At 41.9% G+C, this 576,716-nt stretch overlaps 1 protein-coding gene and 1 long non-coding RNA gene across 3 annotated transcripts; one reads left to right on the top strand and one right to left on the bottom strand.

Moving 5' to 3' along the window:
- Positions 1 to 162,362: 162,362 nt before the first annotated feature.
- On the top strand, positions 162,363 to 521,832 carry SORCS1 (sortilin related VPS10 domain containing receptor 1). Of its 2 annotated transcripts, XR_009557597.1 has the most exons (28): positions 162,363 to 163,408; positions 285,551 to 285,618; positions 337,177 to 337,276; positions 396,256 to 396,414; positions 410,183 to 410,256; positions 426,152 to 426,216; positions 432,621 to 432,739; positions 434,574 to 434,663; positions 443,437 to 443,616; positions 451,127 to 451,273; positions 455,242 to 455,344; positions 455,780 to 455,856; positions 462,064 to 462,155; positions 462,930 to 463,037; positions 463,836 to 463,953; positions 465,488 to 465,618; positions 473,438 to 473,551; positions 474,351 to 474,522; positions 481,074 to 481,260; positions 488,931 to 489,064; positions 490,962 to 491,085; positions 493,032 to 493,144; positions 494,943 to 495,074; positions 507,242 to 507,341; positions 512,478 to 512,583; positions 512,691 to 512,851; positions 518,786 to 518,988; positions 520,517 to 521,832. XR_009557597.1 is itself a non-coding variant. In XM_035132751.2 (27 exons), the coding sequence occupies exons 1-27, from the start codon at positions 162,650 to 162,652 to the stop codon at positions 520,579 to 520,581; spliced, it is 3,798 nt and encodes a 1,265-aa protein (XP_034988642.2). In that variant the 5' UTR covers positions 162,363 to 162,649; the 3' UTR covers positions 520,582 to 521,832. The 2 variants fall into 2 exon arrangements, 1 of the variants encoding a protein (XP_034988642.2); XM_035132751.2 differs by lacking the exon at positions 518,786 to 518,988.
- LOC118093506 (uncharacterized) lies at positions 394,669 to 453,353 on the bottom strand. Its single transcript, XR_009557598.1, has 4 exons — positions 453,245 to 453,353; positions 443,784 to 443,879; positions 396,274 to 396,395; positions 394,669 to 394,778 (listed from the first exon to the last, which is right to left on the bottom strand). It is a non-coding gene; the product is annotated as an uncharacterized LOC118093506 (long non-coding RNA).
- Positions 521,833 to 576,716: the final 54,884 nt, after the last annotated feature.

Below are 576,716 nucleotides of genomic sequence, written 5' to 3'. Positions count from 1 at the left end.
ATCATCTATATGTAGCAGCTGTATAAAGAGCTATGAGGTTGCCCCCAATGTCAGAAGTAAGAAGGACTTTCTGATTCTGTAACTTGTGAATCAAGCTTGGGTTACTTGAAATACATCACCCAGGGGCTTGTTTTTACAACTTTGAATCTTGGAGGTTTGTCAAAACTTGGCCATTTTCTAGAGAGAGAAAATGCAGAATGGTTTGGTAGAAGTGGCACTTAATGGGCAGAGTTTACTATGCATTTGGTTAATTTATATTTATATGAGCTTAATTCATATTTCATATTTTATTATCTCAATGTAAAAAGTGGTTTCCTGTACCATCAGCTGTAGCAGCATACAGAAGAAAAGAGCCAAGCAGGTGAAACATTCCAAGTGATTTCTTTTTTAAAAAAGGCAATGAAGCATCATTTTACCTCCTCATTAAACAATTACTGCAGTTTGTATCAATTTCCCCACTTTTATTAAAGCTTTTGAAAATAAGCTAAACATTGAGTAGTTTTGTTTTCAGTATTGTGTTAGCCTGGATAATTTTTTCCCATTTTAACTATAAAGTTTAGCAATTTTCTAGTAATTTTAATGATAGCACAGTAGTACTCCATTCCCAGTGGATCTCACATCTGGATTTTTTTTCTGTGGTATTAAAGTAAGTATTGGTAAGCCAAAGTGCAGAAAATTGATTCCCCCCCTTCTCTTATTATGAAAATCCATCTCACAGCTGGTATTTTCCTTCTGTTTTCTCCACAATGAATACGATAAATTGCACTGATGTCTTTATATTTCTATCTGTATGCATGAGGTTGTTACACTTCATAATGAAAAATATCACAGATGAACTAATTTTATGTTCCTGGAGAGTGCTATGGATGTTGGGATAATGAGTGAACATTAGCTGCATATGGAGAGCGTGACTGTGACTGCAATGGACAGCAGTCATTTTCTCACTTCTTTGAAGGGAAGTTTACCGGAACATCGATTAGAAAATGACAAAGTGGCAAAATAGGAAATGGAACCAGAAGGACCCTGTAGCTTGGATGCAATTAACTTGTTAGAAACCAGAAACTTTTATGAAGAGAACCATTCTTATTGTGTCCTTTTTATATTTCCATTGTCCTCATCAAGAAACTGCTATTAAGAGGTATATAAATTATTAAAATTAATAAATAAGATTAAATAAATGAATGGATTGAAATCTAAAATAAACAGCTTAAGAAGAAAAGGTTTAGGATTTCTTATTCCATGTTATTTTTATCATATCTTTGTATAGGAAAACAAAAGTTTTAAGTTGTGTTTTTCGTAAGTATCACTCCTCTTTCACCTCTCTGTAAACTGCCACAAACAGACACCAGACAGGAGTGAAGTTAGCGTTATTAAACCATTTATTTGATTTCCTCCACATTCTCCACCCCAAGGCTAGTTCCTTCCTTTCTTTTGCTTTTCTATTGTTACTGTGTGATCATCATTGCATGTCTCTGGTCAATCTACTGCCAGGCAGAATTTCTGTGCAGATGGTCAATAGTTTGCTCGAGCAGGCAACCAACCATGTAAACAAGGTCTCCGATTCACATTATTACCAGTCCGTTTCTGTAATAAAGCAAAACCCTCGGAGAAATAGCTTGCTGGTATCTCAAATTTGAGCTCAATTGGTGATATATAAAATAAACTTCATTGCTTGAAGTTTCAGCTTTATGTTTCCTTTCACAGTGGGCCATAATGAAAAGGCGGTGTTTTAGGCTTCCGTTCAGACATACCTAAACCCCACTGAACTCATTGTGACTACTTCTGCATAGACATTATAGGATTTCACTGTAAGACATCATAAATAAGAAGTCACTTTCAGCTACTTCCTATTTTTAAAAATTCTATGTGTGTTTCTGGCATTGCCAAAGATATGTCTTCGAAAGTTCAAGGGATGAAAAACAAAAAAGTGTGTTATATAAAAAAGGAAAACATTAACGCTAAAATCAAAAGGAAGTAGTAAAAGACCTGACAAATCTCACTCAGTCAGAGGAGAAGTCTGTTACTTTACATTTATTTGTTGGTAGCATTTTCCCTGCATTGTATATGTCTCTTGCTTTTTCATCAAGGTATGCTTCATGGGAGCATTGAAATGATTGCACTTGTTTTCTTCCAGCAGTCCTGGTTTCCGATCTGTGTCCCTCTGCTCTTGCACTTTAGCTTGAGGCATGCTAATTGTTTCCTTCGGTCATTAGTGCTGCTTTTTGACCGTAGGTGAGCATATTTATGCCAATCATTTTATGCCAGCTCAAAGCAGTGCCATTCACCTTGTTTCTGTTACATATACACCTGCTCTCTGGGGCTCTCATTAAAGGTGGAATGCTTAAGTCTGTTCTGTGATTTCTAGCTCAATAGTGGTTCGGTACACTTAAAGCACACCAATTTCAATGTATCACAAGTTACCTGATGAAGCGACACGGCCTAGACCAAATGTGAACAAAGTAATAAAAAGATGAAGAGAAGAGTGCAAGGTTAGACCAAAGGGTGAGAATGATATCAAATCAAGACTAAATTATACTGCTGAAATGAAGAAAGCTGTGGGTGACCAGGAACAGAATTTGGGTGGAAGGTCTGCAAGCCCCATTCAGTTTCTGATAATCAAAACTCATTCCTAGGCTCAGAATTCTTTAATTCCAACTGCTAGTCTTGCACTAAGCTTCCACTCGGCGGATCTAGTAAAAAATAAAGTACATCTCACAAGTCTGCCCCCAATTCAGGTCACAGAAATCGCGCTTTCCTCGCACCCTATGTGCCCTTTTCCAATTAAGGAGGTAGGACAAAGCCATCCTGCATTATGCAGGTGAAAAAACTGCCACAACTAGGAGGAGTTATATTCTTTATACATCTTTTGTCCTTCTCTCAGCACTAAATTGCTTTTGAACCTGGCAGACTTGCCAGGGAGCTCTGCTGCTCCCAACTCTGAATGAAAACTACCCAGTCTCTCTGGCTCCAGTTTACAGAAGGCAAGGCATAATAAATCATCTTCTTGCAAAAATAAAAATAAAAGTAGGGGTCTTAACAGGATCAAAACGGGGGGAGGGGAGCCATGGTCGTTCAGGTTGTGACATTTCAGCACGGAAAAGGCGAATGAAACCAAAATTTTAAGAAAATTATATATAATTATAGCAGTGCTTTATTACGGTAGTTATTACAATTATTTGCTTGAATTTTTTTTTATTCTAGTTACTAATATCATTTTTCTTGGGTTTTCTTGGGTTTTTGTTTCACTCCAGTCCTGATTTTCCTTGAAGAATTTATGATGGACACTCATCAAACACAACCCAGTCAGTCTGTCCTCTCCCATTGTACTTCTGAGCCAGGTCTTTAACCTTTAAAATTTAATTTTCTACAGAAATTACTTACCTTACCTTTTTGGAACCAGTTTCTTATGTCCATTTAGGCAGCCTCGATGTCTTCTAAATGTAAATAAGAAGGTAAACTAATAGCAGGCGGCTCAGTTTAGTGACGCGGAACTCACTAGACCCCTCTAGAAGATTCCCTCTTCTCTCTGCTAGAGCCCACTAGAGACCCCCCCTCCCTTGAATCCCAATGGCTGACATAGATTCCTCTACCAGTCGCTAGGTGGCTCTAGATACTTCTCGGTTTTTACACCATTTCAGTTTGGTAAACAACTGATTATTCACCATCGCCCTACCTAATTTTGTTTCGTTTCATCACTTTATAACCATTTAAAATTTTTTGCTTTGGGGGGCAGCTGCCCCCCTGCCCCTCGCTGGGTATGCCCATGAGTCTTAACCTTTTCTAAAGCAACCTCACAAGGAAAAACAACAACATGTGTGTATCTAAAAAGACTTTAGTAATATGGCACCCTGAGCAAGGACAAAATTTGGTACCTCCTCCAATATTTCTTCTTTTCACAATAATTTCTTTTGGTACAGCTGCTTTTTTAATGGATCTTTTCAGTAGGTATCTGTATAAATATATCATCATTATTTTGTGCACCCTTGGCTCAGCGCTTTTGGCAGGAGAACCACCCACAGCTCCCTAAATCCAGTGCTGCTGATAGGTTCACTGTGAAACATAGATTCTGGTTTTGGAGAAATGTTGAATAACCTCACCTGCCTTACCTGGGAACTTTGCTTTGCCTTGCCAAGTGAAGCTCTGATCTGAAATATCTGCCAAGGAAACAGCCATTTGTTGGGAGGAGAAAACGGCAGTTCTGCAAACTGTAATGATTCTTCCACGAAAGGATTATGTTGTGCAAAGTTCTTTTAAATTTGTCTATAAATTCCCTATTATTCCTGTCATTGGGTGTTTGATTGGTCTTGGGAGTTTTTATGATAGCCACAAACTAGAGCAAGGACTTGATGCTGGCTGTGATGGAAAGGAAATATGGAAAGCAATTCTCAATGGGACTGAGCGTGCCTTGAGCACAGCAGAGGTTTTCTTGATCAGCAGTGGATGGGGAACACAGAGGAGTGCAGCTCTGGTACCTTTTTTCAGAGGAGAAGCAAAGATGTCATTTTCCAAAGTGATTGGCAAGACTCTCCTAGCTCTTGCTAGTCAATGAGATGATAAATGAGGCTTTTGTTTGTTGGCGTTTAACTTAAAAGGAAGTCAGGGAAATCATACAGAGTCTTGATACAGTACCTCTTTCCCTTTCTTTGATGTGGATTCCACTTCATGCTGGGTGCTAAATTGCAAGATCGTGTTTGCATTTCTAACTAAATACAATTAAAGTTCCATTTCAGCTGGTTGAAGATCTTATGTTAAAACTCAATGCATTTTTGTGCACCTATTTAGTTAAAACCACTGAGCTTGCCAATCAGAAGGTCGCCGGTTCGAATTCCCGCGATGGGCTGAGCTCCCGTTGCTTGGTCCCAGCTCCTGCCAACCTAGCAGTTCGAAAGCACGTCAAAGTGCAAGTAGATAAATAGGTACCGCTCTGGCGGGAAGATAAACGATGTTTCTGTGCGCTCCTCTGGTTCGCCAGAAGCGGCTTAGTCATGCTGGCCACATGACCCGGAAGCTGTACGTCGGCTCCCTTGCCCAGTAAAGCGAGATGAGCGCCCCAACCCCAGAGTCATCCGTGACTGGACCTAATGGTCAGGGGTCCCTTTACCTTTACCTTTAGGCAGGATTACTGAGTTTAATGGAGCTTATTCCCCGTAGGCTGTTCATAGGATTGTGGTCATGCCTGGTCCTAATAAATGGGGTATTATTCTATGGACTGGTCCATGTATATATAAAAATGGATCAACACAGTTGCCTTTTGGACTTGCCTTGAGTGCATGGCTATGGAATCTTCTTTGGGTCATTGCTGTGGGGGTATTGTTGAAAATAATCAGTAAATGTCAGAAACCAGAGATTTCTCCCAGACTGCTCCAGTAAATGTTAACATTTTGTTAGAAAAACATGCACACAGTGAACATGTTTAAGGGTCAGAGTTGATTTACTTTTAAGCACACACACCCCATTTCCCACTCCCCCTCAAAAAAAAAGATATATTGCTGTGTCTATATTCCTCTCCTCAGTATTAACACACACACAATCTATATGCATTTTTAAATGTTACCGGGGTGGGGTGGGGATCCGATCACTATTTGCTCTGAAAGCAATTCCTTTAACTAAAGATGCACAATCAGGAGAATGCATGAATGGAGAAAAGGCACATATCAGTCTGATTCTCTGGGCTGTGTTTGTGTATCTTTCACTTTCTATACAGCTCAGGCCAACATTCTTCTATGTTGTATTCTGTATGTTGTATTGTAGCAAGCCAGGTCAAATGACTTGCTGACATTTAAACGCACCATGATGTGAATTATATTAATTGAAAGAGATGCTGCCAAAGTAGTAGGGTCCTTCGGGATCAAAAAAGTGCAGTATGGGGTTAACCTTTCAAAAAGAAGCCTGAAGTCATTCATTCTCAGTTTTACAACCAGCACAAAGAAATGGAATCATTTCTGCTGTCGATTTGCTGCTAGCGTCCAAATCCTAGAGGGGGTTGCACCTCAAAACAGATGTTGAAGAAATATATACAGTATAATATTAAAGGAACTACGGTAGTTACAGGTAGGTAGCCGTGTTGGTCTGACGTGGTCGAAACAAAATAAAAAAAATTCCTTCCAGCAGCACCTTAGAGACCAACTAAGTTTGTCATAGGTATATATCTGAAGAAGTGTGCATGCACACGAAAGCTCATGCCTATGACAAACTTAGTTGGTCTCTAAGGTGCTGCTGGAAGGAATTTATTTATTAAAGGAACTGATGTTGATAAGCCATAATGATGAACCAATCAACATGTCATGTGAAATTTTAATGTACAGCTGGCTTTATTTGGTGCTGCAGTTCCTACTAAGGATCTGTGTGATCTACTCCTGTTTTCCATAACAGTTTACTAAGCTACCAATATATTTATTTATTTATTTATTTTATAAAAATATTTATATACCTCTGCTCCTTAAAAAAAAAAACACCCCAGGATGCTTTACAACCATTTTATATGTATAACATAAAATTAAAACCGTATTAAAATGTTGAAATCAGAAATCAGCTATTATGGGGGGAAATGTATTATTAATTGCCTACATAAGCCGGATTGAATAGAAAAGTTTTCAGGAAGCATTTAAAAGTTGAAACAGAAAGTGCCTGCTGAATCTCTGCTGGTATTTCTCAATAGTTTGCCGAAGACACTAAATATGTGAGCTTCTCTGTAAAGCAATAAAGGTCGTTACAGAAACTGCACTTCTTTTTTCCTGGCAATTTATGGGACCACACTTAATATTTTGATTTGAACTTCATCTCATCTCCAGGGTTTAGGGCAGGGAACAATAGTTCTGAATAAAATCGTTAGCTCCCTGTCTTTTAAAGGGCTCGCCATAAGAGCCAGACCAATACATGGCCTGGAGGAAAGGGGAACACAAATGGTTTAAATCTTAAAACCATGCCAAGGTTAGTCTGAAAGGCATTGAAAATTAAGATTGTGGGATGCAGCTTTCTAGTGCTGATCTTTAGGTGCAATCCTTTTGCCATAATCTGAAAGGCATCATGATGAATGCTGTTGAAACCCTCATGCTTAACTTTCATTGGGAGGTAAATACTTGCTGACCACAATTGCAGTAGAGGACAATGTCCTGTTGTCTTACAATTTAACTTTTATACATTTAAGAAGGGGAGGAGACATCATTTTATCTTTCGCCTCAGGCAGAATAATGTCTTGGACCAACCTTGTGCATAGGGCTAACATGTTTATTGACATAAGCTTGGCAACATGCACATACCACAGATTTGTTAAAAGCATAGTAGATTTCCTCATGCCAGGAGTCCATAAACCTGGCTTTTTATTTTTAAAACAAATTTCAGCTGCAGGTGTTAAAAATGATCTTGACTAAATATTGATATTGGTTCGTAATTGATAATTGCAGCAGCTTTCTGTGCGGTAGGATAACGCACAATAAAAGTGAAACTATTCCTGAATGTCAATATAGATTTGATGCAGTAAGTTCCAATTATTCTGCCATTAAGTCAGACAATCCTGAAAACCTAATTCATATGCTACCTGCTCAGGGGGCTGAAAATTCTTCAACATTAGATCTGTGAAGGGGAAGGAAAAAAAACTTCACTTCAAGATCTCTGAGGGAATGAAGCTTTAAGATTGTTTTCATTCCTCCTCTTAATTTTCCCTTGCCACGTTATATCTTACATTTTTTTTTATAAAAAAACCCCAATTTGAAACTGAATCACAGAACACATCCCAGGCCTCATTGAAAGCCTACCAAAATCAAAGGGAGATTTTGTTAGTAACTTCAGTGAAGTTTTAGGCATTCTGTATTCTCTCTCTCTCTCTCTCTCTCTCTCTCTTCCTTTCTTTCCAAGACTGTTTGCTGTCAGGTGCAATCAAGCATCACTAGCTGTCAATACAGATGTGATAATGATCTGAGCTGGCATAAGACCAAATTTTAGCTGGAACTTGCACACAAAAGGGAAAGAGAGAACGAACTAGAATGAGTAATGAACAAAGAGGTTATCAGAGGATACCAGGTAATATATATAATTCATGGGCAAAGTTATGGAAATATCCGTTCCTAACATGGATCTTCCAGCTCTGTTTTGTCAGGGAAATGGAGCATTTGATGGCTTTTCATACTTCTCCAGTTGTATGCAAGTATGTTTTTGTAAACCTTCCTAGTCTTCTGCGCCTTTAGGATTCTAGTCTTACATCTCATTTGTAAATATCACTGAGATAATTCATCTATTTCCAATTTCACCCTGTCATTTCATGCCTTCTGTTAATATCTGTAATCTTTTATTCCCTAAGCTTCTTGGAAGATTTCCGCCCGCCCTCACCATCTAATGCTGACGTTTCATTGTCATCATTATTGAGGGCAGCTACTTATGTCTAAAGTAGTGCTGTCCTGAACATTTTTCCTTATCTCATCCCCGCCCAGCCATTCTTCCTCAATTAATGAGAAAACAAATTGTATTACCAAAGATGTCCTCCTTCGAGAAGGTAGACTGGCTCCCTCCTTGCTGTCCTTCTGACATGAGGTGAAGACTTTCTTGCTGCAACAGGCCTTTGGGAATTGACTGCTTTTAATGAAAGGGCTGGTGCCGTGCTGTTTTTCTTGTAATTATTGGTGTGTTTTAAACAGATTTTTTAATATGTATATGATTTTTAATTCTACCATTGTTTAATTGCATTTTTATGATTGATTTTTTTGTGTTTTTAGTAGTTCTTGTTTTTATCTGTAAGCCTCTTTGAGTCCCATTAAGGAAAAAGAGGGGTATAAATAATTTTATTATTATTAATGTTTCTATGAAATTTTCATAGAATGGGATTTGGGGCTATGGGAGTCTTCTTGTGATTCTTACTTTTGAGGTTTTGTGAATTTTACAAGCCATAATACAAACTACATTTCCTGTGGTTCACATTCTGCAACCTTCCCAGATGCCTAGACAAGTGAAAACCCTATGACACCCTCAGCTGAGCTTTTAAGTGTGAGAAGCTGGGGCAGCTGTGTGCCACACTCCTGGCTGGTGTTCCATATTACTGTTGCTGTTGTATAAAAAGTGACATCTACTTTTATTTTAATGAAAGGAATGACATTTCTTAAAACAAAATTAGCAAGCATACTGATCCCAGTCGATTGGTAACCAGCCTTCCTGGCTTCTCATGCATCAATGAAAGCCCTGGATATAACCAAACATGAGCATGGATTTATTGAAGTGAATCTTTTTCAGCATTTGTTTGTTTGTTTTGCAGCCCTTCACTTGAAGATCACAGGGCAGTTCACAACAAATAAATACAAAATTCAGTAAAGCTTTCACTGCATTCTATAACCTGTTGATGCATCTTGTCCATCATTTTGAAATTGCAGACTTGTGACTAGGGACTCAGCTACACCAGTAAAGAAAAAGCATTTTATATGTGTTATAATGCTGTGACATGACATGACGCTGTGGAGTTCCGTCTTTCATCAACATGATTTCCCACTTTGGGGTTTACAACGCAATTTCTTGAAACAGTTTTTGGATGTGTCTAGATCTAGCCTAGGTCATTAAGATCTGTGTTAGCTGTGGTAATGGTAAAGGTAAAGAACCCTTGGAAGGTTAAGTCCAGTCAAAGGCGACGGGTTGCAACGCTCATCTCACTTTCAGGCCGAGGGAGCCGGCGTTTGTCCACAGACAGCTTTCCAAGTCATGTGGCCAGCATGACTAAACCGTGACGGAAACCAGAGCGCACAGAAACACCGTTTACCTTCCCACTGCAGTGGTACCTATTTATCTATTTGCACTGGTATACTTTTGAACTGTTAGTTTGGCAGGAGCTGGGACAAAGCAATGGGTTCACCCCATTGCGGGGATTCGAACTGCCGACCTTCTGATCGGCAAGCCCTAGGCTCTGTGGTTTAGACCACAGTGCCATGCAGATGTTAGCCACAACTGGACAGAGAATTCAGTACACTTAAGCCTATTGAAGACCAAAAGCTTAAGCACTCTTATCTTTGTTGGAGTGTAGTCATCATCACTAACATTTCTAAAATGGAAATGTCACTACAGATTTGTGAAGGAATATCCCACCCATGAATCAGTGTGGATTCTCTTCCCACCCATGAATCAGTGTGGATTCTCTAGACACATTTCAACCTGACTTCAGACCTATGTTGGGCATTGAAACGACCTTGGGTGCCTTTGGAAGAGAGGTGAGGTAACTCTTTTGGTTCTTCTCTGTCTCTTTCTGGTTTGATACTAGTAATTAGAGTCTTCTCCTGGATTGGCTCAGTGGGTTGCAAATTGGGCCCACAGTATTATTGTGGTTCCACTCCTATCTGCAGGACCACCACCAGAAAACAGATTAAGAAGTTCCCTGCTCAGCTCCTTGGCATTTGTGCTATAGAGTTCTACCCTCTTTCTAAACGTCTAAATGAAAAGATTGGGAGCTGTCACTGAAGGATCTGGAGTGTGGTATCATCATTATGTGGAAGTCTCCTAACTCTATCTCTCCATTCTGTCTGAATCAGGAGATACAATGTGCTAATCTAGTGTCTGGAAGAAGTAATAGGCTGGACGAGAGCCTATGACTGAATTCTTTTAAGAGGTAAGGTCTGTGGGTGGTTCTCTGGTCTGGTACTTTGGTAAACAGCCTGCTATGGATGGAGTTTCACACCTGACAAAGCAGATGCATAGCTTGGTGAAGTGATCTTACAACCATCATTGTCACTTGAGACATAAGGAACCTTGATGGTTATTGCCCCTCCCGGACTGAGATAACCACAGCAGGACATCATTTAGACTACTGCATTGTGCTCTATGTGGGGCTGCCCCTCAAGGCACTTCAGAATATGCAGCTGGTGCAGTTCTGCACAATTCTTTCATGTGACACCTATACCTATATATCTTCATTAGCTGCTGGTTTGCTGTTAGGCCAAATTTAAGGTGCTGACATTGGTGTATAAAGCCATGTATTGCTTGGGATCAAAGTATATGAATCATTATCTGTTGCCTCATGCCACTGCCCCATGCACCAAGAAGTGTAGTTTGCAATGTCAAAGCTTAGAGTAGGGCCTTCTCTGTTAATGGAACTCAATATATGGAATTTCATTTCTCTGGAAATAAGATTGTCCGCCTCATTTTTTTTCATTTTAAGTTGTATATTTTCCATAAGGCCCCTTTAGCTGAAGAATTGGTCTTGCATTCCATACTGCAAAATCTTATTGTAGGCCCCTTTTAGGTTTATGTATAATATTCCTGAAGTCTACATGACATGGACATACCAATATGTATCAGAGGATTCTAAATCCCAAGCGTAATTCAAAACTAATTTCAGTTAATTGTGGGAGACTGGAGAATCAATTATAGGCTACGTTAAAACAACAGCTGTTCATGTAACTCTGTGGGCATGAGAAATTTTTTTTTTTAATAAACCAAAATTTCACTATCTGACACCCGAGAATTGCAAACAAACAAACAAACAAACAACAAACAGTGATTGGAATAGTCATGCTTTCCCCGTCTTCAGGCATTCAGAAATGGTTTGTGATTCCTTCCTTCCCATATTTCTCTGTATGGATGCACCTGCTGGCCACCTGCCCCATGACCACACACTTAGTGCAAAAGGGGACTTATATGTATACAGATTTACACGCTCAGTGCTACCCTCTGTGACTAGGAACTCTGGCCAATCAAGGAGGGTGAATAAAGCCTTAATTTGTACATGTTTCACTATCGTCAAATGAACAGATGGGCTATTGGATACAAACTCACTACCTCATCATGTGCTCACTAAGCATGTGTGCAGGGTTGTCCCCCCCCCTTTATTTTATTTTTTTAAAATTACATTTTATTTAATTTTCATACTACAATGTATAACAATATAACATTGTTGTATATAGTTCCTGTAAAGGCTTACATAACAAAAGCTTACATAACAAAGTCCATTTTTCTCCCCTAATCCTTCCCCTTCCCTTCCCACCCTCTTCCCAGGTCAGGCCTTCCTTCTTCAGATCTTTAGCCATGTACACAGTCTATTCATTCGTGCTTGTATATTCGGGTTGGCTTTCCCCCTTTCTATCTAGTTCCTATAAAATGCCCACTTATTTGAATTTTTTTGGCATTTATTTTCCCATCTATCATCTAGCATTATTAGTGCATGGGCAGGGTTGTTTGAACAGTGTTTCCAAAGTTTTTAGAATGGAAACAAAGTTGTGACACATTGCTTCAAGGCTGTGTTGAATACTATGAGAGTAAAAGCATGCAAGACATTGTCATTTTTCATTTCTTTTGGAGCAGAGTGGAAAATTCAAATCCACATGAACTTCCACCATCCATTATTTCCACATACCTCAGGTAAAGATTTTACACCATTGTAAGCTTCACCAAAACACATATACAGTACAAGTATTAGCTAAACATACCTATAATATGTGTGATAACCTATCCTTACTACACAAATGTGGAATTCAGATTGAAGTATCCCTTATGAAAGCAGTCAAGAACAGTTAAAATAATATGTTTTATTTATTTATTGGGGGCACCTATAGGCTAGGGACGCAGGTGGCACTGTGGTCTAAACCACTGAGCCTAGGGCTTGCTGATTGAAAGGTCGGCGGTTCGAATCCCTGCAAGGGGTGAGCTCCTGTTGCTTGGCCCCAGCTCCTGCCAACCTACCGTAGCAGCTCGAAAGCGCATGAAAGTGCAAGTAGATAAATAGGTACCACTCTGGCGGGAAGGTAAACGGCGTTTCCATGTGCTGCTCTGGTTCGCCAGAAGCGGCTTTGTCATGCTGGCCACATGACCTGGAAGCTGTACGCTGGCTCCCTCGGCCAGTAAAGCGAGATGAGCGCCGCAACCCCAGAGTCGTCCATGACTGGACCTAATGGTCAAGGGTCCCTTCACCTTTACAGGCTGTATTTGAGAAAACCACCATTCTATACAGTTGTGAAGACAGTACAGTTGTAGCCACTGGGCTACCCAACTTACATTTAGTAATAATGTAAGGCATGCACAAGGATAATTCTGAGATCTAATCCCTTGTTGAGTGCCAGAAATGGAAAAACAGGGTTAACACACACCATGTGGACATTTCAGCTTAGTGTTAGCCACAAACAAAAAAATGTGATCTTCTACTAATCACATTTGTTATTTCCCCCATTTACTTTTTCCTTCACTGAATTTTGTATTAAATCATCCTAACAAAATTGTTTGGGGAAAGCTTTAAATTACCCACATGGTGAGTACCAGAGACATTGCAGAGAAGGGAAGCCCCTCACCCTTATTTTAAATGCCAGGTACAGATACTGCTCACATATTTCCAAGCTTCACATTAATGAGGGCTAGATGCTTGTATTTTGTTATAAATATGATGTGAGATTCTCAGCATGCCAAAATCTAGATTCCTCGATTCTTGCACTGCAACAAGGAAGGTAAGAATATATCACATGAGTATCTGCAAGTCACCATTAGAGGGGGATAAAACACCACAGTCTTGCCTCCTCTTAGCACTGATAACATCTGCACTATTGAGCTGAATGTCATAGGTAGCCATAAATAAGGTGGGCAAAGCTATAAACCAGTTGTTCTTTCAAAATTGCCATACAATATGTCTAGTAGTTGGATTTCCTCCCATAGGCTGTGTAGCCATTCTCATAAAAACTACCAACGATGGATGGATCATATTAAGAATCCAGCACACCATCATCTTCAAGGCCTGCCCCTTCAGCAGCAGTGAGAGCCAGTAAGGTACCATGAGTTGATTGCGGGATTTGGATGTGGTAAACCAGGTCCGCTCGAAGCTCAATGGGTAGTCTAAAGAAAATCACTGGGCGTTAGACTAAGATGCAAGGTTGCCACAAGCTAAGATGTGTAGACCCCAAATCCAGTTCTTCAGCTGCTGATCACCGAGGAGATTCTTCTCATGAATCTTGCTTCAAAATTCACGACAGAAAATCCAAATACATAATTGCGCTTTGTGGGTGTGCCAGATAAGGCTGTTTAAATAAAATTCAGTTAGCTGACCTCAAGTAATCAAAATCCAATGTAAAGGTACTTTTCCAATGCAAAGATACTAAATTTAGCCCTTTGAGTAATGTAATTGTAGGCAAAGGAAGATTGCCCAGTAGAAAGAAAATGTGGGTTTTGTTAGTGATTTCAGCAGAAGAACTGCACCCCATATGTTTAACAAATGGGCTATCTTATAAAATATTTTGTTTACCCCTCAGTGTTCATCATTTTGAAAATGCACAAATCTGGCAATTGACTGGATGTCTACTCAGTGAGCACATGCTTAGGAAACAGAGAGTATATATTTTGGATAAAGCACAAAGTGAAGAAAGGCAGAGAGATTTTTGCAAAGGGAAAAAAGAAATGAGTACGAAGGGGCTTCCTTTTTGTCTGATAGCCTGTAATAATGATATTCAGGAGTAAGCAAATAGGAAACAAAACCTCATTTCACCCCAACCCCCCTTTTCAGATTAATGCCATACTTGTCTGCAAACAGGTATCTCCTGTGGCAAAGGAAGAACTCTCAGCTGGACTACAAATCAATCCTAATTAAGATCACTATGATGATTAAGAGCTTCCCACCCAGGGTGCATAATTAGGATTTTATTAATAGTCTGGGAGATGCATACGCATGAAGCATTTTCAGCAACACCAACTGTGGATATGTTACATCTCCTGCGAGGTTAGGTGGTTTTGTTATGAGTCACTGAAGTAATACAGATTTCCTTTCCCCACCTTTTCTTCTTCTTTCAGTACTAATATTGTTTTAGTAAAGTATAATGGTTTGGATGACTGGTGAAGTAAAATATGATTCAAGGCCCACTGCCAGGGGTGAAAATCCTGTTCTTTAATGAAAGCAATTATTATTGTTTCTGACAATTCTTGGTGCCTCAGGGCAGGGGTTGGGGGAGATGGATCAAATCCTACGTCCATCTACTCCAGCATCCTGTTTCTGGTTGTCACCAACCAATCTCCTCTTGGATGCCCAGAAGCAGACTTGAGGACAGTAGTCAGCTCCTGCTATTGTTCTACAACAACTAGTAATTCTGTAGTTGTGGATTTCCTGGATTGGCAGGGGGTTGGACAAAATGACTTTTGATGCCTCTAACCTCTGAGCCTGGTGGTAGCTCTGGGAGACCTTCTGGCCAACACCATTGGTACTTTTGTTGATGCTCTGGTCTCACTGTAGAACTTGTAGGTGGAAAGGGCTCTTGACAGGATCACTCCTAAATGCTCTCTCTGAAATTGCAGGGCCCACAGAGTCCCCTGGTATTCTGGGGAGCTGCAAATGATGAAGGACAACATGTGCCTACCATGTGGAAGTTGTCACCAGCATCATTGCATCCTCAAGTAGCTGCCCTATAAAGCTTTTCTGTGTAGAGATAGTGGCTCGTGGGAACTGCCCAGGAAGAAGAGTTGATGGCACCCCCAGTAGTCTGCTGTGATCAGTTTCCTAGGCACTTTGAAGATAAAATTGCTCATATTAATTCAAAATTAGACACTACAGTTTGGACACATCTGATGGAGGCATCTAGAGCACCATCTGGCCTAGTGAGGCTGGATTAATTTCAATGACTGTGACCTGGTCCATTTAGTTGTCTTTTTCTGTGCTTTCCTTAGCTCTACAATGTGTTTTTTGAGATACAGTAAGCAGAAAAATACTTTGGCCACCTCATGAGAAGAGAAGAATCCTTGGAAAAGACCCTGATGTTGGGAAAGATTGAGGGCACTAGGAGAAGGGGACGTCAGAGGACAAGATGGTTGGACAGTGTTCTCGAGGCTACAAACATGAGTCTGACCAAACTGCGGGAGGCAGTGCAAGACAGGAGTGCCTGGCGTGCTATGGTCCATGGGGTCACGAAGAGTCGGACACGACTAAACGACTAAACAACAACAACAAGCAGAAAAATACACAGTATTTCAAGTTCACATTGCATTACATTATTTTTATTTTGATATCCTTTCCTAATGGTCACTAACATGGAATTAGCCTTGGCCACAGCTGCTGCATAGTTATTCAGTTATCCACCTAGAGCTCTTACCTACCTGTAGCTAGTCTGCCAGCTCAGATTCCATCAGTGATATGTAAAGTTAGGACATTTTGCCTCACTGTGCATAATCTTGCACTTAACTTACATTAAATTGCATTTTCCATTGAATTGCTCACTTGTCAACACTTTGGAAAGATTCTTTTAGAGCTTCTGGAGCCCATTGTATTCAGGGCTCCTGCTGAAATTCTCCTCCTGGTCCAGCAATCCTCTGTTGTCTCAGGAACTCAACACTCCAGGGTGACTTTTGGCTTCCATGCCCCTTCAAAGACTGTCTCCTGAAAAGTATCCTAATCCTCACAGCTTTCTCCTGTTCAAGCCAGTAATTGCAGCTATTTGGGTTTTTCTTGAGGCTCTCCAGGCCTCTTTAAGCCACACTGACCCTTAGCTGGTCCGGCTTCCAGCTCTCTCTTAGTTAAATCTCCTGACCTCTCCTTCAAGGTGCACACAGATTCCCCTTCCACTGTGGTCAGAATGTCCATTTCTTTAGCCAATTAAATACATCAGATTTCAATTCTCTGTATTTATATAAATAACCAGGACCTCACTTATGAAAGCGCACATTGATTTTGGCATAATGCAACCAACCATCCACTGGCTCTTCTCCTGATACATTGTAAATATAGGTGGAATCAAGACACACATAAAAAAACGCTGTGAAAATGCTTTTTTTAAAAGCGCATTGAAAAATAATTTGCCATTAAGCTCACCATCGCCATCTAGTGTCACATTTGTATAATGCACTTAAAACACACTTAAAACGTTGTATTTGCAGCTGTATAGCCGAGTTCATAGTCAATTCAGTTATATGAAGTAAAATGGCACATATGTGAATCTTTTATAATTCACAATAAACTGTTTGCAATCCCTTTCTGTTACTAACCCCTGAATAACTTGGTGTCAGACCTCAGCAAACTTGCCCACCTCACTGCTCAACTCTAATTTCGAATTGTTAATGAACAAGTTAAAAGGCAAGAGTCCTGATACAAATCCTTTGTGGACCTCACTTCTTTCCTTCCATTGTGAGAAGTATAATTTTATTCCTGCTCTCTGCTTCAGGCTCTTTAACCAGTTACTGTTCCATAACTTACCCCATCACTACTACATTTTTTCAGGAGCTCCGGCTCCTAATCTGTCCCACAGGCCATCTTTGACAGGTGGCTTGTCAAAGTGCCAAGCAGAGTGATCCCCGAGCCCTATCATCAGCGCTCCCCAAGTGATGAGCATAGGGCTAGCAAATCTGCTTTCTTCGGGGATCGGCTGCATGATCAAATTCCCCATGAGGAACTCAGGTGGACAGCTAATCTAGCCAGCTCACCAACACAACCTGTAAGCATCCTAATCCACCTTCAGCATGTAAGCAAAGGGCATTCACCCAAACAGAAAAAAAGGCTGTTACTGTGGAATTCATCATGCAGAGAGGGTGCTGAGCATGGCTTTAAGGACACCTTGACATTGGCTAGCCGCATTCTGTCACTCTAACCTTAGGGGGGAATTCAGACACTGAAAGTCATTTTGTCTGTCTGTCTGCATTGCTCACAACAAAAACCAATTAAAGAATAAAATAAATGCTCTGCATCTGCTTCTTTCAGGCTCCCCCTCCCCATCTCTGTTTCATAAGCCAATTGAGGAGGTCAGGCACGGCATACCATTATAATACCAAGCTGATTGCAGTGGTGGCAGTGGGCTGGGTATTAGTCTGAAAACTTATTTACTATTTATTGGCGGTGAAAATACAAAAAGAAAACCACCATTTTAGTGCTCTGCACACCCAGGCTATGCAGGCCATAGTAAAAGAATTATTAAATGCAATCTGGAATGCATTCTATGTTTTAGACTTATTTAGGATGAATGAGACTGCCAGTTCCCATTTTTCCAACAATACTTTATGTGGAAAGCCTTTCCAAGTTGATCTTGTGCTACACTTGGGACTACAGCTGAGGTGTCAGTTAGATTTTGAAAGCAGGAAAGGCAACCCCCGAGGTCAGGATTGTACAGATAAGAGGAGGCAGGTGAAAAAGCCCTGACTCCGCTCCGCACTGCTCCCTTTGACTCTCCCCACGTATTTTCCCTGAGTTTGCTTTTATTCTTGCATCATAAAGGTCCTGTGCTCTCTGAAATTGTCTCTGGGATTGCTACTGGAGCACTGAACAACTTGTCTTTGGGGTGACACTTCTGTTTCTGCAGGGCTAAGTAGTGAGAAAGAGAGCTAAATTGAATATTCATTGTGAAGTCTGAAGTGGGCAAATTTTCTAAACTCACAACATGTGAATTCTGATTGGAACTAATTCAGAGAAGGGCTTACCAATTTGTCTGTTGTGATTTTGGTGCTCAGTTATCATTAATTCAGCGTTAGCCCCTTTTTGTGTTATTGGTTTGCTTTTTGAAATTTATACTTAGGTGCCACGCATAGCTGAGCGGGTTTCCAGCAGGAATGAAAGGCCTGCTTTATGATAGTAAAAAAGAAGATCATAAACAAGTTATGGTGTGTTTGTTTTTGAGACATAATATTTAAAGGCAAGTTGAAAGGAAATGAAAGAAACCAGAGCCGTTAAAGCCAAATATTCAAAGGTAAATTTCACAGAGAGTTAATATTCAAATTTCTATCATCGTAAAGGCAATCTGGAACTCTATTTGCTTAAAGTAAAGAGGGGTTTTTACTTGCAAACACAGTTACACACAACCTGTTTCTCATTGGTACCATGCAGCACTAGGACTTGGCTACATGACTTCAGAGGTTCCTTCAGAGGGACTGACCTCAGCCACATCAAGACTGTGAAGTCATATGCAATATGTTGTTGTTGTTTAGTCATTTAGTCGTGTCCGACTCTTCGTGACCCCATGGACCAGAGCATGCCAGGCACCCCTGTCTTCCACTGCCTCCCACAGTTTGGTCAGACTCATGTTGGTGGCTTCGATAACACTGTCCAACCATCTCGCCCTCTGTCGTCCCCTTCTCCTTGTGCCCTCAATCTTTCCCAACATCAGGGTCTTTTCCAGGGAGTCTTCTCTTCTCATGAAGTGGCCAAAGTACCGGTATTGGAGCCTCAGCTTCAGGATCTGTCCTTCCAGTGAGCACTCAGGGCTGATTTCCTTCAGAATGGATAGGTTTGATCTTCTTGCAGTCCATGGGACACTCAAGAGTCTCCTCCAGCACCATAATTCAAAAGCATCAATTCTTTGGCAACCAGCCTTCTTTATGGTCCAGCTCTCACTTCCATACATCACTACTGGGAGAACCATAGCTTTAACTATGTGGACCTTTGGTAGCAAGGTGATGTCTCTGCTTTTTAAGATGCTGTCCAGGTTTGTCATTGCTTTTCTCCCAAGAAGCAAATGTCTTTTAATTTTCGTGACTGCTGTCACCATCTGCAGTGATCATGGAACCCAAGAAAGTAAAATCTCTCATATGGAATATACACTCATATGCAATATACACCATATGTTTTCCATATGTTTCATATGTCATATGTTTTTCACTAGATGTGTAGCTCACAGATTTGTGTGGCACCATTGTTATCAAGTGTATACCTTTCCCACCACCCTTCCCACATCCACTGCCCACTGCTGAGGCTTCTGGCCCTCATCACCCTGTCCATATCTCACAGTAACCCTCACCCCCTAAGTCCAGATTAGCTGCTATGATGATCAACACACAAACATCCACCTCAGACCCAATGCTACTCTCATTTCCACCACAATACCCCTTACCCATTGTACTTTCTTGTGCTTCTTTGTCACCCTACCACACAGCTTATCCTTTTTTCTTCTGCTCCTGCTGATCATGAGCAGAAGAAGACCATATTGAGAAGAAAGCACTAGTTACATTCTTGCTTGCTTGCTTACATCATTTGGCTTGCTTACCTTCCTCACAACCTGCAGCTAACGTGCAAATCTACATTTAAAGTTCTCTAAAAAAACAACAACCATGTCATCAGAATCAACTATATAATTTAAAAAGCAGATTTACTCATTTTTTAAGTTTCTTAAAAGCTATACTTTAACGAGTTGCTCAAGAAGACCAAGAAATAGAGATGGGGGAGAAAGGCAATTCAGTTTCAATTTAAGGATGAACCTCCCTGCTCCACACTTTCCAAAACAATATGAGAACTAAAACACAGCATATACTGCAGTAAAGTGTGCATAAATAGCATGCAAAATGCATTATATTAGGAAAAATCATTTTGCAAGAAATGAGTGTACTGTATTAGGAAAAAATGCATAGAAACATGTGCACCTTAGGAGGAATTTGCACTAAAATATTGGTGAATTTTCATGAGATGATGATGATGATGATGATGATGATGATGATGATGATGATTGCAGGCTGATGTGGAAAACTGAAGCCTGGAAAAATGAGAAACTTGAAGAAACTAAAATTAACAGAACTGCCCATTCCTACCAAGAAACAACTACCTTATGCTATCCTAAAACCACCTCTGCATGCATATGATTGCACTGCTAGAAAATTATAGCTGTCCTTATGTTGTCCATGGTTAACGTAACACTGCATGATTAGTAAATATGCTTGGCCATTTGATCAACCACTCTGATGGTAATAATGTTCTCTACACACACACACACACACACACACACACACACACACAAAATGTATATATTCTGAGAGAGAGAAAAGTATTCATGATGAGATGTAAGATGAAAATGCACTAAAATTTTGTTGCAGAATACACAGTCTTGATGCTTTCTCAGAAGTGAGCTTCCGTTTGAATTCCATGGAATTTATTCCCAGGTTAGTGTGTCTAAGACTTGAGGCCTTAAGGTTCCTTCTATCTAGTTGAAGGCTGAAATTTCTTGGAGGACAACTATGTTTTTAAGATAGACACAGGAAAGTAAACGAGTCACTTCCTCCCCAACAAACCATGTTTAACTGAAATTAGGATGCTAATGTGAAGTCATTAAGCTTTGGTCCTGTTTTCTTCATTAGCAGTGAATGAACATCTAATAATCATTCCTCCCCATTTCAGTATTAGAATATTTAACCAATCACAACAGCTTACAGATGCCATAAGAGAAAGGCAACGATGCATGCAATATATTACCGGGATAATAAATATCCAAGAAAAGATCTAGTTATTACTCCATTTAATATCAATGTTTAATTGCAACATTAAATACATTTCACAGGCTTGACAGAGCAATCTTATGCTCACATTATGCTGTGTGTGTGTGTGTGAGAGAGAGAGAGAGAACGAGAAAGAGAAGGAGAAAGAGAAAGAGAGAGAGAAAGAGAGAGAGAGATCTGCAGATCTTCTACCACTGTGCCAGTGTAATGGAAGCCATATCCAATGCACACTCAGCCTAGGACAGGGGTCAGCAACCTTTTTCAGCCGTGGGCTGGTCCACCGTCCCGCCGGATTGAGAAGGTGATTGGGCCGCATCTAGCCCATGGGCCTTAGGTTGCCTACCCCTGGCCTAGGAGGAGGGGAAGACACAAAAGCAGAAAATACAAAAATGACAAATAAAACCCCACCCACAGCATCCCTGGAAACACCACTACAAACCCACAATTGGGGGCTGTGCTGGTGCCCACACACACACTGAGGGGACCAATGAAGGGCTTCTGAAGCTGAGAAATAATTGCCCAATTATATCAAAGGGTGAGGGATTGCTTATTCTCAGAAAGGCAGGATGAGAATTACAAAGTTTTGAACAAGTAAATACCATGTGTTGGCTTTTTTTAAAAAATAAATAAATCAGAGAGCAGCCAAGTATCACATTATATATGCCGTCAATAATAATAAAAAAGCCTGATGATGAAAAAAAAGCCTGGTTTTTTTGCCTTGTTTCTTTAGAGGCAGAATCTAAGGCATCCAGCACATTCGAAGTTCAATTTCTTTCTCTCCCATGTCACCTTCGAGAGAGAATGTGCCTTTAGGTTGCCCTTAATTATTTATTTATATGCCTTGCCTCGCCAAAATCTACCAGCCCCCTGATGGTATCTTCTTAACTTTGCTTGAGTTTTGCTGTGCGAAAGAAATTGCTTTGCTATGTCAGTTTTCTAAGCTGAATAGCATCAGTTTGGTGCCACAACTGAATAGATACAGTGGGACAGATATATATGAAAGATGAGTTAGCTAGTTATCAGAAGAAGAAGAAGAAGAAGAAGAAGAAGAAGAAGAAGAAGAGGAGGAGGAGGAGGAGGAGGAGGAGGAGGAGGAGGAGGAAGCAGTGGCAGGTTCCCCCTCTCCCCTCGATTTTCTCCTGTTACTTTATGAATTCCAGCTTGACAGCTCCTAAGGATGGAATCCTATGAACACATATTTGGGAGTAATATTCATTACATCTGCATGAACATACATAAGATCAAGCAGTACCTTGCTAAATATTTGTTTTGTTTATTTAAAATATTTAAAGCCATTTTTTGAGGTGGCAGCCAGAGATGTTACTGCATAGCCATTTTGAATTATAAACGTCAAAGCAGGTTTCATTATGGCATGATAGCAGAGTAAGGATGCTTTCATATATCATAGTATCAACCCTAGAATGACTTTAACTAGAGTGGCTTTTGGGCCAACTTAATGACATGGGAACATAGCAAACATAGGCTTGATGGTGATTGAAAAATAAGTTGCTTAATGCTGTAATCTGTCAATGGCTTAAATCAAAGTAACTGGATTTGCTGTATTTAGTCTATTGACTTGAATACAGCTAAATTAAATCACATTACATAGAGATGGGGAAACTGAAATGGATGATCTAATCCAACACTCTTTATTATTTCCTAGAGCTAAAATATACCCTCCATTTGCTGGTGCAACATTTTGGCAGCTTGTGGGCGAGATTGCCTATCCTTCCCTAAATATGCTTGGGACTGGGTTCAACCTCAGCCTTATATAAATGTCTGATGCTGTACTCCACCCCCCACCCCCAGTCTCAAGCACATGACAGTTGTCTGCAAGTATTGGATATGGAGGAGCTGTAGGATTTTGCAAGCATTTCACAATCGTGCTGCCATTTTTGGTGAAAATCCTGCCGTGAAAACACCTCTGGGCTGCTTGTTGGTTCCAGAAAAACTGAAGCTATCCCACTTTATAGCTGCACATAACAGCTTATAACCCTCCACCTGGTAACTGTATTTTGGATTTCTTCCCTGGTTGCTTGGTTCCATAAAGTGAAATCTGTATTATCTGTATGCTACTAAAGAAGTAGAATTTCATTTCCCTCTGCCATATGGAATGAATGTGTGTTGGCCGTGTGTTGTGATGTCTCCTCTGATCAAATGCTTTATTTTTCATTAGAACTAGCTAGTGTGACATAGATACAGATGGAGTTTTCTGAGAATCTCAATATTGAAATTACACACATGGATTTTTTTTTCTAATTCCTGTCTCTCTCCTTAATATTGATGAAAATCAAGACAAGATCCCATGCCCTATCATACCAATAAAAATGATTCTTGTATATTTTATATGCATTGTATTATGTTCATTATTATACATACAGTATTATACACATACATTGGTGCCTCGCTAGACGAATTTAATTTGTTCTGTGAGTCAATTCGTTTTGCGAAAAATTCGTCTAGCGAATCCCATAGGAATGCATTGAATTTTTTATTTTTATTTTTTGCCCATAGGAACGCATTAATTGAATTTCAAAGCATTCCTATGGGAAACCGTGATTTGCTAGACAATTTTTTTTGCAAAATGAATTCGTCTTGCAAGGCAACCTCTGCTCGAAAAGCTCTTCGTTAAGTGAAAAATTTGTCTTACAGGGCATTCTTCTAGCGAAGCACCACTGTATTATGCTCATATGCACTCCCAGTTTCCTAAAACAACTTGTACGTATATATGCAATAATGTGTATAAACTGTATAAAATGCATGTGCATTAATATGCTTAAAAAATTACACAGCAGAAATATAGTACAGCATGGGACCTGACTCTTTTCATACATATTATTTGCATAATATACACATTTTTGCAAAAATTTGCATATAAACAGTCAGGCTTAAAAATAATTACAATGCACAAGTCGCTCAAACATAAGGGGGCACTTCATGAAAGAGGCAGTCCAGTGCAAAAAAAAGCCTAATCAGATTGGATCAACCACATTCCAGCTATAAATCCATGTAATACAGATTCCCGATCCATTCCTAGCCGTAGTGTTATGCAGGGATGACTTTGGTTTCTGGGCTTGCCTGGTGCTAGACAATCTTCCTTTTCATATCAAATGTGATACATCAGGCAGGAAAAGCTGTCAGTTCTTAATAGTGTTGGCTTTTCAAAGGGTCAGGTGTCCAAGGCTACTCTAAGCTTTCCACTTCTATGATTGCTTATTCAAATCCACACCGAGACTATAGGAGGTCACTCGCGTGGCATCACTATGTGACAGCTGCTGAGCTGTCAATGGGCACAGTGAGTTGCGCTTCTCATCAACTTTAAACAGAAGAGTGTCCACACCCCACTAAGCAACACAAAAATAGGCATTAATTGGCATCCCTCATGACAAACTCAGCAGGGAAGCCCAAAAAGGAAAGGGGCAAAAGAACTACTACCTTCCATCTTCAGTGATGAGCCTTCTGAAAAGCCATTGAGACATTTTAGTTGAGCATGGTGAGGAAGCTTATTTGTTGGCACATCCTCTTGTTTTATGCTTCTGAATCTGAGCAGTATTATTATCATTATTATTATTATTATTGAATTTATATACCCGGAGGTCTCAGGGTGGTTCACAGACTAAAATCAAAATATAAAACCACAAAATACATAATCAAAATATAAACAACAATCCCATACCCCCCCTGTAGGCTATGGGGGTAGCAACAGTAAGCTATGTTAAGCAGGAGCTGCCCCCCCATTATTTCTGTACAACTATTAACAGCCCTGGAGTTTCTCTGGAAACCCTATGTCTGGCTGTCTTATCTAGTTTTGTCACAAAGTTGATTATTTCCCAGCAAAATACACTTCATTCATGACAACGCACATGCATATTAAATACATTTTACACTAGAATTCCTTAAAAAGGGAGTTCTTCAGATTGAGCTATGGGTGGAACGATTTGACTTTTGCTGAGTTCATCTCATAGTTATGTGGCATGAAAGCCATGAGAAGAGCACTGTTGAATGAATCTGACCCAACATATATTTTGCCGCATGTCTGAGTTTGACGGCAATGAGTGAAACAGTGTATATCTATATCTATCTATCTATCTATCTATCTATCTATCTATCTATCTATCTATCTATCTATATGAGAGAGAGAGAGAGCTTCAAGTTTATTTATGGTGGTTTCTCTAGTTACAGGGAGCTGTAAGTAAAGCCTGATTTTATTGCCTTTTGATCTCATTGCAGCCAGGCAGACATTTATTTTAGGATAAATGATTACCCCATTTATGAAAGGAGTATCCAGTCCATGATAATTCCAATAACCTCCCTTGATGCCTGTTTTTTGTGTTGTGATTCCATCTGATACACTTCCAGGTAACGATTGGGCGAACTGGGTTGCATTATAGTTGCTCAGTGATAGAGCTATCTTTAAAAACAAAACTATCCTATAAAGCACAGAAGTGATTGAAAGTGAACTCTGCTTTTTATCCCATACTTCCATTCATTTCCAACACTGTTTTTCTTTCAATCGTCGCTGGTCCTCTACATGGGAGACAGAATACCAAATCCACAAATGGAAAGGTATATCTATATAGCTTGAAGACATGTCCAAATGAAGAGAATGTCATTCCTCAGCAGCTAGATTAATTGGCGCTGACGGAAAATGAAGAGAGATCAGAGATGCTATAATACAATGCTCAGGTTTCATTCCCTTATATTTAAATACACTATAATATACTGTTTCACTCATTGCCGTCAAACTCAGACATGCAGCAAAATATGTTGGGTCAGATTCATCCAACAGTGCTCTGTCCTGTCTTGGTGGTGGGATGAAGCCACATCTCATAATGTGAACATGTAGAGATCTGAAAAAAGTGTGGTTCAGGCAAATGGCAATATGATGTATCGACTCAGGAGACATGCTTATGCCCTCAGAGATATGATTGCTACTTGTCAAAAACGGTTCAATAAACCATCTTAATTTGTTGCTAAACTAAATTAATAACAGCCATCAAAATTAGACATGCTTTGATGATAATCAGTTCCTTAATATAATTAAGATACAAATGCTATCTATGAGTTTTTCCTATAAGCAGTGAGATTGCCCCCAAGATGGTGTAACTCTTTATGGCTGAGAATGTGAACTGACCTCATTAAAATCATTAGGTTTGTATCCAGATTAAGTTTGTTTTACATCTCACTGAAATCACTGTGAAAAGGCGGTCAATTGTTTTGATGGGAATTATGCATAGCTGAGGCTGGATCTAACACATTTTGTTTGAGGTGGTGATATGAAAAACTGTTACCTGTGGTATCTGACATGAGAGGGACCATTCACACATGCACATCATCTCTTGATGCTATACTTATCTGAAGAAGTGTGCATGCACACGAAAGCTCATACCAATGACATACTGGAAGGAATTTTTCTATTTTACTTTTATTTTGCAAGATCAAGTGAGAAGTTATAAAGTAGTGAACATGTAGTTAATTCTTTGTGGATCCCATTTCATTAAGTATGCTTAAATTCAAATGCTGGTAATGGGCAAACGCTCATTGGCGCAATTCCAAATTGCCTGGGTATTAACAAGCTTTCCTGGTCAGCATGAGGAACACAGCTTCTCTGCTTCCAAAGTGGTCTCTCCTGACTTCTTTGTGCATGTGTACTGATAGTAGTAGTGCAAGCACTTAATTCTATTGCCCCATTGAGAACTGTGTACCAGCAAATGCACTGGTGCATCCAATGACTTTGAGGAGGAAAAAAATGTCTGCAGCTCCCTCTTTGCTGGCACTTGCTGACTAATGCTGAAGGTGATCTGTGCTTGGGAGGCGGACTGATGAATGATGGATTTAAGGAACAGCCCTCCAGCTGCTCTTGATTTGTCATCTTCCATGGAGGAAGAGATAGAGGGAGCAAAGGCTGCCCAGCTGTCTGGGGACAGTGTCACCACACCAGACGGCAGCAATTTAAATTCCATCTCTCATTCATGCAACGTATGGAGATGGGAATTTACTGTTTGTGCATTGCAGAGGATTTACTGGCCTCAGCAATGTTCTTGGGCAGTAGACTATATTTCTGCGTGAGTAGACATGGACCTTAATATCTGACTATATTTTCCCTCCCCTAAAAGAAATGCTTGGAGGGGCCTTGTGTATCCGGCTGCCCCATGAACTGAATGCACTAAGTGTTCTGTTCTGCATTTTGCTAAATGCAGATAAGACATTGCAGTTTATGTGAGATTTCTGATTCATAGGTTGCATGAATGTTGGCCCATCAGGGGTGGAACATATGGTATTTCAGATCTTTTTGGACTTCAGCTCCCACAGCCCAGCCAGCATGGCCAATGGTCAGGGATAATGGGAGTTATAATCCAACAGTATCATAGAGGGACACAGATTCTCCATCCTTGCTATGGTTTTGCATTCTAGGTAGACAATGCACACTTTGAAACATGATCTATATTTTTCAGCTGTGACAGTTTGTGCTTGGTTGTTTACTCAGTCCCACAACAGATTTTTTAAAATCTTTTACTGCACCACCTCTCTAACTCTCTCTCCCCTTTCTAAGTTTTAACTCTGAGATGGACAATCAACTTGTGAAATATATTTTATGATTAATCTTAATACAGAGCTTCAATTAATGCCACATCAAAACCTCCTCTTATTCTCAACTATCAGGGCCGTCTTTAGCATATGGGGTGCAAAGATCTGCCCAGCGCCCCCAAATTTAGTTTAGCCTTGCCCTGGCGCTGTTGTGAATGACAAGTGCTGCCGCCGCTGTGTGTTTGTGTGTTTAGTGGGTGCAGGAGAGGATTGTGCTGCTCGTTCCCCTGCCTCCCCCTCCCCTCGCCTCCCCCTTCCCGTGCACCCCTCCTGCCCCCAGCCAGGCTGAGCAAGTAATAGTCATCATATTACAAATGGAGGCGATGTTTCTGACAGTCATGAGTCTAAAGGTTGCAGTGATCCCACACCGCCATCTTTATAAGGTGAAAACCAGAATGCTCATGGCTGGGGAGGATCAGGAAGAGGTCGGGAGGAACAGGGAGGAGCAGCAAAGTGGCGGGACAGTGGAGAGAAATGGAAGCTCTACTGAGGCAGGGAGAGGGGGAGAGAGATATATATATCTCAGCTGCTCTGCCTCGGGGCTCTGCAGGATCGGAGGCAGAGGGCACCCACCCACCCCCTTCCCTGTTCTGCTGGCTGCTTCCAGTGTGGTGTAATGGTTAAGAGTGGTAGACTCGTAATCTGGGGAACCAGGTTCGTGTCTCCGCTCCTCCACATGCAGCTGCTGGGTGACCTTGGGCTAGTCACACTTCTTTGAAGCCCCACTCACCTCACAGAGTGTTTGTTGTGGGAGAGGAAGGGAAAGGAGAATGTTAGCCGCTTTGAGACTCCTTCGGGTAGTGATAAAGCGGGATATCAAATCCAAACTCTTTTTCTTCTTCTTCCACTGCTCCCAGACCCACCCAGGATCCACTGGGGGTGGCTGGCGTCTCCCTCTCAGCAGCAGCATCAGCAGCATGGCATTTCTGGGGGCGATTGGCTTCTCTCGTGGGCACGCAGCCACCACCAGGTGAGCAGGCCTAAGCACAGATCAGCGGCGCTTGTTTCCAGCAGCTGGGAAAGGCACGATCTCAATCCCCCTTCCTTCCTTCCTTCCTTCCTTCCTTCCTTCCTTCCTTCCTTCCTTCCTTCCTCCCTCCCTCCCTCCCTCCCTCCCTCCCTCCCTCCCTCCCTCCTCCTTCCCCTACAGCGGGCGGGTGCTGTTGCTCCTCTTCCCTTCTGTCCATTGCAACACAGCACCTGGCAGTCAACTTTGACAGCGGCTGGGGAAGAGGAGGTTAGGGTTGGGTGAGTGGTGTCGCTACGAGCCAACCATCCCAGGGAGCTTAGGCAGCTTCAGCAGCGGGCACCTTGCGCCCCCCAGAATTTGGCACTTGGGTGCCCCACACCCCTTGCACCACTGGGTAAAGTCGGCCGTATCAACTATCATAATAAAATTTCATTGGGAGTCAAAAACAGATATTTAAAATTTGGAATAGAACATGCAATAGAATGCTTGGCATTTGCAAAAGACAATTTTGAGGAAACTTTGGGGTGCAAATTTGTTTCAGCTGTAAATTTGATGTTCCTTCTGACATTTTGACCATCCTTTTGCTCACATAAATGTTATAGAATTTACAGTTTTCCAACTCCTTCACAGCTCTGTGTTAATTATTCTCTTTCATTCCAGATAACTATGTAGTGTTTTAATAATATAGACTAGAATTACCCCTCCACCTTTCTTTTGTATTTTAGTCATTTATGATATAGACAAAAATGATGTTTGAAGTATGAAATGTCAACAGATCTTAAACTGGTGGTTTGAGTGATGCCAAGCTGAATTTTATTATGGGTATCACTACCCAGCTCAGACCAAAGTGGGGAATGCAGGGAAATCTGCCACTGCAGCCAATTAATCTATTTGCAGCAAAAGGTCATAGCAGGTCAGGTAATACTCTCTGAATCCTATAAAAATGTATTGGTTGGACTTTCTTCCTATTGTGAATAACTAGGAAACTTACCCTTGTTCAATGCAGACTACTTTTGAAAAGTACCCAGGAGCTGGGTCTGACAGCTAAGAGGTTTGTAATGAGTTTAAGGATTCTTTTTACCAAACTGTATTTTAATTGACCTACAATAATGCATGACTTCTTAGTATTAAACTAATCTACATTATCTGATCTTGGAAAACATCCTATAGGATGGATGTGATCCTTGGGTAATTGTGAAGCTGGAATAATTTGGGAGAAAGGGTGGAGTATAAATTTAATAAAACAAGAAATTAAATGGAGGATTGGAGAGATTTATCCCAATTTTGTTTGACCTTCCTCCAATATTCGACTGATTTGTATCCTCCCCAGTGCTACAGCATGGATCTGCTGCAGAAAGGATAACTGATATGACACTTTTTCCTGACCACCATAAAATTCACTCTCTACATACATATATTATACAGAATCATGTTCATACGCATTGTAAGCATCCGGTCCCCAATTTATTTACCTGCTCTAAGGCATCTGATTTAGGAATGATGTTGCCTCAGCAGTCAGCATTTGACTTGGTCTCCTGTGGCAACAAGTTCAATTATACAAATGGGCGCTCTTTGCCTTTTAAAGCTCTGGATAGTAGGGATTTGGGAAATGAGATCGAAGTTGTTAAGTGTTGCAAATTGCCCTTCTTGAGCTGCCATGGTTTCATGCTTCTGCTTAAGGGATTGTTCAGCAAAATGAATTGTATTTCCTAGCAGGATTTACTCCATGTTTAGATATTTCAATAGCTAACTATAGATATCTTGGCAATCCCAGTCTCTTGCCCTTATACAAGTGAGAAAAGATGACCAGTCAAAATCCACTAAGGCACCCAGGTGGAAACACTGTCCCACTAATGAGCTCTCTCATATATATATATAGCCAAGCTCTCTCAGTATATCAGACAGCTTAATGTTAGCCACTTGTCAATCAAATGTAGATCCTCAGCTGCCAGCAAGAGCAGACAGTAAATGGGAGTCAGCATCTTGACCTGACAAGTCAAGTTTAACAAATGAGATCCCTGCAGATAAACTGAAGTTGTATAACATCCATGGTACTGTAGACACATTTAAACAGTTCCCTCATTTCAACTGAGATATGTCCAAACCCATATTATAGATTTTACAAGTTTAAGCGAAGAACAGTTGCAAATCTTGTCCCAACCTTCATGACTCAATGCTTGCCATTAACATGTATAACATGTAGCTCAAAACTGGAGCTTGCATTGTAGAGTGTGGATTTGAAGCCTTGTGGTTGTGAGAACAAAAAGCCATCAGATAATTCAGAATTTAGAAGTGTGATCTTGAGAATCAAGGGTTCATGTTTTGTCACTTTTCATTGTGTCCATAGATACAATGGAACCACATTATTATCCATAAGAACTGGTCCTCAGGGCTTGCCTCAGATGGACAGTGCTATTTGAACACTTCTTCAAAATGATTTAGTGAACTCTAAATTACTTCTACCCATGAAGTCTGGGTCAAAGCTCAGGGTTGCACCTGAAAGGATAAACCTGCCAGGGGTTAAGTTCCAAAATAAATGTTCTTCCCTTTAAGCATTTAAGTAAAGGCATGGTTTTCAACAGTGTTAAATAGGCTGCATCATGCATTGTGTTACATGCAATGAGAAGAGGCGTTTTTACAGAATGGTGGAGACATATCTAAAGCCAATCTATAGAGCATAGAATTGAACCTGGATATGTTGGGTCTTTTCTTTGCTGGAATTACAGAGATCAAGGTTGCACCTGTGTTGGTTTTCCTTTTTAATTATTGTAACAGCTGATGGAAAGAAACAACCCAGTCTAGCGTCTTCCATCTAGCAATGACAGTTCCATTTACTCAAATGATCTGTCTCATTAGCTGGGGATGTCTATTTCTCACAGATTAACTCACTTCATCCTCCCACTTGGTTAAACACCAAGTGCCTCCAGCAGATGTATTTATATATATATAATGTACCTAAGAAATTCAATCTCTCTCTATGTGACATTTGGGATGTTTGCTTTTATTGAGTGAACCTTAAGGCTGTTGAAGGCAGCAAGACTGTCACTTATCCTCCATCAGTTTAGTCTCTAATCCTAAACCCATTTTCTACAGGCCAAACACCCAGTTCATTGTGAAGGGCAATGAAGCTCTGGGGTCAGTTAGATTCCTCAGCAATTATATATCATACTCACCATTCCCAAGGTTCCACTGAAAATTAAAAGGAGAATATGTTAATACATTCAGATGCTGTATTACAAACCTGACCATTGGGCTATTGGGCCCAGTGCTGCCTGCTATGATTGTCAGAAGCTCACTCAGATGAAGGCCTTTCTGATCCCCGTTGCTTGACATTGCAAAACGAGAAAGCAAAGATGGAACCTGGAGTCTTCTGTTTGCAAAGCAGATGCTCTACCATTGAGCTATGCCCCCATTGAGCATATAACAAAAGGGGATTTTTTGTCAACAGCCTCTTTCACATATTTTCTCTATATTCAAAAGGAGTAGATGACTGACAGCTCAAGCTTCTTGCAACCACACTAAAAAGTCCATAAAGCTGATTCTCTGTTTCTCAGATAATGCTATTGACATTTGAATCATAGAATCATAGAGTTGGAAGAGACCACAAGGGCCATCCAGTCCAACCCCCTGCCGAGCAGGACACACCATCAAAGCATTCTTGACATATGCCTGTCAAGCCTCTGCTTAAAGACCACCAAAGAAGGAGACTCCACCACACTCCTTAGCAGCAAATTCCACTGCCGAACAGCTCTTACTGTCAGGAAGTTCTTCCTAATGTTTAGGTGGAATCTTAGGTGAATTAGAGCTGAAATGAATTCTACTTCAGACTACTGTGCAGGTTGTAGAGAGATTAACGGCAGGATTCCACTAATGCAGAGGTCGGCAACCTAAGGCCCATGGGCCAGAAGTGGCCCATGAGGGTCACTTAACCGGCCCATGAGCCGCCCCCGAACCGAGCCGCCCGCTCGGTGAGTCCCCGCCCGCTGCGCTAAACCGGCGTAGCATGGCACAGGGACTCTCTTCCGCAGTTCCGGAAGTCGCTTCTGCACATGCCCAGGTGCTGGAAATCACGTCTGCACATATCTGCGGTGCCGGAAATCACTTCTGCACGTGCCCAGATGCTGAAAATCGCTTCTGCGGAGGTGCATTTTTCGGCATCTGGGCATGCGCAGAAGCGATTTCTGGTGTCATGCTGTGCTGGTCCGGCCCACGGAGGATCTCTTCGGGAGTGATCCAGTCCATGCCCGGTAAGCTTTGCCGATCCCTGCGCTAATGAGTCCTGCCAGCAGAAGCCCTGCTCAAGGTCTTCCATATGTGCAATGAGGTTTCCCCCTGCACCCCCCTATACACAATTGGATGGAGGTGTACGTGTGTTAGGAGAATCTCTAGAACAGTGCATGGGGGGGAGGGGGCCATTCCTTCTGGGAAACTAAAATGCTGACCTAGAGGAAATGTTTTTCTTTGCACAACTTTGGCCAATATTTTGAAAACAGAGCGTTAGAAGGTAGATGTTGCTACTAGGACTTGAGCAACATTTTCAAGACTCGCCTTTGAACTCAAGAATCAACAGCAAACAGTTAAAGAAAGACATTTGGGAATAGATGAGTTTTCAAGGAACGGCTTGCACTGTAGGGGCTGTGCATAGTTCTATAGGAAGGAAGTTCCAAGACTTGGGGACCACCAACAAATAGGCCCTGTCTTGCCCACAAACCTATCTGATCTGACTGATTGGTATTCTTAAATGGGTAGGAGCATACAAGTGAATGTGGGCCTTCCTTCTCTTGCTAAATTATTATATGAAGCCAAATATTCACTATTTAAAATAAAAATAAAATAAAACCACAGGTTCCTTGTCTTTGTTCCCCTGACTTTCCACATAAAGTCATGCTTGGAACCCAAACTCCTATGCCAAACAACGACACTTGAATTTGTTATTGTTGTTTTTATTAAATGATTTTTATAGTTTAAAAGGGTAAATACAACATCTTTGTTTACAATTCACAGAGTCTTTCTACAGGTCAGTTACATTCAGTGTGAGACACTGCTGCCATAGACATTGTAAGGTTGGGGGGGGGGAGGGAGGGAGAAAGAAGTGATGCTTGAATTTTGAAGAATTGCTGGTGTTAAATTTTTTTTAAGGAAAAGTCGAAAGTTGTACATCAATAGCACCTGAAGTTGCTATACAATATGTTCTGAGACAAAAATCGTAACAGTTATTTTAAATTGTAATTTTCATTTCATTAAGCCTCCTGAGGAGAGAAGATACCTTTGCATTTCTCCCACCAATAAAACGAAGCCTAATTTATATTGGGCATCAGCAGATGGCCTTTGCAAGTAAGTTCTGGTTTGAGGGTCTGGTGCACATGCAGCCACCTGCGCATTAACCTATGCCCATCATATGGTCAGCACTATTAGCTTTAATGACTCTGCACACAGCTGATATTCACTCTGAAACATTCAGACTGCATGCATTATCCCCACCTGTGCAATGGTAACTAAACCTGGTAGACATAAGTTACCTGCCTCTGACTGAGTTAAGAGTGGGCACATTTAAGTTAAGGGACGTAAATTAGTCACATCCATTATTTTCAATGGGTCTACTCTCTCAGTAGGATTCAACCCATCATATGTCACCACACCTATTTCCCAATCCACCAGGGAATGTGTGCTCAGAAGCCTGGTGGATCCCACAAATGGTGAGTGTCACCTATCAAAATGATTAACTTTTATACCATTTAGTTTAAAAATCTAACCAGGTCAAGATTACTTGTAGAAATCTCTCTCTGTGTGTGTGTGTTGTGTGTGTGTATGTGTGTAATTGACTTAGCCATTCAGCTAGAAGACCAGTTATGGGTCAAGACGTCAACCCCAATCTCATTCTTCAGACCTTGGAAACACACCTTAATTTTCAACTTTGTGGATTTAAAAGCATGGCAAAATCAAAGAGTGAGGTCTATCAGAAGACCTGGATCCCAAATAAACATTTAGTGACTGTGGACAATTTCTGGATATTCAACAGAGATATGACTTTGTCAAAGTTCAGATTATACCTCAGCTTAATAGCAACAGGCACCTCTTCACAGATTTCTGGTTTTAAAAGAATTCCACCTAGCAAACACAAACACACACTATGTCTGGTGCTCCTGTTCCCATCGCTAATGTGCAAAGAAAGCTGAGAATCATTTTCCACAGTTCTGTGCCCACACAAATTACACATGTGCACGTTTTAGCTATTTTGGCTGTGGTTAACATTTCAGTATGAAGTTTCTCATTCTTCAGCTTCAGCACCTGTTATAAAAATGCACCTGAGTGTATCTTACTTCAAAAGCAACTTTGTTGTAATCATTCAGCCAACTCAAAATTGAATTTCCGGGCTAGTATGATTGCTTTGAAGCAATGTAATTTTTTTGTGTGCCTCTCTTAAGCCATTCAGTCTCTGGGCTCATCCACACTTCCTTTTGTGCCACACTTTCTAGGCCCAGGTCTGGGATTTCTAGGTCAGTGTTTGAGTGAGTTTCTCTTCATTTTTGGCTCACCGCTTTCATTATGAAAACTCGCTTCTGACTACTGAATCGGAACAGCAATCTGCCGAAAACCTGATTGCCATTTGTTCTGATTCATTGGTAAACGGTGGCACAACAACAGTGGCAGAACAACAACAACAACAAGCTGCTTAGACATGGCCCTAAAAATCCCAGACCTGTGTCTAGAAAGCAAGGTACCAAAGGAAAGGTGGATGAGGCTTTCCCTGGCGATGTGTTTGGTGATTATCAAACCACCGAAACTAAAAGAAGAGACAAGTCAAGCTCTGAAGGTCAGCCAAAAGAACAGTGATAGGTGAGGAACCAACAGGGCCTTTTAAAGGCATATACACATATATATCCAGAACCATGTGTAGAGTCACAAAGGTTTCTGAAATGAATGATATATTAAGACATGAATGGGGCAAGAAACTTGTCATCAGGCTCCAAGATGAAAGCAGCAAGGGACGTTAGCCAGAGACTCTATGCACCAACCTGGCAAGTTCTTCAGAGTCAGTTCTCTTTCAACCCATCATTACTGCTGGGCTCTGGCCATGCAACGATGCTCTATGACAAGAAGTGATTCACAACCTGCTGGTGCTTTTTGCCCTTGACAGACTGTGCTTTTGAAACACATTCCTAAGATGGCATGCCAGTGTCTAGCAGAAAAGTTGCTCATAATTCCAACTGAGTTCCTCGTGCTACTTAGCTGGCTGCCTTCATTAGCAGATAGAGGCGAGCCTGCATAGGAATAGACTGAGGAAAGCGCCATCCAGATTTGATCTTTCTGGGCCAGCGATGAGACGTACTGCAATCTGGGAGTGATTTTTGCTCTCACTGAAGTGGCCTGTGCTCAGATTGGCTGCCAAACTGGAATTCATTTTTAAAAAGTCAGCTGGGACAAATTATACCTTCTCTAATAAGATTCTACTTGGAGGATAGGCTTGCATGTGGATAATTTCTGCCCTTAAATCAGAGAGAAAGATGTGATTAAAAATGGAGTTTGTCCTAGTGAATCTAATCAGTGTGCACATTAAAGATCAACACAGCCCAGCAGTGCAACTTTGAAGACTGCTGATGCCAAAAAGGAAGCAAAATGAAATCAAGAGAAAAGATGGAATGAAAGGAAGAGGTGCTTGTGTACAAAGAAGTAAAAGCAGGGTCAAGAGAGTGTATTTTGTTTACTATGGCTTTGATGATGGAATCCAGGTTACTAGAGGTTGGAATATAAATGGTGAGGAATGTGCTTGCACCATATCCTATTTCAATATGAAGCACTCTTGGACTTCCAAAGTGCTATGCTTTGTATATAAATATTCACTTCACCAAATCCAATCTGTGATGTGTATTCCTGGGTATCAATGCTAACATTTTATGTAAATAACACTCTCATTTCTGTGGGACAGAACTTATCAAAGTTAGCTTCAGAATATACCTGTCCCTAGTCTTTCAAGTAGATCTGTAATTTCCACATCACCTTTTTGCGACTATCTTGGCTTAAGAAATTTCACATTCCAGTCTTGGGCCTCTTCCTCTTACAGTGTGAATTTGCACAAAAGTCAGATAACTAATATCCCCAGCTGTTTGTTCAGGTCATGTTTCAAAAAATACAGGCTGGAAGGTGCCACAGTGGTTTCCTACTGCAGTCAAACCTCTCCTCAGCTTCGGGGAATATGTGCTGTTCCTATGCCAGTATCAAGTCAACTGATGTGGGGGGATCTTATACTTAAGTTGTTTTTCATTAATGAAATATTCCACCTGGGTAATCAGATCAGATCTCTCTGTGTGTCTCCAATTCCATTTGTGAATCAGAATCTGGTGAAAATATCCAGGCATGTGGTTAAGAGCAAGACTTTGTTTGCTCTGCCACCCAGAATGGTGACTGTGCTTTTCTAAATGGCAGTGATGTCAATTTTAGGTACACAGTATTTCCCACATTCTTTCCACAACTGTGCATTATGCCCTGGCCATCTCGGCAGTCCTAGCCATGTATTGCCATGATAAGCATAAGGAGAAAAAAAATGCAAACATGTTCAAATACTGAAAATATTATATTCATATGACTTTCTGTAAAGAGAGGCAAAACAGGGACATGGGGAGCAAATGGGGAAAAAAGAAACAGCAATGTTTAAAATCTAATACCAGTACTTTGCATCAATCAAACTTTTGATGCTGGTGTCCACTCATGTCACCAGAGTTTGCACTTAAGAGTGGCAAAGTGCATTACAGTACGATTTTCCGCATACGGTACCCAAACAGCCAACCACTTTGCTATGTACAGGTACCAGTAGCCTGTCCCTTTCAGAAAATCGATCCCTATCTTCATGTATCTATTCATCCATTATGCCTGCTGGCATCGTCAATTTTCATCCAGTGTGTAAATAGCGTCCTCCTTTTCATAGGGCAGAATTGATCTGTAGAGTTCGCTTTGAAGCACTGCTACCAGCACAACCTTGTGATAGACTTGTAATTTATAAAAATAACACCTATTGTGGTGGCTACTGCATTAAAGAAGAAGAAAAAGGCAGATTGGAGCAGGGGAGAAGGGCTGGGAAGGGAGGGCGTGGAAGAAACAGTTTATTTGTATCAGTCAAAGGAAATTTTGATGATTTTGAGAAGTCTTCCTCAGGTGATATGAATCTGCAGTGATGTTAAGGTACCGTTGTATTTGCGTGATCACCTTTCTTGCTCTTTACTCAAGCTACTCAAGGAAGAGTACAGAAGGGATTTTAGGTTCTTGTGAGACAGAAGAGAGAAAACAAACAAACCAGCAGCTACAGAGAGATGAGGAGGAGGAGGAGGAGGAAGATCCTACAACATTACAGAATCTGTAGAGGGACTGACATCTAAGAAGAAAGCTGCCAGCTGAGTTCAGCAGCTCAAAAAGGCTCTGAACCAGTGGATACCTGCACACTCCCTCCCTCCCTCCCTCCCTCCCTCCCTCCCTCTGTAATTAAAAGTTATAAAGAATCAGTGGAACTGTAGAGTCTATGGTCTGATTTATCCATTTTATTTATATGTTGAATTAATTGATCACCTAATAGAAACAACTTAGTTTTAATATCTATACCATTATATGATACTTGTTCTTTTACGATTGAATGACTTGCTCACTTGAATTCTGTTCCATTTATTTTTCACACACATCCAATAAATCTAACACAAGTTTGTGAAAGCCTCTTGGAGCATTTGTCCTCCTCCTTTGAAGTCCATGCTGTTAGGGTTCCAAAATTCACTTGGGGAATACTGCAGAGGAGGTTTGCAATACTTTGTGCACAGCTGTAAAGAGTTGTTCAACCATTGTTCAGAAGAGTCATATCAGCTTTCTTTCTTGGATACCTGCTTTTGTTAATGCATTCCATATATATCTGTGATGTCATATTGATGTCTCTTGGCATTCTTTCATCTATTCCTTCCACTGTTTAGGATGGGGAGGTGGGTTTCTGCCTGTCCTTGGGTAGGTTGGGGCACATAAACAGTGGCATCCAGATGAATAGGTCTGAAGCTATTTACCTAATTATTTCTAAAATCTTCTCACCTGCCCGGACCCCATGCCAATTTGCCAAATTGAAGGAGCATCACTCCAACAAACATCACCCAGCAGTACGGAGTAGGCAAAAAAAGAGAAGACCCAGAGCCAATTTGGGTCTCCCCAAGAAATTCCTACTCAGCCCCTGGAAAACAGATGACTAGCCTGTAGGCCCACACTGCAAAAGGGTGGGAGGGTCGGTGCCTAATAAAGAAGACGGAAGAATATGGGGCATAGCAAGCTTAAATAGCCTGTCACCACCTATCTCTATGGGTGAAATCGCCCTTAGGCCATAGCATTCTCCATTAGGGAGAGGCCACCTCTCTTCTTCTTCCAGGGGAGGAGGGTTGTGACAATTTTGTCCCCTCCAAAATAGAGGGATTGGCATTCTGACAGTTCTGGAGGAGGTCTTCCCCAGATTAGATAAATTTTGAGAAGGGGGAGTTAAGAGGGGTTTAAAAACATGATGCACTTTGCAGAGAGTCAACCCAATTGTATATTTGATTTTGTAAATAAGGGCCACGAGGATTATAAGCAGGAACACCATTTCAGTACCAAGGAGAGCAGCCTGCTTTTTATATGGTTGCAGAGGAGCCGTTTGAAACATCAGGCTTTTAAAAATGTTATCACGACGGACTTCATGGTAGAAGTGCAACACTGCAAATGCTTTTTGTATTTCCATTGCTGGAGGCATCAGCAAAAAGAAACAAATGTGGCTTGGAGACTGTTCAGCCATTTCCCACAGGAGCTGCCTTCCTTGGCTCCGAGGCTAGTGTGTTGGGTAGCGCAAAGCCCTTTGCCCTGGCTACATCTGTGGCCCATCTGTCTCATACCAAGCAGATGTCATCTCTTCCCCCCTCAAAGCTAGTAACTTGAAATGGCATGTGTTGTTTTTCTCCCCAGGGCCAGAGCTGGTTGTGATTAAATGTCCTGAAAGAAAACCTCTTGTCTCCTCTTTTGTGTTCCCTTCCTCCTGCACCACATACAAAAATGGAATGTCCAACAGAGCCAAAGCTTAGCCTGACAACATTATTGTAATGAACGGAACCATGATGGAAACACGACATTGTAGGGCAGCAACTCATGGAAGCAAGACAGATAGGCAATTAGCTAAAAGAGTACTTACGAACTTGTCAGGCATGACAATTTTTTAAAGCCATTTCCCCCCAACAATTAACAGAACAATGGAAGCTGAGATAATGCATAAATATGTAGTTTGGGATAAGCAGCATGAAACAGAGAATACAGAGACGCAGAAGTCTGCAGTCCTGAAATAATTTATTGTGGGCTTATCACATTTATTGTAGTAATGACACACATGTCAGCAACATCAGGACTCCCGTCTTGTAGATGGTTTATTTCAGGGAGGTTGGCAGGTTTCCATAATGACTGCATTTATATTGATGGTGTAGGCCAAATATGGGACACTTGCAGCTCTACAGATGTTGAACTGCAACTCTCACTATCCCTGATCATTGGGTCATGCTGGCTGGAGCTGATGGGAGCTGGAGACCAACAATATATGAAGAACTAAAGGTTCCCCACCCCTACTTTATTTCTTACCTAGAATGACATTGGGGCTGCTGTCCCACAGTTTCTCATACATGGTTCCAGGTAGCATATAACTTTTTCAATCAGAGGGCTGCATTTTGCATGAGAAACCTTCCAGTACCACAAGCCAGGATTGGGTGGGGCTGGAAGCAAAAGTGGATGTGGCAGTGGATGTTCAGCAGGCTACTGTGGTTGGACACAGGAATGGTGGGAGGACCAGCTGGGGAACCACAAAGGGGGAAAAGCTCAGAGTGCGAGCAGTGGTGGTGGGATGACAATGAGTGAAATCATCCACATTACAAAATAAAATCTGGATTTAAATAGTAGCATTTTACTAAAGGGCTCAAATTCACATACAGTCATACCTCGGTTTACAACCACCTCGGTTTACAACCACCTTGGTTTACAAACACCGCGGACCCATCTGGAACGGATTAATTCACTTTCCATTACTTTCAATGGGAAAGTTCACTTCAGGTTAAGTACGCTTCAGGTTAAGTACAGACTTCTGGAACCAATTGTGGTTGTAAACCGAGGTACCACTGTATATCTGAAGCTCTCCTCTCCCCACTTCCTGTCCCAATGATCATTCATTTAGAATAGAACATCCAGGGGTGTTGTTGGGTTGTAGGGGGTATTATTGGGTTGCTGGTTTTATTTTGATTATATATATTATGGTTTTATATTTTGATTTTGTTCTGTGAACTGCCCTGAGACCTCCAGGTATAGGGCATGATATAATTTCAATAAATAAGATCAAAATATTGAGCGTGATTCAACTTAATTTCTACATGTGTGGAACGAGGTCTGCTCATGCAACAGGACTTCCCCCGCTCTCTCCCACCTTGTGCCCTGCCCTGCCCCTTAAAAGCCGTCCATCCCCAAAAGTTTGTTGGAATAGGAAGGCCTTCACCTGCCAGAGGAAGGTGGAGGAGAGAGCCAGGGAACACTCCATTGTGTGAGTGGACTTCCTTTCCCATACACATAATTGACTTAGTGCTACATGAAATTCTGCCCCATTTTTCCTTCTACAAGACAAAAACTGACCCATGGGTGGCCAGGCCTCTGTTATTTGACACAGGATACATTCAGCCTAACTACAAAGGATGGACTGAATTTGTGAATTTACAGTATCTTTTGCAACTTCCAAAATATGGTGTTAAAATTGCCTTGGTATCAGAAGTAGACTGAAGAAAGGAGAGTATAATTTAATTGCTGGACGGTTGCTAAAATTTCCTGCCCTCTTGCACTTCAGTGACTGTAAGGGTCGTTCAGATCTACAGAGCAAGTGAAGACAGCCATCTGCAAATTATAAGCAAAAAAGACCTGATAGGTCACAGACGCTGTGAATATGAAATGAATCCTTCTAGTATATTTTCAAAAAATATGCTCCATATTCATTTTGAATATATTAGTGCTAACCTTATTGTTCCCAAAGACTCTGGCACTAAGGTACAGACTAAGGTACAAGGGAAATGATCTTATTTCTTGACAGTCTTTTGACAGAGGTGCTAAAAAGACCACTTGCTAGCAGCTTGTTACCAAGACCCTATCTAATTCAGCATATAAACACATTAATCCTCTGCTTCTTGCTCTGTACAATCAGGAAAGAAAAAAGAGAGAAAGTTGTAGGAAGACACTACTTTCCCAAAGTTATTTCCTGCATTTATACTGCAGGGCTTGGCAAACTAGCACCCACAAATGCCTGTATGCCTGACAACACCTAAGGTGCCCATGAAAAGTCTCAGTAAATATTCTTTCAAAGATGCACATTGCTCAAAGGGAGGGAAATATCCACATCATTTTGTGTTCCTATCACTTTCCCCTGCTCTTTTAGAGTTGGAGCCATTTTGTGTTATGCCACCTCCCCCCCACACACATACACAGCTGCCATTTTGTACGTGGTGCCTACAGAACTTTCTCAAAATTCCAAATGTGTCCCCGGCCCCCCAAAGTTGGTGCCCCATGCCTTACTGTCACACAGAGTAGATCAGATTGGTTTCCACCTGAAGTTTCCAAGTAGTATCCCAGAAAGAGTCTTTCAACATTTCACTTATCCTACAGCAGAACCATATGTTGGTAAATGGTTCGTATGTCCAAGGAACTGGCCAATTGTCTACCCTACATGGGGTTGCACTCCCCCCAAAAGAGCAGGTATGTGGTCTGGAGGTACTACTAGATCCAGCATGATCCTGACAGAGGGTTCAAGTGACCTCTATCAGCTCTGGCTGGTACAACAGTTGTGGTGGTTCCTGGACTGGAAGAGATTGACCACAGTAGCATAAGTACCAATAACTTCAAGACTGGATTATTGCAATGTGCTTTATGTGGGACTTCCCTTCCGCTTGATTCAGAAGCTAAAGTTATTGCAGAATGCTGCAGCATGGTTGCTGACAGGAGCAACACACCTTCTCAGAGATTGCACTGGCTGCCAATTTCGTTCCCAGACCAAGGTGTTACTATTAGTATATAAAGCCCCTTAACAACTTGGAACAAGTATATTTGAAGTGGGTCTTACCCTATATATGCCTACTCAACCACTTAGAACTTGCACATAAAATTTCTTCTGCTCTTCTAAGGAACTCATGTTTTAGTTTTTTTTTTAAGGAACTCATGTTTTAGTGTAGCAGTTCCAACACTCTGGAATTCATTCCCCATTGACATTAGACAGGTGCCTTCATTGTATTCTTTTCAGTACAGTACCTGCAAAAAACTGTGCGCTTTTAGCTTATAATCTGTGCTTTTAGCTCATAATGTATTATTTTATTTTATTTCATTTTGCTTTTTTATCAATATTTTACATTGAATTTTATTGACAATTTTAATGTATTTTTTTCCTATTCTTTGTAAACCAAATTTATAGTTAAGTGGCACACAAATTTTACATAAAAAGTACAGCATCTAATAGGAATGGGCAATTTAAAAGCCATATACACATTGCCAGTTGGCAGAAACCTCATGCGGTTCTGATTTGCATTGCTTGTATAGCATATGCTTCCGGCAATTGTTACCTGGGGCTAGGTGAACATACAAAGTGTTGGTTCAAAGCTCTAAATCATTAGTTCTCAATTAGTGGTCTGCAGACCTCAGGGGTTCCATGCAACCCACCCAGGTAGTCTGTGGCACCATTCACACATCAAAAACTACCATAGAGATATCAAAAGTAGGGGGTCCAAAAGAAGGGACTTGGCTTTTGAAAATCAGCAGCACTTAGCTAATTGAGAACCACTGTGATTCTAAATGTTTTGGGTCCAGGATACCTAAAAGCACCTTTCCTGTTCCAGGCTGCTCATTGACAATGATCTGGTGAATATGCCTTTCTCTGTGTCCCACCTATGATGAAAGTGCAGCTGGCAGGGACTAACTAGACAGGGGGCCTTTTTTATTCCAGCACCCAAGCTGTGGAACATTGCGCCCCATGACATTTGGGCTAGCCTTCTCCTTTACTGTTTTCTGCAGGCTAGTAAAGACCTTTCCATTTGAGAAGGCTTTTGCATTGCCAGATAGAAAATGTTTTCATTTGAAGACTGTTTTTTATCTGCCATCCCTGCCTCTGTTGTATTTCCCCGAGATTTCATTTTGCTATGGGAACATTTGCTGTGGTTTCACTGTCAGATTGTCACTTAAATTTATGTAAACCACCTTGAGTGATGCACTGACTTCAAGAAGGCAGGATATAAACCTCTGGTAAATAACTAAATAAATATCCTTGGCTATGTGGGTGTCTTTATCTTTCCATCTTCCTTTTTTCATTTTAAACAAAGACTTGTCTGATGTTGTTTATTCACACATTCCATTTGCACTGGTTTGAACTAAATAACATTTGCATTCTCTTTCATTGTCAATACTTACAGTCCACTGAATTTTGGGAAACAGGGCAAACTATAAGCAAAGATAAAACTATCAGAGCTCCTTTTTTTCAGTTGCAGGAATTCACATGGAACTGAAGAGGGAGATAAGAGAGTCTTGAAGAATCTCCCAGATTCCTGGCCCCAAGCAAAGGAAGGGAAAGTTGTGACAAATGGGGGAAATAAAGGTGGAGTTTCCATTTCTTCACAATCTCGTCTTCTGTAGCTACAGGATACCCTTTGCCAAAAGCGTGCTCTCTGCCTGATCTATTGTCGCATATTATGGTCTCCACAGTCTCTCTTGCAAGAGGATTACTCTCTGCTATGACTTGGCTGTAAAGCTGAGAGAGAGCATCTGGGAAGCAAGTGGCCACAGACTTCTGAAGATGAGCTTAGCATTATTCCACCAGGAGCACCCTAAAATCTGGGAGGTCTGTGTGTACGGGTAGAATTGAAATTGGAGCTTGTATGCACAGATAACCATAATATTATAGTTATCTAGGGAATGATGTAAGAAGATCCTAATGGAAGATCCTAAATTGGCAGGTTGAGCTCACAAGCACAAATTGTGAAGAGTATTATGGTTACTTAGTGACTAATGGAAGACACTTTGGGATAGAATGTAATTATAGGTTTGACTAAGCACTAAAAAGAGAAGTGAATGCGAGCGACAGATATTATTTCTGCAAGCCCTTCTGTCACACACACCTTTATAGTGCTTAGTGAGGGTAGAGAGCAATAAGTACATGTTGGCTTATAATTTTGACACAATGACAAATAGCAAGCCATGAAACTGCTTCTGACAATAAGATGTTGGCAACTGGCCATCTGTTTTTGTTTAGGCACAGCCACACGTGTTTGTTCTAAACACAAGAACAAGCAAGGTTTAAAAGTCCTTCTTGATAATTATACACATTCCCTGCTTTAGGAATAATAATAATAGTAATACATTTCACACTGAAGCTGACCCGAGTGAAATTGCATTTTCTGTGGGAAATCCTTGCAAACCAATAATTGGCCAGCTGGTGAATCTCCCTAGAGCTATTCTAAAACACAGAATTCTTATCTGTAACTAAAAGCTGCTTGTCCTATTATCCTCTAAAACAGCAGGACCAGAACACCACATAACCTTAAAGACCAACCGCAGCCTCACAGAGCTTGTAAAACAGTCCCTAGAGCTCAGCTTATATAACAAATATCTGCCTTTTCCCCTTTCCTTTTTTATAATTATGCTCTGCGTTTTAATAATCATTATCAGACACCTGCACACATATAAACAAGATTCTGGGAACTTCCTTGCTAAACTTCTTCTGTTTTATTTAAATTTATACCCTGTTCTAACACAGAATAATATCTCCTAGAATTTTTTAAACGACCACAGCTGTGCTCCCTAGAGGAAGCATGTAGCTTGCTAGCAACAGCCCTCAAGAACTTCCATTTGTCGTGCTGCAATCTCTTCCCTCTTTTGCAAAACCTCTCAACAGGTTTTTCCTTTTTTTAAGTTTGGGGGATGGGGAATGAAAGCATTATACTGAGCTGCTGAAAGTGAATTGACAGGAAAACTGGTGGGTGCATGAATGTGGAGCAAATCCTCCTCTGAACTATGACTCAATCCAATAAAGTCTGTAGTGCTTTTATGCCACAATTCACTAGTTGTACAAATACCCAGTACTCTACTTACCTTTTTTAAAGGAGGAGGAAGAGGAGGAGCGAAACTTGGAACCACATCATAAAAAGGTACTGGCACAACCTAACATTGACCAGTGGTTAGCAGATGCATGATTGCCAGGAATTTAGGCTGTGCACACAACACTCCCCTTTAATGTGTTGTGCATTCACTGGATTTCCAGTATTGGGATTGTAAACTGTGTTCACACGTTATCAAAACTGCATATGTATCCTCTTCCGGTTCACTGCGGAGGAATGGAGGTGTGCTGTTGTCCCCTGTGGTGCAGGAATCAATACTAATATTTGATGCATTGTTTCACAACTGGCTTCATAGCAAAGGGAGTCCTTAAGCCATTCTTAAGTCATCTCTATCCACCTTAAAAAGGTAAAGGGACCCCTGACCATTAGGTCCAGTCATGACCGACTCTGGGGTTGCAGCGCTCATCTTGCGTTATTGGCCGAGGGAGCCGGCGTACAGCTTCCGGGTCATGTGGCCAGCATGACAAAGCCGCTTCTGGCGAACCAGAGCAGCACACGGAAACGCCGTTTACCTTCCCGCTTGGAGTGGTACCTATTTATCTACTTGCACTTTGACGTGCTTTCGAACTGCTAGGTTGGCAGGAGCAGGGAACGAGCAACGGGAGCTCACCCCGTCGCAGGGATTCGAACCGCTGACCTTCTGATCAGCAAGCCCTAGACTCAGTGGTTCAACCCACAGTGCCACCTGCATTCCATCTAGCCACCTTAGCTTGGGGTAAAGACATCCCCAGCCATCAACACCCCCTGGTATATACACAAACAGCAATGAGCCTGACACCCCTGAAGCCATGCTGATATGAACAGCTGTGAAATGCCCCAGGGTGGGGGAACCAACGTCATTGGATTCCAGGGTGGTAATGAGAACATACCATTAAACAAAAACAAAATGCCCATTGAGAACTGAGAATCTGCAATGTGGGTGTATGTGTATGTGTATGTGTATGTGTATGTGCCAAGATGCATAATTTTTACTGCTGAATTATTTCACTCACACACTCTATTAAATGTGTTTAGCCAGTGATAAGGCATTCCGTTGTGCCTCTAGCCCTGCTTGGGCATTATATTCCTTCACATGATAAAATTGTGGTGCTTGCGTACGTCCCACCTCTTTTGGCACATCACCTGCCTCTTTCATTTTTCAGCCTTCCATGAGTTGAAGGCTTACTGGAGTTGTTGTGCAAAATATCTGGAGGGCAGCAGGGTTTGGAAGCCTGCCCTAAGAAGTAAAATGCATTGCATTGAAGGTGCTCTAGTGCAAATATTACCTCTTGCCGCAGTTCTTTCAATCCCACTTGCAACAAAGTTCTTCCCTGCATTTTAACCATAAAGTAGAAGAAATCCTCCTGTGCCGTCCTATTTTCCCTTTCCCAGCAACCCTGAGCTGAGAGCAAAGTATCCTTGTACTTGTAACTTCTCTTTCATTCCTGTGACCAATACAGCCTTTCAACATTAACTGTAAAATTGGCTTATCGCTAGTGATGGCAACGCAGAAAAAGAAGCCAGTTCAAGACAATCAAAGAAACTCTTGATCAGCCAGCCTTTTTCACGCAGCCTTCTTTTCCTCCAAGGAAAATCTGCTATTGATTGCTGTGATTAGGAAGGAGGCAAGGAAACAGGTCAAATTGGTGAGGACTTGTTCACTTCCAATTTATCAGGCTGATTGGCAGATGTAACAAAACCTTTTTGCTACTGCACTGCTGTCCACTGTGCTAGGCTCTTCTTGCCACTTCAGTTAACAGTCATTCCCTGGTTCCATTATAGAAATCATAGTAGACCATGCAATGTTATTCATTTCCAGTGCCAACAATTACAAACATACCCCAAGCTATTTGTCCCTGAAATCAACCTGTTATCTGTGGAAAAAACAGTGTTTCTTCTATAAATATTAGTTGAAGGTTTCAAGGGTGCAGCCTTTGCCTGATGGGTTATTTGGACAGTGTTTCCAATGCAAAATAATTAAGCTCTGACATCCCCAATGGTTCTTGCATTTTGACATGAAATAAATTAAATAAGAAATACTATGTTAGGTATTAGTAGCATCACCATTACTATTAAAAGAATTTATATGTCACCTTTCCTTTCAAGAAGAAATGCCAAGGTGATTTGCAAAGAAACAAAAGCCAACAGCAAAATAACTGGAACAAAAGCAATTATAAAATTACAGTTACCCATACATAATATAACTACATGATAACATCCACATTTGAAATATATAATAAATGAGCACATTAAAACAGGGCAACAGTTAAAACAACAAAGCAGAAGATTCAAGTCAGGAGATCAGGGAAACTTTTGTCTAAAGAGGTGCGTCTTCCAGAGCCCGCAAAAGCGAATTCCAATGCACCAATGCAGCCTCCTATATTTCAGCAAGGAGAGCATCCTACAACACTGGTGCCAGCAGTGGAAAAGCCCAACTCTTGTGTTGCCACAAGCTGATAATCATAAGGCTGGGTATTGGGAATACGATTCCTATACAGGAGTACTGCTTGAAATAGCTAGATCACTACCTCTGCATTCACTGCATTCACTATTTATTTGCTAATTTTTTTTATCATGCCCTTCCTCCATAGGTCTAGTTACAGGTAGGTAGCCGTGTTGGTCTGAGTCAAAACAAAATAAAAAAATTCCTTCAGTAGCACCTTAAAGGCCAACTAAGTTTTTATTTTGGTATGAGCTTTCGTGTGCATGCACACTTCTTCAGATACACTAGAAACAGAAGTGTCAGACCCTATATATATACAGAGGGTGGTGGGGGTGGGTGGGAATGGGTGATGGGCTGGTGGGAGTGGTAAACCTGTAGATGGCTGTTAATGGCTGCTGATGGCTGCAATTAGTCCTGGGCTGAGGTGCTAAAGAAAGCTTGATCATGCATAATGAGATAAGAATCCTATGTCTCTGTTCATACCAGGTGGCTCCATGGTTTTAAGCTTGCTAATGAGTTGCAATTTCCAGTCTGTTTCTGAAAATTTTCTGTAATAAAACAGCTGCTTTGAGATCTTGTATAGAATGTCCTGGGAGATTGAAGTGTTCTCCTACTGGTTTCTCTGTCTTGTCATTCCTGGTGTCAGATTTATGCCCATTTATCCTTTGGCGTAGGGTTTGGCCTGTTTGTCCAATATAGAGAGCTGAAGGGTGAGTGTATTTTTATGTTCACAACAATCCTACAAGATAGCTTGAAAGATAGCAACGTGCAAAATTTTATGGCTGACTACCTGGAATTTCCATATTGTAAAATGTCCTTTTACAATTTGAGACAACACCATTGGCAATCCAGGGTTAAGATGAGTACATACTGTATGCTACTTTCTGATGTGAGAGATAAAATGTAGTTGTCGATATTTGCAGGTATCAACCTGTTCATTTTTAATATAGTGTCATACATATATATTCAATGGTGAATCAGAAGTACCATGTGTCAGATAATAATCTATGCCAAACAAAGGCATAGGTGCCCTGCTGCAGGTGGCACACAGGCAGAACAGCTGCGAGTTAACAACTGACAGTACTGGGATCGCAGACAGCAATCTGTTGTTTAACCCCATGGGCAGCAAGGTCTAGGCAGTCCAAAGCCAACATGGGAAGGGGTTGGGGAGTGGGGATCCAAGGATCAGCTAGAGAAACATGAAGACGCAAAGCAGAGAGCTGTTGTAAAGACACAATTCCAGTACTCTGTACTGGAACTGAAGGCTTTTAAGCCTGAGCTTTCAGAAGCCCAGCCTGCAGGTAATTTTGGTTGGCCGAGGATTTGATCTTCCCCTGAGGAGTATCTTACCGAGTCCTTGTTTCTTAGGTGAACACTGGGATTCTGTGTCTGGTTCCATGAAGGAACCAGTGTCTTGAAGAGAAGTTTGGCTTGCTATATCCCCCTGAGGATCCTGGATCCACCTGTACTAGCTGGTGGTCCCTTGACATGGTCTCCTCCTCCATGATGTTTGCCTTGGGGAGCGCCAGGTCATCATTCCAAGAGGATTCTTCCATCAGGGGGATGGTGATATGCCAAGGATCAGTGTCGGGGGAACCTGTGGCCCTCCAGATGTGGGACTCCAACTCCAGCCAGCAAGTCCAGTGGTGTGGGATGCTAGGGGTTGAGAATCCAACATCATACCGAGTTGCACAGGATCTGTATCCATGGAATATGCAGTCAATACAGATATTGTCCTTATGGAAGTTTACATTTAAATTGTAATATTAAAGGTATGGGGTTTCTTTTCCTAGTTCAGAGAGAATAGACCTTCCAGAGGAGGAAGATACCATTTCCCCTGGTGTTCATTCCAAGGATTTTATTTCCCAAACTGCCGTTCTGCCAGGATGGCTGGGTATTTTCTCTCTCCTTATGCTCTTGTAATGCGATACTGAAAAAAAGCACATAAAGTAACCTAAGCATGAATTAGTAATAGAAACAGTTAGTCCACTGACTGTTTCAACAAGAATTACTTTCTGCTAAGTAGTATTCCTTTTCCATAACTGTTTATGAGCTTGTTGCATGATGAAGCATTCGCCTTAAAAAGCATACAGAGACTGATGTGCAGACCTCTGGTTGGCTATTTTTAACAACAGTTGGGTGCAATTTCATGATCTGAGGAACCCAGAAATGAAACTATCTGATTCAAGACAGGTGAATTGTGCCATCAAGGTATTAGCGGCTCTGAGTCACAGCTGCTCAATAAGATCAATTTGACAGGTTTTTGTAAATGCTGATGTGACACATGTGCCTGATACTTAGACACATATACTCAGCAAGACATGCATTAATGCAACCCCCTTTTAACCCTACAAAGCATAAATTCAGAAGTGACTTTAAAGTGAAGTTCAAATTTGATGGATGTGTTTACGCCACATACTTACTATTTTGTGTGTGTACAGGAATTGACAGCTGTGTTTTATGTACGTTAGATGAAATGTCGTTTAAGAGAAGCAAAATAAATATTGGGCCTTTTATATGTATTTGATAGTTACTGCTGTTTAAGTGTTGCTGTTTTAAATCAGATTGCTATGCAATAGGCTTCCTTTTAGGAAATAGGAGTAGGCTCCAGATTAATTATGCCCAATTGAAATCAATAGGGGTAAATCATGACTTAGCTAAAATCCCATAGATTTTAGCAGGAACTAAGTGCAATCTCAATATTGTCAGTGGGTGTGTGATACAGAGAAAGAGAGTGGGTTATTTTAAGCTACCTAGTGACTTTACCACGGAGTTGAGAGTCAATCCTTTTTTTTATTAAAACCTAGTCTCATAGCTATTATGCTGCAGCAGCTCTCCCACCTTGCAATGTCCCTGTCTCCTCTTTTAAAAAATTGTCAGTGTTCCCATAAAAATATATTTTGACTTGCCCACTCTCATTCAAATGGAAGTCATGGAGCTAAGACTAAAAGTTGCCCATAGGGCTGTCCAACTGACCTGGCTGAGTCCTGAGCCTAATAGGGGTGATTTGTGCACAATCTGGAAAAGATGAGGACAGCTACAAATCATTACAGAGTGGGCTGAGATGTCCTGAATTGATTTGTAGTGATTTGTGTGAATCCAGAGCTCAAAATTGTCTCTAAAAAGGCAGACTGTGTGCGAAGTGTTGCAGTTATTATTCACAACACCATATAAGGAGAATGCCAGGGTAGTGAGAGGAGGGAGGCTGAGAGTTCTAGCTTCCAGTTTAGGACAAGAAACTTACCCAACAATTTCCAGTCAAAGGGCTTGGAAGAGGGATGTAACTGGGAAGGGGGTGCTGCTGTGTGTGTTTATGTGCGTCAGTGAGAAAATGTATCGTATCACAAACATTGGGAAGTCACCCAGCCCTCATGCTTCACAGAAACAAGCAAGAAGACACTATCAGAAAGCATTCTTGCCAAACTAGCACCCACAGACCCCATATGGCAGTGTTGAAACAGCAAGGGGAATTGAGCTATTACACTGAATTGCAGCAGGGCAGGCCCAAGTGGAGCATGATCATTGGCAGGACTGGACACTCAAGCAATTGTACAGTCTTAATTTTTTAAAAAAGTGACTAGTAAACACACAAAAAATGACCTACCTGCCTGCAATTCGGCAGGGTTTAACTCTTGAGCGGCTAATATGTCTCCAAATTCCATGCACCTATGTGAAGAAAACACACACAAAAAATGTGTGTTACGTTTAATTGTTTAATTTTTTAAGGTGGCTAGCATGAAAATACCTTAAAGATATTTGTCAAGATTAATTTATTCCATTTATGTATTTCATGAAGTTTATACACCACTTGATTGTAAAAACAAACCAACTCCAAAGTGGTTTACAAAAGATAAAAGACTAAAATCAAGAAAAAAACACAACACTACTTTAAAACATACAAAAGTTAAATTATTAAAAGAGATTTAAATTACCTCAACTTTCTAAATATCTGGGTAGGTTTGTCTAAACAGGGATGTTTTTGATAGGTGCTGAAAAGAGTACAATGAAGGTGACCCACAGTGACTTTCCAGGGTTTCAGACAAGGGTCTCTCCCTGCCTTACCTGGAGATGCCCGGGATTGAACCTGGGGCTGACACCCTACCACTGAGCTATAGCCCTCCCCCCAAACTGTCTCTTCTCCTGGCCTCCCATGCCTAGCACCTTACAGCTGCCATTTTAATTATGCCACAATGTCCTGTGGCATTGTGGGAAATTTAAAATGGTAGCTCTAAGCCAGGCATCCCCAAACTGCGGCCCTCCAGATGTTTTGGCCTACAACTCCCATGATCCCTCGCTAACAGGACCAGTGGTAGGGGAAGATGGGAATTGTAGTCCAAAATATCAGAAGGGCCGAAGTTTGGGGATGCCTGCTCTATGCCACCTCATGGTGATTTCATTGCTGCTGCTGATCACCATGGCCAGCTCCCATTCACAAAGGAGTAAACCCACAAGAGAGCACTTTATTGGGGCCCTTTCATCCTGGAGCCTTCCCTGAGTAAGGAAGTGGTAGCCCAGCTCACCCCAAACCCTCCACTCAGCACTATAGAGGAACATGAGAGCTCTTTTATGCCACTGATCAGTGCTGCCTGGCAGCAAGGCATATACTGTATCTGTGCCTGTAAGCTCCTAACATACCTCCTAGGTAGTTTAAAAGCATACTATAAGGTCCTGTGGATCCATTTCATACTTGTTCCTTTAAATTGCTCTTCACTGACTCACAGAGTGCCTCACAACCTGCCTTTGATTTACCCTAGTTTTACTCAGGAAGGCATGAGAACTTTTAATCTTAGGAATTTAATTGATTTGTGCTTTCAGCCATACTTTGTCATATGGTAAATGTGATGCCTAAAAGCAGCCAAAGTGTGCGACTTCCCCCCCCCCCCCATGTCACTGTCGAGAACTTTTTGAATATTCTCTGCCCTTACATTTTTATTCAGATGCATACATAGGTAAAATCCAGATTTGAAATTCAGCAGCCAGCACCAACTGACAAATGTATTCCCATCTTTAGCATAGTTTAACTCCTACAGGTGCCACGTGTTCATCTGAGGATGTATATGCTGCCAACCATGTTTCAACACATCACAGGGATATGTGTTATCACTTACTCCTTTGCAGAAGATTAAAAATACCCAACCTGTTGTTTCCGGGACATTTACAAATAAATAACTTTTACAAATGTGCTGTTGTGGGGAAAGGGTTTTTTACATACCAACATCAAGAGAGCAAAAGAAGGCATTAAAATGCCATTTAAACAACAACAACAACAAAAAAAACAAAGCCAGGAATAACAAATTACTAAGGATTTTCAAACTTCTCTTTGTGATAATTACAGCTCACTGGCCAAAATACGTGAAGAAGCGAGATTTAGCCTAACTTTTCTTTCAGTTTCTGAAAGCCACAACCTGCAAGAGCTGGTAGTGTTGGGAAAAGGGAAAACTGGGTTCAAGGTGGGGATGCTCAAGGTCTTTGTTCGCTCTGCAATTTCTTTAAGGCAGTGTTTCCCAACCTTGTGCCTCCAGATGTTTTGGGACTACAACTCCTATCATCCCTAGCTAGCAAGACCAGTGGTTAGGAATGATGGGAATTGTAGTCCGAAAACAGCTGGAGGCACCAGGTTGGGAAACACTGCTTTAAGGAATTGAGGGAATGCACATCAAATTTGCAGATGACACCAGGCTGGGAGGGGTAGCTAATGCTGCAGAAGACAGAATCAGGCTCCAGAATGACTTTAACAGATTGGAGAACTGGGTCCAAAGTAACAACATAAATTTCAATAGGAACAAATGTAAGGTTCTGCACCTAGGGAGGAATAACCAGCTGCTTCACCGGGCCCCACGTTCCTTTCCTACAGGCAGGAAGAGGGAGGTAAAAGCATCCATCTTCACTTTATTTGCAGAGAAGATCTAGAACCTGATGGAAAGTGGTAGTCTTCACCCTGTTCAGTCCCCACCAGAAACTTAGCCTGGCCCCAGGTTTAGTGTAACTGGAAATCCACTCCAGCTTTAAGCAGCCTCTGGGCAGCTTCCAGCAAAATATAAAAAACACAACAAAACATCAAACATTAAAAACTTCCTTATACAGGTCTTCCTTCAGAGGTCTTAAAGTCATATGGTTATTGATCTGTTTGACGATTCTGGTGGGAGGATGTTCCGCAGGGTGGTCGCCACTACTGAAAAGGCCCTCTGCCTGGTTCTCTGTAACTTCACTTCTCACAGTGAGGGAATCACCAGGGAATTGGATCTCAGTGTCTGGGCTGAATGATGGGGGGGGGGAGACATTCCTTCAGGTATACAGAGGCCATTTAGGACTTTAAACACTAGGGCAACAGCACTGTGGAAGGGACTTATGAATAAACACATGTGTAACTGACAGGATGAGAAATAGACTGGTCTGCCCATGCCTAGTTCAAGGCAGCTAGGCAAGGAGAGTCATGGCAGCTATCAGTGATGGTTGCTTTCCACGGGACCGCAGGACTGCAGGAGCTTATTGCCCAAAATTGTCCTATGATATGTTTGGCAAGTGGGTGTTCTGCATCGGTTCACAAGTTCTCGTTGAAAACAACAATGCATATACTGTAGCTTACTTCTCTTGAATTGCTCTCCATAACAACACCTACCACACAGTAATTAGAGACAAAATAAATCTTACTACCCTGATGAGCAGTCTCTAAAAGCGAAACCTGGTGATCTAGACAGCTCTGTGAAAATGGAACTGTGTATTTTCTGACAGTATAATTATTATGCTCTGTCAGATTTCTACAGCTTTTTCTTTTCATAAGAATCACTTAATACTGCACACGGATATTACTTTTGCCATCAAATATCACTTTTGGGGGGGAAGTTAATAATTTAGAACTTTTTTATTAAAAAATGGCTAATTTAAACAGTGGATGTGATGGCATCACCAGATACCACTTTCATTATGGCAGGCACTGAAAATTTTATCTAAAACGTCGCAGTGAGTATCTTGTTTGTGCAGGAGTCTTCTAAGCTTCTATGATTATTCAAGTATTCTGGTCCCAAATCTGTTGCATGGTACAAAGCTTATTTTGTTCAATGTGAGTCATCAAAGTGAATTGGGGGGGGGCAAGAAGGAGCAACATCTGCACGGTGAACAAACTTCTCTTCCATCAATGCTTGTCCCTTTCCCATTGAAAAAAATGGCACAGGAAGGAAAATCACCATTGACAGAGTCCCAAGGGCAATATGGTAATGATTTGTACTTTCTGTAGTAAAGAATGTATCAGAAAAGTCACTGTGAGATAACAATTGCTTGATATGGCATTGTTTATCTTCCCTATAAACAAATCAGAATGGATGCTAAATAAATAGGTAATCAGGAAGCGACTGAATTTCAAAGGTCAGTTCCTGAGAGTCTTTCATTCTCGAGAATAATCAAATTTGATATTACCAATGTTCCATTAATAAAGGATTCCATTGTTTGCCTTTAAAGAAGCCAAGGTATCACTTCATTATACACTATGTTAATTCATTAGAAAAGGGTGTATCTGTATCTATGGCTATGCATTTTGAAAAGCTGTGGCCTGGTGTGCTATAACGCAAAACAAAACTTTTAATGTGTATTTATGCAAAATTACTTCAGTGGGGAAATTAAATTAAAAACCTGCTGCTGCATATAATTCCAAAAAGCAAATTCAGCCCATGAGGTGAACGCTAAACAAACTTTGAATTCTTTCATAAGGCAAACTGGGTCTTGTTCTTAAGCAATGTCTCCTGTGACCACTTCTGAGATGGTGAATAACTACTTTTGCTTTGAAGATGAGAAACATGAAGTTCTGCAGGACTGGAGATAGGAATGCAATTGGCTACTTTAAGTCTCCTTTTGTTACTTAATTACTGTGAACAAACTGGGGCAAAAGATTAAGTTTTCCAGTGGAGATGATGTAAAATCAGAAAGAGAGGTGTGTTTCTATAGATGATCAGATAACATACTTCTCCCTTCTAAGAAATATGAGTGACACCCAAAATAGTTTGCAGAATTACTCAGCTGTTTCTGCTGCCAAATTTCTCTGCTCCTTCAGGAAAAAAAAGCAGCAAAACTCTTGTTTGCGTTTCATTAATCTTCAGAAAAGTAGTACAAGCCAACTGTACCACATTACAGGTAATTAAGAACTGCCTGCTGCATCTTTTGGGAACTATTAACCAGTAGATCCCCATCCGTCTGTGTCTTCTCCACTGAAGAATGATAGATGCATTCAAGAGTACAAAATATAAAATTGCAAGGAAACTCAAATCTGAAAGAGACTGATAACAAGAGGAGCAACTCTGATCATCTGAAGACTTTCTATGGTTGCAGGCTGCATTTGACAGTTTCATTTTTCTGCCCGTTTTCTCTCCACAATGCATTAAGGCGAAGAATAAATGGCTAATTAACTACCGAAGAGCTCATTGTTTCAAAGATTGTCCACAAAGCACGCAGACACTGGCTATGAGAAGTTCAGTGTTCCCGGGTGAGAGTGGCAAGCTAGGTGGAGCCATGAACTTCAAACATACAGGTATGACTTAACATTATATATTTACAACATATGTTCATAAGTACATTTAGATTTTCAAGCAGCACTATGCTAAGCTTATTTGCTCCCTTCCTAGAAATTTATCAGGATGGCAACCAAAGCCTGGATCCGTTATTTGCCTCAATAGTGCCACAAACCAGTTATGAGTAGGGTTACAACTTGGTTACTGGCTGATGCACCATAATAGTTCTTTGATCAACAGCATTAGCAGATGGCAATGCTTATTTCCATTCCATGGCAAGTTTCTCTTGCAGAGATGCTGCTATTCAAGAGCAGGCCAGACTGGCTTTCTAGTCAGTTGGCAAGTCCAGTTTAGAGTTGCTGCAGCCAGCAGAGCTTGCCATTCTCTGCCTGGGAGAGAAGCATATCTAAAACAATAATTGAAGAAAGTGCTTAATTTGATTGGGTTTTGCCCTTACTATTTCCTAACCTGTTTTTGAATCTTTGAGAAAATAAGCTTTGGCATTTTTTTCACTTCTGAGTTATAGTAAGCTGTTCTATTTATTTTACACCTTTTGTTCACCTTGCTCATTGTGTACTATTAATTTACTTAACTCTTTTGAAACAGAAAGCACCAGTCTTTTAGATCAAGGGGTGCCTGCCTAATTTTTCCAGTCGAAACAAAATAAAAAAATTCCTTCCAGTAGCACCTTAGAGACCAACTAAGTTTGTCATTGGTATGAGCTTTTGTGTGCATGCACACTTCTTCAGATACATGTGCATGCACACGAAAGCTCATACCAATGACAAACTTAGTTGGTCTCTAAGGTGCTACTGGAATGATTTTTTTAAAATTTTGTTTCGACTACGGCAGACCAACACGGCTACCTACCTGTAATTTTTCCAGTGTAGTTGATTTTCATTTGCCTGAATAAACACACCTGTCTTTCCCACATAAGCTGTTCACTGTAAGTAGGTAAATGCTGCTGAAGTTAAAACTAACTGTTCTCAATTAATTTATATGTTTCTAATGGGGGGGAAATCATAAACACTTGTCAGATCTAAATTAATTTCTTTGAAATCACACCTAAAATTGTGGAACCACCACCTTGTGATGAAGTCTGGCTGCAGCTCTGCATATACCACTTGCTATCAAAGAGGAGGAAACCAGAATAAGTGGGAAATAAGTGAATGGGTACCATAGCTGCCAAGTTTTCTCGCGAGGAAGCCTATTCAGCATAAGGGAATTTCCCTTAAAAAAGGGAGAACTTGGCAGCTATGATGGGTACTGCTTCTGTGACCAATTTACTAGTAATCACACCCAAGCAGGCATACCAACTCCTAAGGGCCCAAGTTATTTTGGGCCCCCACAATAATTTGGATGGGGGCACAGCCCCCCAGTGTTCCGAATGATCAGGGGGTGGAGGACGCCAAGTGGCAGGCTCCTGTTCCTGCCATGTGCAGCTTCAGTGGTCAGTGGCTCCTCCTCCTTGTCACATAAGGGAAAGATGAGGCCCCGGCTGGTGGAGGCAGGAGGAGGAAAAGGCCAGAGAGGTGCAAGAGAGGAGGAGGCGCTAGCCATTGAAGCTGCACTCCTGTCACATTCAGCTCCACCCCCTCCCAACTTCCTGATATCCCAATGTCCCAACATCATGCACACGCCATTGCCCCCCAATCTCTAGTGCAAGTTGGTGCCTCTGCACCCAAGTCTTGAATTACGAAACTTTCCTTGTTCATTTGCTAGTTACATTCTGATGTTTGATGTCTGCTCACAAGGGGCTTGATCTAGTGCCAGTTCTTTTCAACACAGCCATTCCCTTTCATTTCCAGGTTGCTATAGCAAGGAGATCTTGTTATGGGGATACAATTAGGACCCCCCCCCCAGACTATGGCATTGTCCCAGGCACAAAGATTAGTGGGATATAAAGATGTAGGTATATATTAATCAACTTCTACCCACCCACAATAGCAAGTTAGCTTGAAGGATACTATTCTGAATTAGGGTGCGATATCTCATTTTCTGTGTGTATGATGTGTCATATGTTGTCATCATCTAATTGAAAAAAATTAAAAAGGGATTGCCATGCTTACAGACTTCAGTTCTGACAAAAAATAAAGACATAGATTTTAGATTTTAAAAAATAAAATGTAAATGCACCAGACACTAAGAATGCTATATCTATCTTAAATTTGACATAATTTATCCACTGAGGAGAACCTACTGTGCATGAAAATTACATCCAGCTCTTTTTGAATGCAGCCATCAGTGAATGGAGAGATGTGAAATTTTAATTTTCCCAAAGCAAGAGTCACACTCAGACCAGAGGCAAAGAGCGTGAGTGAATTCAATCAGTTTCCAAATCACTGAATTGGGATCTGAACCACATATTGTGTTCAGTGCACACTACCAGTGTTAAAGTACCAGAGTGTAGCAATCTCTGTTTTCATCTCTCTTCATAGAAATGAACTGGCCAGGCATCAACAAAATTTTCTTGTAGGCCCCTCTCTATGTTTCCAGTTTGTATTTGACTTGTTTCAATAAAACCTGTTTATTGTCTACCTCTCTGCGTCATCCTAGACCTACGAAGCACACTTTAGGGATCTTTTATGATGTTAGAGAAAGAACCATATAAAAGCTCTCACCAACAGCAGGGAGAGAAATCGGCTGCCATGCCGTGGAGTGGCATGAAGCAGTCTGCTCACTGGCAACAATCCACGAAGAACGACTCCAGGGGAAGAAGAAAAAGGAGCCTTTGGTTCAGTGATCAGATGCACTGTGGGGCATTATCATACTTCCAACGTGTGCTCACAGAGAAATGTAATATAAATCAAAAAAGATAGTGGCTTTGCTATAAGGCTCAGGAATGAACTACTCACTGAGAGTGTTGTTCTGAGCCCCAGCCACTAGTCTACAGTAAAGATGTAATTTGTGCTTGAAGGGAAATTGGTGATGAGCAACTCAAGATTAGACAAGATTTTAGAAATATAAGGGAAGGAGAAGGAGCAAAAGAAGCCCAGCTTATTGCTTGCTGTGAGAGATAAGGGGAAATCTCAATAGGAACCTACATGGGTTGGATAACACAGCAAAAGGTGAATGAGAAATTTTTATCCAATTATACTATTTAAATGACTAGCCCCCTTTTTGCCAGTTGAGGGGAATGAATTGGAAAGTTTGTCAGAATTCCCGAATAAAAGCATTACAAGGTGCCCTAGAAATCTCTTTCAAGCAAACGCTCATCCAGTTGGACACTTAGTTGGCAGGGAGCCTGATCTGAATAAAAAGCATTCAGAAGGCTGCAATCTTATAGTTAGTGAAGAAGTCCTTTTGAGGTCCATCATTTATAAGACACCATTGTGCAGCATGCCTCATTAATTTTTATGGTTCTCACTTCCAAGTAAGTCTGAAATCATGTGCACAGTTACTGAAGTGTCCACTCTGTTGAACTCTGTGGGGCTTACTTCTGAGTAAACATGCCTAGTGGCTTGCTGAACTGCAGCCTTCACGGGAGCACACAGGGTTGCAGTCAACTAACTTTTGCTTAGAACAGATCCATTGAAATGAATGGACCTAAGTAGCAATGGCCATTAATTGCAATGGGTCTATGCCGAGTAACACTTAGCTGAACACAGCCCACCAACTTGACTACTATGGCACACAAGAATACAAGAAGCTCTCATATATATTCTACCCCAGTATTGTCAACTTTGATTGGCGGTAACTGTCCAGTGGGTGGTGGCAGGGGGTGGGGGGCATCACTTTTCTGACTGATCCTTTTAACTGGAGATGCCAGAGATGGAACTTGAGCTTTATTGGAGTTAAACTTCCAAACTAAACACTTCTTTTCCTACAGGGATACCCCCAACCAGGACTGAGGACAACATTCTTCTCCCACTTTTGTTTCCCAGCAAACGGCATTTGGAAGCCTGCTGCCTTTGATCCCAGAAGTAGCATTTAGCCAACATGACTAATAGCCTTATCTTTCATACATTTGTTTAATCTAGGTTGGTGACTTTTACCATATCCTGTGGCAATGCTGCTCAGAATACCTCCTGTAGCCAGACATAAGTACACTAATGGCACAGATCCATCTTTAACACTGCTGGAAGCTTTCTGTTTGTTTGTATGTATATGAGGATCATCTGTTCTTTTTTATATTTATGCTCCCCCTCTGTGAAAACATATTATTGAGTTTCATTGGCTATTTGAACAGGAAACATCTGCATTTTATGCCTTCAGCATTGTCTGTTATCCACCCAGTCATCAGCACTTGGACCACAGAGTAAATAATAAATATCTCTCAGTGAGCACATCTTAATCCCTGAGGAAAAGCCCATGCCAACATAGCCATAGATATAGAACCAAGCTCTTCCATGCTGAGCTTGCTTGCCTCTGCAAAATCTGAGGTGTCCTTTGCATTTTAGGGCAGAAGTTCCATGGGAATAAATGGAGGGTCGTGTCATCCTTGTTAATAAAGTAATGGATGAACCCTTCATTTTCCATTCCACCAGTCTAGGTGCACATGTGGAAATGTCATTGTGATGTATATTCATGAAAGTAACAAGCTATTAAATGGTGATTAGGGCCAGGTGAAGATCCTGGAGGAAATGGCATTTTGCTGAAGTTGGCATCTGAATGTGAAGGAAGTATGTTAACTTGTAACTATTTGGGGTTGGGGGGAGGAAAGAGCATATCATTCAATGAATTTCTCAGCTTTGATTGAGGATATCACGTTAAGACTTATCTTTAGGGAACTTTGGCTGACTAAGCAAAGCTCTGCACTTGTAAAACTAAGGCACATGAACCTTGTCCTACAAACCAATTAAGGCATTTGATAGCCAGACTTAGAACTTTCCTTTTTAACTTTCCTTTTTGAATTTCACTCTCTTCCTCTGAAACTGTACACCTGGCTGATTTTACATCCTTATCCATGCATTTCCAGTTCAGACCTCTTTATTCTTCTCGGTAATAAAATGAAAAACTTGTATCTGAATCAGTGAAACTCTTAATGGACTTTCTGTGCACTCGCTCAAGAAGTAAATTTCAAATTTACTTCAAAATAGTAGCAGATGCAGTCCCAATTAAGCTACTGATTTATAGTATAAAGGGCAGCTTCTGTGGTGTTGAGGGAACCTCTCAAATGATGTTCTACCTGCTCCAGTACTGAAGCAACAGCAATGTTTGGCACTACCCATCCAGTACTGTTTCACATGTTTGTGATGCAGAACCAGGATCTTAAGGAAACGTAATGCAAAGACAGAGAGGGGCTACTACCGGACCATTTCCCAAGACTCACATAACAGGCTAGTATTCAGGTGCCCGTGGACTCCTTAAGATCTGTATCAAGGGATTTTCCGTCTATTTTTCATGACCTACAACCTATGGAACTCTGAAGTGCATGGGAAGTGGACTCAGATGAGTAACATATTCAGGTTACTTCTTCAGGAGGACTGCATTAACTCATTCAAGGCCCTCCGAGCTGAAGGACGCAGCCCTACTACCATTCTCTGACTCAGAGGATGAGCCCCTTGTAGTATCTCTGTCTCCTCAGCCTTGTAGAAGCCAAAGGATACAAAAAAGCAGAAAAGCTCAGGCAGAAAGCTCCTTTGGGGAATTGCAGCCTATCAAAACCCAAGTCTAGTCAACCTATCATAGGGCATCGCTTACCTTTAACTACCGTAGTTGCAGAGACAGCACCTCAGGTCTTAGGAGAGCCAGTTGGAGCTCTCCATGGTCCTGTATGCTCTTTGCTTGACTGCGGTAGCTCCTGTAAAATTGGGATTTGGGGGGGGCACACGAAAGCAAGCGAGATATTTTGAATGAACACTGTTAGTTGTCCCCAATGTTACAGTGGCCCAAACCAGAAGTCAGGCCTTTTGTCCAAGAGGATTAGACAAATTCATGGAGGAGAGGGCTACCATGGCTGGAGGGGACTGTGTGTGTTGGGGCTGGAGGCAGCAATACTTCTGAATACCATTTACTGGAAACCACAGAAGGGGAGAGTGTTCTGCTTAATTCAGGCTTCCTTAACCTCAGACCTCCAGATGTTTTTGGCCTACAACTCCCATGATCCTTTGCTAGCAAGACCAGTGGTCAGGGATGATGGGAACTGTAGTCTCAAAACATCTGGAGGGCCGAGGTTGAGGAAGCCTGGCTTAATTCCTGCTTGCTGGTTTTCCACACACAACTGTTCAGCCATTGTGAGAACAGGGTGGGTCATTGTCCTGATCCAGCAATTTTTTCTTATGTTCTTAATCCCATGCTGTAGAACACTCTTCCAGCAAAGATTTGGCAGACAACCTTACTTTTGAATTTCATGAGTCTCTTGAATACTCTTTTATGCCAACATACCTATGCAATTGCTTAAAATATCTTCTGATTAGCCAGTCCCTTTAATTTGGGGAGGGGGGTATTTTAAATGTTTTATGTTGCTGTATACTCCCTGATGCTTTGCAAGCAGGGACTATATATAGATATTTTTTATAAATGGATAGATAAATAAGTCTGTGGCTAATTATAATAGGAAACATATCAGGAAAGTCTACTTGTTGTTTAGACTAATGAGCTAGATTGGCCTGGAAACTTCTTTAGGTATCCAGGGAGTATCAACCAACTAATTCTAGCCTAATGTGACTTCTTTTCTGGTCTTTGGAATCTTCTTATTTGCCATTCACTGATGAGGGATGGTAATAATCGGGGCCGGCCCTATGGCAAGGCTGGGTGGGGCAGGGCGCCAAGCCGCCGGGCTGCCGGGGGGCACCGCGCTGCTGCACCCGCCAGACAGCCATGCTGGGAAATGGGGCAGGGGGGTGCTGGAGGGATCTTTGCGCCAGGGCGCCAGATATGCTTAAGACGGCCCTGGTAATAATGCGCAGGCTGAATTCCTGCCTGCTAACTCATAGGGTCAGGACTCCTTCAGGGCTTTAGTTCTGACATATATTTCAAAGCAAAGCGGACATGTATTTATTTCCTTGATGTACTTATTCCGCCATGCTTCATCTGACAAGATTCCCAGAACACCTTATGCGTAATTACAATTACCCAAACAGCAACAACAGGGCAAAACAATTAAGCAGTAAAGTAGATGAAATTACAGCATAAAAACAAATTAAAACTGATGGATCTCTCCCTTTTTGCTGTGTGAGACAGTTTTAGTGTGCTTATGAATGGTAAGGAATCTAACACCCTCTGCCAACCCACACCTTCATATACTGAGAAGAGGCTGAATGACAGCTTACGTCATGAGGCCTTCACCTTCTTCCTTGCAGAGTAACCAGAACAGGGGGAAAGAAATGGCACATTTCTTTTAATTGTTTGGGAAAGTAAATCATGGTGAAGATGAAGGTTGGGGGGGGGAACTGATTCCATTTGCATTTAAGGTAAAAATTAATTCACACTTTTTGAAACAATATGTGAACTGAAACACAGCCATCCTTGATTATTTTTGCAATGCAGTTCATCATAAAACCTCCCCTAAGGTTTTATCCTACAGATATTTAAATGAGGTTCCACTTGTATATTCCTAATTTTAAAATTGAATTTTAACATTGTATTTAATCTGTATTTTAATTGAATTGTTTCTTTTATGCTTGTTTTGATATTTTTGTTGTTAGCTGCCCTGAGCCCAGTCTTGACTGGGAAGGGCGGGGTATAAATAAAATTATTATTATTATTATTATTATTATTATTATTATTATTATTATTATTATTACCAGGCAAGTCATGTGTACAAAAACACATATCCTGGTGCATATTAGTAGAAATTCATGCTAAAATGCTGGTGAATTTTCAGGAAGATTTTTTTTTTTTAAAAAATATCACAAACTGATGTGGCAATGTAGACAAGGAGTCGGAAAAATGGCAAAGTTAAAGTGACAGATTCACTCACTCCTGGGGAGGGTGTTGTGTTATGGCCCTGGTTCACACAACTAGGGTTTACCAGGACGGCATGAACATGCAGACTCTTGGAGAGAAGCTCTCGGCTGCTTTGTTTCTCCCAGGTCTTTTTTACTGCTGCACCACATGGGTCAGAGCCAAGGTTTCATTTGGAATGCCATCTGAACCAGGACCTTCAGTCGAGCTCTTTTCTTACTAACCACAAGATGTAGTCAAGGTTTCATAGTTCATGGCTAGTTAGGAGAAGCTAACTCGTATTGTCTTCACTTGACACTATTTGGTGTTACACAAGCTTCCCTGGAGAGAGATCCAAATAGGGGATGACGTAACCCAAAATGTTGTCACAATTCTTTCCCACAGCATGTTGTATGTGATACAGGGCAAGACAGATATCTAGGAGGTGAGAGTCTCTGCATAAGAGTTTCCATGCTGCTGACACACAGGAGAATGTGATTAGGATATCATCAGTCACTATATTTCATAGCCATGTATTTTATTTTGCTGCACCATTATCTGTTTTAAAATATGGTTTTAGTTACATAGAGCACTGCTAAAATATAGTAAAAAACAAAAGTGTAGTGGGTTTTCTAATTACCTGTATAGGTATCTATCATCCTAATTCTACTTATATCTGATCATTTTGTAGCTTTTATTCTTACATTTTGTAGGTTTGTATTCTTACAAATGAAATTAAAACTTATTATTTACAAAGAATACTGATCACTATTCTTCTAATGAACCTTGTTAACCAATATTTCCAAAGTTTCTGCAAAAAAATGGTTCTTATGATCAAAATTATTCTTATGAATTTTTCTCTAGTTGCAGCATTATTTGTCATAGGTGAGCAGTGAAAAAGTGTCTTGCTGCTCTTGGAACAAAAGAATTGCTACGTTTTTCTGATTCTTGCTTAATTCACAGGGACCAGCATTTCACTGGCATTGGTACTTACCCATAGCAGAATCAGACACTCCTTAAAGCACAGTCTAGAAAAGGAGTGTAGCGAGAGAAGTGGTATGACATCTAAAACCTGCATCTCGATAGGTATTTTGAACTATTTTCCTACTGAAAATCTGCAGGATGTCTTTGCTAGGAGAACAATCATCCTTGTTATTTTCTCAGTGGCAGCCTGTAAACTACTATGGCATGTGGATTATGATTCCAGCATTCAGCTTGAGGGAGAGAGATGTATCTGTTTAAGTGGGAGGAGGATTCTGAACAACTGTCTTTTTTGGCTTTGAATGGGAAGGTGAATCATATCTTAACAATGGGGGGGGGGAGAGATCCTGTTCCATTGACCAGCATCACAGATCTATTCCCTTCTCCAGTTAGCATGGATATTTTTTGCTGTTTTAATCATTACTCCCTTTTAAAAGGGGGGTTGGAAGATGGGTGATTAGTCTATTTTATGAAGCCTGGGACCACCTGCTTAGGTTAGAAGGTATCTGTGTTTGGGGGTATTAGTTGGTTCTGTGGCATTTTTTTGTAAATTAAATACTGTGGTGATGCTCAAAGACACCAGCCCTGTTATGTTCCATTACTTACTTTACTTATGCAGTAAAAGCACTCTACTGCACTCTATTTACTATTTCAGTTAAACATGCACATGCTGCTATTTGGGCAAACCAGCTTACAATAAAACCCCACGCAGAATTAACACAGTACAATATAGGACAGGACAGGTTGGTGGATTGCAGACAGAGGTATTCATTTCTGGCACTTGACTGTCAGTGTTTATAGTTATGTCCCAGACCTTTCCCTCTGGAGAGAGAGAAAATGAGAAAGAACTGCAGAGGGCCACCCTTGCTTAACTGAAACAGCTGCTTCATTTCCCAAAATCGGAGAGAGAAAACTCTCCATTTGCAATAAGTCCCATGAAGCCTTCTCTGCTTAAACTTGCTTGCTGCTGTGCAATACTGTCAGCACATAATATGTGAAGCTGATGGCAAGTGGCACAAAGCATCTGCATGACTGTGGGCGTGGTTCATTCTGTAACATGGAAAACAATAAACAGGTTGGTCCTGCATTTGCTCAGACCATTGGAGCCACACACTCTGGAAAGCTTTGATTACATTACAAAACTTGTTAACTCATGGAGAAATATGCAAAGGCAAAAGCTTTCAGAAAGCAGAATGAATGTAAACTGCACAGTAATAACCATGAAAATGGAGTGATGGGGGAGGTGGAGGTTAGGCATTTGGCAAAAGGGGAAGAAGGAGTCCCTGATTCACCACTCATTAATAGTCCTTTGCCTCTTTTCGCATCTTTATCCAGCCTGTCTAATTTAGATTGTAAACTCTCAGGGCAGACCACGGGTCAATTTCATGACCTGTATAGCTTCTGTCATAAGGGCTGGCAATCTGTGTTACGAGCAGTTGAAAAATAGCATAGTACAGTACTCCCTACTATGAATGGCTTTATTGTGTATAGGATGATGGTCTTACATTCAGTTTGTTTCTTAGGATCACTTATTTTGCATTTATCTTAGTAGTGGAAAAGAATTCACATTTTCCAAAAAGATTAGGCATAGGGCAGTTGATATGTGCAGCAGACTTTCTGAAGACATGTAGCAGCGGATGCTGCCTTTGAGAATTTGGGAGGGGATGTTGCCCAGAGATTAATCTCTGTAATGGAAAAATATATATGGAAGAAAGAGAAAAGGTTTTGTGGGAAGTCACAATGGAATTTTCAGAATGTGCTAAACATCAAGCCTAAATCAGCAGCTAGGTAATCATATGAGCATATATCAGTGGCAATGAACGGTCGCTGTGTCTCTCCAGATGTCTAGTAGGTATTTAACTCAGCAGATATATTATTGCTGCAGTATAGCCTGGTGACACACAGCTAATGATGATGGACAGTTTTCACATCGAGACACACACAACTATATGATATGCTCCCTATTTATTTAACCAGTGAGAATAGTTACGTCATTAACAATACACGTCACTTGGTTTCAGCAAAAATACATCTCTATATTTAAAATGTGCATATTATTCACACTTCTTGCAGCAAAACAATGGCACTGATTCCGTAGATCCTAATTTGGTTTGTGGTGTTCTCAAGAAATGACTGAGAATAAGGAAGATGCTGAGCGATGACTACCTAGAAAACTGTGGTGATTTACGATCGATGGGATTTCTAGAAGTGTCTAGAAGTGGGGATGTAATAACAGCAAAAGGCTATTCAGAAACACAGTGCACTATTTCCTCAGTTTACAGGAGACATGAGTGAGGACTCCGAGTTAACTTGGAAATGATTTGAGATCTTGAATCATTTTTCTGAACCTATGAGGAATCAGAAACACTCTACCTTCGCCCCCAACCAGCCCCCAAACACACAGTCCCCTTCAGCCCCAAATTACACTCCCCCCATCACTTCATTCACCTGACAAGTGACAGCAGGAAGAACAGAAATGGATCTGTAGGAAGAGGAGAACAGGGAGGCCTGCCCTTTTCCTCAATGCATGGATGAGATTGATCATGGATTATTTAATTTATATAGTACTTAATATATTTAAGTACTAAGTGGTGTACAAAAAATGATTCTATTCTGACCTGGATAAGGAACTTTGGAGTCAAAAAGCTGACTTTTCATTTGAAGTGAAGGCTGTTGGCCAACATCTTGGCCAGGCTTCGGGGAAACCTCTGGCCATGAATCCACTTGATAGTTTTGGGCAAGACACTTGTCTTCAGTCTCTTGTCTGTCTTCTAAAATGGATTTAGCTCACAAACTGATGAACACAATAAAATTCTGTTCAGATTACACATACTTTAGAATTGTTCTTTCCCTCTCTCTTCTTAATAATATCCTTGCTCTCTGAGTGGGGAGACAGTACTCCAAGTCATTGTCTAGAAACGTCATGGATATATGACCTCCTGGGAACTCTGGAAACTGAAAACTGGCTCCATTGTGCTTACTGTATGTATTCTTTCAGGGTTTTGCTTCTGGGCATTTAGAATCATTCCTGTAGTTGTTAAGGAGGCAATTACTATCCGAATTGGTCTTGCGTTCCAGACACACTTTTATTTCCAAAGGTAGACTTTCAGTAGTAGTATTCATTGATATATTCTTTCTCACTCTGTTCAGTGTTATGTGTATGTTCGGTTTTTCCTTCACTCAAACGATGCCTCACTTACTGTAATACATTGTTCTAGAATTGTATAATTATTCCCCCCAAAAAAGTTCATCGTAAAAAAATGTGTAGGAAGGGGGCAGGGTCTGAATTCATTATTTATTATGTGACACCAAATGAATTATTACTGTTGTTATTCATAGTAGCGGTAGCAGAAGGAAACTCAAACATCTTTGCTATGGTTAAAAATAGACCCAGAAACTATTTTTCCTTCACATCCATTGTATATTATTTTCCTTGCCCATTAATTTAGACTTTATCCAGCCTGTCATTGCTGCAAATAGTATACCATAAAGTGGAACTAACTTTGCAATGAGATTTATATTTCCAGTGTCGCTAAAGCAATCCAACACACACAAAACCACTCATTCTATTTGTGGCTTTTCATTTTCTCCTTTCTCTTCGTGCTTCCTTGACCCTTAACCTCTAATCTTTCCTATGCCTTACTGGACACAATCCTGCTCAGCAAACTTGAGAGACAGCTAAAATCCCCCAGATAATGATTCTTCCACATGGGTTGCTTGCCAGATCCTTTTGTTCTCAGCCCAGCTTTCTGTTTAATTGACTCCTGCCTGCTAAGGCAAATGATGGGATGTGGGTATCAAAACAGTTTCCACTGTTAGCAAAAGTAATTTCTATCTCATTCATAAACTCTTGGCTCCTGCTGCATCCTGACATATTTAATATCCTACGTATTGTACCAAATGACAATAGCTCCATTGGTTAACAACATACCTTTTGAGATTTTTGAGGCCTCAGCAAAGGGTTTCAACTGTCTCTTTTCTTGTGTGATCCATTAAAATTTAAGAACACATTTCTTATTGCAACGAAGAAGAAGAGTTTGGATTTGATATCCTGCTTTATCACTACCCTAAGGAGTCTCAAAGCATCTAACAATCTCCTTTCCCTTCCTCCCCCACAACAAACACTCTGTGAGGTGCGTGAGGCTGAGAGACTTCAGAGAAGTGTGACTAGCCCAAGGTCACCCAGCAGCTGCATGTGGAGGAGCGGGGATGCGAACCCAATTCACCAGATTACGAGTCTACCTCTCCTAACCACTACACCACACTGGCAATGAACTAGATTGTGTATGCTAAAGTAACCATCACTCATCACCGTGTACTCATTAAGTTTTAAAACATTTAAAACTGTATAATGTAAGGAACACAACACAATCATGGAAAAAGATACACAACCACACTAGAATTCTGCACTGAAAATGTAACTGCAATTGAGCATTAGGTGTAAATCAGTGTTGCTTCATTTAAATCAAGTGGAAGAAGGATGATTTGCATGTTTAAAGATTCAGCAACTGAACTAAATACTTCAAAAACTTTCCAGTTAAATTCATTGCACAATCTCTCAGGATTCAGCATTGCCCCAAAATGAGATTAGTGAACTGACACACATGACTGTTGGGTTTTTGTCATCCTCGGATTGACAAGACTCATGGTGACCAGGAATAGCCAACTTTGTTCTTTAGGCCTGCTCTGTTGTTCAGACCTAGGGCACTGTGAACTAGGAACAGCCAAATTCTGTACTAAAGTCAGCATCTCATGGCAGTAAAAGCTCCATAGGTATGGAACACATGCACTTAGATGCTATTAGCTCATCTAATAAAGGATATTAATGGGTTTCCTTGATGGAAATGAGACTGGAAGATACCTTTTGTATTTTCATATGGTGCATAAATACACTATACACTATACTTTTATATAAAATAAATGGTGTCTCGCTGCTTCTTTTACATAAAAATGAAAATGTAAGCATAGTTTTTTATGATACAGTAATTAAACTAGTGTCAGCTAAATAATGTGCAAACCAAAATGCAGTTGTACTTTCAAATTTGCACATCTCTGAATTTTGTGGTGCACTTCTCCAACCAAAAAGAGAGAGAATATAGTGGCAGAAAATATGCATATTTGGGGAAATTGCAAAATGTGGTTATTAGGAGAAATGTATACTAAAGTGCGGACAATCTTTTCTTCAATTCACAAGCTGGTGTGGAAATGTGGTGAACTCAGCTAAAAATGGGAAAAATTAGAAAGTGGGAGAAACAAATTCATTGTCCATAATCGTTCCATCCTTATGGATTCATAATCTAAATGGTTTCATGCATGGTTATTACTAAAGATCTACAGGTGGAAGACTTCTTCTTTCTGCATCCCATTTTCCTCTGTCCCGTCAACCCCCCCCCCCCCCAGTAAATAGGTGTGACTTGCAGAAACAGAAAATATGGAATCTACGGTAATTTAATTGGCTGCCTAGAAACTATGCTCATAAACAACCTACAAATCAATAGGAAATGAATAGACTTGTAAAGATTTAACAGCAAATCTCTCCTGTATCCATTCGCATAAATAACACTTTATCATCTCTTACTTTGTCTGTCAGGTTTTACTGTTGTGCAGCTGTGGATATTAGTTTGGGGAGGGGGGAGTCTGTGTCAAGATGAGGGTGGTAGTAATGCAGCTGCTGCTCCCATCCCCTCCACTCCAATGAACCTGCTGCAATAATTTGTGCACCAGGTGCTGGGCGAAGAGGACCTGGATCCCACACTTCTCACATACTAACTCTCACTGGTTTCCCAATAGAAAATGGAAACCCTTATTGACCAGTGTTCTCCATTCCTGTCTTGAATGTCCTTCACATGATAAGGAACAGGGAAGAATTTTGATTCAGTGCAACAACAAAAAAAGGCCATTGTTCCTAACGTTCACTTTCTGGAACATTGCATGTACCAGAGTTTGCAAAACATGCAGTTCTCCAGCCCAGTAATGTGTACAAAAACGTATAGACTAGGGTAAAATGTGCATTGTGATGCACATATTTATGAAAATAACATACACCAATGCATTATAAATCAGAGAAATTCACACTAAAACGCGCATGAAGCTTTGCTTTGACTTATTCTGCTGTAAGTTTTACAATGGTTGCTCTGTCCTTTGGCATGGGGTCCTTGGAAGGCTGCTTAGAAGAGCTCCTGTGACATGTTATTGGCAGAGATCATCCTGTTCTTTGTCACTTTGGATTTCAGACTTCAAAAATGTAACTCCTAGCAGCTTGGCTAATGCTAACAGGGCTGGCTCTTGGTTGGAGCCCCCCCCCCCCGGTAGCATACTGTCCTTTGATGAGACCCTGCAGTGTGGGTGGATCAATGGAGCATCTTTCCTGGGCATTATGGATAATTTTAAACGGGGACTCTAAGACACTAGGTGTGAGGGACTGGGAGCAGGTCTCAGCATAGTGGTGGAGCCTGCCTCAAGTTGCTGAGGCCCTGGTAGCTAGCTGGCAAGGATGCAATGTGGTGAAGTTGAGCCATAACAGAAAGCAATATCACCTGCTGCTGTGTTTTTTTTGTAAAGTCACCCATAACTGGAATGTTAAATAAAAAACACAAACCATTGCAACAAAATGAACAAAATATTTTTCATATTTCATACTTCTTCTGTGTCTGGAACTCAAATGGGCTATCTATTTGCAACTCAAGAGGATGACCATTCTTGCTTTGCTCACATTTCTTTTCAAGGCTGGTAAAACGATCTTTTACATAACACAAAGCCTGAACAGTCTCCCGGTCTTCCTTTAAGCCTGGAGGTGGAGACCAAGCCAACAGTTGTTCTTTTGCCCTTGTCTTGGAAGGTGTTTGCTTTGCCTCGCTGCCTGGGAAATGGGAAACAAACAGTGGCACTTTCCTTGATTTCTTTACTTAATACTTCATCTCTTCTTTGCTTCAGAGTAATTCCCTGCCACAGCAGAGTTGTTTCAAGGAGAACAAATGTGGCTCAAGGGAAGCTGAGGAAGGATTTAGCATCAGGTTGCATTTGTAAACCGTACAAACCTCACCGTCTCAGGATGGCATAGTGTCCCCCTGGGAAATAAGTCAGTAATAATAAAAGGTGGGCGGAGGGGGGGCGTTCCAGTGCCAAGCAAGGAGAAAGGTTCTAACCCTCCAGAGGAGTTACACCCTAAACCTCCTGCTTAATCAATCGCTCTTTGCAGCCATCCATTCACAGCTCATCTAATCACACCATGAAACTCTTCTGTTGCTGTTGTTTTAAAAAATGGTTGATTGAGTTACATCTCATTTTCTATTACCTTGCACAGAAATAAGAGTTGGTGAGCTGCATTAAAAACACAGCTTAGCAATGAGTTTCAAATTAATATCTGCCCTCCCCCCCATCTCAGAGTGCTTCTCTGTGGCTGCTAAATCTTTGTGAAGGAGTGGCAGTTCAACCATTGCTTCCTCACCATCTGAGTGAGCTACAACATCAAAATGCAAATAATAAAACAATGGCTTCTATAGCCTTTTTTCCTAGTCAACTGCAATCAACAGCCCAGTTGGAAGGGTTTTCCTTCATTTTGGTCCAGCTGATTTCACTAACAGTTTTGGCAGAAAGCTGAACACAATGTGCAGTTTCTGACTGCAAGATTTCAGCATGTTTCTAGCAAATTTTCATTGCAGGAGATGCCTTTTGAAACCTTCCATTTTGTTACAACCACAAAAGAAGAGTGTGTCTACATAGCAGTTTCTTGTACTCTAGTGACATGTCTCTACTTCAAGTTATATCACTTTTATAACAAACCTTACTCGTCCCAGATAATCCTGGGAACTGTGGTTTGGCAAATTGCTGAACAGTCTATAGAATCATAGAATCATAGAGCTGGAAGAGACCACAAGGGCCATCCAGTCCAACCCCCTGCCAAGCAGGTAACACCATCAAAGCATTCTAGACATATGGCTGTCAATCCTCTGCTTAAAGACCTCCAAAGAAGGAGAATCCACCACACTCCTTTGCAGCAAGTCCCACTGTCAAACAGCTCTTACTGTCAGGAAGTTCTTCCTAATGTTTAGGTGGAATCTTCTTTCTTGTAGTTTGAATCCATTGCTCCGTGTCCGCTTCTCTGGAGCAGCAGAAAACAACCTTTCTCCCTCCTCTATATGACATCCTTTGATATATTTGAACATGGCTATCATATCACCCCTTAACCTTCTCTTCTCCAGGCTAAACATACCCAGCTCCCTAAGTCGTTCCTCATAAGGCATCGTTTCCAGGCCTTTGAACATTTTCGTTGCCCTCCTCTGGACACGTTCCAGCTCGTCAGTATCCTTCTTGAACTGTGGTGCCCAGAACTGGACACAGTACTCCAGGTGAGGTCTGACCAGAGCAGAATACAGTGGTACTATTACTTCCCTTGATCTAGATGCTATACTCCTATTGATGCAGCCCAGAATTGCATTGGCTTTTTTAGCTGTTGCATCACACTGTTGACTCACGTCAAGTTTCTATGTAAGTCTCTAACCTGTGATGCAAGTCTCTCTGTCTAAAGACACTAACCACTGTTTTTGCGATGAAGGAACTTAGATCATTAGTTTAGAAATGACTGGAATTTAGCACTTCAATGTGGGAAACAATCTGGAATGAGTTAGGTTGATAGTATGTTTGGGCTGATTTTGTTTGGCCCTGAAGTCAAATCTTAGGGATGCATGTTTGTTTGCTTAGGTATTAATTAACTTTTAACCTCATCTTCATCCAAAACGGCTCCAGGCGCAACTTATATCAGATCAATAACAAATTCCCAACCCACAGACTTAAAATCTAAACACTTGTCAGAAAATGAAAGGGAGATGGGAAAGGAAGAAAATATGTGAAGTCAGGTCCCAGTTTTTATAGTTACAGAGTTCTTATAATGATCAGCTTGGGGAGTTTAGGTAGAGCTGGCAGAGCTGATAGAATGGAGTCTAAATCTCTTCTTTCACTCTGCTGCAGACATGAAGGATGATAGATGAAGAAGAAACAGAGCTAGGCTAGCAGTAGAATGAATGGAATTGGCCTTGCTTCCTATCTTCTCCCATCTCAGAGCCCCACCAATGGTTCCTGAAGTTGTCATGCATCAAGAATGCAACTCTGCATCAGACACACCCTGTTCCTTTCAAATGCTTACATCACTATCTACGGCACTGACCAGGGAAAATGAGGGTGTTGCTGTGTAGTAAGATGCTTGCGGGAAACTTAGAGTTTCCCTGATGTTTTCCATATCAAACACAGAGGTCAGCTCCAAGTCAAAGAGCAGACATGAAACATGCATTTTGCAATCATCTTTAAATGCTTTAAACACATGGGACCTAATCAGGTCTCCCAGACAAGTGCTTGAAAATGCATGTACAGACATGTTCCACTTCTATACTAGACATATTTGCTGTGAAAGACAACAGTGCTTCTGACAGGGCTGTGTTTCCAGCAGTGGTGTGGCCTGGCTCAATCTAAATTTCAGAGAAATCAAAATTCAGCTGGAATTCTGCTATAAAGTAGAATTATTATTTTTTAATGCCATTCATTTTGTTCCAAAGCTCTGTCTGAGTTGAAGTGAGCTAGATAGCTTCCAAATTCCACTCACTCAATAGTCTGCTTGAACAAGAAAAGAGAAGCATTGGATGGGTGTAGACAATGAACAGCACTAATCTCGTAAGAAAAGTGAAATGGATGGTGTGTATCTAGCAGGCCTGCATTGTGTTGCTGCTCTTGTTCCATTTTGTTAGCATTCAGAGACTTTGCATCCTCTGTTGTTCCAATCCAGTGCTTTCTACTAGTACAAAACTGCCAGGAACTTGTTACCAGAAGGAAAAGCCCAGAAGCAATTTTTAATAATACATGCATATTGATAGCATCGTGCTAGAAACCAAATATGGAAAAAACAAAAGCAAACTGAATGAAGCCTCTCTGAAAAACGGGATTTCTAAGCCTGAATGCCAAACTCCTGACACTCTATCTGCTACCAATCTCAACCATACATGGCAGGGAGCATGGGAAGATGCTCTACATGTCCACCCAATGAATTTGTCAATGTTGTGCTTGTCAGAGAGTCTACTGGGACCAACCTTCCTCACATTTTGCTATGGTCCTTGATTGTTGGATAGATTGCGTTTCACCCATATTGGTTTCCCGAGGCTAAAGGAGAGTTCAGATAGCAGGGGAAATGTTCAGGGAATTAGACAGTTGTCCCAGAAACATGTGTTTCCCCAAGCTTAATGTGGTGGCCCATCAGGACTTAATAACCCCATTTTTTTCTGGTCTCCCAGAATGACATGGGGGGTGACAACCACCCAGTGGCAGAGCTTCATGCTCTGGCACCGGGGGCGGAGAGGAGGCGGGGGCGGGGCAGGCGCATGTTCTGGAGGAATGATGAGCCGCCTGTAGGGGTGTGGCACGCGTTCTGGGGGTGGGGACTGCCACCTGCGGGGCGGGGCGCCCAGCACAGGTGGGGGTCAGCCGCAATGACGCCCGTGGGATCGTGTTGCCCGGGCGAAGTGCCCCTATCGCCCCCCCTGCCAGATAACCTGTCATTACAAAAGGAGAAAGCCATTCAGGATGTTAATGAATTTTCTCAGATAGATGTTTCTGGAGTCACAATTTCAGAAGTAGCTAAAGCAGCAATCAGAGGTAGGTTTTACCCCAGAGTACCTTATCTTAAAAAGAAGCCAAGAATATTTAGGTTGCTACACATGTGTGCCGTGTGTCCCACCACTATGCCTTAAGAGCTCTGGTATGACTTTTAAATTGATGATGTTGTTTTTTTGGTCCATATAGAAGTGGAGTAATTCTACAGCATCTTGAAGCCCTTTCCCCTAGATACATACCATTAAGGCAATTCTAACACAACAGGAAGATTGAGACCTCTATTTGTCTGGGGGCAGCACCTGAGAAGAATTGTTGGAAGCCACTTATGCCCTGGGATTATTTCTCTAAGCAAGTTGCCTGCTGTACAAGGCACATTTGTAAGGCAAGTACTACAGGAATATATATATATATATATATATATATATATATATATATATATTCATAGTTCTCTTACCCTCAGGGTTTAGGTTTTGCACCAAAGTCAGTTTCAGGGAGTTATTTCAGATGAAAGCTTTTACTCAATCTGCAATGCATTGTGATATCCAGCAGGTAGAACTCATTGAGGGAAATTGCTTCCTGGATTGATATATGATTCATTCACTCACATCTCTGAGCTATTTAGGGGAAATTATCCATGGGATTGTATCATTAGTTTAAAAGCTTCTGCAATTGTTTCCCCCTGCCTTCCTACTTCCCATGTCAGGATAATTTTGAACCACACAAATGTATTAGTTGGAAAAACATTTGAAAAGGTTTTGCTCTCTCTCCCTGTTGTTAGAACGGGAATTTCAAGCAATATTTCCCTCTTCATTTGTAACAACCAGTTTCATGGATGTGGCTGAGAGCAAAATGGTTAAAAGAAATACACCTGGTGATGGCTGTGCACTGCAATTTCTCTATCCAACTAAGGCTAATTCTGTAACTAATGAATTTGTCATTGGTAGTGTATCAGCATTATTATTTAACCAATTTATACCCAGTCTTTCCTGATCCTTCAAAACTGCTAACAATGAAAGGAATTGCCCTCTGTGAGGGTCCACATGGAATCACTCCAGGAAGAATTTTATTTCTATTTCATTTTGTTTCTTCTTACATTTATATCACACTTTTCCTCCAAGGAATTCAAGGACACATGCATAGTTTTCCTTCTGCATACCGTATTATCCTCACAACAGCCCTGTGAGGGAAGTTTGGCTGAGAGGCAGTGAGCTTCGTGACTGGGTGGGTATTTGAACTTTGATTGCCCAGGGCCTAGTCTAGCACTCTAACCACTACACCACACTGACTCGCACATGAGCATGTGGAAGTTGCCACTACTGTACAGAAACCACATAAACGATCTGTTCCTACTTCTAGCAAATGAATTAAGAGGACTTAAAGCAACTTTTTTGAGGATACCCTTCCTCATTGCACACACCCATGTATGTGTGCTCACTTGCACTCTTTGATGTCCAGGCTGAGGAGGGGAAGAGAAAGTCTACACTTACTGCCAGCCAGCCAGCTTACCTCCTGACTTCCTGTGTTGCGCCTGCTTGGCAGCTGGAGAAGGTGGGAGCCCTATTGTCTCCCCTGCTGGCTTCTAGCTTTTTTTGTGTGTAAACCACTTATTGGGGAAATGATAAACTTGGCAGATTGTTAATAAAAGCCAGCAAAATGCTAAACTTTGAGATCAAATTGTATTCGAAACTGAAGTCTCAAGGACTTTGGAGTACAACATGGGCAGTGATTCCTGCCAATATAATTCTGGTTATGCTTCATTTCTCTCCATCATATCCTTAGTTTGTTTGTTTTTATAAATTATTACTCTCTTTTGTCAAACATGTGCTATGACTGACTGTGTGACATCTCAAGTTTGAATGTACAAAGATGATAAGGTATGAGAACACTGATAATCTGCTATTATGATGCCTTTGAAAACCAGTTGCTGGGAACTGCAGTTGGGCAGAGTGCTTTGTGCTCAGGTCCTGCTTGTGGATTTTCCATGGCTATCTGGCTGCACTGTGAGAACAAAATGTTGGATTAGATGAGCCACTTTCCTACTCCAGCAGGCTTATTTTATGCTCTTATGCTAAGAAAGTTTTCTATTGGAAAATCAAGGTTTATCTTTAGCATAACATGCAACTGAGGGTACATTTAATGAAAACAATCCAATTATGTGGTGATAGTGTCCTCATTTGTGAACTTTCCCCCCATTGATGGCTACTGATGATACATGACAACACATCACAAAGTTATATGGAGAATCTCCAAGCTGTCACATGATTTCAGTTATGATAACAATAATAGGACAGTCTCAATCTACCCTTACTCATTAATCAGTACCAGGGCCAGGCCAAGACATTTTGACACCTGAGGTGGACCCCAAAATGGCTCCCTACTCCCTAAAGGAAGAAGGCATGAGGGAAGATCTATTTCAACAACAAGGGGGAAGAAAGATCTACATTGTGATCTGCTGCCCCTGTCGGTCCAGCCTCCTGAGGCAGTCATCTCACCTTGCCTCATGGGTAGGCCGGCCTTGAATCTATTCAATACATTTACTTTCTCTAGTTTTCTGCTTAGTACTTGGACAACATAGCCACTCTGTTTTGACTTTAGACATGCTCATTTCTCATCACAACAGCTCAAGAGAGTTTCAAGGCTACTGGCTATTAATCTGTCTTTGTTTCAATGCAAGTTAGATTCCCCCCACCCTTCCACAATTACAACTTTAAGTAATTGGATTAATCCAACACAGTGGGAGTTTCGTTCACTTAGCAAGAATACTAGATGCCCCAGAACCTCATTACTACATTTGTCACTATACAGAGCTTTGAAGCTCTGGCTGCTTCCTCATTCCTCCCTCCTCCCAACCCTGCCACCAGTTTTATGTGATAGTAGATAAGACACTACACAGTTACGAGAAGACGAAAAACAGCAAAGTTGCAAATAAACCCTTTCTCACTGAAGAATCATTAATATGTTTGGTGTGGAAGACAGATATCTAAAGGTCAAGTGAATGAGACAAAGGGCACCATTGTTGTTATTTTTTTATGCCCACCATACCTCGGTTTATGAACACAATTGGTTCCGGAAGTCTGTTCATAAACTGAAGTGAACTTTCCCATTGAAAGTAATGGAAAATGGATTAATCTGTTCCAGACGGTCCGCAGAGTACTTAAACTGAAGCGTTCATAAACTGAAGTGAACTTTCCCATTGAAAGTAATGGAAAGTGGATTAATCTGTTCCAGACGGGTCCACAGAGTACTCAACCTGAAACATACTTAACCCGAAGCATGGGTGTAATTGGTTCCGGAAGTCTGTTCATAAACTGAAGCGTTCATAAACTGAAGCGAACTTTCCCATTGAAAGTAATGGAAAGTGGATTAATCTGTTCCAGACGGGTCCGTGGAGTACTCAACCTGAAGCGTACTTAACCTGAAGCATGGGTATAATTGGTTCCGGAAGTCTGTTCATAAACTGAAGCATTCATAAACTGAAGCGAACTTTCCCATTGAAAGTAATGGAAAGTGAATTAATCCGTTCCAGATGGGTCCGCGGCGTTCGCAAACTGAAAATTCGTAAACCGAGGTGTTCGTAAACCGAGGTTCCACTGTATAAGACATGCTCTGCAGAGAAGAGGAAACTATAAAATGCCTCCAAACTTAATGAGTAGGCCCATATTATATTCCAAGGCCAATTTAATTGGTATGGGCAGTTTAGGGAGTGGTGGGAACGCTGCTAACCCCCCCCCCCAAAAAAAACCACACCAGTTCTACCTTACTTTACCTTTACCAGCTCCAATAGTGGGCATTCAGACCACGGGTTGAATGAATTTCTGCCCTCAAAGGAGTGCCAGCATCCATGGCAACACAGTGACAACATTGCCCAAAGGCCTAGTTATGTAAATCAGGTCCATACTGGTTACAAACAGAGCCCTAGTCCCACAGAGCTGCATACGTTTCACATGCATGGGATCCTAGGTTCAAGTCCTTCATATGAACTTTTATTGGCATGAAGTTAGGCTGGCAGATTTCCATTGGTAGAGACATTTTCTGAGAGTCACCTGCTTGGCAGGACTACTGGCGTATCTTAATGCACATCAATTGGTGTAGCTGAGATTTCCTGAAAGCCAATTTTTAAGTGTAAATTTGGATTGTCTATGTACATTTCAAGGTCTAGAATTTGTACCCATAGTTTAAGAAGACTATATGTGAAAATCTGTTTCGTTTTCCTTTCTTAATGCCACTTTTGTACCTGGCATATAAGCAATGGTCTCAGACTGAAGCTAGGCTCACCTAGAATAACCTGTGCCTTTGGAGAAATGCACTGTGATAGGGAAGAGCCTACAAAGAAATTCCCCAGAGGTGTGTAGCATAAATATATCTTTCAAAAGACTGTGTTTGAAAAGCAAGTACATAACCTGGAATAAAAATGCCTGCCTTTTGATACTACAAAATGTTATCAGGGGAAAATGAATTCATACATTATATTCACACCATTTCTGCCATGCTTCTGGAGAGACTCAGTTTTATCTGAGTACTGTACTCACAGGTCAGAGAAACAGACACTTCTCCACATCGGGTGGGGGGAAGGGGATGCTGATGAACTGAATCTACGGAGAAGAGACCATTCAAATGAAAACAATTTTTTCTAAATGATTGAGTGAGACTTTGGAGCAGATTGGATATTCCAAGAACATTACCTGAAAATGTCTTAGAAAATAAGACACTCAACACATGATTAATGAAGAGCTTATGCTTTGTGTATGCCTTATCAGTAGTCAAAAAGTTGTGGTACATAATTTCCGTATAAAACTTGTGGGAGAATCTCTCTGCCTGACCAGTTTAGTCTTCTGGCCAAAGCAAAGCATCTATGGGCTTCTTCACCACTGAGACCATAACAAAGGCTGATTTTATGTTGATCCTAACCATAGACATTGGGAAATCCTCCATTCAGATCTTACACAATGCAGCTTTCCTTCATTCTCCTCTTCCCGCATACCCCCAAATCTGTTCTGGAGGGTCCCCAGGTCTCTAGAGCAGATTTGAGGGGTGGTTTCTGTGAGTGGGCAAGGAGAAAGTGGGGGACTTCCCTTATGCAAGTGGAAGTCATTGCATGACCAGGACAACTTGGCTCATTCAACCCTTTGTCCCTAGAAGGTAAAAAAAAAAAATATTAGAGATTATTTAAAGAATACATGATATGAAATAAATGGCTTAGAATTTTCTTAAACCTTCAAAACATTCTGCAATATATATATGTCCATAAGCTATACTGTGTGACTGAACCCAGCATTTTCTTTTGCATTCATAGTCACAACACAACAGTAGAGGACTTTGGGCTCTCAAATTTCAGCAGCGCCCCGTGCGAATCTAAAATTTGGTTTCCCTGCCTCTCGTGCTCCATTCCACAGCATTGTTTTAGTGCCCCCTGCAATGCAGCACTCAGCACAACCACACCAGTCGCGCCACCCTAAAACTGCCTCTGCACACAGCGTACTTTTATCATGTGGCTCTAGATAAATGCCAACATCATTACAGCAAGAACTTCTAATGGTTGTCTTAATATGTGTCTGGTCCATTGTGGTCTATAACACAGTTTGAAGCATGACATCAAGGGATCATATTTGTTCAGTGCTTAGATTTTTTCTAACATAATGAAAATAAAGGTTCATTTTATTATGAGAAGTTACATGGACATGTGTTTACAGAGCACAAGGCAATGCTTCCACCAAGGTACCAGATGTATACCAACTATCTTTGGAATCACCTAAGGAAATACTGGGAAAGGGAGCATAAAATACAGAAATACAATGAGTGTTTGAGACAGCTGAGATTCAACATACGTTGCTTTAGTATGGTGGTGTCTTGGATGTTATATAAGTTCACAAATGCCTGCTTCTACTTAGCAGAGCAGAGAATGTGAAAATAAGAAAGCGATGCTTTAAACTGAGGAAAAGGGAGCTTCCTATATACAAGAAATTCTGGCACATCAGCACTGACAATTTGTACAGAATGCAGAGTTCTGAAACATTCAAGACAGGAAAATGTCAGCACAAAACTTGTTGGCATCCTTGACCCTAATGAAATATGTTGACACTTGGGGGAGGACGGGAGTGAACATGAATTTTTGGCAGACCCGAACCACCAACCTTTACTGTCGAACTGATATTTTAAAACAGGAAAGTTTCCTTGTGAATTGGGTAGACTAGGAAGCAGCCCCAAGATGGATATAACACATGGTATTTAAAGCACCCTTGAGCCTTTCTCCTGTTTTTGAGATGCACAAATGAAAGACAGGTGTATAGTTTCAAACTGTACTTTAGATGCTTTTGTAGCAAGAATTAAAATCAGTGGATGGCTAAAGTGGATTTGCAATCGCTTTTCCATTAGAATTGCACCTTCTTTCTTTGTATCACCTGTGAATATATACACTCTATCTCAGGGGTGGCCAACTCCCAAGAAACTGCAATCTACTCACAGAGTTAAAGACTGGCAGTGATCTACCCCCTTTTGGGGGGTTCAGGTCAAAGTCGTTGAGCTTTTTTTAGGGAAGAGGGAAGTCCGTTTCTTGGGTGTTCAGGTCAAAGTTTTTGAGCTTTTTTTATTAGGAAGGAAAGCCCTGTTGTGTGGGGTTCAGGTCAAACTTGTTGAGCTTCTTTTAGGGAAGAGGGAAGGCCCATTTGGGGGGGGGTGAAGGGCCAAAATGTTGAGTTTTTTTAGGGGAGCCCAAGTTGTTCAGCGTCTTTGGGGGGAGCCACTGATCTACCAGTGATCTACCACAGATGTCCAGTGATCTACCGGTAGATTACAATCTACCTGTTGGACGTGCCTGCTCTATCTAAAACATATGTACTGCTTATTGTCAGTTGATTCTCTGTGTTGTCCCCATTCCTTCGTGAAGGGGTATATGCACACCATCACAGTTGCACATATTACTATTTTCTTTTTTTTACCAAGGCACGATTTAACTTGGTTTTATCAGAAACCAGAGGGGCAGGATCAGAGAGCTTTCCCCAACTCTTGTTAGTTCCACTAAAGGGCAGTGGGGTGGGAAAGCAGATAATGTAGAAAGGGAGGAAGCACTACACTATCGGACAGTGACCATTTCCATCTTTACGGGAATTTGAAGCTGTATCTGAATGGAGACAATATAGCTCAACCTCATACTATACTGGGTTGGGTATGAAGGGGAGTTTTCCCTGGCTCTAACTGGGAGCTGCCAATTAGAGCAGGAAAGGCATAATTAGTGGGTGATGGTAATGCTCATTTGCTGAAGTCATGGAGGACCCCCAAATTCTTCAAGATACAGATGCTTTCTGCCCAGGAGGTGAGTGTAGCTACATTTTAAGTTGGAATCTTGGTTAAACTAAATGAAGATATAAGCCATACCAGTTGCTGGATATCACAGGTGGGGAGAGTGCTCTTGCACTCAGGTTTTGCTTGCGTGCTTCTCATGGGCATCTGATTGGACCCTGTGAGAACAGGATGTTGGACTAGATAGGCCTTTGGCCTAATCTTCTTACGTTCTTAAGCCTTTTGGATAAACCTCCCCCAAAATCTATTAGTTCTAGCAGCTCATAAAACTTGGAGAGCAAAGAGCTCTTTTTTTAAGAAAAGAGAGAGAGAGAGAGAATCCTATAGCTATAGCTTTTACCATCAGATTTCTGGTTAGTTGAGATTTCCTGCAACCCTATTGATAAAGCAAAGTTATAAAAAGAACATTCTATTAACAACAAGAAATATCTGAAGCCATTTCTAAAGCTGGCAACTTTTTACATGCCCCTGTGCTTTCAGCAAGAACTTGTCAGCAGAAATGAGCAGGTGGTGTTGCTCCATGCTATGAGAAGCTATACCTGCTGAATTTCCACATAGCATCCTATTTTTAAAGTCACAGGAGCAAGCCTCTAGGCTGCGGCCCTTCCCTAGTCATTTAGCAAGCCACCTTCTTACTTTTACAAGGTCACATCTGAATTCTTAGGTGTCCCTCCTAACAGTTAGCATGCCTACGATTCCTACACATTTTGTTCACCAACCCTACACTCCTTTGCGAGCTCACAGCTCCTTCAACCTTGAACCCCAAAGCTGCTTCAATCCCCAACCTTTCACAGTCTCCTACCCTCTCACACCTCCTTCAACACCCCCCACCTACAGAATTTCAAATCCCCCACACCTGCCTACCTGCCACCCCATCCCATTGCCAATCCCCATCCTCCCCTGGTTTAGCGCAAACTATCCTTTCCCCACAGTTTGCTCAAAACTCCCAGGTAGAGTGAGAGTGACAAGAATGGGAGGAACATGGGAAGGCCCGCCTGAGCCAGCTGCTAGCCTGCTCCCTTGGTCACTTTGCTGGCCTGCTGACTTGCACCACCAACCTGCTTCTCTTGCTGCTTCTCTTCCCTGTTGTCATGCCGCTGTTCACGTGACTATCCCAGTGTGGAAACCTTGTTTTTACATAAAATATTATATAGTAATAAATGGTACAGTAATAAATGGCGGTGCTGTTCTGAGAGAAGATGCTCAGAGGAGGTCCTTTCCAATAGTGGAATGCTCTCTTAAGGGAGCTATTTTTGGTGCCAACATTGTATTATTTTTGGTGCCAGGTTAAACCATTTCTATTAGCCCAGGCATTTTGGTATATGACAGTTTTAGTTTGTTGAATGATTTATACCTGCAATTTTTATTGTTTTGTTTTTGGATTATAAATATGGAATTTTAAATTTCTTTGAATTACAAGCTGAAATCCATTACTGGATTTCATGCATGTTTTAAATACCTCTCAAATGTCTTCTAGAAACCTGCATTACATAAATGTCTTCATACAGAACTAGATGTATTAGATGCCCTTTGGATCTTACATTTTCATGGCCAGCAGAATTTCTGAGAGCCTCAGCAATACCACGCGAGGAACGTTCTTGTTGAACAAACAACCTCCAAGTGACCAGCCTGAAGCATTCAGACCATGCATGTAACAGAAGTATCGTGATAAAATATCCTAATTTGACTCCTCTATCTACCCCAGGCTTCTTGCAGACCCAGAGACTAAAGAAACTTAACAGCTTGCACATTTCCACCGAGAAATAAAGGAGGGTCAAGGGCAGAGGGTGGAAAAACTATTATGCTGATGAAACTAACCAGAGCCTCAGGTCATCTCAAACCTGTTCAATCCCTTCCCCATTTCTTCCTTGCAGATGAAAGGACTAGAGGAGATAAGAAAGGCTAGAGCACAGGGGATTTTTGTCCAATAGCGGGGAAATGAAAAGGGGGTGGGTGTATCAGAACTTTAACTTTCATTACAAAAACTGTCAAGCCTTTGTGAATCCTTAAATACTTTTCAATGGTAGGCTCCACTTAAAAGGATTTCAGGTAAGCAGACTGGGAAAGACCTTGGGCTGAAATCATGAAAAATGTCACTAGTCAGGCTAGACAGTGCTGCCCCATATGCGCCAACCATCTAATCCCGTGTGTAATGATATTTTCTATATTTATATTCTATATTTTTCTCATTTATGAAAAATGAGACCTCACAGACTGTTGTTACATTGTTGCTCCAGTTGCTTCACACACACAAAACTTCAGGGGCACATCACTTCTGGAAGCTTACACTGTCTCTTCTGATGAGCATCTTACATGAGAACCATTCTCTAAGGCCCACATCATGATAAGTGAATGAGGAGTGTCGTCCATTAAGTTCTGCTCCTGTGCATGTGCAAATCGTTTTTCTTTTTGTATTATTATTAAACTTGCATGGGGACATCAGTTGGTGGATTGTGACCTTGCTGTGCATTATCATAAATCATTCTGATTAAGAGAGAACTTATCAATACATGAATCTCAAGGACAAGCCTTATATTATCATATTCTCTGACCTTTGCTGCCTATTAGCACATCTTTAAGAAATGTAAGACTTGGCTTGCATTTTTCTCTCTCCTTCCTTAATAATGAAATGCTATGCAGATGAACATAGCCCGTTACCTATTCTTAGCTCAGACTACTAGCACCGGATGCTATTTGAGAAGTTCTGGTAAATTTCATTTTCAGACTAAGTATCCTGTAATTAATGATAAATTGTCCTGAATATTTATGAAAAATGAGACCTCACAGACTATTGTTATATTGTTGCTCCGGCAATTCCATTGTAATTAATACCAGGATATATATAGATACACACAGGGGGGGAGAGGGGGGGGGAGAGAGAGAGACACTAAAGGAAATATGAATTATGAGATTAGTGTTTTTTTTTTTGCAATGGCAGTTACACTTATTTATCATGAAGTTCAGCAACTATATTCACAAACTGTTCATTACAGCTGGTGAGATTATAAACCAGAGTCACTTAACAGCTGCTAATAGCAGTTTCAACCGTGCAGTTCTTAATATTATATTGCATGTGCTATCCAATGAGCTCACACATTCAAAATAAATAGCTGGTATTGATGAACTATAGCACAGGCATTCTTTTTCAGAACCAGGAGCATGGCGAGATGTGTATTGGAAATATATGGAAGTATGTTGAAAGTATGAGGAGATAAGTAGCATCCAACAATTATCTCCTTGGTTCCTTGTTTGGAGCCTGCATAGGGGCTTGAATCTACTATTGCTACTTCTTGACCTTTTAAGTGGCATTCTTTAAGGAGTTAACTTCATGCAGTAGATGCCATGCAATGGAATGTGAGCTCATTTTTAAACTATAGAGATAAAATGGTGATGTAGCCTAACATAAGGACATGAGGTCATTCCTGTCCGACTGTCAAGATTACTGGTTAACTCACGTGAATGACAGTAACTAGGACTTCTCACGCTAATAATAGAAGAGGGCAGCTTGACAACTCTTTGATGCACCTTAGAATAGTATGTGATGTTGTCATTGGTACTTCCCTTGGCTGTCTGCCATATTGCCAGGCCAACAGTATAAATATGAGAGATAGGATCAGAGAGCAGAAACAGATGGAGATCCCAACCCAAGCTATGTGAATGGAGGGAGAAAGACAGAATCCTGCTCTACGGATAACTGTTCGCACTGAGGTCTGACAGCAGACTGAGTGCAAGAATTTAAGAGTCTGCGAAGGATTGTGCTATGATAGTGCTTAAATGCTTAGTAGTTTGGCCCCACCAGCTGCAGGCACCCTGCTCCTGGGCCTGCAATGGCACAATCTAAATTTGACTTGTGAAAACCTCACCCTTTGACTTATGATTCAGTCTGCACACAAATCTAGTGCACCCCTCTAAGAAATACCCCTCACCAAGTTATTGGGGGAAAGACTAGGTAAGTGGGTATAGGAAGGAAGTCCTGGTCCCCCAGGAAGTTTCGGACAGGGCCGTCTTAAGCATGCCCGGTGCCCTGGCACCGTGGTGCGACAGATCCCTCCAGTGCCCCACCTCGCTTCCCAGCGCTGCAAGCGAGCAGGCGGGCGGGCGCAGCTGCACTGTACCACCCAGCCTGTTGTAGGGCTGGCCCTGGGCCAGGGGGCGTTGCCCGCCCCCTGTTGCGACGCCCCTGTGCACGGCAGAGGCGGACCCAGGCCCGCACGCCTCCGGAGAGCGGCCTGAAGCCGCTGAACAGTGGAGGCATGCCTGGGGCAGCCTCAGCCGCGCCTTTTAGCGGGTGCAGCGGCGCCCCGCGCCACTGGGGGGCAGGCCTAGAGCCGGCCCTGGTTCCGGAAGGATCTAGGCTTCACATTCTGTATCCATTTCAGAATTCCCTTTCCAGTTCCACAGGTCCCATTCAGAAAGTGTTCCTAGTTTTCTAACACTTTCAAGTTATCATGGATTGAGAGATTTTTGCTTGATGATGGCCAGCTAGAATGGTCCGTCTTGGCAGGAGGTAATCCCTAGAGCATATGGCTTTTAGTTTCCATCATCAAAGGAAGTTTCTACATCATTTGCAATGGCATCTCGTGGGGCTAATGGAGCTGGGGGTAGATTGAACTGGTAAAGCTTCCCCCACCATGGCACTTTCTTGCAAGGAAATTTTGTGGATTTCTGCATCTGTCTATGCAAGGCATAGCAAGCCTATCAGGAAGGACAGAAAGAGAAATTGTTTTTGCATAGAATGTTTTTTAATGTGCTTTTTAAAGATAGAAGTTCCTGGTCCATTGGTGTGTTCTACATTCTTCTTTCCCAGATGATATTCTACTTTAGAAAATGTAACTTCTCCTTTCTGTCATCTTCGCTAAAGGGCAGTTCCATATTTCTTAGAGTCTCTGGCAATAATACTATTACTGTCCAGAAAATGACAAGGAACTCAATTTATGATTTTATGGGCTTTTCAACAAATCATTGGTGTCATTGAAAAGGGATGGTCCTAATTTATTGTGGAAGCTATCCTTTACTGAGGATGTGTCCCATGCATTAAAGTAAGCCTTTAAGTTCTTGTCCAGTGGGCATCATGGCTAGAATCTGAATTCTCAAGCTGGGATTTCCAGTCAATAGGCTAATCCTCTGACCACTTTGTCACACTGTCTCTCACACTGGAATTAGTGATGGATTTCGTAACAGCTACTGAAGCAGTTCTAGCCGAGTAGAAGAACCTCAATGAGCTGAATAGCCACATAAAGAACTGGAAAATATAGCCATGTAATAGTTTATAAACTTTCTTACAGACAAGCAAAAGTGCTTTGAAGACAAGCTGGCTACCATTTGTTAAATTTAGGTTAAGCAGATATGATTTTCCAGTTTGCCATAAATGATTCTTCTCTGCACTCTACCCTCCCTTCCTTTCTCATTTTTCTGATCTTAAATTCAATTCCCCACATTTGGATATCAGGTTGTGATTCTTTTGGAATGCAATTTTTCTCATTACAATAAATTCTTGTATGTTATTTTTGCTAATATATGCATTTATATTTCACACTTCATGATTGTATATGCATTTTTGTGCATATTACTTGACTGTGTTTTGGTTTGTGCGTTGCTTTGAAATGTGTGAATTTAGTAAGTTTGCATTGTACTGAATGTCTCCCTCATCCCTAATCTTGAGTATAGTTGCTGCCAAATTTGAAATTTAGATAGCTACTGAAGATATCTTTGTGCAAACCAGCCATTTTGTGGAGTATTCATTGCACAGTTGAAAAAATGACTTTATTTCTTTTAGTTTACTGAATCTGTAATCTTTTATCTTTTTTGACACTTCTTTGGTAGCTTTTGACTATGAAGCAGTTTATAAATCTGCAAATGGATTAAATATGAAAGTGTGTGCATGTGTTTAGTTTGTGTAGCTTTTCCCCTGAGTCCGTATATATTCTGGGTATAAGATGAAGAAAATGGGGAAGAGTTCTTTTGAAAAGTTGTGATATATGTTAGGAGGCATCAAAATGTTTTCTCATATATATATATAGTCATTGAAGTGAGATACTGTTAGTTGACATGGCTTACCTTGTAACCTCTGAGAAATTCAGTGACAACCAGGGATCAGAAGTCACATCTCAACTCGTGGTATATGCTGTCTTCACAAATAATAGGCACTTTCCTCTGCAATATTTCTGTTAAGTGATGTTACTTCTTGCAGTTAGAATGTGTAGAGATCCTTTCATCTGTCAGATACTCCTCAGCTTGCAGGGAATGTCACAAATTTATTTGTTCTCCCCACAGTTTTGCTTGAGGGTGATAGCTTGTAGTGGCTGGGTGCTATTCACATATATTAGAATTTCCTCCCCCACTCCATTTATAGTAAGTAACAGCAAACTCAATCCTCTGAGTGTGGGGTGCTTGGATGGGGGAAGAAGAGAAAAGTTGGGTAGAGAAATGGAATGGAACTTCCTGGAAGAGGGAATTTGTCACATTGTATCATTTTATTGCAGGTCCCACTTGTCCAGCACTATATCAGGGGCTATGTATCTTATTAACTGGTGTTTTATTGCTCTTGTGTAGGTGCCTCAGGTGTGTCTGTATGTCTGTGCTGTGCATTTTCAATTATATGAAAAATAAGTAACATATAGAATCTGGAAAAGTGAATTTGGAGTCTCCACACAGAAGTGATCCTGGGCTGAATAAAAGCTGGCATGGATTCTCTGGGGGTTGCTAGTTTTTCCAAGCTGAGGTTTGCAGCACAGAAGAAACTATTATTCTTCCTAAGGAACTGGTGCTAAGTGCTGTAGAGAAAATGTTTGCTATTTCTTTTTGGTGAGTTTCTTGCTACTTTGATAGCTTTAAGACAGAAATAATAAGATGAACAACTTTAAATGGGCAGGCAGATAGAAGCTGTGGTAACAGTGAAATGCTTGCACAATAGCCTACAATGAAGGGAACTAGATTTCTGCAGTAAAATAATTAATTTTTTACAAATACTCCCTCCAAATTTTGTTAAGAGGACAAACTGTAAAAATGTGTGCATGTGTAAAGAAATCCTTCAAAATCTTGATCCTAGATTTTTGATTGTTTTAACTAGAACTGGATCACTGACTGAGGCAGAAGTATAGCAAAATGTTTGCAGAATACATAGACAGGGGCTGAGAAATGTGGGTAAATTCACCAGAATTTTGGAGTTGTGTGTGAAGATCCTCTCAAAATTCAAATTTACCATTTTGTAATGCAAGACTTGGACTTCAAGCTAAAGCCAAGTGTCGTAGTGGGATTTCCCTTCAGATTATCGGAATAGCAAGTCATCTACAGTGTTACATCAGGTTAAGAACTTAATTTGTTCTGAAGGTCTGTTCTTAACATGAAACTGTTCTTAACCTGAGATACCACTTTAGCTAATGTGGCCTCCCACTTCCGCTGTGCCGCTGCCATGCGTTTTCTGTTCTCATCCTGAAGCAAAGTTCTTAACCCGAGGTACTATTTCTGGGTTAGCGGAGTCTGTAACCTGTAGCGTCTGTAACCTGAAGCGTCTGTAACCCAAGGTACCACTGTACTGCAAAGTTCAGCCTTGATTTTAATCAAGGCTGAAGACCCACATCACTGTGAACCATAAAAGGCCTTTCAGGAAGAGAGCACAAGGGAATTTCCACTGAATGCCATGCCTGCCTCTTGGTTTTTACATAATCAAATTGGTGCTAAAGACATGACCATAAAATAAGGATGTGTATTATCATGTATAATTTTGTAAGGGGTCTGAAAAAGTTACAAATACAGTATGTTGTTATAATCATAATTCTGCTACCTTCTCCTCAAAGTGGATGTATGGAGGGTAGCATTGGGGGGATGTAGGGCCCAGGAGAACAAGCACTTTTTATCCAAATCATGGTAGAACCTTCTTTTGCCCTAGGCTCAACACCCACCTGGACCTCCCCAAAAGTAGGAGTAGCTATATAACACAGGCACTGAGTTGGTGCTTCTCTTGTCTTGCCTATGGACCAGATTGGCATGTGGGACCTTCATGACATATCTTTAGCTGCTAGGTGAAAATGTTTCTCTTCAACCACACATTTGACTGATTAACATTGTTATGGCTTTTTAAATGTGCTTGGGGAGGGGTGTTATTGGTTTGTATTTGCTTATTATATATCTTGTGTTCTCATTTTGTATTTTTCTTCATCTGAAGATCCCAGTATCCCATATGTGATACTGATCATGATGATGATATCACAACCATGGACAAGTGGTTTGAAGAACTAGTAAAATAAAGGGTAGTTCCTTTGGACCCAGAGGTTAGGGAAAGGAACACCTTTGGTATGGGTGCAGTCCATGTGCCTATTGCACCAGTGCAACCATATTTCAGGCAGCATTCTGAAACCAAACCCTCTGATAACTGGTGGGAAATTTGCAGCAATAGTATATTGCAGTCTGACTGCTCAATACAAATGCAATATCTCCAAAAGAGAGATAAATCCACCCTGTATAAAAAAGGAACTCACTGTGTTAAATCCTGTATTCAAAGAGAAATGATATGGTTGTTTTCAACTTCTAGCTAAAAGATGCAGTGCATCTCCAGGCACCCAGTACAATAAGGCACCATCTACATTGTATCATGCCTCTAAACAATAGTGGCTTCCCTGCATAAAATCCTGGGAACTGTAGTTTGTTAAAGGAACTAAGTGTTGTTGGGAGTCCCCTGTTCCACTCAGAGAGGTGCAATTCCAGAGTAGCTTAACAATGAATCCCTATGCTGAGCCAGCGTGATGATGGCCTCCAAGTTGGATGGCTTTAAAAGAGGGTTAGACAAATCCATGGAGGGTAACACTATCAATGGCTACCAGCTGCAATGGCTGTGTTGCACCACTGAAGGCCGCACATCTCTGTATACCAGCTGTTGCACTAGGATCCTCATTGAGAAATTCTTATGGGCATCTGAAGGCAGCTCTGTTTAGGGAAGTTTTTAATGTTTGAAGTTTTGTTCTGTTTTTACTGTTCTGTTGGGAGGAGGAGGAGAAGAGAGGAGTTTGGATTTGATATCCCGCTTTATCACTACCCGAAGGAGTCTCAAAGCGGCTAACATTCTCCTTTCCCTTCTTCCCCCACAACAAACACTCTGTGAGGTGAGTGGGGCTGAGAGACTTCAGAGAAGTGTGACTAGCCCAAGGTCACCCAGCAGCTGCATGTGGAGGAGCGGACCCAGTTCCCCAGATTACGAGTCTACCGCTCTTAACCACTACACCACACTGGCTCTCCAGAGTGGCTGGGGAAACCCAGCCAGATGGGCAGGGTATAAATAATAAAATGATTATCATCATCATCAGGTTGGCCACTGTGAGAGCAGGATGCTGGTTTAGATGGACCTTTTGGGTGATTAGCAGGGCTCCCATTATGTTCTTATAATGAATAACAAACATAAATAATAAACGAAACTCCTGTTTGATGTTGTCTTTTTATTCCACCCCACAAATTTCAAAATGGAATAGTCCTAAGTATGCTGGAATCTTCAGTGAAGAAGGTATTAAATATTTAAAAAACCAAACTACTGGAAGACCAACACAACACCGGCAGGAATGACAGTACTGCTAGTAATTGTTGTATCTACTCCTCCCCCCCCCCCCGGTTCTTTTTTGAAAACTCACCAAAAAGGCTGGAAACTGAATTGTTACTGCATCTGTTAACATGGGTAGAAAGGGATCTTAAAATGGATTAAATATCAATTTGAAGCTAACAACTCCAGAATTGACCAAATCCATAGAGATTACTGAAACAAACATCAAAAGACACATTTCAGTTTGGAGAGTGCTAGGAATTAAGAAGGGAATTTGCTATTGATTTTGGGTTGCTGTGGCGGCGGCAAATCCATTATTGCTCCACTTCGGAGTGTCTCGTATTGCTCTTCCCTTGCAAAACGTATCACCAGGGTTCCCTCTCGCCTTCGCTCTTATCTTTTCATCCCTATTGACTCCATGGGATGAAATTTAGCCAAGAGATATTAAACTGAGTATCAAGTGAAGGTGGAATCAGAGTATGTTGCATGTGCTTGAGCGGCTTCCAGCCATAACCTTCATTTTCACCCCTCTTACATGATAGTAGTTGGGGGAATATCTTTAGAGAACTTTTTGAGGTCTTCGGTTCTGGACTGAATTGCACTGCTATAGGTCAAGATAGGGATATGAACTAGGACAGGTATCCCCAAACTTTGGCCCTCCAGATGTTTTGGACTGCAATTCCCATCTTCCCTGACCACTGGTTCTGTTAGCTAGGCATCATGGGAGTTGTAGGCCAAAACATCTGGAGGGCCGCAGTTTGGGGATGCCTGAACTAGGACTACTTTCCTGCTCTCATTTCATAACTATCTTGGCTGTGAGTCCTGGAAGACTTGCTTCCTGCATTGCTTTCTGCCTTGGTGGGCTTTCTTCACCTGGCTTGGGAGGGCAGGACACTGACTACAGAAGCTGAGACTGCTGAACAGACTCCTGGGCTAGGGTGTTTAGGAGTTTCCATTGGGAATGGGATTGTTGCTTTTATCGATATTTTGTATCTTTAGTTTTAGATTGTATTATGATTAATTTGGAAATTGTTCAGTTTGGTTGTGTACTTTTTGATTTTTTAAAATCATTTATGAGTACTTTTTATGTTTGCAATTATGTAATTTTTTCATGTTGTAAGCCTCATTGAGCATGGTTTTAACTATGGAAAGGCAGCATACAAATAAAACCATGTCTGATGGATGGATGTATAACACTGCATTTAGCCTTTGCATCAGAGTCTTTGACAAGGTTTACCAAGTGAAATGGAAAATAGGAAAAATAGGAAATAATGCCATCACTTCTAAAGGCTACATGATCAAAATAGCACTTTGCTAGTTAATATTCAGATATAGCTATATTCCTGATATAGGTATATTCCTGAGTTTTGGGTGGAAGTCACTTATGTTATTCTCAGAGTAAACCCACTGAAATAAATAAACAGAACTAAATTAAGTGCAGTAATTTCCACTGAGTGAAAGTTAGTTGAATGTCAATCTTAGATGCATTTTTAAAAAAGAATAATTTTTTGGTAAGCCAAGGGAATTGTGTGCCTCTCATTTGTTCCATTTTATTTGTTTATAACAGCAGTCACTCGGTGTGTGGAACCAATGAGTTAGCCAGAGATACAGACCTTCCTGAGATGTTGCAGAACTGGGTTGGTTCCAAAATAGTTCCCCCACAAAATGGAAGCCTTGAGAGGAGAAGTTCCACAACAGTGTGGCAGCCAATGAGAAACTCATTCTACATATACTTGCCATCTAACAGGAATGCATGGAGTGAGTTATGAGGTAGATTTCAGTTATGAGGAGGGTGACATGGGGAAGGAGAAAGGATATGAAGAACCCTTTAAATATATTTTAGTTGTGCCATTTTGCAACTTGAGGGGTAAAAGCAAAAGGCCCGTTTTAAATGAAAAATGTTGATGCAGTTTTCAAAATTCTATAGCTGTAGGTTTGGATGTTGTTACCTTTAGCGCCTTCAAGTAATGTCAATTGACATCTCCTTTCAATATTGCTGCCCACTCAGAAACTGAGAGCATCCAAACATGAGGCTGGAGACCTATAAATTGTCAAAAAAGCCAATATTTTTGGCACTTCACATTTTCAAAACTCAGGGCAACTTACTTCCATTCTTCTCTGACATGAAAAGCTTCCTCCTCCTGTTCTCATACAGAAGCCACTGGACTTTCTTAAGGGGGAGGGCATCAGTTTTATATGTTTGCTTGGTCTAACAAAGTATATACCACTTGATTGTAAGAAACCCTCTGGTTTTCAAAAGCATAAAATAAAACACCAACATTTTCACTCCTGTTAGCAACTGTGCCGCAGCATTCTGCACTAACTGCAGCTTCCAGATCAAGCACAAGCAAAGCCCAGCATAGAGTTCAGTAATCCAACTTTGACGTCACCAATGCCTGAACTACTGTGGCCAAGCTCTTCTGATCCAGGATTGGCCCTAGCTTGTTGCACCAGGAACAGCTGTCAGAAGATACTTCTAGCCACTGGGGCTACCTGGGCCTCTAGTGCAGAGCTGGGTTGAGAAGACTAGGAACCTGCTCCTCCAAAGGGAGTAAACTGATGGTCTGAGTACATCTTGCCAGGATTCTAGCTCAGCTTATTTTCTTTCATCCATCCCACCTCTGCATCCAGGAACTTGCATGACCTTTCCTGATTCAGATGTTATGGAGAAATAGAGCTGAGTGTCACCAGTTCACTGATGGTGCCTTGCCCCAAACTCCTAATGACCACTCCCAGTAGCTTCATGTAGCCATTAAATAGCACTGAGGATAAAATAGTGCCCTGTGACACCCCATAGGATAACCTCCAGGAAAATGAAAAACACCCTCTGAACCCTGTCCCTTAAGTGGAACCAGAACCACTGCAACACAGTGCCTCCAATTCCCATTCCATGGGAGCTGGTTCAGGAGATTATCACGGTCAGTAATACCAAAATCTGCAGGGAGATCGAGGAGGAGGAGCAAGGTCACATTCCCCTTGTCAAGAACTTCCATTGGGGTGACCAAGGCTGAGACAGTCCCATGGTCAGACCTGACTCTTGATTGGAATGGGTCTAGAATAATTTGCACCATCCAAGAATGCTTGCAGCTGTCCCACCACAATTCTCTCCACCACCTTTCCCAAAAAGCAGCTATGCAACTGGTCAATTGTTACTGTAGTCGAAGGAGTCCAAGGCTGGTTTCTTTAAGAGAGGTCATTCCACCACCTCTTTCAAGGATGCAGACACCATCCCCTCACCTAGTGAAGCAAAAACTGCACCCTGGACCAACCAGTTAATCCCCCTCTGCTAGATTTAGTAAAACAGGGGGGGCGGGGTCAAAAGGGCATGGGATTAGGCATATAGCCATCAGCACCTCGTCTGCATCAGCTGACTTCATAAGCTGAAACCGATCCCACAACACATCACCAATTATGGCATTGAATAATTCATCTGGAACTGCAATAACTGCAGAGTCAAGGTCACTCTAAAGTCAAGTGACTTAATTGGCAAAATGTGTAGCCAGTTGGTCACAGCAGGTTCTTGAATTTTCAAGAGGTCCCTCTCCTACAGTAATAGTTAGTAAACTCTGGACTGACTGAAATTACTCCACCTGCTGAAATAACAGTTATGATATAAGACAGAAGGGATAGCCCCACATTTCAAACCCCATACAATGTAAAATTTTACCAATGTTACAAGGAGATTTACGCGGGGGGGTTTTTGGGGGGGGAATCCCATAAAAATATTGTGAGTGAATTTTTCCTTAGTGGCATTTCAAACATGCATCTGTTTCTTAAATCAGCCAGGAGCAAGGAAGTTTGAAACACTTGGATTCAATTGCTACTGATGCAACAAATAATATTTAACTAAATTTCAAGCCTTGGTATTACAAGTTATAATGAGAACCTCGGTTTTTGAGAGCTCCAGATTCTTAAGGAGCATATTTATTTGCTACTATGTGATTCAGGTTATAGGAACAGCATTTGACTGGCTTCAAAATGTTGGTTAGAATTATCTATTTTTGGCCCAACTTGTTGATAGAAAAATGTTGGTATAAAGATATAAAATTCAGTTTTGTTGTGTTGCTGTTTTGTATTAAAGTACTATCAATAGATAAATGTAAATTCCTTGGATCTCATTTTGTGGCCCAAGTTTATAACAGCCCTGCAAATTAATCAAGTACTGTCCCAGCCCAAGTAGCCAGTTTGAATGAAATCTCATGAATAAACTAAGGCACATTATTTCTGGTTTCTGGCTTGCACTGGGAAAAGTATTCTTAATCGTATAGTAAAACACTGCAATTTTGATGGCTGTCAATATCCTTTTCTATTTAAAGAAACCTGTGAACGTGATTAATGTCTAAGGTTTTAATAACATCTGGTTCATCTGGTACATCATTCAAGTCAGACCTCAAAGCTCTTTGCAAACAGTAATTACCTGGATCTTTGAAACCTCCTGACCTCCCTGGGGTACGTATCATTATATGTATTTTGAAGGGGGAAAACAAAGGCATGGAGAGGTGAAGCTCTTTCGCAGCAGGCTAATAGTGTAATTAGGCAGATGATGACTAAAGAGTTCTCACTCCCAGCCTCTTATTGTAAACACTAGAGAAGTCACTCGAAATATTGTCCACAGCCTGCAACTGATGTTACATCAGAGTAATAGCATTTAGATAATGGTGTGCAGTAAACAGAAGCCAGGGCAGTTATGGTAATAGAAAACTAGAACTGTGGAGTTGCAAGGAACCCAAAGTGTCATCTAGTCGAACCCCATGCAATCAAGACTCTCAAATCTAACCCTGTCCATAGGTACCTCTTCCATATTCCATCAGCAGGTACTGTCCTAACTGAGGGTGTTGCAGAGACAGAGGGAACACATGTGTCAGTGATGGCATAAAATCATGCAGGGTTACAGTACTATGAAACTTCCGTTAGGTCCAGTTGCGGACGACTCTGGGGCTGTGGCGCTCATCTCACTCTATAGGCTGAGGGAGCCAGCGTTTGTCCGCAGACAGCTTCCGGGTCATGTGGCCAGCATGACTAAGCCGCTTCTGGCACAATGGAACACTGAAACCAGATCAGCGCACGGAAACGGCATTTACCTTCCTGCCCTATTTATCTACTTGCACTTTGACGTGCTTTCAAACTGCTAGGTGGGGAGGAGCTGGGACCGAACAATGGGAGCTCACCCCGTCACGGAGATTCAAACCGCCAACCTTCTGATTGGCAAGCTCTAGGCTCTTATCAGGGGTGTGGGGCATGTTAGGGGAGGTTAGGGGTAGTACTTCTGGTGGGAGATACATCATGCTCCTACTGAGGTAGTTTGTCCAGCTTTGGTCCCCACCCTACACTCAGCTCTCACCTGTGGCTCCCAGAAGCTGTCTCTTTGTGACAGTGGCCAAGTCTGGGAAGCAGTTGTGACTGGCTGGTTAAATGAGGTGAGGGTAACTGATGGGTCTCAAACCCTCAGTGAATTAGGAACTTCCCCTGTGTGGGAAGCCATTTTCTGGCAGATTAAATGGACAAGACCAATGGTAAGTCCAACGGCCAAGAAGGTGGTTTCCGCACGTTGTGGAGGGAAGTGAGGGGCAGATGGGGCTCGTCAACCTGGGAAGGTAGCCCATCTAGGATAAGGAAAACTCTGATCCTAAACCTCAGCTGCCTTGGGGAATATATGTGGGAGAATAAAAGGCTAAGGAGTAAACCCTTCACAAATCTGCAGTGGAGTGCTTGAGACGATTGGATAATGCCTTGTACAGCTCCTTCTGGCTAAGAAGGGGGGTTTTGTCATCTGAGCAGCCCAGAACCTCCATATAAACTGCCCAAGCTTGCACCCTGGGAGGCTACTTCAGTGGTGCTAATGCAACTGTTTGACTTTGCACCCAGTCACAATCCATTGTCACTCGTGATGGATGCCCACAATGATCCTGACCTTTTGTACTGTAATGAGACCTTCAGAATGGCTTTTGCCATCATTTTTTTTTTGAATCTTTGCTTTCTAATAATAGACCGCATTTATTTATTTATTTATTTATTTATTTATTTATTTATTTATTTATATCATCCATCCCCCACCCCCGGCCTTCCTCTTTAGCTGAAAAAGTTCCCAGGGTGGTTTACAGAAATCAGTGGTTATACAGTCGCTGCTCTTACACTTAAAATCCAAGGGCACTTCCAGATTGGCATTCATACTGATTTGTTTGCAGGGACATTCCTCCTGATTTGTTTGTGAAGAAGTTAGATGATATGGCAACAAAGAAAACTTCACCCCACACTTTCCAATGTATTTCCCCATTAGTTTCCTTATTGAAAAAAATGTCCATCATTCAGGGCAACTGGGTTTGTTGGGCATGACCTTCCAATCAACTATAATAGTGTGATCTGAATTAGCCAGAAAATGATTGAATCCCATTCAAAAACAACAATGGTCTGGGAACACCTCAAGAGATATGACACACACATGAAAAAGAAGAAGAGTGGAGAGGGAGGAAGAAAACAGCAGATGTAGGGACCAGTCCTTAAAGCTGGTATAATGACCAGCTGAGGTTGAAATGGTTTAGGTAGCCTGATGGAAGGGCTACCACTAGGAGGGAAGGCCAAGGGCAACGGAACGCTCAGCTGAGGCAATGCAATAACCTTGCTTCCATGTTCTTTCTCTGCTCTGAAGCATGATGGAATAGCTGCTGCTAAGTGACAGCTGGGATGTGGCTTCAGCATTCAAAGCTACATTTGTGTCTCTTTTTTATCTGTATTTAGAGGAAAAAAACGCTTTAAAACCCCAATAATCCTGTTGCTGGATTAATTAGCAGCGACTAATATTCTTTTGTGGCTTATTTTATTAAAAATCCTTAATCTTTCACCAACATCGACAGCAAATATATTTCAGTTATATTGCTCCGTGCATCTCTAATATTAGGAGAGAGAAAATTAATATACGTCTCAGTTATCCTTGTATTGATCTTAATATATATTTCAGTACTCTGGCATTGATGACTTACAATATAGATATTTCCTAGTGAAGAGCTACAAATTAAAAATAGTGATTTTCCTCACTAAAAGGTAGCATCTAGATTATTTGTTCCCCTTCGAAGGAATAATGTACTATTCTAGAGTCACAAATGGGCTGTCACATTTTTTTTCCTTTACTGAAAGAAAGATCTGTTTGGCTGGGTAAGAAAGCAGGGACCATAAACTTACAAGCAAACTGTGGGTCAATTTAACATTTGCATTGTAGAAGGCTTCTAACTACCAGGGCTGAGGTCTGTGTAATTCTAGAATGCATGCAGTGAAAGGAAGGCACAAACAATTTTCAAGAACCAGAAACTTTTATGTGCCACTCTTTCAGCATTTGGATTGCTCTCTCCTGCCAGCAGGGCTCCTCTGCTTTCAAGAGATTCATGGTGTGCAGAAGCTCAACAGGTACAGTTTTGGAGCACAATAAAGGTTTCTCTCACACAGCTCTTAAGGCACAAAAGCTGTGCTGTGAAAAGAGGGCAGTCATATTCTGAATATGGAATCACAAGATTAACCATGAAAGGTAATGAGAATTTTCCAACCTGTTTGTTAGAACAGGAACTTCAGAAAGGGCTGAACATGAAACTTCACGTGGTAGCCTCTGACAGCTCCATTAGAAAGGTGTTTCCATTCTCTGGCATGCACAAAGCTTGCAGAACTGATGCAGTCCTCCCTGATTTGACCAAACCATAGTTTGTTTGCAAACCACCAGGGTTTGATCCTGATTTGCAAGCAAACTACAGCTTGATGTCATCCACAAGGGTGAAGGAGGTAAGGAAGAGGAGGCCATGTAAGTATAGGACTTCCTATTGATGCTCCAGATCATGGTATTGAAGTTCCTGGGCAAGGAGAAACTAGAAGAGCATAAGGCTCATTCTGTTATTGTTGTTGTTTAGTCGTTTAGTCGTGTCTGACTCCTTGTGGCCCCATGGACCAGAGCACACCAGGCACTCCTGTCTTCCACTGCCTCCCGCAGTTTGGTCAGACTCATGTTGGTGGCTTCGAGAACACTGTCCAGCCATCTCGTACTCTGCCATCCTCTTCTCCTTGTGCCCTCAATCTTTCCCAACATCAGGGTCTTTTCCAGGGAGTCTCTTCTCATGAGGTAGCCTAAGAATTGGAGCCTCAGCTTCAGGATCTGTCCTTCCAGTGAGTACTCAGGGCTGATTTCCTTAAGAATGGATAGGTTCATTCTAGATTCTTCAAATTATGCTTTGGAGGATTGTCCCAATGCAGAATGTGTTTTCAGCTTGATTTATTATATTTGCAATGGAACACATGCATTTTCATAGTATTTAGATGGTTTTGGCTTATAGTAGTTACTGCTAGATTACTTAAATTGCAAGCAACTGCTGTAAGTGGGTGTGCATATGAATACTGAACTCCAATCATTGATCGTCATGTGAGCAAAAGTATGATCTCATCTTGGCTGCTAGTCTCCTTCTGTAGATGCATTGTGTAAAAACTGAACAGCCAAGAGTATCCAACACAAGAGGTTAGGGAATAAGCGCCCATAAGTATACCGTTTCAAAAGATGAAGTGTTGATCGTTTGATGATGCAATAATGAGAAAGGAAGTGATGAAGGGAGAAGTAGCATCTCTTTTCATTTCAGCAGCCAGAGGTGGCCAGGAGGAGCAAAGTAGGACATGAAAACAATTGAAAAGGATAAAGGAGAACAAATGGGGCTGCAAACAAGAACGCTTTGGCATCAGACCCTACAAAGGAAATGAGAATTACTTTGCTCTGCTTAGCTGATGGCAGGAAAAGAGCACAGCTTTTACGCTGAGTGATTTAGTCACTGGGATCACCTTCCTGGCTAACCCCTCTATACAATACTAGTTCTGTTTTCTGAACCACGATAATTCATGTAAGGTGAGACAAACTGAAGGTCATTTCAGACATTTATCAGGGTAAACCTGAGTCTGCCACATAATCTATGTGGACTTCCTGATAATAAACCTGCCTTCTGGAACACTCTTCCCCCTGAACACACTGATTTTTTCAGGTTTACTGTATCTTATTGGTCACCACCAAGTTCAAACTGTGTTTTATGCCATTTTATTTCCTTTGTTGGCATTGTATGCCTTTTGAAACATGAAATAGAAGAGTGCAGCAAATCTGGCACTAAGGAGCTGATCTCAATGGCATTGCTACCCACAGAGCCCTGACTGGCATGGCCAGGCAGCTCTCCTCACACTTCCTGAAAATAGTGCCCTATTGCTGCTAGGAGGAAGGAAGTGCAGCAGAGCACATGCTCAGAAAGAAAAATGTCCCAGGCTCAATCCTTGGCATCTCCAGGTAGGACTAGGAAGGACCGTTTTCTAAAACAGGGATGGAGAATCTCTGGGCCCAAAATGCTGTCCCCCCCCCCAAGCATGCCCACCTGCCCCACACCTGATCTCATATGTGATGTCAGGTATGCGGCAGGTAGAGATGCAGCTAGATCAGGCATCCCCAAACTTCAGCCCTCCAGATGTTTTGGACTACAATTCCCATCATCCCTGACCACTGGTCCTGTTAGCTAGGGATCATGGGAGTTGTAGGCCAAAACATCTGGAGGGCCGCAGTTTGGGGATGCCTGAGCTAGATCAACTGTGTGGCTGAGTTCCTTGTAGGTAACTCACACACATACCCATCACTGCAGAAAGCAGTGCTTGAAGTGACCACCCAACAGCTGATGGGAGGGTGAGTTCTTGGCTGCATGAGTAATTCCTTCAGGGGAGTGCCAGCTGGTTGTTTGGCATTTGGGAAGCCCTATGCTTGGTATTCCCCTTGTGCTGAGAGTAGGGCTGGCAAAGCCCCTTCTACTGTGATTCCCCATGGTTGACTGATTAATATCCTACAGCCTTTTAAAGGTGTCTGTGGGAAGCAGGGGTTATTGTTTTGTTATTTTGGTTTAATTATTTACTTCTGTTTTATTTTGTATTTTATTCTGCGAACTGCCCTGAGATCTTTTGATGAAGGGTGGTATATAAACTTAACAACATCAATAATAGTAACAACAACAACAACAACAACAACAACAATAGCAATAGCAGCAGCACTAAGACCCAAAGAGCTGCTATTAGTCAGTGCAGGCATTTCTGAACTGGATAGCCTAATGGTCTAACTCCGTATAAGGCAGTTTCCTGCGATCTTAGGCAGATCAAGGATGGCACCAATTGCAGCTGTTCTTTTAAAGTGGTACCTACTACCAACCTTCTGGGTGGGCCTGGCTAATAATGAATGGAGTTGACCCTCTGGAGCACCATTCCTATTTGTCTGAACACATTGCATAGGTGAAGAAAGGCCTGGGATACATCTGGAGTGCAATTGTGCTTCCTCTTCTTGTTGCCTGAAGGAATCCTGAATAGCAGATGAGCCCCTTAATGAGAGATATTCTTGTCAGCCCTGAGGAATGTCTCCTTAAAATAGGCAGTCAAACCTCTGGTTGTGACCTTGATACAAACACACACACAGAGAGATGATCCCTTTGCTGGGATTGCTGTTGCACTTTCTTCTTCTTCTTCCTTTCCAGAAGGGAAATGGATGCTTTCCAAGTTTGCAGCTATCATTGCTTTAGCTGTCATCCCAAAGACACATTTTCAAATGCTGCAGACAAGTAGTGCCTCCTCTCTGTCTGTTCTTTTGTTTTTTCTTAGTAAAAGTTTCAGAGCGCTGACCATGAAAGATTAGCAAATAATCCTGAGGGGGAGGGTGTTAGAAAACAAACAAACCAGTGGCAATAAAAAACACAGAAAAGAGGAGCAGTGGTAGAAATGCCTAATGCAAAATGATGAAGCTGCCTATAATTGCATATCACTGTCAAGATTAAGGCAGGACTGGAGACAGTGATTGCTCACTGTCTTCTCCTTCTCGATTATAAAACTAATTACCAAATAAATAATAATAATAATGTAATTAGCAGCAAATATTGTTTTTGAAATACCTTGCAATTTAGATCAAAGTGGTTTATGTGGTGAATTTATTGCTTAAAAGCATTAATAATTTAGTCTAGAAATTTGTATCCCTCAAAGTTTCACAAAGTACTGAATACTGCCTACAGACCAAAATTTGTCACACTAAGGCAGGCTTCCCCAACCTCGGCCCTCCAGATGTTTTTTGGCCTACATCTCCCATGATCCCTAGCTAGCAGGACCAGTGGTCAGAGATGATGGGAATTGTAGTCTCAAAACATCTGGAGGGCCGAGGTTGAGGAAGCCTGCACTAAGGCCCCATCTGTACTATACATTTAAAGCAATATTATACCACTTCAAACAGTCATGGCTTCCCCCAAAGAATCCTGCAAGCAGTAGTTTCTTAAGGGTATTGAGAGATGTAGGTGTCCTAAACCCCTGACCTACCTGGCAGCAAGTCAGTATGTCAAGTCCCCTGTCCAGGGTCAATCCGCATGTCCAAAGTCATGTGGCCGAAGCACAGTCCCACAGAGATCCTGACGCATCAAAGCTGAGGTCCGTCAATATGGACAGCTGAGCATACACTGATATGGAGGAATGACCCCTGATGATTTTGTCTGCTGAATGTGCAGATGGTTGGTGGCAGTCACCAGGTGGGGTAGGGGACAAGTTTGGTTTATGCCAGGCACCCCCAAACTTTGGCCCTCCAGATGTTTTGGACTTCAATTCCCATCATCCCTGACCACTGGTCTTGTTAGCTAGGGATCATGGGAGTTGTAGGCCAAAACATCTGGAGGGCCGCAGTTTGGGGGTGCCTGGTTTATGCAGTCCACCCCCACCCTGTTCTTTTATTGCATAGCAGGTCATCTGAATGTCCCTAGTACATTGATTTTTAACTGAACATGTTTCCAGCCCTCAGTGTTGTAAAGAAAGCCTCAAAACATGTGCATTCACTTCTGCAAAACGCTAAGAAACCAAAAGATGTCACAGGGGGGATCTGGAATTCAGGATAATATGCTGAGTTTGACTGGTCTATTCGGTCTCAGTGCCTTTAATCTTACACCTGGTTCCCAAAACGTTATTCGTTAGCCTTTTCTTCTCAGTATGAATATCTGCTTAAAAACAAAGGGAAAACAGTCCCCTTTGTGAAACCACCTGCATATAAATAAAGCATGTAAAGTAAATTCATTTTCATCTGAATGATTTTGTTCAATTCCATTAGTTGGGTCTTCTGGGTCAGAATGCTTTTGCTTTGCTTAGTGCAGAATTATAGGTCTCCTGCTAATAATTGCTTTGCAGCCAGACATTCTAAATTATAGAACCATAGTAGGAGAAAATGTTCTCTATTTAGCTACATCAGATCCTTTTAGGGCAGTGTTTGACATAACCTCACTATTATAAAACATCCCAAAGAGACAAATCAGTTAATGGAAGCCAGACATAGAAAATGCATAAGCCGTTGACTTTTATTGATAATAGCTGAACACAGATACAAAGATCTGTGAAGCCTAAGGATGTGTATGAAAGTTGAGTGAACAACAAAATAGCAAGTTATCTATATTCTGTTTCACTGTCTGGGTGGAATGGCCTAGTTTCACTCCATGGAACTTTCTGCAAAATCTCTAGGATGGTTTGCATGAGCAGCAGTTGAATATGGCCATGTGCAAAGTACAGTTGAACCTCACTGTGAAAGTCCAAGTGTCTCAGTTCAGTGAGGGGCCAGTGTTTTTATCATCCCACAACCATGTTGGAGATTTTCCATCCTGAGCTGCACAGGTCCCCTCCTTGCATTCCATTGGTTCTCCAAGGCAATGAATCTATCAGATCTATCACTGTATTGAAGATCTTTCATAATAGGGTATTGTCAGAGTCCTGCCACAGCCTCTGCCACACTCCCGAGGGTAATCTCAGGGTCTAAGTAGGTTGCTATGGAGAGAGGCGGTCCTTGGGGTATTGTGGTTCTGAGCCATTTAAAGCATAACCCTCAAGAAAAGCAGACCAAATGTCCTTAGATGTGCCCTCTGTGTACACAGTAAGCTTAAATAAGGGCAGAGTGTGCAGACTATTGATCCATTCTTGTTTGGAAGAGGATGAGATACCTTCAGCACCACATGTTTAGCTATTCCCTTTAGGACCCCTGATCCATAGTTAATGGCCTGGTGTGCAGTTCCAGGTAATATGGATGTAGTACAAAAATATGATGTTTCCTTTAAATACAATGAAATTTCCAGAACTGAATACATTGTACCAAAACCTCACCACAAAAAGCTCTTACAACAGGGAAGCTCCATATGCCTCTGCAATCCAATCTCAGTTCTACATAACCAACAGTTCAGGTGCAAAATTTAAAATGTGTCATGAAGCCATTGTGGTGTCCCCTTAGCCTGAACCATTGTTTTTGCTGAATGAGATGCACTGTTTAGAGTATCGCAGTCCATTGGTGTAATCTCTGTTTAGCAAAACCAGTGCCCCAGATTTTCAAAAATGTGTTGAATTTCTGCAAGTTCACATTTAACAAAGGCAGAGTCCCAGATTTTCAAAAATGTTCTGACTTTCTGCAAGTTGACATTTATAGCAGCAACCCATTTGAGCATGCTGGAAATATATTAAACTTGCCTCCGGGCTTGCAGATGAGCAGCCCTCTCATAGAGAATCCATTTGTGAGAGATGATACCTTCATTTGGAGGCTGTGAATGGAGGCACCGCACATGTGAACTGGGCCTCCGAATGTCAGATTTCGAGGTAGTTAGTTAAAAGAATGTCAAGAGGCCTGCCCTAGGCAATAGATCTTGGGTTACTTTTGATAGGTTTTCCTAATGCGATGAAAGTAAGCATGAGGCCATTTAGGATAAATATACTGAAATAATCTATGAAATTACTTATGGGAACAATCAGGAAATGCCAAATCGGATACATTCCATAAATGGTACAAATTAAATCAGTACTTTGAAAGAGTCTAATTTAATATCTATTAAGATTAATTCCTTTTTATTGTTCACTGTCAGCACTGCTCAGGGGCTGTGCAGAGACGCGGACTCACACTTCATTGCCCTGTTTTGCTTTCCTGCATTTGGTGAGGAGAAATATTACAGCACAACTGTGGATGCTTAATTGGATCATATGAAATCTTTGTACCGTGGTTTTGCAAACAAGCCAAGGACAATTTATAAACATGCAAGGTGCCATGAATTGAGTTAGTGTAAATTAATTCATAAATAACCATATTTTTTTAATCTGTGGCAATTAAGACAGACTGAAGTCTGTGTTAACTCCCATGCCACTTCTTTATTGCCTTCCAAAGCTTTGCAAATTGCTGCATATCTCATTCTTTTACCAAGCAAATTCCAGGCTCAATTCTGTCTCTTTCTTAGGAGGAAGATTGCATGAACAGGGTTCTAACAGTGGCCGTGAGAAGACTGCCCAAGGCAAAAGGCAACTGTGCCTGTCTGTGTGTATATGGCTCTATCTATAATATGGTTCTCTTCTGATGTCAGCATTGGGGAGGCACCTACAAAACCTACCCCCGGCCCAGCACTTATATGCATTTCCTCTAAACTGTTGCACACTGGTGTACTTAGTCTTTTCCATGACATACTAGTGACTCACAAGCAAGGAGTTTATGGACTCACACAGAGTCAATTTATGTAAATATAAGACAGACAGCCATTAAAATAAAGGCAGGAATGATACAGCGAACTAGTTAGAGTTGCTGATGCCATAAGCATCTTTCATGCTGGAATGATGAGTTTGAAAATCAACATAAAGGTGTCTCTTAGGACTCTAGGAATGCAAGCTGCATCTCTCACCCCCACCACCAGATTTCTAACATCAGTAGTCCATCCAGTAGAGGAGGAATATTGCAGTATTGTCAAGAGGGACATGCTGCAGGCATTTACATCTGGGAGCACATGTTGCATCTGCCATCCACATCACCAGATTCCCAATATCAGTGGTCCATCCAGCAGAAGAGGGAGATTAAAGTACAGCCAGGAAATACATATACTGCCCTTCATCTTTAGATCTCGGAGCGGTTCACAGCATAAAAATACAAGATGAAAACACAACATACATAATAAAAGCAGGAACAAAAATAATAACAAACCAATAACCCCGCCTTCTGTATGTTGTTGTTCTTTAGTCATTTAGTTGTATCCGACTCTTCGTGACCCCATGGACCAGAGCACGCCAGGCACTCCTGTCTTCCACTGCCTCCCAGTTTGGTCAGACTCATGTTTGTAGCTTCAAGAACACTGTCCAACCATCTCGTCCTCTGTCGTCCCCTTCTCCTAGTGCCCTCCATCTTTCTCAACATCAGGGAGTCTCCTCTTCTTATGAGGTGGCCAAAGTATTGGAGTCTCAGCTTCATGATCTGTCCTTCCAGTGAGCACTCAGGGCTGATTTCCTTCAGAATTTATAATTCTGTATAATTATTCCAAAGAAAACAGAAAGGTGTCTCCAAATTCATCCACCATGAGTCTTCCTGAGAGAAGCTGCTTCCTGACCGAAAGGTTGCTGGAGATTCCCATCACATCACATGTTGCATTGTGGTGAAGTCACGTGGAAAATAATCTGAGATATAACCTCAGGGCTGAAATTTTCTAGTTCAAATTTTATGCTGCTTATGTGGCCCATGGATCATAGATAACTATCCAGTGGGAAACTGATGGACAGTATCATCTTGAAGTATCATCTTGAAGAGCACGTGCCAATGTCTGAGGTTTATCTGAAATTAAACCATGTGGTTTAATTCTGGAAATAATGTGGAGGCACCTAAGTCAAAAGAAATAGGAGGACGTTTATACGAATCTGATGAATAGCACCGGCAGCTGCACCACAAGCTAGGCTGGAAATCACAAGGGTTATCAATCCTTATGCTTCAGAGTGTAGGCTGATTTCTAGGTGAAAATATCTCCAAAGCAGTACTCTCAATCCTCTGTAATATCAACACTTGATGTAGGCTTTCAAGGTGCCTGACTGTGACTAGGGATGATGGATACAGGTGAGTTAGTAAAAGCAGGGAGCTTTTAAAGAACATATAAACTCTATGCATCATGTGTTAGGCGCTGGGTGCTGTTTGACTTTTGATTCTAGACAGAGTCTATCTGTTTAGCTCAGGCTGAAAACTGCTTGTATGTTCCATTGTGCAGAGTGCTGGAAGTACATCTGAGGCGTTTTTAAGAACCTCAGGAAAGGCTTTACTTTCTGCCCAGCCAACTTCTGAAACACATTTGGCAGAAACTTGAGAGAGGACTTTTTCAGTGGCTGCTCCCAGGCTCAGGAATCCTTTGCCAACAGAGGCACAGCTTGCCCCATCCCTGGTGACCTCACACCAGCAGGCAAATAGGTTTTTATCCAGACATGCTCATAAACTGAATTGTAAATATGTGGTAATTGCTTTTAAGGTTTTGTTTTTTCCAGTTGATGTTATTGATGTTTAATCTGCCTCATTTTAATGTGTGTGTGTGTGTTTTTTCTTTTGTATTTTGTGGTTGTTTCATTGTATTTCATCAAATAATTATTTCGGTTAGGCACCTTGAGCAACATTTGGTGGAACAGCAGGATGCAAGTTTAATAAATAAACATGTGTTCACATTTTGGCTCACCTAAGGATTAAGGGCTGGTCCGTAATACTAAAATTTGGCCAATCCTTCCCACCACAGTCCCCTTTTCTTTTATAGTGTCTCTCGTTGACTGTGTCTGTGGGTAGGAACTGCCTTAGCTTTTAATAGTACAGTACATTACTGCTTGCACTGTAGTTAGAAAGTTGTAGGTGCTTTAAAAGTGTTTATTATTTCTATTGATGGTGATGGAGGAGGAGGAGGAGGAGGAGGAGGAGGAGGAGGAGAAGCTGAAGAAGCAAGTGTTTGAATAGGGCCATTGAACATAGGTCATTAAATTCAATAGGTCTACCCTGAGGAAAACCTAGCTGGATACAGCCTTATAATATCTGCTTTGTGCTATGCAATAATGCTTGCTTGAGTACCACGACCCAACCATATTGATCATACAACTGAAGATGCTCTTTTCCGTATTTTGTCTTGTTTGTGCCATCAAATTTTAAAATGTACTTTGCTCTGGTATTTTATACAATGAGCAGTATAGCTATTCCTACAACTGAAATAAAATGTGTAATAAAGAAGAAATAGCATAGTGGAAGAGTTGCATGCTTTCCATATAGAATGCTTTCCATACTCAGTTCTGGCTTTAAAGAGCTCTCAGACATCATGGTTGGGAAGGACTTCCAATGACATCTCTGGAAGTCTCTGAGAGCTGCTGCGAGTCTGAGAAGGCAATGCTTGGCTAGATGTACAAATAGCCTGACTGGACAGCTTGACATGCTCAACTGTTGATGAAGGAATTATAAGCCAATCATGACATTAAGGGTGTTGTTCTTGGGAGCTAGGCCACATTTATACTATACATTTAAAGCACTAAACAGTCATGGCTCCCCACCCCCAAAATCCCAGGAACCATAGTTTGTTACAGGAACTAATAGTTGTTAGGAGACCGCCTACAATTCCTGGATATGTTTAACCATCACTCCCTCTTCTCAGGCTTCTGTTCACTTCCTAGACCTAGGAACCACCCAACAATAGCTCCTCAATCAAACAGTTGACAGGGCTTTGAGTAGTAGGAGCCAGACCTAATGAGCAGTTCTTCTATTCATCCTATGTCCATAGCCTATCAGCCAGTGTATCCAGTAGTTGGCAAACTAAAATATATTTATTCAGGCTCAACCAGAAATGACCTGCTGTTACCTGCTGCCCTAATAAATAAAATAATATATAAGTATATACTATTTAAGTAAATAAAATAATCAAATGATATATGGGGATGCTATATTAATTAACACATAGTGCTCATTGTATCACCACAGTCCTGTATGCCTTTTCCCTGAGCTGTTGAACTCTATATTTGTTGACATTTTGGTGTCTATATTTATATTTGTATCTCAGGGGACAAACCCATGAATTGATCATGATAAACAACTGTACTGTGTATATTCTGTGTGGTCTCCACCCCCAGCCCCCCCATTTTGGCTGATGTTTCCTCCTTGAGATGTTATTTCTCTTTCCACACTCCACTTTCTCTCATTAATAATAAAACAGAGCATTTGCCTCTGGAGGATTTCCAGGACTTTGAATAGAATTATCTAATGGACAGGAGGGGGAAAGGTCTTATTGTGTGTTTGCCTAGATCTGATACACCCAGTAGTTGAAGTCCCATCAGAAGATTCCAGCTCAAAATTTAAATTGGGGGGGGGGGGATTACTTGGATTTCAGATCCTCTAAAGCAGCCTGGTGAAACCATCCATTCAAATGAAGATTGACATTTTAATATCTCTATGCAGAAAAACCCCCATACACCTGCCATTTTGGATGAAGATCCCACAGGATGCAAGTAATAGAAGTGTGTGAGCTGCTTTATTGCTAAAGACATTAATCATTATTACCTATATTTTCCCCTTTGTGCACTAAAACATAGCATCAAAGTATATAAAAGTTTATATCCAGTCAGCTGTGCAAAGAAGTTTGAAGAACTCCCTTCCCCTTAAACTAGGATCTACTATATGTTAGGGGCTGGAACCAGGAGCAGGTCTACAATAACTCACAGTGTCAGTAAAGTTACCTCTTGATTCAAAGAAACAAACAGCTCAAGAGGCCTGTTGAGCACAGCAACTCTTCCTGGTAGCTCTTGATCCAATGAGGCAGTTGTGAGGACTGAAAGTCCCCGCTTTCCCACAGCTATCTAAGTCTCCTCTTCCCCTGGTTCCTTCCCAAGCAATCTGAGGCTCCTTCGTCTAATCTGTCTTTGCCCCACCCTCTTCATACTTCTTTGGGTTCTGGGAGATCGGGGGCAGGGGAGCTGGTGGCCACAGAAGAGTGAGACAGCCTGGCTTCCACACCAGCCTGAATCATTGCTGCCTCTTAGCCCCTCTTCTATCCAGCCTCCACTTATGCCTCTTATTCTGGACTCCTCTCTGCCACAGGCTCTTCCTGCTCATTAAACCCGGCTTTCAACTTCTGATACCACCTCCTCCCAGTCTGCTCCCCTTTCTCCCTCTTACCACTCATCATCATCCCATCACCAATCCCCTGGCTCTGAGCCTTCTTCCTCTGGGGGTTCCCCAACTGGTGCCTCCCACCACTCTTCTGAATCCAGCCAGTCCATGACATCTAGCAGTCAAGCACATCCTTTAAAAACAACAACCCTATGATACCCCATATATACTATTGGCTATCACCTTTGGCTAGCCACAGCCTAATTTCTGTTGCCTATGCTCTGATAATCTCTAGATTAAATTACTGCAACATGTTGTATGTAGGGCTGCCTTTGAAACTTCAGCTGGTACAGAATTCAGTGGCCAGGTTACTCACTAGGGCAAGACTGTTTAAGCATATTACACTGCTCCTGGCTTGAGTGCACTGGCTGCCAATAAGTTTCCAGGCCCAATTCAAAGTGCTGGTTTTGACCTATAAAGCCTTAAAGGACTCAGAGCCACAATACTTCAAGGACTGCCTCTCCCCATATGAATTGACTTGGACCCTGTGATCATTATCTGAGGCCCTTCTTTGTATGCCTCGTCCATGAGAGGTCCAGAGGGCAGTAACACAAGAACAGACCTTTTCTGCGATGGCTCCCCATTTGTGGAATGGTGACTTCATTACACATCTTTAGGCGCCAGATGAAAATGTTTCTCTATAATAATCAGTTCTTTGGCTGGTTAACATTCAATAGCCTTTTAAATGTGTTTGTGGGAGGGGGGTTATTGGTTTGTTTTTGTTCTTGTTTTTAATAATGTCTTTTGTGTTCTCATTTTGTATTTCTATGTTGTGAACTGCCCTGTGATCTCGAAGGGCAGTATACAAACTTAATAAATTAAACAATTAATAATTTTCCCTCAATCCTTTATTATCCCAAACCTTCTGCACTCATTCCACCGGCACTTTTCCTAATAGAAATCACGTACCCAGCCCCTTGTTATTCTTTGTTATTCTGAACTGCCTCTAATTTATCTACATCTTTTTTATCTACATCTAAATGAGAGCACAATTTTCCAGCTGTGGCCCAACCAGTGCCAACTGGAGTGGAACTATTTCATCTCATGTCAGTGAATCAATTTGCAGCATAAGAAATTAGTACATCAATCTTAGAAATATCTGTTGAGCTGGCACTGGCAACCTAGCCATTCATCATGGCAAACCAGATCCTGAAGCAAAGGAAACAGCTCCTGTTGATCACATTACGAGGAGGTTCCACATGCTTAAATGGCTTCTTCTGTGATCCCTTAGCATGCCAACTTCTGCTATAGCCACAAAGACAGATGCATATTATTTCATGCATTATGTTCTTGTGAGGGCATCAAATGATCTCTGTTTATTGGGTGCAAGATCACCAATAACCAAGCACCTGTTCACAGAAAAGTTCAGGTTAGCAACTATGGTATTATCACAAAGGCAGGCCATGCAAGAAAATTACTGTGGGAATAGAAAGAGGTTTATAATATCTAAGAGTCTGGTGAATCATATCATGTAGTCCTGCCTCCTGTTTATCACAGTCATAAACTAGATGCCTCTCGCCAAAAGACAAGGCATGGAGGCAATAGCCCATCTCCTGTTTCTTGCCTGCCTTCTCCTGGTTACTGAGGTTCCATTTAACTTCATTCTAATAGCAAGTGATAGAATTTCCTTCCATTAATTTGTCCAATGCCCTTTTAAAGCCATGTATGGTAATGGCCTATCAGGACCCTGGGGTCAGACTGGGGGCATGTCAGGAATTGACCTAAGACCCAGACCCAGATGTCCCTAGTAACCCAGAAGCACTGATGCAATGACTTGGAGCTCAGTGAGTTTGTGTTACCATTCTCTGTCTCTGAGGACATCAACTCAAAGTCCTAGTGAAACCACATCTCAACTGCTCTATTGAAGCTGATAACTAATAAAGCAGGCTGTGATCCTTTAGATTAAAGGTAAAGGAACCCCTGACCATTAGGTCCAGTCATGACTGACTCTGGCGTTGCGGCGCTCATCTTGTGTTATTGGCCGAGGGAGCTGGTGTACAGCTTCCAGGTCATGTGGCCAGCATGACTAAACTGCTTCTGGCAAACCAGAGCAGCGTACAAAAACACCGTTTACCTTTCCCCCCGGAGCGGTACCTATTTATCTACTTGCACTTTGACGTGCTTTTGAACTGCTAGGTTGGCAGGAGCTGGGACCGAGCAATGGGAGCTCACCCCATTGCTGGGATTCGAACCACCAACCTTCTGATAGGCAAGCCCTAGGCTCTGTGGTTTAACCCACAGCACCACCCGCATCCCACATGATCCTTTAGATTAGGAGACTCCATTAATTGAAAAAGGAACTAGCTAGTCCGATAATGCTTTGGCTTCTATGAAGACTTTGGCTGTGGATGACTGGTACTGAAGCAAGAAGAGTAAGAGTCCTGAACTCTTGCCTTGCCAGAATCTAAACCTCATCCAACTTTGATTCAGCTTGCTCTGCTTGCCCTAACGTGAATTTTTCTCCTGGATCAGAACCCCTCTATTGATAAGGTTGGCACTTTGAACAGCAACCCCCTGGTAATTCTTCTGCAACTTTTAAACTTTACAATATCCTTTGGGAGACGGGATAATCAAATTTGTTATATATTAAAGGTAGCTGCACTATGGACTTGTATCAAGGTATGTGATACAGGAAGTCTAATTTTCAGTTTGTTTCCTAATCATGTCCAACATGAGATTTTTCGTATTTATATATTTGCATAGAAATGAATAAAGATTACAAAATTGCAAAATTACATCATGGAATGTATTCACAAGGAGACAAGGAGATGGTTGGAGATGCTGGAAGATGGGTAGGTAGGCGCTTCAGGTGGGCAGGCCTAAGACTTTACAGGGTGATATTTCTGCCTCCAATAATCCTGAGATTCACTATGAATCTGAAGCAACACAGATGGGAGACATCAATAACAAATATACTGGTAACAATGTCGAAGACTGACAATTTCCACCCAAATCCGATACATAATAACAGGCTCATATACTTAGAATGTTGCCACTTGGTATTCTTAAACTGATGCAATAAACATTTCATCGACACAATGAATGAAATAAACTAGCAAGTAAATCACTATCACATCCATTATGAACGTGATGTGGCGGGTGGGTGGGTGTGTAGTTGAGAATTTGCAACTTGTAAGTCATTCTCTGACTATTCAAAGATGGCTAAATATGTTGATTAGAGTTGCCACTGAATTCCATGAAACGCCAGAAACCAGTGGTAGGTGAGAGATCTGATTTGCACACACCCATTTTGGATGGCACTTCAGAATCTCAGAGGTTGTTAGACTTCAGTTCCCATCACCCACAGCCAGCATGGCCAGTGATCAGGGCTGCTGGGAGCTGTGCTCCAACAACGTCTGGAAGTCCACAGGTCTCATCCCATTGGTGTAAGACCATATTATCACTATGCCACAGGGTGTAAAGGCATCGAACCTATTATGGTACTGCCCTCTCTACATTATATTACTGAAGCAGGGGGCCAATATTCCTGGGTGAGCAGGTCACCATGATGCATTTGGGCATTGCATTTTTATAGCTCTTGCTCACAGTGTTTCAACAGTTCATTTTTGGAATTGTCACAATCTTGTTTCTAAAAGAATAAGTTATTAATCCTAGTTGCCTTATTCAGGCTGATAATTAATTTTCTACAAGGTCACATTCCGCCTACTTAATGTGAGTCCATGCACATACAGTAGAATTAGTTTGCTTTTCAAAAGGTTACAAAGGCAGATAGATATCCCATATTAGATGATACCATTCACTCACCTTTAAACAAGGGGTGGTGCATAGAGGGCTGGAAACTGTGTGGGTCACCAGTGATGTACAATAGTCTTTCCAAACTTGGCGCCCTCCATGCTGCCTGAGGGAGGCTAAGGAGGATAGTAGTCTAAAACATCCAGAAAGGAGCAAGATTGGGAAAGCTTGTGAGGTATGCATTTTTTGGGGGGTGAGGTGTGTGTGGGGGGGGGGTGAGTGTGCTTCAGTCCAAATGAAAAACATGGGCATTTGATCAGTCAGTCCCCTTCTTCAAACTATTAGGGCTCCATACAGACTTGCTCTTGCCCCACCGCAGGGAACCTGAATTGGAGCAAACTTCAGTCAGCTTTTCTCTATATTGATGTTTGCTCTGATTTATTGCTAATGAGTGGGTGTCCCAGGTGAAAGCAGTGGGGCAAGAGCAAAACTGCTTGGACTCATGCCTAAAATGTGTGGGACAAGTGGGAAACTGTTCAGACTTGTGCTTTCTAGGCATGGGACAAGCACAAGTCTGGATGAGCCCTTAATACTGCTCATCCACCAACTCATCTGCTTTGCATCTGTTTTGCTGTGTGTGTGTGTGTGTGTGTGTGTGTGTGCGTGCATGTTTGGATACTCTTTGGAGTACGTATGCCTTCATGTTTTAGCAAATCTATGGAATGCCCTGCACACTTTGATAGTGTGAAATCTTTTTCTCCACCACTTGCAACTTCATCAGTTCAGTTCAGCAAAGTCTGCAAAATTGCCAGCACCTGAAAAATAAAGAAAGGAAGAAACCCTCGAAATACCACTCTTCACAAGCAACCAAGCAGAAAGCTGAAATGCAATGGCTTTTTACTGTTCTGTCAGATTTAAGATCTATTACCAAGGGTAAAAAAAGACACAAACTAACGATGATAATATATTTTTAAAAAGCTTTTCTGCAATTGTGCTTGCATCAGTTCTCCAGCCTACTAAGCTAAGGGCAAAGTGATAAATTTGGGGTAGATGGAATGGCTGAGCTGAAATGAAAGGCCTTTGGGAGAATCCAATTCAATAGTCAGATGGGGTTCCTGTGTGCTTGTTTGTTCTCAGAAAAATGTAAAGCTGCCGACTGATATTGAGTTCTAGAAATTGTTACTTTGGTGGGAGAAAAGGATAAGGTTGCCAACTCCTACCTTAGAGGCAGTGCCTGCAAATTTAATAGCTTTGAGGTTGCAAGATACTACGTATGAACACTGACTTTGACTCTAGTGCTGTGGTTCAGCCTTAGTTATTCAGTAATGCTTCCCCCTTGACTTTCAACCTCCTGGGAAAGATGGATTCACATAATACCTTAGGGTTTGATATTTTGCACTTAGTCTCTCTTTAACTCTTTTTGAACTCTTGCAAACAGAAACCTCTTAGACCCACAACAGCCTGGTAAATGTGGTTTCTTTATTAGGAAACCACATGAAGAAGTGTCTAGCTTTCAAGCACATGCATTCCATCAATATGGCTTCACATGTAATGTGGATCTCTTATGGAAACCTGACTCTGCATTTTATACAAGCCAGTATTAAACCCATAGTGATGAGAAGTCCATTACAAGATGATGGTCCCTATCATAATATCTTAGACATTCTAAGCTATACAGTCTCTTATAGTCACTGTGACATGATAGATGGTATGGCAGTGGTAATTCACCAGCTACAAAGCAGAACATTTAAACAGCCAGCCAGCGACTTTTAATTTTCATTTATGTAAGCCTGTGAGAATTCATGAAATCTACAAATAGGCATCGTTTTCATGCTATAAAAGCAATAAAGGACTTAACAACACACTGGATTCCCACCCTCCACCAACAAAAATAATAATAATCCTAGGGCTAGTTGAAAATACTTCCTCCATTCTATGGCATGTTTTTTGTTTTGTTTTTATACAGTATACAGGGGTGCCTGCAGTTAAAAGATTGTCAGGATGCAGAAAAGATATTGCTTCCCCTGAGTTTTATGAAGCTGATATCAATCTTTTATTTCATAAACTTCAAGTCTGGCATTACCCTAAAAGTGAGCTCTGCATCATTTAATGTGACACAGACAGGAATACAAATAAGATAAAGGAGGAATCATATTATCACATGCCAAATCCTGAACAGTGCTATTCTGAATCTCCAGCCATTGAGGGGAGTGTCAAAGCTCAATTGAGTAAGACTAACGTAGTTTGATGGGTCATGACGGAAGTACGGTATTAGCAAAATGACTACCAGTACGGGTACACCTTGAATTGCTTCTAAATTCTGGTCCAAGATTGCTGTGCTTATCGGCATTAAAATGTGCTGGCCTGGTATGTGGAGATAGATTTCCACACCTGTTACATTTATATCCTGCTGCTCTTCTAGGCTCAAAATGCAAAAAGGTGCCTATAGCAAGCCCTATGTACCATGGAACAACCAACAGTGCACTATAATGCTCCCAGTTGTTCTTTTGCAACTGTGCCAGGTGTGGAGCAGGTGTTTGTGGCTTGTGGAAATGGCCTTGTGGGCCAAGTGAGGACTGCTGGCAGGCCTAATTTGGTCAGCAGGATCATCATGCATGCAGGGCAGTCTCGAGCAGGTCGGGCGCCCTGGCGCTGAGGGGCGGACATTGCTCCGGCGCCCCTGCCCTCGCAGGGTGCAGCATGGCTTCCGCGCGGCTTTGCTGTGCAGCGCCCCGCCTACCGGCCCGGCACCCTGGTGCCCCACGCCACCGGGACTCTACCTAGAGCCGGCCCTGCATGCATGCCCTAGAGTGGGGGGCAGGAACTAACCCATGGTTCTCCAGATTGTATTGGATACTAACACCCATCAGTCTTGGCCATCATGATGTGAGCTGTAGTGGTTTAAGCAACATCTGGAAGGACACAGGTTCCCACTCTTGCTGTAGTATGATAATCTCTTGTACCCAAGCACCAAATCTATGCACAATGCTTCAAGTATGAACCAAACATGTGTGGATGTTGTTGTTGTTGCTGCTGCTGCCATGTTCCTCCTGCAAATGTGAGCAGTCAGTGAGTCTGCATGAGTATTAACTACACTAGTAAAAAGGTAAGTATGCATAGCAGTGAGAGATTTTACCTTCTTGGGTTCCATGATCACTGCAGATGGTGACAGCAGTCACAAAATTAAAAGACGCCTGCTTCTTGGGAGAAAAGCAATGACAAACCTAGATAGTATCTTAAAAAGCAGAGACATCACCTTGCCTACAAAGGTCCGTATAGTTAAAGCTATGGTTTTCCCAGTAGTGATGTATGTTCCCAGTAGTGATGTATGGAAGTGAGAGCTGGACCATAAAGAAGGCTGATTGCCAAAGAATTGATGCTTTTGAATTATGGTGCTGGAGGAGACTCTTGAGAGTCCCATGGACTGCAAGAAGATCAAACCTATCCATTCTGAAGGAAATCAGCCCTGAGTGCTCACTGGAAGGACAGATCGTGAAGCTGAGGCTCCAATACCCTGTTTCTCATATTTTAAGACATACCCATAAAATAAGCCATAGCAGGATTTTTAAGCATTCAAGGAATATAAGCCATACCCCGAAAATAAGACATAGTGATAGGCGCAGCAGCAATGCCGGCCGCGGCAGGAGGAGGAGGAAAAAAATAAGACATCCCTTGAAAATAAGCCATAGTGTGTTTTTTTGAGGAAAAAATAAATATAAGACGTGTCTTATAATATGAGAAACACGGTACTTTGGCCACCTAATAATAATAATAATAATAATAATAATAATAATAATAATAATAATAATAATAATAATAATAATTTATTTATACCCCGCCCATCTGGCTGGGTTTCCCCAGCCACTCTGGGCGGCTTCTAACAGAAGAAAAATGAAATAAAATAATCTATTAAACATTAAAAGCCTCCCTAAACAGGGCTGCCTTCAGATGAGAAGAGAAGACTCCCTGGAAAAGACTCTGATGTTGGGAAAGGGGAAGGGGACCACAGAGAACGAGATGGTTGGACAGTGTTCTCAAAGCCACCAACATGTCTAACCAAACTGCGGGAGGCAGTGGAAGACAGGAGTGCCTGGCGTGCTCTGGTCCATGGGGTCATGAAGAGTTGGACACGACTGAACGACTAAACAACAACAACAAAACATAGCTTATATCTGATGTTCTGCTAAGCTTTTGGGGGGAGGTTGTTGAGATTTTTTGGCAAAATCGCAAAAAATGATGTTTTGGGGCTGTTTTTAAGGAAAATGTGCAAAAACACACATGCCAACATATGTCCGGATTTCCCTGGACTTTTTTTTCCCCTTTTTGCCAATTTCCGTCCAGACGCTGGTTTCGCCTGCAGTATTCCTGGTATGTCCAGAAGATTCTTCACATATGGCAACTCTACCAGAGTAGAATGGAATCTGGAATCTTTAAACCATACTCTTGATTTCTGAATTAGGCAGAGGGGATTAATTCAGTAACAAGAAAATTCAGGTTATGTGAGCAGAATAGATTCCACAAGTTGGTTATACTGTAGTTTATTCACTTTGGTTAACTGGTGCTTTTGCAAAATCGTGGGATTTTATGAACACACATGCACCCCCCCCCCGCCAATGCCAATGTGCTAGATAAAGTATATTATATTATTATTATTATTATTATTATTATTATTATTATTATTATTATTATTTCACTTTATCTTGCCTAGGGCAACCCAAAGCAAAAGCAGAAAGGGCAGAAGTGTAGAAATGAGGAAGGAGAAATTAAGAGAGGGGCATAATTTTGAGGATAATAATAAAAATAGCCATACATTGTAGCCACAGAAATATCTACCTAAGCTGTTTTTAGTCTCTCACCCTTTCCTTATAATCAAATTTACTTCCATAATCAAGGCAGCTACTTTTTTTTTTAAAAAAAAACAACGAACCCCTTTGGTAATTGAAATATACTCGGAGTCGAGAGTGAATTTCATGCTCTTTATTCAGCTCATATTCATCAAGGAGAAGAGAAGACGAATGGCTCTTTTCCCAAAACCATCTGCTTATATACATTATTTACACAATGGGCCTTGCGTGATTGGCTACTTCAGGGCTACACCTGTGGGCCAATTATATTGTGGATTGACTTCTGCCTGCGGCCTGATTGGCTGCTCCTACAGGCCAATCAGGTAGCAGATTCACTTCTGCCAGCCGCCTGATTGGCTGCTCCAGCAGGCCAATCAGGTTGCGGATTCACTTCCACCTGGAGTTGGATTGGGTAGCTCCCGCTGATTCTGAATCCTATTGTTCTAGGATTCAGCTCAGTACATAACACCCCTCCCCTCTAAGTTCCAGTCCTGCCCGGGAAGTTGCATTCGTAGTCCCCAAGGTCTGCTGGCCGCCTCCGTGTGCGTTGTGGTCTGGGGTGTTCCTTGGTCAGGGGTTCTGGTTCTGGCTCGTGTTCCGAGGCTGCTGGCTGTGCCGGGGCTGTCTGGTCTGGCGCCACTGAACCACTAGGTTGTGACTCTGGTTCCGGTGTCCTTCCAGCCTCGGGGCGCCCCTCTGTGCCTACTGCTTCTGCTTCCCCTGTCCACCCCTCTCGCTCTACAGGCCTCACTGCCCTGCTGTCCCCTTGGGACCCCTCTGTCCCGCTCTCCTCCCGGGTTCCTCCTGGGAATCGTCGCCGTAGCTGGTCGCAGTGGCGGCGCCAACATTGCCCCCCTTCCGTTAGTACCTCGTACGACACGGGACCGGTCACCTTGGTGACTGTGGCGGGTACCCATGCTGGGCCTGCCCCAAAATTCTTTGCATACACTGGGTCCTGGGCCACAAATGTCCGGGGGTTCCTGCCTTTCCCCACCACTACCTCATCCTGAGCTCTGTCGGGGTGAAGTCGGTCCAGTCTAGTTGCAAGGCGCCGGCCCATGAGTAGTTCAGCTGGGCTCCGGCCCGTCGTTGTGCTTGGGGTGCTGTGCTGTGCTAGAAGAAATGCGGCAAGGCGGTATTCCCAGTCCCCTTGTGTTATGCGGCGGAGGCTGTCCTTGGTGGTCCGCACCATGCGCTCCGCTTGGCCATTGGTGGCAGGGTGGAATGGTGCTGAGCGGATGTGGCGGATGGCGTTCTGCGCTGTGAAGGTCTGGAACTCCTCTGACGTGAATGCGGTTCCATTGTCCGAGACGAGGGTGTCAGGGAGCCCGTGGGTTGCAAACAGCTTACGTAGTACCCGGATGGCTGCCGCCGTAGAAGTGGACGGTACCAGTGCGACCTCCAGCCATTTGGTGTAGGAATCCACCACTATGAAGAATGTTTTTCCCTGGAAGGGGCCAGCGAAGTCCACGTGCAAGCGTGACCATGGATGTCGGGCGGACTCCCAGGGCTGGACTGGGGCCCTTGGGGGATCCGGGCGGGATTCTTGGCAGGTCTGGCAGTGTTGGACCCAGGCCTCTATCTCTCTGTCAATCCCCGGCCACCACACATAACTCCTGGCAAGGGCCTTCATCCTCACTACCCCTGGGTGTGTCTCGTGTAGGGCTGTGAGGACCCTTTTGCGGAGGGGCTGGGGAACAACAACCCTGCTTCCCCATAACAGGCACCCCTTGTGGGCCGACAGTTCATGTTTGCGGTTTGTGTAGCCAGCGAATTCTGGCCCGGGGCTGCTGCTGGGCCATCCTCGCCACACCCAGTCCAGGACCCGGGAGATGACCCTATCTTTTGTGGAATGGTGCGCAACTTCTTGTGCCTGAATGGGTCGGTCGGGAAGCAGCTCCAGGGTCATAACCTCTTGCGCAGGCGCTGGGTCGGGGCCTGTTTCTGGTAGTGGTAGCCTGCTGAGTGCGTCTGCGTGGCCCATCGCCTTCCCAGGGCGGTGGATTAGTGCATACTGGTAGCCGGCAAGGAAAATTGACCACCTGAGGACACGTGGAGACAACACTTGGGGGGTCTGCTTCTCGGGGGCAAACAGGCCAAGCAACGGCTTGTGGTCAGTCACTATGGTAAAGGGCCGCCCGTACAAGAAATCATGGAATTTTTTTACGCCCTTCACGATTGCCAGACCCTCCTTGTCAATCTGTGAGTAGTTTCGTTCGGCTGCAGCAAGCGTCTGGGAGAAGTATGCCACCGGCACCTCTCTTCCATCCGGGAGTTGGTGTCCCAGGACAGCGCCGATGCCATAGGGAGAGGCGTCGCATGCCAGCACCACTGGCAGCCTCTCGTCGAAGTGTGCCAAGACCGAGTTTGAGACGAGCAAGTCCTTGACTGCCTGGAATGCGGCCCTTTGTCGCTGGCCCCACACCCAAGGGGCCCTTTTATCTAGGAGTCTGTGTAGGGGCTCCGCTACCGCTGCCTTATGGGGAAGGAAGGCATGGTAAAAGTTCAATAGTCCCAAGAATGACTGAAGTTCGGGCTTGCTCTTGGGCGCTGGGGCCTCACAAATGGCCCGTACCTTGTCACCGGTTGGATGGACCCCTTCTGCGTCCACCTTAAATCCCAGAAAGTCCACCTGCGGCACTCCCAGTAAACACTTTTCCCGCTTCACCTTGAGGCCCGCCGTCTGGAAACGGTGCAGGACGGAGCGGAGGCGGTCCTCAAATTCCTCTGGTGTGGGCCCGGCGATCAGTACATCATCGAAGAAGGGGGTGACGCCAGGAATCCCTTTAAGGAGAGAGTCCATTAGATTCTGGAATATGCCTGGTGCCACGCTAACGCCAAATTGCAGCCACTTTACTCTGAATGCCCCTCTGTGCGTCACAATCGTCTGAGCCTCTGCTGTGGCTTCGTCCACAGGCAACTGTTGATACGCTTGGGCCAAGTCCAGTTTGCCAAAGATTTTTGACCCAGCCAGGGTGGCGAGGACATGGCTGACCACTGGCACTGGGTATGCATGGGCCGTGAGAGCCTTGTTTATGGTGCATTTGTAGTCTGCACAGATGCGGACCGAACCGTTAGGCTTGACGGGTGTGACAATTGGAGTTTCCCAGGGGGCGTTGGGCACCGGCTCCAGCACTCCTTGCTCCACGAGTCGGTCCAATTCCTCGTCTATGCGGGGTTTCAGGGCGAACGGGACCCGGCGGGCCTTGTGCCTGATGGGTCGTACAGCGGGGTCTAGCTGTAGGGCAATGGGGGGTCCTGTATATCGTCCCAATGCCCCATCGAAAACCCCTGGAAACTCTTTGCATATGGCGTCCACGTCCACTTGTAAGCTAGTGCGGTTCACCCCGGTAACGGCTAGCCCCAGAGGTCCAAACCATGCCAGTCCCAGTAAGCTAACGTAGGGGCCCTTAACTACCAGCAAGTCCAATTGTTGCTTTCGCCCTCGATATTGCACCCTGAAGGTCCCCACCCCCATTGTAGGGACCTTACGTTTCTGGAAGTCCCGGAGGGTGAATGGGGCCGGCCTTAGTTTGGGACCCCCATTAGGGCACAGTTCCCTTAATGTTCGGGCCGAGATTATGGATAGAGTTGAACCCGTGTCCAGCTCCATGCGGCATGGGGCTCCCTCTATCTGTACCTCTATATAAATTTTCTCTGTGCTGGGATGGGGCAACTGGAATACCTGGTAGTCCGTGATCTCCGTCGAGTTGCCTTGGTGCATGGTGCCGTGTGACCTGGGGCTCCTGGGTCGGTCATCTGATGCTTGTCGACGGGTGAGTCGAGCCCGACACACCCGGGCGATGTGTCCCAATTTTCTGCACTGCCTGCACTCTGCGTTGCGGAAACGACAGGTCCTCCTCTCGTGGTTCTCCCCGCAGCTTGCACAGTTCCCTCCTTCTCGTCGAGGCTGCTGTGGTGTGTGTGCTGCTTGAGTGCGCCGCTGTACTCGGTGTACTTCCTCCCTGTCAGATTCGGATTCGTCGGTGAGGTCTTCGTGGTAGACCCTCGGTTGGGATGGCGGGGCCGGTCGTGCCTCTTGCGTTGACCTCTCGGCGGCTTCGGTTGCCAGGGCTTCCTCCAGAGCAATCTGGAACGTGAGGTCTTTTTTGGCGTAGAGGCGTTGTTGCAACATCTCGTCCCTCAGGCCACCGACGAGGCGGTCACGAAGCATGTTCTCCAACTCTGAGAAGTTGCATAACCGGGCGGCTTGGCGGAGGGAGGTCACAAACCCAGTTATGGTTTCCCCCGGGGCTTGCCGCTTTGCGTAGAAGGCATTTCGGCAAGCTACCACCGAGGGCTGTGGTGAAAAGTGCTCCTTCAGCCGTTCCATTATTGTTTTGTAAGAGACGGTAGCGACATCTCTAGGTGCAAGGAGAGCCCGGGCGATTTCAAACGTCTCCTCTCCACAGACGCTGAAGAATGTCGCCCTCTTCATGGCATCGTTGGTGACTTCTTTCGCTTGCAGGAGGAAGTTGAAACGGGCGGCGTACCCTTCCCAGTCTCCTGATGCTGGTTTGAATGGCAAGAAGCTGCTGTCGGTTGCCATTCTGGGTTCCTTGGGTCCTGGAGCTGAAGCCTGGATGCACGGTGCGATGCAGCGGTGCAGCAGGTGGCGGTGCTGCGGTGCAGTGCGTGGTGGCGGTCAGCTCAGCAGGATCCCACCTTCGTCGCCAGTGAAATATACTCGGAGTCGAGAGTGAATTTCATGCTCTTTATTCAGCTCATATTCATCAAGGAGAAGAGAAGACGAATGGCTCTTTTCCCAAAACCATCTGCTTATATACATTATTTACACAATGGGCCTTGCGTGATTGGCTACTTCAGGGCTACACCTGTGGGCCAATTATATTGTGGATTGACTTCTGCCTGCGGCCTGATTGGCTGCTCCTACAGGCCAATCAGGTAGCAGATTCACTTCTGCCAGCCGCCTGATTGGCTGCTCCAGCAGGCCAATCAGGTTGCGGATTCACTTCCACCTGGAGTTGGATTGGGTAGCTCCCGCTGATTCTGAATCCTATTGTTCTAGGATTCAGCTCAGTACATAACAGTAATATTCCATATGGATAAAGGCAGGAAGGTATTTTGAATTCAATGAAACGTTGTACCCAAATGAAATTGATTGAGGAACGTGTAGGTGGAATGTAATTACCCAAGTTGGAATTTGCTCAGGGCAAGAGGGCAACTCTCCCACCCAGCCTCTTTTTCCTTGAATTGAATGTCTCATTTGGAAAGGTGGCACCTGCCTAAGTGGTTGCTTGATAAAGTAATCAAGGTGCTGAGGAGTTAATTGGACAATCTGCTGCGAAGTCTGTGCAAGCTCACTTTTAATATGCGCTGCTGCGAAAGAGATGATGTGCTGAGATTAGACAAATGGCAACAAAGTAGTTCAAGTGATGTAAAACCCTGGAGCAGCTTCTCTGTGTGAAGGCTTCATACTTTTAGAAAAGAATGGAGACTTATAAAGAGTGCAGTGACTATTGCAGCAAGTTAAGAATTGAGATAGTCCACTTAGCTAATGATACCTTCCAGTGGTATGTGGTCAAATGTTTGTTCACAGCCAAGGAGATTCTGGGTTTGAACTGCAGGGCTTATTCCATTGCTATGTCTCCTGATCATGAATTAACAATTCCTTGACTGACCTTTATCCCCTTTGTGGTGCTTGATCAGAATAGCCAATGCAGGGCTGAAAAGTATTATTATTCATAATAAAAGAACATGGTTAAGTCTGAACAGTTTGAATACAGTGAATTTTGCCACACTTTAATTAAGCATTTATATTTTATAAACTGCATTAGAGGAAACACCGTACCATACCTCAAATTCATTTTTAAAAATTAGTTATCCATTCATTTATATTCTTCCTTTCCTCCAAGGAGCTCAGGGCAGCTTGTAAAGCTCTTCCTTCCAACTTCTACCTTCACAAAAGCACTGTGAGGTAGGTTAGTCTGAGAAATAGTGATTGGCCTAGGTTCACCTGGTGAGCTTCATGACTGATGTGACCTGGGCCTCCTGATTCCTAGGACTCAGCTGTACAGCTGCAAATAAAACATTTTTAGTGTTGTAAAGTGCAATATACAAATGTGACATTAGATGGTGATAGTGGGCTATGGCAAATTCAATATATTTTTTCAAAACTTTTTTTTAAAAAAAACATTTTCACAGCGTTATTTATATGCATGTAGATTCCACCCTAGTCTGAAACCCAAACCAGCAACCACTCATGTGGTGCCCGCTAGATGTTATTGAACTACAACTCCCATCATCCCTGACCATTGGCCACACTGACATGGGGTTGATGGGAGTTGTAGTCCAATAACTTCTGGAGATCACCACACTGGCTTCCATGAAAACAATCAGTAAAGCACATTCAGAGTAGCAGATAAAAACAGTTCAAATGTTAATGCATTTTGTTCATATTTAGGTATTCCTATTCATACCACATTCAGTGAAAGCATTGATTGGACTCGTGCCATGCTTTAATCCTACACATACAGTGGTACCTCCGGTTGTGGATGGGATCCATTCCGGAGCTCCGGTTGGATCCCGAGGTTTCCGCAACTGGAGGGACCACTTCTGCGCATTCGCGTGTGGCAAAAACCCGGAAATATACTTCCGGGTTTGCCACTTACGTATCCCGAAGTTTACGTAAGCGGAGGGATATGTAAGCGGAGGTACGACTGTACTTGCTTTGAAATAATTTGCAGTGAAATAAAGGGGGTTTAGGATTAAACTGTCAGCCAGTTTGCTTTATTTCATGTTTCACATTATCTGAAAAGGTTGGCATTATTTCACCCAATATGTGCTGATGGTGTGTGCTACCATTGTAAGGAGAGTCACCTTTCATCATCATCGTAGTAGTAGTAGTAGTAGTAGTAGTAGTAATAATAATAATAATAATAATAATAAATGGTTAGCTAAATGTACAACCAGCAGCAGCTGTTGCTGGAGTTCCTTATACTACTAGACATACATTTCCCCTCAAAAATGGTAAAGCATTGGGATAAAAAATGAGCCTGTTATAAGCACTTTCTTTCTTTAAAATCCTGCCAACCATTCCTTAAAATCTCCCTCTTTGTAACTGCAACTTTGGTGATGTTTTGGAAGGATTGTGCCCAGTTGCTTTTTTGTCTGAAGCATGGAATTTAGAGATGACATTGAGCTAAATGGCAATACACTGCAACAGGAAGATTCACTGCTCTTCAAGTCATACCTGACAAGCATTTATTATTTATTGTCTTGCAACATTTCTAGCCTCCTTTCTCCCCAGGCAGAGTCCACCGCAGCTAATAGCAATAAAAAAATATTTAAAAATGCATCAACATTCTAACGCAGAGACTGAAAAACACAACGGCAAAGCTGAGAACAGCAGAGGAAATTTCAAAGCGTCTGCTAAAAGCCATCTCCATCAGAATCAAAACAATGTTTCACCCAGACTTTAAGGCCCAGGAGCCTTCCCGAAGAGGTAGATCTTCACAGCATGGCCAACTTTCCTCAAGTGGGAATTCTAGAGCTAAAATGCAGTCACCCAGCAACCCCTTGCTGTTGTCCTCTAGAAAAGGAAGGAGGATTAATAATGAATCACAAATTGAATGTGAGTGATCAGTGAAAGGCCGTGGCTTGCTATGGGAGGTACACAGACAAATACACAAGGCACAGGGTCCATGGTTAAGCACTGGTCATTTGCATTGAGCTTTTTGCAGGCAGGGCCGTAGCTAGTGGGTAGAGAAGTGGGCCCCCGCCAGGGGCACAGGCGAGGGGACGTGCAAAATCGGTGAGGGGATGTCCATAAATATGTCTATAAATAAAAATATCAATTATTGTCTCATAAGAAAATGTTTTAAATAGAGGGTGAATTGAATGGGTGGACGGGTGGGTGGGTGGGTTGGAGGAGAGGTGGAAAGATGAGCAGGGCCGTCTTGAGCTCATCGGGCGCCCTGGTGCAGGGATCCCTCGGGCGCCCCCTGCCCCCACACTTAAAAAAATAATCTCGACCTCCAGCTCTTCCCCTCCATTAAAAAAAAGGAGGCTTCCCTTGAGGCGCTTGCTGTCTCTCCCGTGCCGGAAGGCCTCGGGGCTCCGCCTTGGCTAAGCCGAGAGCCGCAGGGCCGGGAAGGGGAGAGCGCGGCCTGCAGAGAGGCCTGGCGTCCCGGCCACTCCATAGTTTTAAGAGAGGGGAAAGGACAGCCCTTTCCCCTCATGGCTCTCCCCCCTCCCCCGCAGAACCAGCAGGGAGAGCCCCGCTCCTGCAGTCCGGTCGGAGCCCTCCCGCCGACAGCAGAGGCCATGGGAGCCATGGAGACAGCAGAGAGAGCCCCAGACTGTGGGAAGGCACCCAAGCCTTCCCGCCAACAGGGATGACCCTGGTGCTGCGTTTCATTGGTACCATGTGGCGTCGCCACTACCAATGAAACGCAGCGCCGGGGTGAGGGATGACCCTGGTGCTGCAGAATGGAGCAGGGTCCTAGAGCCCCTGCTCCGCTCGCTTACCTCCCTGCTCTCCCCTGAGTGGCGTGGCTGGCAGAGGGAAAAGGGAGGCCGCCACACAGCTCCCCCACTTGCTGGGGTCCCCCCTCAGCGCCCCCTCAGCGCCCAGGCGCCCTGCACCACTAGAGTCAATGAGTCAATGGGTGAGATGGCCCTGAAGATGAACTTATTCGTCTGTGGCTAGGAGGCGCAATCTGGATGGTTCTGCAAGGGGTGCAAGATCACCTGGCTATGGCTCTGTTTGCAGGCGCACTTCTCCTTCCATGAATGGAGAGCTCCTACTTTTCATGAAGTTGGAAGCAATCTGCTGTGTGTTATATGGGTCACCATGCTGTAAGGAAAGTGTTGAGAAAACTAGGAACGGGTTAGAAAAGAGGGGAAAGGACCATCAAGAATTTAACACGCATGACATGGAGGGGTGGGGAACCAGAGAAATGAATTTACTGACACCGGCAATAAGAAATAAAAAAGGAACCCCTTAAATTATGTCAAGGCAAAAGGAGAAATTTTTATTCCTTGCCACCAAGTAGATTCAAGTTCTAAAACAAATCTCTATGTTGTTGGAGGCAAGCAATGAAACAAGCTGTGCACTTGAGTAAATTGTTCAGGGAAACTCTAAATGTTAAGATGAATTAAAGTGTTTAAGGAGCAGAAGAAATATCTGTAAGATGCACAACGACCAAGTTAACATTGAAGTGGGTCTGCAACTAGTCTCTTCCACCTGGATGATTGTTGCTTTTCTATGGCTTCCTCTCACCCCTCGTTTTGCCTAATCTTTTGACCATCTCTGCCCTGTAGAGCTTCTACAGACAAAGTGGGGAACATAGCTGCCAAGTTATCCCTTTTTTACAGGGATTTTCCCTTATGCTGAATAGGCTTCCTCGCGAGAAAAGGGAAAACTGGGCAGCTATGGTGGGGAATGAAGGAGTTGCTTGGCATGCAGTTCCATTTGAATCCAAGAGGCGACACTGCATTGCTCACCATTCCAATCTGTTAAAAACAAACAAATCACCCAGAAGGTAAAAGAAGCAATTTTATTTGACTATTTAAAACTTTATTTTCCTGAATACCCAAACACCTACCTAATAGTGATTCATTTTTAAAGTAATGAAATATTTACGACTTGGAGCCCTCGGCAGCCGAACGGCACAGTATGTTTATTCTGCAGCTCAGTAAATTATAGATAGATGAGGAGTCAAATGAATGCTTTCAGCGTATCATGTTAATCCAAACAAGCTTTCTTTATGCTTTTTAATCTGGAAATTTTGTTTTTCTTCTCCTATCTATAATTATTAAAGGCACCTACAATGCACCATAAATAAATTGGATTCCCCACACCCCTCCATTGTCTCATCTGACTCTAAATATGTATGAAAATAGGCCATATCATTTCTTGGCACAATGGTGTGTTTTCTTTCACTGTTTTTGGCTCCCTGGTAACCCCTGAAAGGAAAGTTGCCATGATAATTATATCAGTATTTACTTAATAGGAATATTTGTATTGAAATGTATGCAATATATTTAACAAAAATACTGGACAGTTGTGGTTGGGTTTTTGTTTTTGTTTGTATTTGTGCAAAGATGTTTCTGGTGTCATCCGTACTATCATGTTCCATTTAAAGATTTACCTAATCTCTAAACACAAATGCAAATTAACAACATGGATTATTATCAAGGATAAATGGAACCCTGGTAGTGGGGTGACAATGAAAAATTGTCAGAGAAAAAAACAGCTTGCTAGACAGAGTGAGTCTCCCCATTCCTCCTTCAACACATTGTTCTGGGGGGTGGTTCTCCAGAGCCCCTAAACCAATTTTGGGGGCACACACAGGAAAAGAGCAGGGAAATATCCCCTTGCACAAGCCAAAGTCCTTGCAAAGGCTTCCACTAGCAGGTCTCATTTGTTGAATTCTACCCAGTTATAGGTTGACGGGTTAAGTATCCTAAAACAGACCAGGGGTCAGCAAACCTTTTCAGCTGTGGGCTGGTCCACTGTCCCTCAGACCTTGTGGGGGGGCCAGACTATATATATTTGGGGAGGGGGGGATGAACGAATTCCTATGCCCCACAAATAACCCAGAGATGCATTTTAACTAAAAGGGCATATTCCACTCATGTAAAAACACACTGATTCCTGGACCGTCCGCGGGGCGGATTGAGAAGGCAATTGGGCTGGATCTGGCCCCCAGGCTTTAGTTTGCCTACCCATGAGTTCAACCAAATACATAAGACTGGTTGGCTAGCCTTTGGCTCTCCAGATGTTGCAGGGCTACAATTCCCACAACCTCATCTATTATATTGGTTGGGGCTGATGAGAGTCGGAGTCCAAAAAAAGCTGAAGGACCACAGTTTCAGCAATATATGGAATGCACACCATTATTAGGCATAGTGGAGTACAGGTCTGAGGATCAGGTGCTGGATTTTAGATTTTCCCAGTGATACTGCTGTGCAATCCTAAAATATCATTTTAGCCTTCTTAATCAGTCATGCTTTGAATATAGCAGCTAGGTTTTTGCTATGTGCAATAATTAAATTTAACATTGCAAAAATACAGTCATTGGGGCATGCCCTATGTGGGCAATTTCTCCCTGACATCTGCTAATGTAATATATTCCATAAATTCTGTAATACTGCTGGTGACGTTGTACTTTTTCATACTAAAAAGGATTGAGATTAATTTGTAAGAGGCCATTAACAGAGATTTCCAGGCTGCAATCCTAAATGCACTTACTGCAGAGTAAGCCCCACTCAACACAAATAAACATGCGCAGGATTGCAGTGTCAAGGCTAATCCTATGAAATTATGACCCCTTGCTCTGCCTGCACAAGTGATCTGTCACAGAGCCAGCCATTCATAAATGCTCTGGGAAATGTTCATTTATTTAGGGATTTCACTTTGAGTCTTGATGCTGTTTTAACTATATAAAATCAAAAATACAGCATCTAATAATCAGATGCAACTTGAAGGGGTGGGTGGGGGAGGAATTTCAGCTGAAGAATATGCAATAGAGATCACACAATTCACAAAATGATCAATCCATTTGCATGTACTTGTTTTCACAGTTCACCAGTTAAAATCCAGAAAAATTGCCAGCACTTGCCACTTGCAACCTTTTTTTGCTGCTTATTCATCTATGCATGATATGAGCTCAGTGACCTGACAATTCTTTTTAAGATTGTTATGTGTAAGTTGTGCCCTGAAGTGCCAGCTGAGATTGGGGCACTGTTGCATTTGGCATGGATACTGAAAAGGAAACCTGGTCCTTGCCTTTAAAAGATTTTAATTACACCAGACAATGTGTATAGGAATGGGAGAGAGATTAGGTTCAGGAGTAAAATGATTTGCTTAACATTGCATGATTTGTAAGCCTGTCTCTTATCCACTTTAACACAGGTAATGGTGGGTTTTTATCATGATAACCAGTTTCATGAATCTTCCCAATGTAATAAAGCTATGTACTCAAAGTTCATATCTGTCACTACTTATTAGAGTTCAAACAAATATTCACTTTAGGCTTTTCCATTTAAATTAATCCACTAAACGAAACAAATGAAAGTCAGACAAGCTTTCCATTAATATATTTTGGGTGAAGATCTAAAGAATTGGAATGATTCAGCCCCAAGTCAAGGGCATTGATTTCAACTGGAAAGTTAAACATGTGCTGAAAACTTTCCTACTGAGAGTGTTAAATTGGCTAGATCATGTCTAACATTCCTAAATATTAATAAACACCAGAGTAATTCAATTCAGAGATCATCCCGAGCAAAGAATATTCCTCATCTTGAAACTGAGCTGGATGCATTTATGAGAGGTTCTGAGTATTACACATATTAATGTGAAAGCTCCCTCAGTAGTGACTCTTTTGCATTAGGGAAGATTTTTCTCCCTAATGTTTTTGGCATTGGAAATGTTGAGATATCAGGAACATGACTCTCTGATCTTAGTTTACTGGGATGAATCCTATGAACCACAAGCAGGATGCTGCTGGTATAATGGGCCTTTCCTTCCTCCTTCTGCACCTCCAAAACCAACCTTGAGCAGCAGGAGCTCTCTGATGTGACCTGGGCACGATGGACCTGAGAGGTGGCCATAATTCAATGACACCTTATACACAGGGTGCTGTCAGGTTCAAACCATTTTGTCAAAGATGAGTTTTGCTTACAGACAACAGCACTGTCATTAAACTGTTGGAAGCCAGCAAGGGGCGGGGGGGGGGGGCGACGACGATCCCCCAGGCATAGCTCAGGAATGTTTCCAGCCTGGTTCTCCGACGTATTCATGACCCGTGCCTCCTAGACACCAGGCACATATTCAGATCAGAGTAAAACGCAGAAGGACTGAGGCAGAGGTGTGTGCTACAAGCTAGTTTTATTTCTAAGTATAAGGCAGAACAAAAGGAAGCATGTCTCCTCTCGCCGAGAGAAGTCCGAAGAAGAAAAACAACAGACAGAAACAGAATACAGCAAACATCCGCTCCCGTGATTCCAACAATCTGTGGAAAGCATAAACACAGTCTTGTGACTGCACAGTGAGAGGAATAGAAACCAACATAAACTGTAACATTTGAGATCAAGAAGGGATTTCTCCCAGATAATACTAGATACTGAAATGACATCTGTGTTCTTTTGATTTAAAGCTCATAGCATGGGATTCAACTAATGTCCCACTAATGGAAGTCTAAGTAATCAAGGCAGGGAACTCCAGTAGAGGCACAAATCTTAAAACTTGTATCCCAGTGGTTGTGACTCTGAGGAAGAGCCAGGTCAGTCTCTGGCATCAACATTTGCAGGGGGGGAGGGGGGGTAATGGGAAAGATCTTCATCTGTTAGGACTCTGGTGATCCAAGAGGAGACAATCCAAACTAAGTGGTCTGAACAATTTCATATACAAGTTGCAGGTCAACCAGCATCATTTATGTCATAGCAGAAAATTATTTAGGCAACACATCTAAAACAAGACAAACTAATATGGAATTAGGTAAAAACAGCAAGAATTATAATAGTCCAATACTATATGAGTCACCATAGAATGGATAAATATTATGAGCTAGAATATGCTTAAACTGCAGAGTAAACTATTAGTGGTGCTTAATTGCATTTGGTAAATATTTATATGAAATTATAAACTGTGAATAAACATGGCAACTGAATATTAACACATGCACTAGAAACAATTTGGTTTATAATCATTTTGTACTTTAATTTATATAAATCTTTAAATTTAGATATAGATATATACTGATTATCAATAGTTCCTGAATTGGAACATAAGCAAACACACAAAAATCCCATGGGAGGGAAATTGTAATAAAAGCAACCAATACCTTTCCAAATGTAAAAAATAAAAATAAAACTGTCAGATCTGAAGTGATAAGCACTTTAGAAATGTACTCACTTGAAAGCACCCATTTTGAATAAAAATGAAATCTATGCTCCAATTCAAATAGCAAAGCTAGGTTCTCATAATTGCCTAATGGAGGCTTTCATTGCTGCTTTCTATTCCTTATAGTTTACAGTACTTAGAACCCACAGGATCCTAGCTAGATATTGTATATAACACAGAAGTGACAGACTAGCTCTGATGGGGACTAAATCAATACTGACTCAGACTTGGAAAAATAAGGTGCCGTTGACACAGATGCAATGAGGCATCCTGTACTCCCGTTTTAATGGCATTGTAGGATCTGAAGTAAACTGAAGTGGGAGGATAAACAACTATAGTTAGGTGGCATTTGTCTTGCTTGAAAAGAAATCAAGAGCACAGAGGAGGTTTCATTTTCTTTTTTTACAGGTAATGTGTGGTGATGGTAGCAAAGACATCTATCTGCTATGCTGCCACTCATCCGCCAAGCATTAGCTGGCAAGGCCACTTAAGGTCTTCTCAATCCTGGTCCTATTTACCTAGAGACTGAGTCATCCTCTGATTGACCCTTGTCACCTGTGTACTTTCTGCTCCGTGAACAAGGTTTTGTGTTTTTGATTGTGTTTGAGGCTCATATCAAAGTTTGAACCATGGACGGACTGTTCAGGTATTGGGGTGGGGTTGGTGGGGCAGAGGAGGGTTCAATCATGGTTGGCCCCAGTGTCCAGACAGTGCACTTGGGGATGTGCAGACAACTGGTTAGACACACATGTACAAAAACACGGAGTGACAGTGCCATCAGGACAGAGGGAAGAGTTTGTTCTATTCAAAGTAAGAATGGTGAAAACAGAGCTAGCCGGTCATCCTGTTAGCAAATGCTGAAAGCATCACTGTGTCTATTATATCAATATATCACTTGTCATATAACCATTCAGAAACAGCCCTTCCGCTGGTGCTGATCAGTTTGTCTTTACTGAAGCAATTGCGGGTCAAAGAAGTCAAATCCGGCTCTAGTTTACATCAAATGAGCATCTGGTATGAACTTCAAATTACTATTTTTTGGAGGAAGAGGGAGTGGGGGGGGGAACCAAAGTTAGGAAGAATAGCAAATCATGCGTTTTATTTTTTAAAAAAAAATGCCAAAAGTGCTACTGCAGACTGCTTATGCTTAGCTGTTTCTTTTCACTGGATTGTTCTCTAATGCTGAGCGTTAATTGGAAAATAACAGCATTCCAGGCGTCTTTTAGAAAATCAATATGCATTCTTTCTCCCTGTCCTCCCCCTTCCCTCTTTTTTCTCTTGCCTGCTTAAGGTTGAATCCATTACTGAGATATTTTTGGTCTTGGGGATAAATGTAGAGACCAGCAACGCTGCTTTCCCTTTTGAAAATAATCACAATAAGCAGACAAGGTGTCCTGGCTGTAATTGTTCCTTTCTGCTTTCCTTTATACTGAACCATTTGTGCCAGCGACAGCTTCTAAAGATGCTGCCCTCTAGAGCCCATGGAATAAATAACACGTGTTTCCGTTGGCACAGGGAAATAGGGATGGATGGTTCACCACGGGGAGTATTAGGCATGCCCCCTCTCCGCCGATATTTCAATGGCATCATTGGGCATATTGCTTCTGCAAGTAGATGTCACTGCAGATGGAGTGCCAATGAACCAAAATAAAAGAAAATAGAAAAGGGGGGGGGGAGAACAAGAGATGCCAGGAACACAAATAAATAATGTAATATTTTATCAAAGACATCATAGTAAAACAAATAATAATTCCAGCAGCATTGCATTAGACAAATTCATTTCAGATTCCCCCAGGATCTCATTAAAACTGTGTTGACCACCAACCAATCAAGATAATTATTCTAGTTGATCCACCAAAAACCATCCTACAGTAACAAGGGACACATATACTAAACTCTTTACAGATATGACTACCTCATAAAAACAGGTGTGTGTGTGTGTGTGTTCTGCTAGCTTTATTTACTGTGGGGTGTTTTGTTTTTTTAAGGGTGGAGTGTGTGTATTGTGCGCTGTGTCTTCCCAGAAATCTGTGGAGGAACACATTAGATAAGATGCCACGAAGGTTTATTGGCTGAAAGTGTTGCTTGCACAGATGTTAGAGGAAAGTAGACATCCCTTGTGTGTTAAGGACTCTGCAGAGTAATGGTATGGATCTGAAGTTCCGATAAGGGGAGTATATAGAGCCCTATAAAACATTTAAATGAGCCAACTGGCTGCTCGAGAGGATTTGAATCTGAAAAGCGGCTCTTGCTGTGATGAAAAGAGACACACTCGAGACAAGTTGCACACAGTGGTCACCATTAAAAAACCAGCGTTTGACAAGGGCTGTACCATCTGGGAACCAATGCTTCCTACTTCTATAATTAGAATAGGAAATAACTGGCAAAGTTAAATGCTGCTTGAGATGTTTTATGGGCCATCCAAGGAATGTAAAAGTTATTAAGGTGCTGTGATGGAACCCCACAAGTATTTGTTAAAAGTACAGATGGCCCACCAAGGAGACTGTTACCTGATGTCTTTTCTGCAGCTAGTTTCCTTGGATCTGTCCTTATCACTGTATTTCTGACTAAGAGTCAGTGGCACTTGGAGGCACTGTGTACAGATATAATCCTTTCCCTGTGGCTGGAATGAGTAATTCAATTTCTAATCTTGGTTGGGTTTTTTTGTTGGGTTTTTTATAGTATTTTATTGTCAGGGGCCAATTTGAGCACTCACTGTCCTATACTGAGGCTTGTCTCAGTTCTAGAACACCCTACATAGTAATAAACAATTTATTGAAGAAGAAGAAGAAGAAGAAGAAGAAGAAGAAGAAGAAGAAGAAGAAGAAGAAGAAGAAGAAGAAGAAGAGGAGGAGGAGGAGGAGGAGGAGGAGGAGGAGGAGGAGGAGGAGGAGGAGGAGGGAGAGTTTTATCTCTACCCCAAGGAGTCTTAAAGCGGCTAACTATCTCCTTTCCCTTCCTCCTCCACAACAAACACTCTGTGAGGTGAGTGAGGCTGAGAGACTTCAGAGAAGTGTGGCTAGCCCAAGGTCACCCAGCAGCTGCATGTGGAGGAGCGGAGACGCGAACCCGGTTCTAAACCACTACACCACGCTGGCTCTCACATGTATGTGAAGATGGCAACATATAAAACTCTTTCCCTTTTCCTGAAAATGTTTACCAGCCCTAACATCAGAATAAACAGATTTTAAAATAGCTATAGCAAAGAGAAGAAAATGCTTTGCAATTGAGCACAATTTCTCAACCCATAAATGGGGTCCCAGTACTAACTGAACAACTCCCTCAGGAACCAATTGGTTGGAACCAATACCAAACCACTCTTAACTAAAACAATGTTCCCTGGCCTTCTAAATGAGTGAAAGGGAAAGGAATGGGGAGGTGAACAAGGCCTCAGAAGTTATGAGAGGATTTCTAATTGATTATTTCACCATAATGGACAATAAGGGATTGCTGCTTAAGCACTGTCTGCATCAGTCTCTGCCAGCCTTCAGCCCTCCAGATGTTTTGTGCTACAACTATGGCTGTGCTTGCTAGTGTTGATGTAAGATATGATCCAGAATATTTGGAAAGTATAAAATTCTTGGAGTCTGCTCTACGTCTAGACTAAAAAGATCAGAAGCAGCAATATTTGTAGCAAATTCTGGAGCACCTCCTCCAATGAAACATCTGAGGAACATTCAGGGAATGAAAGACTTTTGATGAGAGTTGACCCTCCTCCCACATTTTCTTAGTTTCTTGCTGGATTTCACCTAAAGCAAAATAGGAAGTAAATAAGTTTCTTCCTCAGTTAAAGATGTGAGGAAACCAACAAAAAGTTTCAGTAATCCTAGAAAAAGGAGAGAACTATAAAACAGTGTTCCTCATCCCTGAAATAAGATTTGCCTGAATGGTCCTGAGAAGTGAAAGAGAGCTGAAGGGGAATGAACATGACTTCAAAATATACAAGAGGTCTTTAAATCCCAAGATGGAAATAATTCATATAGAAAAGAGCCCACCAAGAAAAACTAACTGATTGCATCCTGGCAATATCTATTTGTTTGGCTTTAGAATAATTTAAGTTGGCCCGGGGGGAGGGGGACAAGGAAGAGCTTTATATGAGTTTCAGATGTCCACCTTCCCCTTAGGAAGAGAAGGCAGGTAAAAATACATTTCTGTAAGCAACAACCCCCCCCTTCTCTGTAGCAGGAAATGTTCATTTAAAAAGGTGAATAACACTATTCACATGTGAATGCTGATAGCTCCGCATAATTCTCTTGTGTTTCCAAAAATAGATACTCCATTCTACCACCATGCTACACATACATTTCCCCCATTTGGAGACAGGCCATAGCTCAGTGGTAGAGCATCTGCGTTGCGTGCAGATGGTCCCAGGTTCAATCCTTAGCGTACCCAGGTAAAGTTGAGGGAGAAACCTATCTGAAACACTGGATAACTGCTGCTAGTCAGTCTAGGTCTAGACAACGCTTAGCTAGATGGACCCATGTTCTGACTCAATAGAAGGCAGCTTCCTATGTTTCATTCTCCATTCCAACATTCCATGGTCATTGATCGTGCTCTGTCCTGACTGGAATATCTCCAATCAATATTAAGATTTTTGTTGTTGTTGTTGTATTTCTGCAAATCATGGGATTTCTGTCAGCCTGTTGGCAGCTCATGTTTCTTTGGATGGTGACTTTTTGGCTACATATGGGGCCACTTATATCAACCTGCTTATGTATTAATATCAGCAGGGAAGTGCCCACTTGGTACTCTGTCACCAGGTGAGGTCTATTATACCGCAACATGAGAAAGGGTCTCCTTCTAGGGAATGCTTTCCCCTCTGAGATATGGCTCATACTGTCTCTTTTTGCATTTTGATGCCAGCTGGAAAAGTATTGATTTAGCTCAGACATTCCTAGGATGTTAGTGTATAGACCAGGTACTAAGATATGGTTGCTTGTGGTTTAGAAACTGATCTGTTTCAATTGCCCTTGTTTTAATGTGTCATTCTATTAACCTGTTTTATTATATAAATTCTATTATCTATTCCATCGTTCTGTTTTATCATAGCTTCAAATGGTTTACCCCATCATTCATGAAGAAAGGCAGGCTAGAAAACATCTAAATAAAGGAGATGTATGCTTATAGAATATTGTAAAGGTAAAGGCAAAGGGACCCCTGGCCATTAGGTCTAGTCGTGACCGACTCTGGGGTTGCGCGCTCATCTCGCATTATTGGCCGAGAGAGCCGGCGTATAGCTTCCAGGTCATGTGGCCAGCATGACAAAGCCACTTCTGGCAAACCAGAGTGGCACACGGAAACGCTGTTTACCTTCCCGCTGTAGCGGTTCCTATTTATCTACTTGCATTTTGACGTGCTTTCGAACTGCTAGGTTGGCAGGAGCTGGGAGTTGGCAGCAACAGGAGCTCACCCCGTCACAGAGATTCGAACCGCTGACCTTCTGATCAGCAAGCCCTAGGCTCAGTGGTTTAACCCACAGCGCCACCTGGGTCCCCATAGAATATTGTAGTGGATACTAATTGATAGCTGCTTTGGCTGCAGCTAACTAGATAGATTGATTAATGCAATATCTACATGCACATGTGTTGTCAACAGTCATGACAAACTGCACACAGCATTCACAGACCATTACATTTGTACTCTTTTCTTCATCATCATTATCCACTTGCCGCCATTAAACTCCTCTGGAGTCAACTGAAGAGCTAAAGGTGACAGTGATAGACAAGAATTTTTATTGTCTTGTCAATACAAATAAACCCAGAGCTGATAAAATGTCAGACTACTCATTCAGCAATGGGCAAAATTCAGCGATCTCTGAAGAGGCTGGGGGGGGGGTGAAATCTAAGTGAATTCTTGTCATCTCTTGGGATTTGTTGAAGATTTATGCTATCCTGGTAGTCTGTCACCCAGGAAGGTAGCTTAAATGGTATTTATAGCTTACCTCCATTTGACTTGCATAGCAGCCATGGCAGCATTGTGGGGGGAAACAAAACAGAAGTAATGAAGATTCAGGAGAAAACCATGCTGGAGTATAAAAGCAACTGACACTCTTGCTGGGAGAATCGTAGATGAACATATTGTACATCGCCAATAGAGGAGTGCCGCAAAAATCGTTATGGCACCTGTTTTCAATTTTTGCACATTTTAGGTCTGAATTTCAGTTCCTCTCACAGTAGCTAGCTCTTTCCAAGCCACCCAGCTGCTAAGAGAGCCACTCTCATTTAATGGAGAGAGTTATATTGGGACTCTACAAGATTCCGACACAGTACAGTCAGATTCATTCATGTCTGCCTTCCCTTTGGAAAGGAAGTGTGTGCACTGCAGAGGAGGGGGAAGAGGGTTTTAGTAACCAAACAACCTTTGTCTTTAGGGAAAGGGTCGTCTGTCAATGATAGAGTTCATGCTTTGTATGCATGAATCTCACTGAGCATCTCATATCCCAGGCACCTCCATAGGGAAAGGACCGCAACTCAATGGCAAGGCACTTACTTTTCATATATAAGGTTCCAGTTTAGACCCCGTCTTCTCCGGGTACAGCTGGGAAATTGTGTAGCCAACATGGTGCCCTCCAGATGCTATTACACTATAGATCCCATCACTCTTAACCGTTGGCCATGCTGACTGGAGCTGATGGAAGTTGGGGTCCAACATCTGGAAAGTATCTAGAGAGTCACTGCCCTAAAGTGCCCTTGCTGGTCAATGCATGGAGCAAATAATAATAATAATAATAATAATAATAATAATAATAATAATAATAAATTATTTCCACCCCACCCATCTGACTGGGTTTCCCCAGCTACCTCTGGGTGGCTTCCAACAGAAGGTTAAAAATACATTGAAACATGAATCATTAAAAACTTCCCTAAACAGGGCTGCTTCAGATGTCTTCTAAATGTCATATAGTTGTTTATTTCTGAAATGGTATCTTCCTGTTTTCCTAAGAATGTGGCAGGTACTATGGCTCTGCAGAAAGCACCGGGAGAGGTTTGAGGGGAGAAACAGAACTGCTGAAAATTGCTTCCTTCTGTGTTCCAGGGGCAGATGGCTTACTGTCGGCTGAGTAGCGCCTTTGAAAACAACCCTAGACCTCTACAAGCATAGTCAATAAAGAAACATCTTGAGTAAATGCAATGGTAGGAGGTCCAATGAGGAAAACAACACATTGTCCCATCAACCTCAGTCTGCCCTCAGCCAGTTCCTTCCTGCCTGTCTCCTGCAATCCTTTCACTGCCTGTTAGTCTCCCCCTCCTCTTCATCTCAGTGTTTCAAAACTCATCAGGAGAGAGGATGAGAACAAAACTAGAAATGGCTCTGCTCATCATTGGCTCTGGCTCCATCTGTCATTAGCCTCCATGGCAGGCATACCGGTAGGCAAACTCAGCCCTCCAGATGTTTGGGGACTACAACTCCCATAATCCCTGACCACTGGTCCTCTTAGCTAGGGATGATGGGAGTTGCAGTCCCAAAACATCTGGGGGGCCGAGTTTGCCTGTGCCTGTTCCATGGTTTCTGCCCCACCAGACCCGAAGGCCAGTAGTCACCACTGAGTAAAGTGGTATTCTTCTGAAATCACAATAGTTAAGTAAATAAAGTCTACCAGATAAGAGATACTGATGTATGATGCAAAGAGCTGAGGACTTGTTTGTGATACTTCCGTGTGCTGAAGGTCTTCCGCTTGCAGCTCTGGAAGTTACTTTTAGACCATCCTTGTGTACCAAAGAAATTAATCATATGCAAAGCAAACTTAGAAGACAAATATATTTATTTTATTTGTGAATTGAGTCACACATGTTCTGATTTATAATAAGTAAGCTTTGTGGTATTCAGTATTCATTCCTGTGAATTTTTGACATATCGTATCAGTAATTGCTCAAAACAATTTTTTTTTTCTAACATCGGCCTGGATTTTCAGAAAATTAGGGCATCAGACAGAATGATAATATAATGTCAGTAAATGCTAAAATTTTAAAAAGCCACTGCCAAACATTATCAAAACAAAGTGTCAATATTACATCAAAGTAAGCAAAGGAAAATAATATCCTTTCCTTGGTGCTGTTAAAATGTTTAGAGTGAGGTTATTATGATGCACTGATTGCATTGTCTCTATGCATTTGAAGTGGTCTACGGTTTGTCAGATGAAATGATGAACTTGACATTGGGTGCTGGGCACTCTGCTAATCTAATGTTAGCATTTGTACTTTGGTAGTTGAAATGCCTAAAACTGTTCTAGAAGAGAATTTAGTCCTGCTATCTAGAAGTTGGAGTGGCCAATTTAGGCAAAAAGGTCGAAGAGAACTGGAGCACCTAGCTGTGGTCCTTTGCACACTGTCTTAGAAGTAAGTTGCAATAAACATGGGGGAACTTACTTCTTAGCAATCATATATAGGATTGCAGTGAAAGTGTTCTGAAAACAGCTAACACCGCCCATTGCACGGACAGGCAGAGTCCCCCCCAACCCCAGGCGACCCCTGAGTGGAATAATGACTCATCTCATTTTCAATCTGCACATCACTAAAGATAAGTAACAGCCATGCCAGATGCAGTGGCGGAGCAAGCCAATTGGGCGTCTTGTACGGCGTGTGCCCAGATGCAAGGCCAGCTGCCTGCTGGGCAGGGCAAGATGGGGCAGGGCACTCCATGGGGCCTCCAAGGAGTCTGCCTGCCTTCTCTCACTCAGCCACCCTACAGCTGGGAGGAGGCAGTAGGCAGACCGTTCAGTGCGGAGCCTGTGCGCGCCCAAGCCATCACCTCACTCCCAGGAGGCCCTGCTGTGAGTGCCGCCCAGCATTTTGTCACCCACGTCAGTGGTGACACCCGGGGCAGCCCGCACCCACCGCAACCCCCTTCTTCCACCCCTGGCCAGCTGGCCACTGAACTGACTAGTTTTCTTTTTTATTTTAATTCATATGCCGGTTGATCTTATTATGTGCAGAAACCCACAATTCTGCCAGGAAACAGTTGAAGGAATATAATATAAAAACTCAGCAAAAAAATCTCCCGAGTATGCCCGAAATTACTTGAAAGTTGACCTCAAAATCATTAACAATATCCCCCAAAGTGAAAAGATACTGTTTGTCAGCTCTGGGTGTCATGCAGGGGTCAGTTTCAGACAACCTGTCTACTGATAATTCATTCTTGTTTGTTTGCATAACATTTGCAAGGATGTTAGATGATGTTGGTTCTTTATTGAGCTTTGAGTTTGTTTACAGGGAGTTTATATAAGATTGTTTCAAGCAATTTTATTCCACACTTTCCCCAAGTATTTCCCCAATACTTTCCTTACCACAAAAGACCAGTTTTGATTTTGGTCATTAATATAGTTAAAGAAGGGGGTCTACATTTCTTGGAAGGTGCCTCTATTTGTTATGCCTTTAATTGCCCTCCTGTGTCTTGTGAGATGCTCGGACATCGTTGTATCCCAGATATTATTTTCCCGTATGTTCAGGGATATTTCAGTCTGGTTCTTCCATTGCTGAGCTATCGCTATTCATGCTGTGGTCAGTAAGCAGCCTAGTAATTCACTGTGGCACAGGGTGGAGCCTAAGTCTATGTCCAAAGGTAGTAGGGTTTAATGGTTATTGTATTTGTTTAAAAACCAATTAAAATTGTTGGTTTGTTTTTTAAATACCAGTTTGGGGGGGAAGCACACTTGCTGTGCGAAAGTGCCAAATCAGCTTTAATTGTAGCACCTGAATTTGCTGATACATGACTGAATCCCTCCCCAAAATAGCAGCCGTCTCAAAATGCACAAGTTCTTAGCCAGTCATTCTCTGAAATAATAGTGATAGAAGAGTAAAAATGTACTATACAAGAGAAGAATGACTTTTGTAACCTCCATTTTGATATCTTCGTTAACTGAAAGTGAGGTAGGTTTAGACATGTGGTAGAGTCATCTCTTAATCACAAGAACAAAAAGATGTTTCACAGAACCCCTACGGCATCACTGAAAGTCTAACTCAGGCATCCCCAAACTGCAGCCCTCCAGGTGTTTTGGCCTACAATTTCCACCTTCCCCGACCACTGGTCCTGTTAGCTAGGGATCATGGGAGTTGTAGGCCAAAACATCTGGAGGGCCACAGTTTGGGGATGCCTGGTCTAACTCCTTGCAAAGTTATAATTAATTGTGTTTTTCATGCATGTTTATATCCATAAGCTGTTTTAGCTCAACATTAGGAAATTCGTTTGGTGTAGGAGAAAGGAACAAAAAGCACATATATAGGATTATGTATGTTAAACACATGCACCCAGAGGTGAATTTAGGGCAGCACGACAGAATGGAAGGCGAGAGGTGGAGAGGGGCACTGAATTTTGGCCTCACAGAGGCCACAGATGAAATTGAAAGATCAAAGTCCACCCCTGGTGCATCTGTTTTGCTGAGTGTTCATGTGCTGAGAAGCCACAACCATTACAGATGTTTGAAGAGCCTTCAAACATCCAGTCATCTATTGGTAACAGACATCCAAAGGAATATCCTTTCAACTACATTAAAAGAAACAACAAACTTTGTACTGTCAATTCTCTTTTCTTTTTAAATTTGTATGTGACCCTTTTTTTAAAAAAAATACAAAACTTGTTTGGAGGGGGACATACAGCTGCTGCTCTTAATTTTTAAGATGCATTGCAATGCATTCAGGTTTTTTGTTTTTTTAAAAATCAAGTCAGGATACTGTTAGAAAACTTCATAACACTTCACAGAGCCCAGATGTTAGTGCTAAAACAGGAATGCTGATTATCTGTGTCCCCAAATTCTATATTCTCCCCAAACTCCAACATACAAAGAATTATGGATTTGTCCTATCAGAATCTGCAATTTTTATTTTTATTTTTATATTTTGTGCCCTGTTTTTAGTCATCAGGCAGGCAGACCCAGATGCTAGCCCAAGACTAGCATTCTGACAGTTGGTCATGACTACTGAACATGGACTGGTGTGACAATAATAATAATAATAATAATAATACTTTTATTGTCATTGTACAACCTGTGTACCCCACCCCCAACACTCAATCTCTTATCAAACAACACACCACCTCGCAAGTCAATTTCGCTATGTTATTTTTCATTTAGCAGCCTAACAGCCCACGGATAGAAGCTATTTTTTAGCCTGTTGGTACGGCTGATTATATTTCTATATTTCCTGCCTGATTGTAGAAGATTAAAGAGGTGATGGACGGGGTGTGAGTCATCCCTGAGAATTTTTCTCGCTCTCCTAAGGCAACGATCCCTTGTTATGTCATCTAGTAGACTCAAGGGACAGCCCATTCACCACCCTCTGTAGAGACTTTCTGTCCATGGCTGTCAGGCCAGCATACCACACTGTGATACAATATGAAAGGCCACTTTCTATTGTGGACCAGTAAAAGGAGTTCACCAGTTGTTGTTTAACATTATTCTTTCGCAAAACCCTGAGGAAATGGAGTCTCTGTTGGGCCTTTCAGACCACCTGAGTTATGTTGATTTTCCAAGTGAGGTCCTCACGAAGGTAAACACCTAGGAATTTAAAAGAGAAGACTCTCTCCACACAGCTCCCCCGATATACAACGGGGCAGGTTCCCCTCTCTTCCTCTTGAAGTCCAACACCATCTCCTTTGTCTTATTAATATTTAGGTGCAAGTTATTCTCTAAGCACCATGTAGATACTTTTTGAACCTCCACCCTGTACACTGTTTCATCTCCGCCTGCAATTAGGCCCATTATGGTAGTATCATCTGCATAGGCATAGCCGGGGGGGGGGGCAGAAGGGGGCAGCTGCCTCCCCTTAGAAGCAAAAAATTAAATGGTAAATAATAATAATAATAATAATAATAATAATAATAATAATAATAATAATTTATTATTTATACCCCGCCCATCTGGCCGGGTTCCCCCAGCCACTCTGGGCGGCTTCCAACAAAACAGACATTCTAAAACACAGAAATCCATCAAACATTAAAATACAGAGATCCATCAAACATTAAAAGCTTCCCTAAACAGGGCTGCCTTGAGATGCCTTCTAAAGGTCTGGTAGTTGTTGTTCTCTTTGACCTCTAGTGGGAGGGCATTCCACAGGGTGGGAGCCACTACCGAGAAGGCCCTCTGCCTGGTTCCCTGTAATTTGGCTTCTCGTAGTGAGGGAACCGCCAGAAGGCCCCCGGAGCTGGACCTCAGTGTGCGGGCAGAACGATGGGGGTGGAGACGCTCCTTCAGGTATACCGGACCGAGGCCGTTTAGGGCTTTAAAGGTCAACACCAACACTTTGAATTGTGCTCGGAAACGTACTGGGAGCCAATGTAGGTCTTTCAGGACCGGTGTTATGTGGTCTCGGCGGCCGCTCCCAGTCACCAGTCTAGCTGCCGCATTCTGGATTAGTTGTAGTTTCCGGGTCACCTTCAAAGGTAGCCCCACGTAGAGCGCATTGCAGTAGTCCAAGCGGGAGATAACTAGAGCATGCACCACTCTGGAGAGACAGTCAGTGGGCAGGTAGGGACTCAGCCTGCGTACCAGATGGAGCTGATAAACAGCTGCCTTGGACACCGAGTTGACATGTGCCTCCATGGACAGCTGTGAGTCTAAAATGACTCCCAGGCTGCGCACCTGGTCTTTCAGGGGCACAGTTACCCCATTCAGGACCAGGGAGTCCTCCACACCCGCCCGCCTCCTGTCCCCCACAAAGGAAGGCTCCCTCATGGAGAGAAGCATTTACCAACCCGCGAAGCCCATCGCCCAGCCTTTCCCGGCTAGCTTTTATAAGCCAGGATGGGCAAGGATCAAGGAGACAGGTGGTTGGTTTCACTCGTCCAAGCAGCCTGTCCACATCCTCGGAGGTAACAGATTGAAATTGATCCCACAAAACTTGACTAGACAGGACTCTAGCACTCCCCTGCCCCGACCCTGCTCCCACGGTGGAGTCTACCTCTTCCCGAATCTGAGCGACTTTATCTGCAAAAAACTTTGCAAAATCATTGCAGGAGATCATGTGGCCCATACTGGGCCCGGATGGAGCAGGTGGTTCCGCTAAATTGCGAACCACCTGGAAGAGTCTCCTGCTGCTGTTTTCTGCAGATGCGATGGAGACGGTGAAGAAGGTCCTCTTCGCCGTCGCCATTGCCACTTGGTAGGCTCGAAGTTGAGCTCTAGCCCGTGTCCGGTCTGATTCAAAATGAGTTTTCCGCCACCGGCGCTCTAGCCGTCTCAATGACTGTTTCATCACCCTCAGTGCCGGGGAAAACCACGGGGCTGTCCGGGCTCCATGCAATCTGAGAGGGCGCTTCGGAGCCAGACAGTCAATAGCTCTGGTTAACTCCGCATTCCAGCGGGCCACCAGGGAATCAGCTGAAAGGCCATCGACATGGGATAAAACATCCCCTACCACTCTCTGGAAGCCAATTGGATCCATTAAGTAGCGGGGGCGGACCATCCGAATCGGTCCCACCTCCCTGCAGAGGGGAAGGGTTGCGGAGAAGTCCAGTTGCACCAGAAAGTGATCTGACCATGGCACTTCTTTTGTTTCGCTTTTACTTAATGTCAGATCACCAACATCCATAGAGGTAAACACCAAGTCCAAGGCATGTCCGCGGCTATGAGTTGGGCCAGACTTATTCAGGGACAGCCCCATGGTGGCCATGCTTTCCACAAAGTCCCGAGCGGCTCCTTGTAAGGTCGTGTCGGCATGGATGTTAAAATCCCCTAAGACAACCAAGCTAGGTGTCTCCAGGAGCACATCCGACACGACCTGAAGCAGCTCGGGCAGGGAATCCTTGGTGCAGCGGGGAGGTCGGTACACCAAAAGGAATCCTGTACTGCCCCTATTGCCCAACTTCCAGAACATGCACTCAGAAAACTCAGTCTTACCAATAGGACGCCTGGTGCAAACTAATGACTTCCTAAAAATCACTGCAACCCCCCCTCCCCACCCAGATGGCCTGGGTTGCTGTGCATAAGAGAAACCTGGTGGGCAAGCAGCGCCAAGAACGGGCCCATCGGCTTCATCCAACCAGGTCTCTGTCACACATGCCAGGTCAAATCCTCCATCCACAATCAGGTCGTGAATGGCAGTGGTCTTATTCATCATCGACCTGGCATTGCACAGCAGCACCTTCAGGTCATGTGGGTATCCCTTGCTGATTCCAATATCCGTCCGGTCAGGACCAGACCCGGAGGCAGGGATAGTCCTCAGACAACGACTAAGTCTGCCTCCTCGGTAATGACATGGTCTGGTCTTAGCGTAACTCCTCCTCCTACCCGTGACCACTGAGATTGGATGTCCCAGTGCATCCCCCCCTGTGGAATCTGCCCCAGCCATTTTGCTTGCTGGGACCCCCTCCCGGGCAGCCCTGACCCCTCCCCTTAAAAACAAAATAAAACCTCTGTAAAAAACAGCAAGAACGGAACAAAAGAAAAACACAAAAAACACAATAAAACAATAAAACCAAAAACAATAAAAATTACAATACACGAAAATTTAACAGATTCCCACACCCAACTAAAAATCCCTCCCACCTACCACCCCAAAGAAAATACCCTCCCAGCTACCACCCCAAGAAAATAAAAACATAAAATTCTTTAAAAAGCATTTTAAAAAGAACTCTGTGCTGTTTTAAGTTCCCCTGGGCAGCACCAGCAGCAGAGCAGCGGCGGCAGTCCTTATGAGGCCCTCCAGGCCCCGCCCTAGACCAGGTGGAAGGAGGCAGGGACAGGGCCTGTGGGCACTCACAGCAGGAGAGAGTCCTGGGCAGCACCCACCACACAAAAAACACAATAAGACAATACTAACCAAGAAACAAAAATCACAGAAGTAACAAAATTTAAAAAATTCCCAAAGTCAAGTAAATAACCAACCCCCCAACATAATGTGTTTAAAATGATAAAAGAGAATTTAAAACATTTTTAAAAGAACTCTGCACAGTTCAGAGTCCTCCTGGACAGCAACAGCGCTGGGGGCAACAGTCCCCAGCAGGCCCGCCAGGCCCCTCCCTAGGCCAGGTGGTGAGAGGCAGGGACAGGACCTGCAGGCACTCACGGCAGGGGAGTCCTCCTGGTGAAGGGAAGAGAAGCGGCTCAAAAATCCCATCCCGAGTCCGCGCCTCGCTCTCCCCAGTGCGCGCTGGGCTGGGGGCAGAGAGGACGAGTGGCAGCGGCATTGCTTGGAGGGCGACGCTGCGCTCCCGCTCCCCCACCCAGCTGCCGACTGGCGCGGAGCAGATTTATTATTATTTTTGGCGCCTCATTCCACCCCCGCAACGCCTTTTTTTTCTTTTAACTGACACCTGAAAGAAGGAACGCGCAGCTCGTTACGGGACAGGGGCCCGCGAGCTGGCCGACACTGATAACTTTAAACTGCACTGTTCAGTGATACACCATATAATTGTGTACTTGGCTGCAGTGAAATGGCAGCAGTGGCAGCAAAGCTGCCTTCGTCGAAGGAAACCTGGACCTGGACCTGGGGGGCTGGGCTAACTTCAGCCCACACTCCTTCAAGTCACAGCAAGCACAGCACAGAAAGTGCTGCCCCACGATGCTCTGCAGCACTTCATTTGCATGCTAAAGCTAGCCCAGGTCCAGGTTTCTCTCGACGGAGGCAGCTTCCCTGCTGCTGCCTCATTTTAGTCACCGCTGCCGGTAGAGGAGCAGGCGAGGCAGAAGCACAAGCACGCCGCCTCGGCAATGGCTGGAAAATGGCCCCTTTTCCTCTGGGGGGCGTGGACATTGACCACGCCTCCTGGGGGATCCTGGCCACATCATTGGCAGCCAATGCGGGGTGGGGGCGTGGCTGGCATGCCCCCCCCCTAGTTTTGATCTTGGGTACGCCCATGATCATCTGCAAACTTAATAATTACTGTAGATGGGTCAGATGATATGTGTACAATGAGTACAGGTAGGGACTTAGCACACATCCCTGTGGGGTGTTTGTTTGTGTCCAATCCCTCAAAAAGTCTTTATTCCAGTCACAGATGGTAGAAGAAAGGTCCAGATCCTGTAGAACAGAAGCAGAAGTTGAAGAAAACAACCTGGAAACACGAACCCCCTTGTGGCGGTTCACTCCACCTGCACAGAACCCCCAGACGTTTGATGGTCCATTGGTACCTGCACCAACCACTGATCAATTCCCCGCTGCCACCAACTAGTATATGCCTGATAATCTCTTCATTCACTCCAGTCAGGGATAATGTTGGGACAAACTGTGTTTATTGAAGTTCAGTACATAAGCATGTGGTTTCCAAATGAATCGTTCTTATTATCTTTAATAACAAGTCTTATACCGGCCTATACCTACAGTTTTTAATCAATCACAGTTCCAGACTATCTCTCCCTTCTTCTTACCTCACTACCTCTGTCTCCCCTCAGACTCTCTCCCCCTGCCCCTCTCGGAACTCCCCGCCACCCTTCCTCAAACCTCCCCCAAACCAACAACCCCCTCCTCTTCCCAGGGTGGGTTTATATAGTCCTCCTAACTCCGCCCCCTAGGGTTCTAACTGGCTAATCCCTTTAACTCCTTCTATGCTGCCCCTAAATTTGGGGTGATCGTCACACCCGCCCCCCAGTAAGGGTGATGTTGGGCTGGGCAAGGAGTTACAGAACATGTGGGGGTGGGGAGATTTATTCAGCCAATGTCATACCCTGAGGGCTTTGCAGAGACTGAAAACCTACATAGTATATGGGTATTGTAGTTGAAGACTACAGTGAAAGCTGATCAGGTGCTGGAGAAGCTCCAAACATTGTTGTTTTCCTAGAATAAATGTGAAGTAGGAGTTTCTGACTAGAGCTATGCAAGACATCTTGATTTGGTTCAGGATAAGATTTGGCAATCCTGATCTAATCCAGGCTAATACAGACCCAACCCAACCTGGGGCCAATATTAACCCTGAACTAGGATTTTCTTTTTTAGCCTGAACTCGCTGAAACTCAGTTCTGGCTCCTCTCAGTGCCATTATAAGAGAGAGAGAGAGAGAGAGAGAGAGAGAGAGAGAGAGAGAGAGAGAGAGAGAGAGAGAGAGAGAGAGAGAGAGAAGTTCATGGTGAATGGATTCTGAGGCCTTGCAGTCCTAAATTTAATTTAGCGTTTTAAATGCCAGTGAAACATTCAGTTAGCAGTGGGACAGGGCAGAGTAGGGGAGAGACCTGCAGGTAGACACACTCACCTGTATTGTCTCATTCTCGACTACCACTGCATGTTTAATCAGGGTTTAAAACCCTCATTAAACCACATGGTCAGGTGGAAGGAAGGAAAATGTCTGCATCATCTCCTTCTCCACCTCTCCTCTGTTCTCACCCCCCCTTTTGACAGCCCTGGATCACTTCAGGTGGACTCGACCCAGCAGAGGTTTCTCAGGAAGATTGAGGGCCCTGGCATGACATCCTGACAATCACACACATGATGTCACGAGGAGCCCGGGGGGTGGAGCCAAATGCCCTCTGAACATTGAGAGAGCCAAGCGCCTTTTTTTAAAAAAATCCAAAGCATGGGGGGGACGTGCAAAAATGCTTAAACCCCTAGGAACCAACACCTATGTGACCCAGGGAGATTTGGTGCTTCCTTGATTCAATCCATACCAATTTCATAGAATCATAGAATCATAGAGTTGGAAGAGACCACAAGGGCCATCCAGTCCAACCCCCTGCCAAGCAGGAAACGCCATCAAAGCATTATTGACATATGCCTGTCAAGCCTCTGCTTAAAAACCTCCAAATAAATTTCAGATCAGCCTAGTTCAGTGCAGGCTCGAGGATTTGTCTGGATCAGATGTAAAACCCAATTCTTTACACTGGGCCTCTTTACACTTGATATATATGTTTAGGATCCAGCCTATTATTTTGGCTATATCTGTTTTAAACTGATTTTAATATTGCATTTTGAACTGTTGTGGGTTGCCCTGCAACCTTGTGGTGAAGAGGCAGGTAAAAAAAATCAAACTAATAAAATAATGATGATGATGATGATAAATGTTAGCCTATTAATACCCGCAACTTAAAATTCAGTTGTTGCTAGCAGTCTCTAGGACTGCTATATGTGAGAAACTAAGGAGCGGTTTGGCAGCCAAGCATCTTGACCTCATCCTAAATGCTAGATCTGGCTTGAAGGTGACTTTGAAGCAAATCATGAAATATAAACTCTCATTTTTCCCAAGGCTTTCTACTCGCAAACAGAGAGAACACCAAGTAACAGTTTATATGAGAGCTGCAGATTGAAAAAAGTGCTACAGTTTAAGAGCATTTATTATTAATTGTCCACAGATTATGCAAGTAATAGTCATCATTTGTCTGAAGGAAGTTCAAGCCACGGTGAAGATAATTGGTTTACAGTAGACTAAACTGGGGTCTGATGGTCAGATTACAGATAATTCATCACTGTTTCAACTTTTGCAGAAAGTACAGTGAAACCTCAATTAATCCTACTGCTCACTTTCTTGTTGCCACTTGCTTACATTCTCAAGGCTCCCAGCCAGAGAGAATATTTGAGGGCAAGTACTAAAATAATGATGAGGGAGAAACTTGAAATAAATGTCTGGCTGAGACATACTGCAGCAAGCCTGCAGCACGAGACTGGAGATGCTTAAAAATAAATAAGTGACCTTAAAATGAAACCAGAGTAAGTGACAGTCGCAGGATGGAAACTGCTGATGGGATTAATGTGTTATGTACAACTTCCTCAACAGGATTTGGGGAGAAGCAGCTTCAAGAAGCCTCACTATGAGCTGTGGAGACAAAGCCGTGTGCTGGTTGAAGTACTGACTGTTCTTCGTGCCATCTTTGAATACTGTTAATAGGAGGAAATATCTGGGAAGACAAGTTAAATAAGCATTCTCATTTATTTGTATTCCCCCTGCCCCCACCTTGAAGAGTCCTGTACCTTCAATAGTTGTCATGCCTGCTGGAACTTCCTCTTTCACACAGCTCCCAACCTCTTTTGCATCGAGTCCAGTGATGGCCAAACTTGGCCCTCCAGCTATTTTGGGACTACAACTCCCATCATCCCTAGCTAACAGGACCAGTGGTCAGGGATGATGGGAATTGTAGTCCCCAAAAGACCTGGAGGGCCAAGTTTCGCCATCACCGATCTAGTCATACTGTCTTTGAACAAAAAAACAGACTCTCATAGGTGCTTACTTAAGATCAGTAAAAGCAAGACAGTCCCTTCCTAAAGGCTTGCAGAGATGCAATACAAAAGAAAAAAAAAGGAGGAAGAGGGAAGAGGGAAACAAGGAATGTTCGGTACCGATTACTGACATGACATAGTGGTTTGAATGATGACCTGCTGGAGTGGCAACTGTTCTTGGATCCTAGAAACCAAATGACACCAGTGTCTCAGAAGACCCAATGAAATGGCCCTCCTTTCCCTGCCTCTGCTGCAGCTTGATGGAATAGCTGCTCCTAGATGACAGTTAATGGAAAGACAACCGGATGGAGCTGGTATCTCAGCAGAGCTGATAGAATGACCCTGCTTCTACAAGTGGTGTAGGCTTGACACTATCATTACATAGTTAAGGATAAGTTTGATTAAAAAAAGAATTCTCTTATTCACCTAGAACCCTGTTACTACCTTTTTAGTTCCTTATGATTGTAGGGGTGCACAGGAGCCAACTCCTAGGGAACAGGGTCCCTTTAACACCCTCCCCAATAAAATATTACAAACCTCCCATTGATGGGCCTTGCCATTCAAATGGTGTGTGTGTGTGTGTGTCATGTCATGTGATTGATAATGTGGGGCAGGGCTTACCCCCCCATATTTTATTCAAGTGGCACTTCTGTAGGTGTGTTCAATGTGTAGTGCTAAGCAGATCTGGGAGTCTTGTTAGAATAAAGTTATACACTCGTAAGTCTGGCAGGCCTTCCTCTCAGCATGGCCCTGGTGCTAAGGGAAATAATTGATCAACACTACATATGCAGTGGGACCTCTCCTCCTTCTCTGTGCTCCCTAAATGTGTTCTGGGTTCCCCCCCCCCAATTTGTCGGTGCTGATTTGGGGATTGCACAAGGAACATGTGGGGGGAAGAGGGGGAAAATCCCCTTGTTCTGATGGTAATCCTTGTGTTTATGCAAAAAGTTCATTGAATAACACAATTAAAATTTTTATCTTACCTTTCTTCTGCCAGGGAACCCAAGGCTCAGTTCTCACAAGATCTCCCATCCACACTTAGACCAGACCTGCTTAGCTTTAGGAAGCTTGCTTTCAAACACTAATTCCCAGGATTTTTCAGAGAAGTCAGGGTAGTTATTAAACTGGTATAAAACCAATATAAATATATACTACATATTTCTCTTTAAAAAGTCCCTAAAAGAAAAAGTCGTAAGAAGATGAAGTGCTTGCAACAGTATGCTTCAGGACACACACTAGGACTAGTTTTTTTTCTCTTTAACAGCTGAATGACATGCAGAAATGTAACAGCTGGACTTGCCTCCCCACAATAAGAGCCTTAGCAAGAAAATGTTGTGGCTCCATTTCAGCTTGTCATTCAATTCTTAAAGGCATAGGAATCCATCCATTAAAAAGGTGCCAACTCCATTTCTATGAAGGCGATGGAGCTCTCCAAAAGAGAGGCCCTGGCACCGTCATTCAGCTATGTTTCCCTTCATTCTCCAAGGGAGTTCATAGCAATGAATGGAATTTGAAGCTGACTGCTAAATGCAGAAAACTTCAGCTTTTTAAGGATGTTTTCTACACAAAACAGATGACATATGGATACTGCAGCTGGAAACCATATCAACAGACATTCACTTTCCCTAGGGAACCCACTTTTGTGAGAGACTCTAGGGATCGCTTACAAAGCATATTCAACCTCACCAAACCAATTTCAGTGATTCTATGGAGAAGCCATGGCAGTTAAGCTGTATTCACACCCTACATTTAAAGCTCGATGATTCCACGTTAAACACTCATGGCTTCCCCCTGTGAAAAACAATGGACTGTTAAACTACTCTGGGAATTTTAGCTCTTTGAGGCAGAGGCATGGCAGCGGCGGGGGATCACCCTGAGTGCAGTGTTTTGGCAGAGGCACAGGGCATCATAAGCTGTTGCGTCCTTCTCAGTCACCCTCCAGCTGGAAGGCGGCTGAAAAGGATGCAACAGTTCAGGCATCCTTTTGCTTTCTCTTCAGGGCGCTTTCACATAGGGATGCACATGTGGGGCTGTGCATGAGATCCAGGGCTTGAGCTGGTGCTTTGGAGCAGCCCTGATCTGGGGCCAGCATGACCCAGACTGAGGCCTTGAACAAATCCTGGGAGCCTTGCATGGTCATGGATGGAGTCCCACCTCTACCAGCCACATGTTAAATCTGGGCAGGGGCGTAGCCAGGATGAAAATCAGGGGGGGGCAAGGGGCGGGGAGCAAGGGGCGGGGCCAAGGGGCGGGGCCACATCGGAGCAGCCCGAAATCGGGCTGCTCCGACTCCCTCCTCCCCCTCCGCGATAGGAAGGGACGAGGGGGAGCCAGGATCAGCCCGAAATCAGGCTGCTCCGACTCCCTCCTCCCCCTCCGTGATAGGAAGGGACGAGGGGGAGCCAGGATCAGCCCGAAATCGGGCTGCTCCGACTCCCTCCTCCCCCTCCGCGATCGGAAGGGTCGAGGGGGAGCCAGGATCAGCCCGAAATCAGGCTGCTCCGACTCCCTCCTCCCCCTCCGCGATAGGAAGGGACGAGGGGGAGCCAGGATCAGCCCGAAATCGGGCTGCTCCGACTCCCTCCTCCCCCTCCGCGATAGGAAGGGACGAGGGGGAGCCAGGATCAGCCCGAAATCGGGCTGCTCCGACTCCCTCCTCCCCCTCCACGATCGGAAGGGACGAGGGGGAGCCAGGATCAGCCCGAAATCGGGCTGCTCCGATCCCCTCCTCCCCCTCTGCAATCGCTGGGGCAGGTGGAGGGAAAGCCCCAGAGCCGCGCAAAGCGGTTGCCTGGCTTTCCCTCCGCCCGCCCCACAGCCAGCCGGCTAGAAGGGACGTCTCCCTTCTCCCTTGCTGGCTGTGGGGTGGAGGGAGGGAAAGCCAGCCAAACGCTTTGCGCGGCTCTGGTGCTTTCCCGCCGCCCGCCCCACAGCCAGCCAGGGAGAAGGGAGACGGCACCGGGCGGGCAGTGGGGCAGGCTGGCCAGTGGCCCTGCTTCTAGGGGGGGCAATTGCCCCCTCCTGCCCCCCCTTGCCTACGCCCATGAATCTGGGTTTAAAACTCTAATTAACCATGTGGACCGGGAGAAGGAGATGCACGCCCCCCCCACTGCATGTTTAATCAGCATTTAAAACAATGATTAAATATGTAGTCAGGAAACCGTGGGGGGGGGGAGAGATGTGCACAGGCTGCCTGAACACCTCCTCATCTCCCCCTGCTGACAGATCACTCGCCCTTTTGATGACTGCAGATTATTCTGGATGAACCCGGGGTGATCTGGGGCTGCCTCAGCCAGGGGTGGAGGAAGGGGATTCAGAAGGGGCGATCTGCCCTGGGTACCCTCACTGAGGGGGGTGACATTCAGCGTGCCACCCCCCCTAGACTCCCAAGCCTACCCTGAGCAATCGGGGGAAGGAGGAAGCTGGACCACTTAGCTGGTGGCATTCCCCCCTTCCCCCTTTGTTTTGACAGATCGGGGGAGGTTTGGGAGTCATGGACGGGTGACGAGCCGAATGTCCGCCATTGGCGGCTCGCTCCGCCCCCGTGAGAGGCTCGCTCCACCCCCAGCTGCAGGGTGCACGTGCCATTCTGTGCACCCAAGCAGCTATCCCGCGCCTGGGAGGGCACCCTCTGCGCCGTGCCCCCCTCGGGAGTGTGCCCGCCCTGGGCAGAGTGGGCATATGCTCCGTCGCTGGCCTCACCCCAGTTTACCTGATCCTCAAGTTGGCCTGAATCAACCCAATTGGGTTTGAAATCTGTGATTTCCTCAGATCCAGTGCATGGCTCTAGCAAAAATAGTTATTGTACGAACAATAAGCTCCTCTATCAGGTCTAACCCAACCTTTTCACTGCTGTGTATTTCTATTTTCATGGAGATAGGCGAGCATTCAAAAACGGGATCCTCCAGTCTGAGGCAGTGCATTCCGTTCTGTCACCTCAACATATTATCATCTGCTGCTGGTATAATCAGTTCATGTGCACTTGAATATGCATCTCCTACACTTGTACAATATGTGTACACACCATTAAATAGATGCATGTGGTTGCTTCACAAGAAATAGTGTATTACGGCCCATGAGATGCACAGTGTCCCTGAGCATCATTAGACCAGTTATGTATCTCCCAATTGTTTCGGTGGCATTGGGACTTTATCCAATATTATAATGCCCATGCATAGCTGCATGTTCCATTAATGACTACTTGAAATTCTAATCGGCATTATTAAACCCAAATATAGGTGGAAGAGAAGCCCAAGAAAAGACCTTCAAATGTTCGATGTGGATTGGAATATTTGACAAGCAGGAATGAAATGCAGGGGGAGGGGGAAGGGAATATAAAGTGGTCAAGGAAGGGCAATGTCATGCCCCCTGGCTATAAATTACTGGCCATTTAGAGCTAGAGGGCATACACCTTAGAATTTTCTCTAAATTCCTTTTCTTGCTTTTATACTCCCCAAATCGTATTTCCATCCTTGACAGTTTTAATCCAGGCAGATCTTGGCAATGTTTGAGTGATTTATTTATCTCAATTCTGTGTGACAGCTACTACTTAAGTTGCAGGGTAATGCAGCTGGCAGTGGCGGTTGCCTTCCTAAGCTTAAATGGACAAAGGTGCTCCTTGAAGGCCATGCATCAGATTCTGCAGCCACTTATCCCAGTGAACAAGAGAAAGCAGACCACTGCCTGGGCAATATGAGAACATAGAAAGAGCCCGATGAATCAGACCGATGGCCCATTTAGTCCAACATCCTGTTCTCTCATTGGTCACCCAGATCTCTGTGAGAACCCAGCAAACAGGATTCGAGTACAAGAGCACTTTCCCCTCCTGCATTTTCCAGCAACTGTTACTCAGAAGCAATTGCCTCTGCCCCTGGAGATAGAGCACAGCCGCAATGGCTAGCAGCCATTGATAACCTTCTCATTCATGATTAAAGCTTATTGCATGTTTCCAGTTGTACCTGTGCAGTTACTTGGAAAGTAAATCCTCATAATTCAGTGGGATGTGTTCAGGGCCGGATTTAGATGAAGAGAGGCCCTAGGCTACTCCCCATCCCCCACCCTCACAACTAGAAGAAAATGGAAGAGTGTTATAAACAAAATTGAGTGAAGCCAAAGATGGTGATGGGTATTTAAAATTCTGCAATTCACAATTTCTCCTCTAAAGGACATAAGATATTATTGTTAAATACCATGGTGATTTTTAAAAATGCATAAAATTAACACTGAAAAACTTTTGCAATAACTGAACTTTGTAAACCTTTTGTGGCCTGGGCAGGTAGTCCTGTTACATACCTGTTGGAATTGACAAGGCATCTGACCCTCACCTGAATCTCATAGCTCTCCAGACAAGTGCTTTGGTCTGCCCACCAGATACCAGGCACTCTACTACAGTATTCAAATTAGGCCCCAGTTTCTCAATTAAGTAATCAATTTTAATCTAGAATTTAAATTCTCACAACTTTCTTATTTGTTAATTTGAGCAAGTAAACTACTGCTCTCATTTCATTACAGTAACACACACACTTTACAAACATTTTACATTACAAACAGTAACAACACACTTGAGCAAACCTGCTCCTCTTCCTTTCACAGTTGCCATTTGCAACTGTGGCTGCCTCTGATTAGTTATCATTTACCTCTTGGGGAAAATAATGAGCATCGCACGCCATGTGCATGGAAGTTGCCAAACCAATTAATCAACTAGAAGGATTACTGTTAATAGCACCAGTTTTCCTATAACTTGATATTGCTGGATAGTTTTCATGAACTGCAAAAGCATTTTTAGTTTGCTTTTCGTTGCCACCCTGGAACTTTTCTTTATTAGTGCCACCTTGTTTTGTACAATTCCTTGCAAATGAAGGAAAACAACTTTTCTGCTTGTTGTTGTTGTTGTTTAGTCGCATCTGACTCTTGGTGACCCCATGGATCAGAGCACGCCAGGCACCCCTGTCTTCCACTGCCTCCCGCAGTTTGGTCAGACTCATGTTCGTAGCTTCGAGAACACTGTCCAACCATCTCGTCCTCTGTTGTCCCCTTCTCCTTGTGCCCTCCATCTTTCCCAGCATCAGAGTCTTTTCCAGGGAGTCTTCTCTTCTCATGAGATGGCCAAAGTATTGGAGCCTCAGCTTCAGGATCTGTCCTTCCAGTAAGCACTCAGGGCTGATTTCCTTAGGAATGGATAAGTTTGATCTTCTTGCAGTCCATGGGACTCTCAAAAGTCTCCTCCAGCACCATAATTCAGTTCTTTGGCAATCAGCTTGTATATGTTGATAATATAATTTTGGTTACTGAGGACAAACAAGATTATACAAAAACAAGATTGGGTGCAAGCCTGGCCAGGACATAGACGTCCTGACTGTGACAAATGTGACCTGTGTGCTTGCTTGCTTGCTTGCTTGCTTGATTAACAGCTGTTGGGAACTTCAAGGTCCCTGCTCTCCCTTCTTATGGTCTTTGTTCTGGACCTGGAGACTCCAATAGAGAACATTCCATGTCAAGGAGGAGGGCAAGTGGGCACTCTATCAAATGACAGGGCAGGAGTTACACAGAGCAGGGCCTTTTCACTGGTGGTGCCCATTGTATGCCTTGCTCTTCCCAGACCTGCTCTCTTTTGGCTTGTATTTTGGAGCTTTATAATTTAGGAAGACTTTGGAAGAACTGGTTGACAAGTCTTATCAGTCGCTGACGTATGAGCAGGTTTTATTTGGTGCTATTCTGGGCTTCTGGTACACCAGCGTAATAGAGTTGGCCAGGATGCCAGAAGGGATACAATTTACAAGCTTTCTCCATTATCTGCACAGCAGGGGGTGTTAAGTCAACAGTGCAAAGGCTGAGCTGAAGCGTTCCCTGCTAGTGAATGATGTGGGTGGAGAAACTCCTTCAGGTATACAGGGCCGAAGCTGTTTAGGGCTTTAAAGGTCAGCACCAACACTTTGAATTGTGCTCGGAAATGTAATGTAGTTCTTTTAGGACCAGTGTTATATGGCCCTGGCGGCCGCTCCCAGTCACCAGTCTAGCTGCAGCATTCTGGATTAGTTGAAGTTCCTGAGTCACCTTCAAAGGTACAGCGCATTGCAGTAGTCCAAGCAGGAGATAACAAGAGCTTGTACCACTCTGGCGAGACAGTGTACAGACAGGTAAGGTCTCAGCTTGTGTACCAGATGGAGCTGGCAGACAGCTGCCCTGGACACAGAATTGACCCAGGCCTCCATGGACAGCTGAGAGTCCAGAATGACTCCCAGGCCTGGTCCTTTAGGGGCACAGTTACCCCATTCAGGACCAGGGTGTCCCCCACACCTGTCCCCCAGAAAGATTACTTCTGTCTTGTCAGAATTCAACCTCAATCTGCTGTCTCCCACCACTGACCAAAGGCAGCTCACTTTTTGAAAAATTGAACTTGTCATTAGTTTGTGCTGTTTGCATCCTATCTTTGTTTAGCTCTGTATTCCTGGATTGGCTGTTTCCCTTTCCTCTGGTGACATCCATTCACCTTTTAAACAGGTATGAAGTCTGGCAGTGTGCAATCCACATTGTGCTATCAGCTGCCATGCATTTTGGCATGCGATCTCTCTTCCTCTGCTCATCTTTTGGTCCTGTTCCATTTTGTACTTTACTTGTCTGTGTTCTTCTAAACCACCATCCACCCTGTCTCCTTAGCAAAATGGATCATGTAGTATGATATTCACATCTCCTTTGATGTTCTGGGAAGTTGATTACACCTAACAGCACCCACAGATTTTTCGCTCAAATGCTTATGCATGCATGCGAAAGTGGATCCCTACCTCTGAGGTAGCCAAGGCAAGGTCAAGTTCAGCCACATGAAGGATCGGTGCCTCTGCTCAAGCAACAGGTGTGCCGTTGTTTTATTTATTTATTATTTAAATAGTTAAATAATTAAACTATTTATTATTTAAATAGTTTCAAATAAAATTTCACAAGGGGGTATGCAGCCACTATTTATGTTGGAAACACAATTCAGGCTGGGAAAGAGAATGCTATCCTTCTGAGACAAATGCTACTCCATTCCATGTGACTCTGTCCTGTATAAAATTCTTTCTGGGATCCCCCTTTCAGTGACTGAACCACTGCAGAATTTACCATGAATTTTCATTTGGGAGAAGGGGGCAGGGGGCAGGGGCATCAGAGGAAACTAGAGAGAGAAATGAAAATTATTTGTGATTTTACCGTGGCTAAGGCGATATTATGCTACACTCTATATAGTTTTTAACATTGTTAAGGGAAGTTTGTTTTGAACTGCGGCCAAGTAAGTAGCTTTCTTTCATTTCAGTATATTTGATCTATATAAAGATATAGATATGTGCACACGCGCATCCCTCCCCCTTGATTGATTGTGCTTCTTTCTAACGTGAAATTTCTGTGATTCAACGTGGACATTGGCTGAGATTTTAGAAGCGTTATGCTCAGCAGGGGCTACTGGGCAGGAGGAGCAGAGAAGTCCAGAGCGCTCCTCATCCACTTTCTTTGCACCCACTTTCGCGGGTGACACCCCGACCCCTCCCCACCCACCGCGTCAACGTGAGGGAACTTTGAGTGGCACACGCCGTCCCTCGCCGTTAGATTCCCTTCCCGAAGGAGCCTTGCTCTCTCGCTTTTCACGTCGTTTCCCAACATAGCCGCCGCTTTCCCCGAGGTGGCCAAGAGAGAGCCGCGCAAGGCTGGCGGAGGGAGAAACAGACGAAGTTGGCGCGGCCGCCGGGCGCCTTGAAAGGGGGCGAGCGGATCGCCCGTCCCTCCCGATCCAGTGACGAGAAGCAGCCGTGCTCGGCGCGAGGGGGCGGGGAGGCGATGTGGTGACTTCTTCTACAAAGGCAAGCCGGAGAAATCACCAGCCGGGGTTGGCTGGCGCGCCCGCTCTCCCTCGCTCTCGCTCGCGCGCTCCTTCAGCTCCTCCCCCGCGCGGTGGTGGCTTCCCCCCTCCATCAAAAGCCCGCTCGGCGACGCCAGCTTTTGGGGGGTGAGGGGGAACTCCGAAAGCAAAGAAAGCGGGGTGTTTCTCTTCTTTCTCCCCCTCCTCTTCTCCCCAGACTGCACCCAGGGTCTGAAACTTCGAGAGAGTTATCGCCGCTGCCTTCCTTTAAGAAGAGACCTCGGAATAAAACACCACCTGCCGTCTTCTCCCAACTCCCCTCCCATTTCGCTTCCCTCTCACTCCGTCGCTCTCTCTCCCTCTCTGTCTCTCTCTCTCTCTCTCGCACACGTTCCCTCCCCGCCCCTCCACCAGCATCAGGGGCAATGGGAAAAGTTACTGGCTGGTACCCAGGCTGGCACGTTGCTCTGCTAGCTGCCCGGACATGGCTTTTGATCCTCACTTTTGGCTTCATCGGGGCAGAAATCACTTGCAGCTCGTGCCGTTGGCAGGTGCAGCTCCAGCTGCGGGAGCAGCAGCAGCGACCTCAGGACGGATTATTAATGCACTTGAGGACGGCGGGGCGAAGAGGCGACGAGGCGAGGAGGAGACCCGGGGAGGAAAGAGGTGAGAGGCGCCCCGGTGGTGGCGAGGAGCCGCCGGCGAGTGCCGGGGATCCAGCCCTTTCCGCTTCTGCCCCCGCTGAGGAGAAAGACGCCCCGCCACCTGCATCGCGCAGCCTGGCGGGCTCCCGGCAGCTGAGCGGCGAGCGCCCCGAGGCTCGGCTCGGCCGCCGAGCGTCGCCCTTGGGTGGGAATCGAGCCGGGCGCGCCAAGTTCTCTTCCGCCGAAGGGCGCCCGGCGGGGAACTCTCACGCCGGCCGCGCTGCCCGATCGGCGCCCCTGGGCCGCCCGAGGAAGCCCGGCGCGGATCGGAGGCGACTGGCGAGCCGGAAGCCCCGAGGGGCTCCGGCGGAGAGAGACAAGCCGCCGGAGAGCCGGGAACGGGCAAGTCCGGAGCAGCTGCCGGGGAAAGCCACGCGCTTCCGCCTGGAGGAGCTGAAATTGACGAGCACGACCTTTGCCCTCACGGGGGATTCGGCGCATAACCAAGCCATGGTGCACTGGTCGGGACACAACAGTAGCGTGAGTAGCCAGCATTGTCACGATAATAACAAGCACGATTGGGGGTGGGGTGGGAATGGTTCAATCTCTGCCGCTGTTCCCTAGAAAAGATTCAGGGAGCAGGATGATAACCTCGCTAAACCTCCACAGCACTGGATGATTCTTCGGTTTTAGCGCCCCTCGGGGGGAGTTTCGCCTTCTTCGCGCCCTCCCGCCCCCGCTTATTTTTAACAGAAGAGGTGGTCTTCTGTTCGTGCGTCCGTGTGGCGCTTTCTCTCTGGGGCAGAAAGTTTCCTGCTCCACTTGACACAGCCTGGAACTGCATCTCGGTGCATTCAAGCGCACTTGAATGTACGAGGAGAGGAGCTGCGAGTGGGAAAGGGCTGAGATCAAGGAGTTAAAATACGCTGCGTTGCGTGTAGGGTGGAAGATGTCGATCAAACTGTTTCAAAGTCAGGTGAAAACTGTCGGACATTTCATTTCCGAGATGCTTTACTGGCATGGCAAAGTGTCACAAATTGTAGCCTGATTTCCGTGGTGAGTGGTGGAATTATGGAGATGTGGTCGGGGGCCAAAAGCCCCCTATGAGGCCAGATTTCCTCACTGGATCCTATCTGATCTCCTGTCTGTCCATTTTCTCTCCGGCTTCCCATTTGATGACATGTATCTAACCAGCACACACAGCTTTCTCTCTTTTCCCATCGTCAAGTCAATTTTTCTTTTCCTCTTGGCTGATTCTGCAAAATTTATAGAACTGTGTTTCTTGTACTGGGACACTGGGGTAGAAAGTGTCTCTCAGTCTCTATTATGTCACTGATTCATTGCCCCTTAGCTTTAATTTAATAGATCATGTCATGAGCAATCAAGGTTCAGTTTTGATCAAAAGCATGCCAGTATTAGAATCTCTTCAAGCCTGCCCTGAATTCCTTTCCCTCAGGCATACTAAAGCACTTCAGGTTTTGCAACTGAGGATTGGCTCAACACCACATACCATCAGCTCCCTGGGGATGGTGAGGTGCCCATTTATATAAAAAGGAAACTCACGTTGCAAGATGAGGATAACTGCTCACCTGTTGTTCTGTGCTTTATCCCTGTTGATGCTAAAATTAGAGTTTTTCCATCCTGTATATCTACAGTAATTAAACCCCTTTTCATTTTAACATGTATCTTTCTTTTTTTATATAAAAAGGTACTAGTGTTCCATTGCTGAAGATTTATCCCAATAAACAGAGCTCCTTTCTTTCACAACACTTCCTAGTATAAACTGGATATCAGCTTTTAGAGAACTAGGACAATGCAGACTGGGCTTCTGTGTAGTGCTGATTCCTGGGAGCTACTTTATCCTGAAAAGTTAAAGAGAACTAAGGAAATGTAAGATGCACCAAAACACAAGGGAGGGGGAGTTTGTTTGTTTTTATTCATAAGGTAGATACACATTGAATCTTTCATGCTCCATTTTAAGGCATTCTTTGGGTCTGTCACTTCTAGTTCTTGTTACCTGTAGCCAGCTTTCAATTGTGGCTTTAAAAAATGATGATTTGACCATTATAAATTCCTTTTGGTGTGAGTGAGTATAAATCACAGTATGTCCATTTAGTATTCATGAGGATGTCATCAGCACTTCTTGAGAATTCAGACTTTATTGACCAGGCCATAATTTTATATGGTTTTCAGGAACTTTAATCCAATAATGCAAAAAAACAAAAAACAGAAACCCTACCCTTGTGCTTTTCGGGGGACCTTTCCCCCTTTTTACCCATTTTGGCTATCAGATCTCTATCTAATATGGGTCCACTAAAATCAACCCTCCACTTCAAACTCCAGACTTTTAAAACTGATTGAACAAGTTAGTCACAGCTTTCATATGATTCATGTCCTTAGCAATGGTTTACAACTTAAAAATAGGCTCAAACGCTTCTGTCAGGGGTTGTAGTACAGAAGAGATAAGATGGAGACTTTAAATTAAAACAATATATAATTCTGATCATTACTGTATTGTGAATTACAAAATGCTACATTCCAATTTACCTTTATGGCAGGTCTTGTTACAAAGTGAGTGGAGAAAAGTTCTTTAGTCAATTGGTCATATCCTTTAGAACTTTTGCATGTGTTTAAATGGGTGATAGATGTCAGTTGTGTTATTTTATGTGTTCATGACACATTCATCACATTGCAGTATGGTGACAGGGAATTGGTGTATCAGATCACTCTAGATCTGCAGAATGATATGGTGACGAGATCGTACTGGCCTATTTACTTTGAATGTTTGAAAGTGATGCTAATAAAGGTTTTAATACTGAGATCTGCAGAATCTAGAGCAATCACCATTCTTTTGTCATTGCACAAAATGATCTTGCTGCTGAATCATCCTGTTTGGTGAAAGCAAGGTGTCTTTATTCTTTATGGTCCAGTGAAATATCTAAGGTCTCAGGTGACTTTCCCCTCTAAAGTAAATGCCAGGGGCATCTTGACTAGAGTTTTTGGTTGTGTCAAGATTTGAAAACCCAATTCAGTGTTGACAATGTGTGACTAGGAGAGTTGATTCTCAGGACTATATCTGAACCAGTATATGCAGTGCTTTGTGTAGAGTGATAATATGCAAATAGGCAAAGTAAGCATCTCCAAAACAGGTATGGGAAAGTTTTGGAAGCACCAGAAATCTGGAATGTGATGGTCTTGCAAAGCCCATAAGTGTTCTTTCTGTCTCACATGGACTTTCCCATTCCTGGCAACCATGATTTTAGTCATCTCAGATACCCAAAGGTGAGGCTCAGATGGTCTAGCCTTGTGTCAATATATTATCTGAATTGTGTGAGTCTAAACAACATTATGTAAACATTGAAAACAATTATCTGAATTTCCAGTGTATTTCTCACTGTTCATGTGTTCATAATGGCACTTGACCAAACACATGGAGGTGATTGTGGGTGCCTACACAAGTACAGGAGACTCCTCTACTGCAGGCAGTCATCCTTGAGTGCATGGAGAGGATAGAAAAATAGAGTTAGCATGCATGCATTTATGCTCATGTTCATATGATGAATGTCTGAAGAAGACTAGATGAGGAGTGGTTAACATTCACTGGCTGAAAGCCTTGCCAGTCCTCCAGGGTCTGCATGCCACTGTTGGGTGTGACCAAAAGTGGATGTGGCCACCTCACACCTTTATACTTACACCTGAAGAGGAAAAAGAGCCCTTCTTCTTGGATAATCTGGGCAGATCAGCTGAAGAGGGGTTTTCCCCCTTCTTTGTTCAGGGAATCTGATGTCTGGGGTGAGGGAAATTAATGCACCCACCAGGCATCTACCCGTATCTACTTTTTTTTAAGCTGCTGCTGTTGCCAAAATTGATCAGGCCTTCAGAAGATCAGCAAAAATTGATTGGAGTCAGGCCCCTGGCGCAAAACGGTTAGTCACCCCTAGGCTGGACAGGTGGTGTATTTTGACAGGAGCATCTTTTAATATATTGAAACACTAGCTTGCTTTATTGCAGACACAGAAACCTGGTCGTTTATTCAGAGCTCAAATTATGTAAGGGTGGGTTAGAGGGGCCTCTCTACTTTCTGGCAGTCCTCCCAGCCACTATTGTAGGCAAAACTGGAGGGAGTCATGGATTTGCCCCCTGTGGATTTCATTAAGGCTTCTACTTAATGAATGTTCAAGCATTGCATTTATTGCAGGAATTCATTGGACAGAAACTTAAAAGGAATGGTAGAAAAGTCTAATTGTGTACATTCCATAGCTAATGGAATGTAAGGATTTTATAGACTTTTTTTTTACAGTACTCTATTGTGTATCACCCCCCCCCCCCTGTGCTCTTTGGAGAAAGGGCAGTTTGGAAATAACAATCATGGAATAATTTTATTCCCTCCCATTATAATAAAAGTTTCATCTCATAATTGTTAGATCACTTATTATCCTATGAAACATCCCAAAGAAATGTTGAAGGACTTGTTGAAGGAGAACTGACACTGCGTGGAATAGATCTCCTGATATTATGGTACCTGCTGGGTTTGGTGCATAAGGGATGAGACAACCTTTTAGGTATTCTGATCTCAAACTGCAGAGGCCTTTATACAGTAGTACCAGTCGCCCAAACCTAGCCTGGTAGCTAATTGGCAGCCAATGCAAATCTTTCAGCAGTGGTGTAATATAATGGAGCTGTTCTGCTCCAGTGAGTTACGTTGCCATATTAGGCGCTAGTTGCAGCTTCTTGGCAGCCGTACATAAAGCACTTTGCAGTCATCCAATGTGGAGGTTGCCAATGCATGGGCAAGAGTGGTTCAAGATATTCTGGTCCTGAAAGAGCCATACAGTGTAGCCTAATTACTGCAGTGTGTTTGAGGGTTGTTTTTTATTGTGAAAAACTGTAGTAATATCTGAAGTTATAGTAATGCATGTGTTGTGTGATAAGAGGACTGGGTGGGGTATTATAGATATAGATGCTCCTTTCTGAACCTTTGGGTTCTTCTGGGCTCCTTTGTGAGGAAGGGTAGGATATGAAACTAATAAATAAAACTTTGTGACCTCATGACATTTTGGACTACAACTACTATCAGCCCCAAGCTGTGGTGTAGTGGTTAGAGTGTTGTACTAGAACTAGGAGACCTGGCCGTGAAGCTTACTAGGTGACCTGGGGCCAGTCAGTGCTTCTCAGTCTAACCTATGCCAAAGGGCTGTTGTGGGGATTAATGGAAGAGGAAAAGATCCATGTACACCATCCTGAGCTTCTTGGAGAAGCATTGAGATATAAATGCGATAGAAGAAGAAGAAGAAGAAGAAGAAGAAGAAGAAGAAGAAGAAGAAGAAGAAGAAGAAGAAGAGGAGGAGGAGGAGGAGGAGGGGGAGGAGGAGGACTTCATATCCCACCTTTCACTCCCACTTTATCACTACCCTAAGGAGTCTCAAAGTGGCTAACATTCTCCTTTCCCTTCCTCCCCCACAACAAATACTCTGTGAGGTGAGTGAGGCTGAGAGACTTCAGCGCAGTGTGACTAGCCCAAGGTCACCCAGCAGCTGCATGTGGAGGAGCGGAGACGTGAACCCGGTTCACCAGATTACGAGTCCACCGCTCTTAACCACTACACCACGTTTGACCAATGGCCAAGGATGGTGGGAATTTGAAAGTGAAGTCCTGTTCTAGTGCAAAATGTCTGGAGGATGTTAGGTTTGGAAAGACTGATATAGTCATTGATTTTGCGTGTCCGTTTATGCCTCCTGGCCTGCTTTGTATAGCCTTTTGGTGCATGAAGTGCTCTGGAGAAGTTGAAAACTTGCTAAATACTTTGCAACATATTGAATGGTCCTGATAAAAACAGTGCCCAACCAGAGGCGTTGCGTCCCATTCCACTGCCTGAGGCGAAATGGGAAGTGCCACTTTGCCCTGCTGCTCCTACTACTCCTGCCACCACCTACATGCTCCTGCCACTGCCTGTTCTGCTGCCTCCGTGCATCCTGCCACACCAGCATTGGCACCAATTTTGGGTGAGATCTCACTCGAAATGGATGCAATCAGCATTGAGAGTGGCAGCTCTTCCCAGCTGCTGGCAGTGGTCAGGTAGGACACATGTGAGCATGCTGCCTGGGGGCATGTGCCGCCTGAAATAGTGGCCTCACCCTGCCTAATGGCTGGGCCGGCACTATGCCCAACTGTGGATTTGGGAGGTTTATTTATTTTTCTCATGGACCAATATGACTGCTTTTGTTTTTATGATTAATCTTGATTTTAACTGGGAAAAGAAGCCAGGTTTTTTTTTTTTACCTCTAGGAGAAAGAGAACAGCCTCAATGAGAGGGAAATATTTTCGTGTCCTCTTTGAAACACCACCGTTATTATGAACAACACACCTGTCTTTGAGAGCATAGGAACCACCATTAAGCAAACTAGTAAAAACAGGAAATCATGACAAAACACTGCAGCAATGCATGTAAGCATAGGTTTTCTGCACCCAGAGCAATAGAACAAGTAAGAGTTGGAGCTACAGCAACCACAGAATGCAACAAATTCTATGATGGTTGTCTCATTGTATGTATTATGGCACTTTAGCACACATTTAAGAAATGAACAAGTGGTGTGGATATCTGCATTGCATGGCAAGTTCACTTTGTGCTCATGCATAAGCATGGAGGAAGGGAGCAGGCCCAGCTTCTCAAGTGTTTAGCTGCCACCTCCAAAGTATGGCATTGACTGGCCACACTGACAAAGATAGTATGACTGTTCTCTAATATGGATAGTGGTCTACATTGTGCTTTTCTGGTGCACATATTTCCATTCATTTCAAGAAACATTATTCATATCAACACAAACCTACGCATGCCTACTTGGAAGCAAGACTTAATATGTTCAGTGGGGCTTGCTCCTAGTTGTAGCCTATGCAATCAAAACTCTTAATGGCTCCCTGGAGATGGGCTGGTGGGAATCTATGTTCTCACACAGAAAGACCCATCACACTCAAAAGGTTTAATATAGAAATGCCAAAGCAAACATTGCATGTCTGCTCAAGTAGATTTTCTTACATCTTGCTTCATAAGATGCAAAGCAAGAGGGAGACTCACGAAAAGGCTGTATCCTTTAAAGAAACCTGTAGTTATTTCTCTAAATAATCAAGCAAAGAAATTGGCTTCAGAAGAAAAACTCTCATTATGAGGCAGTTTGGAGATAAGATGGTATAATGAGATTCCTTGTGGTTATTATTGAAAATGCAACATTGTGCAGAAAGACAGAATGAGAATGCAGCTTCTTTCCTTGGTGGAAGAATCCTCTGTGCTGAACAGTTGTGCAATTGCTACCTGGGAATTTATGCCTGCAAACCTATAATGCTTGAACATTCTAAAGTATAATAATAGCTCAGTTCTGGATGCCTAAGAGTGTGACTCTCTAAATTTGTGTTGTCCTGTGTTTGCATTCAGGAGAACACATCCAATAAATGTCAGAGGCTATTTTATCTTGCAGAGCAATGCACTTTACTTTATAACAGTGACAGTAGATGTAAACATGCTCAGGATTGACTTCAATTTGAGGTGATGAAAGTTCTCTCTGTGATGGTGTTCAATGGAAGAGTAATTATTCACACATGTCAGGTATCCCTTTGATACAATCATCAAATGATGCAAATCAGATTGAAGAATGCAAATCTATGAAGAGGGGAAGACCTTCTGAGGTCACAAGTAAGATGAGTGGGCATTAAAGTTTAGCATGGGTTTATAAGAAGAAAATGTAGCACTGTAGTGAGCGGAACAAGAAGGCATCAGAATGTATGCCAATCTGAGCCTTTCCTGGGGTTTATTTCTGTAGATACAGTAATGACATGAGTAAAAGTTGGCATAACTTGATATAAGATTCCCATTATGAACCATATGCACTCTATGATTTGCTGGATCATGGACGAATGAATGGGTGGCAAAGGCCTTGCAGCCTTGTTGGCACAGTAAAATAAAAAAATTCCTTCAGTATTTTTATTTATTTATTTATTTATTTATTCTTTTACTTCGACCCAGACCAACACGGCTACCTACCTGTAACCAGAACTATTGTTGGCACAGGTTACTGATGGGGAGAGCATAACTCTCAAACAAAAGGCACAGCCCTCTTGATCTGGCACTGAGGTTATACTTACTTCAAGACAGGTATACTCTTCCCTCCCTTTCTTACTTGACTTCTAGCATGGGTCTGTGACAAATCTCTCTCTCTCTCTCTCTCTCTCTCTCTCTCTCTCTCTCTCTCTCTCTCTCTCTCTCTCTCCACTTTTGAAATGGGCATCATTTAACTCTTTAGATCAAGGTGTGGATGCTGTGTGATTTGCTGCCCACGGATATTGTAACTTGGCTATCTGAAGGAGCACCCATATAATCAGTCACTTTCATTTCCAGTTATAAACCAATGTTTCTTTATTATTCTTGTGCAAGAACCTCTTGGGGCATAAAATTAAGGGTAAACACACATTCATATCAAGCACAAGTTTTAATCTCCAACAAAAGGTCCTAAGCCTCTTGGGTGGGTGTGTAGGAATACACATGAGTACTGGGCATGCATGTGGATTCAGACACATTCCTTATATCAGCCTTCTACGCTTTCCTGAGTATTCAAGTTTTCGTGCCTCTTGCTATGTTAGTGCATTTTTAATATTACAAAGTGCTTCTCAGAACAAATGGGATCTTTGCACGTTTGAGTAGAGCTTTGTTAAAATGGCAGCGACATATAAAGTACCATTAAAAAATAAAAGAATGCCCCCCAAAGTTCCCCTCTTGCCTTTCTCACATAATGGTCATCATACTCCTCTGTACTTCATAAACCTCTCCTATGCCCTCCTGATACGAAACAAATTCCTACAGTGAGAAAGCACTTAGTAGAGAGAAGCCAACACAAACGGCAATCAGCCCTTGAAACACAAAATGGTTTCCCGAAAAACAAAGCAGCTTTACATGTTTCAGAACCAAACCAAATGGGTGCCATAATTCTTCTGCCTTTATCATGATTCATCTCTAGCTATATTTTCCACTGTGTTGCCCAGCTAGCTTTTTAAAAAACTATACAATTTCTGTAACAAGATATACTGAAAATATCCCCCCGCCCCCGCCCCCAAGAATAACTCTATTGTGATGGAAAGGAATGAAAAGAAAAATGATTCACTAGCTTTTGGGAAACTGGCTTGTGCTGAATGAAGAACACAAACCTATTGTTCTTTACAGATGAGTTGTGTCTTTTAACTGGAGGACATGGATTCAAGATTTTCACTCACCAAGTGACTTTGGGAATGTAACCTTGCGTTGGGTCTCCCCCTCTATGATTATATAATTTATTTTATTAAGTGAGACCATAGGTCCATGAAGGTCCAAGGGATTAAGCATAAAGGTTCATGTCTCAGCCCTACTCCTTCAGCTCCTTTAACATGATAGTTTGGGAAGTGATCATGGGACCTTCTGCATGCAAAGTATGTACTCTACCAATGGAGCGCTAAGCTTGTGCTGTGTGCACTTCAAACCATTGAACTGGAATGGGGCTCTCTTTGATCAATTCATCCAGCAGAGGTAGTGACACTAGTATTGCTAGTTGATAAGAAATTCTAATTTTGCATAATTGCAGAGAAAGTATTAAGGGAATCAAATGGACTTGATATCCGTTGTGTTTGCCCAATCCTTATGGAAACCATCAGCTTAGATGAGAGATGGAGAACCTGTGGCTCTGCAGATGCTGTTGAGTGCCGATGGTCAGAGATTATGGGAGTGGTAGTTCAACAACATCTTGGGAAGTCACAGGGTTCCCCATTCTTAGTTTTGATGATTTTTGAAAAAAGATAGGAAGGGGTGTTTCTAGGACGAAATTGAAACTGTAACGCTTCCCTGTTATTTTGTTATTGGATGCTGGATGTTGTTTATGTAATCATGTTATATTTATAGTTCTGAAATGTTGCTTTCTGTATGCTATTATATTTTCTATTGTGTTGTTTTGTTACGTTATCAGGGAATTCTTTATGCACTGTTTGGTTTTGAAATGTATTGTTTTATATGTTGTCAGCTGCTTTGAGCATCATTTTCTTTTCATGGAAAAGCGGCATACCAATAAAATGAATGAATGAACGAATGAATGAACACAGGAGAAAGTGATCGTTTTCATGCCTTGCTTGTCAGCTTCTGGTGGTAGCCAGCTGGTGGCTTTTGGAAACAGGTTGCTAAGACCAGATGGACCTTGATCTGATCCAGCAAGTCATTTCTTCTGCTTATCATCTTTTAACCTAGATGTACCCTTTTGTGTACTGATGTATCTGAATTAGATTTTACAGGGTTGCTGTCATTTTCAGCATTTGAATCATATGCTGGAATCTTATTCTTGACCTTTCAAACTATAATTAGATTTTTTTAAAAAAATGCATCACTCCTAACCTCAGTTGTATATACTTAAGGCAGTGGATATCAATAAACTGGCACAACTGAGCACTGCAGTCTCAATAGCAGGTGTTAAACTCCTACAGAAACTCATTCTCCCCACCCCCACCCCCTCAATTCTTTTCTGTCTCTGGAGGACTGTTGGAATGGACTGCTACTGCAACACAATCATTTATTATTTGTCTTCAAAATATAAATATGGGATTTTGGTCGATTAAGTAGCTTGCATGATCATCAAAGGTGTGCATAGCTTTTAGGGACAGACAAATCTATCACTTTTTGTTTCTCTCAGTTTCTTATTTTTCCTGTCTTAAGTTCAGTTCTTCACATTTCTGGATCAGTCCGTGATTTTTTTAAGTCCTCATGAAAATTCATCAGCATGGTATTGAACATTTCTCCTAATATAGGCCATTTTGTATGCATTTTTGCCTGATACAAAGGGGTTTATTTTACAAGTGATTCCCTCCAACAATGCATTTTACAAGTTATTTTTACTAATATGTACATTTTATGCACGCTTTCCCCTAATATACTTATTTTGGTGCACATTATTTGGCTGGACAACTGCATCAAAGCATTCAGAGAGCAGCAAATTTTGAAGTTAGGTATTTTGGTCTGCATAATGTTCCAGAAAGCGAAAATTAGTTAGGTTTGCAATGAATTCCAAACCTCCTTGAATTCCCACCCCATCCTTAAAAGCTACTTCACTTTGCACTGATTCCTCCACAGAAGCTACTTTTCTTATTGTCTAAAAGTTTTGAAATTATATGCATATTCACATATGAAATAAGCAGAGGGTAAAAATGTCTGACTAGGCCCATCAGCTGCTTGGTTCCCTTGTTATTTAATCACCAGGAGGTGAATTAAAATGACTGCATTTCAGAGTCCCATAAGCCTCAAAGGCAATGAACCTCTCTTAGTTTTAAGAAACATTACAGTGCATGAAGGTGAAGCGACCTGCTGTGTTTTGGCTCAGAACAGGCAAAGGGTATTAAAGCAAGTCTCTTTTGCCATTGTGTTCTCTAATGTTGAAGCAGCAGGAAGAAGTACTGTTGGACTGGCTGGGCTGACATAAAAATACCAGGGGTGCCTATAATGCACAGAGAACATACAGTGTCTGGAGAATAGAGCCCGAAGCTATTCATCAAGTAGATTTGCCACCAGCCACCAGGGCAACACACTTGAATGCTTAGCAGCTAGCATCCGACAATTTGCTTCCTAATATCCCTTAAAATCTGAATATCAGTTGTAGCTAATTTCATGTTATGCAAAGGCCTGCTCAGTCTGGCATGAATAACCAGGGAAAGGCAGGGTGGATGGGGAGGTGGGGAGTGAGGAAGCCAAGCACAATATATTCTTTGTGTATTCAACGTGGATGAAATATTTCATGAAGTTTGGTTCTCCTACACATGGCAACTGTTCCAGGCACACCAAACTGCATGATTATTAAAAGAAAAATAAATTCCAAACTCATTTGTTTTGAAATGATGTGCGTTCCTTCTCTAGGATAGATCTCCCATGCAAAAGAATTGACATAGGCTTTGTGTGCTCCTTTGACTTATCAGCACCCCACATCACACATCTAGGTAGCCAATAATCACAGGCAACTTTCGTGTAGCTGGTGTATAAATGTAACTTTCAAATGAATGACTCTTCCTAGTGAAATCTGGAGTGTGAGTGCAGTGTGAGAGGGCTATGCCACATTGGGGTCGGGAGGTCTAAATTTCTTCTAGGCTGGTTGCAGTTATAAGCTATGAAGCAATTATTCAAACTGTCCTTTGCATCCACCAGAGCTAATGTATATAATACAAGTTTTCATTAATATATCAGTAATTTGAACAGAAACTGTTACGTGAAAAGAAGGGCAATTTTGGGATTTGTACTAAGATCTCGGGTTCGATTTCTTCTACTGAAGCAGTAGAGGTGATGAGATATCTTCTTCCTCAGCATATTGTTGGTGCTAAACAAACATTTAATAGAAACTCTAAAATCAGAATGAGTGCATTGGTGCTAATAAGATTTTTCTTAGCTTGCTCCTTGGAGCTGACTTGCTCAAGCTCTAATTAATCATGATACAGGGAATCGGGAAGGAACTTACCACAGGCTAGAATAGCTTCCATTCTCAATGGATGAGATTTAGCCATTGAGAACTCCCTCTCCAGAGGCAGATTTAGGGCAGTGCAGCCAGTCCTGCCTCACTGGGCACTGAGTCTAGGGGACACTGCAGGGCATCACAACGATGATGTGTAGTGAATTGAGCAGAATGGAAGGTGAGAGATTGGTGGCACATCGAATTTTGGCCAGTAAACTTACAAAAGGACATTGAGATAGGTGACTTCAAATTCAATTTTATGCTCAAATGAATATCATATATATATATATATATATATATATATATATATATATATAGTGTGTGGGGGGGGGGACCTATCTTGGTACAATTTATACATAGGTGCCTTTTGCTAGTGATAATGATAACATTTATTGTCAAGATCGTATTATTATGACCGCGGAGATTTGACCTGGAAATGCAATTTGCTTTCCGCAGAATTTTTACTCAGGCTTGCAAAAGTAAAAAGAGGCTTAAGTATATCATTACATGGAAATTATTCAGCATAGTGTGACTTGTTGTTTCCAAGCCAAAGGCACATTGTCCTGTGATAATGCGAAAGTCAATAGATTTCATTTCAAAAGCAGCTTTGTTCCTTTTTTTTTTGCTATTGAGATTTTAGAGTAGTCCAATTCCCTCTCTTTTGACCTGCCTGCAGTCTCAGGAAGGCAATGTTGCCCTGGTTGTACTCAGGCTGCAGCATCAAGACAGAAATATCTGAGTGAAGATTACTTCACATGACTATGTAGTCAGTAGTGACACAAATTCAGCTAGTGAACTGCGTAAAGGCTAGGGCTGAAACAGCCATGAGGCTGGCCCAGTGGGGATGACTGACTAGCACTCTTGTGGAAATTCTCAGTTATTCACCCGCGGAGCTCATCTGCACTTCCTGCAGCAAATATAGATAGATGACCTAGAGAAAATCCACTTGAACGTGCTTTTCTCTAGACTGGCATAACAGCAGAAGGCAGAGCAACAGGCTGTCCTGCCTATTTGCAGTGCAATAAATCAGAACTACATTTAGGTAACTAGATGACTGCAGAGTGTGCTAGAATTTGGTCTCCTGATATTCTAAGGTTAAAAAAAAGGACCCCCATTTTAAAACTTTCTTCTTCTTCAACGTATTTATATATCAATCTCATCTACCCAATTTTCAAGAATAAGTCAAGAAAATAAATATTGGGAGTTCAAACTGCAAAAAATGCATCAAATCATTTGACACCTTGGGGGAATGAATGAATGAATGTGTCAGATCCGTTAGTGAGGATACAGACCAGTTAGCTAACTTTACGTGGAATGAATGTATGTGTGTACCATTTTGTCATTTGCCTCATGAAGTGTCTTGGGACAGTCATGCTGTTTGGCACCTTACACATGATTGTAACCTGGTAAAGGCACGGAAGTACATTGCAGTCATGGCAAGCAAAGTGTGTAAAGCAGAGGTGGGCTCTGCCACCACAATGCCACTCCTCTGCCCTAAGACCCATTGATTGATTGCACAGAGGCATCCTGATTTACTGAAAGTAAGTTACCAGGGCATAGAAACAACAAAATATGGAGTAGATTAGCCTAAAAACCTTTTGCAGATTATCAAAAGCTGCAGAAATGGTTACTTCAAAAGGAAACAAAATTCAATGTGCAGAACCCATTGCTGGGCTCCACACATCTCCTAGGGTTGCAGCACTCATCTCGCTTTACTGGCTCCAAAATTTTCTTCACAGCAAAGCCAGCAATTTTCTAGACTAGATTTGGCAGCTAGGCTCTGTTCATATCCCCAACTAGAATATGGTTTGCCCTTTTCCTTGCCCACTTCATTATATAAAAAAAGAACTTATTCTGTTCACCAGCTTTTTCCACCCTCTTTCTGTGCAGTATTGACAAAGAGTATTGACACTGTTGCTGGGATGCTTTCCTGTGATGGACACATTGCAACAGAAACAATGATTTAAGCAACCCGAATTGCAGTCAGGAAGCTGAGATCGTTACTATAATGTGGCAGGCGGCAACAGCTGGAGACAGCATTATGTCCTGTTACTTTCTTGATTCATAAAAAAAATGTCACTCACGGGATAAGTATAGGTGCGAAGATTTTTGTCACTTTTTGCCCATTCTGTGGTATGTGGAAGATACATTTGCAGATTAAAAGGAAACAGCCTTAGGTAATCTGTGCTTTAAGAGAAATTTCCTAGTAGCCAAAGGCCCCTTGGCTGGTAATCAATTCAGGGGAACAGACATGGCCAACCTGGGTGGTTCCTTAGCTGAAAGATTAAACAGGGAAAGGGGGTTGTAAATACCACCAGCAGCCATGTTTTCCTCCATACAATTCTTCCTGAGAGTGAATGAACATCATCAAATCCCATCAGTCCCTGAGAGACTTTTCTCAATTACACTCCCAGCATGTGAGGTGAAAGAAGCCTCACATTTCTTCATGTTGTGATCAACTGGATTATCCAGTTTGAAAGGACAGCAATCCTTTTTAGAATAACAGAGGCAACTTGTAGCCTTTGGAACACCTCCTAAGTACTTAAAAAAGTAGCCACTTGGTTTTTTAAAAGGGGTTTCCATTTAAAATCTGTGCAGAAATGGGGCAGGATGGACTTTGTCCCATCTCCCATGCAGGGCTGGGATGGACCAGGCTTTAATAGGTGCTTCCATACTTGATTCCAACATATACAGTTTCCCCAGAAGGATACAGTATTGAGTATAGAAATGCACTTGGACATTGAATCAACAGGGACACCCCCCCATCTTTCTCATGATATCAGTAATCATACAGGGTGGTCAGCTGGTATCAGTGTCAAGGGTGGGCCTGGACTTCAGCTGAAATCTATCTCATCCAAGAGTGCCTGGAGGTGAGAGCATCTCAGCTGTGCAATGTTACAGTTAGTATAAGCTTTCTTCCTCCTGAAACTAGAAGTCTTCCTCCCCATCACAAAAACATACAAGAGGGCACTGCTAAGTCTTGGTGTTCAGTATTTCATCATGGTGTTCAGTATTTCATCATTCCCCTTCATGGATCAATGCCCCTTCATGGATCAATGCCTTGTCGTGGCGAAGGGGCTTGAATAACTCAGAGAAGCTATGAGCTATGCCATGCAGGGCCACCCAAGATGGACAGGTCATAGTGGAGAGTTTTGACTAAACGTGATCCACCTGGAGAAGGAACTGGCAAGCCACTCCAGTATCCCTGCCAAGAAAACTCCATGGACAAAGACAACAGGCATATAAAAGTTATGACGCTGGAAGATGAGCCCCTCAGGTCGGAAGGCGTCCAACATGCTACTGAGGAAGAGCGGAGGACAAGTACAAGTAGATTCAGAGCTGATGAAGCGGCTGGGCCAAAGCCAAAAGGACGCTCAGTTGCGGATATGCCTGGAAGCGAAAGGAAAGTCCGATGCTGTAAAGAAAAATATTGCATAGGAACCTGGAATGTAAGAACCATGAGTGGAGGTAAGCTGGATGTGGTCAAAAATGAGATGACAAGAATAAATATCGACATCCTGGGCATCAGTGAACTAAAATGGAAGGGAATGGGCGAATTCAGTTCGGGTGACTATCATATCTACTACTGTGGGCAAGAATCCTGTAGCAGAAATGGAGTGGCCCTCATAGTCAACAAAAGAGTGGCAAAAGCTGTAATGGGATGCAATCTCAAAAATGACAGAATGATCTCGATACGAATCCAAGGCAGACCTTTTAACATCACAGTAATCCAAGTTTATGCACCAACTACCGGTGCTGAAGAAAGTGAAATTGACCAATTCTATGAAGACCTACAACACCTTCTAGAAATGACACCAAAGAAGGATGTTCTTCTCATTACAGGGGACTGGAATGCTAAAGTAGGGAATCAAGAGATAAAAGGAACAACTGGCAAGTTTGGCCTTGGAGTTCAAAATGAAGCAGGGCAAAGGCTAATAGAGTTCTGTCAAGAGAACAAGCTGGTCATCACAAACACTCTCTTCCAACAACACAAGAGACGACTCTACACATGGATATCACCAAATGGGCAGCATCGAAATCAGATTGATTATATTCTCTGCAGCCAAAGATGGAGAAGCTCTATACAGTCAGCAAAAACAAGACCTGGAGCTGACTGTAACTCAGATCATCAGCTTCTTATAGCAAAATTCCAGCTTAAACTGAAGAAAGTAGGAAAAACCACTGGGCCAGTAAGATACAATCTGAATCAAATCCCTTATGAATACACAGTGGAAGTGAGGAACAGGTTTAATGATTTAGATTTGGTGGACAGAGTGCCTGAAGAACTATGGATGGAGGCTCGTAACATTATACAGGAGGCAGCAACGAAAACCATCCCAAGGAAAAGGAAATGCAAGAAAGCAAAATGGCTATCCAACGAGGCCTTACAAATAGCGGAGGAGAGGAGGCAAGCAAAATGCAAGGGAGATAGGGAAAGATACAGGAAACTGAATGCAGATTTCCAAAAAACAGCAAGGAGAGACAAGAGGGTCTTCTTAAATGAGCAATGCAAAGAAATAGAGGAAAACAATAGAATGGGGAAAACCAGAGATCTGTTCAAGAAAATTGGAGATATGAAAGGAACATTTCGTACAAAGATTACCATAATCAAGGACAAAAGTGGTAAGGACCTAACAGAAGCAGAAGACATCAAGAAGAGGTGGCAAGAATACACAGAGGAATTATACCAGAAAGATATGGAGGTCTCATACACCCCAGGTAGTGTGGTTGCTGACCTTGAGCCAGACATCTTGGAGAGTGAAGTCAAATGGGCCTTAGAAAGCATTGCTAATAACAAGGCCAGTGGAAGTGATGATATTCCAGCTGAACTATTTAAAATTTTAAAAGATGATGCTGTTAAGGTGCTACACCCAATATGCCAGCAAGTTTGGAAAACTCAGCAATGGCCAGAGGATTGGAAAAGATCAGTCTACATCCCAATTCCAAAGAAGGGCAGTGCCAAAGAATGCTCTAACTACCACACAATTGCGCTCATTTCACACGCTAGCAAGGTTATGCTTAAAATTCTACAAGGCAGGCTTAGGCAGTATGTGGACCGAGAACTCCCAGAAGTGCAAGCTGGATTTCGAAAGGGCAGAGGAACCAGAGACCAAATAGCAAACATGCGCTGGATTATGGAGAAAGCTAGAGAGTTCCAGAAAAACGTCTACTTCTGCTTCATTGACTATGCAAAAGCCTTTGACTGTGTCGACCACAGCAAACTATGGCAAGTTCTTAAAGAAATGGGAGTGCCTGATCACCTCATCTGTCTCCTGAGAAATCTCTATGTGGGACAAGAAGCTACAGTTAGAACTGGATATGGAACAACTGATTGGTTCAAAATTGGGAAAGGAGTACGACAAGGTTGTATATTGTCTCCCTGCTTATTTAACTTATATGCAGAATTCATCATGCGAAAGGCTGGACTAGATGAATCCCAAGCCGGAATTAAGATTGCCGGAAGAAATATCAACAACCTCAGATATGCAGATGACACAACCTTGATGGCAGAAAGCGAGGAGGAATTAAAGAACCTTTTAATGAGGGTGAAAGAGGAGAGCGCAAAATATGGTCTGAAGCTCAACATCAAAAAAACCAAGATCATGGCCACTGGTCCCATCACCTCCTGGCAAATAGAAGGGGAAGAAATGGAGGCAGTGAGAGATTTTACTTTCTTGGGCTCCTTGATCACTGCAGATGGTGACAGCAGTCACGAAATTAAAAGACGCCTGCTTCTTGGGAGAAAAGCAATGACAAACCTAGACAGCATCTTAAAAAGCAGAGACATCACTTTGCCGACAAAGGTCCGTATAGTTAAAGCTATGGTTTTCCCAGTAGTGATGTATGGAAGTGAGAGCTGGACCATAAAGAAGGCTGATCGTCGAAGAATTGATGCCTTTGAATTATGGTGCTGGAGGAGATTCTTGAGAGTCCCATGGACTGCTAGAAGATCAAACCTATCCATTCTTAAGGAAATCAGCCCTGAGTGCTCCCTGGAAGGACAGATCGTGAAGCTGAGGCTCCAATACTTTGGCCACCTCATGAGAAGAGAAGAATCCTTGGAAAAGACCCTGATGTTGGGAAAGATTGAGGGCACTAGGAGAAGGGGACGACAGAGGACAAGATGGTTGGACAGTGTTCTCGAAGCTACGAACATGAGTTTGACCAAACTGCGGGAGGCAGTGCAAGACAGGAGTGCCTGGCGTGCTATGGTCCATGGGGTCACGAAGAGTCGGACACGACTAAACGACTAAACAACAACATTTCATCATTGGTTAGTTAAAAAAAGATGGAGGCAGAGACCATATGGAATAAATAAATGCTAATTTAGCTGAAAACAGCACAAAAAGTGTGAGACAAGTGATGCCTATCACAAAATATACAGGAGGTCACTGCAAAGTCTTGGTGCTCAGTATTTCAGCTGGAGCAAGTGCAGTAAATGATGCAGATGATAATTACTTTCTTTTTATTGCATAGTAAATAGCTGTGTACAGTCTCTCATAAATAGCTAGAGTGCTGCCCTGAAGCACATAAATCTTAAGGAGCATTTTCCCTGCCCCACTAATAATCCTCGTAACATGCAAGGCAGGCATCTTTCTGCAGCTGCCTTTTGCCCTCATAACCCACTGGAGTTTGCTACCAGGCTCTGGAGGGAACAAACTTGCAGAAAATCAGGAGCTACCTAATTGGTGCATCTAATCCACGCCATGGAAGATTTTGTGCTGCTGTTTGTCTGATATGCTTTATTACTCGGTGTTCAGCAGGGTGGGTAGTGGGCAGGGAACTACACTGAAGACATCCCAGTGAGGAATCCTTATCATGCCCCTATCCTATAAAAGTAAGCTGGCAAAGACGTAGGTCAACCTCATCATAAGCCATGTACCACAGTCATCTGCTTGATCTTCCCAGCATAGAGCTTTGGAAGATGGCCTTGATTATCAGTGGGGTTAATCTACATGGACTATGTCAAAGGATTCATTCATACTGAGTTGGCCAGTGACCAGAGTATCTGTCATTTGGGGTAGACTCTTGGATTTTCTGAGTTTACTGCAAACATATTGGTATCTGTAAGAAATGGGGCTGCCTCTCTGGCACGTCCAAAACTGTTCCACTGAAATGAAGAGAATAAACGCAGGCTTCCTCAACCTCGGCCCTCTAGATGTTTTTGGCCTACAACTCCCATGAACCCTAGCTAGCGGGACCAGTGGGCAGGGATGATAGGAATGGTAGTCTCAAAACATCTGGAGGGCCGAAGTTGATGAAGCCCGGACTAAAGTAAATCCTATTAAGGTTTATGTCAAATGAAATTGATAACACAAGGAAAGCATTTCATATTTTTCTATGCTCATCTGCATATGCTTATATAGTATAATTAACCTTTACCAGGAAATAAATACATATATATTAATAAAAAGAAATATACACACATATTGGATTTTTTGAGTGGGAGGAGGCTTTACATATCCGAGTAGGCTTGCGAAAACAAAACAAAACAAAACACAAGCTTTTACAGACATCAGCAACATTACAACAAAGGAGCTTGTCTAATATCTGTGAGCAGGGAGTTCCACAGTGTAGGTGCTGTCACACGGAAATACTGATTCCTTATGAGCGCAGAACAGGCATTGGGTGGCACTTGTAAAAATGCCAGTTCCAGAAACCATAGTTGTCAAGAGAGCCAGTGTGGTGTAGTGGTTAAGAGAGGTAGACTCGTAATCTGGGGAACCGGGTTCACGTCTCCGCTCCTCCACATACAGCTGCTGGGTGACCTTGGACTAGTCACACTTCTCTGAAGTCTCTCAGCCCCACTCACCTCACAGGGTGTCTGTTGTGGGGGAGGAGGGGAAAGGAGATTGTTAGCCGCTTTGAGACTCCTTCGGGTAGTGATAAAGCGGAATATCAAATCCAAACTCCTCTTCTTCTTCTTCTTCTTCTTCTTCTTCTTCTTCTTCTTCTTCTTCTTCTTCTTCTTCTTCTTCTTCTTCTTCTTCTTCTTCTTCTGTGCATATATTGGGTAAGGCAACCCATCAAGTAGACTGGACCCAAGCTGTTATGGGTTTTACATTGTAAGAGTAATACATTGGATTTTGCCTGGTACGAAATTGGCAGTCAGTATGCATTTTTGAGCCAGGGGTGTCAAAATCTGATGGTGTCTCACTCCTGTCAGCCATCATGCTGCAACATTCTGCTACTGGCTGCAATTTCCAGACCAAACACAGGGGAAAGCCCCACAGAAAAAGCATTGTAATCCACACTGGAAGTCACCAGTGCTTGGACTACTGTGGCCAAACTCTCCTAGTCCATGGACAACAGCAGCTGTCATACCAATCAATGTGGGTAAAAGGTGCTCCCAGGGTGGAGAATTTAGAGAGCTCATTTACATACAGCTCAAAAGTAAAGTGTAGAACTTCTGGTTAATTTTCTGCATTCACTTTCTTTAGGCACCAGCACACTGCGATTCTAAACAGATGGTCATCTGTGGGAGTACAGGTTATATTGCCTAAAGTGTCTCTTGAGTAAAACTTATTTTCTTTTACCCCAGAAATGTTCAGTATAATCTTCAGATGAAATGCAACATTTCATTCCACCCACCTCCATCACCAGAATACATTTTTAAAATGAACGTGGGGAATAATGATGGAATATTTTTGAGGTTTTTTTTTTGTGCTAACCATTCCCTTGCTCCAGTAAAGCTAAGTAAGCTATTGAAAAGTATTGTCTGAGCTAAGCAAGGGAGAGTTTAGAAAAGTGGAAATTATTTGTGATAATTGCATTCAAACACCCATAGTGTGGGGACCAGGGTATAGCAATAAGGTGCCAGTAGGCCTGCCTGGAGAGCAAAGACCCATATGATCGAAAACTACTTTCTGCAGGGATCTTTTTCACAGGCTCAGATTAGTTTATAAACAAACTGCACAACAACAATGAAAAGTAAGCACCGCTACTAATGTCTCTAAAGTGAAGAGGTGGGATGGTGACTCACTGTTTCTGAGCTGATACCATGTGCACAAGGTCACAAATGTAGAAGGCCATAAAAGGAGAGATGAGTGTAGATCACTTCTTTGTGTTGTCATCTGTTTGCTTCATTGGCCCAGTCCTGAAATTCAAAGGCAACCCAGGGCCTCTCACGGGTGTTCATGGAGCAACTAAAGAAAACAACTAGCATGCATTTTTTTTTAAAAAAAAATCCATCTGTTCTAATTATATTTCTGCCATTAGATTTGTAGCTTTAATCTGTAAACAAGGGCATCATAAGGGATACAGGTAATTACATACATTAGATTGGAGAAACCATGCCAGAGGAGACGAATTTTGTTTACCCTCTTGAATTTGGCAGGGATTGGGTTTTGTTGAAGAGTCGCTGGAGAGCTATTGTTATTGTCTTGGCCTGGAGAGGACAAGGAAAGGATTTGCTTCTTCACAGATAAGAGTGTAGCAATCAAACAGAACAGACACAGGAAATTACAACAGATGGGGACACCTGCCCCCAGATGTAAAGAGCTAGAATAAATGTTGAGTGAATCCAGCACTTTGGGAGTTTAATCCATTCCACTGGGAGAACCTGAGAGGAAACCATTGAAAAAAAACAAAACAATCACAGCTGCTTTCTTCCTTTGCTCACATAGTCCAAACCCAAAACTGATTTAATATTCAACAATGATGAGAAACATATTTTAGTATTTTAACCATGCAAGTCCAAAGCATGTTTACTCACCACCTCAGTCGTCAACGCAGACGCCAGTGATATCTTGAAGCCAAAACCACCTGACAAGATGCTTGTCCCTTCCCGCTCAGGCCGCTTCGGCCGCCATCTTGCGCACTTCATCACTCGGGGACTTCCTTTGCTGGACGAGTGCACTTCTTGGACAAAGCAGGGGAAAATAAGGTGCCAAAACTGCTGTGGCATGTTTTGGCAGAAGAAAATCCCTGGAAGTAAGTCACAGTGAGCTCTTAAGTAAGTCACACTAAACATTGAAGCTTACTCCTAAGAAGAGACGGGACAATCTGTCAGTTTTTCTTTCACCCAGTTTCTCATTTTTTTCAGTCTTAAGTCCAGCTTTTCACATTTCCACATCAGTTGGTGATATTTTGTTAAGCTATCACGAAAATTTACCAGCATTTTAAGAATTTCCCCCCCTCAGAGACACATTTTTGTATGCAGCTTTGTCCACACTTTGCAGAGCAATTTCTCCGATATAATATGTTTGTATATGCTATTTTCACTAATATGTGTATTTATAGGCATACTTTACCCAGGCATATGCATTTTTGTACCAGGCTGGAGAAATACATTTCAAAATTCAGAGAAGTGCGAACTTGGAAGGGTTTCTTTCAGTTTGCATATTGTTATTCAAAAAATAGAGATGAGGAAAGTTCACCTTTAAATGCAAGCTGGATCGTATTTCTTCTCCATCCCTACTTCTAGGGAGTTTCAGAAGTCTATTTACTAGAGAGCTTCCCATTGAAAACAGTAAGACTTTGATTCAACATGCACAAGACTGTTTAGAATTGCAACATAAGACGTATACTGTATGCAGCTCAGTTGGATTCAAAGGCCAGATGTTAGAAAACCAGTCCAGTTTCCTGATTCAGGTTTGGATCAGATAGCTCCCTCACTCCCCAGTTGTTAATCCTGCTGCGTTCCAGAAGCTGAACGGGCCTTTTTCACTCATGTAGACACATGATTTTGAACCCTGACCATAGCTGCCAAGTTTTCCCTTTTCTCACGAGGAAGCCTATTCAGCATAAGGGAAAATCCCTTAAAAAGGGATAACTTGGCAGCTATGACCCTGACCTTCCAGGGATCTAAACCGTACATGGAGTCTACATGAACAGAGAAGGCTGTCTGCTTCATTCATTTGCACCCAGCTCATGGGAAGCAGTGAGGATAGCAACAGGGGTGGGGCTAGCCCTCCGTCCCTGCAATTCTAATAACATGCAGGATTTGAACACTCAAAATAGGAGTTTAGTGGATGACCCAAAGAAGGAGTTCCTGTGAGTGGAATAAAGGCTAGAGTCTGATTGCTCCTCCAGGAGCAAGTATTTCCAAAACAACAGAAGCAAACCGTATAATGCTGTGTGCGGTGGTTCACTTGAGCCAATTAAGTGATGTCTGAAGGACACTTAATTCCAGCATTTATTTCTATGGAAGATGCCGTTAAAAATTCTGTGACCCTGTTTCTTTAAGCAGCCTACAAAATGCTCTGAAATAAATATGCCTAACTGAAAAATGCACGTTTTCATACTTTCCCCTCCTTCCTTCTTTGCACTCCAAAAGCTAGCTATAATTTGCGTCATTACCGTCCGCTAGTTCAGTTTCAGGTTTTTCACTAATAGATTTTAAGACCCAACGGAATCATTATCATCTTACATTTTGACCTCCTGTGTGTGTGTGTGTGTGTTACATAAAGAGATACTGGTGCTTAGTGGACCATTGATTTCGGTAGTGTTTCATACACGAGGGATAAATTTAGAAAATTATGCTTATTAGTTTAATCAGGTACTTCTTCCTGCTATTTGAAAAGAGACAGGAGTAGGAATGGAAATGGCATTTCCACTCTTGCTAGGTGGATGATAGCATCAGAAAAATATACTGATTTTTCCCCCCTGTCATATATGCCAGTAGCATGGAAAAGAGTGCTCTTATACAGGCACAGAGCTCTAAGCAAGGAAGAGGCTATCCATTCTCTTGAGCAATGGGGACAAATCTGGGTGCTGAATGGGAAAGCAAGACACCTCTGAAGGAGAGAGGTATCTCTACTTCTTTTTGCTGCTGCCATCTCAAGAGAGTAGGAAGCACTGGAGAAGAATCTGAGCCAGAATTTTTAGATTTCAGCCCAGATCAGGCTGTAATCAAGAGTTGATTACAGATTAAAACAGTTGCTATAGGCATGGACAGCTAAGAAAGCCCTCCCTTGGCATACAGCAAATGGCACACACTTCCTGGCACCTTTGAAATTAACCACCATTAGGAGATGCTGTAAAATATTTGTGGGGAAGGAATGATGTATCAAAGGTAATCCTGGTCTCACACAATTTTGTCTCTGCGCAGACAACTGCAATAGGATGAGAGAGAGAGCACTTTGATCCATTTTAATTGTGTAAACCCAAATTTCATCGGATGTACTTGAATGCCTCTTGCAAAATACAGTCTGGAGGGGTCCATCATCTCCTGTCCCCCCACCAAAACACCTCTGCTTTTAATGCACTGCTGCCACATTGAGCATGCAGCCCCTCAGAAGACCCATCTCTGTTAACAGAGTCCATAGGCATGCATTTGGTATTTTTTGAAGTTTGTATTTTTAAACTAAAGTTCAGTTCTTTTTTTTTAAAAGAAAAACCAAAGTTCAGTAAAGTTTTGGTTTCTTCAGTTTGTTCGGGAATGTCATTTATGACTAAGTATGCATTCAGTAAATGTTTGCCTTTAAGATTAAATAAATGAATGAATGAAATTCCCTGGGTGCACAACATAATTAAATGTGCCATGCATGCCTATAGTCTCATCCACAGCTCAGTTTCGGATTAGGGCATTCAGCTGCATACTCCACCTGGGTCCTTGGCGTATATAACTTTTCCTCGCAGAGGCAGGAGTGGAGCAGCACACTGAGGACATGGCAAAAGTGGTCTATTGGATGACCATGAAGGATCCTCTGCTTATTGGTGCACTGATTTTTGCAGGACAGTGGCACACTGAGCATGAAGGCACCCTGGTGGGAAAGCCATTACAGTCATACCTCTGGTTACGTTCACTCGGGTTGCGTACACCATGGGATACGAATGCGCCGAACCCAGAAGTACCGGAATGGATTACTTCCGGGTTCAGCGATTCAGTGCACGTGCAGAAGCGCCAAATGATGTCACGCGCATGCACCAAATCGCGCAGCGAGCATGCGCAGATTCGGCGCTTCAGGTTGCGCACTGCTCAGGTTGCAAACGGGGCTCCAGAACGGATCCTGTTTGCATCCAGAGGTACCAATGTATAAGCTCTTCCTTGTCTCCTAGAGCAGCCAAACACACCATGAATATAAATGCTAAGAGATAAGGAAGCATGTGCAGATGTGTCAATCAATGGTTTAAATCGGGTTGTAGAGATAGTAACTCAAAGGTTTCTTTCTTTTATTTTATCTCATTCATACCTCACCTTTCAGGACAGCTCCTTACAAGGCAGCGCACATATTTCAAAAGCAATAAACATGACATAATCAATAAAAGCAATAGACTAGCACATAACAAAAGACACTGCTAAAATGTGGCCTTTAAGAATCATGCTGGCACATACAGATTAAAACTAAGCAAAAAGGGTTTTCAAAGCATGCTTAGCCGCATAGTGAGTGGTGTGTGTTTTGGGTTTCCCAAGAAAGGGAATTCCATCAACTGCATGTCATGATAGAAAAAAGCCCTGTTTCTGGTACTCACTAAAGAGCCTCATTCAGCAGGAGACCAGGGAGCATGACGTCAGATGATGATCTTAAAACCTGGTTGGTTCATATGAGAAGAAGTGGCACTTTAGATAACCAAAACCAAACGTTTGGTTGTGATTTGTGGAAGTAAGTGCTTCTCCCCCGCCGGTTCCTGAACTGTTTACAAAGATGTTGTATCCTTTGTTGCATATTGATTTTTCCAGATGTCATACAAACAGACACTAAAGAAATGACCATAGGAAGGAACTGTCTGATGGTTTTGCACAAATCCTCTGCTCAAGAGACAGGGAAATTCTCACTATTCCCAGGTGTTCCATAGAGGTTGCATGCCTAGTACCTCCTGTCTGGGTTCAAAGGACACAGGCCTTCTAATCCAATGGTGCTTAGCACCTGTTATCATCCCTGGTTTCTTAGAAGATTCGAGCTAACTTTTTAGCATACAGTTGAGCGTTTTAGCCATCTCTCATCTTGTACTTAGATTTCCTACACCAGAATATTGTGGTTTGGCTTTCCAGCAACTGCGAATCTCGGCTGATTCCAGCAGGATCAAGATAGCATTCCAGCTGGCTGTAATCATTTGACACACAGGGCATATCTTTACAACAGACATTTAAGCTTGCTTAATAGTAATTTTTCTCTGTGGGGACTGTAATACAGTGAAGGCTGGTGTGTGTGTGTGTGTGTGTGTGTGTGTGTGTGTGTGTGTGTGCGTGTGCGTGTGCGTGTGCGTGCTAGGACTCTCTAATCCAGGCATAGGCAAACTCGGCCCTCCAGCTGTTTTGGGACTACAACTCCCATCATCCCTAGCTAACTTGGGAGTTGTAGTCCCAAAACATTGGGGGGGGGGGCGAGTTTGCCTATGCCTGCTCTAATCATAACGCCCAGGATTCTTTGCGGGAAGTTATCAAAGCTAAACTGGTATAAAAGTTTCTATAAGTTTGCAGTATAGATATTACCACAGATTAGGAAAAGCAAACTTTAAAGAGGGTAGAGCATAAAACCGAAACCGTGTTTATGTGTGTTTAAGCACAGGACTGGATAAAGAAAGAAAGACACATTTTAAAGAGAATGGCTTTAAGCACGAGTAGATTTTATAACATGGGGTCTTTAAAATATCCCTTATTATTCACCTCTGAAGGGATAAGCAGATAAAATGCAGCGGCAGGGTGCTAACAACTGAATTCTCCCTTGGCAAGTATTGTAGTACCTTGGCAGGGGAACTTTAGCCTGCAATCAGCTCTCTCATCTTATTTTCTCAAGGGTAAAGTGAATCATTTTTTTAAAAAAAACTATTTCCTCATGAAATATGTTGTTTGTGGTCTTTCCTGAAGACTCATTTGAAGCTTCCATTTTTATCTGAAGGTCTGGATTTAAAAAAGGAATTTAGTACAGTACTCTTCAATTTATGTATTTTCTTTGTCACAGAATAGGGTAGACCTTTATCTCAATTCAGCAATTGAGCAGAAACAGGATAGTGTTAGGCTACTATTTGGTTAAATCCTGGGCACAGTCTTGCTGCATCAGGAACCAATATCAAAGGAGGTGAATGAAGAGACGTTCAGAGTCAAGTCATTGAAACACAACCTCTACCTACACTGTGGCATAGGATAGGGATGTGGGTCGAAATCCAGTTTGTCTTGAAATATAGATACAAATGAGCATCCCATTAGCTGTTTCAGATCAATAGTTGATTATGACTCTCTTTGGACTGTGGCCTTTTCTCTGCAGGTTTTATACTATTTTATTTCTGGCATTCTGCTGTACCATCTGCCTGTTTTGCTGCATCTGTATTCACTTATGTTCAGCTTTATATCCACTTTTGAATTTAAATTATTCTTTGATTGTCATAGCTGCAATTTTATCTTTCAGGTTTTTTTTAATTATATGAATGCATGAGCTGGAGACTAGTAATATGTGGTGCTGTACAGTACATCTCTCTCTCTCTCTCTCTCTCTCTCTCTCTCTCTCTCTCTCTCTCTCTCTCTCTCTCAGAGCAGAGGAAAGTCCAAGGGGTGGAGCCTAAATCCACCCATTATACAAAATTGTATATTTAACTCTTCAATACAGACTGGTGTTCTCTCTCTCTCTCTCTCTCTCTCTCTCTCTCTCTCTCTCTCTCTCTCTCTCTCTCTCTCTCTCCCTCTCCCTCTCCCTCTCCCTCTCCCTCTCCCTCTCCCTCTCCCTCTCCCTCTCCCTCTCCCTCTCCCTCTCCCTCTCCCTCCCCCCCCTGTCTCTCAGAAACAGCTTTTGAATCTATTGAATTTTACATCCAAAAAATAGGTTTTTTGGAGAGGTTAATGCAAAACTGGGGAATCGGCTGGATTCATTGTGGGTCAAGAAAGCTTCAGTCTTGTTTTTTGCACCACAATGGACCAGAAAGCCTAATATGATGTTATATGACCTGTAACATTTCCAATACTGCTGAAGACACCGATCCAGAATGTGTTCATGTAGCAGAATCAGGTTTCTGGATCTGAAAGTGGATCCCACAGTTCAATCTAAGGAGGAAAAGATAACACCAAATGCAGGAATGTTGAGAAGTGTGGAATATATTTTGGTGATTTAAACAGAAAAAAATCACTTGCCTGTGACTTACGTAGGCCAATAAACCATCTTCGATACATTGTAAAGCAGGAAGATCGTGCAATTTCTCTGTTTTTTAACTGGAAGATATAATAAATTCATACACCCCAAAATATCAATTGCTATTGGATCCTTTCTCTGGGCACAACCCAGATCTAGTACAAAATGACCTCACATCTAACACAACAAGTTCTCAGACATATTTGCTTTTTGGACAGTGCTTCCAGAGCAAGAGTTGGAACCTTTATGATATTAAGACCTACATTGGCTCCCAGTACGTTTCCGAACACAATTCAAAGTGTTGGTGCTAACCTTTAAAGCCCTAAACGACCTCAGCCCAGTATACCTGAAGGAGCATCTCCACCCCCATCGTTCTGCCCGGACACTGAGGTCCAGCGCCGAGGGCCTTCTTAATAATAATTATTATTATTAAGCCTTGGTCATGTTTCTTCCATTTGCTAGATTCTTCTCAGGAGCAATGCTCTTTCTTATGCTATCACCTGTTCTAGGTAAAACATTAAGTTTCCAGGAATGAGCCTTTCTAGTCTTTTGAAGTCTGTCTGCAGCTATTAGCCTTGCTTCTCCATTGCTTTCCCAGCCTTCATGCTTTCCCAGCCTTCATGCAGAAACCACAGCAGCAGCCTAAAAACTGTGCAGTAGTTAAATCTAAGTTGACCCTGTCATTCTTTTGAAAAACGCTCTTTCACATGTTTGCTCACTTAGGGCTTTCAGTGTCTGAAATGGCTGCATGCTCCTTCATTGCCTAGAAACCACACCGAGGGACTAACAGGAAATTAAAGCAGCCCTTTGGGAGTGGATGATAGGGCGTTTAATCGTGCAGTTTCTGGGTGGTAGTTTGAATTAGGACTGGGAGGCAGTTTGTTGGGTTAATGCAAATAAGAATATGAGTCTCCTGAAGTGCTAAAAATTAATTGGACACTTTCAGGATTAGAAGCAGATTCCCCAACAGCAAGGCAGTTTATTAGCAGCATGGAAATGCTTTTTTCTTTTTCTTTTAATGTAGCTAAATTTCTCTGTGCCTCAAGCTGCTAGTAAACATTACTTCCTTTCGCTTTGGAAATGAAATCAAACCAGGTCACTTTCGCTTTTTTTTTAAATTGTCAGTTTCCCTTTGTTGTGTTTTTAATAGATCCCTACAGCTACTGTTTCCTCCTCCTTCCCAGATCTAACATATAAGGCTGTTGCAAAGGGTTGCTTCATATCAAACGTTTTGTTCTTCACCTTTCTGAGGCACATTCTGGGTAACTCTTTATCCTGGATTGGTGCAGGTCGTTTTTTCCTTCTAGTCACAGTACAGTGGTACCTCAGGTTACAGACGCTTCAGCTTACAGACTCCACTAACCCAGAAATAGTACCTCGGGTTAAGAACTTTGCTTCAGGATGAGAACAGTAGCAGCAGCGGGAGGCCCCATTAGCTAAAGTGGTACCTCAGGTTAAGAACAGTTTCAGGTCAAGAACGGACCTCCAGAACGAATTAAGTTCTTAACCCGAGGTACCACTGTATTTCAATTAATCTGCTCAGCAAGGCCACAGCAAGAAGTTGCATTAATCATGGTGTTTTTACATCATGTAGACATACACACATGGCCTCCCTTGAGGGTGAGAGAGAAAAAAAGGTGAGTTAAAGATTAGCTATGGTTGTGTGTCTGGGAAACGAATTAAGTTCTTAACCCGAGGTACCACTATATCTCTCTTTCCTAGTCCCCACCCCACCCTCTTTCCAGATCCCAATAAAAAAGGCAAGGCTTCTGTCAGCATGCCTCAGAGCCTGACTTGCAACAGACATTATCATTCTGCTAGGAGAAATTCCTTTCATTGTGATTTGTAATGACCAGGAACTACTATTCAGTTAAGTGCTGCAAAACTCCGAAGTGTGCCTTGAGCTGTGGCAGTGAGAATTATGGTTTCTTGTCATGGTTGCAGGGGCGTCGCAAGGGGGGTGCGGTCTGCCCTGGGTGTCATGCCAAGGTGTGTGTGTGACAAAATCCCTCCGGGTGGATAGGCGTGGCGGTGCTCGCAACCCTGGCGGGTGGATTTTCGCAATCGGTGCGATCGGCATCATGAAAATCTGACCATGCAAATACGCCCGGCAATCAGCTTGGCACCCTCTGGCGAGCAGTGTTTGCACCCCCCAGCGGGCGGCGTTTGCATCAACAGCTAGCGGTGCAGACATGGTTTTATGTGATCATCAGTCGGATTTGTGCAACCTGCGGGATGTATCTGTTTTGCAGCCATCCCTACAAAAGGTCAACTTTGGGGTACCCTCCCTTTAAAAAAGCTCAACAACTCTGGGCAACGTTCCCAAAAATTGCAATGTGTATGGGGGGGGGGAATTATTCGCACCAGGTACCACCTGCGCTTGCTATGCCTCTGCATGGTTGTCATGGTTGCTTTGAGTTGGGTGGGAAGAGGGCTACAATCTTATACTAACTATACAAAAAGACCCCAAACAACATCTGATTGAGCCAAGGTAGTAGGCTTTCCATGTTATTCAAGAGAGAGAGAAAGGCTTTTGGACTTCATAGGACTGTAGATATTTACTGAAGTACATATTTACTGAAGTAAGTTCAGCTGGTCTTGTGACAGGTGGAAGAAAAATGGCTGTGCGACATTATTTTGTCATATGCAAAACGTTGTCATCTCTGCAGTTTGGAAACACACAATTACTATCATTCCTAATTAAACTGTGCCTACACCGATTTCATTTTTAATATGCTGTGAATTGTTGATTTTGGGAGAGTGTGGATTTTTGTTCTTTAACTCTATTAATCAAATAGATAAGGCGTGTGGAAGAATGAACTGAAAAGATGGAAGGCTTAGATAGCCTTGATGTTGGAAACAAATTCAACTTTTTGGAAAATGCTGGAGCTAGAAGCATAGGAAGGGTATAACTCTTTTGTTTCTTTTCTCTTTCTCCATTGCCTATCTAGTCCATCAGCCCCCATGCATGCGCCCCATCGTTATTTAAGCAGAGATTAAATTCAATTATTTGGCTATTCATTGTCCAAGTAAAAGATAGGAAAGTTGAAGAAGCAAAAAAGACAAATGTTGGTTTGCTCAATATTTTGAAAAGTACTATTATCATCATTATGGATATGTACAGCCAGTCTGATCTCATTTGATTCTAGTCTTCTTTCTTCTTCTTTGGCAAGATTGTCTTCCATAAAGACGGTTTTAACAATGAGTCCGTAAGTGAGGCCAATTCTGGATCCACACGTCCTTCCACAGTGCGGACATTGGTTGGTTTCTTGGCGGGAGTTGATCATGGTGTGGATTTGCCAAGTGTGCCTTCCTCTTAGCATGTTTCTCCCTTGTTCAAGTGTCTTCAAAGCACATGACACCTTTGGTAAAGGCTGTTCTCCAATTCGAGCACTCACAGGCAAGTGTTTCCCAATTGTTGGTGTTTATAGTACATTTTTTTTAGCTTTGCCTTGAGACAGTCTTTAAATCTATTTTACTGACCACCAGCATTACGCTTTCCATTTTTAAGTTCGGAATAGAGTAGTAGCTTTGGAAGACGATGTCGGAGATGCTATTTCCCCCCCACTAAAAAACCCCCAAAAATAATTATGTAGTTTAGTTTTTTTTCAACTGAGGTATTTGACATTTAGCATGTATCTGTTCTAAAGACTTCTGCTAAAGAGCAGGGTGACCACCATGGGGTGACCACCTCCCCATCCATTCAAGGAATTAATCTAAAAGCAGTCATGCCTCTTAGGGCTTAGTCAGGTGGCTCACTACTGAGCCGATGATCACAGTGTGTGACTGGTTGCATACATGGTGCTAATAATAATAATAATAATAATAATAATAATAATAATAATAATAATGATAATAATAATTTATTTATACCCTGCCCATCTGGCTGGGTTTCCCCAGCCACTCTGGGCGGCTTCCAACCGAATATTAAAAACAGTACACATCAATCATTAAAAACTTCCCTAAACTGCCCATAACTGTTTCTCCAGTTTCCAAACACACCTATGGGCCTAAAAAGGTGGGTGACCTCTGAACTCCTTATTCATTGCTGTGACTCAGTTGCCCCACAAATATTAAACAGGACCAGTGTCCCCAAAATGATCAATATGCAATGTTATGCATATGTGTTTGTGTCATTGCTTTTGTCATCTGAAGCCATCTGCCTCCATGGTCTTTTGGTTTCTCCTTACAGGACATTTAATTCTGGTTTCTGCTGGCCCTGTTGTCCACTAGGCAGTGCTACTGGGCTGCCAGAGTTTGCTCCTAGTCAAGCAATCATTTTACAGTGGTACCTCTGGTTACGAACGCCTCGGGTTTTGTTTTTTCGGGTTACAAACGTTTTTAACCCGGAAGTGAGTGTTCCCAGCTCTCCGAGCCAAGCCCGGACATCCGAGGGGCCTATGGAGGCTCCGCAATTGGCCTCCAGCCCTGAGAGCTTTCCGAGGCCTTCACAACACTGCCCAGAGCCAGGCCCCAACATCCTTAGGATGCCCAGCAGGTCACATCCCAGCCCCAAAGTTAGGTAAGCCCTTTGCCAACCCTTGCCCCACCCCCAGCTGCAGCAAGATGGGTGGCACCTAGCCAGGTAAGCCCACCTACCCTGTGGGAGGCGGGGAGTGGAAGATTTTAGGATTCTGCAAGGGATTTTGGGATTTCTTTATGTGAGTGTGCCTTTGTCTCTATTTTGTTCCTTCATTTGGGGGACTTCTGGGGGACTCTGCCTTTTTGTCATTGTTTTGGGGGTTGTGTGGAGCCCAGTTCAGCTACTAGTTGATTGTGTGACAGCAGAAGTGGATAAAAGCACCCCATCCAAACAATGACTATCATCAGTGCATGTAAGGGGGGGAAATGTTAATTTTTTCATCTACAATGCCGTCTTATTTATTTTATAGTACAGTACATTGATTATTGCCTTCATTTTATGGATCAATGGTGTCGTTAGACAGTAAAATTCATGTTAAATTGCTGTTTTTCATCGTCTGGAATGGATTAATCCACTTTTCCATTACTTTCAATGGGAAAGTGCGTTTCAGGTTAAGAACACTTCAGGCTAAGAATGGACTTCCGGAACCAATTAAGTACTTAACCTGAGGTACCACTGTATTTCTGTGCCTCCTTTCCTAAGTTAGAACCAAGCTCAAGGCAGCTTACAACGGAGAAAAAAATTGCGTTGAGTACAAACATAAGAAATATTCATAAACAATAAATCAAACATCAACAAGTACATCAACAAATAAAACAATTTATGCATAAATCATAAGATCCAGAATAAATATACTAAAAACAAACAGCAACAACCTTTCCCCAACAAGCCTCCCTAAACAATACCCAGCCGGTCATGTACAGCAGTGTCCTTATTTATATCTGTGAAATAATGTTGGAGCGTTAGGACTGGATTTAGCCATCTGTTCATTCTGCGCTTGCAGTGGCCTTGCAGTTGGATCCTGGGAAAACTATGCAACTTCCCTAACGGCTCAATGTACTCATCAGTCAAATGCATATAATAATATCAAACCGCCTCACACTGAGATTTAATTGAGAAATGATTGCTCTGTGTTGGCAGAGCCCTGCTATATGAAAGTCCTCTCATAAAGTCCTTTCTTCAGCATTTTCCTGTTAGCCTCCAAGCAACATATATAAACAAAATTGCAGTGTGACTGTTTTCATTAATAAAGGGGAAAAAAATCGATGCAGCAGTTTCCCCCCTTAGGTAAAAAGGTAAAGGGAGACAGAAAAAGCTATCTCTGTTTTGCTAGAACAGCAGCCTCTCCCACAGCACATTATTTTTCCCAATGAGTCTATTGAGCCAACTGCACACACGTTGTAGCTCTTAAGCCTTAGGCAGTACATGGTATTTAAAAGCAAAGGGATCTGACTCTATATTTTAGGATATACAAACCCTGTTACCTATGCAAGGGAAGTGGTGGCCTAAAGGAGCAACAGCTGAGCATCAAATGTTGCAAATGGGTTTGCAAGAAATTTAGCGTGGTGATACCTAGCAGCCTTTCTTTTCTAGTCAACTCAGTTATAATTCAGACAACACTGTGATAATTCTCACGGCAAATTATTTAAAAGGATGACCTCCAAACCATCCTAAATATCTTTGCAGAAGCTTGCGAGAAGCTTGGCCTATCACTCAACATCCCCAAAACCAAAGTGCTGCACCAAGTACAAATTAACCCCTCTGCAGCGCCACAAATCCAACTCAGTGGTGTAATGTTGGAAAATGTCGATCACTTCTCCTACCTAGGCAGTTATCTTTCCACAAGGGCCAACGTTGATGCCGAAATCCAGCATCGCCTGAGCTTTGCGAGTGCAGCTTTCTCCTGATTGAAGTGCAGAGTGTTTGAGGACCGGGACATTCACAGGGAAACCAAAATGCTTGTTTACAAAGCTATTGTACTACCAACCTTACTATATGCTTGTGAAACATGGACCACTTATAAATGCCATCTCCAACTCCTCGAAAGATTCCATCAACGGTGTCTCTGAAAATTTTTACACATCACTTGGGAAGACAGGCAAACTAATACCAGTGTACTGGAAGAAGCAAAGATCACCAGTGTTGAAGCAATGATTCTTCAACATCAACTTCGTTGGACTAGTCATGTTGTGCAGATGCCTGATGATTGTCTTCCAAAGCAACTTCTGTATTCCGAACTTAAAAATGGAAAGCGTAATGCTGGTGGTCAACAAAAGAGGTTTAAAGACTGTCTAAAGGCAAATCTTTAAAAATGTAGTACAGTATAAACACTGACAACTGGGAAACACTGGCCTACGAGCGCTCCAGTTGGAGAACAGCCTTTACCAAAGCTGTAATGGGCTTGAACTCAGGACGCAAGGGAGAAATGTGCTAAGAGGAATGCACGCTTGGCAAATCCACGCCGTGATCAACTCCTGCCCGGAAACCAATGTCCCCACTGTGAAAGGACATGTGGATCCAGAATTGGCCTCCACAGTCACTTACGGACTCATTGTTAAAAAACAATGGAAGACAATCTTACTCAGCTATGAGTGATCACCAAAGAAAAAGAATTCTCATGGAAAATTATTTAAAAGACTCAGTTATAGCCTGTGGCCCATTATTACCTTTCACAGCAGTCTGATGGGAAGACATTATATATTGTTATGTGTTTATGGGTACCATACCTCTATATATCCCTGGATTCAGTAGGTGTTACAATTTAATCAAGGCTTGGAGTGTTAAGCTGAGTACTAGACAGTTGCCCCTGGGTTCAGCAAGTGTTAAAAGCCAGGCAAGCCTCCTGGGTGATGGGCCATTAAGAGAACAAAGGATCAAAGGGCTTGTGCTAGATATGAGCTGGCCTCTCTCAGCAGAAAAAGCCAGAGTTTAGAGATGTTAGGAGAGTTGTGACCTAGAAGGAAAATAGTAGGCTGTGGGGTGGTGGTGGTTGGAGAAGTATGAAAGAAACAAGACACTTTTGGGGTATTAATGCTGTGAACTCTTCCAGTGTAGGCGCAGGTTGTACATATGTGTAAATAAACCATATATCAGCAAGACACCACAGTCTCTGCTGTGCCTCAGTTTCAAAAGGAAACACAAACTTGGGTAAGCTCCTGAAACTCCTGGAACCTCACAACGCTTGGAGATTAGGGTGCCATAAAACAACATTTACTCCACTCATCTGCCAAAACAAGGCTCATATGGAGAAGGCTTCCCATGTATTGGGGAATTCTTAATAGCACATAACTCAGGCATCCCCAAACTTCGGCCCTCCAGACGTTTTGGACTACAACTCCCATGATCCCTAGCTAACAGGACACACACCCCAAATGCTTTTGAACACTTTCTCCTCTGTTTTGTCATGACTTTGGACTAAAGCCCAGACAGAGAAGGAGAGGGAAAGTGAGAGAAAAAAATTAGTGGGTAGAGAATTAATTTGGTGTAAGAGACTCTTGCAGCACTTTTTGACAACGCGGGAAGATTGATAATGAACATTAGTACAGCTAAACTGTAGGGATTTGTATATTTCCCCATGTCAACAAGCTTACCATTACAAAGATATCATAGGTTACCATGCTACAGGAAGGCTGTTCAATGCATCAAACTGATTGCTCTCATTCATTCTGTTCCTTGAAAAATGCTTTGGGCCAAAGATTGTTTTAAGGGGGATCTTGGATGAGTCTGGTAAACTCTGGAACTTTTCAGCTTATCTCGGTCAATGGTTTATTTTTTGCAAGAGCGTGCTTTGCAAGATCTTTGTTTTTTGCTGCCAAAGCAAACCCCCCATGTCTTGGTAAAATGACCGAAGAGCTGTCATACTCAGGAAAACACATACAACAAACAAAGCACAATCACCATTTTCTTGTCAGTTGATTTGTGTGTGTGTATGTGTACGTGCTTGTACGAGTGTGGATGTATTTGTGTGTGGGTGTGAGAGCTGACAGCTTAAACGTTACAGCATGCTGCATTAGAGATAGCACTGATGGGTAAATATTGAAGCAGTGTTTGAATCTTTATTTACTGAAGTAGAAGAATCAGAAAAGGCCATATATATTCCCACATAGATTTTTATTTTTTTAAAAAAAATTCTTTGTCACGGGCTAAGTCCTTTGATCAGCCATATACCCAGAAGATGGACTGTCATGCTGCCTGACTGCTTCAAGTTTCTTATTATCTGGTTCCTGGCTGTTTCTTGAATGGCACTTCCATTGGATTCATTCACACAACACTGCTGCCCAATAATTCTTTTACGAAATGGGGTATTTCAGCTGCATGTCAAGGTGCTCGTAGTGGTTTTGTTGTGCATCAACCCTCTTTCTCACCCCGAACACATGCAAAATGCCTATATGCGTTTTTTAAAAAATCAAACAAAAACACACCTTCACTTTAAAAAAACCCCATTCTTTATTTGCACAAGTTCCTTCAAGTAAACGTATGCATTCAATACGTACCTGATTGAAGGTATGAAATGAAATGGTGATATTGGGGGAAAAACTGGCTCTCCATTGGATATTTCTATTTATCCTATTTGCCCTGCTTTTTAAGAGGAAAACATCCCACAATGTTAAAGTGGAAAAACCCACCAAAAGCAATAAAAAACAAACCTAAAGAAACTTGTGATAAATCCAAAATTCTTTAAAGATAATAATAATGGCACATAGACAACCAACAGTCCAGCATAAACCTAAACATTTCAAAAGTAAAGTAAAATATCAGGGCTAATTCTGCAGCTTTGGCAAACACTAAAAACAGTGGAGTCTTCAAAGCTCACTTGAAAAAATGTTTGGGATGCCTGTTCTGATACCGAATTGAATTCCACCAATGTGGGAGCACTATTTCTAGTTCACAACATTTTCTAAAGCCTTCATCTCTCAACCTCCCTCTCAAAGCCTCTTGTAAACTCATTTGCACACTAGCAAATGACTTGTTGTGTGATTTGGTGGATGGAATTTGCAGGCACCGTGGAGTGTCCAGAGTGGATCAATCCAGCCAAATTCCATGCAAGTAGGTCCCAGCTGTTTTGTGCCCACTCCAGTACCTTTGGGAAGAAGAAGAAGAAGAAGAAGAAGAAGAAGAAGAAGAAGAAGAAGAAGAAGAAGAAGAAGAAGAAGAAGAAGAAGAAGAAGAAGAAGAAGAAGAAGAAGACCCATGCATGAAATTATGGGCAATTGTCTGAAAACTGCAGACATGACAGCTGTGCCTTGTAGGGAGGGAAACTCCCAAATTGGAGGCAAATTGGTCCGGTGGTTGTGTGGGGACCATTACCTGGATTTCTTGGGGGAAATAACTAAAAGGGATCTGCCCCACCACCACCACCCTAAGCACTGGGATATGACAGTCTGGGTGAAGTAATCACCTTTGATTACAAGCTTGAGCTGTTAGTGACATTGGAGCTCTCTTCCATTTCTCCACGTTCCATTGATCTGCTACTTTCCCACCCTAATGTTTCCTTATATAAGCTTAGAGAGGCATTCTATTTACAAGTCCCATTCTGCCGAGAAGTCTCATCCACTTGCGCTATGACACTCTTCCTCTCTTCTCCACCATGTGCACCCTACATCCCAAATCTGCTCCAGAGGGTTGGAAGAATACCTGGGACAGTTTTAGAGAGAGGCGGGGGGAAGCAGGGGGGAAACATTCCATTGCACAAGCAGAAATCCTTGCACTGATTTCACCCATGAGTTTTACTTTTAGCAGACCCTTCCTTGTCTGCAACAGGGGTGATATCATGCTAACGGAACACCAGCATGAATGCCCCTTAATTGAAGCATCCTACATAAAGATGAGTTGTTACTGAAGCTATTGATATATAGCCATTGTGGATGGAGCATACCTTTTACAAACTTATTTATGTGCCATGTTGGGTCATCTCATACACATTGCATAAATCTTATCTTCCCTCTGTAGCTCTTGTAGTACAGAGATGAATGATGAATTGTATACTAAGAGCTGGAATAAAGATGAAGATAAACATCTGCCTTTCCTTTTGGTTTCTCTTTTCTCATTCCATCAACACTCTTGACTACTGATTGTTTCATCCTTTAGGCAGACATAAAAGACAACCTGTCCCTGGTACCATGGTTCAAACTGAAGCATTCATCATCATTAGCTGAGGGGTGGAATATTTACAACACATTCTGGCTTGGACCTTCTGCTATTTAAAAAGTTGCATAAAAACTGTTTCACACAAGTTCCAGGATCTTTCCTTTTTACCAGAACTTTTGGACCTTAATTTGAAAGAATTAAGGTATTTGTGCCCCATTTTAATGGGATGAGCTATGTAAGGCCTGTCTTTCATCTTTATAAATGTGTTATTGATTGTTTGGTTATACTTCGTTTTAGTGCTTTATTGTTTTGTACGTTGGATTTTGTGAAGAAAGCGATCATGTTGTTGTTGACGTTGTAATAATAATAATAATAATAATAATAATAATAATAATAATAATACTGAGGATGATAACGGCAACAGTGTGCTAGCCCCATTGCCATAAACTCATTATGTTTAATTCATAATTGCATAACTTCCTCTCTTCAGCACCTGTAAAATGAGGGATTAATGAATGCATGCCTGCATGCGTGAATAATGAACTTAGTACTTTCCTTACAGGGGACCAGGGAAGACATTAAAATTTGTACATCATTTAAAAATATTTAAAACACAGCGTTCATACTACACAAATTGGCAAGGCTAATGACATAATGTGCTGCCTAAGAGGATCACAGCAAAGATGGTACTGAAGTACCACTGATTTTTAAAATTATCTCAATTTATCTGAGAAAATTTGCCCATGAACCACTACTGTATCAACTCAGAACTGAGCAACCAGTCATTATTTTATGAAAGGGATGTTCTTCAAAAAGTATTTGCCATTGCGCCCATAAAGAAGGCACGAGAACATATAGCATGGTGAAACAGGTTATATTTCTTAAAATATAAGAGCTAGAAATAAACAAGCTAGAGGATCTGCAATAAAACCAATGAAACCCATCGACCAAAGCAAAGTATACTGGGCAGGGAAGTTCTGCATTAAATATGGCAGGGATTTAGTCCCTTCCATCTCCTGGGCATGTTTCCAGTTGCACTCTGTGGCCACACAGCAAAGAGAGAGAGGGAAATGCTTTCTCCGGGCTATGTGCCCCTTAGGGATATGAATCTGACCTGTACACAATGGCCTTGGTGGCCAGCATTCACCCTGCTGCACATGCCAAACTCTCGGGGGGGGGGGCATCCCCAAAGACCCCAATGCCAAAAGGCAATGGAAGGTGGTATGAGTGTGTCCCATAGCAGCCAACTCCCAAGGGGCCCCCACAAAGTTGATGGGCATTCCCATTCAAATGGTGTGCATGCAATGTGTCATGTGATTGATTATGCGGGGTGGGGCTTACCTGCCCCCCAAATATTTTATTAAAGTTGGCACCCCCTGGTTTGTCCTTAACTCAGTAATACCCCAAGAGTTTAAGCAAGCCCTCCTTAAATTCACTTTAAGTAAATAAACACTTATTTATCTGCCACACTGCTTATCTGGCTTCCCAAAGTGCAAGTCATTTCTGCTAACCAGCAAAGAGGAAATGTTAGGTGCAGGTGCAGTGCTGAAACAGTCAGAATGCCTCCTCTGCTATACCCCCACCACACTGCTTTGCCAAGGGACAGAAGTTCCGTTTAGATTCAGAACACAACAAACTCTCAGAGGGGGTGAAGGTTATTTTTTTAAAATGTAATAGTTAAACAATGCCTGGATCTGGAGCAGTGGCTGGTATGCAGCTCTTTCTGGACCTACTGCATTGAGGTTCTGACAAGCAGATATCTTTTTGGGACTTATGTACTATCTAGGTTATATAAATCACACCTGGGCCAGTGGCCTTGGTACATCAGCGGCCTAGAATTGGTGGCCTTCACAATTTCTCCTTGCCAGAGCAAAGAGCTAACTAGTATACACAGCTTTTAGACTAGCAGATACTAGCTCACCCTCCTCTCAAAGGTTGTTCCCATATGGCAGTTGTCTCCATATGGGGAAAGCAGGTAGTGAGGCTGAGCTACCCAGCAGGCTGCCACTGGATTTGAATTTAGGATGAGGGAGAAGTGGAAGGATGGAAGACACAGTAAGGTGTGAGAGCCCCAATTGTTATGCTGCTAAGAAGCAGCAAAGCAAGCCGTGTGATTCACTCACACTTCCTGTTTCCCCTAAAAGTTTGAATGCCTGAAACCACTTAAACTAATGATTGATTATTAATTTCTCTTGCCCCATCTCCCATTTTGGAAATTAATTGAACAGGTTAAGTGCTAGCTACAGAAAAACGGTTTCCTTAGCTTTAATGGGAACTCTGCGCTGTGCAATTACACTCTAGAAACATTATGGCTTTGTTGTTGCAATGTCCAATTAAGGTTTTATTTTTCATAATTAATATTTTATTAAAATTTAATAAAAAAACCCCTAAGCTGTAAGGCCTGATAGAGATTTGATGACACAGCCAGTTATAGCTGTTCCTTCACAAGGGCATTAGTGAACAGCTCTTATGGAGTACAGGCAAGCTTAATGCTGAGTTTGGTCTTCTCCAGCCACAAAATATAATTATTAGTTGAAATAATAAAGAAATATGCAGACCATTAGGCATAATTAAGAATGGGTTTAGACAACCATTTCTGCCCCCACAGGTATTTTGTCAACATTCTTTGGCCATAATATTCCTGTTGGTCTGGTACCTGCCAATAGTGATTTGGTCCAGATCACAGACTATTCAGCAAACCATGCCAGGCCCTTACAATTACCCTTTCACAGGGTAGTAAAATAAAACACATTTGCTCTTTGATTTTCAAAAGGCTTATTGCATCCCTGGCTGCTTGTCCTGTATTTTCCTTCTTTGGCTAGAACTTACCTTCCAAGTTCCGGACTGCAGAATCCGGGACCGGCAGCCATTTTGCACCGGAGGTTGCGTCGATGTAACTTCCGGTGTTGCTTTGCCCTTCTATGGGCACCCAAAATGGCCGCCTCCGGCTTCAAAAGTCACTTGTACACATGTCAGGAAGTGTGCCGACGCAACTTCCGGTGTCGCTTCGCTCATCTATGGGCACCAAAATGGCCGCCGCCAACACCGGAAGTTACGTTTCTGCACTTCCGGACATGCGTAAATGCGACTTTTGAAGCTGGCGGCGGCCATTTTTTGTGCCCATAGAAGGGCAAATTGGAAAGAAAAAAAATGGCCGCCGGCAGGAGAAAATAATGGAGAAAAACGGGAGACGAAGTGATACGGGGGACCACCGGGAAAAGGTAAGAAAAAAGGGGTTTTCCCGGGGGAAACAGGAGACTTGGCAGCTATGGGCCGCTAGAAGAAGGCAGTGAGAAGTTTGAAACCTCACCTGACATTATTGACCCTCCAGGTCAGGACTCGCAGTGAGCTGAAAAGAATTGTTCCAGTTCTCTAAAAGATGGCAATATTGGAGACAACAGAAACACAAGAAGAATAAATGAGAACAAGTGAACACTGGTAATGTTTGGCACGAGTATGGAGGCAAACTGGCTTAGCCAGTAACAAGGATCGGTTACAACTGAATCTCAAGAAAGAAAAGGGAAAAAATGGTTCACTTATCCACTAGGTGTCATGGGCCAGGAATCACCTTCACCTGATGAACAGCAACCTGAAGGGGGAGAAGGCAGAGTGACTCCACCTGCAGCTGATCAGCCTTCAAGGACGCAAAGCAGATGTGCTGATGAAAACCAGCTGGCTTCAGCCTTCTTAAGCAGAGATTCCAGCAGCAGTCAGATGCTGGTAACAACACTTTTAACTCATGGCCATACTGTACTGCTTCCTGCTTGTCTTGACCCCATGATCATCAGTTTCCTTGACCCCCTGGACTGTCTGAGCACAGGGACTGCTGTTCATCCAACCCGTGTCTAGACCTGACTTCAGATGCTGACTCTTCCTCCAGACAAGTACACTTCAGAGACTCTTCTGGTTGGCTGGCCTCCCACTCCACTGAGCTCTGCACGTTGCTGCTCAGCAACGAGACTACGATGCTAAGGGACTTAGGTGTTGTCAATGGGTCATTGAAATATTTCAAGCAGGTCATTGTTTTAAACTCATGGAAAGCGATATTAAAAATCAGATTGTCAAGCAAATAAAAGAACAAGTCTTGCTGAAGCAGAGCTAGTATGGCCTGTCTCACAACCCTATTTGAGTTCTTTGAAGAATGCCCACAAACACATTATATATATACTTAAACTTTCAAAAATCTTTTGGTAAAGTCTCTCATTGAAGACTCCTGACTAATATTAGCAGTCATGGGATAAGAGGGCAGGTATATCTGGAGGGCCGGAGTTTGGGGGTGCCTGGAATAAATGGACAGTTCTCCCATTGGAGGTATGGTTAGAAGTTAGACTTCTAAGGATTGATGTAGAGAACCCACACTTTTTATTTCACATTTATCATATATGATCTATAGCTAGGGGTGAGCTATGAGGAAGCCAAATTTGCTTATGATACCAGTTGTTCAGTGTGGGAATAAAAAAGGAATAGCAACGAGCTCCAAAGGATCTTTATAAACCAGGTGAATAGGAAGTAAAATAACAAATACAATTCAATGTAAGCTAGTGTAAAATAAAAAAAAAATCCCAATTTCATATATATTTCATGTAATGGGGTGTGATCTAATAAGGGACTGACCTTGGGATCACAGTGGATAGCTTAATGGAAATTTGACCCAGTGTGCGGCAGCTCTGAAAAAGGCAAATTCCATCTCAGGGATAATTAGGAAATGCATTGAAAATAAAACTGCCCATACCATGTCATTATGCAAATTTAAGGTGTGATTACACTTGGAATACTGTGTACAATTCTAATCACCTCACCTTGAAACACAACGGAGTTTATTTCTAAGTAAGCATACAGTGGTAGAGGTTGGGCATTGGATGCTTTTAAAGTTCATTTTAATAGGGTTTGCATAGGTGCTACAAAGTGTCTGTATAAAGCAACAACAATATGCCAGCAATGTATCTGAGATTGTGATCTAGGTCTCTGTGGTCAGGAAAAAGCCTATAAGTCATACAGCAGTATCTGAAGGAAGGAATCTGAGGTGTTCTGCTTAATTGAAAGCTTGGCTATTGGAGTGTTTCCAGTGCACACAGGAGGAATTATACAAGCTCTACCCTAGATCAGGTCCCCAATACATACATAAGTAGCAAATACAGATATCAATTTAACACAAAATAGTGTCTTAAGTGTGCACTGTATTTTTTTTTGCACAGATATATATATATCTGCAAAAAATGTCAAGTGTGAAGCAGACCTCAGAATCTATTTAAATAAACAATACTTTGTCTTTGAAACTTTCTGTTTCAAACATGAATGCAATCTTGTGTACTTAAACATAACCATTAAGCACTAAGGCCATTGATACATTAAATGCCATATGGGTGTTATGATGGCTCATTCATTGAGACTAAGGTTTATAATTTTATAGCTACTCTTGAATGAAATATCCCCACACAGAATAGGTTTGCTATCTCTCATAATTACGTGTGTTCAAGGAACGACAGATCGTGAGTACCTTTTCATAAGAACATAAATTTTCATTGTTCACGAGCTGCAAGTGTGCGGTAAGAAGGATCCATTTTATTTTTACTTAGCGTGTTCCTTTGTTGGAGGTCTCCTGGACCTTGTACACCAACTTCTAACAGCTGGAAAATGACACTCCAGCTCTAGGTACATCTTGGCTTTACAAGCTTGGGGAGGAAAAGAGGTAATGAAAACTAAAGAAAAACTACTCACAAGCAATAAATGAGTCTCATTATAGTGTATTGTAAACCAGCATTTTCATTACAAAGACTCATTAAAATGGACAGGAAAAGAGGTAAGTGAACAAGTTTGACTCCAGATTATCTCTGCTCTTGAGAAAATAAGGGACCTGGAGTGGAATATTGCTTACTTAATATTCCTTTGTTTGGTTGTAAGTTCTTTTGGGTCGTCCTGGGCAAGATAAAGTGACTAACAAATTTAATTAATAATAGAAAATAGAAAAGAATAGAAAATTGTGACAGAGGCCCAGTGCAATTCATCCTTGGGCTCCTGCAAATCACGGTTCACAAATCTGAAGTCAGCTTTGTAAACACACAAATACCATTCCTGAGTCCCCTCATTTCTGTATCAACCCCTCCCCTCTTTTTAACCTCCATAGCAGGTTAGAATGACACATTGTATTAGCAACAGGAGCAGTTTAGGAATAGCACCCTCTGAAAAATTAATTGAAGAAAGATGAGTGCTGATCTTTGATCAGGGTTCAGTCTGACTCATTTTCTCCTTGTATAAGAACAAGCATGAAGGAGGTTCCCAGCCCGCTCACAGGTGCTTATAACATCAGTGGAAACAGTTGGTTTCAATTTTAACCTGAAGATTGCCACTTGTCCAGTTTTACTTTTACTTTTAATTCATTTGAATTAATTGTGGGATGTATCTTAATTTATTGATTGCTTGTTTTTATGCATTGTCTTACCGTACTTGTATGATGTTAGCCGCTCTGAGCCTGGCTTTGGCAGGGGAGGGCGGGATATAAATAATTTATTATTGTTATTGTTATTATTAAGAAATTATTTGGAAGAACCCTCCAAAATCTTCTTGCTCTCCCTGATTGAGAGTGGATTTTTCATGAACACATTAAACCTAAATTCCTTCAGTAGCACCTTAAAGACCAACTGAGTTTATATTTTGGTATGAGCTTTCGTGTGCATGCACACTTATGCACACGAAAGCTCATACCAAAATATAAACTTAGTTGGTCTTTAAGGTGCTACTGAAGGAATTTTTTTATTTTGCTTCGACTCAGACCAACACGGCTACCTACCTGTAAAATTAACCCTAAAATTATTAGAGAGAGAGAGAGAGAGAGAGAGAGAGAGAGAGAGAGAGAGAGAGAGAGAGAGAGAACACCAGTCTGTATTGAAGAGTTAAATATACAACTTTGTATAATGGGTGGACTTTCCTCTGCTCTGATTTTTAGTTTCAGCTTAAGTTGTTTGCCTGTACAGTAGTAAGATGTAAGAGCTTGTTTATTCTGCAGTTATGATGATGAGTAGAGCAGGAATGGGTGCAGATTACTAAAGGGTGAAATAGATAACTTTAAGTGATCTGAAAAAGTCTACCCCTAAACCACCCTTTACTCTTTTAAAGTACTGAGTAAACTCAATCATAAAGGCTATTTCTTCTTTTTCCTGAGTAATAGATGGCAAAGGATGAAAACATCCCCAGGGGAATAAAAACACCGTTGTGTACACTGCAGCTAGCTGGCTTGCTGCCACTTTAGACTGTAATTCAGCCCAATTTCTGATTTTCCCAGGGGGTGCATCTCAGCATGAGGCCTTTTGATAGCCAGCAAAAATAAAAAATAAAAATACAATTGCTTTCCATAATTAGTTTCCAATGGCTTTTATATAGCAACTAGTTAAAAAGTTTTCCCTTAAATGTCCAACAGGAAGGAAAATCAAAAGGTCAGGGAGGAGGGATCCTCAAGGGGGAGTTAACAAGCACAAAGTATTTATTTTCTCTCTGCTCTTCATTAAACTTGAAGTATGCACAAGTGTTTTTTTGTGTGGAATCTAAAATTGAAGATACCTAGTCCAGCATCAAAGCTAAGCTCAGAAGCTCACCGTAAGTACTAGAGTAGTTCAGTTCATGAAGAATCAGAACACAGGTGAAAGAGGACTGTAGCTGTAGGCAAAATCAAGCTTTTGAGAATGCTATTATTGGGGATCTCTCACGTATTGGTGTTGTTGTGATACATGATTAAAACTGATTTTTTGGAGGAAACAAGCTCCTTCTTAGTTGTAGCACGACCAACATATTTTGTTTTTACACCTTTAGGTTTCCCCATTGTCCACTGCATCCTTAATATCCCTTTCTTCTTTTTTTAAAAAAATACCAGCCAAATTAATTCCTGGTGTTCATACTAAATTTTCACTTGACCTTTACATAGCCCATTACCGTGTTTCTCATATTATAAGACACGTCTTATATTTATTTTTTCCTCAAAAAAACACACTATGGCTTATTTTCAAGGGATGTCTTATTTTTTTCCTCCTCCTCCTGCCGCGGCCGGCATTGCTGCTGCTCCTATCACTATGTCTTATTTTCGGGGTATGGCTTATATTCCTTGAATGCTTAAAAATCCTGCTATGGCTTATTTTATGGGGATGCCTTAAAATATGAGAAACAGGGTATGCAAGTCAATACACTCTGTGCATGGCATAGGAGTGGGGGAGGAAGTCACTGCCTTTCATTTCCCCCAGACGGGCACTCACATTCCTCCCATCGGTGGCAAGGGGAGAGGGAATGGCTATTAACATCCCACCCCAAAAATGTCCCGCCTAGAAATTCTGTTTCCCCACCTAAGAAGGCAGGCAGGCTACAAGGCTGCTCCCATCACCATCCTTGCCGCAGCTTACATGGGTGGGGCTGGGCTGGGACATGGTGGAAGTGAGGCCAGGGCTGTATGGATGCCCTGACAGAACCAATCCAACAAGCCCACTAGTGTATTCCAAATCCCCAAGCTTGGTACTGCCCTGTTGCACTCCAGCCCCATCCATGTAAACTGCAGTGATATTGGGGCCAGGAGGCCATCGCCATGGTTTTGCTTAACCTCTGCAGCCCCTTCCGTTATTTGCAAATCATGGATTCCTGTGCCAACGTTAGCTTACATCTGATACTTAAAATAAGTTAATTCCTCAGTAAGGGTCAATGCTTGCTGTCTGTGAGATTTCTTTTTAGCTTTAGAGAGAAATTATGACTTTGGCAGGTCATTTTTTAGCCAAGAGAATTCTTTAAGAGAAATATATGGGAAAGGGCAAAAAGCAGCACACCATTATATGAGAAATTTTATTTTCAGAATATGAAATATATTCTGGTACAGTATATCTTTTCACTCAATATGTTCATACACATTAACATTTTAGAAGTGTTACAAATTGTTAATGTAATTTTATACAAAAAGGGAAGATGACTGAGTGCATGTAATACCCCAGTTGATGCCTGTTTGGGAAGCAGCAACTAAACATTCCCTTGATAGTTAACTATCAACCACCATCAAATTATAAATACCAATACATATTAATTCTCCAATAGTTGAATTTTGAAATATCAAGCATTAAGAGAATATTCAGCACATATTTGACTATACTTATAATATTGAGTTACTATCTGGCATATTTTACAAAGGACATTTTTTAAGGATTTGGGGAGAATAAATTTGTTTAAGCTCTAGAGGAAATACAGTGATCAGGACACCCTGTTTGTAGCCTTCCATTGGCTATGTTACTTTCCTCAGAGGAATACCTGCATTGGAATAAGCCCAGCATCAAACCTTTTGTTGCCATTTCATTGTGTAAAATTGACCTGGACAGGATCTATTTGTTTCCTACACTTGCTATATTAGTCTTTTTTGTTCTTGTTGTTTGGTCAATGACATTCCATTTTAAAGCTATGCATTAAAGGAATGAAATGTGCAGAATAGCTAGGCTATAAAGGATCTCTCTCATTGTGCAAACACTTTTACATAATCCATTAATTTTAGTCATAATCTAGATGGCTTCTACGCCTTGATTCATCTGAATGTGCTTAAGATAGTCCTGATTTTGTCTGATGCTGGCTGAAGCACATTACCGTTTATTAATCATTAATAATTAAGTATTTGAGTTACATAGGCGAATATAAGAAGTTGGTTCACCTAACGCTTTCCTGGGTTAAATAGAAAATGGGTGTGTGTGACTTGGGGAGGGCGGCCATTCTTAACCTTTCTAGTAATTTGGCCATTAGTCACAAGATGGTGCTTTTACATTTATTCTTTGTGACTCTAAGAATGGCAGCCACTCCATATGCTACAGTGGTCTCACACTGGCAAGGACCACAACTTTGAATGAACAGCCGTTCCCTTTTAATGCCCATCAGGTAAATGATGCCAGTGTTTGGGCACTGTCTCTGGTTAGAAGGAGGCAAACAAATACAGTAATGGAATATATCAATGATTATGTCTTGCCAGTATCCTGAACTGGCTGAAGATTGAATAAGCAATGGCCACAGAAGTAGATGTAATATTTTAACCACTAGCATTTAAAACTGCCTCCAAAGTTGAACATCTTCAGTAACCAGCTGTTTTGTTTCTGTGGAAATTGCATGGTTTGGAATGGGAGATATGATCTGAAAGAGGAACACAAAGGTGGGAGCTGCTGGTGGCTTTTAGGATTGCCATAAGACTCTATTGCTGCTATTGCTCCTTTGGATCTGGGCTTTGACATGTACAGTAGTTAGCTGATGGGTTCAATTTCTAAATTGCCCTTTGTCAGTTATGATTCCATGGCAGTTTACAACCCAAGCATCAATGTTGTTGTTGTTTAGTCATTTAGTCGTGTCTGACTCTTCGTGACCCCATGGACCAGAGCACGCCAGGCACTCCTGTCTTCCCAAGCATCAATACAACAGAACAATTTTAGAAATGTGAAACCAATATTAGTTACAATTCTCAATTCACTCATCAATTCGCATCTGATGTCATCGAGATTAACCTGTTTCAAGGCCTGGATGAAAAGTTATGTCCCTAACTGCCATCCGATAGAAACCAAGATAGGAAGGTGACAGTCATCTCTCTTATGGAAATGAGTTCCATAGTTGAGATGCCACCACAGAGAAGTCTCACACTTGAGAGCCAGTGTGGTGTAGTGGTTAAGAACGGTGGACTCGTAATCTGGTGAACCGGGTTCGCTTCCCCACTCCTCCACATGGAGCTGCTTGGGCTAGTCACACTTCTCTGAAGTCTCTCAGCCTCGCTCACCTCACAGAGTGTTTGTTGTGGGGGAGGAAGGGAAAGGAGATTGTTAGCCGCTTTGAGACTCGTTAGGGTAGTGATAAAGTGGGATATCAAATCCAAACTCTTCTTCTTTTTAGATTCTTATTCTTGAGGGCCAATGCTTCTTTTCAATTGAGACACATTTCAAAAGACACATGTCGAAATCAAATAAAAAATGTGTATGTATATATTTTAGCTCCAACAAATGTAAGGACGCTGCAGTCTTATGTGTGAGGACGAGTTAGTTGAGATTTACTGTATACGATCAAAACATAATAAGCAAATGTGTAATTTTGGTTTTTCAGTATATAATGCACCTGATTTCTACATTTCTTGGGCAATGCTTTTGCTGTTGTACAGGAGAATTATTCTGTAAAAGAAAACAGTAGTATCAAGATCATTCTTAACAAAGAATCAACATCACTGGCTGTCTGGCATTAGGCAGCAGGATGACAACCATGATAACTTATCTTACCTCAAATGGATCCTTTCCCTAAATTCTTGGCATGTGTGGATCTTGCAACAGCATGTACTTGCTTATAAATATAAATAGTCTCATTGAAAAGAAAGTGCCTTTTCTCAAAGCAAGGAAAGGAAGCAGAAAAGGCTTTTGTGGAGAGAAGAGGAAATTGTCTTCCCTTGGTAATAGAAGAAAGCATGATAACTCTTCAAAATTTTGATGATGGTATTCCTGATAAACACACTCTTTGAAAGTTGAGTATAAATGGAAGCTGTATATGAAAATAAAAGAGGTACATATGCCAGCTGTAGAACATTGCATTTAAAGTACCATCGATATACGTCTTGAAATCATAAAGGCAGGGTTGTGTAGCAGTTAGAGCATTGAACAAAGACCGGGGGAAGGGCAGGTTTCAAACTGCTACCTAGCCATTTGAACCAGCCAAAGTCTCTCAGCCTAACCTACCTAATAGAGTTGTTGTCATGATAAAATGAGGAGAGCAACAAACATATGTGCCAACCACATATCCTCTATGCTTATATAATAGGGTACTGATGGTATCACAAACCCATCTTATGTTGCAGAGGGCAGTTCTCTATTCAAAGGGACCTTCTATTGGTTCAGAGATTATTTAAAGATGAAGAACCGGAAACTAAATAGATCTACTAGTGCAAGAGAGCTTCCCTTCTTTTGCCTCTCCCTGTGTCCTCTCAAATCTGTTCCGGAGAGCAGGAAAAACCCCTAGAACAGATTTAGGGGGTGTGATAAGAGGAAGTGGGATTTCCTTTGTTCACTCAATAGTCCCTGCATGAGCAGATCTGTTTAGTTGCATACCACCCCTGGGCAGCAGGCAGAGCAAGCACAGTCACAGTCTTCCCTGCTGTAGTGACATGTGTTTAAGTCTGCTATATCTTAATTTGCATCCATACAGATAAATTAAAATTCTCCAATTGGATGTTTACCAAGTCCTCTCACTCCTAGCCTTCCAGCATGCTGTACATTTTTCTTGGTTCCATTGGGGGATGGGTTTGCTTTCGTATGTTTGTCTGGTAGTTTATTTTTCAATCTTTTCTGCTGATGTATTTACTTTTACGATTATTGGCATTTTTATTGCCAATCTGCTTGTTTTATGCCTCTTTTCATTTCTTTTTCTGTTAGCCATATCTGATGCCTGTTTTGTACTGAAACGGTTCTGGTTTTGTACACAATTTATGTCAGCATAAAAATGTCAATATTTAAAAACCAAAATCCTCAGAAACTTCTCTTTCCCCATCAGCCTCCAAATGTAATGCAGGAAGTTCTAGGTCAGCTGAATGACCAAGGCAGACTTTGATGAATAGATTCAAGCAAGACTCTGGTCTTGCTTGAGGGCTAGTTGGTCACTGTGGCAACAGGATCCTGGACAGGATGGCCTGATCCAGCAGATTTTTCTCATGTTTTTTAGTGAACAAGAGAGAAGAAGGTGTATGATGAGTAGGTGGACACATCCTTATTCATCATTTCTATTTGATTATGGCCTTCATGACTTTCAAAATGATTAGTCACTCACTACTAGGCAGCAAAGCAGGAGGCAACTCCAATTTTTCCTCTTATGAGTAGTAACTAGCATCCTCCTTGACATTTTCAAGACAACTGAAAAGCTCGTAATTCAAGCAGCTGGGTGAATTTCAACAGCAGAGTGCCCATATATTAGGGAGAAAGAAGATTCTATTGTATAGGACACCTAATCATTCAGTTATCACAGATGTGCTAAATAAACTTTATTCTACTCCCTGGGAAGACAGCTGGAAAAGAATGAAGCAGGCAATGTTTGTTGATTTCAGTGATTCTGGATTGTGCTTATCCAACATAATAGGGGGGGGGGAGAGAAACCCCAGTCTTAATTTCCCTTTAATTTCTTGCCTTTGTTGTTCTTCCAGCAACAGCAAAAGGAAAATGTTGCCCATTTCATTCTCATCAGGGAGATGGCAATGCTAAGTGTTGGATTGCATTATTGAAATGATAAGTCTTGCTGACAGAATGAGGGGAAAACAATGCTTGGAAATGGAAGGGGCGTTCTTTGACTCATGGAGCAGACTAATTAAAAACCAAGCCAGTCAGTTAGATTAAAAAATAAAAAGGCATGTTGATTATTCATTAAAACTCTAATAACAGAGAAGCAGTTCAACTGTTCAATTAGAGTCTGGTTTGAACTAAAGAGGCCAGATTCCTGCATGATTTAATTCATGGCTGTGAAAATCTTGGACGCTGCCACTCTTACCCAAAGCCTACCCTGTTTCTCATATTTTAAGACATACCCATAAAATAAGCCATAGCAGGATTTTTAAGCATTCGAGGAATATAAGCCATACCCCGAAAATAAGACATAGTGATAGGTGCAGCAGCAATGCCGGCCGCGGCAGGAGGAGGAGGAAAAAAATAAGACATCCCTTGAAAATAAGCCATAGTGTGTTTTTTTGAGGAAAAAATAAATATAAGACATGTCTTATAATATGAGAAACACGGTATTGACGTACCTATTGTATGCTCATTCATACAGAGCATATGGCAACCTCACCCAAGCTACCCACCCACTTCCCTAGGAACTTGCTAAAACCTAGAGGTCCATGGGAAGCTGCCTTATAGCAGGCCAAACTATTCGTCCATTAAGCTTAGTCTTAATGTCTTCCCTGGGCTCCTTTAGGAATAAGAGTGGGGTAGACATTTTAGTAACAATTCTCTAATGCTAGATGCAGGTGGGACGCAGGTGGTGCTGTGGTCTAAACCACAGAGCCTAGGACTTGCCGATCAGAAGGTTGGCGGTTTGAATCCCCGCGACGGGGTGTGCTCCCATTGTTTGGTCCCAGCTTCTGCCAACCTAGCAGTTCGAAAGCACGTCAAAGTGCAAATACATAAATAGGTACCGCTCCGGCAGGAAGGTAAATGGCGTTTCTATGCGCTGCTCTGGTTTGCCAGAAGTGGGTTAGTCATGCTGGCCACTTGACTCGGAAGCTGTCTGCAGACAAACGCTGGCTCCCTCGGCCTATAGACCGAGATGAGCTCTATAACCCCAGAGTTGTCTGCGACTGGACCTAATGGTCAGGGGTACTAAATGTTGCCTGATCCTGGATGGTATTCAATTAAGCGAAGACCCCCTGAAATTGATGGACCTAACTTAATCTTGTTCATTAATTTCAGTGGGTCCACTTCAAGTAAAAGTTAGTTGAATATCACCATCCCTTTTTTATTTTAAAAGACTAGAGTTGCCAGGGATTGGATCCAGGATCTTTTGTATACACAGCATGTGCTACCAAGGTAATGGGGGAATTTCTCCCAATGCAGGTTCCTCAGGACTGCAGTAAGGAAGGACAGTGTTAAATCCCTAGTCTATGGCTGTGGCAATTCTGATCATTACACATTCTTTCTTATTTTCTTATTTATTCTTTGGGGTTTTGTTTTTTTTAAAAAAAGCACATTAAATGCAAAGACACATTTAATGTTACATTCAATTTGGCCCACCCTCCCTCTTTCATATGCACCTCCACCACACACCTGGAAAGGCTTGGGGCACCATGCCTTCCACCACTAACTCCAGTCAACACAAGTATTTTAAACCCCAGATGGGTTCTAGAGGGGTTATACGAATTCAATTATAAGGTAAGAGTAACAAAATTAATGGGAAAGCTGTACTCAGATGCTGGAAAGAAGTTGTTCCTGATGTATAATTCAGGAAAGCAAAACAATGTGTGTGTGTATATATATATATATAATCTCAGAACTGTGGCTGGGAGAGATAAAGCACAGAAAATGCACCTACCCAGTGTTTCTTTTAGGTTGGCAAAAATGACAAATGTGCTGGCTTTGCATTCAAAACAACTTTTTATTTCCCTCCAGCAAGTATGACCCGGTTCATAAAACATAAAACCAATGGAACAGCTACGCTGGAAATTAGACTTTATATATCCCATATTAAATGTGACAAAAAATGGGATGGGTGCTGCGTGTGGAAAGTCTTGTGCTTGCAAGTGTCTTAGAATTGGCTGAAGCATTTGTGGGAAGGGGTATGACATACAGTGCAGAGAACGCAGCCCCCACAAACAGCATTTCCAGGTACAGTACATGGAATGCACTGTCCTCTTTTTAGACCAGGTGTGGGGAACCTTTGGTCCTTCAGATGTTGCTGAATTCTGGATAGTTTGTCAGCTATGGCTGTTCCTGGGCCTACGTTCTAGTCATCCATGTCCTAGTAACATCACAATTGGATATCGCAATGTGCTGTCTGTGGGGCTGCTCTTCAAAACTGCCCAGAAGCTGGTACACAACACAGCTATATATGGAGAAAGGAAGCTAAATTGAACTATATCACCCATCTTAAAAGCACTGTGCTTAGTATACAAAGACCTAAACATGGGCCCAAGAGTGTCTCTTCCCATACCTGCCAACCTGGGCCTTGAGATATGCGGGTGAGACTAGGATCATGGTCTTGACAATGGATTTCACTCCTTTTGGAATTCCACTTGTCCCTTTAAGTGTTGGTAAAGGTAAAGGACCCCGGACAATTAAGTGCAGTCACGAACGACTCTGGGGTTGCAGCGCTCATCTCGCTTTCCTGGCCGAGGGAGCCGACGTTTGTCCGCAGGCAGTTTTTCTGGGTCATGTGACCAGCATGTCTAAGCCGCTTCTGGTGAAACCAGAGCAGTGCACGGAAATGGTGTTTACCTTCCCGTCGGAGTTGGCAGGAGCAGGGACTGAACAACGGGGATTCAAACCGCCGACCGTCCGATCGGCAAGCCCTAGGCTCTGTGGTTTAGACCACAGCACCACCCGTGTACCTTAAGTGTTAGTATTGAGATGCCAATTGATACATTGTTCACCCAAGCGTTGGTGGAAGGAAGAGAACGTAAAGCCCAACAATGACTATGCCTGTGATAGTGTATTGTAGAAATTGGCTGACTTTCTACCTTTTAGACATATTGTTTTATGTATTTTAACTATTGATTGAACGGCAGTTGTTTTTATCAAATTTTTATTCTCTTTCATAATTTTCACATGCAGTTTATTTTCTCATGAATTAATGAAGAATACTTCTGGGGGAAGGGGGGGAGGGAAAAGAGGAGGATTTTTTGACACAGGACTATGTAGCTCAGATCAAAGAACAGAAGGAAACAGAAAGCTGCATAGACTGTGCTATGAGCTGACTCCAGTGTTCAAACAGCTGTTCCCTTGTTCAGCAACAGTGACTACATAACTACGTTTAACTGTGAAAGAGACTCAATATTAACCTGAAGGCTGCCATTTCTCTCAAGAAATTTCTTTTGAAAGAAGGAACACACACAGTTGCAAAACACCTCTTGATTCAAGTCGAATATATTTAAAATAACATGGTCAAAGGAAATAACAAAGCTACATTTATCAATAATTACTAGTGATCAAAGCAGGCTCCTTTAAATAATAATAATAATAATATAGATTTTTCTGTATTTCTTAAAGGTCAACATATCAGGATGTTAATGGTATGCTAATAATAAAACACTTTACATACTGAGAACGCCCAATAGGGAAATTCCTATATAAGCTGGCATTAAGCTGTTATCAACTGGGGAGGGAAGAAAGCATAGTACTGTTATTCCGGGAGACCAGGGAGTAGGCTTGTTAATCACAGCTGAGGATACGGAGTTAGTGGGCTATTGCAAAAGATAAAAAGCCGGTACAGATTGAACATCTGAGCAGAGTTTCAGGTGATTAATCTCATTGTGTTCTTCCCCCACTCGACTTCTCCTTACTGCTACAGATTGGCTAATTAATATTATAGCAGCATTTAGAAATTTAGGGCAATAACTACCATTGAGACCCTGCTTTGTAACCTGCTGCGCTGACATATTGTCAGGAACAGTTCCCATCCCAGCGTGCTAGCAAACGACACATGTGAAGAATGGGCTGGGGAGCCGGGAGGCAGGGATAGACAGGCACTCAGACATTCTCCATATTCCCCTAGCAGGCCAGTGGATTAGCTGAGGCCTCCTGTATCTCAATCTAGGTGTTTAGCTTTGAAAGCCCCGTCCTGGTGTTTTTCAAGAGCCCAGCTGTCTATCTTCTCTTCATTCGCTCTGTGGTGAATAATTAAAAAAGCTTGTTTAAAGAAAAAAGAAAATGTCCAACCAGCCTCCCTCTGGGTGTTCGATCACTCGCTGTCTGTGGTTAAAGAGTGTTAGCCTTTCTTTCATTCTTTCTTCAGAGCCAATAACATAACAATGAGAGGAGAAAAGAATCACACTAACATCAATGAACAGGAAGCCCATTGTGGGCTAGCAGAATATTGGAATGGCTCGAGAAAGTGAACCAACAATTACAAAGTGCAGATCATGTGTCACATCCTGCATGCTCTTCATTAGAAAACAAATGCAGCAAGTTTCATAACGATCTTGTGGAATGGGTTAACACTTTTTCTTTTACCAACTGCATGGCAGGCAGAACTATAACAGGTGAAGCTTTTTATTTAATGTCACAAAGACCAGTGATAGTGTATGTGTAGAGTGCTGGGTATTATAATACAGCTTTAAAAATTATTATTATTATTATTATTATTATTATTCCACTTATCTGACTGGGTGGCTTCCAGCAAAATATAAAAGCACAATACAGGGCTGCCTTCAGATGTCTTCTAAAAGTCATATAGTTCTTGATCAGTTTGACATCTGAAGGGAGGGCTGCTCAGAGGAAAGGTGGTAATCTAACAGTGTTACAGTTATTTTTAGAATACTGTGTGTGAGAGAGACCTGTATTACCCTAGTGGAATGCTCCAGTTCAGGGTTCCAGACATGCCTCTTTTAAGTTCTCCAGTCCAGTATCTCTCCCACTCAGTTTTTCTCCTCTCCCCTCAACTCAATAGTCAGCATCCCATGCTGACTGACCCCATGTTCAATCATAATTGGCTGTGTGGTTTGCTTTTTGTTTTGTTTTATATATATAAAAAATATGTTCTGTATTTCTTCCAACCTTTGTTTCCCCAAGACTGTTGATACTCCTCTTGTGCAGCGGTTTTGGCTGCACAAATACCGTTCCCTGGAGATTTAATGTAGGAAAGGATAAGACCTTCAGTTCTTTTCAAAACTGAGTAATTCAACCCCGGGGTTGTTAGGCTGCAATAGAGGGACCTCAGATCCACAGGTGCTGTGTGAATGCATAATGATCCATCTCATCACCCTATAGAACGTTGCTGACGTAAGAGGATGGAGTGGGGGAGCTAGTCATTTTACCTCAATGAAACCTTGTGTTCTTCCAGAGGCATCTTGCAACCTGTATAGGCATAGATATAATTGAAGTAATTACATACATGCTTGCATATGCATAGGTTGCTAATAGGGTTGCCAGTTTTGAAGCATTCATTGCAACAGCAGTTTGATTCTGAAGAATTAGCAGATTAAAGTTTTCAGGACATGAAAATAACCACGGTCGCCTACTAATTGCTGCAGATCAGGCACATGTTTAAGGCAAATCTGCAAGACAATCCTCAATGGGTAAGAATTAACTTCTTAGGTCATTAAAGATTGCTCATTCCCTCAGGCGCCATATGTTTAAACATGTACAGTATGGGCAGGTTTGGAAACTGGGCCCATTGACACCCAGTTAGAAGAGATCAGCAGTTTCTCAATAAAGGGCAAGCAGCTGTATGCTATTCTATGACAGCACTTGGAGAGACCCACCCACATTGGCACATTATCCAAGGTCATATTTGATGGATCGCTACTGGGTTTCCTTTTTCTTTACCTTAGCATTGGTGTACAAGTAGTTCTCTTCGGCAGCGAGGTCTCAATTAGCTTTAATTACAGCTGGCTCTGTAACTTTAATTAAATATAGGTGATAGCCCTTCTTCAGTAATTGTTCCCCAGAGAAATTACTTTAGCGGGTGCAATATCTTGCATGAGAAACAGCCACGGTGGATTTGAACTGATATGCAGCAAGACTGATGGTGCAACGAAAAGAAACTCATTTCTTCATTAATATTTGAACACTGTCATTCTCTTCTCTGCCATTAAATTTATAGCATTTTTTCCCCAGCTAGTGGAGAATGACACAACTTAATAGGATATGATGGGAGGCTTGGAGAACTGAATATCTATTAGGAGTCTACAGATGTTATTGATCATTATGATAACCAGTGCACCTTTAATGTTTCACAGGCATGCAGTTTTAACTGGTAGTACTAGAAGCCATGAATGAGCATCCAATAGGTGGATTCAACAAGCTTTTTACACTACTGATTTTATGAGGGCTCCCCCTTGCGGTTTTTTAAATACACCAAAGACCCATGCACCAGACACCTAAGACTTGTTGTCATTGTGAGATCAGTAGAAAATAACTCTTAATTCACTAACATGTTTGAATCCAATGGGCTGAAATATGACTTCACTATTCAGAAAAGTGCTGTTTTCATAAGAACCACCTAAATGTCACAGGATATCTCTGATAACATTCCACCAATGTTAACATACTTATTACATCGTTCTAATGATTTGGTTTGGGAGAGCCCACATGCAGAAGGGCCCAGCTGCTATGTTTCTGCATGGAAATATAGCAGTTGTGCATCTTCAGTACCTGCTGAAACAAACAGGACAATAAACCTCTGTGAAATTATTCTTAATAATAACTCCAGTTGCATTGTTTGACTTACACATGGGCATTTCCAGTGTTGGATCTTGTGTCAATTATTTTCGCAAGTACAAAGATAATGTGCATTATGGATAAAATGTGTGTATGTACTCAGCAAGGCTGTGATAGGACAGAGAGGGATAGAGTGGTGCAAATTATATGAGGTTTATTTTTCCACTTGGAAGCTTCTGTAATAGGTGTCATAAATAAGGATAGGGAACCTCAAACCTAGGGCCTGAATGTGCCCCCCCCCCGAGGGAGTCTGGCCCTTGAGACTCCCTCGCTCCAGGCCACACCTCTAACCAGCTCTGCTTCAAACTCTCCATGAATGTTCTTGCCAGGTTGAAATGTGTTTTTTGACTTTGATAAAGCCTCTTGCTTGCCTGAATGGAAGATAGAGAGGTGCGTACATGTAGAAACTAGCCTATTGTACAAAGGCAAAAATTACATCCATTGCTCCACAAATTTTTGCCTCTGGCCCCACCTGAATCCAACCCATGCTATACATAATGACTTGGGGATAACCCCCATTTAGCACAGTGGGATATAGGGTGGCCATTTACAGGAGCACTGTCCTGTATGGAAATGTGCCCAGTATGAATCCAGTTCAGAGATACAGAACCATAAGCAGGTTATAAATATGCTTAAATTCCAAGTACAAATTGAAACCTGTAGAACGGAGTCTGTGCCACTTTGCTTGAGGTCGGAAACAAAGGTGATGATGGGCATGTTGAATTGAACCTAAATTTTAGACCTGCTCCTTTGTTTGACACCATCCTTGATACTTTTTCTGTTGCAGAACTGTATATGTAGAAAGAAAAACAAAGAGGGGGAAAATGTTCTTAAAGTATGTGCACTGCAGTCCACTTTAATTATTCAAAGTTCCCTTTTCCTCTTTTCATACTTCATCTCTCTCTCTCTTCCCCCTCCCCTCTGCCCCTCTGCCCCCCTTCGCCCCTTTTCTGATTTCTTTTAAAGTCTACTCAGATCAGCTACAGTAGCGTTCAAAGACAAGATTTCCCTCCCTGCAACCCCATGATGATAAATCTTCTTGGCATCTATGTAACAATTTTATCTTCAAAGTGTTGCATGCAGTAAATAATTCATTCCCTTGTTACCACATGTGAGGCAGGTAGGGGAACCCCGCTAGCCCCATTTCACAGCTGCAAAAGAAACTGGCAAACGTTAGGGGTGCTCAAAGTTAGCGCATAACATTTTAAAGTGATCCTTACTTATCTTCCTCTTACCCCTCAATAAAATCGGCCCAGATCGTCTTCTCATTTATATCTAATGATGGAGAAGATAACTTAGGTGGGTTTGGAGAAAATCCTTTTGGACCCAGGAATGGAATGATAACTCATGGTCCAAGAGCACTTTCTTACGCATTTCTGCTGCCAACTGAGGTAACTCATTACTTAACAGAAAATACAGCAGTGTGGTGGAATGGCACAACATAATGGATATGACTAATGCCAAAATCCAGGAAAAGTCCCCCATGCAGAATAATAGATCAGGTTTGAAGTCAATGGGACCTTCATGGTGATATTGTGGAAGATCTCTCTACACCTGATTATGGGTGTCTCTCTTCTCTATCAGCATTTTCCTGTTTCACAATTTAGAAGAGGCTCTGACACTCTGGAAAGGGAACTACAGGAGGTGTAGGGAGGAAGAAAGATGGCTCAACTTTTGGGTTTAGCACATTAGTATTTTTGATGAACCGATTCTGCTTATATATACTGCACTCAATTCCTCGAGGTATTGCAGTTCCGAACCATTTAAAGCTTTGTAGGTTAAAACCAGCACTTTGAATTGAGCTGGGAAACTAATGGGCAGCCAATGCTGTTGGGCAAGGATTGGTGTAATGGGCTCAAACCTTCTTGCCCCAATGAACAACCTGGCCACTGAATTTTGCACCAGCTGAAGTTTCTGAACCATCTCCAGAGGCAGACCTACATATAATGCATTGCAGCAATCTAACCTAGAGTTTACCAGGCATAGACAACAGTAGTTTGGCTGTCCCTGTCCAGATACGGGTGCAGCTGGGCCACCCCTCAAAAAAAAACCTGATGGAAGGCCACTGAGCCTCAAGTGACAGCAATGAAGTACCCCCAAGCCGCATATCCACTACTTAAGAGGAAGTGTCACTAGGCAACCTCCCAGGCATCTGGTCTAGGAAACCACCCACTAACAGTGGCTCAGTCTTATCTGGATTGAACTTCAGTTTGTTGCTTCTCATCCAGTCCATTACTGAGGCAAGGCAATTGTCCAGCACATCCACTGCCTCACCTGCAGATCTAAAGAAGAAGTAGAGCTGTGTGCCATCAGCATATTGCTGACAACGTACTCCAAACTTCTGAATCATATCACTCAGCAGTTTCATGTAGATGTTAAACACCATAGGGGATAAAACTGAACCCTGAAAACCCCACATTGCAGGTGCTATGGGGCTGAAGAATTGTGCCCAAATTAGAAAGAAAAAGCACCTTTTTACAGCTATGTTTCGCTATCTTAGGCATGCCAAATCAGAAGTGCCACTGAGTTCAATGGAACTTATTTTCAGGTAAGTGGATATGGGATTGCTGGCTTAGACTGTGATCCACAGAACATGCTCCCTGGTCTACTTCCACCCCAAGAAAGGGCTCATTCCTATTAACTTTATTTCAGAATAGTTTCATTTGAAGATCCTTTCAAAATCAATAGGACTCATCTAGAATAAGATTGGTGCCTTTTGGCTTCTAATGGCCTATTCCAAAGTAATCTTACTGATAAATTTAGGGCCTGGATGGCTGCTGAAAATAGGTCTTAAATCCTATTCTACAAATACATTAGTCAGTGTGAGGATGCAAAATGATTCAGGCTGCATTCCTAAGTTCAATTTGCTTTTAGGCAAGCCCCTCTGAACATAACAGAGCACAGGAATGAGTGGGCCAAACCAGTTCAACTACTACTTTATCAACTGCCCTCCTTAATTGGTTTGTGGAATTGATTATTAGATTCCTTAAGTCCCCATATCTTAATTAGAATGTTCTGTTCATTCCTGTTAAACTTTAGCCATACTTGCAAATATAAATACATTTAGGTTTGGAGCTGGCTGCCTCACTCCTGAATGCATTATCAGAAGCTAACACTTTTAAATAAATTGGGTTGTAGAGCTTGCACCCTCATATGTACTTTTGTCTTTTTAAAAGGCACAGCAAAATGATGCAACCATGTATTTCCCTGTCTGCCCCTGCTCAGTCCCTTTTTCCCACCAGGTGCAGAAAGTAGAAATTACCCCCCCCCCAAAAAAAAACAGTAGGCAAGAGGTGCAGGGTGGATGAAGGGACTGGAAGTGCATTGGGTATGAACCTGTAAAGGGGAACTCATGCACTCTGAGCCTGATTGTGCCCAATCTCTATGCAGCCCCAACCATCCAGCAGGATGATGGGAGTTGCAGTCTAGCAACATCTGGAGGGCCACAGGTTCCTTGCTTCTGCTCCATGTGGTAGAGGCAATTTTAAGGAAGAACAGATTGTGTTATTCTTACCTATGTGCACTGGAGTATGTGAACGGAGACCAGAATGTAGGCATATCATCCAACCTGTGAACGCTGAGCACACCAAGAGGACCTACCAACATGATCACAACCCTCCCCAAACAACAACAACAACAACAACAATTTATTACTTATACCCCCGGCCATCTGACTGGGTTTCCCCAGCCACTCTGGGTGGCTTCCAACAAGAAATTAAAAATACATTAAAACATCAGTCATTAAAACTTCCCTAAAGAGGGCTGCCTTCAGATGTCTTCTAAACATCAGATATGGTAGTTATTCATTTCTTTGACATCTAATGGGAGGGCGGTCCACAGGGCGTGCACCACTACCGAAAAGGCCCTCTGCCTGGTTCCCTGTAGCTTTGCTTCTCGCAGTGAGGGAACCGCCAGAAGGCCCTCGGCGCGGGACCTCAGTGTCCGGGCAGAACGATGGGGTGGACATATTGTTATATGTTATGTTATATGTACCATATGAATGGCAGGGAATCTTTTTTCAGCCTGAGGGCCACATTCCCTCATGGGCAATTTTCTGTTAACTGCAACTTGGTGGGCAGGGGCAGAAGCAAATGGGGATGGAGCAATGGAGGTGACACTTCTGTACAGTAGGCTATGTACATTCCAGCCAAGCAAAGACAGAGGTTTCTATGCATACACCTCTGTCCCTCAAGGCATCACGAGGGTATGAAGCAGAGCCAGCGACAAGCATGATCTGGGGAACCTAGCAGAACTTACTTCCTAGTAAACATTTAGGAATGGGTATGATCCACTCTCTCAAATTAGTCATTTTCATAAATTTGATTCCATCTTCTGTTGTGGAATCCATGGTAGTCACCCAGCTGGCACTGACTAGCCACAGGCCTGCTTAGCTTTAGCAGAGTGGTAAAGTGGGACGTGGCTGGTGCTTTACAGAGCCTAGGGCTTGCCGATCAGAAGGTCAGTGGTTCAAATCCCCGCGATGGGGTGAGCTCCCGTTGCTCGGTCCCTGCTCCTGCCCACCTAGCAGTTTGAAAGCATGTCAAGTGCAGGGAGATAAATAGTGGGAAGGTAAACGGCGTTTCTGTGTGCTGCTCTGGTTCGCCAGAAGCAGCTTAGTCATGCTGGCCACATGACCCGGAAGCTGTCTTCAGACAAACGCTAGCTCCCTCGGCCAGTAAAATGAGATGAGCACCACAACCCCAGGGTTGTCTGCGACTGGACCTTATAGTCAGGGGTACCTTTACCTTTACCTAAAGCCAACCCACTTACTTCACTGCTCAATGTAGATGGTATGAAACACCTACGTTCTGTCTCCACAGTCGGAGGCAGTAATATCAGTAGCTGCAAACCTCAGGAGGGGAGAGTGCTCTTTATGCTTGTGTCCAGCTTGTAGGTTTCCCAGTTATCTGGGTGGCCACTGTGAGAACAGGATGCTGGATTAGAAGGGCCATTGGCCACTGGGGCCAAGGTATCTAACTCACCTGGAGTTCTGGGACTTAAGTGTCAGTGCTAAGAATAACTCCTTCAACACTTGAAGAGGTGTGGTCAGTTGAAGATTGGGGTAGAAATCATAAAATCATAGGATTGTAGGGTTGGGAGGGACCCCTGAGAGTCAACTAGTCCAACCTCCAACAATGCAGGAATCTCAAGTGAAGCATCAATGACAGATGACCATGCAACCTCTCCTTGTGCCTTCAATGCAGAGGCATATATGCGCTCACTTTTATTTGAAGCAGATGTGGCTGCTAGGGAGCTCCTGCATTAGTAATATCTCACATTGGTGTTAGGATTGTTGTTGATGCTGTTAGGTTAAAATAAAGATACCTGAACTAATTAATGACATGTGTTTCATCTAGTTATTCTGGATGTGATTGCATTCATTTTCTCTCCAAATTCAGACTCTACTTTACTCTTATTTGGATTATGATACAAAAGCTTCATAAACTGTGCTAGAGAGACTAATAACACACTTTTATAATTCTTATAATTCTGTCACACAAAAGTAAATATTCAGCATGGTTGAAATTCAAGAAAGTGGACCATAACTTACAGCTCATATTGTAACTCTAAATTTATGCATGAATTGAACTGTAGGTAGTTTGTTCTGCTTTGGATATAAATACCTGGTAGCCTAATAATGGAGACTGCAGCAAATAGTGTCAAATACATAGGCCAGCTTCATCAATCCCTCTTTCCAACAGTTCTTATATTTCTGTTTAATAGAACTGAATGTTGGGTGGTGTGAAATGTTATGAGCATTCTAGACCTTCAAGCAGAAATATCTTACGCAAATATAGTTGACACAGCTGCTGCCTGGAATGCTGTTTCATGCCTCTCTGGGGACATTTTGTTATAAAATTGCAAATAAATAATAAAATGCTGGTCAGATTCAGAGTTTACTGGTGTCCTTAGGCTGCAGCCCTGTATCTACCTGGGAATAAAACTTCATTGAACTTTCTTCTGAGTAGGCCTGGGCAGCTAATTCTGTTCATTTTTTGTCTGTTTCATAGGTCTATTCCATCTCATAATATGCCTTTGCATCCCATTCAATCTCATCATAAGCATTTTGTACATATTTTGCCTGCCCCCCCCTCTCTCTCTCTCTCTCTCATATTACACACCTTTATGTAAAATATACACTTTTCAATGAATTCACCTTTAATATACACATGTCTCCATGCACTTTTAAAGGTGAGCTACAAATGTTTGTGCACACTTTTTGTGCACTGGAAAAGCAGTGCAAAATCTGTAGGACTGTATCTGAATGGAGTTGTGTTCCCATCAGCAAGCAAGTTTCAAAGTGTTGTATTTAGTTCGGATCATTGCAAAAAGCAGACTGAACTTCTGAATAAACATGTAGAGGATTGTACTGTTTGTCATATGCAATATGTAATCTGCAATAGGTTCTTTAAGTATTCCAAGCCCCTCTGTCCTCAGAATATTCTACCATACTGTTTGAACAGCTGTTGACGATGATTTATTTTATACCCAACCAATCACTGTGTTCTGCAGCAGGGCCTCTTACAGATAAAAATCCCATCAGGAGGTCCTCTCCATATGATGTCAGAACCTCTATATGATGTACCACCTACATCTTGGAATGCCCTCCTGTTATATATCAGGCATGAGCTCCAATGTTTTCGGGGGGTGCCTACTGAAGATACTCTTTTTTTCCACCAAAACTTTTAAGTTGAGATTTTAATCTTAGTCTGCATCTGTATTGGATTTGAAATCATTTTTATATGTCTTTACTTTTAATCACGTTGGGATGCTTCACGGGAAGCAATTCATGAATGAAATTCATCATAATATCAGATTTTTATTCTTCCCTTTCTCCCAAAGGAAGCCAGGGTGGCAAACAACAACTCATAAAAATAGTATTGCCATTTAAACGAAAGATTTTAAAGCAAGCTAAATATCCCCCCATTGTTAATTCCAAAAACAATGTCTTTCAGCTACCAAATACCTCTGAGCAGGAATATTTTTAAAATCTGAGTGCCTGGCGTGCTCTGGTCCATGTGGTCACGAAGAGTCGGACACGACTGAACGACTACACAACAAAGGCTAATAATGAGGAGGTCTGATGCATCTCACCAGGGAGGACATTCTTTGAGAAGGGACTGATTGCAGGTCTGTACTGTACCAGCAAGACAACATTCAGTGGTCGTACCACCAATAGTAATGAACCAAGGTTAGGCCTCCACTATCCCATCACACTCATGTAACCCTTTTGACATATTATCCCAGTCCCCATCAGCCAACCAAATGTTCTGTCCATAAATGTTCTATCCATGAAAACAGTTATGCTACATATTTTTACCATTCATTGGTGGAATAAAAGGGAAAAAGAGAACCAGTGCTTGTAAAGCTTCCATGCAACAGTTCTCAGTCCTTGGAGACTTTGTGTAGTACTGCCAAGCCATGAACATACAAGTATTCCACTCACCCAAATATTATTCTTGTATTCCAACCTTTTATATACCACTTAAGTACAGTCATCTCTAAGCAGTCCACAGAAAACTCAATACATTGAAAATAAGAATTGAGTTAAAACTATAAAATCAGAATTCAGTTTAAAAAGCTGCTGGAATGATAAGAATGAAAACCTTCACTAAGCACTGGAAGTTCATATTGTCATCTTTATTTCACAAAAACAACAGCAGAAGAAGCTTATTAGCCATGTCCCCTGATTTGCTATGATACTTGCACAGGGCGCTGGTAGCTGATAGCTATTCTCATTCAGTACCGGTATGACTGACAAACATTTGCTGTACAGCATGGTCTGAATAGGACCCAAGGAAGCTGCCTTATACCAGGCCAGACTTTTTGTCTATCTGGTCCAGAACTGCCTGTTTTGATGGGCAGTAGCTCACTAGAACTTAGGTAGAGACTTTCCATATCACCTGCTATATGATATTTTTAATCATAGAAGCAAGGGGCTAAACCCCAGGCATTTTTGCATGCAAGGTGTGTGCTCTACTGTCGAACAGTCCTTGCTTTCACACAAAACATGCTACGGTGGTATCTGGAAGGCAGAATAATGGCAGCAGGGAGAATTTTGCACAGTATTCTTTTAGAGCGTCTGTTGCCACATTTCCATTAAAATCTGAGTTAGGAGAAGTTTTATATCAGTGGCCCAATGTGGGGTTGAGATCTTGATGGATCTCCATCAGAACTCTTAAAATACAGACATGGATAAAAACAGCAGGAGCGAAAGAATACATTCTACAAGAGAAAATTTCAGTAATTTTCAATAACATGAAAAAATTTTTAATCCTGCCTTTTCTGCAAATGGGTTCTGCATTATAATTTTCAATTTCAATCTTACTGAGATAAGCTGCACTTTTCTATGTGGATTATCTTCTAAACTGCTCACCTTTTCACTGGGTTCTTGAAAGCGTCTGTCTCCTTTGAAAATCTGCTAACATTCCTGCCAAAATCTGCCTGGCCAGATGTAAAAAACATTAAGCAAGAGACAATAAACCTCAACTAATTGCCTTTTTTGTTGCATGGGGGGATTTTTTTTTGGGGGGGGGGATGAGGCATTGTGTGGGGAAATTGCAACTGCCTTTTTTCACAGCATCACTGAACACAGCAAGCCTGGATTTGTTGCTTGTCACTGAAAAGGCGTCATTATAATTTAGTAATGGATTTGTTTTGTGCCTCATTTTCAATCCATTCTATAAAGCCACCATTTTCTTGCTCTCCTCTTTTTTTATTGCTTGTTTTTATATAAACATGCAAGTATGAAGGAACAGTAAAAACATAACATATAACCAAACATGTTATTTACAACATTAAACGTAATGCTACTAACCATTATATCTAATCATTACCAAAGGTTTCTTACATATGTTGGTTTATATACATTGTTGTTCTTTCCCAGTCCAGAGAGATGTTTGTCAAATTGGTGGCTGAAGTCTACTTGATACATCATTCATATACACAATGAATAGGAACAATGTATGAAATTGTCCCTCTTTCCTTAGCCCTCTGATCAAGCAACTCTGTTACTTTGTTGTTATATGTTTTTATACCCTTCTTCTAATCCAGAGCACATAGTGGCTTCAGATGAGGATTTTTAAAACAAGCATCTACAATAAACAGATATGATGCTTCATTTTTGGCTAGTATAATCTACCAAACCTGGGCGATCTAACCATATACTGTGTCCAGATACCAACTTCCTTGTTTCTTTTTCATCTTCTTTCTTTTGCTGCCTAGATTCTTGCTGCTGCAAGCATGGAGATGGATATTTCTTTATCACAATATTTGACTGTCTAGAAATACAACAATAAAACTAATTTTATAGTCTGGAATGGTTGTTAAGTTATGTCCGATAACCACTTTGCTCTGCCAAGTTGGAGATGACACTAATTATGTGAGGGGTATGCCACTTAAATACCCAGCAAATAAAACAAGTTTCAACAAATAAAAATTAGTAGTGTGTAGCTTCAGAGGTAGATAACCTCCCCTTTTGAGATACTTTGTACATCTAAGGGTCAAACTAGACTGGACCCTTAACCTGCCATTCCCAACTAGATCAGTAATAATAATGTAATAGGGAAACAGAGGGAAAATTTAATCAGAACTTCAGCACACAGACACATGAGGTTTAACTCTCTGACCTCTATGCCGCTATTGGCCTGCAGGTGGTAGCAGAAGCTCCCATTGACACCAATGAGACCCTCGTAAGTTAATAGTGTGTGTGTGTGTTGGGGGGGTATCTTTTTTTTTTTTGGTAGAGACTGTGGCTGGGGAGAGCAGAGTTTAACCACCCCTCCTCCAACACTGTAATAGAGATTAAAATTGTCGTTGTGCCTAAATACTAAGTGGCAACCTTAATGTAGCTGCTCATGACATGATTAGTGTCAAGTATAGTCTGGGATTTATATGCTGCTCAATTTATTGTGTGGTGAAGACCTAGCAATGACAAATAATTTCTCACTGCTATATCTGTATACCTCCAATAGAGTTCAGAGCAGGCATCCCCAAACTTCGGCCCTCCAGATGTTTTGGACTACAATTCCCATCATCACTGACCACTGGTCCTGTTAGCTAAGGATCATGGGAGTTGTAGGCCAAAACATCTGGAGGGCTGCAGTTTGGGGATGCCTGGTTCAGAGACTAGTGAAGGAAGATCTATATATCAAGCTCCCCAAATTCCTACCAAAGAAAATTATCTTGCCTCACTTCCATAAAGTTCCATCATAGAATGCAAAGGCTGGGTGGGATGACGACCCATAACTAGTCTTGCTCAGTCCTTTTATTTTAAGGATGATCAAATTAGCACTGAAATTGGATTGTGCCTGTGGGTGTTTTCCCATTCCATCATTAGCTTTAGTCAGTTAGATTTGTCAAGAGAGATGTGTTGCTTAATGGCAAAAGTGATATAACTGTTCTTCAACCTTAGTTTACCAAATGTTGTTGTATTACAATGCTCAGAATCCTGTGCCAGTTTAGCCATTTCCCAAAGGTTCTAATAAAATTACTTGCAAGAATTATTGTTATTACATCCCTTTAAAAATTCCCCGTCACCTTATTTTTTGACAACCCTAGTACCAAAACCTTATGGAAGTATTGCTTTCAACATCAAAATGGTGTGTGTATGTTTTTTTTTTAAAGAGTGCAGCCATTACCTATTTCAAAGCAAAGGGGGTGAAAAGGGCCTCTTCATCGGGGTGTTCCGTTAATTTGGAGGGCATGCTTGTATCAGGATAGAATGTGTTGTTCTTTAAACATTATGATGGCTAGTTCATGCAAGCTCCCCCCCCCCCCCAAGGGTATCTGTCAGGGGAGTTGCTGGCTACCCTCGAGCAACAACACTCCAAACCATCTTGTCTTTAAGGCTTTTATTGTGGATATTATTTACAGTGCAAGAGCTTCATGAAAACATGTCTACTCAGTATCATCAGATTCTCGCAATGCCGCTTTTCGACTCCTCCTCCAGCAGAGTAGTTTGGGGACCCGAAATCTCCGCCCCCTGCGTTTGCGAGCCACTGATCGCCTCAGTTGCGGGGTGAATTTGAAAGGACATCCCTCTGATGTTTCCCCGCCATAAACATCTGCTGGCCCCTCCTCCCTTGCTGGTATCACGGGCTGTAGGCAGTGCTCCTGGATGCTGCCTGAGCCCTGCACCCCTCTGCTCATTTCCTCCTTCCTGTCTCCTGCCCCTCCGCTGTTGTCAGAGCCGTTCGAAGAACTGGATTTGATGAGGGGTGGCTGTTACCTGTAAGCCCACCCCCTTGCATTATCTATAAAAATCCAGGTGAGAAGCTTTGGTGGGAGATCAAGAATAGGCTGACTCTTGATTCCAGTATGAGACAGAACTTTCCCAGGTGAAATTATGTTGGGGTGCTCCTTGTAGGCTTCCCATAGGCAACCACTTAGGACCATAAGTACATGAGAAGAACCCACTGCATCAGGCCAATGGCCCATCTAATCCAGCATTCTGTTCTCGCAGAGGCCAGTCGCATGCCCATGGGAAGCCTGCAAGCAGGACATGAGTGCAACAGTACTCTGTGTTTCTCAGCAACTGGCATTCAGATGCATGCTGCCTCCAATGGTGGAGGTAAAACATAGCCATCACGGTTAGCAGCCATTCGTAGACTTTTACTGCACAAATGTGTCTAATCCTCTACTAAAGCCATGCAACTTGGTGGCCTATGACTACTTCTTGTGGTAGGATGCTGTGAGAACACAATGTTGGACTAGATGGGCCTTTGGCCTGACCCTGACCTTTCAGTTTCTTTGGAGCGTTAGAAAAAAACAAAGTGCAAAAATGATAGGTAAAAAATAAAATCAGAGGAGGGAAATGAAATCTAAGGAATGGTTTGGGGGAGGAAAACAAAATGAGTGGAAGGCTAAGAGGACCAAACCACCAGTTTTAGGCATTCCTCTTATAGGTCTGGTTATGTGAGGGAGGAGTGATGGTGGGATTTTCCACCACTACCATAGGAACTGAAAGCAAAAGAGGTTTTGTGTGCATTTTGGGGTGAAGGCTCCAAACCTCAGTTAATGTGTTTTCCAATGGTTTTCAGGGCACCAGCTAATGAATATGCCCCAGTGTTACTTCGGGAACTTAGCAGAGATCCATGGCCTGCTGAATAGAGGCAGAAACAGCGTCTCCATTGGAAAACAGCCTGTGTATACTTGCTGCTTTCTCCCCCTGAGTGTCTAATCCTCAGTTATATTCTTCCCAGGCAAAACAAGAGATTCTGGGAGAAAGATGCTCAGAGGAATATTTGAAATAGCTGCTGGGCCTGCCCTCTTGGTACCAATTGGTTCACCCTGTGCCTTGATGCCCATTTCTGTGTGCCAAAGTTGTAAAAATAAAGACTTGCACGTTCCTTCGGAGTTTTGCAGTTTGAGAAGTGCAATCCCAGTCTTCCAAACCTTCTCTAAACTTGGAAGGGTGCTAATCTGGAAAGCCTTTGTGGGCTGACCTTTGCCAAATCTTTCAGGGACACCTTTGGAATCTGCTTTCAGGCTAATGTTTTGGGAAAGATTTGAAGGAAAAGGAGACGGAAATATTTATAAAAGAGATTTGCTGCTGATTATATCAGCGTTGGCATTTGCAGGAGCACTTCTGAGGAGCTGATATGAAGTTAAGCACAGCAAAGGAGGCAACCGAGTGGAGGATGCTGTGATTGCCTGGGTCATGAACTCATGTTCTCCAGTGAGACAGAAAAAGAGAATCTTTAGAGAGCCATTGAATACACTTGAGCTTCTGCCTAAGCAAACACAGAGAGCACATTCATTTTTAGAAGTTTTTCTTCTTTCTCAACATTTATTTAGCATAGTCTTTTAAATCAGTTAAGCCTCGAAGAGGAAAGGTCTGGGTCAGTTCTTGGTTTTCAGTTGAGATGGGAGGCAGGATAATTAAACACCAATGGGAGGTGGCTGCAAGAGTCCTTGCAATAGAAGGGCGAAAGAGCAAATGACAAAGTGAGGGAAGTCTGATAAGCCCTTCTTCTGGATGACACTTCTGGCAGCTGGAACTGCTTTTCAGCTCGGCAAGGTTTCTCAATCAATATTTCTACACTCCATTGATCTAGTGGAATGTACTATAAAACAGCAGCAAGATTACATCCAAGCCTCCAATTTTCTCTGCTTGTAACTCACAGGATTGCTGATGGACCAAACGTGAGCCTGTGCCATAAAATTAACATCATGAGATATGGCTTTTACATTTCAAAACTGGGGAGGTAGATCACCTTGGAGGTTTTAAAGCCGTATGTGTTTAATTTCATTCATACGCCTTTGGAATAAATGCTCCAAAATACAGAATAGTTTCTTCTGTGCTCTCAGACAGTGTGGCTGGGAGATCAGCCATGATTATCTTTCTTTATCAATAGATAACAATGGTCTTCTAAAATAATACACTCTCTGCATGTGGGAGCTACGCTAATATCCTTCTTAGGTAGCATTTGTTTATACTTTGAGTTTCAGTTTGTAGAACTTTGTGACAGGTGCAGTAGTTTTACTTTCTAGAATGCACAATTCAGTGACAAAGAAAGGGCATTCAGAAGTACCCTTTATATTTAAGGCTCTTTTCTGATTTTACTTGGCAATTCAATATGCATGAGTCTTTTAGCTCAGCAGATACAAAGAACGGAAAATTGTCACAGGTCAAAAAAGGAGTTCAAAAGAGTGAACAAAGACATGTAATGGAAATTTATCCAGCAGGTTCCAACAAAATTTCAATGGGCATTTTCAAACAAAGTCAAATTAGAATAAATCTGAAAAGTCAAAAACTGATAGTGGGAATCAGTCTAATATCCCAATGGATATAAAAAAAGTAATAGCCACACCAACATTTGTGCCCCTTAATGTTGATAATTGTGCACAAAACAATGTAAATTCTACTGTCAACCACAGAAAAGGCAGTGGAATATTGAGGTGTGATTTAATTGCTTCCTAACTGCTGCCAACTATAGCATTTGCTTGTTTCTTCTAAGCTATTAGGATTGTCATTGACAAGCCGCCTGAAGCCATGGTATATGAATAGTTAAGTGTTGTCCAGTTTGATATCTTGTCATGTTTCATTGAATCCAACTAGGATATATTAATGTCTATATATGTGCTCTCATGATGGGATGCTGTTATATCAGCTGGTAGGGGAGGTTGGAATGGTTCTAACTTCTTGAGTCCAACTCTCCCACAAGCCCCTAAATGCAGTGGGTGGAAAACAGCAACAGCCATTAAAATTACCACATTTTTTTGCTCCATAGGACGCACCTGACCATAGGATGCACCTAGTTTTTAGAGGAGGAAAACAAGGAAAAGAAATATTTTGCTTTCTTTAATTGTCCTAGGCGCGGCTCTGGCTTTTGGCAGGGCTCTGGCTTTTGGCAGGGCTCTGGCTCTCGCATTCACGCCATAGGACGCACAGACTTTTCCCCTTCCTTTTTGGGATGGAAAAAAGTGCGTCTTATGGAGCGAAAAATACGGTACTCTTACATACTGCTGTAAAACATTGGGATATACCAGTATATTTTTCATTCATTCAGTATATTTGGAGGCGGTATCTCCAGAAGCAGATAAACCAATGCCCTAAAATATGCAAAGTCATGTCAAAGGGACGTTAGGTCTGCCGTGTTGATTCATATGGCGTTCAGATCCCAACATCAACAAAAAATGCCGTCTTCACCTCAGGAACCCTTGTGCTGAGTTTGGCGACAATATCTTGGGAGGGAGCGAATACCATACAGAACAAAAGGATGGACAGAAAAAACCACTTTCCAAAATATATAGTAGATATAAAAATATCAGCAGGTACTGGAATACATCAATGTTTGTATAGATCTGTTACAAGACAGTCTTATGTAAGAAACAATAAATAAACTATTGATTTTAATGGGACTTACTCTGAGGTAAGCCTGTATAGGATTGCAGCCTGATCCAAGTAAGTAAACTGATACTGACAGTGCTGTCACAACCCTGCTCCAAATGTGTAGCTTTATGTGGGAAGTTACATTGAAGTTACTCATGAGATCTCTTCTCCAAGCACTTGTCTTTTAAACTGTTGCCTATGAGTTCTCAATAGAGGAGGAGGCAGTGCAAAAGAAGGAAAAGTAGACAAAATTTAATCACATTCTTTTTCCAATAGCCAAGCGTTAAGCAGAATGGGAAATGGTAAGATCTTGAACTGCTTCCTTAGTTCTGAATAGGTTCAAAGGCAGCTAAGGACTGGCCAGGAGGTTCACAACTGCAGGTTGAATTTGTTATAGAACTTAGTTATGGCATGACCTACCCGTTTGCTGCTCCTTGTATCACTGTGAACCTGAGCGTCTAAGTTCCCACCATCTGCTGAGTTCAAGTTTAAACTTGAATGGCAATTTTTGGCTCTATGTTAGAAGCCTCAAAAGTAAAATGACCATCTGCTGCCTTCCATCCAGAGAAATATCTAGTGTCTGAACAAAATAATATCTGATAAAATGAGAATCTTGCCCTGCTGAGCAGCTCTGTGATGAATCAGAACCTGCTCTTTAAATGTTCTTATACTTAACAGACTATAATATTTGCTTAAAAGAGCATAAATTTGGATATGTTGTAGTGATTGGTTGGGCTTGGCATTGGCTATGTGTTTTGATTTATTCCAGCTCAGTTTATAATGTGGGCACATGCACATGTTGGGTGATATTGCTGTGTGCATACATGCACGTGACTCCATTTCCCCTGGAAACTATGTGCCACACGTGTCCTTGAAATTGTGGTGAATGCAAATGCTGCCGTGCTATGGCTCTGGCAATATTTGCCTACACTTCACAGTTTTGTTCTGTAAATGGCACACCCATTTTAAAAGTCCACATTATTTCAGAGCGAGAGGTTCATATACAATGAAATCAGGACACACCTTTGTAATTCAAGAAATCTCTGATAAAAAATATTTCAAAAAATAAAAAATGAAATCAGGAGACGTGTAGTGGCAGAATTGCTTGGGCAGTATCCTGCTTTTAGTGTACTTTTGTTTACAAAGATGAGCAATTGTGAGATGACACATTTCAGCCATACTGTATTTGTATTTAGCCATCCTAGCTATATAGCCATATTAGATTTCTGAACTAGCTACTCTAAAAACACCATATAACATTCCAAACAGCTGTGACAGCATGAAACTACTGATCGAGTAAAGTCATACCAATTAATAACATACCAGAGAATTTTAACTCGGTGTCTAGATCTCGCGGCTTTTATAGAATATTTGTAAACAACCTCCTCTTTTCTTAAAACTTTGTGGCAAACACAGCTGCAGGGAGGGTTGTGGGTGACTTGTTGGGGTTGAGGAAATTCATTTGACTTTTGAAAGGTGTATGTGTGTCTCTCTGTGTGGTACTTACTGCTTTTTACAAGGTTGGGGACTTCTTAGAAAAATAAATAATCCAGACTGTGTGTCTGTCTGTCTTTGAACTGGGCCTGGAAACTAATTGGCAGCCAGTGCATTTGGGCCAGGTGTAATATGCTCAAACTGCCTTGCCCCAGTGAGCAGCCTGGCTGCTGAATTATGCACCAGCTGAAGTTCCAAAACTGCCGTGCTGCCACATGCTATGAAATTGTGTCATTGGTGTTCCTGGGAAGGATGCTATGCGACTACTTAGTATCATTGCCAAAGACATCATATGGCTGGGGGAGGGGGGAGATAGCTTCACTTTGGGAACAATAGTTAATCATGGCCCAATCTCTCCCCCCCTCACATATGATTCCCCTGGCAGTGGTGTTATGTCATCACATACTATGTATGCTATAGTGTATCTGAAGAAGTGTGCATGCACACGAAAGCTCATACCAAAATAAAAACTTAGTTGGTCTTTAAGGTGCTACTGAAGGAATTTTTTTATTTTGCTTTGGCTCAGACCAACACGGCTACCTACCTGTAACTATGTATGCTATGGTTACCCAAGCTCTAGTAACCTGCCTCCCCTTTGAATTACGGCATTGTGTTATCTATGAGGCTGCCTTTCAAAACAGGACAGGACAGAAAGTTTGTTTACGGGTACTAAATGATATGATCATATTACATTCGTGCCTTAACAAAGGCACATGCTTTCAGACTGTTCCCAGGTTCTGAATGCACACATTAACCTTTCAAACTAACCAGCTTGGAACTTGGCTGCGTGAAGAATTGTCATAAATAAATTCCTTATAATAAGAGAACTCAGAGCTCAGATGGTGCATCCTTACTTTGGGACCTGCCTGGGACACTTCTCATTACAGTGTCCTCCTTGCTGACCCTATGCAAAGGATTTATGTTAATCTCCAGCTAACCAGAGAGTTTCTTGCCCAGGTCTCCTTCCTTTAGTATAATTCTACTCTCTTCAGATCCCTCCTACTTTTCTCTGATCTTTATCTTGTCTGAGCAAGATTCCCTCCCTGCTTCCCTTGTGGCTACGTTCCTGGTCTGTCAATCCTAGAGCATTCTGAACCAACAATTGCCTCTGTGGCTCCCTATGGCTGTTCTTTATGCGGCTTGGTGCATCCACCTGGATTCATGACATTCTGCTTTGGGCCTGCCCATTAACTGTGCTAACTGCAAGGAGGAGGTCAAGATAACCAGCAGAAGATGGTTCAACTTGCAAATCTCCTTTACAGTACCCAGACCATGAAATGATCTTGAAGCCTTTTGCTGTGTCTCCACCAAATAAGGCATGCAAGTGCAGTGTTTACTAACTGGTGTGCCCCAATTGTTGTCTTCCTGCTACCAGCAGAAGAGCTTTTTTATTTTCCCAGGCTTTTTACTCAAAAATATTAATATTTTAATGCTTTTCAGGTGATTTCTGTGTTGTTTGTTTTGCTATTACTGGTTCTACTCTGCTTTTATTCCACGACTTCTTTTCTTTTCATATTTTTGACTTACAGTGGTACCTACAGTAGTCGAAGTCTTCGGTTGCTGAAGCGCCGCTTCTGTGCATGCATGAAGCGCGATTTCCCACTTCTGCGCATGTGCCGACCACGCACGCCGCTTTACGCAGGCACAGAATGTGTGTGCAGGGTGCGCGCAGCAAAAAGACTTCGGGGGTTGTCGACTTCAGAAGTCGAAACCTTCGGAAGGCGAATCGTTCGGATGTCGAGGTACCACTGTATTTATTTATTTGTTTGTATTTATTTTTGCTGGGAACTGCCATAGAACCTTCATTAATGGGAGGTGGGCAAATATTGTAAATAAATCAGTTCAAATTTCTCATTCAGATATCCATTCCAATGGCATCACACAACAGTGAGAATGGCAATGATATCATAAAACCATCATGTAGCTGGATGGTTTGCTGCATACTAATGACAGTCAGAAAATCTTCCTGTATTATATATAAAAAAATATTTTAATGTATTACAGGCTGGAAATTGCAAAAGGTTGGCTGCTATTCGGCATGGGATAAGCTGAGTATTTGGTTAGTGGTCTGAAAGAATAAAAATATTATGTAGGGAAATTCAGAGTAAGACAGGTTCTAGAATTAAGGAACTGATTGGAGGTTTTGGGACCTCAAAGTAGTTCCTTTGTTACAGACAAATCCCTTATTTGATTGAAATGAAAATGTCGGAGGCCATTAAAAATTAACTATGTGTTTAAATAATAGAAGGAATATCAACTCACAAGCTCTGAACAGGCACCCAACCAGGAGAAAACACATGTTCAGCATGAAAAGAAAAGCCGAGAAACAAAAGTAAGTGAGGGAACACAATGAAGCACAATTAGGAAAGTGGAGAGACATTGTTATGAACTAGAAAAAGGCAAAGAATCAAATATGTTAAAGTGTAAAACTTCAAAAGAGCCCAAATGTCTCCTGTTTTCATCGGGAGAAATAAGCATCTTTCTCTACTTACCTTTTCCACCTTTGCATTGAAATCAGGTTTGGACAATGCAAAATTGTCATTGGAAAAGTGTATCTTTCAAAAGATCTTATAATCTGAGCTCATCACTAGTCTCAAAAGCTTCATTGGCGGGAAAGGACTTCTATATTTAGGTGTAGGTTTGCTTTGATCTTCTCCATTCCCTGCTCTAGAGAGTTTTCATAGAATCATAGAATTGTAGAGTTGTATGGGACCACAAGGGTCATCTAGTCCAACCCCCAATGTGGGGTTCGAACCCATGGCTCTGAGGTCAAGAGTCTCATGCTCTACTGACTGAGCTATCCAGTTGCCCCAACTACCAAAGTAGTTGAGAATAATTGGGATACAAATACACCATTGTACTACTGTAGTGGTGTGTGTGTGTGTGTGTGTGTGTGTGTGTGTGTGTGAGAGAGAGAGAGAGAGAGAGAGAGAGAGAGAGAGAGAGAGAGAATACTTCCCAATCCAGACTTAATTCTGAAAGTTCACTAACTGAGGACTGCTCCAGATCAGCAGCTTCTTGGGTGTTTATTCTGATTTACTAGCACAAAGTTTACACAGAGGTTAGATTATATCTGGTCTTTCCTGAGCATTTATTCTGATTTGTTTGTGGGGCAGTTATATGACAATGAGCATTCATCCTGATTTGCTTGTGGAGTTTTTATAGGTTTTCCCATTAGTCATTCCTTCCTCCCACGCTTTTCCAAACATTTACTTATCATTTTCTAAACTGCAAAATGTCATTTTTAAAAAGAAAAAGAAAAAAAGAAAAAGTGGATTTGATGCACTAGGGCAACAGATCCTTTTAATTCACAAACATACATTTTCTGGTATGCAGTTGAATCCCTGCCACAAAATAATAACAGTCTGGAGGTACCCTGAGGATATTTTCCTCAACACCCATTGGAGTCTCAATGGTACCCTTCTGGATTTGTGATAAATGGACATTGGTTTCCCGAATGCATACTCATGATAAAATAAATGCTTGCGCTGTATTTTATTTACAGTGGCATAGACATTTTTCTGAAATAATCTTTCTGCAAGTTAAATATCATAATTTAAATAGCCCTTAAAACTGTTGCATTTTGCAGGTAGAGATGCCAGCTGGTTCACAGAACCTGCTCTTTGACATGCAGAAATTTAGCAGTCAGAGCTTTTCCTGGCATGGATGTAAGGTGATGGGGAAGCTTCATTTGCTTAATTCCCCCGCTTTAGACTGCTATTTAAAGCACAAGAGGAGGGGAAATTTGGAAGAATAAAGAGACTGGCAAATCTAATTGAAGGTATATTTGCTTTTGAAGTATGACATTTCCCCTTTCAATAGTTTAGTTACCATGCCACTAAATTTACTGATTTGGTGTGATTTCTTGCTTTGCTAACCAGGGTTTATCAGTCCCACCAACCTTGCTTACTTTAAGCAGGTATGGGCTTGGTCAGCAGCCAGAATAATGACCACCTGTGAACCACATGCACAGCCACATGAATAAAGGTGCGTAAGAGATAGGTAAGAAATAAATAAGAAATAAAAACAAGGCCAATCCCCTCAAAATGAAGACTGCACAGTGTCATCACTTTCTTAATTTTCTGTTATACATTTTCTGACTAAGAGCCTAGGGCTATTTCCATGTTGCCTAAGGAATTGTCTGTCCATTCTCTGCTCAAACCCAGTAACTCTTCTTGGGTAGGTGAAGGAAGGTCAGTTTATACCTCTGTGCTGCGTGGCTGAGTGGTATACCAACTCAAACACTAGGGGTTTCCTACCTCATGGTTATTTTCCCAAAAACTTTAGTTTTTATATTAAGCAACATATTTTCATATATAAATACAGAAATGTTGTTGTTTAGTCATTTAGTTGTGTCTGACTCTTTGTGACCCCATGGATCAGAGCACGCCAGGCACTTCTGTCTTCCACTGCCTCCCGCAGTTTGGTTAGACTCATGTTGGTGGCTTCGAGAACACTATCCAACCATCTTGTCCTCTGTCATCCCCTTCTCCTTGTGCCCTCAATCTTTCCCAACATCAGGGTCATTTCCAGGGAGTCTTCTCTTCTCATGAGGTGGCCAAAGTATTGCAGCCTCAGCTTCAGGATCTGTCCTTCCAGTGAGCACTCAGAAATACAGAAATAAATTAATTTTAAAAATTAGTGGAAGAAGCATCAGGTGGTCATTTCCAGGTGAACAAATGCCCCAGAGAGTACAGACTACACAATACTGGCTCACCTTTGCCCAGCACACATTCATGAGAGCCAGTGTGGTGTAGTGGTTAAGAGCGGTAGACTTGTAATCTGGGGAACTGGGATCGCGTCCCCACTCCTCCACATGCAGCTGCTGGGTGACCTTGGGCTAGTCACACTTCTTTGAAGTCTCTCAGCCCCACCCACCTCACAGGGTGTCTGTTGTGGGGGAGGAAGGGAAAGGAGCTTGTTAGCTGCTTTGAGACTCCTTCGGGTAGTGATAAAGCGGGATATAAAATCCAAACTCTTCTTCATGAAACCAAACTAAGTGCTTCACTGGCTACATCAAGTCCTGAAGTACTGAAGAAGCGCACACCATATACACTTTGTTACATGTTTTGAAAGTTTCTCTCTAGGAGAAACATACCAATGGTGAGCCAACAGCCAGTGCACAAAATAGATTTAGAATCCAAATGGATAAGGAAAGCATTGGGCTGGAAAAGAGCAGGAAAGTGAAATCAAAGGTCAGTGGCAGGATTAGGTTTGGAATCCTTGCTCGCTGGCTGCTATTACAAGCCCTTGGCCTACACTCCACTGGATCTGCCAACATGCGATAAGACAGTTGAACATTTTCACAGCCTTTCTGTGAAACTAATACTCCAGCCAGCATTCAGCCCAAATTATGATGATCCTTTCTAAACCAATTTCAATGAGTTTGTAGAACATTGCAGTTGCTTTGACAGACAGGATGAGAAGGAAGACGTGCAACCTATATACGGCAAAGAAAGAAACAATGAAAAGATATGCCATAAAAATATGAAAGCTGTCTCTGAAATCCCGTAATATTTTATTGCATAATTAACAGCTCTTGCTGACATGCTCTCCCTCCTGACTCCCTTTAACTTGCAGCATCTGGATGGGGTGATACAAGGAGCCCAGTTCCGTTTTCCCCATACAGCAGTGTTCTGATTAATTAATCATTGTGAGTGTTTGAATAATACATTAAAGATAAACTTCAATGCTTGGTGGGGGAAAAAACAAAAGAGAAAATATTGCTCTTGTTACAGAAAAGATGTGGTCCCCAAACAGCCAGCAAGATGTAAAGGTAAATACGGTCTAGTGCTCCTTGTTTGCACAGCAGAAGGAACTGTACTCGGCTTCATGACAGAATAATTTCCACCAAAGCTAGTTGTCAAACCCTGCTCAAGGGTTATTATTTTTTGTGGGGGTGGGTGGAAGGTGGGGTGAAATGAAGAGGAAAGCTAAGGCAATGGCTGATCATGAATTTTTGAGTCAACAAATAGTCTTCCACGAAGAAAGGCGGATGGAAAGATAAAAAAACACTCTCTTTCGATGTTGGGATTCCCAAACTCACAAATGTAAACTTTAAAAACCTGCCAACTTGCGTAACTTCCCATGATCTCAGGTGTCTTTTTTATCTGTTTCTGAATTTTCTGTCACAGCTATGCAGCTATGTAGCTGTTGCTTGTTGATGCCTTCTTTGGAGATTTTCAATGGGCGAGGGGGAGGCAAGGCAGTGGGGGGGGGGCTTCTATTTTGTATGTTTGGATGTTTAGAACCAAAACACAGCTTGAGATGCTGCCTTGGTCCTAATCATAATAATCCTATGTTTCAGGTAGGGCGGTGTATATATTGCTTTTCAATTAATCAGGATTCTAAAGTCCGAAGTGTCATTGACAGGAATACCATTTAATTTCACCTGAATGTGTTCTGGAGTGTAAGTAAACATGTGAAACCCAGCATTAGCAAAGGACCATGATTCAGTCCTGAATGCTTACCCACATTAAGGAACTGTTTTCACAGCTCTGAAACAGGGAGATTGGAACATGCTGGATGACTATGTGTTCATACAAGCTCTTACATGGCTATATGTCGTTTTAAGAGCGGCAGTCAGTGGAAACACTCTCAAAGAGAGCCAGGACAGTTTTCTGCATGGATCTCTCGAAGGTGTCAATGTAGGCATTGCCATACTGCAGCCTTCAACATGACAGACTGGGGATGTAGCAGATCAGTTGGGGAAGTCAGATTAATTGCAGCCAGTTTATACAGTTTGTGATCCCAACCAAGAGCAATTTAGGAATGTGCCCTACTTATTTATTTTCAAAGTTTTGTTCCCTTTTACTGTGAAATGCATCCATTCATTTATGTGCAAGTGTGTTACATCATAGCTGATACCTTCGGCATAACTGCCTAGTGGGCTTTTTGCACCAACACACCTCCTTCTTTAGATATAGGTCTGATGTTATTGTCAGCTCCCCTGCCCATCGCCCTTTCTCCATTCCCAAGGCTTGCCATGCCTCATGTTTACACAGCGGGCCAGTGGGAAAATGTCAGGTTTATTTCTCTGACCTTTTACAGTTTTGTAAACATTGACAGCTGGAGGTCCTCATTGCCCACATGTCAGTTACAATGAAGCATTCTTTCAGGTAATGACATGCAAGCGGAAAGGCGCTGAGAAGATCCACCAGTGCTCTTCACGGGGAAACACAGAGTCTCTGTTTTCTTTCCGGCAAAAAGAATGTAGTAGCTCATCAGCCTCTGTGCCCTCGTCCTCTTCAAAAGATTTGTATTCTGAGGCTGCACTCACATATAATTTTATCTTGAAAGCCAGACAATGTACGATATGGAACATGAGGCACCGCCAGACTGGATAGTTGTTTGCTTGCCGATCCGGTGTCAAATTGTTCGGTTGTAAAAGGGGAACCATAAATTGAGAATGTGAGAAATAACTAGGATTTTGCAGAGCCATGTGGTGGCACCAACTTGACAGCAAGAGAAAGAGTCACAAACCAGTTACATTCCTAGGATTGTCAAAGAAGGATTGCACTCAGTGCTGGTCTGGAGAGTTGCTTCATATTTGTTAATAAAGGAGAGATTGTCAGGATGTAGCAAAATCCTGTGTTGTGTTAATCAGCCCAGAGAATGTTTGTGAAGTCCAGGGTTATGCTAATTGAGTATTAGGGTGACTATGTGCATTGTGGGTTTGCTTACTCAGACAACTGGGAGGAAGCAAGGAAGTAAAATTTGGTGCATTATCAACTGGAGTTTATAATTCAATATGCGGATTACTTAAGTTTATATATGTGCATATATACATATATATGGTGGGGTTCAGGGAGCCCCTAAATCTGGACAGTCAGATATATGGCTACATGTCAGCATAATTGTGAACAAATTCCCTCTGGAGAGATTAGTCACTTCCAATCCTACATAAGTTATGGCTGACACCTTCCATTCTACCTGGGGCTGGTTTTCTCTAGCTGGTAATTGAGCCCTGCATTATATACCATTGGGAATGTGCTTTGTGATTCCCACAGTGACAGATAGCACACCACATAATCAAGGAGATGTTATTACTCATTAATACTGACTAGCTAGGTCACCCTCATGCATTATGCAGGGAATACACCTCTGCTGTGCTTTAGCCCAAGGGAAGCATTAATGGCCAGGTTCCAAATCTTAAACCAAAGACCTAGCAGGTAGTTAACTAGACATGTTGACATCTCTGTTAACTTTAGTGGCACTCTTGGGCATCTCTGTTCTAATGCGTACAAGTTCTTTTGTCTCTTGCTAATATCTCGTTTTGGTTGCTGAATATTTTAAATTGGGATCTGACAGTTACATGCTGTGATCATTCCCATCAGCTGTATGAACCATGTTCTTTTTCTAGGAGAAGGGTTATTTTGTTTTGCAAAGATAAAAGGAAAGATCAAATGGTCTGAGATTTATGTTTAAAATAATGGGGCACAATGGGGGGAATTGCAATCAGTAACCTATAGAGAGGAATTTATTACTGTGACTGACTGATAAAAGGAGGGAAGTATATCCAATAACCCTTACTCTTAGTGTGCCTGGTGTTTCAGTGGATATACCAAAAGGGAGTGGCCAACTGGGCTTAATTCTATGCATTGTTTAAAGACCATTGCATAGAGACATTAGGGTCTGAAGTTAACAGAAAAAGTCAGCCTTTCATTAATGATTCAAAACATGAAGATCAATTCTAAAAGATTTAGCACTTGCCCAGGAAGCTGAAAGTTTTTAGCACCCTTTTTTGGTTTTTTGAGGAACAGAAGGTGAGGAGGTTGATGGCTTCCACTGCAAAAGAATAAAGTAATATCTCTGCATTTTTGCTTTGAATGAAATCATAAATGAATGCCAACTACCTTCTGCTTATCATGCCAGGGAAACTATCCTTCCCATCTGCCCCTCACCATTCATATATTAAGTACCTTGACAGTTATTATCTGGCATAATTAAATGTGAAATAAAGCAAGAGATTGCTCCTAAGATTTGAGCATAGGCATCAGGAGTATATTAACATGGCAGCTTGGGAAGCAGCATGGAAACTTTTTAATAAATTTAACAATACACACATTTGATTGTGTTAGGCGTTCTGGCTTGTGCTTCAAAGTTGCATGACTTAATTTCCCTGGGGAGAAGATGGGTTCTTTAAGCACCTTCCTTTCTCTCTCTCTGATAGCCCATTTACTCTCACAGACCCTTTGCCCTTCCTCTCTTCTTACCCATGTGGCATCCTGCTTTCTCCTCCCTGCCAACCTCTTTGTGGTTGCTTGACTTTCCCTCCTCTTCCCGCAGTCACTCTGCTCCCCTTCATCCAGATTTCTCTTTCTCTCCCAAGGTGACTTCCTCCTTTTCCTTTCACCCCTTCCTTTCAATGCACTTCTTCTCTACTATGTCTGATGTGAATGGGTGCTAGAGACATTTCTATATGGAAGTTGTTCAGCTTCTGTCCTCCTGAGGCAGCAGCCATATTAGAATCCACAAAATGCAGTGCTGGAAACTGTGTGGCTCTCATACAGATCTGCCACGGCCCAGTGAGGACATCCAGGCAGGTGGGGGTACAAGTGAGAGACTTGCAGGTGATGGGGCATGGCTCCGCAGGTGCCTCCACACTGGGGGTGCCTACCCTGCATTAAGATGGGCTTCTGTGGGAAAGCTTCCTTGGAAAGCGGGGAAATATTAAGAAAATGCCACTGCTTTTCCTGCTCTTACACTCAAAATGTTTACGCCTGCTTTTGCCATGAATGCAAATAAAATGGAGTCCCACGGATTTCATGTGAAAGTTATGCTTAAACCTCTCCAGCTGAAATCAGTGATACTTAAAACTGCTAAACGTTGGTTGCCTCATGTTTCCAGCTAGAAACCTGTTGCGAAGTTCTGTGGTATAATTTATGCAATTTCTCTTTCCTTCCCCACAATGTTTTGATAACCACACACAATTCAAGATGTGTGGATCTGATTCAGTGGGGGAAACTGTATCTTTCCAGAGTTTGTTGAAGCTATCTGATGTTTCTCAAATATCTCTTTTTTATTAACAGTTTGCATTTTATATGTACATTTGTAACAAAATTGTAAGAGCAACGGAAAAAACCGAAGCACTTTGAAACCCAAAGTCCCTCAGCACTGGATCAATTCATTTGATAATTCCCTAAGCTCGTATATAAATGTTACACCGTGATTAGCTGGCTTTACAACACTTCAAAGCTTCACTAAAGCCAGTCAATGCAATAAATAAATATCTAATGAGCTTTTTCTCTGCCAAGTAAAAGGGTCCAAACAGCAGGTGATACTTTCAATCAGTCAGCACAAACCCTGCCTTAGCTCTATGAAATCTTTTTAATATGGAGATTGGGATGATGAAACGCACTGCTTAAAGAATGAGGAGTGGAGGTGGGGAGCCTCACAATGATTAGCTTCCTTGCAGGTAATAGTTAAATGTCACCCAGTAAAGTGTGGTATGCTGGTTTGATTCTTCCCCCGTGTTAGTGCATGAATACAGTTCTGAAGTCTTTTCCCTTCCCAAATGGGCAAGAGCTTTCCTTGCTTCTCATAGGTTTCTAATCAGGCACTGTGAGAACTAACTGTGCCTTTGACCTGATCTGGGAGGGTTCCTTTTATGTTCTAATATTCTGCTTCCCAAGTTTTTAAAACACCACTGAAGGCAGCAGTTGTTGTTTTTCTTAGTTTTCATGTTAACTCATGGGATAGCCATCATCATCATCATTATTTTTATTTATTATTTATACCCCGCCCATCCGGCTGGGTTTCCCCCGCCACTCTGGGCGGCTTCCAACAAATACCAAAATACATTAAAATATCACAGATTAAGAACTTCTCTAAACAGGGCTGCCTTTAGGTGTTTTCTAAATGTCAGGTAGTTGTTTATCTCCTTGACCTCCGATGGAAGATCATAGCCAGGCATCCCCAAACTGCGGCCCTCCAGATGTTTTGGCCTACATGATCCCTAGCTAACAGGACCAGTGGTCAGGGATGATGGGAATTGTAGTCCAAAACATCTGGAGGGCCGAAGTTTGGGGATGCCTACCAGGCATGTGAGACTTGACCAGCTACAGAAAAGCACCTGGGGGAGCAGATTGTAAACACTTTCACCTGAAATCTGGCTGCTGCTCACTACAGATTCCTTGGCATCTTTCTTAGGGACTTCTATTGGTGAGGAGCAGGACCTTTGGGATTCCTCCAGTTCTAAGAGTCCTGTGAGCCAAAAAGAAACCTACCAGTTCAAACTCAATTCTAGTTATGGCTTTATCTTTTACAAAGGCCATAGTTCCTTATTTATAATTGTTTTCTTCTAAACCTGTAGAACTGGTATCAGCAGCCTGTGCAAGGACTATGCCAGCAAGGACTCCAGCTGGCATAGTAGGGTTCTCCACCACCCTCTGTCCCCAACATGCCTGCTGCTCCTCCCCAAAATCCACTCTGGGAGGCCAGGAGAACCTGCAGAACAGTGCAGGGAGTGAGGAACGAGGAAATCATTTTGCTTGCACTGACAGAATTACCGTATCTCATTAGCGAAGCATTGAATTCTACCCTGTGTGTTGCATCATTCCATGTTGTGAGGTGAAGCTCTTCCACTGAATACATGACTGTACTAATCCTTGGGCACTTGAACTTAACACCAATAAAGCTTGAACACAATTGGCTTATTGAAACTGTTATTCCACAAACATTTGCATGTGGGTGGCAATAGGTATAAATGAATTCATGTGGATGGCAATAGGTATAAATGAATTCTGGTGCTTTTCTGAATGATATGTTTGAAAGGTATCTCATCTTGGCTGGCTGCTACTTCTCAGCTCTTCCAAGTGCCCTTCTGAATCTTTCTTCTATGATATTTCACCCTTCTTCAGGGCTTGCTGAGTTGAGGGAAGGGTGAGTTAATTGTTTTATAATTGTGTATCATGTTTCTCCCAGACAAGTCAAGTGATTTATGCCCTGCCTTTGCTTTGCTTGCTTTCCTCCGTAAATCATTATCTTAGGCAGCACATACCCTGCTGACTCAGTCACTACTCTACTCGTCATGAAAGCGTTTCCCCTGCTAGCCCAAATGAATGAGGGAAATCAAAGCCAATCATCTTCAAGTGAATAGAAACCATTTTGAGAACTCATACAGAATCAACTCAAAGTGGAAAGCAACATAACCTGATCCAAACTAAACACAGAGGCCTAGGAAAAACTAATGTCCAGCTGAGGTCCATGGAGCCATAATCCTTTGCTCCCCTTGGGATCCCGACTAATCAAGTGAACAGCCTTGCCCCTTCCCATCTAATGCTGATTATGTGGAAAGAGGGAGGGACTGCTGAGGTGATCAATGTTGCCCATGTGGATGCAGTTGAATGAATAAAAACTGACTCTTCTTTGAAATAAAAATTATCCAGGCCAAAAATATGGTTGAAAAGCTTTGCTTACAGAATTTTAACTCCAAATAACTTGAAACAAATGTTACATTCAGTTAGATGCATAATTTCTTATATTGATCCCAGCATAGGTATAGATATATTAGATATCTTGCATCCTAAGCTAAAAATCAAAGCTCAATCTCTCTCCCAGACTGAAGCTGGTTTCCCATTTAGCCTGAAGCTGGTTTCCTGGAGAGAGATTAACACATGTATTCTCTTCAGTAGTTGGAAAACAAAGGCTCGCCCCACCCAAGATGGATGTCTATAGATTAGCATATGCATGGACCTGTAACAGTATATTTTGCATGTGACTGAGCCCTCAGAGATGCAGCCCCATAACGCAGCCCAATTACCTGTTAGGCACTATTTAGGCTCTACTTCAGCTTCAATGGAAATTTCCATGCCATGCTTCATAGTACTCTATACAAATACATTATATAATTATTTTCCATTTCAATGTATATTAAACAATTTTACTTAACAGGGGTGCACCATTCAAGACAGTGCCCTAGGCTGTCATTATAATGACAGTCATCCCCCCCCCCTTTGAATCCATGATGTCTGTTCCTTGCTCATCTAACTTATTCTCTTCAGGCAAGACTTGCAATTTTGCAAACCACCTCAAGGTTACTTCTGTGTAGCTTGTCAGATTTCAGTTTCCATCCAGTGGGAAAGTCTGAGTAACTCATTTGTCATGAACCAGCTTCATTCACATGAGTAAAGGCGGCCTTCGCCCAAAGGTGACAATACATGCCAGGACTCAGGTTTCTAAGTTGGGTTCTGATTTCCTTATTTCAGTATCCACCCACCTGTCCAAAACCAGATTTAAAATAACGCGCTTTAAAATTATATCCATTTAAAGTAATATCATTTTGTGAACTTGACCATGTTGCTGTGAATATACACTACTTTTTTTCTACACCATCCTTTCCCAAGCTGAATAGAAATTAAATAAGGCTAAGAATAAATCTTCTGCCTAAACAGAAAACTCTCAAGCACAGCCCAATGTTTATGTAGGACAAAGTTTGTATTTCCTATTTATAGCCCAGCATAGTTCTCTGAGTCTGACAGCCTCCTACCTGAAGTGACTAGTCAAAGCTTTTATGTTTGAACCCTATGGTAACCATCTAGCTAATAAACATATGATGCAGCTCTCATAAAACAAATATGTGCTATTCTCAAAAAATAAAATAAAATACAGGTCAATAAATAAACAGGACTTTTTTTTGCCTAGAGATTCTGAGAGAATATGGTTAAATGATACGATATTTTGGACTTCCATATACAAACTAATTCTCAATTCCATTAAGAAAGCTAAACTAAGGGTTAACCTGGAGGAAAGAGGAGAATATTGAATTTAAAAACTCTAGTGCCCTTGGTGTACATGTTTAATACATCAGGTCTGAGCCATGGTTCCAGTTTCTGATGCTGTCCTTGAGAAGAGATGTCATGTAGATGCTTGAAGAATGGATATAATAGTTTATGATTCCAGCACCTGAAGTCCTATCATACCATGAGCTCCCTAGAGATGATAATCATGCAAACCTCATATTACTTAGCTAACGATAATGTCGTGCTGCCACGCTGAGTTACATGGATTGCTTTATTTTTGCCACCGTGAATGTCTGGCCGATTAATTCTGAATCAGTGTAAATAGAAATGATGTCAAGGATCTTGCAAAATAAAAATGGATAGACGTTAGCTGAGACCCAAGGAGCAGTATGATACAGATGTGTCCTTCAGATGGTATCGCAATTGTAATATACAGTGCCATACTTGCCTGTCGAGGCATCACAATGTGTGGAAATCCCCTTGATTAAAATTAATGTCTTTCCCATTGACTTGAAGGTTGGATTAAGCTTTTAGTTGACTTCACACAGGTGTGCATGTCAAGGCATTAGAACAAATGCAACTCCTGTCAAAGCAGGTGATCACAACATCTTGTGGGAGATTTACCTGCTGAAATTGAATGAGTCAGGATGCTTTTGAAAATAAATGAAAAGGAACACAATATTTTAAAAGCATTGTGTGATATTTAGGATGCATGCAAATTAGAATTACTTGTAATGACAATTACGACAGACAGAGTGGGTACAGAGTCACTAGATGGTAACTCCCTTATAGGCTTTTTGATACTAACTGACATTTCATATCTTATGGTATGAAACCTAGACCCACTGGTGGGTTCTCCTCTTTCTTGTCTCATTCTTATTTGGCCCTATTGGTCCAGCTATCTGTTTTTCATCTGGGAAACACAAAAGTAAAGGTCAAGAGTCTTGATAATGGAGATTCTAATAATGACAACCTTGACGGATAATTAGAGTGACGGTTTCCTTCAGTATCAGCTTTGTTAATGGGATCTGAAATGTGTGTGAGGCCTCTGATATTTTTCCGGGGGGGGGGGGAATTATCCCAGTAAATGCAAAGTTGCTCCTGGGAATATATATATATATATATATATATATATATATATATATATATATATATGTGTGTGTGTGTGTGTGTGTGTGTGTGTGTGTGTGTGTGTGTGTGTGAAACCCAGACTGTTTTTGACTGGTAAGAGGTGTGAGAGAGAAAATGTTGGATTTGAAGGTGCATGAGATCTCTACAGTCTTTCAAGACTGTAAAGGGCCATAACTTAGTGGTTAGAGCACTTGTGTTGCATGCAGAGTTCAATCTCTGGCATCTTCAGGTAGGACTGGGACAGGTTTCCTCTCTGAAACCCTGGAGAGCCACTGCCAGTCTAGCTACATGGGACCATAGTCTGACATCTGACTCAGTTATAAGGCATCTTCCTTGTGCATTTTCCTAGTAAAGGTAGAGGTAAAGGGACCCCTGACCATTAGGTCCAGTCATGACCGACTCTGGGGTTGCGGCGCTCATCTAGCGTTATTGGCTGAGGGAGCCAGTGTACAGCTTCCAGGTCATGTGGCCAGCATGACAAAGCCGCTTCTGGCAAACCAGAGCAGTACACAGAAACGCCGTTTACCTTTCCGCTGTAGCGGTACCTATTTATCTACTTGCACTTGACGTGCTTTCGAACTGCTGGGTTGGCAGGAGCTGGGGCCGAGCAATGGGAGCTCACCCCGTCACAGGGATTCGAACTGCCAACCTTCTCATTGGCAAGCCGTAGGCTCTATGGTTTAACCTACAGCGCCACTCGCGTCCCGTTTCCTAGTGGGTGTCTATAAATGTCATGTTTGGGGAAGGGTACATAGCTCAGTGCTGGAGGAGCAACTTAGCATGAAGAAGGTCCCAGATTCAATCTCTTGCTTTTCCAAGAAGGTATAGAAAAGAAGAGAGTTGCAGTCATTCAGTGTAGATAATATGGAACTTGACAGACTAATAGTAAGGCAGGTTCCTATGTTCTTAGAAAATGGTCTGCATTTTCCTACTTCCATTCCTTCCTGGCCTGTACTACCAGCTAAGTTCCCCAATAATTTTGGGAATGCCCTCCGTTTTCCCTTCCTCTCTTCCTGCATCTACCTCTTTTTAAGCTGCCTCTAATGAAATCTATCACATCTTTGCATTCAAATGTCTTCAGTAGTTGTAGTTTCATAATTGAAATCAGAATCTGACCCTGAGCGAACTTCTTTAATGATGAGTCTCTTGTTCCATCTGTTTTATTATTATTATAATTGTGGCGAGGTGGGAGCAGGGCATATCAAATAGCATTAAAACTTGCATTAGCAAAGTCTGAAGAATCAGCAGCCTATTTAAGCTGGCTGCTTTTGTTGCCCTAAGTAACCGAAGCATTATTCTCATTTGTGTTTCATTTCAGTTACCATTGCCTAAAAAGCAGTATTTTATTCAATCATTTCAGCCTTTGGAGACATATTAAAGTGCCTAATAGGGCAAAGATAATACATTAGCAAACAGAAGAAGTGTAGTCTTGATTCGTGACATGGGCTTGTGCTGAGAATAGATGAATTTGTCTCCACTCACCAAGAAGTCTCCCTCATCCTGTTTCTGCATTCATCCGTGATTTATTTTTATTTTTAAAAATCCTCACAAAAAAACCAAATATTTATTTCAGCACATACTTTTGAACTCATTTTCTTTCAAAGCACACAAGTATATCCCATAATACATATATTCACACATTTTTGAGCTGTTAACTGCATCATCATGGCATTAGGGAAAATGCACATCAGGTTGGTTCACATTAGAATTTCTGAAGACTGAATGGCTCAAGTATCCCTTCCCCTACTGTACACACATCTTAAATGAATACAGAAATGACTGAGTCGGATCTCACCTATAACCAAAACGATCAAGGGGATAGCGCAGCTCCCCTGTGTGGAAAGGCTGCAGCATTTGGGATGTCTTAGTAGTTTATAAAATTATGCATGACATGGAGAAAGCGAAATAAGAAAATTCCTTCCAGTAGCACCTTAGAGAGGGTGGGGAGGGTGGGTGACTTCTGTTTCAGAAGTGTGCATGCACACGAAAGCTCATACCGATGACAAACGTAGCTGGTCTCTAAGGTGCTACTGGAAGGATTTTTTTTATTTTGTTTCGACTACGACAGACCAACACGGCTACCTACTAGAACTATGGAGAAAGCAGATAGAGAAAACTTGTTCTCCCTCTCTCATAACACTGGAACTCATGGACATCCAATGGTGCTGAATGTTAGAAGATTCAGGACGGATAGAAGATACTTTTCCCACAGTGCAGTGGTGGACTTTGGGCTCTCACATTTCAGCAGCGCTCAGCGCGATGCTAAAATTCTGTGCCCCCTGTTGTGACGTGGGGTTTGTGATTTCAGCTCTTTTGACATAACATGCTGGAGACAGTTCTCTACTAGCAGTTCTTTATTAAGATGAACAAGACGGAGTTGCAGTCATTCCTGGGACTTTTATCATTTTATCATTCGTTCTTACCCCATAAAGCTTCGGTAGCTGAACCATTACATAGACTATTGCAGAAAAAGAATGTGTGGCGAAGAGGGCAGGAAGGCTACATTTATAGGGACAGGGAACTAGCTAGAAAGGGGTACATTTTGGAGGGAACAATATCAGGCAATCACAGTGCTGCCTTTTGGAGGAAACCAATAAGACAGAGGATCCAAATTGTTGTTGTTTAGTCGTTTAGTCGTGTCCGACTCTTCGTGACCCCAAATACAGGATCCAAATACAGATCCAAATACGGATCCAAATACAGCAGCTTAAATGAACCAAAAGTAGCTGTACCCTCTGGAACCAAAAGGCAGTTACTTTATCCTAAGGCAAATACAGAAAATAATAACACAGATATAAAATCCTTTGACTCAATACACAACACCCCTCCCCCCCCTAGTGAGCACAGCAGAGGTAATCCCTCAGGTATCGCACTCCATTCTACGTCATGGTTGCTGCACCCCCTGCACCACAGTGTGGCTGAATATTATTATTATTATTATTATTATTATTATTATTATTATTATTTATTGACTTTATATACCACCCTATACCCAGAAATCTCAGGGTGGTTCGCTTAAAAGGATCACAGTATATAAAATAAAAATAAAAGCAATAGCCCAGTAATACCCCCCCCAAAAAGAGCCACATTTTAAAAGGGTATGGGATGTTGATCAGATCAACCAAAGGCCTGGTTAAAAAGGAACCAGGGCTGGCTCTAAGGCAAGCCCGGGTGGCGCAGGGTGCCAGGGCGCCGATTGGCTGTGCCCCCTGCAGTGGTGCTGCGCACTGCGCCCGCCCGTCGCAGTGAGCAACGGGGCAGGTCGGGGGCGCCGTAGTGATCATCGCACCACGGCGCCCAGCATGCTTAAGACGGCCCTGAAAGGAACGGTTTTTTTGCCTGGTGCCTAAAGGTGTATAATGAAGGCGCCAGGCGAACTTCCCTGGGGGAGCATTCCACAGATGGAGAGCCACTGCAGAAAAGGCCCGTTCTCATGTTGCCACCCTCCAGACCTCTCGAGGAACCGGTCATGCTACCCTAAAGCCGCCTCTGCACTGTGCATAGTTAAACCACCAACTGGGATGGCTTTAGAAGAGGACTGGAAAGATTCATGGAGGATAAGGCTATCATTAGCCACCAGTCATGATGGCTATGCTCTGCCTCCCTGGTTGGAGGCAGTAATGCTTGTGAATACCAGTTGCTGGAAAACGCAGGAGGGGAGAGTGTTTTTGTGCTTGAATACTGTTTGGCAGCTTCCCACGGGCATCTAGTTGGCCACTGTGAGCTCAGAATGACCCAGTTCTACCTGGTCTGAGGATCTCATCATGCACTTAAAAAAAAGTAAGCATCTTCCTATAGTGACTGGATAGGGACTAGCAGATGTGACATTTTTACTGACTGCAGCAACCAGTTACTTTAAATCAGCCCTGGAGCCTTTTTTAAATGAAACAATACGTCTATTGACTCTCAGGTGCCCTTCACGTATTACCTAGTGGCATGGAGACAGCTTTCCTGATATGGGAAGTGTTGTGGTATGAATGTTCTATAGAGATGGAAGTATGAAAGGTAGTGTGGTTCTTCTGGTAGAGGAAAGCTCATATAATCCCTAGCGTGGTCATGTGTCCTACTTTACAAAGCTATGAGAGGATAGTCCTCTGTTTGAAGCATAGCTGCCAAGTTTTCCCTTTTCTCGCGAGGAAGCCTATTCAGCACAAGGGAAAATCCCTTAAAAAAAGGGATAACTTGGCAGCTATGGTTTGAAGGAGTATTGTGCTTGAAGGGCTGTCCAACCAAGTCTTGTTCAGAATAAAGAGTCAAAAGAAGGGAGAGCAGGTGCCCTGAAGCTGTACTTGGACAGTCGTCACCTAGACAGAAGGCAGACTGAGGAGGTTCACAGATCCCCTGGTCATAGGTTTCCCTCCTATGATGAGATATGCTGCATTTGTATCTAAATTATGGCAATTATTTGCATGCATTTTGGCCTATGCACATCTTATGCAAATCTGTTCCTTCATACATCCTTGGCAATGCACAAGTTGCCACCCTAGAAATCACCCTTGTGTGTCTGGAATATTTACACACACTCTCCAGCAACAGGGATCTGCACTATGGGAAATTTTATTCCATTCTGCCTGGCATTTATGTGTGTGGCTGAAGTGTGCACCTGGGTAAATAAAAAAAATAAAAAAATGGTATGCATAATGTCCTACAAGTTATCCAAACTATTTATATAATTGGAAGTGTTTTGTGTTCTAGAATTATAATTTTGTGTTATAATTCTGGAGATTGGGAGCAGAAAAATTAATGAATCTGTCTAAGAAAGCCTTCATTACCCTGTGGGCTTAAGCTATTATATCTTTTCAATTTTATTTTGTTGAAGTTGTATGCTATTTGAAAACCAATACAATGAATCTGAGTATTTTGCTTTTGGAGAATGTATATATATACACACACATACTTCCTTACATCAGCATATTTTGGCAATAATTTTAAAATTCCAGGATTAGACATTAAATCCAGACTCAAAAATATTTAGTCCTGATTGATTTTTCTTAGCCATGAAAACCACTAACATTTTTTTTCTGGAGGATGAAAAAATATATATTTTAAAATTCTGTTTTGCCTTACCAGAAAAAGCTATGCTGTGCATCTCACATTCAGTAAATTTCTGCTCTGGAAAAAGATGGTGTTGTACTTCTTTTTCCCCACATGCCCTTTCACCCCCATCATGATACAATTAGTAGCATATCCATGTGAACAGAAATGGCAATAACAAGACTACTGTATATTCATTCTGCTTGTTTACGTTGGACTTTCTTTGTGTAGACAAACTATAAATCTCCCACCTGCAATCTACTGCTGCCCTCTTTTGCAAAGTTCCCTTTGTGGTTGCAGGTGGAAAAGTGGTAATGTGAAGGGTAAATATGCTGCAGTGATTGGAATGGGAATGAAGCTCAGCCTGTCTCCACTTTGCAGTAGCCGCTTCAGGGCTTGTTGTATTATAAATCAATTCAATAAATAAGTCGTGAAATATTTAATGCCAACAGACCTTAACGGGTAGGAAAGGATTTAATACAATACAAAACATAAACTTGATTATTTGTGCAATCAGCACTGAGCTATTTTACAGTGATAATATCTTAAACTCTGCCAAATTTAAATGAAAAGAAGTCGCTGTTCTGGGGTTTGCACACAGAAACATGGGAAGCTGCCTTAAATTGAATCAAACAATTGTCCATTTAGCTCAGCATTGTCCACACTAACAACAGCTCTCCAGGATTTGAGGCACCAGTATCTTCCAGTCCTAGCTGGAGAACCCAGGGATTGAATCTGGGACCTTCTGCATGGAAACAGATGTTCTACCACTCAGCTACAGAAAACAGATGTTCTATCACTCCTTCTAAATTACTCCTAAATGAAGGAGAGAGTATGACACCTCTAGTAAGCTTTTTTCACAGAAGTACATAGAGAAGTTGAAGCAAAAATGTGGAAACGTTCTCCGCTTTCTCCAGCACAGGGAGTTTGAGAATTAGCCATTTCTTTGGGAGACTATAAGAGCAAATACAATCAAGCCTGTCTATGACTATTTGCTGAACACGTTGCTGAATGAGTGATCTAAACCAAATGAATGTTTTCTAAATGAATGGCTCCTTTTAGGGTTTTCCAACATACAACCTGGGGTTACCTTTTGGAGCATTAGATGCTCCCACAAGTAAAGCAGGAGTCTAAGTGGTGTGTTTTTGGTCCAGTAGCTTTGTTCTGGAAAGCCTTGGGAGACAGGGTTTGCTGGCTTTCTAGATTGCCAAAGTTCCTTGAGCCATCTGGAGCTATCTGATAGGCATTTACAAGATTGCTTGTGGTATTCTGGTCTTTGTGCGCATGTCCAGTTTGCAGGCTTCCTATAGGCATCTGGTCAGCCACTGTGAGAAAAGCATACTGGAATAGATAGGTCATTGGCCTGATCCAACAGGCTCATCTTATGCCTTTTGTTCCTATGACTGCATAAGTTGATCTTTGATAGACTTGTTGATGAAAGATTCAGGGCTACAAGCCTATGTTCTTTGACTGAAGTATATTCCATACACACCTAACATCTTAGTGATGTGAAAAAGGGAGAAATCTCAGAAGTTTGGAATACTCTCCAAATTTCTTGTGCAAATATGACAAACATGGGCACTCGAGCATTTTTATAGTCTACTGGTGGCTCTGAGAGTAAACCAGAAGTAGCTTGTTTGGTTTTCCAAGGACTCCTGGGAATAAATAGTACTCTAATTTTGGTATGGACTTTATTTTTTTAAAATAACCATAGAATAAATTTAGTTTGTGAATAAAAGACTTTCTGGGCTTCAATAAATATTCTAAAGAAGCTTCTTTCCTTCCTCTCCCACCACTTAATTACAGTGTGTAAATATGCATATGGCCCTATTACTGATGTTAATCCTAGAGCTGATAAGGTGGGGTAGGAGAGAATGGAAATGAATTGGAATATGGATAAGCACACAGCTCTCATTAGTCTACCTAAAAGTAATCACAGATCCACGACTGGTAATATACATCTTCCAGATACACAGCACTAATTACTTTGGCAAAGTAGTGCTCTGTCATGCCTATCTCTGCATTGTATTCCTTCAGTGCACCAAGTACTCATATATCCTGGATTTTTTTTCCCCCGGTTGGGAGAATGGGGGGGGGGTGGCTTATCAGTCCTTCTTGCTGAAGTTGCAAACAGGCAATGTTTCATGGAGCTTGACAGGACTGTGGAAGCATTCCTTCTTTTTCATTTTGATTTGCTTACCCATACAGTAAACAAGGAAGAAAAACCAAAGGCTCAATTTGCAATTAGGCAAAATATTTTGTGTCACTTTGTCTAATAATCACCGAATGCAACAGGTAAAACTTTTTTAAAAAAGTGCTGTTTATAGAATAACTTTTATTTGGTGGATTGACTTAGAACAAAAATAAACAATATGAGCTACTTTCAAATCCATGGAATTATATATGCATTGCAAAAACACAACAAGATCCTATTCTCTTTCATTTTTACAAGTAAATCAAATTGAATTATTCATCAGCACAAAATGTTTCCTGTACTCCTTTCCCCCCTCCCAGATCTTTTTTTTTTATGTTTTAAGTCATTCTCAGACACAGACCTTACACAGAGGAACTGTTAAGTTCTTTGTACTGCACTTCTTCTAAGTCTGTGCATGTCACTTTCCCATTCTGACTTTTATCAGTGGACAATGCCCAGGTGTTTCAAAAGTGGAAAGAACTACACAAATGTACAGGTCAGAGTTCCACAGTGCTTACTGGTAAGACTCAGAGCTGTTCATAGTGCAAAGGTGAGCATTTCCATGACCATTACGTTCCCTTCTCTCAAGGATTTCTTTCTTTCTTTCTGGGTCTCTGATTATGGCCAGGGCATTTTTTTTAAAACTGGAAATCACTGGAACTCAGTTCTGGCACCACTCAGGTGGGTACCTTGGCCATTATAAGAGAACAAGGGAGGCGTTCACTGCAAGTTCCAGCACCTCTCTTTCTAGAAAAATAGCACTGATTATGGCTGAAGCTTCCCAGTGATAAACTCCCTGTGGTTTTTCAGGTTGAATCATAGCTCCTCTATGATTATTCCCATGAAGACACATCTGCACATATATGGTTTTAACAGTCCCATGAAGGGCCTGACAGGGTTGCTGTTGCAAATACTGCCTTTATACCAGGGGAGCCAGTTCATCCAGTTTGGTTTTCAAGCCTTTTGTCAGGGACTGGGCAGAGGAGGAATGGTGGAGACTGCCTCCCCAGCGTAATCCTTCCAGAGAAGAAGACAGTTCAGAAATACAACAGGGGTTTGAGGGAGGTCACAGCTCAGAGGCAGATGAAGGGAAATAATTGGAGAGGAGGAGGAGGAAGAAGAGAAGGAACCAGGAGGGCAACAGCTGGTGGACACAGGGTCTGTAGAAAGCATTCCAGACCCCCCCTCCCAGAACCCAACAAGCCTTGAAAGTAGTAGAGCAGAGGGCTCAGAAGCAACTGATCCTCAGCGCCACCCACAGAAGAGATGATGAATGAGGAAGTGGGAGAAAAAGGGGGTGGAGAGTCACTCAGGACAACACCATTATTCCAAGAGGCTGCATCCCAAGCCTCTGTAAATATTGAATAAAAAGCAGATGGTAAGGACTTTACCTTGTCTTATCCATTCCTGGCAAGCTGCCATGGGGGTTATTTCTTCTGCCACCTGACACTCTTTCAGCACAATTCAAAGTTTCACAGGGGGAACTCGTGAAAGTGGTATGAAACTCATATAACTTTCTAATGTGAACAAATGCAACTAGAATCTTCCTGCTTATCCTTTGCTTCACATCGGAACCTCCCGGGACAAAAGAGTAACTCTCTTCACAAAACCATGCAACGTGTTTGAAACAGTGAGAGATATGCTTTCAGTGGGCGCTCCAAAGCTCTGGGAAACTATTTGAAGAGTTGTCAAAGTCCCATAATTTTGTCATTATCCAACAGCAGTGGAATTCCTCTCAGTTTGGACTAGCAGTTGGTGGCCTGGTGTTAAACCATTATAAAATGTAATCTTAGCAATATTATTGCCAGTCACCCCGTTGTGTTTTCTATATTTCCTTTTGTTTTACACATTACAACAATGTAGCATGTATAGACTTGGTACAGCCACTTGCTCAGTCTTGGTTATGTCATGTCTACACAATTGTGCTTAGGAAAGTCAGAATGGTGCTAGCTACTTAAAGTAGTGTCTTGCTTTACTCTCAGGTTAGTGCTTGCCTGCTATATTGGAAGTGTGTGTGTGCAGGGCATACAAATACAAATTAATATTGTTGTTCATTGTATCACCCATACCTTCGAGCAGGGATGGGGAATAGGGTAAACGCATGCTCTACTGTACACAGGAGAGTCTTCTGATATCTTAGAATCATTTCTAAGTTTGCATCTCTACATGTGCAACTGTGAAGAAAATAATGTACCAATATCATTATTAGAGTAAATAGCTGGAATTGTATTCATAAAGAAACACTCTGATTCACATGCTTGCTAAACAGAAAGCTTAACTCTCTTATTATGCAGTCTACATTGAAGTAAGAAAGAAAACAGCATCAGTATGAAACAGTGGTAAATTCGCAGATTATTCTGTATCACTGCTTCCATAGTAATCTGCCTTGAGATATAAACACCTCCTTTTAAAAATCCTACCCATTAGCCTGTCATGCTACATCTGAAGATGATAACCTAGATATGAACTGCTCTGAGAAGAAAGAGTGAGCAAGCAAACTAGACTGCTGAATGCTTGCCAAGTATGAGTTCATTCAGCTGGGCAGATGAATATATATATATGAAATCCTGTAAAGGTCCCTGTGCACTGATGCTACTGTGTAAACAAATACAAACACTGACAATGAGCCAGTTCACATGTAACTCTGAGCCAAACTAAGCCAGTGTGGGCTCCAACAGCAGAGATTGCAGCCGCTTTTCACTGCCTCTGGTCCTGCTGCTGCTGCACTGTTGTGACCTAACCCTGTGGGTTGTCTCACTCCAGGCAAACAATGAGTTGTAAACAAGGTTTGCTCCTGAGTTTACAGTCCATAAAAGGGAAAAGCTCCAGCCACCATTTTCACCACAGCCTCATCCATCCAGCACTGGCAAAGCGCAAATTGTTCATTCAGCCTACATAATTGTTTTTCATTCTTTCAAGCACTGTTCCCATTGATCATGAAGAATAACATGAAGTGCTCCTCAAAAAAAAGCAATCTATCTAATATATGGCTTTTCATCCTTTGCTGTTTGCTAGTTTGATAGGAGCACATTGTTTTGCACATACACATACAGTATATAGATATCTGGGGAAAGCAGTGGTGGAAATGTGGGGTGCTGTGCTCCTGACTTCATGTCTCTTCTTACAAAATAGCTAACAAAGAAGAGAGAGAGAGAGAGTTGTTTTCTATCCATCTACTGTAGATCTTCCAGAAAACTGTTCTGCTTCGTTTCATGGCACAATATTACTTTTACATTTGTTTGAAACTTTGCATGGTGTTTCACCAGGGAAGTAGCACCAAATAACATGTTTTCTTCCAAAGCTTGCTATTAAAGCCACAGGGCTTGTTCTCTGACTGGAGACTGTATAATGCAAGCTATTATTTCCCCCCATCAGAATCGCTTTAATTGTCTGTTAAAATTCTAGGCTGCTCTTTGCTCAGAACTGGATTGCTTGAAGAGCATTTTCAGTGGATCCATTTATTGGCTTAACAACACATCAGTCAACTTAATCTTCAGTTGTCATTTATGTAGCATAATCCTTCCAGAAGGTTATCAACCTGATATCATGCTGAGCTGAATTTTATTTTTGGGTTGTTGCAAGGAAAGGCGTTGAGACAGGTATTTTGTTCACATCCGCCTACACAGGGAATGTTAAATTTCATTTTGGACATCATTGCTGAACTGAAACTTGGATTGAGAAGAATATGGAACAATTTTGCCACCAGCAAAATTTTAAGATAAGCAGAGTGAGCCTGCCTTTTGGCACTTAAATTCTATATTTCACCTTGATAGAGTTTTTGTAGTATCAGAACTCAATATGTACTGATTTTCTTTCTTTCTTTCTGCCATATGCTGTAACTGTGAACATTTCGTTTCTGATCCTTCATATTAGAAATTGTCACTCTTATACAACTAAATGGGGTTTCTTCTTTTTGGTTTACCATTAACTTATATGAAAAACATGATAAAAAGTCTTAATTTGGACTTGTACCTCAAATTTTTACTCAATCTTAATTTTGATGGGCGACCTTTTGCCAGGTAGTTTCTTGCTTTTCCAGTTTTTCAGATATCTTAAAATTTAGTTTCTTAGAAATAAACTTATTTTATATGGATTTGTTTTTTTAAAAAATCTCCACTTTGGCCTTGAAAATTTTATTTAAAATACTCTAAATTTTCATAGTTCTGAGACTTGACAGACTTAATGGTATAATGAGATTCATCATTTGCAACGAATACAGTGGAATTTAGGTATGCCGATCATTCTCTGAATTGTGACAAATGGTTTGGATTGTGAAGTAGATGGTGAAACTCATTTTGTGGAAATGTTCAATTGGTCCTTAGGATGACCATGCTAGAAATAGATTATGGCCCTCACAGTGTGAGAGGTCTTGTTGTTGTTTTTTGTTGTTGAGTCGTTTAGTCGTGTCCGACTCTTTGTGACCCCATGGATCAGAGCACACCAGGCACTCCTGTCTTGCACTGCCTCCCGCAGTTTGGTCAAACTCATGTTCGTAACTTCGAGAACACTGTCCAACCATCTTGTCCTCTGTCGTCCCCTTCTCCTAGTGCCCTCAATCTTTCCCAACATCAGTGTCTTTTCCAGTGAGTCTTCTCTTCTCATGAGGTGGCCAAAGTATTGGAGCCTCAGCTTCAGGATCTGTCCTTCCAGTGAGCACTCAGGGCTGAATTCCTTAAGAATGGATGGGTTTGATCTTCTTGCAGTCCATGGGACTCTCAAGAGTCTCCTCCAGCACCATAATTCAAAAGCATCAATTCTTTGGCGATCAGCCTTCTTTGTGGTCCAGCTCTCACTTCCATACATCACTACTGGGAAAACCATAGCTTTAACTATACAGACCTTTGTCGGCAAGGTGATTACAAGGAGGAAAAGTGTGTGTTGCTGAGGGCCATGGCAGAGAGAGAACTAAGAAGGATGTTAGCCTTTCAGAAAATTAAGAGGAATTTATTTTTCCTTTCTGTTTTGCTTAGGAGAACAGACATACAAAACACAGCACAACACACATACCGGTAAATGACTCACAATTACTCTCTTCCTAGGAACAGGTGCTGAACAAGCATCAGGGAAGGTAAGGAAAATAGGGATATGTTTCCCTGGAGGCAGACATGTCAAAAGTTAGCCGTAAGTCAAAGGGAATGGAATATAAAACTACATTCCATACCTGCTCTTTGACAAATAGCTGACCATAAGTGTAAGTCAAATTAGTCTAGTACATGGCTCACTGAACTGGTGACAAGGCAGCAGGTTTCCCTGAGAAATAATTCAAAAGGCCTCTGTTCCATTATAAATGAACACAGTTGCAGCAATTTTAACCCTTCCATTGCACCACAAACGTAATCCTATAACTGCTGGTACTCAGAGAAGCAAGGAGGCTTGAAGATCTGAACTTTCCTGAGCAGTGCTGAGCTGTGGGCTCAAGTTTTGATTGTAGAAAGGCAGCATTACTGCTGCCAAGGAAGCTACGACCCCCTTATTCCATCTTTGTACTTGTTTAGCATCTTAGTTCTTTTTGTAGGAGTTTAAAAGGACTTGGATAAACATGGCTGAATATTTACCTGGTCTTTGAGGAAGGGGGGGGGAGAGAGAAAAGCGCAAATGGGAATTTTAGAGGACAAATACTAGCTTAATCTTCATTCAAAGGTCACCAGTCCGATAGAACAACTTTCTTGCCTCGGCAAATTCTGAAAAAAAAGCCTGCAGGGTATAAGCAAAAGCCAACACCGATCTGTGGCCCACCAGGCATTAGAATCTTAGTTGGCACTATCAGATGCAGTTAATAAGATTTGAAATATTGCACATTGCTTTATAATATGCTTTGACTTGCCCCTCTGTTTCAGTTAAGCAATTTGTGGCTGAGAAGTGTGCCAAGGGAAAATAGATGATGCTCTTCAAATGGGGCTCATGTTACTGTTCAGTGTAAAATTGCATGAGATTTGCATGCAGTTGTTTCACACTGGTCTCTCTGTGTTATATGCCCTCATTTATGGTTGTCAAATGAAATCTACCAACTCTCCACCCCCACAAGAAGCTGTAATGTTTTGTAGGGAATATGATATGAAGAAGAAAGTGACAACCCTTTAGAACAGTGATGGCCAAACTCCCTCCCCCCCCAGCTGTTTTGGGACTACAACTCCCATCTTCCCTAGCTAACAGGACCAGTGGTCAGGGATGATGGGAATTGTAGTCCCCAAAACAGATGGAGGGCCAGCTTTGGCCATCACTGCTTTAGAATAAGAGACATCTGGCAACTCTGCCTTAGTGCATCAAACATGGCTAAATGAGTCCATTACATTCTGCTAGCTGCTAGCTGCTTTTTGTGAATCTCTTAAAAACAAGGTCATTGGTGCTGGAGATTGTTGCAGCACTCTTCAATTTAGATAACACCTCCTTTGTTTTCTCTCATAAAAAAAGAAAGAAGGCTGGAGGTGAATTATGGAAATATAAACAGCAGCTTGAATGGGACTGGAGCCTTGTACATGTGTCCGAGGGTGCCAAAATTGATAAATCAATAATAAGATCACCAGCATTTAAGCAGAAATTAAATACACACACACATAGGACCTGCTCACACCACTTCCTGGTATGGATTTAGTAACTCATAAGATTGCATGCCCCTCAACTGCCCCAATTAAATTTGCGGCTCTGTGCTCTGGTGTGAGAGCATGGTGCCCCAAAACATACGTTTTTGGGTCTGTACCTTCATGTGGGTCACATGGCTTGCCCAGGAGGGTGGCCTGGAAGATGTGCACCCCAGTTTTTGACCTGGACATGTTGGATGGATGAGATTTTTATTTTATTTCATAGCAATGCTTTCTGGGATTGTGGCACATTTTTCCAATTATTGTTGCCATGGGAACTGCTGGATGCTGAAATTGTGCTGGTTGCAGTAATGTAGTTGCTTGAGGGTACTTGGAAAGCCATTTTTGGTTTACTGTGTGAAAATATGTGAATAGGTTGGTATGCCGAACATGGGTCGAGTGGATCTATGTGGTATTCAGCAGGTTATGAAGTATCTATGTGACTTCTTTACCATATGCTCAGCTTAAAACTCAGCTCACGCTTATGTGGGCAATGCTCAACCCTCTTTCAGAATTTTTGCCCTGCTTATGATGGGTTGAGTTCAAGGTGTGTGGGTGCAAAAGAAAACCATTGGTTTAATCATATGCCTCAAACTCTACACACATAACCAGCCAACTCACCTCCTGAACATGTCACATTGGTCATAACTGGTCTTGGTCATTGTGAAGTTGATGAAAGTTTCCCAAAAGACATATGTCAAAAGTAGGGACATGGGGAAATTCAATTTGGTCGGCATTTTAATGTAAAACTCTGCAATTCACACTGTCTGAAACAATATGTGAACTGACACACAGCCATACTTTGAAATCAACACTTCTCTTGGTTTTGCAAGACAGGTTTCCAAACAAACAATGTCTACAAAAATGTGTGTATTGGGGGAAAGTATGTCTTAAAGTGCATATGGTAGAGAAAATAACATGCAAATATGCATCATGTTAGACTAAACTGCTTGCAAAAAATGCATATTTTGGGGGGGAATTGCATAAAAATGTGTATATTAGGAGAAACTCGCCCTATTTTTTTATATTATTTTTTTTTAAAAAAAATCGAACTGATGCAGAAATGTGGAGAATAGAACTTAGTAATGGAATGAGTAACTTTAAAGAGAGAGAGAGAGAGAGAGAGAGAGACAAATTGACATATTTGTCCATTCCTAGCCAAAACGCAAGATGAAATTGAACTAAATGTAGGCTACTTCTATAGCAGAAAAGAGAACCAAACTGTTGACTGGTGCAGAATGGACAATTTACTAAGTTGATAAATTTTCTATTCGGCATCTGCTTAAGGTGCACCCCCACCCTATTCTTCCTATGCCTCTGTTTTTGCCTCTTTGAATATAGGCACCTCAGGTATGTATTCACATGGGAGACTTATTGGCAAGTTTTGATACTTTAAACCAGGCATCCCCAAACTTCGGCCCTCCAGATGTTTTGGACTACAATTCCCATCATCCCTGACCACTGGTCCTGTTAGCTAGGGATCATGGGAGTTGTAGGCCAAAACATCTGGAGGGCTGCAGTTTGGGGATGCCTGCTTTAAACATTGACATTCTTCATCTTTTGGGAAATTCATTGAAAATCTTTTGATTTTAGGGTTTATTTCATTATAACAGCATTGTTGCTTTCAGCATCTTGAAGCTCACAGGGCTAACATCTCAATTGAAGGTTGACAGTTTTAGCAGACACTAAATTGGCTCCATTAAAAGGTAGGAATGATTGCTTCTATTATGAAATTCCTACTCAGTCCCTATATTGGTGGATGAAAGCTTCCTAGATGTTTGGTGTTGATAATGCAATCTCTAGCACACCAGATATATTTCTCTTGAAAAGTAAATGTGTCTCTTCCCTTTTGTGACACGACAAAGGAAAGATACTACTGCATTAGACAAACCATTCTTATTTCTTAGGAACATGTCTCTGTTATGATGCTCATTGATGAGTAGAGTGGATTACTCCACTTACCTTAGAGCAAGTGCATTTTGGTATAAGCACATAAATGCTTCCACTGAAACTTTGAAATAAGTAACAGCCATAGCAATCCATAGAATTGTTTGCTAGATTCTACATTGTACTTTCCAGGCCACATTTCACAATGCTGATTGATGCTGGTGTAGCAATGCTACCTGCCAATCCAAACGGCTTTGCCAATATTACATCAAGGCGGAATTTGGTTTCAGAGTCAATGCCATGATACTTGTGCAACCATTCTTCTGTTTTCTAACCTATTGTTTATTTACTGGCACTGACATTCATAAAATCGGACACAGATGTATCCAAGACAAAAGGACTGTGTGCTAGATGTGAATTATTCAGATTAACCAACCTTTGACCTTGGACTGGGGGATGGATAGAGAGAAGGGATGCAGCTTTTTATCAGTGTGAATTTGCTGATTTTAAAAATAAAGATCTGATTTCCCGAAACTTGCAGAACTAGGGGTAATAAAGCATTTCAACCAGGTAATAATTAGATTTCCCAAAAGGCGAAGGGAATTCCATTTTTGGTCACATAGCAGGCACCTTATTACACAAAAAGTGTAATCCTGTCATTTGTTACATGTAAACAGCTTCTATTGATTTCACTGGGACTTTTCCATGATTAACTAGTGACAGGATTGTATCCAAATACTGTAGATAAATCTTAAAATAGTGGCTTGAAATAGTATCTTGCACATAGAGCTTTTCATCTCAGCCTTTGTTCAGCCTCTGAGAAAAAAGAATCTCTCTCTCTCTCTCTCTCTCTCTCTCTCTCTCTCTCTCTCTCTCTCTCTCTCTCTCTCTCTCTCTCTCTCATGCTGGCAGCACTACCAACAGGCTGTACGGAATATAGGAGCCCAGCGGGAATAGACCTTTAGCAGGAATTCATATCTGTACTCTGAAACATGCACTTTTTATTGGTTACATTCCCTAAGGACTTGTTAAAGCATTAGTTACATTTTACCACCCTAAATGTCTTTACCATAAACAAATGAAACTTTGGAATCCAAGTTCAAGGAATAAACTCAAATGAAATGCAATTTAACCTCTCTTTGGGGATAAAGACTTAAGTGGGGAAGAATGAAGAATTGATAGCCTATTACGACTTGTAATTTTCCACCTTGAATTATTGACAACCTGTGACATTACACCCTTACAAATTACAATCTATAAACAGCTTGGAAAATATGACCTTTGCATTACAATTGGTCTCCAGATGCCTCTGAGCTTATTTTCAGGCAGCTGGCAGAGGGTTTATTTTCACTGAGGCTGAGTAGGTGTGAGAATGCAAGTAAGTGGAGAACTTTATTAGACACTCAAGCCAAGCTCGCTCTCTTTCGCGCTCTCCCCCTCTGAGGGGAACTTGAATACCTGATGAATGGTGGGTGGCATGGCTTTTTTTAAGGTTGAGGATGAGGGAAGTAAAAGTCATTAGAAATTTTTGGCAGTAATTGATTAGCAGTCATGGAATAAATAGAACTAATTAGCTGGAGTTTGTTGACTTAGCACTTTAACAAAATTGAAGGTGAGAAATACGCTGCATTCATGTTATGTGTGTGTTTTTTAAAAGGAAAAACTGTTCTTTGGGAACAGTTCCTCAGGAATGAGTAGGCAGATTGGAAGGCGTTGTTTAAGTGGAAATGAATGGGCTTACATTCCAGCCCTCCTTTTTTGGCATCTGTCCCACAAAAGGTCATGTCTTCTGAGACAGTATAAGATTGTTGGGCTTTGAACTTTACCCGTAAGCAACTGGCCGGAGCTCATTTATGCTGCCAAGACCCTGTTTAGTCACTTCATTTGTCCAAGTTTAAGGACAGTAGCTTGTCAGATTTAATTATGACCTCTTTAAATTGCTGGTGACGTTCCATAAATGTTAATAGATTTCCCCAACAATATAATATATTCATTATATTATAATGCAATATAATATCTTTCTTTCATATAGCTATTATAGTTAACAAGACATAAAGACTTCTACGGGAAAGAATCTGTGCAAAACAGGGGAAGGGAACCTCTTTCTTTTGGGGCAACCTCCTGAGGACCACATGGGGCCATAGGGAAAAATGAGCAAAGCTATGCATGCAGATTTTACCTCTGCAAAATAGGCAAGTTTCTACACACACTCCCTATTGCCTTTGAAGCATCTGAGGAATGGAAGAGAGTCAGGTTTGAGTTAAGCAGGGGTGGAATTACACGGTGACAAGAAAGGTGATGGTTTTAAACAATAACAGTGATGTGAATAAAGTGAGGAGGGGTAGACACAGAGAGGAGGGAAGTTGTAGTTTAAAGGAAGGTTTGAGTACAGTGAGAAGGATGTTGAGAAAGGCTTTGTTGTGTTAGCTTTTTGGTATTGGCTTCTGTGTTGTACCCATCTCTACTTGTTGGTTTTTTTAATTAAAAAAACCCAGTGTTTCCCCTTCCTAATCTAGCCAGATATCCCCAATTGCTTTAAACCACAACATCCCCCTTCTTAAGTTAGGGCTAATCCACACTTCCCTATTGCTCTGTGCTTTCAAGGCAGAGATCCATGCTTTCCATGAGACACCACACAACATCCAATGGGGGCTGCACAATGACGATCTAGTGCAAATATAGTATAGAGAGAAATGGGGAAGCAGTATCACAATACTGCCAGAGCAAATGTCTGTACTTACCTTGAGGAAAGCTAAGCTATGAAACACCTTGCCTCTGGGAAAATGCTGTGGCGAAAAATTTAGCAAATCCCATAGATAGATCAGCTATCACTTGAAAGCGGCATCAGTAATTTCCAGCTGATTGTGTCAATCTCTGCCTTCATTTTGTGACTGGTTCTGCCGCTGCAATACCATTCTGTGACTGGTGGACCTTAGTAATTTTCAGCCATCTCAAGTGGACCCTGGTAGCACCAGGTTTGAGAACGCCCACTTTAACTAATAGTACATGCCCATCAGGTTTATCAGACATAAGCCCCATTGTGTTCCAGGGGACTAACGATATCATTAATTAAATTTATGACGTTTTGGGGAAGTGTACAAAAAAACATTTATACTGATGAGTTTCCTTCTGTTGTCCTGTCCCAATCATAAATTGATATATTTTGTAAGGTATGCCTTCCCCTCTAACCCTGGGGTTGTCCAGTTACTCAAGGGCACTCCATTCCTTTATCTTCGTTGCATTTTCCTTGTGACCATGCGGCACAATTCAATAACTCTGTCGTGCTATCTTTTTTTCCTTCTGACAGGGAGCTAAACAGTGATTTATTGCTTGAATGCCTATCCCTTTCATGAAAGCCATTTGTTTAAACATCAGTAAAGCACGAAATTAATTATTCATTGCATGCTAATTTTTCACTTTTATCTGCTTTAGAAAGCCTCAGAATAAGCTGACTGCTAGGTGTTCAGATATATATAAATATGTCACATTATTTCTAGCTAGCAGTTCTGGAGTCTGGGATTTTGTGTTTTAATTATTTCCCTCCCCACCATCTAGTGGTTCTATTTCCAAGGAAGGTTTTCCACACCAACCTTTCCTCCTCTCTTTGCAACATTTTCTCATTCTCCTTTAGAAAGTGGCTTCAGTTCATATTGCTACAACTTCTGGCTAGAAAGATTTGTTTTGGGGGTTTATAGCATCTATTATAACTGCAATCGTAAATATACCCTGCAGGACACCATCTAGTAAATGAGGTTTGGTGTGTGGGTGTGTGGTGTTAATATACTGAGGTGATTTGTGATCTAATATTTGTTGGGTGGTTCTGGGTAGTGCAAGATCATAACTTTGTTTAAATTTGTGCAGGACGTGTGTGTGTGTGTGTGTGTGTGTGTGTGTGGTTTTTTCCCATCACATGAGTTCATGGGACAGTAATTATTTTTTTTTTGTTTGTTATTTGTATCCCATCTATCTGACTGGGTTGCTCCAGCTACTCTGGGAGGCTTCCAACATATATAAAAACATAATAAAATATTAAACTTTCTATACAGGGCTGCCTTCAGATGTCTTCTAAAAGTTATATAGTTACTCATCTTCTTGACATCTGATGGGAGGGTGTTCTACAGGGAGGGCACCACTACAGTAAGCACTGTTCAAGGTTGCAATCCAGTTCAAAGCTGTGAAACCAGGAACCATCTTCCTCAGTTTATCAATTCATATGAAGTGTGATAGTTACATGAGGGATATTCCAAATGAACAGCCCTCCACAAGAAAATGGTGGAAGTACTGTATCTCTTCAAATGTGTGTTTGATTTGCTCATAAAATCATGTAGCAAAGGTATAGACCAGTGATGGGGAACCTGAGGCCCTCTAGATCAGGCATCCCCAAACTTCAGCCCTCCAGATGTTTTGGACTACAATTCCCATCTTCCCCGACCACTGATCCTGTTAGCTAGGGATCATGGGAGTTGTAGGCCAAAACATCTGGAGGGCCGCAGTTTGGGGATGCCTGCTCTAGATGTTCCTAGACTGCAGCTCCAATAATACCTGAGCATTGGCTATGCTGGCTAGGGTTAATGGGCAGTCTAACAACACTCAGAGGACCATAGTCTCTTCATCTCTGCTTTAGACCAATGCTTTTTGCTGCCCAACTGTCCCTGGGCAGTTTTTCTGTGTTTTTACAAATGAGCTGACAGATGGCAGCCATTTTGTGTGTGAGAGGGGAACTAATCAGTCTAGAAAAAGCTCTGTGTTTACCACAAGAGGGACACCTTATTGGAGCAAGCAGTCTTGCTTGTTAAATTAATTATGTCATGCCCAATTGAGAAGTCAGATTTTTGTTATGGGTTTTTTTTTGGGGGGGAGGGGTATCCAAGATTGGCATATCCAAGATTGTCACAGTTGGAAGTGAAATATCAGGTGGATAAAGGTTTTGTATTAGAAGGCTTAAATAGTATCATCTTCATTTTCTTTCTCAATATTTGCTTTCACCCATAAAGCATCTACTATATATTTATATATGGTACATACGTAGGAAATCCAAACATTTTGGGCAGGGGGATCAGACTTGAGAATGCAATAACATCCCTCACTTCCATGTTTCATCTCCCCGCCCCCAACGCCACCCCAAATGCTGTGAGGTAAGTTCAAACTCTTCAACACAATTCCTCTGGCAGATTTGTTGCACGAAAAGTATTTGTGTTTATTTGCTATATTTGAAGTAAAATAAAAAAATTCCTTCAGTAGCACCTTAAAGACCAACTAAGTTTTTATTTTGGTATGAGCTTTCGTGTGCATGCACACTTCTTCAGATACAGTGAAATAGAAGTCCCCAGGCACTTATGTAGAGAAGGGGTGGGGAGGGGTGGGGAGGGGGAGGGGAGGGGGGATCACTCAGAAGGGTGGTGGAAATGGATGATTGACTGACTGATAGCTGTTGATGACCGAAAACGACTGCAAATGGTTTTGCATGAAAAAGCAAGGGTTGAGATGGCTGAAGATCGCTTATCATGTATAATGAGATAAGAATCCGATATCTCTGTTCAAACCAGGTCCCTCCATGGTTTGAGCTTGGTGATAAGTTGTAATTCAGCAACTTCTCTTTCCAGTCTATTTCTGAAATTCTTTTGTAGTAAGACAGCTACTTTGAGATCTTGTATAGAATGTCCTGGGAGATTGAAGTGTTCTCCTACTGGTTTTTCTGTCTTCTGGTTCCTGATGTCAGATTTATGTCCATTTATCCTTTGGCGTAGGGTTTGGCCTGTTTGTCGAATATAGAGAGCTGAAGGGCACTGTTGGCATTTGATGGCATACACAATGTTAGAAGATGAGCAATTAAATAGTCCTGAGATGGTATGTTGGATGTTGTTGGGGCCAGTAATGATGTTGTCCGGGTGTATGTGGCAGCAAAGTTGGCATCTGGGTTTATTGCAGGCTCTGGTACCAGTGTCCATGTTAAGTCTGGTGGTTGTATTATTGTGGGTGAGGAGTTGTTTAAGATTGGGTGGCTGTCTGTAGGCAATGAAAGGTCTTCCTCCCAGAGCTATATTTGAAAAAGGGATTTGTTTCTTTTCCCTATATAGTTTGGAGCAGCTCACTTCTGTGAGCTGTCTGTATTACCTAGAGGGGAGATGAGCGCTTTGTTTACCCATAAGGAAGCTTGCTTAAGAAGCAGTTTTACTTGTAAAACCAAGTAAGTCATGGCCAATTGGCTGGCTGGGACTTTTGACATGACACAATCTGCTTGTACATGCCCTCGCTTTGTTATGGATAATATGAGTGAATCTATCAGATATGAGGCTTGAATACAGAGAGTGCCATATAAACTCAGAGAGAGAGCATTGTATTGGATGTCACAATCCGTGTTCCTTGTTCCTTGTTCCATGCTGCCTGAGCAGAGGTAAACAATGGTTTGATGTATGGAGGAATGAGTGAAAATTAGCCATATTAAAAGTAATATAGCGCAGTGTTCTTGTAAACAACTCCAGGGCCATTAGTCCTTGAAAGCAGAAAACTAGATCTGAACTGCATTTTTATGAATGTTTACTTTTGTGCTCTAATGCACACATTTGACAAGGGATTTTTTTTTGTCAGTTAAGAAGTCACGCCAAAACAGAAAATATAACTCTACTTCTTGTGCATGTATTTTCGGCTCGGAGGGAAGTCTGCAAAAGCCTCCAAAGTTTGATTTTGAAAGTTCCAGGGAATTGTACAGTCCCTGCATAAGGGAGAAGCCCTTGTATAAAATGAACCAGCACACACATTTAAATGCAACAGATAATGTTTACACAGGGTAAGCACTTTATCCATGATGCATGTAAGTTGGGAGTTATTCGCTAGCCAGTCTGATATGAGCTGGGCTTGGTGATAGCTTCATTTAATGAAGACAAATCAGTGATGGCCAATGTTTCTGACATGTGTGCCAAAAGTCTAGTCCAAAGTATTGAATGTTGTTACTTTGTTATGCACTAAAGTCCATATGGCAGCCTTTTATTCTCTATGCCAGTGGTTTTCAACCAGTGTGCCGCATAGCCCTGAATGAGGGTCTCGTGCGCCACAGGCAGCACCAACCTCCATCCCTCCTTTCCCTCTCTCCTCTGATAATGGCAATCAGACCTCAGTAAAGAAAGTGCACTCCTGTTGGTTGGGACCATTAACAAGATGCATTACTATTGGACGGGATGTATCGGGTACTGTCCAGGGGCTGCTTGGAGAAGGGCAAGAAGAGGAGGAAGAGAGAGAGCTGGTGAGTTGGAGGGAGGAGGCAGTAAAGGCAGGGATGAACATAGGGAGTAGTTCTGTTTATTTATTTGAGATGAGGGTGCTTATTAGTTTGTTTGCCCAAAACAGGCAAGAAGCCCAAGGATGGAAGGGAGGGAGGAGTGATATCCTAGAGGGTTTAAAATGGGGCACAAAGCAGGTGGGGGCTCTACTCCAAGGGGGCAGCCAGCCAGCTGGTATTGAGTAGGATTTACCTGGCAGATTGGGGGCTCAGGTGGAGGAGAGTACCAGTGGGTGAGAAGGGACGAACTTGTGAATAGGGTCAAGTGGGGATGGATAAAGAAACAAGCAAAAGACCAGAGTGGGGCAGATATTTGTGGGAGGGGCACTGTTGGTAGAGGGGATGGAAGAGCCCCACGGAATTGGAGAGAAAATAGGGGGCGGTAACAGATTCAGATAAGGCCTTTGAAGGGGAAGCAGGGCAGAGTCAGAGGTGGGAGTCAAGAAGGCTGAAAATCTCTACTCTATGCAGTACCTTTGAGTGGGTTTGCTTTTAGTTCATTGAAACCAGGGGAAGGGCAGAACCACTACATAGGAAAAGCAGGCATAAGTTAAGTATATGACTTACCTTGGGCTTTTGCTTCTCTAACTGTTTTTGAGCAATGATGGAAGTGAGCAAACATTACACGTTCATTGGGGGAGAGACAGGTCTCTTGCAGATGTCTTGCCTCAAGGCTCACAAAATTCTCAATCCAGCCCTGAGGTTATAAATCGAAAGAACCAAATCACTTGGAATTATAGCAGAAACATGTTTTTATTAGGTTGATTTATTTGCCTCTCTTTGAAGAACTCCTTTCCCCATAAAGTGATAAAAGGTATTTGCTTGACTTTAGCATCTTATTGTACTGGGGGAAAATGGAAATAATTTGTAGATAGGAAGCCTGGTGATCCAAAAGATACTAAAACATTTTCAGGTGGAAAGATTGAGTTCCTACAGAAAGGTTGTTTTGTGTTAGAAATAGCTGTGCCATCAGAAAATGTTCTCTATAATGTATTTACAAAAGAAAACAAACCTTGTTTTCTTCCCCAAAACACAAAGATCAGGTATGAATATGTGGTCTTATGCTTGCAGATCCTTATGATAGTCAGTGGTGGGTTTTTTTCTGGGGTACGCGGGGGTATGCACACCCCTAAACATTTTGTTAATTCAAGTTTGGCCTTAGAAAGCACTGCTAATCACATGGCTAGTGGAAGTGATGATATTCCAGCTGAACTATTTAAAATTTTAAAAGATGATGCTGTTAAGGTGCTACACTCAATATGCCAGCAAGTTTGGAAAACTCAGCAGTAGCCAGAGGATTGGATAGGATCAGTCTACATCCCAATCCCAAAAAGGGCAGTGCCAAAATATGCTCCAACTACCACACAATTGCACTCATTTCACACACTAGCAAGGTTATGCTTAAAATTCTACAAGGCAGGCTTAGGCAGTATGTGGACCGAGAACTCCCAGAAGTGCAAGCTGGATTTTGAAGGGGCAGGAACCAGAGACCAAATTGCAAACATGCGCTGGATTATGGAGAAATCTAGAGAGTTCCAGCAAAACATCTACTTCTGCTTCATTGACTACACAAAAGCCTTTGACTGTGTTGACCACAGCAAACTATGGCAAATTCTTAAAGAAATGGGAGTGCCTGATCACCTCATCTGTCTCCTGAGAAATCTCTATGTGGGACAAGAAGCTACAGTTAGAACTGGATATGGAACAACTGATTGGTTCAAAATTGGGAAAGGAGTACGACAAGGTTGTATATTGTCTCCCTGCTTATTTAACTCATATGCAGAATTCATCATGCGAAAGGCTGGGCTGGATGAATCCCAAACTGGAATTAAGATTGCCGGAAGAAATATCAACAACCTCAGATATGCAGATGACACAACCTTGATGGCAGAAAGTGAGGAGGAATTAAAGAACCTTTTAATGAGGGTGAAAGAGGAGAGCGCAAAATATGGTCCGAAGCTCAACATCAAAAAAACTAAGATCATGGCCACTGGTCCCATCACCTCCTGGCACATAGAAGGGGAAGAAATGGAGGCAGTGAGAGATTTTACTTTCTTGGGTTCCATGATCCCTGCGGACACAACTAAACAACAACAAAAGTTTGGCCTCATTGAGGCACCGTATTTCAATATGAGTAGGAAAACGAGAGTACCCCTAAACATTTTTTTAAAGAAAACAGCACTGATGATAGTTAATACATTTCAGAATCACGTGCAAACACCCCAACATCACCAAACTGCATGTCGCTAGGCTTTGCCTGTACAGTATTCTGCTTCAGAACATGGATATAACAAAGCAACATGCCATTCATATTGTTGCTAGGACATTCCTGCGTTTGTGGGCCTTCTGGTCTTTTATGCATAGAACCATCCCAGTTATACCTTAAAACAGGGGTCCCCAGACTTACTGCGCTTCAGGCAGGTGCCCAAAGCGCCAATCCCATGGTGGGCCAGAGGGCGGGGGAGCACGCGGGAACATGCACCCATGCGCCTGTGCACCCGCTGTTTCCGGCACACTTCCAGGTCGCCGGAGCACTGGAAATGGCTTGTGCGCATGTGCATAGGCCTCTTCCGACCTGGAAGTACACCGGAAATGACACTTGCGCATGCGCGCAAACTATTTCCGATGCTCCGGCAACCTGGAAGTGGGCTGCTGTGCTGCAACCTGCCGCAAAGAGCGGGCGACGGCAGGCAGTGGGGGACACTGCGGGCCAGATAAATCGGTCCATCAGGCCGTATCCGGCCCGCAGGCCATAGTCTGTGGACCTCTGCCTTAAAAGGTTGCTCATTCTATTCCTTAGCACAATTGCAGCCTCTTCCAAAGCACATGGAAAATGAACAGGGTTATAGCGACTAATCTTTCTAGATAAATGTCAGTGTAAAAGTGGCCAGAGTAGCTGCCAGGGGAAAAGAGCATTAGTGTCAGGGAAGCTTAGCCAAGCGATTAAGTGACACTATATTGGCTTGATATGGTATCCATGTTTTTGAAAGTTGTGTCAAAATAGTTGGATCCCTTGGGCATAGAGTGGAAAGTAATACGAGTCTTCTAGGAACATCACACAAAGTTGCATCCCTGTAATTCATAAAATAAAGCTGTAGGATTTCTTTCATTATATTCTTTATGGGAAACATGAATACAACCTCCCAGTGGCTCCTGGTCCCCTGGCTGAAGACAGAGGCCAGAGTTTGTTTCAAATAACGTGACACTGCCAACACTTTCAAAGGGACAAGTATTGGATTTTGTGGCTTGCATTGGAACTGAATGGCACAAGCCTTGAGATAATTATCTTCCAAAGACACAGATTCTCATCCCCTAAAGACTTGTGGAAACAAGTAGCTTGTGCCTGTCTTGACAGCTGCCTTTTGTGATGCCTGGGGAACTTGAAATCATAAGCTGATCATGGCTATGCATGCAACTTTGGCTCATCCTAGATCAGTTACTGCAGTTGGAAGTTGAAGTCCCTTTCTTGGTCTGTAAACTGCTCTGCTTGGATCTGTGTTTATGAATATTCATGTGGCATGGAACCTTGCAGATCACTTCCGGCTGGGAATTCTTCATCTGGAGGACAGCATTGCTCTATGTCAGGCACCCCCAAACTCGGCCCTCCAGATATTTTGGAACTACAACTCCCATCATCCCTAGCTAACAGTACCAGTGGTCAGGGATGATGGGAATTGTAGTCCCAAAACATCTGGAGGGCCGAGTTTGGGGATGCCTGCTCTATGCCATCATCTGCCATGTTTCCTCCCCTCACCTTTTCATCACTTAAATAATGGTATTGTTTCTGAAATACCTGCCTCTAAATGGCATGTAACCACCAGGTTTCTCTCTAGATCCCATGTTGATCTCAGAGATCAAATTGTTTGAACTTCCCATTAATTTTCTTTTCTTAATGACAGCTGCTACAGGAAGGGACAGATTTGAACCTAGGTCAAAGGTTGTGTGGTGACAGTAAAGATCCTCCCACCTTTGCACTGTAGCTGCAGCCCAAAGCATTTCCCAACATACTGCTTTGAGGAGAGAAAATTGCACATGGAAATCTATCTAGGAATCTCCCATGTTTTGCTACTTTGACCTTACAATGTCCTCTTAGTATTTGCATCATCTGTGCATGACATGTGGATACCCAGGACACTGAAACAGTCCTTTTTGTTTGCGCGAGCATTATTCTTGAGTACCTTTTCCACAGAGATGTGCCAAAACTTGAACATGAGCATCTTCAGGGGCATTGTAAAAACTGGGCTGTTTTTTGGTTGTGAAATTGGCAAATATGGAAACACTTGTGAGTGTTTGAATGTTAGCACATTTCTCACACTGCCATTTTATATACACTTGCCTTGGGATTAATACCATTGAACTCAATAGAGCTTACTTACAAGGGCTGGATGGTAAAATTTGGTCTAATACATAAAATGTCATTATCTTGTTTAAAAAATTATTATTCATAGATGACATTCTTAATAGTGCACCTTCTGTTGATCTGGGTAACCATGATAAGTTATAAGGAAGGAAGCATTATATATAGTATGCTGAACAGTGGAAATGAGAGCACTTGGTACATTAGGGAAATATAATTACATTCATATTGCTTGAATGGAAAACATTTCAGGGACTGGGAAATGTCAATGGACAACTACTTCTATTAGTTGCTTACATTGTGTTGTTCCCCTCGCTTCTGCAACATGACCACAGAAGCCCCTCAAAGACCAGGGGATATGTAAGCAAATCTTACATTCATTTTTCTTTACTTCTTCTATAGCTAGTTGTGTTGTTTGATGAAATTACTGTAGATGAGAGGAATAGAAACAAAGCGGAAAAAGGGCAATGCATTATTTTTCATTACATTACTGAATTCCTTTACACCCATATTTTGACATTTAGAACAACATCATATGCATGTCTTTGTTCATTAAGGTATTCAGATTAGCAAGCGACAGTCCAGGGGAGAGAAAAAGAATGTTAAATGTAAACTACCACTAACCTTTTACAGGCTAAACAGCAAAGAAGCAAAAGTAAGAATGAAAGAATAAATATTTTACATCATGGGTCTACATACAGTAGCTTTTCTAGTAACAATACACAAAATGAGAGCCCCTCAATGCAAACACGTATTTTGCTATCCTCTTTGTACTTTTGTCTTTGTATCAAAAATATGTACTTTATTAGAAAAAGTAATTGGAAAAGATAGGTTATCACACCGTAGCAATAAACTAAAAGGGGTATTATGAAAAGGGGTGCATTAAAATGAAAGATGAGGGGATTACCTAATAGTTACTCAGTTTACATATTTTTAAAGATCACTGTATATTGCTTTAACATAGAAGTGGTTTAAATAGGAGTAAAGCCTGAGATTTAATCTCTCTGGGAATATTTATTCTTAGGCTGGGTCATTAGTATCACTTCATACAGCCAAAAAAGCATTGAAGGAATGCACACATTGTTCTGAGCTGTTTTTTCTGCAAGAAGCTGTCCAGAACCAGAACTGGATGACATCTCCAAGGGATCTAGGGAAGTCATTGGACCCTAATAAATAATCCTTTTTTCTGGAAGCTGCCCACATGGGAAAGCTGTAGCTTCAGGAGACCTGGCATGCCCTAATTGATCACAGCCCCTTACCCTTGACACAGCCTTCCACAATTTCTACCAGAATCCCAGCAACAGAAAGTGTGATGAGTGTCTCCTAGTTAGGCTAGGAACAGAAATCAAGTCTGGGAGCATAAAACTAATCATTGAGACCTACTCAGGAGGGGAAAACAATATCTTATATATGTCCTCTGGATCAGAGTCCGTGCTAATATTCCAGGAGGGAGTGGGGTAGCCAGGGTAGCTATAAAATTGCTTAATTGATTTCTAACTGATCGCCAGATAGAATGTTGGGCATTGCATGAGTTCAAACGAAATATAACTAAGCACAAAATAGCACACTAAGAAGGGTTTCTGAATATGTCTTCAGAAGCCCCCTCAAAATGTTATTTTCTGCAGCACTCTGAACAGGGGTTCTGAAGATCTGACAATCATCTGATTGTCAGATCTTCAGAAACTCAGTTCAAAGTTTTGCACAAAATAGCAGGCTGAAAGGGGCTTCTAAAGATCCCTGTGAGCAAAAAGGTCACCTGATACAATTTTGACATCAGGTGATGGGCAGGTGTGCAGCTCCACCCACCTGCCAAACTTGGTTCACAAGGGGCAGGAGAGATAATTCAGGCTAGAAAAGTTCCCTACGTCTAAACTAAGACATGTATAACCTTGGCTCGGTCTGATATTTCCAGTAATGACACAGTTTGTAAACTTAACCCTCCAGAAGTGCTCCTCATCACTGCCAAGATCAGGGCTCCCACCTGTAGACTACACCCAAAATGTGAACCTAAGTCTTCAGGAGGACTGAAACTGAAATTCAGTATAGCTTGAAACAGTATCCCCCACTCTGTCTTTCTGCTGCAACTTTTTGCAACCACGGCCTGATTTATTTTTTCCAGTACAAACTTTATCTTAGCTGCTTGATGAAATGCTATTTCAAACTTGATTTTAAAGTAGATAAGTTGATGTAGTTTTAGTTGCTACTTGTTTCTATTATGAACTAAGTGCTGCTTTTGCTTTTGTCTGTAAGCTGTTCTGAGGGCTCGATGGGAGCCATGTGGTTGGTAAATAAATCATAATAAATGATTGGTTCGTATGGAGTTATTGGCACAATGGCAGCTGAAACAATATAGTGCAAAGCATGTAGTCAAGCACAGCAGAGATGAACAGCTAATTGCAGCTGGAAATCACCAGTCATTCTGCTGTCCTCTGTTTTCCAAACTCTGATCTACTAAAAGTTGATGACTCACTTTCATTTTAATTTCCCTTTTTTTTAGAGAGAACCTGAGCTTGTGCTAGGTGTCAGGCTGCCTACCACCCTGTCAGATGGCATTCCCACAGCGGGTGCGTATGCCTGACAAAGACTTGTGCCAATTAAGGCTTGGAAAGTGCTAAATTTCAATCACCGCCCTCCCAGGAAAGCTTATCAGTGGCAGCAGGGCGGCTGTTTGTTGAAGATACAGAATTATGTTGCCGCTCCGCTCCCTGAATAGACCTATAAATCCCCCACTACGAAAATGGGGAAGGGGGGGGGGCATTTGCACATAAAGCATTTCTGGTAGTTGCTCTCCTGATACAAGACAGCAGTAAACCAAATAATGAAGTCAAGCTAGCAGTGTGCCAGGTCTCGCATCCATCTGTAACAGGAATTAAGGGCACTGTCAGCAACTGAACCTGTTAACCCGAAAAGCAGCTTAACAAAACCTCCAGCAGAGATATTACTTAAAGCGTGTCCATAGTTTTGGGAGGCACCACTGTTTTCTATATGTTTTGGTGGTTTTACAGGGGCATGGTGAAATTACCAGAGCATGTAGCAAACTACCCCATATGAACGGTATTCTATGGAGTGTTATCTACACCAGGGGTGCCCAGGACTTTTTTCAGCTAAAACTCACAGGAACTCAGTTCTGGCACCTCTCAGGGTGGTGCCATTGCCATTATAAGAGAACAAGGGAGGTGTTCATGGTGAATTCCGGCACCTCTTTTTCTAGAAAAATAGCATGGGGGGTGTCTAACCTGTAGCCCCCCAGTTAGACTCCTGCCCCCACCAGTCTCAGGCAGCATGGCCAATGGCCTGGAATAATGAGAGCTGTAGTTCAACAATGTATGAAGGGCCACGTGTTATCCACCCTTGCTATATATGACCACAATGCCAATGAGGTGGATTTGTGGCTGTGGAGGTGGGGGGAATTTGGCCTACCACAATGAATGTATGAATGAATGACTTTAAAGTACAGTGGTGCCTCGCTTAATGAACGCCCTGTAAGACGAAATTTTCACTTAAAGAAAGGATTTTTCTAGCGGAGGTTGCCTCGCTAGACGAATTCGTTTTACGAAAAATTCATCTAGCGAATCGCGGTTTCCCATAGGAATGCATTGAAATTCAATTAATGCGTTCCTATGGGCCCAAAAAAAAAATTCAAAAAAAATTCAATGCATTCCTATGGGGTTCGCTAGACGAATTTTTTGTTATAAGAATAGACCTGCGGAACGAATTAAATTCGTCTAGCGAGGCAATTAGCATGGAAGCCACAATCACACTTTGATTAAGTAATGCCAGAAGCACATCTGCACTGAAAAATTATGTAATGCAGCTTTCCCTTAAAATTTCATTTAAGACTACTGTAATGTCTTTCTCTCTTTTTTAATTGGGTTGGTAAACCCAATTAATGGGATGCTGTGGATGTAATTCATCTTGTTTTAGCAAAGCATTTGACAACATGCCCCATATTTTGCTCCATGAACTGGTTAAATGTGGGTTAGATGATAATGCTATCAAATGGTTTTCCAGCTGGTTGGAAAATGGTACTCATGGAGGGCTCATCATTGGTTGCAAGTAGGGTGCTGCAAGGCTCTATTCTAGGCCTGGTATTCTTTGTACATTGGGATCAATGCCTTAGATGAAGAAGTGGAGGCAACCCTTGTTAAATGTGTGGATAATCTGGGAGGAATAGCAAACACCTCAAAAGACAGGAATAAAATTCAAAATGACCCTTATAGAATGGGAAATGGTTGAAATTAACAAAAGGAAATTTGATACAGACAAATGCAAAGTTCAGTGTTTAGGGCCAACCAACAAAACATCAAATGGACAGGTATAAAGTGGACAATATATGTACTTTTGTTTGTTTGTTAAAAACTTTAATAAAAAGTTTTCAGATCATAAAATGTAACAGCTGCAATTTTAAAAGGATATAAACTAATTGAAAAAAGGTACAGGGGGGGGGGAACAAAGATGGATAGCAAGTCCATAAGCTAAACATGTTTAGCTGGATATTAATACTCTTGAGATGCCTCAAGGGCTATCACATAGAAACGGTCAATGAATGGTTATGTGCTGCCCCAGAGAGTATGACTACATCCATTAACAGATTTCAGCTAAAGTCCAGGAGAAGCATTTTATCCATAAGAGCAGTCTGAGAACTGAACCAATGACAAACAGGGATTGTGGGTCCCCTTGGCAAAAGTCTTCAAGCAGCTATTGGAAAGCCATTCTTTGTTCTGCATTTCCTGCATTGTGCAGGGTGTTGGACCTACAAGATCCTGTCCAACTCTATGACTCCATACTATTTAGAAGAATATACTATACTATGGGTCTTTATTAAAGTCTGTGGTTCTGTACAATTTATCTATCTGTTATTGTACAATGTGAGGGCTTATTTCTGGGGACGGGGGGGTAACTGCAAGAGTAGAAGATCTTGACCACTAATTCACATGGAGCCCCTGCAGCAGGTCTAGAAAAATAGTTTTAAACTGGTTCACACCCTGTTGACGTTTTACCTTTATCATGTGCTTTGAGTGGAAAAGCAGATGACCCTCCCCTTTTTTTCTGAGAGAAGTTGCCACATGCGGCAGACACTGGTGGGAGGAATTCCGATGTCTGCTGACGTCTCTGCAGACACTTCCATATCAGTTAAGCAAATGCTTGAGCAGTTCATTTAATTATGTTAAGCACCCATTAACAGCAGTCTAAGTCCTCCCCTGGGTCATATCAGTTCTATGAGATTCTAATTGTTAGAGAGTAACCATGATTTCCTTCTTGTGCCTGCAGGTGATTTTAATTCTGACAAAGCTGTATGACTACAACCTGGGGAGTATCACGGAGAGCTCACTGTGGAGGTATGTAGATAAGCTGAGTTAATAATTACCAACTTACTTAACAATTTGGACACTGTGGTACAGTCCTCTCATTAGATTTAATTGGATTTCTTACATGATGGAAGGTTTGCAGGTCTCTCAGAGTGGTCATTTATGGCTCTGCTCATTCTTCACACGTGGAGATGTCAGAATTGAGCCATCCTATTCAACTACATGATGTACTGCTGCTTTCATGCATCTGTTAATTAAAAATGAAAATTTGATTTAAAAACTGAAAGCAAAACCTAATGTTGTTCCAATTTGTAGTAATAATTTATTTCTTACAATATGGTGAATAGTGCATTATAACAAGCTCATTTTCCAGAGTGAAAATCTTAGTGTGGGAAGGGACCCAAGGGTCATCTAGTCCAACCACCTGCAATGCAGAAATCTCAGCTAAGGCATCCATGACAGATGTCCATCCAACCTCTGTTTGAAAACCTCCAAGTAAGGAGAGTCCACCACCTCTCGTGGGAGTCTGTTCCACTGCTGAATAGCATTAGTTAATTTCCATTTCAAGCTTAGCAGTGATATTTTCTTTCTATTCACACTGCTTCTGCTACACACACACACACACACACACACACACACACCATATTTATAATATTTTACTCAACTCTTACTCTTTGCTTAGAAAGCTTACATGGAGCTTTTAATAGACTCCTGTTTAGTCACTCATCATACCTAGAGTTGCTTAACGTCAGCAACAATGTAGCAATGTGTGTCCCAAACTAATTCATATAAAAGTACTATATTTCCTTTGTGCATTCTCCCATCCCATGCTGGGAATAAACATGCTGGTCATCTTATATTCTCTTGCATTGAGTAAAGGAATCTGAAGGATAGCAACTTGAAAACAAATTCTACTATTTTTGTCAAGAAGACGGAAGTTCCAAGTGTTTTGTTTTGTTTCATTTTCTTTTGCATTTATAAATAACTACATAGTTACAGTATTAATAATAAATATGCTTACATTTATTATATCATAAGTAGAAAACACAAGTACAGTATAAATCTAAAAGCATGAACTACTTCACTGCCTCACCCCTCCTGTAGATGGCAGTGCTGCTGCCAGGAGACGAGCTTCTAATGGGGGAGAATAGTACAGAAGAGGTTTGGCATCGGGCATTAGATCTTTGCATTGAGAGGGGATCTCTTCTCTTTAATTTCAGCAGAGACTACCAGTAGACACGTTGCAAAGTTCTTTCTGTGAGACAACAAAAAGTGATGTTAGGAAGTTTTAAAAGAGTTTGGCAGTAGACTATTGACTGCTATTTCTATTTGCCTTGTGACATTAGTTCAGACCTTGGTGTTTGTTCCTTAAAAATATGAAACAGTACAAAGAAATAAAATGAAAAGAGCAACCTTTTGCAACCTTGGATGTTCCAAGCTTTTCCAGGTATGATGTCAATGAATGAAATAATGTATTATCTTGCATATGAGTGTTTTGCTCTTATTTGCCTATAAATGACATCCAGTTTCTGAAGGCTGAAGAGAGCAAGGACTCCCCACATCCCTCTTAGGTTCAGTACAGTGATATTTTCTCATTTTCCTTAAACTTCTAGAATGATACAGGTTAAAAATAAAGCAGTAGCTAAGCCCTATGGCCACTTCATAGGTGCCAAGTTACCCCTTTTTTAAAGGGATTTTCCCTTATGCTGAATAGGCTTCCTCGCGAGAAAAGGGAAAACTTGGCAGCTATGGGCCACTTTTTCATGTGACATTTGCAAGTAGAATTAGTTCTTTAATTTATAAAATTTGGCACATGTGAGCATGTCCTCATATTTATTTAGGATATCAGTCATTGTTTTGCAGAATCAGTTTGAATCAAGTCTTTAACACAAGTGGTCATATTGGTATTTTAACATGTTACATTTAAGAAGCATATTGACAAGCTGGAACATCTACAGAAGAGGGCAACCAAGATGATTAGGGGTTTGGAAACCAAGCCTTATGAGGAGCGCTTGAGTGAATTGGGTATGTTTAGCCTGGCTAAGAGGAGACTGAGAGGAGATATGATAACCATCTTCAAATACCTAAAGGGCTGCCACATAGAAGATGGAACAAGCTTGTTTTCTCCAACCCTGAAGGGTAGGATGAAAACCAGTGGCTTCAAGTTATGGGAAAGGAGATTCCCTCAAAGGGTGGTGAATTGTTTTCCTTGGATGTTTCTAAGCAGAGCTTGGATGGCATCTGTCATGGATTCTTTATTTGAGAGGAAATTGAAGAGAAGTGCTTTTGCCTGGTGCCTAAAAATATATAACGAAAGCACCAGGCGAACCTCCCTAGGAAGAGCTTTCCACCAATGGGGAGCCACTACAGAAAAGACCCGTTCTCAAGGACAAAATCGGAAGCATCTACTTCCCGTTTTACACTAACCAGAGCTTCCTGTTATTTTTTAATTTGAGAACTATGGTTAGTTGAAACTGTAGTTAGTGAACAAGCAGGAGAATGCACCATGGTTTGATCCTAGGTTGTTTGAACTAACCATCATTTAAACTAAGCACAGTCCCCTTCCGTTTCAACATAATGGGGAGCTGTGGTGAGTCTAATTCTTGTGACTGTTCCATATGGAGGAGTGAGATCGTGCAGAGTCATTTGAGTAAAACCATACCATTGTTGACCTTTATATCCATAAATGCACTAATTAAGCATGGTTCCTTCCTGGTCTGGGTTTAAGGAGAAATAATGAAGTGTTTCTTCCATCAGCTATATATTTTCAATAATGTGATTACGGTACTTGCCATGTTTGGATCTTTCTTTCAATCACCTAGCTCTGGAAATTTAACTAAAGTGGTTTTAAAAATGGTATTAAAACTAGTAAAGTGATCCACATGAGGTCCTAGGCATCAGAAGACTTTCTGCTGCTTCTACACAGTGTGTAAGAGGCAGAGAAGTTGATAGGCAGCTGAGCTTTACATGCACCAGTCTCAGTGGATCAACAGGCTCTGAGTTACAAGGGTGATTCCACCTTTGAAATGAGTTATTGAGATTTCTCTCCAGCTAGACTTGGCATTAATTACACTATAATCCTCTAGGTAGGCTTTGCCTTCCATGTGCTTTTGAGTTCTCTCTCTCTCTCTCTCCTTTTTTTAAAAAAGCATTTATTTTTCTTCAAGAAAGGGAGTAAAGGTATGAAATAGCTTGTGTGACACAGAACAATTAGTCAAGTTGGATTTGTTTATATATATTTCCTTCTTCCAATGCTCTCCCAGATATCTCCTAGATCACAAAAGGGATTAAGCTTTGAGACTCTGGAGAAAACAGTGGTTTCTGCTACTAAATAAAGATAAGCTTAAGTTTAAGATAAGTAAAATGTCAGAATAAAAGATACCATATCTACAGGGAATTGGTGGTGGTGGCAAGGAGACGGAGGGAGGAAATAATCTCCACATTTGTAATGTGATTGAAACTGTGTGGAGACAAACATTAAAGAACTGTGATTAACCTTATCCTGCAAGGCTTTGAATGCCAACCAGTGATGTGCTCTCAATGGAACACTGCTGCAAGTGGCTAGAATGATATTTTTTACACTTCTCATTCCTTTCCTTGAAAGTGTGAGCAAGTTCTGTCTTAAATTCACCTCGACACTTTCAAGCTAAAGGTAAGTTAGCACATGCTAACTGAAACTGCCTTGGTCCAACTAGTCGATGATCTCCGGCAGACTAGGGACAAAGGTGAGAGCTGTTTCCTGGTCCTGCTGGATCTCTCAGCGGCTTTTGACACCATCAACCATAACATCCTTCTGGACTGTCTAGAGGGGCTGGGAGCTGGGGCCACTGTTATACAGTGGTTCCGCTCCTTCCTCCTAGGCAGTGTTCAGAAAGTGGTGGGGGGGGGATGAGTGTTCAGACCCCTGGGCTCTCACTTGTGGGATGCCTCAGGGTTCTGTCCTCTCCCCCATGCTTTTCAACATTTACATGCAGCTGCTGGGAGAGATCATCAAGGGGTTTGGGCTGGGTGTTCATCAATATGCGGATGATACCCAGCTCTACTTCTCTTTCAAATCAGAACCAGTGAAGGCTGTGATGGTCCTGTGTGAGTGTCTGGAGGCAGTTGGAGGATGGATGGCAGCTAACAGATTGAGGTTGAATCCCGACAAGACAGAAGTACTGTTTTTTGGGGACAGGAGGCGGGCAGGTGTGGAGGACTCCCTGGTCCTGAATGGGATATCTGAAGGACCAGGTGCGCAGCCTGGAAGTCCTTTTTTGACTCACAGCTGTCCATGGAGGTGCAGGTCAATTCTGTATCCAGGGCAGCTGTCTACCAGCTCCATCTGGTATGCAGGCTGAGACCCTAGCTGCCTGCAGACTGTCTCACCAGAGTGGTGCATGCTCTAGTTATCTCTCGCTTGGACTACTGCAATGTGCTCTATGTAGGGCTACCTTTGAAGGTGACCTGGAAACTACAACTTATCCAGAATGCGGCAGCTAGACTGGTGACTGGGAGCAGTCGCCAAGACCTACATTGGCTCCCAGTATGTTTCCGAGCACAATTCAAAGTGTTGGTGCTGACCTTTAAAGCCCTAAATGGCCTCAGTCCAGTATACCTGAAGGAGTGACTCCACCCCCATCGTTCTGCCCGGACACTGATGGCCTTCTGGCGGTTCCCTCACTGTGAGAAGCCAAGTTACAGGGAACCAGGCAGAGGGCCTTCTCAGTGGAATGCCCTCCCACCAGATGTCAAAAAGAAAAACAACTACCAGACTTTTAGAAGACATCTGAAGGCAGCCCTGTTTAGGGAAGCTTTTAATGTTTAATAAACTATTGTATTTTAATATTTTGTTGGAAGCCGCCCAGAGTGACTGGGGAAACCCAGCCAGATGGGTGGGGTATAAATAATAAATATTACTATTACTATTACTATTACTATTACTATTATTATTATAGGCCAAGTCCTCTCCTATGTCGTAAAATATGCTAAGCACACAATGATCTCATCAAGCCACATGTTCCAGTCAGAAATTATGCTCAGTGCATTCCATTTGAAATCATGCCCCCTCCTCTGTTCCCTTCTTCTCCCCTCTGCTGTGTAATACCCTCTTCCCAAAGACTTTTATTCTCCTTGGAGAAGAGTGGGTAGACTGACAGGTAATACAGAAGAATAAAAGGGACGCTGGTGGTGCTGCGATCTAAACCACTGAGCCCCTTGGGCTTGCTGATCAGAAGGTCAGTAGTTCGAATCCCTGTGACGGGGTGAGCTCCTGTTGCTCTGTCTCAGCTTCTGCCAACCTAGCAGTTCAAAAGCACACCAGTGCAATAGATAAATAGGTACTGCTGCAGCGGGAAGGTAAACGGCGTTTCTGTACACTCTGGCTTCCATCGCAGTGTTCCATTGCATCAGAAGTCATTTAGTCATGCTGGCCACATGACCTGGAAAGCTGTTTGTGGACAAACGCCGGCTCCCTCGGCCTAAAAGTGAGATGAGCGCTGCACTCCATAGTCGCCTTTGACTGTACTTAATTGTCCAGGGGTCCTTTACCTTTACCTTACAGAGGAGTGGGTGGGATAGGATGCAATTCCTGTTTTGAATTGAGAAGTTGGATCCTGTCTGTAATGGGGTTGATATAATCATGCTGTGTGTGTGTTTTGCCCCTTCTCCTCAGTCAAAGCAAAGATGTTTATTCGGCTGTACGCCCATCATAAAACACAACACAACAAAACAAATCAAATAAAACCGCAGACTCGTACAAACCACAGATAATATAACACAATTCACAGCTCACAAGGACAAATATTAACAATTCAAAAAAACATATCTTGAAGGTTTAAGATTTAGACGACAAATTTAGGCGCCTAACTAAAATCAATATCTGATGTCATTTTAAAAAAATAAAAAATTCTTATAACTATCAATAATCAGCTAACATTCCATTCCGTCTCTTGTACGAGAGGACGGCTGTTAGGAATTTAGCAACCTGTAGAGTAATATAAGGGTCCACATCTTGAAGAACCCAGGCTAGCTGAAGGTCAACTGGATTGTCAGCCATAGGCTGGATTATGGAGTTTAATATACAGTGGTACCTCTACTTACGAATTTAATGCGTTCCGAACACACATTTGTAAGTCGAAAAAATTTGTAAGTCGAATCCCATAGGAATGCATTGGGAGAAAAAATTTGTAAGTCGAAGCAACCCTATCTAAAAATTTGTAAGTAGAAAAAATCCTATCTAAACCGCATCCAAGATGGCGGACGGAGCTCCATTTGTAAGTAGAAAAATTTGTAAGTAGAGTTATTTGTAAGTAGAGGTACCACTGTACTAGCACGAACCGAACTGTACATAGGGCAGATAAACATAACATGGCGTAAAGATTCAGTTGATTTCATTTCGCAAGCACACATTGAAGAGACTTGGCCCTTAGTAAATCTATGTAAATCAGTCACCTCATTCTAGTTCACAGTGGCAGTGGTAAGACTTTAATGTGCCAAAAAGCCCAAAGTCAGTTCCGTGGAAGCTTACATTGTTGCCTGTTGTAACTAAGCCAGCCTAACATCAAATGTTACTGTTATTTCTGAATGAGATCAAAGCACTTGGGAAAGTGCTTTTCTGTGTGTTTAAAGTTGCTTGGTAACAAGGGCCACAATCTTCCAGGAAGTTTTCACACACAAACTTCACTGAAATGAAATGTTCAGTTCCCAGTGGATTATCTTCAGAAATTTTTCTTCATGTAAGATAAATGTTGAAATGCTCTGACATTCTGAATTAGGATGAACTTTTGTTGCTTCCATTTTCTCCCTCTACTGAGATCATTGTACCTGTGAGCACATTTCAAGAACTATAGCTACTTAGAACCCCCACCCCCAATTTTAAAAATATAAAAAAGCAAAAGTGTTAAGCAAATTGCAGAATGCTGAGATTTCTCTGTGTCACACCTGCATCTGCCATAATGGTTTTGGTTCTGAGATACCAAAATAAAAGACATATAACCAGCATATAATGGATGGCCTCCAGTCCATTCACATTTCCCTCACAGCCTATGAAAAGCTTGCCCAAAAGCATTTTCAGGTGTAGAAAGAAAGGCCATTCCTGAAAGGCGGTGAAATGCTCGCTTTTTATTTGCACCTTACATTTAGAGTGTGCATCTCACATATATAGTGTGGGGTCTCACAGGTCTCTGAATGTTATCCTATGTTTTACAGCAATATTCTTTGGCACCTTCTGATCTTCATCAATGAGGCCGTAACATTTGCTTCATTGATGTGGTTTTAGGGACATGAATGCCATGGATTACAGTTTGCAGGAGCAAACAGGAGCAAATTGATCCAAGATAGAAAGGCATTTCCATTTCTCACTGTCTAAGCATCTAATGGGGCTGAGAAAAGTGGCTCAAAATCTGTTACTGGATATGGTTAGCATCCTAGGTCACTTTAAGCATTCAGTTTGCGTGTACAGAGGGGAAGCAGGGGTGTGTAGAATGAGCCCTACCACTCCAGTGACTCTCTGTACCTATTGCCTGTTGTTGGAATCAACTCTCAGCCAGCATGGCCAGTTAGGGAAAATGGGAGTCATAGTCCAGAAACGTCTTGCTGGGTTTGCCACCCCTGCAATAGGCTAAGAACTTAGTTTTGAAAAGAGCATTTCAATTATTTTTTGAAAAAAAACGAATTATTACCTCTTATGCAAACACATAGCTGTGTATGTTCGGTTTTCCTAGTAAACCTGAGGGTTTGACCTGATCTGAGGGTGGAGGTCTGAATTTGAAAGCAAACTCTGCATAGTTACCCAGAAGTAAGTTCTGTTGTGGCCAACGGGGCTTACTGTGTTCAGCACTAGCGTCTGATGTTTATTTTTGTTCATTACTTCTGGTCTCTGTTAAGCCTACATGCAAATCCTTCCATAAAATCAACCTTTGTCAGACCTCTCTCCCCGTATCAACAGCATTGAATTGAATGAGACTGGAGCCAGTGATTAACCAAATTATTGAACAGGGGTCATAAAACTTGGGTTGAAATCAATTTAATACTTTAAATTTTTCCTTGGGGCTCTTAAGGTAGATTCTAAGGCTGGATTTTCAAATCTGAATATTCAGCAGTTCCCTTTGTCTTTCAAAGTGAATTGAAATACAAATTTAGGTGGTGATATCTGTTTATCAGACTTTCAGCCATGAGTCTGAAACATCAGAGAATGTGCATATTCAATGCAAATGCACTTAGTAATGGGAATTGGGCAATTCTCTCTGTAGATGCTCTGATATTATTCAGTATATGGCTTAAAGGCAGAAATACCTGTTTCATATAACTCAATAAGAATTTTCCTTTATTTGATTGTATTCTTTGTCTTGCAGCAAATCACTCTATTGAAAAATAACTTTTTGAGACCCCAGGCTCACTTATTTAAAATAACTTTTGAAACAACAAAAAAAGGAACAGAAATGAAGAAACATTCTTTTAATATTTCCACGCTGAAACTTTGCACCTTGATGTGGCGTGTCTCCCCCTGCATCTCCAAGACATTTTATTAGCAAACGGAATGGATAGCAGATTAACAAAGATATGAAAACAAAAGGAATGGATGTATCTGCTGCCCAGGAGCACCAACCACCACTGTTTCTATTGTTAAGATTTTATTTCATGGCAGGAGTGAGTGTGCTGGTCAGGGTAGTAATTAGGCAAAAGTGGCTCACTGGGTGGAGCCATTAACACTAGCTTCCCAGCCGCTACTTATGGGGAGAAAGGGGTCCCCAAGGTGTTGGAGAAGTCAGTGCAAAACCAATTCAGAACTCTCCACTGCTTTGCCACTCCCATTCTCCCACCTGGCAAACAACATCTGCCGGGAAGCAAGTCTTGTTGGTTTTGCAACTAGTGTAGTGCAAACAGTGCCCCAGACCCAGGTGTGATAGTCGGGGGACGTGCAATCTCAGAATAGGAGTGAAGATGTTACTGAGAAATAACACAATCATGAGTCTAGTTTCACTTGCTGGAAATGAGAGAAGGAAGGACAAGTCCTGACAATTCTTGAGCTCAGCCCTCCTTCCCACCTTGCATCAGGAGATGGAAATGAATTGTGTGTGGTCTGTTTTTCAGGGAACTGACTCAATGCATGCACCCTGGACTAATATACAGATTGGTACCTAATTTATATTTGGATTCGTACATCTCTGAATTGTGTGATTACAGTTTTTCGCTTGAGGAAAGTACCAAAATACATTTTAAAATGTGCATTTTGTGATAAAATAGGTTAAGAAATGCTTATGTTGAATCAAATGCTATTTAAAGATAACCCAGCCAGATGGGTGGGGTACAATTATTATTATTATTATTATTATTATTATTATTATTATTATTATTATTATTATTATTTTATTATTATTTTGTGATTAGATATCTGGGTAAGTAAGCGCACATTTAAATACAGTGGAACCTCAGTTTATGAACACCTCGGTTTATGAATTTTCGGTTTATGAACACCGCGGACCCATCTGGAACGGATTAATTCATTTTCCATTACTTTCAGTGGGAAAGTTCGCTTCAGTTTATGAACGCTTCAATTTATGAACAGACTTCCGGAACCAATTACACCCATGCTTCAGTTTATGAACGCTTCAGTTTAAGTACTCCGCGGACCCATCTGGAACGGATTAATCCACTTTCCATTACTTTCAATGGGAAAGTTCACTTCAGTTTATGAACGCTTCAGTTTAAGAACCCCGCGGACCGTCTGGAACAGATTAATCCACTTTCCATTACTTTCAATGGGAAAGTTCGCTTCAGTTTATGAACGCTTCAGTTTATGAACAGACTTCCGGAACCAATTGTGTTCATAAACCGAGGTACCACTGTATGCATTTTTGTGCAGAGGCCAGGAAGTGTTTTCGCCACGCGCGCGCACGCATAAGCCGCGCACGCGCGATCGCGCGATTTGCGCATGCGCAAAGCGCGAAAATCGCAAAAATCGCGCTTTGCGCATGCGCAAAATGGCGGCGCCCATCGCGTTCGGTTTGCGAACTATTCGGGTTACGAACTGCGATCCGGAACGGATTGCGTTCGTAACCCGAGGTATTACTGTATCAGAGTTGCACTGGATGCAGAATTAAGAAAGAGAAAGCACCTTATTGTAGATTAAGAGAAATGAAGCCTGGCAATGTTATATTCTAAGCCATTAAAAAATTCCAAAAAGTAGATACAAAATACCAATTATTCTTAAACCAGTTCTGCACATTGTGATTACTACAGCAAACACTTCTGTTATATTGATTTTTCCTATACAGTATAGACTTCCAAATACAGTGGTACCTCGGGTTATGAACTTAATTCGTTCTGGAGGTCCATTCTTAACCTGAAACCATTCTTAACCTGAGGCGCGCTTTTGCTAATGGGGCCTCCCACTGCCGGCATTCAATTTCCATTCTCATCCTGGGGCAAGGTTCGCAATCCGAGGTAACTACTTCCACGTTAGTGGAGTTTGTAACCCGAAGAATTTGTAACCCAAAGCATTTGTAACCCGAGGTACCACTGTATAAGCATCACATAAGTGCACATGAATTTAAACATATTTAAACTGTGCATCTGAAAACATAAATACAGTGGTACCTCAGGTGAAAAAACATTTTCTGAAGCAGTCGTAACTTGTAGAACTGACTTTAGAGTTCTTTCATATCCACTTATTGGTGATGAATAATGCCACAAGACTGCCCCTCATATGAAAAACCTGGACCCTTAGAAGGCCTAAATCCCAAAATTAAAGATGAACTTTTATTTCTGAAGAAATTTCCTTACATCTATAGGTACAATTATTTTTTTTGTATTTGTATCCTATTTTAGGTGGCTAAAATATTTTTCTCTCACACAACTAATCTCCCCAGACACTTTCTTTTGAATATATTGATTTCTTCTGCACTTATACCATATCAAAGTCATTCAGATGAGTATCACAAGAACCATATTCTAGATTCCAAAGAATTTGGCTTGACTCAGAATTCACTTAAATGCATTCTCCTTTGGTTGGCTGGTCTTTACAAGACATTCCACATTAATTAGGATGCAAATTTATTAAGCACATTAAAAGTGCATTCTGTCTTGCATCCAGTCATGAAATGTAGTATTGCTGCCATGCAAATCAAGGGAACCTTGATCCATTTGCAACAGAAGAGTCAGCATGTAAATCAGAATATGAATATTAATACTGACAATTAGTAGTCAGGTACTGTAAGTCGCAGATGTGCATTGCTCATACTGCTTTTCAGTTCTATAATGTTTTAAAAGTTTGTTAATTCTGTTTTCAAAATGGAGCTAATAAGTAGGGTATTGCCATTACATTTTACCTATGTGTTGGTATTCTCCACAGCTGCATCATTAGAGTTTGCTAGGCGAACCATATGTGGTCCTTTAAGGTGTGTGGAGCAGGGCTTGCCCTATTCTCACTAGTATTTGGAAATCTCTCCATGTACAGTGGTACTTCGAGTTACAAATGCCTCAGGTTACAAACGCTTCAGGTTACAAACTCTGCTAACCGTGGCGTGCGTCCTCGGGGCATGACGTGCCGCCCATAGGGGCATGGCGCCCAGAGCAGGCAGGGTTGGCAGCCATGATGGCACCCCACCGGGATCGCCTTGCCAGGGGCGGTGAGCTCCCCTCCCCCACACTCCTCTTCCTCCGCCAGTGATCTTTAGTTGCCTAGGCAACAGGTTGTGCAAGTATGTTTCCTCTTCCTTCCTGTTCTGCAGTGTGGTGGTTTCTTTGGCTACCTTTGCAGTGCCTCACCTATGAGCCTCGCTTAGGCAATGGAGAGGCATATAGTTTCTTCCTGTTCACAGGGTGTGAAATTTGCCTGTCTGCAGCCCCTGGAATGATCAACAAAGGAGCGGAGAGGGGCATTTTGGCTCTGAACCTGAGCACTATGTGACCATTCGATAGATGCATGTGTTTTGAAAACTCTTAGAGCAACATAGGCCAAATGTCTTCACTTATTTCCAGATAAGCAAACAATTGTGTAACAGCTGGTGACAGCCTGAAGCCTGTTTTTATCTTTCCTGTGCCTTCCAATTTCTGTTGGCAGGAGAAAAAGAAATGTTCAGCATATTTGAATGAGGATACTTCCAGAATCCACTAGTATTTTGTCCAAACGAGTAAAAGGAATTGTGTCAGGTTAGTCCAGTAATTTCCAGACTGTGTGCTAGTGCTCACTAGTGTGTTATGAAAAATGAACTAAAGGTTTGTGAGCTCAAATCACCCATTCACAGAGCAGGCTGCTCACTGTTTCTCTTTACTACTTCTGCCTACCTCTTTTCAGGCAGCTTTTCCCAGGCCCATGCAATCTTTCATATCTCTCTTTTAGATCAGTCAACCACTCTTTATTTTGATGCACCTGTGTTCCCTGCCTTTTGATCTCTTCATGAACATTGGGCCTACCTTCCTTTCAATATGACTTAAGCAGAAATAAAAGGATGGGTCCCTTTGAAAGCATTTAATATTCCCATGTCAACTTTAAAAATAAACCTGTTTGGGTATAAGTGTGAACTTTACTTCCAGTTGTAACTGGGGAGTTGAAGCCGGAGTGCGGCACAGCTATGAAAAGTTAGGGAAAACCCCAAGTTATTCCATTGTAAGCATGTACTTTTTTCTCTTTATGTGCAGTATCTGTCCTTTTACCAAATCCACCAAATAAGTATCCAAAAATAAGCCATACCCCCAAAATAAGCCATACCCCCAAAATAAGCCATAGTGATAGGCAGTTTAACCTTGTAGGTTAAACTGTAGCATACTTAATAAATAAAAAAGACATCCCCTGAAAATAAGTCACAGTGTTTTTTTTTTAGGAGAAATAAATATAAGACGGTGTCTTATTTTTGGAGAAACATGGTAGTAGTAGTAGTAGTAGTAGTAATAATAATAATAATAATATATTGTGACCAGTAGATTGGAAGTGTAGGGCACGTGGCGGAGCAAGGGGTGTGTGGTCTGCACCGGGTGTCACCTCTGGGGGCGGTGTGACAAAAATCTGTGTGGCACTCACCATCTGTGAAAGACGCTGTGGTTTTGGTGCAAGCAAGCTTCACGCTGCCAAAACAGTCCACCAGCTGTCTCCCCCTCAGCTGTAAGGCGGCAGGCAGACTCACTTGCCCCCCCCCCAAAAAAAGTTCAACAACTCTGGTTCTGCAAAAAAGCTCAACAACTTTGGTCAATCCAATGGGTAGATCACTGCCAGTTGATCACAGTCTCTTGGAAGTTGGACGGGCCTGCTATAAATAAAATAACACAAGCCAAAACACAACACAACCTGTAGATTTAAGTATCTGTCCATAGTCGCCTACTTGTTATTAGAGGCCCAGAATAAAAATTTCTTTCTAGGAAAATATGAAATAAAGTATATATATATATAGAAAAATTCAATGGGGGGGGGGTGACAAGAAATTTTCTGCACCGGGTACACTGCCACTTTTTTATTTCTTTTCCTAAACTTTTGTCTTCATTTACTTACATCCATGCTGCAGTCCTGCTGCCAATTGCATGCCCATGGATATGCACAATCCCTGAAGCAATGTCTCCTAACTCCCCCCCCCCCCCCCGGGACAACTTGACAATTGCTAATGGTCTTGACAGACTACTTAATGATTTTGGTGTCTGTTCTAGCAATTGCAACGCATTGTACCACTTGGGTTTTAATTGTGTTTTAATTATTTCTTTTGTTTCTTATATTGTGTTTTATTGTATTACAATTTGCATTCCATAGAATAAAGCAATAAAAACAATTTTAAAAAAAATCAATATTAATGTTTTATGCAGACATGCCACAAACCACCTGAATGAAGCTCCTGGATCACTGCTGGTCCACGGAGCACAATTTGGGAACCCCTGCCCTAAAGCATCATCACTGATTGCTGGATTACATTCAAAGGCAGACTGACACCATAGACTCCTCTTAATGTACCATGCTCCCGCTGAGCATATTTTTTCACAACCTCTGCATGGATGCACCTTCTGCTTCCATTGAACTGCTTCCATTGAACTAGATGTGTGTATTGAAACCCTAATATACACCCTGCTATCACTACATGGGGAAGTGAGGCATAATTAAGACTGAGTTTAGCACGTTTATAATGTAATTAAAAACATTCATTTGACACAATTAATTGTGTACTCCCCTGTCCCTGCCTGCACTGCTCCCACAGAGCGTAAAACACTCCTCCCAGATTGTCTGATATGTGCACATATTCTGACCATAGACTTAGATGTGCATGTTGTTGGGGTTTTTTTTTTTTAAGATCTTAGGAAGCAGCTTTAATGGAACTAAAAATGTGCAAAATTTATAAGTAGCACTCAAGCCAATATTTGAGGAAAGTGTCGAATTCAATGACCCTGACAGAGCGAAACGGAAAGCAAAATTGTGTACTTTTTTGTTTGCAAACTTTTGCATAGCAATTGAGGTCAAAGTACTTTTTGTTGAGATTCTCATGACTCGAAATGTCACCAAAGGACATAATGAAAGCAGCTTTGAAGCCTTGAGCTTGTAAAAGAATCCCACTCCCTAAGAAGAAAAGAACCCATTTACTTATTTATTTATGTACCTGACGCTGAAGGGGCAATTTATTTGAAAGGATAAGCAAAATTGTATAGAGCTACATTTTCCATCATGGTTAAAAAAAGAGAGAAAATGCTTTAACTAAATTAAGACAAATGGCACAGATGACGTTGACTTGAACTGAACTGAACAACAGGCTAAACAGCAGATCTAAGCAACTAGCTTATAATTAAATATTAACAACTAAAGCAGCACTTTTATGCCATTACCCAATGAGCTGCAGTACTCAGAAAATGCTGGTTCTATGACCAATCCCACAATGCCATTGGCACAAAGTCACACCTCCCAACGTTTCCCTTTTCTTCCCTTTGCAGCAAGATCCAGTTCACCATATCCCTTGTTCCTCTCTGCCTGGGAGTAGGGATGAGGGATGATTTCAGTTCATTTAATATTTTAGACCGAATCTCCTGTTCCACACCCAGTGGACTTTTGCTAGACTGAAATGTAAAGATGCATATTAAATTGTATACCTAAGAACCTTTCCAACCTGGCCTACTCCAAATTACTACGTTTTTGTTTTTGCAAGGTGGTCTGGGGGTGTCCCCTAATTCTTATTCTTATCATTGCTTTTTTGCTTTTAAACCATTCCTAGCTCCTTGCAGCAGCTAGAAAGAGCTGTGCTTGCTGTGCTTGTTCAAAATGCTTGAGTAAAAAGCATCTGGAAGGGACAGTCCATTATGATGTGCCACCCCCACCTGGGTAATCGTATGGAGAAAAAGATGACTGCCCCACGTAGCTTAATTGTACGGCCAACCTTTTCTCTGCACAATTACCCAAGAAGGGGTGGCACGTCCTAACACTCCTCTGTTTCCAGGGGCTTTTTTGCTCCAACACTTCAGCAAACACTACAATTTCTATCTGCTGTGAGCAGATAAGAACTGCTTAAAAGCATGCAAGAAAGAACCAGGGAGCCCTTAGTCCGCCCCGTACACACTTGTAATAAATTTTTGAAGTGCAAGGGTCAAATTGGATTGGCCCCTTGTTGGATACCATGTACTATGCTGTTCTTAAGTTAGGTTCCTTTTAGACTGGTAATGGACTGAAAACCAGAAAAAAAGAAAGAAATAAGCCAGCTATATTCCAGCATGCAGTTGGAAACACTTATACAATAGAAGCCAGCAGTACATATTTAGTTGGGTTTTGAAACCTATGATCTCATTTCCTAGGGCTTTTTTTTTTTGCACAGTTTGTATTGCAGTGTTCATTCAATTCTGTTTGTAAGATCACCAATGCATCTGAGATTTAGAAGACTGCATGAATGCTGGACACAATCCATCCATAGGGTTTACTGTGCGTGTCACATGGCAATGAAAGGGTACTGCAAAAACCATGTGAAGCTTTTGTTGCCCATGGGCCTCGCACAGGTAAGATAGCAGTAAGGTGTTCCCAGTGTGTGTTCACTGTTGTTCTGTTCATAGGCTTCTTTTTGCTAAAATGAGATAGCAGCACAGTCCTTATGATTAAATCTTAATGCCTTTAACATGTGCATCATCAATATTTTTCTGTGATGAGATGGCATGACAGTTAAACATCAAATTTTTGCAAACAATTAGTTTTCATCTATTTGCATCTGATATGTGTCATTCATTTGTCATTTTAACCGTGATTTTTATTCTTCCTAAAGTATAATTGTTCAGGTAGGAGTAATCCTTTTACAGTCATGTGTGTTTGATTTTCTTAAAGAAGCAAAGGTTCTTTCTCCCCCAGTGGTGGCTGGTAGCCCCTGAGCCTGGTGGAGTGGCCTGTGTCCATGGAGTTCATGTGGGCAGGACCAAAGGTGGGGCCAAATTGTTCTTCTTTTCTTCCCATCTTTACCCCTGGCAAAGGTGTGGATCAATAAATCACAACCAGGTGCATTATGACTGTACCTCTTTGCTTCCTGTTATGATCAGGCTATGGTTCTGCCATTAGTGCTTGGAGGTGCAAGGCGAACATGCAGACTGGATTGCAAACACAGTTGAAAGCTGAGTCTGCAAGACTGCATTAAATAGATAGAAGGTTGGCTGCCAGATATTAGTCATGCTGAAATCCGTCATGCTTCAGGGCTCTAAGTAGAACATTTTTTAAAGACCAATCTATCACTTTCCATCTGGGAAAACTCCCATTCAAAATCTAGGAAGCTATAATCTTTCATTTCCTTTTTATAAACTCATCATGTCTATGATGCCTAAAGGAAAACTCTGTATAATTAATACTAGGCAGGTGGTGTGACTTCATTATGTGGGCTGATTAGTTATGAATTGTGTACACAGCAACACTATGTTTGTATCCTGCTTTTTTTAAAGACACGCACAATAAGCACCACCAGCCTATCTTAAATTTTTATTCCACTCATGTTGTTTCTTCTAACCTACAGTCACAGAAGATAGTGTAATAGTATTATGTGGATGGAATTATGGTTATACTCATGAACAACCTAGCTTTACATTTCCGTAAAATCTTAGGTCCAATTGAACAGTCTATGTGGGCTTTTGGTTTGAAGTCAGTTGCTGATGGTATATGGGGACAGCCATCTTTGTGTCATATAAGGTGAGGATCTGGGGGTGCTTGAAGCATAGCATGCACAAAAATGGGGGAAAGCAGCAAAATAACCACAGCTGGAGCTGGACCAGAGTGATACAACTCTGCACAAAACCTAGATGGCCCTATTTGCCATTGATGGGAAGTTGGAGCTGCTGTGGCACTGTAGTTTTGTTGCACTGTAGCAAACAGAAAAGAAGAAGGCAATCCATATTAGTATTATATTTCCGTTACTAAAGCCTAATCATAAACTTATTTGTTTAGATGTATGGCTCACTGAGTTCAATGAGACTCATTTACAAGAAAACACAATCAGTGACAGATTACTGTTAATCTCTTTCAGAGCATATTTTGATGAAACGTGTTACAGATAAAATTCTCCAGATGTATTGATTTGGTCTTTCTTGTTATGGTTGCTTTTGTGCATAGAATTTGTTGTTCTTATTGGCAGCTTTGCATTCACTACCCGGACATTCTCTTTCAATGTTGAAATTGATATAATCATTATGTATTATTAGAGCCGCAATTCTTATGAAGTGCTTGGAGCTTGTGCGAGATGATGACAGACAGAATTGGTATGTTTCTCTTATAGAGAACATGATACCATTTCAGTTTTCAGATATTTGAAACAATGTTGGAAAGAGCAAGGCACCTAAGGGAAGGCTTAGAAGCAATGGCTGTTTGGCAAATCAAAAATAGGCTGGCAATGTAGATCAGTAGCTCAATCGAACAAATTGCCAGGAACATAGGAAGTTGCCTTATACTGAATCAGACCATTACTTCATCTGGCCAGTATTTTTGACACTGACTTCCAGTGGCTGTCCAGAGTTTCAGTCAGGGGTCCCCAGAGAAATCAAGAAATGCATTTAAATGTAGAGATTCTAATAAAAGGCCAGAAGTCTAGCGGAATCATCCTGTTGTCAAGAAGTGGTCTTGATGATCCAAAATCTCTGTTAAAGCGACAAAAGTTAATTTCAAGGGCCAAATAACAGATGAAATTGATGTTTGAATTTTGGCTATGAAACAGTACAGCTTCAAATATCCACTTCAGGGATTTCAAGACGTATTTCAAATGTAGTGTTCAAATGTAGTGTTTTCCTTACTCCATCCTACAGACAGGAATGCCACAGTTTTGCAGAAACTGAGTTTGTCTCCATAGATCTCGCCTATGTGTAAGAATAATTTCCCAGATAACCCTTTAAAAATATCTTGCATCTACTTTCATGGGAGTAGCCAGGATTTTTGTTGGGGGGGGGGGAGGCAGCCAAAGTTGTTGAGCAAGCTTTTGCGGGGGGGGGAGATCTGCTAAGGGGGGAGGGCAGAACCTCAAATAATTGAATACTTTCAATGATTTTCTATAATTTTGTGGTGGGGGGCAGCTGCCTCGCTGCCCCCTCTTGGCTACTTCCCATGCCAAGGCTTCAAGTTAATTACTGGTTTTCTGAAGACAATAAATTTACAAAAGAAGACAAAAGACATGCCAAATAAGGGCCACTTGTATAAGAACATCAAAGGCTTCCACTATCCACACGTAGAGTCAGAGAAGACAGTGTAATGGAATTATGTGGAAACATCTTAGGCTATAACATGCAGAAGATAATAAACTATAAATAAACTATGAAGGGGATAATAAACTATAAAGGGGAGATGAGGGAAGTCAATGGAAGGGTGGGGATTGTAAAATATAAAATTTGGATAATTGGATAATTTGTTTTAACAAAGAAACTCAATAAAAACATATTTATTTATTTTTTTTAAAAAAGAAACATCTTAGGCTACAGTCACATATAAACCTTTCATAAAACCTATCATGGCAAGAAGTCCATCCTTTATCCATTTGACCTTCTCTCATTCATAAATTTTCCTGACAATGACAAAACTCTTAGCTGATGGGTTCAAAGATGAAGAAGATGTGCAATGTTTCTAGGCCTATCTTACAGGACTGCAGTCTCCAGTTAGATGACACATTAGGCATCATGCTGGTCCTTTACTTAATGTTATACAAATTGTTCTGTCTCTATGATCATAACCTTGCAGTGAGATGATAATCCCAGTGATTTGTCTGCCTTCACTTTGCCCTAGCACACGAAGAGTAATTCGCTGCAACTGGGAAGAGTGAAATAATGATAATAAGAATAATGAAAACATGATAAATTGGATTAAACTCTCAGTGTAAATGAGATAGCCAGAGACATGGAATGTGGTTCTGCCAGCCATCTATAGGTTCAGAACATAAAATGTTTTCTTGGCAGGAGGCTTCCGAAGCCTGGGAACTCATCAGTACAAAGCAGAACCACCATCCAATATCCTTCTGAAAAGCTTGTCATGCAGACTCTTGCAAGGCTTCAAACTTACCAATAAGCATAGGGTTTGTCAGAAGGCCGTAGCGGTTAGCTACTCTGCTCATAAGTTTTAGTATGTCATGTTCGTTTTGTGATTCAGAAGATGCCAGGCTCATTAGATAAAACAGGAGTGTAATAGTTGCTACTGTTCAGAAAAATGCTAAAACGAGCAAAGGTATATGAAGCATGATGGGAGGCTGCCAAGTGACTATTTCTACTAGAAATATTTCTACTATTTCTACTAGAAAGTCCAGGTTCAAAGCGAGAGGTTGATTTAAATCACCTTACTGCAGAGCTTTCCAAACTGTATGTTGCAACACGTTAGTGTGTCGGCTGCTGTGTGTAGGTGTGTCATGTGAATGCTCCCCATGCTTCTCCCAGGGCTGGAAAGGGGTTAGTTCAACCTCCGGTTTGCTAGTGAAACTGCATTACTGTGTCGTGAAATGATGCATGCCTAAAAAGTGTTTCACCAATCACGAAGTTTGGAAAGCTGTGCCTTACTGCTTGCAGAACAGTCTAGCAAATGGCACAGATCTAGCATAGCTGTTGAGGAAACAGGTGTCATGCTTAATTTTAAGCGAAGGTTGACAAGTAGCTGTGGGCAGGGCTGGTGCTGGAGCTCATCTAATTACAGACTGAGCTCAATGTTTGGAGAGGATTTAGCTCAGCTCATGATTAGACCAATTTGAAAGTTTGTCTCTGAAATACTCAATTGTGAACTCCAGCTGCATAATTACTCATCCCATGCTTTGAATGACAGCAATGTGATTTACAACTTTTCCAAGGGCTCATTGGTCAGCTGGATGCAGGATTCTCGTTCCCAAGGTATTAATGTGTGCAGGTGAAATGGTTGATGTAGCTGGGAAGAAGACTCAGAGATTGTTCACTGTTAAGTTTTTATAGGCTGGGGAGCTTAGAAAGATTCCAGGGAAAGGGTACATGAAAAAAACATGAATTTAATATTCATGACAGCTCCTGCTTATGGAGCCATTACAAATATATGCATAATATTGATTTTAATATGTATTGGATCTTATTGTTCCTGTTTGAATAGAAAAGAAATGGTGTCAGTAATTGGTCAGTATTCCTTAGATATGTAGACAGGACTGAAGTGAGTGAGTGGAAGAAGCGTCTGAGGAGAGAAAGAGTAAGAACCATGAAAAGATTTGGACCTGTTGTCTGCCTTAACTGGCAGCAGCTCCCCAAAGACTAGAGAAGTGGTTTTTCGCAGTCCTGCTACTTTAATTTGAGGGATAGGATGTGGGATGTTTTATATGCCACAGACATGCTCTATTTTGTATTTATTTATTTACTGTTTATTAAATTTGTGCGTCACGTGCACCAAAGCTCTGAGTGACTTTCAACATATGAAATGGCTGGGTTATGATTTTTTAAAAACAAAATACACAAAAATATTAAGAAGTCACCTTCTATTATGCAAAATTACACACACACACACACACACACACACACACACACTCTCACACACACTTCTGTAGCCAAAACAACAGAAATAAAAACTCAGCTGGAGGAACCATGTCTGTGAAACCTGAAAATCACCAGTGTTAAAGCTAATGCTGTAGTTGTGTCCCTGAGCTATGGCCTTTTCCAAATGGCCAACATTTTTCTTGGCAGAATAATAGCATTAGTTTGTTACTGTTTAGTGTGGGGATAGTATTGCTGTTACAGTTTCAGCTTGGATTTCTGGAGGTCATACATACCAAAGGATGCAGGAGCACTTAAATTGCTTGCTTTTACCTTTCTGCAATTTCAAATGATGCCTTCAGCCTATTTAGAGGGGAAATGTGTCAAACTCCCTGTGAGTTGTAGCTTATGTATTTGTGACATGGGAGAACTGGGGGACATTGTGCACTATGTATTACTCTTTATATTCTTCCCCTAGGAAGAATTAAGTAAAGGAGACCTTGACAGCATTTTATTTTTAAATGATGATGAAAACGTCATTTGTTTGGGATCTGATGGGGATAAATATGTAATTAATGCAAAAAGTTACTGTGTTTACCCTAGGGGTCCAAAGAATTAAAGATAAATTTGTCTAATAAAATGTCTTACGTTGCACTGGGATCCTCTATGATGAACTGCAGCGCTATAGGCTTTTTGTGCTATGCAAGCCACAGAGTGGTTTTTCTTCCTATTTGCCAATAAGAGTGGTTTTTGGCGAATAAAACTTGACATGCATAGTTGTATCTCACCATTTTACTCGAGCTAATATTTTACTCCATCCCAGAGGTTCAGCGATAGTAACAATGTGCTATTGCAATAATGTATATATAGTACGTAATACTGTATGCTTTTGTAATATAGCTCCATTATAATAAAGCTCAATTGCTTGCTTAATTCTGGTCACCAAATACCTGTCAAAAAGGCAATGTCTTTATCAGCTAAGGAAACTTGGTTTAGGATAGGGGTTGGGTAAAATAACTTGTGGGAGATGCTCAGTGAATATTGAAAAGCTATTGCAATTAATGGGTCCCTTCAGAGACCCCTCTTCAGATTGAATCAAAAGTGGGCAGGGCTCTTGGGCAAACCCTCAGGGGGGGGGGGGTACTTTCTTTATTCATTTATTTATTTAGCATCCTTCCATAGGAGCTCAGGGCAGGATGTCAGCAATGGGCGTGGCCACCCAGCCTCTTTCTCTTGTGTATGTACCTCCACACATATAAACTCTTCATCTGATCCATGATTAGAGGTCTTACAGCAGCACACAACTTTTGTTAAATAAAAATGGTTGAGAAAAATAAAAATGGTTGACATGAACGCAGATCGTTTGAGGAGAGGGAATATTGCCTCTCTGCTAATCTGGATCCTCATCAAAGCCTAAATCTCTTCTGCCTATCCTAGCACCTACCCTCAATGTGGTGTTTTTCCCCCTGTCACCAGCATGTGCGAAGGTCTCAAGGGGGCGGAAAAAAATGCTTGGGGGCAGTTTAGGCTAACTACCTCCATTCTGGATAATCTCTTTCTTTCAAGAATGTCTGGCACTGACCAGACACCTTGCCCAAGAAGGGGTTGTTAGTGTTTGGGTGGGAGTTCTCACACGCTTCTGAGTCCAAGGAGGTCATCTTCAGTACCAGCTTTTAGAAGGCAAGTGATATCACCCCCTGATTTTTTAAAAAAGACACTCACTATTCCCTAGACCCAACTAGTCATTTTCTTATCAGCTCAAGATCTGATTTGGTCAAATGTATAGCCTTGATAAGAGGGTGTACTTACTCACTTGATTGAGTTTAGGGGGATACAGCGGGATATAGGGAGATATACTGTAAAATATGGAGGGGTCATGTTGTGAAGTATTTTGTAAGTTATGCATTGAATGAAGTTGGAAGTGTGTACAGTGTCAGGGTATACTGGATTAACAGGGTCTACTGCACTGTGGGTTAAACCACAGATCCTAGGGCTTGCTGATCAGAAGGTCAGTGGTTCGGATCCCCACAACGGGGTGAGCTCCCGTTGCTCGGTCCCAGCTCCTGCCAACCTAGCAGTTCGAAAGCACGACAAAGTGCAAGTAGATATATAGGTACCACTCTGGCAGGAAGGTAAACGCCATTTCCATGCACTGCTCTGGTTCGCCAGAAGCGGCTTTGTCATGCTGGCCACATGACCCAGAAGCTGTACGCTGGCTCCCTCAGCTAATAAAGCGAGATGAGCGCTGCAACCCCAGAGTCGTCCGCGACTGGACCTAATGGTCAGGGGTCCCTTTACCTTTTACTGCCCCGATGAACCCTGCTGCCTGAAGTGGTTACCTCACCTTGCCTCATGGGTGGGCCAGCCTTGCCTGGTTGTGGCATGTGTGGCTTGACATGCTGGTGCCATGCCACTTATTTAATTGCTACATAGTGAGAGCAACAGGACTACACCACATAGTGCCAGCCTTTTGTTTTTGTTCCAGGATTACTTTTAATATGTGATGTTTTATGATAATCCCAGAAAGGGGCTACAGTGGATTTCTTAAGCATGTGCTGTACATATCTCAGTTATTTCAGTGGATACCTGCAGGAAATCTTGGTTTATTTTTGTTCAGGTATAGCTTTTTAGGTTTGTAACTCTTCTTATTCTTCAATGGAACCCAGGTTTTCTAGATTAAATTGGTAAAGTAGGTGGTGCCTGAGACCTTGGAATTGTGTCTTGTAAAATACTACAAAAGTGTTATATAATACATAAGCATCCTAGAATACTATTGTAGCAAATAAAAGACTTCCGAAATTGCCTTTTGACAGAATCTCCCCTGTCAAATTATACTGTGGTTTTCATTGCTTGAGGGGTTGGCAATGCTACCATTTTTTTCATTGCGTGATTCAGGCTCAAATAATTTTTATAGCATGGGAAAAATACGAACTGAACCTCAGTGTGTGAATGAAACAGGTAGTGACTGATTATCCTGCCATTCTCTCTCTCCCATATTGAATGAAGTGCAGTCTGATGAAAAGGACAAACTGATATTACTGTCTGATATTATGACTACAGCAGCGCCCCCAACCCCTAGTAATTAAAAACCTCTCAACCCTTTCCAGCTCTTAACTGCATTTGTGAGATCCTTCCCCCCCCCCAGTAAATCACAGGCTTTTAAAATGGTCTCAATCCTCTGACAAATCTTTGAGTGCATGGCCGTAAGGGAGCAAGGAAATGATTTTGTTAGAAGACAAACTGGACAAGAAAAGTTATGTGGATTGATTGGTTTTAAAGTATGTTGTGCTTCACGCTACACTTTTCCCCAGATTAGAGTGGATAGAGAAAAGGAAGCTTGAGCTGGGAGATGAAGGAGGTGTACATGTGACCTACTGAGTCAGGGACAGAAGAGTGGGAATGGATTGACCCCCTTTCCCTTCCTCTGGTTGAGGTGTTCTTTCCCTCTTTGGAGGACAGAAAAGGGGTAGCAAGCAGATGAGAGCTGCCATGCACCTTATGAGCATTCAAGCTGAATGTTAGAGGACTGGTTTACTTGACTTCATACAAACGATTTGGTGATCACCTGACGCTAAGCAAATCTCCCATTTTCTTGCATTGCTATCATTCTTTGAATGCATTTTTAGCATGACTATTGTAGCACTGTGAGGTCAAAACCAGAAATGAATCAGCATTCCCATAACTTATTCTGCTTCCAGAGCTAGTTCCACAAATGGAAGTTCCAGGATCTGTTGCATTCTCATAAATTTAGAGCTAATCAGCACCCAGTGCTTGTGAACTGCTATTTCCAATAGCATTCTCACTGGGCACATTTATTCCAATGCCCTTTTGGGAAATAAATAATACCTTACACCAGGGATAACCAATGTGGTGCCCTCCAGAAATTCTTGGACTACAATCCCTGACTATTGGCTATGCTGGCTGATAAAATGTGTACACCAACAGCATCTGGAGGGCACCACATTGGCTACCCCTGCCTTACACTACAAGTGCATTATGCCAAGGGGTGGCAAACCATCCTAGTCTGGGCTGGATCTATCCAATGACCTGTTCTTGTCTGGCCAGCTGCCTCTCCTCCTCATCCCTACTTCCTTCCTGAGCTGTGAACACATGGCCCACTGCATTTCCTTGATGACAGGGAGGAAGAGAAGCTTCTTTTCCCTTGTGCAATGCAGAAGCCAAGCAAGGAGTTACAGCTGGGACAGAATATGTACCTGTCCCATAGCTCACCTGTTGCATTTCCTTGCTGGGTGAGGCCAGGGTGTGGTTTCCAGGATGGAGATCAAAAGAGAAAGGAAGGGAGAAGGGCGGGGGAGAGGAAATGGGAACACACACAGAGAGAATTTATGTCACATTTTTGTTTTTGACATTGGCTCCATTCATCACTGCCTTGGGCTCTGCCAACTAGCAGTATGCAGCGCCCAAAATATTATCCCCAGAGGAACAAAGCTTTTTATACTCTACATAGACTCTACATGTAAAAGGTGCCTGTCTTTTCCTTTGAAAACCAACAATGATGCAAAACTTTTAACATCCACTTGGAAAATGCCACCACCAACAGTGTGATTGGGTCAAAATCCACATACATTGAATCTCATGATGTGACTGTATGGTATTACAAAGCAGTCCTTCTATGCAACTGGTGAGGGACTAGTTTTTGCACCACATTGATTTTAATCTTTTAAAACTTGTCTTTAAGGAAAACACTTGTCTAATTCTTTGCTTTCCTAGAACAAGTAAGTTAGTTCTTTGCAGCCTTTCTTGATGTATAGTTTCTCATCTGTGCACTTAATCATTTGTGTGTTTGGGAGGTGGGAGAGCATAGTGTGCTACATTTCATTTCTAGGCCTAGAAAACAATAGCAAAAGTGACATGTTTTGTGTGAAAACCCAGCATATCCCCCCCTGCAATTCAATCCCACAGTCCTCATGCACAGACCATAAATTGCAGGAGTTTGTGCATTACTCGGGGATGTGAGTTTGGTGTCAGAAGTGTTTTAATAGCTTTTGATTTACTTTCTTAAGTGCTTATTAGGATGATGGATGATAACATTTTGTTGCCAGTTCCAAGCTTGGGAGACACTTACTCTAGTCATTAGCCTTCCGATGTGTCCCCCTCCCTCTAATAATTTCTGTGCATGGGATGGAGAGGACCTGAATTAATCACATCATTTCTTTCCTATATTTTTGTCTGTGTTGACACTGCTTGCTTTTCACATGGTCACCTGCTTTTCACATGGTCACTATTGTTGGTGTGAAAAAAGCAAAACTAAAGACTGCTTGACTGAATAGAACTGAAGCTGCCACAAAACATCTACTATGGGATGGCTAGGCATTTTGCCAAGAAGGCATTACTGGCACTGACTGATGTGAGCCTTAAAATTCCTGACTGCGTTTCTGATGAATGAAATGTGGGATAAGAATGAAACTTAATGAGTAAATCACTAGATTTGCATATAAATACTTAAGCATTGGTTTTCTTATGTGGCATATGGCTTTGGTTGGGATACATTGTGCTTCTTCTTCTTTATATATCCCAGAATAAATTAAGCACACACAGCATTTATAGTAAACACAGCACATGTAAGCTTCAGTCCTGCTCAACGTTTCATTTAGTTCAATGAAGTTTAGCTCAAAGTAGTAAACTCCATGAACTCAGTGGGCTTTATTTCAAAGTATGCATTCACTGTTCCTTCATCCCTCTTTTCATGTTTTATTGCTCAATGTGACTTACTTGATGATTCTACTCTGTTTATTGGAATGCTCACACTCTACCTTTTTAACTATATGAATGAACTGTTCAGTGTGGAGCTCAGTCTATACTTTGAACTGGTGACTACTGAGGTGCTTTCTAAGTTTTCACTTTGTTCTTGTTTAGTCATTTAGTCGTGTCCGACTCTTGGTGACCCCACGGACCAGAGCATGGCAGGCACTCCTGTCTTCCACTGCCTCCCGCAGTTTGGTCAAACTCATGTTCGTAGCTTCGAGAACACTGTCCAACCATCTCGTCCTCTGTCATCCCCTTCTCCTAGTGCCCTCCATCTTTCCCAACATCAGGGTCTTTCCCAGGGAATCTTCTCTTCTCATGAGGTGGCCAAAGTATTGGAGCCTCAGCTTCAGGATCTGTCCTTCCAGTGAGCACTCAGGGCTGATTTCCTTAAGAATGGATAGGTTTGATCTTCTTGCAGTCCATGGGACTCTCAAGAGTCTCCTCCAGCACCATAAATTCAAAAGCATCAATTCTTCGGCAATCAGTTTACGTCGACCTAATCCAGAGCTTCTCTGTATGTGCCTTTGGCTCCTGTATACTGTACATCAATCCTTCTGCTGGTGTCAATGATTCATGCAGCACTACTGAAATCTGTTAGAAACTTTAAAAAAAATTATGCCACACACTGCTTCATAATTCCTACTTCTACGTGAAACTAGCAACTGTACTTTTTGCAGCTCTACATGTGCAACTTTGCTACGTAAACAAAATAGGGGAAAATAAATAATACAGTCATAAGGATCGTTCAGCCAAGGGTTCCATTACAAAATAATACCGGTCAGCTTCTTAAAATGTAGAACTTCATGCCACAAGCTCTCTCTTAATGAATTTGGCAAAGAATTAAAAAGCCATTTGAATTTTCATATATTGTTCCCCAAAGTCCTGCTGAGGCTCATTGATATTAGAAAACTAGAATAAAAACAAATGATTGCTAATTTGAAGGATTCCCCATCTCTACAAAATGGTTATGCAGTGAAGTTAACAGGAACATAATAACCAGGCGGTGTGTTATGTACTCTAATTACATGCTGGGTGTACAATGCCTCTTGAGATGCCAATACAGAATTGGCAGCTTCTACTGTGGGATACATTTCCACACCAGATGTATCACCCAGGCTGTGTTGACTCAAATAACAGCCTTAGAAAAATAAAATAAACTCTGTTTAGCAGCAAATAAATCTTTATGTTTCTCCAGATTTTTATAGCAGCATAGTTTGAAATCATTAAGAGTTTCAAGGTTTTGTTTTTTTCGGAAGATGGCAGGGTTATGTGATTTTCCTAATAAAGAAGTCCCTCCTTTTAGAGCCAATCTCATTTTAAGTAACCAAATCTATTTTTTTTACTAGAAGGTATAAAACCATGGAACTAAAATGCATAGTCCCTTCAATTGCCAGCCTAACTGCTTTGGTTTGGGCAGTAGAACAACAGGGGCAAGAGCAGATCTAGCCACCCCCACCCCCTCAAACAAAATAGAGAAAAATAAAGCAGTAGCATCATCAAATCCTAGAATTCTAGAGTTGGGAGGGCCATCTAGTCCAACCCCCTCTAGTGCAGAAATCACATCTAGTAGTGTGGGCAGGAATGAGGTCAAGCAACATGTACTACTAGCTATAGTAGCATGTTGCCAAGAGACAAAATTTTGCATTTAAAAATATATATTCTCTCTAGGTAGAAAAATGTGACACACGGAATCATTTTAAAATGAGAGGTCCCAATAAAATATTGCTGTGCAGAGTTCCCTCGCTGAACAGGTATGCAGTGCCTTCTCTCTTTCTCTCTCAGATCCCTCTTCAGAATTTTTTTAATGTTAAATGTTAGCCCTCAGTGCTATCCTATACTTGTCTGTTCAGAACTAAGGCACACTGAGTTCAATGGAGTCTACTCTCAGGTATCCATTATTCCACAATGTAGTGTAATCCAACCTGCCACCACCCCAAAATGCATTCAATTTCATTTGCCCACCTTCCTCCCATGACTCTCTTCCTCCTTCTCTTCATATGTATTGCTTAAAGTAAAAATAAAAATGATTGTATACTCCTTGGGAGTAGGGATTTCTTGCTCTCTCTCAAGCAAAACCTCCTAAAGTTCTATTTACATCGCATGCAGAAGGTCTCAGATTCCATCTCTAGCTAGGCCTGCGAAATTCTCTGGAGAGCCACTGTCAGTCCATGAAGACCATACCAATACCAGATGGACCAATAGTCTGATGCCCTATAGGGCAGCTACCTTTATTCCTATGACATGCAAACAGAATGTATCCCAATCAGCACCAAAATCTCCTGGTGCCAGTAGGGGCTAGTTAAACAACAGGCTGCAGAGGCTTTTCAAAAGGAAGCTCAAGTGTGAAACTGCTATTACAATTCATCAAGAAGTTATATTCATTTAGGTCTGAATAGATGCAGTTTCTTTTCCCACTACAGATGTCTCAGTATTGCCAACTGCTGTTGTAAAGGGTCGCTGTGCTTACTTTGCATACATTCCAGCTCTAATTGAATTGTCACTCTTTGTGCTTCTGTTTTTATTTCTGTCTGAAACAACCCTCCTTTACAACTATGTGCCCATATACCTAGAAATGATGACTGGACCTCATGCATCTGATGAAGTGTACTCCAATAATAGTCAAAAGCCTATACCATAACAAAAATGTGTTAGTCTTTAAGATACCACAGTACTTTGTTGTTGCTTTCATTCAACAGGCCTATCCATTTGGTTCTCAACATCATTAGAGTGCTCAATATGCTCCTGAAAGCATTTATTTGTCAAAATTCTAATTTTGCAGAACAGATACCAAGGACAAGCCAGAAAGTTCACGAGATGCAAAAATTTAGCTGTGGAATAACACTGTACACACAGACGCGGGTGGCGCTGTGGGTTAAACCACTGAGCCTAGGGCTTGCCGATCAGAAGGTTGCCGGTTCGAATCCCTGCGATGGGTTGAGCTCCTGTTGCTCGGTCCCAGCTCCTGCCAACCTAGCAGTTCGAAAGCACGTCAAGTGCAAGTAGATAAATAGGTACTGCTCCGATGGGAAGGTAAACGGCGTTTCCGTGTGTCTGGTTCACCAGAAGTGGCTTAGTCATGCTGGCCGCATCACCTGGAAGCTGTACGCCGGCTCCCTCGGCCTGTAAAGCAAGATGAATGCCGCAACCCCAGAGTCGTTTGCGACTGGACTTAATTGTCAGGGGTCCCTTTACCTTTAACATTGTACACAGGACACATTTCCTATGCTTTGCAGCTTGGAGTTGACATTCAGTCTCTTCTTAGGTACAGTTTGTGCACATGCATTTTCTAAGAGATAATGACTCCTCAATTCTGGAGAATTAAAACCATCTAGATTATGGGTGGAGAATGGAGATATGAGTTGGACTAGATCATTTTGCTATCACTGAAGGCATGCTATTGTCTGCATTTTAGGAATCAAAGGTCTCCTTGTGGTCCTGACTGCACTATAAGCTTATTTGAATTCTATCCCAAGTTTTAGTTTTTTTTTACTTCTCAGAATCTTGGGAACTGTATTTTAGTGAGGTATAGCAAAATTCTCCTCCTCCAGTAATACATTTATAAGTCTTTAAGAGAATGGAGAGACTACAAACTATGCATGGTTTGTATCTACAAACCAGATATAGTTTGTATTTCAGTCTTTCAGGTTTTTTTTTTCTAGAACATTTTTACAATGTCCAAGATTTCATCTCTCACAAGACAATGTGACCCTCATCGTTCAGAGTCCCTTTTTGCTGTTCCAAATACAAGACTGTTCATAGTGATGTATCACTCTGTTTACGTAAACAAACCCTGGCTTTGATGCTGATGATGTATTGTTTGTATTTACTTTTATTGTAGGGCATTATGATCTCTTGACTCTGTGGGTAAATGAGGGAGAGTGCCTAATACATGGATCATTCCTTGAGGCAGATAATTGAGTCCCTTCTGGCTATATAATTATATGAACAAGGTCCAGATCTGCAATAATGGCCAAGACTGAACAGATTGGGGTTGGATTTGCTTTTGGACAGTTGGTACATTGTTTTTGCTAATCCAGCCTGGAAATCTTTCACAGGCAAGCTTTCTTTTAGCCTGCACTTGGGCCAAAAGCAAAAGAATATCCTTTGTGTGTGATTCTGGCAGTTGTAGTTGATGTCTGGGAGTAGCTGAGTACCCCACGAATATGGAAGCAAACACCTGGTTCATTTTGAATTTGAACAGAGTTCTGGGCTTTTCAGTCCTTGATTTGAATGCCTCCCATATCTAGGGACAATTGTTGTCGTCGTCATTTCCCCTCCCCGATTCTGTTTACAACAGCACTTCTCGATTTTTCTTAGGAAAGGACCTGGTGGAAAAGAATAGATTGGATAGTCTTTGCTTCAAACATTTTTCAATGGGTTCATGCTGAAATGAAAAGATACTAATGTTGATACAATAAGCCTGCAATCTTACCTGCATAAACCTAGAAGCAAGCTGCAAAGGAACTTAATTTTGAATAGATTTACATAGGATTATAAAGGGGCATGAAAGCACAGGAGCTCTTGATACACACCAAAACCCCTGCAATATCTGTAGGTATGGATTAAATGCAAGAAGTCCATCAATGCCACCTCTCACTTCTGTCTCTTTATTTGAGTCAAGAGCAGAGTTCATAGTCTGGAGAGGAAATGCTTTTTTCTTGAAACAGAGAGATCTTACTGCACAGTAAGGTGTTTTCTTAACGGTGAAGTTAAACATAAATCAAATCTTTTTTGCTTCCTCCTTTCCCAAACTGGATCCCTTTTAAAGAACAAAAACAAACAAAAAACACCCTCCTATCTAAAATACATAGAGCAAGTAAAGGATTATATGGTTTATTGGGCTCAAGATACAAGGTGCTTTTTGCAGATGACAAAATATTTTATCAAAAGCACACACACTGTCTTTGCTCATTCCTAATTCTAATGCACTCCCCTTCCTGCTGTGCTAATTTTCTACTTGCAGTTCCCCCCCTCAATGTAGGAAGATTATGCACCAAGCAGTGCCCTCTGACCCCTCTGGGCCCAGCGTTTCAAAAAGTATTGTTCTGTATATGTATCTACTTGTTCAGGAAAATATCAAATGGATATGACAACAGAATGTTGCAGTGTGGTGTTCCTGTTCAGGTTTCCAGCCAGCCAGCCAGCAGCATTCTTAATTTCAAGATATTCCATTCCCACCCTGCCTTGCATTTTTCGGTTCCTACTTCTCCAAACAGTTACCGGTATTCATGTTCTGCATTCATGGAACATGCTGTCTCCTCGGGTTCACTCCAAGTTTCTTTTTTCTTTTTCTGCAAACTTTGGGGTTCTCCAAAGCCTGCGGATACAAACATTCCTTCCAGTCAGTTGCTGGACAGGGGGTGGGGGATGAATTATCTACTAATTGCTTCAGATTTGGTTGCCTCTGGAAGTATTTAATTTAATTTAAAAAAGGGATAAAAGAAATTTGCTTATAGCTTTCAACACAGAGGGAGGCAGGAAGTTCTATAAGAGAGTCAATGAGTAAAGCCTGTTCCTTTCACTTTATTATCTATATATGAGTTAGATTCAGAGACTGAATTCATTCATTCTGCTTTAAAGCAGCCCTTCATCAAACAGAGATTCCAGGGTGGTTTAGCCCCATAATTTAGTGTCTTCTTATTTACTACCAGCCCTATGTACGATTTCAATGATAAGCTATTCTATAAATCATATTCAAATTAAATAGATAGTTATTAATTGAATTATTTATTAATTTTCTACATAATAGATCCCAACTGCACTCCACATTGGGATCTTGAGGCGGAGGGGGGTGGGATTCCATTCATGCAAATGGAAGCTTTATTTTGTATGCCTGATTGCCATGCGGGAAGGAGGGGGAAAGGAGGTCTTAGGCTGAATCCAATGGTGCCATGGGCCACATCCAGGCCATAGCCCAATAGTTTCTCATTTAAGTTATTTGCAACTGGCTTAAAGTGGAATTGTAGTTCATGGTGGCTCATATGTTAGAGTAAAAGAATCACACCATACTATCATACCTAAGAGTGAATGCTCCACTTTCCATTTCCATCAGTAATAGCTATACAGTAGTGGACAACACAGTTCAGTTCCACTGTTAACCTGACCTCCCACCAGCCAAGTTGCTGTAGCAGACAGAGGGAGGACAGCAGAGGCAGCAGCAGGGCTGTCTTAAGCATATGCGGCGGCGGGGTGCATAGATCCGCCCCCCCAGGTTGCCCAGTCCCAGGAGTGCAGGAGGGTGGAGCCGACTGGCCACCTCAGTGTCTCACTGGCTCAGTTGCCCCCGCACCCGCGGTGCAGAGCTGCCTGCAGCAGAAGAGCCCGCTGTGGTGCTCTGACCGACAGATGGGCTCCTCTTCCCCAGACTCAACTCTCAGGCCCTGGACTCTGGGCCTGGTGCCCCTGAGAGCCCGGCACCGCTAGCACCTATGGGTAAGATGGCCCTGGGCAGCAGCAAGATTGATGCACTGGATTGGCTCTGCTGGTGTGTTTGCACTATGCCAACCATGCCACCACCTTGTGCTTCCCCCTCTGCATCCTGGTATGCAACAATGACTCAGCTGGAAGGAGGTCATATAAGCAGTGCAGTCCCACCATGCCACCTACTAATGTTGCTTTTTTATATAGAGGTTTCATACCACCTATCATGTGGACTTACCTAAACATGTGTCATGCTGAATCACACCAAAGATCCAGCTAGATCATCACTCTTTCTCTAGCGATGCGCAGCAGGATGCCTTTGGGAAGGTCACAAACAAGGCATGATAGAGATAGCCAACTCCATTCCCTGTTCTCTGTCTTCAGCATCTGGCAGCCAGAATTGTACTGTCTCTGAATAAGATGGTTTCTGTTTTAGCTATCATGGCTAATAGCCAATGATAGATGTAGTCTCCATTAATTTGTCTAATACTTTTAAAACACATCTAAGTTAATGACCACCATGAAATTCTGTGGCAATCAATTTTATAATGCTCCATTTGTTTGTCTTGAAACCGTTCCAGTCAATTTCATTGGATGCCCAGTTTTTAATGCTTTGACAAAATGTAATTCATTCCTATTCATTCCCCAATAGTGTTCAGAACTATGTAACATTTTGTCACATCCCACCCCAATTAAACATTCTTTTTTGCTAACTTAGGAATGTCCCGTCCCCCTACTCAAGTGACATGCTCCAGCCCTCTGATTTGTAGTTGCTTTAGGATGTCTGGTGCCAGAGCTCACAATTGTGTAGTTCTGAAGAACATTGATTATGAAGAGTATTTATATGGAAGGGATTCGTGCAAGCATTTGGATAAGAGTTTCCATATAAATTTGCTGGTGCCTTTCTTTGTTCATGCCACCACTTTTATTGGGAATGAAACTACACCAGATTCTATTATGGATGTTGCCACTACATTTGCTCCCTAACCACTCTTTCAGCACCACCTTCAGCATGGCATAACTGAATCTCTTTAGCAGCATTTGCATCTAGAGGGCTTAGATGAAAGACCTTGGGATGCCTGGGGCCTTGGCTTCAGAATTGACCTGTATATTATTTAATTCTATGCACATACGGCTGCAGTAGGCCCTTGTTTGCTCATTAATTAGCATTAAGGTCATAAGGAGAGTTTGCAGTTGCTTTCCTCCCTTGTTGTTGAGTGAATTAATTCAGTTGTGGGAGGATATTTCAGTCCCAATTTAGTCAGAGTGCTAAGCTCAGGAGGCCAATATGAAAGGCGTGGTGTATCAAAGAATGGAAAGGTGGGAGAGGTCACAACCAGAACAGCTCTCATAGTACAAACTTGAAGTGATGCAGATGATAATTTTGTAGGAGAAATGGGAGTTCCTTCCCATTGCTCAAGGTCTGATCTTGACACATTGGGGACTGGATAATTGGTCAGAGAAAAGAGATGGGAACAGGGGTCTACCTGAAAAAAAATCCACAAAAAACTTAAAATGAGGGGTGTCATCATATATCCATGCATCCTGTGAAGAAAGAGAAACTTGGCATTACTACAGGTGAAGGGAGTAGAATTTGTCCTGCTCTCCATTTTCTGCTCCAAATAATAGTAAAGAATGGGATGAATATTTGGCCTGGGCTGATAACATTGCTGTAGTTATTATGAGCTGTAAATAATAAGCAACCACAATAAATAGTCTTCAAATGCATGTGGACTTTGGTTGTTGTAAATCTGAAATCCATTTAACCTGCTTCCTACCATGCCTGGTTTTGCACTGAATGTAGTATTACCAGATCAATTGATGATAGACCTACAGTAATATTACTTGCTTGGACCTCATGAAACCTTACTTGTTTTAAAATTGACGTGAGGGCTGAAATTCAACAAAGCCTTTTTAAATATGAAAATACAGTTATGTGGGAAGCTTCATGTGTTGAAATTCTGCCTATCAGGCGTCTTATGACATAGCACCTTATGACATAGCATAAGAAGATACAAATTTGCATACAGCACAAAGGGAATGCAAATTTTATGTAAATTTGTATCCCTTTTGCAAGTGGGGGAAGGCCGCCCAATCTACACGCAGTGTAATGGTCATCAATAGTTCTGTTAACACCCCTTGGCAACACATTATGTTTTCATTACAGTCAACATGTAATAAGAACACAAGAGCCTGCTGGATCAGGTGAATGGACCATCTAGTCCAACATCCTGTTCTCACAGTAGCCAATCAGATGCTTGTGGAAAACTCACAAGAGTACTCTCCACTCCTGAGTTTCCAGCAACTTTTTTTCCAATCCATTACTGCCTCTGACCGTGGAGGCAGAGCATAGCCGTTGATAGCCTTGCCTTCCATGAATTTGTCTAATCCTCTTTTAAATCCCTCTAAGTTGGTGGCCACCACTGCCTCCTGTTGGAACAAGTTCCATAGTTTTACTGTGTGCTGCGTGAACAAGTATTTTCTTTTTTCTGTCCTGAATAACTCTAGAGTTATTTGACAGCAAGAAAAACTTTTCTCTATCTGCTTTCTTCATGGTGTGCAGAGTTTTATAAACTTACCTCGTTTCACCTCTGTCAAACTTTGTGTCATAAACTCTGGGGTTGTACATTGAAATCCAAAACCAATTGAAGTTAGTGAGGACTCAGCTACATTAGTCAAATTACAACGTTACAAGTGTGTTATAACACTGCGACACCAGATGGCACTGTGGAGCTGAAATCACAAGTCAATGATATTTTCCATTTGTGAACTTTACAACGGTTTTTTCCAGAGTGTTTTTTATAGCTGTGTAGATCTAGCCAGAGATTCCTCTCATATATGGAAGCTGAAGTTTTTTTGGAAGTTTGCTGAGGATGGCCCAATGCAAGACTAGTAACGAAACATCTTTGCAGAAGCTTGCGAAAAGCTTGGCCTATCACTCAATATCCAAAAAACCAAAGTGCTGCACCAAGTACAAAACAACCCCTCTGCAGCACCACAAATCCAACTCAATGGTGTAACATTGGAAAGTGTTGATCACTTCTCCTACCTGTGCAGTTATCTTTCCACATGGGCCGACATTGATGCCGAAATCCAGCATCAGCTGAGCTCTGCGAGTGCAGCTTTCTCCCAGTTGAAGTGCAGAGTGTTTGAGGACCGGGAGATTTGCAGGGAAACCAAAATGCTTACTTACAAAGCTATTGTACTAGCTACTTTACTGTATGCTTGTGAAACATGGGCCACTTATAAATGCCATCTCCAACTCCTCAAAAGATTCCATCAACGGTGTCTCTGGAAAAAAAAATACATATCACTTGGGAAAATAGGTAAACTAATGCCAGTGTACTGGAAGAAGCAAAGGTCATCAGTGTCAAAGCAATGATTCTTCAACATCAACTTTGTTGGACTGGTCATGTTGTTCAGATGTCTGATTATCATTTTCCAAAGCAACTACTCTATTCCGAACTTAAAAGCATAATGCTGGTGGTCAACAAAAGAGGTTTAAAGACTGTCTCAAGACAAATCTAAAAAAAAGTAGTATAAACACTGACAACTGGGAAACACTTGTCTGTGAGTGCTCCAGTTGGAGAACTGCCTTTACCAAAGGTGTTGTGGGCTTTGATGATGCTCAAACTCAGGACAAAAGGGAGAAATGCGCTAAGAGGAAGGCACACTTGACAACTCCCACCCGGAAACTATGTCCCCACTGTGGAAGGACGTGTGGATCCAGAATTGGCCTCCACAGTCACTTCCACACTCACTGTTAAAACCGTGTTTATGGAAGACAATCTTACTCGGCTACAAGTGATCACCAAAGAAGCAGTCACCACAGTTGTTAGTAGCTTGCTCTGTTCTAGTCTAATATGAATAGACATTGTATTTCTATTTCGCGGGTTATCAGTCCCACTGTTTCCATATCTTCTCATTACTTCTGAGCGTACATATGTGTGCAATAAACTCTCACTCACACACCATGTTTATAATGATTTCCACTCTAATCCATGGAAGCTTGAACCACAGCAAAAAAAAAGTTTCATTTTTAAGGTGCTACAGGACTTTTTGTTGCTTTATATTTTACCAGGAAGCTCTTGGGCAGTTGCGGGGGGTGGGGGGGAATAATAACAACAGCAGCTGAAATAAGTGTAAGTGAAGCAATTGGGTCTTCGTCATTTGGGTCTTCGTCATTTACAACTGGATGGATAATTATGCCCTTGCTTTGGCAACAGCATCTGGCACAATAGAAATTATAATGTTCCCTTGAGTGCCCATTAATAAGCCTACAATTCCATCAAGGGAACAGGCGGGTGATGCACAGATCGTCACTATCCTAAAATGAAATTAGAGGCATAATTTATGTATACATTTGTCATACATTTATAATCATTATAACGCAAGTGCCTAAAAATAATTTCTAGATCTCTGTAGGATAACTCTGTCTCCCCACCTCCACCACACATGAAAACTCCAAGGCAGACATATCTTTTCAGGCAGAGAGGGGGGGGGGAGAGGGAGAGAGAGCTCTATATGTAGTTCTAACTGGGATGTATTTAAAACCGTAAGGGTTTAAAATAATAGGGATCAGTTTATGTGAGTCAGACACAGAGACTTAATGGTGAATGTGGATGATGATGCATGATCAAGTAAGGGTGAAGATGATAGCCTTATCCAGGTGTTTGCCTGAATGTGTGTGGACCAAGAATACAGAAAAGGTGTGGGGTGTCCACAGAATCCTAATCAGGGTTCTTGATCACAATGAGGATTCCAAGCATATTCAACCCTTTTGTGATTGCAAGTCCCCTTCGCATCATTCACCTCAACAGCAGAAGACCTGAAATTCAGCTGGCATGGGTGGGGATGTGGGTTAGGGCAAGGTTGTGTGTCCCTGCTACCACTCCAGCATTAGCCCATTTGTATTCAGGTGAACATCCACATAAGGCTAGACAAACACCCTAAATTTGGTAGAAGTAATTTGAATACGTATTTTGAAACAGAAAAGGAAAAGAAAGGCCTTACTTTGCTTTTGAGCAAATACATTTTCAACCCATTTGCATCCTACTTAAATATGTTAAATCTATATTCAGCATAATAGAATTTAAACAAGTGCCTCAAACTCTGAACAATTTGAATTGCAAAGTTTCTCTGTGAGCATTTCAGAAAAGGTCCTCTGATTTTCTAAGAGTTCTCTCTTGACTTATAGGTGTTTCCAGACAGGTGTTTATTGTTGGATCACTGCTCCTCTTGCATGTAAGGTTTTCTTTTTCAGCATCAGCGTAAAATTGTTTTCATCAAACTGCAAGCCTACGTTTTAAAGAATGGTTGCCAATGATTGATTTACAATGTCCCAGTGACCTGTTTACAGTTTAAGCCCCTGTCTAGATGCACCCATACTGCTAGCACATGTCCTCTGGATGTGCTACATTAGGGGTGGGGGAGAACTTTGATTCACTTTGAATTTAGAGCTGAATCTATCACATTTGCACTTTCCAAAAGAACGTGAGGACTGAAACAGAGCCACCCTCCAGAATTTTCACTTAGCCAGATTTTGTGATGCAGTTCTCCAACCAAAGTTCACAAAAACTACATAATAAGGGGAAACAAAGCATAAAAAGTAATATATCAGTAGCCTATGAAGGGGTTGCTTTCCTGAGTGCTCCCTCCAAGCTGCTAATCAATCATATGCAGGCACTGAACAGGTTACCAGGCGTTATTGGCTTCTTTTCTGGCACTAGCTTCAAAACAGCAAGTCTAAAACATGGCATTCTCTCTCTCTCTCTCTCTCTCTCTCTCTCTCTCTCTCTCTCTCTCTCTCTCTCTCTCTCTCTCTCTCTCTCCCCCCCCCCTCTGGAAGGTTAACTCATAGAATGCTGGCAACTAGTCAGCCCCATCACATGCTCCCACTTTGAGAGACTAATTGTTACCACCTGCCTGAGGGGCCCCACCCTCAGGATCCCCACTTGCTCGCAGGATCACTACTTCATGACAAAAATAACATACACAAGTGCATTATTTTCAGAGAAATTGCTTGCAAAAATGTGCACCTTAGTCAAAACCACAGACAGGAATGTGTTTATTGAGAGAAATTCCCTTTTAAATGCTTAACATTTTTAATGGGGATTGTTGTGGTGGTTATTGCGAATTTCTGCAGAAATGCAAAGAATGGCATCATTTCAGTTCTTTCAGGTACAACTTCCCGACCAAGTCAACAGAGAATGCTAAATTGTTGGGCAAGACTTTTATTGGCTTTCAAGTTTTCTGGAACTCTCCACCAGACAAAATATAACACGAAGCAGGGGTTGAGGGTGATCAGGGCCGTCTTGAGCATGCCCGGTGCCCTGGCGCGACGGATCCCGCTGCCCGCCCCCTGTTGCGATGCCCCTGCGTGCGACGGAGGCGGCCCCAGGCCCGCGCGCCTCCGGAGAGAGGCCTGAAGCCACTGAACAGCGGAGGCGCGTCTGGGGCAGCCTCAGCCGCGCCTCTCAGCGGGCGCAGCGAAGCCCCTGGTGGCCTGGTGGCCTGGCGTGGGCCTAGAGCCGGCCTTGAGGGTGATAAGAGAAAACAAACAAATAAACAGAACACCCCAAATTTGGTCAGCTTGCAAACTCAGTTCCAAAGTGAACGGTTTGCCAGCCATTATGAAGAAGCAGCAATGTGTAGCATTTAAGAAGAAATCTGGAAACTTAGATGATGGTGGCATGAATATGGCTCACTCTATTCCACCTTTACAGAACAAGAGATTTTTCCTTTCTTTTCTTTTTTAGACCACAGCTGCAGACCCACTTGTTGCTTTGGTTCACATAACGTCAGCCTTCAACTGCGGGGTTTGGCACAACAGCTCAGTTTTTGTCACATAAGCTTGAAGTTAGGTATCCTGCATCTCTTTTGTAGTGATAGGGAGAAAATCCAGAAGCCAGCAGACGTTTAGTTTTAATCTTCTGCAGTTGCCACTGCTGCTCTTTTCTCAGGGCTAATAATATTTTTGTCACCAAGCAGCTATATTTCAGTTCTTAAAATGAGCCGAGGATGTTATGCAAGAGGGAGCACGTTTCTCCCAGGTGCTGGCAAGGCGCTGGCGCAATCGCAGGCTGCCTCTGCCTTTTGATTGGCAGCACTGTTTTATCTGACGCAAGGAGTGTGTTTTCACTCAAGACAAGTGGAACAAAATCTAATTTGTCTGGAATGGACTCTACTGTGAAATGTTAAACTGACCTTTTCAAGAGAAATTTACTTGATAGTTCCAAGTGAAGCACCGGCTTTAACCTAAACCTGTCACCGAAACATGATTAAATTCCCTTAAATGTACAGCAGTTGCACATATTATTAATGGAAATTGAAATTGGCCTAAATGGTAACCATAAATTTCAAAAGGTGGGTGGGAGGGAAGAATGATGTGAAGGTTAAGGTGTCTTAGACACCCTAGGATTCATCACAATGGATTGAAAACATTGTTCCATTGCCATGGAACAGCACACCCTGTCTTCCATGAATTTATGTGGCCTTTCCCCCCCCCTTTTCATTACTCTCTCCTTTTCCACAGATCCACCAAGGAGCCACATGCCAGTTCTATGGTTATAAGTATATATGAGTACTAGTGAAGCAATCTGGCCATCTTCTGTACAAAACACTCTTCCCCCCAGCCCCCCCCCCCATGTAATTAATCAGAGAAATTGTCTGTTGTATCAACATTCAATTTCTATACCTGGCTATGCACATCGAAGCATATTTTACATGCACAAATCCTAATCAAGTGTGAAAGGTCTGTGTGTGCAAATAAAATTAGAAGCATGTATCTTTTAAAACCTCAGTAGCAGAAACAGCTTAATCATTATTTGGTGCACTAAAGATGAACAGTAAAGAGATTAATTCAACATGCATTTGCCTTGACACATTTGTTTATTACATTTGTATGCCACCCATATAATTGAGTTCTCTCAGTAGTTTACAGACTACTGAAAACACTCCACTCCAGCTCCCCCCCCCTACCCACAAAATTATAAGAATACTAAAACCAAATCAAAACAGCAAAAAACCAGGAGAAATGCAGCAGCTAAAAACAATTTGAAACCAGTATAAACCCATCAAGGGGAATAACTTAGTGCAAAGCTCTAATAATGTCTAATATAATTGAAAGGCCTGGGAGAAAAATAGCATCTTTACACAGCACTTAAAAGAACATAGTGTGGTCATCAGATGAGCCTCTCTGTGGAATATAGTTCTTAAGTGTGATTGGGCATGCATGTATTTTGTGTTTTTTATGAAGATTAATAGTTCATATGTAGGGTCAAGACATTTGACTGCACACTCTAGTTAAATGAGCAGGAACAAAACATTGCAATATTCCCTTTTATTAAAGCACGTGAATACTGAAAACTCTATTGTAAAGTATGACCAAATGGCAAATGGATCTTCTCGTATACCATTTATTTTTGCCATGGAATCTATGCCCGATTCTCCTTGTGCTCCATTATGTTATGACAGCCTAAAAATAAGACACCATTTGATCTGTTGCAGGCACTGAACTACAAAAATCGTTTTAGAAACATGGAACGGCTCATTTCAAAAACATCAGGCTATGTCTCCCTGACACGCAAACACCCGTGTATCAATTCATTAATAGACTGCTTGAACACTTCACCTTGGCCGCAGCACACTGTTGTATTCTTGATACATAATGTGTGCGCTTGACCATTTTTCTTCAGCACATTTTTTCTTCAGGCCTCAGAAACTATATTAATCTTCTGCTGTATGCTTTCATTTCATTTCCTGTAAAAATACATCTTCCACTGCTGGAACTGACCTCAGGTTAGGTGTCAAGGGAACAAATTACCACTCCATATCCCAGGAGAAGCTATAAATAGACTGCTTTATAACCCAGTTGATCCCCTAGATATATCGTAATAAATATACTGCTAATGACACAAAGAGCTCAGATGCTTCTTAACTTAGTGTACTAAATTTTAGAGACAAAGAAGATTCAGGGTAAGTTTTAATGCACTAATTTTAATGCATTGATTTTCACATGTGCCTGGTAAGGGAAAGATAAGGTAGACATTCAAATTTGGACTGGTAACCATCTCAGCACTCTGGAATCTGTCCAATCAAAGTTTTTAAGGCAGATTTTTTCTGTCCCACCATGAGTTCCAAACGCATCATTGCGACTGGAGGCAAGTCTCCTTTCTGTAGAAGTATGGACCTGGCAAAGAACTCTTAACTCCTGGCTCTGCCTAAATTCAAACACTTCTGGTTTATTACCTTTAGTAACTCAAGATTCCCATAAAAGCGCTTGGACCAAAATTGTTCATCAAAAACCTATCCCCACAACATCTACTCAAGATGGGCTCCATCAAAGCAAAAAGTCTAACCGGACAGCGTTTAAAAGATATAGAGCACCAGAATAATCTGGCCACCATAAAGAAATTTTGCCCATGGTATGCTTACTTTCCTACCTCCCACTTTGATTCTTTGGCCCCATATTTGCACAAACTTATTATCCCAAAATATAGACGTGCCTTTACACTTGCAAGACTGGATGTTCTGCCTTCTGCATACTTGAGGGTCGATTCCAAAAGATCTTATTTGAGAAATGACTTTGCCCCTGTGGAGATGGCAGTATAAAATCAGTGGCACAAGTCCTCCTGTCTTGTCCCCCCTACAAAGACCTGAGGAACGAGATTATTACCCCACTCCTACTAACCATCCCAGGTCGCCCATCTGCGGCCATAATGCACTTCCTCTTATCAGACCAAAATGACAAGATAACAGCAAAGGTTGCTAGATACATAGCTGGGGCAATTAGACTAAGGGCCACCAACTGATTGATATTTCAGGATACTAAAACATGCCTTTTATTCAATATTCTTTTTTTGTATAGTATTGTTTTATTGTTGCTATGGCCGTTGGCTAATGCGAATAAAGATTATTATTATTATTATTATTATTATTATTATTATTATTATTATACAAGATAGACATTTGACAACTATGCTGTGGTCCTTTCTCCAACCAGGAGGCCCACAGCTGCCTTACCAACCACTCCTTGGGCCTACTGGGGTTGTTCTGAATGCCAAGTCAATCCAGAACAAAATCTCATCTCATCTATGATATGTCAACCTGGTCCACACAAATGTGTGGGACCCCAGAGAGGAGCTTACATCCACTTGCAACATTTCCTCTACAGGGAGCTGGCTTCAGGCACCAGGCCCATTGGCAGACTAACTCTGTGTTACAAAGATTTCTGCAAATGTGACATAAAGGCTGGCAACATGAACCCTGCCATGTGGAAATCTCTTGCAGATGACCACAACATCTGGAGAGTGAGGTCATGTTTGTATAGCAGTGACCACAGGAGGAATGACCTCTGGGAGCAGTGCAGAAAAAAGAAATGCCGTGGTCCACCTGCATCAGCACAACCGAACGCCTTCATCTGCCCCAGCTGCAACAAAACATATCTCTCTCTTATCAGTCTCTCTACAACCACAGCAGGCAGTGTAACTCTCTACTGGTTTATCCGCAAAGGTGAACTCTTCCATTGTCTCCCAAGTTAGACAGGTGTCAACCACGCTGTGTCAAGAATATTAGTGTGGATTGAAAAATCCCGCATGCTTTACAAATTCTCTACCTGTAGGAGTTGGTATGGTAACACCTGTGTCAACTGCCTTTATGTTAGACTCGGACAAAATTACTTTCAACTCTTGTAGTTGAAAGGAGATAAGGCTTTCACTCGCTACTGAAACCTGCCAGAGGCAGTATGCTTCTGAGTACCAGTTGCTGGAAACTGCAGGAGGGGAGAGTGTCTTGTTTGTGGGCTTCCAATAGGCATCTGGTTAGCCCGGGAGAACAAGATTCTGTACTGGATGAGCCACTGGCCTGATCAAGCAGCCTGTTCTTTGTAGTCCCTGTTTTCTCCTAGCCCAAAGCACTGTGGTTTTTGAAAACCTCCTTCCATGGCAAACTTCTGCTATGGTTTTTCTAATGCAAAGTTGTGATATGTGTGGGTGATTGGGAAGATCATATTATGTCAAACCCCTTTGATAGATGGTGAGGAGCCACCTGCTGTTTGCTCCCAAATGCAAAACTCATTTGCCACCCACCAAGCCTGCGTGATATTCTGCCTATTTACATCAATTGGAAATCTAATAGTTTGCTGATGATTCTATCATTTGGGGGAGCCAAATGTAGTTATTAATGTGATATATAGCAAAAGTTGGTGACAGAGGCAAAACAAGAAAATGAACTCCTTAATACCCAAGTGCTTAGGGAACGGGATTGAACAGATGAAGTCACTTTTCACATTCTAAGATAAGCCATATGGTTGTGACAAATGATTTTAAGCTGTAGTTTTCTGGAAGGGTGGCATTTATGGGTTCCTAGAAACTTGTTTAATTTTCAGCTAAGGAAGCAGTAAGCAAACATAAAGCAGTAGCTGTGAAGAGACTCTTGTCATTATGCTTGGGGCTGACAGCAACTTGCTCATAACATGAGCTGCATGTCCTCTGATAGTCCTCAGCGTGACCTGCATGAAGGCCACCATTGTAAAATTTTGCTGCCTTCCCAACGCTCCCCCATGCCCATTCCCATGCACTGTCTTGCACCCAAGTAAATTAGACTTCCCCCAGCCTACGCAACTACAGGGCGAACAGTGCATGGGGAGGGTTAACCGTAAGTGTGTTTTCATGAGTGAGTGCATATAGGTGAGTATGTGTGAGAATGAATGAAGGTTTGTGTAAACATTCATTCTCCTAGCCCAAAGCACTGTGGTTTTTGAAAACCTCTTTCCATGTCAAACTTCTGCTATGGTTTTTCTAATGCAAAGTTGTGATCTGTGTGGGTGATTGGGAAGATAATATTATGTCAAACTCCTTTGATAGATGGCCCCACTCAGTGCTGACTCCAGTGATAGCCACTGACACAAAGCCAGTGGTCCCACCTCTCCACCCTTGCATGTGGCTCTCAGTGACTCATAGGCAGCTCACCCGTGTGGCATAAGAGTGAGGAACGTAGCTGGTTGGAAGCTATTTTGGGTGAAAAAACTTACAATGAGGCTTTCCTGTCAGCATGAAAACATGAGTTGCATCAGTCATTCCTGAATCTACATTCTTGGTTGAGCTTCCAAGTGCTCAAAGAAATAGGTAGTGTTGGGAGAAGGGGAGGGAGTATGAACCTCCATCAGCTGCAGCTTGTTTAGAGAAAGGCAACCCTTAGCATAAGAATGTAGGGTGAGTTTTTCTGGATCAGACTAAAGGCCCATCCTGCCCAGCATTCTCTTCTCACAGGGGCCAATCAGATGCCTATGGGAAGCCTGCAAGCAGGACACGAACATATTTAACTTAACTCCATCAAAATCAGTAGAACTTACTTCTGAGAAAACATGTATAGGGTTGCTGCCAGACTGCACTCTGTTTGCAGAAGGGATTCATGCACATTCTGTAAGTTTAGGTTTCTACATGTAAAGCGGATTAAAGTGCTCTGGCTCCCTAGTGCAACAAATCCACTTTACAAAACCACAGGCTTTTTTGCAGCTAGTGACAGGAAAATACACTGAAAAGTGTGGGATGAGCAAATGATCAATGGGACGATTTGTCAATCAAATCAAATCAGGATGAACACTCATTGCCATATAAACACCCCATAAAAAAATCAGAATGAATGCTGAATATGGGTCTGACATAGCCCAATCATCATGTAAGTTTAGTGCAACCAAATCAGAATAAATACTGAATAAGCAGGTCATTTGGAGAAGCTCTAGGATGTGAGCACTAATGTGAAATACACTAATAAAAAAATTCCTTCCAGCAGCACCTTAGAGACCAAATAAGTTTGTCATTGGTATGAGCTTTCGTGTGCATGTACACTTCTTCAGATAAGCAGTGTGCATGCACACGAAAGCTCATACCAATGACAAACTTAGCTGGTCTCTAAGGTGCTGCTGGAAGGAATTTTTTTATTTTGTTTTGACTATGTCAGACCAACACGGCTACCTACCTGTAACGTGAAATACACTGTTCTTTCTCTTTCAGAATTCTGATATGGAACCAAGCTTCCTACTACCCCCTAAAGTGCATTTTTAAAAAAATTAACTTTAGACCATATTTCTGGACAAATTCTCCCTAGGTGGTAACTTAAAATGTTGCTCATCCTGACTTAAAATGTACTAGTGCAAGATATTTTGTCAGTATTGACACACATGGTGAGAGGGAGCCATTGAGTCACCCTCCCACCCAGGCCACTTTTGCTTCCCCGGACAATCCTGGGGTGGAGCAAGACAGTGCCATGATCAGGGCAACCCATTCCCCTCCAGTTGAGATAGTCAACAGTGACACCACTGCTGGGAGGGCAGCTCCACAACTCTGTCCATACTCACATGCTACTATGTACTGGACTTTGTAGGGGAAACCATCTACTTTTTGGCCTGTGCAGTGAATCATAGGGTCAATTGTATAGGCTGATTTTAATCAAAGCATAAGCTTACCGACAGAAAAGTCAACCTAAAATTCTGAAACAGCCACATACCTGTCCACAGAAGGAACAACTGAGCTCTTGCTTTAAAGCTGGTATTGTTCGAGTAGCTTCAGGTGACTGCTTTGTGCACCGTAAGGTGTCCTTGTCTGCCTCCCTCGTATCAGCAACAGGAAGCTCTTTTCAAATCATGGACGCAACGTGTGTTTTGATCTGCACATGTAACATGCTGAACGGCATTCAATAATCCATCCTCATATTGGTTTCAGTTTTTGAAACCAAAACTGGTTTCATGGTGAGGTCAGGGAGGAAACGGGCTATAATCCAGTCTCTCTTTACAATACTAATTACCAGAATTGTAGCTGTTGTAAGGGCATCGAACAGAACAGCACCCTTGAACTGGTCTTTTTGAACTTTCTGAAAGAAGTTTTCTGAAGTCTTTGAGCCAGACTGTCTTTGAAGTGAATACTCCATATGATAAGACAGGTGGTACATAGCATCTGAATGAATGTAAAGGGAAATGTCCAAGATATATAAATGTAGAAAAAGCCAGTTAATGATCAAAACACTACTGACTGCAAAAGACCTTGGGAAATTAGACATGCATCATAGCTAGAGAGGTCACTATGTTTGTTTCCTTGGCCTAGAATATGTTCCATCTCTAACTATTAAAGCCACCACAAACACGAGAAAAGCAATATAGCTTTAGAGCAGCCTTCCTCGACCTGATAGTTTCCAGATGTATTACACTATAATGCCCACCAGTCCCATTAAGCACAGTCAATAGACAGGTGTAATGGGTGTTGTAGTTCAGACCACGCCAACTTGGCAGTCACCAAGCTGGAGGCTGCTGCTCAAGAGTTATTCTCTCACTTGTACATTATCTTAAGTGAGAGAATAACTTAATTCCCCTCTCAACCACTTAGTTTGTGCATTTGGCATTCTATTTGTTTGTCAAACTGCCTTTTTTATTTGTTTGTTACATGGTGCTAAGGTATCAGAATAGAGAACAATACCTTTGTTTAAAAACTGAAATGACTAAAAAAGTTAAATGTAATTAGAATGTAATTAAATAGACATCTGGTGTTCCTCTGTGGAGGGGGATTGTAAAAAACAAAACAAAAAACAGCTAAATTTTAACTTCAAATACCAATTTGATTTCCAGTACATTTTCACGAAGAGTCGGACACGACTAAACGACTAAACAACAACAACAACAACATTTTCAAAGGGGGTGGTATGTAAAAGGCAAGACAGTGCAATAGTTTTCTTGAAGACTGATGGAAGGTTTCTATGTATGGTCAGAATAACATTATGTGTTCAAACACAGCTCTCTAACCAACCACCTCCCATACCTGTTTTTAAGGTAGTAGTCAATAATAAAATAGGATGGAATAATTTAAAATATATTGCCGTGCCATTCATATCAGAATGAAAGTTGTTCAGGATAAAAATTAAAAATTTCATGATGAAACCTATCCCAGTTGCTGCAGACATTTTAAAGATCTAGGAAACAAAAAAAAGGGGGGGGGTACTCTCCTAGACCAGTAATAAATTGTTTTTTTTTTCATGCACAAGAGGCAACTCACTAGAGCTTGTTTTTTTAGTTGCTTCACTGTCTGTGGAAAGTCAAAGTTGCACATGTATATGCTTAGTTCTTTATTCATGGAACACCAATTCTTCTGCTTAATCACTTGGGCCCTGTGGCTGAAGCCTGATCTTCCCCTTTCCAACTAACTCTTCTCTCCTGCTGAGTGTCAGGTGATAAACTGACTGGATGTTGCTGCTTTCTTGTTTCCATATATTTCTGTCCAAACTAGCACAGAGTTGCTGCGTTCTTCAGATAGCATTGGAAGGAGGACCAGTGAGGGAAAAGGGGGACAAGACAATTGTTGAATAGAACAATACAATAGTTGGGAGCTGAGAACAGAGGCAAATTGAAGGGAGAGTAACTGTTTTGGTCACACTGGGCATGGAGCCCCAGGGACACTGCAGAGGACGCCACATCTATTCTTTAGAATGAAGCACAAGGATTATGGGGAACCACTCAACTTTATGACCCCAAGGTCTACCACTGCTGCCAATCTTGATGCACAAGTCATCACCAATGGTACCTGACAGTCAAAACAAGCTGCTAACAACCAGGTCCTGAGCTTAGAAATTCCCTGAATGCATACAAGTTCTGAGTTCATCATTCTGAATGATTATGAGATCTGTCCATTATTTGCTCCCCACTCCCACGTGGTACAGGTAGTTCACACATCACGCCTGTTCACAGGTGCATCCCTGAAGTCAACAATATCCTGTAGCCATGGACCTTTTCTATCTGTGTCATCCATGTATCCTTAATGCAAATACATTTTTTCCCCTGCATTTGAATTAGACATCTGTTATTTGGGAGGTTTCAGGGAAATGCGAGAACAGAGTTTCAAATGTGCAGGAGCTCAAGTAAAACAAGTCACACATTTCTGATCAGGGAAATAAAAAATCATGCCATTAAGCAATATAGTGAAATGTTGCATTCCAGCCGACAGCCTCAAACATTCCTGTGTACAATTGCTTAAGAAACAGGTGACAATTTCCTTAGGGTTCATGTATTCAGTGGATGCAGATTGCCTATTATCATTCTGAAATACCATGAGGAGCAAATTGAGATATTGTCCTGACAGTGGGCAGACTAATGGAATTTGGTGACTTTAAATAAAGCGTGCAAGTTATTTTGTTATAATACCATAATAGAAATGTCATATGTATGACAGAAGAAAAAAGGTGGAGGGAGTGTGAGAGAGCAACTGTCAATGAATAATAATGAAGCTGTATTTAAATGGCAAGATCTTTGGGCGGAGGGGGGAAACATTGTACAAAATAAAAATTATTCCGGGTATGTATAACAAGGTTTGAGCTAAATTTATCAGGCAGCAGCTGGTTGGGTGGAGAGCAAGGTTAGTGCTGGTATAGTTAGATAAAGCATAAGGGATGGGAAGATCAGGAAGTCATTATTCTCATTGTTTTATTTCCCCTTGGAAACACTCCCGAAATAATGTTGAATCACAGGTATAAATGTTAAATTTGTGGTTTAAATTTATCCCTCTCTCGTTATTAGATTTGTAATTTGTTCTATGCACACCAGTTTTAAATGAAACAGATGGATTTTATGTCCCTCAATAGGCCAATGATAAACACAAAAAGCATAAATGAGCCTAAGGAACAAAATGAGGAGACCTACAAAATGCAGGGTTCAAAATTATTGCTCTTAAGATCCACAGCCCAATCCTGTGCCTGTCCAGAATCAAATTACTCAGGGTCCAATTAACTGTGTAGCAGAATTCTCCAACATGGCGCTTGCAGGCATAGCACCCAAAACACACACCATGGCACCCACATAATTCCAATTCTTGCCTGGACGCACTGTCTGCCATTTTATTTTTGAGCCGAAATCAAGTCACAGTGTGTATGAGTGCAGGTGTGTGATTATTAGTAAGTTTAGCTATTATTAAAAGCATAATGTATGCAGGTGTGTGCCTTTTAGATATTTAGGATAAAAATAGTGAAATTATTGAAATCCATAGAAGCATCGCTGATTTTATGACTGCTGATGAGTTCATGTTAAAAATATCTCTCTGAAACACTTCTAACATCCCAATGCCCATCAAAACCTAATTCTTCTAACTATGGCAAAGATGCACTAAATAAGTATTAGGCTATTAATACCAAATTAATACCCAATATCAAAGGTACCCAGGGTAGCAAACACAGAAAATTAAAACAATACAATAAAAATAAAATTATATTATTATTATTAATAATAAACACACATTTAAAAACAATTAAAAATTCATAAAGACATTTAATACCGTTGCCTTGAAAATTCATTGGGGTGGGGACAGTTGACCATTCTGAATCAGGTTGATCTGATGACCTTTTCTCAATGTCTGATTTTTTGCCAACAAATATTCTGAATTTAATGTATGCCACTGTTCACTCAGATGTATGCCAGATAGCTAGCATCTGTGTCTAGACGCTTTCAATATGTGAGTTTCTCCCACTGCTTAATTTCTAAAAAGAAGTTGTAATAGGATTCGGATGTGTCTAGATGCTGTGTTCTCATCCCAGGAAACATTTCTATCTCAAATGTGTGCAAATTGGTGTTTTTAATTAGTGATCTCTTAACTTTGGACACAATTTAAGCATCCAAATGGCTATATATCCCCCAAACAGCCAGAATATAAATACTGTAAATAGTCCCAAATCCAATGTATTATGAAGGGCAAAACCAAGGCCTTTCAATACTGGTAATTCTACATGCCCAGTGCATTTTGAGGGAGAATCCTCCTTATTGGTGCCTATATGGTATACAGTATTAAACTACGCAGGTTTCTGTCTGGGGGGGGGGGCATGCTTTACCGGTAATTCAGATACTCACACTCCATCTTCATATTTAAATATACACAGCAAGATGAATCAAATCATGGATGCCAGCCATTTGGCACTTAGCAAGATATCTATTGTCTTGGTTAGCCAGCTCTGTAATAATCATAGTCTTATGAACCATCACTGAATAGACAGCTAAATGACCTGCAAAAATAGAACAATGAAGTAGTTGCTAAGCTGTCATGATATCATTTTCTTTTCCAATATGAGCAAGCGTTCTCTTTACTGAGCAAACAACTTGAATTGTACCACTTGGCTTGAGTGGAATAAATCAGCTACGCTATCTCAACATGATCTTAAGGCTGAGATTGGTATCTCGCAAAGAAGTAACTCAGTCTCTTGTTGTCATGACACTTGGCATTTACAACAAACATTACCACCACCTCTTAGAACTAGATTAACATTTCTTATTGTAGGCGTTTATGTTGGAATGGAATCGGGAGGATGCATTTTTAATTTTTCCTAATCCAATTTAAATGCAAATGTTAACCACTCACATGATGGCATGTGTACATAATTAAGTGTCATTATATACTACACGAATCACTCAGAAAGCTCCAGAGAGCTATTTTGCTGCATGTCTAAACTTGGAAACCAGCCAAACAGTTTACATCTTAGTTTTGCTTTGGTGTTTATGCTTACTAAAGTTTTCTTAAATTACAGGTCAACAGATTATGGGACAACATATGAAAAGCTGAATGACAAAGTGGGTCTGAAGACCATTCTTAGCTACCTCTATGTCTGCCCAACTAATAAGCGGAAGGTAAGTGACAACACGTTTGGTTTAACCCTGACAGAAAATTTATTTTGATTGTTAGTTAATATTTACATAGTGTTACCAATGTTCCTGAATAACAAACAAACAAACAAAAACAAGTAGTTTACGATTTAGATGGCCATGTACCTTCTTTTTAATGTTCATTGCATCCTGGTTCTCATGCTGCTTTTTGACAAATGGCAATCTTTCATAATACTATATAGCCCTTTTTAATCATTCAGTGAATGCATGGATAGGGAGAATGTTATCTCTCCCCTTATCTTCACTCCCATCTCCTTGTATTATATGCCCATGCATTCAAGTGAAGGTGAGAACAGAGACCTACAGGTGTACAACGTATGCACATTCGGGAACCATGCAAATGGCCAGGTCCCTGATCATAAGTATGAAATATTCATATGTACATGCGGCTGCACCTGCATAGAGCTCTTTGCGCAAATGCAGATGAGCATATGGGTGGCAGGGGAAGAAAGCACCATTGCAATCCTGCCTCTGTACACATTTAGTGTATGAGTGGAAAAGATGTAGACATGGCCATGCTTTCTTCCAGCCTGAAGCTTTCATCTTCGTGTTCTACTGAAATGGCATGAGAAACATCCTAGTGAGACTATAGGATGGGAAGTGGTTCCCTAGATCCAGCCAATGGGGAGCTGCATAGGGAACCCCTGAACTGCCCCTTTTGACATCATTAGCCCAATCCCCAGTCTCACTTTCTGCAATTTAGCCTTTGACGTTTTTCATTTGACTCTTTACCATTTGACTCCACTGAAGTGTTTTAATCCCTTGCCTACTTTATACTGCAACATTGTGGGGTTGTTTGGTTAAAACGTTTTGGTTAAAACATGTTAAAAAAACAGGGCTCATCACAAACCCTATAATACATACTGAATAAATTTAAGAAGTAGCCGGATGCAGGAGAATGAAGAGCTACAAGACGCTTGATGAAATATATCCCTGGAAAGCAAGGAATTTTGCAATGTTATTATGACCTGTGCATGTGATACATTATTATTAAAGGTTACCTAGAAACATTGCCAAAAATGTGTTCTTTCTAAACAAAACAATGAAACAGAAAACCTGCAACATTGTTATTGTATTCAGTTTCACACATCTCGTTTTCTTTAACAGTGTTGAATACAATAAATCTGGGAATAAGTTGGATTCACCCATACTGAAAATGCACAAGATGTGGATAAATATTATGAAGCCTGAAGTTATTTTGTTTCTTCTTGAATTAGGATGAACTCATTGTTGGGAAAGGGAAACAGCTCATTAAGATGTTAGAGCCTCATGTATAGAGGCCAGATTGTATTTAAAGTTGTTTGCCTTTTAAGTACTCCCAATAGTGAGCTGAAAAGGATTTGACAAAATCCTGCAGAGAAAATGCATCCCAAAGCCCGGAAGGTTTTAATCATATCAGACCCCCCCACTGAGCAACAATTTATGAAGGATTTGTAAAACGGAAATGCTCACAAAAGAGGGATAGTTGTTGTTGTTTTCTCCTCGTGTACATAGGAACAGTTTATCTTGCTTAGGAAAGACAAGAAGTTTTAATAACACTGAAAATAATTTGGGAAAGTCTTCACTTCCAGGGCCAGCCTTACCATTTGCTGGCAGCAGCTGTTTGAGGACAAAGGTCGTGTGCCTGTCTTGACTCCCCAACCCATTTGAGGAAAGGAGAGCTGTCCAAACTTGCCCCTCTAGTTTGCCTTTCCCTTCCTCTGAACCCCAGCAGCAGAAAGGCCTCCTTTTTCCCTAGCTGCCTCCACCTTGGTTAGTTCTTGGATCACCTCAAGAACACCTTTCGTCAATGTGCAGGTTTGGCTTTTAAGCATGGGGTCGGCAACTACAGACAAGAGACCACAAAGCTTTATAAAAGGGGGAGGGGGTTAATCTCGAAAGGGTTTCAATATATTAATAGTTACATGCACACAAACAATCCAAGAGGACAAAAAGATATTGAAAATAAACGAGGATAAATGCAGCCAGCTATTCATATCTGAACAGTTTCTACTAGCTAAACTTCCTTTTAGCAGAATTCTTTCAGTCAGAATTCATAGGATCTTATGTCAGGCCACTCTCCTTCCTCCTGCACCAATATTGATCTTCCAAGAACCTCAGATCCTTCATCTCCACAAGTAGCTCATATACCCCCAAGCTACTCCCCACCCCCATAACCCAATCCACAAACCAACCAATATCAAAAAGTATACTTTCGCCTTTTACAGACCAGACTACTAGGAATTCACACTTTGCCTCATTATTTTTTAACACCTCCTGATATGGCTATATGCCTGCCAAGGTTGACTCTAGGAGGCAAACAACCCCCATAATTCCCAAACTAAATTATATACAAGATTGTTATGTAAACTGTTTTGCCAACTAGCCAGGTATGCTCACGTGCCATGGAGGAAACTACCATATTGTCACTGTTGAGGTAGGATACACCTGCCAGTCTAGTAAGCTTCTTTTTGTGGAAGAGGAAGGTATTCCCCCCCCCCCTTTGCCTCAGGCAGCAAAAATGTTTTGGGCTGGCACACAAAAACATTATTTATTATTTACAATCATGTACAACCTGTTTATTGATAGCAAACTCATTGTGGACCCAGGCATAGGGATCCTGCAGCCAGTGGGGCCCAAAGAGAGGGCAATAAAGACAGATACCTGGAAGAGGGCAGGGGCAGGGCAAGAGTGGGGTGGGGTGGGGCGGGGTAGAACAGTGGCATAATAGGGCATAATGAGGTGGAGCAGACTTATGTGCATGCCACAGACATGCACAGGGGCCAGGAACAGAACCCCCAAGCAAAATGGTTGACATCTTTATATGCATTTATTGTTCTTTTACTTGCATAAATTTAAAATTTAAAATTTACTTCAAAACTTTGAATGAATTATATGTAAATGTCACACAACCTAAGAGTTAAACAATACAATAGAACCAACATCATTCAATAAATTAAATAAAGAAGAATGACTTGAACAAGAAGTGTTAGAAATTTTATTTTTAAATAATCAACTTTAGGAAGTAAGTATAGATTGCCAAAATTAATTGGCTCCTAGTGCTGAATGAATGGTTCTTCCTTGTGTCTTTAAGTCAGTGGTTCCAAATTAGAGATCTGGGACCCTGGGGGTCCGTGGAACTTATCCAGGGTCTCCTTGGCACGATCCCCTGTCAGGGACTCACTTCTCTTGTTAATTGCACAGTGAAAGCCTTCCACAGCTCATCCAGCCTCTGCTTGCTACCTGACTTGCTTGCTGGCAGAGGAAAAACTTGTGAAAGAGTTGCTGGATTGCAAGTGAGTTGGGATTGAGCACAAACCTCTGACACAGTTTCTTAAGGCTCTTGCAACTGGAGGGGAGGGGCAAAACAGTGCAAACAGCTCTATGTGGGCATCTGGAAAGAGAATGAGCAAGCATGCCCAGAGTGCACCCAAGAGCTTGCCCTATCCCTGACTCACCTGCTCTGGGAGTGAGATGGCTCCACATGGCACATTGTGGCCCTTAAGCAGCTGTTGAGCAGGAAATGGAGTAGGGAGGTTTTTTCCCAGATGCAAGTTAATTCCCCACTTTGGACATTCCTTATCTGACAGTGCCATGACACATGGGAATCATCACAAAAAAGAGGCAATCTTTATTGAAGCTCTTGGCTAAACAGATCCCAAAGGGATTGGCACACCCAGCCATCATTGTCATGCTTTGAAGCTGAGGTGGGCGTTGAAGAGCTTCCAGGGGAAATCTAAGCAGCTCTGATGCAGCAGTGGGATTGAGCCAGGAAAATGCTAGGAGCCAGGGTGGCATCGCAGTTTGCATGACACTGAGCCTTAGAAGCCCCACCCCAACTCCCAGTTATGTGGAAAGGGAACCCCCTGTCAGAGATGTATTCATAGTAGGACAAACTTGTTGCCACCTCAAATTTCTTGCCACCTCAAACTGCAACATTTGCCTTCTTGAAAATGTGTCTATGAGGACTTCCGGTGACGGTGCCCTAGAGAGCGGGTCGGGAAGAAAGAGCTCCGCGATCGCAGGAGCAAAAAACGGCGGACAAACAGCTATTTGAGGGGGGTAGGCGCCTGGAATCCCCCTCCATATAGAAAGCAAGGGTACGGGTCCTTTGCGGAGGAAAGAAAAGCGGCGTGAATCGTGGCGGAACTTGGCAGCGGCACCTTAAACGGGTGAAAGCTGCCGAGAGGAGCCACACGCTACGACGTTAACAGCGGCTGCATAGCTACAAGTGTCCGTTGTCCGCGGCGCCCCAAGGACTCGCCTAGGAAGCACCAGATCTCTTCGACAAAGAAGACAAAAGAAACACCGCTCCGTGAGTTTACAAAATAACTGAGAGGGTTTGACAATCCACGGGCGGGGATTAAAGTCGGAGAAACTTTTTAACATATCGCTACAGTCTTGCGGCTGACAGCCCTGTGGGGGAAGGAGAGAGGCTTGAGAAGAAAAGATCGCGGACTGTAACATTGGGGGCTACATTGTAATTGCTGAATTACTGAGTAAAAAAGAGTGGAGAAGAATGAGCCCCAGAGTTATGGACTCACGAGCTTTGCTTTAAAATGGAGATTTGGACTTTTGCCAAGCCACGCTGAAGGGTTCTTTTCCGGCTTAGAAGGAAAGACGGGGAGAGGAGGAGGGGAGAGGAGGAGGGGAGAGGAGGAGACGTGCCTACTAGCACAACTAAGAAGATCAAAGAGACGGCTGTGGATAGTAACCTAGCGACAGATCTGGGAAGGTCTGGAGGCTTTAGATTACAAGCTGACTGACTGCCAACTAACAGCCAGACGTAAGAGCGGAATTGTGCTTTTTAAAGATCTCGCAAAGGCTCTATCCCCCCCAACCCGGGCCCCATCTCCCCAGTTTGACAAATCTGACCCAATATAAAAGGATGTGTGGCTAAAGGTGGGGAAGGGAGCTCCCAAACTGAGAGAGGAACAGGTCTCTGTCACAACACAGAAAGATTGTGTAACAGCTAAATAACGACAGAGAATGCCTTTAAGGAAATATAAAGAGCAGCAAGGAAACACGACAGCAATGGCGGGAATGCAGCAGAAAAGGCTATCTATATCAACACCAGGAGAAAATGATGCCTTGGCAGACCTGAAAGAATTAATTACAGGGATGAATAAATCCTTGAATGAGAAATTGGACTCTGTTGAATTTAAGATAGCATCTGTTGAATCCAAAATGACATCAGTGGAATCTAAGATAGAAGGGAATTCCAAATTGATTGAAGACCTGTCCGGCCAGATGAAAGAACTTTATGGCAGAAATAAAGAATTGGATAAGGCAGTGAAGGACTTGAATGTGAGAATGAACAAACAAGACGACACAATAAAGAAAATAGCAACGGAAAATAAGGAGATGAGATCAGCGAAGGAGAAAGAAGAGGAAGAAATAAAGAAACTGAGGAAAATGCAAGAGGAATTAGCCGATCAAATTGCTCTAACTGAAATGAAGCAGAAAGAATTGATTTTGAGGATGAGAGGCGTGCCAGAGACAGCCAACGAACAGATAGAAGAGAAAATAATTAAAGGCTTGGCAGATTGGCTGCACGTAAAGGAGGAAGATCTACTGCTTGATGTGGAAAAGATTTATAGAATCCGAGTGGACAGAGCCAAAAATATCAAAGGCCCAGGAGACTGTATGCTATTTCTAAGTTCTTTACTTTTGAAAGATAAGATTCTACAAAAGAAAAAACAAGAGAGCTTGATAATTGAGGGAAAAACTGTAGCCATTTTTAAAGAAATTCCAAGAAGATTTAGACTTAAGAGGCAGGCTTATAAAAATGTGACAGAGATCTTGCTTAAGCAAAAAATTTGGTTTGTTTGGGAGTACCCTGAAGGAATCACCTTTACTTTTAAGGGTAGGAGGAAAACATTTAGAACAGCTGAAGAGGCCGAGAGGTTCTGCAATAGGAACAGGAAAGAGTTACTCAAAGAGGGGGAGGGTGACGGAGACAACTCGGGTTAACTGAATGGTTGAAAGCTGGGGAACAAAGTCCTTTAAAAGCTTGATTTTGTATTTGGGATTTAACGATATTTTCCTCCTTTTTCCTTTTCCTTTTTCCCCAACCTCTGTATTTTCCATATAGGAAAGAGTACGGACACAACTCTATCAACCCTTCCTTGGCAAAAAGCGGTTTTTTGTTCTTTCCCCTTTTTTTTTTTTTTTGAGAATTTAGGTTAAGGAATTTTAAATCAATTTAATTAATAAAGTAATGGATTTCAATATAATCTCGTGGAATATTAATGGTTTAAACAATAAGTGTAAAAGGAATAAAATTGAGCGTATATTAAAGAAGGGTTCTTGGAATATTATTGGTTTACAAGAAACCCATATTTCCCAAAAGCATGAAAGAATATTAATTAATGAGAGATTGGGAACAGAATTTACATCATTAAATAAGAAAAAGAAAAGTGGGGTGGTAATTTATGTTAAACAAAATATCAAAGCTGAAAAATTATTTCAGGATAGCGAAGGAAGGATGGTAGGCGTGCGTTTGTACTTACCAGAGGGGAACATAATAGTGGTGAATATCTATGCGCCAAACGGCTGTAAAAAAGAATTTTTTAAAACATTGGGAAGGAAGATGGGAGAACATATAGGAGATGAAGGAATAATTCTATTAGGAGATTTTAATGGAGTAACACAAACTGAATTAGACAGAACAAGGATGGGCAAAAAAGATAGAGGGAGACTACCAGAGGTTTTCTTTAATATGATACAAAATTATGAATTAGAAGACGTTTGGAGAAGAGATAACCCAAATGAGACAAAATTTACGTATTATTCTAATGCAAGAAAATCAGCTTCTAGAATTGATATGATTTGGTCTACCCCTGTTATATTACAAAGAGTAGTTAAAAGTGAAATAATGATTAAATCAATTACAGACCATAACCCAATTATGATGAAAATAAAGGGAAAGAATAGGAAGTTTAATAGGTGGAGAATGGACGAAAGAATTTTGAATGATGAGACTTTTGTTAAAAAAATGAGGGAATTATTAAAGGAATTTTTTAAGAATAATATATCAGAGGAGGTAGATTTAAGAACTACGTGGGATGCAGGTAAGGCCTTTGTTCGAGGCCTATATATTCAACAAAAAAATAAAGTTAGAAGGGAAAGAGAGAAAAATTTGGAAGAAATTAAGAGACAAATTAAGGAGAATGAAAGAGAATTGGCATGTAACCCAAGGAACGAGGCCCTAGTGATGAGAATGAAAATTTTACAAAGAGAACTTTCAGTATTAGTGGGGGAAGAAATTGAAAATAAAATAAGATGGAGTAAACAAAAAACATTTGAATGGGGAGGGAAGACAGGGAAATTACTGGCATGGAAATTAAGGAAAATGCAAAAGGGAAGATTGATTACGGGGATAATAGATAAAGGTGAAAAATTGACAAGAATCGAAGATATTCAGAAACGCCTTATACAGTATTATAAAAAATTATATGAGAAGGGGAATATTAATGAAAAGAAGCTAGAGGATTATTTTTCAAAGAAAAAAGAGAAAATAATTATGAAAGAAGAAATAGATTTATTAAACAAGCCAGTGTCTCTGCAAGAAATCTATGATGCCATTAAGAAAGCAAAAGTGGGTAAGTCCCCGGGGACGGATGGACTGCCCAGCCAGCATTATAAAATATTCAAGGAAGAGCTCGGAGGGGTATATCAGAATTTAGTTAATAAAATTATGGAAGGAGGGCCAATACCAAGATCTTGGCAAGAGGCCTTTATTACTTTGATCCCGAAGGATGAGGAAGAATTTAAACAAGTCGGAAATTTTAGACCCATTTCGCTCCTCAACGTAGATTATAAATTATTTGCAGAGATCCTTGCGAGTAGATTAAAAGGAATTTTGAACAGGATTATAGAACAAAATCAACAAGGATTCTTGCCAGGTAGGAAAATGGCCAGGAATGTGAGGATCCTCTTAGATTTGGTAGAATATTTGGATTGGTCGCCGGGCAAGGGGGCAGCTTTTGTTTTCCTTGACATAGAAAAAGCCTTTGATTCGTTATCGTGGGAATTTATGAAGAAATCGTTAGCTAAAATGGGAATTAAGGGGAATTTTTTGGAGGTAATCAATTCGGTCTATGATAGCCAATTCGCAAAATTAATTTTAAATGGAGAGGTAATGGAGGAGTTTGAGATAAAAAAGGGAACGAGGCAGGGGTGTCCCCTATCCCCCTTATTATTTATATTGTCTATTGAGTTTTTATTGGAGGATATTAAAGAAAACAGGGAAATTAGAGGAATTAAAGTTAAAAAGATAATATATAAAATTTATGCCTTCGCCGACGATATGATAGTGACGACAGAGGATCCAAAAGAATCAATTATGATCTTAAAAAAGGTTTTAAAAAGATTCGAAGAAGTATCGGGATTGAGAATTAATGGGAAGAAAACTAAAATGTTAGTCAAAAATATAAGAAAGGAAGGAATTGAAAATCTAGGGATATCAGAAGATTGGGAAATAGTCAAAAAAGTTAAATATTTGGGAATCGAGATTAGTGCAAATAATATAGAGCTTTTTGAAAACAATTATGGGAAAGTCTGGAGGGATATTAAAAAGGAGATGGGAAGATGGGAAGATTTAAATTTATCACTATCAAGTAGAATAGCTACGATCAAAATGGTAATATTGCCCAGGATTTTATTCCTATTCCAAATGTTGCCTATAGTGGGAAAAAAGGAGGTATTTGATAATTGGAGAAGGGATCTGAGTGATTTCATCTGGCAGGGGAAAAAGGCAAGGATTCAGTATAGATTGCTCACCGACGTCAAAGAAAGGGGAGGATGGGGGGGTCCCGGACTTGAGAATCTACTATGCATCTGCATGTTTTTGCTGGCTTAGAGATTGGTTGGTACTAGAGGACGAAGAAGTTTTAGAAGTAGAAGGTTTTAGGAATGTTACGGGGTGGCACGCATATCTTTTGCAGAATGACACAAAAAAATTTAAACAATTCCCAGATCATGTAATTAAAAAATCAATCCTAAAAATTTGGCGAGAATTCAAGGATTTATTAGAACCTAAAATACCCTGGTGGATCTCCCCCTTGGAGATGACATCAATGGGAGGCAGAAGCAAAAACGGGAGATGGTTAACGTATAAAGACCTAATAGAAAAAGATGGAGAACAATTAGTGTTAAAGCCCTACGATCAAATCAAATCAAGCTGTTCGAGCTGGCTACAATATATGCAATTACAAAGCTTATTTAAAGAACATCAAAAAATTGGCTTCGGGAAAGAGGAATCTAAATTACAGGAGTTGTTATTGGGGAATACAGTTAAACCTTTATCGAAGATCTACAAATTCCTTTTGGAATGGGAATTGAAGGATGAAGCAATCAAATGTGTTATGGTTAAATGGGCCCAGGACCTAGGAAGGCCAATTTATATGGCCCAATGGGATAAATTATGGAAAGTTACAATGAAGTTCACGGCTTGCGCTAGAATAAAGGAAAATATGTTTAAGATGGTTTACAGGTGGCACCTAACACCAGATAGGTTGTCTAAAATATATAAGAATGAAGAAATAAATTGTTGGAAATGTCAAAAAAAAGGAGGAAATTATATGCATTGCTGGTGGGGGTGTGTCAAGATCAAGGAATTTTGGGGGGAAATTTATGAAGAGTTGAAAAAAATGTTAAAGACCACTTTTAAAAAGAGCCCAGAATATTTTTTATTGAGTCTGGTACCTGAAAACCTCCCAAGGGATAGGATAGACATTTTCCTTTATTCCTGCGCAGCGGCAAGATTACTGATTGGGCAGAAATGGAAAAGAGAAGAGATACCCACAATTCAAGAGTGGCAATTAAAATTAATTGAGTTCATGAACCTTGATAAAATGACAGCGGCAATTAGGAATAAATCGAAGCAAAGTTCCAAAAAGAAATGGGAATATGTAGAGGAATATTTTAAGAAAAAAGATATTAAAACAGAGTTGGCGATCTGTTTCGACTAGCTGACCACAAGGAATTTAAGTGGGAAATTTGATAAGAAGGGAATCTAAATTTAATGTTTGTTTCAGGGGGAGTAACGCAAGTAATAGAGAAAATTTAAATGAAAGTGATGTGTTAAAGTTTTGGAAGCTGTTTTTTTTATTGATTATGGTGCAAATGAAATGCTTATTTCTTTCTTTTTGTATTGATTTTAATATTAATAAAGATTTTTTGCAAAAAAAAAAAAGAAAGAAAAAAAAAAAGAAAATGTGTCTATGAATGAATGAATGAATGAATGAATGAATGAATGAAACCACAGCTCAAAACTAACTATAGTTTCTTGTTAAGAGTCCAATTTTTTTAAAAAATAGACCTTATTTATTAGAGTAGTAGTCTTAATGAAAGCCACAGGCCTAAACTGATTTTCACCTGAATTTTGTAATTTGTTTTGTTTATGCTAATTTGTTGTGGGCACTTTAATATACCACACCTTGGTTTGGTGTAACAGCTGGATGACAAAACTGTCAGATCTCTTGTCAGTTTTATATTATTCCAACACTGTGGTTCTAATATGTATTTGATCAGCATTCCCTAAGTAATATGTTGTATATAAATGCACATTGACATATTTTGAAAAGTGTCTGCCGTGGTCTGTGAATGCCAGTTTTCTCTTTAATGCTTTTATATTCCACCTTTCGTCTCTCTCTTTCTCCCCCCCCCCACCCCAAAAAAATAAGCACAGGTTGTGTTTTTTTAAACAAGATGTTCCAGGCAATAAATGAATCTGTAGTTCCCGGAGGGTTTTATGAGACATAAAGAAGAAAACATTATTTACCATTTAAGCTGCTGATCAGTCACTATTGGGGTTTTATTTGGGTAAATTACAACATCTTCTTTTGGATCAATCTGTAATAATAGAAAACAATAATCTAATAATACTGAGGGGTATAAACCTTGGAGATATAAAAGCCACAGAAAACCTGTTTACAGGCAAATAACTATCATCTTGTTGAAATATAGTGCCACCTGGCCCTGTGATTTATGACAGTGGAGAATGGGGGAAGGGGAGAGGGAAACCTCAGTTCTGCCAAAAAAAAATTCTGCCTGCATGGTTATTTGTCAACAAGTATCCAGAAGAGAGAATCCCAAATGACCAATACATTTCTTATCTGGTCCGGACTTCTTCTAATGGGCTGTTGCAATGAGAGAAGAGAAAACGTATAGTTAGCATGTGGAAGGAGTTTGAAATTTGAAGGGAAATGTAGCTGAGGTTTTTTTTCCTATATGTGTCTTAGCACAGTTGTGGGGAAGCTCTTTCAGACCAAGGGGCACTTTCTCTCATGGGCAGCCATTCAGGGGCCACAATCGAATAAAAACATAGGGAAACATCCATCCAATTGTTAGAGGCATTGTCATATTTCAAGGGCACATTCCAGCCAAGCAAATATGCCGTATTTGAGGAGTGTGCAGAGCAGGGTTGCTCTGAGCATAGCCAAGGGATGCAGGTGGGGCCAAGGAAGAATCCAACAGGCCATTTGGAGTGGCTTTTGATGCTAGACTTGGGATTTAACACTCCTGTTTTAAAGTAACTGAGGTTGGAATTGAAAAAGAAAGACGAAATGAAAAGTTACTAGGTAACATCACTTGATACAATGAACCTTCCTTTGAAAAGGCATGCATAGGATTACACAAGTTCTCAAAAAGACTTCTTGATTTTTATTTTTATAAGAAACACTTTTTATTATTCTATATGGGCTTTAAGGTTAAAGGTCCCCAAGTATTTGATTTTTAAAACTACATGGGACAAGTAAAAATCCTGACTGATATGAAAATGCAAGCGAAAAAAAGAGACTTATGGTTGGTTGGGGAAAATATTTTTTTCTGGAGTCACTGAGCTGCTGGCTAATTTAGATGCTGTGTCCTCATAAATTGCACACTGTGTTCTTTCCAAGGAACCAGTACATTTGTTCTTTGTACATCTCAACACCATTGTATCTTTGCATCTCCAGTTAATTAATAAAACTCCAGTTGATAATATCTGCCAGCACTTTCATACTATTAATAGCACAATGTCTTCTCATCAGATATTGATTATTTCCTGTGGGCCTGGGTTTTGTTTTCTCTTGTCCTGCACTCCTGCATTAAATTTTGCTTTTATATCTTCTAAGCCTTTCATTTTTAATTGCTGTGCTGTGGAATGTGCAAAATGAATGGGTTGCAGATGCCTTAATCCTTCAATATTTCCCTTTTTATTGCACAGAAAGCATGATTAATATGTCCAGCTCTATGTGTTTCCAAGACAAGGTGCTATGGGCTATGGGTTACAGAGTTGAGTAGGAAAGGTGTTGCTTGATTTCAAAGCAACAGAAACAAATGGAATATTTATCCCGTAAAGCCACCTAACTTTCAAAAATAGATGGAGAGATGCAAAGCACAAGTGCACATTTTGCTTTGATTTAGCACTGAGCTAAACCTGTGTGTCCAATTAATGACAGTTTACTCACACTAGGTGATAGGTGCAAGGATAAGTTGTTGAACTTATCCTTGCTAGGTTAAAGTCTAGTCCTTGGTGTTGAGCTCAGATATAGCTTTGGTTCTTCTTCAGTCTAAGGGGAAAAGATCAATTTGAAAGTCATCAGCTCCTACAGTGGGTTTGTGGGTTAATGCTGGTGAATGATTTCTTTTACTAATAGACAGAGAGAATGAGACTGTATGAAACATGATTGATATGGTAGTGGAAGCACGAAAACAAGGCGGCTGATTGTGATAGCTGAGAAGGTTACACAGACAGGTCATAAAGCCTGATTCTACAGTGGTCTAGGAAATGCTTTGCAGACAATGCAATTATAGTATAAAGATGTATAAGATTAGCTGTTTTGTGCTCTGAGATTTCAACACAGTATGGGGGGAAATCCTCACAACAAAGGTTTAAATTATGATGTACCTCTCAAAGAACATCTTGTAGTCTTCTAGGTCAAATTTGCTTCATCTGAAATTCCCTCTCCAGTTGTGGCTATCTCTGCTGATTCACCTGAAAGAAAAGAAGTGACAAAGGTTGACCTTAATATGCACATATAGCTTAGTTTTAAGACCAATGCGATTTTTTTTAAAAAAATCTACACAAACATACTTTTGTAGTGTAAACACAAAAAGTCTTACAAAAGGTAAAATAGTGGATGGGAGAAGGAGGAGAAGGAGGAGCTTGCTCCTGGGGAAGTTTTTGGTAGTTTCTCCAAGAGCTACTGATAATGTAAGAATGTACAGTAATGTAATAATACTCAAAAGTCAGATGAGGTGTCTGATTTTTATTACTGACTTTTAGACATACTTTTTTTAATCCATTCTTTTAATGTAGAGATCTGAATATTGTTTCATCTGTAGTAAGTCCAAAAAGACTGCTTCAACCCATATAACTGGGAGACATCAAATTTATGTACCAGATTTCTACTCCTGTTTTTCTTCTTTCATATTAAGTATCTTTTTTCCCTTTGGTTCTAACAAAGCTGCCAGGGTGTTTTATTGATGCTGCTGGATCCCTAAAGTTGAAAATATTTATAAATATGAGTGCAGTATTAAGACTTCAATATATTTTATTTTATGATGGATGACATTGCATAGCTTAAACCGTTGAAGCAATATTCTTTGGCTGGTTGAAACTCTCTGCATTGGCTGAGACTTATAACCTTGGATGCTGTTCCAGAAACAAATGCAGTCGATAAAGCAAGGAGAGTTTCATCAAATTGTACAAAAGACAGTTTATGCCTTCACTTTTTCTCCCTACCCTCACAACTACAATCCAAGAAACATGATCTAATTCCAATAGCAATTAAGATAGAGATATCTAATTGAAAGTCAGTGGCATTTTTAAATATTAAACTTCTTTAATTCTGTGTTCAGTATAGAATAGCATCAGGGGTGTTTTTTTCCTTCTATAGTTGAGCTATATTTTTATCATCTTTATTTTCACAAAAGTTTCCTGTTTGTGTCAACTCGTTTGTCTGACTCCTTTCTCCGCCCTATTGAGATTCTTTAGATTAGCTCTAGCATTCTACAAGAAAGAGTTCTTAATTCAGTAGTACAGTAAAGTTTGCATGCCCTGGTTCAATCCCTGGTTTCTCCTGATAAACAGAACTTCTCAAGGAAATTTATATGCACAAAACATTTTTACATGACTGAACTGATACCTCTCTCTAAAGGTAGCACAGCAGAGAGAGGGCTAGTCTAGTACTTCCCCTCCTGGTGTACAGTCTTCTACTTACAGATAGTTTTCATTACATGACATTTCCCCACCTGCAGCCTGCAGTGTCCAATTTCTTCCATATCATAGCTACTGCCTCATTCTGCTAATTTTTCAGTATCATCTGCTGAAGGACATAATAAGTGATCAAATCTTCATGATGAAAGAGCACCATAAATAGAGCATGGAACAGCTGTTGTTCTCCTCCGAGGGAATGTCAGGATGAGTTTTACTGGTGTAGCATGAATATTAAGAAGAAAACCCCATGTAAGTCCAAGGTAACAAATGAAAATAGTGTTATCTTCTTCGCTGCCGATCTGAACAGGAATGACCGATTTGCTCATATGGCCTTGGACATGAGTTTTGGGACCAGGGACATGGGAGATCAAAATCTCAAATATTTAGCATCTTTTATGCATTTTATGACTCTTATTGGTTAAATGTGCTCAGTCTCATTTCATATTGCACAGCTTTCTCAAATTATCCCTAGTTAAGGTGTTGTTTAAATAACCACAGCAATGTTTTCCCCTGCTGCTGAATCTCTGCTGCTGTCACTCCTTGGTATGAGGCCTTTCCCTTTCCTCTCATTTTAAGAATGTTACTGACATTTACAAATTCCTACAGGATGATTCAGTCAATTACTACCAAAGACACCCATTGTTCCCAGCAAACTGACCTTTACTCTTAGGCCCCAATTAAAATCTATTTCACTTTCCTCCATAGAGGAAGCTATAATTGGAATCTTGGACCTTTGCCAGGAATAACTATTCCACCCACCCACCCCCTTTTATTTTTGAAAATACAATATTGAGAACAAAATGTAAATTAATTTGGAGGGGAGCTGATGTAGTGTTTAATGAAGATTTTTAATTACACAAAAAAATTGCCTGTCAGCACAAATAAGTGCGGGGAGACAGAGGAAATAATTTTCTGAGTGTGCATGGTGATATGGTTCATTTTCCTTCACTTTCTCTACTTTATACTATGATGTCCCAATTATTCCACAGCTGGCATTTGTTGATAATTGGAGGGTAGAATCTGCTGCTAGCTTTACAATACCTGCTTTCCTTGTCTCACTGATTCAAGAATTAAAATATTTCAGAACTGTGCAAATGTTATTTTCACAGGCTAGTGTGCCTGTAATTTTTTTTAAGGCCCTGGAACTGGTGCCCTTTCAATGCCAGATTAAAACCTGTGGAGGCACCTGTGGGGGCATTGCATATTATCCCCTAATATGTTTTTGAACTGCCTACACACTAACTCACAGAAAGCTTCTTATTTGGAGGTTTCTCATGCACACGCTCTCATGGGATAACATTGAACTAAGAAAGCTTGATTGTAATTTTCTTTGAAGATCAAATTATTTTGATCTGTTGTCATGGGGCCCCTAAGAAGCCTGGAGCCCATAGGTCGATGCCTACTCTCCCAATTTGGCCAATCCAGCACTGTGCACTTTTGAGGAGAATGAGTACACAGTTACACTGCATTGAACCATGTTTGCAGACTTGCAAAGCCTGGCCCACTTAGTCCTTCTGACTGAGGCACAATAATATTGCTGTACTGTAGTATTAAGCTGGATGCCAGGACCCTTTAATTCCTTGGTTCTAGCAAGTTTTAGAATTTAATCAAAGTTTCTGTTTCCTTGAATAGCCCTGCTAACCTCCTGGTGAGGTGATAGCCTGACTGATGAGCCATTAACGGCAAATGGGTGGGGCCTCCTCTCTCAACAAAGAAAGCCAGAGTTGGGAGTAGATTTGCAGTGATGTGACCCATAAGTAAAGCACACGTGCGCGCGCGCACACACACACACACACACAGAGAGAGAGAGAGAGAGAGAGAGAGAGAGAGAGAATCAAAGCAATGTTTGAGAAGAATGTTTGATTTCTGTTTGAATCTAAGGCTGTCGCTATGGGCAAAACAAGACCCACTTGGGGTGTTGATTACGTGAAGCCCTTCATCTCAGCCTCAAGTAGTGTATTTGTGTAAATATGCCATATCTCATAAAGACAGCACAATTTCCACTGTGCCCCATTCCAAAAGAAAGCTGGGCAAGTGCCTGGAACCCCTGGAGATTGGGTTGGCATGCAAGAATATCATTGCCCACCATACTGAATGCCTCAAATGCGTGATGCATGTTCCTTTAAATTCTCCCTTGTTTTGATTTTGATCACATTCGTGACTTTTGTTTTATTTGTCTTGTCTGATCTTCATTTGTCAGACATGCCTTTTGAGTAGGCTTTGATATTTGAACAGACATAAATTTGAACTACTGAAATCCAAATGCCAGCTGCAAAATGTGCATACTTGAAATATGAAAGCTTATAATATATTGACACTTCCATTTGAAATGCATGTTTCAGAACAGAGAGTTTTGTTCTGTTTTAAGAAACAAAAAAATTAACCTTTTGAATGCAGGAAGTACCTAAAATTACCAAAATCGGCAAGATTTAATTTATTATTGTCACCCACACAGAGTTTTCAAACATATCGAATTCAAAGGAAGCTGTAGAGAATATCAAACATCTCCATAGCCAAATGTACAAGATAAGGATCATGTCCAAAGATCCTATTTTTGGTATGCATTTATTGGGCAAGACATTCTCTTCAAAACATTAGATTTTAATTGGTGTTTGGCTGAAACCCCAGTGCAACCCACTAATCTTCTAAGAAGCTAGAGGATACTGTTAGGTTCATTTGTTCTTCCAATGAGTTCATAATAGCATTGTAAGCATACAGCCACTGTGCAAATCATGTTAAGCTGGAGGAATGGCCAATGAAGTTCATTCCTGGGAGCCACCAGCCACCACTGTGGGACAATTGAGGGAGGAAGGGAACCCCCCCCCCAGGAGTAAGTGTTGGGAGATTCTTTGATTCTATGAGATAGTTGTGCATGCTGCATGTCTGAGTCAGCACCTTACAAGCTTTGCCTAGCCATCTCTGCTGAGACTGTGGGCTGCTCACATCAGTATGGGCCTATGGTTACCAGATTTTTTTCCAATGAATCTGGGGACACTTTTTTAAAAAGAATTCCTGCTTTATTACCCATAATTACATGGTTTTCATGGGGATCCACCCTGTACACTCCTATGCTGCTGGCAAAAAAAAAAAAATCAAAGCCCTTGACAGGATCCAGTAAAAAGCTGGAAGTTTATTCTTTGGATACCTGTACAAATAAATTAATTCTTTAATAATTATAATTCCTCAGGTTTCAGGGCTAAATCCTATCTCAAATAGCTAGAGATATGTTTTCGGAGGGGGAATAAATCCCCTCACCCTTGACGATACAGCGGGTTTGTGCTAGTTTTTAAAAGGAGAAATGAAAGAGCTGGAAAGCCTGGCTGTTGTGTTAGGCGACACGGGGGGGGGAGAGAAGCACTTTGCTCATGCTCAGAGGCACTCTTTCACCCTCAGGCGTGAGTGAGCCTGGTGCATGGAGCTTCACGAGGTATCCTGGAGATCAGCAGGCTGAGAGAGGAAAGCCTTTCTCTGCAGCATCAGACGCAGCAGCAGCCACTGCTGCCGCCAGTGTCTTGCAAGCCTGAGCTCCTCCTCCTCCTCCTCCTCCTCCTCCTCCTCCTCCTCCTCCTCCTCCAGCTGAGCCTCCTTCCTTGCCGCCAGCTCTGCATAGCCTGCGTGGTTGACAAACTAGGGGGGGGGTGAGGCAGGGAATGAAAAGCTCCTTGCCTGCTCGCCCTCTAGTTCAAACTCAAAGAAAGAAATAAGAAAGGAGTCCTCCGCAAACAGCGAGGGAGGCAAAGAACAAAACTCGTGGGGAAAAGACCCCTTAGCGCTCCGTGAATTTGAGCGAGTGAAAGGCTCAAAACAGTAGGGGAGAATCCCCGTGACGGGGTGAGCTCCCGTTGTTAGGTCCCAGTTCCTGCCAACCTAGCAGTTCGAAAGCACACCAAAGTGCAAGTAGATAAATAGGGACCGCTACAGCGGGAAGATAAACGGTGTTTCTATGTGCTGCTCTGGTTCACCAGAAGTGGCTTAGTCATGCTGGCCACATGACCTGGAAGCTGTATGCTGGCTCCCTTGGCCAGTAAAGCGAGATGAGCACCACAACCCCAGAGTTGGTCACGACTGGACCTAATGGTCAGGGGTCCCTTTACCTTTAGGGAGTGTAAGAGAATGGGCTGTTTGGGGGGAGGGAGAGAGAGAGAGAGGCCCTGCAGCACCAATCCGGCTGCTGATGGCAGGCCTGGAGAGCGCGGCAACAGCAACAGCAACAGCAACAGCAGCAGAGCCCAGGTCCTGGGATCAGAGCCACTGCAGCTGGGAGTGATCCAGGAGCACTCGCAGTCGGCTGCTTCTCCCTCATGGACTGGGCAAGGTGAAGCAGGCAGGAGCTGCAGCCGGAGCATGGCTGGCTTGCCCCAAAGAGGAAAGAGACATAAAGGGGAGAGATGAGCTTGAGCATCGGGATGCCAAGCGCAGTGCGCTGCTGCCATGGTTCCCGGGGACATGTAAGTAAATCTGGGGACATTCTGGGGACGCAATTTGTCTGGGGACAGATTTGCAAATCCGGGGACTGCCCCCGGGAAACAGGGACATCTGGTAACCCTAGGCTAGCCTGTTAGCAACTGTGTGCTTTCACCGCCAACACCACCTGGTCGGTAATAAAAGTACAGTGGTACCTCGGGTTACAAACACCTTGGGTTACAGACTCCACTAACCCGGAAGTAGTACCTCGGGTTAAGAACTGTACAGTGGTACCTCTGGATACGCACACCTCTGGTTGCATATCCTTCAGGAAGCAAATGCAGCAAACCTGGAAATATTTTTCTGGGTTTCGCCGCACGCACATGCGCATAAGTGCTCTACCGCACTGTGCGCATGCGCAGAAGCAGTCCCTCCAGTTGCGAAAACCTCGGGATCCGACAAGTGCTCCGGAATGGATCCTGTCTGCAACCGGAGGTACCACTGTATTGCTTACTAGGGGTTTTGAGCTTTTATATTGAGTTTCACAATGTAATGGCAGCAATGTGTTGCTTTTCTAGTTTGGGTTTACCAGCAACTGAAGTTGTATGCCCACTTCAGGTTTCTGAGGTGTTCCGCTGCTCATAGTTGGTAAATCACAAGAAAGAATGAATATTTGGCACATTGTGCCTCAAATTTTGCTCTCACATTTTGACTTCTGGATCAATATGCCCTCCCAGGATTTAAGTACTACCACACGTCGTTTCACAAAGGACTATTTCAAAAACCTCATCACAAAAAAATGCAACATAAGTGTTAACATATTTGTGTAAATACTGAATAACTTGTTTAATAAAAATGTTCTAATTGCTTGGAACACTCTATTCTAGGTCAGAATAGCACAAAAAAAGCCTTCAAATTAGTGAGATTCAGATTATACACTTTACTTCTTCTTCTTTTTTAAAAAAAAACTATCATCATTTTTCATATCCAACTCCCCAGCAATAGGAAAACAGTTCTTCATTGCTCGATGCATTTCCCAAACTCTGTTAGACAAGGTTCCGTTCTTCAAGGAGATGGAGAGTAGCAGCAGGAGGAGTGAAATGGGGGAGAGGTTTCTATATGAAGATTAGGATTTCCCCAGAGGGAAATGAAAATATCAACATCATTCTCTTTTTCTGGGAAGATCTAAGAAAAAGGCTACAAGTTAAATGCATCCTCCAGGAATCAGCGAAGGCGTTCTATCACAAGAATCTAGCAGAGCCAGCTTGCTTTACATCGGGAAAAAATGAGGGTTTAAAAATCATCTCTGTATTTGCATGCTTTGATATTAGAAATTCAATGCAAAAGTAGCTTTTGCTTTCCTTTCATGTGGAAAAAGAACCCCTGACTCATCACAGGTATTGTAAAGTAGGCAGGAAAACATGGAAGCCTTCCTTACAATGGGAAGAAATCAAAATCACATGCTATTCCTTACACACCAACACCTTAGGGAATGTACTTTAGGTGGCTATGGCAGAACCCAGCAACTAATGAATTAAACTGCCCAGATGACAAGACCCTCGCCCCTTGGCCTCACTGATGGTGGTCCAAAGGAAAGCAGAGCAATACATGTGGCACCAGCTTGGCTGCAGGAGTTGCTGGAAGGAGGCGTACAAGGTGCCATCCAACCATCTTAGGGACAAAATTCTGGATTTATGTAGGGTTTACTCCCTGTCTTTTTCTTCTCCTGAAGATGTCTCACAAGGCAGCAGGTATGGATTTCTCCTTGAGGTTTACTTCCGAAGTCTTTCTCATGAATGAATATAGCTGCAGGGCAGCAGAGGTTTAGGATCAGTTTTCTCCTTCTCCTAGATCAGGGATGTCCAACAGGTTGATCACAATCTACTGGTAGATCCCAGCGAGATTTTGGTAGATCGCGGCTGATCTCTGGCTCGCTTTCCTTAGCGGCGCTAAAACAGACTGACTCCCACCACGCCCCATCTGACCACCCTCCATTGTTGTATGATCTCTGGAAGGGAAGATGGAGCTTTCTCTGTGCTGCTGTTTTGATCCATAGCAATCTTTTTTTGAGTGACTTTACCCCTTTGTCCCTTGCCTTTAGCCCCCCCCCCGAATGGAACTCCACCCCCAAGTTTTTTTAACCCCCCATGGGGCTTTTCTCCTCCCTAAAAAAAGTTCAAGAACTTTGAGATGCCCCTCCCAAAAAAACCCGGGCTTTCCTCCTCCCTGAAGAAAGCTCAACAACTTTGAGCTGAACCCTACCAGTTTTTAATTCTGAAAGTAGATCGCAGTCTCTTGAGAGTTGGCCAACCCTGTTGGCCACTACCTTCCCATTTGCCCATCATTTGCCTCTACAGCACATAGAGCAACTGCCTTCTTGATCATTAGACCCACTATTAATTAACCCAAGGGTTAACTACTGATTGCAGTTAAAAATGTGTGTTATGTGTGCTAATAATGACATTTCCTTTCATCAGGATGCTAATATAATTATTGAATCAATATGACAGAGTGATCACTAATTTGATTACCTTTCTGCCTGAAAAGGTATTTTTTGTATTTTTTAAACTTTAATAAATAATATTATAAAAAAGAAAAGAAAAGGTGCTACCTTACTAATATTTTGTACATTGCTAAGTCAAAGTAGACCATCCATTAAGAGTTTGTATTTTCTTACAACACATTTAGTACTCAAGGTCCAATATCCAAGTACAAAATAAATGCAAATCACACCAATTATGAAGAGGAAAAGTATAAATTGCAGTTTCCCCCTTCAAAATAGTTGCAAAAGTCTTCTAATCAGTTTATGAATATTTTGAAATGAAGCAAATTATACTCACACTTATAACTGACAGATAAAACCAGTATTTTGTACTGGTCTTAAAACCAATGTAGAAAAAAGAATGAAAAAAAGAATAGTAAGATGAATCCCTAAAGTATGATCAGAATAATGTACTGATTAATTTATATACTGCTTTATGTTCATCCTATGTCACAGATAAATTGACATGTCATTGGGAAAATGTGTTGATTTGTACCCATAGTCATCTCCTCCCTCCTTCCTTTTATTAACACCTGAGTGAGCATCTCCCTTGATCTCTCCATACCTATTATCCACTAGGAAGTCACATCTACATCCATGACCTCCTGAGTAAGAGATAATGGGTGCCTAGCTGCTGCCTCATTTGTGGAATTGGTCTTGCTGAAAGTGGATAAATCATACGGCATCTATTTAATCCATTCCTTCCATTTTTCTCCAGTCTTTCAATCTCCTGCACCAAAAAATTTCTTTCTAAAGCACCAGAAACCACCTTTCTCTGTCTTCCTTCTGTTCCTGTGACCTTCAAAGATATACTCTAAACAGGTTTCCACAGAAGGTCTAGGCATTGAAGCTTAGGGTGGAGCTAGAATTGATATCAGACTTCACACAATGCAGAATGCTACAGCCCATATTGTTAGCGGTGGAAAGAAGAGCCTATTCAACCCATGTTGTGGCAATTGAATTGATCTGCTGCTACTTTCCAGCTGCAATTCAAGGTGACCTGCCTGGAAAGCTTTTCACAGCATAGGCTCCATATATTTCAGAAGCCATGTCTCCCTATATAAATGTAGAACTAAATGTGATGCCAAGCATGGGTCTGGCAAACATACTGTACTTTCTGTGGTCCCTATTCTCTCTGCAGCATGAAATGAATACTGCGATATCATCATATCATACCCCTTAACTGTCCTGGGAAAAAGGAACATGGCAACCATTTTGGGCAGCATGCTCTCACGCAATTTTGGGGTGCTCTTTGTTGCATCTGCAATCTTGTAAAGGTAAAGGTAAAGGGACCCCTGACCGTTAGGTCCAGTCACGGACGACTCTGGGGTTGCGGCGCTCATCTCACTTTACTGGCTGAGGGAGCCGGTGTACAGTTTCCAGGTCATGTGGCCAGCATGACTAAGCCGCTTCTGGCGAACCAGAGCAGTGCACGGAAATGCCGTTTACCTTCCTGCTGGAGCGGTACCTATTTATCTACTTGCACTGTGTGCTTTCAAACTGCTAGGTTGGCAGGCTGCATCCCAAAACACATTAGCAAGATGGTGTTGAGAAAGCAACTCTTTACCATGCCATTGCTTTCTTCACCTTCCTCATAGCACTGCCATTTAAAAATGTACCATGCGCATAGCGTTGGAACATTTTTTAAATGGTGCTGTGGGAGAAAGCAGCAGCAGCTAGTGGATAGAAGAAGTATAAATAGAAATCATTTATTATTCCTAAATAGTCAGTTCATGTGCTGTTTTTCCTTCTAAAAAAACCCTAGGTACATACTATAAAAGATATTATATTATGTGATATATCTAAATTACAGCCATCATAAAGCACTATGTATGGATTCTTGTAAGAATTATATGAATAGGAATCAAACTGCAGTATATAATTTGGTGCATTATTGCTTTGTAAGAGTTATAATGTGGCTGGCATCCTGAGATGAAAAAACATTTCTTATAGTTTAAGGATATTTGCCAGGAGTAGGTACAAAGACACCTTATGAATAAATGCTTTAAAAAAACAAACAAACTGAAACAGATTCATCACCAGAATAATGAGCAAATAATTCTCTTTAGGTGATTTCCCTCTCCCCCCCCCCAACCCCCAAATGGCATCCCTCCATAGGATAGCTGCTTTGAAATTCTAAGCAGTCAGAAGGCTGTTAGTTGATTGAAATGCAAAACCTTCAAAAAGATAAATGTGTCTCATCATCCTTTGATGAATTCTTCCCAAAATATCATAAAAAAAACTCCTTACTACAATCCACTGACTTGCCAGAGCTGTGGGCCCCAATCCAGGGAGTTGAAAGCGCAGCAGAGAAAATATTCAGCTTCTCAGACTGCTGTCAAGCCACAGGTTGTTGAGGGCAGTCCCTGACCTTTCCCCCCACCTAAATGAAAACTGACACTCTCAAAACTGATAATCTGTAAGGTGGAAATGAATAATATAGCAGCACTGCAAGTGTGTATCTAAAGAAGTGTGTATGCACACAAAAGCTCATACCAATGACAAACTTAGTTGGTCTCTAAGGTGCTACTGGAAGGAATTTTTTTTATTTTGCAAGTGCCCAGTTCATGGTAATGATGGTGGTTTTCCCTCTTTTGCAATGGCCGCAGGGAGAATTTGGAAGCTGTGCTCTGGGTGTGACTGTGCCTGGCAGTGCATAGCCCAGACAGAGTTGTGCCTCCTTGTCATGCTCTTACAGGATGAAGCCACTCCATGAAATCTCTCGGGAGGAAGGTGTTAGCGTTTAATGTACATAAAATGTTGTGTTTGACCCTATTGTGCTTAAAATGCTGTGTTTCTCTTTGGCAAGAAGGTCCACTAAGGGCAAAAGCATTGGAGAAGGCTGGCATTTTACCATTTCAATGCTCCCTGATAACTTCTTGCCAGAAACAAACTCCAATGGTGAATAAACTTAGGATCTCCATCTCGGACCAGAGAGAGGAAAGTTTACTGAACCACATAAAGGACTGAACCCCATTTCTCATTTACAATGTGTTATTAATATAAACGTTGCAAAAATACAAAGTAACTCATATTTAAGACTGTTCTGCAGCAAAGCTTTGACGCTCATTCTTGTGGTGGACAAATTTAATTTCTACACTTGCCCCGTGAGCTTCCCACCCTCCCTCAAATTAGAGCTATTCAGATCACTGTTGACAGGGTCAGAAAGGATTCCCCCCTTTCCTTTTGGCCTGCTTGTGTGCTTCCCATAGGCCCCAGAATGACCACTGTGTGGACAGGATGCTGGACTAAGTGGGCCACCAGCCTGATCCAGCAAGCTCTTTATAGTTGTGAACATGAACGGCAAATTTTGTCCTAGTACTGCCGTTCATGTTTGCCTCAAAATAGGCATCTGTCAGCCAACCTTCTTAGATGGGACACACACAGAGAAAGAGTGTCTGATTTATCAAAGACTCAATTAATTTCAGGATTTGTAGGTTGAAGCCAGTGCCACTTATTGTGTCATTCTGAGTTTGATACCTGTGGTTTTTCACTCACAAACAATATAGGAAAATAGAGCTTTCATGCGGTTTGCCACCCACTTGGACACCTATTGTTCTCACATAGCAGTCAGTGGCCTTTTCCTCACATTAATGGAATAAAACCCTGATCTCTTTTATGGAACAGGAGTGCAAATGGCTGAGTTCCTGTGTATCTGATAGATTCCCTCATTCCTTAATGGCTAATTGCTTCTTTCTTCAGACCATTGCCAAGAGATAGAGAAAAGAATAAATGGCCAAGCTCTGGGTCATCTCTGTATAATTATTCATTTGTCAATTCTCAAAGCTTCCAAATAACAAGCAGAATTAAATGTGATTTGGCAAGGCAAAGCTGGCATGATTAGTACATAATGGAGAATATGCCACACAACTAACCAACAGGCATACATTCAAAAATGAAGGCCAACTGAGTGAAGAAGCGGTCATTTGAAATGTTCACCTGATGACTGCCTTGGTTTGTATGCAGTTTCTCATACTGCAGTTGAGAACATAAGAAGAGCTCCATTGGATCAGATCCAGGGCTGACATAGTCCAACATCATGCTCCCAATGGCCAACCAGATGTCTATGGGCAATGCACTAGTAGGACCTGAGCACAACAGTGCTCTTCTCTCCCTTCTCCTGTCCTGATTCCCAGCAGCTGGTACTCAGTCACATATTGCCTCCATTAGTGGAGATAAAACATATCCCTTGTGGCTAGTGTTGTGGTTTAGTCGTTTAGTCATGTCCTACTCTTCATAACCCCATGGATGGACAGAGCACACCAGGCACTCCCGTATTCCACTGCCTCCCTCAGTTTGGTAAAACTCATGTTGGTAGCTTCAAGAACACTGTCCAACCATCTCGTCCTCTGTCGTCCCTTCTCCTAGTGGGCCCTCAATCTTTCCTAGCATCAGGGTCTTTCCCATGCAGTCTCCTCTTCTCATGAGGTGGCCAAAGTATTGGAGCCTCAGATTCAGGATCTGTCCTTCCAGTAAGCATTCAGGGCTGATTTCCTTCAGAATGGAGAGGTTTGATCTTCTTGCAGTCCATGGGACTCTCAAGAGTCTTCTCCAGCACCATAACTCAAAAGCATCAATTCCTATCAGCCTTCTTTATGGTCCAGCTCTCACTTCCATACATCACTACTGGGAAAACCAGTAGCTAGTAGCTATTAATAATCTTACATTCCATGAATTTATCTAATCCTCACTTAAAACCATCTCTGTAAGTGGCTAGCACTATTCATGTGGGAGCAAATTCCATAGTTTTAACTGTGCACCATGTGAATAAGTAATTTCTTTTGTCCATATTCCAGTGTTCAGCTTCTTTGGATGTTTGGGAGAGAGGGAGAAGAGCCTTTCTCTATCCACTTTTGCCCCATGATGCAGGATTGTATACACCTCTATCATGTCCAGTCTTGCTCTCCTCTTCTCTAAACTTAAAAGTCCCAAACACTGTAAGCTTTCATTACTCAATATGCACTTTTGAATCTGAGCATAGGAAGCTTGTAGAAGCATTTGCCATTTTGTTATGCATTAATGTGAAATTCACTGCTTGTTATGGATAAATTGCAAACTTGGTATGGCAAACTGGCTTATGCAACTAGCAGCTGAGTGATTGTCCCCTGTGCATACTTCTACATCTTTTTTCATCTCAGATTTGACTGAAAAGTGCTCTCTGAGAGAGCTACTGTGCTTTTTTAACAAAGCTGTAAGGATGAAGTAGCCAGTAGGGACCCTTATGAAATTTTCCGCACCCAAATTTCCTTTAAGATTTCAGTATTCTCAGTTTCCAGTGATGTTTGCAGAGCAACACTGACACATTGACAATCTGCCATCCGTCTGTTCTATTTTTAAATTTCCAGACTTTGTGACTTTGCCATAGTTTGCTGTTCCTTTTGTTTTTTTGTTTTTGCCCTTCAGGGTTATTGATGTGCTCACTGAGGAAACAATGCACAAAAAATAATATTTGTGTTTATTGGGAAGAGTAGACATGAGTGAACTGAAAACCATGGCCAAATGTACATACACCAGTTCAGGAATTCATTTTAGAAATTATCTCTACTAGGGACTCAGCTAGATTGGTAAAGAAAATTTTTTTATATATGTGTTGTATATGCAGTATAACACTGTGACACCAGATGGCACTGTAGACTCCCATCTTTCCCAACCAGATTTCCCTGTATGAGTTTACAACACATTCAGGGCCGTCTCAAGCCGGTCGGGCGCCCTGGCACCGTGGTGTGGAGATCGCTCCAGCGCCCCCACCCTGGTGGGCGGGTGAAGCGTGCAGCATGGCTTCCATGTGGCTTTGCCGCGCAGCGCCCTCCTGCCAGCCCGGTGCCCTGGCGCCCCGCACCACCGAGACTACCCCTAGAGCCGGGCCTGAACACATTTAACTGAAATGCTTCTTTGATGTGTCGAGATGCAGCCTAGGTCAGAAGAATGATAGAGTAGAACATGGAGAAGTGGTTACACATGGGACAATGCAGAGCAAAATGTCAGGTGTCTGGTAAGTACAGTGTATAGACAGAGCCCATCTGGTGTGAGTAAGAATTGTTTGTTTAGTCATTTTGTCGTGTCCGACTGTTCGTGACCCCATGGACCAGAGCACGCCAGGCACTCCTGTCTTCCACTACCTTCTGCAGTTTGGTCAGACTCATGTTGGTAGCTTCGAGAACACTGTCCAACCATCTCGTCCTCTGTTGTCCCCTTCTCCTTGTGCCCTCCGTCTTTCCCAACATCAGGGTCTTTTCCAGGGAGTCTTCTCTTCTCATGAAGTGGCCAAAGTGTTGGAGCCTCAGCTTCAGGATCTGTTCTTCCAGTGAGCACTCAGGGCTGATTTCCTTCAGAATGGATAGGTTTGATCTTCTTGCAGTCCATGGGACTCTCAAGAGTCTCCTCCAGCACCATAATTCAAAAGCATCAATTCGTCAGCGATCAGCCTTCTTTATGGTCCAGCTCTCACTTCCATACATCACTACTGGGAAAACCATAGCTTTAACTATGGCAACTGGTGTGGGAAGCTAAAGCTAAGCTTCTGATCAGGTGCTGGTGAGAAGAGACTCCTCAATTGTATATGGGGTGTGGGGCTCTTGTGTGAAGAGGTGGTAGCTGCTTGGCATTTTCTTCTCTGCACCAGTTAGGTAGTGGCAAGTTGCAAGAGTGGCAGTGACAGCCATAAGAACGAACTAGGTGAGCGACTTACAATAAAGATCAAATATCAAAATGCAGCATCATTGTCAAGGTCTATGCATATATCAGGGACTATGCACTTGCTAAAATCTATGCAGTTGTGAGTTGGCATTCTGCATTGGCACCTGTAGCTCTAGTTCAGCCCTCATCTACTTGGCAGCATCTACCCAGGCCTCCATCATATTCTGTTTCCCATGTGGTTTCTTATGGTAGACCTTTGCATTTGTGACTGAATATGATTTTCCAGCCAGGCTAATTCATGGCTTTACCTGTGTCTGCCTTTCACTGAATCGTGAAGCCAGGCTTCTCTGAGCCATCAGAGCTTTGTTTTACACAGATAATGCAGACCAGTTGAGTATAGAGAGGGATCTATCTAATCATATCCCATTCTTTCCCACCTTTTTGTCCCATAAATTCATCCAAAAGGGTATTATTAGGTTGGAGTCTGTGTGGTTCCTGGGTGCTGATGCAGTGCCTAAGGAAGGTCCTAGTATTTTTCCTACTACTCTCATGGCATATCTTCTAGTGGGGTAGCTATTAGTCTGTTGCAGCAAAAGTGACAATCAGGAAAACTGTGATACCTTAAAGACTAACAAATTGACTTTGGTCAACATAGCTTTGCTTGACTAGATCCCACTTTCTTAGATGCTCTGTCAACTATGTCTTGTTTGCCAAAAATAGGGGGGAAGACAAAAAGATGTAATTAAAATAAGTAACTCTTTCAGTACACAAATCAACACTGTTTGGCTATTTATGAGAAAGTGTTTATAAAAGGGGGGAAAACAGAATCAGCAGAGGGTGTATAGATGGATTTACTGTGGATACACAAGCTTGATTTTTTGTTTTATTATGCTGAAAATACTTTTCATACCTGATGGGGGGAAATAACATCGCAGTCCTGCACATGCCTGCCCAAAAGTAGGACTTATTGACATCAAGGAACTTAAGACTGCAGGCTAATGCTCTAAGATTAGCAACGGCCACAGATTGTGAGCAGGTCATTTTTATGTTTCTCCTAGAAAGGGCAAACTCTTGTTGCTGAGCAGGAGCAGGACAGATGAAGAGTCTTCTAATTCATGAATATGCAATCTCTAATCAGGAGACCCACTGAGAATGAGGAAATTTTCTAGTCACTCAAAGGCACATTGGTTTGCACTTCTGTGCTCAGTCAACTAAACAATGTCTTATATCAAGCCTTAAAAGCTTCATTTAAATAAAACTTTGCATATGTAAGTGAAACTGCATTACGTTAATATGCCATTTTGATCGCAGTCCCGATCAAAATGGGAATGGAAGGAAAGTGATATTTTATCCCTCACAGCCTCAACGTCTCTTTTTAAAAGTATGAATGTGGCAGTGTCATGAATATGTTTTATTCTAAGATATTCTATTTTACTAGTGAACCATTTCATTATTTTTGCCATAAAAGTGTGCTGCACTAGACTATGTGACTGTACTAGGCTGCAAGATACCAGCTAAGGTAGGAGAGAGGAGTTGAAATATGGGGGAATACAATGTATTATGGTATAATGGCTAACCCATTCTTTGGATAATTAAGTGATTTTTCCACTCGATGTAGTTTTTAATTACCATCAGCAATGTCCTAGGTACAGCATAGACTATGTATGTATGTGGCGCACATATACACACAAACATATATACCCTGTTTCTCCGAAAATAAGTCGTAGCCATAAAATAAGCCGTAGCAGGATTTTTAAGCATTCAAGGAATATAAGCCATACCCCGAAAATAAGACATAGTGATAGACACAGCAGCAATGCTGGCTGCGGCAGGAGGAGGAGGAGGAGGGGAAAAAATAAGACATCCCCTGAAAATAAGCCATGGTGTGTGTTTTTTGAGGAAAAATCAATATAAGATGGTGTCTTATTTTCGGAGAAACACGGTAGTGCTTTTTTGGGGGGGGATGCAGGGGGACGCATACCCCTAAACATATTGTGAATCTAAGTTTGGCCTCATTGAGGGGCAGTATTTCAATATGAGTAGGAAAATGAGAGTACCCCTAAACATTTTTTTAAGAAAAAAGCACTGTACACACACACACACACACACACACACACACACACACACACACACCACATATACATACCCCACACATCTGACTGGGTTGCCCCAGCCACTCTGGGTGGCTTCCATCAAAATATACAAAGACACAACAGAATATCACACATTAAAAGCTTCCCAATACAGGGCTATCGTAAGATGTTTTTATGGGTGGTCATATAATTATTATTTTTGACATCTGATGGGAGGGTGTTCCACAGGGCAGGCACCACTACTGAGAAGACCCTCTGCCTGGTTCCCTGTAACCTCACTTCTCACAATGAGGGAACCACCAGAAGGCCCTCATAACTGGGCTGAATGATGGGGGCAGCCTGGATAAAACTGGAAAAGGAAGAAGCATTAGATTTGGAAGGTCATGATAACAGATATGGATGGCATGCATACATACATATGATATGGGAAAGGGAAAGTACATAAAGGATCCTACAATCATATAATCAGGAAATCACTAATGAGAGTGTGGGAGAGATACAAAGACTTAATAGAACAAAAAACACCTTGGTGGTTATCACCAATTGAAGCTTCGTTACTCAAACCACTTGGTAAAAAAGAAAAGTGGCCTATTGAGAGATGGAAAATGGAAATTAAAAGAGTATGACGAAATGAAAGAACATTTTCAGAGTTGGTTTCATTACAGACAATTAAATGAGATGTATAAGGAGGATAATAAAAAAGGGTTTAGCTGTACCATCTCTAGATTCCGAAAGGAGGTTATAGAAGAAGACGTGAAGCTACTGAAGAAAGCATATAGTATTCTGCTAGAATGGGAAACGAAAGATGAGGAAGTCAAATCAGTCATGATCAAATGGGCACAAGATATAGGACACAACATACAATTTGAGGACTGGGGGAAATTGTGGAAGGTAGATTTGAAATTTACAGATTGTTCTCTATGTTAAGGTTTATATGGGTAGATTCAAGAAGGCTGGTGCTCTTGCTTTTTGGTCTGGGAAGCTTCCCTGAGCTAGGCCTTTTTGGGTCTTGGTCTAGGACAGGCATCTCCAAACTCAGCCTCCCAGATGTTTTGGGACTACAATTCCCATCATCCCTGACCAATGATCCTGTTAGCTAGGGATAATGGGAGTTGTAGTCCCAAAACATCTGGAGGGCTGAGTTTGGGGATGCCTGGTCTAAGATCACATAGCTCTCTTGGCTCAAGGACTGGGAATCTCTCCAGCCTTGGTTTGTTGAGGCCAGCTAAGGAACTACAGTACACAATTCCACCATCAAAGTTTTTCTGGAACAACTTTAATTGTATGGAGATGCTAAAGAGACTCTTGGAACTTAATTACTGTACTTGTGGGCAAAATATTCATTTATGTAAAAAAATATGACTGTACTCCAGATGAAATTTAAACTGTTTTATTTATACTTGCTCTGTTGAAATCAATAAAGATTTTAAAACATGAGGTAGTTTCTTTGGGTTTATGGGCCACTGAAGGCAGCACTGGTTTTTTTTTTTTAGCCAGGTGATAAAGTTTTCTGGGTCCTGTACTGAGACGCTGGACATATGAAACCAGATTTAGACCAGGGTGAGGCCCTAGAAATGTTCCAGCTCCCATTAGCCCAAAGCAGCATGGTCAAGCTTAATGGGGAATTGCAATAACATTAGGCAAGCCACCCCTATTTTAGATTTTTAAAAAACCCATTATTCAAGCATTCTACCTATATGTAAAACCAACACATGAGCAGGAACAAGTGCGCTAAGCTATGCTCCTTGTGCTTAGCATATTTGTTCCTGCTTTCCCTGCTTGACTTTTTATTTTTAGACATGATTAGAATACCTCATAGGGACCCAGGTGGCGCTGTGGGTTAAACCACAGAGTCTAGGGTTTGCTGATTAGAAGGTCGGCGGTTCAATTCCCTGCAACGGGGTGAGCTCCCATTGCTCAGTCCCAGCTCCTGCCCACCTAGCAGTTCGAAAGCAAATCAAAGTGCAAGTAGATAAATAGGGACCGCTCCGGCGGGAAGATAAACGGCATTTCCGTGCGCTGCTCTGGTTCGCCAGAAGCAGCTTTGTCATGCTGGCCACATGACCCAGAAGCTGTCTGTGGACAAACGCTGGCTCCCTCGGCCTATAGAGCGAGATGAGCGCCGCAACCCCAGAGTCGGACACGACTGGACCTGATGGTCAGGGGCCCCTTTACCTAGAATACCTCAAGAGGGCTATTGCTGGGCTATTGGTCCATCCAGCTCAATATTATCTATTTTGGCAACAGTTCTCCATGGTTTCAGGTGAAGACCTTTCCTGACTCTGCTATCTACAGCTATGTCCTTTAATTGGGATGCAGAGATTGGACATCAGATCTTCTGCATACAAAGAATGACCTCTGTGACTGAGCTTTTTCAGAAAATTTTCTGAGAACTAAAAATGCTAAGCAAATTCCAAATTTAACCAAGAGGAGTTCACTCATTAAAATGATATACAGAACACTAATGCTGAATGCATACAACTAAAAGACGTAGAAGAAGAAGGTCTTATGATTTTCATAAGCCCCCAGTAAACACACTGTCAGTTTCTAGAAATTCATGTCAGTGGAAACAAGCTTTCAAATTGACAATGTTCAATTGATCTGCTGTCAGGCAATAAACAGTGCTAAATGGTATAGGGTTTATCTATGAACAAAGAATTGATCACCACAGTAAATCCAAAGTTCTTGGAGAAAATGAATCTCTGATACTTAACATATGTGTTATAGAGGCAAACAACATATTCTCAGCAAAGTCTATAAGTATCTGATTTTCCTGGTCTGAAATAGATATGATGTTTTCTCTGAGAGTTATTTAATTTTGCTTTTGCTTACACACACACACACACGCACACACACACACACACACACACACACACACACATATATATATATAATGTCAGGAAAAAGTGCATTATCTCATCAGGCACAATGTCTGGACTGTTTCTTTTTTTCCCATCCCAGGTTCATGCATTAAAAATCTGATACATGAACCCAGGGCAAGAAGCAGTCTGTTATTCATATTTCATTAGATACTAGCTCCCCCCAGTGCAAGTGTAAAGTCACGGGAGTAGATTGCAGTGGACTTTTGTGAAAGGGCTACTGTTGCTCAGGCACACTAGGCCAAAAAAAAGCCCTGGCCTTGGCCCAGACCGAAAGCCATTACCATCTGGCTTGCTCTTAAGAACATGGGAAGCTCCTTTATAGTACGTCAGTATACTGTATATGGGACGCGGGTGGCGCTGTGAGTTAAACCACTGAGCCTAGGGCTTGCCGATCAGAAGGTTGGCAGTTCGAATCCCCACGATGGGGTGAGCTCCTGTTGCTCAGTCCCAGCTCCTGCCAAACTAGCAGCTCGAAAGCACGTCAAAGTGCAAGTAGATAAATAGGTACCGCTACAGCGGGAAGGTAAATGGCGTTTCCATGTGCTGCTCTGGTTCGCCAGAAGCGGCTTTGTCATGCTGGCCACATGACCTGGAAGCTGTACGCTGGCTCCCTCGGCCAATAACACGAGATGAGTGCTGCAACCCCAGAGTCGGTCATGACTGGACCTAATGGTCAGGGGTCCCTTTACCTTTATACTGTATCTAGCTCAGTATTTTCTACACTGACTGGCAACAGGAGTTTCTCACAGTCCTACTCGGAGACTCTGGGGATTGAATGTGATACCTTGCGCATGCACAGCAGATGCTCTATCACTGAGCTATGGCCAAACCAAGTCCTTTCTTCCTCTGCCCTCACATGTTTGTGTGCCAGGTTGCATACAAGGACATCCTGCTTCTATCTAAGGCAGACGTGACACCATCCCTAACCCCATAAACCCCTTCAGGACACCAGGGAGGAGAATGTTTAGTTGCATAGTACCGCAGTGTCCACATCCATCTGTCTGTACAGTAACGGGCACTCAGGTTGCATCATAACTATTTCCCATGCATGTACTACATACCCAGGATAAGATATGGTGTGCATTAATATTAAAGAGATGGAGTTGTTGTTTTTTGTCATTCTGAGCATGTTGTGGAGTTTTATGGCTTGAAACAAAACAGCAAATGAGTTTACATAATACATTTGACAGTGCATGTGGACATTTAAGAATCCCCTTTTCTTTCTAAAAAGGACATAATACCAGAAACCAGCTACCAGTGTCTGAAAACAGTGTCCAAAAAAACCCATGAGATTGGTTTAAACATAGAAATAACTATTATTGACTTTCTGCCTGCAGAAATGATCCTTTCCTGGATCCAACTGCTGACCAATCTGATTTTGCTGCACACCTAACATGGATGCACGACTAGAAAGCCAAATTATACTGTTCAGATGCCATTATTGTTTTTAATGAGAACTTCTGGTTTAGTCCTACAGTATATTGCTAAACCGGAGAGAGTGCACAAAAAATAGAAGGTCCTACCAGCAGACTTTGAGTCTTAATATATGATGGCCCCTGTTGACCCTGAAGTTGCTTTCATCAGAAGTGCAGGCATGGGAGTGCTGTGAACAAACGTATCAGTTGATCCATTGTATTCATGTAATGAGTCCAGTAGTCACTGACTGTGCATCTATCAACCTCAAAACCTTCTAGGTTAGGTCCTAGGCTGGGTGGATCTCTCATTTAGCCCAACACAACCATTTAAATGCCCTTGTCTTATTCATTCCCCATTACAACCTGCACATGTTTTGATATTCATAATAATGATGTAGTCCTTCAGTTAAGGAATACTTAAATACAGCCAACCGTTATGAGAAGCCTTTGCTTCTTCACAGTTGTGAAAAGTTTAGGCTCCCTTGACTATGGGAGCCCAGCGTGTTTAATGAGAGGAAACAAGACACAGAATGGTGTATTATCCCTCTGGCACTGTGCCTTTCCCCCCCTCCTCAATATCTAGTTTTGTCTGCTGTGTTTCACCTTCCTTGAGCAAAATGCATTGTCAGCATGACAGAACAAAGCTCTCTGGAAAAAAAGGGGAAAGAGGAGGAAGAAGCTGTTGTCTGAAATCTAAGCCCTCATGCAATATAACTGTGTGCATCAACTGCAGACAAGTTAAGAATGTCTCTGTTTTGTCATTGTTTTCCCCAGCTTTCCCAGGGGACAGCTATCAGAACGACAACCTCCTACAGCTCAACCATGCATTGCTTCAGTGATGGGATGTCAGAGAGAAAGGGCTTATTTTGCAGTCTATCCAGTAAAAATGAAACACCCTCCCCCCCCAAAAAAAATTTCCTAGTAGGAATAGCCTCTTTTACTGTCTTAAAGAGGGACTAAAGGTTTATTAGGGCTGACCAGCAACTGTTAATTAAGGTTGCCAGACTCAATAGAGGACAGGACTTTTGTGCCTTTAATTGCCCTGCTCTCTTTTGAGCCTGGAAACCTTAAAGAGAAACCAGCAGACCCTTTGCTTGGAAATTAAACAAAGGGTCTGCTGGTTTCTCTTTCAGGTTTCCAGACTCAAAAGAGAGCAGGGCAATTAAAGGCACATGAGTCCTGTCCTCTATTGAGTCTGGCAACCCTACTGTTAATTGCCTAACCAGAGCTAAACATATTCTTAACAGCTGGTTAAAAACAAAACTTGTATGTAGGTATGTATTTAGTTATAGGATCCTTCAACAAGTTTTCAGGTTAGGTTATTATGAAAAAAAGTATTCTGTAAGGAGCTACTGGAGAGTTGATGGGGGGGAATCAAGAGTGGATTGCTGTGGAGAGGGACAGGGTTCTCTGATTGTACATTATGCTGTACATTATGAAGCTGTGGTTTAGGTTTGTGTGACCATCAACCTGTATGCTCCAAAGTCCTAGGCATAGGCAAACTTGGCCCTTCATATGTTTTGGGACTACAACTCCCATGATCCCTAGCTAACAAGACCAGTGGTCAGGGATGATGGGAATTGTAGTCCCAAAACAGCTGGAGGGCTGAGTTTGCCTCTGCCTGGCCTAGATCCTTCAGTGTATATGCGGGGAAAGTATCTAAATCAGTTGTTGTTTAGTGATAAGGAAAGAAAATGCTTTTTGTGTTTGTTCCAGGGTCCAAACTAGATTTTTTTTAAAAAAAAAAATCCACTGGAATTGAACAGATTCCAGAACCTAGGGTGATAACCGCAAATGAAATCCTGAAATGGAAACCATTTTACCATGGTTTGGGCTGGTTTTGTGCTTAGTTTTTTGTACACATGAAATTGGTAAATGTTTGTACCATAAGTCCCCCGATCCCTAGGAAGGAGAAGCCTATAACTTGAGCATAAGCAATGCTGGAGGCAAGTATGAAAGTGGAGGAGTCTGAAAATACCCCATACAACTTAGGAACCTAGAAACAGGAGTTGGCATCAATTGAGCAATATGTACATGAAAGGGGAATCAGGAAGGCAGTGAGACAGAGAAGCCAAATAGCTAGAGAGAAATCAGGGGAGGGAGCACCACTGAATTTTCCACATTGGTTTTGAACTCATCAGCTAGAAACTTTGGTTGTCAGGCCACTTCTAAGATATATATTGTATTTTTAGTATGTTGAAAATGTGGGTTGATGGGTGAGCAGAGACTTTACTGCTTGGAAAGATATTGCAGAGATTAAATAGAGGATTTTATAGACCCAACAACCATCATGTATCAATCCATCAAAAATTCTTCTTTCCCCTCTTTGTAAAAGAGGGCTAGATAGAGGAGCTTTTAGGGAAAAAGACGCATACAGTAATTGATGGATTAACTGGTGCAGGGAATAATAGTTATACCAGTAACAGGCAATAATTAATACAAGGACTTGTCAAGGGCTGCATTCGCTTTTGTTCTGAGGGCCACAGCATGGGTGAGGCCATTTGTAAATTTTACCATTGTACACCAGGCTAGTTTCTATATACGCATTCTACTCTCTTTTCTCCATCAAGACAAGCATTATCAGAGTTCCAAGGAACATTCCAGCCAGGCAGAAACACTGATAGAGGATGTGAAGCAGGGTTGGTTAGAGATGTGGCCTGGAAAGAGACCCTAGGCTAGGGCCAGATAGATGGTTTTGGAGGGTCACATTCAGCCCCTGAACTTGTGGCTCCCCACTTTGAGCCTGAGACACTGTAGCTAAAAACCACTTGCAGAGTTCAGGTATCTATTTTTAAAAAATAACATAAAATAAAAACACCAGGATAAGAAAACAAAGAGACTCGTTACTGCTGTAAAGTAATTACCATAGAATTATCAGCTTTAAGGTAAACCTAATCATGTCAGAATAACTGGAACAATAAATGGTCATGCCAAACCTGTTTTTGAATCACAAAAAGCTATTTCTCATTTGTTTTCCCCTCTGCTTTAATCATCCAGCACATTCTACAATTAACTAAGACACTTGTTGACAACAGAATTAAACACAGCTTCTTTGGGTTTAATTCTGAAATTTGTTACCCAGCAGATGTTTGTCTAAGTACCCAAAACTCAAGAGAGATGTTTATTGATGGCTGCCTGTGATCTCAAATAAGTGTGATATTTGCAACAACAGGCTTAGAGAATTAATGCATGATTCAAGAAATAGGAAATGTAATTACAAGAAAAAATAGGAAGCTGCAGTAAAAACTTATTGTTGTTGTTTAGTCGTTTAGTCGTGTACTGAATTTGAAATTATTGTACTGAATTTGAAATTGAATTCCTGATGAGAAATGGAGAGTTGATTTCCTAAGTACCTCAAAGCTAATTCTGGCATTATACAGTAGACACAAAACTTGTTTAGTCATATAACTTGTGCAATTGAGCTAGTTTCTCCTCATGTAATCCCATGTGACCCCAATGATATTGTGTAACCATGTGGATGGTATCCACCATATGTGTCTTTTCTCTCCAATTAACACCCCATCCAGATGTAATCAGCCCCTTCTGGATTATTGTCATATTCATGCATGTGAGGTCATGGGAAGTATGGGCTCAGAGTGTTTCTGTGTGTCTCAAGTGGGAATTGCATGCACAAGTCGATCTTCTTTTTACCATATGTGGTGTTTCTTAGAGCAGGAACCACTGATGTGCAGAAAGGTATGCTCATGCTATATAGCCATACTTTCAAGAATCAGATCAAGCTTCCCTTCCAGTGGCCACAGAAACCAGTTACATAAGGAAATTTTCCTGGAAGCTATAGGCGTGTTCACGTACCAAGCAAATTTCAATAGTCCTCAAATACATCCCAAAGGACTTAGTAATAAGTGAGAATGTTTCTCCAAACAGCCACCCTTCTTTCAGCAATACCACACACTGCTTCCAAAGCTCCACCACAGTGACTGAAACTACATGTGAAATTTCCAGGAAAAAATACTGCAAAATTTCTGAAATACATAGTTACATACTACATTATCAAAAAGCATAGGGTTATATTCAATTTTGATTCTATTTAGAGTAGACCCATTGAAATTAATAGAAGTGACTACCTGACCTGGTTATTCTTTGCTGGCAAATGGGAGAAGAGTGGGGGATTTTTCTATCTGCTCCTCTTTGGCTCTGAAGTGTAGGTGGGTTCAGGCATGACCCAAGACCAAGATTCAGCTCAAAAACGATTTATTGGAACATCAGGAACAAGAATGGCAAATAGGGGCACTCAGCCCAGTTTATACAACAGACTTTAAACCAGGCATCCCCAAACTTCAGCCCTCCAGATGTTTTGGACTACAATTCCCATCTTCCCTGACCACTGGTCCTGTTAGCTAGGGATCATGGGAGTTGTAGGCCAAAACATCTGGAGGACCGCAGTTTGGGGATGCCTGCTTTAAACATTAATTCCAGTGGTCAAAAGAAACTCAAAGTAGCTTTTAAAACTAGCAGTCACTGACATAAATGCTTCCTTTTACAGGGCTCATGCAAATGTTGATAATTCACTGGAGTTTAAAATCTCTGGTGAATTACCAAGTTTAGCTCTGGAGGAGGCCGATTTTCTTGTCAGAACAGATTTACAAATGGTAAAGGAGTCATGACCTGCAAACCCATACTGATATATTGTTGTCTGGGTTATAAATTATTTCCTTTAGTGGGTACTTAGCTAAACCCTGCTACATTTGTTATGCTTGATGAATTAATTGGTTTGATCCATAAACTACTTAGCCCAGTTTAGTCCCATGTAGCTCAGTGAGAGCTAAAACTCCAATCTTATCTTCGTTTCAGTGCAACGTACTTCAGAGTGAACATTGTTCAGGCCAAACTGTAAGGTTGCAAACTGCAATTCTAAATGTTATTGTTTGGAAACAAGTTCAATGGGACTTACTTTTGAGTAGGCCTGGGGTATATAAACACACAAAACACCAAAACTTACTAGAGCAGGTCAGGAGCCACTAGGTGGAAAAATGTGGGAGTCAGGTTTCCAAGAAGAGAGATGGTACCATAGCTGATGTCTGGATTCAAGCTTGGAAATTTTGAATTGGCAATATAAGAAACAACTGCCAACACAGAAGTTATTGTGGTAGGGGACTTAGCTTCTCATTGTCCTTCGTCTTTAGAGCAAAATATTTGACGATCTTCTAGGTACCTTTATGAATGAGCTGTCTTCCGCCTTTCCTAGTAGTTTTAGCCTGCCTTCCATCAGCATCCTTCCCTCCCTAAAGCAGTATTCCTGAGAGATAAGTGCTTCCCTGGTAGTTGCCCTTGTTTAGCATCCTCTCTGCATTTTGTTGCCATACTACCATTTCAACTTATTAAAACTTTCAAAAGTTTTGGATTTTCTAAACAATCAAATGTTCAGGGAATTGAAATGCAATGTTCTGAATTTGTACTTTATTCTTGACACATTACAATGTGATGCCATGCATTTCAGAAAAGGTTCTGCACTTGATTAGTTCATCATTTATATGCTTTTAAGCAATGGGAACATCATTTCATTATTAAGAACATGAAAAATTAAAAGTACAGTTCTGTTATCACTCGGCATTCAGTGCAATATTCCATTATTGTCACAGCTGACTGAATATCAGGAAGGAAAAATAAAAGCCCTCATCAAATAAATTATTCAATTAAATTACATCCATATTTGCTGAATGCTGTTTTCTTTGAAAAGCAGGCAAGTAAGTCTAATTATTGAAATTAACAATGCAGCTGATGAGTCTGGGAAATAATGTGAGACAAAGGCAGGAGATTGTATCTCTATTTGACAAAAATGACTATGGCTAGCCAGACACATGTTCTGTGTAGGACATAAATTAGCTCCAGCTGGAACTGGAAACATTATTTGTATAATTGCTGCAGCAATTCACATTTTTGGGGGGAAATCATGTTGAACTTTGAATGAATGTAAGATTTATTTATTTTTCAAATCTGAATTGGTTTTCAAAATCATCAACATTTAGGTTCAAGATATAACAATTACTGCCAAAATCAAATGCAACTGAGCTCCATACCTGCCAAGTCTCCCGCTGAAAAATGCGGGAACAGCAGCAGCGCGGCACCGGACGTTGCGTAGAAGCAACTTCTGGGGCCGCTCTGAACATGTGTGGGCACCGGAAATAAGGCAGAGCGACACCGAAAGTCGCTTCTACGCATGCCCGGCGGCCATCTTGGTGGTGGCCGCCCGCCACCATGCGGCCACCACCAAGATGGCCACCGGGCATGCGTAGAAGTGACTTTCGGTGCCGTTTTGCCCTATTTCCGGTGCCCACACATGGGCAGAGCAGCACCCAAAATGGAGGCTCCCTGGGCAGGTAGGAAATCCGGGGGATTTCTGGGATTTTTCTCTATTCAGGAGAACAGCGGGAAACGGATTAAAATCTGGGGGTTTCCCGCAAAAAAACGGGATACTTGGCAGCTAAGCTGAGCTTGGGTTTTTTCCAGAATTCTGGAATTCTGTTCCTATCTTCCTATCTTCATATTTGCTTCCACCTGCATGTGTCCCAGAAAAACTATGACACCTCAATATACAAAAGCCTGTCACTGAGGAAATCGCTGTTCTTCCCTATGAGTGTAGGTGTTCTGTGCAATGTGATTGTGCAAGTGTTGTGTAGGCTGTAGCTACACTTGGAATTGCATTCATTCCAGTCTCTCATGTTTCCCTGCTTGTATTTATGTGTTAGCAGAGCTGTTTGACAGGAAACAAAGCAAAGAAGGCAAGCAATGTCTTTTTTTATTAGACAAACAAGATGTAAAGGGACAAGTCAACCATAAATGAATGAATGACAGACTAATTCAGGCCAGGTTAGCATGCGGCAAACTAAACCAAATGCAGCCCATCAGATGTGTCACGTGAGATGCTTAACAGACACAAACCTTGCTTTTTGTAGCAGGTAGAAAAAAGAGGGGTGATGGTGATGATTGAACTGCATTTGGCTTGGTGGATTACAGTGTGGCAAGGCATGGTCTCCAGAAGAATTAGTTTGGCTGTACAGTCATACCTTGGTTCTCGAATGCTTTTGTACTTGTCCATTGTGGCTCCTGAATGATGCAAACCCAAAAGTGAGTGTTTTTTGGAAGCCAAACATCTGACGCGGCTTCCGATTGAGTGCAGGAAGCTCCTTGATGGCACCATTCCTTGATGGCAAACAGAGTCTCTCTCCTCTCAAGCCTTATGCATACACATACACATGCTCTAGCGGTGTGTGTGTGTGTGTTGGCTGTAGGCATGTGTACCCAGTTTTGTATAAAATCACACAAATTCATGCTCCCAGTACTATGAACTAACATTACTTGGCTGAAAAGAATTCTCTGTAGTGAATATGACTGAATGGGAGAACTTCTCCTCAAATGAAACCAGGCCAGAACTATGGCTTCTGGGGACTGGTGCATTTCTGGGAAGGGACTAAGACCTCATGAACTTTTGCACTCAGTGGTTCCACCCAGCTCATCAGCCAAAGGGCTTCAAAGTTGTGTATTTTTAGTCAAGAACAACAACAACAACCATTTATTATTTCTACCCCGCCCATCTGGCTGGGTTTTCCCAGCCACTCTGGGCAGCTCCGAACAGAACATTAAACAGAATAAAACTTCAAACATTTAAAACATCCCTAAACAGGGCTGCCTTCAGATGTCTTCCAAAGGTCAGGAAGTTGTTTATTTCCTTGACATCTGGTGGGAGGCCATTCCACAGGGCGGGTGCCACCACCGAGAAGGCCCTCTGCTTGGTTCCCTGTAACCTCACTTCTCACAGGGAAGGAACAGCCAGAAGGCCCTCGGAGCTGGACCTCAGTGTCTGGGCTGAACAATGGGGTGGAGACATTCCTTCAGGTATACTGGGCCAAGGCCATTTAGGGCTTTAAAGTTCAGCACCAACACTTTGAATTGTGCTCGGAAATATACTGGGAGCCAATGTAGGTCTTTCAAGACCGGTGTTACGTGGTCTCGGCGGCCGCTACCAGTCTAGCTGCCGCATTCTGGATTAGTTGTAATTTCTGGGTCACCTTCAAAGGTAGCCCCACATAGAGTGTGTTGCAGTAGTCCAAGCAGGAGACAACTAGAGCATGCACCACTCTGGCGAGACAGTCTGTGTTTTACAGACTGTTGTTGAACTCCTATCCTTTTTTTCAAAACCAATAACATCCACTAGGAAACCATTTTCATTCTTATACTTCCGGCATAAATTACTGCTTTGAAATTCCATTTTCTGAGCTGTCCATTCTGCTTGGTACCTCATCTTTTTCACCCTCCTTCAATTAAAGCACTCGGATAGCATTTCTTTTATAATTATTCACCGGCTTTGCCACTCTGTTGACATAGCTACACTTTTATTTTTATCATAAAATATTGTTTTTATCTAACTGTCGAAGACATGGCAACTAAAGACAGCACACATTAATTACAAGCTCTGATTGTAGTCCTTTGATACTTGTTCGTGGGAGATGTTCCACAAAATCAAATTACATTGTATTATTCTCCTATTGTATGAAAACCTACTGCTGTCTGTCTACCAAGTCAATAAAATTCTTAACACCAAAGAAGGAGAATGCAGTCTAGAATCTACACTGATTCATTCTTATGTGAGCTGACAAAATAATGCAACAGCTGTTGCCAAATATGGGCAAAGAACTTCAAGATTTTAACCCCCTACCCCCTGCATAGAAGATATTTAGTACTGTGGCCTCTTCCATTAGACCAGCCTTTTAATGGCAGAACTATAATACTGACCAAAAATATTTGGCCAAAATTTGAATTCAGATATATTCTCATCGGATTGGATCCCCCCCCCACCAATATTTAGATATTCACATTTTTTTAAAAAAAGAAACCTACCCTTCCAAGGATCTCAGAGGGTATATAAGGTTTCTTTCTACCACTAATTCTGCAATTTTATCTTCAAACCAATCCCACGAGGTAAGATAGATTGAAAGGTTACATCGCGGACATTGTGGCTGAGTAGGGATTTGAACCTAGGTCAACCAGTCCGAGTCTGATACTCTTTAACACCATACTATACTGGTTTTTAAATGCATTAGTGTTTCCTGAGTAAGAACTAACTGTTAGAGTCAACATTTCCATTATGGTTTGTTGGGATGGGGTGCAATACAAAGCTCCCACATCTGCATGACCCTCCCTTTCTTTTGTGTGATGGGATTCCTTCTTGCACGTAGAGTGTTACTCTGCTTGTAGAAGAGAAATATAAATACTTTTCACATCACGTATGCGATAGTCATAGCAGTGATTGTGTTGGCATGATAAGGATAGAAAGATCAGCCCATTTCTGATCCATATCACTTTCACATGTATCCACTGTCCCATTTCTGCAACAATCTGCACATTGAAATAGGTATTTTTAAACAGCTTTTTGGGCTGAAAAACCGCCTCATAACATTTGGTAATTGTGAATTTTGGTATGTAACTAAGTTCTGATCTGTATTCACTGGCTCTGGATGGGGTCGAACTCCCTCTGAAGGAACAGGTATGTCATCTGAGGGTGCCCAGAAACCCATCTTTGTCATTTGAGGCACAGGTGGTTAGGAGTGTGCTGGCTTAAATTTGGTCTGATGTCTCAATAATTTTCACCTAATTGCCTTGTGTAAATTCTAACAGGGAGTTGGCTTAATTAGCCAAAAGGAAACAACAAATTCACTTCAGATAAAAGGCTGCTTTAGTGAAGGCAGCCAGGAAAACCAAATGTGTTCATTTGGTGACAGAAGTGAGCAGTGCGTTTTTTCCTAAAATAATAATAATAATAAATGTTTAGGAGTACTCTCATTTTCTTACTCATATTGAAATATTGCCCCTCAATGAGGCCAAACTTAGATTCACAAAATGTTTAGGGGAATGCGTACCCCTGCGTCCCCCGTCCCCCCCCAGAAAAGAGCACTGGCAGTGAGGACCACAGAGAGGGAAAAGTTTGATGGTTTGCTTGCTCCCACTTCGCATGTGATATCACAGCAATAATGGTAAAAACAACAACAATCACCTCAGTAAGGAATGACTCTCACTCACATTCTAAACCTCAAAATTATTGCTGCTTTGGTTTGAAGCTTCTGGAGAATTATTTCTGACCTTTTTTCCGTTGCTTTGTACATGTATGTAGGCTATTTTTGCTTCATTAGAGCAAATAAAGAATCTTTTACATTTTCTCATTCCTTCATAATTGTGGAAAAAGGTGAGAGGAAAATGTAGAAGCCACATTTTGAAGTTTCACACTGCTGGGCAAAATTCAGGCCTAACCAGCCCCAACCACTATTTATTGGTTTACATTCAGTCAGAATGAAAAGCATAGATAAATCAAGGTCCAGCCATCACCCCCAGCAAGGGTAATTATTCTCTTCTCAGGTTGGTGCCTAGAAGTGATCAGAATCCATTTACTCACAGCAGACGCAAGTTGCCTTTACAGATGCTCCAAACGAATTGTTTAAAGGTTTTTCTTTTTTTCGTTTTTCTGTGTGGAAAGTCAATAAAGTTGACACAAGCTCCTGAAACCAAACCAAATGCACCTATTTATCATCCTTCCCTAAAACTGAAGAAACTTTGTTTTGCTTTCCTTAGAAGTTACACATGAACATGAGTTGAAATGTGTTAAGTTTCCAAACACTTTATTGACTAGGTTGATAGTGGTATCTTCTGAAAATAAATAAAGAGATGCTCATTATGTTTCCAGCTCTCCTGGTGTTCACACCAAGTTTCCTGTTACGTATTCTATTGGCATATTTTATATGAAACAAAACAAGCTAGCTGAATGAGTGGCAAAGGAGTTAAAATCAATAGGCAAGTGTAATTGTCAACCATTGTCTCTAAATTAGTGAAGTAAATAATGTTGCACACCACCCCAATCTCTGAGAGTTTCCAGGCACCTAACCAGGGTTTATGTTTCATTCAGAATGAGGCACAGTGGAGACTATGGTGTGTTTAGGATATACAGTGGTACCTCGACTTATGAAGACGACTTGTTCTACGGTTGTCTTTGTAAGTCGAGGTTTTCGGTTGTCGAAGCACCTTTACGGCGCATGCGCGAAGCGTGATTCCGCACTTCTGCACATGCACCGACCGTGCACGTGCCAAAAACACTTCTGGAGGCTTTGACTTCGGAAGTTGAATTCTTTGGAAGTCGAAGCCTTCGTAAGTCGAGGTATGACTGTATGGTTTATTTATACATATATACAACGTGAGCCTGTGATGGAGGGACTCACAGCATTAACACTCAAAGAGGGCCTTGCTTCTCCAAGAGCCACAGCCTTGGATTCAAGCGGAAATGACTCTGACCCTCTAGCTTCCCTTCTGTCGCTTTACTTCTGACAACAACAACAACAATTCTTTATTATTATTTTTACTCCACCCATCTGGCTGGGTTTCCCCAACCACTCTGGGCAGCTTCCAGCAAAATTTTAAAATACAATAATTCTTCAAATATTAAAAGCATTCCTAAACAGGGCTGCCTTCAGATGTCTTCTAAAAGTTGGATAGTTGTTTATTTCCTTGACGTCTGATGGGAGGGTGTTCCACAGGAAGGCCCTCTGCCTGGTTCCCTGTAATCTCACTTCTTGCAGTGGTGCTGAACCTCAGTGTCCGGGCTGAACAATGGAGGTGGAGATGCTCCTTCTGGTATACTGGGCTGAGGCCGTTTAGGGCTTTAAAGGTCAGCACCAACACTTTGAATTGTGCCCAGAAACATACTGGCTCACATAACTGAATTCTGCCCCTTGACTTTTGTCATTCCAAATCCTAGCGAGTTGAGGGAGGGAGCCTACCCATTTTGAATCTGGCACAGAGTCAGTTCCTTTGTTACCTTAGAGGACCATTACCTTGTCTGGCTATTTCAACAATTTGAATCCTTGTTTAGATTATAACACTTGCTGGGGTCCAGGAATTATAAGGGTCTTGGCATGCAGCCTGCCCCCCAAAAAACCCCAACAACCCACACATAACAATATGTAACAGTTTCTTTGTAATAAGCCACATCTTTACTGCAAATATCTTTACTGCAAATATATATATATATATGTTTGTGGATTTTATATATATACACCAGTTTGAAATGCAAATAATTAAGTGGTATATAATTGTATTCAATAAACAAAGATAATTTATAAATTAAAAAATTGTCCAGTAGTCCCTTGGAGACCAACTAAGTTTATTTCTGTTCATGCACATGAAAGCTGATACACAGAGCAAACTTAGTTAGTCTCTAAGGTGCTACTGGACATTTTTTTAATTTATTTCGACTGCATCAGACAAACATGGCTACCCACCTTAAAAGACAATTTATGTATTCATGCAGAGCAACTTCCCTAGAAGGAAAATTTCCAATATTTGGGGCTTTTCGCTTAGAAACGTGAGCAAGGAGATAGAAAGTTAAGAGCTGTATATAATTATGCACAGTGTGGCTAAAATGGCTAACGTCAGGACAGACAAAAGGAAGTACGTCTTCACTCAGCACATTGGTTGTTTCTGTTGCTGGCATGAAGTAGGAACACAATGAAATAAATTTAAGGTAGTTTCTTTTTTTCCAATATTATATCAAAACAGACCCATAGCTCCAAAAATTTCCAAGGGGTACCATTTCTGTAGGCCTGTGTGACCTTTTGTTAGCAGGTTGACACTGGGAAAATAAAACTTGTTTCAGGTTTGACTTTATACTGAGAAAGTCTAGCACAAACTCTGATTAAGTTTTCTTAGAATACATGAGATGTGAAAATACCAAAAGGTTACTACTTCCTTCAAGTGCTAGCAGTTATCAGACAAGATTATGATGTCGCAATAGGCTGACATCCATTTCCTTCGTACACATGACAGAACTGATGTTCAGATTGCCATCAAGACCATCTGTTCTTAGCTGAACCCTATTTGATGGGGGGGCAGTTATAAAGAAATGCTTGCTGTTACATTTAAAGACATCAGTTTTGCAAAGTGTCTTCAATTTACAGAAGAAGAGCTGGGAACATGCAGGTTATTTTGGAACGATGTTGCTCTCACACTAATTGTCTCTTGTTAAAAGAAGCTATCCGGAGTCATTAAAAAAGTCTCTTGTTAATGTATGCTCTTATTTATGACAGTCATAAAGTAAGAATTTATAATAAGGGACTGGAAAAAAATTCTGAAATTTTCTCAAGTATGCTGCTCAAGATTTCTGTGAAATGATTTTATTATTAATGTACACTATACCTGTTTAATTGGACTGTGTTTAGGATGGGGTCACACAACTATATTGGTGAATTGAGAATCTGGGTTGAGTAGTATCTCTGAAAGGAGCTGCATTTTTGGTAAACTGATCACATTCATTGAGCATGTGGAACTTGACATTTATGTGTGGTCACTTAAATTCACATAGACATTTCAGCTAGTGAAGAAAAACACCAGCTTGTGCTGATTTCAGGCTACATGATTGTGTTTTCCGGCAGGCTTCATTCAGACAATATTTTTTCTGCCTTCCTGATGTTTCCTTACCTGATCATTTCTGCATTTTATGTAAAAGCCACTTCTTGAAACCTAGGAGAAATTTGTGGACGTTTAGTGCTAATTTCCATGTTAATCTTTTCCAGGAAAAATAATAATGTTTGCAACCCCATTGGCTTGGAAAATCTCAGACATTTTGCACTATAATCTTATGTGACAAACTTTGGAGCTGTATCCCAGTATACAGTTCTTTTCTGCTTTCAAAAGATTTGCATGCCGGGCTGATATATCAGTCAAAAAGCCACAGTTCTGTAACACAACAGGTACTATAGTATAAAATGAACAATAAAAGTTGGGATAGATGCATTGGCATTATAACCAGTACAATTAACACAATAAATCCACATATAGTTGTTATTATTATGATTATTTATTATTTATTATTTATACCCCGCCCATCTGGCTGGGTTTCCCCAGCCACTCTGGGCGGCTTCCAACAAAAACCAAAATACATTAAAATATCACAGATTAAAAACTTCCCTAAAGTTGTCAGAAAAGCCCTGCTAGATCATAGGAAGATAGATCATAGAATACTGCTGTATCTAGTTCAGTACTGTCCATACTAGAGGTGTGGAATCTCAGGCCTGGAAGATGAATGTAACATTTCAGACCTCTCTATTTGGTCTTTGGTGCTCTTCCTAAGCCATGCCCCAACCTTCTCCAATCCTTCTCCAGACTCTGCTAGAGCGTTTTTGCCTCTCTGGGAGATGCCCTTGAATTAAGATAATGCCTCTCACTTTCCAGATGAAGGATGGAGATGTGTGTGCATATTAACCTCTAACTTTTGTGTGGCTAGACTGCAGCCTGTTGTGTAAAGGTAAAAATCACGTCCATTGTTAGCTTATGGCCCCATCCACCTTGGGCATAGAGTCCTTGGAAGGTTCTCCACCAGGGAATATGGCCCTCCTGCTGAAAAAGGTTCCATACTTCAGGTCTACAATGACTGGGAGCTGCCCAGAGTTTTAGATAGGATGTTTCCCTAGTCCTGCCTGGTACTGAACCCAGAACCTTTTGCATGTGAACCAAATGTTCCACCACTGAGCTACGGCCCTTTCTTGCAAGTTAGCCCAGAACCTGAATCCATCAAACCCTACATCATGTTTCCAGTACAGTGGTACCTTGGTTTACGAACTTAATCCATTCCGGAAGTCCGTTCTTAAACCAAAGCATTCTTAAACCAAGACGTGCTTTTCCCAGAGCAGCAGGGGACTCAATTTACAAATAGAACACACTCAACATGTTCTGCTTCCAAGGCAAAGTTCACAAACCAAAACACCTACTTCCGGGTTTGCAGTGTTCTTAATCCAAGTTGTTCATAAACTAAACTGTTCTTACACCAAGGTACCACTGTAATGGCTAGTTAGATGCATCAGGGAAGCCCACAATTAGGGCATGAAAGCAACAGACTCCCCCCCTTTGTCTCCCTAACAACAAGTATCTGTTTCTTTACAGCATATACACCCTACCTTTCTAACAAATGTTCAAGGTGAGTCGTACTGTTTCCGGATATGGAGGTTCCCTTTAACTATCATAACTAATAAATAGCCCATGATAGACCTACCCTTCAATGTTTTCTAAGACTGTACCATCACCACATCTTGTAGCAACAGATTCCGAAAGACTGAGTCACAAGTGTCCTGTGTCAGATGCAGAACTAAAGCAGATTCAGCTTTTCCAAATGAATTTGTTTGTGATAGCAAGCCAAAGTTAAATCCCAGCTGGTAGACGGCACCAAAATGCCAGTTGCCTGTGGCTGCCAGAGGCTAATATAAGCCTAGGAAGAGGTAATCGGGCAAATAGAACAAGTGCGTGTATCCTTTCAAGTCTAAGGAAGTCGGTTCTTTCAGGTTACTAGTGTTCATGACTTTCTCCATAGTCTCCAACTATTTGTTTCATCTATCACAAATACTCTCGTCAGGGATTACCATGTCCTTAGGCGAATATATCCATGCATTGTTTTAAACCAGTTTCAAGCTTCTCCTGCTTACACACACACACACACACACACACACACACACACACACACACAATCCCCTCTATATTGATGGTCATATTTAAAAATAATCCACTGTTCATGATCCTGTGTACTCTGAATAATTTGAGTTATAGCTGTTTCTTCTGCCTGGGCAGCCTTCCTAAAATAGGAAGTTTCTGTTGCGTTGCTGCATTGAAGTTTTGTTCTGCGTTTGTTTTGAATCTATAGCACCTCTTATTATTATTATCCAGAAATGACCAATTTGTTTTCTGTAACATGGCCATTGTCACAGCCTGGGTTAAACAAACTAACAATTCCATTTATGCCGCAATAGACATATAAAAAACAACAACAACAATAAAAACCACTTTGTGTCAGGCAGGAGACTTATTATGTACTCCCCTAACCCAGGAAAAAGTGGATTTAACATATTCTGTATTCCTTGATCTCCCATAAAGAAAGGAGTTCATTTAAATCTCTTTCTACATAGCCCACTATTTCTCTCTGCTGGGACACTCAAGAGATTAAAAAAACCCCTCTAAACTTCCCTATTTAATAAAGGACTGTGTTCTTTGTATTTAAGAGGCAGGAAAGCCATCATAATCTACCAGTGCTGACTTGGTCATAAATCCAGAGGAAGTATAATTCTACTTACCCACTATTTATCAAGGATGGAAAGAAATAGTACCCGGCTATCGGCTTACTCAATTTTTCTTTGAGACCGTTTCATTGTTATTATCATTCATGGTGCTAAGTAAAAGCAAAGCAGGAAGATGCAATCTTACAATTAGACTGGCCATGGCTGGCATCCCGGTGGAGAACTTAATGCAGATTCAGGTAGCGTACATAAAATAAGGAAAATAAAAAAATTCCTTCAGTAGCACCTTAAAGACCAACTAAGTTTTTATTTTGGTATGAGCTTTCGTGTGCATGCACACTTCTTCAGATACAGTGAAATGGAATCTCACTGTATTGTATGCATACCATTTCACTGTATCTGAAGAAGTGTGCATGCACACGAAAGCTCATACCAAAATAAAAACTTAGTTGGTCTTTAAGGTGCTACTGAAGGAATTTTTTTATTTTACTTCGATCCAGACCAACACGGCTACCTACCTGTAACCATAAAATAAGGAATATTTTTCCCCCTGTCCCATAAGACTGGACCCTCTTATTACAAGGTTTCTTTCTTTTTCTTCTCTGTTTTTTTATGTTCCTATTTTAGCTGTTCTTATGTTGGCATTTTTGCACACAGCTTAGAGATACTAAATAGTGTTTTAAAGAGATACTTTTAAATAAAACAATAGACACCAAAGGCTAGTTTTGTTTTTGTTTGTTTGTTTTACAAAATATTCAGAGTCCGTTTTAAGACAAATCTAGGAATACTAAAATGCATGTGAGAGGGGAGCAGGACTGTGGCAATAGGAATGTATTACTCCACTTTTCTCTATATGTCTCAAAGTGGCTTACAGAACGGGAAACATGCAAGAGTGGTGTAGTGTTCAGCGTCCATCCATCTGCATGTCTTTACCTGGCAGCCTTACTGACCTTGAGGCCTGCAAGTTCCATCAAGAGCGGAAGGGGGAGCTGTGGCTTCTTGACAGCCCCTATTATTTTTATCCCCCTTTTTTTGCTGTAGCTGCTTCAGCGCAACAGTTCATGCCACTTAGAGTGAGAATCTGGATGTGTTGGCGAGAGGGACAAAAGGTGCTAAGTCAAAGAGTGAGAGTCTGTAGGCACAGAGTGAGGCCCTGGTTGGTTGAATGAAAGACAGAGGGAGAGCAAGTGGAATGTCATAAGCGGAAAATGGGATTGTTCAGATGGTTGGTTGTTTAATCTGTTTCAATCTGTTTGAATGTCTTGTGCTTGCTTTTACCTAGGTATTTCATAAAATCGGGAATTTTGTTTTATGTTATTGTTGTTTGCTCTTTTTTCTTTTTTCTTTTACCTTGTGGCAGAATTGTTAAATTGTTGTTTATTGGACCCATTTATTATGGTTTTGTGGGGGTATTTTTGCCTGCTGTTTTTCTCTCTTTATTACTTTGTTCCCTGCTCTGGGATGGAAAATATTCAATGAAGAGCATTTAATAAATACTGTAAATAAAAATAGAGCATTGGACTAGAACCTGGCAGACCAAGGTTCAAATACTCATTTGGCCATGAAACTCACCAGGACAGTTGGTGACAGCAAAGCTTGCAAAGTTTTTAGCTGGGGCAATCAGAATAAGACCTACTATTTGACTATTGGTTCAAAACCCCAAAATGTATTTTATATAATTGACTTTCTATTTCTATTCTTTGTATATCGTATTGTTGTTTTATTGCTATGGCTGATGGCTGACGCAAATAAAGATTCATTCATTCACTGGGACAGTCACTGCCTTTCAGTCTGGCCTAGCCCACAGGACTACTGTGGGGATTAAAGGGGGGGGGAGAATCACGTACACCACCTTGAACTCTTTGGAATAAACAGTGGGATCTAAATGATGCAAACAAATGAACAAACACACAGAATATAAAACATAGATTAAAGAGTCAGAAAATAGGAACATTAGAAAAACATTCATAGTACAAAAGCCTCCTGAAATAAAACTGATTTAATCTGGTGTCTGAAATTCCATAGGGATGGTGCCTGCCTAATTTCTAATGGGAATAGCAGCTGATAGGATAGCATGCATAGGACTGCATTGCTCTCTTGGCTTCCCAATGCGGCACATCTCCGTTGGTTACTGAAAAGGAAAGGAGCAAGGCAGCAAGGAGCCGAGCTTAGTGTGGGCGCAATGGCAGAGTCGCTCCACCACTGCCAACTCTGCACCCACATTGCGCTGAGCTCCATGCGCCCTTGCTCAGAAACTGGAAGTGATGAACAGCGTTAGGAAGCCAGGATAGCTCCATAACCCCACCTGGGCTGCAGCACTGGCCACAACTTGATGGGAGTGAAATCGATAGAGTTGGACCAACTGCACTGAAGGCATGACTCTTTGTTGGGTCACAGTTCTGGCCCATGGGGCCTGTTGGGTCAGCCTGTAGATGCATACAAACTGTAGGCACATCAGGTCTTGTTTCATGCTCATGTGCTATGTTCCTTGTGTGGTATGTGTGTGAAATGTGGTGGGGCCTGCCACGATCATGCTTCCCCCCCCCCCATTTCAGTCTAGTGTTGCTGGATTTGTCATCTGAAAAAAAAGAAGGAAATTGGCAGGACTTGGCAGTTTCCCAGAATAAGCACCCCTTTCCTTTGCAACTTCTGTTATTTCCAATGTTCTGTCTTGGGTATCTTCTTCTAGTTACTAATAGGTTAAGCGCTCCTTGTATCAGTGCAGCCTTCCTTGCAGCAAGGTCTGGATGCATCGCTTACTACATCACAAAGTGAACATAAAAATGGCCAGACCTGGCTGGAGTATGCACGGATGGTGCCAAGATTATTAACAAGAGATTTGCCCAGGGTGACACAGAGTTCATTATCTGTAGAACATTGTGAGGATGGGTGAGCTGATGGCAAGACAGCTGCTGAGTAGGTTCTAACCCATGGGGAATGAGGGATTTACACAGACAGGGAGATCCGTAGCTGCAGGAATTTCTACTCCATTTATTTTTATTAAGCCTCATAAACACTGAATCGTATATCCACATCCTCTGGGAGACTAGTTCATAGACTTATATGGCTCATTATAACATGTTCTCTTCTCAAATGCCCTTGTTCTTAAAAAGATTCCATTCCACCTAGTTATGCACTCTTCATCTGCCCCATGGTTTTTCTTCTCACCATAGTGACTGGGAGTGACTGGGAGTGGCCGCCGGGACCACATAACACCGGTCCTGAGAGATCTACACTGGCTCCCAGTACGTTTCTGAGCACAATTCAAAGTGTTGGTACTGACCTTTAAAGCCCTAAACAACCTCGGTCCTGTATACATGAAGGAGCGTCTCCACCCCCATCATTCAGCCCGGACTAAACAGAGGACTCTCTGCATGCAAAAGAGATGCTCTGACACTGAGCTATGGTCCTGCAACCTACTTTGAATGTTTTGCTTCAGTTTATTTTAAATGAGTTTTGAGGGGGGTAAGTGCTTCAGATTGGGGGGGGGGAGTAAAAATCAAGCAGAGGTTTGGAGATAAATAGACTGTGGAACTATGTGGGCAAGCTACTATGTCCGCAAGCTATTAAGATGAAAGGAAGAACAGAAACCTAAACTGAACACATTACCGCATGAACCATTTTTGAAACTTTTTACTCGTGAGAAAATAAAGATTTCCATTTTGAAATTCAGTTTTCAGAGTCAGTCCTCAATGATGACAGGTCACAAACTCAGTCAAACATCCACAAAGTTCTTTAGTCTCTTTAGGCGCAGCTCATCAGGCCCTGGAGGTAGTTGAAGTCTCCCATGACTACTAGATATCTCCTTTTTCAATGTTTGGTAATTTGCTGTAGGAAGGCATCATTCAAGTCTTCAGTCTGGCCTGGAGGTCACCCACAGCAAGGTCACTGTTTCCCTCTCCTACCAATTTTACCTATACTCTCAATCTGCCTTCCATGCTCTGAGTCATGGATCTTTTCACAAGTGCACACACCTTTTATATATAACACTGCTACATACTCCTCCCTTCCTGTGCTGTTCCATTTGAACAGATGTTCCTTTTGAAATTCATCTAAAACTGGAGACTTTCCATGCTGTCCATGCAAGCACAGTTTTTGAGCTGCTATCCTGTGCAAACTTAGAAGAGAAGATGAAAAGCACAAAAATATAGCATTTACTCACAGTTGGATTATATATATATATATACTGATCTATGTTCAGGTGCAGTTACTCTGAGGAAAGTACCCATTGATTTGCAACTCAAGCATGCATAGAATTATAGCCACAAATTATCACAATAAACAGAATTTCCAAACATAAAAACAAAGGGGAAACTCTCCCCCCCAAACTTTCCATCATTTGCTTCATCTATTACAGCATGACTGCACATAAAACTAGATCATTAACAAATTGACAGATGTCACTCATGTTGCTTTATACTCTCCTTGGGAAGTGCTAACTATCAATTAGCAGAGCAGCATATTATTCAGAAATTACTTTCTCAGCCAGTATCCACCAAATGTGGCAAAAGCCAGAGCAAAATGTTTGATGAGTAATTTGCATTGTTAAAGTAAAATATTTACCCCTTTTTGTCTCTGTTTGTTTTTACCCTGTGCTTTTTTTCCTTAAAAAATGTTTAGGGGCACTCTCATTTCCCTACTGATATTGAAATACTGCCCGTCAACGAGACCAAACTTAGATTCACAAAATGGTTAGGGGTATGCGCACCCCTGTGTCCCCCCCCCCAGAAAAAAGCAGTTTTTACCATAAAGTATTTCAATATTTTCAGCCTTCCTGAATACAGAACTTCAATCTATGATTGAATTAGAAAATAAATATAGTCCATGTAGTCAGCCCCTTCCCCTGAATTTATGGCAGGGCTATTAAATATATTAGTTAACTAATCATATGACTTGTTAATCAGTGGATTGAGCATGAATTTTCCTGCAAATATTTCTGAAGAAAGAGAGGCCTTTCTATGTCAACAACACACAAACAGTGTAACCTCCCCCCCCCCCCGAGGTGCATCTAGCATCCTCTTAGTATAGCTTTGCTGTATATTGAAGATGCATTTATTTACCTTGGAATGTGACAGCTATGATCTTGTGCTTGGTAGGACCATTTTGAACAGTTTTACTTGTTTTATGATTTTAACAATTTTATATGCTTTTAATGACTGCATATAATAGCATAACTGACCCAGGGACCTTATGGCAAAGTGCCACTAAGAAATCTTATAAATAAAGAAAACACCCTCCCAACCTTTCCTGTTCTCTATTTTTCTTTTACTTACAGAAGGGTTTTGATATGTGTGACCTCCCTTTACGAGATTTCTGAAGTCTGGTCAATTTAAGGCTCATGCGGACTTCCTTTTAGTGCTTCCTTTAGAAGGGGGTGATTCTCAAAAGTCAGAAGATGCAAGTTCAAAATATTACCTTTTTATTTTTTTTAAAAAAAAACCCAAAGAAACTCAAATGTTGTTTGCTCCAATTCAATAGTAAAATGTGGGATTTTCCCCCAGGGAAAGCACAGGATAGAAAACCCCCTGCTTGGACAAAGACTTGTGCCTAGAAACACAACACAAAAATCTGGATGAGTCCTAAATCTTACCAAATTAAATTTTTTAGGAGCTCTATTTTAAGCATTCTTTCTGACAAGGGGTGTGCATGGTTATTCTCTCACCCACCCTCATGTTCTTGTCTACTACAAACAGTAGGAGGATTGTCACAAACAAATAAGGGTACCTGAAGCATCCTCAATGGCTGAGAATGGTTTGTGTTGTTATAAACATCACTAATGACTTTGTATATAGCAAAACTTTAACATAACCAGTACGGTCCTCGGCTTTTGCACTTCTCTGAACTCACCACTGACAACTGCTTTCTCTTCACAACCATATGCACAACCATCAAACTTTGTACAACACTTCATGCATTTGATGAAGCAGACACTCGTCCACAAAAGTTTCTGCCCTCATTATTTGTTAGTCATTATGTTATCACAAGACTCAGTGGCTTTTACTTGACTGCAAGTTTCTGCCACAATCTGAATGGAGACACTATCAGATAATAGAAATGGAAGACTAAACAGAGAAATTTCATGTCACTGAATAAATATATTTATAACACTCATACCTGTACATGTGTGCCTGCTTTTGCATGGACATGCATACCTATACAAAAGAAGTGTAAAATAGGCAGATGAATATGCTAATTACTTGGGAGGGTGGGCTGAGCGAACAGCTAATATGCATCAGTTTTAATTTTGTTTTGGGTAATGGAATTACTCAACCATCTGTCTGTTCATTTTTTTGAATATTGGCACTGCTGATATATCATCCAACAAGAAGTCATGCTGATATATGTCTATTTAATATCTGTGCCAATGGGTGCATCTTGATTATGGAGCTTTTTGTGCACCATTCATGCTGTTTCTGCCTAGGGAAGCCAGATATGTAGAGTTGTTTCAGTGCATTGCATATTTGCAGGCATGTCCACTGGCACAATGAACTGTGGCCAGAATCCAAAGAACTGATATCTGCATGCAGGAGAGCAGAGAGCATGCATAGCCAAGGCTTTATGTTGGTGCCATAGTAGCTCCCACTGCCAAAGAGACAATCTGTTGTTCATTTGGAAAGGAAGTTGCTACTTTGCCAGAAAGAAGTGCTGCAGTTCTGGTTGCGTGTGCATTTCTGCCCCATGTATGCATCTCACCTCTGTGGATTCTGGTCCATGTCTTTGTATTGTTAGCTCTATGAAATGACACCAGTCAGATTAAAATACATATCATTTGTTGATCCGGATTCCTAAAAGCAGAATTCAGTGATGAGATGGGCTGGCGTGACCAGTTTCAAAGTACAGAGGGAAATAGAAGAGGAACATGGATGAAAGACAGAAAGGACATGGGGTATACACACACAGAAGTTTAATGTAGATTTTATATATCCCATCTGTGCATGCTTTTTCACATCATCCACATGGTATCCTCATCCAAGCAGCTTCTACGCTTTTGCTCTGTTGAATTTGGATCTTCCTGATTTGTGAGGAGGGGAAATCCAGCATAAAATCATATGGGTCAGATATGTGCAAACAGTGTGCGCATTTGCACCCTGATGTGTACACAGTCTGGAGAGACATTGCATGGAAGACTGAGACTCCAGTGTACTGACTCTCAGTCCTGCAGATCAAGCCAGTCTCTCTATTTTAAAATGACCAGTTACAGCTTTCTCATTGATGGGATTCATTTGATCCAATCTGAATCCTGTCTTCTTTCTGTGAGTGAGGAATGAGATTTGGGAAACATTAATACCACTTGGCCAGGGGAAAGACGAGAAACAATGCAATGGCAATATTCTACAGTGAAGGAGGACAAACTTTTGTTTGTGTTCCAGGGTTTCAAGTGCTGAGAGTGAAATACTTTTCACTTAGCAAGTTGACTTGGGTGTTTTAGAATGATGTCCAAAAGTTCCTGCATTTGAGAATGCAACCAGTTTTGTTCTAGAGAAAGACAGTACGCATGTCAAGTAGTTGATGGTGACACAGTTAGCTTATGTTACTAGGAATCACTCTGGAAATGCAAGCAGCTATCCATAGGGACATGGGTGGCACTGTGGGTTAAACCACAGAGCCTAGGGCTTGCCGATCAGAAGGTCGGCGGTTCGAATCCCTGCAACGGGGTAAGCTCCCATTGCTCAGTCCCAGCTCCTGCCAACCTAGCAGTTTGAAAGCATGTCAAAGTGCAAGTAGATAAATAGGTACCACTACAGCGGGAAGGTAAATGACGTTTCCATGCGCTGCTCTGGTTCGCCAGAAGCGGTTTAGTCATGCTGGCCACATGACTTGGAAGCTGTACGTCGGCTCCCTCGGCCAATAACATGAGATGAGTGCTGCAACCCCAGAGTCGGTCACATCTGGACCTAATGGTCAGGGGTCCCTTTACCTTTATCCATGGTGATAGTGTATGTTGGACTACCATGAAATCGCCCCAAAAACATTGATGTCTGCATTCAGGGTTTCCAATTTCTGCTATATTTTTTTTTAAAAAAAAATTATTTATTTACCACTTTAAGACACTTCTCAGCCCTCACTTTTACTCTCATTATGGAGTTTTGAGCAATGTGTTTGGCATCATGATGACAGCCCTCTCTTTCTTGTGCTGCTCACGTGTTAATGAATAAGTGAAATCTCAGAGGAAGAGAAGTTAATCTTTGCTTTTCCAGTTCAGTCTCTAAATTAGTCACACTACGTTAGTGACCTCAAAGTTTCATTTTTTCAGTGGCATAGTATTTTACTCAGTCAATGCCTGAATTCACTTTCGGAAAGAATTGGGGGGTTCAGTAGAAATCAAACAAAAAACTGAGCAGCATTTTCTGTAATGCAAAACTCTTGAGCTCCTGCTCAAAATACAGTTATAGGCTATATCTGTCCTATCCCATTCACTACCAAAATTACAATGAACTGTAGCAATGCTGAACACAGTGAAGAACTTAGAGTAGACTGGATTACAAAAGTATTTGGAGAAGTTCTGATAAGTAGGATGTTTAGTTATAAAATCCCTTTGCCTTTGAGAAGGTCATCTTTGCTTTGTATCAACTTGTTTGCTTTGCTTGTGTTGCTTTGCACAACCATGGAGCTCACTAAAACGAATACCCTTTCATGAAAAAAAAATTCCTAGAGCTTTAGAGGTTTTAGTTATTTCTTTGCCTATCCTCGTCCTAAACTCCAGTATTCCTCTGCTTGATCCTTACAGATTATGTTGCTTACTGACCCTGAGATTGAGAGCAGCCTGTTGATCAGTTCTGATGAAGGCGCCACCTATCAAAAATACCGTCTGAACTTCTACATCCATAGCATGCTCTTCCATCCCAAGCAGGAGGATTGGATTCTGGCCTATAGTCAGGATCAGAAGGTTAGTATCTGCAGGGGTGTTGTTGTTTGTTGGTGACATGGTACTTCCTACAGGCCATGGGTTTAAAGTCATTTGAGGAAATGTTTCTTGCCACAGGCCTCTTGCCCATTTCCACAGGTTGAATTCTGAAGCATTGTAAACAAAAAACCAAAAAAACCTAATACTTTATTGTCACTGCACCACTTGTTTACAGTGAGATTAAACGAGCCCCCCCCCCCAATCTCTCAGTCCTTGTTACACTCTGTGTGCTGTCATAGGACCACCAACCCCGAACGTCAGCTGCAATGTTGCTGTCTTCCATTCAGCAGCCTCATGGCCCAAGGGTAAAAACTGTTCTTTAACCTGTTAGTGCAGCTTATCATGCTTCTATAGGAGGGCAGGAGATTTAAAAGGTGCTGGCCAGGGTGTGAGTCATCCTTGATAATGTTCCTCGCTCTTCTGAGGCAATGGTCTCCCGCGATGACATCTAGTGGACTCAGGGGACAGCCCATGATATCGTGTGCTGTCTTCACCACCCTCCGTAGGGACTTTCTGTCCATGGCTGTCAAACCAGCATACCACACCATAATGCAGTATGAGAGAACACTTTCTATTGATAAAAGGAAATCATCAGTTGCTGTCCAACCTTGAGAGCCTAAGGAAATGAAGTCTCTGTTGGGCCTTCCTAACCACCTGGGCTGTATTGACCTTCCAAGTTAGGTCTTCACTAAGATGGAGTCCCAGGTATTTAAAGGAAGATGCTCTCTCCACACAGCTCCCCCTGACATACAGTGGGGCTAGCTCCCCTCTCTTCCTCTGAAAATCCAACCCCATCTCCTTTGTTTTGCCAATGTTTAGGTGCAGATTGTTCTCTGAGCACCATGTGGATACATTTTTAACCTCCCCACTGTACGCAGATTCATCTCTGCCTGTAATTAAACCCATTGTGGTGTCATCAGCAAACTTAATAATTGCAGTAGATGGGTCAGGTGAAATGCAATCATATGTATACAACAAATACAGGTATGGACTTAGCACGCATCCCTGTGGAATGCCAGTGCTGAGCTTCAGGAAGGTAGATGTAACAGGTCCAATCCTCACTCTTTGTGTCCGATCTCTCAGAAAGTCTTTAATCCAATCACAGATGTTAGAAGAAAGGTCCAGGTCTCTTAACTTTCCGATGAGAATGTCCGGAAGGATGATATTGAAAGCTGAGCTATAATCAATAAACAGCATTCTGACATAATTCCCTGGTCTCCCCAGATGACTCGCTGCAAGGTGAAAGGTGTAGCAATGGCATCATCTGTTGACCTATTTCTCCTGTAGGCGAACTGTTTATCAAGGTCCGGTGAAAAACATGTTCTAAGATGTAGAAGGACCAATCTCTCGAAGCATTTCAGCACTACAGATATTAATGCAATGGGTCTATAGTCATTTGGGCAGTTAATTACTGTTTTCTTTTGGACTGGGATAATGGTGGCCGCTTTCAAACATGATGCATAGTCTTGCAGATATTTATGGAGACTGGGGTTAACATTTTAGGTACTAAGTATGTGAAATTGTGGTATTTAATCTCAAATTATAAAATAACCGATCATTTTAGTGGTACATAAGAACAGAGGAGAATTTAGTTTGGTTCACAAATGTACTGGCCTAATTTACACGTCCTAGACTAATGCACAGATCAGATATAATGCATTAGAAATACAACCCAATACAGCAAAAATGCATATTTTAGGAGAAGCTACATTTAGATAAAATATTATTTACATGTGCATTTTGTGACAAAATAAATATTAAAATTTGTATTCAAATATAAATATATATATTTTAAAAAATCACGTTAATGAAGAAACAGGGTGGAATTATGACTGAACACATGCAAAATGGACACAAACTGGAAATGGACACAAATCTATGTTAGCAGATGGTCACTATCAGGGGCAAGATTAAGTTACAGTAGTTTGTATTGCAATTTACAAAGACTGAATTCCTCAAGCATTCCCTAGAGAAGACATAGGAGGAGGCAGAAGTGGAAAGGTAGGGCCTGATCCCCTCTGTGCATGTTGTGCAAGGGGTTGGGAAGGCATCACAACCCATTTGGAAGCCAGGGCTTCCAAAGACTTACTCCGAAGACTGCGCAGTGGCAGCAGTAATCCAAGATATTGACAGTAGCCTGAATTCAGTGGTAGTGCACTATAGTTCAGCATTGTGTTTTTATTGTAACTTCTGTGCTCATCTTTGGTTTTTATACATGGAACCACTCAAAGAGAAGCTGCCCCCATGGTTGGTTGTTCCGTCTTTCTTTGAAATTGTGTTCAGTAGCTAGCAATAGTATAATAAAACACATTTAAAAACTAATAAAAATAAGTTGTTGGGTTAAGTAAAGTATCACAAAAATATTTTTGTTTTTATAAACCAATTTCAGCACACTTCCAAATCATAAGCCAAAGGCTTGCCTAAATAAAAATGTTGTTGCCTGTTGGCAGGAGGTCACCAGAGATGAAGCTTGCTTGATAAGATGTCCCAGAGCCTGGGAACAGCCACCAAGAAAACTCTCTTTTGAGCTTCTGTCAGATGTGCCTCACATATTGATGGGACAGACAAAGTAGTTTTTCCTGAAGATATTTAAACCTGCGGTGGCTCATACTTGGATTTTCAGCTAATCTGGTCCTACTTAGTTTCTACTGTACTTCATACCAAGGCTAATGCTTTGCTGCCCTTTGAAATGAGAACTTTGCTAGCTGACTAGGGAAGTGCCCTGAGCTCCAGTGGGGAGTGGATGGAGACATAGCTGAGATCTTTCATTTTGACAGTCTAGATTTTAATCACTGTGAATTTTTCCACCAGGGAAGTTCAAACACAGTGATTGGGGGCGGGATGTTTAAAAAAGCACAAAACATTTGGTTATCACATGGCCATGTGAGATCTGCCTGGGAGACAAGGATGTTTAGAAGACCAATGCACTATTGGCATCCTTCCCAATCCCTTTCTGTTTCCAAACAAGCAATTTAAAATCAATACTTCAATCAATGTGTTTTCATTCTACACTTTTTCTTTTCTTTTCTTCATGGTTTGTGTTAATTTGGTTGCTATTCTGCAGGCCTTTAGTACTGGGGCATTTCACATTCCACCTGTTCAGTTTTAGGGCTTTCCATGTGATTTATCTGTTCCCTTTATTCTATTTCCTTTCTTCTTTCCAACAAGCAACATCCACTTTGATTATTTATTTTTTTCTTTAAAGTTTGCACAAACACTTCTCGGAGTCCCCACCCACCCCTTCCAGCTGCATGTATGCCTGTCTGTTGCTTTGTATCCCTTTCCAGTTGTTTTTCTTCCCTTCTCTTTGTTGTAGTTTTCTTGCTCTAAGGTCCATTCTCTCTCTTCAGTTTTTGGGTACCTGTGATTTCATTATCTCAAATTCTTGCTGTCCAGTATTATTAAATGAAGTTTTAATTAAGGTTTTCTCTCCCTCCCCTCTTGAGGCCTGGTACTTTTTTTCTCCAACCAACTAAGCTTTATTGTAGCTCAAAGAAGCTCCCAGTTGCTCTGCTCATTGCTAATCTATTATTGCCTGTTTACCAAGGGGAATGTCTGTCGTTTCACCTGTTTTCAGACTCACTGCACACGGAACACAAGGGAAGGTTAAGGTTAAGTGATTTCTATTTTAACCACCCCAAAATGATGAAGTCTGTCCTTGCAAGAGACCCACACTGCACATATTGTTTTGAAAGTTGATGGACTTTATTCCCTCAGAAGAGGCAACTGTTTATACTTTTGTCTAACTCCCTTCCAAGTTGTCATTTAAAAGCTCAAAATACACAAGATGTCTGACAAAATGGCAAAGAATTGTAATTATGTTTCTAAGAAACCAAACCTAGGAAATCATTTCTCAACAAGGAGAATAGGGTAATTTTAAAAAGCCAAGTAAACAGAGAAATTAATGAATTTTTTTTGCACAATCTCATGCAACATTGGCTCCTCTCACTATGATTGACAGATGTGCCTGTTCAAGGGAAATAATACTGGTTTGTTAGATGTCCAGCTCAAGGCACTGATCTCAGGCATCCTGAGCTAAGAACACAATCTCTACATCTAGATCTGGTTTATGGTCTGGGATATACATTGAACGAGCTGGGTTCTTCCACCTAAAAGGATAAACCTTCATTTTATTATCTCTCCGCTTCCCTTCCCATATGTGCAGCAGGTGAACTCACTGCATTCTAAGAGATGAATTACCTCAACACATGAGCTCTTGTATTTATGTGGCTATTTAAAATGTAAACTAGTTTTCCATGATAGACACTGTCCAAGGTTTTATACCTTGAACAATGAACATCCCTTATGACAGAGAACAAACAGAGTGTACTTGGATAGCTGTCCATGGTGAGCAAAGTTGGCTTTGTGAATCCACCAGGCTTCCGAGTGGGAATAAGCACCTTTAAAATAGATGCATTTATAAATCAAGGTTGACAGAGGAATTGCTCACCTATGTAAACTGGTGTTTGTCAGAGAGAAAGGTATACAAAAGGGGGCGGGGGAGAAATAACAAATGGTAGTTCTCCAAGTATAGTGAGAACCTTTTAATGACTGGCTAATGTAATGGGTAAATGTTGCCCATTAGAACTGTCCCTCATTACTGTTTCAATCTCAGTTTTCCAGGTTTCTGTTAACAGTTTGCTACATTGTTATTCTTCTTAGCTTTAGAGAGCAAGGTAAACTGAACCCTACACAATCTGCTGAAGCCATCAAGAAATAAATAACTTAAAATGTAATAGTCCTAACAAAGCATTGGGCATTGTGGGGAGATAACATTAATCTCAATGTGCAATTGACTGCATGGAATCTAGCACGATTAAACAGAAGTAGGTCATTGTAATTAATCTTCTAAGTGAGGCTAATGAATGGATGTTGTCTTGGGATTTTTAATGTGCATGAAGATGCCCAGAAAATGCAGTATGGGGTAATCACAATGGCTTTCAGGTGAAGCCCTGAAAGTGCCCATGCATGCATGTAGTACATTGAGGACTATGGGAAATGGCTCACGTGGATGTCAGCTGCTCTGGATTTAATATACATGCACAGAAATATATGCTGCACCACAATTTAAGAAGAATTTTGTCAAGCTGGAACATGTGCAGGGGGCGGGGGGGGGGCAACCTAAAAGTGTCTGGAAACCAAGCCTCATGAGGAAAGGCTGAGGGAGTTGAGTATGTTTAGCCTGGAAAAGAGGAGACTGAGAGGAGATATGATAGCCATCTTCACATATCTAAAGGGCTGTCACATGGAGCATGGAGCAAGCTTGTTTTCTCCTGCTCCAATGGGTTCAAGTGACACAAAAGGAGATTCTGATTAAACACCAGGAAGAATTTTCTGACAGTAAGAGTTTTTTGTCAGTGGAACTGACTCCCACCAGAGGTGATGGACTCCCCTTCATTGGAGGTTTTTAATCAGAGACTGTATGGCCATCAGTCACGTATAATTTAGTTGAGATTCCTGCATTGCAGGGGGTGGGACTAAATGTCCCTCAGAACCCCTTCCAACTCTATAACTCTAATTTCCCTTAATATAGTGCATTGCTTCTTTTCGCTAATTGATTAATTTTCATGTGCATCTCCCCCTGGTATGCATCGCAGACAAGTGCAGATTTTGATGGATGGCTATTTTTTTCAGTTCTCATATTCTTATGGAAAGTGCAAATTTGGTAAATTTGGCTTTAAATGTGAACTGAATAGATTTTTTCCCCCATCCCAAGTGGCTAGTTCCCCCTAGGACGTTGTCCATGAGGGAGAATGGTGTGAAGAAGGTCCCCACCCTCCACCCCCCAGCCTGGAAATTGCAACTAGTTCTAACCATCTGGCTGTTGTTGTTGCAAAATTAATCACTTTTTATTATTAATTTTGTATTGGATCCAGATGGTCTCCCCATTGCTAGTCTTTGATGGGGAAATGATTCCATCTGAGAAATTGCCTCTATGTCACTAAGTTTACAGTCGGCAAACATAGTCTTAGAGCTTGGTGAGGTGTTGTTGTTTTTCTTGAGACTGAACCGAGAGAAATATATGTATACCTTGTCTTTTGCTGCCTTGCCCTTCATTTATGAGTTTCTGCAATAGGTACAACTGACAGAATGCGTTTTTCTTTTAATTTGCCCATAAACTATAGTGTACAAACTAGGTCATAAAGTGTGCCCTCAGAGTGCATCCATCAGTCATTTTCTTAACACACCTCACTAAACATTATGTTTTGGGACACATATTAAAATAAATGAAAAAAATAAACTAGATAGCAGTGGGGAATAGAAGAACAACTCCTAATAAACAGAGGGGGGGGGAAACAAACAGATGATACCGTGGGAGACAATCTGATGGCTCTAACAGCCTAAAACAGTCTATCAAAATTCCAAAGGAAAAACTGAAATAAAACATGTCAAAAATATAGTCGTTTAATTCTGGAGGACAGGTGTATATAACAAGGGAAGCATATATATTTTAATGGAGTTGCTGCAGAGCTTGATTCTAGCTGGCCCAGAACTTTATTTTTCATCATTCTGAGTGACTGATGGGTGGGTCCTTTGGAATGTGGTCCAGTGGTCTCATGAGATATTGTGCTACCTGAGGCAGGCATCTCTCCCCCTTCTTTGTCCTCTCTCCCTGGCTTACCACTTAACTGTGTTGCTGTTTCTGACACAGAGGCAGCGCTGGCCATATCTCAGCATCTGCCCCACCCCTTTGCACTATGAGGAAGGGCAGGCATTCTAGACAAGATGACCAGCAAGTGACTAGCTATTCTTTTTTCATTATTACAAAAACTTGTCAAAAGCTACTGTAGTAACTTTAACTTTTCAAACTTTTTTTTTTTAAAAAAAGGATTTCTAACCATGGTGAGAAAACTGACAGTGCAGGCCATCTTCTGGGCTACCTTACCCATAATGCTTTGCTCGAAGGATCCCCCAGCCCTGAGTGAGGCAGTGGGGAAGGAGAGCCAGAGACTGAGACATGGCCAGTATTGTTGCCATGTTAGCAGTAGCAAAGCATTTAACAAGAAGGGATGAGCAAGTGAGGCTCATACTGGAGAGCAGGAAATGATTCCAGAGAACCGTATACATTTACTTTTTTTAAAAAAAAAATTAATTTGTTATTTATACCCCACCCATCTGGCTGGGTTTCCCCAGCTACTCTGGGCAGCTTCCAACAAAATATTAAAAATACAAAACAAAACAAAACAAAACAAAAAACCACCTTGGTGGATGGCAGTAGCTTGGTGGCTGAAGGGGACAGGAAGGCAAACAAGCAAAGAGCCTGTAGCAACAAATTTGTCACCCTCTTCACATGCTGCCCGAGGCAAATACCTCATTGGGCCTCATGATAGAGCTACCAGTATGTTTTTAAAAGCTTTCTAAGAGTTTCTGCCCAACCTGGTAATAGCCCCTTGGAGGCTTTATCCATTTACTCTACTGTAGCCTTCCCCAACCCTGTGCCTTCCAGATGTTCCATGCTGGCTAGGGCTGACAAGAATTGTGGGCCCCAAATCTGGAAGGGACTGGGTTGGGAAAGGCCGCTATATAGTAAAATGGAAGTATGATGGTCCAATCATCCATCAAAAATTGTGGTTCATAACATCTAGAGGACGCTAAGCTGGAAATGACTTCTTTGTAGAAAAGCTGCACCATGTGGCAAGATGTCTATCATATTCAATGGCTCACCACTACCACAAAATTGCCTTTATGCTACTGCAAATCATTTGTGTTGATCTGAAGAAAATTGGTCCCACCACTTGTCTAGCCATTGCATGGCTCACCTTGTTTTTTTGTTTTGTTTTGATGACAATCCTCCTGTGGCTAAGTGATTAAGGCTGGAATCCTACACCTACTTAGAGAGTAGGATCTATTGAAACCTGGAAGACATACTTCTGATTAAATATGCTTGTGAGTGTGCTATTTTATGCATTTTCCATATGGCAGCAGGAATAGTGTGCAGTGCCGTCTTAAGCATGTCTGGCGCCCTGGCGCCGTGGTGCGAAGATCCCTCTGGCGCCCCCCTGCCCTGTTTCCCAGCATGGCATCCCCCTGTCGGCCCGGTGCCCTGGTGCATTGCGCCACCCAGCCTTGCCTTAGGGCCGGCCCTGATAGTGTGTACACTGGTTCTTATCTTTGGGGAAAGATCTATCAATGCCAGGTCTCTAAGGTGCTGCTGGAAGGATTTTTTAAAATTTTGTTTAGATCTATCAATGTATAAGAACCATGACAGCTTACAATGCAGTCGTCTTGTTTAGTTTTCAGTATTGAATAATGGGGATAAACAACAAGGGATGTTATCTCCAGTATATCATGCTTGTCAATTTGCTAGGGTTCTCTTACTGACCACTGTTAAATTAGAGAGCCTGATCCAGCCCAGCAGTTTCAGTGTTTGGGGGTGGCTGCTGCTTATGGTAGGGCTGATACCCGAGTCAGAGATTCATATACATTTGGGGGCAAAAGTAGTGCTAGATGAAGTTCTTTTTAATTCCTACTTGCATACATAGCATTTAGGATGAGGCTGCATTGAGAAAGAAGAACAAAACTGCCACTATATTTAAGAAAAAAGAAGCATTAGAGAAAAGAGCATTGATTGAAGATACTTTTCCCTGAACATGTTTAATGATGATTGTAAAGGGAGACCACAGGAAAACTAATTGCCGGGATGTTAATCTTAGTACATTGTAAATGACTGTTTCTCCTCTAGATGAATATCTGAAGGTTTTATCGCTATCAGTGGTTTCCATGAGAAATAAATAAATAAGTTCCTAGGTAGCTAGTGAAAGATATTGATAGCTTCTGTACTGTGTGACAAATCTCTTGGTACTATTTTAAGTGTTTGGATTCCCCCCTACATTCATTTGATTTTATAGATTAATGAATATTTAAACTGTGGAGGTATCAAAGTTTGGTTTGGCAGAATTGCCAATTAGGTCAGGAAATAACAGTATATTTCTTGGATCCTTCGATATGTGTACAGAAGGAATTTCATGGAGAGATATTTCCTCTTCACTCCCCCCCCCCCACTATTAGCCACCTGGTTGCCCCAGAAAGCCTCTACAGATAACCAGGAGTCCCTCCTAAAATGTGGGATGGGACCCAGGGATACTGCTGTGGGAGGACAGAACCACCCAGAATCAGATAGACACCCCCCAATACCCTCTGGATAAGCTTTGCGGGGGCACAGGGGGCTGTACGGGGAGGAAGAAATGGGGAACTTGACTTCTATGAACTTCTAGATAGTTGCGCTGAATCAGGAGTGGGGAACATGCAAATCTCCAGATGTTCCTGGACTACAACTCCCATTATTTTTGTGCATTGGTCCTGGTTGCTAGGACTGATGGGGTTTGGAATCCAACAACATTGGGATGGTCATAGGTTCCCCACTCCTGCCCTAAGTACTGACTTAACTGAAATATTCCAGACAGGTGGCAAATATAATCTGCAGCCTTTAACTCCACTATCAGGTTTTCTCGCTGCAACCACTGTGTGTTGTGTGTGGTTGTCTGCCGATAAATTTTGATGCATGAACACCTGTTTGAATGTGAGGGCTCCATGAAAACTTGTGCAACCTCAGCATGCAAGTAATTGGTTGTGCATGTGAATTTCTCTGCAAACAACTGTGTGCACACATTCTTGTTGCAGGAAGAAGACCCAATGGTGTGGACAAGGGATAAAAGCACAACCCCTTCCCAGAGTCAACATGGATATGCCCTACTTGAGAGTAACATGTAAACAGGACCTAGGGCAACCCAGAATGCTATATGTTTACTAAAAACCAAAAAGCACATCCTACTCCTTCCTATTTTAGAATTTCCGTACCCATACTTGCTTCTTGACCTATGTAACCTGTTGCATATAGGCAGATAGACCAGACGTATACTTGACTGTGTACCATGCATTATACCAGACATCCCCTCCAGATGTTTTGGCCTACAACTCCCATGATCCCTAGCTAACAGGACTAGTGGTTGGGGAAGATGGGAATTGTAGTCTGAAACATCTGGAGAGCCGAAGTTTGGAGATGCCTGCATTATACTTTTTTCTTCTGTACACATCCACAGCACAGAAAATGTACATCTTTTTCAGACTTTCCCTTCCCCACCTTACTTTGAGTACAGTGTGCCAATAAATCATGCATAAATCCCATGGAAATGAATGGGGGCTATGCAAGATCTTATACAGATCTCATTCACCCCCCCCAATTCATTATATATAAAATGTGGGGAAGGATTGTGTCCTTTGATCTATAACTTTCCCAGCAGAGAACATATCATGTCTTCATTCTGTACAGCTCATGAATAGTAAATGTTAAATAATAGTCGTCTATAGTGCTCATGGAGAGCAGAGTGTGCCGCATGCCAAGTGGGGACACGATTTACAGTCACTGAGAATACAGGCCATATGTCTATCTGAAATACAAGTTTCTCCATAATATAGGAAATAGAGTAGAAAAGGAAGAAATAAGAATATTCCCCAAGGAACAGGGAGATATGACCCTGAGTTTTTATTCAGTTTCTGCTTGGTCTGAAATTCATTTTCTGTACTTGGACAAGAATGAAAAGAAACTGATGATGATATCAAAATGTTGCTGTCTGCCAAAAAAATATTTTCCACCAAATTGTAAGTGTTTTTAGCATCTGGTAAGCACATTATACAGTTTGATGCAACAATGGGGATTTATCAATATTTTGGCTCTGGGTGGGGGGAAAGATGGTGTGAGGAGGAAAGATTTACATGAGCAAATATGTTGTATTAAGTAAAAGCTTCTATCATCAACAACAACAAAAAGCAGTACTTCTGCCTATCAAGCAGCAATAGAATGGAATGGGAAGGAAGAAAAGATGTCAGTGTCCATTTTGCTGGAACAAAAGCCTGATTGACATCACTGTTTCTGACTTCCCATCCACCTGTTCTCTCCCAATCCATAATGGCACTTCCCACATAGCAAACGTCTGACAAGCCCCCCAATTGAGAACACTATCTTTAATTTACCTGGGTTGTTAGTTCAAGCCATATTTGCGATGCTTCAGTAAAGGTAAAGGTAAAGGGACCCATGACCATTAGGTCCAGTTGTGACCGACTCTGGGGTTGCGGTGCTCATCTTGCTTTATTGGCCGAGGGAGCCGGCGTACAGCTTCCAGGTCATGTGGCCAGCATGACTAAGCCGCTTCTGGCGAACCAGAGCAGCACACGGAAACACTGTTTATCTTCCCGCTGCAGCAGTACCTATTTATCTACTTGCACTTTGACGTGCTTTCGAACTGCTAGTTTGGCAGGAGCTGGGACCGAGTAACGGGAGCTCACCCCCGTCGCAGGGATTCGAACCGCCGACCTTCTGATCAGCAAGCCCTAGGCTCTGTGGTTTAACCCACAGCGCCACCTGCATCCCGGTACTTACTAGATATAACTTGACATGCCATATTTTGTTTCATGGCCAATCCGTTTATGTGAGTTATAGGCTTAAAAACACCTAGGCTTGTGTGGCATTTATATTTTGTGATCAATGTCAAGTGTGTTGGTAACTCTCCTACCAAAATCTCACAAGGAAAATAGCAGACAAGTCCTGGCCAAGCTGAGGTCTAGAAACATGTCAATTGCTAACCTTTGCCTTCTCAATGTTACTTACACCAGTGTTTCTCAACCTTTTTTGGGCCACGGCACACTTGTTCCATGAAAAAAATCACGAGGCACACCACCATTAAAAAGGTTAAAAAATTTAACTCTGTGCCGCCCTATATTATAATTATGACTGTAAGAAACACTTGCCAAATATTGCTTTCCGGCAGGTCAGTGCTGTGTATTGACGGCCGCCAGGCTCGTTTGCACTGAGCTTTGGGAAAGAGGAGGAGAAATATTGCTTTCCGGTGGGTCAGTGGTGTGTATTGGCGGCCGCCAGGCATGTGACAATGCAAATCGCCCTTCTCGTCGCCGCACGTCGCCGCACACCAGCCAGCGTCTCGCGGCACACTAGTGTGCCATGGAACAGCGGTTGAGAAACGCTGACTTACACTTCCCCTCAAAAAGATCTCTCTCTCTCTCTCTCTCTCTCTCTCTCTCTCTCTCTCTCTCTCTCTCTCTCTTCTCTCTCTCTGTGTGTGTGTGTGAATGGGAATGAGATCAGATCCATCCCACAGCAAATACTCCAAAGAAGGGGAGGGAATATGTTGCTACTGTATGTACTATCTGTATATTGGAGGGTATATGAGACAGAGAGCCTCCTGATGTATATTTTGCTCTAGAAGGCTTAGTTTGGCCAGAATCAAGTATACACTTTCAGAGTTAAAGCTAAATACATTGCTTTTGTCCCAGTTTTTAGACTTGTCAACCCATGTCTATATGAAGTCAAAGGGGCACATAGCTTGCCAGATGTGAAATATATTGGCATTATTTTCAGCTCTCCTACCCCACTACTAGGTCTGGGTGCAAAAGACAAGCACTGTTAAACAATTGACAGTCAGAAATGATTGCAAATTATCTACAAATCTAATCAGTAGATCTCAATCTATCATCTCCACACCCCTGTCACTATCTTGTGACTTTATTTTTGGTGGCGATTGTGGTAGACAACCAGAGCTACATTCTGCTTGTTTTTAACATTGCTATATTTTTACATGTTTTATTTCCAGCATATTGTTTTGTCTTGTCTTTTTGTTTTGTATTTGATATCTGATTTAAAATTGAGATAAAATAAGCTGACTAAATAAACTGAAGTCAAAGGGACTTTAGATGTTGGCATGACTGTGCCCAAACACTGCTGGTTTGCCAGACTTCACTTTCACTCTGCCAAGTTTATTTTCATTGTGTGTTTTTACAGGGTAATGTCTAGAAATAAATAAGTCTCTTCTCCTTTCCGCCTAATTGCAGCAGACTTTCCTCTCATCTCCCAACCAGCAAATGAGAAGCAACCGTGCACCCCCCCCTGAAATCCCATAGTAGTTCACAGTCAACCTGATCCAACTAGAAAGATGAAATACCCTCTATTATTTATGGGTCAATATTCAGGGAAATGTTTTTGCAACATCTTAGTTTCTCCCAGGCACTCTTATGAATATGATGAGAAGTTTTAATTTAAGCATTTCCTCCCAGCCTGTATTTTCTGCCACTTTTACCAGATACAAACTAAGATCAGGATCTCCAGACTTTTCACCTATGAAGCTGACAAAGTTGTAGATTTGCCATTGTGACAACACTATCAATTAGAGTGCAATCATTATATGTTTGTTACCATTGCCTACCACCTCTTCTGCATTCTGCAATTCAGATGAAGGGTATGTTGAGATTTCTTTTCTTTGGGTTGCATACTTAGCAGATGTGACAAGAGAGAACAACTTAAACGAGCTCACTCTCTGCTATGGCCCAGAATCCATTCTGAAAAACAGAAGCAAATATAGCAAGGGTATTCCCTGGATAAATAGTGTCTAATATAGTTCACATGTTTGGGATTCACTTCAGTGAGATTAATCTCCACCTTTGTTTGCCTTGCCCTCACTGCCTGCGTTTTCTCAGCTATGACAGCAAAGTATTCAGTACTGTCATTATCAGCTGTCACAACTGAGAAATCACTGAGGAGTGACAGTAACCTCAGCTGTGGAATGATCTCTTGATGAGGAGGAGAGGAAACCTGATAAAAGAAGACGGCTCACAAAACTCACCTGGTGAGGTGTAATTTTCTCTCTACTCAACATTTATTGTCAGACTGTCAATGTCCAATTAAACAAAGTTACTTGCAGAAGAATAATAGTTTGCCTTTTTTCTTGATATTTTTTTTAAGTTATACAGTTCAGTGGAATTTGGAAGAAGATGGCTACTACTCCAGGAAAACGTAACACCAAACAGATTCTACTGGTAAGAGGCAAGCAATTTCATATCACACAGCTCCCAGAAAACCACCTTTTCAGTGTTGGGTGGTCCTTTTGAGGGTTGGCAGGGTAATTTGATCAGTTTGATTTGTGGGTTTTGAGGTCTTGTGGTAAGGTCTTCAAATCTACTTAAAAATGAATATAACAGTTAGTCTCTAGTATTGTATTTTATTGTATTGCATTGTACATTTATACCAATATTCATTTTTGAAGTCTCACAGCCATTTTCCCTCATGCCCTCTGATGATCACATGCACACTTGTAGGCCATTCTCATTCAACTCAAAAACACTTTACATCTGAGTGAATTATTATTCATTATTATTGTATTTAATCTTGCTCTTCCTCCAAGGGATTCAGGGTGGAATCCATCTATTTTGTTTTCACATCCTCCCTGTAAAATAGGTTAGGCTGAGGGATTGTGGTAGCTCAATGCAGGCAGTGAACTACATAGCTAAGTGGAAATTTGAGCCCTCCCCAACCCCAGTTTGACACATTTTCACTAAACTAGACTGAATCTTGCTGGTTGGTAAACATGGCTAGAACTGAACTGACAATATATGCAGAGCTTTTGAATAATCCATTGTCATGATCACAAAAGCGTTCCATGCTAGCTTGTAGCTAGTGTAACACAAGCTAAGATGGGGGAGAAAAAAGACTGGGTGACGACCTTAGGAAAGACACACTCTTTTTCTCCCACACAGGAAGGTATATCTCTTCTATGATTGAACCTGACATTTTGGCATCCTCTACACAACATCTGTCCCTTTAAAATTATGGTTTATTCATATGTACTTTCCCCCTCTGACTTTATTGATAAATCTAACCTATAAATTAAGCAATAAAAATCCATACCATTATTCAAGCTAAGATTTCTTTAAGTTGCTTATATCCCTGCTATAAATTGTATTGGGTCTTTCAGAAGCTCTTGCCCCCAGAAGGGCAGAACTTTAAATGGATAAACTTACTTCCAAGTTGTTAAAATCAGATTCCCCACACTCTTAGAGTGAATAAGAGGTATCTTCAGAGCAGTTGGTACTTCTTAGTAATACTCTAGATGGTTGGCAAGATCAAAGCTATATTTTTTGAATATCAAGCCGTATAGTTTAACTACCTTTTGACCCAACCATTGCCCTCATTTAATTATCCCTTTGGCACTTTGGTTTGTGAATACATGTTCATCTCAAAGCTTCTGTAGAGAAATCTGAAAAATACTACTGTTATGGAAGCTATTGTCATATTATTGCTGGGTTCCTCCCCCCTTCTGAAAATACTTATTTAAATTGTGTGGATGTGTGGAATATTCACTGAAAAGTTGTTTTCAAGTTCCAGCAGAAATCAATATATTCATTAAAAAAACAAAGAAAAGTAACAGTCCATTCCATATAGTGCCCTGAGATTTCAGCTTTGACCTATTATATGATTTTCACCTATAGTTATTATTATGAACTGGCTAGAGCTCTCTTCTTCACTGAAATGTCCCATTTGAAACACAATTTTTCTTTATATGTGAACTTTCAGACAATTTGTGGTTAACGGATCATTCCAGAAATTTTCATGAGAAGATTCAGTCTTTGGGAAAAAGATAAAGTAACCATAAGGCCAGATTGTGTAAGCAAGAAAAGAAGTCATTTGCTTAGGGATTCAGGGAGGGGAGACAGTTTGTGGTCCAGATGGTTCAGTGCTATAAAAATGACAAACCTTGAATGTCATCTTTCATGCCGTGAGTGGAGAAGCATTCGGTAAATGGGAAGAGACAGAGAGATGGATGGGAAAGCAAATGGACATGAGGTCAGTGCAAGGAAGTCGTGAATCCATTGAGACGTGGAGGATGACATGCAGAAGTGAATGTGAGGCCAATAGAGTGATTGTGTTGGGGGTGGGGGTTGGCTTTGTATGACCCTGCTTCGCGAGGCTAGAAATTGTGACATTGGGATACAGAATACTTACAGGATCCATGATACTTATTGATGCTAACTATTTGCAATGTACTAGAAATGACTGTATTGAACAAAACTATTTTGATTTATATTTCTCTCAGGGGTAGAGCTACACATTACACTCAAGAACAAACTGCAGGTGCAAATGGAAACCCTCTTCTTTTTCACTCCTGCATTGTGGAAGGTTACTTATCCCATGCTCTCCAACACATGTGTTTCCCTGCCCCCAGTTCATGTTATTGGCTGCCACTGATGGGGTTGAGGAAACAGTTGACATGATGCAAACAAGCATTCCTAGTTCACACAATGAATGTTCCCCATGTGATTGGATGGAGGCTGCTGTTACGTGAGAAGCATCCCACAGAAGCAAATGAAAAACCCGGACAAAGAGACTTGCAAAAACTCATTTGTTTATCATGATCAGTTATTTAAAAAATAGTCCACAAGCAACAATCAAGAAAGCTTTTGAAAACTGGAAGATTTCTTTTTTAAAAAATAAAATATATATTGACCCCCATCCCTGCCCTTTAGATCATCAGTATGCTACAAATGACTAATTTAGGCTAATATGGACAGGCAGGCTCATTTTAAAAAACACAGTCTTATTTGCAGGTGCTGGCTACGTGAGTAAATCTATGACTGAGTACCTTTTAAAACATTGATCCCTTTTGATGGACTGGGTTTTGATGTGTGTATTCAGGTAGAAGAAGCCAACCAAGATAGTGTGGAGTCCAGCATAGTATTTATCAGCAATTCAGACCTTTTCATCCCTATGGGCATCTGCTGGAGGCTGGTGTGGAACTTGCCAATCAAAGTGACACTACAACAGCCCATCTGGGAAAATCATGTGGCTGAGAACACACACACACACACACACACACACACACACACACACACACACACACACACTCCATGGCAGAGGAGTGGAACAAGCTCAGGAAAAATAATGATTAAAAATGGATACATCTCATAGCTTATCCATAGAGCAAGGATGTGCTGGCTGGCAGCTTCTCTGGAGCTCTGTGCAACTGGAAGTTAATGAAGCATTTTTATTTTCAAATGGATTTTGGAGTTGGAAGGAAGTCTGGGTCAAGGTTAGAGCCTCAGGGGGTAAGGGCTGATGTTCTACTGCTGATAGCTTTGAGGAGGCTGGTCTCTGAGGAGTTGGGAATAGATGGCCTACTGCCATACAGAGACGGGTGAACAGCGTTTTTAGGTGCCAGAGTGCCTGCACAACAAAATGTTTGAATTTTCTGTAATTAAAAGATGATGCTGCCAGCACAACCGAAGGGGACTTTATATCTAAATGAACCAAGGCAATGGTCCAGGCCTCCGGCATCTTGTGTGAGCAAGCCATAGCTGTTTGTGTAACATCTCTGCCTCCTGATGTGACCAGAGAAGCATATGCTCCATTTGGCATGTTGTTCTCCATTGGGATCCCAATGTTATTGCATTGTATTTAGCAAAAAGTTCTTGTTAAAAACTCCTCCACTTCTTTTGCCTCTGGGATATTCATCCTACTTCCAGACACATTCTACTGCAGGGTGCCATTTTGAAACTTACTGAATTCTGACTTTTGTAAAAGTGCTAAATAGGTAGAACTAGGTATTACTGGTGCTGTTATTATTTTGACTACAAACAGGAGCCCATAGCAAAATATAGCACAAATGCCAAGAATTGATTAAGCTATAACTAGCTCAGCAAATGTGAGGAATAATTTCAAGTCCCGTTTAAACACTGACCTCTAGGACTGCTGAATGCATGGAAACAAGTGAAGCGTTACATGCTCATTGCAAAAGAAAAACAGTAGTTCTAAACCAAAATGTTCAACGTTAAAATGTTAAGAATGTTTCCAAAATTGCCTTTGACTACCTTGGTTTCTTTTCCTGTGTCCTGAAATTCTACAAAGAGACTTGAATTTCCAAAAAAAACCAAGGTGGTGCTCAAAGCACAAGATGTCTTCATAGGGTGTTTGCAGGATGTCAGCCTTTCACCTTTCAGCTCCCAAACATTTGACAACCCAAAATATAAATAAATCGCAGCTGTCAGCTATATGTAAATGTTAAAGTTTTGTTCCTACAACTGCTTAGGAATGAAATGTGACTCTTATTGATCCAAACTTTCAGTGAATAATTACCTTGCTGAAAAAACTGTTGTAATGATGAAATACCAGGTGGTGATGATCTTTATTGCCTGTTTGATTATGTGTCTTTAGAGCAAAGAAAAGCTTGACTCACTGGCACTTCCCTGCCATTGCTGTCTATGAGTTATAGACTTTTTTCACACTCATAAAAATAAATATAATAGGTGGAAGACTCTACCTGACAAGATCTTTATTGAATTTATTGGGCAAAGAAAAGAAGTGATATGAAAAGGGAGCCCAGTTTTTGAGAAACACAGCCAGAGTCTTGGAAAAAGGAGAGTGGGAAGCAACAACAAATCTGCTTAGAAATGAAGAGCACAGTTTTGATTAGAGTAAGTCTTAAAGAACAAATAGGTTTAAGCTGCTCATTAATAACGCTGCCCTGGAGATAGGATGGTAGTTTTGAAATAGTCTTGCCAGAATGGTAGTGGCAAAAAAACACCCCACCCTTATTACCGGTAGTTTTTAAACAAGAGCTTGATAAATTTGAGCAGCGGTTTTCCCAGTAGTGATGTATGGAAGTGAGAGCTGGACCATAAAGAAGGCTGAGCGACGAAGAATTGATGCTTTTGAATTATGGTGCTGGAGGAGACTCTTGAGAGTCCCATGGAGTGCAAGAAGATCAAACCTATCCATTCTGAAGGAAATCAGCCCTGAGTGCTCACTGGAAGGACAGATCCTGAAGCTGAGGCTCCAATACTTTGGCCACCTCATGAGAAGAGAAGACTCCCAGGAAAAGACCCTGATGTTGGGAAAGATGGAGGGCACTAGGAGAAGAGGACAACAGAGGACGAGATGGTTGGACAGTGTTCTCGAAGCTACGAACATGAGTTTGACCAAACTGCAAGAGGCAGTGCAAGACAGGAGTGCCTGGCGTGCTATGGTCCATGGGGTCACGAAGAGTCGGACACGACTAAACGACTAAACAACAACAACAACAACATGAAGATTTGTTGATGTAGTAGCCTACTGAGAATGTAAAAGCTAAGTTGCAGGCTGTGGCCTGGACATCTCACTTGTTTATCCCTCCAGGATTATCTGTATTAATGTTGCATATTTTATCTACTGTGAGCAAGCAGCTACATTCAGTGCTTACTTCTCTATTGCACAGGTTGCTTTGTTGTGAAGGCTATAATATTTTGCTGCTGCAGTACTATTATACTATTTTTGCTGCTGGAGTAGGGTTGCCATAGTGCAAATCAAGACAGAAAGGTTGCTGAACTTTTTAGGGGAACCCAAAGTTGTTGAGTTTTTTTGGCAAAATCACGGAAGAAATTGGTGTTTTTCAGCCGACATGGGCTGCCATACGTCCGGACTTTCCCAGACATTTGTACGGTACTGATTTCCACCTGGATATGTCTAGGTTTGGCATCTGTGTATCCCAATTCCTGGTGACATTATTTACAGTGAGTGTTTAACAGCTATAAATTTAGGCACTCTATCAACAGCAGCAATAGTAAACTTATATTGGAATGTGTTTATGGTAGTGAAACTTCCTAGGGACAGAACACTTTTCAGGGGAGAGAAAAAGAGAGGTGATCTCAAACATGAGAGGTGGTGGGAAAATCTGGTGTGGATTTTATTTATATCTTTTATAGAGAAAAATGAGGGGATTTTAGTTCAGTCCTGGTATTAAAAACAGATTATTTCACTGATGTAGAAATACATGTATTTTTTAAAATATCTTATTCCTCATAATAGGCATGCATATCTCGGCCAACCAATATTTATGAATCAGTTACTTTTTATGTGTTCCCTTTCAAAGTTAATGAATTTCCAGAGGAATGGCCCTGCAGCACATCAAAAAGTCTTGTTGCAAAGGGTCCATTGATTTTTAAAATTGACACGCAGCAGCAGAATAAGACTGGAATTCTACTCTCCTTACTTGGAAACAAGCCCCATTGAATTCAGTGGAGTTTACTTCCGAGTAGACAAGGTTAGGGTTGCATACAGTCTGCTTCTATCAGCAAAACCACTTACACAAAGTAAAAAAAGTGTTGAGGGGGAAAAAATAAAAGCAGTGAATCACCTGGTGGGACAGCTGCAATTATAAATCAATGAAAATTTAAATAATGTGCATTACAAAGTGATTTATGTATAATGCTGGATGTTAGGAAAACAACAGACAAAACTTTTGTTGTAGAGAACTAAAGCAAAAAAGCATTCCTAGCAAGAGTCTGTGCTCTTGCTAGGTGGGACAGAAGGAAGTCCGTCTGACAAGCTCTTCTGGCATCCCTACCTATAAGTCTGAATCATTCTTTGTGTGGGTGTGTGGTGGTGGGGTGATGGTGGGATGAGCCACCCATAGGGGCGGGGAGTCTGCCTGCCTCCTCCCACTCAGCCGCCGTACAGCTGAGGGGGGAGGCAGCGGGCGGACTGTTTGGGCAGCACGGAGCCTGCAGACGCATGGCTCGGGCGTGCTGCAGGCCCTGTGGTGAGTGCCGCCCAGCATTTTGTCACCCCCCTCAGAGGTGACACCCGGGGCAGCCTGCACCCCCCCCACCCCTTCCTCTGCCCCTGTTCAGCATGTGTTCAGAAGCACATTTCCTAACATGGGCTGAACCATGGAATTATAAACCATGGTATGGATTCCAGAATCTATCCCAGCTGAGCACAAGTGAAGTTGTGGGCAGGGCACCATATTTTCCCCTGTGGGTTGACCAAATTTTGCTTCGTTTCTTTTGCCTCTTCACACAAGCAGAATGGTATAGATGTGGGTGGAAGGGAGTTATTTGTTTCCTAATGGTAGAATGACCGCTCCCCACATCAAATTGGGGGGGGGGACTTTTGCGTGGTCGCGCGCAGCCCCCTGGATCCCAGTGCGGCTCCTGGTAGTTCATGACTGGCTTCATCCTCCCCAGGCAAGATACCTGGGCTCTCCGCCTACCTCAGTCAACTGCCCAATCCTGCCTGGGAAGAATAACATAGCAGCTAGCTAATAAGTGTCGGGCCTTATTAGCCATAAGCAAGATAATGAGAAAGTAGGATTGAATGGAAATATATTGCATAACCAAAGGAAGAAAGGAGTTATGCAGTGCTAGCATAAGCTGAATGTGTCGATGCAAGGTAAGTTTGCAAGGAGCTTGAAATGTACCTGGCAAAATGCTAGCTTCCAGGGCATAAATTGTCCTAAACTGAGGCGTGTATATTCTGTGCTGCTATTCCTTGGCTCTGATGTCCTGTTTGATGATGCTTTTGAAATACAGAAGGCTGTTCCTCACAGCTGGAGGTAGGACTAGCAGCTCACTCTCAATATTGCATTTCTCTGATTCTGAGATAAAGCTTACCAGTTAGTTCAACACATCACACTAGTTGCTCTTGACACTTATTTTCCGAAATAAAAGAAGAAATGGGCATGGATCTTTAAAAAAAAACAAAAAGAAAACCAAACCCTGTCTCCATTACATACTCATATAAAACAAAATAACTGTTGTACTTCTATTGCTGGGCCTCGACATAAATTCTTTTGAAGCTTTGAAGCCCTTATGGTGACTTGAAATGTTTGAAAGTGATTAAAATTTTAGGAAGCAACTTTGTAATACAGTGGAACCTCGGTTTATGAACACCTCGGTTTATGAATTTTCGGTTTATGAACGCCGCGGACCCATCTGGAACGGATTAATTCACTTTCCATTACTTTTAATGGGAAAGTTCGCTTCAGTTTATGAACGCTTCAGTTTATGAACAGACTTCTGGAACCAATTACACCCATGTTTCAGTTTATGAACGCTTCAGTTTAAGTACTCCGCGGACCCGTCTGGAACGGATTAATCCACTTTCCATTACTTTCAATGGGAAAGTTCGCTTCAGTTTATGAACGGTTACTCCGCGGACCGTCTGGAACGGATTAATCCACTTTCCATTACTTTCAATGGGAAAGTTCGCTTCAGTTTATGAACGCTTCAGTTTATGAACAGACTTCCGGAACCAATTGTGTTCATAAACCGAGGTACCACTGTAGAAGCTTTTGAGGGGGGGGTCTTACATTTTTCATAGCATTATAACCATTTTCTGCAAAAGGCAGCCAGGAACATCAGTTTGCTATTCCCATTGGAATGACTCTGTCTTGAAATTCCACCCCCTGCCTCCACCAGTCTCTAACTCTCCCACCATTTGCTTTAAAATTTGAGCCAAACAATTCCATAAGTAAAACATGAAAGCCATAAGTAAAACATACAGTATATGTCACAGTGTAAATCTACATTAGGTATTTCTGCTAGCTGACTGGAGACCCTAGGAGTATTGGTGTGTACTCATGATAAAGACTGCAAGTAAAAAAAAAAAACGGTGAAGAAAAAATATGGCTGTGTTTAAACTATAAATCATGCATGAACAGTTTCAGACCCAGGTTATGAAGTTTTGGTGAGCAGAACTATACTGTAGATGTATGCAGTAACTGTAATCTTAATCTTAAAAATCTTTTTTAAAACTGCATTTCCTGCAATTCCATAGTTTAAGGCAAAGGCAATATCTTGAGCTATTTACATTCTTAACCATGCTTCTATGCCTGGAGAACTTTTCAGATTATTGCCTTTTACTCAATTTATTCATTTGGAAATGAGATGACCTACTTTATAATTTCTTTTTATTTATTACATTTGTATACCACCCTATACCCACAGGTCTCGGGGTGGTTCATAGGATAAAATCACAATATAAAAACACAAAATACATCATCAAAATAAGAACAAAAATAGCCCAATAACCACGTCACCCCCAAACACATTTTAAAGGGGCATTTAAAAGAGTATAGTTTTCTCCTGAGTAGGCAGAGCATGTTGGGGCAATTGTTATGTCTCAGGGTTACTTTGAGGATAAAATATAGGAGAAGTATAATTGTTATTTTTATTAATATCATTTTATTAAATTTCCATACCACACTTGATTTGAAGATCACAAGAAAGTTTACAATATTAAAACACAAAAATATACAGCATAATAACAAAAACAAAACTCTACAAACACAGTTTTAAGGGCCTGAGAGAAGAGGAATATATTGGCTTGGATATATAATAAAGGTACCAGATGAGCTTCCCTGGAAAGAGCATTCCACAGGCAGGGAGCACCTACAAAAAAAGACTGAATTTCTCATGGAGGAGGTGCATGAAGAAGAGCCTCAGATGATTACCGCAGGGTCTGGATAGGCTAATATGGGGAGAGGCAATCCTTGAGGCATTGTGGTCCTTAGCTATTCAAGGCTTTATAGGTGTTTTTTTTTTAAAAAAAAAGGACTTTGAATTGGACCCGGAAACTAATTAGCAGCCAGTGCTTTCAGGCCAGGATCATGCCTGCTTCTTCAGAGAGAGTATAAACCAGGCATGGCCAAAATTGGCCCTCCAGCTGTTTTGGGACTACAGGTCCCACCATCCCTGACCACCGGGCCTGTTAGCTAGGGATGATGAGAGTTGTAGTCCCAAAACAGCTGGAGGGCCAAGTTTGGCCATGTCTGGTATAAACGCATCAAAAGCAGGCAACCTCCCATCCAACTAGGGAACCACCCATTAACTGTGCCTCAGACTTATCCAGATTGAGCTTCAATTTGTTGGCTCTCATCCAATCCATTACTGAGGCAAGGCCATGGCCCAGCATATCCACTGCCACATCCGCAGATGTAAAGTAGAAGTAGAGCTGTGTGACATTAGTATATTGCTGACAATGTAGTCCAAAACGCTAGGTGACCCCGCTCAGTGGTTTGAACCCTCATTGAAGCAACCCCTCATTGAAGCCTCCATGGGGCCAAAGAGCACTCCTCAAACATCACCCTCTGGAAGTAGAACCAAGTAGAACTGGAAACACCACAAAACCACCCACCTCTAACTAGGACCGAAGGATACCATGGTTGATGGTATTGAAAGCCACTGAGAGGTCAAAGAGAATTAACAGTGACACATTTTCACTGTGTCTCTCCAAACAGAAGCACTCCAAGCAGTTTCTGTGCCATAACTGGGCTTAAACCTTGATGGAAATGGATCTAGAAAATAAATTTCCTCCCAGAGTGCCAAGAGCAGGCAAGAACCACCCCCTCTCTCAAGGAGGCATTAATTACCTTCCTGGCCCAACCATCTGTCCCCTCCCTGCTAGTTTTTTTTCCCCATCCAAGAGAAGCAAGGGTCCAGAGTGCAAGTGGTCGCCCTGACCAATCCAAGCACCTTGTCCACATCCTCAAGCCTTATTAAATGAAACTCATCCAACATAACAGGACTAGACAGTGCCCTGGACACCTCTCAAGAGTCATCTGCTGTACCATGTACCAGGTATTGGTTATCGTTAATGTATTAACCATCTAAGCCACTAAGTCTCACAGTGATTTACACATCAGATAACTAAAAGTTAAAAACACAAAAACAACAAAGACATTTAAAACAAGGGTAAAAACCCTAACAAGTGGACACTCATGACCAAGGCCCATTTACTCATCTGGGAAAGCCTGTCGGAACAAACATCTCTTCAGTTGTTTCCAGAACAGAAGTGAGCTCCTCTCATATCTTGATAGGAGTGTGATTCTGCAGAACAGGGGCAGCCATGCTTCAATGGCCTTCCCTGCTCAGCTTACAAAAGATTTTAAAAAAACCATAAAAACATTTTTACATTCTTCTTCCTGGCAGGGCTCTAAAACACACTCCTACAATTAGGTTTCACCAAATTCAATTGAAGTGGAGGGTGTGGAGGCAGACAGCCTGAAGACTGGATGTACTTAAGTGGACAATGCACAGTTAATTCAACTTGCCTAGATATAACACAGCCATGAAGCTCACTACTGATCTTGAATAAGTCACCATTTATCGGACTAAATTTTGTTATATATTTGTTATGAGAATAAAATAGGATATGCCCATGTGTGCCATCCTGAGTTCCATAGTAGACCAATGTCAAAAATAAAAAGTTACTTTAATTTGGAATATATATATATATATATATATATATATATATATATATATATGTGTGTGTGTGTGTGTGTGTGTGTGTGTGTGTGTGTGTGTGTGTGTGTGGTAATTTACACAACTATTTCCCCTGTATTATGGTGATGCTTTTTGGATACCTTGCAACTCAAATGGAAAGTGAGAGAATGAGATTATTTTATTATTTTGTCCTGCTGTTAGCTGTCTTCAGTAGTTTTATAATGGAAAGGTGGGATGCAAGTATTTTTAATGAATAAATGGAAGGATCCACATTGCTGCAGTTTTGGAAAGCTTGGTGACTTCTTTGCACAAGACTGTCCAAGGACGAGTGCAATAGGAAAACTGTTTTTGTGAATCGAAACTTCAAGGTGCAGCTCTTTTAGGGTATGGATAATATATCACCCAAGGTCTTTCTCGGTTATGGGAGGGAATAGCTTGCTCTGCTTCCACCTGAAAGAATCTCCTTCAGTTCACATCTTGGCACTGTATTGCCTTGGTAGATTTGAATACAAATCACGTCCTCCTCTGTCACGGTTCTTTATTTCTTCAGTGCTTCCTCTGTTATCTGCATCAGGACATTATGTGACTTTACAGCATTTATTAAGTAATACCGTCAACTGCTCTAAAGAGAGACAAAATGCCACCTGAAAGATAAACCAGTGACTTTTCAAAGTCTCTGAAAAGGGAAACATCTAAAGGGACAGGATTTGGTTTATGTTTTGTGGTTCCAGCTTTACTTAACAGATATAACTTGCATGTAAATTGATTAATAACCTGCTTCTCCACCACCATTTGATAGTCTTTTGAAAACACACATGCATGCAACCATATAACAATAATAATAAAGTGTCAGACTAAATCCATTGCTGATTTAACACCTTTCTTTGAATGGTGGATTTTATATTCATTTTGCCCCTGCTGTACGTTGACAGTGAGCCATATTCTAGTCTGAGTTAAAGGGAAGTTTCAGTCGGCCAAATTCTTCGAGGTAGCGCCGCATGCATGAAGTCACCATTTAATGCCTGCAGAATCCAGAAATGAAAGCCCCTTGCAGACAAACTTGAAGACGAAAGGAAAGGCTGCACAGTGCCAGACTCCCCTCCCAACATAAGTGTTTTCATTTCAGAAATGAGCCAATGCACATATTCTCATGTGCACCTGCTTTGGATTCAAATATGAACCAGAATAAATCAGGGGCGCTTCTTAGCTGGCTTGAAACAAAGAGGGAGGCAAATTATTTGTTTGCACTGTATAATCTGGTTTGGGGCAGGGGGGCGGGGAGGGCAAGTTGTGCCTTTCCAATGCCTAACTTTGTAACAGATTTTGGCTGACTCGGGAGTCTTTTCCCAATAAGAAAGATGCCAAGAAGGGAAGCCAGGAAGAACAGCAAACCAGCATTGTAATTGACAGGTCTCTATGTCAGTGGAAGAAAACCTGAAGTGCCTAAAACTCCTGGACCTATTTGTCTCCATAGTTTGGCAGGCTTCATCCCCCCTCTGAAGCAGCTATCATATCTTCCAATTTCATCTCAAAGAGTGAAATTTATTGGGTTTTCCTCCAGCAATCTTAAGCAGCCCTTTCTTGTGGGGATGGCTACCCTTTCCAGATGCTCTCCTCCCTGTATTTGGGAAACATCAACAGCAGCATGCTTCTGACGTTCACTGAAAACACACCAGGTTTGAAAAAGACCCTGCTCTGGCGTCAGTTTCTAAAAAGATAAAATCTGGAACAGATCAAACCACAACAACTGATCATAGTATCCAGGGAAGCCCATATAACATCTGAACCTGGGGTAGCTCAGTTAGTGGAGCATGTGATTCTTAATCTCAGGGTGGTCGGTTTGAGCCCCACATTGGGCAAAAATATTCCTGCATTTCAGGAGGTTAGACTAAATGGCCATCATGGTTCCTTCTAATTCTACGATTCTATGAAATGCAGGAGCCTTGGGGCTTCACAGGTGATATTTACACCTGCTAAGGAAGAGCTGGTTTAATATAATCAAACCTTGCTTCGGTTGAAGCAGCTACCAAGTGGATCAGAATGTCCTGAATAGACCTGTAGAGATTTGTGCCATTTGTAGCTCAAAATATTCTGCCAACATCTTCCTGATGCTGCTTGCCCATGTCTAGTATTTCATATGCTTTTAAAATCTTGATGAAAGGAACACAGCAAGCATAGGGCTATGAGAATTTTCACAGTATTTTTAAAACATACTTTCTTTCGTCATCATCAAACATACCATCAGAGATTTGGTAGAATTAATCATTTCGTTAGGGGCTAATATCTCCAATTGTCATGTCCAGCGCTTTTTTTCCTTAAAAATATATTTAGGGGTACTCTCATTTTCCTACTCATATTGAAATAATGCCCCTCAATGAGGCCAAACTTAGATTCACAAATTGTTTATAGGTGTTCGTACCCCAGCCCCCAGAAAAACTCAGGTCTCTGTGAACAAACAGAAAAGTTAGGGCCATTTTAGTTTCATAATGTCAATGGGGTTTTCAGAGATTTGTATTTTCTGAGTTTTCATCTGGATTCAAATATGGGGTAGGTCTGAGTGCTCCAGACCGATTCAGGTCCAATTTGGATTTACAAATTGGGGGCACAAATCAGATCAGGGGGTCAAGGCACAGCCCTAGCATCCACCCCACAAAATGTGCATTGAAAGCTGTACCATAGGATAGCAGTATATCTACTCCCTTGATAGTATGGCTGTCAAATACACAGTTTCTACCATAAAAAAATGAACGTTTATTTAGAGAAAGAAAGGGCAGCACTGATTTATAAGATAATATTCCCTATCTTCCAGAGTTGAACCAAACAGAATGATTTCTCGACTTAGGGTTAACCATGAAAGCACTAGTTAGTGAATCACCTTGCTTAGTCACATAATTTATGTACTGTATTTTTACAAGTGTATTTGAATAAAATCTGGTTGGTGTGAAAAGGTCTGAAACTACTTTTCTGTGCTATTCATTTAAACAAAACAGTTACTATTATTAATCTCCTCAGAATATTACCCACATTTGTATGCTCTAACATGTATTTTAACGATTTTGTTAAATAATGGTACAACACCTACATGATTAATTCAACTAAAACCTTTGAGTCAGTCCAAATCTTTCACTGGTTTATAAATCAAATAGCGTTTAAAAAGAATACATTTTGAAAGCCCTGAGCCAATGTCTTGCAATGTGTCTAATGGCTTTCAGTGCCTAAACCACATTGCTTTTGATTCTGCCACAACTGAGGGCTCATTTACACTTCCACTTGTCCCATGCAAACACACACAAAGAAAATTATCAATAGGGGGAAAGCTCCCATTAGTGCCCATTTTGGGTTCCTTAAATTAGCCATTGGTCTGTCTATCTATCTATCTATCTATCTATCTATCTATCTATCTATCTATCTATCATCTATCTATCTATCATCTAGTAGTGCCTGTGTCCTGGACTTGTTTTCATATAAGTTGAATAGGTATCTTCCCCCCCCCCTTTGCAAACAGAATTACATTCATAGTGACGAGGTAGACTTCCAATGCAAGTACTGACAATAGTAATTCAAAAGCTTCAGGGTTTCTTCCCTCAGAACATTTAATTTAGTTAGGCTTGGGCAAATATAGACTACTGTCAACGTTAATCATTTTTTATTCACTTAAATCTAGTAAGAAGTAATGATCAGTATTTGTTCTTCCGCATGAATTGCTGCTGATAGGTCAGGGTCTTACAGACGTATTTGTTGAACAGAATTAAGTAATTGAAGGGATCAAGTATTTTATTTTAACCACAATTTAGATTTTGCTAAATTACCAATGAACTTCAGAAATGAATCTGTCTTCTCTACTAAGGACAAAACATCTTGGAAATTCAGAGCATCCTTGCCCAGTTTAAATCCTTGTTTTTCTCCAAGAATTTAGTCACTGGTGACATTTTCAACAGGTCTTTCTTACCTATGAAAAAGAAGGAAAGAAGGAGAGTTCCCTGGGAGGAGGGATTGATCGTTAAACCACTCCCAGAATTGTAAATCTCTGAGGGGAATAGGGGTTTCCTAACACCTCTCAGCTCCTAGAATTCTTGGGGAGGGGGTGCTATGGCTGTTTAAATAGGTATCATAGTGCTTCACCTGTATAGTGTGAATATGGCCCTAGAATGTTCAGAACTAAGACTGACACGATGAGATCAAAGCAGAGGTTAAGGGTATCTCCAGATTGTCAGTAGCTCATGGAAGCGATTCAAACACATAGGAGAACTTTATGGTCCCAGCAACACCATACATTTAAAGCACTCTTATACCACTTTAATGACCATGGCTTTTCCCAAGGAAACCTCAGAAATGTAGTTTCCTTGTTACAAAACTGTACAAGCCTCTGCCCACCCGACGATGTTGGACTCCAGCTGGCATGGCCAATAGTCAGGGATGATGGGAGTTGTAGTCTAGCAACTTCTGGAAGTCCACCACCACCACCACAAACAGATGCTGCTCCCTAGCACTTGGATTCAGCTCATTTAGCATCCAGAGATGAGCCATAAATAATATGTGACATTGTGCAAATGGCCACAAAGCTTCTTTTAGAGAATTGCCTAAAAGCAGATCTATAAGAACCCATTTAAATGTATCTAACAAAGCATTTTTTCCTATTCACATATTGTGCTGAATGTATTATATTCTGGTATTGCTGATCCTATGAGCAAATAAGTATATTCTATTTTCTAGTTGTTCCTGAATCTCACCTTCATTTCATAAGAGAAATAATAACTGCCTGAAAATTAATGGGGAATTTGTTTTCTAAACAAATTATAAAATATTTCTCATTAAACTTTTAAGCTTTGCAACTAGACACAATGTTTTATAAAATGTACTCAGCATACAAACACTATAGTTTTAATTTCTCCCTTTTCAGGTCTAGGATGGGTACTACTAAAGAGCCAGACATAGTCCATTTGGAGTCAAAGACAGTGGATGGCCGTAAGTTCTTTTGCTTCTTCATAGTCATTTTATTGCAAGTGTAAATACTTGGTCATGGAAAGAGCATCCAGATCTAGGATATCATCAGAGAGATCTAACAGCAACTGCACATTACTGTCTGGTTTGGTGCTGCGGAAGCCATTCTTAAGTAGGTTGCAATTCATAAGGATATTCTCCAGCTAAATACAGTTTATACAGAAATAGAAAAGATTTGTAAGTCATGATAGGCACTGCAAGAGGAAAGCATAAAAATGAAACAACAAGCATAAAATGCTTTTCTTCTTATGGCCTGCTTCATTTGATCAGAGCTTTCTAGCGATGCTGTGGAAGTGTATAACATTTGAAGTTTGAATCTTGGCTTCTTTCCTCCACAAAATGGCTTACAAACTTTGGAAACCTTTCAGAATGATAGCATTCCCTTCTCTCTGTGGTTGTCCCTGAGCTAGGGAGAGACACACAGAGATCTTTCATTTGGTTTTGCTTCGGAAAGTCCTTCTTTTCCATTTCTGCCATCTTCTTGAGTACCTGTAAACTGGTATACCAGTATGTTTTAGTGATTTTAATGTTCTGATCTTATTTTTGTTCTTTTTATGTATTTTATATGTAGCCACAACATTTTCACACCAGAATGGGATTGTTTTGATAATAAGCTGCCAATAAATGAAACAAACAAATTAACAAAAATGCCATTGAACTCAGCCAGAATATACTAGCTTTTACACAGGATCGGGCTGCTACTCAGATTTTGGGGGTTCTGTACTCTCTCATCTATGGATATCTTCTAAGTAAAAGGCAGAATCCTAAGAAATTACCACTGTATAGCCAGAGGACAGAACTGAGGTAGATGGGAAGGAACATAATTAAGATTGATTGTACTATGTGCAATCGTATACAGTAGAATAATTAATATATTATGCTTCGTTGTATTTTATTTTGTTGTATGCAAGCCTGTGTTTCTTGTGGTGAAGGCTGGTATAAAAATACCTTAATAGATAGATTCCATTTTGACAGAGTTGCAGTGGAAGGTTCAGTGAGCAATTACATAGAATAAAATTAGGACACATTATGCCAAATGGTTAATAAGTATATCCAGTTCAGCTTTAAAAAGAAGTGGGGTAAATAGTTTGCGTAGCATATATTCATGGCATCCAGTATCAGTTTAAATAACATTCAGCATTAATTGCTGCAATGTATAAATTTAATCCCACCATTAACACTTTTGCAAAGTCCTGGAGGGTTTTTGATCAACTGTACACTTGGAAAGTAAATAACTAAAATCCATATTTATATTTAATAGTTTCTCTTGAAGTCTGAAAGCCCATTTTAACTAAAAGTAAATAAATAAGTGTGGAAGTAGTGTCAATTTCTGCATTTTCCATTGAATGCCTCTCATGTGAAGCTTATCTCAGGCTTTAATTTTGTATCCCATGGGTATCACAGCGAGCTTGCAGTAAGCTTAAACTGTACCAGAAAAGAGTTTTAGAAGGGAAGAACAAGGGGGAGCTTTGCGTCTCTGAGGTCACCCCAAATGCAGATGGTGGAGTCTTTGTCACTAAATGCATAGAGTGAAAATAATAGACAGTAAATTGTTTAAATTGTGGGCTACCGTATCATTAATTTAAATGTCTGATATGCAACATCTTAAATAGTTAAAGTCAACCTCCCCAAACTCAGCGCATGCATACTTACTACCAAGGTGAAAGCGCAGAACTGTGATTCCTAGCATTCATCCTGCCTCTGAGCACCAGATTTGTATTATGGCTCGTCTTTGTACATCACAGTCCATGTATTTGAAATATGTTTTAGGAGGCTCTATCAACACAATCTGTCCCTGAGCTAATAAACCTTTCCAAAAAGAAAAAAAGTCAATGAGACTCTTGGTGATGGATCTGAACTCTAGGTCCCCTGGACTAGTAAAGCGTGAGAGGTTGTTTTGGGCAAATGCCATTCAAATGTCTCAGGCTTTTCACCAATGCTCTGTGCATATCTCTACTCCTCAAACCCACTCTGAACCTGTGAGTTGTACTTATTTATATAGTGAATGCCTTTTATGAAATGAAACAACTGGTAAGTCTTAGCCCAGAACATAGCAGAATGGATGGTTGGGCCCTACTACCAACATGGTCATCCTGTGCTAGCAAAAGCAGGGCATGTGGTTTGGGGTGGAACAGTGAGAGGGGACCATGACCACATCTTGATTGTGCTGTCAAAACAAGGCATATGGCCACCCTCATCCAAGTGCTTGCTCTTCTAAGGTACAGAAGCAAATCTATACATTAAGCAGTAGACTAGCTGACAGAGAAATGCTGCTTCATAATGACAGGGCAGTTAACATACGGCCTCTGTAGAGCTTTTTCTGATGTGCCATATTTTGATGTGTATTATGATATCCTTGGAATGAAGCCTTTACAGATATTAGGAACTTGGGAATCATATACTACATACATATCATATTAAGGTAAGGATCATCTGCTCAAGAATCTTTGTTCTTTATGTATATCATCAAAGAGGTACAGTAGACCACTAGGCACATCAAATGTGGCTTTATAACCAGCCTACACATAGCCTTTAAGAAGGGACGTGGGTGGCGCTGTGGGTTAAACGGTCAGCGGTTCGAATCCCCGTGACGGGGTGAGCTCTCGTTGCTTGGTTCCAGCTCCTGCCAACCTAGCAGTTCGAAAGCATATCAAAGTGCAAGTAGATAAATAGGTACCGCTACAGCGGGAAGGTAAACGGCATTTCCATGCGCTGCTCTGGTTCGCCAGAAGCAGCTTTGTCATGCTGGCCACATGACCTGGAAGCCGTACGCTGGCTCCCTTGGACAATAATGTGAAATGAGCACTGCAACCCCAGAGTCGGTCACGGGGTCCCTTTACCTTTACACATAGCCTTTACTGGCCGCTATGGTAAAGGCACATATGTTCGGATTTGCTTCAATCAGTTTATTCTTTAAGTATTCACCAATGGAAGGTGATTACTCCAGCTCCACAGAGAGCTGGAGACAGAAGTTTCCCATCCACCACAATCCAGCACACATAGCTTGAAAGTAAATTTCACCAAATCAATGGATATGTACCACATTGCTTGTGTTAAAACATCCTCTTTCTAGATGGTTAGAAAAACAAAGGGATGAACAGCTAGCTATTCAGTCCATACAGACCAGAGCCAGTGTGGCAATTCTTAATCTCTTTTAGCTGGTATATTTCCAGTGTTACTGTAACAATTGAAACAGCAGCTGTTGTTGGGTATATGAGTGCTGAAAATGAGAAGCATAACATCCCAATTACTAGTGGGAGGCAGAACATCTGTGCCAGAAAAGGAATGAAATTAATTCCAAAGCTTAGCAATGGGATATATTAATTGACATGAATTAACTGTAAGTGATGAGGTGCTTCCTGTGTAGATGGGTAAATAAAAAGTCCTCATGGATTGCATACCAAGAGAGTACCTGTTGTTGAATTGTGTCTCAATGAACACTACTACCCTAGCTCAAGAGGAAATGATTATTGAGAAGGAGCTGTCAAAATGCAATATATAAAAGAATCCTTATATCAAGTTCTTTTCCCCTCCCCCCCCCTTTTGCTGTCTTGCTTTCCTCATTATGATGGCCATGGACTTAAATAGCACTGAAAGGACAAAGTCGTGGAAGATAAGGCTGTCCGTGGTTGGTTATGAGTCATAATGGTTGTATTCTACCCCTGGAAACAGATAAACTTTGGGCCAAACTTTCTTTAGCCCAAACAACACTTTCAACCTTAACCATCCCTGCCAGAAGTGGATGTGACTAAGACTGGTTGTGGCAAAGTCATATACAGAACACAGTCGCCCTCTCCAGCTAATCTGCACAGATTGACAGAGAACTGAGTTGTTCAACCTCCATGCTCAGTAAATGTTCAATCTGATGACAGCAGAGAGGGGCAATTTGCATCCCCACCAGACTGCTGGGCAGGGCAGAGAGTTTTAAAGTTATCCAGCCACCAAAGTGCCATGTCTACTTTTGTCACCATGGCCATAATTGATAGGATCTTGCAAGGGGGGGATATGCATAGCAAGGTGTGTGTGTGTATATATTTCCCACATACAGGTAATATAGCAGCTAAATATAATATGCATTCCTTGGTTTGAAACCAACATATGGAAATTTGGGGAAGGGGTGTGTGTGTGTGTGCTAGAAATACAGTGGAATAGAGTGTTTTTATTCCCAAAATGTCATGCCGTGATCCATCTCTTAACGTGGGAAAGAGTTCAGTGAACTGAGGCTATGGGTGAGTACGAAAGGATGAATCTGTCATTTTTAGTTTCTCCCAGTTTCTCATTTTTCCAATCTTAAATTCAGTTTTGCCACTTTGAGTTCACATTTTCCCTAATACACATTATTGTATGTGATTTTACTTCATCTACATGTATTGGAAAGCAATTTTGCCCAACGTGATGCATTTTTATATGTTAGTTTCACTAATACGTGGGTTTTTAGGCATGCGGTTCTCTTAAAAATGCTCTTTTATATATGTTATATGGTTAGGGAACTGCATCACAAATTTCAGAGAAGTGCGAATTTCAAATGTTTGTTGTGTTTTGGTTTACAGACTGTTTGCGGAAGCTCAAATTCATATGCAAACCAAACTAAAACTTCATTTCCATCCCTGAGGCCCTAATGAGTTATTGCTATTAATTTTTATACACAAAGGGAGCTAAACATTGTGGTTTAGAATGCTACTTTGTCTCTGTGGTGATTATGCAGTTTTCAAGGGAGAAAATAATGAAGCAGAGGGACTTATTGTTTACATAATCAGCTGCCCATTGTTGCAGGGGGAAAAGACAGTGTTTTCAAAACTCATATCCTCTTCCGTTTTCTTTCCCATCACCATTTCCTTTCCTTCAAGTAAACATAGATTGTCATCATGATGCAGCACTCAGGAAATCACTGTGATGTTCTAACTATATGCGTGTAGCTGTATTCCCTTGCTCAGTCATTCATGTTCCTCACCGTTGATATTGGATATGACTGTGCTCATTCTTTCCTTTCAAGTACTAGTAGTTGTACATGTTTTCTTTATGGGATTGTATATTCTGAAAGAGGCTTGAGGGTCTGCTGCCTTCTATGTATTTCCTAAGTGAGTCCTGTGATTCTTGAAACTGTTTTTAGGTACCCTTTAAAACAATTTAATAAAAGTTCCTAGCTGTTTTCTTTTGCCAGCTAAACCAGAAGTAGTAGGAATGGGGAAATGTGGGCATTCTGAAAAAGAAGGTTCGATCTTTTTCAGACTTAAAGTACGGTATTAGCAACAGGTGCTGTACTCATTTTTCACACATCTGTAGGGTAGCCACTTTCATGCTACTAAAAAAGAGAAATGCACACCCTTGGGGTAAAAAAGGCAGGACAAGAAAGGACATTACCTTGCATAATATTTGCACATGCTCGTGGCTGTGTGCATGTGTGTGTGTGTGTAGATAGATGCAGATTTAGAAATAATGGCTATACTTTAAATAGAAATGCTACACAGTACATAGTGAGGAAGACTGTGAACAGGTGACCTCTGTGACTTCTCAGTCTGCTCTCCAAGTGCTAAGTCTCTAAGACCACATCTTAGGATTCTTTATCTTTAAACTGCACTTGAGCCAGCCATCCCTTTAAATAGAGGGTGCCTGCTAGTCACCCTACTCAGTTGCTTCCTGCAGTATGGAAGAGTAGAGGACAACTGTGGGATGGATCGTTGTGTAGGCTTACTTCTATAAAGAGGTTGCATGTACACTGGAAAAACATGCATCCACTTTCAAAGTCATCCACACAAAATTACGTACTTTTCTTTGCCATGGAGAAAAGCACTGGAAATGTTGGGCCTAAATCAGCCTATCATGGCCACTAGTTGCTCCAGCACATACCTTCGTTCCCTACCAAACCCTTAGAGTTGGCTTGACAAGGAGGGAAAACCTCCAGAAACATGCTTATAGAATTTTAAGGTGAATTTGGACTTCTCTGCCTTGGCAAAACAACTTAATAATTTTGATAGAAACTAGAATGAGTTCAGTGACTGTGAAATATCTTTAGAGTAGGGAAGGGCTGCAGGGAGAACAATTATAGAGATTCCAGTTTCCTGCACAGCCTGTTCTGGCCACACTGTTTCAGTTTTCCCCCCTTTTCTTTTTACGATATCTCTTCCATGTCTAACAAAGTCACCCTGGCTATCCAGACTTTCCATCACTACCAGTTAGAAGTAGGCTAACAGTGGCAAGCGAGGAGGGAGCAATTCATTCCTTTACTTCTATTTTCTGAACTACATTGACTAATCTTAGTTAAGGGCATCAATTTATTGCAAGGATAAAAGCATATTTGGAATGTATTTCATTGTAAGGTTGAGAGTATTCAGCTGCTAAAGGCATTGTTGTTGTTTTTGTGATTTCAGATGCACAGTACATCACCTGCAGGATGCAGAACTGCTCTGAAGCTATAAGAAGTAAACCTTTCCCAGGATACATTGACTCTGACTCCCTCATTGTCCAGGATGATTATGTGTTTGTTCAGGTTTGAACAGCTTTTCCACTGATTGATTGCAAATCATTTGTCCTCCTTCCTTGAATTTTAATCTCCCTTCCCTCACACTTGCAACAAAACAGATTGCATGAATGCTCCATTTCGGTGCATCGAAGCCAAGCATTGGTCCCATCGGGATGCTAATTGTTTCCTTCTGCCTCTACCTCAAGTACCTTATCAACACGGGGGTCATGGAGGGTTTTGCCTGGAGTGTGCACAATGTGTACCGCAATAATCTTCCTTACCAATCAGCCAACCTCATCTTTTATTCCAAGAGCATCCTTCCATCTCACCAGGTTTTTAAGTTTGTATGCCAGATTCTGATATCACAATTGCAACAGAACAATCAAGTTTTTTTCTATTAGTTTGAGCTAGGAGTGTAAGGGGTAAGGGAGAGAGATGGAAGGGGAGTACTTGAGAGGAGTAATCAGGCATGATTGTCATGCATGGGCTATGATTATTGCGAAAAGGACGGAGATGAGATATATTCAGCTGAGCTGTGTTCCAGGTGAAAGCCAGAGAATATATCTGAACAGTTTCAGGTTTCATTATCCTCCTGCTGCTGTCCATTTCATAACAAAGAGAAAGGAAATAAAGCGCAAGCAGAGTGGAGATGTGCTATAAATTATCTGGCTTCCAACTATTTCCTGAGGTTCTGAGGTCTCTGATTTCTGACCTGGGACCTGGGATTATACTGGGAGTCTTGGCTGTATTGCCGTACTGTCTCCCAGCTATAAGGGTAAGCAGAATTTGACCTATATTTTTGACTCCCTCATAGCACCTGCCCACCCAAAGAAGAACTTTTGCCAGCCCTCCTGTGTATTAAAAGAGCACATTTACACTTTCTTGCTTGTTTCTTCCACAATAAATTTACCAAGTGTCATCGATTGTTACCCATACTGTTAAAAGTGTAAATTCCATTGTCTGTTACAGTCAAACAAAAGTACGCATTGCATTGCATAGTTAAGTCTATTGTGTGGTTTATAAAGACCAAACTGTTAAGCTTAGACTATACTGATATTCAGTGCTTTTTCTAGAAAAATAGGTGCTGGTACTCACAATGACGTTGTTACCGGTACTGCATACCCATTAGTACCCCTGTTGTTAATGTATGATACAGTAATGGCCACTCATTTTTCTTCATGCTACTCAGTGCTACTGAGTGTCACTTTTGCTTTGTCCTAAACCAATTTTGAGGGGGCAGTCTGTTTCATTAGCTTAGTTGCAGCTAGCTTTCCTTTGTACAGTAGTTTAGAAGAAATTCAGTTTCATTCATTCCAGGTGTTGAAAACACAGATTGCCTTGAAACATGTAACAATAACTCTGCAAAATTCAGAGGACTTAGGTACACTTGAGACAGCTGACCAAAACTTTCAATCTGGCCTTGGGTTTGAAGGGGGCGGGGAGTTTTCCCAAAGTTGACACAAACATAAAAGGTTGTGTCATTATACTCTCAAGTCCTGATTGTTAGAAACTAAGAACAACTACCACTGACACGAGGATTACAAACGCTGCATGCTCAAATGAGGATTCAGAAGGCTGCTTCTAGGCACTTATATTTGCAGCTTTTCCTGTGCCCTTTTGTCTTTCTGTACAAGCAATCTGAATAGGTTAGGCCACTTAACGCTGTCAGTTTTCACTGCTGACAATCTGAATGATGCCTATTTTGTCTCCTGCTGTAACTGCAGTCCCATTTTTGAGCTGTCACTGCCGCAATTGCATTCCCCTTTCCAGCTTGCCTATTATTTTCTCCCTGCCTTTGAAAAAATGAAACAGTGATGATAATAACCTTGATAATAAAAGAAAACTATGTTATATGTTGCAGCTGACATCAGGAGGCCGGCCTCATTACTACGTGTCCTATCGGAGAAATGCATTTGCGCAGATGAGGCTTCCTAAGTATGCTTTGCCAAAGGTAAACTCTTATGCCCAGGATATTCATGCATGTGCTTTCAATTCACGGTTGGACCAGCAGACTAGTGTCACTGCTTTTCAGCAGCAACTTCAGAATTGGTTTAATTTGCACGCAGACCTGATTCCTACTAAAGAAAATATCCAAGCAGGGGGGAATACAACCCCATCCATTAAGGTCAATATTATAGCTAGCCAAGGACATCCATTCAAAATGCAGATTGACTTTTGAGTTGGTGGAAAATACTAATTAGTGTTTCATTTTAATCATTACTGACATCTGTGGTTTTCTCTTAAAATGTTTTTCCCCCCTTTTTCTTTGTGCCAGTAGCTCCCACATTTTGCTTTATTAATGTAACTTAATGGGGATTAAAGAACAAAGCACCTTTGTGTGTTGGCTTCACACCTTCCCTAATTAAAAAGAATGAAGCAGTGGAACCTAAAAGGATATCATGGCCTTCTGGAACTAAAACTTGTAGAAAGCCCATGTAAAATATGTCAGTCAGGAGGAAGCAAATTTCACTTAGAACTTGATTTTAAACCACTACACAATCAAAACTCGAGGGACAGGGAAATTATTGTTAAGGACTGCTGTCCTTCATACAAACCAATTTGTTCCATTATGTCACAAGTTGGAAATATGGCCTCTGAAATTCCAAGCCAGCTTTTCAGTATGCAATAGTTCATGGTCTCTTTGTTCAGGAAATGACACTGAGACATCTCCCTATGGAAATGTCAGCACCCTTGGCTCTCACTTTTATTTATTTGTTTATTTGTTTATTTATTTGATTTCTTACCTTTCCTTCACCATAAGGCTTGGGAACACCAGGTTTCAAATACCTGGTCTAATGTACTGCACAGCGTTGATATGAGGACAGAGGAGAGCCATGTATAATAGAACTCCATCGAGGAAAGGCAAAATACACATGTAATAAGTAAATAAGGGTGTTTTGCAATATAATGTAATGCAATTTGTTTTAATTGATTACTTATTTTATTTTAGATTATTTTAACTAATACTGTATTTTTAACTTGTAACTGCCCTCCCCCCTGAACCTCATGATGAAGTAAGAAATATAACAAACAAAAAACATAAAAAAACAAACAAACAAACAAACACACCAGGGGCCTCAAATTGGGGACTTTGTCAGCCCAGAGACTTTATTCCCAACACCAGCTGCTGCAGATTTTACTTACCCACCTCCTTACCACATACGACAACCACTGTGCTATCTGTCTCTAGCTCTTGGTCCCCTATCTGCCTGTTCCAGATTCTGCCTGTTGGCCTAATTGGTCCGTTCCATTTGTTTCTGACCCCAGTGGGCCCTGAAATCTAACATATAAGCAAAAAAGCAGGTCAGTTATGCAGACATTGCAAAATCTAAATGTTGATAGAGGGAGCGTGTGGAAGGGGCTGATGTCAATGCAAATATAAGAGGAATATTTTGTTCTCAAGCAGTTGCATAGACTTGCACATAGTTTCACTAGCAATGGGGACCATGGATGATTGCTGATTACTGTCTTTACTTACTCTTTTACATAACTTTTTGAATGGTTAAAAGATGTACAATACTTTTTGTGGAGAAATTGCCTATTAAAAACAATATGCAAAAATGCTGATGAATTTTCATGAGGAATAATAATAATAATAATTCATAATAATTAATAATACAGTGAATTGGTGTAGAAATGTGGAGAACTGAACTTAAGAACAGTGCTGGGGTTGGGGTGGAGACTAAGAGAAACCAAAATTGACCGATTCACCCATCCCAGCTAGCTATACAGCCAGCTATATTTGTGGAGAACAGGCAGAAAAGTTGGAAGTAGCAATGAACATCTTTCCTGTATATGTTGAGAGCGTGTTCCTTCTTAAGGATTCCCCTTGGCGTCCTATCTGGATTCATGTTTTTAGAATTTATCCTTTTATCGGACAGAGCATATATATTAGCTTCTCCCATTCCTTGTAGAAATTGCTCATATTAAATAGTTCCCAAGCAGCTTCCTCTGATTTCGGATGTCAGTTGCCTTAACAAGCCCCGAGAGGCCTTCCTGTCACCCAGCACAAGACGCAGATGTTGTTGAATCCACCGGCAGGGTGATATTTAAGGCAACAAGGTGCTTCATTACAATCTCACAATATCTTCAAAGGGTGAACATCTAAATCTGTATGCACAGAGCTACAGTGGTAAAGGCATGTTGAGGATGCTGTTATCAAAGCAGGTGGCTGCCTTTATTAAAAATGAACAAAGCGCAGCACAGTCAAAAGGAAATGAAACAAGCAAGGTCCTTTATGACTAGAGAGACTTTAATCTCTTTCAGCTCAATTACTCTGCCCAAATAAAATCAATGGCGTGCAAAGCTTTTCTTAGAGACCACAGTAGCTTGTGGAATTTTGGTACCCAGACAAAGTGGCTCGATCACTAGATTCCCCACCTTGATGTTTCTGCTGCTTTGGGTGAAAATAAATGGTAAAATCACGTGCCTCTGATGCAGTGATAGTGAGAATGATTCATATTAAACATAGAAGAGAAGTGCAAATTTCATGGAAGAGGAACAGTTTATCAGTTTGGCGCAACTGTAGATGGCTTTGCACTATTGTTACTCTTTTTGTGCTAGTGATTTTGAATCAGTTGTGATCAGCATAATGACTGGTATATTTGGTTTCCAGCATATTGCTTCGTGAGTGTTTCTATCGCCTCCACAAACACTGTGCCTACCGGACAAAGCACGTATCTGCAATTTCTCTAGGGACATAGATCAGACAAAATAATTTACTATCAGACCATTGTTGTGGCAAATAATACAAATGGCCCAGGCATAATTCAACCAAACATTAAAAGATAGAACAAAATCAATCCAGCAGGTCTGCATGTGGACCAACTCTAGTGGTCCATCATTACAGCAGTCAAGTGTGTTATTTGCAAAACGTCTCTGACATTGTCTACCTGCAGCATTTTATTAAAGCTGCTTTATAATTTTGCTTCCGTCACCAAGTAGGCATATTTATATTGAATTTTAGAGATACAAAATGAGTGGATGGAAAATAGATTGATGGAAGATATAAGGTATTTAGGTCAACTCCAAGCTCTAATTTTAATGTCTGGGATGAAACTCTTCCCATAAACTTTGATGGACGTTAATAGATGCAAAAGTGTGTGCCAGTGATTACAATGCCTTAGGCATGGAACTTTCCTTTGCCAGGGTCTGGGCTGGCCCAATTTTATGGATAGGTGTTGTTGACTTTTTCATTAGTAACTGGAGCTGGGAGGATAGGACCTGGATATTCTTACCATAATGAATAGGTTAAGGTTACCAGACGTCCCCATTTCCTGAGCACAGTCCCCAGATATACAAATCAGTCCCCATACAAAATATATTGAAGTTGAAAAGTGTCCCTGGATTCATTGAAAAAAATCTGGTAACCTTAGAATAGGCGCCTCTCTTATGATCTGTGTTAACCAGCAGCAGTTTTCCTAATGGGGCAGAGCCACAGCATTCTGCCACTTACCAGGAGGGATGAGTCTGTGGTGTGGACCGGCTGTGCAGACACACAATGAAGCCAATCTGGCACTCTCACCAGTGCCTTTGTACAGTCCAGACCTCGCTGCCACCTCTTCCCTCCTCCATCCAATGAGCAGCAGTAACACTACTCTCTGGAGGCTATTGCTATGGCTCTGCCCCACCTGGCCAGCAACTTCTGGTCTTAAACAGTCATTGTGAAGTGCTTTGGGGTTCTTTAAGGCACTTAGTAGATTGTTGCTGTTGCTGTTGCTGTTCTTTATGGCTGGTTATAAGGCAATGAGCCTGCCTCTTTTTCCGGTGCTTGTATAACATTCGGCACTCCAGCCTGGGGAAAGGAAGATTAACTAACCTATGGAATCTATTATTCTCTTCTTCTTCTACATAGAGAGAGATATATCTTATGCACATTGATTAAGCACACTTATTAGTGCAGAGTGTGAAATGTTTGCACCCTCAAAAGCTATTTCTTAGGAAAACTGATGCCCAGCCTTTCTAATCTCAGAGAAGCCTTCCACATCTGTCCAGATGCTGTGAAACTCCTGCATGTTTCAGAGGGCTGTGGAATGCAAACAGATTGTACTGGGTGGTCAACAGTGTGGTCAACATTCCCCCAGGGCTACAAATTTTAGCGGGGAGGGGGGGAGAGATAATTGTAGACAGGTAATTTGTCCATTACCTTTCATACTGTGAATTCATGAACACCTTAAAACTGCAGTTTAAAACAGAAAATGTAGCCATTTATCTACAACTGATAAGAAAAATTGGATTTCATTGATAGGGTTTTTTTTAAAAAAAGATAGAAGTGATGCATGATTTCGTGCATTGTTTACAGAGCCACCAACCAGATATAATTGCTCTACGTATGTAGCAATGTGATGAATTGAGACTGAGTACATTCCAAAGGAATCTACCATGATATACAATTTCACTCCTAATACCTGTCTTTCTCTACTGTCATTCCAGCAGGTGTATCCTTCTTGGATAGTTCTGCATTTTCAGTCTCTATCCTATGCCCCATCTCATCTGTCTGACCTTTGCTATCCCTCCAGATCGTTTTTTATAGTCCCGGGTTCTGTGATGGTGGAAAGACTCTGTGCTCCTCATTCATTTTTAATCATTGAGCTAGCAGGTCAACAGGACACTCTATAGAGCTGGGAAGGAAACCCACCAATGCACACTATAAATTAGCTGACAGCATCTTCAATCAAGATAACAAATCAGATATTGCATTTATGCCATTAAATCTGCCAAAAGGCCAAGATCCCCTGGTCAGCTGAGAAAAGGGCACCTGCAGCATCTTGGCAATTCCAAAAGCATTGACCTTTAGCCCTTCACATTCACCCAAACAATGCCATGTGCATAATGCCATTCTTTCCCTATAAAGACATAAGGTAGAAAGGCCAGGCAGATGGACTGCATCTTAATGCTGGCTATCCTGCAGTGATACGGACTGGGGAATTCTGAAGGCTGGTGTTTTGATGCTTTTGTAGGCAGATGTATGGGAAAGGTGTCACGGCCAGTGTCAGGGGGCATTCACTAATTGGAAGACAGTGTTCCCTCCTGTTCTTTCTAAAGGCAAGAGGTGCCTTCATTTCCCATGGAAAAGGATGGTGGCGGTACAGCTTTCCTCTCCACCCCCCTGTATTTAGCTTCTCTTTGTCAGCAGGAAGATTGTTTCATGGTATGATTTACCCGGTAGAAATAACAGGCGAATTACTGTGTCTGACACAAAGAAGAAGGGACGCATTATGTGGTGCATCTGAATGGTATTTGTTGCACACGACAAGTTTGCTGACAATTCCTCAGTCGGGCAATATATAGACTGAATGAAGAAGGGAGGGGGGAATGACGGGGACGGACGGACCACAATGTTAACTCAAAGCAACCAAGAATACAAAGTATCTCCTGTCTGAATACAGAGTGGAAGAAGCCGCCTGGTTATCTGCAAGTTATGAATACTGAACTGGCATACCTATGAGGCTCTCTCCTCGTGCATTTGTCACTCCAGTCTCCAAACCCTGTGTTAGCAGATGACTATTTTAAAAGTGTCAGGTTGGCTATTCCTAAACCAGGCAATGGCACCTGATCATTCCAAGCTGGAATTTGAATGGCAGGCTGCCAATGAAATCTGTATAATGGAGGCAAAAGTCTAGGAGGAGATTTCTAACAAGAGGCACCTGCTTAATAGCTGTGCCCTCTGTCCACAAAGCTCTGCACTGTTGATCCTATAGTTGGGAGGGCTGACTGGGTTTAACCAATTGATCTGATAGAGGTTTGGATGCCAGTAAATGTAGATGATGATAACGATAAAGATAATAATGATAATAATAATAATTTATTATTTATACCCCGTCCATCTGGCTGGGTTTCCCAAGCCACTCTGGGCAGCTTCCAACAGAACATTAAAATACAACAGTTCGATGACATAAGTCTCCCCCCCCCTTTAATTGTTCCATGGAAAGATTTTCATTTCTGGATTTTTAGTCATCATTTATTTGTTAATGTTTTAGCTGCTAGAAAAGTAGGTTAAGGTCATCTGTATTAAAAATGCAGATATGTATTAATTAGACACCGAGGACAGACGTGTATGTCTTGGAACAGCAAAATGCTACCATGCCATTAGTTTGGGGGGCTTTTCTGCAAAAATCTTTATGAGGTACAATAGTACAATAAATTAAAGACATTGCTTTGCAAGTATCAGCATAACCAACAGGGGACTGAAGCAGCACAACAGTTGATCTGATCTGAACATTTTATTTTAACAGCAAACCACAATATTTTTAAGGAGCTTAGAAAGTCAGACCTTTAAAGAATTCTAAAGTACATTTAATATGCTTTTTGACACTCATTGTTGGAATCATCATCATCATCATCATCATCATCATCATCATCATCATCATCATCATCCCTACTGTTTTAATTCACCTGGAATGGCGCACAGATCCCTTTTCCCTACATATCTCGGTATATTACAGGGATAAGCACATAATTACTTGACTGCCTATGTAGCATTGCTCAAACTGTGGCCCAGGGACCACCAGCCAGGCCTCAGTGTTGCAGCCTGCCCCCTGGTAGTGCAGTAACCTTTAGGTTTAGCTGACTCTAAAGGCATAGGCATGCCTAGGAGCAGGAGTTAGTTAGCAAGTGAAGCTATAGCGTGCAAAGTTGGAGAAGAGGAAAGGAAACAGCAGATATGAGCAATGTGGCTGGCTGAGTGTGAGGAAAGAGAGAGAATGGAAGGAGGGGAGCAAAAGGGTTGCATAGACTGAGGGAGAGGAAAAGCAGAAGTCCTTGGGACTGCTGTAGAGTCTTCTGGCTCCTCCATGTCACACGCGTGCTCATCCTTTCTTTCTGCTCAGTCTCCTGCTGAGGCATGAAGCTTGGAAATTAAACAAAGGGTCTGCTGGTTTCTCTTTAAGGTTTCCAGACTCAAAAGAGAGCAGGGCAATTAAAGGCACAGAAGTCCTGTCCACTATTGAGTCTGGCAACCCTATTTGGAGGTGGGGCTAGGTTTGAAATTATATATGAAAGGGAAATGAGAAGGGGGAGGCATGCAAGTGTATGTAGGGTGTCTAATTTTTGACGACTTCTACCCTCTAGATCCTCTGAATCAGCAAATTCTGCCTAAACTGGGGAGGGTGAGTTAGGCTGTCTCCAGAAACAGTGCATCCTATTAACTTAGAATCATAGAATCATAGAGTTGGAAGAGACCACAAGGGCCATCCAGTCCAACCCCCTGCCAAGCAGGAAACACCATCAAAGCATTCTTGAAATATGGCTGTCAAGCCTCTGCTTAAAGACCTCCAAAGAAGGAGACTCCACCACACTCCTTGGTAGCAAATTCCACTGCCGAACAGCTCTTACTGTCAGGAAGTTCTTCCTAATGTTTAGGTGGAATCTTCTTTCTTGAAGTTTGAATCCATTGCTCCGTGTCCGCTTCTCTGGAGCAGCAGAAAACAATCTTTCTCCCTCCTCCATATGACACCCTTTATATATTTGAACATGGCTATCATATCACCCCTTAACCTTCTCTTCTCCAGGCTAAACATACCCAGCTCCCTAAGCCATTCCTCATAAGGCATCGTTTCCAGGCCTTTGACCATTTTGGTTGCCCTCTTCTGGACATGTTCCAGCTTGTCAGTATCCTTCTTGAACTGTGGTGCCCAGAACTGGACACAGTACTCCAGGTGAGGTCTGACCAGAGCAGAATACAGTGGTACTATTACTTCCCTTGATCTAGATGCTATACTCCTATTGATGCAGCCCAGAATTGCATTGGCTTTTTTAGCTGCTGCATCACACTGCTGACTCATGTCAAGTTTGTGGTCTACCAAGACTCCTAGATCCTTTTCACATGTACTGCTCTCAAGCCAGGTGCCACCCATCCTGTATTTGTGCCTTTCAATTTTTTTGCCCAAGTGTAGTACTTTACATTTCTCCTTGTTAAAATTCATCTTGGTTGCTTTGGCCCAGTTGTCTAATCTGTTAAGGTCATTTTGAAGTGTGATCCTGTCCTCTGGGGTATTAGCCACCCCTCCCAATTTGGTGTCATCTGCAAACTTGCTCAGGATGCCCTCAAGCCCATCATCTAAGTCATTGATAAAGATGTTGAATAAGATTGGGCCCAAGACAGAACTTGAGGGAAGCTGCAGTATATAACTTGTCTCCACTGGGAAATCACTGTGGCAAAGAATTTAGCAATTTCCCAAAGACCAATTAGGTCCCATCAAGGGAAAATAATGTTAATAACCGCCTTCTGGTTACGGCAGTTGCCACCCCCATGTGCCTCCATGTTGTTGATGACTCTGCTCTTGCGCCACCGTTTTGTGAGTGAACCAGCTCACAAAAGGACCCTGGACATAGAAAGTTTGAGAATTCCTAGCCTATGGCATTTCCTTTACCATAATGAATAGTGGTTCCTAATTGTAGAATTTTCTCACACTGTTGAAGGACAGAAAGGAATTAATATTCTACGTTTCTTTTAATACACTCATCCTCCATTGCTACTGTACAGTGCCATCACCAGTGTAAATGTTCACTTACTGTGTCCTCAATTCATTATTACTGTGCATATATCTGAAGAAGAGAATGTGTAAAATATGCATGTGCACATGCAAGTAGATTGACTTTGGTTTCTGATTAGACTTCATAATGAATCTCTGCCTTCCTCCAAGAGGCTTATCCTGCCTTGCCCTTGGAGCAGAGACAAGTGAGATGCCCGACAATGATGCTTCTCTCTCTGCTTTCTCCCCCAGGACATGCACGTCATCAGCACTGATGAGAATCAGGTGTTTGCTGCAGTCCAGGAATGGAACCAGAACGATACGTATAACCTCTACATCTCTGATACCCGAGGGGTCTACTTCACCCTGGCTTTGGAAAATGTCAAGAGCAGCCGAGACCTGGAGGGCAATGTGATGATAGACCTCTATGAGGTATGTGACGATAGGGCACATTGTCACCTCTCGTTTGTGCACACCCAAAAGGCTGGGATGCCCAGTGTAGCTGGACGTCTCTGTGAGTGCAGAATGTGTTCTCTTTCTGACAAGAGTTGGGTAAATCACGTTGAACAAGGGCTGCATTCATCTCCACTCATAACTACCTTTTCCAATGAAGAGGTGCTAAAGAGAAGTGAGTTTCACCAAGTCTTGAGGGTGCACAATCACAGTTAGGTTCAGGAATCTCTCTGGCATAGATTCTAAAAAGGAAAGGAGACAAGTTTCTGTCTGGGCTGAAGAAGAATTCTGACTCCTGCAGGCATCTTTGGAGTTGGAGCAGACTTGGAAAAGAGCAGCATGGAACATCCTTTTGGAGCAGGGGTTCCCAACAAAATTTTCTTGAGGACCCCTCATCGAGCCGCTATTGTGACAAGGACCCCCATTAATTCCTAATCCTAAAATTAAAAAGTGAGAGCCAAATTAAGAGTCTTTTTATATTTTATATTTATACGTTTTTTACAGTTCTTCCTCTTCATCTGTAGGCCTTTGTCGTTTTAACGAACCACTTTTTAACCAACGGTCCAATTTTAACTACGTGAACTGTAGCTTCCGCGAAAAACAACGCTTTGTTTACAAACACTACTGTTTTGCAAAGAGTCAGCGTGCGCCAGGGAGGAGGGAGGGGAATGGAGAAGACAGGGTACCTGCACAGTAGCGCACAAATGAAGCCGACGCGCGCAAAGCATCTTGGGGAGGTGAACGTTAGTAGAATGCGCGCACTGCCTCTTTGCAAAACAGTAGTGTTTGTAAAGCGCCACCTAACGGCATACAGCAGAACTGCTGCCTCTATCTAATTCTAGTTTTGCGCTAGACTCTGCTCATGCAGGAAGTGGCCAAAACAAAAAATCTGTTATCATACGAAATATATTTAATATATTTTTTATTCTAATAGCATCTTGCGGACCCCTCTGGCATAGCTCGCGGACCCCTGGGGGTCCCCGGACCACCTGTTGGGAACCATTGTTTTGGAGGATTGCAGAAACCTTAACAAAGTGGAGCTGTCCCTTGAGCAGAATACTGAACAAAATGGGGACTGAGAAGTACACAGCTATAGAAAGGAGACTCCCTGACAGGCATTAGCTCCAATACGAAAGGTTGATTTCGTTAAGGACAGGGCTGAATAGAGGAAGACCAATAAATGACATTGGGTGGTATCTAGAAAAATAGTTTAGCTGGATATTGCCCAAAGAGTGATCTGCCAGTAGATTTCACAATGTACTGGTAATTTTCCCACTAGAAAGAAGACAGGAAGTCACAAGGGGTCCTTACAATCAGAACTCGCAGTCAGGTGACTGACATGCCCCTTATGAGGAAATGTGAAGATTTTTTACCAAGAAACATAAATATGGACTCAGTCCAATTACCCACGGGAAGATGCTTGCAAGAGGCTGCATCCATTACTGACCTGAGTTAATGAAAGCTAAATAAGGGTGCCTGCTTGCATTATATAGGATAGAAATTATGGGGACTGATTAGGCTTGCACTTTCATAATCATAATTGCCCATATCATTGACTATGGAGAGAGTATTTGGTGGGAATGATAGGAACTTCCTCTGAGAGAAGTACACTTAACTCGAACTGCTGTATCTCCCTCTGATTACCTGCCGTAGTGCTACACTCATTGCTTTGAGCAAATCCGAAATAAACTCATAGTCCCAGGGCATGTACAGAATTCCATTCGAACTGAGCTCCTCCACTTTTGAGGACCACTCTTCTTTCTAGACAATAGCCTTGGACTTTTGTATTCTCCCACATAAACTATCCTTTATGTGGAAAGCCAGTCTGTAATAATAGAGTATGTTCCACCTAGTTGTCAGGAATGTTCAGTTACTGAGAACTTGCACTCAGGAACTGCATCAAGAATCCAAAGTACACTATCCCCAAATGTTACCATTTTGAAACATGTTTGTCTTAGGAGTGAGACTGTGGGCAAACGTTTTGCCAAGCTTTGAGTAAAACCACCAGGTGCTGGATAAAATTGTGCAAGCTTTCCATCTGACCACCCCTGCTCTATAGAAAAATGTGGTACAGACCGAAAAGCAGAATCCCTGTGCTGTCTACCTCAATGTGAAATTCCCTAGGTGGATTGACTTTGACTTTTGCACGTGACTTAGAACATCTTTTACAGGTAAGCACCTTGACACAACCATCCAGAAAGCCTGAATAGGTAATGTTTAAAAGCAGACAAAACTAGGAAGGAATGGTCATGTCATTTCCTGATCACACTGAGGATGATTTCTTTCTTTCTTTCTCCCCCCCCCAAAAAAAACCCCCTATTAATTCCCCCACCCCAAGCTTTGGCAGGCTGTTGAAAAGGCTGTTGCTTCCTATTACCATCAGGTTGAGGAGTGGTTTCACTGCATTATGTAAAAGTGTCCTACATCCCAAGAGGGGGAAGAAGGAGGGATCGAATGAAAAGCTTCTGTATTATTAGGCTGACAGTTCATAGCAGTCTGGATTGAAATTGATGCGATCAGACTGGTCATGTCGTATCTGCTGATTGCCTAGATAGGAAGAATATTGGCTGACACCAAGGCTGGCACAAAGCGTTCCCTTCAATCTGATTGTTCTGGCCGGGGATGAGCTGAAAGCCATCCAGTGCAAGTCTCCCAACAGGATTGCAATGAATGATGAGTGCTTAGAGGTAAATGAAGATAAAGAAGAGATAGCAGGGAGGGGAGGGGGGAATCGTGAATGGATTAGAAAGATGTAGAAAATAAGGGGGGGCAATCAGAGGCTGCTTGGGTGGGGAAAGGTGGTGACAGTTCTAAAAATGCTCATGGGTGTTTGTCAAAAAACATATTGTCCTCAGACAGCCTTCCCCAACCTCTAATTATAATGCGTTTATTGTGGAAATGGGTTTTTTTGTTTTTTTTTAAAAAAAGACAATTCCTGGCCCACAGGCTTACAATGTGAAAGACACAACACAAATGCAATGGAAAGTAGAAAGCATCGAAATCAGCCTTAAATATATTTAGGACCTTTCTACCATTTATAGTGGTGCAGTTTCCAGGGTTTGGATTTTTTGGCATGCTGCCACACAATGTTGTCATTATTCAGCTGGTATACCAGAATAACATGCTCCAAACCCCACAAAGTAATGAAACTTCTGTGAAAGATGCAGAACAGAAGTTTGTGCAGGAACCATCCTGGTTTCTATGCGAAGGGGTTGGTGAGTGTGGTTTGGGAGATGGCTGTTTTGTGACACTTCCCTCTGACCTGTGTGAGCTGTCAGTCATGTGAGCTGAATTCAATGAAGAGATATAACAGACAGAGCACTGCCTGTGACAGCAATTCCTAGCTGCCGGCAAAATTTCATCATGACTACCATAGTTTGCCATAGTTCCGTTTCTAATCTCCTATACTCCTCAAGATTAGAATTCTGGAATAAAAAAGATAAAGGTAAAGGACCCCTGACAGTTAAGTCCAGTTGGGAACTTCTCTGGGGTTGTGGCACTCATCTCGCTTTACTGGCAGAGGGAGTCGGCATTTGTACACAGACTGTTTTTCCGGGTCATGTGGCCAGCATGACTAAGCTGCTTCTGGCGAAACCAGAGCAGTGTGCGGAAACACCGTTTACCTTCCTGCCGGAGCTGTACCTATTTATCTACTTGCACTTTGACATGCTTTTGAATTGCTAGGTGGGCAGGAGCTGGGACCGAACAACGGGAGCTCTCTTCATCACGGGGATTCAAACCACCGACTTTCCGATCGGCAAGCCCTAGGCTCAGTGGTTTAGACCACAGCGCCACCCGTGTCCCCTAGAATTGTGGAATACTTGACATTAAATGAATAAAAACTACAAAAGTGCTAATCCATGCACATGCTTATAACTCCAACAATTTACTGGCTTGAGAGAGATGGGGGCCGGGTTATACAGGGTGTGACTAAAGCCACAGAATTTTTCTCCTTTTGGGTTCAATCTATCATTAGTGTGCAAAGAAATACTCTGCACTTACACTCCAATAATAGCAACATGTGACCAAAGGTGCAGACAATCAGCTGAAAATCCAGCTACAAATCCTTTAAAACATCAGGTCAAAACCAGCAACTGGACCACTATAAATGGTGCATGTGGGAAGGCCTTTACTAAGGAGTTGTACCTTCTTCCAAGTGAACAAAATAAGATTGCACTGCATCTGTGCACTAACATTGTGGGGAAACACTTTCCAAGGTGGCTTGTGCCTTCTCACTCCGAGAAAAGATTTATGACTAGCATCGTAAAAGATGGAGGCACAGAAATTCAGAACATTTTTCTACCTGATATATAAAATGCTGTTTAGTCTTTCATGACTTGCATCTCCCACAGAGAGAAGCATGAGAGCAAAGCGCAATTGTATCAAAATAACAGGAAAGAAAGTTACAAACAGAGTTTCGGTAAGGGTTGGAGCACAGTACAGTCATACTTCAGTTTAAGTACGCTTCGGTTTGAGTACTTTCAGTTTAAGTACTCCGCGGACCCGTCTGGAATGGATTAATCCACTTTCCATTACTTTCAATGGGAAAGTTTGCTTCAGGTTAAGTACGCTTCAGGTTAAGTACAGACTTCCGGAACCAATTGTGTACTTAAACCGAGGTACCACTGTACTTTTCTTTGGAGTACTTTCCCTTTTTAAACTCACACCCTGTTAAACATGCACACATTAGAAATTTCCCCAAGATTTCAGCATACAGTTTGAAAAAAAAAACCTTGACTTCACTGGGGCTTGTGGGAGACTCAATTACTGTGTTTTAGCTTCCCTTCATCCTGGTGAAAGCAGCTTGGAGGGAGGTTGAAGAAATCAAGTCTGGTTAATGTAACCCCTCCTTAGAAGTCATTCCGCAAAGACCAGCAATTTGTACAAGTTACGGCAAAGTTCAGAAGTACATAAGAACACACAGGGAGCTTCCTTATACCAAGTCAGACCATTGGTCCATCTGGCTCAGTAATGTCTACACAGGTTGGCAGTGGTGCCCTGGGATTTCAAGCAATCGTCTCCCTTAGTTCTACCTGGAGATGCTGGGAACTGAACCTAGAACCTTCTGGATGCACAGGACATGCCCTACCAATGAGATGTGCCCCATCTCTTTTGGCATTTCCTGATACTCATGGCGTTTCCTGATACTCCTTTGGACGAGGCGCCACACCACTGTAATGTGCATGTGATAGTTTCAACCACATCTTGCATTCCTACTGCTTAAAAAAATGTCCCCAAACTCCTGCTACCATACCTGCCATTGTTCAGGACATGCACACAGAATGCATGTTCCTAGGCAAACTCTAAGTATAAATTATAACATTGGGGGTGGGGGGTCCCACCTCCTGCCTCTACGCTGCCTGCCTCATGTGTTAAGAAAGGAACTGCCCTCATTCAGCTTCTATTCATGTTTCTTCTTCAGATCGTCATTAACCACCTAAGTTAAAATGCAAGTAACTTTTCCTGGTGCTACAATACTTTGCAGCTGGGTGCCAATTAAATAATAACAGCAGAGAAGAAAAAAGGCCCCTTGGGTGACATTATGTATCAGTTCTTGTACTCCCCTGCCAAGGGAGCAGTTCGTGTTGCAGGAACCAGAAACACTCTGCTGAAAGACAAAAGTTTTACCCCTCCCCTCTCATCCTCCTGCAAACCTAGCAATTGGCGCAGTGACAGGCTGTCTGTCATGCTGCTGTAGATATTGTGCTATTGATTTCCAGCTCACAGGGAAAGCCAGACCTGTTTGACAAAGCAAAGCTGTTTCTCATGTTGCTTCTTGCATCCCATTCAGTTTTATTTAGAGCTGAACAAATTGCCCTTTTCAAATTCGTAAGCCATCTTTGTGTCTCTTCCGAAGGCCTCGAACTTGCTTTTCTTTCCATTTCGTTAATTTGAAGTTTAGACCTAAAGGAGCTGCTTGACGATGTGACTGCTTCCGCAGGGAAAAAAAACCATGAGAGAGCAGGAACAACATGTGTTTCTGGCCAATGGCTTTGCCAAATTGTTGAATAATGGAGCTGGAAAAGAACTTGCAGGTCATCGAACTCAACCTCCCCCACAATCTGCAATGCAGGAGGCAACTACAGCACACCCTTGGAGGCTGTGGATAGCTTTAAAGGAGGATCAGACTATGGAGGATACTTCTATCAAAGGCTTGGTGATGAAAAGTTCTGAGGCAATATGCTTCCATTCCTAGGGAAGGAAAGCCTACCTGTGCCCTTTTCTGGGCTTCCTAGAGGCATCTGAATGGCCATCTCACAAAACAATATGGTGGTAGCCTGATTCAGCAAGGCAGCTCTTAGCAATGTTCAACCCACTGCCCACCCCCTACCCCAAAATTATACACGTTTTGAATTTTTTAATCTTCATTAAAATCACTTGGGTTCCTCCTCCCAAAAAATACAGGAACCTCCATATTTGCTTTGGCTTCTTCTCCAGTAGCAACTGTAATAGGGAGCTAATCACACACCAACCAACTACTATGTCTTATATGGTAAAGGTAAAGGTAAAGGGACCCCTGACCATTAGGTCCAGTCATGACCGACTCTGGGGTTGCACGCTCATCGCGCATTATTGGCTGAGGGAGCCGGCATACAGCTTCCAGGTCATGTGGCCAGCATGACAAAGCCACTTCTGGCGAACCAGAGCAGCACATGGAAACGCCATTTACCTTCCCGCTGTAGCGGTCCCTATTTATCTACTTGCACTTTGACGTGCTTTCAGACTGCTAGGTTGGCAGGAGCTGGGACCGAGCAACGGGAGCTCACCCTGTCGTGGGGATTCAAACCGCTGACCTTCTGATCAGCAAGCCCTAGGCTCTGTGGTTTAACCCACAGCGCCACCTGCGTTCCTTATATGGTACAACCAAAAATTTCCAGTGACTTAGCTAAGTTAAGGAAGTTCATAGGAGACAAATTGCTCAGCTCCTTCCTCCTACAGACACATATGTGCTCTAAACAAGCCAAAGGAACCTCCTGAAAAATGTGAGACGGTGTACAAGGCCGCTGGGTGGGGAAGTTGTTTCATGAACTTCCTTAACATCACTTACTTTAGGATTCAAAGTATTAACACTTTGGACCTTTCCACCTTTTCTGGCAACCCCCTGTACCCCATCCGGAAAGGAAGTTGCCCTCCAGAGAGGCACAAGGGGGTACAGGAGTCAGAAGGAAATGGGAAGCTTTCACAACTTGGGATTCATTAAGTTAACTTACCATAACATCCAGACCATTATGTTCCCATCTTTGTTTCATGACTTTTCATTGCCAAAACCCTCCCTTATAGTGTCTGAACTTTGAATCCACAGTGGTGTTTTATGCTATTCCTTTTCTAGCCTGCGGTTTATAAAGCGGCCTTTGATGCATTTTTCACCTAAGAGTCTGCAGTATACTCAGGCTATACACCATATCCCAAAGCTGGATTTGACAGGTAACAATGCATGCACAATCTGTGTCAAATTTATCTGTTTTTCAGCCATGCCAATTTTTCCTAGGTAGCAGGGATAAAGGGAATGTTCTTGGCTAACAAGAAGATTGACAACCAAGTGAAAACTTTCATCACCTACAATAAAGGACGAGACTGGCACTTGCTACAGGCCCCAGACACAGATCTGAGAGGAAACTCGGTTCATTGCCTCCTGGTAAGTGAAGGTTTGTGGGGACAATGGGGCGGGGGGTTGCTTTTTGTGACAACAGAATGACATGGTCCATTAAAAATAAATGCATCTTCCTCCAGAGTTGCCTCTTCCCCAGGAGTACATACTATGTGAAAACTCCATTATGGAGGCTTCTAGCACCTCTGGAATGAGAATCAAGCTGTTGTATTTAAGGGGCGGGGAAGCAGGTGCATTACTTAACCTTTTCCCCGATGCATTCAGTTTTGGCAATATAGGATGGACTTTGTGCCAAGTCAGAACACCAGATGGCAAGAGTGAGTTCTTTGTAGGTGCAAATGGGAGACAAATTGGATATTTGTATGCTTAGATATCCTAGGGTGACCCTGGTGCAAATAATAGTACCAGATACAGTGGTACCTTGACTTACGAAGATGATCCATTCCACGGCCATCTTCGTAAATCGAGGTTTTTGGTTCTCAAAGCGCCACTTCAGCACATATCCGAAGCGCGATTTCGCACTTCTGCGCAGGTGTAGAACGCGCGTGCTGGGCGCGTGCAAAGAAAAGACTTCCAGGTGTTGTTGACTTCGGAAGTCAAAACCTTCGGAAGTCGAAGCGTTCGGATGTCGAGGTATGACTGTAATGATACGGAAATCTACACAATAACTTGTGGTAAAATGTGAGACTTCTTGTCTCATAAACTGAGTCTCTCTAAAAAGGATATGTAGGACCTTTGTTTAAAATGGAAATAAATAACTGGAAGTCCATGAAAGGCTGTATACCCATTTCCCTTTTTCCCAGTCACACACACCTCACTAACTCATTTCAACAGACCAACCTAATTAACACTTCTTGGACTGCCCCAGTGCCCTGCTATCAATCCAATAGTGAAGATGCACTATCAGAGCACATCTGTATGGTGATGAGTTCAGACATTTCCCCCTAACCCCGAGAAGGACAAGGAAACCCACCTGGACTCTTGCACTTTAAACAGCTCACAATAATCTGGGACCTAAGCAAGTGCCATAGCATTGCATATGTACACTAGGCAGATGTTTGAAGTTATTGCATAAAGGGCAGAATGCCTAGCTCACTCTTGATTATACATGTAAAGATTCGTATCAGGAAAATGAATCTGAATTTTGTAGAGATGTGTCAGCCTTTCAAGTCTTCTCTCCCCACATCTACTTTTCATTTCTCCTCAAGTTTCTTGGCTAGTCTGCGCTTCTTTGCTCCTCACCCGATCAGGATTTGTCTGCCATCTTGTGGTCCTCAAGGGTACTTAAGAAGGAGAGGGTAGAACTTTTCCTCCAACATACACATACAAAGGGTCATCATATTGCATGGATGTCTGTCAAATGGCAGGTGTAAGAGATTCAGAGAACACCGCGAAGATAGGGCAGAGAATTCCCATAGGCCTCAGAGAGGAGGAAGGGGAGCAAAACACGCCAGCAAAAGTTCAGCTTGTGCTGCGCCCATCAAAGCAAAGTAGGGGAGAGCTGCGTTACAGTTTTAAACCTGTAAAATACAGCAGCAATCTTAAACAGCCCAGGAGGCAGTTACCTCAACTGGGTTGCAGTGCTGAGTAAATTACTTCAATTTGCTCATGGTTTAAACATGCCAGGGAAGTGGTGGTGTGTATGAGTTTGGTTTTTAGAGATGTGTTTCCCAGCTAGCCCTTCAGAATAGATAACATTATCAAGGCACATAAGCCTTCGTGCCTTTTTGCAGATGCTCTTCAGCCCACCGAGTTTGCTGCTTTGTAACATCCCCAGTTGGATTGCTACAATGTGTGACCCTTACAAGGCTGTCAGTTACTGTTATGGTGTTTGGTGTATTGTTCTTGTGTAGTGACAGGCCCATTCATTTGATTCTGCTCTGCTCTGCTCTGCTTGCTTGCTTGCTTCCCTCCTTCCCCCCTTTCTCTTTTGTGTTGCCTTTTGTGACATCAACAAGAGATAGCACCCCACCTCCCATTGCTTGGTATCCTACTCACCTCTTGGCAGCACACGCCATATTGACTTCACCATACTGAAAGCCTCTCTGAAGAGGCATAAATGCTGAAGAACACGAAGAACACTTTTTCTCCCAGGGGTCTCACCTTGCACTGGGCAGGCAGGGGAATGAATCATCTGATACAAAGCTTGTTGGCATTTAATGGTAATCTGCTTCCCAGCGGTTTTTGCGGTTATTTATTAACTGAGTAAATAACAGGTTGGGAAGTAACCTTGGTAGGCCTTTCGCATGTGTAGCCACTGAGATTGTTCTGATCTTTGAGGGATTATGCTAGCCTCTGGAGAACATTACAACCCCGGGCATTAGGAATGAAGAGGATATGCCCTTGTTTTTTATTATTTGCATTCCCTGCTCTTCTCTTCCTGACACCTGCTGCCAGCAACCACATAGAGATGCTACAGATTTTGTTTAGCTATGATAGAGTGTTGCTGTGTGTTGGGAGAAAGATAGCTGTTCCCTCTCCTTTAAAAAAATAAATAAATAAAAAAGCATCACTGGAAGCAGGAAGATATCCCTGTGTTTGCTCTCTGAATCTAATGTCATAAGTATATTTTTTTAAAAAAACCAAGAACTAAGAGGAGACCTGCTATTAGGCAAATGGTAGGCCGCCCACAGATCCAGGGGAGAGTAGCACCAGTGCCCTGCTGGTGACAATAATTGCACTGGGCTGGCTGCTTTACCTGGCTGCCTTAGCTCCCACTATGTCACAGACCATGCCATAGAGCAAGCAGGCAGGGAGGCAAGCAGCTCAGGCCAAACAGTTGTCCAGGCACCATGCATCCATTACTCTGCTTATATCCATTTGATTAAGCAGGCAACAAGCAGGTGCCAGGTGGCAGATGTTATAGACTCATGGAATTGTAGAGTTGGAAGGGACTCTGAGGATCATCTAGTCCAACCCCCTGCAATGCCAGAATAAGCAGCTGTCCCATACAGGCTTGAAGCCTGAAACCTTGGTGTTTACCGGACCATGCTCTAACCAACTGAGCTATCCAGCCTGTTGGAGGGCAAATCTCTGTGTGGGGTGCCCTTCACCCCCTATGGTAGCCTGTCACCCCCAGGTGTGTTGGAGGACCCGGTCTGGTCAGCTTATGTACGTAGAATAGAATGCTGGGTGGGCGGGCATCACCTTGACTTTTGCTTCGGTCTTAGGCTGGCAGTGGTATATTGTTTGATAGAGCAAATACCTCTTTCTGTTCTAAACTTAACATTTTAAAACAATAGCTAACACTCATGAGATGAAAAGGATTTTTCCTGTTGATTTCAGTGCAGTGGGAACTTTGCTTCAACACCAGCTAAAGGTCACATGTGAATGGCAGCAGGTGGATGTGGAGACATGCCTAATGGTCACACACACACACACACACACACACACACACACACACACACCTGTGGTAGGACATTGCCACAACATTTTCCATCTTTGGCAAACAGCTGATTGACACGGTCACTGCTCTTTGCAGCTGCTGCATATATGGAGCATCCTTAAGCCTATAACATGGTACATACATGTGATTTAAGAACAATGGCTATTGTGGCACCTTAAAGACTTAATTGTGAGCTGGATTCCATTTCATCAGATACATGGGGTGTGATCCTCAGTTGTCAGACACACAAACACACAAGCACAATGGTGTAAAGGGGGGAAATGTAAAGTCTGCAGTTAAATAAGAGTGGAAATTTTTAAAAAGTACAGTTTGTGACAATTCAATTATAGCCTAAATGTATGCAACATTATTTTTCACAGTGGCAGTTATTGGTAGTAACACAGTCATCTTAGCATTGCTTGATAAACAAAATGCTTAGGGGATGGGAAGGAAAATAATTTCCTCCATTTAGACCCAAATGAATAAAATTGAACTTTTTAATAAATTATAGTTTAGCAACTTCAAACTGGAGATTCCCTCTGAAGTTCCTTTGGAAAGTCTACCTTATGCTTTCTACTACTTACATGTATTTTCTATTTTTTCCCCCAAGCCCTATTGTTCCCTTCACCTACACCTGAAGGTTTCAGAAAATCCATACACTTCAGGCAATATTGCCAGTCGAGATACTGCTCCAGGCATCATTGTGGCTTCTGGTAGGAAATGTTTCAGTTCTATGTATAGATGTCTACATCACTTATTAGACTGAGAGTTGAACTCTTCAATTAATGTGGAATAGTGGTCACAAGGCTTGTAATCTCACCTCTGACACTAGACGGCTTGAGCATGTCATAGTCTCTCAGTTTCTAGTTCCCCACCATCATCATAGAGTCATAGAGTGTCATTTAGTCCAAACCCTACAGTGCAGGAATTGAATGTCATGAAAACAGTACTGAGTTATCTTACAGGCTTGTTGTAACAATTGCAACCAGATTGTGCACTTTAAACATAACGTTTGAAAGCTCTGTGTAAATGCTTATCATCAGGATTCATTTATACGGTACTAAATTGGCATTGTGGTGTGGTTTTCAAACCAAAATGACACAGTCTTAAGTTGTTAACTTCAGATAATTGTGGCGTTTCTTTTACAGGTAATATTGGAAATGAGTTGTCAGACAATGATATCAGCATGTTTGTTTCATCTGATGCTGGAAACACGTGGAGACAAGTGAGTAGCAAATGAAAACAATCGCCAGTGGAGGCCAGGTAATGTAAACTACAGTGGTTGCTTCGGGTCACAAATGCTTCGGGTTACAAACGCTTCAGGTTACAAACTCCACTAACCTGGAAGTAGTACCTCGGGTTAAGAACTTTACCTCAGGATGAGAACAGAAATTGTGCGCCCATGGTGCGGCGGCAGTGGGAGGCCCCATTAGCTAAAGTAGTACCTCAGGTTAAGAACGGTTTCAGGTTAAGAACGGACCTCCAGAAAGAATTAAGTTCTTAACCAGAGGTACCCCTGTACTTGCAAAAAGTAGCTGTGCTGTGGTGGGGAATCTGCAGCCCAGAGTTGCATGTGCCGCTCCACCCCCCACCCCCCGGTCTAATTTCACATGGCCTTCTAGATGTTGCAGGCCCACTCCTGCTCTTTGAATCGCCACTCTGGGAATTATTCCTTGTTCTACATCATGGGTGGTTTTGGGTTGTGTGTGTGTGTGTGTGTGCTTGAGTAGAAGTGGCTGCTACTCGGTGATGCAAGTTGGGAGGAGGGGACCCCTGCATTGAGTTGTAGAGTGAGGGGAGCTAGGCAAGTCTGTTGCACAAGGGCCGATGAGCATCACTGGTTCTGGCAGTGCTTCAGCCAAAATTCAGAAACAGCCAAATTTAGGTTAAATACAGAAGTTATCCCTGAATATGATTCAGAAAATTCTCACAGCCTGACTGAGACCCAGTCTTTGTGAACTCACTGTGCAAGTTGTCTCAGTCTGTAGGAGTTTCTTTTCAGTGCTCATTCAGTATTCATCTGATATCTGTATTCTCAGGATATTTTCCTTAAGAGTCTTTCAACACAAGTCATTACATTTATATTCTCAAGATTTATGCATTATGGAATTTTCTTTTTTAAAAAAAAAATAAAAAAAAATATGAAGTCAAAAGAACTAGAAATGTACTTTGTTTCTTCAAATGAAAGCTCAGTGTAGGAGTCTTGAGGTGCAGAAATCTTGCCCAGTAGCAAATTCTCCGCTTGCACAATAACTGTGTGGAACCTAAAAATATGCACACCCCCAACAAAGGTCATTGAATTGAAGCCACTGCTACAAAATTGGAAGAAATGCAGTCCAGCTCAGTTCACATATTCCAGGACCCAGGGTAGGGGGTGGGGAAGGTGAGATCCAAGTTCAGGGGATCATGATCCCATTATTGAAGGAGCAGAATCATAATGAAACAGCAGGTTAGAAAAAATAACATAAATATAATGTATGATGGAAATTCAGTTAAATATTATCTTGTGACCAAAAAGGGAAATTGTTTCAAAAATAATACGAGTCTTCCTTTTGTCTAAATCAGGCATTCCCAAACTGCGGCCCTCCAGATGTTTTGGCCTACAACTCCCATGATCCCTAGCTAACAGGACCAGTGGTCAGGAAGTTTGGGGGTGCCTGGTCTAAATCAGGTGTAGGCAAACTTGGCCCTCCAGATGTTTTGGGACTATAATTCCCATCGTCCCTGTTAGCTAGGGATGATGGGAGTTGTAGTCCCAAAACATCTGGAGGGCCGAGTTTGCCTATGCCTGGTCTAAATGGATGCTTCTTGTAATAACTGCTGCTTGCCATGCTGTTTGGTCCTTTTGGGTACCAAAGAAATTGGCTAACCTGGAGGATATTAATTTTATTCAGTTGCTATAAGATACAGCCCCACAACCACAGAATGTTTAGCTGGATTATGTCCTTGATGATGCACCTTAATGAGCAACATTTAGCAAGTAAACTTAAGGCATTCTGTAGCTAATAAAACATTAACTGTATTAGGAGTAAGACTTCTGTATTTACAGAATACCTGTGTACTACTCTTTTAAAGGCAATTTATTAGGGCTTTTATGAGCTTTCAAAGTGCTTGTGTAGATGGCCACCCTTCCACAAATTCTCATGAGCACCACCAGGCAGCAGCAGCAGAGCAAATACTTCTTGAGCCCTTGGATGGCTTTGGGTTCATTTGCTTGGAATATTGGGGGGGGGAATCTCATGGGGGGGATTCAGGACATGTGTACATTTTACATTTGATATTTTCTGTAAGAAGCTGTCTTAATAAGTCTTAATAATAAGGGCTGAATTGAACAATCTTCCTCTCCAGATTTCATGGCAAGAGCTGTGACTCAAAACCCAAAACTTTTCACAAAGCCAAACCAGAACCTCAACCTAGGGTTTCTTGCCCTTAGGAGCCGACCCCTAAGGCCAAGGTCTTTTGCCCCCCCCCCAAAAAATTGAGAGGCGTGGGCCCCAACAAGGTTGATGGGCACATCTTGTGATTGATTATGCAGAGCAGGGCTTACCCGCTCCCCATACTTTATTCAAGTGCCTTCATCTGATACAATTCTTGATGCTGTTGTTATCAACATTATATCCAGGCCTTTTATAACACTACCATAATCTTTTATAGCCCCTTTATAACATTACCACATTCTTAACAGCCAAGCTACAGCAGGAACTAGGACGTCTAGGTGCTTAAATAAATACTTGCCTCTATTCTATTTTAATTCATTGCCTTTCTGGTTCTCTTGTTGATCCTTGCTCCTGCTCTTATTATTTTATGAGAACAGGAAAGTGTCATTCATTATTTACATTCCATTGCTCGTGGTAAAATATTCTTATTAACTTATAATGCAAGTCATACTAACTCTATTCCTTGGTTATCAGAGCCTTCAGAAAATATTGCAGATTCCACCGCCATCACAAGATAATCAGTGAAATCAAGGCAAACAGAAACCTCTCCTAAAATCCAACAGAAATATTAATTAGAAAGTAAATTTGACAGTGGAGGCCTATGCATGCCTATTCAGAAGTAAATCCTGTTGATTTCAATCTTAAGCACCTTTTAGAATAGGTCTTATTTGAATTCAGTGGTACTTGCTTTTTGTTAAAATGCAAAGCTGGTGTAGCTTAATAGCTATCTAGTGCAGTCTTATCTAACTTAATGCCCTCCAGTTGTTTTGACCCACAATAGCCATCAGCCCCAGCCAACATGGCCAATAGGCAGGGATGGTGGACTAGATAAACTAACAGTCTAAGGCAGGTTTTTTTCTGTTTGTTCTTATGCTACATTTAAATAGCACTAAATAAGCCCCAATAGTCAGCCCCAATAAGCAGCACACATTTGGGGATTATTATTATTATTTATTTCAGATTTCATGAATACCCCAGGGGAAAGCTATCCACAATTGCAAATAGCCTTCAGGAGCCCTAGAATTGCAGCCTAAACACTGGAATTGCATACATTCTGGGAATGGATACAAGGGTTTATGGGTTCATCTTGAATTTCAGAGAGAATGTCGAATCTTTTCTTAAATGCTGGGTGCAACTGTTTCAATCACTGGGCAGCTAGAGGCTAGAGGCTATGGCCTTGAGAATCTGAATTGGGCCTTGTCAGATCAACCCCTGTCTTGTCGAGATCAGGGATCAGCAAACTTTTTCAGCCGTGGGCTCAGACCATGTGGTGGGCCCTCAGACCATGTGGTGGGCCGGACTATATTTTGAAAAAAATATATAAACACATTCCTATACCCCACAAATGACCCAGAGATGCATTTTAAATAAAAGGACACATTCTACTCTTGTAAAAACATGCTGATTCCTGGATCATCCGCGGGTTGGATTGAGAAGGCAATTGGGCCGTACCCGGCCCACGGGCCTTAGGTTGTCTCCCTTGGTCTAGATGGTCCATCAAACAGAGCAGAGGCAGTGAAAATGATAAATGGAGCACCTTTCTTGTCCTGAAAGCATTTGCTTTACAGAGGTTTGTGGTGCTATAATCCATGCAATGTTTAAAATCCATGCAAGAACACTCCCACAGCACTTAGGAGTGATGTGCAATGTAGTGGTTTTTTTGTTCTGCGCATCTGTGAGCCTATTTAGGATATGTCTCTCTCCATAATATCCAGCACCTCCAGTGATCAAGAGATAAAGGGGGGTTGCATTCAGATCCAGTCTCCAGTCATTAGCGTCACTGAGTGGAAAGCGAGAATAGCAGTTGCCATTTTGAAGAGCTATGGCACTCTGCTGACTTGACAGATACACAGGTAACAAATTAAAGCTGAGCCAGCATGTAACAAACCCTCTGGCAGGAATCCCACCCCTATCCTATCACGCCTTTTGTTACCTATTTTTGATATGAACATGCTAAAATTAACTCTGGCATTGATCCAGAAAGAGAGAGAAGTACAAAAGAAGAGCCTTGCTAAATAAGACTAAAGACATATTTAGCACAGTATTCCGTTCTCATTGTGGCCAGCAAGAAGCCTGAAATCAGGACATGAACTCAGTAGGAATCCCCTGATCATGAGGCAAGCAAACCACATCAAAGCCTGTTCCTGCTGGACTCACACCCCGCCCCAATGGTGACACCTACCACTAGTAGAATCCAGGTGGCTTGGTACTTCTTATATTGTGAAATATAAATTTCACATGAATTTCAATAGGATGAAATCCAATAGGATGTGTCAATTTCAGCTTTAAAATTCCTGCTTATCAGTTACCATTCATAAGAACAACCTTCCGTTCATTTCTCACACAACTAGAAATTGTGATTTCCAAACGAGTTCTTCCCCTCTCCGCTCTTTGTTTCCCTGCCTGAGTACAAACATGTAATGAGCTTTGGCAATCAGGTAATGAGATGGACAACAATGCAATGGTTGTTGCACATCAGTAAATATGTTTTTTACGAACATGAGTTTGACCAAACTGCGGGAGGCAGTGCGAAACAGGAGTGCCTGGCGTGCTATGGTCCATGGGGTCACGAAGAGTCGGACACGACTAAACGACTAAACAACAACAAATATGTTTTTAGTAAGTCGTTGGCATTTAATTAAAGTGCAATAACTACCCTCGTAAAGTGGAGTCAAGTACATACTTAAGTGGAATTAACAAAGCAAAGAGTAAGTGCTGAACTGACAATAACTTAGCCTTCTAAACATATATTGTTGAGGGTCGTTGCTGGCATGCTGAATTCCAAATGCATTTATGGTTGCTGATTTAAAACATATACGATAGATAGATATATTTATTTATGTATTTTTTTTGGGGGGGGAGTTAATTCCTGATAACCAAAGTGTTGTCTCTAGTGAACAAGACCCTCTAGTGGGTCGAAGAGGAATGGACTCTGTTCCTTATCTTTTGGTTAAATCACCTTGAGCCTTTATTTTTGGAGAAAGGGAATACAAATAATGATAATACAGTGGTACCTCGGGTTACGAACTTAATTCATTCTGGAGGTCTGTTCTTAACCCGAAACTGCTTTTGCTAATGGGGCCTCCTGCTAGCGTTGGGCTGCTGCCGCGCGATTTCCGTTCTCATCCTGGGGCAAAGTTTGCAACCTGAGTTACTACTTCCGGGTTAGTGGAGTTTGTAACCCGAAGTGTTTGTAACCCGAAACGTTTGTAACCCGAGGTACCACTGTTTCGACATCAAAAAGGAAATCATTCTTGCCCACAGTGCATGTTATTCTGAGTCCATATTTCTTGTTGCAAACAGCACATGCTTAAAGGCCCAATTTGTACTATATGTTTAGAACAGTATTGTACCATTTTAAACAGTCATGGCTCCCCCCCCCCAAATATTGGGAGCTGTAGTTTGTTAAGAGTGCTGATTTTTTAGGAGACCCCTTTCCCCCTCACAGTGACAATTCTTAAGGGTGGTTTAACAGTCAGTCACTCTTCCCTGGGAATTTTGGTGAACATGTCTGTGATTTAGACCCCTCGGAGTGTGGTGGTTGCTGTCATCTCTGTGGTTGCTTCTAGTGGCATTTCAAAACCTAAGTCCTTGAGGTTCAGCACCACAGTGTATTTACATAGCACGCAAGCAAAGCGCTTCCCAAGGAGTCAAGTGCTATTTGCATGCAAAGCAGAACAATGGGGGTGGGGGCAAAGATGGGGAAGTAGCCTGAAGCAATGGATTGTTACCAGTGATGATTACTGCTGCATCCCGGTACATGTGAAGAGGGGCTTGGATTGCAGCAAAATCCTGCAAAACTCTCTTAAGCTCAGTGTTTGTGTATTTGATATATTGAACCCTAGCTGAATCACAGAGTAGACCAAGGCCATTAGGAAGTCTTTTACTGATATGATTGCAAAACTGTGACCTATGTATCTCAGTGTTGCCTAGAAAGCATGCGTTCCCAGACTAAGGCAAGTTAAACTTAGTCCTTTTTTTATGTATTTCTCCAGATCTTTGAAGAAGAACACAGCGTTCTTTATCTGGATCAAGGTGGGGTTTTGGTTGCCATGAAACATACATCGCTGCCTATAAGACATCTCTGGTAATTACTGTAACTTCTCTGATCTCATTAGTCATGAAGTCCTTCATTATATATTACACGCCATTGGCAATCGGGCCGTGACTAAATATTTTAACTAAGTGTCAAGATATGCCAATTAAGAAACTGACATGCTTTCTCTCTTGATCACACTAAAGCTATGATTACAGATTCACACACAAGATGTGCAACAGAGTAAACCCTTTAATGGTTTGGAAGCCTGGAATCAAAAAAATTGTTAGTAATCACAAACCCTTCCATCTCCTAATCTGACAAAGTTCCATATATTCTTTTTATATACTGTACATGATAAATCTACTGTTTAAGAATCCTGCAGGATATATGGATAATTGTAACCCCCTCCTACAGTGTTTTGCATTTATCAACACTGAATTTGATCCATCTACCATTTTACTTCACATTCTTCTAATGCCATGAGATTATTTTGAAGACTCACACTCAGGCCATACTGCTTCACATGGCATTCAGTATATGACGTAAAATCAATGCCAATCCCATGGGAAATCCTATGTTCATCTTTCTCCACTGACCGTGCTTTGATATTTAAGACACTTACATGGCTGGAAACGATATTTTGTGGAACTTTGCAATTCCTAAAATCTGTTTGTGATAAGCTGTCTTGTATAATGTAGCTCAAGTTCTTAAATCTGAGTCATTTTTTTGCCATGTACAGCAAATAGGTGGTTCCTTTTCTTTACATCTTCTTAAATAGTATTTCCCCCCAAAAATGTTGTTTTCCATTTTTGTTTCCCTTAGGTTAAGTTTTGATGAAGGGAGGTCCTGGAGCAAATACAGCTTCACATCCATCCCACTTTTTGTTGATGGCGTTTTGGGAGAACCTGGAGAGGAGACTTTGATAATGACGTAAGCAGAGAATAATCAGATGAGATATCATTTCTAACCCTTGAAGGCAAGGGGAAGACTCTTTATTGCTACATTTAAAATGATCACCAGAATGTTGTAATTATATTGTAATTATATTGTAAGTTATGCCACATTTCTTGCATTTCAAAAAATACACAGATTTATTTTGGTAGTGCTTTGGGCATTTTACTTACATTATAATTAATTAGTTAAACTGAAGGCAGGTACTGAACCAATTGTAAAACATGCAATTGGTTGACAAACTTAGTTGGAAGTGTTTACTTGCTTTATTTCAAAATAATTTGCTTATAAGTATATCTTTAATATTGCTGCTTGAATTGCCACTTGCCTCATGAGTCATGTGCATTCAATCCACTAACAGCTGTTTCATATGTCGTGCATCAATCAGTGACGAGTACTGAAGAAATATTTTGAATAAATCCCTATTACATTTTTAATTTGAATTTTTTCTTTTCTATTATAAATTTATAACACATGATGAAAAACCCAACACACTATTTTGACACCACACACGTGGAAACACTGATCCTGGCAAGTTGGGAAGAATGAAGGACATTCGGAGTTTTGAGAACCTAGAAACGACTCACTGGTACTGCTCCACAAACACATTGCCACACTTACTTGATTGTTATGTGATAGAGTTTTGCATTTAGTTCAGCTATCTGGGCTGCTATAAATTCATTACAGGTTTATTCAAAGATACTAAATATGGATAAAGGTATGCTCTTACTCAAATGATTACTTTTTTCTGGTAACAGTTCAGTATGTTTTGTGCAGAGTTTTTGGGCACTTCAGCCATCGCTCTGAATGGCAGCTGGTGAAGGTGGACTACAAGTCAATCTTCGACCGACGGTGTGCTGAGGACGACTACCGTCCCTGGCAGCTTCATAGCCAGGTAAAAAAGTGTGGGCCATTAATCTGTGACCAAAGATACAAAGTCCTGTTCATCCTGATTTATTTGTCTGGCCTCCTGTAGGGATCTGATATATGCAAATTCCAGCTATGCTAATCAGGCACTTACAGTAGAAGGTGGACCTTGGGCTTGCCGATCGGAAGGTCGGTGGTTTGGATCCCTGCAACGGAGTGGGCTCCCGTTGCTCTGTCCCAGCTCCTGCCAACCTAGCAGTTCAAAAGTACACCAGTGCAAATAGATAAATAGGTACTGCTGAAGCAGGAAGGTAAACAGCGTTTCTGTGTGCTCTGGTTTCCATCACGGTTTAGTCATGCTGGCCACATGACCCGGAGAGCTGTCTGTGGACAAACACTAGCTCCCTCTGCCTGAAAGCAAAATGAGTACCACAACTCCATACTGTAGTCACCTTTGACTGAACTTAAGCGTCCAGGGCAGGCCCGGCTCTAGGTGTACTCCCGGTGGTGCGGGGCGGCAGGCCGGCAGGGGGGGGGCACTGCGTGGCAAAGCCGCACGGAAGCCATGCTGTGCACTGCGAGGGCGGGGGCGCCGGAGCGATCTCCGTGCCTCAGCGCCAGGGCGCCCGACCTACTGGAGACAGCCCTGGTCCAGGGGTCCTTTACCTTTTTTACCAACATGTTTATGTTTATCTGCATTCCTTCTCTCTCTCTCTCTCTCTCTCTCTCTCTCTCTCTCTCTCTCTCTCTCTCACACACACACACACACACACTTCTTTGCCTGAGTGTTTTTGCATTCCTCAGCTGGAGTCTTTGTAGTGTTAAGGAAAGAGTGGCCAATTTGCTTTGAAAGTGGAAGAAGACATAAAACCACTAGCTAATTCTAATTTGGTAAACAAAGAGCCTCAAATGGGAGGGGTGGTGTTTGTGTTGGCATCTGTCTGTCTATCTATCTATCTATCTATCTATCTATCTATCTATCTATCTATCATCTATCACAGGGGTCAGCAAATTTTTCAGCAGGGGGCCGGTCCACTGTCCCTCAGACCTTGTGGGGGGCCGGACTATATTTTGGGGAAAAAATGAATGAATTCCTATGCCCCACAAATAACCCAGAGATGCATTTTAAAAAAAAGGACACATTCTACTCATGTAAAAACATGTTGATTCCCGGACCGTCTGAGGGCCAGATTTAGAAGGCGATTGGGCCTCATCTGGCCCCCGGGCCTTAGTTTGGGGACCCCTGATCTATCATCTATCTGTAGGGATAAACCTCACCATTATGAAGGAGTGTGCAGTGGAATTCTATGTCATGCTAATAAAATCAATTCGCCAGCACAAGCATTTCCTCTTGCCAGATCAAACACTCCCCCCTTTCCTCCCCTTGTGCCCTGTTCTGGGAATTCTCTCAACCCCAAACCCCCCATAGCCTATTGGGAGTGAGGGATGCATTGGGAGAGCAGAGGAGGAAAGCCCTGTTGTGCAAGCAGGACTTGTTGTTTTGTCTCCAAACCACACAACTATTTGATTGAATCTATCCCACTGTTTTTCTCTTACCTCAGGGAGAAGCATGCATCATGGGAGCAAAAAGGATCTACAGGAAGCGTAAGTCCGAAAAGAAATGTATGCAGGGCAGGTACGCTGGAGCCATGGCATCCGAACCATGTGTCTGCACAGAGGCAGACTTTGATTGGTGAGTACAGCTTGCAGCATTTTAGCAAGGCTATAGTTTATATGGCCCTGATAATAAACACAACGTTGGCAAGGGCACTGGAGTCTAGGAATGCCTGAGGAATTTGATTTCACTGAATCCTGATATGAACTGACTTGATCCCACCTTCCAGTCTAATATTCAAATGGGGAAGTAATTATTCTTGTATTTCAAATTTTGTGATATAATTCTAGGCTGGAAAAAATGCATTAAAATGCATTTGTATTCTGTGATGAAATACATATTTAAATATAAATTAGAGTATTGATTTCCCTGCAGCTTTTGTGGGTGTTTTTTTAATAAATAAATGCACAAGTCATTCCAGACAAGCCTTTTCTAAAAGTTTGCTGCAAAATATGCAGAAGGGGATTTCTTTTCTTCCTCTAAATCATGAATTTTCCACACCAGCAGTCACAATCACCATATTTTTCCCTCTTTTGCAAGCGGTTAAAGCCCTTCTTACTACCACCTTTTAGCACCCAGTCTGGGAGAAAAATTTAGCAGGAGCTGAGAAAAGAGAAGTGAGAAATACTGAAAAGTATTTTGTATAAGATTTGAGAAGTGGTTTGAGGAGAGGAAATTGGAGGACACCCAGGGCCCCAGGGAGTTGGCACTTATATTCCTTTCCATCACTTGGACGCCAGGGAGGGACAATTTAGCACCCTGTTGATATTTTGCTTTTTGTATCCTGGATTATGTGATTCACTCCTGCACTCAGCTGTAATGTTGTTTAACTGCATATAAATTCTTTTTAATTGCAATAATTTATTTCATAAAATGTGTTGTTGTCATAAAATTTGTTTGTGACTGCTGAACATAGTGCACAAGCTACCGTAATTTATAGTTTTAAGTACTGGCATTTAACTACTAGTGGGGCAAGATTTTAAAACGCAGATTTAGGCAATGGGTGCTAATCCAGACATTTCATCCTACTTTAGCAAAGAGGATCAGACTTTGCCTGAGGTGTGCAAGTAAAATGCCCTTCTCTTGTGAAAAAGGACAATAATGAGTAGTGCATTCCATTACCTTTAGAATTTCACAGCAGGGAGCAGATTAAGATTGCAATCCTAACTCCGTTTACCTGAGAGTAACCCCATTGAATTCAGTGGGACTTACTTTCAAGCAGACATATTTAGTATTGCAATCTTGGTGCATATAGGCTGCCTCTGGCAGTGAACAATTTTGTGCAAATTAACAAACAATATGTCAGAAACAAAAAAAAACCCAATGAGGCACCTGTCAGGACAATAGCAATTATATATCAATGGATATGTAAATTGCATACATTGCAAAGCAGTTTTCATGCCTAGTTATGTATAATGTGCACATGTTGTTGTCCTTTAAAAAACAAACTTGCTGTAGAGAATTAAGTTGAAAATCATTCATAGCAAAGAATCTATGCCATGCAGGGAGTTGAATGGGTGAATGGAAGAAAAAATGATGGATAATCCATTTCCAATGGATGCCTCCAGCATCAATATTATTTTTGTGAGGTGTTTTACCAATATGTAGATACACATTTGTGTATCAGTAGAACACTATGAAAAGAGAATCTTCATGCAATCATGCATACTAGTCACATCAAGGTTCTCTTTCTGCACTATTGTGTCGTAGGGATGATGCAGAAACACTCAATTTTAATCAGAAACTTCCTAATTTGCACTTATTGTACTGTGTTGGGAGCCACCCAAGGTGGCTGGGGCAACCCAGTTAGATAGACGACACATAAACAATAAAATTCTTATTCTTATTAAAACAATGCACAATCTGAAATGCAATTATCTTTCAAAATCTGCACTTTTCTGAATCTTGTGATGCAGTTCTCCAGACAACGTATGCAAAAATGTATATATTAGTGGAAAGTCTCTATAACAATGAGGAACTTATATTTTAAATTGCCACAGAAACGTGAAGAACTGAATATAAGGATGGAATAATGAAACAAAGTCTATCTGATAGATAGATGGATTGATCCATCCATCCCTAATGATACCTGATTCTTAATACAAACTTTACTAATCTCATATTCTCATATGCAGAGCATGAGAATGACTCACATCAAACTGTGTTTTCCATACCGTAGTTCAGGGTATTGTAGAAACATCACTGGCATCAGACATCCATTTATTTTTATGTCTTTCCAGAGTAAATTTTATGCTTTCTACGATTCATTATTCAAGCACCTACTACTTTGTTGTTGAGGTGGGCATGAAAAATCTGTATTTACCACAAAATAATGATTTTTTAAAAAAAATAAAAAATAAACACTTACTGTGTAACTACAGATTGGAACTATTTCACCAGAAAGGTTTGAAAAAAACAACACAATGCATGTTTCTAGAAACAGAAAGTTACATATTGCCTAAATGATCTTTGGAAGAATGAGTGAGTTACAAAACAGGAAAGGAGTCAGTTTAGCAGAGATTACATTTGCATGCATTGCCTGCTTCTCACTACCAGGGGGCAATAGTGTTTCAGAAATGATTATCACAATGGAAATTGTGTACCTTGTCCTAAGGACAGCATTACCTAGCAACTGCCTAGAAGCCAAATTGCATTTATTTAAGTAGTAAATGGACTACGGGGTGACACATATGTTATTAAAGCATTTATTTACCAAGTTTCCCAGCATTTTACTGCAGCATGCATAGTATCACTCCAGCTGCAGATTTTATTTTTTATTCTGTACGAAAACGAATCTCGACATGTTTTTTAAAAATGGATCATTTAGTTTATGTGCTAGGTTGGCTGTAACAGTGACCTCCATTACTTGTTTAATACCCTAACTTGCTTTGCTTAAGGCACCATAAGTCAGAACAGCTTATCTTTATGTGATGATCAAAGACTTCATAATCAGAACAGACCTCATGGTGTGTCAAGGAGGTTCCTGTACCCAAAGTTTTAGCCCTGTTTCAATAATTACATAGAATCATAGAATCATATAATCATAGAGTTGGAAGAGACCACAAGGGTCATCCAGTCCAACCCCCTGCCAAGCAGGAAACACCATCAAAGCATTCTTGACATACCGGTATGTCTGTCAAGTCTCTGCTTAAAGACCTCTAAAGAAGGAGACTCCACCACACTCCTTGGTAGCAAATTCCACTGCCGAACAGCTCTTACTGTCAGGAAGTTCTTCCTAATGTTTAGGTGGAATCTTCTTTCTTGTAGTTTGAATCCATTGCTCCGTGTCCGCTTTTCTGGAGCAACAGAAAACAACCTTTCTCCCTCCTCTATATGACATCCTTTCATATATTTGAACATGGCTATCATGTCACCGCTTAACCTTCTCTTCTCCAGGCTAAACATACCCAGCTCCCTAAACCGTTCCTCATATGGCATTGTTTCCAGGCATCGTTTACATATTTGATATGTCCCCTTTCCTCCACCATGTAGATGATGGAGTAAGTGTTGGGACCACCACATAAATTCCTGAAGGTGCAGAAATTTTTTTCCTCCAATTTTTGCTCCCCAGTTTGAGGAAGACAGATTCCACACATGGGACCACTCCACTAGGGGGAATTCACATGTAAACCTTACAATACATGACCTCCATGGAAGGAACATAAGGTATACTACTCACCTACCAAATGAATGCTGCAGGCAATGAATAATCATAAGAAGAGTTGGCTGGATCAGGCCAATGACCTCTCTTGCCCAGCATCCTGTTCTCACAGTGGCCAACCCAGTGGCGGAGCTTCATGCTTGGGCACCCGGGGCGGAGAGCAGGCAGGGGCGGGGCTGGCACGCGTTCTGGGGACATGGCACACCACCCGTAGGTGCATGGCGTGCGTTCTGGGGGCAGGGACCACTGCCTGCGGGGGACGGGGCGCCTAGCGCGGAAGGAGGGGCAGCTGCAATGGTGCCCTTGGGATTGCACTGCCCAGGGTGGAGCGCCCCTATCGCCCCCACCTTCCTACGCCCCTGGGCCAACCACAAGCAGCACACACACACACACACACACACACACACACACACTGCAGTTTTCAGCAACTGGTATTCTTGCTGTCAAAATTGAGATATCAATATGGAGGATAGTATATACCTCCTAAAATGGCGGCACTGATCCAAAGATTAACTAAATTATTATTTTAATCTTATTCAAGTCAGTGATATTCTACATATGATCAGGCACACACATACACCTTTTGTGGTCTCCCTCACACCTCCCCGTGGGTTTTTAAACCTGAAAAAAACCTCACAGCATGGAAGAGCTACTGGTGCAACCGTTACAGTGTGGGTAACCGTTATGGTCAAGTGAAAGTACTGTAATAACGTAGCATGCAGCACAATCTTTGTCTGCTCAGAAGTATGTACCATTGAATTCAGTGAGGCTTATTCCAAGGTAAAGTGGGTTTCATGATTGCAGCCTTAGGTGTCAGGCTGTCAGGGAACATGTCAAATACCAGTTTCAAACACCAGGTGTCTGGCTGTAATGCTATTGATCTTAGCGCACTCCCATTTTCAGATTTAAGTAGCGGGGTTCATCCTTTGTCCCAATTGATGCTGATGCTTGTTGATTGCAAGGCAGCCTGTTGTGCCTACAGTTGGGCACCAATTTGTTGTTATCATCAGAGTTCTGTGTGCATCAGAGAGAAGACAAGAAATTCATTAGATTGCAGGTCTGCAAGGTAAAAGAGCGATGCTAATGCCTCTCTGGTGAGATGCAAAGGAGTTGCTTCTGTCATTTCTCAGCATATTTCACTCTCTGTGTGTAGGTAGGTGAATGAATGGATGTAAAGGCAGGCAGGCAGAGAGTTGCCAAAACCAAAAAAATGTTGCAATCAAAAGTCAACATCTGTTTGCTTACCGCAGAGAGCTAGTTTTGTGATAGAAACATACCAATGTATCTTAAATGGAAGTTAAAGTTGTTGCTGTTGTATCGCTACTTGTCCTTCACTTTAAGGTCACAAATCAGGCTATAGCACTTAAAAAACAATGCTAAAAGCCCTGTTCCGTACCCAATAAGCACAGGATGCCTTGCCTGGCAGCACAGTGGCCCATAGATCGCAGCAAAATGCTGGGCAAGGTTTTTTTTGCTTTGTATCTTCTCTGTGTGATGCACTCATAGGAAAAAGCTGTCCTTGGTGCAGTGTGGAGGGGAAGCCTATATAGGGCTGCTTTCCCTGGAGCTCACAGTCATTTTGGTATGAGAGCTTCCTTCCTGCCCACCCTCGGGTTAGAGTATTTACTGAGCAGTTTGGGGTTGCTGGTTTACAGGCAGCGCCGTCGGAAGCCGCTCTGGCACCCGGAGCAGCAAACATGACGCGCCCGCAGGGGAGGGGTGTCACTATGTAGCGCGCATGCACAGTGTCACTACGTACAACGCATGTAGTTGTACCTGTTTAGTGAACATTCATCGTGACATCTTCCAAGTGGAGGTTATACAACATTGCCAGCTAGTGGTTGCTATGCTGCACTTTCCAACTTTTTAACCAGACATTTTGCACTTACGAAAGGGATGAGATAATTGTGCTGGAAAGTGTGGGATGCCAACCAAATTTTGTGTGAATAAACAATCTTTCTGGAAGTGCCCTTGAACCACTATTAAGCAGCAAAGAAAAAGAAAAAAAGGTGGAGAAAGCATTAGAATAAGAGCATGACCGTGCAAACATACATACAAATAAAGTGGCCCTGACAATAATGATAGAAATTTGAAGGGGTGCAATTGCCTCAACCAAGGGATATGGCCCATATCCACCAGTACTGTATATTATGGGGGTGTGGAGTCATATAGCATACGGTAGTAATCTATGCTATATTGAATTGCATATTTATACAGATTGATTACTGATAAATCATAGACTCTAAACCTGAGGTCTGAATCATGATTTCATTGACAGAGTTCAGTCCTGGAATATTTGAAGATATGCACCTCTGAGTGTATGCAGAGTGTTTTTCTCCCACCTACATCCAGCTCTCAAAACAGCTGAACTAGGGCAGGACTCCCAAGGCAATTCATAGGACGGCTTGAGCCCTGCTTCTGCTCTTTAAAAAATGAAGCACTTGTGTCACCCATATCCAGCACTGAGCGATATCATCTAGGATTCCTTGCCTAGAAGAAAGGGTGCATGTAGCATAGAAACGCAAACTGATTAAATCAGGCTTTGAACACGTATTCTCTTTTCTGCATATTTTGCTGCTGCTCTGCCTTTCACTTTCACATTATTGAACATGCTGTGAGAGTGCAGCGTTACAGCTTTTTAATTATATTGATACATGAGACCTCAGCAATACAAGCATTTCAGTGTGTTGACAATCAGATTACAGAGGAAAGAAACCTCATTTATAAATAAATGAAAATGAGTTTTATCACTTGTGGAATGATAATTTCAATAGCCTTTATGCTGTCTCTCCACTTAGGATGCTTATAAAATTATTTTGCATCCTTTGGGTAACCAAGTATCTGTTTGCAAAACAATTAACCAGTGTTTAGCATGCTTGCAAAAAGACTCAGGAATGTCATACATATGAAGGAGTGAAGTAAAAATGTTGGATCAATTCCATTGCCAAAAAGAATGGATGGGGTCAGGACTTTTTTTTCAGCTGGAACTTGCCGGAGCTGAGTTTCGGCACCATTGCCATTCTAAAAGAATGTGTTCATGGTGAGTTACAGCACCTCTTTTCCAGAAAAATAGCACTGGACAGGGCTGCACAACAAGTTGTCTGTCCAACAAGCTCAAACTGCATCATCCCTTCTCTACCTCTGTACCTTTTCTTGTGCACTCTTAGCAGAAGTTCAGCCTTCATTCTCCCCTCCTTTTGCATATCACTTGTTTTCAAAGGAAATTGAGCAATTCCTGGGACGACACTCAGCTCAGTTGTGGACCACACATTTTGCACCCAAAAGATCCCACCCCAGGAGAAAAGATCTCCTGTAAATGGATCTCAGATATCAAATCTTGGGGACAATCTTAGAAAGTAGTGGGGAGTCAGAATAGACAATCTACTGAACTAGATTGCCCAATGGTGAGATCTGATATAAGGCAGCTTCATTTCCTCTGGCCATAGTTATACTCTGGATAACTTCTAACATCACACAACAACCCAGAGAAATGAAGGCGACAAAATGCATGGTGAGTCTGGTACATATTCACTGTGCTTTGACCTACTCACCCACTGGGTACTAAAGAGTAGTTTCTGCTAAAATTATGATACTGAAATACATGGTCATAATTCAAAATCAACCAGGCTCAAATGTTGTATTTGAGCCGTACCTAGGCTTCCTTGCTCCCTTGGCAAGGAGCTATATCAGCACCCCCACCCATGTGCCCTTGGCAAGGAGATGTCTTGGTGCCTCTGAAGCCGGGAGAGACCAGAAACTCAAAAAGTTTGCACTTTTTTCACCTTTCACGCTCTGCCAGTGTCTTTCTCCATTGCTGTTGGGGTCGTGTCTGCTCTCCTCCGCTCCTCCTCCTCCTCCTCCTCCTCTGTTGGTCTGTCTGTCTGAGCATGCAAACAGATGGTGGGCTCCTAGCCACTCCAAACCAGAGTGGGGAGGTATGGTTTTTGAGCCGTTGGTGGGATCCAATCTCACCAGCTCCTATGTATGCCCATGATTATTGTTTGAGGCAAATGCAAACAAGAAGCCCAGGGCTGTAGAACACCACCCTCGAGTTGTAGACAGATATATGTATACCTGTGTGAAATCGATATATGTGCAGAAGACAAAGTAAGCTTCCAGGGCTGTATTCATGTGAATGTGGTATACCCCTGCAGGCTTCACTGTAACATGATCTCTCAGAATTATGTGCTTCTGATTTGCAAATCACTGAAACGATCTCTCCTTCATTCAAACCAGTGACTATGGATTTGAGCGCCACAGCAATGGCCAGTGCTTGCCTGCATTTTGGTACAACCCATCCTCCTTGTCAAAAGACTGCAGTATTGGTCAGAGTTATCTCAACAGCACTGGGTGAGTTGTTTTCAGATCAGACTTACCAGAATCTAGTTGTTAATAATATTTGTGAATGGTTGTTAAGCTTTCCTCATGCTGTTCATCAGGTCTATTGCAGAGCAAGGCTTCAAATGAGGATGGGGCTTGCCAAGGGATTCTAAGTCAGTCTAGCTACCAGTGATGCACAAGACCCAGCCTTCCCTGCTGTGCTAGTCCGGAGCTGGCACAAAAGAAAGTCACATTTATCCTTCTCTCTGGCTGACATCAGCGCCAGAGCTTTGGAAATGGTGGCATCTCCGCTTCTCCATTTATCCTCATTTTGTGTTAGGTTGTGTAAACACTATACCTTTAAAGCACATTAAAAGCACACACACACCCTTCAAAGAATCATGAGCACTGTAGTTTTTTAAAGAGTTGCTGGGAATTTTAGCTCTGTGAGAGGTAAATTACAATGCCCATAGTTCTTTGAGGGAGAGAATCTGCTTTGAATCTGCTTTTAAGTGTGCACGCAACCTATGCTGTTTTGCAGTAAAATTCCTTATTATTGATTGCTGTCAGATTAACATTTAGCGTCATTAAGGGTTTTATTTATTTTGGCTGCTTTATTATATCTGTGCATTCTTAATTTGTTGTGAGTGGCTACGAGACTTTTCTGTAAGAAGTGATGAAATAAGAACAGTTGCTGTTATTGTTATGATTTGCTTAAACTATTTGGGATGTTGTTGTGGCGATCTTGAAAAAAGGGTAAATAGTCTTAAGTAAGCATCTTGCAGTGGTCCTTCCTTACACTGTTGTGTCTGCTTCCCGCTTTCAACAGGTATAGGAAGGTTGTATCTAATAACTGCACAGATGGTGTGCGTGAACAGTACACAGCCAAGCCTCAGCAGTGTCCTGGCAAAGCCCCACGAGGACTTCGAGTTGTCACTTCAGATGGCACATTGACATCAGAACAAGGGCACAATGTTACCTTCATGGTGCAGCTGGAGGAGGTATGTTGTGTTTCACACATTTCCCACTGGGGTTTTTGAGTCTGAATCGTTTAGAAGAAAATGGATAGAAGTGAATACAATTAATTAGCCAGTGCGATTTAACTGATTAATGGCTTTATAAATATGAGTTGTGTATCCGGGCTACAATAAGCAGGGACTCGTTAACTTCTGTAACCTTTGCTCACTTCCACCTTTGCCCTTCCCAGTTCCATGAAGGGTAGACCCGAAAGTGAAGTTACCTGGGCAAATATTGCCAAGCAAATGGCAAAGCCAGCATTTAGAGGATATGGAAAATGCACATTTCTGAAACAATGCGGTCTGTCAACTACCATTTGTTACTTACACGAGGCATGGAGGACGCCCAGTCTTGCTTAAGAAGTGCTGGTTGTGGATTAGCTTCCATGTTGAAACAGACAGTTTTATTCATCTTGAATCCCACAACTTAGTGACTTGAAAAGTCAACACCTACTGGTGAAAAGACAACCAAGAGATAATAAAGACCCCGACATTAGTTCTACCAACCATTGTAGAACTGCAAGTACTCATTGGATAGTTTTATGATAGGTGCATTTGCAAGATAGTAATGTGTGCATTTGCAAGGAGTTAAGATGGGGCATTCACACTGCAGAAATCTAGAGAAAACATCACTTATCAGTTCCCATCTTTATACATGTTTAAGAAATAGATGCTACAAAAGTGACTGCAGCATCTGAATCGAAGCAATTTACACAATATAAGAGAGCATACGTATAAGTATAGAGCAGGGGTCAGCAAACTTTTTCAGTAGGGGGTCGGTCCACTGTCCCTCAGACCTTGTGGGGGGCCAGACTATATTTTGGGGGAAAATATGAACGAATTCCTATGCCCCACAAATAACCTAGAGATGCATTTTAAATAAAAGGACACATTCTACTCATGGAAAAACACCATTCAGGCCCCACAAATAACCCAGAGATGCATTTTAAATAAAAGGACACATTCTACTCATGTAAAAACATGCTGATTCCTGGACTGTCCGCGGGCCGGATTTAGAAGGCGATTGGGCCGCATCCGGCCCCCAGGCCTTAGTTTGGTGACCCCTGGTATAGAGGGTATCGAGACATGGAAAGTATTTGCTACCAATTTTCTTACTCCACATCCAATCCAAATTTGGCTCAAGACATGTGTGTGTGTGTGTGTGTGTGTGTGTGTGTGTGTGAGAGAGAGAGAGAGAGAGAGAGAGAGAGAGAGAGAGAGAGAGAGAGAGAGAGAGAGAGATTAAAATTCCTATGCTATAGGTGTCTTAAAAAACCAGTTAAGCACCATCTCTGCACTGGATTATGGGTTGAAGAAACTGAGTTAATCTGCATAAAGACCAGAAAAAGCAAATGCTTGAGAATTACATTCTGGAAGATGTGAAGGAGAAATAACAGCTGCCTGTTGCAAAACCTGATTTAAAATATGTTTTAAACATCTGCAAAGATAAAGAGATAACAAGTCATTGCTTAACTGAAAGCTTCCAATTAAATGTGAAGCTTGGGACTAGATTTAAAAACTTTTTGATTACATCTCATTGTTTAACACTGATTTACATGTAAGGCCCAGCACTTTATAGAAAAAAATCATGCTTGCAGCCTCTTGGGTGAGAGTGAAATTGATTGTTTGAAGGTGTTGTCCTCATTAAGATGATTAAAATTAGCAGTATCATCTCCTCCCACATTGAAACTCCATGGATGACTTACACGTAATCAAGTTATAATCATAATGGGCCAGGCTGTTACTTTTGAATCCATAGGTGTAAAGAATCTCAGAGGCTGTGAGAAGAATTCAGGTATAAAATGCAGCTAATTATTTAACACCTTGCTTGTTTATATAGCCATGGGTTAGGCGTGTGCATCAGCTCTGTGTATACCCTGAATTACAAGGTGCATTGGGGTAATTCAAGGAAGGTTCTCATTTTACCTCATTAGATTGTTCTATTACAGGCATCCCCAAACTCGGCCCTCCAGCTGCTTGGGGACTACAACTCCCATCATCTCTGACCACTGATCCTGTTAGGTAGGGATTATTTGTAGTCCCAAATCAGCTGGCGGGCCAAGTTTGGGGGTGCCTGTTCTATTCTAAAGATGCCTTGAGGTGTATTAGGAATACTTCATTTTCAAGTGACTCTGTTTGGACTTGACTAGGGAACATAGCTGCCAAGTTATCCCTTATTTTAAGGGATTTTCCCTTATGCTGAATAGGCTTTCTCGCGAGAAAAGGGAAAACTTGGCAGCTATGCTAGGGAAGCACCACAGAGTTCAAGAGGGAAGGTGATGGAGAGTTAGGGGAGAGGATCTCTTAATCTGATGGGTGGGGCTAGCTTTTAATCATGGTGAATTATTTCCTCAGGGCACTCCAATCACATTGAGTTGATGGAAGTATTGAAAACTGCTTAGAATCATAGAATTGGAGAGATAAAATGGACCCCATGGTCATCTAGTCGAACTCTATGCAATACAGGAATCCCAACTAAAGCATTCAAGACAGATGGCCATTCAACCTCTGCTTAAATACCTCCAATGAAGGAGAGTCCACCACCTCCCAAGGGAGTTTGGTCTACTGTCAAATAGCTCTTGCTATCAGAAAGTTTTTCCTGATGTTTCGTTGGAATGTCCTTTCTTGTAACATGATGTCATTGGTCCTACCCTCTGGAGCACAAGAAAATAAGCTGACTCCATCTTCCATGTGACAGCCCTTAGATATTTGAAGATAGCTATCATGGCTCCTCTCAGTCTCCTCATTTTCCAGGCCAAACATACCCAACTTCCTCAACCATTCCTTATAAGGCTTTATTTCAGGACCCTTGATCATTTTGGTCTCCCTTCTCTGCACACATTCCAGTTTGTCAATATCCTTCTTAAATTGTGGTGTTCAGAACGGGACACACTATTATTCCAGGTGTGGTCTGACTACGGCAGAATAGAGTGGGACTATTACTTCCCTTAAGGGACACAGGTGGTGCTGTGGTCTAAACCGCTAAGCCTCTTGGGCTTGCTGATCAGAAGGCTTGAATCCCCATGATGGGGTGAGCTCCCGTTGCTCTGTCCCAGCTCCTGCCAACCTATCAGTTCGAAAGCACACCCAAAAAAGGGCAAGTGCAAGTAGATAAATAGGTACTGCTCTGGCGGGAAGGTAAATGGCGTATCCATGCACTGCTCTGGTTTTGGTGTTCCGTTGCACTAGAAGCGGCTTAGTCATGCTGGCCACATGACCAGGGAAAACAGTCTGCAGACAAATGCCGTCTCCCTTGGCCTGTAAAGCGAGATGAGTGCCGCAACCCCAGAGTCGTCTGCTACTGGACTTTACTGTCAGGGGTCCTTTACCTTTATTACTTCCCTTTATCTAGATGCTATGCTTCTTGTTGATGCAGCTCTCTCATAGAGAGAGCACAGAACAATTCAGAAACTGATCACTTTTTTTAAAAAAAATGCACGGATACAAGCAGCAGCCGGTAGCAGAACAATACAGGCAGGACTGTGTTCCTGACCTGGATTCTCAATGCTGGTTACTGAGGAGGGGGGCAAAGCAGCAGGGATCTTGGTGCAGTGCAGCCACAACAGCAAGAACATCAGATTGTGCCCACTCCATGAAAAGCCCCCATTCAACTTGCCCCTCTCTGGGTTACTTGCCCTGCAGCAATCCAGGGTTTCAGACAGCAGGGTTTCAGACATCAGGCAGGAGATCCCTGGGGTTGAACCTGGGGCTTTTTGCACACAAAGCATGTGCTTTTCAGTATTAAGTATTTGGAGAATATTTGATAAATATTCAGGTACTCAGAGAATGTTTGAGCACTATTTGATGCCATAGAGGACCATCTTAAGGAGACTTTGGGGGAAGAAATGATTAAGATCCACTTAAAATCACAGCTTTGATGCATTGATGTAAAACCTGTGGGAGAAATGTGTTCCCTTTACTGCCTACCTTATTATCTGAGCTCAGCAGAGTCACAAAACTATTCAGTCTAGCATTACATTTGTCACTGTGATGAATGAAGGATGGGGGGGGGAATAACAGATACAGATCAGTCTTTTGTAATTTCATGTACTGTAGAAATCCTCATTATGGGTGTCAGTTACACATACCTAGTGATATTCTATATTTACTGAGTTGCTCTTGTGCAGCTTTCTGTCTGTAATTTCCTGGAGACCCTACACTGTGATTTAGTCAAACACCTGATTATAGATGTGTTCTCAAGCCGTTTGGACTTTATGCAACCTGTGGTATAAGCACATCTTGCAGAAATGCTTTTCCTATGTTTACAATAGTGTGAAAGATGTTCTGACCAATTTATGGGATGCAGGGGGAAAAAATAGGCCTACCTGTGGGAAGCAACACAGGAACCTAGGAACGTGCCTTATACCAAGTCAGACTATTGGTTCATCTAGTTTCATATGGTTTGACTCTGAACTGGCTGCCCAGGGTTTCAGGCAGGACTCTGTCCCACTCTATCTGGAAACAGCATATATTGAACCTGGAACCTCTCTTGTATGCAAATCAAGCGCTATACCACTGAACAACAACCTGCCCCCTATGCTGTGGAACTATGAAGTCAATTTTCAACAGACTTAGAAACGTAATGTTTTGGGGGTCTCTTCTTGCCCCTCTTCTTGTTTTTCTTCATTGGCACAGAAAAATATCTGTCCTACTGGTCACACTATTGCTTAAAAGCTGCTTGCCCTGAAATTCTCAAATGCCAGCTTTTGAAACATGGCCTTTTAGAAATGTGTTAAATCCTGAACTACAGGTTGTGTATTCAGTTCAGGGATAGGTGGGCGGCATTTTCAGTTCAAAGGATTAAATAATTTTAACAGGAACGAACTGGAAAAAGCAAGGAAATTCATCTTGTGAAAGAGGCACTGGAAGAGTGGCAGCTGTAGGTCTAGGTCTCCTCTAATTAGACTGGAAGGAGGCACCTTTCTTGGCAGGAAGCCTTGATGTGAATGAGAAGTCCCCGTCCTGCTGAGCTCCGAAGTGATTTTCTCCTCCTCGGACAGCTGTACACTCAGCATATTCTTTGGCCCACCAAAATTTATTAAAGGGATTAAAAAGAAGAAGACATATTAGAAGCGACTCAGTATCTTTTTCCAAGTCCTTTTTATATTATGCCAAGGCTGCTATACCCATGTACACCTTGAGCTGGGAGCAAGTTTCAGTGAACCCCGGGGTGCCTATATCCAGTGCTTTCTTCCTAGAAGGAAATGTTTAGGGGTACTCTCATTTTGACTTAAGAAAAATCACCATTTTATAGTTCAAATCAGGAAAACTAAATACAGTAAATGGACAAAAGTACAAAGATTCACAAAATGTTTAGGGGTATGCGCCCCCCTGTGTACCCCCAGGAAGAAAAAACACCACTGCCTGCATCTGAGTAGGCAAGAACAGTGTGAGGGTTGAAAACTTTGAAACCCACTTTGCTTTCTCTGTAGTCCCTTACCACATTACAAGATAAAAATGTGTTTTCGTGAGAGGCTTTAAAAATGAAATGAAATAAAGTTTGCACACACTTCTTCCCATAACCCAACAAGAGACAGTTTGTACATTGTGTGACATCGATGTATTATCCTACATTTCCAGAATAATTTAGTACAGCAGAGGCCTGACCCTCTGGGAAAGAGCCTGAAATAAGAGTGTCATGAGCTTGTCTGGAGTTCATGCCAGGTGTTTTCTTGAAGGGTGTGAGGAACTTAGACGCCAATCCTGTGCACACTTACCTTGGAATACATCATTGAACAAAGTGGGACTTAACTTCCAAATTAAACATGCATGGATTTATGCCACACGAGATTCAGTTGGGCTATAGTAATGGTTTTCCAATATTTAAAATGATGTTAGGAACAAGCATTTTTCTCACAAATATACACACATACACATTCACACACAGTCACTTTGTTGTAAAATTCCCAAATGAGATTTTGCATCATTAGGGTTCTGACTTTTGTGGCATACGCAATTTGGACCAGATTCAAGCAGTCTTGTCATTCTGAGATCCATTTTTGAGATTTGACTGCATTGCAGAATGTCTTCTAGATACTGCAATCCACTAGGAAGTTTAGGCAGAGTAGCATTAAGTGTTTCTGTGGTTCACCAAAACCCAATTATAGTGGTGTGCCAAAATTGGGAGCATCAGTTTTGGGAGTCATAATTCAGCTCATGTTGTGAACCCCTGAAACGGTTTGAGGAGCAAAGAACAATTGTGTCAGGACTGGCAGTTCCTCCTTTGTGTTCTAATTCACTGATTTTGGCAGGGGCTCTTAAACAGAAAAAAGGCAAGGAGCCCCCTCCCCAGAATAACTTTACCTACCCCAAAACAATTTCATTCTTCTCCTTTAGTTTTGCCTCAGTGGTTTTGTCAAAAATTCCCCCCCAAAAAAACTAATTTTTGCTGAACTAGACATAATATTTTGACTGATCCTTATAAATGTAGATTCTTACTTGTATGCCTAAATACCTTTCAAGATGACAAATATTCAAATTGACCTGGATTCCATATCTGTTTTATACTAATTATCCTCCCTACTTCTCTAATTTAGGGTGACATTCAAAGATCAATAATCCGTGTGGATTTTGGAGACGGCAGTGCTGTGTCGTATGCCAATCTCAGCTCCACAGAAGATGGGATCAAGCACGTCTACCAGAATGTGGGGATTTTCCGAGTAACAGCGCAGGTGGAAAACAGCCTGGGGGCAGACAGTGCAGTCATGTACTTGCATGTAAATTGTATGTTATTACATTGGTATATGAAATATTTTAAAGATTCTTTCTTTCTTTCTTTCTTTCTTTCTTTCTTTCTTTCTTTCTTTCTTTCTTTTGCTTTTGCTTCTTACATGTTTGTACAATGAAACCTGCTAAGAGAAGGAGTAGTCCACTTTTATATTAACATTTAGTCTTTGGAAAGTGAAAGAGAAATGGGTACCAAAAAAAAAAAAAATTCAGCAGGACACACCTTAATGCTGTGAGGAAATGGCCTCTCAAAATTCCCCATCCTATCTGTGGGTTAAGTAACGGGAGACACAATTTCACTGAACTTCTCCAGGGAGATGGAAATTCTCCACCTTTTTCTCTGGGCTGGGGTCACAGATACCAGTAGCACAACATATTTGCTTTTGCGTATTCAGACCTTTAAAGGTAAAGGGACTCCTGACCATTAGGTCCAGTCGTGACCAACTCTGGGGTTGTGGTGCTCATCTCGCATTATTTGCCGAGGGAGCTGGCGTACAGCTTCCAGGTCATGTGGCCAGCATGACAAAGCCGCTTCTGGTGAACCAGAGCAGCGCATGGAAACACTGTTTACCTTCCCGCTGTAGCGGTACCTATTTATCTACCTGCACTTTGACGTGCTTTCAAACTGCTAGGTTCGACCTTTAACCTTTAAACCTCCCCCTTAAATAAATTCAGACAAGACTCAAATTTTGGTTTGGTTTTTGGCAGAATTTGAGTGGTTGCATAGGCTCTGGTTCGACTAGCTCCCTGCACCCTTATAGGCACCGCTGACCCAGGGCACCACTGTAGGTCAGCCTAGGGTGAACACCTGGATAGGCAGAAAGCCGGGGACTTGCTATGTCCACCACCCAGAAGTCCCCCTGGACTCTGGCACGGGCACAACCCCCTCACAGGGTTGACCAAACCATTGAGTCCCTGGATTCCTTTAATGGAATACCCTTCACATAGGGATGGTGAGAGCATTCCCCCATCCCCATCACCTGAACCAGAGCCTATGCACAACCTAACAAGTTGTGATGATTTGCTACGCGGCAGGCGAAACCCAAATGGCACCAGCCAATCAGCCAAGTGGGGAAAATTCTTGCCGTGCCCCTATCCCAATGATAGACAACACACGATGGCATAGCAAGGTTAAGTGCACAAGCCCTAAAAGTAGGGAGAGGTGGGCGGGTATTCCGATGCACACACTGAAAGAGGAAGCTCTGGGTCATGTGCATAGGTGTATATATATCCCTTGATCCATTTAGCCTGCGTCCCATTGGTTAAACCCTGCATCAAGGGACCTACCAATTGGGTGTTGTGGCTATCCAATCATACCCACCCACAACACAGGGTTTGGTTGCCAGGTCTCACCGCAATACATGCCCTCTTTAAGGGAGGACCTGATTTCCCTCAGATTGCCATTTGTTTTTTGTTGCTGCTGCAAGAACTGGCAGTGGCAACTGTGTTAGCAGCCTGTCCGCCATTTTGCATCTTCCACAGTGCCCCAGACCTAGTATGGTTCTTTAGCATAGCAGGAGATATTGCAGCCACTTTGTGCTGTGCTTTCTCAATTTTGATTCCTCATGAAAAATGGGAAAGATTTGTTTATTAGTGTATTTATATTCTGCTTCAGGCCTGGCACCAAACAGTGGTGGTTGCTGTCCTCTGGGACTGGTGGGTGAAGGAAAGGGTACGTAACATCAGGTGGAGCCAAAGCTAATATCACAGTAGGCAGATCACACACTGAGGAACACTTGATACATGCAGACAGACCCACACAGAGAGTAGGGGAGGGAGAAAGAGCAAAGGTAGGATCTAGCAGGGGGGAGAAGTTGACTGCCTGAAGGGTGGAGGGGAATAGTAATGTTAGGGGCTGAGAGGAAATAGAGTTTGATGGAACAGTAGTGGAGGTTTTGGAGGAAGATGAAATAATGAGGTTAGAGTGGGGGCAAAGAGAGCAATGTTATAGACTCTGGAAAGAGGCAAAATGGGAGGTACCAGTGTGAGTGCTGTTCCATAATCAGGACCTGCAGGACATAGCTGACTGATTGTCGGGAGTGGTTATCTCTTCAATTTTGTTTTCAGTCACTCTCCCCAAGGCAGCCATTTTGTGTTTTGCCATGGCACCTCCGTGACAGCCATTTTGTGATGACTACCCCCCCCCAGCATGCTCTCAAAATTCAAAAGGTGCCCACTAGCCCCAAAAGGTGGGCAACCCCTGGTCTACTTGAAAGCGGGTCCCACCCAGTTCAGTGGTACTACCGGTACTTTATTATTAGTGTGTAGAAGATTGCAGCCTTAGAAAGGAAAAATGAACGGGAAAGATCAAAGAAGGAATTGGCTTAGCGAGCTGAAAGGTGCAACAAGACTTTTGATAAGTGGACATTGCCCTAGGCAACAAAGTCCCTGTGGGCTGTATACTAGTGAGCACAGGGAAGCCTTGCTGCAGAGGTGCCAAGTTGTGAGGGAAGTTGGGGGGGGGGAGTTGAGCAAGTGACACCCCCAATTTACATCAGGATGATGGAGGAGCCAGGAACATGGTGGCAACATGGCCATAGCTGCCAAGTTTTCCCTTTTCTCGCGAGGAAGCCTATTCAGCATAGGGGAAAATCCCTTTAAAAAAGGGATAACTTGGCAGCTATGAACATGGCTTCAGTGGCTCCTCATCACCCTCCTCCTCCTGTCACTGCCACTGGCGGGGGCTTCTGCCCCCCTTCCCCTCCATGGCAGCAGGAGGAAGAGCCACTGAAGCCACGCCACGCTCAGCTCCACGATGGGCCCTGATTTTTTGGAGTTGCTGCCCCTGCCCTGTTCACATAATCAGTTTGCTCTCAGAGGATGGGATTTACAGAGTGTGCAAATAGGCCTTTGTTTATAGTGGCCCATGAAAGAACTATAACACAATACTAAGCTTTAGTTTGAAGCTATTGAAAAACAGTATTTAAAAAGGTAATGTTTTCTATAAAGAGCAAGCAGCCCATGGAAAACAAAATTTAGAAAGTTCTGTTGACCAATCTTTCCTTAAACAAATTTAATTTCATTTATTTATTTATTTATTTATTTATTTATTTATTTATTTATTTATTTATTTATATACAGTATGTGAGTTTGTATTTATTTATGTAAAGCAGTTCTCACCATTATGCCACGAAAGCTAAACAAGGATACAGAAACGATTAGGATCAATATTTAAATATCAACAACCCAAACAACCAAAATCAATATGAAAGAAATGAAATTGCCTTCTCAGCCTCTTATCTCTTCCCATCTTTTTGAAAATGCCAGCCGAGGGCGGGGGTGGGGGGTGGGGAGGCCAGGCTTTCTTTGTCTGTAAAGGTCACTGCAAACACACTTGAGTGCTGGTAATATCTCCAGTGAGGCTCTGGGGGTCTCTGATAACACAGGGCCATGCAATCTGCTCCAATTTGACAGAAGATGATTCCGCAGGGGCCCATCTTCACTGTGCACTACTTTGTTTGCAAGCTAATGAGGCCACTTGATGGAGGAGCTATTTGCCAATGCAGGCCACAAGCTACAAAGGAAAAGCTACAAAGTTGTCTGGGTCATTCCTCTCTGGGAACGGGCTTCCCCACCACATAATTTGAGCAACACTGTTCAGCATTGGAGTAGAATGCAAAAAAGTTACCGAGACTCTCAGCAGGATCACAAGCAGCATAGCTTTTCATATTTTCCTCAGTTTTTTTTAGAATAAATTTTTTCAGAAGCAGACTTAGTAATTGTGGCTCCCAGCAGTCTAAGGCAAGCAGGTACAGAGAATGCAGGTATTCGGTTACAGGGTAGAAAGGGCTAGTCTGTCTCTGGTCCTCCTGAAAGTTGATTCACATGATCACTTGGCATATGCTTTAAAGGTCAGGAAAGGGCAGTGTCTCTCTGGTTTTAAACCTTATTCCTATGATTAGAATGGCCAAACATATATTTTTAAAAAAATAATAATCATGAAAACAAAGGATTATTACAAATACACTAAACTAATAGTTGCAAGCTGGTGTTCTAATACAAAATTAGTCCAGAAGAATCTAATAAATAAACCGGGACGGGAGCATTGTAAATGTAGAGACTTTCTGTAAAACCATAACAAGAATGCAGAAGAAATTTGATCCAGTTTGCATTTGAAATCTACCAATTCCCACTTTGAGAACTGAAACACAGCCAGCCTTCAAAATTTGCATTTATCGCAATTCTGTGATGCAGTTCTCGAGCTAAGCAATGTTTACAAAAATGCATATATTACAGAAAAATCTGCATAAATGTGAAGCCATTAGTGAAAAAAACATAAACATGCATTATATTAGTGAAAATTACTTGCAACAATGTATCCGTGAGTCACAATTGCATATGAAACTGTGTCTGCCATCTGTGAGCAGAAATTCACACTAAAAAGCTGGTGGATGTTCATGAGAATTCTTCTCATTATTTTAAACCACACAAATTGCTGCAAAATGTGGAGAAATGAATTTAAGAATAGAAAAATGAGAAACAGAGAGAACAAAAATGGATGGGTCTTTCTATCTATAACCGTTGCCCATAGACATTAGAGCACATAGGAAGCTGCCTTATACTGAGTCTTTGTAGTAGTAGTATTTATTTATTTATTTATTTATTTATTTATTTATTTATTTATTTATTTATTTATTTATACCCCGCCCATCCGGCTGGGTTTCCCCAGCCACTCTAGGCGGCTCCCAACAGATTAAACATTAAAAGCTTCCCTAAACAGGGCTGCCTTCAGATAGTTGTTTATTTCCTTGACATCTGATGGGAGGGCGCCACCACCAAGAAGGCCCTCAGGCGGAGATCTTTCCCATCACCTGCAACCTGATGTGGGATCTTCTACATCCAGGCATATCAATGCCTCTATATTCAAGGCTCTACAATGGAGCTACATTTTCCCTTCTGCCCAAAAGAGCTGCACTTGGGACTTTGAGCCAACAGATCCACAAGAAGACTTGGAACACACACACTAGAGACATTTGCCCTCCAAAGCCTGGATTGTGGTAGGACCAGGGACAGTGACATGCTGGGATGACAGGGCTAGCTAGCGTGCCCCTGGTTTGCTCACTATATATATAAAAAAGCACACTAATGTCTCATGCACAGAGTGATGGAAACAGGATATACCAATTCCATGAACATGAATGGTCCTTGTGGATGCAAACCCTATATTTTTAGGATGGCTTGAAAAGTTTTAAATAATTGACCCCAAGATCATAAAAGGTTGTCCAATTCTGCAAGAAAAAGTAATGTGTATTTTTATTGCAATCGATATTGTGTAGATAGGAATACAACACCACCTGCTGTTCCAAAGCTGAATTTTCAAAGCTGACTTTTTTTTTGTTTTCTAACATACTGATTTCAGAAGTTAATCATAATTACCCACTTTGGTGATTTAAAACACACACACACACACACGAAGCTGTTCAGCTCTCAAAGGAGAACTTTTGTGAACTGTTCTAACAGGGCAGTAATAAAACTGCACTGTCACTCTACACTGACTGCTAGTGGGTTTCAGGTAGGGACATTCCCAGCCCTACCTAGAGATGCCGGGGATTCAACCTGGGATTTTCTGCATCCAACTCATTTGGATTGGTTTTGCATGTTTGTTTGTTTTAATTTGATTTTTTAATGTGTATTTTTTATTATTATAACATGCCCCGCAACCTTATGGTGAAAGGTGTGTAAGGCATCTTAGAAGGAAATAAATGCTCCACCACTGAGCTGCAGCCTTTCTCTTAATTGTGCTGTAGGGTGCTGTAGGGTGCTACATCTTCTTCTGTTTTGTACATGGATATTTTGTAATAGAAATAAAGGGATGTGATAATAAGCCTCAGCCTTGAGAATGCTTGCAGGAAAACAACAGCTATGATACCATTCCACCATCCAAAATATAACCCATGTGGGGAGAAGAATCTTACCTTGTTATACTTTGTGGGAAAACTTGTTTTTTTCTGGGTATTGTTGCATTTCTTTTCTTTCCCCCTTCTCATTATTTTCAAAAGAAATTGTTCCAAATGAGAGACAGAGGGCAGTAGGGCCAAGTATAAATCTATTTCCCCCCTGATATTTTGCAAATTCTCTTTGCATAAAAAAGGAGAGTAGATTTGTGAAGAAGTTATTAAGAGCTTTGGAACGGATCCTTGCCAGAAATAGATATTTTTGCTGTTGACTCACAACACTCTTCCTATCAATCTTCAAGGGTCCTCCCCACCCCCCGTTAATGCAATATATTCCCAAGAAAAAACAGCACCCCTGTATTAACTCAGCCAATTACCACTGAATGTCTCCTGAAGATATGACCATCTATATTTGTTTGGTAGGCTTCTGTGTAGCAAAGATTTTGCTCATTATCTTTACCATTTGAAAGTTGCTGTTCTGAAATCTTTATCCAGAATTGTCATAGTGCCACTTCTCCCAGATATAGCTAGTTTATAATTAGAATCAAATAATTAAATTTAATTATCCAGATCCAAACAATTTCGTAAGCAATCGTGTCAGTACACATATATTGTGTTTCTGATCATTCAGAACACCAGATAAATGTACGGTGATAGTTTGCCTAAGCTGCATTTGGAGTTTGGAGGCTGGAGTCCAAGTTGCACATTGGATTGTTTGCAGGTATATGTTTTAAAATGAGCAGGCTATTACTTGCTGAAGCACTTAGGTCTGAGCAAAATGACGGTCTATTTGTCACAGTGCAACAAAAGTTACAGCTCTCAGATTAAGTTATTGGGTGCTCAGACCAATGCTTCATCTTGGCAAGAATTGTCTCTCTGCTGGGTGCCAAAAGGGTTTTCAAGCCCTGCTTACCAGGACACTGTAACTGAATGTGGTGAAATTGGGGGTCCTGTCCTCTGTAAAACAGTACTTGTTTTGCTAATATGCTTTGGACAGTCATAGTGAGAGCAATCTGTGTGTAGAAAGGAAAGTTTTTATTTGCTGCTGACATCAGATAGTCATTTCCATCCTAATTAGCCACTTTTAATCCTATACGTTGTCTATGCAATGTGTTATTGAGAAAAGAACACTCACAATACTCCTTTGGGTGTGGGCTTGTGTTTGAGATTGATACTCAATCAGAAAGCATAACACTGCAAGCTGCCTTAGCATTCCCAACCTAATCATAGACTGTACTACAGCATCCACCAGGAAAGCTTCTGATATGCATCTGTAATCTGGTAAATGTGGTGGAAAAAAATAGCATGGCCTGACAAGGTCAAACTCCATCAGCATTTTTCAGCTCCCCTTAACGATAGCTATACTGAGGAGGGTTGTTCTCATATGGCAACGTTCCTGCATGAAAGTCACTTCTGGGTAAGAGTGTGAATCCCATCTCTACAGCATTGTGTATAATTATCTTCTATGTATACTAAAAGAATATGCACTAGGGAGCTGTGACTGACTATGGCTTCCCAGTGAAGAAAGAATATGGAGGCTGCGGAAGCCTTATAACTGAGTCTTATATTTGTTTCCTCAGCAGTAAATCCCACTGGGGCTTCCTCTCAAATAAGTCCACATAGGATTGCCCCCAGTGTTGAAATAAGAATTTGTGGGAAGTACGTAGTCTGCAGCCCTTATTGGAACCAAGGGTGGGGTCAAAGAAAAGCTTAGAGTGTTGATGCATAAAACTAGACTCATGTACACTTCCCCCCATTTTCTCTTGTTTCCAGGTCCTTTGGAACATGTCCATTTATCGTTGCCATTTGTGACGACAAAGAACAAAGAAGTTAATGCCACGGCAGTCCTGTGGCCCAGTCAAGTTGGAACACTGACTTATATCTGGTGGTTTGGAAATAACACCGAGGTTTGTATTTCATGGAGATAAATTAATTGTTAAATTGTGACATAATAACATTATCACGGGGCTTGTGATTTCTCTCAGGGAACAGCTTACAGGGCCCTGCAAATCACAGAGAGCAACTCTCAGCACTTTTATGTTGCAAATCAGCTTCTTTTTTAAAAACTTGCTTAACTGTCTCTGTTTAGGCCTAATTTGCATCTTATGCAAATCACTAATCCCCCATTGGACACGGCTGAAGAGATCAAACTGAGAAAACTGCAGAGTGACAGATTATCAAAGATTCCAAGATTTGGGGCTTTTTCCCTTTCCTTATGTAAAATGCAAGCTTCTTCTTTTTTTAACTCAAGTTACAAACCCAGACTTCAGAGATAAAGTTCTGAGTTCGGCTGATGATCTCTCTGCACTGCTCCAGGGTTTGAAACCGTATTTTAGAGTGTGTTGTGCTCTGTAGCACTAGTAAAAAGGAATGTTTGCCGAGAGTCCCAACACTTACTCTTTTCATAATGCTAAACCTATACGAAGTTCTCATTTGTGCTGTTAAGCTGCAAGAATGCCTCATTACCACATTCCAAGAGAAGTGAAATGACATGTAGTACATTTCCTTGCCTACGGACAGTAGTTAGCATAAAAGTGTATGCCAAAATAACCCACTACCCACCCTGTATGCTGCCTCATTTGTTCACTGGGGGAAGAAAATCTTTAATCGGTGCCTGATAAATTGTTCTTGTGTGTTGCTAGACTCGTCTAAGGCTACTTTGAATTTCGATAGGAAGTTAGGAGAGCTCACACTAGCAGGAAGTAGTTGACAGGGTGGTGGGGCAGCGACATTCACCTAACCTCCCAAAGTCACTGCTGTTTAGGGTGGTGGCAAGTGCTAGCATGACTGGATAATTTTTCATATATGAAGGGGGTCAGTTCAGGTGTAACACAGATATGCAGGGTGTTTCCCTTATCTCTGTTTCGTTTATATACGACACCTCTTGCCACATAAATGGCTGTAAATTTTAAAGCAGCCTTCTTTTTGCCTTCTCTTATTTGTTGGACTATTTAACCTATCCTGGGCTTGCTCAATGAAGGGCGAGCTACAAAATATACTTAATATTTTAATATCCAGGATCTTGTTGCATAAACCTTGAATTATTTGTCCCTGATTGAAAGCTGGAAATCTGCAGCACTTTTGCCTCCAGCTGAACTGATTGTTGTTAAGCACTTTTGCAGAGGTTTCATTAACTCTTATTTTTATATCCATTTGCATCCAGTGATAATTTTGACCTATACTGCCCTTTGATAAGATGGAAATACACATTATCGTTCTCTCTATGTTGCTGTGAGGATAGGTAATAAAAGGATCCTCATGTAAAATGACTTCATGCATTTTTCTCGAGATCAGCAGCACTACCAAAATCTGTCCCATCATAACCACTGATATCTACAATGGTTCAATTGAAGAGTGTTTTTTCTCATATTTTGAAATATGAGAATTGGCTGGTTATTTTGGGAGGCGTTTGTCCACCTGTATGCTGACTGTCTTGAATCACCTGAGTTAATCTACAGAGTCATATTTCCAGCTCATCTGTTTTCTTCTTGCTGTACCCTGTGGTTTGGATTGTGTTGAGGGTGTTCAAATGGATAAGACTGTCAGTCGATCTTCCACTTATCCTTCCTCAAATTGGAGCTTCTAGGAATCCTGGTGTTTGGGTGGGTGCCTATTTATTTATTTTGTTGCTCACTATCTCCATGGTCCCCTCTTCAGGCCAACAATACTGGGCATCCTTAATCCAAGTCTATTTCCAGCAGCAGGTTTAGGAGAAGGGTCCTTGGCCAGACTCTCTGTGCAACTGAAAATGAGGCAAGCCAGGGCGTTAAGTACCTTCCCTGCTTTCTTCTTTTACCTTTGCAGCCACTGATCACCCTGGAAGGGAGCATTGCATTTACATTCTCCACTGAAGGGATGAACACTATCACAGTGCAGGTTTCTGCAGGAAATGCCATTCTGCAAGACACCAAGATGATTGCTGTGTATGGTGAGCCCTATCTTGTTCACTGTTGTTGATTCATTTCTCAGACTAGTGTAGCGGTTGGCCTGTCACACACACACCCCACACACATGTTACTCAGAGAAGAAGGAACTAAGGACACAGACAAGATAACATTTTTCAAGGGGGGATGTATCTGTAAGATCAAGTTGTCAAGAAGGGCAGCTGCAAAGTTTTGATGCTCTTACATTTTGTGGAGTTCTGCATAGCTGCGAGGACCTGAATTAAAGAACATCCATGATTTTCAGGACTTCATATAAAAAGTGTTTCTTTTTTGCACTCATGCCCACATCAAAACACATCTGGGAGACACATCTCCCAAACCTCTCTTGTTCTATATACATAGTGGCAGCACATGCTCAGTTCAAGTGCTGAAGCCTAATGCCACCCTAATGTTCATTGCACCTGTGGTCCTATGCCTACACTTACCATACCTAGAAAAGTGCAGTAGTTGTCTCTCAACACACTGGACATAAATCTGGTTGAAAAGAGACACACACTATTCAGTGTGCAAAATAGAGTGTGAACTGACGCAATAGAGTTGGACTCTCACTTTAATGGAACAGCACTCAACACCTTTGCCAAATTGCAGAAGCCTAAAGAGTAGCATGGATAAGAGATGCTTCTGGGGTGTTAGGAGTAGGGGGTGGGGCTTAAACATTTCCATATATTTTCCCTGGCGGTGTGCAGAATAAAAAAATACTTTCTGCCAAAATGCACTTACCATTAGCATTTCCCCATTTGATATTCCCAAGGTTGTTTTGGTGAAAAAAATCCAAGCTGTAAAATGTAAATGTAATGCTCAGAGCTCCTGCAAAACTTATCTCTAACTTGCATAGAATACCCAATTCTTGTGTTTCAAATGCTGAGCTCAGTATAACACTTCTCCTAAATCCCCAGTCTCTGGTTCCCCTGCTGTTTAGCACTTTAAAATAATTGCCATGCAGCCTCTCTTATTTTGAGGGATGTTTTGGAGTGTTTCATTTGTATCCTTTCAAAAGACAAACACCCTAATTGCTACAAAAGATGCTGGCATTTTGGGGAGATACAGAAAGGGAGGAGGGAATCAAAGCAATTAATGCAAATGAGGGCTCTGCCTGATGAAATGCGGGTTGGGTCAGCTGGTTTATGGACCATTAACACCTAATGAGCTGATTGCCAATAAGGCTCCAGACTTACCTGCATTAACAGTTTACTCCGTGTCAGAGCAAAGTTAAAGTTGATTTAATTAGAAGCAGACCTGAAGTATCACTTCAGAACCAGCTCAAGAGACCCTGGATGTTGTTTGGGTTTACAGGATTTAAGTAACATGCACCGTTCTGATAACGGGGCAAAGCACAGCTATAACATAATAATGCAAAACTGCACAAGGACAAGACTTACAACGACTGATTCATACACCTACTGTGGCCCTGGTATCTCCCTCTCTCTTTTTAGGCTACATTGTGGTTAGCTGAACTTTTGCAACTTTTCCAAAAACCTTTCAAGAGCCATTTCAATTTCCTGTAAAATAGATGGCTACACAGATACCGGTAGGTGGATAGTTACAGGGGTAGACAGATGCACAGATAGATAGATATACAGATAGATTTAAAAAAAGCTTCACTATACCCTCAGTGTAAAAACAACAACAACAAGTATTCTAGGTTCTACGCCCCCCATCACTTTCCATCTTCCCTGCTACACCAGTGCATCATCATAAATGATGTTGTTCTGATTGAACAATTGGTAGATCTAATTCTAAACAGTTATTTGCTGGCACAGCCGAGTGATAGGATCAGAATGTTAATCAAGTTGTGTTGTCCAATATGCACATCAATCCAATTGATTAGAGAGCCAAGCACATTTTAAAAATTCAGTAGCCATGTCTCAGGAGCTTTCACTCATAATAGCCTTTTCGTTTTCTCCACCCTGCCTTCCCTGTCTTCCCCTAGAGCAATTTCAATCGCTACGGTTATCATTCTCTCCAAATCTGGACGACTACAATCCAGACATTCCTGAATGGAGACGAGACATCAGTCGAGTCATCAAGAATGCGCTGGTGGACGTAAGTGCGGAAATAAGTTGTAACTTCTCCATAATGCATTTCTTTCCCTCTGTCTAGCACTCGCTTTGGAAGCACTCACCTGCAGGAATACCTCTCTAATACCACTTGCAGAAACTCTCCAGTGATTTTGCAGGGTTATTCCGGGAAGCAGCACTAGTTGAATTTGGGAAACACAAGCAGTTCTGGTTTTGTTCCTCATGGCTCCAAGAGGAAGCCACCACTGACATGTTCTTACATCTGTAACAATATGTTTCTCTTTTGACATGTACTGAAATATGTGAAAATTTATCTTGTTTCATTTGTAGCTAGAGAGAGAGGCAGTTTAGATATCCAGCTTGCAGTCTTCATCTCATTTCCCCTTCAGTTTGCGCTGCTTCATTGCAGCATTTTATCCACGGCTGTGGTGGCATTCAGACAGTACACCAAGGCTTTCCAGGTCACTGAGGGCTGCCCTGTGCCTGAGCTTTGATAATGCAGTTCATTAATCACCCCTGCTGCATTCACTTAGCAATATGGAATCAAAAACTGAAATGCTCATTCCTTTGCCACCTTTTCTCTACAGAGTAGGTGTTCCAGAACACAGAGCAAAGGAGTACTGGGACCCATTGTGCAAAATAATATTCTTGGGGAAGTAATTATCTAGCCTGTGGAACTGGTGCAGTTCTACTGAAGTCAAAATGATTGACACAATGTTTGTGACAACAGAGCAAGTGTGTTTGTGAATACATATTTTTTTTTGGGGGGGGGGACCGTTCACAACAGTCCACTTTCTCTAGCTTCTCTTGGATAAGCAATCTGTTTTTCTCTGTATGAATTTCTCAGTAGGGAATGTTAAGGGGTTTTAAGGGAGTTTAACTGTGTTTTCCATTGACTCATAATAATAAAAAGAAACAGAGTTTAATGAGCACAAGCATGGCAGTGGCTCACCAGAAACGGGGGGGGGGGGGGAATAATGTAATTGAATGACAGGAAGAAAAGCAACAGCAATATATAACTGTGCCTGCACAGTGTTGTTTATAAAATATAGAAATGGAAACAAATTGAATCATAGGCCATCCCACTTGTTCCACAACAGCAATGACCAACCACTTCAAATCACCAGATTCTTGGGTGAAATTTGGCGGGAGGGAACTTCAGAACCTCCAGCATAGATGAATAGTGTTGCGTGTTGGGGCAAAATATATATCTTAATTTCACATATACATTCATGGGTTCTGATTTAGCGGGGACTGACCAGGAATGAGACCTTGGGGTGGTAGTAGATAGCTCAGTGGAGATGTGTGTGGTGGCTGTAAAAGAAGCAAATTCCATGCTAGGGACCATTAGGAAAGGAACTGAAAATAAAAAAATGCAAATATCACAATACCATTACAAAAATCTATGGAATATTGTGTATTCCAGAAAAAAATATTTCTCTACTTTGTAAACAGCACTGTGTCATTCACAATTCTGGTCACCTCACTCCAAAAAGGATATTGTGGACTTGGAATAGGTTCAGAAAAGGGCAACCAAAATGATCAAGGTGGTGGAACAACTCCGCCATGTAACCCCCTGCCTCAAAATCTGCCTTGGAAGATTGCAGGAAGCTTGGGGGGGGGACCCAAAGCAGTGAGGAGGGGAAAGCAAAATCTCATTGCACAAGCCAAAGTCTGCTTGTGCAACCTTGGATTCCTCTCTCTCTCTCTCTCTCTCTCTCTCTCTCTCGGCATTTTAGCTGATTGAATGATTTTAGTCCTCTTAATTTCAAGGTTGTGATGTCATCATCATGTCATCATCATCCTTTCTTTCTACATACTAGGTAACAGGCATTTCCAGTAAGCATATCTTGGTGGCAATCCTGCCAGGTTTACCCACATCAGCAGAACTCTTTATTTTGCCTTATAAGGATGTCACAGGAGAAGACAAACGAACCGCAGAAGACCTACAACAGGTACTGTTTCCTTTCATTATGCACAACTGGTGTGTGCAGGGAAGAGATTGTATTTTAACTTCTTCTCTCCACCCACCCCCCACCCCCCAAAAAATGTTGGCAAACAAACACTGCAAATTTCAGGAAGAATGCATAGGGAAAAGTGGACTTTCCACATGAGTGTACTCATCAACCATTTTCATTCATAGCAATACTTGTCACTTGCATGACAAATATCTGAAACTTGAAATGTTAGTGCCCATGCTTGTTTGCGAGTCACACCAGAAGGTCTGTTTATGCTGCTCCCTGGAATCTGTGCTATAGAATGACAGACATGAGTGGGAAGTATACAATGCAGGAATAAAAGTGTGACTCCCAGAAAACAGAGAGAGATCATAGCCCCTATGATGGCATTCACATGGGTTTTCCTAAGGGTCACTTCACCCATTTTTCACAAAGGGAATGATTTCACTATGGAGGCAAAATCCTCCCATTTATGATGTGATTCTCATAGATGTCAGAAATGAACTCAATTAGTGATGAGTGTGCTTTTATGTATAAACGTGCCAGTCTTAGGATTGGATATGTTGTTTCATAAAATCAAGATGTCATGTGTATTGACACCCCCCCACCCAATGCACCTCAGCCAAGCAGAAGTCCCCCCCCCAGTTCATGCTTTATCTTTGCTTTGCTTTGATCTTGCTTGACAAACTACACATCTTCGTAATTTTCTCCACATGCTGGTAATGAACATCAGGAAAGAAGATTGACTGCCTTGCAGATACCCTCCTCCAACATAAATTGGAAAGGAAGGCAGTACATAGAATCCCAGATTTACTACTGACCCAACTCGCCTCCGGCACTTGGCTGCTTATTGCATTCCACAAATTATTATATAGATATTTTCCCTCTCGCATTCCCAGACTCGCTGTGGTCATAAAGTATTGTAACACTGGCACATTGTCATCATAAGCCTTTATAGGGAGACAAGAGCAATACAGCTTTTAACAGGGGCTCCAGCATCCTCTCCACTATTCTTCCTGAAGGGACAGGATTGTAATCTGCCACATTACTGGAATTATTCTTTATTTGTTGCTAGGCGTTTCCCGTGGAACAATATAGCACTGCATGGATTTTATAATATAAGGTTGAAACTACTTCCACCTTCCCCACCCCACCAGAAGTTGGTGTTGGGTTCTCATATCACCAATTGCTCTAATTTGCAGCATCGTGGTTCATGCTCACAGTGGCTCTGCTACTGATTCAGGAGCCATGCACCCACACAGAGCTAAATCAGCTGACTTTCAGCCAATAGCAGTAGCTGTCAGTGTGTTGAGGGGGAGCTGCTCTCGTGTGTCTACCTGGATAGGGCTGGGGTGGGATAGGCCGGTGGCGAGGTTGGAGCCATGAAAGTGCACCAGTGGTTCCTGACCTCACTGCCACCTTGAACCCAAGCCATGTCCAGGTAAGATGCAGCAAAGTTTGTGTCAGCAGTGTGAGTTCCACAGCTCCAACCTACCAGACCAGTTGCCCCTCCTGGGAGCTTAGGGTGAAGAGCGGGTAATAAATAAACAAATAGTACTCTATCTGTTCCTCTGAAATAATTGTGAAATGGTGGGTGCTTTGATGATGTAGTTTCTATAGCTTATATAACATGACAGCGATAATGACTCCTTGATTTTTTTGAGGTGACAGGAAACTCTGGGGAAGAGAACTAATGCTCTTATGAGCAGGAAGACTGAAAATAGGTCAATATTTCAGTTAAGGACTATGCTGTCAAAATAAGGACTACTTAAGGGCTCGTGGGGGAATTTTTTATTGGTTCATTGGTTTGTTTTATCTTGTGTCACATCTGTACTTGTGTGAGAGCACTGGAAGTAGCACTGAATGTCTCTAACTCTCAACTGAGCTTAGAGCTCACAGCTGGTGTTTGCTAAAAGTGATAAGCCCCATTTATTTGTATTCTCACCCTCCCCAATGTGATTTCCATCATGTGAGAATGTAAACAGGGATGAGCCCTTTAGCCCCCCTACCCGTGTCTTCCCATTCTTGCAGTTCCCCACCCCATATAGTGGGGTCATCTGTAGCAGACAGTCCGTTCTACTCATGTTGGCTCTTTGCATGATATCAGGATTCTTCACCATTGTGTCTGTGCATGGAACAAGTGAATCAGGCTATCATTCACTCTTGCCTAAACAAAAAGGTTTTCTAAAACTAACTGAGTCGAAGTTGACAAATAGGTGGACAACCGGTCTGGAAACCTAAGCTCCCTTCAAGCATTACTTTTGTGTGGAGGACAAGCATGTTGAAAGGGCCTTGGTCCTACTCCCAAATTCTTGCTGCTTCCTTTGCCATAGTCATGATGAGAAGAAGGTCTGTGATGGGGAGCTTTCTCTGTGCATTGAGGCTCCCTGTTCAATTGAAAACCTTTTTTGTGCTGTGGTTATCAGTGTGCATGTATATCCATGTGCATTGCTAAAACATTGCTGAAAAAGGTGAATTTGATGTGAATATACACCAGAGTCCGTGTGTGTGTGTGTGTGTGTGGTTGTTGTTGTTTTTAAAAATAATCATCCCACAAGGCTGCATTTGTTCATAGTATAACTAAGGGCCAAAATAGTCTTACCTACATGCAGACATACATTTTGATCATTTTAGGATTGTTTTCTGCTGCCCCCCCCCCAATCATTGCACATTCAAATCAATTTACATAGAGGGGAGAAGATTTCAATAGATGGAAAGAACTGAAAACTGCATTAAACTGAACATACTTCAATTACATAATTATTATTACAAAGTCCACTGGTTATATTTGCAATGCAGGAGGAATCTGATGCAAGACAAAAGGAGCTGGAAAAACAATAATGGAGCCAAAGGAGAAATTATTCCATCTATAATAGTTAGTAGGAAAGTGTATATGTGTGAGAGGGAGATAAAAGAATGAGTAAAATGAAGTTAACTTGTAAAAGAAGAATTGAGCATCACATGAGACTATTGTGGTGTCAAAGGTCATAGTTACACATCCTGACCACCATTAAATATATATTACTAAATTATGTTCTCACACACAAGCCAAGCAACTTTCAGTGTGCCACTGGAGGGCAGTATTATACCTGCACACACATGCCCACAAGTGCCTATAAACATTTAAACTATTTACCCAGTTCATGCTACCCAGTTTATTCATAAACTTAGAATCCTGGGTCAGAATTTTAATGTTGACATTTTACTTCAGGAAATGTTGAGATTTCTAATGCAAACAAAATGTGAAGTACAGTTGTTGAAAGGCTGATCACTACATACAGAAACACACAATTGCTGCCTGACACTCAAGTTGCCTTACAAATGATTAACAGTGTACTCATTTGCTTGCTTACTCAGAAGTAAGGCCTGCTGTGCTCAATGGGACTTGCTTCCAAATAAGCGTGCATAGGATTAAAGTGTAAATATAGGTGCAAAGCCTTATTCATAGCTAATATAATGTTAATTAGGCAATGTTACATGCAGTCATGAGTTATTTATGTCATTGCTGATAACTGCAATCAGCATTATAAAGTACAGAGCCTTTAAATCTTTGCTGCTTGGTTCCTTTTTTTGATTCAATAAAGGAGCTTAAGATGGCTGCCTGTTTGTTCTGGGCTTCACTTCACATAAAACTGTGTACATTGCAACCAGGGCCATACATTAGAGTAGCTCTAATGCCTGAAGCAGTTTGGACCTGTTGCTGCATGAAAAAAATATACAATACTATAAATATCTGTACCGGTGTTGTGACATCAAGACTGAAATGGAAGATTTCTCTCGCTCTAGAATTTGGCACTACAGCATTTCAGTATACTAGAATTAAAAACATCCCCCTCCCCCAAACGATATCACAATATGGAACCAGATTTAAGCTGGACATAATCCACAGGGAGATGCTTATGGAAATCCCAGTGAGAGGAACTGCCACAGCTTTTGTTTCATCTTATTTCATTCCATGAGGTTTCAGAAGGACAGCCTCTATGTAGACTGTGCACACACAGTTTTTGCATAACTACCGGTACTTCAGTCCATAAACTCTGCGGAAATGTTTGCGGAGGCTTTGAGTTATAACTACTGTACTATTTTTCACCAGATATAAGAAATGAGAACAAGAAAGATAAAGCAGTTTTCCTTTTTTTGCCGCTGGCCAGTCATATGATCATTTTTTCCGAACAGATTATGAATCATCTGGCCCAGGCATAGGTAAACTCTGGCCCTCCAGAAGTTTGGGACTACAGTTCCCATCATCCCCCACCACTGGTCCCGTTAGCTAGGGATGATGGGAATTGTAGTCCCAAACATCTGGCTGGAGTTTGCATATGCCTGATCTGCCCCCCCCCCAAATTGTCCTCCTCCCATTAGGGGCAATGCATACAAATGCTTTGCTGCAACATACATCAGTTTCCACCTTCGCCTGTTCCTCCTCTCCTTTCCTTCTGCCAGGGTCAGCTCTAAATATTTGACTATTATTCTAGGTACCCTTCTTTATTCATTTGTGATCTCACTAGGGGAAAGTGCCCAACATTGCTTAGAAACCACACACACAAAAAAAAAATCAGTTCAGGTATGAAAGAAGTGGTTAAAACCGGTGCAGTTTTGAAACGTTCAGTCCACCATCTTGAATCAGAATGGCACACAACTGTACAGAATTATGGAATTGTAGAGTTGGAATGGACCCCGAGGGTCATCTAACCCAAACCCCAGCAATGCAGGGATCTCAGCACAGAACTGAAAGTAGGTTGGGCAGGAGAGAGTTGTCGATTGATATGTGTAAACCCAGTGCCATGTATATGGAATTGCAGGAGCAGGTGTGTCGTTCAGTGGTAGAGCCTCTGCTTCTTGTGCTGTAGGTGCCATGATTCGACCCTGGAATTCCCAAACAAGCTTGGAGAAATCCCTGTCTGAAACCCCCAAGAGTTTCTGCCAGTATGCCTAGAGAATATAGAGGGCCAATGATCTGACCCAAGATAAGGCTTCCTATAGCCCACATTTTAAATGCCTGAATCAACTTGAATGAGAGGCAGAGGGATACTGAGATTGCTGATGCACAGTGTGAGATAGGCAGACCTTATTCAGGCAGAACTACCCCAGAAGCCAAATTAAATTTGTTTTGTTCTCTTTGTAAATTAACTCCCCCTCTCTTTCTTTTTACAAATTATTTGTTGTTATTATTCATTATATGTCCGTTGATGAGAGAATGATAGACAAAGAATGGCTTCTATTACAAAGAAACATTTTTGCACATTGCGTCTAATTCTGCAAATGAAGCAGATAAAGTCAATGAAGCTATGTGAAGGACCAAAACTAATTCAGAGACCTAATTATTTTCACAGGGGAGAACTCTTGATGACTCTAAATTAGGTGTTTTGCAATGCTGAGAAGCTTCATCTTCAGCATAAAAGCAAGAGAACAATATAGGGCAGCCATTGGGCATAAATATAAGGCAGTTTGGACCTGTGTGTGTGTCTAATTCTGAGAAAAGGCATAAAAGTATAACTAGATTCTAATGTTTAAAAATGCTGTTAATTAAATAAATGTCAGATCTGTGGTTGCTCTTTTTATTGCATTTTATTTTCCTCCTTTTGTATCAATGTTTTATGCAGGTGTATTATAGTTCAACTTCCAACCTGCTTCCAAATTGTTTGCAATGAAGAACTAGAGCGAACTGCATTTAAGGGAGGGGGGATGAAATGGCTGAAATAAACATTAAAATATAGCTTTGCAGGCAGATTTAAATTCCTTTTGTTTTATTGGCAGAGAGTGAAATTCCTCCAGGATGTTCTTGTGTACAAGCCCCACTGAAATGAATGGATAACTCATGCCCATTCACTTCAATGGGGCTTGTGTAGGAGAGCAGTGCTTGTGCTGGTTTGTTTTTTTAAATCATTCTCCACATCAGCCTTGCTATTTCGTGGAACCATAGGCTCTGATAAGATAATAAAATAGTGCAACTGTAAAGTGAAATGATTTATGTATTCTTTTCCCCCCTTAATATCTCATTTAATATGAAGCAGAGTACTATGTAATACCAGTTAACTTTTTAGAAGATCATATTGGATAGATAGATTTTGAAAAATAAAAATAAATAAAACGACATCTTGTCAGTCCTGTTCTACACAGCACTGTTCATCTGTTACAGGCTTTGTTCTCACGCTCCTTCCTGAGGCAAAGTTGTCTGGTGGATGCTTGTAGGTGGAAGATTTCAGGAAATAAAAATGGTGGCTCATGCCCTTGGATTCCCCATCCCATTTTCTTCAGCATGAGATCTGCAGCTTCTAGAACCCTCTAAAACATACCACAAACAGTCGGGTGGGAGAGATTCTACCCAAAGCTAAATCCCGGTATCTCTTGTGATAGGTAGTAAAATGCCCCCCCACCCCAAAGCCATAGTCATGTTGTGTTAGAAGAAGGGCAAACAGAGTCTGCTTCCTTGAATCAGTATTTCTTTGAAGAAGCCATGGGTTGTTGTTTTTCTCTTTATCCCAGTAAGTTAGCATTGGCTGAGACAAAAAAAGAAGCAGCAGCACCCTAATGGTGATAGTCAATATATTTCTTGACTATTTTTGTTTTGTTTTGTCCTAAGCTCTTCCCCACCCTTTCAACAATAAAACTCTTTCTGCACACTTAAACCTACATCACTGAATCACTTTTTGTTGATGACCTGCCACCCCAATCTTCTCAACCCATTACGTTGACGGGGACAAAAAAACATGTACAATTGAGGTGTTTTTAAATTTTATTTTGTTGTTGTTGTCCCAAGTGCTTCTTGCTGGTCGATTGGACTTTGCTGATTGGATTGGAGCTTTTTTGCTCATTGGATGAACTTTGGGGAGATTGTTGATCACTCTGCAGGTGGACTCTGTTGTGGAGCTAATTTTGTGTAAATTATGCTATGGAAATCGAACCAGTGGTTTATTTTTACCTCCAGAGGTTTGGGTACCCTTCATTTATTTCATTCAATTTGTTCTTACTATTACAGTTCTGTAAATTAGAGGCCACAGATCATACTTCCTATGAGGTGACCTCCACTTTCTTGGTTAGTCCTTTAGAGCAGTTTATATTGTGGTGGCTGTCATCCAAGACATCATTTCATGTTTTGTTTCGGTGCGTCCAAGCTGGAGTTGCAGCCGTGGAACCGTAAAAGGCCACCTGTCCTTCTGGAAAAGTTGGCACATTTTTACACTGAGTTGGTGCTATGGAACATTACTTGTCATGGCTGCAAATTCCCTCCTGGGCAGTTGCAATTGTAAAATGCTTTTGGATTCCTCTCATGCCAAACCGTCACTGAAGAGCATTTGAGACTGCGTACAAGTGGGCAAGTTTCAAAACTGACAAAAGTGTTCTAAGTCTAGTAGACACAAGGTCACATGCAAAATTTTAATTCTCAAATTTCTGTGGGGACTGCACAATCCCAGACTGCCTTCAACTGTATGGGAATCTGCATGATTCATACATCTGCAACTGGAATTTATTAACATAACAAGTCAGACTTGCAACCCTCTGTTAGCTGCAGCACACACATACAGGGCTCATATCACAGGATTAACAATTAGGATACATGGTCTTTTTAAGAGATAGAAACCTGTCCCCGTTTTTATTTCAATGCTCAACATATATAAAACATGAAAAACCGTTAGAACAACCAACACATTTTATATAATGCAAATTTAGTAACTTAAATAAAGAGTGCTTCACATCACTATGTCTTTTTTTAAAAACCAAAAGTTAACTTTTGGGCAGTCATCTTGTGACAGAGATCTATGTAGCTTCTATTTCCACAAACTAGTGATGTAATTGCCTAATGTAATTTGTTTTAACTAAACCCTCATACATTTTCAAAGGTTCATGAGAAATTATCAGGCGTGAAAGGACATCCCCATCATTTTAAGGCCATTGGCAGCCTTTTGTTGATTTAGTTTAATTCTGTATTCTGTAACACTGCTAACATGGGAATCAATGTTCTGATTTTTATTCTTCACTGTGAGGGATTTATCAGCAACTTTTTATTATCACAATTGAATTTTAAAAATAATTCTGGCTCCTTCATTTCATATTGGCCACTGATAGCTTGGAACACTATTCTTGGCTCAGCATTAATCAGGAAATCTGTTTACATGCTGAACATTGAACTAAGCTTGAAGAGGACCAAAATTCTTGCAAATGTATTTTTTTTTAATACATTTTTTTAAAAAATGAGTGCATATGGAATTCCGTATGTCTCTCACTGTGTCTGTCATCTCTGAAGACTGTCTGCCTGCCATAGCTGCCAAGTTATCCCTTTTTTTAAGGGATTCTCCCTTATGCTGAATAGGCTTCCTCGCGAGAAAAGGGAAAACTTGGCAGCTATGCTGCCTGCCTCCTATATTTTCCTATCTCCTTTTCCTTTTTCAAAATAGCTTTGCTTTTTAAAATTAATTTTCAGTTAATTCATTGCAATTAATATTCCCATTAAAAAAAATAACAGGAGATGCAAAATATAAAAGGAGGTCCAACAGCTAAACTGGGAAGAAGGCTCAACTAGGCATGATACTGACTGTATCTTTGTATTTAATGGTTACAGGTAGGTAGCCGTGTTGGTCTGGATCGAAGTAAAATAAAAAAATTCCTTCAGTAGCACCTTAAAGACCAACTAAGTTTTTATTTTGGTATGAGCTTTCGTGTGCATGCACACTTCTTCAGATACAGTGAAATGGAAGTTTCCAGGCACTTATGTAGAGAAGGGGTGGGGAGGGGTGGGGAGGGGGAGGGGGGATCACTCAGAAGGGTGGTGGAAATGGGTGATTGACTGACTGATAGCTGTTGATGACCGCAAACGACTGCAAATGGTTTTGCATGAAAAAGCAAGGGTTGAGATGGCTGAAGATCGCTTATCATGTATAATGAGATAAGAACCCGATATCTCTGTTCAAACCAGGTCCCTCCATGGTTTTGAGCTTGGTGATAAGTTGCAATTCAGCAACTTCTCTTTCCAGTCTATTTCTGAAATTCTTTTGTAGTAAGACAGCTACTTTGAGATCTTGTATAGAATGTCCTGGGAGATTGAAGTGTTCTCCTACTGGTTTTTCTGTCTTCTGGTTCCTGATGTCAGATTTATGTCCATTTATCCTTTGGCGTAGGGTTTGGCCTGTTTGTCCAATATAGAGAGCTGCCAACAGTGCCCTTCAGCTCTCTATATTGGACAAACAGGCCAAACCCTACGCCAAAGGATAAATGGACATAAATCTGACATCAGGAACCAGAAGACAGAAAAACCAGTAGGAGAACACTTCAATCTCCCAGGACATTCTATACAAGATCTCAAAGTAGCTGTCTTACTACAAAAGAATTTCAGAAATAGACTGGAAAGAGAAGTTGCTGAATTGCAACTTATCACCAAGCTCAAAACCATGGAGGGACCTGGTTTGAACAGAGATATCGGGTTCTTATCTCATTATACATGATAAGCGATCTTCAGCCATCTCAACCCTTGCTTTTTCATGCAAAACCATTTGCAGTCGTTTGCGGTCATCAACAGCTATCAGTCAGTCAATCACCCATTTCCACTACCCTTCTGAGTGATCCCCCCTCCCCCTCCCCACCCCTCCCCACCCCTTCTCTACATAAGTGCCTGGAAACTTCCATTTCACTGTATCTGAAGAAGTGTGCATGCACACGAAAGCTCATACCAAAATAAAAACTTAGTTGGTCTTTAAGGTGCTACTGAAGGAATTTTTTTATTTTACTTTGTATTTAATGTTTTTTAAGATGCAAAGAACACCGTTGTCAGGATTGCAGCTGATGTGACAGTATCAAGCTTGGCCTTTAGAAATATGATTGAATTAAAAATATTTCCATACTTAGGACAGACCACTTGCTTCAGAAGAACCTGCCACATGCTTATAAATGGGGCTTAAAGAAGCTAACCAACTAAAAAATGAAATAGCACTAAAGAGAGTAATCTTAGAATAGCATTCACAAGATGTGGAAGAGCAAAAGATAAGCTAGGATCTAGACTGGCAGGCATAACACTCTTACCTCCGATGAAGAAGGTTAGGAAGTGGTACAAGTTTTTAGGATCGTCCTACTCTCGTGTAGGACCCTGGCAGAGACACATGCCCGACTGGCATGTTCTCCCCTCCTGGTCGAGCGTTTGGGAGCTTCGAAAGTTTTCTTCTGTCCGAACATCACAGCGACTGATGCCAACAGACATCAGCACACTCAAGGATCCACAGAGTGTTTGCAGTTCGCGTAACAGACCTCGGCAACTCAGCATTTGGCTAATCTACTTTATTTACATATAAACACATACGGAGCACTGCAACATGGCTCCCTCTCTCTCTAGCATCAGACAGCAAAGAGAGAGAACAAAGGACAATAATCCCATTTCACAGAACACAGTCTCTGTCACTTCCCACTCTGTGGCATAAAAACATACACTGTCATGTGATAGACAACAACCCCATGACTGCAGACACAGGGAATGAATCTCCATATATCTCCATATATCCCTCCACTTTGCTCTTCCAAACCCTGCTGGTCTCCAGCAGTGGAGAGCCTCTCCACCACAGATATATTCACTGTACCTGTGGAATCCATGAGTGGAAGCTACCTTCAATCCTCCCTGCCCCAATAGCAGCTTCACTGCCCTCATCCACCTTCTGCTCTTCTGCTGGTATGAGTTTCAGGACTTCCGATGGGGTGGTGCTTTTTCTGCTTCATTTAGTATGGCTGCTTTTAGATGAAAATTTGTCATATCATGAGACAGATATGTTTTGATTTCTTCAACAGGAAAGATTGGAGCGAACTGTAGCCCGGAGTAAACCACCAGAAGTCACCAGCCCAGTGTGTGGGGGTGGGGTGGGGTGGGGGTGTAACAATATGTAGCAAAAACTATCCTACATCAAAGTTCCTTCTTTCTCATGCCAAGAAAAGAAAAGTGAAAGGAAATAGAGAAAGGAAAGGAAAGAAACAAGAAAATGACACGAGAGGGGAGAGGGATAACATAACAAAAACTCTAGAATACCATAAAAAGTTTAAAGGAGAAATATTGTCATTTACTTCGCCATTCCAGAAATGAATGAATTTCATTTCTAGAGTCACTAGCCCATCTCTTGTGTTTTGATATTGTCTCAGGATGTACACAAAGCATTTTCTTGGGGATATAGATTATAGAGTCGAAACATCTTCACGCTCTTAGAGCTGGCAATGACAAGGTTCAAGTTCAAATGAGCGTAGGTATAATCACAAATTCATGCCCATTTATCTAGGTACAAGTCAAAGCCATTGTAGCATTATCATAACTTTCTCTGTAGCTCAGACCATTGCTATGCGAGTTTTTGGTGTTCTAGCCTGAGCCAGATCTAGGGGAAGTGAGTACTGAACTCAGACAGTCACTAGTGTGAACAAGGTCTTTCCATATCCATGGTGGCAACCCTGATACAGAGCACTGCAATGCCCAGAGGACCCCCCCTTTTTTTTGGCTACGTGGTGTTTATTGTGTAAAACCTATGCTTACACATACAGTTCAATACTTTTGAATCAGTTCTCAGTTTAAGATGCCAGCACCCCCATCGTTCTGCCAGGACACTGAGGTCCAGTACCGAGGGCCTTCTGGCGGTTCCCTCGTTGTAAGAAGCCAAGTTGCAGGGAACCAGGCAGAGGGCCTTCTCGGTGGTGGCGCCCGCCCTGTGGAACACACTCCCATCAGATGTCAAAGAGAAAAACAGCTACCAGATTTTTAGAAGACATCTGAAGGCAGCCCTGTTTAGGGAGGCTTTTAATGTTTAATAGATTATTTTATTTCATTTTTCTGTTGGAAGCCGCCCAGAGTGGCTGGGGAATTAATTTATTATTATTATTATTATTATTATTATTCCTCCACTGTTCGTAACAGCCTCAATCACCAACTGGTAATACTTTGGAAAGATACCTCAATCAGACAGCATACATAGATACCCACTTTTTAAAATAATAATAATAATAATAATAATAATAATAATAAATAATAATAATAATGGTGAATACAATAGCATCATCTCAAACTGCACTCAGACCTTTTATGCCATTTTCTCTGAAGCATCCATTAACAGTCACTGTGTGACAGAAAACTAGGCCAGATGGACCATTGTTCTTGTTCTTTGTGATTGTACCCATATTTTATTTTTTACAATAATTTCTTATTCCAGATTTCAGATATATTGCTCCAGAAACTGAACCAAAACGCCATCCAGTTTGATTTAAAGCCTGGGGTCCGAATCCTTGTCCATGCTGCCCATTTAACAGCAGGTTGGTATAGCTTCCTTAAAAAAAACCTCTGCCAGTATTGTTAGCGCAGCTTATTTTGAATTCTCCAGTGGCGGCAGCACTGTGGAAATGTCTTTCTTTCTTTTTTTGTATTTGGAATACTTTGTATTTTTATTGCAAGGTCTTGATAATAGCTCAAGATAATCAATGCTAGACTCAATTTTATGTATGTTTACTTGGAACATCAGGTGTAAGCCTCATTGTGCTCCACAGAGTACTGCTACAAATCGTGGAATGGCTATTTCACTCAGCCTGTTTTGGCCTCTAAAGAGCACATTGTAGAGGAAGCTGTGGTGCTGTACACAAAGCCCCTGCCTTCAATGTCCCTGCACCCTGAGTGTGCCATTGTATGGTGAAAAAAATTGTACCCCCTATGCTGGATCGAGTTAAAGGCTCACCTGTCCCAGTATCCTGTTCTTGCAGTGGCCAGTCAAGTGCCTTCAGGTATCTTGCAAGCAGCATATAAGCACCACAGCACTCTCTCCTCTTGTGATTGCCATCAATTCAGAGGCATGGAGGTAGCTAGGTTTTATTTTGTCATAAAAGGTTTAGGTGTGGCATGCCCTCCCATGGGAGTTTTGTGGCCTCATTTACAAGGCACATGGCAGCTGCTGTAACAGTTCTAAGCAGATATAGAGAGAGAAGTTAAAAAGCAGTCCTTGGAGCACATTGTAAAATGTAAGTAAGATAATGTTGTGCGTCAGGTTTTTGTTTTTTTAGATGGGACAGAATGGTCTTTGTACCAGTCATGTATGTAACTGAAACAGACAACTTAAACCAATCTCTCAACCCTCCGTTGCCAGTATCTAAAATAAGCAACATTTTAATGCCTCTTTGCAAGTTGGAATTTGAATAAATGTGGGAAAATAATCTGTCAAATTCCAAATTCAGACACTTTTCATTTCAACCTTAATGATAATGATGGCAATGCTGAGTATCCCCCTTTTCTCATTTTCCATTCCTTGCCGACTAATTAGTAAAATCATAGATTAAGTGCAAGTGCAAATCAGCTGAGCCTTGTTTACAGGATTGTGACATTCTTGTTTCCTAAACTGCTACAGATTTGATGCCATTTTCCTCAAGATACCTTTAAAAATCTATCAACACAAACTCATTTGCCATTATACCCCAATAAATCTAATATTATATAAAGTGTTTAAGCTGGATTTTAAGTATTGTTTGCTAACTCTGTGATCTTCAATGTTTCATGCGCAAAGAAAGCCATTGTTTTCATGTGTGCAAGCCCTGTTGGTTTAAATGGGAAATGCACATGTAAACTGAATAAAATGGCACTTTTACTTGGCTAGCTTTTATTAACAAGTTCAACGGCAGCATTATTGTTAGTGATTCTATGTCTACTCTGTATCAACATTAGTTCAGGACTCCTTTTGCTGTTGTGGCTCCTATAAGATGAAAATTTCGTCCCAAGAACTGTTTGTGAAACGTGAATTTACATGTCAGTCAAAATAATAACCTGACCAGTTCAGCCTAAATGCATTCTACATCAAGATAATGAAGTTCATGCCATAGTTTACATTTATGAGTCCCACTGGCTATTTTCCTATGCAGGCTGCAACAGTTCTTCAAGGTTTCAGACTGCAAACACTCCCAGCGCAACCTGGAGATGTTGGGGATTGATCCTGAGACCTTTTGCATAGAAAGCATGTGCTCTGCCGCTGAGCATGGACAGCAGTGAGCTCCCACCTCTCCGGCGCTGACACAGCGCCTAGGAGATCAGAAGCTTTTGCTTTCATTTTTGTCCACACCTCTGCTTGCTCACAGAACATCCAATTGCCATTTGTTCTGATTGAGCACTAAAGAGCAGTTTTCTCCGAAGCAAGAGGAAGTGTGGATAAACCATAATTGTGGCTACTCATTGTGACCAAAGTTGGAGAAAGTGGTTAGTGTTAACTGATTTAGGAAAAGAAGCCCCCTTGAACCACGGTCCTGGCATATATTTTTTTGCCTAAAATCATGCTTGGTTGAAAAAGGAAGCAGACACTTTTAATCTCTTCCTGGCTCTACAGGACGAGTGGGGAACAGGAGTGCATGAACAGAAATCAGGCGTATGTTTTGCTATTCATTTCATGTTAGTTAAAAGGTGAAAGCTGATTTGACGCACTGTTTAATCCAGCCTCTTCCCTGTTTCACTGAAGCCTAGATTTCACTTTATCCACTGTAGAAGGAGAGTAGGGTTTTATCAACTGGCCTTCCCCGGATAATCTGCATCCAAACCCCATCAGTTTTCTGCTAATATACATATTTTCTTCCAATATATGCATCTTGCTTGCCTTCTACAAATGGTATTGATCCATTTGCCATTTCCACCACGATTTCTAATACCTTAATCAGTCATTCTGTAATGGTGGGTAGAGCTGCACTTTCTCAGTATCTGGCTAATACTTCCTTGGCAGCATTTAAGAGACTTATAATTAAGATTTTTCACATAAATATTGGATCCCATTAGCCTAAATATTTAACAAACAAACAGAAATACAATTTAGGGCTGGATGTCACAAATGTATTTACAATTTAAATACAGCTAGAGCAAACTACTTTCATAAATTTAATGCTTTCCACTCTTGCCTAGCCTTTCCCAACCTAGGGTCCTCCCAATATTTCTGGATTACATACCCCATCATTCCTTACCATGGACCATGCTGTCTGCAGCTGGTGGGTGTTGGAGTGTAAGTCTACTTTTAATCACAAGGCAATGGGCTCCTGCTATTTGTATGAGGATCCCTTTTGAGTAAAATTTCACTTGCCTGTGTGAGAAAGGGTCTTTGCACAGAGCTCTGGGAATAGTGCATGCAGAGAGCAGCATCATTCTTTTAAAGGGCATAAGGAACAATTCACTGTTTAAAGCATTTCTTAAGCCAGATTTACTAATAGCTTCTCTTGGGATCATGGCTGTGTGCTCCTCTATCCAATTAGCAGCACAGCAAATATCTGCATGTCCTCTTTATAAGTGTGAAAAAACCACAGGAGGTGAAGAAAAATGCCTAACTCCTGTCACTACTGAATTAAAAGTGTCCTCTAAATAGGCAGCTGTCACCTTTTCAATGGACTGATTTCTTTCTTAAAAAAAACAAAAACAAAAAACCAGCTAGTCAAATGAAATCGTCGTTTTGTATTTCCAGTTGCCTAAATTATCCAGAACGACCAGGGAATTTGGGTTTATTCCACATTCCATTCTACCCCACCCCAACCTCATCCTCCCCCCCCCATCCAGAAAAATTCAGAAGCCCATTTATTCAAGATTACCAAGTTTATTCTTAGAATGTTTATTCAAAAGCATGAAGAGTGAATATAAATGTCTCAGGACTTATAATACTTGCCTCGAAAACAAAATGAACATTCTGAGCTCCAAATTCTTATCTGTCTTGGAATTTTAATCTGAGCTGGGGAAGAATTGCCTTCTTAGCCCATTTCAACTACATTTTCTGTGTTTTATTTGGGTGCTGGTGCACAGTATGCTAGATATCAGAGTAGTGAGGTCTCTCTCTTCCCTTCTCTACCAGAGCACAAGCACATTAATGTGGAGGCAGAGGGAACAGAGAGAATTTGGGGGATTTGCCTCTTGTTTTCTCAAAGAATATTCCATCCAAATAAAAATGAAGTGAAAAATTAAGTATTTGAACTATCTGTAAATAAAACGAAGTGCCACCTCCACGCTCAGCAGGCAACTTTATCACATATGGCAATATGTTTCCACATTTGAATTTTACATGATACCTGTCTATTGCATGATCTGGTCAGAGATGCATTCAGATTTGACCTTGGATATAGTAGTAAATTTCCCCCATTTATTCGCAGTTTCTACCAACTAGTTAGGACTTGTAAAGGCACAGGTCAGATTCAAAATCCTCTTAACAATAGCATACTTTTGTTCATGGTTTGGGGGAAACTGAAGGGGAGGGGAGGCATTTTGTGAGGACAGGCTGTTCTCTTTGACTGATTTGCAGAGCAGTATGCAAAGCTGCCAGCTATTTGGAATGAGTACATTCTGCTTTTCTGACATTGCCAGTCCTTAGTCAGCCTTTGAGACCACATACCACTGCATGGATTGGTCCAGATACTACTATGTTTTGGATTGGAATTGTGCAAGCACAAGTCCTAGATCGGGCATCCCCAAACTTCGGCCCTCCATGTGTTTTGGACTACAATTCCCATCATCCCTGACCACTGGTCCTGTTAGCTAGGGATCATGGGAGTTGTAGGCCAAATCATCTGGAGGGCTGCAGTTTGGGGATGCCTGTCCTAGATGCTCAGTGGAGGTTCTGTGATTTTCAGTTCACATGACATTGTACGTTTCTGCTGAATACAGTACAGCCCTCTGGATGAGAAATTTGGAAACATCAAAGGCGGCTGTCCAGAAAAAGGGTGATAGTCACTTTGCAGTTTCTGTGTAGGCTTATTTGGTGGTGTGTGTATCGTTTTATACCTCCACTAGTGTATTTCAGCCCGTTCAATAACGGGCGCTAGAATATCCTGGGGTTCAGAGAAGCGCTTGCGCAGCGCTTCTCCGAACCCTGGGACCTGTCCTTGCTGTCGGCGGCAGGGGGACAGGAACGAAGGAGAAGAAAGCACTGCTTTCTCCTCCTCCATTCCTCTCCCCAAGCCGCGGACAGGAAGGAGGCATCCCAGGGTTCTCCGAACCCCGGGACCTGTCCTTGCTGGACGCACACACGTGCACGCTCCCCCCTGCCAACGCTCAGTCCAGCCAGGAGCGGCGGTTGACAGCCGCAGGGAAACGGTAGGTGGGGGGGGGAGAGAGCACGTGTGTGTGCGTCCAGTCTCTGCTGTCCAATCCCTGTGTCCCTGGGGCCCATGCGCAGTAACCCAGGGACACACGGGACAACTGGACGCAGGGACACTTGGACTTTATTATATAGGATTAACTGATCCCCAAAGAAGTGGTTTCCAAATGGAGGACCAAGAACAACTGTGTCTATTGGGAGAGGTTTGTGAATGGGCTGTCAAAACACGTAACAACAAAGAAGGGCAGATTTCTAAATCCAAAGCATAGTAAACACAAATAAACACACCCTCTAGTTAGAAAGCCTTCTCGGAACATTTGGGACCTAATGATCTAAACTTTTCTTTAACTTTTTACAGCCCCACTCATAGATGTCACACCTAGCCACAGTGGTTCAGCCATGCTGATGCTGCTCTCCGTGGTATTTGTGGGATTGGCAGTATTTGTAATCTACAAATTCAAAAGGTATGACTCCTTCCTTCTTTCCCTGCCATTCTTCTGTCAGGTGTGAAAACATAATGCAAAGAGCACCTTAGCATACACACCAATTATGGTTTCTGTTAATGTTTTAGGAAGATTCCGGGCATTAATGTTTATGCACAGATGCAGAATGAGAAAGATCAAGAGATGGTCAGTCCAGGCAGTCAAAGTGAAAGCATGCCTAATGTCCCTCAAAGGGAGCTGATGACCCCAGAACAACTAGTAGATGAGAAGTTGGATACCCAGCCCATAGGTAAATAAACTACAGCAGCCAATAATTAGTCAAAGTCTGCATTCTCATTGGCTATATCTATTCTGAGTCTTCCAACCTCCTCTGCTAAAACACTCACTGTTCCCACTGCTCTGTTAATCTCTCTCTAAATTGGTCTAAACTAACTCCAAGATCTTTACTTCTCCTCTTCTATTTATTGAATAAGAAAATCCACAGTGAAGTGTGGTCTTCACTATAATCACTCTCTCTGCAGTTGTTCAGGGTTATGAAAACAAGAAAGTTGTGTGATCAGGAAAATGTTTATGAGTTTCTGGCTCACAGTTCCTGCCATGAAGTTTACCTGTAGCTATGAAGCTGTGCGATAGTTACTGGGAAAGTGCAAACTCCTCCTCGCTAGTCTCCCAACAAATTGCAAAGCACTATCATGATAGATTTTAATTACTGTTATTCCATCCCACGTTTTAGAGCAAGCCCCTATAAAACATTAGAAACAGCAGAGCCTCAGATAAAATGTGCTTTCAAAATATCTTCCCATGAATAGTCACTCTGACATGGCCTACCTACATTGAAGGTAGGAAGCAGTCTGGCAAAGGATGCATAGAGACATATCACTTTCAGTTTTGCCATCTCCCATTAGTGTAGTCTATCTATCTGTTGAGAAAGGAAGAAAAGATAGATTGAGGATGTGCTTTGCTAACAATGTTATCCAAAAGTAGCCTTGATGTGGTCTGGGAGATTTCAGTGCTACTTCAAGAAAACTGATAATACTGCAATTATTATTTGGTGCTACAGTGTTTGTGTTCCTTGGCTTGGTTTAATACGACAGACTGCAGACCACACTTTTGGTAGCAGTCCTTAGTTAACTCAGTTGGTTTTGGCAGGATCTCATTGGAAATGTCTTCAAGGATAACAGCCTGAGGATTGCAGTCGAAAGGGAAAGCAAACAAGATGCATGTATGTAAAGTTCTGCAGGAACTGGTTACTTTCACCAAACATTAAATTGTTGCAGGGCACATAGAATCATGTGAGTTACCAATCATCCTAGTATTTGATCATGTGGCAAGGAGATTCTTGCCTCATGCTTGTGCCTGAGCAGAAATCTGGGAAAGTCAGTGCAGGAGAAAGTCATCCTCACCAGCTGGACACAGGCTAAAGAGGAATCCTCCCACAAGTAGCTGCATGCTCAGAGGAATATAGGAAGATGCCTTCTACTTAGTCAGAGTCCATTGGGTTATATAACCTAGTATTCTTTGCTCATACTGGCAGCAGAAAAGATCCTTCCCATCACATGCTCCCTGAGCTTTAAAAACAAAACAAAGCAAAAAAATACAAGAGACACCAGGGATTGACCTTGTGCACACAAAGCGCATGGTGCAGCCCCTTCCCAAGGGGCTGTACATTGTCACTTGGAACATTGTGGTTGCTATGCACCATCTGATTACCTTTTTTTTTTACTAAATTGTATTCCTCTCATTCTTAAATATTATATGGCTTTCTGGGTTGAGCATGCTATTTTTGATTTGCTGTTCCTGCCTGATAGACAATTTGAGCATGATAGTTATCTGCCTTGTCTACATGTTCTCGTTCTCTCTCTCTCCCTCTCTCTCTCTCTCTCTCTCAACCTCCCCCCCCCCCGTCTCTCTGTCTCTTTCCTCTGCACTCTGTAACCTAGATTATATATATTTTGTTGGACAATGTTAAATATGTAACAGTCCCTCAGTGCAGGGATTTAAACTTGATGACCTCTGTTTCCTTTTCAGTCAAATGATTCTATGAATAACTTGAAAATGCTACATTCTTGTTGCCTGAAAGTCTTCATAATTAAAATATGTTGCAAGATGCAAAGTTCATTTCTGCCTGGTTTTATAAGTTACCTGATGGTACAATTGTTGTGGATATCCAAATAAAAAGGCATATTTTAAATGCCATTCTGTACGATGCAGAAATCATTTAAAATGCAATAGCTGAATTTAATGGAATAATGACATTGCCTTCAATGAACTAGGGCTGTTTTAAATTGAAATGCTACAGCTTTACTTCACCCCACTGGTTTTCTTTTGTATTCTATGCAATGCACTATGAGGGTTCGGGTTCTGGCAGGAAAGCCAACCCTTTCCTTCTAGGATGACCACAAAACCACATAAGAGAAGGACAACAGAATCTGTGGTAGTAAGGTTATCCATCTTTCAATTGATGCCGATCTTGTGCTTTAATACTCAGATATAAAGTAGGATAAGTTTCCCCATCGCTTCATGCCAGTGCAACAGACTTCTGCTTGTGCAATGAAACATCTCCATCCTCTCTTCTTCCCTGCAGCTGCCTGCACATCCTCAAAAATACATGTGATTGAGGGACTCCTCCCCACACCCAAATTGATGCTTTTGTGGGCACACAGGGAGAGGAGAGGAAGGGGAAGTCTCCTTGTATGAGCAGAATGCCATTCAAATGTCACCATCACCACCACCACCACCATCAGTTACAGTTCTATCCCATCTTTCCTTCAAGGAGTTCAAAGTGGCATACAGTGGTACCTCGTGTTACGTACCATCCTCCTTACGAACGCTTCGGGTTACGCACTCTGCTAACCCGGAAGTAGATGCCCCTTGTTGAGAACTTTGCCCTGGGATGCGAGCGGAAGTCACACTCCTGCAGCACGGCAGCAGCGGAATGCACCATTAGCAAAAGTGTGCCTCATGTTATGAGCAGTTTCGGCTTAAGAATGGACCTCCAGAACGGATTAAGTACGTAACACGAGGTACCACTGTACCTTCTCATTTTGTCCTCATAACAACCCTGAGAGGTAAGTTAGGCTGAAAGGCAGTGACTGACCCAAGGTGACCCAGGGAGCTTCTTGGCCAAGTGGGGATTCAAACCATGGTCTCCTAGGTCCTAGTATGATATTCAAACCACCACACTATAGAACCGTATATGTTCAGCTGCACAAGAGCAAACTGAGCAATTTCCCCCCATCATTTCCATTGATACAAATGTAATAAGCACAGAGTTCACATAATAGTTTTTAAATTACAGCTCAATCATACCAACCTAATAGCTTTAAAACAGTAAAAAATGCACTATAAAACTAACAGAAATTCTCTTTTGCTTTCATATACAAATGTTCTATCAGTTACATGAGTTCCAGAGAACTTGGGAGACCTTTTATAATTCTGCATTGCAGCCTGCAATATTTGCTCTAAACTCCAAGCAAATCCTGATTATTTCAAATTACAGGCTTGTAGTGCTATGCCCACTTTCCTGAGAATAAGCCCCTTCGGTCAGTTGGGTATGTGTCTGTATAGATGTGTGTAGCTATTAGTGTCAGTGCTAATATATACCAGAGCTATCTTGTCCTTTTTATATCAACATCTTTCATGGGGATGGGGGACCACTGAGAAAAATCTGGCTGTAACTCAGTGAAGTTGTTTTCACAAATCCATGAACACATATTTACATTCATCATGGGGCATTTCCTTCCATCCCTCTCATTATCACCTTCCCATCCAACTCTTTGTTTATTCATAAGCCACTTTTAAAGCTCTAGGGTTCATGGATTCAAAAGCACAGCAAAAGAAATTCTTGAATTCTGAATTCTGAAAATTAATAAGATGACGAGCAAAACAATGAGCGAAACTCAGAAAATCATGAATTGGGCATCGGAAGATCAGAACATGAGCAGCAAAACGCTACAAATATTTGACCCAAGAGTGGCAGAAATGCTGTGACATGAATGAGAGGAGATATGAAGCAGCTGGAAGAATCAATACAAATGCTAAGATAAAAATGGGATCCAGGGAGAAAATTTCACCATTAGTCAAAATGTGATCGAAAAGCAGGGGAATTGACTAGCAGATGGACAGCAACCAAACAACAATTCATAGGAAAGAAAGGAGAAATAGCATTAATATTAAATGAAGGCAAGGAATGAGAAGACAAAGAGATGATGAGCAAAGGGAAAGCATAAAGCCAACTTTGCTGTGAAAGTCTTCATGGCCAATTGAATGAGAAAACATGAAGCCTCTCAAAAGAAATAGCAGCAGGAGTCTTGCAAAGAGAGTGCATACGTGGAAGAGCTGAAAGGAAAAGCACATGAATAAGAGCAATCTTATTACACATAGAACTGCATCTCAAGAGACTATGCAAAAGGAAATGAGAAAGAGAAGAATGGCAGGGACTGTGGATGCAGTTAGGTCAGGCTAAGCAGGGTGCTGGTTTCTGAGAAGTCTACCTAACTAAAAAATGGAGATGATTTTTGAGGAGACGTGGAGCTGAAGTTGGGGTGGCAAACCAGTGGTCTTCCAGATATTGTTGGACTACGGCTCGCTTCTTCCCTGACCAGGCTGGCTGGGGCTGAAGAAGAAAATGTGTGCAAAGGGAAAGAAATTCTGCTCAACAGACTTAGGCTGCATTCACACAACACTTGATTCCATTTTTTCCTGACATTTTCTTACTTGATAATTTCCATGTTTATTGTTACCTTTCATATTCAAAAACATCTTTCTGGAAATCTAGCTGAATCTTGTGGAGGTTTAGCACTCATTTCTGTGTTAATTGCCTCCAGAAAAATCCCTTTGTGACCACGTTAACCGAGAGAATTGTGAGATGAAATTTGGTGTGGTATGCTGGGGTGCAGTTGTTTCCCATCAAAGTCATGGGTGAATCATGAAGGAACAGAAGCAGATAAGCACATGAAAGGTGGCACCATATCTAATGATGTCTACTATTGAGTCATGCCATGCCCACTGGCACATGAATCAAATTTAGCAGGACATGTTGGTATATCAATCAAAAAGCCACAGTTCCATCTCACAACAGGCGATGCAGTGTAAAAGGACTATTGAAAACCAAGACCGACGTCTTAGCATTATAACCAGGAAAACTAATGCAATATTCCCCATGCCTGAATTCAACCTTAGTATCAAACAATGACCTAGCAAGAGTGACTGCTTGCGTTCAGCCCATCACCTCCATCAGCAAGTGTGAATCACCTGAGTTCAGTTATATTCCAATACCTAAATTTCAAGTTCTACATTGTTAGAAAAGCCTGAGCTGACATATCCCTTGAACAGTACATTTGGCTTTCTTGGCCTTCAGCATTGAACCCTATTCCACATGGAACCCTATTCTACATGACAGCCATATGTCAAGAATGCTTTGATGGTGTTTCCTGCTTGGCAAGGGGTTGGACTGGATGGCCCTTGTGGTCTCTTTCAACTCTATTATTCTATGATTCTATGATTCATACTTGGAGAATTCTAAAGGCACGGAATGTAAGTCATGAGAAGGTAGAGATGCAATAATCTATCCAGAAAACTACCTTTTAAATGGATCGTAAGGAGTAAGGAACGGGACGTGGGTGGCGCTGTGGTCTAAAACACAGAGCCTAGGGCTTGCCGATCGGAAGGTCGGCAGTTCAAATCCCTGTGATGGGGTGAGCTCCCATTGTTCAGTCCCAGCTCCTGCCCACCTAGCAGTTCGAAAGCACATCAAAGTGCAAGTAGATAAATAGGTATCGCTCTGGCGGGAAGGTAAACGGCATTTCCATGTGCTGCTCTGGTTCGCCAGAAGTGGCTTAGTCATGCTGGCCACATGACCTGGAAGCTGTCTGCAGACAAATGCCGGCTCCCTCGGCCTATAGAGCAAGATGAGCGCGCAACCCCAGAGTCATCTGCGACTGGACCTATTTAATGGTCAGGAGTACCTTTACCTTTACCTTTAAGGAGTAAGGAACAGAGCAAGGCCTGCCAGAAGCAAGGAAAGAGGCACATTTTGACAATTCTATAAATAGAAGATTATTTCTAAGTACACAGTTTGTGATTAAATGCATGCAAAATGTGTTCTCTTATTATAATTGTGTGGTTTTTATTATTAATCAGCTTCCCTCCCTCCCCCTCTCCTTGCCCTTGTGGTACTGTGCTTTTAATGAATCTAACTGATTCTAGCTGGGGTTATTTGTAGGGTTGCCAGATTTCCAAAGACCAATTCTTGTACACAAGAGGCTATTGGGAGGAAAAATTCCTGGACATCCTGGACGCCAACCAACGAGCGTGAGCAGACTGCCAAGGACTGCCCAGAGTCCAGGACCAGACAGTGCATAGACTGTTGCCCTACTGATGAGCATGCTGGCGGTCAGATGTACGAGGAGCGCTCGTCAGGCGCAGGTGCGCTGGGTTGCTGACCTGCTGATTAGTAGACTGGCGGTCAGCAGAGTGGAAGGGGGGCTGGGGGGGGCTGTCTGCTGCAGGCAAATACCGAAGCATCAGTATGGAGAAGCGAGTGGGCAGATGGAGCCCTTTCAGAGCTGCCAGTCACAAGGCTCAACTATGAGGACACTGCAGAAAGCAGGCAGTTCTTCTATGTCCAAAGCAATCATGGATATCTGGCAACCCTATTTTGGATCTAGCCTTGGCTTCATATGAGCCAATGCTTACCAGGGCTCAGCCTGAGAGCATTTCATGATGCCAGGCTCAGCTTTGGACGCTGTCAACTAAAAAGAGCTAGAGTGCATCTCTTGAGCATGTGAGGGTTGTCTCTCGCTCCACACTTAGTTATCACAGCCAGTCTCAGTCTGGGATTAAGGTTGCTTCTTAGTGAATCATTAGAAGTAAATGAACATCTCCACTCAGACAGAAGAACGATTTTCTTAATCTGGGGGAGAAGATGTCAGAGAGTCTATTTGGCTTTGATAGTATTCTAGCTGGTCATCTGAAGTTGCTCATTTTACGCAAGGCTCCGGTTAAGGGCCCCTTGTGGACAGATTAGGTAGAATATAATTTTGTCAAATAAATAAAGCCAACAGGTGCTGCCAATATACAGTGGTACCTCGACTTACGAATTCAATGCGTTCCGAACGCACATTCATAAGTCGAAAAAAAATGTAAGTCAAATCCCATAGGAATGCATTGGGAGAAAAAAATTGTAAGTCGAAGCAACCCCATCTAAAAATTCGTAAGTTGAAAAAATAATATCTAAACAGCATCCAAGATGACAGATGGAGCTCCGTTCGTAAATCAAAACATTTGTAAGTCGAGTCATTCGTAAGTCGAGGTACCACTGTAGTTTAACATATCCTTATGGAGGATGGATAAGATGTCCTCCATTCGGTAATGTTTCTGTGAGTAGCCAAGAAAACTTGGAGGGACAGAAAGTCAGCACTATCCTTAGTGCATAGCCCTCCCTATTTCTCTTTCATGGCAACTGGTTCTGCTGGAGGGCTTTGGATATTCCCAGAGATAAGGAGTTTTATAGCAGAATGAGAGCCTCTGGTGCTCTTTCTTTAAAAATTAACCACTGGGTATGAAAACTGATTCAGTTCACATCTGACAGTCACTGGGTGGGAACACACTCCACAAAGACAAATGCACCGGCAGATTGTCAGATCTCTGACACCTTGTATTTCATTTCAAATGCCATTAAAAGCATTGTGCTGCTTCTCAGAGGAGACACAGCTAGTCCCATTCCTCCTCTCCCTCACCTGCCGCTCCATAATTTGACATGGTTAAGTCATATTCATTAGTACAGGAACAAGACGTTACAGTCTGCCTTCTAAATGACAAGCAGATATTCTGGGTGCATGGTGTGTTAGGAAGAAACAATTAAATCCAAAGACAATTGACATGATATTGAGAGACTTTCTGCTCCTGCTCGCTTTGCTAACTCTCCTTTTGTTTTTGTTTTTCTCTGCCGCAGGAAGTATTTCCACAGTTGCTGAGACACAAAGCACAAAAGAAATCCCTACCTGTATAAATGTTTGAAACAAGGACACCGGTCTATCTCTGTCCCCTTCACCCTGATATATATATATGTATAAAAAGAAAAAAAAGGAAACCAATCACTGCTTTTGGACTTTTTGATTCTTCTGAAGACAAATGGGGTTTTTAGCTTTAAGCCTGTGCATGTGGATGTCATTTGGATAACATATTGGGAACTGCAGTGTACAGGTGCTCTATTTTAATGGAGTAAAAGAGGAAGGGAAAAAACACTTCCTCTTAATCCTCTTCTCTCTTCTTTTCTAATCAAGGTTTAATTTGTAAGTGATTCATAATGAATATAGGCCAAGAACGTGCATGGGGTCTTTGTGGGAGGGGGTGGAAGTTCCTGACTTTCGGTATAACTTATGCTTTTAGCACTGCAAGATTGTAGGTGGATTTGCCACTCCAGCCTACATTCCTGCACCTGCAATCCTATACACACGGACTTAGAAGTAAGCCCCACTGAACTCAATGAGGCTTTCTACTGAGTAGACATGCATAGGAATGCAGTGTCAAATACTCACAAAAATCTGCACTAGAGTTTGATGGCATCACAATGTTCTTATGGGGGGTTGTTTATGTTTTTCAGATGTCTCTGTTTGGACTTTTACTTTCTGTCTTGTGATGTTCCTTTGTCTAAAGCTGTTTTTAGCTTGTTCAGATACAGTTCAAGGTCCAGACGCAGCTCAAGTTCCTTTCACTGGCAGAATCAAATTCTTTCCTATACATATGTTGTCCCTTCATTCATGCCTGTCTAGGGCAGTGTGGCTGCCCAGATGTTCCTGGACTTCAGCTCCCATCAGCTCTAGCCAGCAGAGCAGGCAATAAAAGATAGTGGGAGCTGGAGTTCCATCAGACCTAGAGAATCACAGTTTCCCCATCCATATCATATGGGACAATGAACTAGCTACTCCAAGACTGACCTTTGAAGGATCCAACCATAAAATACATTTCACACTCTGATTCTTGTTAGTTACATTCTGCACATACTCATTGCACTCAAGAATGAAAATGGAATGGTGCTATCCAGTCCAAATTGATTCAGTCCTGCTTAGCATCCAGCATTCTGACTATTCTGTTCTGACACCAATAGTTTTAAGGGAAGCTGAGTGCAATTTGTGGTAGGTATACAGTATTTCCCATACTGTACACAAACATTTATTTTGCTCCATTGTTCCATCTGGCCTAACAGATCGAGCAATTAGTGTATAACTCACGAGCACAAATCCTTTTCTTCTTCTTCTTCTTCTTCTTCTTCTTCTTCTTCTTCTTCTTCTTCTTCTTCTTTTAAAAAAAACCCACTTTCAGCTTGCAGAATAATAGTTTTGCAACTCCTGGCACAAGTACTAGAGCTGCACATAATACAGGAAGCTCTTACAATGTGCTCTTAGAGAGCCCTACAAGCTGAGGATGTAAAAGACACCAAGATATATATATGGTCCACTCACATAATATTTGTTGCCCCATCCTATGGCTGGATAATGGTACATCTGTTACCAAAAATAAATCAATGAAACTTTCTTATCTTCATGCTATATGCACTACTCTTCATCTTAATGAACAAGACATGTCCTCTTGTCAGTTTCAAAGATGTTAGAACTCAGATTAATCATTGTCATTGCTCTGCTCTGATCACATCACATCACCAGGGACTCATCACAACTAAGTCCAGCTACAAGTGCTACAAATTAAACTGAAATTATTTCAGGAGCTAGATTTAGTCCATCAGGTGTGGCCTATTGATCTGGAATTTGTATCACTCATTCCCCAATCTCCCACTTGTACAACACTCCCTTTCCTCTCTCTTCTCCTCTCCAACCCCCAGGCACCCTCAATATCTACACCAGAGGGTTGGGGGATGCCCTGGAGCAGATTTGGGGGGCACATATGAAGATGAGAGTCCCACTGCATAAGTGGAACACTGCTGGTGCAATATTGATTACAGTCCAATAAGTCCAGATTGGAGCACTGCCTCCCCAAAGACCCTACTGGTGCTGATGCCCAGCAATAATCTGGATGAGACAATTTACAACATGAGGGCTGTAGGCTTTCAAATATATTTTATGTTCACATACATTAGGGGAGTATTCAGAAAGCTGATCATAATGGGAAGTACAGTTCCCATGATCTCCAGTTCTCCTGAATGCACCGTACACAGGTAGACTTCTGCACTGCAGGGCGTTGGACTAGATGATCCTCAGGGTTCCCTTCCAACTCTACAATTCTATCATAATGGTATCAAATCAATCTTGGGAGCTCCATATCCCAACTCTGGCTTGGATCCTTTTTTTGGCCATTCCCTTCAATTAGTGAAATAAATATAGGGTATAAGGACTAGCCCCTTCGTATTAAAACTGAGGCCTTCAAAGAATGGTATTCAAAAGCTTCTATGTGACTGTGTGCAATGATGAAATATTTGTTCAGGCATCTGAAACCAGTTTGTACCAACAGCTAATATCCATGTCAATAATCCAGTCAATTCAAGTTACTTCTAGATGTTCACACTGATTTCTGTAAAGCAGCCTTCCCCAAGCTGGTGCTATCCAGAGGTTTTGGCAAACAGCTTCTATCACCCCCAGCCACTGGTCAGGGATGATGGAAATTATATTCTGAAATCTCTGCGGAGCATAAGGTGGAGGAAGGCTGCTGCAGATCATACCTAAGACTAGTTCACTTTTCATCTCTTTCAGCAATCTTTATTCAGTCTGAAGCTAATTTGGGGGTTGCTTAAATTGAATCAAATAATCAATTGTGTGTGCAGGTTCTTCTGACTCCATCAGCAATTCAACAGTTCAAATGCTTGAACTCTTATAGCTTAAATTTTTTAAGTGTGCATTGTGAGATTATGGATTTCAGAATGAGTACTGAAAAATGTGAATGCCTTGATAACGACAAAAGTATTATAACTAACTGCTGTTTTTAAAACACACACACACACTCCTTGTCTGCTGCAAAAAACCTAATATGCTGATCCATAAGGATCCTGCAGTGCATTTTTCCACCACTTCATTACATAGCAGGACTTTAAAAAATGAAACCTAAAAATCATTGAAATCAGATAACGCTGATGCTAGTTGAATTCCAACCTTCAATTCCAGCAAAGGGAGAGGATGGGGAGGTAGAGCACAAAGGCCTATACAAATACATTGCTGCGGTTCAGTCCTGTTGCACTGGTATTGCTAGCCAGCCTACCATTTATAAAGCTATGGCACTTGTGGGCATTGGGGGATGGGGAGCCAGTACCCTACAGAGTAATGACAGAGTCACTGCAGCTGAAGCAGCAGACACAGGTATGGCTCACCTGTGCCTTATCTTAAAATATGGCTCACCTTTTGTCTTCTGTGGAGCTTATTGAATATTACAAACCATCATTTGCATATGTCCGAACCATATTCATATATATAAACAACCTGCTCCAATGAGATTTAATCTGACAGGTATCTAATCGAGATGACAGGATGCTGATGTACCGTAATTGCTGCAGCACAGGCCATTAGATGTAAACAGTTATACATATATTTAGAATCAGATGGTGAGTTCTGTTTGATTTAGTGGGGTCAAATCCGCCTGAATATAAGTACCCTGACTTAAGTTGTTTATAGACCAATTCACACAATCATTTCGGCATGGATGGGAGAATGAAAAGTGAGCTCCCACCCCCCCACCCCCACCCCACATTTATGGCTTCTGCTCATATGAATGCTCTGACGGGTGCTTCAGATCACAAGTTAGCACCTCCTTGAGTAGATTTGGGCCAGACTGGGTCCTTGCTTCCACATGGCAAGATCCCATGTTACTGGGTTGTATGCCTTTTCTACCTGAGCAACTATCAAGTTTGGCCATGCCACATGCTTTTAGTATACAGCTGCAGGTGAGCCACGTGGGATTTTGCCACAAGGAAGTGCAATATAAATTTATTTAGTCCCTTTCTCATCTCTAGCCCCTTAGAACGAAGCCCAGTGTTACTACTCACAAGGACACAGAGACATAGTAATGGTCAGAACTTGCGTAGGACCATCTCCCTTGGTAAGCACCAGCAGTGTCTTCTCTGGAAAACCTTCCAGATTTTTTGCTTGGAGCTCAGCAAGCCATAATGCTAAGACATGTCAAGGATGCAACTAAATGAAAAAGATGGCAGGGGTGTAACTGAGGGCTGACCTACACACACACTCACCTCAGAAGTTGAATTTCAGTCCCAAATGAACACATTTGAAGAAAAACTGGGAACTTTTAAATGATTTATGTCTGCTGCTGATGGTCTCTCAAATTCCTCTGCACCTTTTGCTACAAGATTTGGCATCACTCATGTGTCTCTAGCTGTAACTCTCGGGTGGCTGGGAAAGTAGTCAATGTTCACTGTATAGTAACCCTCACAATTCTAATAGGCCATGGAAGTCCAATGTTAGCCAAGTTATTTTTATAGGTCAATTTGAATGTTTTTCTCTCTCTTATAGCATTGGATTTACTGCTAATTTTGAAATGACTTTTTGATGTAATCCCCCCCTTTTGGTTGGATACAATGTAGTGTAATGTATAATTGCTATTGTTTATTGCTTTTACAGTCATATTTATTAAACAGATTCTGTCTCTAAAGGAAGTCACAGATGTTTTGTTCATTTATCATATACTGCTTGACTGGGAAAATGAAAAAAAGAGAGTTTTTGAAGCATTTGTAAAGTTTTGCTTTTACATGCAATATAAAATGGAAGAGATAAGTATTTTGGCTTAAGTATTAGAGTGAAATCAAGCCTAAGCCCCATTGATTTCCATTGTAGTATTAACATGCATGCTTAAATTTCTCCCATTGAAATAAATGGGTCTGAAATGGCTTATATTTTAAATGAATTGTACCCTTTATTATCAAATGGTAATCACTCTAACATATAAGCAGAAACCAAATCAATTTCAAGCCATGAGACACATAGACTGCTATTAATGCTAGGAATTGTGCTAAAGCAACACTAGCCTATTATTATTATTATTATTATTATTATTATTATTATTATTATTATTATTATTATTATTAAGCCACCCTTCATTCTAAGGTCCCAGAGCAGGTCACAACAACAGAATGGTGCACACAAAATAGCAGCATAGTTCAGGAGGTATGCAATGTGCCTCTGCATTTGCGGTTGAAGATGCATTGAATATTCAGATGGATCTTTTTATTGCTTCGTTTATCTTTTATCCCCTATATTGTATTGTATTTATTGTAATGCCTGGGTGGTCCACCAATACGTCCAGCAATCTTCAAGTTGTCTGAGAGGGAAAAATAGTTGGGGGAACCACTAGCATAGATCAAATCCAAATCTATAGATCAAATCTTGTTGCTGACGTTTTTCTGTCTTGCACTACAAAACGGAGAACAGATGGCTTCATGAAGTCAGACATCATGAAATACATTTTAATAGGGCTGCATGATGGCAGGGGCATATGCATAGGTCATGATATTGAAGTGGGAATTTTCTGGTCAACGTATGTGATGTGAAATAGTCCGGGAATATGGGAACAGTATCACTAAAGTCGAGATCACAGGGAAGAAGAGAGCAACCATTGCCTACTTTGGATTACAGTTGCATCATAAAGGCATGTGTTTTTTCTATGTAAAATGAGAATTTCTGATTGCACCTTTTGGGGGGGGGGCGCTTTCCAGTTAGTTCAACTACTCTTGCATGCTGTCTGATTAACCACCTCTCAGTTTCCTCTGAGAAAGGGTAAAGGTAAAGGGACCCCTGACCGTTAGGTCCAGTCGTGACCGACTCTGGGGTTGTGGCGCTCATCTCGCATTATTGGCTGAGGGAGCCAGCGTACAGCTTCTGGATCATGTGCCCAGCATGACCAAGCCACTTCTGGCAAACCAGAGCAGCACACGGAAACACCATTTACCTTCCCGCTGTAGTGGTACCTATTTATCTACTTGCACTTTGACGTGCTTTCGAACTGCTAGGTTGGCAGGAGCTGGGACCGAACAATGGGAGCTCACCCCGTCGTGGGGATTAGAACCACCAACCTTCTGATCAGCAAGCCCTAGGCTCTGTGGTTTAACCCACAGCGCCAACCACGTCCCTCCCTGAGAAAGGGTAGTAATTTCACTTCTGCTTTGTAAATTTCATTCCCATTAGCAATTTTGCTCCAGTTGGGTCTCTTGATGAACGCACAACATGCTGCTTTAAAAATTGCCAGACAAAACCTTTCCTGTGTTAGGGTCTTATTTGGGGAGATAATAAATGAAATATTCCATCAGTTCAATCGACATGGGGCGTAAAACAAGGCAATGTATAAAACAGTAACAGTTTCTCGTTATTTTTCTCTAAATAAATCAAAGCTATTACAAGCCATGTGTGATAAATCATGGGTCTTGTGAGGTTTTGGATCCGTGAATGTTTGTGATAACTCAGGGTCTTCCAGTCATTGCAAGAACCCACACAGCTGCCTCAGTTGTCTCATCCTGCCCCACAAAACTCTCTCCTCACTGCAGGTGCTACTGTGGTTCAGCCTTGGGGGGCAGTCCTGCAGAAGGGCCAGGGCCTTTGTATGATGAATGAGGGTGAATGAGGTCCAGATTCACCATTTGGCTAAGAAAAACAGAGAATCTTGCAATGTAAATTTGCAACCCTCTGTGAATGAAAGTAGGGCCTTCTATTTATTGTGGAAGAAAGAGCAACTTGCTTAATGGAGTAAGTGATGTCCTGGCAGCAGGGCCTGACATGAGGAAAAGGCTTGCTGAGTGTTCTCTAACATAGTAGCAGGCTGGGTAAAAATATCTGTCTCTCCCTTTATTCCTATTGCTGTGAGGTGTTATGAGGTGAAGGGAGAGGAGAGCTCTACTAATTTCAACCTGGGTTCAGGTCCAGTTTGGGGGCAGAATTGATGGGCAGGGAGCATGCAACCCTTCTGCTTTTGTTCTGTTGCTCAGAGGCAACTACTACTACTAATGTCACATGGTGTGTGGTTCAAGAACATGGGTTTGCTTAGCACCCTTAGGATCCTGTTGGTGCTGGAGAATAGTCAGAAGCAAGTGGAATTTTGTGAATAAAATAGTTATGAGTAATGAGGACTCCACTAATAGTGGTATTTACAGTTTCAAGCACCTAAAAATCTGTGGTTCTGAGTGGCTATCAAGACTTCACACGAATGGCTTACCGTTGGGCCGCCATGTTCTTACACCATCATATTAATAAGCCTTTGGAAGGAATCGGCTTCCAACAATAAACTGTACTGGGGGAAGGGACAGTTAGCCCTGGAAAACTCTCTGTTCTCTATTATTTTTCATCTGTTCTTCCTTTTTCCCTTTTTCCTTTCTTTCTTTTCTTTTCTTTTATTTTTGCAAATACTGCATCCATATATGCTGTGGATTTACAGACATGTACAAATAGGCAGTGAAATGCAGATAAACAAAATGTAAAAATAGATACTGAGGTTTATTTAAGAAATGTTTTCTATATCTGCATGGAATCTACTTTCTCTATGTTAAGCGGATGCAGGTCATACAAAATGGTGTTATGCCAGTTCCATAATGTACTACCGGTATATCTATTTGGCTTATTTTTTTATGTAATGCAGAGATAAGAGTACACTAGTGATTTCAAGTTCTTAAACAGCACTGCTTCTTAAAGTTCACACAGTGCAAGATGAAAGTCAGGAACATTTGGCTTTTTCTCTAATTATGCAGAGATTTCCCATTTGTATTTCTGACAATAGCAATGTTCTGACAGCCATAAATCATAACTAGTGAGCATGTTATCTTTGCCTGACGATCTCTAATTTAATGTAAAGAAATTTGTCTCCTCCGCTGCCTGCATCTCTCCAATCACTCATTGCTCAGAATGACACAACTTGAGGTAGTAGATATAGATCCTTATTGGGTGCAGGGTTTATTTTTAAGGTCTATTTTCCCCACTTCAGCTAATGAGTTACTGTCACAGCATTTCACATTGAAATGGAATAATAAAGTGCAGAACTGACTAATGCTGAGATTAGAAAGTGCAGAAGAATGTTGCTTCAGAAATAGTCACAAGCATTTTCTTCTGGATCGGAACAAAATATCATCATGAAACAGCCTACAAAGTTTAAAATACACACACAGTTCCATTTTCTGTTGGGAAATGGAGCTGTTCGCTGACACTCACTAGGTTGGAAATAGGAATTGAAGGAAGCTTGATGTTTACAATGTTAGAATCTAAAAATGACAAACGACAGTATGGCTGTGGTTGGTGACTCCATTGTAGATGGGGCTGTATATTGGGACCATATTTATATTCATATTCATATTCTTGACTTCCTAAACTCTACACTCCGAGATAATGCTTCACCCTACCGATATTTTCAGGAATGCCCTACATCCTAGACAAGCTCGACACAAGGTCTTCCATGCATAGTTAAAGGATGGAATTTGCAATTAGAAGATGCAGTAAAGGCCACTGTGGCATTTGCCCATTCCTTAGGAATAAGACTGTGCAGACGGAGATAAAAGGGTTCACAAACTGACCAATAGGAAGCCTGGAGGCGGAGCTTATTGGCTTTAAGACTCGGGGGGGAGTTGCAGTTGGAGTTAGCAGTGGGCTGTTGGGAGATAGCAGTTGGTGGTTGGTGGTTGTGAGGATTGGTGTGTGGAACTTGGTGGTGGTGAGGCAGAGGAGTTAGAGTGAGCTAAAGACAGAAATGAGACTGAGAGGATAAAGTGTAACAGTGTATATAATATCTAAAGCTTGTTGGTGTTTGCAAATAAACTCAGGTTAACTTAAATCCTGACTGAGACTCAGTGTTTTACCAGGGGATCCTGGTTGGTGGCAGCAGAATAGTGGTGTACAGGTCAATAGTCTGTGAAATGACCGGAGGCTCTGTATGGATCGCCACAGCCACCAATTTGGATGCCTTTAAAGGGGGTTCATGGAGGATAAGGATATCAGTGGCTACTAGCCATGATGACTATGTATTACCTCCTATGTCAGATACAGTAGGCTTCTGAATATCAGTTGCTAGAAATTAGAAGGGATGGGGCAGGCTTTTGCTCTCATGTTCTGCTTGTGGGCTTCCTATAGGTTAGCCAATCTGAGAACAAGATGGCGGACTAGGTTGGATCTTTGGCCTAATTCTTATGATCTTAGGAAGGTGGTCAGAGCACCTTAGTTTCTTCCTTAGTTGGCAGGAGCATGGTTGGATGGTCATAACAATATATAAATGGTCGTGGACCCTCTGAAGCCTAGGGTGATTTTTTAAATCCTTCCATATTTGCCAGGAAGAAAATCTGCATATTGTAGAAAGGTAACGGAAGACAACACCTACATATTCAAACAGCTGACAGTATTAGGTTTATTGTAATTGTTGTATTTTATATTGCACTGTCTTACGTTATAGTGTACTTTGTCTTGCAGCGTGGGATCTGGATCCTGTTTACCTCTGTAAAGGGGGGTAGCTGGGTCTTTTGGTAGTTTATTTATTGATGGTACTATCTTATGATTGTGAAATACCTTTCCCAATAGAATCTCAATAAAAAAACTATACAAAGAAACCTTACCTAAAGACCTACGGGCCTCATTTTAGTGAGATGATTAGCTGTCCCTTTCCATATCATATGGCAATCTCCACTTTTAAGTATAATCCAGTCCAGTTCTGCCCCAGAGGTTTTGAATGCTCAGCTGTGTTTAGAATCAGTCACTGCAATTGCTTTAGTATGTTGTCAGACTGAGCCACAGTCTTCTTGCTATGCTTATCAACTTACCATAGGAAAGGGCAGTGAAATAAATGAATCATATTGATAGCAATCTTCCTGTCTTTTGCTTAACCGCATATATGTGAATAATGCATCTAGGACATTCATGCATAATACTGTTTATTTCACTTTATGACATGATGTTAGATGAGTTATCTGTGGCCCAAGGAATTTTTTTATGGTTGGAAGAGTTCCAGGTGGATAAAATCCTTTGTAGTCCTATGCGATGCACAAGATCATCAACAACAGAAGTCATCCACATTTGATTCCATACAGGTCCACCTTGGTTGTTAATTTTGGTTGTCATTCTTTTTACTTTATACTCCTGGTGCCCCCAGATAAGGATGAGTGCATAGACATCTTTACTTATAGTGGGCATCAGTTTCATATTAAGAGGTAACACTTTTGCAGATATGTACTTAGAAAAGTGTGTGTGTGTGTGTGTGTGTGTGTGTGTGTGTGTGTGTGTGTGTGTAAAAGAGAGAGAGATACAGCTCTTTCTTCCCATTACAGAGGCATCCCTTCAACTTTCTGATAATCACATATAGCTGCCATCTATTATTAGGAGAAATAAATAAAGCACTACACTTGGTGGTAAAATTATGCTGGTGGGCGGGGAATCCCTGTTTCAGATGATGTGGCTTCCCCAGAGAAGGGATCTTGTGCAGACCTTTTCTCTGAGGGCCCCCATCCCCCAATGGAGGGGACCAAATTGTCACTTTGATTGAATTCAAAACTCATCCAGCCAGCTGTCAGAAAGCATGTGACTGCTTCTTTCAAGAAAGGTGATGGGAACTCTTGCAGGGGTCACCAACCTTATAGGACCACGGAGACAACAGGAAGCTTGAGTGTGTGCTATGGGCACCCCACCATTTGATCACCTTTCTCCCCCATCCCTGAATCAGTCCCCCTTCCAAACAGGCAGAAATAGAAAAGGTGTGCCTGCACACAGGGCCATCTTAAGCGTATCTGGCGCCCTGGTGCCGTGGTGCAAAGATCCCTCCGACGTCCCCCCCCCCCGGTTTTGCAGTGCGACTGGCGGGCGCAGGGCACAGCTGCACAGTGCCCTCCTGGCAGCCCGGCGCCCTGGCGCATTGCACCACCCAGCCTTGCCTTAGAGCCGGCCCTACCCGCACATTTTACTCTTCCAAAGGATTTGGATAGCAAGTCAGATACAACAGAATTTATCTGGGCCTTAACAGGCACATAGAGCTGAAAGAGGAAATAGGAAAGTGTCACTTCTTCCATCAACCCTGTTTTCTTTTCTAGATAACTATCATCTCCTTGTGGCCTTAAGGCAGGGGTTAGCAACCTAAGGCCCATGGGCCGGAAGCGGCCCACAGAGGTCGTTTGCCCCCGAACCATGCTGCCTGCTCGCATGCTGTGCTAAACCGGCACAGCGCAGCGTGGGGACTTGCTTCCGCGGCGCCGAAAATCGTGCCTGCGCAAACGCAGATGCTGAAAATCACAGGTATGTGCACTTGTGCACGCACGATCCAACCCACGGAGGGATCTCCGTGGGACCGATCTGGCCCAGGCAAGATAAACCTTGCTGACCCCTGCCTTGAGGGGCAGTGTGTGACTGTGGGGTACTCTAAAGAGCCACTGCACTCATGGGCACCATATTGATGACCCCTTGGCTATTACAAGGGGTGTTCTTTGGTACCTGCTTGCACAGTGAAATGGCTATGTTTTGAAGTAGTTAAATTCACAGGTATTGATTATGTTGATTTCTATGGTTTCCTGCCAGTGAATCATAAAATCTAGATCCCAAGTATTAATCTGACCAACTCCCCCTCCCCCATAACTGACCGTCACCTTCGAATCCCATCTAGTAAGCACAATTAAACTGGCAGACAGCATTTGGATGAAATAACAAGCTGAGGTTAAATAAATGCAGGGTCAAAAGCTTCTGAACTCCTCTTCTTGGCCCTGTGGGAGAAAAAGTGAAGGAGGCCATTTGCAATCCTGGGAGGAAGGCTAGGTTCATTCATGTAATGTTAAGCCATCATTCAGTGTTAAGTCCAAACATAAAAGGTAAAGGTAAAGGGACCCCTGACCATTAGGTCCAGTCGTGACCGACTCTGGGGTCCAAACATAGCCTATGCAATTAACTGTAATCACCAGAAGGAAGGATGTGCATTTGAATGTGAAATAAAAAAATTCCTTCAGTAGCACCTTAAAGACCAACTAAGTTTTTATTTTGGTAAGTGGCTTTGAATGTGGTAATTCAAAGCAAAGAAATCAGCCCCTTTTTTTGGGGGGGGGAGACGGTTATGCGAATTTGTATTTCAGAACTAGAATTTTGTGATTTGCTTAGGGTAAATTGTATGACTCAAGGGAAAAGAGTTTTTAAAAGCAGTAGTTTATGAAAGTAAGTTTACCCAAAATAATCTGTTGCATATTGCTCATTATCAGATCCACTGGAAGGGACTTTCTTAAGACACTAATAGCACCTTGGATGACTAGTTTCTTACCTAATGCAAAATAAATGTAGGTATTTTAACCTAATAAATATTGAAGTGTATGATCTTTCCACTATGGCTTATCTTTAGAAACCCACAAGCGCATGCAAGCATTTCTATCAACTAGGGAGAGAGACCAATTTTGCTGATTTCTTTGTACATCTGACGGATTAGGAAAGCAGAACCAATCACATTGTCTATCCATTGAAAATGCCTTTTTTGACATTGTGTATCATGCAAGATAGTGGGGCAAGTTTTATGTGCAGGAGGCAAGGCTATTATTATTATTTTTTAAAAAGGCTTCTGCTTCTGACAAGCAAATATAGAACAGGAGAAGTCAAGCGGTGAATATTTCAAGCTTTGGAATCAGATTTTATTCTAAAATTGCACTATATATGCCTGGAAATCATCTGCAAGAAGAGGTGACAGAGAAGTTAGGACTTGAGCAGCAGCAGATTTATTTTTTAACCAGATGATGCATGAAATGGCATTACCTCCCAGCCTACAAATGAAACTCTGCAGCTATCTTCAGATACCTGGTGGCGGGATTAAAAGGCCTCTCTCCAGCCTTTGACTTTGGCATCTTTGAACGTCTTTCTGCTTTCATGCTGGACAGAAAATTGTGCATTTAAAAGGCACACTTTCTTCTAGTACAAGGTGCCCTGAGGAGATTTGTACAATTTCAAATCTTGCCTGCCAAGAAATCAAGAGGTTCTCTTTCTCTCAGGAAGAGTGAGCTAAAAGGACAAGGAGCCAGTGAGGATTTCAGAGAGAGAAAACTTTGTAAATATCCTAGGGATGTCACAAGAGAGCTTTGCAGCCTGGAGCGCATGTCTGCTTCACACTTGACCTCCTTTTGCTGGGATGTGACTTGACGTGGTCTTGCTTACAACACACCTCCCTTTGGTTACCTGTTGCTTGGCGCTCCCACTGCTCTGACTTGCCTGTTCTGCTTATTATTTTCTTTTCCTGTTTAGCCCATCCTATCAAAATGGTAATGACTAGGGCTGTCAACTGAATAAAGATGATCTAATTTCCCTCATCCCAGCTCCCACAGATTAATTAAGCAATTTAAATACATTTAAATGGTGCACAACTTTGATGAATGTATCTTTTTAAAATGGATTGTGGAAAAAGATTGCTGCCCTTAAGCATGAGACAATGCTGTTTAAATAAACACATTTAATAAGCAAAGGTGATACTGCTATTTTTAAGAGCCTGGCCAGTTTTTCTTTGGGGGGGGGGCGCACGTGTGACACTACAAACTGTCAGGATACCCCAACAGACAGCCTCTTTTCATCCTTTTTCTCACCACTATCAGACCCCTATACACACATTAGGTCCAGGAAGTTGTGGAGAATGCAAAATGGTGACTGGGCTGCCAACACAGTAGCAGTGGCAGGGAGGAGGGGGAGGAGGAGGAGGAGGAGGAGGAGGAGGAGGAGGAGACGACAGCTCACAATTAGCAGTAGAATCAGCAAGCAGGACCTGGAAGGGCTCAACTTCCAAGCAAACAGGCCTCCTAGTCTCCTTCTCTACACCCACCTTTCACACACACTTACCCACTTCCATGGCAGTGGAGGAAAAACATCATTACATCCCCTTTTGCATGCTGTGACCCTTGAGGGGCAATTGTCTGGTCCTTTACTTACAGGCACAAGGCAAAGTTGTCATTTGAGCTACTGCTTTTCAGTTTATATGTAAGCCATGTCATTTATGGGCAAGGGTAACTCTAGAATAAATGATTATAAACCAGATCCCGATTTGCATACCTACATCTCGGAGGAAATTTCATCCAATAAGCATGATCACCCAATAAATAGCTTCACAAGCCTTACAAAAATAAAATAAATTTGTTAGATTTCAAAATAATACCACCACTAGTAATTAAACATTATGAATGCACGGTTTGAATTTTGCTTGCAGGTGCCAAGGAAATTATATTGTGATGGTAGGTCACTTCCTGGAATTTTGCATTTCTCTTACTTTATGGCGATTATACTTATAAACTGCCAGACATTTTAATTACCATTACAGATACCTGCGGGCTTCAACTGGAAGCAAGCCACTGTAGAATTCAATTGCTAATTAAATTCCACTGACTATATTCTTCACCTGAAGCCCCTTAAGAAGATTGTGTTTGTCAAACGTCTTTCAGCCAAATAAGCACTTACCTAATTTCAAATTGAATATCTTTTTCAAGATTGGAAATGATCTTTCATCCACAGGGAGTTGTGGAAACAGAATGCTATCACAGTGACATCTGTGAAATGCATCTATCCCTTCCATTTAAAGAGGAATCATATGTTCTGATATGTTGTGTGCATATTCTAGTAACAAATAATCAAAAATTGTGTCAACCTGCTTATGAATGAAAGGCAGCAGTCCTACACATATTCAGTGGGCATAATTAATGAAATCAATGTGACTTAATTCCAAATAAATGTGATTAATATTGGATTGAAAATCTATTTTGGGCTGAAAAAATAAAGCAGCTCTTACTTCTCTATAACCTTTGAAAGAGAATATTGGAGAATTTGCACATAGTCAGACCACAGTCCCATTTGAGGATTTGTAGTGTCTCACCACAATTTTGGATTTGCATAAAGTCATAGTGGGTACAGAAGCACCTGTTAAAAGCTGGCGCTGTGGGTTAAACCACTGAGCCTCTTGGGCTTGCCGATCAGAATGTTGGCGGTTCAAATCCCCACGCCAGGGTGAGTTCCCGTTGCTTGGTCCCAGCTCCTGCCTACCTAGCAGTTGGAAATCACATCAAAGTGCAAGTAGATAAATACGTACTGCTCCAGCAGGAAGGTAAATGGTGTTTCCGTGCGCTGCTCTGGTTCGCCAGAAGCGGTTTAGTCACACTGGCCACATGACCTGGAAGCTGTACGTCGGCTCCCTTGAGATGAGCGCCACAACCTCAGAGTCGTCTACGACTGGACCTAACCGTCAGGGGTCCCTTTACCTTTACTTTTACCAGATGCTTATTAAGTTGAGGTAATTTTAATCTGTTTTAATATTTTAACTTTTGTGTGTTTTAAAGCAAGGTTGTAAATATTTCCTGATTTTACTATTTTATCTTTTATAAACCAGTTTGAGATTTTTTTTTTTGCAATCAAGTGGTATATACCGGTACATTTTTAAAAATAAAATAAAGAAACAACATTGACCATGACAAAGGAGTGAGACAAAGGATTTGCGTAAAGCACAGATGAAAGAATACTGAGAGACGAAAAGTGGTCATTTTAAACAATGGCAAAGATGTGCTAGAGAATGACAGTGAGTGATGAGTGGCAGTTTAAAACAAGATTTGAATGCCGCAAGAAGGGAGTGGGGAAAAGGCTCTGTTGTGTTACGTTTTTCATGTCGACTTTTGTGTGGTACCCATCTCCACTATTTCTCCTTGTTAAAACTTTTGGTGTCTCTCCATGACTGCTTTACTAAAACCTTTCTGTTTGTTTAAAACTGCAATTTTTGATTCTGTGTTCCTTCTAGTTTACTAAGAGTTCTGCCATTGTTTAAACAGACACTTTTCACCTTTCAGTGTTACTCCCGTCTTGCTGTACTCAAACCCCTCCCTCTTCTGTTCCTTAGTTCATTCAACCATTTATACTACCCCAATCACTGCATTCTATTTCCTATACTCCAACAACAAAAAGTGTTGACCGTTCCAATGGATGGATAGAACCAATGGTAGCCAACACAATGCCAGTGCCTTCCAGATGTTTTTGGACCACAAAATCCATCATCCTTGGTCAAACCGGCTATGGCTGATAGGAATTGGAGTTCAACAACATCTGAAGAGCACAATGTTGGCTACCCCTGGATAAAACATTTGTTCCAGAGGTGCTGTTGCCAGATGGCCAACTCCTGTTTGACAGAAAGGGAGCATAAAAGGAGAAGGATTGTGGAAAGCAGGTAAAGTAAATTAAATCTTATTGCAAAATGGGGGCTAGCTCCTTCCCTCTGAGAACAAATTCAATATTTTTACTGTAAGCCTCATCTAGGCTATGATTTGTCAGAATACGACAGCATCTTCCCCAAAAAGAATTTGCAAAGCATAACTCAGAAACAGTCATTCTTTGTAGGCCTTTCAATGCAACACAGCCTTGCCAAGGACTCAGCTGTGACAGTCTTGGTGATCTATGGTTCCACAGTGGGAATGATCATTGGGATATTGCTTTAATTACTTCATTGCCTATAATGATATAACTATGGCATATTACCACAGGAGTAGCTGAACAGTGAAAAACAGTGAAGCAAAACTGTTGAAACTAGGCAACGTCTTCCTTATTTGGGTGTCTAATTAAGCTATCTTTAGTCATGACAGTACACTGAATCATAGTTAGTCATGCACAATATTTACTGAGCAGCACAAAAGCTGTGTAGAATAGTAAAAATTATGCTGTATAAATGGCTAGAACCACAAAGGTTCTTAGGTAACAGGCCTGGAAAATATATCTTGACACTATGAAGAGTTCTCTCTCTTTTTTCATTTTATTTCCTATTCCTATGAAAGTGTCAAGCTCCCTGGCTAACAGGACCCGTGGTCAGGGACAATGGGAATTGTAGTCCAAAACATCTGGAGGGCCAAAGTTTGGGGATGACTGATTTAAGGAGTAAGGCGGAGAGGGGAGCAACTACAAAATTCTAAAATTGTTAAGTGTCAAATGCTTTGATTTGGTGATTGATTTTCAATGTTTTCAATGTTTCAGTTCAATTGTTTTTAACATCTTAATTGTATGTTGCTTCAAATTTTTGTGAACCATGAAGGGAATTCTGTGAGTTTGGACAGTCTACAAATGTTCCAAATACAGTAAATAACTTAAATGACACTGAAATACCTGATCTGCTACATTAACCAAAAGATGGCACTACATATTTTCCTTCCTTGAATTGCAGATTGAGCTGCTTCAGAGTAGACACAAGAATATTCTGTTTGGATTCTTTTCGCTATCATGAGCCAATATGTTATTGGCATTATTTCATTTTATTAGTGTCTACTTCAACTTTTAACCATGCAACAAATCAGCCAACTGATAATGAAATAAAAAGTAAATAAGCAAGTAGATAGCTAAATCAATGAATATAATTAGTTCCACACTACTTTGCTTTAACAGAGACATGCCCCTGAGCTCTTCTGAACATCACAGACAGCTTTCTAGACACCTCTTAATCATTTAGACATAGAATCGCCCCCCCCCCTCAAAAGAAAGGATGCCCATAAGGGTTTATGGAAGGACGTGAATCCCTTCACTTTCCCCACCAAAAATTTCCGCACCTATTTGTCTGCAAGTTGGTCAGACTTAATATACTCTGGAGGGACTGTACCTATAAATTCCATCCACTTTGGCCCAAAAAGGTAGTGGGTATAGCCATTTCTAAATTACCCATAATAGTGAACAGGGGAACATAGGATTTCATCTTATATTTGCTTTCCCCCCAGGTGGCTTCCTTCACACGGCCTTCTACCCCATCTTAGGTTTCAGAGCAAATTTGATCTGGGGATTTTTTATTTTTAAAAAGATTGTAGGTCCTTTACCATATACCCCATTTCATCTTTCTGGGGGCCCCTCTTCTGCATTAACCCACGAAGTGAGGAAATGGTGACTTACTCAAGCCTCTGGGGTTACGCAGAAGAGGTTTTACTTTTGGAGACCCTCTGCAGCTTAATTGGTTCTAAGGGCACACTGCCTCTTTACAAACCTGTACCTCATCATTGAACATTCTGCTCATATTCAGCCCCAGGACTCTGGAGCACAGCTTCCTTTCAGCAGTAGAGCCATTTGTGTGGCGATACCCCGATCCCTCCCAAAGACACAGGACACATTGCATAAGGTTAATGGGCGTGAAAAGGCCACAACTTTATTGATTACGGATGTAGAGAGGTATTGGTTTATCTAACAGTCTATATCTGACTCCAGTCCGCTCTGCTGGCAGTCTGTGAAGGGTTAACCACTGTTGGGTGAGCCCTGCAATGCAGATCAACTAGGAACTCACCCTGGGGCCACCGCTAGGGGGCGTGCCTTAGGCCCTCACCTACCACGGCTTCGGACATGGCTACGCCCCCGGACTCCTTAAGGGAGTACCCTTCGGCATTTTGGGGGAGATGACGGCAGCAACCTCCCCCCGCCCCACCTGTAACCTTTCAGAAATATGTCAGGTAAGAGGCTGAATCCTGGCCGTGCACAGGGGCGTACCCAGGATCAAAATTAGGGGGGGCAAGGGGCGGGAGGGGAGGGGCCACAGTGGGAATGTGGGCAGGGCTACGTGGCCTGCGCCTCCCAGTTCTTCCGAGGAGGCGGCCCCAGGCTCCCGCTCCCGGCACGAAGCTCCAGAGGCGTGCGGGAAGCGCAAGCTTGTGGCTGCCTCCTCCGCGCCTCCAAGCTGTTTCAAGGAGGCGGCCCCAGGATCCCACGCCCAGCACGAAGCTCCAGAGGCGCAGGGAGCGTGAGCTTGTGCCTGCCTCCTCTGCGCCTCCCAGCGCTTTCAAGGAGGCGGCCCCAGGCTCCCGCGCCCGGCACGAAGCTCCAGAGGCGCACGGGGAGCGCGAGCTTGTGCCTGCCTCCTCCGCGCCTCCGCCCCTCCCTAGAAGCAGGGCTGGTGGGCGGAGGCGGAGCCCAGCCCAGCGGAGCGCGAGTTCAGCGTTCGCGCCCGCCGCGCCGCGCTCTCTGGTTCCCCGCCGCGCTTGGCCTTGCCAGAGGGCGCGCCGGGGAGCTGGAGGGAGGGTGCGGCGCGGCGCGGCGGGAATGGCGAACTCGCACTACGCCGGGCTGTGCTCCGCCTCTGCCCACCAGCCCTGCTTCTAGAGTAGGGCAGCTGCCCTAACTTGCCCCGTGGTGGGTACGCCCTTGGCCGTGCACTTGCTTAAATCAGCAAGCCACGCCCCCCTGGAGCATCTGGATTGGACACACTAAGGGAGTGCCGCGTCCGGGAGCCAGCCAATGGGCTGGGAGGATGGCAGCCACCACCACCCCAGCACATGTGAGGACTCGTGGTGCCCACAATCTCCCCTCCTCCTACGGCGGAAGGGACTTCCACAGAAACCTGGGAAAGAGCAGGCATTGGTTGCTCAAAGGGGTGCACAAGAGGTATCTACACAGAAGTAGTCCGGCAGAGTCACAGATGCCTTGAGAGGCAATAGTGGGCTGGGCACAAAGGCCGCGTGGTGGTAGAGGCATCCTAGCTATGGAATAGCCTCCCCAGAAATGTCTCACTTGGTGCCTTCTCTGTTGTATTTTCAATGCCAAATGCAGCCCTTTTTATTTACCCAGGCTTTATTATTACGTGTCAAGACCCTCAAGCCAGCCCCCGTTAGAATAAAGAAATTCACACTGATGCAGAATTTTAGTTTAAGGTTAATGGGCAAAGTTTAGGCCACAACTTTATTGATTACAGCAAATGTGAGCGGTATTGGCTTAGGCATTGGCAATAGACTATATCGGACTCCTGCCCCCTTTGCAGGAAGTCAGTAAGGGTAAACCAAAGGTTAAACCAAAAGAGGGAGTTGCTTCGGGGGAACCCGCCTGCATCTACTTTGGTGTTCCTAGAGGCCTCGCATGGCCCTAGCCCCTTAATTGGACTTTGGACAGGATCCAGGCCCCAGATTCCTTTAATGGAATACCCTTGGAGAATAGAGGGGCAGGTGATGGCCGACCTCCCCTCCCCCACACATCAATAAGCCAATGCCTAACCGCCAAACCTTACAAAGTTGTGACGATTGCTAAGAGGTAGGTGAAAACCAAAAGGCTAGTGCCAATCTGCCAAATAGAAACATTCCTATTCAATCCCCGTCCCAAGATGGGCGACCAACCAAAGTCCAAAGCAAGGCCAGAGGACACCTAAATTAAAGGGAGGGTGGGCGGGTGTTTGGCAGCGTAAAGCAGGTGCTTGGCACACGTCACGCTGCTGCTTTTATGCCTCCCACGATCGCCTCTGTCATGGATATGGCATGGGAGTTATAGTATGAACAACTCTGAATCCTTGGTCAAGAGCAATGGATGCTGGGAGAGACAGCAAGAGCAGGCTGGGCCTTTAACAAAACTTGCTAAGTCCCTCTCTGCTAGCCCCAATTAGCTGCCTGCAAAGGAATGTGGTAATTGCCTTTGGCTGGAGAAGAAACACCAGTGTTCCCTATTTTCTTATGGTACGGATGGGAGGGGGTTTAATCACTCTATCCTGTCCACCTGGGGTCGGCTTGACCCTGATGAGTTGGGAGGGAATGAGAGAACTGTCTTACTATCTGCTAGTATTAGATCAGAGTGTGAAGTAAGACAGGTGAAGACAAATGGGCAACACCTGAAATCATTGGTAAACTGCTAATTGGAGCCTCATTTCCATTGGTGGGAAAACGGAACCCCACCTGACCCTTTCCCCATAACTTGGGAGTTCTAGCATTAGAACTTTGCATTTTGCCACTTGCAATTTTGCCAGAGCTTCTGCGAGTATGAAGCTGTGAAAGGAGAAGGGGGGCCTGCGGGCTGCGCCTTCTGAAAGCTTTGCAACAAGTTATATCTTCATAACCGTATGTATCCTTTAGTTAGAGCAATTTGAATGCTTATGTTTATTATTTGCGATCTCTGTAACCTCACAAGAAATGTGCACTGCTATTTTTAAGTTGTATGTTTTACACTTTTTAATAAAGCCTTGAAAAGGTATATTTTGGTTTGGACCTTGAGTATTGTTCAGGGTGGGGCAACTAGTCCGGTCCCTTGACCCTTTGGTCGCATACTGAGTGTTGGGCTGCACAAGTGAGTGTGCCTGGGTTTGAGTAAAGAAACCAAACCAGTTGAATTTCTGCCTGCTTTAGTAAGAGTAGTCAGAGGCTTGCAACCTTGTAACAAGGCAGAGGAGCTTTCCCTTTTGGGCTCTCTGGCCAGGTGCAAGTGAGAAAGGGTGGTGGCAGCGAACTACCGGGAAGTGCCGAGTTGTGTGTTTCCCACAAGCTGCTCAAGCCAGGAGATTGGCTGGGACAGGCGAGTGAGAGCCACCGACCATTACAGCCTCACTCAAAATGATTGGCCAATATGTCTGGGGTGATCATGGTGCCACCCTGGCATGAGGGTATTACGGTATTCCGCCCATGCCAGGGTGGGGGGGGGGAACTGCATTGAGGGCCTGCCCACAACAAGGACCATCTTTTAAGATGATCCTACTTGTATTACAAACTGACCATGGACTATTGTGGCTCAGTAAACTATTTATGTTGTCTCTTTTGCAAGGAAAGGTGTTTTTTTGTTGTTTTCATTTAGCTTCCTTTTATCACTTACTGTTGATTTTAATTATTCACATTGCATTTTTTACGTATTATTTTGGAAAAAGTAAGCTAATTGATTGACACCTAAATAAATTAAATTAATGTATCAATTATACTGAGGCTGCAGGAGGCAATCTCCACCCTTGTCTCTAGATACTTTCCTTTCCTTTTCTTATGTATCAACATGACATGAGGGGAGAAATGATGATGTGGCATGACTGAATGCAATTTGCCTTCTCCTCTTCTGCAGTTCAATGCAATTAGAAAGTCATGTGCTGCTTACAAAGATAAGATCTATGGAAACAATATGAGCAAGGCTTGATAACAAAGTTAGGCGCTGAGGAATATGTACAATTTTATCACATCTTTTCACTTTGTCAAAGCTTATTACATGCCTGCCATGTGGGAAGCTGGTGGGTGTTTGATTACCATCTGCAAACAAAATCAAGACTGCCTCCTAATGATTTCCGTCAAAGGGGACCAAAATAAGAGAAGATAGTTAAATTAAGGGTGTGGGCCTGTTTGTTTATCAGTTATTTCCCCCCCCCCCTTTCTTGAAAAGTTCATTTGTGACTAAGTGTCTATGGTGTCTATGACTCTTGGAGATCGGGTGGGTCATTCTTCTTCACAAATAAATTAATTCCAAACTAATTTAAACTATTAGGGGTAGTTAAAAAGAAAAGGTTATTAAAATACTTTCAGCATTTCCAGTCACTGGTTTATTTCAGCCTTTGATCTTTCTCAGAGAACAATAGTGATACAAATACACTGAAAGTTAACATTTATCTCTTAATATGAGACAATTTACTCATGAAATGGAAGTCCATCAACCTCACCAAGAAACTTGCCCAGGTACAAACTGACATCCTCTTTCTATCTAAATGCAAAAACCTGGACATTGTACCTAAGGGTCTTAGAATTAAGAACCCTCTTCAATCAACTTATCCCACAGAATATGCCAGAAAACTATGCCACACTTTATCTAAGAAACTGCTGAAACATCTTATCGGCGTTCTGTATTCCAAACAGAAGTTAATAAAGGAGGAACTCTCTGCACTGGAGAACTCCATCAGGAATCACCCGGCCTGGCAGAAGTTCCACAAGGAAAAACAAACCATTTACCACTCTCAACTGGAGTTACTGAAGAACCAGAAAAATAAAAAACTCTGCAACCTTTCCAACCTACAAGCCACCAATCAAAACAAGATCAACAACATTGTCAATCTTTCACAGCAAACACTCAGCCCAGCTGAGGAATCCGTCCTTTCACGGGGACTATCATTCTGCCCTGCCAAATCCCAACACATGATTCAGTTCTGCGGGGACCTGGAAGCATTTTTCCGCCGTTTACGCCTGAAGGAGTATTTTCATCACACACAAGAACAAGACAAAGTAGAACAAACTACATCCCCACAACACAACACCTCTCAACTTACTGGGGAACAACCATCACCCTCCAAACGCATCAATGAACAGAACATTGACCACCAACTACCACCGAAAAGAAGTTACACAAAAAGGGACTCCACATGGACCCCTCCTGATGGACGCAATACCACACTAGATCTGTACATCGAATGCTTCCGCCACAGAATCCAAACGGATGTGACCAGAAAACACCATCGCTTACTACAAAATCTAAACCATGCTGAAAGGAGAGCCATAGAAAATCTCAGGAACAACCCAGACATTATAATTAAAGAGGCAGACAAGGGTGGAGCTGTCGTCATCATGAACAAAACTGATTACATCCAGGAGGCCCACAGACAACTTTCCAATACTGCCTTTTACATGAAATTGGACTCAGACCCCACACAAGCATACAAAAAAGAACTGAACAAGATTATTAAGGAGCTACCCCTACACATCCAAGAACAGATCCTCACAAACACACCAGCGGAACCTCGGCCAGGAACTTTCTATCTTCTACCCAAAATACACAAACCAGGAAACCCAGGACGCCCCATCATCTCAGGTATTGGCACCATTACAGTGGGTGTTTCCGGCTATATGGACTCTGTTCTGAAACCATATGCTATCAGTGCTCCCAGCTACGTACGTGACACCACAGATTTTCTGAGGAAAATACAATATTTGAACAATCTTCCTAACAATACTATACTAGCCACTATGGATGTGGAATCTCTATATACCAACATCCCACACAATGATGGTTTACAAGCCATAAGGAACACCATTTCAGATAAAACCACAGCGGACTTTGCTACCAAACTCTGCCACTTTGTCCTTACCCACAACCACTTCAAATTTGGTGATGACCTGTTCCTCCAGATCAGCGGCACAGCCATGGGCACCCGCATGGCCCCACAGTATGCCAACATCTTCATGGCAGATTTAGAACAACGTTTCCTTAACTCCTACCCACTCAAACCTCTCCTGTACCTGCGATACATTGACGATATTTTTATTATCTGGACACATGGACAACAGACCCTGGAAACCTTCCACCAGACATTCAATGACTTTCACCCCACCATCAACCTAACAATGAACCAATCTATGCAAGAAATACATTTTTTGGACACTACTATAAAAATACAGGATGGACATATAGACACCACCTTATACAGAAAACCAACTGACCGACAAACATATCTACATGCTTCTAGCTACCATCCCAAACATACCAAACAATCCATCGTATACAGCCAGGCCTTACGTTACAACCGCATCTGTTCCAACTCTACAGACAGAGAATCTCACCTAAGAGATCTACAGCAAACCTTTTTAGAACTAAAATATCCACCTGATGAAGTTAAACAACAGATCAACAGAGCCAGACAGATACCTAGAGAGAACCTGCTGCAAGACAGACCCAAAAAAGAAAATAACAGAACACCACTAGTCATCACATACAGCTCCCAAGCTAAAACAGTACAACGCATCATCAGAGATCTACAACCTCTCCTGGACAATGACAGCTCCCTTTCTCAAGCTCTGGGAGGAAGACCTTTCATTGCCTACAGACAGCCACCCAATCTTAAACAACTCCTCACCCACAATAATACAACCACCAGACTTAACATGGACACTGGTACCAGAGCCTGCAATAAACCCAGATGCCAACTTTGCTGCCACATACACCCGGACAACATCATTACTGGCCCCAACAACATCCAACATACCATCTCAGGACTATTTAATTGCTCATCTTCTAACATTGTGTATGCCATCAAATGCCAACAGTGCCCTTCAGCTCTCTATATTGGACAAACAGGCCAAACCCTACGCCAAAGGATAAATGGACATAAATCTGACATCAGGAACCAGAAGACAGAAAAACCAGTAGGAGAACACTTCAATCTCCCAGGACATTCTATACAAGATCTCAAAGTAGCTGTCTTACTACAAAAGAATTTCAGAAATAGACTGGAAAGAGAAGTTGCTGAATTGCAACTTATCACCAAGCTCAAAACCATGGAGGGACCTGGTTTGAACAGAGATATCGGATTCTTATCTCATTATACATGATAAGCGATCTTCAGCCATCTCAACCCTTGCTTTTTCATGCAAAACCATTTGCAGTCATTTGCGGTCATCAACAGCTATCAGTCAGTCAATCACCCATTTCCACCACCCTTCTGAGTGATCCCCCCTCCCCATCCCCACCCCTTCTCTACATAAGTGCCTGGAAACTTCCATTTCACTGTATCTGAAAAAGTGTGCATGCACACAAAAGCTCATACCAAAATAAAAACTTAGTTGGTCTTTAAGGTGCTACTGAAGGATTTTTTTTTATTTTACTTCGATCCAGACCAACACGGCTACCTACCTGTACTCATGAAGGGATGATGGATAGCTTGCATCAAACATGAAAACAGAATGATTTGCTGCAGACAAACCAGGAGCGGAGGGGGAAGTGAGACATTGGTGAAATATATATTTGGAATACATTAAGAGGAAAGATCACAGCTCAGCCCTGAGCAAGATGGAAGATAGTCATATACGTGACAGAAGCCCCTGCTTCTGTTTTCCATGTGTATGAGGTTCTGTCTGAACAATGACCTATGTTCATACATCCCAATACACACAGGCTCCATTAGCACAATCTGTGCCCTTAAAAGTTTAGAGTACATATGTAGAGTCAAATGGAATTGGATAAAAACATGTTGGTCCTTGTGCATAAACTGTAGTAAATACATGGGGATCAGTGCTTGGCCCTACCATTAAAAAATGTATGCAGCTAGACTTAACTAGACAGTTAAGTCTAGTTGCATACGACTCTGGGGCCTGCATACGACTTGCTTTACAGATCGAGGGAGCCAGCATTTGTTCACAGACAGTTTTCCCGAGCCATGTGGCCAGCATGACTAAGCCGCTTCTGGCGAAACCAGAGCAGCACACAGAAACGCCGTTTACCTTCCCACTGGAGTACCTATTTATCTACTTGCACTTTTTTTTTTTGCGTGCTTTCGAAGTGCTAGGTTGGCAGGAGCTGGGACCGAGCAACGGGAGCTCACCCCGTCGCAGGGATTCGAACCACCAACCTTCTGATCGGCAAGCCCAAGAGGCTCAGTGGTTTAGACCACAGCGCCACCTGTGTCCCTTGGACCTATCATTAGGCAGCATGAAATGGCAACCTGAGTTGGCAGATAATTTGGGGGGGGGTGTTTGAGAGTGGTAGCAAGGTGTTGGAAGACAGAGCTAGGTATTGTCATGAGTAAGCAATGGGTTCACAGTCCTGTGCACATTCATTTTTATTGTGGTCCTTGCATACGCCCAGTTTGTTTCAGTCCACGGCTCATAAAATGCATGTCAGCTTAGCCCACTCTTGGTTTTTTTTTTTGAAAATGACATACTTGGCTTTGATTTGATCTGGGAGAATTCCTTGCATAATGGATATTACTATTTGCTGTTCTGCTACTGTTAATCATTTCCCCCTATCACCAAGTATCTATTTGCATACCCCCAAGTGTTATGTATTTGGTTTGTACTGCAGTGTCTTTATTTGCACCTGCAAGTGTGTGTGTGTGTGTGTGTGTGTGTGTGTGTGTGTAAGATTTTGCCTCCACACAAGCAATAAAATGATAAAGAGGAATGGAGCAGAGATGGCTGGATTTATCTGTGATAGGTGCTTAGCAGCCAGTTGCAAAAAGAAATCAAAATGCAGAAGGGTGGGATCCTAATCCAATTTCTATGGGAGAAAACAGGATTGATTTAAATAGGAATTACACAACCATGGTAGGAGACAGGATTAGAAACATAACAATGAATGTTAATGGCTACTCACATCACCTCAATTAAACAGAATTCAAGGGAATGCACACTTTATTGGCACAACAGATCTGACATTGAAATGGGTTGTACAATCATAATGACCTAACCTAGTTTGATAAGCTGCCCATTGGTTTGTTATTTTTCATGGCTGAATATATGCATGCTGCTAAATCTCATTAGCACTTGCATGAAATCTGAATGGTTTGCAAAGCTCATAAATGGGGCTCAGGTGAGGCACAACCTCAATTATTGGGGGGCGGGGGATACCACCACCCCTAGCCATGAATCTGGCTTTCCTTGCACTTCCTAAGCTAGTCTGCTTCTCCCAAGTATGGGGATCTTTGCTTTCTTCTTGTAGCCAAGCTGGTGCAATATATATTTCTCTGCTTTCCTTTGGCTGTGTGTGTGTGTGTGTGTGTGTGTGTGTGTGTGTGTGTGTGTTGTCATCTGGGCAGCCAAAGACACTGCCTGGGAATGTCACTTTGATTATGCTAATGCAGTGGTTTGACTTCACCCTCAGAGGCACACTCCATTGTCTCTTGAGGCAGATGGGTATCAAAAACAACAATCTTTCTAGTAAGTTTCAGTTGCAAGTACAGCCAATTTCTGATCACAAAATGGTACAATATCAGACAGATGTTCCCTCAGTCGCTCTGTCCTTGCTCTCCTTTGATCTTGATCTAGGTTCCAAGCCACTCTGTGTAAAACATGGCTCTCTGTTCCCCACTGTTATAGGGATTTATTTATTTTTATTAAAGAAAATAGGAAAACGATGTCCCCACCCTTTTGTATGAAGAAGGTGACATTTGGTGTCTCTCTAGAATGGATTAACTCTGCCAAATTGCAGGTCCTAAGAATTTTGTGGGGAAGAAAAGGAATCCACTTTTCTAACATAATGTTAGGCAAACTAAAGCTCCAAAAAGTATATTAGTTTTATATCTGATGGGGTTGGGGTTTATCTATTTCTTGCCCTAGAATAATTTAGAGGTGGCTGAGTATTGCTTGTAATTTTTAAAAAACACTGGCAGCTTCACACTGACCAATTTAGCTTTCCTAGCACTTGCTCATGTTGGAAGGGGGTGTCCTCTAATTGGCATTACAAGGTAAAGCTGTCCACAGCACTGCCTATGGCATATCAAAGAGCTCCAGATAATTTTTTCCCAAGCAGAGCAGTGGGCAATTTTTGAAAAAAAAAATCATCCAAAATTGTCCAGGACTCCACTGGCAGCATTTATGCTACCTCACTTTTTGCATAGCCTATGGATCTACAGCAGAAAAACAGAGCTTAAACGCACTCACACACAAACACAGCTTGTATATATGGTGATATACCGGTAGTACACAAAAATAGAGAGTACAAAAAAATGTGACAAGAGGCTTTGTGAGGAACCTGATCTAACTGAGAGTGATTTGTTGACATCATGGGTCAACTCGAGAGGGATAAAGATTATCTCCATTTGCCTCTGCTGTAATTTCAGCAGAAGTTCCAAAGGAGATGTGGAGTGGGAGTATATCTGTCCATGCAGAATGGCCTTCCTACCTCTATAAATCCCTGTATTTTCTGTACTGTCACAAAACCAAATAGAAGACTTGCATTTGAATTTCTAAAAGTTTTGTTTCCTTCTATTACATTTGACTTCATGATAATCCCACCATTTTAGAAATGAAAAATCCTGTTTCCATTCTCATAAGCCACCACATAACTACGTGCTAATCTGCTTCATTTACATTGAATATTAACTTCATTGAGAATGGTACTAATTAATCCTGCATAAATGTAATTTGGTTGGTGCGTAGCTCAGCAGCATGACAATTAACATGGCAATAGGAAGTTAGGCTATCTGATACAGTTTCTGGTTTAGTCCTATTATGTTATGCAGGATGGACACGGCTCACAATGAATTTAATTACTCTGCCTCTCAATCGCTTTCTCTTAAACTGGAAAACCACCTCTAAGCCTTCTTCCTTTGCAGAGCACAGTCCTAGTACATTTGCTTTCCCACCCAGCTCCTCTTGCAATTCATTCCACTTGGGTTGTCATCATTACTAACAGCTAATGCCCAATGCCCTTGCTTGCAAGGTCAGCACTTGCCAAGGTAGCACTGAAAGCAGCTAGCATTCTTTAATTACCAGCAACACAGAATCCAACTGCTGTTCCAAAAAATACCCCAGATGTAAATAAAAATAAATTCAACAGATTAATATAATCACATGATCAATATATTCTCACATAAATAAAACTCCAGCCACTAGCAGGGGCTAGGGAGAACATCTGGTTTCCAGGTGATAAATATTTTGTCTTAATCTTCCATAAGTCAGGCATCATATTCACCCCTTTGTCTCCAGGATTTGGCTGAGAATGGGAAAGCACAGACGAGGGTTGAGAATCAGGAGACCCACCAAAAGTGGGTCACATGCATGCACGCACACACATGTGTACAAGCCACACAATTACTTACACGACCCACAGGTGGCGACTGTTCTCATTATGTGCACATTATCGCAAAATATTGGGGAACACTGGGTATTAAGAGTGCTAACATAAATCATATACCCCAGTTTCCCAGTGGCCCTTCAAAGTACGCTTCACGCAGAGTTTATAGGAAAACAAAATACGCAAACAGAAGTTGACTTGGCCAAAATACACCACCAAGAGTTTAAAGACCAACCTAGCATGAAACCCCTGACTAGCAGTATACCATTTAAAGTATACAGAAGAAAAACAAAAGCTTGGCTTTCTTTAACAGAAAAACAAACTGACTCAGAAGAGACTTTAAACTAAAAATAAACGCTCTCTTCCCCCAGCAACTTTACATACCCACATTCCAACCCTTCAAAAACCCCACCATACTCCCACACAACTACCACACAAAATGCTTTCCAACAGAGCCTTATATACATGGAGTAGAGCCCACGCCTATGAGCAATTAAACAGAAATTACCAGCACCTGTTTTTCTTAAACAGACAGTATTGACATTAGACCAGCTCAAAAGCAACTTTGATGATTCAAGAAACCCAACACACATCACACTTTTGATTGCTGGTGATTTTCTATGGCTATTATAAACCAAGTTGTTTCTTGTATTCTTAATAAGGATGGGCCCAAATCTCCCTCTCAGTTTCCCCGCCAAAACAGAGGCTGAATTTCTGCAGCTTTTAGAGAAAGGCATTTTCCTGAAATGATGGGCAGTTTCCTTACAGGGTTTCACCAGGAAGTCTGATGAGTGGAAAGTGTGGAGACTTTCATGGCTTATAGCTGGTCACACTTCTCATTATACCACTGGAATGATATGTCATTACTCATAAAGGTAAAGGGACCCCTGACCATTAGGTCCAGTCGTGACCGACTCTGGGGTTGCGGCGCTCATCTCGCTTTACTGGCCGAGGGAGCCAGCGTACAGCTTCCAGGTCATGTGGTCAGCATGACTAAGCCACTTCTGGTGAACCAGAGCAGCACACAGAAACACCGTTTACCTTCCCGCTGGAGTGATACCTATTTATCTACTTGCACTTTGACATGCTTTTGAACTGCTAGGTTGGCAGGAGCTGGGACCGAACAATGGGAGCTCACTCCATCACGGGGATTCAAACCGCCAACCTTCTGATCGGCAAGCCCTAGGCTCTGTGGTTTAGACCACAGTGCCACCTGCGTCCGTTACTCATAAGGCATTCCATAAAGTGCAGCTGGATGGAAGCTGTGGAGAGAATTCGCTGCTGCTGTTAAGTGGCATTTGAAAAAAATTCAAAGAACAAGAAGAAAAGAGGAAAGGTCTTTTGAGAGGGTTTCACCCCACTCTCCAACAAACGGCCTAAAAATTCATTTTTTACATGTTTGGCAAGGTTTGACAGTATTTTTGAAGGCTGTGCAGGCTCCACACCCCAATGTGAATCAGGGCCCTTTCTAACAATTTGGGGACCAGTACTAGTATTTTAAAATGGGTGCTGAACCCTATTAAATATCTGATTGTGAAGGAGAATAAAAAGGAGACTGAACAGTCCTTGTATTTTCGTTATAATTAAATGATGCAAACAATCATTATGAGAGCCAAATTAGATATATAATGTCACAGATACCCTTTTTCACTGTCATAAAGAATTTTTCTCTCTTTACTGAACATGTAACCAACTGAACACATTTGTGCCTGGTTTACTCAGACATATTTTTAAGGGATTTTCCTATAATATAAAGGTACAAGTTATATTTTAATAACTTTTAAAACTTAATCATTATAGGTTGATTCTTATGGTGATCATTGTTCCATATGAGATTATCATTTTTACAGCATTTTCAGATGAATTTTATATATTACCGTTTTATGTCATATTTCCAATAAAAAATTGCTCAAGGCAGCTTACAACTTTATATATACAGACTTTTAAACATGTTTTAACAGAGTAAATGTAAGTTTATAAAAGAATAAAATCACAGAATTACCTGAGGCACACTTATATGATCAATTTGTGCATTAGATCTAACAATTCATTGATTGTCAGTATATGGCAGTTAATAAATATCAGTCTATCATCCCATCAGATAGAATACTATTCAGTTACAAACTGGTTACAGGTAGGTAGCCGTGTTGGTCTGGATCGAAGTAAAATAAAAAAATTCCTTCAGTAGCACCTTAAAGACCAACTAAGTTTTTATTTTGGTATGAGCTTTCGTGTGCATGCACACTTCTTCAGATACAGTGAAATGGAAGTTTCCAGGCACTTATGTAGAGAAGGGGTGGGGAGGGGTGGGGATGGGGAGGGGGGATCACTCAGAAGGGTGGTGGAAATGGGTGATTGACTGACTGATAGCTGTTGATGACCGCAAACGACTGCAAATGGTTTTGCATGAAAAAGCAAGGGTTGAGATGGCTGAAGATCGCTTATCATGTATAATGAGATAAGAACCCGATATCTCACCCTATGGAGGGACCTGGTTTGAACAGAGATATCGGGTTCTTATCTCATTATACATGATAAGCGATCTTCAGCCATCTCAACCCTTGCTTTTTCATGCAAAACCATTTGCAGTCGTTTGCGGTCATCAACAGCTATCAGTCAGTCAATCACCCATTTCCACCACCCTTCTGAGTGATCCCCCCTCCCCATCCCCACCCCTCCCCACCCCTTCTCTACATAAGTGCCTGGAAACTTCCATTTCACTGTATCTGAAGAAGTGTGCATGCACACGAAAGCTCATACCAAAATAAAAACTTAGTTGGTCTTTAAGGTGCTACTGAAGGAATTTTTTCAGTTACAAACTGTAACTGAATTTGTTTTGGACAAAGCAATATTATTATATTTATGAACTGATGTACTTTGATATTTCTATAGTCAACACTTGGGGTTTGGTGATCACTTTCCTATGACTTCATGAATATATATATATATATATATATATATATATATATATATATATATATATATGTCTCTCTCTCTCTCTCTCTCTCTCTCTCTGTGTGTGTGTGTGTGTGTGTGTGTGTGTGAGAGAGAGAGAGAGAGAGAGAGAGAGAGAGAGAGAGAGAGAGAGAGAGAGAGAGATTTTGTATGACTGGCATTGTACTTGTCAATGAATTGTTTTGCAATTTTTCCACCAGCACATTGTATTTCTCCCCATATACTATCTAGCAATGGAGTTGAGTCTGCCTCTGTTTGTTATCTCTAGATGTTTGGCATTTTTGTACAAAGCACAGAATGTCTTCTCATGGAGGGCTTTGCCCAGCCTTACAATTTACTGCAGGATAGGGACCATTGATTTTTTGCTGTCACCTACATTGATATGCTTCAGAGCTGGCTGTGTACATTTTCACATTTGAGGCAAAAATGAAAATGACAGCCACATATTCTAGACTCTTTATTTTAATTTAAGAATGCAGAATGGAGATTGAAACAGCAAGGGAAACAGTGCTTCTCTAGAATCTGCTGTCTGAAGCAACCACTTGATGTAAAAGCTAACACTGATTTGGATTATCAGGGCATACACTTTTATAGATTCTGGGTGATAGGCATGCTGAATCTCATGCTTGTTACTCATATATGTCCCCCTCAAAGAGTGTACATAAAGAGATAAGCATTTATATGTATACTTGCACCTACAGGGCAATAGTATACTAGTGTAAAGAACCAAGTTAGTGCTAGTGCTGCTACCAGAGTTGGTGTTGGTGCTTGTCGTGATGATTTTCCATGTTCTTACAGTATGAATCAATCTTAGGCTTTAAGCAATAAGAGGTGTGCAATTACCACAATATTCAGTTGTATGTACTTCAGTTGGAAGCAACCCAAACTGTTTGGAATTCGCTTTGTGTCATTCCAATTTGATTCATGATTCAAGTCCAAATCTGATGTTTTAAATCCATAAATTCTGATTTGCCCACCTTGATTACAATGGGAAATCCAAGAACAGATATATAGTTCCCCAGTTTGCCTAAGTGGATGAAATTTGCAGGCAAAAGAGACACTTCAGAAAGTACTGTGCCTGGCAAATTTCAGAAATTGCTGCGGATGTGAGGGAGGATCCCCTCGTTAGGACCCCTGTCAAAATTGAGATGAATAGGTTCAGGGACTATTGTGCTAGATGATTTTACCTTAATTATAAAGGTAAAGTCTGGAAAAGTTACATTCCCTACATTTTTGTGTTAGGAAACAGGGCAACTGTGGAAGAAGGGCACCCTGATACCACTACCACTTAGGTCATGGTTACTCCCCAAAAATGACAACTCACATGAAGAACATCTCTGTTTATATTCTTCAGTATTCCCCCCCCCCCAAATCACTATGCCTTGGAAAATAATTCACTGTGATTAAAAACTAGACCTGCTAATAAAAATGAAAACTTTTCTCTCTCACACACATCTCTACTCCTCCCTTCCCCTCCATCTTATCTGAAGCCCAGGGTGTTTCCCTAGTCAGCTTGCTTTCATTTCTTAATGAAAAAATATAGGCATGCATTATGTCCCCAAGAGGAAACATAAAAGGGCAAGAGACATGGAAGGGGGGAGGGGATGGGGACAGAGCAAATGGAATTGATAATTCATGGGTGAGCATGTTGTTGTTGTTTAGTTGTTTAGTCGTGTCCGACTCTTCATGACCCCATGGACCATAGCACGCCAGACACTCCTGTCTTGCACTGCCTCCCGCAGTTTGGTCAGACTCATGTTGGTAGCTTCGAGAACACTGTCCAACCATCTCGTCCTCTGTCGTCCCCTTCTCCTAGTGCCCTCAATCTTTCCCAACATCAGGGTCTTTTCCAGGGAGTCTAAGATGCATTCTGGGAAGAAAACATGATAGGCAGGGCATAAACACAGAGTGAGTACTGGAGCGAGGCCTTGTTTCCATGTTTATATTTCCTTGTAGCTATAACAACAAATTTCTGCATGGTATAGTAAGTATGTCTCATGCAGTTAATTGATCCCAGTAATTTCAAGCTATCATAATGGTGTAGGACTCCCGAGCGAAGTACTTTGGCATAATCATCAGCATAAAATAGCTAGAGGTATTTTTAAGCCTTTCTGTAATTTCAGAGTTTATTTAACAGTCATGTTGGAGAGAGGGTGTCACTAACTATCATCTGGATAACTTCCACAGCTATATATTTTGCTAAAAGGCTTAGAAAAGCAGATGACAAAATAGCTGTCAGCTCCAATAAAACCACACAGAATGGTTCTGCAGAAGTTACGACTGTGCTCACTTGAAAGTAAGCCCCACAGAAGTCAATGAGATTTATATTCATACAATTACTTCTGGATGCTCTCAATATCAGAGACAACATGCTTCTGAAAATCAGTTGCTGCCAGCCTCGTGTCCTGATTGTGGGCTTGTCATAGGCATTGGGTTGACCACTGTGAAAAATAGGGTGTTGGACAAGATTATTATTATTTTTGTCTTCTCCAATAATGATAATTGATGTATTCATTTCCAATATGTATAGACCAATTTTCTATTGATTTTTATTTGCATTTTTTGTAATTTGGTTAGAGGAAAAAATAGATATGGTAGAATAAAAGGAGAATTCCCTGGAGGCCTAGATGTGCAGCAAGTACCCTTTGGGGAGAGAGCGTTAGTAGAGATTTAAAATCACGAAACATGCAGCAAAGTAAAGTGCGGAAATATAAGCTGTTAGAGCTTTAAAATACCCCCTTCTAAGTCGCTTCCAAAGTTCCCCACTTCCCTTTGCATAGAAAGAGACCACATGTTTGTTAAGTTAAAAATGGCTTACTTACAAACTATTCGAAGGTCAGATTCATGTGCTTTTCCAAACAGCAGCAATAAAAGGCATGCAGTGTTACATAGTTTCAAAATGGTAAGAGTTTCTAACTTATTTGTATAGAAAACAAAGATGGCTTGCTAAAACCATTTGGTCTATGCTTGGAATTTGCAGATTAGACTCGTCACATGGTGGAAGTGAGAGAACAAAGAGTTTGGTAAACCTTCCTCCCAAGGTGAGGAGATCCAAAGAATGGGAATATTAGCTGAAAGGGAGAGGACCAAGAGACACAATGTGACACTGTTTTAGGAGAAGGGCAGAAAAGTCAAAGCATGCCCCATTTCCTAGGGGCCACTGCAGCAAGATACAGCAGCCTCATAGACACTATAACTTTATTTTTCTTCCAAAATCCCTTTGATTTCTATTTGAATCCTAGCTTCTGCACCCAAACCAGATTCGCTAACAATGCCATTCAAACATATTTTGCAATATTAAAAGGCATATTAAGATTTTAAAACGAATTTCAAAGTCTTATTTCCCCTATTCTGCTTATGTTTGAAGTTATTTTAATCTCCTCTCAATCTTGCTATTCCCCCTGCTGCCAACTCTTTCCTCGGCTCCCCACCCTCTCATTTTTTGGCCTCATCTAATTTGCCTTATTTCTAAATCATTATGATATCCTCAAGACACCACTTCATAAATGCCTCCTGTTGAATTGTTCATTAAAATCTAATTTTTGGTATCTGGTTCTGGCTTTTTAAGCTTCTGAAATCTACAGTAATTATACATATCTATCTTGCAATGGTACATATTGACTTCTGAATATTAAAGCAAAAAAAGAAAAACAGAGAAGAGTGTGTTACCTAGCAATGCGCCTGAGATCTTCGGCATAGTCCTGTGTGACTCTTATCTTTCTCTCTCTGGCATCTTTTAGGCCTATTTCAATATTTTTACATGCCATTAAGATGAGTTGGAATGTTAATCAGAAGAGACTTTCTCTGAATTCACCAGCCAGACATGAGTAACATATGACTTCCTCAGATCCATTATTTAGACCAAAGATCTGAATTCCCAGGGAAGAAAAGTACAATATTGTTGCTGCATTTGTGATCCAAGGATGGGGGGGGGGGAACCTCTTGTGTCTTCCAGAAAGTATTTCATCAATGGAAAAAATAAGACATTCATGAGATATGCAACACTCACTCCTAAACAGACTTCATCAACTCTAGGTAGATTGAGTTTGATTCAACGGTATTTTCATGGTTTTGTGTGTTTGTGTTTGCTGCCCTACCCCTAGGACTCAAGTGTTACAAATATTCTTCCTTTCTCCTCCCAACGGTTCAGTAAGATAAGTCATTCTGACAGATCATTGTTTGTCCATGGATGCACATAGATGGCTCATGGCCACAGAAAGCTGGTATTCTGAATTCCCCATTAGTGATTTCCATTCCTAAACAGAAAGGTTGCATGCATTAAATAATAAAGTATGGTTACACTGCTTCTATCCTCTCTGATACACAACATTGCTTTGAAGAGACTGCCCCTTCCTGTCCCCAAAATTCAGTTTTCATAGATCATTGTGGCTGCTCCCATTGCCTTTCATTCCATCTCATTTCCCTGACTGCTGGAGGGGTCAGTTGTTAGGCTGCACACTGACTTACTCTGGACTGCCTGGGCTAATGTGAGATGCAACCACACAGCACTGGCTAATATACCAGTGCACCCACACAGCTCTGATATTACTGTGCTCCAGCCCTGTTGCCATAAGGTTCTGCGGTATCTCCCCACCACACTGACCACTCCTGGCTCCAGAGAAGCCCCAAGAAAAAAGGAACGGGTTTCCATTATCTAAGTGGTGTTCTAAAATACATGCCAGAATTTGGAAAAAGGAAAATGTATCTGCTGGTGGTTTTTTAAAAAAATCTCCAGCAATCTAATACCAACCAGAACCAAGCTGTGGCTTTTTAATATCTCTGTTAGAGGGAGAAAAGCCTGCACTAAATTGCTCAAATGTGGTACTTTCCCCTACTTTTATTGGGTACTGCAATCCAATCATTCTATTGGCTTACCCATAGTTGTATATTGCTTAATTCTATATTGCTGCAGGCATGGGGGTGAGTATCACAAGTACACCATAGTAGAAAGGCTGGATTTTAAGGGATATAAATCTGAACCGTGATCTGGCAACAAAAGCCTCATTTGTTAAGTAATCATGGATAAGCGTTAAGGGCAGATGAAATGGGTGGGCACAGGCTTGGAGATCCAGCTATTTTTAATGTCAACATTACAATCCTTCTGGCCTTTAAAAAATATCTGCAATTGATTCATTTTTGTTCTGGATTGCAAGAGAGAGAGAAAAAAAACCCTCTTCTTATTCAGTGCCCTAAGTATAACATTATTCTGATGAGGGCAATCTGCTTCCAGAATGTGGTGTCACGGAGAAAGACCTCATAATGACAAAAATAAGAACTATTTGATTATTATAGCAATTTTTATAAAATGTTCATCTAAATCATGAACTTCTGCTCCAACTACTCTGATATCTTTTGGCAAAGTGCTTCCTTCTGGTGAGTCATCCGCGAGGCCGTGAAAAGGCAGTCAGGGAGAACGCGGTGCTATCCAGGCCTCACAGCAATTACCGGAAGGCACTCTTCATTTTTATGGGCATTACAACGCTATTAGACAAAAAAGGGGGGGTCCAGCTGCAGCAGCTGAACTAGTAAAGACTACAGGGACGAAATCTATTGTTTTGCGCTCCAGTGACGCCACAATTGTGCATTTCTTTATTTTCTTTATTGAACAAGAGAGAGAGAGAATGAGAAAAAAACATATATGAAGAAAGATGATGCTACAGTTGAAAGTTGGGGTTAAAGATAACTCCAGCATCAATGAGTCAAGTCCTGAGCCTTGTTCATCAAGGCTGAGTAAAGAAGAACTCTCGCCTCTAGTGATAGCTTCATCCTATGCTTCCAGGCACACACTTCTTGCGGAAAGGAGCCTCTCGTCTCGCCTTAGCTTCGTAAGTATATCAGCAACAGCAGAGAGTTGGTGAGAAAGCGTCAGCATCGCATTCTCCAGTGTCTCTTAGCTCTTCAACGGATCAATAATTGCTCAGCATTTTAATCTGGCATTGTTTGGATCTGTTGTAGCAAGGGGGGAAAACCAGACAAAATAAGCCATTAGAGTCATAGAACTGTAGAGTTGGAAGGGGCTACAAGAGTCATTCTGCAGGAATTTATTTTGCCAAGTGTGGGGCTAGAACCCATGATGCTGAGATTGAGTCTCATGCTCTACTGATATTAAGAGTGTCACGCACGCCCTCTTCCCCCAGTGTTGGGTGCAACTAGGCACCCCTGGCTATGTTGTTCGTTGTACAGAATATGCTTTACCACCACCCCCGCCCCACCCCCGCCACCAGTGTTTTATTCTGAATATGCTTTCAATTCTTAAAATGTACACCACTCTGGAATGTTGTTTCTTGTTGTTGTTGTTTAGTCATTTAGTCATGTCCGACTCTTCGTGATCCCATGGACCAGAGCACGCTAGGCACTCCTGTCTTGCACTGCCTTCCGCAGTTTGGTCAGACTCATGTTGGTGGCTTTGAGAACACTGTCCAACCATCTCATCCTCTGTCGTCCCCTTCTCTCTTTCCCAACATCAGGGTCTTTTCCAGGGAGTCTTCTCTTCTCATGAGGTGGCCAAAGTACTGGAGCCTCAGCTTCAGGATCTGTCCTTCCAGTGAGCACTCAGGGCTGATTTCCTTGAGCCGTATAGAAATGCCTGCACATGAATGAATAAATAATATTGTGTAATATTATGAAGGAGATACTGCCTTTCTTGGGCGTAGCACTCCCATGCTACCTCCAAGCCAGGAGATTGCACTTCTGTTCTTTTCCCCTTCTTACTATCTCAGGTTTTAACAAGAACTAAACACCCATCCACCCAAGGTATATTCTGTGTTCAGTGGACAAGAACAGATCTTATTCTGTCTTTTTGGCAGCTTTTTAAGTGAAAACTGTCAGCACATCCCTCCACACAACTTTTGTCCAGCTTTCAACTTTTTCTCGTGTGAGTTTTGAAGCATTTCCCCAATTATACACTAAGTAGTGATTATCTTACCAGAACCAAGTGTTAAGGATTTAAAAGTAAGCTGGAAGAGGTTATGATTATACTTAGGAATTTCCTCAGGGAGTTTGACACACCCTCAAGTTGTCATTAAATTAAGCCTGCAATGAAGTTTGAACGAGAAACAAAGCATATTAGAAATGTTGAGAGAAACTTACTTTATATACCGTTGGTGAAATTTATGCTGGGACTTTGCAAATACACTTGAATGTTCTTCTGTTTCTACATTGTCTTAAAAGTTATTGCAGGATGGGAGTTATAAAATCATTTCCCTACCAATTAAAACTATCTCCCCACACCAGAAACTGTGAAAATATCCATGTTTTATTATCCTTTCCACTCGCTACTGCTTCTTTTGTATCATTGCCCCTTTCTTATCTACTTCCTATCTGAATTGTCACATGATGATCCCATCCAGTCAGGGATCATCAATTACATAATGAGAAGCAGTGTTGTGTGGTGGTCAGAGTCTCTGATTAGGATTGAAACTCCCTCTTGGTCACAAAACTGTGACCTTGTGCCAGTCACAATCTTTCAGCCTAACCAACTCAAAGAGCTGTTGTGGTAATTAAATGAAGATGGGAAGAACTATGTATGCCACCTTCAGCACCTTGGAGAAAAATGTGGGATCTAAATGCAATAATAAATACCTATATAATAAATACGTACACTTAAATGTGCAATGTAGTCCTGATTAAGCATCCATAATTGACACTGCAACCACAGAAAAGAAACCTGTCAAAGAGTCAATCAGTGCTGTCCAAAATATACAGTGGTACCTCTGGTTAAGAACTTAATTTGTTTTGGAGGTCCGATCTTAACCTGAGGTACCACTTGAGCTAATGGGGCCTCCCGCTGCCGCCGTGCTGCTGCCACGCGATTTCTGCTCTCATCCTGAAGTTTGGGTTGGGTTTAGGGCAGTGTTTCCCAAGCTTTGGTCTCCAGCTGTTTTTGGACTACATCATCCTTGACCTGGTCTTGCTAGCTAGGGATGATGGGAGTTGTACTCCAAAAACAGCTGGAGACCAAAGGTTGGGAGACACTGGTTTAGGGTGAAATGGTTATGTTAGTGTAGCCTTAAAGATATTATTTAACTTGTTTTTGACTGATAAATTATGAAATAAATAGCTAAATAACCTCCAAATGGTTCTGGGAACACATTGTTACATCATATACTGAGGCCTTCCTTCCTTCCTTCCTTCCTTCCTTCCTTCCTTCCTTCCTTCCTTCCTTCCTTCCTTCCTTCCTTCCTTCCTTCCTCTTTATAATTTGTGTGAATTTTAAATTTAAGTTCTTATTCTTATTGCTCAGTCAATTCTTCAATTCAAGGAAATCATTGTGAATGTCTAATCTCCCCCGTTGTAGTGAGTCTCTGTGTTATCTCCAGTGCATTTCAGTATTTCTTGAACAAATAATCAAATCCTCTGCAAATCTCAGATGTATTTAGATGTGGAGGCTTATTTTTAGTTTCCCCATAGATCTTGAGAATTCTAAAGAGAGAACTTTGGTTATTTACCATAAAAGCAATAGGATAAATCCACAAGGGCAATCTTTGTTACTTTATCTCATTCATTGCTTATTAGGAAATCAACATGATTATGGTGGTTTCAATTATAAGCCTATTAGGCAGATAATTGACAACACAAGTGTACTCATGTTACATTCCATTTGTTTCAACTATGCAAGAACAAGCGGTGTGGTCTGTTTTAGGCAAGCAGAGATGCTAATCAAAACATAAGTGACTTTCTAATTAGTTGGCTTTGCCTGATTCCCTGGACTAAAATGAAGTTGTGGTTAGAAGGCATTTAATCCAGCCTAGTGTATACTTGAAACTTCTTCTTGCCTCTCATCTATCACATTTCTGATGCCAGGAAATTACTTATTTTCATAAAAATGACCTTAAACAATAGTTGGTATGATTGAGGAAACAGACACGTTTAGCACTAGAGAGTATGACTGCTCTATAAGTTAACAATGCAGTGAAAACTTAAAAAGTGCCAGGACAACAGCTCCTACACAGCTGTAGACATGCACAAGCCTCTTTGCAAAGTTTTGACATTTTTCATTAGATTTTGGGGGCAGTGATTTTTTTTGTACATCAACCCAACACCTACTGTGCAGTAGTACTATTTTTAAAGGAATACCTGATCTTAGATGAACCCACCACAGTAAAGTTTTATCCAGGTTGCTAAGAAGAAATAAAGGGTGAGCTGCAGAGATTCCAAGGACTAGCAATGAGGCAGAAACAGGAAAGAACCGTGCACTAAGGATGAAAGCAGCAGCTTTTTAGGATCCTGGGTGTTCCTGCAGCCTGGTATTCAAACAATTCACTCATAAATTGATATTCTGGCTTCACTCATTGGCTAAAGATATTGAAAGGCAGGAGCAGCCAAACCGAAACATCTCATAGAAATCACTTAGATGCTTGCTTGCACAATTTGCTTTATAATTTTCATTCAATGAGGTTTAAAGGCCAGAGTCTCCACCTCACCTCCTGGCATGGGTCCTAGGAAATCCAATTACACCATTACAAACCAACCATGGCCTGGATTGCCTGCCCCCCTCCCCCCAGTGTGCCAAAGACCAGTACCACATTTTGTCCCTGAAGCTTGGCAAATCCACACTGTGATCAACTCCCGCCCAGAAACCAATGTCCCCACTGCAGAAGGACGTGTGGATCCAGAATTGGCCTCCACAGTCACTTATGGACTCATGGTTAAAACTGTGTTTATGGAAGACAATCTTACTTGGCTACGAGTGATTACCAAAGAAGAAGAAGGAGAAGAAGACCACATTTTGTCCTTTTGCCCCTGAAGCACCCACCCCCCAAACCGGCAACCTGGGCTTTCGTGGAGGCACCACAAACTGGAAGCTGATGGCTCATGGACCATCACTGGTCCATGGACTACCACTTTTAGTATAATTGACCTGGATGAAGGTTGTGTATTGTCTCTTTAAGAAGTAAGCTCAGAAAGCCTCAGTCTAGCAGCCCATGTGAGAGAAATGCTTTCACCTTTGGATGCAAAGACTGAGAAGTTGCAAAACTTCAAAAGGCCTGGACAACTCTGGCCAAGATAATAATTAACCAGGATATTATTCCGTTTTTTAATGTTACACTTGTAAGTCAAAGACTTTTGCTTCATGTTCTATAAATAATTGTTGAATTTGAAGGCATCTGGTGTGACCTGCTGTTTCCAATATAAAAAAAAAGTGAACGGTAGATTTATCATTTTTATGTGAATTTGGATGGACTGAGAGAAAAGTGGGGTGTGAAATATTAAAAAAGAAGGTTATACAAGTCAAAGATTCTTTAATTAATGGAGACTCAAGACATGCCTAATGATTATGATGATGCAGTGACTCTGCTCTGAAAAGAGAACTGGCCATGTTGTCTAATGTAAAATCTTCTTCTTCTTTTTTTGCAATCCAGCTCAGGAGGAAAAAGTAAAACATAGCCCAATTTTCCTCTTAAATACCCCACCAATTTTTCCAACTATGAATGGGTTGAAATAACTAGAGGAGGTCATTCCAGCTCTGCATCAGGAAACACCAGGACATATTTAGAGGTATGGTTTTTGGAAGATTGTGGGACTGACTATATCCTCCAACTTGCCTCCTTTGAGGCCAAAAGCACTCAAAATGACTGGGAAAGCATGGGGCCCCTAAGGGTCTTCTCCCAACAGCAAACCTGATGAGCAGATCACCTCTTGGTTCTTTCTAGTCTCTATGGATCAAGCCACAACCACCCTGTAACAGAGGAAGGTGAGGCTGTGAAGCTCAGATGTCATTAGACTCCACAGCTAATATAGCTAATGGTCAGGGATGATAAGAATTGTAGGCCAGCAACATCTGGAAGACAACAGGTTCCCCACCCTGGCTGTAACACTTTGCTTCATAGCAAATAGAAAAGAAGCCCTTTTCCTTTGAGCAAAGCATTGTTCAGTCTCTGAAGAATTATTTTAATCCCTAGGATGCTGCCGATCCCAAGCTAATATGTTCTCTTCCTCCTGTCCCAATGTTGCCTTCTGGCACTGAAGACATTAACTCTGTCCTATAGAAGGAATCAAATCTCTCCAAGGGTGAGCATGCAACACAGTATCCGCCTAATTGCTGCCCACCACTTCACAGTGGGAAAGCTTCTCTTTCAACCCAGAAGGCTCAAACATTGATGATTTCTTCCCTCTGTGAACTAATGGGAACTATCAGTTAAGTGTCACTGTGACTTATGGAGCCCTGGCTAAATTTGACCCTCTAGCCTTTAGTGGGAAAATTGTTTCCTTTGTACTTTAATATGACATGAGCTCAAAGTCAACATTCTTTAAGCTTTGAATTGGGCACTGAAAAGGTATCAATTGTTTCCTGAGTAAACTCTATGCTTCATGAAGGCAGGGGCAGGCAATCCACAGCCCATACATTTCAACACAATCTACTTACTTTGAAGTTGTTACAATAGAAAATTGTACTGTAATAGAAAATTTTAACCCTCTTAAGTTGCAACCTGTACACAGTGACCTGTGGATACATTGCATAGAACTAAATGGGGCTTACTTCCAAGTACAGTGGTACCTCTACTTACGAATTTAATGCATTCCGACATGGGCGTACCCAGGATCAAAACTAGGGGGGGAAGGGGAGGGGCCAAGGCACGGAAGGGGAGGGGCCACAAAGTGGGCGGGAACAGCAAACTCGCGCTCCGCCGGGCTGTGCACCTCCCTAGAAGCAGGGCTGGTGGGCGGAGGCGGAGCCCAGCCCAGCGGAGCGCGAGTTCAACGTTCCCGCCCGCCGCGCCGCGCTCCCTGGTTCCCCGCCGCGCTTGGCCTTGCCTGAGGGCGCGCCGGGGAGCTGGAGGGAGGGTGCGGCGCGGTGCGGCGGGAATGGCGAACTCGCGCTCCGCCGGGCTGTGCTCCGCCTCTGCCCACCAGCCCTGCTTCTAGAGTAGGGCAGCTGCCCTAACTTGCCGAATGGTGGGTACGCCCTTGCATTCCGAACACACATTTGTAAGTCGAAAAAATTTGTAAGTCGAATCCCATAGGAATGCATTGGGAGAAAAAATTCATAAGTCGAAGCAACCCTATCTAAAAATTCGTAAGTAGAAAAAATCCTATCTAAACCGCATCCAAGATGGTGGACGGAGCTCCATTTGTAAGTAGAAACATTCGTAAGTAGAGTTATTCGTAAGTAGAGGTACCACTGTACACATTTATAGGCTTACTAGCTGACCCGGCCACATGTTGCTGTGGTTCTTTCCTGTGATCCCCACCCCACCCTGTCCCGATCCATGACGTATCCTGCCCCTCCTCCCTCCACCCCGGCTCATCCCTGTGTTTCGGTAGGATACCCTTCCCTCTGTTGTCCCTGGGGAGTGTTGGCCCCTCCCCCTGTATCTCCATACCTTGGCCCCCACCCTTCGAAAAGGAACTGTCAGCTTCTAGGTTCTATTTCCCAGCATGCACTTTTGTCTGAGCCTTCTGTTGTCCCTGGGGAGTGTTGGCCCCTACCCCCGGTATCTTCCTACATTGGCCCCCACCCTTGGAGAAGGAAATGTCAGTTTTTGGGTTCCATTTACCAGTATTTACTTTTGCCTGAGCCCTCTGTTGTCCCCTCCCCCCTGTATCTCCATACATTGGCCCCTGTGCATGCATCGTGAACATTTCTATATATTTCGATTAAGGATCGGGGGTGGTGGTGCACCCTGGGGCGCAGAGAACTACTTTAAAAATCCTGATGGGGGGGGTCAAATAGCGAAACCCCACAGCCCCATAGCAACACACAGGCCCAGACAGAAGGAGGGGGGTCATATGGGCCACTTGGCGCGAGCCTCCGAATCTAAAGGGGGCCTCAGTCAGCATATTCACAATCAGTAAAATGAAAAAAGGGTTAAAAACAGGGCCACATTATCTTATCTACCTGGCCCGGGCCTCTGTCTGGTCCTGCAAGCGCCTGGCAACAGAAGGCGCGTTCTGAAGCACCCGAGTTGTTCAGTTCCATAAAAAAAAACCCAGGAAGTGGCAAGGGGAAGGTAGGGGATTGTAAATGGGGTGGGGGGGGGGTGGCCACTGCAAATATCTGAGGACTTAAACTGGGGAGAGAAAGTGCATGGTTGTTGCTTTTTAAAAAAAGACACAGGGGCTTGCAATCAGTTGTAGTATTTGTTGTTTCTCCTAAAATAAGACATACCCATAAAATAAGCCATAGCAGGATTTCTAAGCATTTGCTTAGAAGCCATACCCCGAAAATAAGACATAGTGATAGGGGCAGTTCTGGAGGGCCCCAAGGAAGAGGTGAGGCTGGACACGTAATAAAAAAATAAGACATCCCCCGAAAATAAGCCACTGTGGGGTTTTTTTTTTAGGAAAAATAAATATAAGACGGAGTCTTATATCTGAAGAAGTGTGCATGCACACAAAAGCTCATACCAAAATAAAAACTTAGTTGGTCTTTAAGGTGCTACTGAAGGAATTTTTTTATTTTGCTTCGACTCAGACCAACAAGGCTACCTACCTGTAACTTGAGAGAAAGAGACAGGCTAACAAAGAAGCATCTTAGTCAGAAAGATGAGGTTATCATGCAGTACACCCTGATCCCTAGAAAAGCTTTTACACTGAATTTATTCTCTTGCCTGACTCGGAGCAATAAGAGAATTCTGATGTTCTTCCTTCCTTCGCCAAAATGGTGGCGTTTTCAAACACAGCTGTTGGCACTACATTATAATGTTTGTTATTTTAGTACCTTCTTTCATAGCCTATATCATATTGGCATTTTCTCATTTTAATATAGACTAGTGTCATGACTGTATTCTTCAAATATGATGTTTTCATTTAAAACAAAAATAGTAACCGTGGAAGATCAGCACATCAACCATGAAATGAGAAAATAGGAAACAGTAGCTCCATGAGATCTTTCCAACACTCATCGGCTCTGAGAAGTGTTAACTAAAGCAAAAAAATTTCATGAGCAATAGAGTAGCTTATGTAGTCTCAAGAAACTTCAGCACTTTTCTAATGAAAGTCTCTGACTCACTTTAGGCTTCATACTATATTAAATATTTTATGTCTTTGCATTGTATTTCCAAATTTTCTGGATATTTCTTTTCTACGCTCAACATACAACACAGATTCAATATAAGATGAGCAGAGCTAGAATAGCTCAGCCATGATTATGAATACACAACTAGTAACTAGATATTTGACTCAGTCAGTTTTTAAAGGAGTACAACACTCAATGGCTTATTAAAATCCGTGGCAGCCACATGGACATCACATTTATTATCCAGTAAAGTCAATCAGAGCCTAACCTGACTATGAGGAATTACGCTTAAAAAAAAACCCAGGTGGCGCTGTGGTCTAAACCACAGAGCCTAGGGCTTGCTGATCAGAAGGTTGGCAGTTCGAATCTCCATGATGGGGTGAGCTCCCGTTGTTCAGTCCCAGCTCCTGCCAACCTAGCAATTCGAAAGCACGTCAAAGTGCAAGTAGATAAATAGGTACCACTCCGGCAGGAAGGTAAATGGTGTTTCCGTGCGCTGCTCTGGTTCGACAGAAGCGGCATAGTCATGCTGGCCATGTGACCGGAAGCTGTCTGCGGACAAACGCCGGCTCCCTTGGCCTATAGAGTGAGACGAGCGCCACAATCCCAGAGTTGTTGGTGACTGGACCTAACGGTCAGGGTTCCCTTTACCTTTAATTAAGCATTAAATGCTTTGTAGGCAAGTGGCTTCCCATGTGTTCATAAAATTATTTCAATGCACTGTGATTAACCCATGGTAGCTTACAGAGCAATCTAAATCCCAGCCAAGCAGTAGCAGAGTATGATAGGGTGACAGTATTGTCAGCCACGTTGACTGGCAAGGAAGGCAGGGCAGGGCAGGGCAGGCAAAAGTCTGCTTTGGATATATCAGACTGGATCTGGCCTAACAATCAGGACTGGGTTGGGCTAGATGCTCAGCCCCAGAACACCAATTTTTGGCAGGTGGAATAGGGAGCTGTCCCGTCAACACCCACCATGCATGACAGATTGCATCCTTACCTACAAAGTTATTCTGCAGCTCCCACAAACCTACCCTGCTATCTAATTGGCACCTAGTCTAAGTCATCTATAAACACAACCTTAGCTGCTGTTATAGACTGGAAGGCAGTTCACAGGTGTAAGCCTGATATTTAGTCACCCATACAGAATGATATCATGACAATTCCACCATCCTTTACAAATTATACGCAACATGGGCTATTGATGATAGGTTGGGGGGGGAGACAATTACTCTTGAAGAAGAGTAAAATTACAGCAGTAATTATGACACTATTAGAAGATTAGAGAGTAAGAGGTAAGACTGAGAAACCCCTCCTTCTTACCGGAAAAGAAATGAGTTCACGGTGGTATAATTGCAGCTTTTAAAATTAAGGAGGGTCTTGTTAAAATTGATTTAGTCCTACCTACTGGCCATCAGTGAGAAAATTAAAAGACATAATCTAAAAATTATGCACCATAAGGGAATGATATATTAGGGATATTCTTTTGGAAGTGGTTGCTGCTGGCAGGAAGCACATTGATAGATTAAACAGGGACGGTGTGGAACAAAAAAGACTGAGTTTCAAGAACTCAGTCTTTCAAGAACATCAAGGTTCAAAGCAGTCCTTTACTTGGAAAGGCTACCAGTGCACAACCCAATCCTTGTCTCAAGGTGCTTGGGTGCATAGATGAAAAAGAATTAGAATCCACTTTGAAATCTGTATATTGATTGAAGCAGAAGTGGGGAACCGAAGGCCCAAAGGCCATATCTGGTCCTCAGGCCTCTCCCAGGCCACAGACCTCTGGCCCTGCCCTGTCCCCTCTTTGCCTGGCTAGAATATATTCTTGAGCTATCCTAAGACTCTCTGTTTGCTTTGATGGTGGAATAATGTGTACACAGAAACCTCTGACATTTGCACAGCTGTAATACAGGCTACTGTACAAAGGTAAATGTTGCATCTATTGCACCTTCTGTTTTTTCCCCCCCCTCTGGCCACGGCCACTACTGGTATGTGGCCACTGGGCTGAACAAAGATCACTACCCCTGACAGGTTTTTTTTTAGCTGGAACTCACTGGAACTCAGTTCCGGTACCTGTCAGGTGGGTGCCATTGCCATTATAAGAGAACAAGGGAGTAGCTCATTGTGAGTTCCAGCACCTCTTCATCTAGATCAGGCTTCCTCAAACTCGGCCCTCCAAATGTTTTGAGACTACAATTCCCACCATCCCTGACCACTCGTCCTGCTAGCTAGGGATCATGGGAGTTGTAGGCCAAAAACATCTGGAGGGCGGAGTTTGAGGAAGCCTGATCTAGCATAACAGTATACTAAGGAGGGATCATAAAGTTGTGTACATTACGCTACTGACACCCCATGGGTGTGCTTCCACAACCCAACTTCTCCACCACCCTATTCTGTCCCCACACTGTCCTTATAAGTGGCAGCGATGCCACTATCAAGAGGGCAATGACATCTTACATTCTATTATTATTTTTCTATCTCCTCCAGCCAGTTGGATGCCAGCCCCCAGTAGATCCTCTAATTTCTGCCAAGGAAACATGAGCAGGAACTAAGAAACCGTAGGATTTGTAGTTGCTGAGAAAGCAAGTCACATCAAGTGTCTGCTATTATTTTGCTGTTATAGATGGCCTAGACTAGCAGCTCACTGTTCAGACTCTTGCTTCTTAACATTGCTTTTGAGTTGCTGTAATAAATCTCACAAGATCTTATAAGACCTGGATACCCCATATAGTTCCCCTTCATGGATCAATGCCTTGTCGTGGTGAAGGGGCTTGAATAACTCAGAGAAGCTATGAGCTATGCCATGCAGGGCCACCCAAGATGGACAGGTCATAGTGGAGAGTTTCGACTAAACGTGATCCACCTGGAGAAGGAACTGGCAAGCCACTCCAGTATCCCTGCCAAGAAAACTCCATGGACAAAGACAACAGGCATATAAAAGTTATGACGCTGGAAGATGAGCCCCTCAGGTCGGAAGGCGTCCAACATGCTACTGAGGAAGAGTGGAGGACAAGTACAAGTAGATTCAGAGCTGATGAAGTGGCTGGGCCAAAGCCGAAAGGACGCTCAGTTGCGGATATGCCTGGAAGCGAAAGGAAAGTCCGATGCTGTAAAGAAAAATATTGCATAGGAACCTGGAATGTAAGAACCATGAATGGAGGTAAGCTGGATGTGGTCAAAAATGAGATGACAAGAATAAATATCGACATCCTGGGCATCAGTGAACTAAAATGGAAGGGAATGGGCGAATTCAGTTCGGGTGACTATCATATCTACTACTGTGGGCAAGAATCCCGTAGTAGAAATGGAGTGGCCCTCATAGTCAACAAAAGAGTGGCAAAAGCTGTAATGGGATGCAATCTCAAAAATGACAGAATGATCTCGATACGAATCCAAGGCAGACCTTTTAACATCACAGTAATCCAAGTTTATGCACCAACTACCAGAGCTGAAGAAAGTGAAATTGACCAATTCTATGAAGACCTACAACACCTTCTAGAAATGACACCAAAGAAGGATGTTCTTCTCATTACAGGGGATTGGAATGCTAAAGTAGGGAATCAAGAGATAAAAGGAACAACTGGCAAGTTTGGCCTTGGAGTTCAAAATGAAGCAGGGCAAAGGCTAATAGAGTTCTGTCAAGAGAACAAGCTGGTCATCACAAACACTCTCTTCCAACAACACAAGAGACGACTCTACACATGGATATCACCAAATGGGCAGCATCGAAACCAGATTGATTATATTCTCTGCAGCCAAAGATGGAGAAGCTCTATACAGTCAGCAAAAACAAGACCTGGAGCTGACTGTAACTCAGATCATCAGCTTCTTATAGCAAAATTCCAGCTTAAACTGAAGAAAGTAGGAAAAACCACTGGGCCAGTAAGATACAATCTGAATCAAATCCCTTACGAATACACAGTGGAAGTGAGGAACAGGTTTAAGGATTTAGATTTGGTGGACAGAGTGCCTGAAGAACTATGGATGGAGGCTCGTAACATTATACAGGAGGCAGCAACGAAAACCATCCCAAGGAAAAGGAAATGCAAGAAAGCAAAATGGCTGTCCAACGAGGCCTTACAAATAGCAGAGGAGAGGAGGCAAGCAAAATGCAAGGGAGAAAGGGAAAGATACAGGAAACTGAATGCAGATTTCCAAAAAACAGCAAGGAGAGACAAGAGGGTCTTCTTAAATGAGCAATGCAAAGAAATAGAGGAAAACAATAGAATGGGGAAAACCAGAGATCTGTTCAAGAAAATTGGAGACATGAAAGGAACATTTCGTACAAAGATTACCATAATCAAGGACAAAAGTGGTAAGGACCTAACAGAAGCAGAAGACATCAAGAAGAGGTGGCAAGAATACACAGAGGAATTATACCAGAAAGATATGGAGGTCTCGTACACCCCAGGTAGTGTGGTTGCTGACCTTGAGCCAGACATCTTGGAGAGTGAAGTCAAATGGGCCTTAGAAAGCACTGCTAATAACAAGGCCAGTGGAACTGATGATATTCCAGCTGAACTATTTAAAATTTTAAAAGATGATGTTGTTAAGGTGCTACACCCAATATGTCAGCAAGTTTGGAAAACTCAGCAATGGCCAGAGGATTGGAGAAGATCAGTCTACATCCCAATTCCAAAGAAGGGCAGTGCCAAAGAATGCTCCAACTACCGCACAATTGCGCTCATTTCACACGCTAGTAAGGTTATGCTTAAAATTCTACAAGGCAGGCTTAGGCAGTATGTGGACCGAGAACTCCCAGAAGTGCAAGCTGGATTTCGAAAGGGCAGAGGAACCAGAGACCAAATAGCAAACATGCGCTGGATTATGGAGAAAGCTAGAGAGTTCCAGAAAAACGTCTACTTCTGCTTCATTGACTATGCAAAAGCCTTTGACTGTGTCGACCACAGCAAACTATGGCAAGTTCTTAAATAAATGGGAGTGCCTGATCACCTCATCTGTCTCCTGAGAAATCTCTATGTGGGACAAGAAGCTACAGTTAGAACTGGATATGGAACAACTGAGTGGTTCAAAATTGGGAAAGGAGTACGACAAGGTTGTATATTGTCTCCCTGCTTATTTAACTTATATGCAGAATTCATCATGCGAAAGGCTGGACTAGATGAATCCCAAGCCGGAGTTAAGATTGCCGGAAGAAATATCAACAACCTCAGATATGCAGATGACACAACCTTGATGGCAGAAAGCGAGGAGGAATTAAAGAACCTTTTAATGAGGGTGAAAGAGGAGAGCGCAAAATATGGTCTGAAGCTCAACATCAAAAAAACCAAGACCACTGGTCCCATCACCTCCTGGCAAATAGAAGGAGAAGAAATGGAGGCAGTGAGAGATTTCACCTTCTTGGGCTCCTTGATCACTGCAGATGGTGACAGCAGTCCCGAAATTAAAAGGCGCCTGCTTCTTGGGAGAAAAGCAATGACAAACCTAGACAGCATCTTAAAAAGCAGAGACATCACCTTGCCGACAAAGGTCCGTATAGTTAAAGCTGTGGTTTTCCCAGTAGTGATGTATGGAAGTGAGAGCTGGACCATAAAGAAGGCTGATCGCCGAAGAATTGATGCTTTTGAATTGTGGTGCTGGAGGAGACTCTTGAGAGTCCCATGGACTGCAAGAAGATCAAACCTATCCATTCTGAAGGAAATCAGCCCTGAGTGCTCCCTGGAAGGACAGATCGTGAAGCTGAGGCTCCAATACTTTGGCCACCTCATGAGAAGAGAAGAATCCTTGGAAAAGACCCTGATGTTGGGAAAGATTGAGGGCACTAGGAGAAGGGGACGTCAGAGGACAAGATGGTTGGACAGTGTTCTCGAAGCTACGAACATGAGTTTGACCAAACTGCGGGAGGCAGTGCAGGACAGGAGTGCCTGGCATGCTGTGGTCCATGGGGTCACGAAGAGTCGGACACGACTAAACGACTAAACAACAACAACACCCCATATAGTTACAGGCAGTGCTTTTTTTCCTATTAAAAAATATGTTCAGGGGTACTCTCATTTTGACTCAAGAAAATCACCATTTTATAGTTCAAATGGGGAAAAATAAATACACTAAATGGACAAAAGTACAAAGATTCACAAAATGTTTAGGGGTATGCGTACCCCTGCATCCCCCCAGAAAAAAAGCACTGGTTACAGGGAAATCAAATTGCATAGTCATCCTTAAGCATTAACTCATTTCTGCCTAATGTTGTTTCCTTAGGCTAAAAGACTTTCAGCTCAGACTGGGCCCCTTTGGACCAGGTAAAGCATCCTGTCCCACCTTGGACCCTGCACATGTGTAGAACTGAAATAATTTTTTATCCATTATTGGTAACACATTTTCAAAATTCTCTTTTTATGGATTTCGATGTCAAACGTCCGTATACTGAATATAATGGAATATTAAAAATTCAGCATTTGACAGCAGTATTCAACATGTGACAACCGTATGTAGCATTTGACAGCTCATTCACTGTCAATTGCAACCCGTATTACAGAGGTCTAACTAGTCTCAACTTTAAGTCTGGTATTTTGCATCACTGGCCCCATACTGTGGAACACTCTGGCAGCAGAGATTCCACAGGCATCTTAGCTTCTGACTTTCAGGTGTCTCTTGAAAACTTTTTAATGCTGACATGCCTATGCAGTTGTTTGAAGCTTTTCGACTGGCTACCCATTTTCAGGATTGATTTCCAGGATTTTAATTTTATGTTTTATTGCTGTACACTACCCTGATTTTGCAGTATATATGTGTTGGTATAGAAGTACTTATCTCTCTATATATTAAAGTAAATAATCCATCTTTTCTGGTGTAAACATTCAGTATATGACAGCTAGCATTTGGTCTCGATACTTCGTAGTCTGTACTCGTTGCTAATTTTCTTTTCTTTTTTAAAAGGTGCCTAAAACTCCAATTATTTTGTTCCTGTATGTGGGACAAACTTTATTTTCTTTCCACTTGATTGGAATTCACTACTGTGGTGCCAACATGTATGTCTTAATGATGGGAGGTGGATTATCGTCACCACACGAGGAGTGGCTGGGCTTTGCCTGCTAAGAACTTGAGAGGCTCCCAGGCAAAGAAAGCTGGAGGCGATCACAGACAAGCACACTGACGAAGGAGCTGCTGGCTGCTCATTCATATGTTGTTTATCTCCAGCTTCCTTGATTCACAGTGGTGAATTTTCTCTGTTCCCTCCGCTCTCAGTTGCTAGCAAAAATTAGGCAGTGAGAGAAATAATTATGGCTTCTCCTTCCCTGTGTGTGACTAGGACAACTCCTCCCTCTTCCCCCAGTTTTCTTTGCCTATTGATTGTCAGATGTCTACAAGGAGAACATCTACAAAGAGGTGCTGCCTGTGCATGTTTGGAGACGCTCAAAGAAATCAAGACACCTGTGTTATGGGAAAGCCAGTTGCCTAGGCGCCTTGTTGCAGTGATCACAATTGCAGTGCATTGGAGGTGCACCTGTTATCAGGGACAGGTCCCATTACCTTTCCACAGAGAACCATAGAATCACAGACATGTAGAGTTTGAAGGGACACCGAGGGTTCTCTAGTCCACCCCCCCTGCAATGCATAAATTCATAAATTATCTATCTTACATATAACATATAATTCTCTCTCCTACATCTCTCTCTCTCTCTCTCTCTCTCTCTCTCTCTCTCTCTCTCTCTCTCTCTCTCTCTCTCTCTCATATCTCAGTTTGTGTTCTTTTCCATGAGTGTTGAAGGTGGCCTCCAATTTTTGACGTCCACTGTACACTCCCATTTATAGGAGACACATTCATGAGGATTCAGTGCTCCTCTAGGCACCATCTTTGCCTTCTCAGTCTGCCCCAGTGTCAGTTCCCATTCCACCATTTAATCTGATTGTAAAGCAAACAGCAATCTTGCTCACATATAGAAGCATGTGGCTTGCCAACCTGATTCAACTGAAGCAAATGAACCCTATTTATTTATTGAATTTATGTCCCAGACACCCTCCCAAAGGATCCCAGAGCAGCAAACATCCACTGTGTTATAAAACAGTTCTTTAAAAAAAATCAGTTTCAGTTAAAACATTCTAAAAACAGTTGCAATTAAAAAGATTAGTTCATCCTGCAATCTCAGGGTTGCCAGGGCAAAAATGAAGACAAAAATGAAGGCAGAAAGTTGGAGGATAAAGGGCACCAAAACAGCATCAAAGTAGTTCAATTGTTCAACATGGGCATTTTTTATTTTATTTTTTTAAAAAATGGAGGGAGGGGTTACATCTGTCCTGCTGCAATGAATGTGTTTTTTTCAAAGTGACTTTTATAAGTAGAGAATGCTCAGGGGAACCCTAGAGGGGGTAAAATTATAAAACATTTTGGGTTGGGTGGGGAAGTGAAACTTTTCTGTCTTCTACTTTCTCTTTTCTGTTCTTGTTGAGCAGAGCTCATTAGCACACCTTGGTGCATTTAATCATCCCATCAGAATTAATGCTGCTTGGTTTGTATAATATGTTATATCACATTCACAGTCACTCTTCCTGTGGCAGAACAGGAAAGGTCAGGAGGTCTCAGTGTGCCTGATCAAAATTAAAACAGATAAAGATGCTTGCTTCATCTGCATTTTATGTAAAAGGCACGTCAGGGGATTGAGGCAAGAGAACAGGATTTCACAAAACATATTTGCAATCATAAAGTAGATCAGTCTTCATGGACGACTTTTCTCTCTGTCTTTCTTTTAGACTTATCATTGAGTTCGTACAAAATGAATGGGGGAAATGTGGAGGAAATGAAACGTCCTGGGATTCATGTTGTCTCACTCCACTTTCTCTAACCTTGGCACCAGATTTTGGCAGTTCTTTGCCCCCTTCCAAAATGATGGCATGGCATGTCCCCCGGAGGCAGGGTAAAGGGGAGAAGGATTAAATTCATTAAAATCCCTGCAAAAATTTTCAATTTGGACTGGGGAAAATGCCCCTGGAAACTGAAGTCGGGTCCCGGGAGGAAGCCGCCATTATGATGTCACAATAGAAAGGAATTTATTTACCCTTTTGACACTGAGAACTGTCAATTGTGAAGAGAGTTTGACATTGCTCCTTTTATAAATGGACATAAGAATTTTAAGACATGAAAAAGAATTTAAAAATGAGAACTATAACCAGTTTGGACATAAGCTTGATTTCTGAGGCTTTTGGAAATACAATTGTTCAACTTCCTGCTCTGCTCTGTTCCCATGAAATCTGAGATAAACAGGATGACTGTAGCCACAACATCGTCTGATGGCCTTGACTTTCAAAAGGACCATTTGGAACTGTTTTTGGACTTGAGAAATGAACTACAGCAGAATAATATATTGTTGCGTAAAAGTAATACAGAATGGCGTGAAAGGAACCAGAATTGTCAGGATAGAGAAAAAGGATTAACCCCAACAAAGAGTGAAGTCACACAAGAGGAACAACCACCAGTCTTGGACAGTGTAACATAATTTTTTAAAAAGGAAGAAGATATATGGAACATGGTTCCCCCAGTGAGAGGAGCGGAACAGAACATCTGCCTGATCCAAGGAGTCATCAAAGAAGAACCAGCATGGAGTAATGTCCTCCCAGTGAGAGAGGGAGGGCAGGATCCATACTGGGGTCAGAATACAAAGGGAATAAAAATTGAGAAAGGGCTGGAGAAGTGAATTTTTGCTGGATGGTTTTGTACTACAGCATTTGAAGAAATGGGGAGATACCAGGGGATGATTGAGGACGAATGGTGGGTAGGCTGGGACAGGCTGGGAGTGGGGTGAGGGGTAGTAATGGGTGTAACTTTCTTGACTGATTTTGATGGTCCGAAATTGGAATGACTTATGGAACTCGCTGTTGAATCCGGGAGACCCAGAGTTCAGGGGAAGGGCGGTTAAATTTGATATAATGGGTTTAAATGTTTATATGATATAAGAATTAATATTTAAATTTATGGAAAGTTCTTGGTAAAAATCTCTAGGCTAAGGGGAGGAACAGAAGATAAAGGAAGGGGAAATAATTTTTGATTTGGATAGATTGATTAATTATTGGTGGAGAATAGATGATATTTTTAGAATAGGATATTTGAGTGTTAATGATAAAATGCGTTAGATTAATTTTAGAGATAAGATGAAAACTGCTTAA

The sequence above is a fragment of the Zootoca vivipara genome, chromosome 5 (genome assembly GCF_963506605.1).
Source record: "Zootoca vivipara chromosome 5, rZooViv1.1, whole genome shotgun sequence".
NCBI lineage: Eukaryota > Metazoa > Chordata > Lepidosauria > Squamata > Lacertidae > Zootoca > Zootoca vivipara.
This window is presented reverse-complemented; position numbering and strand designations above follow the sequence as displayed.

What these genes read in the sequence shown, in the direction of transcription:
- SORCS1 (XM_035132751.2), top strand. Translation starts at nt 162,650, where the DNA reads ATGGGAAAAGTTACTGGCTGGTACCCAGGCTGGCACGTTGCTCTGCTA. An exon ending in TCATGGTGCAGCTGGAGGAG is followed by an intron (nt 474,523 to 481,073) that starts GTATGTTGTGTT and finishes TCTCTAATTTAG; the next exon opens with GGTGACATTCAAAGATCAAT. An exon ending in CATGTACTTGCATGTAAATT is followed by an intron (nt 481,261 to 488,930) that starts GTATGTTATTAC and finishes TCTTGTTTCCAG; the next exon opens with GTCCTTTGGAACATGTCCAT.